At 48.2% G+C, this 576716-nt stretch overlaps 1 protein-coding gene, 2 long non-coding RNA genes and 1 pseudogene across 3 annotated transcripts; 2 read left to right on the forward strand and 2 right to left on the reverse strand.

The window, feature by feature from the left end:
* Positions 1-31783: 31783 nt before the first annotated feature.
* Positions 31784-37824, forward strand: LOC119440879 (uncharacterized; annotated as a pseudogene).
* A 1030-nt stretch (positions 37825-38854) lies between these two features.
* On the reverse strand, positions 38855-361829 carry LOC119439933 (arylsulfatase B). Its single transcript, XM_049661199.1, has 11 exons — positions 361763-361829; positions 225123-225434; positions 207233-207392; positions 198475-198587; positions 177830-177940; positions 135652-135777; positions 132434-132560; positions 91238-91537; positions 55427-55698; positions 43521-43703; positions 38855-39352 (listed from the first exon to the last, which is right to left on the reverse strand). The coding sequence occupies exons 2-11, from the start codon at positions 225399-225401 to the stop codon at positions 39212-39214; spliced, it is 1812 nt and encodes a 603-aa protein (XP_049517156.1). The 5' UTR covers positions 225402-225434; positions 361763-361829; the 3' UTR covers positions 38855-39211.
* Positions 361830-407431: 45602 nt separating this feature from the next.
* LOC119440880 (uncharacterized) lies at positions 407432-418857 on the reverse strand. The gene is made up of 3 exons (XR_005189646.2): positions 416428-418857; positions 416227-416295; positions 407432-408253 (listed from the first exon to the last, which is right to left on the reverse strand). It is a non-coding gene; the product is annotated as an uncharacterized LOC119440880 (long non-coding RNA).
* A 76575-nt stretch (positions 418858-495432) lies between these two features.
* Positions 495433-498553, forward strand: LOC125942936 (uncharacterized). Its single transcript, XR_007465430.1, has 3 exons — positions 495433-495602; positions 497294-497335; positions 498157-498553. It is a non-coding gene; the product is annotated as an uncharacterized LOC125942936 (long non-coding RNA).
* Positions 498554-576716: the final 78163 nt, after the last annotated feature.

The raw sequence follows: 576716 nt of genomic DNA on the forward strand, positions 1-576716 counted from the left end.
AGATACGATGTCGACGGCATATTACGCGGAGCTCGATAAAAGGATTCCCACTTTATGTCCGAACTATCCAAAAAACCTCACACGGTCAAATAAACCTCGAAAGCTGCTGCGGCAGACAGAACCTCCTGTGTGCCACAGTAGTTCGCGCAAATTTTGCTGCATGTGCAAGATATATATATACTGGGTGGTTCAACTATCATGCACCGAGATTTAAAAATATGCAAATGTCACGTAGCTGGACAGAACCAAGGTAATGTTGTCTGCCGTCGCTTGAAGATACTCAGATTATTTTTTGTACATTCCGCCTAATTACATAATTATTTTCATAATTGATTAATCAACTTTTCTAATGCTATAATTGGATAAAAAGCGTGAACGAGAGAATTGTACAGCAGCATGGAAAACTCCTGATACAGCTTTCTGTTGCTCAATACGTGACACATAAAAGTTTTTCCGAGCGTGAAAGAAACCCGCGAATACAGCAATATTGCCGCGCGACTGCCGCTCGAGGCACTTTGCGTGTATTCGTGAGCTTCTTTCACGCTCGGAAAAACACTTCTACGTAGCGCGTATTGAGCAATAGAAAGCTGTTTCGGGAGTCTTTCATGTTGCATGCACTGCAGTTTTCTCATTGACACTTTTAATCTAACTATGATATCTGAGAAGTTGATTAATTAATTGAGACTAATTATGTAATTAGGCGGAATGTAAAAAATAATCTGAGTATTTGCAAGGGACGGCAACAACATCACTATGGTTCTGTCCAGCTACGTGACATTTGCATATTTTTAAATCTTTGTGCACCCTGTATAATACTGTTGTTTTCTGTGCAGATGTGTGCCTGATTTTCAGATTTGTTCCGTCCTGCCTACTGAATTTTTTTTACAATGGGCGTGCGGTGTATAACACACTTGCATGTTTTTATTCAACATTTTTGCATTGTGGGAGCGCATGAGAGCGTAAGCTTCTGGATTGGTTCTCCCCTATTAAAATTATCGAGCTGCTTCATGCACAATTTTTTTGTATTGTGTCTTTGCAAAATAAAAAATAAAAAGTCTATGAGGTTATTGTGTGGTGGGTGTAAGTGTATTTGAGGACAGGCTGTAGCATGCATTGTCAAACACGCTTACATTGGCACATTCTCATATGCAATTAAAAAAAAAGTCATCTCTTTTTTTAGATCCTGCAAGAGCCACTCAGTCCTCAATAAACGAAAGCCAAATGAATAATATACATGGTCTATGTTAAGTGGAATTGGAATAAAAAGGCATTTGCTCAGGTTTTCACCAGTAAACTGTATTACTGATGCTGTAATCCAAGATAAGACGCCTGCCTTCGTCCTGCCTAATACATTCCCATTTGAAAGAGTTTTTACATAGCTGATGTGTATTCTCATCTAAGTTCCAGCCATGAACAGCCACTTTGCTCTAGTGCGTTGCATATCGCAAGCTCGCGTCGTTTCATTTCTTAATTTATATCGCGGCCACGCTGAATTCGCGCAACGATGATTGAACGGTTTTCTGAGTGTGAATGGAAGCAGCGATAAGCATGAAATACACTTTCCGGTGCAGTCACTATTTTCTTTTGATCGAGAGGTAGCACGTGGGCTAACACTCTTATTTTTATTGCGATAGCAATTATATGGACACTCAAAAGCAGATTTCTGCCGTCGCCGTCGCCGTCGCCGTGAGGTTCCGTATGACGTCAATGGAGATGAAATCGTCGCCGCGCGCCGAACGCTGTATGTGTGAGTGAAAGGGCGCGAGGGGCGCGCGCTTTCACGGGGAGTGAACGCACGGCGGAGAACAAACGCGCGTTCTGCGCCGTGCTCGCTTAAGGGCTGCAGAAGTAAGCGTCTCTTTCCTCCTTTACAATCACCATATATGTAGAGCAAACGCGCCTTCTTCCGACGCGCGAGAGGCCGTGGGGGAGGGGGGGAGGGAAGGGAGGCGACGTTTAGCTGCGGCACCAAGTGCCTATTTATATCAGAGGCTCCGGCAACAGTCACCAACGCCGCACGCATTTTGAGCGAACGCGGGCAAAACGCCGACGGCGTCGACAACAGTTCTGCGTGTTGCCAGTGCTGCTGCATGTCCAAGTTTATACAGCTGATAAAGCTGCTATCATTACTCCGTATAGCTCTCTTCAAATTTGCTATCGCAATTGATGCTTCGCCTTTCAGGTGAAACTGCGACAACTTTTTTATGCTTGAATGAACGGCTAGACCAGACGAAACAAATTGTGCGCGCGAGGGTAACTTGAGTGTGCTTTGAGTGCTGCCCGATCGATCCGTGTTCACGTCATTCACGCCCTGCACAAGGAACCTTGATGTTAGCGAAGCATTAAGCCTGGTATACTTATCCTTTAATCTGAAATAACGAATTTACTTCGCCTTTTGAGTTTTACTCACTCGACTATATGAACGAAAATTTAGGAGACGCAGAGCAATGTCAAGCCGCCGACGCAGTTAAGCTGGATGATGATTGATGATGATGATTTATTGGCATCCCCTTTGAAACGGGGCGGCGACAAATAGTCACCTAGCCTGCTTGATTTATTTAGGTATACTATACATGTTCTTTATCTAGCATTTTTGTATTCGCAATATTCTTTTTCTTGTTCAAAAATTTACCTTGTTGCGCTACCTATGATTTTAAGAGATCAGGTCGTATCGATATTTTCCCAGATTTTTTTCCACCAGTACTCTAATCGTCTCTTGTTTATCGCTACGGCTGATCTGTTGATGTTTCCTGTCACTTTAAACCCAAGCGCTTCTGGGAGTTGCACGTTATCTACGGTTCTCGCTGGGTGGACACCGTCGCATTCCATGAGGATGTGCTGAGTGGTCTCTGGATCTTTACAGCAGCATACACATGCCTCATCTAGTTCCGAATATTTGCTCCGGTATGTTTTGGTTCTTAGGCAACCGGCTCGAGCCTCAAATAGCAAGGCACTGCCCTTTGTGTTGTACAGATTTTCCCTTCTAATTTTTTTCTTCTCATTCTTGTAAATCTCCATTCTCCTTTTTGTTTCCATTCTTTGCATCCCCAATTCACGATCTCTATTTCTTTCCCTTTCTTTCTGATGACTCCTGGTTGTCTATTTACAGTTTCGATTATCCTGTACATGGTTGCCAACTTCCTTGACCTCTTCCTCCATTCTGTGTCCACGCTTTTCATGTAGAGATACTTGTGCACTTTAGCCGCCCATTTATTTTCATTCATGTTCCCGAGCGTTTCTTCAAAACTAATTGGGAAAACAAGGTATCTGAGCCTATAGAGACACAGCAGGGGCTTAGGCAGGGGTGCCCTCTGTCACGTTTGTTGTTCATGCTTTATTTACAAGGATTAGAGAAAAAATGAGAGAGGAGGGGACTTGGCTTCAACCTTTCCTTTTTTCAAGCAAGGAGAATGGATTTAACAGTCATTAGCAGGACTGATGTACGCGGATGACATTGTACTTATGGCTGACAGCAAGGAAGACTTGCAGGGGTTAATGGACATCTGTGGTAAAGAGGGAGATAGCTTAGGTTTGAAGTTTAGTAAAGAAAAATCGGCAGTCATAATTTTTAATGATAATCAGGGCAGTGAGCATAGGATACAAGAGATAACGCTGGAGGTAGTGGATAAGTACAAATATCTTGGAGTGTGGATAAACAATGGGGCTGGGTACCTAACGGAACATGAAAAAATATGCAACTACTAAAGGTAGCAGGAATGCAGCTTTGATGAAAAATAGGGCACTGTGGAATTATAATAGGTACGAAGTGGTGAGAGGGATTTGGAAAGGGGTGATGGTCCCTAGTTTGGCTTTCGGTAATGCCGTCCTGTGCATGAGATCAGAGGTTTGAGCAAGGTTGGAAGTTAAGCAGTTAGGGTAGGTAGGCTTGCTTTGGGAACACACGGAAATACACCAAATCAGGGGGTACAGGGTGACAAGGGATGGACGTCTTTCGAGGGCAGGGAAACTATTAGCAAGATAGAATTTGAGGAGCGATAGAGAGAAATGGCAGAAAAGAGGTGGGCAAGGAGAGTTCTAAGTTATTTGTACATGAGGAATGTTGACACGAAATGGAGGAAGCTGACCAGAAAATTGTCAATTAAATATTTGGACTGCAGGAGGGGTGCAAACCAGGAAACAGCGGTTAAGAAACATGTTAAAGAAACAGAGAGGGGTCTATGGAAAACAAGGATGGAGACGAAATCAGCACTGGGAACATACAGAACTTTCAAGCACGAAATTGCGAAAGAAAATATCTATGATAATTCTAGGGTAAGCTCTTTGTTGTTTGAAGCCAGGACTGGAGTATTGCGTACTTAGATGTGCCGAGTCAAGTACCAAGGTATAGACAGGTTGTGCGGTGCGTGTGGAGAGGAAGAGGAAACGGCTGAACACCTCATACTTTTCTGTAAAGGGCTTAACCCTACAGCGCAAAACAACGGGGCTGATGTTTTCAGAACATTGGGGTTTAGGGACAGTGGAGGCAAAATAGACTTTAAGCGGGCAGAAATAACCAAACGGAGGTTATCTGATTGGTGGCTAAAATCAAGGCGGGGGTGAAATTTCACCCACCACAAAGTACAACATATGTTAATAGTCACGGCTAGGTGGCGCATGCCACCACCCGATTTAAAGGGCTCAGCCTCATCCATCCATCCATCGGTTAGAGGCAGGTTAAAGTAACTCTACGGCAGGTCAAATTGGGACTTCGCCTGCGTAATGTGTTTTGGACAGGCGCGCGCGTCGGGGCAATAGCAAACAATTAATAAAACAAAAAGAAAGGTGCTAGGGCCTTCACATTTTCATATAAGACAACTTTTATTGCCCACCCGCCGCGGTGGCTCAATCAGCTAAGGCGTTGCGCTGCTGAGCACGAGGTCGCGGGATTGAATCCCGGCCGCGGTGGCCGCATTTCGATGGGGGCGAAATGCAAAAACGCTCGTGTGCTTGCATTGTAGTGCACGTTAAAGAACCCCAGGTGGTCAATATTCATCCGGAGCACTCCACTACGGCGTGCCTCATAATCAGACTGGTTTTGGCACGTAAAACACCAGAAAATAAGACTTGTATTGCCCCTAGAAAAACGCCTCTCAGCAATGCATTTCTGTTTAAAGGTGAAGCCGACTTTAAGGGGATCAGTGTAAACTTGATCTTTGTAAGCTGGCTTTCTCAAGTTCTATGTTGCGGTGAAGCTCACTGAAACAAAAATGCGATGCGAATGGGGCCGGATAACGCTATCGCGTTCCACTCTTATGGCACGTAAAACCCCTATATATAAAAAGTAGCGCCATCCGCTTCCCTCCTCCTCCGTTCCGCTGTCGCGCTCGGCGCGGCCAGCGAGATCGAGGCGCGATATCGACAGTGGCGCCGCGTACGTCGGGCCTGCCGTGGCAGACGACAGCTAACGCGCTACCAGAGGAAATCCGCGAAAAACTTGGATCGCGCCCTGCGGAGCAGTTATTGAGGTGCGATTTTGCTTCGTCAGTCAGTAACTGGCCTTAATAATGCCGTTTTCAAAGTAGCAACGCGACGATGCCAGACGGCGCAAATACCAAGTGTGCAGCAAGCATTTGCGCTCGCCGGATGGTAATCAAAAAAAGCATTTAGCCCGCGCCTTGTCGGTTACGGCAACTTCAGGCGCAGTAGCATGCCATCATTCAAAACTAATTTTGCTCTGTCCTTCTCTGACTTCAATGGAGGCCCAACCCATGTCACTCTGCACTGCCTCATTTGTGGTATTACCGTTTGTAGTGCAGTGACCTTATCAGTGTTGTGTATGTGCGTGGACTGTTTGACGACTCTCCAGACATGTGAATGAAGAATGAAGAAACAGAAGGCGAGCCAGGGGCAGCTTGCGCGCTCGGCAGGGGTCAAAAAAGAAAAAGAAAAAGGAAGAAGAGAGGCGGGTGCCGAACGGGCAGAGGGGGCTCGTGACTTGGATGACGCAGGACCAGTGCGCTGTTCCGTGAGCTCCTGCCGCGGTACCTGAGGCGACCCTGAGGACAACGCGCCTGCCTGTCGGTGCAGACGCGGAGTGGTGCCTGGCGTGACGCCGTTTGGAGCAGGCCTGGCTGTTGCCTGCTGGTAGCCGCCTGTTGGAGCAGCTTCAGGCTGTGTCCGGGGCGAAGCCTAACCGAGGCCTTTACTTTCAGGCCGCCTCTTGCTCGAGGTGGCACGTGAAATTGTGGCGGTGGAAGCCACCCGCCCGACACCCGTTCGAGTGCTCTGGCCACGGTAATGCAGCCGTGGGCTGTCGCTTGCCTTATCTGATGACCAGTGCCGTCATCCTGCCTTGGCTCAATTCCCACGAGGGTCATCGTGCCTTGGTTCGTCTCCAACGGGAATCGTCGCGACCGCTCAGACGACCTACCGCCGATCGACGACATCATGAGGACTGAACCCGTGAGACGTACTTGCTCTTTCCTTGAGCGCTGCGAGTAGGACTTAGTGTAGACGTGTGTGTTTTATGAACATTTGCTCTGTATTCTGTGTTTAGTGCTTGTCTTGTCTCAGTCCTATCATGTTAGATAAATGTTCGTTTACATCCGTTCGTGCGTCTCTGACGTTCATTACCGCCTGACTGCACACAGACATATGTGCCGAACTATTCCATCACAATTTCTGGTGTCCGCGACAGGACAAAGCTCTATCGTTACATCTTAGAGCCGCATGTAGTTTGTGTGCGGTAGACGATAATGGCCGAAAAGAAAATGCTAATTGAGTTACGTAAGGAGATTGGACTGAGCGTAGAGGCTTTGAAGGCATGGGTGAGCTCAGACCAGAAGGACTTGAAAGATCAGCGAGACAAGGAACGAGAAGAAACAAAGATAGCGGCACAGGAAGAGCATGTGCGAGAGTTAGCCCGCCTGCATGGAGGCTGAACGAGCGCTCCTCAAGGAGCGACGGTGGATAATAGAGGCAGAGCGTTCACAGGCGAGTGTCGTAAGCGATGAGACTGGTGGTGGCCATGGTTTTCGCAGTCCTCAAGATGATTCCGCCCAATAACGAGGGTAGGGATGAACTAGACGCATACATAACAAAGGTTTGAGAGAGTGGCTGCTAGTCAAGGTTGGCCACGAAAGAAGTGGGCCTTGTCGTTAAGTCTGTGTCTGACCGGTGAAGCGTTAACGGCAGTAGGTCGGCTGCCCGTGGAAGACGCCACGGATTATGGTAAGTTAAAACAGACTTTCTGCGACGGTTCCGCTACACGGAAGAAGGGTATCCCGTGAAGTTTCGAGACGCGAGGCCTGAAAATACTGAGACGGCAAGACAGTTTGCAGGACGTCTTCTCGGCTACTTTGACCACTGGCAAAAGTTAGCCAAGACACCGAAGACATATAAAGCGCTGAGAGATAGCATCGTGTCGGAACAGCTTTTACGACGCTGCGAGGCAAAGTTGGCCATCTTTCTCAAGGAAAGAGGGTGTCGTGACCTTGACACAGCCGACCAGTACCTGGAAGCGCAAGGTATTAGAAATCTTGCTAGAGGCAATGAAGAAAAGGAAGACGAGGGGAAGCTTCTAGCCCACAATAAAGAAGTGGCTACAAATGAAAGCAAAAGAAAACCGCTCTGCTTTCTTTGTAACAAACAGGGTCACCGAGCTTCCCACTGCTGGACTATATCCAGAGCTCCAAAGGCATCACCATGCTGGATATGTAAGAAGGCAGGTCATAGGGCAGATGCTTGCCCTACTAACTCAGGCGTGGTGAAGCGTCATGTTCTCTCTTAAGACCGGAGCAAGTCGAAAGTGAAGAGAAAAAACAACAGCAACGTGCCCAACCAAGTGCGGAAGACGATCACGACGTTCTTACGTTGCTCACAGTGGTACAACGTGTGCAGGTGTGTCGAAAGCAATGCCGACGGTAATGGGTCAGCTCGAAGGGAAAAGGGTGACCATCCTGCGAGATACCGGCTGCGATACAGTCGTAGTGAAACGGTCCCTGGTTCCGAACTCAAAGTGACTGGTAGTACCCGCATAATACGCCTATTAGACCGGTATGCAAAGAAGTTGCCAGAGGCGGAGGTGTATATTGGCTCGCCGATTTTCACGGGACACGTTCATGCAGTTTGTATGGAGAATCCTTTGTACGACGTTGTACTAGGCAACGTTGAAGGCGTCGACCCGATTGACAATGCTTAGTGCAAGGAAGCAAGTTCAGAATTGTCAATCCGCAGTGTGAAAGATTCACGCGAAGACGGAATGGCGGCTGCTGCAGGGACAAAGAAAGAACGGCAACAACTACCCGCACCACAAGTCAACCCGTTAAACATCAGCCCGGAGGAAATGCGGAAGTTGCAAAGCACGGACCCCACGCTAGAAGCTTGTTTTTCAGCATTGGAAAAAAGAAGCACGTCCAAGAAGCAAGCTGTTACCGAGTTTGTGTTGGTTCGAGGCATCCTCTTCCGGCGCTGCCAGATGCAGAACGACGGGACTTGGAGCAACTTGTGGTTCCGAAGAAGCGCCGTTGCACAGTAATGAGGATGGCGCATGAAGGGGTACTTGCTGGCCATCAGGGACAAAAGAGGACAATAGACCGTGTCCTTGAGGAATTTTATTGGCCGGGAGTACAGGCAGATGTTACACGTTTCGTCAAATCGTGTGACATATGCCAAAGAACTGTGCCTAAGCACCTTGTAGGTCGCGTGCCGTTAGGGAATATGCTCATCATCGGGACACCATTCCAACGAGTCGCACTCGACATTATTGGTCCTTTTTCACCAACGTCCGATAAAGGGACTAAATATGTACTGACCATGCTTGACTTTGTCACACGCTACCCCGATGCGGTAGCATTACCAAGTATTGAAACAGAGCGAATAGCAGAAGGCCTACTAGAAATGTTCTCCCGTGTTGGTGTTCCACGTGAGATAGTGAGTGACCGTGGCAAGTCTTTCACGTCCAGCCTAATGCAGAATCTGGGACGACTACTGTCATTTAGACAACTGCCCACAACGCGGTACCATCCCATGGCGAATGGTCTCGTGGAAAAGTTTAATGGGACGCTTAAGCAAATGATCCGACGCATGCGTCAAGAATGCCCTAAAAATGGGATAGATACTTGGCCCCATTGCTGTTCGCCTACAGAGAGGTCCCACAGACAAGCCTGGGGTTTTCGCCATTTGACCTCCTGTATGGAAGATTTGTGCGGGGACCGATGTCCATCCTTAAGGAATTATGGACAGGCGATAATCTTGGCGCGAAGACCAAGACGACGTACAAATATGTCGTAGAGCTCCAGGGAAGGTTACAGGACACCTGCAAGATGGCTCATAAAGAGCTCCAGAAAGCAAAAGCTTCCCAAAAGAAGTGCTATGGCAGAAAGCCAAGAGTCAGACAGCTTTTTGCAGGTGATAAAGTGTTACTGCTCGTTCCATCAGAGAAGAACAAGCTAATCTTGGCATGGAAGGGTCCCTTCATGGTGGTCGAAAAACGAAACGATTATGACTACCTTATCGACCTCGGTTCGCAAGTGAGCCTATTCCACATCAACCTCCTTAAAAGATATGAGGAAAGGGAAACGAAACCACACAACCAGCAGTACGCCGCAGTTGCCGTCGAGTCGGATATTCCAGAAGAACAAGAAATATCTTCTGTGGCTCTATACCAGAGCGACTCATAAAAATGTTGCTGTAGTGAAAGACTTGAGCTTTCAGCAGATAGACCAGATTAATAAGCTTTTGGAAGAGTATCAAAGTTCCTTACTGAATATGGTTTCGTGGTGGACTAGATCGAAGGGGCAGACAACATAGGTGCTGAATATCTTAGCCGTGTGTGAGATCCTCAGTGGTGTTCTGCTTAACTAATTTGCCCCTTTTCTTACGCCAAGTTCGTCTTGGACAGATGACCACAGCATGCAAATCGTGTTTGTGTATGTTGTTTAATTGTGTGCACTGTGAACAAGTTGTTGCCCAAACTACTTTCTTAAGTGGGGGGATAATTGTAGTGCAGTGACCTTATCAGTATTGTGTATGTGCGTGGACTGTTTGACGACTCTCGAGACATGTGAATGAAGAATGAAGAAACAGAAGGGCGAGCCAGGGGCAGCTTTCGCGCTCGGCAGCGGTCAAAAAAGAAAGAGAAAAAGGAAGAAGACAGGCGGGTGCCGAACGGGCAGAGGGGGTTCGTGACTTGGAAGACGCAGGACCAGTGCGGTGTTCCGGGAGCTCCTGCCATGCTACCCGAGGCGGCCCTGAGGACAACGCGCTTGCCTGTCGGTGCAGACGCGGAGTGGCGCCTGGTGTGACGCCGTTTGGAGCAGGCCTGGCTGTTGCCTGCTCGTAGCCGCCTGTTGGAGCAGCTTCAGGCTGTGTCCGGGGCGAAGCCTAACCGAGGCCTTTGCTCGAGGCCTAACCGAGGCCTTTGCTTTGAGGCCGCCTCTTGCTCGAGATGGCACGTGAAGTTGTGGCGGTGGAAGCCACCCGCCCGACACCCGTTCGAGTGTTCTGGCCACGGTATTGCAGCCGTGGGCCGTCGCTTGCATCATCTGATGACCAATGCCGTCATCCTGCCTTGGCTCACCTCCCACGAGGGTCATCGTGCCTTGGTTCGTCTCCAACGGGAATCGTTCCGACCGCTCAGACGACCTACCGCCGATCGACGACATCATCAGGACTGAACCCGTGAGACGTACTTGCTCTTTCCTTGAACGCTGCGAGTAGGACTTAGTGTAGACGTGTGTGTTTTATGAACCTTTGCTCTGTATTCTGTGTTTAGTGCTTGTCTTGTCTCAGTCATATCATGTTAGATAAATGTTTCTTTACATCCGTTCGTGCGTCTCTGACGTTCACTACCGCCTGACTGCACACAGACATACGTGCCGAACTATTACATCACACCGTGGGCTCCCAAAGCCAACTGGCCTACTGATCTTTGGTTAACTTCCAAACCCGACAAGATATCCGATTTTAAGCATAGAATGGTGTTTGTCAACGTTAGCGCTGGCACCATTACTCCTTTCCAGATTCCACGCACCACCTCATACTCATTGTGGCCTCACAGTCTTCTGTGTTTCATTATTGCTGCATTCCGCTTCCCCTGTATTTTCAGATTATCTTGGTGGTGGCTTGATTAATTCTTTCCTTCGTTTATGTGTACGCCGAGGTACTTATATTGCTTCACTATGGGTATTGCTGTTGAATTGAAACCACGAAGTAACTCGTCTCTTCATTGAAGATCATAATACCTGATTTCTTTGTGCTAAACATAAGGCGTAGATTTGTCGCTGCATTCCCGCAGAATAATTCCCGCAAGTATCTGTAAATATTTTTTATTGTCCGCCAGTAGCACAATGTCGTCTGCGTACATCAGTCCAGGGACCTTCTGTCGCACCATTTGTCCATTACGCAGGGAGGATAAATCAAAAGCTATTTCGCTGTTTTCCAGTCGTCTTTCTATACCCCTAACGCGCGAACAACAATGGTGACAGAGAGCATCCTTGCTTCAATCCTTGGTGAATTACCTCCATTTCATTACCTTTCTGACCTTCCCATACCACTTGTACTTAGCTGTCTCTATATATCTCCTTCAGCAGCTCCACAAAATCGTCATCTATGCTTTCGTGCTGAAGAATATCCCATAACTATTCCGTCTACGTTGTCATAGGCTCCTTTAATATCTAGAAATGCTATCGATAAAGGTCTTTTCTGAGCTACTGAAATCTCTATGCACTGAGTTCGTACAAACATCCTCTAAGCGTCTGCCTTGCCGGAACCCATTCTGTAGTTCCTACAATACATCGTTTTTCTCTACCCACTTCGACAGTTCTGATTTTGTGGCTTGCATTACCATTCTATATATCACCGACGTTACTGTAACTAGCCTCTATGAGCTCATCTTATCCTTATCTTCTTTGCCATTGTAGATGAGGTTCATCTTGCTTTCACGCCATCCAACGGGAATTTTCTTTGTTCTAATCACTTGCTCTATGGCATTAGTCCGCAGTGCCTTGCGTTTTGGACCGAGGTTTTTGATTAGCTGTATTAGGATTTCATCGGGTCCTGCTGCCGTGTTGTTAGGGACATTTTCTGCTGCCTTTTTCCAATAAAAGCTTTCTATGCTAAATTTTGATCTCTCAGGCATCTCTGCTGTTGCTTGATCTGTTGTGTGAACTATGCTTTTTCTCGTGCCGAAGTTATCTCTAATAACGTCTGTGACGTACCGCAGTGCATCGTCTCCTTCATATAGATGTTACCGTCTTCATCCCATATAGCCGTTTGCGAGTTTTTAGTTGGAGCTCCGAGTGCTTTTATATGGTTCCAGAATATTTTTGGGGCGCCTTTGTCTCTTTTGTAAATGTTATGCACCCAACGTTCACTTGCGCATTTAATTTTCTCTTGCACGAGCTCATTCGCCACCCTTTTCGTTTCTCGGTATGTATTCCAACACCTCTTCTTCTTGTAATCCCAACTTTTTGGCTTCTCGATGAACCCTAGATTCCTCTTTGCGCTCTTCTATAGCTTGTTTTATTTCCTTGTTCCACCACTTACGTGGTTTCCTCTTTCCAATCCAACAATTGTTTTGCCGTCTCTGCCTTATTTCCTGCTGCATAACGTCCACAAGTTCCCTATATTCCCAGACTGCTGTAGGAAAAGCCTCAATTTTCTTCTCTATGTTGTTTGCGATCTGTTATTTGCTCGTCATTCACTTTTAAAAACTCTGAGGCTATTGGTTCATGTTCTGCGTTGATATATATCGCCCAAACTTTAATGTTAAACGTCTATGATCGCTTCCCAGGCTATTTTTTCTATTTTCGACTATTTTCATTTGGTCTAGTTGTTCGTAGACCATTTCTGAGACTAAGGCATAGTCGATATATGACTGCCTGTTTCCGCATTGCCACGTTACCTGTCCATGACACTTATTCTCCATGTCAACTACTATAAGGTTCTGTTCATCACATAGCTCCAGCACTAGAGAGCCGTTGTAATGAGTATATCCGTCTAAATCGTCCATGTGTGCGTTCATATCTCCCACTAATATCACCTGGCCCGATTTACTGAACTCATTAATATCGCTTCTAATGCAATCAACCAATTCCTTATTTTTTTCTCTGCTATCACTACCTGTCCATAGGTAAGCTACTCCCAGCCACGTCTTTTTACCTTGCCATGTACCACTAATCCATAAATGCTCTTTACATGTCTCGTTTACCCTTCGCCACTGCAGACCTCGCCTAATTAGTACGCCTACGCCTCCGCCTTTCCTTGACCCGGTCATTCTGTTGCACCCTTCCCATACAAAATTGTCAATAACAGGCGGCTGCTCCAAATCCAGCAGATGCGTTTCGGTGAAGGCGTACACGGTAATCGCTTCATCATTTAGCTGCGTTTGAATTTCCAGCCATTTTTCCTGCTTGCGACCAGCCTGCATTTTAAGTAGCAAATCTTACCTTCTCTATTGTTATCTTTTCTGCGTCTTTTCCTGACTCCTGGTCGTCCAATTCTGCCCTTTACTGGTGTTTCGCTACGTTCAATACTTAATCCTGCTTCCTGATTGCCTGAGGCCCGCCTAAAAAAATGTCACAGTTTCGCCCTGAGGGCGAAGCAATGAATGCGATAGCAACACAGCAATGTCATACGGAGTAAGGTGAGCGGCTTTGGTAGCAATATGAATTGTAGTAAACATGAGCTGATTAATTAAGCAGGTGTGCTGCGGCGTAAGTAGACTGACATGAAGAGGGACTCGATGACCACGAGAAGGCGCGTGTGAAACGGTGGTGTTGATGAGAAGCGCTTCCCGTGGGCAGGGCGTGCGAAGGGACACACCTGTAGCGCTGCACTGCCGATCTGGGCACCATCGCATGTGTAGCGTGCGTTGGAAAATGTGGCCCGACTATTACTGACTGAACAAACGTGGTGTGAGCGCGCACAAACAAACATGAATAGATCACACTGAATGACTGCAGACAACGACTGTCAAAACGCTGGCAGCAAGCGCATACGCCGCAGCGGGCGAGATACGTGCGGTCTATCGCTTCAACGGAAACTGAGCGGCGAATGCACAGCGCATACCGTGTGGAGATAAGAGACGGTGCGGGCGAGCGACGAGCGCGGTTGTTGGCAGAGTATGCTCTTGTAATGCTCTTTACATGTCTCGTTTACCCTTCGCCACTTCAGACCTCGCCTAATTAGTACGCCTACGCCTCCGCCTTTCCTTGACCCGGTCATTCTGTTGCACCCTTCTCATACAAAGTTGTCAACAACAGGCGGCTGCTCCAAATCTCGTAGATGCGTTTCGGTCAAGGCGTACACGCTAATCACTTCATCATTCAGTTGCGTTTGAATTTCCAGCCATTTTTCCTGCTTGCGACCACCCTGCATGTTAATGTAGCAAATTTTACCTTCTCTATTCTTATCCTTTCTGCGACGCTTATCCTTTCTGCGGCGCTGTGGCTACCGAAGCGCCCTCTGTCGGCGCTTGTTAGTGTCACGATGCAGTACTTCGCTTCGCCGCTCCTTGATCGCGTCGCCGGAGGTGACGTTCACATCCGTTACATCCGTTGCCGGAAAGCAGTCGTGAAACCCGGCATAAAACACTTTCGTGTTAAAAGCGTAAGGACGCCTCTGCGGTGACGACCGCTAAGAGATGGCGCCAGAGTAGCGTGCCGTCGTCTTTTCACTGATGGCACGTGGCGAGCGCGTCCAACGATACCACATATGGAAACAAAGCGCTGCATGAGCGAAGGTCTGTCTGCGGCGGCTGCTGTGAATCGCGCCCAGGTGTTGCCTCTCGCCATCTCCCGATTAGCGAGGCAGTCGTGCCACACTTCCCTCAGTTTGCAACGTGCCACACGAGATAGATTGCCCGCGTCAGCCAATATCGCGAAATCAAAATGCGTGTAGAGCTGCGCTCAAATTTCGAATTAGGGAGTATCGTAATCGGCGCTAAATTTTTTTGATACCGGAACATAAAAAAGCGCCGCCATGCCGCTCACCGGAAGTGACGCATGACCTAGAACGTGCGACTCGGCATGACGTCCGAGATTAGGTGGCGCACTAAAAAATCTCGCCGACTGGCTGTGAGTTACGTCATAGTCGTTACCCACCAGGTGCACGCGTCGTCTGCTTAACCACTGAACGCGCATCTATTCGCCGTCTACAAGCTATATCAACAAATTTAACAATACATCTTGGAGATCACACGATAATGTATACAAGACAATGTAGTAGTAGTAGTAGTAGTAGAAAACTTTATTTTATGTTTTAAGAACGAAGTCCCAGAGGGTGGAGCCCTCAGTCCAGGGCCCCATTTGCTGCTGCTATCCGGCTGGCCCGGTCGATCAGGCATCGCTGGTCGTCGAAGGCTGTGCTGGAAAGAGCGGCTTCCCACTGGGATGGGGAGGGGTTGGGTATTCTAGGTAAGCCGGGTGGTTTGGAGCATTCCCACGTAGAATGGTAGAGGTTTGGGTGACCACCACAGAAAGGACATTTGTCGGGGTACTGGCTAGAGTAAAAAGTGTGGCGGAGAGCAAGGCTGGGGAACGTATTAGTTTGTATACAATGTCGGCGTTTCCGAAAGATGTTGCCACTTTCTCTGATGTCTGAAGACGCCTTAGCGGGCGTGAAGGCGGGCTAATTCACCGCGAATTTTGGGATATAAAACATTTTACAAGACGCCTTGTAGTTTTAAAAATGGCTGTGACATCTTGTAAGCTTGCTTTCGGTACTGTACTGAACACTCGCCAAGGTAATTTCCAGCAGAATCTTGGCAGCGCGTGACCAATCTAGAGAACACGCTCGCTCTAGAAAGCGGTGTTCTATATATCACATCCATGTCATCATTCAAGTAATTGGGAAAGATGCCGCGCATATATAACCAACCTAGTTATAAGGGTTTCATCGATTACTAAACAGCGTTCGATTCCGTAGAAATAACAGCAGTCATGTAGGCATCGCATAGTCAAGGATTACCAAAAGCTTACGGGATTATTTTAATATTATGATTTGGCAGCTAGCATACTAAAGCGCGTAGCTTTCTTTGGAAACCAACCCCAATAATGAGCGTCCAGCCATTTTCGTCCACCGATTCCGAATATATTGCAATGTAACACAGGGAGAAAAACCACGTGGTGGTACCGGTGGTACCACCAGGGTCTTTCAATACTTTTCACCTATGTACTCAGTCTTAATCGGAGAGATTGGGAAGCAAAGACCAATGGAATCTGCATGGCTGGTCTGGCGATCTCCTTCAACGTGCCAGCAGGTCAAATGAGGTAAAATCACGTATCATTGAATGACATTTACTATTCAGATCGTATTCATTTTGTATCATTTCATGCATTTCAATTATTTACCCAAAAAGGCCCAGAATCGGGCATTACATAACAACAAGAAACATCAAAACGGGGTTATAAGCATGAAGAACAAAATGCAACTTAAGAACACAAATGATCACAACATTAAGGAGATGCAGTGCATTTAGTAGTGTCATGAAGTAATTATTATACAATGCAATAATACAAGATAGAGCTACAACACTTTTAGAATAATAGAACAAATGTATGACAGTGTTCAAAGGTAGTAAGGCGCGCAAGCAGGATAACATGGTTGTTTAGAAAGGATCAGCTGGTATGCTAGGTTTTCTCATTAAGGTAGGTTAGTAGAGCCTATTGAAAAGAAGATAATTCCTTAATGTTGGCAATGGATTGCGGAAGGGCGTTCCACTCATATATTGATAGAACTAGAGGTCAGTGTAAATGTTGTTTAGTCCGAGCGAAAGGTGGGTAGACCTTGAGTTCGTGATCAATACGGGCGGAGATGTGGGCTGCTGGATGAATGAATTTGCGTGAAAAGGCACTGTCACTGTAATAAACACTATGAAAAAAGGATAATCGCGAATACTTTCTCCGTGTTACAAGAGGTAAAATTCCAAGTGTTCTTTTTATGGATGACACACTGTGATAACAAGAATACGAGGACGAGATGAATCTAGCGGATTTGCTTTGAATGGAATCCAGCATGTCGGTAAGGTAAGCTTGATGGGGATGCCATATGTTGGACCCGTACTCTATTGATGCTTTAATTAGCGAATGAAATTCCTGAAGTTTAGTGCCTGAGTTAGCAAGGCGTAGGCGACGTTTTAGAACGCCAAGCTTCCCAAATGCTTTGCTAGTGATTAATTCTACATGATCATTCCATTTTACATTGTAATTGAACAGGACTCCTAAGGATTTAATCGATGAAACTGATTCAACTGTAGAATTGTTAATTAGTTATTCGATAGGCAATAAATTGAGGCTGGGACCAAATTTAACGTGTTTAGTTTTCTCGATGCTAATTTTCATCTGCCATTTACTGCACCATTCTGAAAGAGTCGTTAAGTCGGATTGCAGGGTGAAAGTCGTTCTGGTTTGTTATTTCTTTATTACGGAGTCATCTGCAAAAAGACGTATGGAACACTGCATGTCGGTCGATATATAATTTATGTAAATTAAAAATAACAGTGGTCCCAAAACTGATCCTTGTGGGACTCCCGACTTGACATGCGTGTGGTGAGATACGTAGTCATTGATTTTAACACTCTTAAGTCTGTCAGTAAGAAATCCCTTAATTCACGTACATGTTTTGTCATCTAGCTGTAGGCTACGTAGTTTTGTTAGTAGACGTTGGTGAGGGACGCGATCGAATGCTTTAGAGAAGTCAATAAAAATTGCATCGATGAAAAAGGAACCATTGATAGAGTTGTGTAAATCGGTTACTAGCTCAAACAACTGGGTGTTACAGGATGTGTTTTTCTGAAAGCCGTGTTGGTTTTCAAAAAGTAATTTATTAGATTCAATGTGAGACATTATGTGACTGTATATGATATGTTCAAGAAGTTTGCAGCAAATAGACGTAAGAGAAATAGGACGGTAATTGTTAGCTTAGTGCTTGTCTTCAGATTTAAAGCAAGGAATTACATGCGCAATCTTCCAGTCATAAGGAAGACACCCAGTGTCCACTGACTGCTGGAATATTAGTGATAAAATGTAAGATGAATTATCTGATGTTAGCTTCAAAAGTTTTGCGCTGATACCATCCGGTCCAGGGCACGTTTTGCATGGTAGCCTCTCTATTGCGCGTGCTACGCCTGTTTCTGTTATCGAGATAGTTGCAAACTCGTGCGAAATTGCTTGCACTTGAAACATCGTAGTTTGTAGCGGCAGCTCTTCTGAGAAAACTGAAGCAAAATGCTGATTAAAATTTTCGGCAGATTCTTCTATCGACAGTAGGTCACCATTTTCACGTTTGAGTTGTACACTGGTTCGCTTTTCTTTCGGGTTTATTACCCGCCAAAAGTTTGCAGGGTCGGTAATCATCAGAATGGGAAGAGTACAGTTAAAGTATTGTGTGCGTATGTTACGAAAGGCAGAATCCGATCCCAATTCGAGTGGTCAGATGAAACATACATGGCCAACATGTCGCCAAGGGTACGATTAAAACGCTCTGTCATGCCATTAGTTTGGGGATGGTATGCCGTGGTAGTACGGTGAATGATGCGACACTCCTTTAGCAACGCTGTACTGACGTCAGAGAGGAAAACGCGACCGCGGTCGCTCAGTAATTCTTGAGGTGCTCCATGCTGTAATATCAGGTTCTGAAGGATAAAACTGGCAACGTCTTTTGCTGTAGCAGATGACAGGGCTGAAGTTTCAGCGTACCGCGTAAGGTGGTCGATAGCAACAATAACCCAGCGGTTGCCGCTGGGAATGCTGGGAAGCGGACCGTATAGGTCAATGCCGACGCGGTCGAACGCTCGAGCGGGACATGGTAAAGGCTGCATTAGCTTCAATAATTGAGGTCACTGTAAACTTTGACAGGATTTTGTAGTTTTCTCAGTCTAGATTGGTATTTGATGTCGAAGTGTTTCTAAACGCCCGTTTTTTTTTGTCAATAGTTTTTTTCACATCTCGTGTGAACTTAGGATCGTCTGCTTTGGACGGGAGGGTTACTTTTGGTAAGCAGCAATCTTCAATTTTTTTAAGGTTGTCTTTATGCAAAGACCAGTTGTGGTTCACTGATCGGCTAGTGAAATTGAGTAGGAATTCGGCCACCAAAGCTGTGAACATGCGGTACATTTTGGCGATATCTGCGCGAGCATAGTCAAGTATTGTTTTCATTTATTTTGCTTTCTTTGGGCGTGGTACCTCCAGAGTGCAGTGAACGGCCCTATGGTCACTTATTTCCTCGAGAACAAGAGCGCTTCCGCATTCAGGATGCTTAGTAAATATCACATCTAAAATATTTTCGCCTCGTGTAGGGTTTTTTACCAATTGGGAAAGGTTATGAAGGTGAACAGTATGCAGAAAGTGACAGTATTCTTGGCGATTATTGTTACCCACAGCAGAAGGTATCGACCAGTCTATTGCAGGATAATTAAAATCTCCGGCCAGAACAAGTACGGCATTCGGGAACTTATTTGTGACCTGTTCTATAGCATTGTTAAAAAGATCCACAAAATGGGGCTGGCTATCAGGAGGTCGGTAGCACGAACCAATAACACAGTGCACATGACAATGATGCGTAATAATCCAAATCATTTCAAACGGCGAGTTTATAGGAATAAGAGAGGACTGAAATTCTTTTTTGGCAACAATTATTACGCCACCTCTTCGCGACACTTTTCGGTCTTTGCGAAGGACAACAAATGACTTCGGCAATGATAGTTCATTATCAGCAATATGCTGGGTGAGCCACGTTTCTGTACCGATGATGATATCGGCATCACATGCAAGTATTAGTGTTTTTAAGATATGAACTTTCTTAAGCAGGCTTCGGAAGCTTGCCAGGAGCAATGTAACTTTATGCGCAGTTGGTTTGTAGTGAACCACTACGGCTGGTCATTCATGCAAGGGTTGGCTATGTTTAGTCACTAGAACGACAGAGTCGGACAACGAGTCGTACCGATAGGTGCTATCCTGCGTGCAGAGTGTTAAAACGGAGAGTAAAATGCTCGTTTTCCTTGCAGTTTTCCTTGACAAAGTCTCGAAGCTTTTTACGTGCCAGTTGGATCTTAGGCGAGAAGTCTTCTTCCAGCCATACTTTGGGAGAGACAAGATTCTTTAGTTTGAAAGCGTTGCGCAGTGCATCTGTTTTTGTTTTGAAGTAGAGAAACCTAATGATAATAGGACGATTGAAACCAGTCCGGCGTTGGCCAATCCTATGGGCACGTTCTATGTCTCCGAGAGTTAGATTAAGGTGAGCCGAAAAGAATTCTTTGACGATGCTCTTTGTTTTTGCGTAGTTTTCATTTTCTGTTTCAGGAAGGCCCTTGACAAGCCAGTTGTTCCTTCGTATTCTGTTATTTATGTCATCAACAACATCACCGAGTTCTTCGTTTGCTCTGGCTATGTTCATCTTGACTCCTTTTACTGAGTCACTCATGCCCTCGTAGTTGGTTTCTATTTGATCTATACCACCCAAGCTGCCCTCAATGACTGTTACCCTAGTTTCAATGCCAGTGGTGTTTTGTTGAATTTTATTTAGTATTTCCACAGTTTCAGCGTGGCATTCATTGACTAGGGAGAGAACGTCATCAATCTTGGGACCAGGGTTAGACTCCACATATCCGGCACAAAGCAAGAGCAAAGCAAGAAACGAGAATAGTAACAAGCAAGGTCTAGGGCAAAAAGAGCAGACAAAGTTTGCTTCAGGGCTGAAGAAACTATTTCGGGCGCTTACTCGCTGACAGTGAGCGAGAAACGTGCCGATCCGCGCGTGATACGTGGGCACATCAACACCCATCTCGCATCAAGGCACAACAAACTACGAACACAGAATGTAAGGGATCAGCGGCTAAAAACAACAAAAATTGTAAGCTACATATAGAATTCAAATGCCTACCTATAACGAAATACAAGCGACGATTCAGCCATTGCAGATGGTGGCCGCGATTCCCAAGCCGGTGGTGTTTGATGCTCCATTATAAAGGCCACGGTGGCGCTCCCGTCGTGGTGACGTCGGGGCGAGCCGCAGCTGTCCCTTGGTGCCTTGATGGACGACAGATGGGGTGAAAGCAGCGCTGAGCTTCTTTTGATAGTCAGCAGCCAGGCAGCAGCAGCACACGGCACGAGGCAATGCTATAACGAAATACAAGCGACGATTCAGCCACTGCAGATGGTGGCTGCGAATTCCAAGCCAGTGGTGTTTGATGCTCCGTTATAAAGGCCACGGTGGCGCTCCCGTAGTGGTGACGTTGGGGCGAGCCGCAGCTGTCCCGTGGTGCCTTGATGGACGACAGATGGGGTGAAAGCAGCGCTGAGCTTCTTTTGATAGTCAGCAGCCAGGCAGCATCAGCACACGGCACGAGGCAACGCTATAACGAAATACAAGCGATGATTCAGCCACTGCAGATGGTGGTTGCGAATGCCAAGCCAGTGGTGTTTGATGCTCTGTTATAAAGGCCACGGTGGCGCTCCCGTAGTGGTGACGTCGGGGCGAGCCGCAGCTGTCCCGTGGTGCCTTGATGGACGACAGATGGGGTGAAAGCAGCGCTGAGCTTCTTTTGATAGTCAGCAGCCAGGCAGCAGCAGCACACGGCACGAGGCAATGCTATAACGAAATACAAGCGACGATTCAGCCACTGCAGATGGTGGCTGCGAATGCCAAGCCAGTGGTGTTTGATGCTCCGTTATAAAGGCCACGGTGGCGCTCCCGTAGTGGTGACGTTGGGGCGAGCCGCAGCTGTCCCGTGGTGCCTTGATGGACGACAGATGGGGTGAAAGCAGCGCTGAGCCTCCTGTGATAGTCAGCAGCCAGGCAGCAGCAGCACACGGCACGAGGCAATGCTATAACGAAGTACAAGCGACGATTCAGCCACTGCAGATGGTGGCTGCGAATGCCAAGCCAGTGGTGTTTGATGCTCCGTTATAAAGGCCACGGTGGCGCTCCCGTAGTGGTGACGTTGGGGTGAGCCGCAGCTGTCCCGTGGTGCCTTGATGGACAACAGATGGGGTGAAAGCAGCGCTGAGCTTCTTTTGATAGTCAGAAGCCAGGCAGCAGCAGCACACGGCACGAGGCAATGCTATAACGAAATACAAGCGACGATTCAGCCATTGCAGATGGTGGCCGCGATTCCCAAGCCGGTGGTGTTTGATGCTCCGTTATAAAGGCCACGGTGGCGCTCCCGTAGTGGTGACGTTGGGGCGAGCCGCAGCTGTCCCGTGGTGCCTTGATGGACGACAGATGGGGTGAAAGCAGCGCTGAGCCTCCTGTGATAGTCAACAGCCAGGCAGCAGCAGCACACGGCACGAGGCAATGCTATAACGAAATACAAGCGACGATTCAGCCACTGCATATGGCGGCTGCGAATGCCGAGCCTGTGGTGTTTGATGCTCCGCTATAAAGGCCACGGTGGCGCTCCCGTAGTGGTGACGTTGGGGCGAGCCGCAGCTGTCCCGTGGTGCCTTGATGGACGACAGATGGGGTGAAAGCAGAGCTGAGCTTCTTGTGATAGTCAGCAGCCAGGCAGCAGCCGCACACGGCACGAGGCAATGCTATAACGAAATACAAGCGACGATTCAGCCACTGCAGATGGTGGCTGCGAATGCCAAGCCAGTGGTGTTTGATGCTCCGTTATAAAGGCCACGGTGGCGCTCCCGTAGTGGTGACGTTGGGGCGAGCCGCAGCTGTCCCGTGGTGCCTTGATGGACGACAGATGGGGTGAAAGCAGAGCTGAGCTTCTTGTGATAGTCAGCAGCCAGGCCGCAGCAGCACACGGCACGAGGCAATGCTATAACGAAATACAAGCGACGATTCAGCCACTGCAGATGGTGGCCGCGAATGCCAAGCCAGTGGTGTTTGATGATCCGTTATAAAGGCCACGGTGGCGCTCCCGTAGTGGTGACGTTGGGGCGAGCCGCAGCTGTGCCGTGGTGCCTTCATGGACAACAGATGGGGTGAAAGCAGCGCTGAGCTTCTTTTGATAGTCAGCAGCCAGGCAGCAGCAGCACACGGCACGAGGCAATGCTATAACGAAATAAAAGCGACGATTCAGCCACTGCAGATGGTGGCTGCGAATTCCAAGCCAGTGGTGTTTGATGCTCCGCTATAAAGGCCACGGTGGCGCTCCCGTAGTGGTGACGTTGGGGCGAGCCGCAGCTGTCCCGTGGTGCCTTGATGGACGACAGATGGGGTGAAAGCAGAGCTGAGCTTCTTGTGATAGTCAGCAGCCAGGCAGCAGCAGCACACGGCACGAGGCAATGCTATAACGAAATACAAGCGACGATTCAGCCACTGCAGATGGCGGCTGCGAATGCCAAGCCAGTGGTGTTTGATGCTCCGCTATAAAGGCCACGGTGGCGCTCCCGTAGTGGTGACGTTGGGGCGAGCCGCAGCTGTCCCGTGGTGCCTTGATGGACGACAGATGGGGTGAAAGCAGAGCTGAGCTTCTTGTGATAGTCAGCAGCCAGGCAGCAGCAGCACACGGCACGAGGCAATGCTATAACGAAATACAAGCGACGATTCAGCCACTGCAGATGGTGGCTGCGAATGCCAAGCCAGTGGTGTTTGATGCTCCGTTATAAAGGCCACGGTGGCGCTCCCGTCGTGGTGACGTTGGGGCGAGCCGCAGCTGTCCCTTGGTGCCTTGATGGACGACAGATGGGGTGAAAGCAGCGCTGAGCTTCTTTTGATAGTCAGCAGCCAGGCAGCAGCAGCACACGGCACGAGGCAATGCTATAACGAAATACAAGCGACGATTCAGCCACTGCAGATGGTGGCTGCGAATTCCAAGCCAGTGGTGTTTGATGCTCCGTTATAAAGGCCACGGTGGCGCTCCCGTAGTGGTGACGTTGGGGCGAGCCGCAGCTGTCCCGTGGTGCCTTGATGGACGACAGATGGGGTGAAAGCAGCGCTGAGCCTCCTGTGATAGTCAGCAGCCAGGCAGCAACATAACACGGCACGAGGCAATGCTATAACGAAGTACAAGCGACGATTCAGCCACTGCAGATGGTGGCTGCGAATGCCAAGCCAGTGGTGTTTGATGCTCCGTTATAAAGGCCACGGTGGCGCTCCCGTAGTGGTGACGTTGTGGCGAGCCGCAGCTGTCCCGTGGTGCCTTGATGGACGACAGATGGGGTGAAAGCAGCGCTGAGCCTCCTGTGATAGTCAACAGCCAGGCAGCAGCAGCACACGGCACGAGGCAATGCTATAACGAAATACAAGCGACGATTCAGCCACTGCAGATGGTGGCTGCGAATGCCAAGCCAGTGGTGTTTGATGCTCCGTTATAAAGGCCACGGTGGCGCTCCCGTAGTGGTGACGTCGGGGCGAGCCGCAGCTGTCCCGTGGTGCCTTGATGGACGACAGATGGGGTGAAAGCAGCGCTGAGCTTCTTTTGATAGTCAGCAGCCAGGCCGCATCAGCACACGGCACGAGGCAACGCTATAACGAAATACAAGCGATGATTCAGCCACTGCAGATGGTGGTTGCGAATGCCAAGCCAGTGGTGTTTGATGCTCCGTTATAAAGGCCACGGTGGCGCTCCCGTAGTGGTGACGTCGGGGCGAGCCGCAGCTGTCCCGTGGTGCCTTGATGGACGACAGATGGGGTGAAAGCAGGGCTGAGCTTCTTTTGATAGTCAGCAGCCAGGTCGCAGCAGCATACGGCACGAGGCAATGATATAACGAAATACAAGCGACGATTCAGCCAATGCAGATGGTGGCTGCGAATGCCAAGCCAGTGGTGTTTGATGCTCCGTTATAAAGGCCACGGTGGCGCTCCCGTAGTGGTGACGTCGGGTCGAGCCGCAGCTGTCCCGTGGTACCTTGATGGACGACAGATGGGGTGAAAACAGCGCTGAGCCTCCTGTGATAGTCAACAGCCAGGCAGCAGCAGCACACGGCACGAGGCAATGCTATAACGAAATACAAGCGACGATTCAGCCACTGCAGATGGTGGCCGCGAATCCCCGATTCGATTCTAGAATTCAATTTTAAAAATTATCAAATATTCGCGTGTGTTGGAATGTAACGCGTAACAGCACTTTTAAGTATCAAGGGCGAGCGACCGATCCAAGTGCCGGGCGTTTCTGAATGATTGTGCAACTGGACAGTCTCGGCTGTTAAGCGCAGAGGCGCACCAGTTCCTGAGCGAATTAACGCACAGGATTTGTTAACGTCTGCTTAACAAGTTACTAGTGACCCGTTTTGGGACAGCCTGTAAATCTGCAAACTCAATTCAGGCTAGGAAATTTTGTTTGGATAGTCTCACCATGTTTGCATCCCATCTGAATGGTGTATGTGGTGGCACACATCTCCTTCAACGAACAAAGCAGATCTGCATATATCTACGTGCGTGTGAGGCATGCCATTTTTAAATGCTTGATTATTGTCGTTATTATAGTGCACCGAATAAGTGAAGGAAGCCGTCTATAATATACAAGCTGCTCAGTTGAGCAGACGTACAGCTGGGAACGGCATTACACGCAGGTTTGAAATATGAGATACGCATAACTTGTTTGTCTGGTTAATCATACTCGAGAATAATTGCGTTTTATTGACACCCCGTGAAAAATGCCGAAGGACACAGCTAACCTTTTTAAATAAACCAATTATGTGGTGCTACGTAGCAAAACCATGATATGACTACGAGGCATTGGGTTTAGTTTTCACCTAATGTGGTTCTTTAACGTGCACTTAAATATAAGTACACGAGTGTCTTTCCGTTTCGCCTCCATTGAATTTCGCGGCTTGGATTGAACCCGCGAGCTCGAGTTTAGCAGCGAAACGCCATAGTCACTTATTAAGCTATCGCCACTGCTTAAAAAAAGGGTTAAGCATGGACTGGGAAAAAAGTAAATATTCAACATGAATGACCTGAGAACGAGGCACCGGATGGGGCAGATGCGTTTTATTTGTTTAAAGTGGCAATCAGCAAGCCTATACAGTTGTTCTTTCCGTCCGCGTTAAGCAAGAGCGACTGGTGGAAAACTATATATGTGGAAAAATACATATGAGACACACGTATGCTGCTTGAAAGACAAGCAAAATATTTTTTCTCCAAGGGAAACTACAATACCACATAGAATGAAAGCCGACACTGCGGCCGCAATGCAGGCGAAACTGAATGAATGAATGCGTGTTGTTTTAGTGGCGCAAGGGCCAGGTATGTAGGTATGTAGGTATGTATGTAGGTAGGTAGTGTTAGTTCGCAGTGAAGTGATGAATTCAGAGAAGTAGATGTGACGTGGCTGTAAAGGGGCCTGAAAATAGTCGCAGTAAAGTGCGTAAAATCTACATGTAATAAGATAATGGCAATGTCTAGGGACGTGTACTATGAACATAAAAAGTGAATTGTGAAAGAATATGATATACAAAATATGTCAGATATAAAAATTGGCAAGAAGCACTACTACCTAAACATAGTCCTTGAAATACAAGGGCCTGAAGGCATGTGCTATACAGAACTACTATCACAGCGGCATCCTCAGGAGAGAGGATGCGCTGCAAATTTATTTGGCTAATAACATGCAGGACCACATCGTTCAAGAAATGGAGAACTGCTTTTGCATTAAAGCGGTTCTTCACCACGAAACAAATTGGGATGTAGAGCGACTTGATTGTGGTATGCTGGAGGAAAATATTTCTTTTTCTGTGTTTCGGCTTCCCGACACTCCAGGAGGACGTGGAGGACGATCAGCCTCTCACCACATCTACCACAAGTTGGTGGTTCATCGCCAGTCCGCAAAAAACTGTGGGTGCCATATGTGTCCTATTCTGAGACGACAGAATAGGACATCAATTCGTCGTGTTTTCGTAGCGGAGGGCCAGTAACCTAACTGTGGCTTAATCAAGTCGACCTTATTATTAGTTTCGGCGCCCCACAAGCGTTGCCAGTAGCTTTGAAGTGTCTTTCGGAAAAAGGCTTGAGATCTGTGGTAGGACTAGCAGCGGTAGTATTAATAGCTTGCGACGTTATTGACGTGGCCATTTGGTCTGCTAGCACATTGCCTTCGATGCCTCTATGGCCAGGCACCCAACATATAACGACAAGCTTGTTAGATATGTACGCTCTACACAGAACGGAATTCAGCTCAATGAGTACAGGATTTTTGTGCTTACAGAGCGACTTCAAGGTTTTTAAAACGCTTTGGGAATCTATAAATATCTCTTTTTGAAGCTTTGATTTCATTATATTGCCGCGAATCATGCCTTCTGGAGTGTTTTATTGTGCATTTTGTTGCGAGCATCTGGTACGCTGCGGGGCAAGACGCTGACGCGTGTCTCGGCGAACGCTGACTCGTTTCTCGGCGAACGCTAACTCATTTCTCGCAGAACGCTGACTCGTTTCTCGGCGAATGCTGACTCGTTTCTCGCAGAACGCTGACTCGTTTCTCGGAGAACGCTGACTCGTTTCTCACAGAACGCTGACTCGTTTCTCCGCGAACGCTGACTCGTTTTCGGAGAACGCTGACTCGTTTCTCACAGAACGCTGACTCGTTTCTCCGCGAACGCTGACTCGTTTTCGGCGAACGCTGACCCGTTTCTCGCAGAACGCTGACTCGTTTCTCGCAGAACGCTGACTCGTTTCTCGGCGAATACTGACTCGTTTCTCGGTGAACGCTGACTCGTTTCTCGGAGAACGCTGACACGTTTCTCACAGAACGCTGACTCTTTTCTCGGCGAACGCTGACTCGTTTTCGCAGAGCACTGACTCGTCTCTCGGCGAAGGCTGACTCGTTTCTCGCAGAACGCTGACTCGTTTCTCGCTGACTCGTTTCTCGCAGAACGCTGACTCGTTTCTCGGCGAACAGATCTCGGCGAACGCCAACTTGTTTCTCGGCGAACGCTTCTTCGTTTCTTGGCGAACGCTGACTCGTTTCTCGCAGAACACTGACTCCTCTCTCGGCGAACGCTGACTCGTTTCTCGGCGAATGCTGACTCGTTTCTCGCTGGCTCGTTTCTCGGCTAACGCGGACTCGTTTCTCGGCGAACGCTTATTCGTTTCTCCGCGAACGCTGACTCGTTTCTCGCAGAACGCTGACTCGTTTCTCGGCGAACGCTGACTCGTGTCTCGGCGAACGCTGACTCGTTTCTCGCAGAACTCTGACTCATTTCTCGGCGAACGCTGACTCGTTTTTCGCAGAGCACTGACTCGTTTCTCGGCGAACGATGACTCGTTTCTCGCAGAACGCTGACTCGTTTCTCGCTGACTCGTTTCTCGCAGAACGCTGACTCGTTTCTCGCTGGCTTGTTTCTCGGCTAACGGGGACTTGTTTCTCAGCGAACACTTACTCGTTTCTCGGCGAACGCTGACTCGTTTCTCGCAGAACGCTGACTCGTTTCGCTGACTCGTTTCTCGCAGAACGCTGACTCGTTTCTCGGCGAACGCTGACTCGTCTCTCGGCGAACGCTGACTCGTTTCTTGGCGAACGTTTCTCGGCGAACGCTGACTCGTTTCTCGCAGAACGCTGACTCGTTTGTCGGTGAACGCTGGCGGCGTCTTGGTCACTGGAATGCAGCGGAGAGTGCGAGAGGGACGCGCCCGCTTGTGACGGCGGCCAGTAGAAGGAACCTGCCGATCGCCCGTGCACGTCGCTCAGTTAGCTGCTCCTTCGCCGCTTGTATTTTCTTTGAGTTTCCGCGGAGCACAAGTTCGCTCCAATAAACCTTGTTTACCGAAAGAACCCTGGATCGTCCTTGGCTCCGTGAAATCTGGTGGAGGTGCGGCGTATATGAATTCTAAACCCAGCGCAAGTCGCCAGGCGAGCCCAACTCGTGCCAGCCGCCGACAGCAAGGTCTTCAGCCGGAATTCGGACTGCTTCCCGAGAAGGCGAAGCAAGAAGACGTCGTGGCCGCCACTATGAACAACGCTGCCACCATAACTAGCGCTACCAATCCTCCCGTAGTTCTTCAGCAACCCAGGGAGCGGCCATCATTTCATGGGCCAATCCTCGGAAGATCCCGAAGACTGGTTGGAGCAAGTCGAATGGGTCAGGCTGTTTAATCGCTGGGACGACGAGGAAACACTGAGGCAAGTGTTCTTCTACCTTGAAGACTCCGCTCGGACCTGGTTCGAAAACCATCAGAGCTCCCTAGAGCCCTGGCAGGAATTTAGAACAGAACTTTTAACGACCTTCATTCACTACGGTTGTGCGGAAGGAGCGGGCCGAGGTCCTGCTGCAGACGCGCATGCAACTCCTTAACGAAGGTGGTGTTGTGTTCGTCGAACAGATGAAAAGGCTCTTCTGGCGAGCTGACTCTGCAATGGCGGAAGAAAAGAAGTTACGCTTCTTAATGCGTAGCGTGAAGGAAGAACTGTTTTCAGGGCTTGTCCGTAATCCGCCCAAAACCGTCGCCGAATTCGTGTTCGAGGCCAGCACAATTGAGAAGGCCCTCGAAGTGCGTGCTAACCAGTATAACCACCCTCCTGTTGGTACGTCCAATGCGAACTACGTTGACGGGACGCGGATTCCGACGGACACGCTACACGAGACCATCCGCGCAATAGCAAAGGAGGAGTTGCAGAAACTGTTCCCAACGGTGCCGCAACCCCAAGTCGCTTTGCTGCACAACGTGATCCGCGAAACTGTGCAACAGGCACTGGGGACTCCTACGCTGCCGGAACTACCCCGTGAGGCGCAGGCTATGGCCTACACTGCTGCTGTTCGCCCCCCTCACCTGCCCGAACCTCGACGTCAGGAACCGTCGTACTACCGTTCTTCGTCGTCCGCCCGCCCACCTACGGTGCAACGCCCAACGCCAAGGAAGACCGACGTGTGGCGAACCACACAATTCGAGAGGAACTATCCGTGAGCAGTGAACACTAATTCCTTGGAATAATTCTGGACTCTAAGCTTACCTTCATCCGTCATTTTAAATATCTGAAGGCAAAGTATCTGAAGACGATGAACCTTTTAAAAATTATGTCACGCACAACATGCACTATTGCACTATGCACTATTATCGGATTGTTCCGACAATAGTGCATTGGCCTCAGCCGTAAAGATACTTGTCTCCAGGTGCAGTACACCTAAAGCCCCTCAATAAAAAAAAAAAAGTAGCGACATCTGTTGAAGATTACTGCTTTCCTCCTCTCCTGCCCGTTCTCTCGGCGCTCGGCCCTCCGATTGGCCGAATGCTGTCACGTGCTCTCTCGCGTTTTTTTTTCTTGCTTGTTTTTTGCTCCCGCCACCATTGCGGTGCCAGACCATTGCGAGCCGTGTATGGAGGCACCACGCATCGCGTCTCCTTTGCGCTTTTAAGGCGTAGTGTTCGCGATGCCGTCTTGCTCGGCATTCGTGTGCAGAACACGCGAAACAGACGGCAAGCGACTCTTCCGGATTCCATCAGCGAAGCGAGGCGCGGTGCAGAGGAAGGTCTGGCTTCAAAGAATCAGCCGCGCTGATTTCAACCCAACACAATGGTCCCGGCTGTGTGAGGTAAGCGAGCGATTCTTCAATGATCCCTAATCTCACATGCTGCCACTTGCTGTGTGAGGCTTCGTTAGTTTTTCTCCCTCCTAAGTGCCGCACTGTTCGCGCTGCATGTTCGCGCTGCATTTGCAACTTTCGTGGCCGGATTTCATCTTGTCCTCAAACGCACGTGGTTTTTGTTGACTCGGTTATACAATCCATGGCGTTGTGTTTGTGTGGCCTGAATGTATGCGAACGGCACGTTTTGAGTGTATCGCAGTATGTTACGAAGTGGTGACGGTATGTAGGGAAAAATGGGCGCTTACCCGCGGAAAGACGATTAGGGCTATTTAGCTAGGGCGACTTTGCGCCTTTAGCAAAAACTCAACTCGGTGGTCGGCGAAGATCAATGTTCTTGTCGCTAAAACTTGTCGCTATCGTCCTAGATCCTCGAGGACCGATAACTATCTCGAAAATGGTAGAAAGTGCTGCGCGTGAAAAGTGTGCTCAGTATTCTAGTCGTGTATCGCGTAGCAGAACAAGAGATAATGACCTGTGCTGGCGGCGAGCCGAAAAAGGAAAACGGTATACAAGACTTCCCGGCGATATGTAGCAGAACAAGAGATAAGTACCTGTGCTGGCGGCGAGCTAAAAAAGGAACACCGTATACAAGACTTCCCGGCGATAATAATATTTGCCGGGAATGTTGCGTTACGCCTTATACTTCAAGGAGCGAGGTTTTACGGTGACCTTGTTTTCTGATTTCACGTTTGCGCAGGATCACTTCACGGATGATCAATTTGAGCCGGTGATTCTGCAGAGCTGTGGCACAAAAAAATTGAAGCGTCAAGCCATTCCATCGCTCTTCGTTCATCGGAAGCAGCTGAAGCAAAGGAAGCCGCCTGCCAAACGTAAGAATACACCATGCACTTCAAAGACATTACCGTGTCGGAATGCCGACATCCTCAAAAACGAAGAGGTTTGAGGTTGTAGCATTCTTTGGGGCGGATTATGGTAATGTCGAATAAACAACAGTACATCCTCTCACCAGTTTTATGGATTTTAATTTCCAGCATAAAATACGTACAATGTGTGAGTTGGGTATATATGAAGCTGTGGGTGTATCAAATTAAATATAGATTTAATCTCCCCCATCATGCAGGTTCTGGTGTGACATCTTGCAGCACACATTTTTCACCATCACAAGAGAGAAATGGTGTTGTTAGTGAGTCAGTAATTACTGTGTGATACCAATCACCATGTTGCACTTGGTACGATGCAAAGCCCATTGATGGTGAATGTTCTTTTTTTCATGAACTCTTTGGAAGCTGGCTCTGCTGACAGCTTGCCACCGCGCTCAGAGCAAGGTGATTTTCATCCATAAAGCAAACACATAGGGGCTTTTCGTCCTTGCCTTTTCTTTTCTTCTCGTGCTTTCGTGTCTAACAGTAATGTTATGCGCAGGCACAGAGGCATCTTTGGCACCGAGTGGCCTTGAGCTCCTGCTCGCAGCTGTGGACTGCATTGATGGTGAGGATCTCTGGTAACTTCAGAAGAGAGAAGGCAGGAATATGAGATTCTTGACAACACGAAAGAAAATGAATAACTATCGATCGGGGCCTCATTTCATTTCGACAAGAATACTTGTCTTCGTCCGGCCTAGAGAAATACAAAGTCTGCTTAACAAAACAGTTGGTGATGCATTATTCTTTCTTAATACGGTTATTCAGCACTATTTTTTATGGCAAAGATATAATGTGTCCTCGTCATAAAAAGTAGCGCGGAATTAAAAAAAAACACGACCCGTTGTCGAAACCTTGGCTAGTAAACTGAGGCTATCCATCAATCCTTGTTCATTATGTTTTGTGTTCTCCCTGGTGACTTACATTTTTATTTCCTCGCATGACTGTTTCTCTGTCATGATGCAGGCACTGTGCCCTCTTGCGCAACAAAGTCTCCATTCCAGGAGGACACACATAATGTTACCTGTGAGTGTTTGCCGGGTGCCATTCATTTATGCGTCGCATTGCTACAGTACACAGCAATTCTATGGTATGGTGTGTTTTTTGTCTGTAGGCTGCTCGGATGTAGACTCTACTAGCCCTATGCTGCAGAGATCACAGCAGGGTAAGGACTTTGTGCTACAAGATGCTTTCTTCGGGGGGTTTATAGTTTTGGTATTTCCTCTGCCTCTTCTCATTATCAACATTTACATTATGCCCAGATATACTACCTCCTTTTACATCTGCTACCCACGAGCTCCTTCCTGAATCTACAGCTCAAGTTGACGGTGAGGATTTCTTTCTGTTAATTCTCATTACACTTGCCTATGGCATGCATTTGCATGTTATTCAATTACGCCATCAAACTGCACTGCAAATTTATCTCGCGCCTCTAATGTAAGAGGTATTGGGAATAGTAAATCTCTGCTATTATGATGTACAAGTAGCTTTTAGGTAGCACAAGCCACATCAGTCAGATTTCACTTGATATACCTGCCTGCGTAAGTCGCTTTCACTCTCATTAAATCCACACGTGTCAAGGCTGAACGGTTGTGTCGGTAGTGCGTTACATTGTTCACCTTAGGCTGACTCGCGTTTGAAACAGCAGCTGAGTACGAGCCAATTTCATATATGCACAAGTGCAGCTATTAAAGCCGTTGTGGTGACTGTGGCATTGTGCTACTAAGCCAAAGAACGTGGGATCGAATTCTGGCCGCAGCAGCCGCATTTTCAGGGGGTCAACTGCAAAAACACATGGGCTACCATGCATTGGGTGCACATTAAAGAACCGCAGGCGGTGAAAATTAATCCGGAGTCCCTCACTACGATGTGCCTCGTAATCAAGTTGTGGTTTTGCACGTAAAACCCCAGAATGTAATTTTTTAATTAAGCCTCAAGGTTAACTGCGAAGAAGCTTTCAGTTTGTGTCAAAGATTTGCGAGTCCATAAAGCAAAAGGTCAGTGGGAGATAGTATACTTCATGCAACTGAAAATTGTTATTGCACAGGTCATCTGTCATGCCACCTTCTACAGCGTGTTTTCTTGCTGCATTTTTTACTCAGAATGCTCAGCAGCCTCCTTGCCCAGTCATACATCTACAGTATGCCCAGCCTTACAACTTCCGCATACATCTGCTAGTCCCAAGCTGTTTCCTGGATTCGCATCCCAATTTGACGGTGAGGATTTCTTGCGGTTAATTCTCATTACACTTGCATATGGCATGCATTTTAATGTTATTCAATTCAGTCCGCACAGCAAATTTTACTTGTGCCTCTAATGCAAGAGGTATTGTCAATAGTAAATTTCGGGTATTATAGCTTACAACTGGCTTGTAGCTAGCACAAGCTACATCAGTCATTTCTCACATGATATGCCTGCTTACGTAAGTGGCTTTCGCTCTTCACAATCCTCGCCTGTCAATGTGTCAGGACAGGCACGTAGCCAGGATTTTTTTCGGGGGGGGATGCCTAATTGATCGAAAGAAACTCTTTCCGCGGCAAAAAAGGAAAAACGTTACGCGGAAATATAGAAGGTGCTTAATTATTAGAAAAGAACGCGAACAAAGTGGAATGCAGCACAAGAAGCGAGTTAATCCGAGATGGAAAGCAAGTTTTTGACACTGGAATAAAGCTAGTGCGTGTGCACCAGGAATAATACTTTCCAACCAAATAATATCCACCTAGAAGTGCCATACAGAGTCAATAACGAAAAGAGTAGTGACAAAAAAAAAGAATGCAAAGGAATCAGGCGCCCACTTAGATGTGCGGCAAATAAAAAAAATTGTCGGACGCTTTCTCTACCGAAGTTCTCACTCTCTGTCTCAACAACAGGCCTGCGAGAAAAACGTGAGCCATTTTATGACAGCAATTCTTAACCAAAAAACACATACTTGGGACAACAAAGAACCAAAACACGCATATGCTTTCATGACACAAAAGATGCCGAACGCAAACATTCGTTGTGCTGTGCTTTTGGAATTAAAGTGCTTTCCAAATAAAGGTTCTTGGGTAGCTGTTCTTGGCGAGTTCCTTGACTATCGTTTGTTTTTTATTGTTTAAATCCACACGCCGCTACTTGTACTTGGGCCTCTATTCTCTTGCGTTAATGGCCGACTGGACGAATTTCGGAGGTGAAGGGGGGCGGGCTGAGCCCTCCCCTGCCTATGTGCCTGCGTAAGGGGTTGGGTCAGAGGAGCATTACACACACTGGTTGCCTTAGGCTGACCTAGGTTTGGGTCAGCAGCTGAGTATCAGCCAATGTCATATGTGCACAAGTACAGCTAATAAAGCCTCAAAGTTAACTGCAGAGCAACTTTCAGTTGGTCTCAACGATTGAGGTCCTTATTTCTTCTGGCAACTATAGATGTTTATTACACTTGTGTATTCTCGCACAGCCTTCTATACCTTATTTTCTTGGTGTGTTTCTCACTCAGAAAACTCAGCTGCCTCATTATCCAGCCACACATGTGCAATATGTCCAGGCCTCCAAACCCCTCCTATATCTGCTAGCCACAAGCTTCTGCCTGGATCTGTAGTCCAAGTTGATGGTGAGGTTTTGTTTTGAATTCAAAGCAGATTTTCAAAGTTGAATATGAACACTTTCTATTGCTTAACAAATAAGACATGATGTGACTGCTCTTGCCTTATGATTCAATTTTTGACTTTGTTTCAACTGGCTCATCAGCCGAGGTCCTTTCGACAACAAACGTGGCTGCTCTGCACAAGAGAATTGCAGAACTGGAGGATAAGCTGCAAAGCCACAAACGAAGACTGTCTGTTTGTCAGCGGCAGAAAAATGCTGCAGTACAAGAGAAGAACCTCCTCAAGAGACGGGTTGATCAGTTTTTGGGAAATGACCAGCCTGGTCACTGAATGCAGGAACTGAATGCATGGAGAGGCCTACGATGCGTGGCACGCCATGGTCAACGCCTACTATAGAGAAGGGGCTGAAGATCAGGCTCACATGCGGACGTAGGGGTTACAACATCGTTCAAGAGATTGGGACGCCACTGCCATCGGAACGAACGCTTCAGAGGCACCTAGAAAACTTCAAGTTTTCACCTGGCATACTTCATGAAATCCTACCGTCTCTTTCCATCAAAGTGAGTATGCTTAGCATAGCAGGTGTTTTTTTCCTTGCTGACCTTACCTACTTCAGCAATAAGGCCCTGAGGTGGTATGAAAACTAACTACAAGCACTGTTAAGTCTTTCGGGGAAACAGGGAATATATTCAGTGGCTGCTGTTTCCTCTGGCTACTGCGTTCAGTTACTGAGTTTTTTTACGTTCATTTTTTTAATGCTGGTATAGCATTCATTATCATGTGACATACCAAGTTTACATGCTATCTTCTATTTATCAGGTGAACCTCATGGAGGACTACGAGCGGCACGCCGTCCTGTTATTGGATGAAATGCAACTTGCATCGGGGCTCGCCTATGACCAAGGAACTGGAGGAGTGATTGGGAAACCAACCATTCCCTTATCAGATGGGACCCTCCCAGAGGATGCAATGGCTACACATGGTCTGGTTTTTATGCTCGCTGGAGTGACCACCCGCTGTAAACAAACGGTGGCATACCATTTTACATCAAATTCCTTTTGCAGTGCTACCGTGAAAGCTGTAGTTATTGACATTATCAAAAAATGTGAGGACATTAGAATAAAAATAGATGCAGTAGTCTGCGACATGGGTGGTGGCAATCAAGCACATTGGAAAGAATTTGGGATTGTTGTTGGAAGATACTGCCACAACAAAGTGTCTTGTTGCCATCCATGCGATAACAGTCGGCAGCTTTACTTTATGGCAGATGTGGCCCATTTGTTCAAGAATCTTCGTAATCACCTTACCCGAGGACAGTCAATATTTTTGCCTGAAGATCTAGTCGGGAAACGTGGCTTATCATCTAATGAAGTAAGCCTTGTCCATGTGAAAAAGCTTCTCGAACTCGACTCTAAACTTGAGCTCAACATTGCGCCTCACCTTAAACCTTCTTGCCTTGACCCAGGTCATTATGAAAAAATGAAAGTTGGACTGGGGCATTCTCGCTGTTTAATCATGACACAGCAGCTGCATTACGCCTTCTAGTTCAAAAAGAGGCCCTGTCAGAAGATGCCTTGACTACAGCTTGGTTTTTCGAAACCGTTTTCAAATGGTTTTAAGATAATGACATCAAGAACAACCAAGCTGGCTATCAGCAAATTTGATGACGCAAAGTATGTTGAGACGATTTCTTTCATGAAGGATGTCATGAGCTTGTTCTCAAAAATTAAGATAGGTGTCGGAAAACAGTTCTGGAAGCCCGTCCAAACTGGCGTTATTTTAGTAACTACAGTTGCCCTTGAGCTCCAGGATTATTATCTTAATAAGAAAAGTGGTCGCAGTTTCACCTGAAAGGCGAAGCATCAATTGCGATAGCAAATTTGTAGAGAGCTATACGGAGTAATGATATTAGCTTTATCAGCTGTATAAACTTGGACATGCAGCAGCATCGGCAACACGCAGAACTGTTGTCGACGCCATCGGCGTTTTGCCCGCGTTCGCTCAAAATGCGTGCGGCGTTCGTGACTGTTGCCGGAGCCTGTGATATAAATAGGCACTTGGTGCCGCAGCTAAACGTCGCCTCCCTTCCCTCCCCCTCCCCCACGGCTTCTCACGCGTCGGAAGAAGGTGCGTTTGCTCTACATATATGGTGATTGTAAAGGAGAAAAGAGACGCCTACTTCTGCAGCCCTTAAGCGAGCACGGCGCAGAACGCGCGTTTGTTCTCCGCCGTGCGTTCACTCCCCGTGAAAGACGCGCCCCTCGCGCCCTTTCACTCGCACATACAGCGTTCGGCGCGCGGCGACAATTTCTTCTCCAAATGACGTCATACGGAACCTCACGGCGACGGCGACGGCGACGGCGACGGCGACGGCGACGCCGACGGCAGAAATCTGCTTTTGAGTGTCCATATAATTGCTATCGCAATAAAAGGTTATGTTTGCGTTTTGCTAAGTCGGTTTGGACAAGATGCGCTAGAAAACCTGTTTTCAACCCTCCGGTCTAAAAATGCAGTCCCCAGGCCACTCGAGTTTCGCTGTGCGATTCGTGCAGCAACAATGGAGCAGTTCTTCAGGCCAAGCAAATCTGGTAGCTATGACCATGACACTGGGTACTCGCTAATAGGTCTGAGCAGCCTGCCAGCAAGACAAAAGCAGAATGTCGACCCTACGAACATTGCTTTTCCTGATGACGTTCTTGCATTAAGTTCTCTTGAGCAAGAGTCTTTTGAGTACCTTGCTGGTTATGCTGTAAATAATGTCCAGAAAAATATGTCTACTTGTTCTGAATGTCGCAAAGCTGTAACATGCAAAGATGCCAACACACTTACTCAGCTTAAATCTTATACAGAGAAGATATGGCTTGCTTTGCCTTCACCAGCTGTTGTTCAGTTTTTGGAAAGTGCTGAAAATCTTTTCCGCGTGAACAGTGCACAACTTGTGCAGAATGAGCTAACACTTTCCCAGCTTGAGGAATGTGTGCTGCAAAGTGTTACACATGTGAATTGTTTTCCAGATTGTCACAACATTGCGAACAAACTGCTCAAAGTGTACTTGAAAACGAGGCTTCAAATATATTTGCGCAAGGAGAACCAGCGCTTGGCGGAGATCAAGTCCACTGTGAAATGTGGCAGTAGGAGTATTGGTAAACAGGTAGCAACCAGTAATGTAAAATAACGTCAAGCTGGAAGCTTAAAGCGATATGTAGAGAAAATAATTTCTCCTGTATTGGAAAACTGCCCTTCTATTATACAAAAAACACAACTCCCACCACCAGGAGACGATTGATAAACCAGAAAAGAAAAGACTGGTTGCAACGCTGCCTTGAAGTTCCTGCTCCAGCTCGCCATGACGTGGATTTTTAAGGCACCTGTTAGTTCTTTATCGGCTTAGTTCTTTATTGGTTCCAATGAACTACATTGTGTTCGGAAGCAGCCATGCACTGAGAGTTCCGGGGACATTTACTGAGTTGGTGTCGCCTGAATCCAAAAATATACTTTGAAATGCATGATGTCACACTGATGTAACAGGTCAAAACTTCAGATGTTGTACTTTGACCTTCATTTTCTCTCCTAATAATCAACCTATTATCATAAAATGAATGGCTGCAAAGTTGTGAAATAATATAATATACTCTAAAGTTGTGAAATAATATAATAGTCTAAAGTGGTTTAGTTTTTAAATCTTTAGTGTTCCTTTAACACAACCAGAAAATATTTTCACGCCTTCTGTCCGATGGGCTTGCCGAACAGATCGATGAGCTTTTGCTTACAGACCTCCCAGCTCGTAATTTCCTGTTCGTGGTTCAGAAACCATACTTGTGCCGTGCCCGACAGCCAAGGAGCGTCCGCTGTATAAATCAGTTTTGATACTTGCAAAACCCGCACTCTCCACCGAAATGTTACGGGGGAGAAAAGACGCTTGACAATATATTTACATGATATATACAACGGGCAGAAGACAGGCAAACAAGATCAAGCCTGTGCGCGCGACTGTCGGCGATCGTCGTCTTCGTCAGTCCTGTCATCATCGTTCACTACTGTAGCGCCTCTTAGCAATATAAAGCACAGTGGCCACTAACCAAAGAAATGATCAGGTTGTATGAGTAACTATAGTCATAATTTCAACGTGAGGAACTTTATGAAGGAAGAGCAACGGTTACCGGACTCCGTCTTTAGTGCCCGCGTTCCCCATTGCGGACAGGCTGCCGACGCAAGTGTGCTGGAAAGCAATACTATTAATTTCTTCAGCTATTAAGAACATTTGAAGAGACGTATCATTTTTATTCGCATACAGGAAACTCCCACGTTATCTCTCAGCCGTTCAGTTCCTACTCGCTCACACTGGCACGTCATCTTTCCAGGTGACCCAGAAGCCCCCATGGTTCTTCGGCAGTGCGGCTGGGTCTTTGGGGACGTTGTTGGGCTTCATAGCGGTCTTTCCGAGTTCGTTGACGCGGGCCTGGAGCTGCTGGACAATCTGCTTGACAGAAAATGGAACAGGAGACGTAATCAAAGCTAAATCGCAAGTGTTCCTTTACATAAGAAGATTCAAGCTCGGAACTTGTGGCATTCGAAGCTTAGAAAAGGGGAGAAACATCACCACAAGCCAGTTCGACCATTCGTAAATAGTACTGTTCCCTGTCAACTGTTATTATTCGAAACACACTGCAACTTGGTATCCGGTGACACGAACGGTACATTTCTGTGCGCGTTACTCGGTATTTTCAAGATTATTAGGAAGAAGTCTGTGCATCCTCATTCATTCATTTTTATTGTTCTTCACAACATGACGTACACATTGTGAAAGGAACCAAGCATAAAAGTCGTTCCATTACGGCTTGAACGGCCATTACAGGCCCATTCACACTTGAGACTAAGCGAGGTCGCGCGACCAAGTTGGTCGCAAAGCGACCAGTCGCAAGTAGTCGCAAGTGGTCGCTTTTCTCGAAATGCGACCATTTCGGGCCAGTCGCTCACTGCTCGATTTTTCAGTCGCGCGACCGCAGTCGCAGAACAGCTGAACCAATCAGATGCGAAGGAACAGGACGACCGTATACGCTGACGCTTATTTTACACGGCGGTGACATTTCAAGCAGACGTGAACGGCATATCGTGATACATTTCGGTTTAGCGACTCGTCGGTCGCATTTGTAAGTGTGAAAATCGTTCGTCTTGAGTAGTTTTCTGGTCGCCAGTCGCAATTGGTCGCGCGACCTTGCCTAGTCGCAAGTGTGAATGGGCCCTACGACCTCAATGTTCAGTTCAAAACGGCGACTGCATGTTACATTTATCTCACTTCTTTTTCATAGGAAACAACAGATTCTTTTTTGACTAAGCTGGCTAGCGCGGTACGATGAAGCACAATTGCGACCAGTCTGGGTCAAGCAAGGTACGGAACAGAAACGGGGCCGAAAACTACAAGTTAATTTTTAATTATGATGTTTGTTTGTTTTTTCACTCCAGAACGCTACGAAAAAAATGGATGAGGTAGGCAACCTTCTCTGGTGCTTTTCATTCATACAATTCATACACTTGTGGCTTAACCATGATACCTCATTTGTAAATTGACATGAGCTAGTTGTTATTTTAGAAGTGGCAGCACCGTTATTACGGTTTTGAACGTCTCACGTGATGAGGTATGCACGTTAGTAACATACTCATGAGTGTTTGAAATGCATGACCACCTCGTTGGTGGGATAATAGCTGAATTGAATAAGTGCTTCCTAATTGTGCGATTGATTTTGGTCACAGTGATATATGAACTGAAGTTGGTACAATATAACCGACCAATTTTATCTGACGTAAGGATTTTAAAGTGTGCTTCCACAATGGTATTTATTGTTACTATACCTACGGTCGTAAGAAGAGCGCTGAGTATTTCTGTGAAGCTCGGAGCACAGTTCAGATTTTATGAAATGTATATTTACACTCAATTACTGTAATAATTCTTAAGTTATGCAAACAAACATAAACTGGTTCAAACTGGTTTGAACCGCTACTTCCTTGCTTTGGAACTAAACCGAAACTGAACCGTTTTCGTTGAACCAGAAAAAAAGGCGCAGTATATCGCCCTAAAGGCGAAGTATCGACTGCGATAGGAAATTAGTAGCTAGGAAATTAGTATGCTATCCATACGAAGTAAGGATAGCAGTTTTATCGGCCGTTTCAACTTGTAAACATTGAGTAGCACTCGTAAACATTCGCTTACTAACTAAATTAACAAGCATGATGTCACACGCGCACAGGCAAACATGAACACTTCTCACTCCATGACCGCGGAAATTCGCTGTCAAAACGCTGGAGTGAGGAAGCTTGCCGGCAGCAGAGAGCGAATTGACCTTCGTGCTGCCTCTCGCTTCATCGCCAACGGAATCACAGCGCACTGCGGACTCTCTCCCCGTTTCAGATCGCTTTCAAGATAGGGCCCGCGCGGCTGCGCCATACGCAGCAGCCGCCAGGGTAGAAGTAACGGTCCCTCCAGTCATCCCCGACGCCTTGCGCGCAACGGAAGACGGCGCGCTTGCTCCGCGCTTTAAACCCCTGTGCGCGTGAGATTGAGCCGCCATCGTTGGCTCACCCTGGCACGCTTTCACTAGCACATACAGCAAACGGCGACCGCAGCTACCGAATGTGCGTAGCCGGCGCCGATGGGACGAGGGGCCAACAACCAACAAGATGGCAGCTCTTTACCGAGGGAGAACTCGCGCATGCGCGTGAGGGCCGGTGATGTCGGCTTGTTCACTTGCTCTAAGCAACTACTGGCTCTAATGTTTACGTATTACATAAGCTATCAAGCTCGTCTTCTTTTTCTTTATAAACGCGATGCAGTGTAAACCAAATTGTCTACCGTTACGTCACCTAAAACCCGTGCAGGGAGAGTTATTTTGCTTAGGTCTATTGATGCGTTGTTTGAAACTATTTTATGGGCTTCGGCTAGCTTTGTTGATTCCAGTTGGCTCCTGTTGAAGAGTCGACAGACGGGGTGATGCATCAGTGGATCCTCAAATATGTCCTTTGACATGACGACGCGCAGTAGGGCCTATACCGTTGTTGGCGCGGTGCGAGAGTCACTGTCTTAAGCAATATGTCGAAAATGCTTTGCGCTGTTAAGCCATTAAGGCGTGCTGGCTTCGTCATAACGCCAGCGTAGACACTCCTTACCGCAATGTGTCTGCTAGACCGTCACACCAAAGCCTCGGATTTCAGAAGTAGTTCTAAGTAAGAATTAGGTGAGATTAGAGTTGTCTAAGAAAAGAAAAGCAAATTACCCGTAATTGGTTACGTGCTGAACAAGGTTATTATGGTCATAATTTCAGTGTTTAGGACAAAGTAAACATGCATTCCTGCGGGAACCATATGCGCGTCCACTGCTACTTTTACCAGCGTGGCATTGCCACCACGTGTAGTATTCAGTGTTGCGGGCGTCCGTACACCGTTCTAAGAAGAAACTACGCAGCTCGAATGAACACAAAAAATATTCTACTCGCTGTCCAAAGAAAGCATGCACTAGATATTTAGACACTTCGAATGGTAGGCTTTCTATTGCGCTGTAAATAGAAATGGTAGACCGACCCTTTAATGTACACATATATTTAAGTACAGTGCCTTTTTTTTCACATTTTGCCCCCAACTCGAAATGTGGCCGGAGGCAGAAATTTAAGCCGCCACCTGGTGTTTAAGCTGCACAACGAGCCAACACGGCGTGCAGGCGTACTAGACAGATGATGATATTCAGTTTTAATGCGTAGCATTCTATGGATGTCTGTCGAGAACTTCCGCGTGAAGCGAGAAAACCCCTTTCCGAATACAGGACGAGAATGCACAGTTTAAGTCCATTGTGTGCGCGCTCGATATCTGCCATCCGGGGTACAGTGACAAAACGGCCCATTATGAGCTATTGCAATATGCGTGTCGGCACAAAACATTCTACGAGCCCGTCGCTTTCGCCGCTTCCCATACGCCATAGATAGATAGGAGGCGTTAAACCTAGCCTATAGTAAAATGGCGATAGGGAGCAGAATGGGACGTAAGGTGAATGAAGGGGACCCAAAACATGAGGATGTACAATTCGTGCATTAATTACGCTCCCATCCGATGCCTACGACGGCATTAACGTGTTGGTTATGCCACGTTGCGGGTCGCGCAATCAAATTAAGCAGAAGCTCCGTGAACGGGAACTGCCGAAGATATGCGACATGGCGGTCGGCCTGGTGCAGAATTAATACGTTCGGCAATGTAAATATGTGCATCTATCTGCTCGTACTCCTCATGCATATATAAATAAATAACGCATAGAACATCAGTGTAACTCCCGCACACATCATTACCACGCATAGACACTCCGCACCACGCAGACCGCCTATCTTGGACAGTTACCGTTCAGGGAGGTTCCGCGTAACGTTTTGTTAACATCTTTGTTCCCGCTCGCGAATGCAAAATTCGACTTCGTGATTATCTCAGCTAACTTCAGTCAAGAACCTCGGTCGGATTCCTTTGCCCTTATTGTTCAATCATTCAAATTATTAATCATAACTTAAGTATTACTAACTCACGTTTGTGATCTCGGAAGACGTGGAAATAATTGTGCTATAAATTTAGTCAAGCGCCCACAAATAATATACTTGGCAATGTCACGTTATCTGCACCTGGGGCTTTTCCTCGGCTATGTTTCTGTACTCGCACGGGTCGGCAACGATGTCGAACAGGCAGGGCGCCTGCGTAGAGTTGCAGACGGACTTGCTTTCGTCTCCGGCGCTGCAAGAAATGGGCGTAGAGTAGGCGTCCCCTTTCGTACCGCAGCTGGGCGTCAGGCCGCGTTTTTTGAAAACCTGGGTGGAACATAAAAAAATCACCGCATATCCACGAAGTAAATGATGATAAGTGGGCGAAGCCCCGGGGGATCATTCGGTTAACCGTGAATCCATCGATCCCCCGTATATATATGTACATATCTATGTGTATTTATATTGTTACAAACGCTGGCAACTCTCAGCGACAAGACAAAGCTGATCAACTTTCAAAATGGCTAGCAGTCCACATTACGGAAGAACAGGTGATCATGTCTCACAGTCCACTGCGCATGTTTCAGCAGTTTCATGACAAGCACTGCTTGATCTCTGGACAAGGCCCCATCGTAGACATTGCAAATGCGCTAGGCTTTACAAGAGTCTCTACGGTCGATCATTTGCGATCTCATTTTCCACTCTTGGATGCTGTAGATCATAAACGAAAACAAACTGAGCCTTCACCCTATGAACGATATTTTCCAAGGGTTGAAGCTGTGGTGTTGTTTGGTGAGCCAATGAGGTGGGAGACAAGCCTGCAGCTGATAATAGACGTGCTTATGACGAACGGCCTTCCATGCACTGCCGCACCTGCCATTCCTTACCCCGCACCTCCACCAAAATGTGACACAAGGATGGAAGTAACAGTAAAATCTATTTACAGGTGATATTACAAGAGACAGGCAGCGCAGGCAAGTCCCTAACGTTGTTTTCTTCTGACACCAGCTCGTGCCCTTCTTCTTCCACCTTGTTCCCAGCGTTGTAACAATATATATACTGTACATGTGTACAGTATACACAGCGCTTATATAGCCCTTGTGCACCGCAGCGCCCCTAGAGGTCTCCATGCAAACCAGAGCTACGGACAACGGATGATGAGGGACAAGGCTCGGCCCTAAGGTGCTTCGCCCCTAAAATCACGAGCCATTCCACTCTGTGAAGGTGGATGACCAGCGAAGCTGTTTAGCACGTAGGCAGGTTGCTCCTCGGGAGTCCGGACTATACGCGGCCTCCCCATTACGACGATAGAAGATAAGTGAAATTAAAAAATGGAGAACGGCAACTTGTCTTTCAGGTTTTTTATATATCTTTGCGTGGATGACGGGACTGCCATCTCGAGGAGCCGGAGGAATTTAGACACGCGTGACGTTTCGACGGCTGCACCACCACAGGAGAGCGGAAGGAAAGTAAACTAGATAAGCAAGCACTTGGAACCCCGACAAAGAGAGGGCGGTACGAACGTAGACATGGCCGACGCGGGTCGGACAGCAGCAAATATTTGAGAAACGTTTATTATCTACCTGGGAGTCTACTGATCATGAAAATAGTGCCTATGGATAACTAATCTACTCAAAATGCATATCTGATGGACGCTGATGAAGAAGCTATGGAAGAAGACGACGGCAACGCGCGAGCAGTGGCAACGCGCAGGCTTGCCTGAGACAAGCTCATAACTAGAAGGACCGCTCAGCGACGTCCAATTGGATAATTACATCGTGTTTTTGGCACGTACACACAAGACTTTATTATTATTAGAGTTATTATTAGAGTTGGTATAATCGCCGCAGTAAGGCTTCGTCGTGCTGAGTCACAAAATATAATGGATCACTTTGCCATTTGATACTGAAAATTGGTACCCTGTTTACTGACAGCAACTAGTACTGCGCATATTGATGTGCATCAGCTCACAAGAAAAAAAAAAAACCCTGTGAAGAGGGAAGCCCAGCGAAGCTCGCACTCTAGTGAGATTTTCTATGTTGGGATATAGCTATATTGGGGATTTGCTATGTTGAATTTAGCTACAAAATGGTAAACGGACCACTTCGCTACGTACTCGGGAAAGAGGCTTCGGTGCCGGCTCCGAGTAGCAAAATGGGGTATTTTTTAACACTTAGACGATGGCTATACAATGCCCGGCTCTGAAAGAACTGCCCATGGCGACGGTGTTCCTAGCGCGTTGTGGGGTACGAGACGCGTCGGCGTTCACAGGCGACAGCGTTCCTAGTGCGTTCCTCACGCTTTTCTATGACGTTCCCAGACAAGATTGCTTGACCAAAGCTCCGTATATACAACGAACGCTAACGCGAACTCTTACACCCCACTCCTCCGTTGACCTACCTTTTTCGTGCACCGCCGTTGGTTGGCGCGCCTCACGCTTTCCCCCTCCAATGCGAGTATTGGAGGGCGTCACTTACGTCAACCCCCCTCCCCGTTCGCCTTTTCATCTGCACCCTCTCACAGCATTCTCACAGGGTTGAGCTCTACTTTTCCTCTCCTCTCCCGCTAGGTCATGCGACTTTTCTACATGCGGGCACGATCTCCTGGAACCTAGCCCTGAACAGCTTCGCTGGAAAAATTGGCTGAGGTTAGCTCTTGTAAACCTAGTTATCACGAACGCAAGGCTTGTTTGCCTTGGTTTTGCAAAAATCACCAGCCATTCCCCTGTCGAGAAAATGGGAGTAAGCGAAGCTTCTCGTGTGTGTATCTGACCTTCGTGGTGATTTTCTTTCTTTCTCCTTCCCTTTCTCTTTCTTTCTTTCTTTATCCCTCTCTTTCTTTCTCGCTCTGTTTCTCTCTTTCTTTTTTGTCCCTGGTATGTGGCAATGAGCTTGCACCCTTACTGCCCATCGCCAGGATCGGCCCCATTTTCAGCATGACACCCCCACCCCCACCACCACAACCGCCGAAACTTGTGAGCCTATAAAGCTTCACTAGAAGAGAAACTTGGGCGAGTTTGTGGGAATTCATTCAATTGTGAGTCAGCGCCAGTGTCGTGTTCTTATTTGTGCCCTTGTCTACCCAGCGCTGTTATTTTCCTAAACCATAAAGCTTCGCTTAAAAAACTATGCACAGAGTGTCTCATTAATGCACGCTTCCGCGCTCAGTAAGCTTCTCCATAACGTGCTAATCTGGCCTCCCTTTGCTTCGGCCTTTCATGAGCCAATTTTGCCTTTGCTTGAGATTTCGCACCCTGCCGTCTAGCTATATCTACTCGATGATTGGATTCAGCCTGTCGCTTGCGCTGAAGTGCACGTACAGACGGCCCAGCCGGCGCGCCATCCATGGCGAGACTGAGCGACCAAGCGCCGGCAAAGCAGCCAAAAAACCCTGGCCTAGTCACGTGGTACCGCAGCGTCGAGGCTCCGAGCGAGCGCAGCGGCGACGCCTCTCCGCAGCGGATCACGTGGCGTGACGTCAAACATGCCACATTTGCGCTCCGGCGGCTCGCGCTCCGGCGGCTCCAGATCATTGCGATGCGATAATTGACCTTGCGAGACATGGCGTAGTAGAGCTTTCTCTCTAAAATCAGTAAAGTATAAAATGGTAATTACATAGAACCAAAAATACCAGTCGCCTTTCCGCATGCCTGCGTACGGCATGTTTAAGGTGAACGCCTTAAATCTCAATGTTTCAGAGAGATTGTGGTTGTGAAGAGGAAGAGGCGCTATTTTCTGCAGCCCTTTAGCTAATTAGGAAGCACGACTCAGCGCTTTGGGGAAGGGGCAGGGGATGTAAATAAGAAAGAAAACAGAAAGAAAAGAGAGAGAAGGTCGAGACGATTACACAGCCCTTGATTGTTTCAAGGTCGCTGTGAATTACAGAAAAATTGAGCAAGCTCGCCTCGCGCTCGTGCCATTGCTCGTGCGTTCGTCTTCTTCCACACCTGGCTCCGACGCCGCTCATCATGCCAGCGTTCCCATACTGCCCTTTGCGCTCAACAATGGAGGGTTTGAGGGAAAGGGCAAAAGAGGCTCTCAAGATGAGGAGGAAAATGTCGGCGGGGGCGCGGGGGGGGAGTTGACATAAAGGGCAAGGGCGGCGCTGTGTATGAGGAGGGAAATGTCAGCGGCGGCGCTCGTAGAACGTTCTGGAAACGGCGACAGCGAGCTCACGCACCTTGTATACGTCGCCGCGTGGGCTCAGAGCTTCATTCCACATCGATATGGGTCCAACTAGGCTTTCGCCTTCACATTCTTAGAAATTTCTAAGGATCCCCCGTAATTTTTATATACATATGGTAATTTATGAATACCTTACATGGTATTCAGGAATGCATTGGATAAGTGGGGAATACGGTTACATCAACGTCAAACAAGCGTTATTCAACAAGGAAAGAAACACATAACAAAAGTAAGCAAGTGTTATACGTTTGTAAAACGTGAAGGCGAAAGCCTGCAGCTGTGGAAGAAGACGACGGACGCGCGAGCAGTGGCACGAGCGCGAGGGGCAGTATGGGAACGCTGGTAGAATCAGCGGAATCAGAGCCAGCTGCGGAAGAAGACGACGACGAACGCGCGAGCACTGGCACGATCGCGTCTCTGTGACCACGTGACGTGCGCAGTAAGGCACGCACTAAGCACACCTTTAGTAAGCTATCACAGTGGAGCAGCCGTGATGTGATGTCAATGTTTGGTGCTTTAACACATATAAAACGAGTTTGATATGGAATCACAAACTCCTATTTAGGCTTTTAGCCAAGCTGGAAATAAAGAAAAACAAAAAGTTGCTTCAAGGAAGCGTGCTAGTCTCGCACCGCGGACGCCCCGGTTCTATTCCCACCCAGACCGAAACTTGCCGAATTTTCTTTTCAGAGCCACTAATTTACATTGTTTACAGGAATCTCCTTGACAAATGTGACGACAATCCGAGCATTTTTAGACGCGTTTTTACTCTTTGCGGCGTCGGCCATTTTTCGTCACGGCGCCGTTTCGCCAAGGTCACCGTAAGGTCACTACCAAGGCCACCGCCAACATAGACGCCTAAGGTTTTCACCTTAAAATCAGTATGACCCAAAAGATTGGAAAATTAGGCGACTTAGTGTTGATTCATGGCCTGCCCGGTTACCACGAAAAAACATTATTCGCACAACGCGACATGAAACTCAAAACAGCCACAAGTACGTACGGGAAGGTACCAGTAAATATTAAACGAACAACATTGCACTAAGAGTAGACGCACACACGCGAAAATAGCCATATCAATGAACCGCAATAGAAGAAAAAGAGAAAAAGAAAAGAAGACGTAAAAAAAAGAATGGTAAGTAGTAAAAACTAGGCAATAAACAAATACACTCTACCATCTAGGATACTCTGCCGTTTCACAGACAATTAATGGTGTTTGAATTTCAGCCATACGTGATTTGTTGATAACAATTAATTAATAAACATAACATTAGTACGTACAATAGACACAATATCAATGGATAAACATACAGAAAGGTACAGGGCACGAAGGGACTGAACGGTTGAGATGGCAAAATATCGAGGCAGAGCCAGAGGAAGAGCTGAAAAATTGCCTGGGACATATCCTGTGAAAATATTCCGCAACAGGTGAAAAGAGGTGCAATGCGCACGTGCAATCAGCCTTCTACGGCCGCCTCCGCGGCCGCCAGATGGATGGATGGATGGATGGATGCTATGAGCGTCCCCTTTGAAACAGGGTGGTGGATTGCGCCACCAAGTTCTTGTTATTATTCTGCGTAATGTCCTGCCTATATTTTTGAGAGAACACCCAGATACAAAGAATTCCCAGCATGAAACTTTTTGAACCATTTCTGGGAACTTTGTTTTTGTACGTCTCCGTTCTTTGTGGTGTCCCTACTTTTCTGCCACCAAACCTCCAATCGCCTTTTACCAACCACTATTGCGGACATGTTTACTGTCACCCTGCTGTCCCTAAACCCAAGAGTTTCAAGGAGGCCAGATGAGCCTAAATTGGCAGCTGGGTAGATATCTTCACATTCTAATAAAACGTGTTCCATCGTTTCCCTAGCTTTATCGCAGCAAGCACATGCGTCTTCGTCCTTGGTGTACCTCGCTTTATAACTACGCGTTTTAAGGCACCCTGGTCTCGCTTCGAAAAGTCCCTTTGTGTTATCATAAATTGTTTCTTTCTTGATTTTGTTTTTTTCTTTGAGTTAGTCATAACTAGAGATGCGAAGTGCGGAAAAAACGGGAAAATTCCGGGAAAAACAGTTTTTTTCCGTTTTTTTCGGCGCAGTTGGAAAAATTGGCCCCAAAATTTACGCGGGGAAAAACGTACAGAATTAAGACTTGGGCAACACCCAGCGTTGAACGTGAAAGGGAAACGCAGAACGCGAAACCGAAACGTCGCACATGATACCGAAACAGCAAACGACGGCTGACCACTCGCCATCGATATCACATAATGTCAGCTTCAGCGTCAGCGTGGCTTCGTCATTCGGCTGCGGTGTCTCATGTTTTGGTGCCCGTTATTGTTCAATTTTGACTTGACTTTCCCTCGTGCACTTGTGCAACCTGTGGCGGAAGTCCGCACATGAAGCCGTGTGGAAGCAGATTCTGCAATGGTATGGCCAATTTCCGACGCGTGGATGCACTTCACGGTCGGGGAGACATCTTGATCCATCTTTCCATAATCGAAGCCACGACGAAATAGCCACAGAAGAGACATTTCAATGTTCTTTGTTCTAACTACCGTAACAATTCTAAGAAGCCGCACCCGTCCACAGAGAACTGAACGCGTTCGCGGTGATACTTCTGGCTTGTCTTCGATTTGTTAAACCCTGCATTCGTTTGTGAAAAGGCAGAAAGCATTTCACTTCTGTTATTTACGTAATCAGAGTTATGGCTTTTGACATTTCGCAATAAACTATTGACCGTATGCTCAATAAACTTTGTTCTTTTCCATTTTTCCAAAATTTGGAAAAAAACGTGAAAAAAACGGGTTTTTTCCGATTGCTCAAAATTTCCGGAAATATTGCATCTCTAGTCATAGCAGATTTCTTTTCCATTACCGCCATCCATGAAATTGTCTCAGCTTCTCTCACTTTGCGTTTGACGTTCTTTGTTGCCGTGTTGCTGACTATATTGGTCGCATACTTGCTGGTAAGCTTCCTAGTACTCTTCCTCCACTGTGAGTCAATTTTGTTCCTGTGTATGTGAACACTCTCGCACACCATTCAATTTCTTCCATATTCCTAAGTCGTTCTTCAAAATGAATTTTACTCTGCGCTTCCCTCACTTCAAAACTTATCCAGCTGATATCACCTGCACAGTTTCAATTGTAGTCTTCCCGTGGGCGCCCAATGCGAGGCGTCCCACTGACCTTTGGTTGCCATCGAGTCTTGATTGTACCCCTGACTTCAAGCAAACAACCACATTTCCAAATATTAGCCCTGGAACCATTACACCTTTCCACATACCCCGGAGCACCTCGTATCTATTGTATCCCCATAGCGCTCTGTGCTTCATTATGGCCGCATTTCTCTTCCCTTTTGCTATTATGTTTTCTTTCCTGTGTCTCCAGATATATATCGCCGTCGTTTATCCATACACCAAGGTATTTGTATTCTTTTACCAGAGGTATTTCCTCACCCTATATCAACACTGTCTGTTCACTCTTTTCATTGAGTACCATAAAACCCAATTTCTAACGCTAAATTGTAATCCTAAATTCTCGCATTCTCTACAGATATCAGCCAGACTTTGCATATCACTTTGCTTGTTAGCAAGCAACACAATGTCGCCCGCATCAAATAAACGTGGAAGCTGCTGCTCAACTATTGTGCCGGCTTGTTTGTATGAGAGGGCAAACCCATGTGTAGGGTAGCAAAGCGGTTGTGCGAAACTGGTTAACCTCCCTGCCTTTCCTTCTCTACTCTTTCCTTCCTTCCTTCTAGTGCCGTTTCCATCCTTACCATGTACATCATAAACAGCAGCGGGGAAAAAGGGCACCCCTGTCTCCGTACTTTGTTGATATCAACTTTATCCTTGATATGCTCTTGACATTTTGAATTTAATCTTTCCCGTTTGGCGCCATTATGTATGAGCATTCTGACTCCCCCTCCCTTTCTTTCCAATTAGGTTCCGTTGCACCCTTCCCAAACGTAATTCTCAATTATTGGCGGCTCTTCTAAATCTCTGAGGTGCATTTGCGTAACCGCGTGCACACCTATTTGTTTTCTATTTACCAGATCCTCAATCTCTAACCTCTTTTCCCTTCTCCTGCCACCCTGCATGTTTATGCAACCTATTGCACAGCGAGCTATTTTCTTTCTTTTCTTTCTCGTTTTTCTGTTGTTGCTGGTGATGCTAGTCTGAGGTTCCCCTAAGGGACCTTCTTCATTACTGCTTACCCTGGCGTCCTGAGCACCTGTGGGCCACCCAAAAAAAGCAGTTGCACAACCAGCAAGTCGCCAGCCAAGCTGGCGACTTGCTGGTTGTGCAACGTCCAAGCTTCTGATTCACGTCCAAGCTTCTGATGGAAGCGAATTCCGTCTTTTTGAAAACCACCCTGCCTTCTCACTTCCCTGTTGACTTGTACAACCTCGAAACCTCTCTCTCGGCTCCTTTCCAAATCGCCTCATTAGTGACCGCAACTGCTCTTTGTACGTTAATGTAACATACAGGTACCTCCGGCACTGTGCATACCACAATCTGCACCCGGGGGGACACCTCGCGTAAGTCATTTACACCCTTCGCCAAACGCTGGGCTAGTCCCGTCGCTTTCCTGTTTAGCACGCCATTTAGCCCATCTACTACTACAAGGTTGCATCCGCCAGAATTTTCCGCGAGCATTTCTTTTGCTCACTCTTTGGAAGAGCCCAATGGTTGACCCAAGGACAAAGCCCTCGGCCAACAGCGCCACCTTGAGGCTGCCGGGTTCTCGCGCTGCATCACTTTTTTTGCTGGGGAGCGTGCCGAATGGGAGGGCCTGAGCAAAACCTTCCTGCGCGATCAATTTCGGAGGCCATGTCTCTACGATGATGTTTCGTGCTTTGTACTGCGTTAGCAGTTTCCTCAATCGGAGCCTCTGCGCTGCACCCGCAAAACTATAGCTATACAGGTGTTTGAGAGTGACGCTAAGCGTTCTCTCTCGTACACTGCATAAGCTACGTCAAGTACGGCGCCTCGTGCATGTGTGTGGGTGCTTCGTCGTTCTCGTGAAACTGATATGTCGTTTGCAATACTCGAGATGGTGTAACATATTGACGCGAAATAAGTTGGCACGTGGGGGCACTAGACCCTTGAGGCGAGAATGACGAAGTTCGTGGTTGCGCGCGTGCTCTCCGAGGTCCAGCCATTATTAAAGGCTGACGTGTTTTTTTGCCTATCTGTTGCTGGTCAACTATTCTAGCTGTACTAGCTGGGTCACATTTTTGGTGGAAGTGCTGGGTACGGTCGATGTTAAGATCTCCGGAGCGTACCCCAGACCTAAGCCCGGCGAGTAGTTCGACCGAGCTTACCCCTGTGCACGTACGTAGCAGCCGACGTCTCCAAGGACTCCAGCCACCGCATGGTCTGCTACCCGAACGAAGTAGAATGACGAACCAACCACCTCCTGCCGCTACTGCAGCATCGCACGTGGTCGTCAATCAAGCCGTTCCACGGGAGTGCTTCAGAGGACGCCGACGACTGGCTTGACCATTTTGACCGGGTCGCCAACCTCAACGACTGGACCCAGGAACGTAAGCTTCGCTACGTGTACTTCGCTCTTGAAGATTCCGCTAAAATATGGTTTGAGAACCACGGGCGACACTAACGTCATGGGAAGAATTTCGTCGGCAGTTCCTCAAAGCCTTCGCCAGGGCGGACAGGAAGGAGAGGGCGGAGTTAGCAATGGAGTTGAGAATTCAAGGCCCGAATGAGCGAGTGACGGCGTACGTACAAGACATGAATAGGCTCTTCAGACGTGCGGAGCCCTCTATGACTGACGCGAAGAAGGTGCGCCACCTAATGCGCGGCGTCAAAGAGAAAATCTCTGCTGGCCTTATTCGAAATCCACCGACGACACTTGCAGAGTTCCACGACGAAGCCACTACCATGGAAAAGGCCCTTCAACAGCGGGACAGGCAATTCAACCGCGACGCCGTGATTTCAAGGGAGCTCTCTGCCGTTACCCTCGGCAACGACATCGGCGCCTTGCGAGAACTCATCAGGGCTGTCATCAAGGAGGAACTGCAGAAGATGCAGACGACCGCTGCCTCTGTGGGACAACTTTCCATTGCGGAAATGGTGCGCGCCGAGGTCCGACAGGCCGTCCATGTTCCTGAACAGTACGAGGCACCACAGCAAGGACCGCGTCCTGAAATGAGTTACGCTGAAGCAGTAGGCCGTCCACCACCCCCAAGTTCGTATAGCATGGTACACCCCGCTCAGCAAATGGACGTAAGCTTCAGGCCTCGCAGCCCACCGCACATCGCCGAAACAAGAACTAGGAAGAGCGACGTCTGGCGCACCGCAGACTACAAGCCCCTTTGTTTTCACTGTGGCGAAGCCGAGCACATGTACAGAATGTATCCTTATCGTCAAGTGGGGCTCCGAGGATTCTCGCCGAATGCACCTCGTCCACGACCTGGTGAGCGGCCGCCAGAAATAGAGAGTTTCGTCGCGAATCGTCGCAATGGTGATCAACGATGCCATTCGTAGGCGCGCTTACTTCTGCCTTTACGCGATTCTTGCCTGGACCAGCTCGCGTCTGCCTGTACGTATTTCTGCCGAGACGCGAAATCAGATGCTTCCAGTGGCTTATTCCAAACACGGGTTTATATGGAGATCAGCCGCTATCTCGACCACTGCCAACAATCAGCCGGAGCCCTCAGGTCGTGGATGAAATCAGCCCGCGCACTCCTGCCCACGTGATGGCTGCCCTCAGGTGCAAGTTTGTTGCCTTCGACAATCGTGTTGCGACATGCCACAGGACCACCCATAAGCGAGGAGGCCGTCGGGTGGAGGCGCAACTCTTTCGGGCTGCTCTACACTACGCTGTCGTGAAGTGGACTCGGTGTGAGTTAGCGGGCTGATCATCTCTCCGTCGAAGGTGGCGTCGGTGTGGAGGTAGAAATGCTTGGTTAGTTGAAGCAAGTTCTGGAGGAGAACCAACTGTTTCAGGCTGCACTGAACTACCTTAAACGTACCATCATGAGTTGACTGCGGAGTTCGAGGATGAGGTCGCGCCTTGCATGCTGTCGCCAAAAGCAATGCATCCGTTAGCTATCTTGAGGGGCTATAGTACACAGATGAGGTACCACATGTTACCGATCTTCAGGCCCTTCCGCCCATGCTAGTGGCTAAGGAGTCCAGCTGTTTTCAGTGCTGCAAGAACTACTGAGACAGAGTATAGTTAATCGTCGCTAATCTACTTTAGGAGTGCTACTGAAGACTTCAAGCGGCGGCGACCGATGGTAGGGTACGCGCGTGGCAACAATGGACGAAGTGCTACTGCAAAGATCGACGGCGTCAAAAAGTGTTCCCCGTGGAATCATGTTGCCTGGTGTGTTCACTTACTCGTGGGTGGCGGAAATTCTTTAAATAGCGGAGCCCGCAAGTACACATCCGCAGCGCCTAAAATGTCCGCATAAGTATGTGAATCCACGCCTAAAAAATGTGCGGATAAGTGTGGGCCATAGTCCAGAAACTGGGCAGGCGAGTAGGCTTCAATTATAAGATATCTAACTCTCTCGTGATGCAGGCAGTCCTACTGAAACTACGACGGTGTAAATACAGTAAATAACGGTTAGAGATCACAGGCGTTAAGTTCCCTCGTTGGAGACCTTCATTTGCGAGTCCTGGTAGGTCTTGGGTTCGCTACTAAGACTTGTGTCATAAAGGCAAGTCATGTAGCGTTGAGTAAAGAAAAAGTGGCAATAAAGGAAGTTTGTACCCATGGTATACAGCCAACATTAAATAGCATCATTAGCGATAATTATGTCGTTTGACCTAGAGTATAAGAATATGCTGTAATCCGGAAAGGCACATTGAAACTGGCGCTGACTTTCGGCCGTTTACCTTGAACACTGTGGAATTCATGCAGGCTTCGCGTGCGTGCTGAGATTCCGTGTCGGCCTTTTCTCTTTCACCGGGTAATGGGAGCCAGTCCGTTGAAGCACGTGGAAAAGAACCAGATACGAGCTTGTATGGAGCTTGGATCAAGGCGGCGTTACCATCTGTGGGGTCGATGTTGAGAAGGACTTCGTTCCTTGGTGTCGGAACGGTGGGGTCTTTGAGCGATCGAAGATGGCTGACACCGTCGATACCTGACAGTTTGGACGCGTCTCCACCTGCGGAAATACAGTTCTCTTTCGTCATTCCGTACATTGCGAGAAAGTGCTAGCAGTGTCACCCGAAAAGCGAAGCATATTGAAAGTGATAACACAGAATTAAACAATTACAGGAAGTACGTTTGTAGATTTAAGGGCCGCATTTGTTACAGTACACAGTCTCTTACTAACCGAAACAGCGGTTCATTCGATGACCGCCGGCACTTGCTGTAAAAAACTGACAGTCACTTAAGTATCCTTAGATGATTTCAATGCAAAAGCATGAGTTGTCTAAGTCATCACCTTAAATTGAAACTCCATCTTAATCCACCTTGCTCTAATTTTTACCAACCTTAATCCGACTTAATTCACTTTAATCCACCTTAATACACTTTACACCAATTTCGGGAGTGGGCCAGGGCCGACGCCACAGCGGTTCACCGTGGCATTTCGCAATGCGAGCCGCAGCAGGTCAGCGCCGGGAACGTGATGTCACCACTTTGTGACGTGGGTTTTGGTACCATCGGATGATAACAACGGACGCCGGATTTTCTCCTTCATGGGGCATATAATGCTTTTAAATCGAAGCTTTCTATGTCTCACTGACTCGTCCGTGATCGCCGAAAACGCACTGCAGGAAAGCCAACTTACACAATGGAACTATCTGCGCATCTGCGCACACGATCGATAGAACAATGGCGCCCGACATACGTATCGTAGAACACTACAGTTTACATTCACAGTTTTACCGATAAGAACAATGGCAACCGCAATGCCACGCTACCCAGACGAACTGTATACATCTGCATTGCATTACGCGCGTCACGCAATGCACTCCCGGCCGTTACCATGGGTAGGCCGCGAGTGCAGCGCACGGCATACATACATACATACATACATACATACATACATACATACATACATACATACATACATACATACATACATACATACATACATACATACATACATACATACATACATACATACTACATATATATGTTGCCACATGGTGTGGCACAGCAAGGGGACTGGAGAAGAAGAGAACGAGGTTCGGCTCGGCATCGCGCGTCGACGCTTACGCTTGCCTGGATTCTCATTCAGCGTATATTCTACAGCAGGGTATACCGTGCAGAGACCAACTACACCACCACGGAGAAAGAGTATCTTGCCGTCGTATGGGCGCTGGCCAAATTTTGACCTTATCTCTACGGCCGCCCATTCAAAGTTGTAACCGATCATCACTCGTTATGCTGGCTTGCAAATCTGCGGGACCCTTCTGGACGACTGGCACGGTGGAGTCTACGTTTGCTGGAGTACGATGTGACCATCGTGTACAAGTCGGGCCGCATACACGAAGACGCTGACGCACTCTCGCGCGCCTCCATCGACACTACCGACCAAGACATTGAGGACGACGGCGCTTTCCTTGGGGCCGTAAGCGTTACTGATTTGTCCACACCACAGCGCGCAGACGACGCACTACGGCCTATATTCGAACATCTAGAAGGACGAAACCCATCAATACTGCGGCATATCGCTCGAGGATTGTCGTCTTTTTGTTTACGAGATGGCGTCTTGTATAAGAAGAACTCCGCTGCCAGCAACAAGACCTACCTTTTGGTCGTTCCAGCAGACCTCCGTGCTGAAGTTTTGTTCGCCTGTCATGACGAGCCTCCGTCTGGCCATTTGGGTTTTACGCGAACGCTTGATAGAGTGCGCAAATCCTACTACTGGCCCAGACTTGCCGAGTGTGTTAAGCGGTACGTCCAAGCCTGCCGTCAATGCCAGCGCCGAAAGTCGCCAGCTGTGAAGCCTGCGGGATTGCTGAATCTGATTGACCCACCTGGCAAACCTTTCGACCAGGTCGGCATGGATCTTCTGGGCCCGTTTCCACTGTCATCTTCCAGCAACAGGTGGATAATTGTCGCCACAAATTATTTAACGCGGTATGCTGAGACAAAGGCCCTGCCTCGAGGCACAGCTTCCGAGGTTGCCCAGTTTTTCATACAGAGCATCGTCCTACGGCATGGCGCCCCATCGCACGTCATCACAGACCGAGGAAAAGCCTTTACGGCACAGCTCATTGAAGACGTTTTTAAACTCTGCTGCACGACCCACCGAAGGACAACTGCCTATCATCCGCAGACAAACGGCTTGACCGAGCGACTGAACAAAACGATGACTGACATGCTGTCTATGTACGTAGACGTACAGCACAAGACGTGGGACGAGATACTCCCTTACGTAACGTTTGCCTATAACACTGCTACGCAAAAAAACAACACGCTTCACGCCGTTTTACCTCGTTTACGGCCGTGAAGTGCAGACTATGTTAGAAGCAATGCTGCCGTGCGACAACATCGATCATCTTAATCTCGCCCAAGATGCCGAACTTTTCGTGCAACGTGCTGAAGAAGCCCGTCAGCTTGCCCGAGTGCACATAAAGAAACAACAGAGCATCGATGCGCACCGTTACAATCTCCGCCATCGACAAGTCGAGTTCCAACCTGGTGATCAAATCTTGGTCTGGACTCCCGTGCGCCGAAAAGGACTATCTGAGAAGCTTTTAAGTCGCTACTTCGGACCTTACAGAGTGTCGCAGCGAATTAGTGACGTCAATCACGAAGTCCTTCCTGATGGAAGCCAGCCTCCCCGACGTCGAAAACCGCAATCTGAGATTGTGCACGTTGTGCGGTTGAAACCGTACTACAGCCCCTAATATCCGACGCTTCCAGCCACTTAGGTTAGATTTGGTTGTTTGTCGTCCCTCAGTGCCTTGTGACAATATCGCACACAAAAGTGATTGTGACTACAGCCTATGTAGTCACAATCACTGTAGTCCTAGGCCATCTCGGCGCTCTCACGTCAAGCCTGTGTATGTTTTCCTTCTTTTTCATTCTTTTAAAGAGGGGGTAATGCCACATGGTGTGGCACAGCAAGGGGACTGGAGAAGAAGAGAACGAGGTTCGGCTCGGCATCGCGCGTCGATGCTTACGCTTGCCTGGATTCTCATTCAGCGTATATTCTACAGCAGGGTATACGCGACAGTATATATATATATATATATATATATATATATATATATATATATATATATATAGCGTACGCGAGCGTAAGCGCGAGCGCGATCGTGCCTGTAGGGCCGATCCCGTGTATCGGCAACGGCGGAGCTTCTGACCGCCTACCACAGCGATCACGAGGCAATACTGTGCAAGTGTAGAGTCGTCCGTGAAAGTGTGAATATGCGCGTAATCAACGGCTACATGATCTAAAATAAAGGCTATGCAACTTAGCGAAATGTGTCTTCATTCAAATTCAACGTTCAAAAAATACAATCCTAAACAAGCAATCAAATCACATATGTATCGCATCGGGTCGCTCAGCATTTCTTGGGTTCGTTGCGTGGTCGTTGGCTTTGGACTTTGATTTAGTTGGCATGGGAGAAAGCTTCGCGTTCAACCATCTTTCTTTAAGAAAATGCCTTTGATTTTTGCATTAATAACGCTGGCGGGTTCACGGGCGCTGGTAGTGCGGTGCGCACATGCTTGCCCCAATGAGAACGTTTCGTGCGCAGCTTGCTCTACTATTACGACTGTGCCGCGTCTCCAAACTAAGATCGCATGTCCCATAACACTATATATAGGCATGTGCGAAGACACCACGCATGAAGCCACCAGCTGTTTCGGCGCGTCCTTGCGTACCTGCCCTGATAAGAGCTGACAACCGCAGCAGTTAACCTGCAACATACGTTCGCTTAGTGTTCGAGGACGTGGGAAGTCGCGAGCATGCATGACTGGACTGCACATAGGCGAGGCGTCGCAGAAGCAACGCGACTATGCTTAGTCAAGAAAATGCCGCAAGGGCAGCTCTGCGCGTCCGAAATGAGCGTGCCTGGCGTGAGGAAGAAATTAAGGAAGTGTTACACCTTTGTCAAGCCTGAAGGCGAAAGCCTGATTGCATCGGAGCGCATGACAGAACGCACCCAAATTGCCGCACCTACTGATAGTGGGCCAGTGCTGTCAGCGCCTTCGTAGAGGGAGGGGCAGTATGGGAACGCTGGTATTGGAGCCAGCTGTGCAAGAAGACGACGAACGCGCGAGCAGGGGCAAGAGCGCGAGGGGCAGTATGAGAACGCTGGTATGATGATGAGCGGCGACGGAGCCAGCGGTGCAAGAAGACGACGAACGCGCGAGCAGTGGCACGAGCGCGTCTCTGTGACCACGTGATGTGTGCAATCAGGCACGCACTAGGCACACTTTTAGTAAGCCAGAACCGTGCAGCAGCCGTGGCTTCATCAATAAATAAAAAAGAATGCAGACGTGGCTTCAGGGAAGCGTGCTCGTGTCGCACCGTGGAGGCGCCCGGGTTGGATTCCCACCCAGACCGTAATGTGTCAAACTTTCTTCTCAAAGGCACCAAATTTCTTTGTTTACAGGAGCCTCCCTAAGAAATGTAATGTCAATCCGAACATTTCCCGACTTGTTTTAACACGAAAGTGTTTTATGCCGGGGTCCACCAAGACTTCAGTGACGTATTTCCGTCACGGAAATACGTCAGCTTACAATGTACACGAACATAATACAAAGAAAGAAACCAGAAGAAAAAGTTCCACAAACATGCAAAATTTGGAAATCAAACCCACGACCTCTCGGTCCGCGACGATAGATCGCCGAGCGTTTAACCCATTGCGCCACAAACGCATTTGCAGAGAGCTACACAGACGCGCCTTATATATCTAACACTCCTCCGTGTACCCGCGCTCTTGCTCGGGGCGGTGCCGCCGCCTACGAGCAGAAAAGAGAAGTACTGCATTATGACACTAACGCGCACCGACAGTGAACGCTTCGGTGGTCTCAGCACTACGACTATAGTGCCTAGAATATACTTACTAGTGTGCCGACCGCCGGGCGTTTCTAATGGGAGACGCTGGCACCGCCGGTGATGCCTTCCGCCGGAGGCCACCAGACGGCGACACTGTTTGGGACCGTGCTAACCGAGCGGCGCATCGCGCGTCGCTTGCGCTTCGGATGCACTTTGGATGCGCGTTCGTAAGCGCAGTCGGTTGCGGCGCGTTGTAGCTTTCGAGCAAGTAGCATGTGGTGCCTCCGCATGTCATTGCTGGGTTTCTTTTCTGAGCGCGTGGTTCGCACTTGTGTCTGTTCACGGACGGAACCGAGATGTCGCAGAAAACGAGGCGTAAAGACAGCACCCGTTTTGTCCCATATTGTACAACTGGATACCGCTCAAACAACGAGCAAGTCTCATTATTCAGCGCGCCTGCTGACTGGCCAGAACGTTTTGCCGAGTGGGAGAAGAATATAAGAGGGCAGATAGAAGGCTAACTCTGGCGGCTGTCGCTTGTGAGAAACACTTTAATAATTGCTACATTGAGCGCTCGTTCAAAATTAGTCGACGGTGTTTCGCCCATGAAAATGTGCCCTGTTTAATTACCGTCATTTATGGTAATTAATTTAATTTATGGTAATTAGATACAACTTGGTGTGAATTTAGCATTTGTAGACCTGTCTCGCATATAATAGTTTACTGTGGAAAAAAAGTTACACTTCTTCGGAAACCACGTATTTATTTATTGGTATTTTTCGCAGGAACACCCGGTAGCGTGTAGCGTTATAATGATAACTGTGCGTACGATCGTTGTAAGTGAAACGAAATCATATTCTTTCGATTACACTTTGCACCTCAACCAACGTTCCGCAAAGCGAAACGGGCTGGGGCAGCCCATTGGCGTCTGTCGCACACGCGCGCGTTGGCTAGAGACGCCGCTCGGCATAGCACGGTCCGTACGGCTATCGCCGTCTGGTGGCCGCCGTTGGAAGGCATCATTCTCCGTGCCACCGGAAAGCCCGCGGTCGGCACACTAGTAAGTATATTCTAGGCACTATACTACGACGCCTCGATGCCAGCATTCGAAGGGACGCTGGCATCAAGAAGCACTACCAACGCCACCTAGGTGGCGTTCACCGTACTCAGCACAGCGGAGCGTGGCCTCCGCAATTAGCTCTGAAAATGTTTCTGAAGTTGATCGCGGAGGCTGCAATTACGACGCGCTGTACGCGCTGATTTGACTCGGTGACGATTCAGTTACGTGCTTTGTCTTGCGCGTTGTATTAGTGTGTCAGTTACGTGCTTCGTCTTTCGCGTTGTGCTAGCGTGTGCAGCGTAGTGCAGCTTCCATATGCACGACGGTTGCTCATGGTCATCGACGTTGGTAGTCGTGATGGAGGAGACGTGCCACCAGGCGTCAGCGTGGGTGCATCAACGCCTAAGGGCGCTTTAGCCACAAAACACCAATAGACATTATATATCAATGTGCAATAAACATTACACTACTTCTGTGAAGACACGTTTCACTTTCGTGTTCTATACCGATTCCTATATAAGAGGGATCAACCACATTTTTTATTACTCTTTGCGATGTCGGACATTTTTCGTCACGGCGCAGTTTCGCCAAGGCCACCGTCAAGGGTACCGTCAACACAAACACCTAAGGCGTTCGCCTTAAAAAGTGGCAGTTTCCCCCGAAAGGCGATGCAACGATTGCTATAGCAATTTAGTAGACAGCTATGCGAAGTAATGATAGCAGTCTTATCGGCCGTGTAAACTTGTAAAGATAGGCTTGCTTACTAAATTAACAAGCATTGTGTCACGCGCGCACTAGCAAACATGAACACATCTCACTCGATGACCGCGAGAAGTTGCTGTCAAAACGCCGGAGTGAGGAAGCGCGGCAGCAGCAGCGAGCGAATTGACCTTCGTGGTGCCTCTCGCTGCAACGCGAGCTAAGCGGCGAAAACACAGTGCACCGCGCGCTCTGTCCCTGTCGCAGATCGCTTTCAATATATAGGGCTCGCGCGGTCCTGCGGTTCCGCGCCATGCGCAGCAGCAGCCGGAGCGGAACGTGGGGTTGGTAATATCGATTAACGAATAATCAATTAATCAATTAAATGTATCCCGCACAAAGATTAATCATCATCGATGTCCACTTTTCATTCATTTAATTGAATTAATCGATTTGACATGTTCGATTAATCGTTTTCGAGAGTTTGACAGGAGCGGAGAAAAAATTTTGAAATCGTACCAGATTGGCAGAGCACGAGCAGTGAGTGTGTGGCGGTGGTAGAGCGACTGTCGACTGTTTTTCCAAATACCGAGTGGTGCGGAGCCAAGCGCTTCGCCTCTCTTCCTCCACACCGCACAAGCCATCGCGCCATCCGAAGCCGGAGGTTTCAAATTCGTTCGCAAGTCAAGGCATAGTATAGACGGTTTCATCCAGCGCCACCGCGCTCTGGCAACGCTGTGCGCCGGCACCCGGCGCCCCTAGGAAACTTCCGGTAGCCGTTCCTTTTGCTCGTTTTTGCTGTATTTGTTCACTCGCTTGCTCGTCCTGTGCATATTCTGTGCTATTTTTCGGGTATATCGATATAAGTGCGACTTGTGGCATTCAGTGTGTTGCGTGACGGCGAGTAGCTCTTGGAGCATCAACTGTTTTCATTACGGTTACTCGTCAACGGTGTTTTTCAAATCTCGGAGCCTATCAAGAGCTCCCAGATTTGCTCTGCTCGCTTCATCCACGGTATGTTACTATATGGAGTAGCTGGACTGCTATAATGCTGAATAATAAAAGTGCTACTGCACAATTGTTCTGGCCGTATGTCCTGTAACTCACGTGAGAGCAGCTCGACTCTCGCCCCGAGTTTGCCCGCTCGTCAGTTTCTTGCCTCGGCATGGATCGCCATGCTACGAACATGAGTTAAAATTATTGTTTAGTGGGTGCCATGCTGCCGCCGTTTTATTTTAATGTTTTTCGTATCTGGGGCACAACTGCACTTTTCCAGCTTTACTACCTATAATTTATAGGTAAATGTGCGCATTTGTTAATTATGTTTAACGTCCCAAAGTGACTGGAGCTATGACGGGTGCCGCAGTGGAGGGCTCCGGATAATTTAGACCAGCTGTGGTTCTTTAACATGCACTGACATCGCACAGTACGCAGACCTCTAGAAATTCGCCTCGATCGAAATGCGACAGCCGGGGCCCAAACGGTGTCTTTCGGGTGAGCTACCGGGCACCGTAGCCGCTGAGCCACCGCGGCGGCATGTGAGCATTCGTATCGGTATCGCAGAGCAGAATTGCAGAAAAGTTGGCAATTTCCGTGCATGCATGTAGGAAATTTCGGCCACATTCTAAAAGCATTTACGAATTAACGGAGGCCATTATGGATTTTGTTGGAAGTGTGGTAAATTCGTGAGCATTTAAGTTAGTCCAATTTCAGCCGACCTAGGCTTCTTGCACTAAATGACTTTTGAGAATGTACAGTTACTTGTGAATGCATATTGAAAAGCAGAAATAAGGCATATGACGCAGAAAACATGTGCCATCTTGCAGCAATAAAAGTGCCATTGCGGAATGCAAAAACGCCCGTGTGCTTGTGCTGTAGGGCACGTTAAAGAACCCCAGGTGGTCAAAATTAATGCGGAACCCTCCACTACGGCGAGCCTCATAATTAGAACTGGTTTTGGCACGTAAAAGCCCAGAAAGAAGAAAAAAGTACCATTAAAGTTTTTCTAGTTTTCTGCAGTCCCATTACCTGCCTTGAAGACAACAGTCTGCGTTCATTGCATGTCCTCACTAAGATGATCCGCTTGTTACTCCGGGGTTGTAACTGAGGGAAGGTGTTTGGAGCCCGCCGAAAACGAAAATCGCACGACATCATCCTCGAGCGGATCGGGCAGCTCTCTGCCACTAAACATCAGCTTTTGGCGATACCGATCTTTTGCTTCGGTGCTTAGCGCCTTAAAATAGTGGCTGGTCATCTCGACAATATTCACGATGTAGAATCAGCTCATCACAGATTCCACCAAGCAGTGCAAACATCGACACGCCGGCCTCACGTTGCGCATGCCTTCAAACAACATAGCCGGAAGTGCTTCTAGCTCTCCTGCCGGAAGTTCCGATGGGGCAACCAAACAGAGACAAGCGAGGTTTGTTTGTAAACACATGAAACCGTCTATAGCAACCCAGTCATTCATCGCCGTGCTGCTCCCAGTGCACATCAGACGTTGCATAGCATTCGCGCCGGTTTGGAGCATGCATTTGACAGAGCGATAGAGTTCATGTCGATTCCATCCAATCTATAGTTTGCGAGTGTCTATTCTCGCATACTGGTTGCGTGGCCATTCAAGGAAGGTGTCGGTTTGACCCAAAAATCCCAGCCAATTGACATTTCTTCGCTCTGTAGAAAAGAGCATGTGGCCTAAAATTCTAAACCAGTAATTTTACTTCCCCCCTGTGCATATTGAAATTTCATGGATATTTTGTTGGACTTCATCTTTAACTTTTGCCGTTTTCTTTATTCTTGTTTGACTGTACCGTACAGGGATTACTAGTGCCATGTATCTTGTATAATTCTGCTCTAAGTGCCATTTTATAACATACGCGTATATTCTTTTTATTTTCAATAGCCACTAGTGCCAACTTTATTTGGTCTTTCATGAATTAAACAATATTCTTTATCAAACTTTGTATACTCGTATTTCTAACTTGGTTCCACCTCTCAAACATTAAAATAGGGTGCTACAAAAGTGGGTATACTGTCCGGCAAAATATCAATTAATCAATTAATTGATGAAAAACTCTGCTTTGAAAGCGATGAATCGATGAAAGACTATAATGAATGAATAATTGTTAATCGAATGCAAAATTAATCACCCATCCCTAGCAGAACGCCCCGCCACCTCCCCCGGTGCCTTGCGCGCGGCGGACGACGGCGCGCTTCCTCCCCGCTTTCCTCCCTCGCGCGCAAGAGATTGAGCCGCCATCGTCGGCTCAACCTCACAAGTTTTCATTCGCACATGCAGCATACGGCGCGCGGTAAAGATGTTATCGCAATTGGACTTTATACGCCACCTCATGGCAACGCCGATGATGACGGCAGAAATGCGCCTGGAGTAACCACATATAAATGCAACCACAATAATACACTGGCGCCATGATTGGCGGCACTTTCTTTATTTAGAAGCAGCTTAGCCAAAATGGAAGTGGCGGTGTGCTCCATGCAGCCAATGGGCGTCGAATGGGCAGTGCATCTGGCTGTACTTGGATAATGTTGACAAATACGCTTCCCGGAGAACGAGCCTAGCCACTGGCCGTCACCGTGCACGTGCAAGTTAGGGGTGATGTGCGAGAAGTCACCACGATCCCCACAATGTACACCAAAGGATTAGAAGTAAGCTAAGTTCGGAGTAGTTAACAGTCGTAGCGCTAGTAAACCCAGAGATAACAACAGCAAGAAAGAAATCGCAACTATACTAGGATAGCTAAAAATGATGTGAAAATGAACTGCAAAAAGAAACAGGTGGCACAAATCGCAAGAAGAACTTAAGAAAGATGCTAGTGGAGCAGAGGGCGTCGCCATTGTGAAAGATATTAAAAATACATTTCTGCAATATAGACTCCATGGCAGTTTCGATGTGTGCTGTGATGGTAAGTCATATTGGCGGGATGTGATCCATCTTGCACCCGTTATTTTTTATATGTTACCATGGAGCGCAATCTTACTGGAATTGATGGAGATGGGGCGATAGCATACGCAGTTGCCTCCGAAAATGGAGGTGCTTGTGAACATTGTTAGGAGCCAGTTATCCTACCGATTTCGAAGCAGCTGTTGAGCTCCATGACGAACAAGAAAGAGACAGAGGTTTTATTTATTGGCCCGCAATTTTCGTTGTTGTGCCCCACTTTGCGCCTCCGTGCAAGCAGTTGAAATAGGCCCCTTGTCTGAACATCTGAACGTAACATCTCGACTGAGGTGTTAAGTACATCACGAGCACATCACGGAAATTTGCGGCGGACATCTGAATTTCCCATAGGGAAAAACCCACTCCTCTAAAGGCTGCTGCTTCATGTGCAACACTACGCATCAAGTGTTGCCTACAAAAAAGGCAAGGAGTTGGCTATTGCAGACCTCTTGACTGCAAACCCGAAGAAAGAGCAGAGTCGGCTACACAAGACATGGAAGTGTTGGCCATCATTCCTATGGCGCCAACAACCCTGGAGGAGTTAGACAGACTTACAAGATCCACAACTACAAGGAGTCATCGAAGCAACCCTCAACGGCTGGCCACAAAAAGCAAGTGGACTGTCAGAAGCAATGAAGCTCTTTTGGCCATTCCGGGAACAACTTGCCGTCTACGAGGGCAACCTCTTCAAGGGCAACTGCATCATCATATCCAAAACCTGGAGAAAGCGACTGCTCCATCAGATACATGAGGGACATCTTAGAATCGGAAGTTGCACCAGGAGAGCCAAAGAGACAGTCTACTGCCTGGAATATAACAGCAGATCAAGGGGTTTGTTGAACGCTGTGCAATGTGCCAGTCAAGCCATAATAAGCCAGCGAAGGAGCCAATGCTACAAAAGGAAGTACCAAGTCTTCCGTGGGAAATATTCGCTGAGAATCTCTTTGACCATGCAGGAAAGACCAATCCCGTTATCATCATCATCATCATCACCAGCCTATTTGTGTGTACACTGCAGGAAGAAGGCCTCTCCCCGCGATCTCCAATTACCTGATTTCATCACCCCACCTAGTTTTCTGCCGTCCTCGACTGCGCTTCCTTTCTCTTGCTATCTATTCTGTAACTCTAATTGTCCACCGGTTATACATCCTACCTGTTACATGGCCTACCCAGCTCAATTTTCCCCTCTTAATGTCAACTAGAATATCGGCTTTCCCCGTTTGCTCTCTGATTCACACCGCTCTCTTCCTGTCTCTTCGCGTTAGGCCTACCATTTTTCGTTCCATCACTCTTTGTGCGGTCCCTAACTTCTTCTTGAGATTGTTTGTTAGCCGCCAAGTTTCTGCCTCATATGTTAGCACCGGTAGAATGGCGTGGTGCGTGGAGCAGAGGTACAGCATCCGGCCTCCTGAAGGTCGTAAGTTCGAATCTTCTTCCAGTCGACTACGTTTTCAGGCATGAAGTGGCGCCTGACACCGGCAAAAAAATAATAATGCCGAGAGCTAGTGAGGCTATACTAGTCCAGGTGCAAACAAATTAAGAAGGTCTACTAAGTTTCAACAAAGTCACTCCCTCACCAGAACAGGAATAGGTGACCCGTAAAACGAGCAATCGCAGGGAATTGTGGGGCGCGCCGTCTGCTAGCAGCTTCCGGTTCGACGGACGAGGCGGCGGCAACGGTGGCACGCCCGGCGCACGTGTTTTTCTACGCGGTTAAGCTTTCCGTCCGCTTTGTCGACCATAAATGTACCATTCATGCAGCTGATTTCTAGGTTTCAGTTCACTCTGGGCGCGATGATGACGAGCCAAGAAGGCAAGGATACGCTTTTATTCATAAAGGAATTATGGTTTTCGTTTCGGCGGCCTTTTTTGTTTCTGCACGGTTTAGCTCTACGACATTTGCCGTTGCTTGGACGCACCGTCACTGACTGCTCTGCCTGCGGGTCCGTCAGACAGGTGAAAAAGCTATCGTTATCCGATAATTTATCAAGCGTATAGAAACATTACTTAGAAAATCGGGTGCTGAGGCGATGGCTACAGCGGGGCATGCTGCTCTGTCATCGTAGCTCAAAACCGATATCGTCGGTATAACGGCGCAACCAACGCTGAAAACGATAACTTTGCGTGCTGTCAACGGAATTCTCGGTCGAAACTCTAGGTTCATTTGAAGTGGTACGCAGTTAGACGTTCTCGCTTTTTTGTCAGCAATGGCCGTATCGCCGTTATATTACGGCTGCGCATTATCTCTATCTGTGCTGAAGGAGCTAAGGTGGTCTAGTTGGTTACGAGTATTATGTATGTATCTCGCTGTGTCCCGCTTAAAGTCGCGCTGTAAAACCTCGTTTCATAGTACCTCTATATGTGCATGCGAGTACTGAAATAGTTCTCGTTGCCTGGGTCAATGTTAGAGAAAGATATATCTTGGGGAATCATTCCGTGTCGGCCCTTACACAGCTAATCGCCGCCTGATAAGTGGCACAGTACGTTCATTTTCGTTTTGTTCACGCATGGTCCCTGCCTTGTTACAGTTTTGAAAGTGGCAGCCATTCCTCTGATGCTTGTGCACAGCTGACTCAGCAAGGGTTGCTCCAAGGCAGTTGTTACATGCGTTCACCTTTAACGCTTGAATTCGAGCAGCCAACGACTGAACAGCCGACGATAGTTTTGCATAGGCACCTACCAGTGGCGTAGCCAGAAATTTTGTTCGGGGGGGGGGGGGGGGGTCATGTTGCAGCGCGGCCTCCTCCTTATAGAAGTTGTCGAGGGATCAAATACATGAATAATAACTGCATTGCTAATGCCATTGTATATTAGATGCTGCAAACGAATTATTTAACGCTACGCACTGTCAAGTAAAATATGTATTTTTTCATAAAAGAATATATTCGGATGTCCTAAAAATTCTGGCAGAAATAACTGATATCAATGCGGCCGCGTTTATTTTTTTGTCTATTTAATAAGGAAAGAAAATGTCACACAGACATTAGAACTATATCAGTTCGAAACCAGCAAAGCAGTGTATACAGCTGATATGAAGAACGTAAAGGCCATGAAATGAATAAGTTGAGGACAAATATTTTGATGAATCTTCGTCATTCAAGAACCTTGTTTACATTTTTGAACATATGCAACAGCTAGGAAAAAAACCTCAATGACGCTGTCCGTCGTTACAATAGATTGCGCAGGAGCAGGTGTTACCGGTCGTGTATTGTAATTACACCGAGATTATACACGCAACAGTGAGTACAAATAAAAAGTAGGAGAGAGAGAGAGAAGACATAAGGGAAAGGCAGGGAGGTTAACCATGCTGAGCCCGGTAGGCTACCCTGCACGCGGGAAGGGGGAGAAGGGATTGAAAGAGAAGGAAGAGAGAAGTTCACAGTTCACACGTTGCACATTTAAAGTTAAGCGTTCATCGCTGAGTTTCGTCACAGGCGGTCATACAGGCTTGCGCACTTCAAAAAACACAGCCGCGCCTTTGTAGCCCTCCACACAGCAGACGCACGAGGCCACGCGCCCAAGATCGTTTCCTCCGTAAAAGGCCTGTCGTTTAAGTGCCCCAAAGCCGTCCGAAGGGCAATCCTCTCATCTTCCTATCTGTGGAAGTCACATAAAAGTAGGAGTTCTGCAAAATATACATTATAAATGCGAAGATAGAATGGAATATACAAATGCGAAGATACAACTCGCTAAAGGGCAAAAACGAGTCGCTGGAAACAAAGTTCACTGCTTGTATACACAACACCTCGCAACGAGATATTTAAATATACGTCTAAGTCTCCAATTATTCTACGTATTTAGCAAACGTCACTGTATATTATGCGTCAAACAAGACAAATAAACACGTGGCGGAGTCAGAGATAGTAAACTTTGCGTACAGAAAGACAGATGATCTATGCTAGAACAAAACTATGATCGCAGAAACCGTGTTATGTATTCGGGCCATGCGGCGGTCGCGACAGCGCCATGTGGGCAGAATAATAGAGGAATAATGCAGAAATCAGTACGAAAATGTGTAATTTAACTGAATGCACAGCAGCAACAAATATTCTGCACCCAAAATTAAACTGGGTATTGCTTCGGTTCAAAAAAGAAGTAAAAGCAGGTAGCTAAAAAAGGAAAGAAAAAGCCAAACTAAAGCTACAGATGATGCGGCAAGTTATACTACCCAATATCCGAGTGTGTTTTCGGCAAACGCCGCGTGGGCCGGGCTTTCAATGAGCAAGGTCGGTCAAAATTGGTTATTGATGTCCTCGTAATTATCCTATTCGCATGATAATTTTGATCATGATGCTAACTGCTAGAATAAACGGCTAAAATGTCTGCGGTTTTAAAAGCTAACGAACACTCATACGTTTTCATAATTACGAGATTATGGACCTGAAGGAACAGAGCTCTTTACTTGCATTGATTTTTGCTGCTTCGCTATCTAAAGGACAAACTTCTCTCGGCGGGGAAGTTGAGCGAAGCGGTCAATGACTTTGGACACGTTGATGCCGACGTCTCTGTGGGTGTATAGAAGCACCAGTCTAACCATGCGTTCGACAGACATTGTAGAGCGCAAGTAGTTTTTTATTAAAATCTTGTTAAAAAATATTCTCTCTGCGCTGGCAGTGGTCACTGGAAGGGTGACTAGAATCTGGAACAGTTTGTACACATTTACATAGAACCTGCAGTCGCAAAGGGAGAGGGCATCTATTCCGGTGCTAAAACCTAAACACACTCCTTCTATGTTGTTTTCATCCTTGTTTAGGTACCTTGCACAAACAGTAGGCTGTTCGATTCCGGCGATGTCCGTCGTTTCGTCAGGACGTATGGAGAAGCAGCCTACTTTTGCAACTAGGCTTTCTTTGATAATTTCGCCACAAACTTCGATAATTTGGTTTTGTGCATCTTTGCTTAAATACGAGGCATTACTGGGGCAACTTTCCAAATGGTTCTTCAGATATGTATCTCCACAATTAGCTCGTATGCGAAGAAGCGCTCTGAAAATACCTGTATTTTCAGCGGGGCCTATGCTTAAATCCATAGGACCACTGTCCCTGTGGCCAACGAGAGCCAGACCTTGTAGCCCGCAAAAATAATTTCCTCAATAATAGGCCATTTCCTTTCACCTGTTTTCTCAAATTTTATTTTGCCGGCTCTGGTCCAGCTGATCGATCACATTGGGCACGCGTCCTGCAAATGTTTGGAGAAAATTATCAGCTGCTAGCTCACAGTCACGGTAATATTTAGTATTTTCGTGCGTGTGGAAGATTGCGAGCGCGTGCTTTCATTTCTGGAACGGCTTGGACACGAGGGCTCCAGTGCACGCATGTTGGTCCAAGTTTATAACAGCATTAACCCCATAAGGTTCCAGAATTGAAAATCTTTTTAAGCACGCCTTTGGAAATGTCAGTGCACCTTTCGCGTCAAAAGTTTATGAGAACGTTACACCCATACAGTTTCGGAATTGAAATCCATGCGCTCCGTAGATTCCGCGGCCGCTGCGAGATGCTGCAACGCGCCCGCACGCTATCGAAAAGCCCTTGAAAGTTCGTGCTCGGATGGGGCTCCTTGCGTTACGTGACCCCAGGTGCCACGAAATCCACCCCAGGTGCCATGAATCCAGCCCGAGTTCGCAATGTTCGTGCCGAAATGTCTTTCGAGCGTGAAAAAGACACTGTAGACAGAATGCAGAATGATTGAACATAACTCGCCTACACGAACATGTCGCAGCCTATGACACTAGGACACCTGAACAATGGAACATTCCGCACTCAAGAACGAATTATGGTCAACAAATGCTTCGACATACACTTCCGACTTTACTCAATAACCTCGCCTTACGAGAAATAGACCTTCTGTCTTTATGCAGCCTGCACAACTACTTTCAGTCAAACTAATCCTTGTTGTTTAATGAGTTTGTTCATATGCAATACTGTATGACTCCCCCCCCCCCCCCCTTTATTTGCTTTAGTTTATACTGCCCTGAATATAGTGCTATGTTAGGTTTTTTTTCTCCCTATATTTCTTCCTGTTTGTGTATAATAAGACTTTCTTTCTGTAATCTATAATGCTCATGTATAAATTGAATATTCCCTTGTTAATGCAGACTACTTGTTTTTCTAATTGTTAAAGTGTATTACTACCTGTCTCGTATGCACATGTTTTTTTTGTAAATTGACACCTTCCCATCTGTTTACTCACATGTGAGCGCCCGACGCCCTGTGTTGCCTTTGATGGGTTTTTGGGCTGGTCAAGTTGCCAGCGTGCAACTTTTTATCCAGAACCCCACCATGTAATTCTTTTCATGGGAAATAAATTATTATTATTATTATTATTATTATTATTATTATTATTATTATTATTATTATTGTTTTTGGTTTGTAATGTATGTGTGCGCCAGCACTCAGACCTTCGGGTTGTTCCTGAGCACGTTAAATAAACATGATTGATTGATTGATTGATTGATGGATTATTCCCGGCGTCGGTGGTAGTTTTGGTCGGCGGTGCATGCCGGCACGAAAAAATTTCGGGGAGGGGCTGAAGCCCCATCAGCCCCCCCCCCCCCCCCCCTGGCTACGCGCCTGGCACCTACCACCCGGTAATCTTCGAGTGGGACAAGCCGGACAGCAAGCGCAAGTGGCTCAGTTGCGCCGCTGAGCACGACCTCGCGGGATCGAATCCCGGCCGCGGCGGCCGCATTTCGATGGAGCCGAAATGCGAAAACGCTCGTGTGCTTGCGTTGTAGTGCATGTTAAAGAACCCCAGGCGGTCAAAATTAATTCGGAGCCCTCCACTACGGCGTGCCTTATGATCAGAACTGGTTTTAGCACATAAAAGCCCAGAAAGAAGAACGGACTGCAATCGCATCAATTGACTTCAACGGCGAAGCGGTGGCGGCGGCTGCGCTGACTCGAACCGGAAACAGCTAGCAGACGGCGCATCCCAGAATCCCTCGCTATTTTACGGGTCACCTATTGGCCGCCCTGGTGCAGTATTCGTCCACTACATCCCCCATGACTCCTTGCGTCGATTACTGCAAGCTAAATCCGATCACAAATTATCAAATATATCTGATTCCGAACATTGAAAAACGCACTGAGAAAGTTAGCACAGCTCAATTCATTTCCACCCTAGATCTAGTCAGGGCTTACTGGCAGGCTCCTCTCACAGAGCAAGCTAGCAGATACGCTGCATTAATTTCGCCATTGGGTATTTTTCGCCCTCATGTATTGAGCTATGGCTTAAACATCGCACCGTACTATTTTTGAGCCTTATGAACAGAGTGTTGCCTGGACAGGAAGCGTTCGCTTTACTTTATCTTGACGACGCAGCAATATTTTACGCTTCCTGGTCTGAGCGCATGCAGCATCTGCGCGCTGTACTGACGCGCCTACGCGAAGCAGGTTTAACATTCGAGGCTCCCAAATGTCAGCTGGCACGGGCAGAAGTAATCTACCTCGGACGGGGCCGTCGCCGTCCCTCCCACTTGAAGGAGGCCGCGATACAGGATTTTCTGCAGCCATGCACGAATACCTACATTTGGTCGTTCTTAGGTGTCGCAGGCTGCTATCAGAGGTAGATTCCAAGGTACTCGGAATTGGCAAGTGCTCTAACCGATGCCCCCAGAAAAACAGAGCCCCAAGAGGTCATCTGGGACAACAAAAAGAACAAAAAGGAAAGGGCTTTCAGCGCTATAAAGTGCGCATTACCAAGTTAACCGGTACTCGGATCGCCGGACTACTCTAAGGAGCTCCTAGTTCAGTGCGATGTTTGCGAGCGAGGCATGGGCTTTGTATTATGTCAAAAGGGGGACAGAGGAGGAGAACCCGGTTGCCTATGCGAGCCGTAAGATGAACAGTCGTGAACAGGCTTACAGCGCCACCTAGAAAGAGTGCGCGTGTGTTGTATAGGCTATTCAGAAACTGCCTCGCTACCTTGCGGGCTCAAAGTTCGCCATTTAGACGGATCACTGCCCTCTCACAGGGCTGCAAACCACGTCCTCGAAAAATGGCTGTCTCCGGCGCTAGAGCCTTGCTTTGCAGCAATATTCTTTCGAGGTTCGTTACAAAAAATTCACGCAGGAACTCCTCTGGGAGTTGTCTAAGTATGCGTAAGCAATGTGCCACTTGCTCATCTCCACGCAGCCCGGTGTCATTATGAGTGTTACGACGCTTGATCCGGCCAGTACAAACAACAGTGCTGCGCCGATACGAACTGGTGCGGAGGCGGCGCAAGGTGCACTGATAACGCAAGCAATGTACTGCAGGTGGCGGCGCCAGGTGCGCTGATGACGGTATTATAAGCCGTTATCGCTCTTTAGCGCCTTGTCCATCCGTGTCGAACCATTACGAACCGTGATCAAAGGACTCCTGCGGCGGCACCGACTGATCAAACGTACTCTGCAGGGCACGGCCGCGTGGAGCGTATCTTGAAAGCGATATGCGAAGCGATCAGAGTGCCGACTGCTCATGGCTCCGCGCGCCGTGTTTTCGCCGCTCCTCGTTGAAGAGAGACGCGTGGGCCTATATCTTGAAAGCGATCGTCTTACGGTAAGGACTAACGGACAGTTTTCTCGCTGGGTAAGCATAGAAATGCTTACGCATATAAAAGAGGAGTCTCAACGGCAGCGCCAATGGCTTAAGTCGAAGCCATTCACCCAGGAATGAGCACCGATGATATTGCCGCATGTACTCTATGCAGACGACAACGAAGATGGCGGCATAAAGGGACTCCATCGAGTGGTGAGTGGAATTTTTCGAGGACGAAGAAGACGTATCCCTGTTCTGTTTTGTAAGTCTGGTACGATTGGTATGGGTTCCAGGCCATCATGGCATATCCTTAAATGAAATGGCTGACACACTTTCGCGGATATCTCTTGATGGACCAGTAAGGTCTGTCATGCCCAGTTCGGCTTATGTAACTGAGGCTAGGTTTAGAAAATTTTCCCTATTCCAAGATTCTACGAAAATGAAAATCCAAACGTCGCAATTTAATAATTTGTCTTTTTCGTGGGACAATAAATGGTGTCCGACATCTAAATTATAAATCTCCGTAACAAAATTACGCTGCCGAATCCCACCATTAAATTTTTACCTATACAGGTTTGGTCTGGCACCGTCCCCTCTGTGTCCTTCCTGCCAGGAACCCGAAAACATTGACCACTTTCTATTATTTTGTCGTCACTTTAGGAAACAGAGGAAGAAATTCGAATTTTCATTCCGGAAATTGGGTATTTCTTTAAATACTCAAAATATCCTCTCCTTCGGGGCTTCTTCATTGGGTTTTAGCCACAGGACATCTGCGTGGCCCTCGGTGACTATATCTATGACACAAATAGACTACTCGGTTAATTCTCGAAATAAATAATTGGATAGCTCATTAAATCACTAATTGTTGTTTCGCCATTATTCCAATACCACCAAAAACTTTTGCTGTTTATATATAATTTCAATTATTTTATTTCTAGACTAGACAAAAAACTAGACAAAACTAAACAAAAAACTAGACAAAAAAAGTAAATCAGGGTGAAGTATAACGTTTATGATAATTAGGAAAGAGATTTACCGGGTAGAGACAGAAATCCGTGGCGCTTACCCCGTAGTGGGTAAGCGTCACGGATGAGGATCAAACAAGCAAGCAAAAGGTTGTCCGGAACTGTGTGCTTCGCCAACCCTGCATAGCGCGCTGAAGCAGCAGCGCAACGCGAGAGGGGATTGGTCACATTTTAACTGATTGTAGTACGTTGTTCGTTCTAAAGGTGGTTTCTTTTTCTTTCCTTTCCTTTCCAGGGGCCGTGAATGCCGGTCTCTGGTCCCGGCCAGGGCTCGCCCTGGTCGGCTAGCCGTCCCACTGAGTTGGTGCCTCTGGAGTGTTTCTTTCGGAACGGAGTGAATACCTTGCCCGTGGCGCTCGTTCCCACGGATGGTGGATCCATTCGATTGACCGAATCGGAAAGCTTCCAGGAGAAGCTGCGTGCTGTAACGGAACATTTCATTGACATCTCGGAGGTGAGGCGGTTTGGAAAGACTGACATTCTGTGTAACTCGTCTAACGTTCAATGCCTCAATGACTTACTCAACTGCACGAGATTCGCTAACATCGCGGTTCGTGCTTTCCTGCCACCGCATCTTGCAGGCGTGAAGGGCATTGTTCGTGGGGTTCCCACTAATATCACTCCTGAGGCCTTCTTGAAGATGCTCTCTCCGGCTGGTGCTGTTTCTCTCTACAGATGCAATAGATCAGTGGGTGATAACCACGTTCCTACTGAGAGCGTTATTGTGTCGTTGGCCGGCTTAAGGCGCCCGCCCTAGGCGAAGGCATGGCCATATTTATTCCGTATGGAGACGTTGACACCTAGACCCCTGTAGTGCCGAAACTGATGGAGATATGGACACAGTGCGAATGCCTGCAGATCTTCTGTGAGATGATGCCGCTGTGGCGGCTCTCAGCCCGCATCTGCCTGCGACGTAGATGAACCAAGGTGCTGCTTGGTTAATGCTACGAATAACTGTTCTGCGCGAGGGCGGGAGATTCAGGTGCTTCAGATTGCAGAGAAACACCACTGTTCTCGTGCGGAAGCAATATCACAAATTAAAGAGCGTGATGCTGGATACGAAGCCGCTGCATGCCGTCAGTCCACATCCCTATAAGCCACAGTTTCGGCCGCCATAGCCGCAGCTATTGACAAGGCAATGCCAATAGTGATGGAGCGACTTTTCAACACGTTTGCCGAAGGCATTGACGAGATGCTGACTGCTAAATTCAACAGCCTCCTGCAATCGCACTCTACTGTTACTGCCCCCAATTCAACTACTAGTTCTGCTCAATATTCAAAAGAAACAAACTTGGACAGACAGGCAGAGGTTAAGTCTGATACCTCCGTGAGTTCTCCGCTATCACCGACCGTGGTGCCCAGCACCTCCTTTGGACACATGAGGGTTGGAACCATCAGCAATAGATGTAAGAGTTCCCCACTGTCTCCCAATGATTCTCCTAAATCTGAGGCGAAAAAAGAAAAAAAAAACACATTGAACACCACGAGCAGGATGCGTTGCGTTCTGCCGTGGAATCATCCATACTATAGGATCACAATAGCATCAGTAAGAGTCCTTCAATGGAATTGCCGCTCTATATCCTCCGGTTACGTTGACCTTCTTTATCTAGTTCATAATCTATTTCCAGATATTATTTTACTTCAAGAATCATGGCTTTCATCACATCACATCAATGATTTATAATTAATAATTTTCGAACATTTCGTTTAGATCGCCCTGGTAGAGGCGGTGGGCTACTAGCGTTAGTTTCATCAAAAATGTACCACAAGGTAACTGTAACTTTTGAACATGTATGTTCGGACTCTGAAATTTTAGGATTAGATTTTTTATTACCTGGTTGTGCTGCGTTTACAGTGGCTAATGTGTACTTCCCGAATGGAGTCAAGTGCATTGATCACCTGGACTCAATGTGCCTAAATTGTTCAAATGCAATGCTCCTTGCAGGAGACTAATTCCCATCATGCATGTTGGGGAATGAAAACGGATGTTTGTGGAAAGAGGTTGTGGAATTGGATCAATGGTAACAATTTTCAATGTCACAATTCAGGTCAAATTACTTTTCTACGTGGACGATTTTCATCTGCATTAGACCTGACTTTCTCTTCCGCTCAGACGGTTATTTCATCGTGGGACACCTTTGATAATGGAACAAGTAGCGATCATTTACATTTGAAATTACGCTTTCACGTCGGGTTTCTATTGTGCGGCAAAATGGCTCATTAATTATAAAACTTATAAGTCAGCTATAAATGCAGGGGTATCATCGTTAACCTCTAGTGATGAGCAGCGGAGGGCTGTCTCGGTGGTATCGCTTTTGCATTCTTCGATTCAGTCCGCTGAGTTTACGGTGATGTCTGGGAGCTCACCGTCAAACTCAGCTTGGTGTAATGAAGCATGTACACGAGCTTATAGGTGCAGAAAAGCAGCGTGGTAAAGTCTCAAACATAATCATTCACCGAAAAATTGGCTTGACTATAAGTTCTATGCAGCTGTACTTAAAATAACTGCGGCAAAAGCTAAAGAGGAACAAAAAAAACGGACTACATTCATCTTTATCAAAACCAGAAAGAAGATCTGCACTTTTTAGGTTTCTACGGAGCAAAAAATCTTTCCAACAGTCCGTATGGTCACATTCCGATGTACTATAGTACATCGCCGCTTCTTTGGGGGATATATTCCCCAAAGAAGCGGCAGATTCACTCGATGATATCGCGAAAGGTCTTGAAGCTCGTTTTTCTGCGCTGTGTCCTAGACCTAGAAGGCTTCATAGTTCGACATACGAGTTTGTAGAAGTCACCATGACGGAATTATCCGATGTCATTTTAACTGCTCATCAATCGGCTCCTAGACTGGACCGTATCACAACAGCTATGATTAAATTATTACTTAACTCTTTCCCTAATGAGCTTTTGGATATAGTTAACAGTTCCCTTCAATATACGTGGATCCCGGACTACTAGAAAAATGTAAAAGTTGTACTTTTACTTAAAGATCAAAACCTCGGATATGCCTTGGACAACATTCGGCCCATTTCCCTTACATCGCACCTAGTCAAAATAATAGAAAAAGTAATCCATGTCCGGCTCAATGAACTCACTTCTTCCAAGGGTGCTCGAGACAAATAGGATTTAGGCCTCATTGTTTAATATGGCCAGCTCACGTTGATTTAGAAAGCCGCATTCAACTAGCAGGATTATCAGGAAACGTATCAGCTTTAGTAACTTTAGATATTGCAAAAGCGTGTGACAGTGTCTAGCATGGAATTTTAATTTCTAGATTAGTGAGCCGTGCTGTTCCTGACTATATAGTGGCCTGGATAGAAGAGTTCCTTTCTGATAGAAAATTCTTTTGTTTCAAGGATGGGGTGACATCGGGTACGTATAAACAGATGAGATGAGAGGCGTAACACAGGGTTCAGTTCTCTCTACGTTTTTGTTTAATATTTTGTTATCTTCTGTCCCAATTCATCAGGATGTGCAACTCTATCTCTATGCTCATGACATTGCATTTTTCTCCTCATCACGGGATATCAATACGTTGCACCAAATTTTACAATCTTATTTGTCTGCACTCGAGATGTGGCTGGACAGACTGTCATTTTCCCTTAACCTTAAGAAATGCGCGTTACTTGTATTTACATTATCAAATCCCGTTTTCATTTCTCTTCATTATCGAAATGAGCTGATACCGCAAGTTGCAGCTGTGAAGTACTTGGGAATAACCTATGATGGTACACTAAAATGGCAGCAACAATTCCAAACAAATGCTAGGAAAGGAGAACTTGCAATGGGATTGTTGCGCCGTCTTACTAATAAAAAGACGGGTATGCGTACGGCTACGCGTACGTTGCTGATGATTTACAAACTCTACGTCCACCCTATTCTCGAATTCGGCTGTGTTCTTTTTTCAGGATGTGCAGCATACAAGCTAAGACCTTTAATACTGCTAGAAAGGCAAGCGCTACGTCTTTGTCTTGGGTTGCCATGTTTTGTGGCTAATGGTGTGCTTTATGTGGAGGCTGGAATTTTCCCGCTTGAGTCCAGGTTTAAGCAACTTACTGTCGTGACTTTTCTAAAGCCTTATGATACATCCCTATCGCGTTTGCATTCCGTTTTCATCAATTATACCGATTTATTTTTCCGAACACATAGGCGGCGTTATCGTCAACCTCAAGTAGTTTTTGTTCAGACGCTGTTATCAAAACTTCATGTTCGCCTACCGTGCCTGATTTCTCCAAAAACTGATTCGTTAAAGGTGAACTTGATTTTTGATAATATTTTTCCAAAACACGCAAAACTTCTTCCGTCACGCATACTTGAAGGTCTCCTTCAAGATCATCGTAGTCAATTTCAGTGTTACTTGGTTATTTCTACGCACGCTACACAAAATGCAGAGAAGGCCGGAGTGGGCATCTTTTCAAATCAGCTTAGCTGGTATTTTGCTCTCCGTCTAGCAGATTACATCCAAATATTTCTTGCAGAATTTCTAGCCATCAATCTAGCCATTAGAAAATTGGGTCCCCAGACATCGAAAGTAATAATTGTTACCGATGCGCTGTCGATTTGTACTCATTTAACTTCTACAAATCGGTCACACCTACTGAGTATATTTTCTACTCTTGCTCCAGACAATTTGTCTGAAGTCCGCTTTGTACGGATCCCCGGTCATAGTGGTATTTCTTTGAATGAATCAGCTGACTCGAGCGCATCATTTTCACTAAATGGTCCTGTCTTAAGTATCCTGCTTGATTTCGCTTTTATAACAGGTGCTAGATTTAAACGCTTTTTATTTCTAAATTGTACTAAATCATCCCTACTTTCCGCAGAGGATTTTCGGCATCTAAAGTTCCGGTGGAATACGAGCAAATGCCTTTCACGACAATGCGAGGTGACATTATCAAGCTTCCATTGTAGAGTTCCCCGCCTAAAATTTTACCTTCATAGATCTGGTTTGCCCATAACTAACCTGTGTACTTTTTGTAATGAACCAGAAACTATGGACCATTTCTTTCTTTCTTGCCGCCGCTTCTCCTCCCTCCACAGGTTGTTCCTCGTATTTCCTACAAGTGAGTTGGGTTTAGCGCTTTCTACACCAAACATTTTGTCCTTTGGTGCATGTCAATTAGGCACAAGCCATGGGTCAATGATCTCTGCTATCCACAAGTTTATTGAAGCGTCAGAAAGGCTTCACTGCTAGGGTACCAACCGTGGGACACTTCACTTGATTTTTTCCCCTAAATTTATGAATATACCCTCTCAAAATTTCTGTTGGCATGGAGTTGACTATTGCTTTGTGTTAAATGTTTGCCTTTCCCCCATTTTGTGTTTTGTTAGAAGCACATTTCAAACAACCTAATGTGGCCAATCCCTCCGGTGGGTACGAGCCATGTTTTGAGGCAACAACAACAATAACAACAACAACAAGGTGGTCGTGCTGTTCTAGAAAAACGTCTCCCTGTGCTCTGTCAGCGTTGTACCGCGACACTGGAGGAGGTGCGGGGTACTGACCGCGCCTGATGCTCCGGACTCCTTCTTGAAGTCGTTCATCTAGCCCGGACGCATTGTCACCAGTTACGACACCCGTGCATCGCTTCAGTCGTCGACTGCTAGGCCTCGACCTGGAGTTCTCCCCTCTTCAATCACCTCTTTCCAGGGGCTCCACACATCTGGCAATGGCCAAAACCAGCCCACCGCAAGCACCCCAAAGCATTCGGTCTCCTAGTCCACAACAGGTAACCGTTCTTCAACCGCTGGTTCCCGATCGCTATAGCGGTGCAGCCTTCGAATAAATTGAAAACGGGCTTGACAAGTATGAGCGCGTTGCACAGATTAACCAGTGCACTGAGCAGCAAAAGCTCTCCCACGTCTATTTAGCCCTTGCCGACAGTGGCCGTACTTGGTACGAGAACCGCGAAGCTAGCCTAACGACATGGAATGACTTTCGGCAGAAAATCACAGATACTTTTGCAAGTGCAGACTGACGCGACCGCGCCCAGCAGGTGATGGAGCTACGTGTGCAACAACCCAACGAGTCGGTCACAATGTTCGCCGAAGACATAGCCCGTCTCTTCCGCAGAGCCGACCCGAACTTGACCGAAGTTAGGAAGTTGCGCTACCTCATGCGAGGTGTAAAAGAAGAGTTGTTCGCGGGGCTTGTGCGGAATCCACCAGTCACCGTCGCTGATTTTATGTATTGAGCGGGCCCTTCATCAACGATGCAGGCAGTACGATCGACTGTCCACCAGCACCGCAATCAATGCCGCCGCATTGACTGCCGAGTATCAGAGCCCCTTGCGTGAATTGATCAGAGAGCTCGTCAGAGAAGAAATTCAAGATTCTGACACCGACACTCGATAGACCTGTAGCGTCAATCGCCGAAGTGGTATGTGACGAAATCAGGCAGGCGTTACCGGCGTTACCGATCTTCAAGACCATCAGCGTCCCATGAGTTACGCCGCCGCTGTCCGATGTCCACCACCGGTTACAACCACACCACCGTAACACCGGCCTCCGACATCCGCTTCTTGGTCGCCACCGCAAGAGGAGGCTTTGAGGCGCGCACCCGTGATGCCGATGCAGTCATATCGCCCGCCGTCGTTCGCCGCGCCTTAGTCCACGCCGCAAAACGACAGTACGAGACGGCCGCAATTTCGGAGAACTGACGTATGGCGCACCGTCGATAGGCGCCCATACTGCAGAGCTGCCGGCCATATTGCGCGCCATTGCTGGCATCGCGACGACACATCATTTCGGCCTCTTCGTTCGTGGTCTGATGGTCGACGTGCAAATGATGACTCCCACTCCGCCCCGACGACGCTGCTTTTCAGGAACCTCCCATAGCGCACCCGAATGAATCCATGGCCAATGATCGGACTGATTTCAGCCGTCGGTCCCGATCTCCAACCCCTCAACGTCAGATAACTTCACCTGCTAGACGTACTTTTGTTGACCTTCAAAGACGAATGTCGCCCAGCCCTCGCCGGGGAAACTGAAGGCGGCGACCTCTGGGGGTATAGGTTACAGGCCCGCCGCAAGACAATAAAAAGCCCCCAACTCTCCCGCTGCAGAACGTCGCGAAGCCGATAACCACCGACACCGAAGAAATTGTGAGCGTCGACCTTGATGTTTTCGTAGATGGGCAACCGGTGACAGCGTTAGTCGACACTGGTGCCGACATCTCTATAAGTTAGGAACTGCCCCACCGCCTGAAGAAAGTAAAGATGCCATGGACGGCACTTCACATCAGGACGGCAGGCGGCCCATTACGGATTCCTATTGGAAGATGTACTGCTAGAATTAACATCGGAGATTAAGCTTCTTTCGTGACCGCTTTCATCGTTCTTCCTGCGTGCCGCAAAGATCTGATTATTTGAATTGATTTCCTAAGGGAATATGGCGCCGTAATTAACATCCCGGACCACATGGAGACGTTTTATAAGAGCCCTGGTTTAGTCCATTGCTTATCGCCGCAACACAACTTCTTTCGTCTAACACAAGACAACGTCGCCATCCCACCTCGATTATGTACCCTTGTTTCAGTGGCATGTGACGTACCATTTCATTGCGAAGGAGTTGCCGACCTAATAACCACTTTGTTGTTTACTGACGGTATCTCGGTTGCATGAGGAATTGTAAATGTCACCGACGGGCGCACGAATCTATTGCTAAGACATTTTAGCACAGAGCGACGGCACCTTCCTAAGGGCACGGCTGTAGCTTATTTTGACGGTGTTGCGGATGTTCGCGGCTGCTGTTCACTGCTCGAAGAAGCGCCTACAAAAAGCCAGCTTCTGTACTTGACGTCAGCACTGTTTTGCCGCAGTACGAATGAGAACGGCTTCTTACGCTATTCGCCAAGTATCACGACTGCTTTGCGTCGACGTCAAGAGTCGGTCGGATGCCTCTAATAAAACACCGAATAATTACAGAGGATATGACAAGACCAATTGACTGAAATCCTTATCGCATGGCTCCCAGAGACGGTGAAGCCATACAACAGGTGACAAACATGCTTGAAGACGCGATCCAACCATGAATGAGTCCCTGGGCATCTAGTTAAGAAAAAAGACGGCAGCTTGCATTTCCGTGTGGACTACCTAAAACTAAATCAGGTGACAAAGAAAGACGTGTACCCGCTTCCCCGTATATACGAATCCCTCGACAGGCTTCAACAGGCACGTTACTTCTCTTCGATGGACTTAATAAACGGATACTGGAAAATCGAGGTAGACCCGAGAGACCGAGATAAAGTAGATTTTGTGACCCCAGACGGCCTATACGAATTTAAGGTTTTACTTTTCGGCTTCTGCTGTGCCCCTGCTTCGTTCCAACGCCTCATGGATACTGTGCTTTCGGGTATGATGTGGAAAACTTGCTTAGTGCACCTCGACGACGTCATCGTGTTCTCCCCAACGTTTGATGAACACCTCGAATGGCTTGAAGCGGTTCTGCATTTCCTACGATCCGCCGGCCACACCCTGAAACCGGAGAAGTGCCAGTTTGGCTTTGGGGAACTGCAGTTTCTTGGTCACGTTGTCAGCCACAGTGGTGTCCGCCCGGATTCTGAAACAATTGCCGCCGTCTCACAGTTTCCCGTACCATCCAATAAAAAAGGTTGTCAAGTGCCTCCTCGGCCTCTGCGCCTATTACCGGCGGTTTACTGCAGGCTTTGAACGCATTGCGTCGCCGTTACCTCGCCTCACGAGAGACGACGCAGCTTTTGTATGGGGCGACGAAGAGCAAGGTGCATTTAACGTCTTGCGGCGTCTCCAGACACCTCCAGTGCTTGCCCATTTGATGAGACCGCTCCTACAATGCTCCACATTAATGCCAGCAATGTTGGCTTGGGAGCTGTTCTTGTGCTGCGACAGGAGGACACAGAAAGAGTGATTGCTTACACAAGCAGAACGCTCTCACGCACTAAGGCAAATTACTCCACAACTGAGAACGAATGCCTCGCCGTGATATGGGCGGTTATGAAATTTCGCCCATGTTTGTATGGCCGCCACTTCAAAGTTATCAGCGACCACCTTTCACTGTGTTGGTTGACGAACCTTAAAGATCCTTCTGGACGATTGGCGCGTTGGAGCCTAAGGCTGCAAGAATTTGACAGGAAGGTCATGTACAAGTCGGGGAACCGACATACAGGTGATGACTGCATGTCTCGATCGCCAATAGAGTCGGCTTCTCCACTCGAAGAAGAAGATACAGCATTTCTTTATGTTCTGGACACACCCGCCATCGCTCAACAACAACGGGACGACCCTGAGTTGCTTGCACAAATCAATTGCTTAGAGGCAAGATCTGCGAAAGCACCTAGAGTTTTTGCAAGAAGGTTGTCATCGTTTTGTTTACGGGCCAAAGTCCTTTACAAAAGAAGCTTTTCTTCGACCGGGTCTCTTACCTGCTCGTGATTCCTGCAGCTCTTCGTATGGAAGTACTTCAAGTCTGTTACAACGAGGTGATTTCTGGTCACTTAGGCTACACGCGAACATTGGGCAGAGTGTGGCAAAGCTACTGGACGAGACTTACCACCGCCGTGAAACATCACGTTCGCACTTGTCTCAACTGCCAGAGGCGCAAATCGCCTGCGACGAAACCAGCGAGCCTCCTACAACCCGTTCAGGTTCCTCGAACACCATTTCATCAAATCGGAATGGATATTTTGGGCCCACTTCTTACTTCTACTGCAGGAAATTGCTTTGTTCTCGTCGCAACCGACTATCTGACACGTTACGCTTAAACAAAGGCCATCTAGAGAGGCACAGCAGCCGAGGTGGCACGCTTTTTCATTGATAATGTTGCGTTGCGACATGGTGCACCAACCGTCGTAGTAATCTATCGAGGAACCTCATTCACGGCTGCACTTTTAGATGACGTCTTGCTGCGAAGTGGAACGGCTCATCGGAAGTCAACCACCTACCATCCAAAAACCAACCGATTGACAGAGCGCCTAAAAAACAATTGAAGACTTGCTTTCAATGAACGTGGATGTTTAACATAAAAATTTTGATGACATCGTACCTTATATCCCATCTGCGTACAACACGGTGAGACAAGAGACGACGCGCATGACTCCGTTCAGCCTAGTCCACGAACGGGATGTACGAACGATGTTGGATGCAATGCTTCCACACAAATTTGACGACACTGACACGGACGCCAATGTGTTTAGGCAACGCGCCGAAGAGGCTCGGCAGCTCGTGCACTTGCGGATGTGCCAGCAACAAGACTACGACGCAGGTCGCTATGATGTTCACCGTAGAACAGTAGCCTATGAATTCGGCGATAAAATGTGGGTTTGGACACCGATACAGAAACGAGGCCTCTCCGAGAAGCTGTTAAAGCGATACTTCGGACCGTACTTCGGCGACTCAGTGATGTCACATACGAGGTCGTCCCCGGTAGTCCCAATTGTACGCGGCGCCGCCCCCACCGTTCTGAACTTGTGCATGTTGTACACAAGAAGCCGTATGTGAGCCAATGACTATGCGAGAGACCCTTACTTCCGCAACAACATTTCTGGTCTATAGCATCGGGGCGATGCTCTTTTAGGGAGGGACAAATGACCCGTGTACTCTATGCAGACGACAACGACGATGGGGGCAATAATGAACTCCGTTTAGTGGGTCAGTAGAATTTTTCGAGGACGAAGACGCGTGCCTGTTCTGTTTTGTTTGAACAGGTTGTCCTGCTGGTTCTTGAAGAACGTCTCCCTGTCTTCTGTCCGCGTTGTACCACGACAATATCAACTGTGTGTGTTGTTCTTCCTGACTGGGGCTTTAAATTTAAATTATGGGGTTTTACGTGCCAGCACCACCATATGATTATGTGGCATGGCGTAGGGGGGAACTCAGGATTAACTTGGACCCCTGGGCTTCTTTAACGTGCACATAAATGTAGGTGCACGGCTGTTTTCTGCATTTCGCCCTCATCGAAATGGGGCCGCCGTGGCCGGGATTCAACCCCGCGACCTCGTGCTCAGCAGCCCAACACCATAACCACTGGGCTCAGGTTTTCAAACTTTTGCTTTTGTTTTGCGGCGCGACTAGTGCATGTGTGATTTTAGTACTGCTGTGATATTTTGATAGATCAGCGCGACATTGAAATGGGGAAGTAAGCCTGGTGAAGCTTTGTGAGAATGTGTCTCCTGCTTGCGGCTGAGTGGTTGCGTTTCGGTGTGGTTCTGACTGACACCGGCCGTGAACTCGAGATTGCAGGTCGACCTCAGAAGGCATTAGCGGTGTTCTCAACTTGGAACGGAGCAACGGAGCACATTTCTGAAGAAGTTCGCCGGCCTTCTACCGGTCCGCGAGCTGTTGGGCAACCACGTGCGGCTACGACCACCAGTGCAATCCCTCCGAACAGCGGATGCCATCCCCTGCCCATCGGGATCTCCCTCCTCCGGCGGGGCAGTCTGTTACAACTGGCCTCTTTGTATAACAATTTATGTCGCGCCGCCAAAGCAACGGCGAAAGCCCGCACGTTTTCAATACGCGGAGCCGCTCACAACCGTTAAAGCAACCAGCCTATAGGGGGACACAACAGCGGAAAGACGTTAGCGTTTGTGCGCGCTTTCTGGCGTTCCAGACTCTATAATATAAAGTCCGCCTGCGCCAACGAACTTCGGCTTTCAGCTTTTGAGCAAGCTTGACTGTGTTTCGCCCTCCGTGAGGAGGCTTGTAGAGCTGACCGCTTCGTAACGATGTAGTAAACGTTGTTACTCGTTACGTGGATCGCCTTTCGTCTCTGCCTCGGCCCCTCCTTGCTGGTGGAACTCCAGACCGTCAGGCCAATGATAGCCCCCGGTTCTGGGTGAACAGTCTTTAACACTTTAAATCTTCATTATGGTATGGTATTTACAGAGTTAATTTTGTTTTGTTTTGATTATTTATGTATTCCTGTTGCCACAAAATTTTGCGTGTTCATATTTTGCTTTCGTTAGCTGCTTCATTGTTTTGTGCCCTTTTCTACTGGAACTGCTAGCGAAGGGTCCCGATGCAGTCGCTCATTTAAGGACCCTTGTCTGTATGATTATTCGAATCTAATTGTTTCATGAATGAATAATAAACTGCAACTAAATACACTAAATTTCTAAAGCAGCGTGCTGCCACGCGCCCAAAGGCACTCATGAACAGACATCACTCTATCAGCGCCCCTCCGCAATCGGTCATTAGAAGCGCCGGCAGCGCATAGCGCGGGTGCTTTTCCCAAGTAATAAAACGATCCCTGCTGGCTCTCCGTTGAGCATTCCAAATGTGCCACAAGTCCACAACACCTCATATCCAGCAATTCCTGGCCGAGCATAGGCGCATCTACCGGGGGGGGGGGGGGCAGTGGGGGGGCACTTGCCTCCCCACTGTCGGGGGCAAGTGGGGGGGTCAAAGTATGCCATTTGCCCCCCCACCCCCCCACCCCCACTTTCGAAAGCGGGAACTTTCGGCTACACACTGGAAAGTCCAACAAAACTACTGCTGAAGCTAATTTTTATTTCTTTCAAGAGTCAACACGTTAATAATGCTTTTCTTCACTACGTATCCCCGGTTTGGGCAGCGAGTATTGTGCCTCTTCGTGACGCGCTATAGCGGGCTACGCGCGAGATTCGCCATACACGCTTGCATTGCGCAGAAGTCCTGGCGCTGGACAGTTCCCGCCGTAACAAATTACCGGCTAACCATACTTGAAAAAACAAGACAATCGGCTTGAAATATTTAACCTTCGGTCGAGGGGAGAGGTCTGGATAAAGAATTTTAATCAGCCGCTCCCAACTATCGGTGTGCCTTACTGCATGAAATGGTTGGATTATCAAATGCTGGAACTACTGAATCTCCGTGCATCGATAGTCTATGTAGCGTTGCAGTATAAATATATATCTTACCACCATCAAAAATCTAATCAAACCACTTACAGGTCTAACTGCCGAATTTTTTTGTGTAATCACGACTTATCGTATACTTATTTATTTATTCATTTATTCATGATACCTCAAAGGTCCCAGAACGGGACGTTACATGAGAGGTGGGCACGTAGAAAAATGGCGGGACAGGTTAGGTGGCGTGACTGGAAAGATGGCCTTCAATATCAGTTTTAAAACGGGATATGTCGGTGATGAGCGCGATGTCAGAAGGAAGGGTATTCCATTCTCGGGCTGTGCGCAGAAAAAAAAAAGATCACTCATACATAGTGGAATGGGCGCGTGGTAGATACACAGCATTGGGATGCGTATGGCGGGAGAAACGATGCGCTGGAATGATGATTTGGTTGCCCTAGGGCAGCGAATGAAAGAACCTAAAATATACAAACACATACGAGCACTTTTGCGGCGGGAGGTGAGCGGGGGAAGACACAACCAGGATTGTAAGGCTGAGACACTTGTATTATAGGAGTAGTCAGACAGAATGATACTGGCAGCAAGGTTCTGAACCGATTGAGGGAAATTAATCATATTAACCTGGTTGGTTGTCATAGATAGCACTGTCATATTCTAGTTTAGAACGGATTAGGGTTTTATGTGCACATTCATTTATTCGTGATACCTCAAAGGTCCCAGAACGGGACATTACATGAGGGTCTGCGAGGTGGTATGTTCGTGAAATTGATCTCGGTCGAACGTGCAGAGCCATTTCAGTGCCAATAGAACACTTAAATGATTTTTTTGTAAAGGCCTGTGTCTGCTTTTATCGATTTAATTTTCAGGCCGTTTCTGAATAAGGGCTACCCTACTACTTGTTTGCCGGCAGGAGCAAAAACAGCAGATATTTTATATTTTGAAGAAATGAAGACCACCTTATTGTGACGTGTTCCGAAAATTCGAAACGCGGTGGTTGCGTACGTACTCGAAAAACCGCTACTGAACACTCCCTTTCCCCCAGTTTTTATGCTTTATGCTCGGCATTTAGTTGTTGATCCCGGTATCCTCAGTAAACTATGCGGGGCGCGGTGTTAATATTTATTCGAAGTACGAAACAATATCTTGAGTGACGAGCAATAAATGTTTTTTTCTGTGTAGGTTCATTGCAAGCCTTTGTAGAAAGTTACATATTGAAGTGCTCCAGGGTGCCATACCACCGCTTTCCCCGACTTCTAAAACAATTGCATGAGATATGGACTTGAAATTCCATGAAAATAGGGAGAATTTTAAGCGCAATGCGTTGCGAAAATCTCGCTTTCCTGCTTTATATGCAAGTGTTGCAGATAATTACTAAAACCTTGTTTTCCCATTTGTTCCCGTGCACCATACAGGATGCGTTTAGGTTGCTTCTCCGGTGTCCTCGGTGAGCTAAACAAGGCATCTTGTTTATATCTGCGGATAATGGAATTTTCTGACGAAGTAAGATGTGTATTGATGAATTGCTCCTTTTTTAAAATTTCGAGCAAGAAGTGCTTCAAAGGATTACACGGGGACAAGGTTTAAAACGTAACACTAATATACGGGTAACCTTTCAAAGTATGCGATGTAATTAGAAGAAACTGAAACATTTAGTACAACCCTGTTGGAAAAAAAGAAACTGCTTGACTAAAAATCGAGTTGTAATTCACCAAGTTCGCACACTGCTGCCGTCTTTTGCTTTTTAGTATAGAGAGAAATTTATGTTGATTCTACTTTGTTCTGTATAACCTCGACAGTACTATTACCTTAACTAGCGATACATTTATGCTGTAGACTTAAACACCAAGTAAACTTCTTTGTTTAATTAGTAAAATTGACTGCAACAAATGTGATTTTTTGTGAGTTGCACTGCTGCTACTGGGTAGGATCAGGGACCTCTGGGCACTCAATGCAATTTGTCCCTGTTTCACATATAGATTTTACAGCGACAAGAAATTTAAAATGCAAATTCAAATAACTTTTCGGGCCTCGATGGTTCCCCATGTCTTATTGAGAAATAGGTCTATTGTGACAAATAAAAATACCTGACAGATGCATATCCACGCTTTTTCACTTATTAAAATAGTAATTAAATATATATATATATATATATATATAGAGAGAGAGAGAGAGAGAGAGAGAGTCAGATTTGTGGTTTGCCCCCCCCCCCCCTCCACTCGAGAAATAGTTGGTACGCATCTGTTGCCGAGTACGCAAGAAGCCACGAGCCATACCAGCCTCCTCACCGACCTCCAACTGCGGGCCACGTATCGGCCACGCGCGGGCAGAGCAGCATTGTGAGGCAGGACCGCGCATGCGCCGTCCCACTCTGAACAACGCGGCTATGGTGCGCGTCTGGCATTCATAAATATTGTTCTTGCTAGATTTCTACACCCGGCCATCTTTTGCGTAGCAGGCACTGTTTTAACAAGTGCAGAAAATTCGTAAATTTATCTGACCACGATCGGTATTCGAACAGACTAAGCATCACCTTCGTGAATAGTGCGCTGGTTGGAAACAGAAATATCAACTCGCATTCGAAACGTCGGAAGTATGGACACCCGTAACAGACCTTCGATGACTGGTGGCTGCTACCATTGCTAAACTCACCGGCCACCTCGTAGAGCGTAGGCAACCAGTCAGTTGCGTGGAAGAACCTGTCGTACTCGGTTCCCACGCCGTGCCACAGTGGCGCTGGGGCCCACACGATGCCAGGCACTCGTACGCCACCTTCGAACAACGTGTCCTTCTCTCCCCGTAGCGGCCACGAAGAGGCGCCGTGCGTGTCCCAGAATGTGGTGGCGGCGCCGTTGTCCGAGGCGAACACGAGGAAGGTGTTGTTCAGGATGCCAGCTTCGTCCAGGGCGGATACGATCTGGCCTACAGAATGGTCGAGGGCGGCCACCATGCCTGCGGTGATGAAGGCGTAATTTCACAGCGGAGCACATGTATAAGTCATTGCCATGTTTTAATGCGATTAGCATTCTTTGGGAACATGACGCACATTGAGGGCACTATCTGCCTGTGTCTCTAACCGTTTTCCTGGCAGCTTGGGTCGCGGCGAACCATGTTATAATGGGTACAGCATCGGGCTGCCATGCTGAGAGAACAGGTTCGAAAACAACCGTCGAGCTAACTTTGGGTCACTGGGTGTGTCCTGCTATTCCATGAACCTCCATCGCGCCAGCTTGGGCCACTGGGTAAGTGCAGCACTTCAATGACAAAATTTAATTATTACAGTAATAATAAACAGCAATACATAATAAAACATTTTATGGTACTGGGTGGAAGTGAGCCCGCGTCATATGTATACAGACAATCTTGTCTGAATCTAAATTGAGGCACACGCCAGGCGCGGGCTTCAATGCGTAGTTGCTAGATCGCACGTCGTGTCTGCTGAGGGAAGCGTGATAGAGGAGCCAGATTGCACTACACGCCTCACACTACGATTTTTGGTGATGGCAATACGGTGAGTCGCTGCATTGCTTCAACGCTAATCGCATTACTACGTTGACAGTCATCTTGAGATGGTTTCTGTGAGAATTTCTTTCTCCTGAAGAGCACAGTTGAGAGTGCTTTGCAATCAATTGAGGGAAATTTCAACGAACGAGAGACTCCGTGCAAGAGCACGTGGTTTACGCGACGCGAAAGGTCAAAACGCTTAGCAGATGCCACATAAAGCGCAGGTTTTATGTTTTACGGGGGAGGCCTTGCTCGGATTGGCCCGTGCACGTAGATCCTGTCGATTATCATGTGCTTGTGACATCAAAAGAAAAAAAAAGAAACAAAAAAAAAAACAGTGTCCCAAAAGAATGAACGAATATGGCATCTAGCCGCCATGTGGGACAACATGGCTCATACGCGACTCACATGTTTGGCGCCGCGTCACAAATTATTTAAAAAGGAACTGATGTCGAGTTGTGCCCAAAACATAGAGGCATAATTGCGGAGTACAATCTAAAATTATTAAAAGCTCTTGTGTCGTGCTACAACAGCGATGAGAGGCTGCGAATGCATGTCGTGGTAGTGCGACCACGGAATACAATACAGACACCCCCAACGGAGCATATGTTTAGAACTAAAAAGAAAAAAAAAAATCAAGATAGATGTCGAACGCAAATACAGACAATGTATACGATGGTTCTCGTTGAGCTATTTGGCTTATACCTTCAGAACACCCAGCACACACTTATGTTAACATCGTGGAAAAAATACGATGCATTGCAGAACTATCAATTCTATTTTTGATGACGCTCGCGGGGTATAGTATACATGAAAACTCATACATGTAGTTACTCGTACATAGATGAGCAACTTTATAGTATGTGCTGTTCCATGACTCCTTAAATATACCCTATGAATGTGCCTTTGAATATCGTATGCATGCCAGTAGTATTCAGTTGGTACTTTGGCAGTGTTGTCTTCGTGCCATGTTGTAAAAATATTTGTCTGCTGAATTCCTGGAAAGACAGGTAGAATATTTCCGTTTGCACAGGGTACATGTTTCATTGCTTAAAACTTCATCACTTGGTGTATCCCTCTCTTGTTTTCGCAGCCGTTACACGTAGTGTGTTGTAATATGTTTTAGGAGAATCCGGGAAATATGTAACGAAAACTTTCCAGTTATTCTGATTTGTTGCAAGTGGGGCTGGGATTGATACGCAAGAACTGAAAGTGAGGACATTTAAAAAATTTTAATGTGAAAGGATTATAGGAAAATTATTACTTTCACCTACACTCCTTTCTGTATCAGTGCATTATTTTCACTCATAATGAGACAATGCTCGTGGCCGTTTCTCTGCCGCATAAATCACAGTAGCCTAGCAAGCGCCCTGACAAGACTGTCCATATCTGTTTTAGACACGGCTGACATGCCCTTTCCCCGTGTAGGGTAGCAAACCGGGCGTGCGTCTGGTTAACCTCCCTGCCTTTCCTTTCTTCTTTCTCCTCCTCCTTCCTTGAACCAACAAGAGATACTTGTTTGCAATTTTCTTCTTCTTTCTAGGGTTTTACGTGCCAAAACCAGTTCTGATTATGAGGCACGCCGTAGTGGAGGGCTCCGGATTAATTTTGACCACCTGGGGTTCTTTAACGTGCACTACAACGCAAGCACACGGGCGTTTCTGCATTTCGCCTCCATCGAAATGCGGCCGCCGCGGCCGGGATTTGATCCCGCGATCTCGAGCTCAGCAGCTGTTTGCAATTTTGTACAAGCCGTTAGGTGCATGAAGTAGAATGCGCTTAATGATTTTATTGTATCTATTTTTTTTTTGACTGCAATTCTGTACATGTATATTTATTTATTTTTGTTTACTTATTGCGTACTGCTAGCCTGGGTACAAGGCCTTAAGCAGAAGTGGGCGTAGAGAATGTCATTGGCAAAACAGAAATTCGACATATAGCATCACAGAGGCATAGAAAACAAAACAGAAAGTAACGTTGCAATATTGTAATAATATGACACGCTCATAAATTGTTTGATTTCGGCGAACGTTCTTGAAGAGCCAATGTGTATTACAATGTTACCGCTCTGCACAAGACGCGCCTTTCTGTATTGGGATGTTTCTGGAATGTTGTCACTGGTTCTATCCTTTGTGTGTTGTCACCGAGTCTGGTGTAAATAGATTGTATGCGCGACCCGAATTGTGCAGTACTTTCTGGAAGGCGCGCGGGCACCAGCGATTACGGTGGAACCTTCGATTAGTCATGTATGTCCTGAGCCAAGAAAGAAACGGGGAGAAGAGGAAAAAGAAGAAAGCACGAGGAAGCTGTGGAAGAGAGAAAGAAGCTAGAAAATATTAGTGTCCGATTGTAAAGAACAGAGGATATGAAAGGAAGAGAAGTGGAAAAGGCCACGCGCGGCTACGTGGCCAAGGCGGAGAAGGGATACGCAGCAGAAGAGAAGAGCCGCGCCACGCTCTGTGACGACGGGAAGCAGAAGGAGCTGGAGGCCGAACACGACGGATGGCGATCCACATCGGCGGGCCCAACGACCTTTCGTTGGAAACAGCAACGACTAGGCGACGCGGCAACGCGGGTGGACTCGATGTAAATATTTTGAACTTTCTAAGACGTCGTTTGAGAGGACTCTAGAGGATACGTTCAATTAACTCGCTCTATGTATAGTTTGTTGTTTGTTACTGTTTGCTATTTGGATTGCAGTGCGTGTTCCTTACTGATAGATGCATTTTGCTTTTATGCTCCTGTCCCATAAAGGCTTTTCCTGATTCAACAGTCCCTGTCGTCGTGTTTACCACCATGAGACCTTGACAATATATAAAAGCCGACACGCTTGATCCGTAGATCAGATTTCCACGATCGATGAATGTGCTCGCCGCTATCATTGTGCTACTCGTTTTGCTAGCCACAGGTTCACCCAATAAACAGTTAGTTTTGTGATTTGCATTGTGCCACTATGGTTGTCCACTGCCACGACAACGTGGTAATATGTATCATTATACAATAAATGCAGGAAAAACAAAAATCACTCACATACACATGGTTATGACGATTCCTCAGTGCATTTAGAAATAAATCGGCTGTTCTACATTCTACAATATGGTCTGATCAGTTATTAGACCATATTGTAGAATGTAGAACAGCCGATTCGAGCCACCGATTGTTTTGTGGTAAAATGAGTTTCCGATTGTGTCCATCCGATTTACGTAGTCTACAATTTCTTAGAATGAAATGAGCGCATAGCACGTCTAGATTCTGGTTTAATATACGATGCTTTATTATTACCAACTTTTTTTATGAAAAAGAATATATAAAGTTAGTCTTCCCGTATTCTTCTTGTTTCCAAGTTTTCGAATTCCTCACTTTGTAAAAAGAGCGAAGGTGATGTCTGCGAGCTGTAACAATTATAGAAAAATCGAAGAGATTTCCTTTGGACTTACAACTACAGAAAGTTGAGATAGTTGGTATGGATTCAACGTGATTCACCTCTTGTGTCCGTGTCTGCACGCTTTACCTTCTTTTACGATGAATTGCTTTGAATGTTTTCTACCTTTTTATGTTAGACAGAGTATAGTTTGACACACAACCCCAGCTTATTCTAATGCTGGTGTAATAAATGTTTTATATACGAGAAGTTTATGTCAGGTTTCGAGTTTACAAGTCTCGGTCTGAGGTATCCGAGCATTTTCATCGCCCTCTTTACATGTATTTGACATGTTCGTTCCACTTTAGGTCAGATACGAATATTATGGTCAGATACGAATTTTATGAATACACTGTTTTAATTGAAAAGGGCCTGTCCGATCATCATCTTGGAAGTGTTACTATTCCTCTAATCATCTGTGTCACTCCCAAACGTGCAACCGTACGAAGCTTCAAGGATTATTCAAGATCTAACGAAGCCTCTATTGTAGAATACATGCAAAGTTGTTATACTGACTTTATTGAACATGAGGGTGGTGTTGATGCGCTATGGAGCCAATATACTGAAATGTGCCATCACTGCATAGACACTTTCGTACAGACCAAATGTAAAAAGGTTGTTAAAAGCACATCCTGGATTACACGTAAAGTTATCCATTTAAAACGCAAATTGAAATGACTGAAAAACAGTAACCCACGATCCGCTGTTATTCATGAGCTTAAAATAAATTTGGCACGCGCTTTACGCGAATCAAAGGCTGTTTACTTTAAAACAACCGTACCAAACTTTTTTAAAAATGATCCTACTAAGTTCTGAAACTTCCTAAGCAACTGCAAGAGGCAGGTATCATAGACATTGGTTAACTAAAAAACAGTTACAGATCTGAAAGTCATTGCGGAGGATTTTAACACCTTCTTTCATAGCGTCTTTGCTAAGATAAGTCTTACTACGCCTCATCCAAGAGTGTTTGAACCCCCTGATATTGACTTCATATCATAGGCTGGTGTTGTTTCAATGATTTTGAACTCGAACACAAAATCATCTTGTCGTCCAGACAACATATCTAAAGTATTTCTTCGCCTTTATGAAGAAATTATTGCTCATTTTGTCATTGTGCTGTTTCGATGTTCCCTGATAACTGCAAAACTACCTAGTTATTGGAAGAGGGCTCGTCTTGTTCCCATCTTTAAGAAAGGTAACCATTTGCTCTTAGAAAATTACCGTCCTATCTCTTTAACATCTCCAATTTCTAAAATGCTTGACCATGTAATATATAAACGCATTGCGGAATTCCTTGAACAAAACGCTATACTAACTAACTTTCAGCGTGGCTTTAGAAAGAGTTATTCAACCGTAACTCAGTCACAGTGGTTCATTCATTTGCAGAAGGTCTGGATAAGAATGGTCAAATGGACGTCATATTCCTCGGTTTTACTAAGGCATTTGACAAAGTTATTCATCACAAACTAATTACGAAACTTAAAGACATTAATTTGCCAGATATATTTATTGCATGGATTGAACACTACTTGACGGAACGTGCCCAGTTTGTTTCAGTAGATGGGAACAATTCCACCTTTCTTCCTGTAACATCAGGCGTGCCCCAGGGCAGTGTTCTTGAGCCATTGTTGTTTTTACTTTATCTAAATGACAGTGTTAACGTAGTACTACCAGGAACTCAAATCAGACTGTTCGCGGTTGATTGTGTGCTTTTTCGTCAAGTTAGAATTTGAATTTTAGTCTTAATAACATAATAAACGGGTGTAATGAACATGGTATGGCTCTAAACACACAAAAAACTGTTTATATTTGTGTAACTAATACAAAAACACCTCTTGACTTTACGTATAACCTTGGCTCATCATGAGTGAAGCAGGTAACCAGCTATAAATCTCTCGGCTTAACAATAACTAATGACCTGTCTTGGAACCTATATACACATAGACAACATATGTTCTGCCGCCTTCCGTAAGTTATGTTTTCTAAAGCATTAGCTTAGAAATTCTCCTTCTAACATTAAACTTCTCAGTTACTTTACCTATATAAGACCTAAACTAGAATACTCTTGTTTTGTATGGGACCACTTCACTAAAGCTAACATAAAGAAAACTTGAAGATGCACTAAGAACGGCTGTTAAGTTTGTTTATTCTAAATTTAGAAGTACAGACTCACCGTCTGAACTCATGGCTGCTAACAACATTGAAAAACTTGAACTATGAGGAAAAAAAGAACCGCCTCAACTTTCTTTACCTACTTCTTAATCATAAGTTAGCCCTTGACCCGCATGTATATTTATCTCCTCTATCCACTAGACACACGACAACATCAAGCCCATTCTTTGACCCCGTATTTTGCTAAAACTAGGGCGTTTCAGTTTTCCTTTTTCCCGCGTACTGTATTAGAATGGAACCATCTAACTGATTTTACCCAATTTTCTGTAACTTAGCGTTGATACGTGCTGTTAATTGGCATTTTCATTTGCATTATTTTTTCCCATGTTACGTACTGTTAATTGCTGATACGTACTATAATTTGGTATTATGTTTCCATTTTTCGTAATATTTTCCTGTTATCTTTTGTGCTTGTACTTTTATCCTACCGCTTGTACCTGTCCTCCTTGGACCAATTCTTGGTCTGCAGTATAAAATAAAATAAATAAAGATGTGAATATTGTTACCATATACTGTTGTCTGGAAATTGCTGACAGAGCACGACCATCGATTTGGTAAGTAAATAGCAGTGGTTGTTTTAGGGGCGAATCACCTTAGGGCTGAGCCTTGTCCCTCGTTGTCCGTAGCTCTGCTTTGCATGGAGACCGCTAGGGGCGCTGCGGTGCACAAGGGCTATATAAGCGCTGTAAATACTGTACACATGTACAGTATATATATATATATATATATATATATATATATATATATATATATATATATATATGTACATATACCGGAGCTCTGGTTTGCATGGAGACCGCTAGGGGCGCTGCGGTGCACAAGGGAGTTCGTTCCCGACGCGTGCCATCTTTCTCTCTCGTCCGTAGCTAGGGGCGCTGCGGGGCACAAGCGCGTTCGTTCCCGACGCGCACTTTCTTTCTCTCTCGTCCGTAGCTAGGGGCGCTGCGGGGCACAAGGGCGTTCGTTCCCGATGCACGCCCTCTTTCTCTCTCGTTCTCAACGCGCACTTTCTTTCTCTCTCGTTCGTAGCTAGGGGCGCTGCGGGGCACAAGGGTATTCGTTCCCGATGCACGCCCTCTTTCTCTCTCGTTCTCGACGCGCACTTTCTTTCTCTCTCGTCCGTAGCTAGGGGCGCTGCGGGGCACAAGGGCGTTCGTTCCCGATGCACGCCCTCTTTCTCTCTCGTTCTCGACGCGCACTTTCTTTCTCTCTCGTCCGTAGCTAGGGGCGCTGCGGGGCACAAGGGTATTCGTTCCCGATGCACGCCCTCTTTCTCTCTCGTTCTCGACGCGCACTTTCTTTCTCTCTCGTCCGTAGCTAGGGGCGCTGCGGGGCACAAGCGCGTTCGTTCCCGATGCACGCCCTCTTTCTCTCTCGTTCTCGACGCGCACTTTCTTTCTCTCTCGTCCGTAGCTAGGGGCGCTGCGGGGCACAAGGGCGTTCGTTCCCGATGCACGCCCTCTTTCTGTCTCGTTCTCGACGCGCACTTTCTTTCTCTCTCGTCCGTAGCTAGGGGCGCTGCGGGACACAAGCCCGTTCGTTCCCGACGCGCTCTTTCTTTCTCTCTCGTTCCCGACGCGCACTTTCTCTGTTGTCCATAGCTAGGGGCGCTGCGGGGCACAAGGGCGTTCGTTCCCGACGCGCCCTCTCTTTCTCTCTCGTTCCCGACGAGCACTTTCTCTCACGTCCGTAGCTAGGGGCGCTGCGGGGCACAAGCGCGTTCGTTCCCGACGCGCGCTCTCTTTCTCTCTCGTTCCCGACGGGCACTTTCTTTCTCTCACGTCCGTAGCTAGGGGCGCTGCGGGGCACAAGCGCGTTCGTTCCCGACGCGCGCTCTCTCTCTCTCTCTCGTTCCCGACGCGCACTTTCTCTCACGTCCGTAGTTGGCGCTGAGCCGTGCTCCCTCAAGGGCTGCAGAAGATAGCGCCAACCTTTCCCTTTCCCTCAAGAACCACTTATCATCATCACGTCCGTAGCTAGGGGCGCTGCGGGGCACAAGCGCGTTCGTTCCCGACGCGCGCTCTCTTTCTCTCTCGTTCCCGACGGGCACTTTCTTCCTCTCTCGTCCGTAGCTAGGGGCGCTGCGGGGCACAAGCGCGTTCGCTCCCGACGCGCGCTCTCTCTCTCTCTCGTTCCCGACGCGCAATTTCTCTCACGTCCGTAGCTAGGGGCGCTGCGGGGCACAAGCGCGTTCGTTCCCGACGCGCGCTCTCTTTCTCTCTCGTTCCCGACGGGCACTTTCTTCCTCTCTCGTCCGTAGCTAGGGGCGCTGCGGGGCACAAGCGCCTTCGTTCCCGACGCGCGCTCTCTTTCTCTCTCGTTCCCGACGGGCACTTTCTTCCTCTCTCGTCCGTAGCTAGGGGCGCTGCGGGGCACAAGCGCGTTCGTTCCCGACGCGCCCTCTCTTTCTCTCTCGTTCCCGACGCGCACTTTCTCTCACGTCCATAGCTAGGGGCGCTGCGGGGCACAAGGGCGTTCGTTCCCGACGCGCGCTCTCTTTCTCTCTCGTTCCCGACGCGCACTTTCTTCCTCTCTCGTCCGTAGCTAGGGGCGCTGCGGGGCACAAGCGCGTTCGTTCCCGACGCGCCCTCTCTTTCTCTCTCGTTCCCGACGCGCACTTTCTCTCACGTCCGTAGCTAGGGGCGCTACGGGGCACAAGCGCGTTCGTTCCCGACGCACGCTCTCTTTCTCTCTCGTTCCCGATGCGCACTTTCTCTCACGTCCGTAGCTAGGGGCGCTGCGGGGCACAAGGGCGTTCGTTCCCGACGCGCACTCTCTTTCTCTCTCGTTCCCGACGCGCACTTTCTCTCACGTCCGTAGCTAGGGGCGCTGCGGGGCACAAGCGCGTTCGTTCCCGACGCGCGCTCTCTTTCTCTCTCGTTCCCGACGGGCACTTTCTTTCTCTCACGTCCGTAGCTAGGGGCGCTGCGGGGCACAAGCGCGTTCGTTCCCGACGCGCTCTCTCTCTCTCTCTCTCTCGTTCCCGACGCGCACTTTCTCTCACGTCCGTAGTTGGCGCTGAGCCGTGCTCCCTCAAGGGCTGCAGAAGATAGCGCCAACCTTTCCCTTTCCCTCAAGAACCACTTATCATCATCACGTCCGTAGCTAGGGGCGCTGCGGGGCACAAGCGCGTTCGTTCCCGACGCGCGCTCTCTTTCTCTCTCGTTCCCGACGGGCACTTTCTTTCTCTCACGTCCGTAGCTAGGGGCGCTGCGGGGCACAAGCGCGTTCGTTCCCGACGCGCGCTCTCTCTCTCTCTCGTTCCCGACGCGCACTTTCTCTCACGTCCGTAGCTAGGGGCGCTGCGGGGCACAAGCGCGTTCGTTCCCGACGCGCGCTCTCTCTCTCTCTCGTTCCCGACGCGCACTTTCTCTCACGTCCGTAGCTAGGGGCGCTGCGGGGCACAAGGGCGTTCGTTCCCGACGTGCGCTCTCTTTCTCTCTCGTTCCCGACGGGCACTTTCTTTCTCTCACGTCCGTAGCTAGGGGCGCTGCGGGGCACAAGCGCGTTCGTTCCCGACGCACGCTCTCTTTCTCTCTCGTTCCCGACGCGCACTTTCTTTCTCTCTCGTCCGTAACTAGGGGCGCTGCGGGGCACAAGCGCGTTCGTTCCCGACGCGCGCTCTCGTTCTCTCTCGTTCCCGACGCGCACTTTCTTTCTCTCACGTCCGTAGCTAGGGGCGCTGCGGGGCACAAGCGCGTTCGTTCCCGACGCGCGCTCTCTCTCTCTCTCGTTCGCGACGCGCACTTTCTTTCTCTCTCGTCCGTAGCTAGGGGCGCTGCGGGGCACAAGGGTATTCGTTCCCGATGCACGTCCTCTTTCTCTCTCGTTCTCGACGCGCACTTTCTTTCTCTCTCGTCCGTAGCTAGGGGCGCTGCGGGGCACAAGGGCGTTCGTTCCCGATGCACGCCCTCTTTCTCTCTCGTTCTCGACGCGCACTTTCTTTCTCTCTCGTCCGTAGCTAGGGGCGCTGCGGGGCACAAGGGTATTCGTTCCCGATGCACGCCCTCTTTCTCTCTCGTTCTCGACGCGCACTTTCTTTCTCTCTCGTCCGTAGCTAGGGGCGCTGCGGGGCACAAGGGCGTTCGTTCCCGATGCACGCCCTCTTTCTCTCTCGTTCTCGACGCGCACTTTCTTTCTCTCTCGTCCGTAGCTAGGGGCGCTGCGGGGCACAAGGGCGTTCGTTCCCGATGCACGCCCTCTTTCTGTCTCGTTCTCGACGCGCACTTTCTTTCTCTCTCGTCCGTAGCTAGGGGCGCTGCGGGACACAAGCGCGTTCGTTCCCGACGCGCCCTCTCTTTCTCTCTCGTTCCCGACGCGCACTTTCTCTGTTGTCCATAGCTAGGGGCGCTGCGGGGCACAAGGGCGTTCGTTCCCGACGCGCCCTCTCTTTCTCTCTCGTTCCCGACGCGCACTTTCTCTCACGTCCGTAGCTAGGGGCGCTGCGGGGCACAAGCGCGTTCGTTCCCGACGCGCGCTCTCTTCTCTCTCGTTCCCGACGGGCACTTTCTTCCTCTCTCGTCCGTAGCTAGGGGCGCTGCGGGGCACAAGCGCGTTCGCTCCCGACGCGCGCTCTCTCTCTCTCTCTCTCGTTCCCGACGCGCAATTTCTCTCACGTCCGTAGCTAGGGGCGCTGCGGGGCACAAGCGCGTTCGTTCCCGACGCGCGCTCTCTTTCTCTCTCGTTCCCGACGGGCACTTTCTTCCTCTCTCGTCCGTAGCTAGGGGCGCTGCGGGGCACAAGCGCGTTCGTTCCCGACGCGCGCTCTCTTTCTCTCTCGTTCCCGACGGGCACTTTCTTCCTCTCTCGTCCGTAGCTAGGGGCGCTGCGGGGCACAAGCGCGTTCGTTCCCGACGCGCCCTCTCTTTCTCTCTCGTTCCCGACGCGCACTTTCTCTCACGTCCATAGCTAGGGGCGCTGCGGGGCACAAGGGCGTTCGTTCCCGACGCGCGCTCTCTTTCTCTCTCGTTCCCGACGCGCACTTTCTTCCTCTCTCGTCCGTAGCTAGGGGCGCTGCGGGGCACAAGCGCGTTCGTTCCCGACGCGCCCTCTCTTTCTCTCTCGTTCCCGACGCGCACTTTCTCTCACGTCCGTAGCTAGGGGCGCTACGGGGCACAAGCGCGTTCGTTCCCGACGCGCGCTCTCTTTCTCTCTCGTTCCCGACGCGCACTTTCTCTCACGTCCGTAGCTAGGGGCGCTGCGGGGCACAAGGGCGTTCGTTCCCGACGCGCACTCTCTTTCTCTCTCGTTCCCGACGCGCACTTTCTCTCACGTCCGTAGCTAGGGGCGCTGCGGGGCACAAGCGCGTTCGTTCCCGACGCGCGCTCTCTTTCTCTCTCGTTCCCGACGGGCACTTTCTCTCACGTCCGTAGCTAGGGGCGCTGCGGGGCACAAGCGCGTTCGTTCCCGACGCGCGCTCTCTCTCTCTCTCTCGTTCCGACGCGCACTTTCTCTCACGTCCGTAGTTGGCGCTGAGCCGTGCTCCCTCAAGGGCTGCAGAAGATAGCGCCAACCTTTCCCTTTCCCTCAAGAACCACTTATCATCATCACGTCCGTAGCTAGGGGCGCTGCGGGGCACAAGCGCGTTCGTTCCCGACGCGCGCTCTCTTTCTCTCTCGTTCCCGACGGGCACTTTCTTTCTCTCACGTCCGTAGCTAGGGGCGCTGCGGGGCACAAGCGCGTTCGTTCCCGACGCGCGCTCTCTCTCTCTCTCGTTCCCGACGCGCACTTTCTCTCACGTCCGTAGCTAGGGGCGCTGCGGGGCACAAGCGCGTTCGTTCCCGACGCGCGCTCTCTCTCTCTCTCGTTCCCGACGCGCACTTTCTCTCACGTCCGTAGCTAGGGGCGCTGCGGGGCACAAGGGCGTTCGTTCCCGACGTGCGCTCTCTTTCTCTCTCGTTCCCGACGGGCACTTTCTTTCTCTCACGTCCGTAGCTAGGGGCGCTGCGGGGCACAAGCGCGTTCGTTCCCGACGCACGCTCTCTTTCTCTCTCGTTCCCGACGCGCACTTTCTTTCTCTCTCGTCCGTAACTAGGGGCGCTGCGGGGCACAAGCGCGTTCGTTCCCGACGCGCGCTCTCGTTCTCTCTCGTTCCCGACGCGCACTTTCTTTCTCTCACGTCCGTAGCTAGGGGCGCTGCGGGGCACAAGCGCGTTCGTTCCCGACGCGCGCTCTCTCTCTCTCTCGTTCGCGACGCGCACTTTCTCTCTCGTCCGTAGCTAGGGGCGCTGCGGGGCACAAGCGCGTTCGTTCCCGACGCGCGCTCTCTTTCTCTCTCGTTCCCGACGGGCACTTTCTTTCTCTCACGTCCGTAGCTAGGGGCGCTGCGGGGCACAAGCGCGTTCGTTCCCGATGCGCGCTCTCTCTCTCTCTCGTTCCCGACGCGCACTTTCTCTCACGTCCGTAGCTAGGGGCGCTGCGGGGCACAAGCGCGTTCGTTCCCGACGCGCGCTCTCTCTCTCTCTCGTTCCCGACGCGCACTTTCTCTCACGTCCGTAGCTAGGGGCGCTGCGGGGCACAAGGGCGTTCGTTCCCGACGTGCGCTCTCTTTCTCTCTCGTTCCCGACGGGCACTTTCTTTCTCTCACGTCCGTAGCTAGGGGCGCTGCGGGGCACAAGCGCGTTCGTTCCCGACGCACGCTCTCTTTCTCTCTCGTTCCCGACGCGCACTTTCTTTCTCTCTCGTCCGTAACTAGGGGCGCTGCGGGGCACAAGCGCGTTCGTTCCCGATGCGCGCTCTCGTTCTCTCTCGTTCCCGACGCGCACTTTCTTTCTCTCACGTCCGTAGCTAGGGGCGCTGCGGGGCACAAGCGCGTTCGTTCCCGACGCGCGCTCTCTCTCTCTCTCGTTCGCGACGCGCACTTTCTTTCTCTCTCGTCCGTAGCTAGGGGCGCTGCGGGGCACAAGGGTTTCGTTCCCGACTGCACGCCTCTCTTTCTCTCTCGTTCCTCGACGCGCACTTTCTTCTCTCTCGTCCGTAGCTAGGGGCGCTGCGGGGCACAAGCGCGTTCGTTCCCGATCGCACGCCTCTCTTTCTCTCTCGTTCCCGACGCGCACTTTCTTCTCTCTCGTCCGTAGCTAGGGGCGCTGCGGGGCACAAGGGCGTTCGTTCCCGATGCACGCCCTCTCTTCTCTCTCGTTCTCGACGCGCACTTTCTTCTCTCTCGTCCGTAGCTAGGGGCGCTGCGGGCACAAGCGCGTTCGTTCCCGACGCGCCCTCTCTTTCTCTCTCGTTCCCGACGCGCACTTTCTCTGCTCTCGTCCAGTAGCTAGGGGCGCTGCGGGGCACAAGCGCGTTCGTTCCCGACGCGCCCTCTCTTTCTCTCTCGTTCCCGACGCGCACTTTCTCTCACGTCCGTAGCTAGGGGCGCTGCGGGGCACAAGCGCGTTCGTTCCCGACGCGCGCTCTCTTTCTCTCTCGTTCTCGACGCGCACTTTCTTTCTCTCTCGTCCGTAGCTAGGGGCGCTGCGGGACACAAGCGCGTTCGTTCCCGACGCGCCCTCTCTTTCTCTCTCGTTCCCGACGCGCACTTTCTCTGTTGTCCATAGCTAGGGGCGCTGCGGGGCACAAGGGCGTTCGTTCCCGACGCGCCCTCTCTTTCTCTCTCGTTCCCGACGCGCACTTTCTCTCACGTCCGTAGCTAGGGGCGCTGCGGGGCACAAGCGCGTTCGTTCCCGACGCGCGCTCTCTTTCTCTCTCGTTCCCGACGGGCACTTTCTTCCTCTCTCGTCCGTAGCTAGGGGCGCTGCGGGGCACAAGCGCGTTCGCTCCCGACGCGCGCTCTCTCTCTCTCTCGTTCCCGACGCGCAATTTCTCTCACGTCCGTAGCTAGGGGCGCTGCGGGGCACAAGCGCGTTCGTTCCCGACGCGCGCTCTCTTTCTCTCTCGTTCCCGACGGGCACTTTCTTCCTCTCTCGTCCGTAGCTAGGGGCGCTGCGGGGCACAAGCGCGTTCGTTCCCGACGCGCGCTCTCTTTCTCTCTCGTTCCCGACGGGCACTTTCTTCCTCTCTCGTCCGTAGCTAGGGGCGCTGCGGGGCACAAGCGCGTTCGTTCCCGACGCGCCCTCTCTTTCTCTCTCGTTCCCGACGCGCACTTTCTCTCACGTCCATAGCTAGGGGCGCTGCGGGGCACAAGGGCGTTCGTTCCCGACGCGCGCTCTCTTTCTCTCTCGTTCCCGACGCGCACTTTCTTCCTCTCTCGTCCGTAGCTAGGGGCGCTGCGGGGCACAAGCGCGTTCGTTCCCGACGCGCCCTCTCTTTCTCTCTCGTTCCCGACGCGCACTTTCTCTCACGTCCGTAGCTAGGGGCGCTACGGGGCACAAGCGCGTTCGTTCCCGACGCGCGCTCTCTTTCTCTCTCGTTCCCGACGCGCACTTTCTCTCACGTCCGTAGCTAGGGGCGCTGCGGGGCACAAGGGCGTTCGTTCCCGACGCGCACTCTCTTTCTCTCTCGTTCCCGACGCGCACTTTCTCTCACGTCCGTAGCTAGGGGCGCTGCGGGGCACAAGCGCGTTCGTTCCCGACGCGCGCTCTCTTTCTCTCTCGTTCCCGACGGGCACTTTCTTTCTCTCACGTCCGTAGCTAGGGGCGCTGCGGGGCACAAGCGCGTTCGTTCCCGACGCGCGCTCTCTCTCTCTCTCTCTCGTTCCCGACGCGCACTTTCTCTCACGTCCGTAGTTGGCGCTGAGCCGTGCTCCCTCAAGGGCTGCAGAAGATAGCGCCAACCTTTCCCTTTCCCTCAAGAACCACTTATCATCATCACGTCCGTAGCTAGGGGCGCTGCGGGGCACAAGCGCGTTCGTTCCCGACGCGCGCTCTCTTTCTCTCTCGTTCCCGACGGGCACTTTCTTTCTCTCACGTCCGTAGCTAGGGGCGCTGCGGGGCACAAGCGCGTTCGTTCCCGACGCGCGCTCTCTCTCTCTCTCGTTCCCGACGCGCACTTTCTCTCACGTCCGTAGCTAGGGGCGCTGCGGGGCACAAGGGCGTTCGTTCCCGACGTGCGCTCTCTTTCTCTCTCGTTCCCGACGGGCACTTTCTTTCTCTCACGTCCGTAGCTAGGGGCGCTGCGGGGCACAAGCGCGTTCGTTCCCGACGCGCGCTCTCTTTCTCTCTCGTTCCCGACGCGCACTTTCTTTCTCTCTCGTCCGTAACTAGGGGCGCTGCGGGGCACAAGCGCGTTCGTTCCCGACGCGCGCTCTCTTTCTCTCTCGTTCCCGACGCGCACTTTCTTTCTCTCACGTCCGTAGCTAGGGGCGCTGCGGGGCACAAGCGCGTTCGTTCCCGACGCGCGCTCTCTCTCTCTCTCTCGTTCCCGACGCGCACTTTCTCTCACGTCCGTAGCTAGGGCGCTGAGCGTGCCCCAAGGGTTCGTTCCGAAGCAGCGCCACTCTTTCTCTCTCGTTCCCGAAGCGCACTTCTCTCATCACGTCCGTAGCTAGGGGCGCTGCGGGGCACAAGCGCGTTCGTTCCCGACGCGCTCTCTCTCTCTCTCTCGTTCCCGACGCGCACTTTCTCTCTCACGTCCGTAGCTAGGGGCGCTGCGGGGCACAAGCGCGTTCGTTCCCGACGTGCGCTCTCTTTCTCTCTCGTTCCCGACGGGCACTTTCTTCTCTCACGTCCGTAGCTAGGGGCGCTGCGGGGCACAAGCGCGTTCGTTCCCGACGCGCGCTCTCTTTCTCTCTCGTTCCCGACGCGCACTTTCTTTCTCTCTCGTCCGTAACTAGGGGCGCTGCGGGGCACAAGCGCGTTCGTTCCCGACGCGCGCTCTCTTTCTCTCTCGTTCCCGACGCGCACTTTCTTTCTCTCACGTCCGTAGCTAGGGGCGCTGCGGGGCACAAGCGCGTTCGTTCCCGACGCGCGCGCTCTCTCTCTCTCGTTCCCGACGCGCACTTTCTCTCACGTCCGTAGCTAGGGGCGCTGCGGGGCACAAGCGCGTTTGTTCCCGACGCGCGCTCTCTTTCTCTCTCGTTCCCGACGCTCGCTCTTTCTCTCTCGTCCGTAGCTAGGGGCGCTGCGGTGCACAAGGGCGTTTGTTCCCGACGCGCGCTCTCTTTCTCTCTCGTTCCCGACGGGCACTTTCTTCTCTCTACGTCCGTAGCTAGGGGCGCTGCGGGGCACAAGCGCGTTCGTTCCCGACGCGCGCTCTCTCTCTCCCTCGTTCCCGACGCGCACTTTCTCTCACGTCCGTAGCTAGGGGCGCTGAGGGGCACAAGGGCGTTCGTTCCCGACGCGCGCTCTCTTTCTCTCTCGTTCCCGACGGGCACTTTCTTTCTCTCACGTCCGTAGCTAGGGGCGCTGCGGGGCACAAGGGCGTTCGTTCCCGACGTGCGCTCTCTTTCTCTCTCGTTCCCGACGGGCACTTTCTTTCTCTCACGTCCGTAGCTAGGGGCGCTGCGGGGCACAAGCGCGTTCGTTCCCGACGCGCGCTCTCTTTCTCTCTCGTTCCCGACGCGCACTTTCTTTCTCTCTCGTCCGTAACTAGGGGCGCTGCGGGGCACAAGCGCGTTCGTTCCCGACGCGCGCTCTCTTTCTCTCTCGTTCCCGACGCGCACTTTCTTTCTCTCACGTCCGTAGCTAGGGGCGCTGCGGGGCACAAGCGCGTTCGTTCCCGACGCGCGCGCTCTCTCTCTCTCGTTCCCGACGCGCACTTTCTCTCACGTCCGTAGCTAGGGGCGCTGCGGGGCACAAGCGCGTTCGTTCCCGACGCGCGCTCTCTCTCTCTCTCGTTCCCGACGCGCACTTTCTCTCACGTCCGTAGCTAGGGGCGCTGCGGGGCACAAGCGCGTTCGTTCCCGACGCGCGCTCTCTCTCTCTCTCGTTCCCGACGGGCACTTTCTTTCTCTCACGTCCGTAGCTAGGGGCGCTGCGGGGCACAAGCGCGTTCGTTCCCGACGCGCGCTCTCTCTCTCTCTCGTTCCCGACGCGCACTTTCTCTCACGTCCGTAGCTAGGGGCGCTGAGGGGCACAAGGGCGTTCGTTCCTGACGCGCGCTCTCTTTCTCTCTCGTTCCCGACGCGCACTTTCTTTCTCTCTCGTCCGTAACTAGGGGCGCTGCGGGGCACAAGGGCGTTCGTTCCCGATGCGCTCTCTCTCTCTCTCTCGTTCCCGACGGGCACTTTCTTTCTCTCACGTCCGTAGCTAGGGGCGCTGCGGGGCACAAGCGCGTTCGTTCCCGACGTGCGCTCTCTTTCTCTCTCGTTCCCGACGCGCACTTTCTTTCTCTCTCGTCCGTAACTAGGGGCGCTGCGGGGCACAAGGGCGTTCGCTTCCGACGCGCGCTCTCTTTCTGTCTAGTCCGTAGCTCTGGTTTAACCGAATGATCCCACGGTGCATCGCCCACTCATCATCATTCACTTCGTGGATATGCGGTGATTTTTTCCCGTGACTCTTATTTGACGCCTTTTTTGTGATTCTCATCTGCCATTCCTTACACAATTTATGTGGCGTGGCTAATGCTGGGTCTAAACACAGCTGCTAGTTTGATGACATATTATACAATCATCCGCCAAGTGCTTTAATTTTACAGGTAAATTAAGCAGGATGTTATCTATAAATAGTATGAAGAAGAATGGTCCTATAACAGAGCCCTGTGCAACACCTGATTGCTGGCGAGCGAACTTTGAACTTACACCATCAATTGTTACACACTGGTTCCTCTTGGACAGATATACTGCAAGTGATGAGCCGATTTTCAAAATTGGTTTGAACTGAATAATTTCTGATGACTTACACGATCGAAAGTTTTTTTCGAAGTCTAAAAAGTGATCTATTTCACTATGCATATCCACCGCTGGTGGTAAGTCGTAGATTGTTTCAGGGTGCTGGGTTGCCATGTAAATCCTATGCGAAAGTCGTGTTGGTGTGGGTTACTTGTGTTTTATTGCGATAGCGATTATATGGACACTGCAAAGCGGATTTCTGCCGTCGGCTTCGTCGTCGCCGTTGCCATTGCCGTGAGGTTCCGTATGACGTCAACGGCGATGAAAGCGTCGTCGCGCTCCGGACGCTGTATGTGCGAGTGAAAGGGAGCGAGGGACGCGCGCTTTTACGGGGAGCGAACGCACGTGGTAGAGCAAACGCGCGTTCTGCGCCGTGCTCCCTGAAGGGCTGCGTCTGTTTCCTCCGTTACAATTACCACGGCCGCTGGATAAAAAAAGGTGATTTTTTATCCAACATGGTGCAATCACCATGTATAGAGCAACGTTTATAGATGCTTTTTCAGTTGTGGAACTCCGCCTTCCCAGGCGGGCGCGATTTCTTCCTAGGCGTTGAGAGGGCGCTGCGGTCGCGGGTTGCGCGGTGTCGGCGCGCCAGCGTTGACGGCGTTCGCCAGTCGGCTGAGCTCAAAGTTGCGGCGCAGTTTGGTTCTTTATTCAGCGGCGCAGTTGCGTGTCCCCATTACAGGATTCTTTTCGCTTGCATTTGTCTTGACCCTTGTGCGAGAACCATGCCCTTTCAATGCTTTCGGTTTGTGGGGCTATTGAACAGTGCGGCCGCGGACGGAAGCATTTCGTGACTCCGCCAACACGCTGTGTTTTATCTAATGTACTGGGCTTAGCGCAATGCCAACCTGCTTCGCACCTGGCTGTACCAGCGGGTACAGAAGCAGCACTCAGAAGGGTCACTTTTTTGCGCCGCCATCGGATCCGGAGCTTCTCAGCAAATTGAAAAGAGCTATTCTCTGCGCGGACAAAGAGCTAAGCAAAACCAGCAAGGTTTCCGACGTTCATTTTCTCGAAGCGTACATTTCGAAGACGTTTAAGCGTATTATCAACGGTGAAGTCGTCGAGATCGACCGGGCGTACTGGGCATTGAAGGAAGGTGCTGTCCCCGTCAAATTCCCAACCTTCCCAGTTACTTGTCGAGAAAGCAGACTCGGCAGCGATCTCCGAAAAAGAGAAAGGCAGCATCCACGCACGATATGACCACAAATGAAGCGCACTTGCCTACGGAGCGACCAGAGGAACTGTTTAACCATGAGGCGCCTGTTCCCCTGCAGTGCACCAATTTTGCTCAGATTGTCGAGAATAGTGCGTCAATACGGCTCCCAGCCAACTGGACAACGGCAGTACTCGAAGAACCAGGGCAGCGTCGACAGATTGTTTTTTTTTACGTGGCCGGAAGGAAAGCGGGGGCGTACACAATCCGGAAGAGCGTCGTTGTGCGGGACGATATCACCTATGTTGTCCACGCAAATGGGAGGCTGCTCCGACGGTCGTCGTTTGATGTAGAGATTCGTTCTCTGCAAGATCTAGAAGCCCTGCTGCAGATTGTACACAATCACTTTTTTGCACTTTTTTGCATGCAGTTTTTTGCACGACTGAAGTGCCAAGAAAAAATGACAGTGCAGTTCGTGCACAAAGGGAACGGAAGAAAGCGCAACTTGTCTAGCTAGAACTGTGACCGCAGAAGTTTCACCAAGGCAATGTAGTTTGTGAACGCTATTGTAAATAAAGTTCCTATTTTCCCCCATTTTTAAAACAGCAACTGCAGCAATCTACCGTAAGGTTTGACCTTGGACTAGTTGGTTCCTTTCTTTGTCCTCGTGTTCGCGCACGGATCATGCTCATACAATCACTGTGTATTGCCTGTGCATCGCGACACATATGTATTGGGCAAGCCCATGTCGAATATTATCTTTAAAGTAGAATGAGCGTGGAGGATTTCGGATGGAAGAATACAAGGTAGAACTCAGTGGTTCCGAGTTGCGCAGTCGCTGAACTTGAAGCGGGCAGCCAACTCCTGAGGCTCAGAAACTAAGCTGAGCGGATGTCTATCATAAAGAAAACAGTTGTTCCGCACGGCTGTAAGGAAATACCATTCGTGCTGCAATAGATTCGCACGATTGGCATGACAAGTGAATTCGTGTGCACACTTGACAGCCACTGCTGCGCGAACGTTCATTTAAAACGCTGTCGTTCTTGATATTTTACCCACCGCTCAAAATCCGTGGACGTACACATTACTCCTTGCTCAATACAGCCCGTTTCAAATAAATCGTGAACTGGAATAGCCGCAAAAAATGCCGAGCAACTTCCCCAGAACAGTTATTTCTTTTGCAGTATTTGGGAGAACCTGAGACGCCGCGGCGGAACGCTGCCCACTAGCAGACGACGCTTGCTCTCCTAGCACAACCCGTAACCGCAGCGCCGCGGTGGCGAGAATCGCGACAGGCCGCCTTCTCTCCATGGGCGCGGCGCGGAGATACGGAACTGAAGAAGTATCTATAAACGTTGGTATAGAGAGCAAACGCGACTTCTTCCGAGGTGGAAAATGCCGTGGGGGACGGGAGGGAGGGAGGGGAGGCGACGTTTAGCTGCGGTACCAAATGCATATTCATACAAAAAATTTGTCACAGTTTCACCCGAAAGGCGAAGCACCAATTGCGATAGCAAATTAGTAGAGAGCTATACGGAGTAAGGACAGTAGTTTTAACAGCTGTATAAACTTGGACATGCAGCAGCACCAGCAACGCGCAGAACTATTGTCGACGCCATCGGCATTTTGCCCGCGTTCGCACCGAACTCGCGCTGCGTTTTTATATAAATACGTATTTGGTGCCGCAGCTAAACATCGCCTCCCCTCCCTCCCTCCCGTCTCCCCACAGCCTTCGCGCGACGGAAAAAGTTGCGTTTGCTCTTTATATATGAAAAGGAGGAAAGAGACGCCTAATTCTGCAGCCCTTCAGGGAGCACGGCTTGGCGCTGAGCCGTGCTCCCTCAAGGGCTGCAGAAGATAGCGCCAACCTTTCCCTTTCCTCAAGAACCACTTATCATCATCATCAGGGAGCACGGCGCAGAACGCGAGTTTGCTCTGCGACGTGCGTTCGCTCCCCGTGAAAGCGTCCCTCGCGCCCTTTCACTCGCACATACAGCGTCCGGAGCGCGGCGACGATTTCATCGCCGTGGACGTCATACGGAACCTCACGGCGACGGCGACGACAACGGCGACGCCGACGGCAGAAATCTGCTTTGGAGTGTCCATATAATTGCAATAAAACGTTGCGAGGCGAGAAGGTAGATAAGATTTCCGACGCTGCTCGACGAGTGTCACATTCTGACCTCGTCGAAAACCTCCGAGCCGCCACCAGAGGCACCGGCAACAGTCACCAACGCCACGCGCGTTCGGTGCGAACGCGGATAAAACGCCGACGGCGTCGATAACAGTTCTGCGCGTTGCTGGTGCTGCTGCATGTCCAAGTTTATACAGCTGATAAAGCTACTGTCCTTACTCCGTATAGCTCTCTACTAATTCACTATCGCAATTGATGCTTCGCCTTTCGGGTGAAACTGCGACAATTTTTTTACTTTCAACAAAAACAAACAATGTTTAAATGTAATATATGTTCAAGTATTTTTGCACTAGTGCATAGTAAGGAGATAGACCTAACGAGGACACAAGTGAATGATCATCAGATGTAGATAGTGTAGCGATCTTACCATACTTCCAGTCGTTAGGAAGTTTAGCGCGTGAAAGGGAAGCTTTAAAAATCAGGCATAGGCATTTGGCACACAATTCAGTATACCTAGTAGGAAGGAATTTGATAGCATGAATGCCTGGCGATTTCTTTGGATTTAGATCTAGAAGTGACAGTAGGCCTTCTTCGGAGGTAGAAATATTGTCGATGGCTCGTATTTCATCATAAGTGGCGAAATTCTGCGTAAGAGTATTATAACACGTGTAAATTGAGCAGAAATAATCATTCGTAGCTTCTGCGATATTTCTCTTGTCTGTTGCGACTACTTCGGTTATCGATATGCTTGGAACTGGATTCTTCTTGGACGAAAGCCAGAACTTATCTGGTGTCGTCAGGACAAAGGTTTTCAAAATAACTTTCTTAAAAGTTTGATATTCTTTTTCGCTCCATTTACACTTTTTTAGCGTTAGACGCATTTCCGTTATCTTGCATATGACATATACCGATGGTCGAGTTTTCTGTGTTCCTGCGTTTTTCAGTTTACATCCTAAGCTTAGATTTCTTTCGTCATCCGTTTCGATTGGCATAATACCATGCGCTTATGGGGAACAAAATTGCTGATGCATTTAGTGACTAGTTTCTTGAATCACCACAACTGGTCGACAGAGCACTGATTTTGTTCGAAAAGGGCTAAAAACAAAGTCTAGCTTGTCTAAAATGTGCACATCAGTAGCAGTTGAAAACACAGGTACAATGTTTGTATTTTTTTATCAGACTTCTTAATGAAACTGAGTTGCTTGATTAGAGATCTAGTTTTAAGGTCTGCAATACAGTCGTAAATTTGCACATCTGGACTGCGGCGGCATGCGCCACTGCTAGCAAAAAAAAGAAGATAAAATTGTGCCAGAGTTGTTTTGAATGCGAGTGGGCACTTTTACCAACTTCCTTAGATGATTGAACAGTAAGACATCAAGAAAAGCTGCAGATGCACTCGAGAGGGCATCTGGAAGCTTTTCTGCCCAATTAAGCGGAGGAAATTAAGATCACCGCATAATAACAAGTTGCAAGCATTAGCTTTATACATACATAAAAATTCGTTCAGTTGTTTTGCAAACTCATCACAACACTTGGGAGGACAGTAAAAACTCCCAATGACAGCAGTCAGCTTATCTAGAAAAAGTTTGGCCATATCACATTCGATTTCTTTGATGTCGGGCAACCGCCTCACAAATAGCGACTCATAAAATTTAATGAAGACGCCATCAACACGAGACTCTTTGTCGTTACGGTACATCCTATAGACCGATGGATGGATGGATGAATGGATGGATGGATGGATGTAAAACTTTAATGAAATTCCTGAAGTACGCGACTCAGCGCGCAGCGGGCCGCTCCCACGTTGGGACAGTCAGGCCATGCCCGACCGCCGCATCGTGGGCCCTCTGGACAGCCCATGCTTGCGCCCCGGCATCGGGGCTCTTGATAGCGGAGAGTCACTTGTCCTCATTTATTTGTTCCATGCCTCGTAACGAGGGGCAACGCCAGAGCATATGGTCTAGGCTAGCGAAGTCATTGCAGTGTCTGCAAGAACTACTAGCATAAGTGTCGGGATAAAGCTTGTGTAATAAAGCCGGGCTGGGATACGAGCCTGTTTGCAATAATCTGAGGGTCAATGCCTGCGCTCTATTTAACTTCTTGTGAGGAAGGGGAAAGTCTCTCCTTCCGAGGTAAAAGTGCTGCGTAATTTCGTTATATGTCGTCCGTTGATCTCTGTTCTCCACCACTGCGGGCCGGCCGGGTAGTCCTCCATGGTCGCGGAAAGCGAGACCTCGCGCCTTGGAGTGGGCCAGCTCGTTGAGGTTTGTGGGGCCTCCCATGATGGATCCCATGTGAGCGGGTAACCACTTGAGAGTGTGAGTGGCGATGCCGATGATAAAAAAAATTAAATTATGGGGTTTTACGTGCCAAAACCCCGATCTGATTATGAGGCACGCCGTAGTGGGGGACTCCGGAAATTTGGACCACCTGAGGTTCCTTAACGTGCACCTAAATCTAAGTACACGGGTGTTTTCGCTTTTCGCCTCCATCGAAATGAGGCCGTCATATCCGGGATTCGATCCCGTGACCTCGTGCTCAGCAGCCCAACACCATAGGCACTGAGCAACCACGGCAGGTTATAGACCGATGGTGAAATTTCACAATTATTAATATCTCTCTGTAACCAAGTTTCAGTACTTATGAGTACGTGTGGCCTGTGTGCTATTACTACGCTTTCTAGGTACACAGTTTGTTCAGTAAGTTCCGGGTGTTTATGTTAAGACACTAAAGCTCTTTCGTTTCTTCGCGTTTACGTTACTCTTTATCACGAAGTATACTGCTGCGCCGACAGATTGAAACCCATTTAATGTGAAGGTTGCTTCACTGATATGCTTCTATATCGATTCTAAGCTTATCATAACATAGTGTCACCTTGGCGCCTCATTTTTTGTTATTGGACGCACTATTCCATCAGTTCTTCCGGATTTGCGTGGTGGTTGCCGCGTGGTGGTTTTCCGTTGGTCTTCTACGTATTTCAGAATTACAGGTCCAGGTTTATTTGGTTGCGTGTGCCCTGTCCTATGAAATCACTCCACAGAAGTCATGTCTACACCAAGCTTGTTCTTGAACAAACATTGCACAACTGTTTCTTCGAGGGAGCCTGGTGTCGCTTCCGTGCTTTCTAGAATTCCAATATCAGAAGGTTGTTCCACCTACTCTCCTAAATTCGCTATTACAGCGTAAGCTCTTATGCGCTCATTCCAATAGCCGTTTCCGTTCGCGATGGTGTCCGCGCCGCTGCCCCCGCCGCCTCCGCCGACGGCGAACGCTACCGCTATCGCTGGAAATGCGAAAAAAGTACCTGGTTCCCGCCGGGATCAAACTCGCGCCCGCGGCGTGGGAGCCAGATACTCTACCACTGAGCCACGCAAGCGCTTGCTATGAGGCGCCGGAAAAATGCCCTTTAAAGCAGGCGCAGACGATCCGAGCCTTCGCCAGTATGGTGGCGCCATCTAGTTAAGGCGCCTGCAAACGCCTCGTGCACAGGCACAGACGACGAGATGCCATTCAGACGAGGCGCACAATAAAAAAAAACGCAATCCGCAGCCTCCGCCAGTATGGTGGCGTCATCTAGGTAAGGCGCCTGCAAACGCAGCGTGCGCAGGCGCAGACGGCGATATGTGATTCAGACGAGGCGCGCAATCAACGCGCTCCCGAGCTGCCGAGCCTCCGCCACTATGGTGGCCCCATCTAGTTAAGGTGCCTGCAAACGCGGCGCGCCCGACATGTAAGTTGCAGTTGTAAGGCTTGATCGGGCTCAGCAGAGTGCTGTGGAGAGAGCATTACAATCCTCAGCTCGCCGTCGACGCCGGGCGGAGAGTTCAGATCATTCTCGTCAAAACGAGGCGAACAGACTGCCGCGAAGACCTGTTGTGCGTGGTGCCCAAATTGGAGCTACTCTTGAGCCGCTCCACCAGCTTACGCTGTGACTGTGCTGCGTGTGCCGCGCAGGCCTGTGACTTTCTTCTTTGCCAACCTTTTAACGGTTTTTTTCGAGACTGGTGACTTTGGTACTAAGTTTCTTAACGGCAGACACTGATGATTCAACCTTCTTCAGCTTCGATTCTGTTACATGTAATCTTTAATGCAGTCTTTTAGCCCTCGAGAAGTTATTTTAATTGTTCGGTAGACGGCCTCTCATTTGTTTTTAAGTCACCGCAAAGCTTCAGCAACGACTACACTATATTGTGCAGATATAGGTTACATACACACATACTGCTGGTGCACCTCAGCTTAAGGAAGCAGAGATCATTAGACTTGATAGTACAATGTTTGTTACTGTTCTGCATAAAGTGGTCATGGCTGTGGCAGGAGGCCAGCCGACGTGCCCAATATACGAAAAGGTCGATGAATGCGGTGGCGTCCAAATATTCGTACCTGCGATGTCTCTTCTGCGCAGACGCCGACATAGGGGGGTGTAGTGTCGGCGAAATGCATTGTCTGTGGGATGCGTTGGGCCGTTCATGTCACATTTGAAAGGTTCCGCAGAACCCATTTATCGATGTACCCATGATATATCTCACGAGTAGCCGCCGAGCCATAGAATACTACGCATTAGAAGGCAATTCTCTGAACTTTTTTAGTTCTTTTTTTCCAATGAATTGGCCCACTTAATTTCATCCATAGCGTTCAAACTCGGCATTGCATAGATAGTGCGGGCACTGGTTTTCTACTACGGAATGAGACACAGATTTGCACTGTCTGGTTGTAATAGAGTTTGGTTGTAATAGACAGTTTGGCTGTAACAAACACAGTTTGGCTGTAATAGAGCAGCAATTAACATAAACGCATTGTTCATCACACATACACTCTGTGCGGCCTATGGATAAAGACTATGAAGTTGTTTTTAAATATAGATATGAAATGCACTCACGCGTCTGGCATGCCAATTTGAATGCAGAAGAGATTAAATAGTAATGAGCGTTTTAGAGCAAATAAATACAAGATATTGTGCTGTCGTATATTCAATGGGCTAGGGTTATCCCCAGTATAGCATCTCTTTCGTCTAGTAGGGGAATGTCTTCTGTGTCCTACTCGTGGCACCGTGACATAACCCTCGGTGGCGAAAGTGCCGACCCGGCGCCTTCTAGATGGCGGCCGCATGGTATGGCTTGAGACGACCCACGTGGACGACGGGGAAGCATCGGCTGGAGCGATTTCATAAGTAACATTACTGAGCTGTCCAGGGGCGTAGCCAGAAATTTTTTTCGGGGGGGGGGGGGGAGGTTCATCGGCCCGACCGGGTGGGGGGGGGGGGGGCAAGCGTCTGCTTTCCACTACGTGACGTGATCGATAATAAGTATCAGTAGTTTAAGCACACTCTATGCATGTATATCAAAAACATGGGCCCCCCCCCCTCGCGTGTGTGTGTGGCACTGTGTGCTTGTGAATAAATTAAGTAAAAAGTAATGTAAGCTCAGTAAAATACAGTAAGTACGACAGGTACGGTGGGCGTTTGGAGCAACCGTCTCTCATCGCGCCACTGAATGGGCCAGTCTTCGAAAACGCATCATTGAGACGACCCGCCCGATCGGAGAAGACATCATTAATTGTTAATCTCCGTTAAGCGTAGATGGCGTCGTCCTCGTCGGGGCGAAGTGCGTTTCACAGGTCAAGGACGGCTATACATGTGAAAATGCACGTGTTACCAGGCTATACCTACTCCCATAGCAATTGCTTGTTCGCTGCGTGTTTGCGCTAGAAAACTTAAATACGCGCAAAAATGAGTAAAGCTTTTTTTTGCGAAGCTTTCGTCGCCTTGCATTTCCTGCGGCAAGTGCATGGGCCGCTGTGTCTTCCGCTGTGTGCGAGCGTGCAGCCGTCATTTGCCTTTACGTCAACAGATTCAGAATTGTACAGAATATTTCACCGCACTGCATAGTTATGGCATGTGTACGCATTTTAAGTAGTGCGTGCGAGTCATTTCTGCTTCACTTAGGCCGGTGCAAACAGGAAGTGGCCTTGTACCTCACAGAATCTCGACTGATTGGTGTACTAGTGATGCAGGAATGAACTCCGGTCTTGTTCAGTGCATAGTGCACATAATCAATTTCTCAGGACGCGTGAACTCCGACAAGAACTGTCAGCGCCTGCAACAAGAGTTTACTTACGCTGTACTGCGCACAGCAGTAATCCATGCTTGTCGGCTGTCTGTTTCGTGCATTCTGTGGCGTGTCGGTGGAATTTCACTGCTGGCATCAACCCTTTCGTGTGTACATTGCTGGTTTGGGATTCCACAACACAACAGCAACTACCAGCCTTTCGTAATTGCTGGTTTGGGATTCAGCAACACAACAGTAACTACCAGCCTTCCGTAGGGGCGCAATCGCAAACGAGAGACGTTTTGCGCTGCAGACTATGGCTACGTTCACATTTGGGAAGCGGCAAGCGGGTGGAGAGGCCAAAGCGGCCGGAAAATCTTTTCCGCGCATGTCCAAGTTCACATTTGTTTTGCTACCACCGCGGCCGCGCTGCCGCTTTCGTCCACATCCATCTAGTCTGCGTACGTTTGTCGGCGTGGTGGCGCTCATTATCGCATTATTTCGAGCGGTATGTTCATTCACTGACCCACCCGTCATCAAAAGTGATCATCTTGCGCAAGTTCGCGTGTCATCTGGGACCTTCGGTAAGTTCCTCGTTGGCGTTCTGTAATTCTCCTCACACGGGCGCGGTAGCGCTGTGTCACAGGTTGCTGCCTATAGGCGTGATTATATTTCTTTAATAGCTTTTATTTACAAGTTGTAATAACATTTCATCATTTCGTATTATTTTCGGCGCCTCCAGGACACGAAAGCGGCAACGGGAACACCAAAGCTAAAACCCGGGCTGGCCCTTGTGTTGAGGCTCGCCGAAGCCTGCGCGTCCTACGTGAGACCTACGCTCCCAATCTATCGTCGCGACGAGAAAAGCACCCTGCGACTTCTGCAACATACCGTGCACGTGCGAGGAGAATTATGGAGCGCCAACGAGGAATCTGCCTAACTATTGTCTTCCATGGAAGTGGAAGAAGAAATGGCTTTTATACTTCTACCTACTTGTTTTCCAGAAATCGACAATGAATAAACGGAAGACAAGAAAACCTCGGAAACGGCAGTGGTGGGTTCGCCTGGCTTTGCAAAAGTGTAAGAAGTTGGGTCACGCCAAGGCTTCGTTGCCGCACCTCCTGTCGCGCGACTTTGAATACTATCGCGAGTATTGCTGACAGTACGTTTGAGTGCCACTCTTGTCGTAGAGGAAGGGGTGGTTCTTGATCGCGTCGATCAGCATTACAGCCTACACTTTTGGTGCCATGTTCAATGTTACGACCGGAAGTTTACATGCTATAGTGTAGCTTCGGGTCGAGCAGAACGACTTCCCGCCGCGTTTCCGCTTCGCCATGGCGAAAAAATCGGTCCGAGACCAATTTGGCTCGCCGCCTGTTTTTTTTGCCTGTTTTGCCGCCTAGGCGGGCGGATTTTTGCAAGATTTTGCCGCTTCTGACAGCTTTGAGACCAAGTTCCTACGCGCACGCGGCCTAACCGGCACCTGAAGGGAAGCGGCGGAAATGTATACCGGAAATTTCGACCACCTGGGGAATTTAACGTGCACCTAAATCTAAGTAAACGGGCCTCGAGCATTTTCGCCTTCATCTCAAATGCGGCTGCCGCATTTGTTGCTTCATTTGTTGCGCATTTGTTGCGCATTTGTTGCGCATTTGTTGTTTCAGAATGCGGACGCCACATTCGCGCCCAAAACCTCACAGAGTGTCAAGGCCTTGACAAACACCGTGACAGTTTTTTTCCATATGCAGACATGATTCGCTGTAAATTAGCAACCCAAACGGAAGCGCCCAGGTATGAAAATGTGAAAGTAGCACCAGTTTCTTGAAATATGTCAGCGCGAAGCGACGAGAGAAAAGGGTGGGTTAGTGGGGAGGGGGGGGTGCAAAAAATTTCGGGGGGGGGGTTTGAACCCCCCCCAACCCCCCCCCCCCCTTGGCTACGCCACTGGAGCTGTCGGACGACGTGGTAAGGGCCAGAGGACCCGGAGAGCAGTGTATCGGGCGTTAGGGTTAACCCCACTACACCATCTTTTTCGTCTTGTAGGTGAACGGCTTCTCTGTCCTAGTCATGGCACCGTGACAATATGTAGCTGGTAATGCATGCTATGCCCCAGAATTAGTATTGAAGTTTGCTTACATTAGTCTCTAACTTAGCGACACTAGCATTTTCTTTGTGTATCAATATCGCGTATAAAGGAAATGACCAATGAGCGATACGTCAAAAATAACGTGCATGTGGATGTGCACATAGATGTGCTCAAGTGGAAGTATATTTAGCCAGATATCAATACTTGAAATATGCGGGTTGGAAATATGAAATATATTCCTGGTTTTTCCCCATAGGTACAGCATAATGCATCAGGATAAAACACATTAAAATGTGGGTTCTTTAAAGGGCTCTTTAAAAGAGTCAATAGTACCCGTAACCCTCATCAACTGGGCAACAAAAAATTATTAGTGACCCGCTTATATACGCTATTTTCCCAGAAAACTCTGATAAGTTGTTACTTTGATTAGCTTGTTGCTGGTATTTCCCCCCAACATTTCGGGTGTGCACCTTCAGCTGGAAGGCCGCTGCTGATACTAGTCTAGAAGAGTACTGAAAACAAAGAGGTTGCTGACGCTCGCAAGCCACTTGTCGTTCGGCAGTATGTTTTGTTTGTGGGGTGTCAGCCACCATCCGTGCCGATGCCCCAAAAAATCAGATGAGCACGCTTCTCAACATCTGCCAGTGGCGTAGCCAAAAATTTGTTCGGGGGGGGGGGGTTCTTAGCCGGCAGCCACAACTCCTCCCTCTCCTTTACCCCCTCTCTCGTTATTTATATATATATATATATATATATATATATATATATACATATCCTATCCTTGGAGTCTTGGTTAACTTCGTATGATATGCGTAATAAACATAGGGCCCCTCTGTTTCCTTTCTTTTATAAAAGTTCATATATATATATATATATATATATATATACATATGTATATGGAGGTTGCGCACCACGCATAGACAACGTCCTAGCACTCCCCGGACAAGCATGCTTTAACAACGCGGATGTACGTTTTTGCATTGCCGAAACAACATTTTGCTTAACTTCTGACAACAGTTTATTATTGCTAAGGCGTGCAGCCACTTCGCATGAAATTACGCTATCATCCTTATGCTATTTTTAAAAATGATATCAAAAGAAGCTGAAATTTTGTTTACGAATTGATCCATTTATATAATGTATGTTGATGACCTAGCTGGTACATTACTTGGAAAAGCGAACAGCGCTTTCGGCGTTGTGGGAACGCTATATTATTCTATATTTAAAAATTCAGGAACGAAGCTTAGCGCTAGAACTTTGATAGTATCATATGATGCAAGTTTCACTCACTGTCGGTGAACTGCTGTCGATTTGTTTGAAGACATGTTTCGAAGTAACTTGCGATCATGGTATTGTGTAGTCATCACGCGACGCATATTGTTATTTGATCACACTCAGGAACAGATGAGGCAGACAATCCGAAGCAGGGCTGCTTCCTGTTTAGAAGCCTTTGTGAAAATAACGGCATCGGTAGTTCGCAGTAAAATAAGGACGAGTACCTCCGAGAGATTTGAAAGTGTCGTGCGTCCTCACGCCGTCTAATCTAAAAATTGCCGGGACATTTAGTTAGGATGGGCTCTCCGCAGCAAGGAGCAAGTGTTACGATGGGGCAGCAAGCTGAGCCTCAGCTAAGTGACTGGTGTTGAGCGATAGGGCAGTTACGAGAAGCGCTCCCTATGGTCATAATTATCCACCAAATTCGTTCTGGACGCCTTTTATGCACGCCCCCCCCCCCCCTTTCTCGTATCCATCAACCCACTCCTTTCCCAAAATTATTCTCCGTTAGCGACTGCCGCACTCAGCGGCCCCTAACATTCCTACATTTCTGTTTCTGTGTGGACTTCGAGGCCATTCACCTACCTACTCTCCCACCTGCTTGCTGTGGCGGCTTCTTAGCTTCCCCCGTTCTTTGGCAAGGCGGAGAGTGCCAAAGACCGCCCTCTGGTAATCATGGGCGATTTCAACGCTCAGAACACGCTATGGGGGTATCAGAGGCAGGACTGGAAGGGTCTCCAGCTAGAAACACTAATGGAACAGAGTCACCTCACACTGATCACAGACCCGAACACTCCGACGAGGGAAGGGAACAGCGTAACACGCGACACCACTCCCGACCTCACCTTCATCACACAAACCACGCGAGCCGAATGGCTCAACACACTCGAAAACTTAGGCAGCGATCACTACATACTGAACATAACGCTACAAACCGGACGCCTACGCAGGCAGATCGGCACAGCCAAAATCACTGACTGGCGAAAAATTAGGGAAGCCCAAGAACAGGACACAGACACAATCACGAACCTGGAAGACTGGTGCGACAACCTCCGTCGACAGAAACAACACCATACAAAGGAAATTGCCAGAACGGAAGAGACCCCAGAAGTGGATCCCCACCTACTACACCTGTGGGACGCCAAACGAGGTCTCACCCGCCGTTGGAAAACACAGAAGTACAACAGGAAACTGAAGACACGCATAGCACAAATAACAGCGGAAGCAGAAGAATATGCCATGCAACTCGCCTCGGCGAACTGGTATCGATTCTGCGACTCCTTCGGTGGCACCCTGGGTACCGCCAAAACGTGGCACATATTCAAAGCCATCCTGGACCCCACCAAAACCAAAGGAGAGGGGCATGTTAAATATTAGAGGAAGAGGACGACGACGGCTACTAGCGCGCTCGGCGCGAGCGGCTCGATCGTGATCTGGCGCTTCTGGACTGACTCGAACGGCCAGTATGGACGCGTTATTACGGTTCTTCGAGCAATAAACTTCCCCTTCCCGCCCTTCTACTGCGAAGACTCCTTTGTTTTACATTTTTTGGTGCCGAGAAACCCGGGACTCTGTGATCCAAGCGACCCGACAACGAAAGGACTTCGCTGGCAACGAAGATGGAGCGGATCAAGGGCAAGCGAGCGACCCAACGAGCTTTGCACACGCGTCTCCGAAACGAGGCAAGCCAACTCATGGAATCAAGTCATTTTAGCGCTCCGGCGCTTCGAGTGCTGCATGACAGACTGAAGAACTGCAACGACGGACTAAGGGTGCTCAACGAACAGTTGGAGGGTTACCTCACGGACGAGCAAGCATCCGAAGACTACATTTCGGTCGCGGATTATGAAGACAACGCGGCAGCAACCTTGTCCCTTCTCTGTCACCACATCGAACAACTTCAGTCTCAAACAACCGCGGATCGAGGCCTACCGACACCTAACGACGCCTCAGCTTCAGGTACGATCTCGGGACATCGTGCCCTCGGTGATACCTCAACACCAGTTGTCGGTGCTTCTCGACTTCCGAAGCTCGACTTGGTTCACTTCAATGGAACAGTGCAACAGTGGCAGCCCTTCTGGGACATGTTCAAGCATGCCGTCCACGAAAATGCCAGTTTAACGAACATCGACCGCTTTCACTACTTGAAAACCCTTTTGGCTGGACCAGCGGCCAAAGCGATCGAGGGAATTCAAGTGACGGACGCATCATATGCAGATGCCATCGAAATTCTAACCAACCGCTTCGGCAACGTGAGGATCATCGAGCAGAAGTACTTGGAGGATCTTCGAATGCTGAGACCAGTGAGGTTTTCTACTGACGTGACCGCTATGAGGAATCTCCTGGATACCGTACACATTAACGTGAGAGGTCTCTAGGCTCTTGGACGATCGGAGCTTTCATACGCTGCGATGCTCGTCGAGATTCTAACGAAAGCGATCCCCAATGACATCGTGGTGGAACACTACAAGCGACAGAGCTTACTACAAAAGCCCGATGAGATCCAGTCGTCAGAGACGGAGCTGCGCCAGCTATTGGATTTTCTCCGACTGGAGGTCGAAGCTCGTGAAAAAAGTGGTCACCAGGATTCCTGCGTTCGCGACACGCACGATGGAAGGCGTGACAGGAAGACCTGTGCCACGCCTACCGCCTCCGTGTTACACAACGAATCCAGCAAGACGAAAGGTAATTGTTTTTTCTGCCTTTCACCCACCCACGTTACGGAAACGTGCACTTCTACAATAAGCCTGCAGGAGAAGAAGAGCCTTTTGGCCAAGTCGGGCAGATGTTTCAAGTGCACGATATCAGGCCACCGCTCGAAAGATTGCCGACGCAATATCCGTTGCGCTACCTGTAAAGGCAAGCACGCAACAGCTGTTTGTGACCCCAACTACGCTAGCAAGAAGAAACCGAGTGAACGACAAACCCCGAGCTTGCATGCTGCCGCACAAGCACCTACAAGCAATTTATTTGAAAATGACGTATTACTGCAGACGTTCCGAGTATGGGCTCTAAGCGACTGCAATTCTTGCTATATAAGAGGGGTCCTGGACAACGGAAGCCAGAGAACGTTTATCAGAGAAGATATATCCAGAAAACTAAGCCTGCCAACACTGAAGAAGGTAGATGTTGAAGTGAAAGCGTTCGGTGGTTCGAGCGGTGCGCCAAAAGAGCAGCTCAACTTGGTTAAGGTGACTTTGATGAGCCAATTTGACAGCTCCAAACACGAAATCGAGGCTTTGGAGGTTCCCTTTATCTGTGATCACTTGCTTGAACCTCCACAGTCACAGTCATTTGTGCAGAAGCTGGCTAATGATAAGAAGTTTATTGCTGACTTTGTATCGCTTCCTGGCCTAAAAACAGAAGTCGGCATAAGCTTGCTCATTGGAGCCGATCAAATGTGGAAGCTCGTGCTAAACGATGTTTGGTCGCACGACGAAGTGACAGGACTTGCTGCGATCAACACCAAGCTTGGCTGGACATTTCAAGGGCCTGTACCTTGCGACGGTCGCATTTTCAAAGAAGTCCGCGCGCACGTTTGTGTCCTTCGCACGAGTTGCACAGAGACTGACGTGTCTGAAACCTTACAGCACTTCTGGGAGCTAGACAGCATAGGCATTTCTGACCCTTCTACCCACGACGAGCATGGAAATGATGTGGTCCGGCAATTCACGGAGAACATAGCATTCAAGAACGGGAGGTACGAAGTAGCGCTACCGTGGAAATCCGTCAACACATACCTAGCAGACAACCGAAGTGTTGCGGTTCGACGCCTACACGGTTTATTGCGGCGATTTGGTAGTAACGAGGAGCTTCTTCAGCAGTACGACAAGGCAGTCAGGCAGTATGAACTGGATGATCACGCGGAAAGAGTCAACGGAAAAGACTCGGCAGAGAGATGTTACTACATGCCGCACCATGCTGTTATCAGGGAATCATCCTCGACGACACGGCTGAGGGTGGTCTTCGATGCCTCGTCACACGCGCATGGAGCAGCGTCTCTGAACGAGTTATTAGAAAAAGGACCCAAGATCAACAACAACATGGTTAAAATGCTTGTGAATTTCAGGCTACACAAGATTGGAATCACTGCAGATGTAGAAAAGGCGTTTCTTCAAATCGGCATTCAAGAGCCTGATCGCGACGCCTTGCGTTTTTTATGGTTTGACAGCACGCCAATGTCAAGTGAACATGTGCCGAAAATAGTGGAGTATAGGATGACACGAGTGCCATTTGGAACTAGAGCAAGTCCATTCCTCTTAACAGCGACGCTCCAGTATCATTTCAAGCACATCAATCCTGCGCTGAGATCATCTGCCATGCAACTTGCCGAGAATTTCTACGTTGACGATCTTGTCACAGGCGTTTCTTCTTCAAAAGAAGCTTTCCGTCTTTATAACGAAGCAAATCTCATCCTCAGCAAAGCGGGCATGAAGCTGCAAAAATGGTCCACCAATGATGATGAGTTAAGAAAGTACATCACTGATAGATTGGACTCTGTCTCAGCAATGGCTCCTACGAAAGTTCTTGGTTTGCTATGGGACACAGCTGCTGACAAGCTTATTCTAAACATGGAATCTCTGTTGCAGATTCTCGAAAAGAAGAACGACACCAAGAGATGTGTCCTTCAGACGACCGCACGGATTTTCGATCCATTAGGGTGGCTATCACCGTTCGTCGTTAGGATGAAAGTCCTCTTTCAGAGATTGTGGGAGCATGGCACTGCGTGGGAAGAAGTTATGCCTGAGCAACTTAGACACGAACTTGGTCCGATGAGCTAAAATGCTATCCGGTGTTTTCACTTCCCAGGTGTGAGCTGAAGTTATTCTTGGACAAGCCTTCAAGCTCCCAGCTTCACGTATTTGCTGATGCCAGTTCTGTTGCTTACGGTGCCGTAGCTTATCTCAGAATGGAAGATCAATGCGGTAACGTTGATGTTCAGCTTCTATTTTCGAAGTGTAGAGTAGCTCCAATCAAACGGATCACGTTACCACGTTTGGAGTTGATAGCAGCGGTTCTGGCTTCTAGAGTCCTAAAGTTCTTGCGGGAGGCTCTAGAGTCGAGGCAATGGAAAATAGAAGAGCACCTGTGGACGGACTCAAGTGTAGCGCTTTGTTGGATACAAAGCACGGCAACCAAGTGGAAGCAATTTGTTTATAACAGAGTTAACGAGATACGTCAAGTAACAGATCCAGACCAGTGGCATCACTGTCCGGGAACACAAAACCCAGCTGATCTGCTGACGCGTGGGCTTTCGCTCACAAACCTTCGAAATAGCCAGCTGTGGTGGAAAGGACCTAACTGGCTTCTACGTGCGGCAAATAGTTGGCCAACGACATCTGACGCTCCAGATTCTGGACCGGAAGACGAACAAGTTTCTTCCGAGTTACAAACAAACGTTCCTGTACTGGTGAGCGTGATAAGAGAACCACTTTTCAGTGCTGAACGATTTAGTTCTTGGTTACGAATGGCAAGAGTGACAGCATGGGTCAAACGCTTCGTGGACAACTGTAGATCGCCAACGTCACATACAGAAGGATCACTTACAGCTACTGAAGTTCAAGAAGCTGAGAACATTTGGTTCAAGCAAATGCAGACAGATACCTATGCCAAAGAGAGAGCCCAACTTGAAGTGGGACAAGACCTCGACAAGACGTCGTTCATAAGAGACCTGCATCCCTTTATTGACGAAAAGGGCGTCATGAGGATTAGAACTCGCCTTCAGAACGCCGAGGTCACATACAACGAAAAGACGCCTGTGCTGCTACCGTCCAACCACCCGGTCACGCAACTCGTCATTTGCAAGCTCACAAAACTGTGCTCCACGGCGGTGTCGGTGACACATTAAATGAACTTCGCGCCCGGTTCTGGGTGCCCAGAGTGCGACAAGCAGTGAAGAGAGTGCTACGAAAATGTGTGATTTGTGCTCGTTTCCGACTCAAGGCTGCGAGTGCACCGGCAGCCCCTCTTCCCAGTGATCGTGTGTGCAATTCGCGCCCCTTTGAGGTTACGGGAGTTGACTTTGCAGGGCCAGTTTTTGTGAAAGATTGCAATGGTGTTAAAGTGTACATAGTGCTATTCACGTGTGCAGCAGTTAGAGCAATTCACCTTGAGCATGTGGTTGGACTTACTACTAACGCTTTTCTCATGGCTTTCAAAAGATTTTGTGCAAGACGTGGAACACCGCGAATAGTTTACTCAGACAACGCTACTACATTCAAGAAAGCTGCACGTGAGCTAGCTAGCATGCACCAGTTGTTGAGGAAAGAGGAAGTCAGCCAGTATTGCTCTACCCACGGCATAACTTGGAAATTTATTGCAGAGAGAGCTCCTTGGTGGGGTGGGTTTTGGGAGCGGTTAGTTAGGATTGTGAAGATGTGCCTTCGCAAGTCATTGGGAAGGGCGTCGGTTGACCTACAACAACTGAGCACTTTGCTGACTGAAACAGAAGCCGTTGTGAATTCCAGACCCATAACTTTCGTTTACTCTTCTCCTAAAGAGCCAGACATTCTAACCCCGTCTCATTTTTTGTTAGGCAGCCGTCTCTTGTCTAATCCTAAAACGTCTGATGAACAGGGAGAAAGAAAGACTGAGCTGCTCAGTTTGTGGGTCCACAGGCAGCTAATAATGGAACAACTGTGGAAGCGATGGCTTCGTGAATATCTACTGACACTTCGAAGCGTTCACTTGAGGAAAGCATCAAAAGCTTATAGCATCAGTAAAGGTGATGTTGTGATTATTCACGAAGACAAGGCTCCCAGAATGTTCTGGAAGACTGGGGTAGTAAGTGACTGCATCCGAAGTAAAGATGGCAACGTCCGTGCGTGTAAAGTTAAAATACCCAGTGGCTCACAGATGATCCGACCTGTGCAGAAATTGTACCCTTTAGAACTCGCCACCTCAGGCCCCGGAGTGTGTTAAATATTAGAAGAAGAGGACAACGACGGCTACTAGCGCGCTCGGCGCGAGCGGCTCGCTCGTGATCTGGCGCTTCTGGACTGACTCGAACGGCCAGTATGGACGCGTTATTACGGTTCTTCGAGCAATAAACTTCCCCTTCCCGCCCTTCTACTGCGAAGACTCCTTTGTTTTACAGGGCACAAGGCCCTGGAGCGGCTACTACACACCTACCCAGGCAGCCAACAAGACCTCATCGACGCCATCAAGAACAAGTGCTATGGAGATCCAGCTCCCACGCAACCATGTACAACACCATACATGGGACAACCCAACCCACTTTTGGACGAACCCATCACAGAAAACGAGGTGAGAGCGGCCATCGCAGCCACCACCCGTAACACAGCGGCGGGCACGGACCGTATCACGAACGCCATGATCAGAAACCTTAGCGACAAGGCCATCTCCGCGCTCACGGCCTTTCTCAACCAACACTGGGAACAAGGTACGGTGCCGGCGATGTGGAAACATGCACGCATAATCATGATCCCCAAACCGGGGAAGAAATTGGCAATTGAAAATCTGAGACCAATCTCGCTCACATCCTGCCTCGGCAAGGTGTACGAGAAAATCATACACAAGAGACTACAGGGACACTTAGAAGACAACAAGCACCTGCCAGACACCATGTTTGGTTTCCGCGCAGGCTTGTCCACACAAGACGTTTTACTGCAAATCAAGGAAGAAGTCCTCAGCAACGTTCCCCGCAGCGGCGAACATGCCCTCCTAGCAATCGACATCAAAGGAGCTTTCGACAACGTCAGCCACCAAGGAATCCTAGAAGGGCTCGCCAACACCAACTGCGGTGAGCGAACGTACAAGTACGTTCAGAGCTTCCTAAGCCACCGCAAGGCAGAGCTGAAGATTGGGGAGATACAGACTGCAGTATACCACCCTCCCAACAAGGGCACACCACAAGGAGCAGTCATCTCACCCACGCTCTTCAATGTCGCCATGATCGGCCTCGCAAGAAAACTGCAAGATGTAGAAGGCCTCCGCCACGCCTTCTACGCAGACGACATAACACTCTGGACCACAACAGGGTCCCTTATTGAAAAAGAAGAACGGCTGCAAACTGCAGCTGACCTCATCCAAGAATACGTCAGCCAACGGGGACTACAATGCTCGCCCGAGAAATCTGAACTCATACGAGTCTGGCGAGGCCGGGGTAACCACACAGTCCCCACAGACCCAACACGAAAAATCGAGGTACACCTCAACGGGAGCCTCATACCAGAAACGTCATTGCTCAGGGTGCTGGGCATGTGGCTGCAGTCTAACCAGCGTGCTACACACACCCTTACGCTCCTCAAAACCAGTGTCAAGGCGATATCACGCATGATATCCCGTGTAACATCGAAGAATAGAGGCATGAAGGAAGGGGACACAATCCGACTGGTCAAAAGCCTGGTGGTGAGCAGAATCGCATACAGCCTGCCCTACTACCATCTCACACAATCCGAGACGAAACAGGCCGACACGCTCTTGAGGATGGCTTTCAAGACCGCTCTCCGCCTGCCGATGAGTACATCGACTGAGAAATTATTGGCGCTGGGGTTACACAACACCCTCAGCGAACTCACAGAAGCCCTTCACGTCTCACAACAACAGAGACTTGCGCTGACTCACACGGGCCGGCAGGTCCTACAAACTTTGGGCTTCAAAGCCACAACAACACGAACCCAAGAAACCTGCACGATACCTCGTCACGTCCAGGACAGGTATCACATTGCCCCAATACCACGCAACATGGACCCTAACCTACACTCCGGAAGGAGGAAAGCAAGGGCCCAATACGTAGAGAAAACATTCAGGTTCGATACCACGGCCCGTTTTACGGACGCCGCTATGTACGGAACGAAGAAAAAGGGCGCAGTGGCAGTGGTATGCGACCGCCGAGGCCACGTCACCTCCAGTGCATCGACCCGCCCCTGCACGATCACGGAAGCGGAAGAACTGGCCATCGCGTTAGCCATCCGCGAAGGTCAACACGCAAGAAAACCACTGACGATCCTCACGGACTCCCAGCAGGCCTGCCGCAACTTCCTACAGGGAAGAATCGCAAGACCTGCGGCACAAGTCCTAGCCCAAATACCCAAGGAGGACACTGACGACAACACCATCATAACCATCATTTGGATACCGGGCCACGCTGCCATCACGGGTAACCTGTATGCCGACAGAGCAGCTCGAGAATTTGCATATAACCGAGCACTCATCACGCCGACTGCAGATGATCCTGACCCAGTTGACCCCGAGTATTCAGCAATCCTGAACTACCACAGAGGGAGTCGCTTGCGATATCCCCCACCCCATCGAATACTAAAGACGGAGGATGCCGCTGCCTGGCGTAGGCTCCAGACAGGCACTTACACGAACCTACACATATTACATCGCCTGTACCCCACAGCCTACAGGGAGTAATGCCCGTGGTGTGGGGCCACACCAACCCTATACCACATTACGTGGGAGTGCACGCTACACAACATAGAACACCATGACACGAACACCACGAGGGAGCAATGGGAGGCACTGCTGTCCAGCTCGGCCCTCGACGACCAGCTCAAGCTGATCCAGAGAGCAGAGAAGATGGCAAGAGCCAGCGGAGCCCTAGACTAGGGGCCCCGACCATTAGCGATGCCCCATTGGGGCAAGACAAAACTATATTTGAATTAAAGTTTATCTATCTATCTTCCCCCGTTCTTGATATATTTTGCCGTACGCAAATCAGCGTTCTGTAGGTCTTTCTTCCTTATTCAGTTTTCTGCCCTGTTTACGTTCTTAACAATGTGTACAAATTAGCCTAACAGCAAGCTCTTCTCAAGTTTATCAACATAATGAAAGACAGGGACAAGGTAAAGAAAAAGAAGAGAAGGGGTAGGGGGGTGCTTGTTATGCGTTTCCTAGACAAGCAAGTCGCAGTATTTTCGGAATGCTACCCTTCCGCGCAACGTGGTAGACCATTCAGTCAAGTACCAGAGATGAGAAGCTGTTCGACGACACGGAGGCCTGGTGGAGGGCAACAATGCCTCCAAGTTTTGTGCACGCACTCGTCCCATCTTTATCTGTGTGCAATTTTTAGCGCTTATATCCCCCTCAGCAGTTATTTATAACACGATCCGGAATGAGGTAGAAGCGCGCCGTGAGTGGGAACAGAAGGTTCTGTGCATGGGAGAAGGGATGGCCTCGCTGACAACCCCCCTCCCCCCCCCAACCTTTTCGGACCGCCCGGCTACGCCAATGACATCTGCCGAACCACAGTTCAGGAGATAGGTTCGCTTTGCTTGTGTTACCATCGAAGAGTAGAGCTCGGTCTACTTAGTTAAAGGGGGTAAACACGCAATGTAAGTTCATTTCAAGATAAGCAGTGATGAACTCGCCTGCGTAGCGGGTGCGGTTCGCGTGCCTGATGGACTCGTATCCTCTCATGTAGTGCTCTGGAACCTCCAGCCGCTCGCGGGCGCTGCTGTAGTGCGTTGCAAGGTGGGCCACGTACAGAAACATAGGCTGCAAAAACGATCGCTGAGCTATGTAGGCACCCTACCAGATCATGAAGGGGGGAGCGGGAGTGGGCGTCTCCTCCTCGAGACACACTGCCGGCACTTCAGTGCCTACAGTAATGAGTGTGTAGCGAGACCCCGGCCTACGCCCCGTTCTCTGTGCATTTTAACACCTTCCGCTCCCCTCCCCCTGAAGGACTCTATTTCGACTATGCAATGCCCTGCTGAAAAAGAAAAAAAAAGAAATATATCTTTGATATTATAACTGCTCTGGTTTCATTATTCAGAGCTCAAGGGAAAGAATCTTTTACACACTTAACCTAGCTGACACTTTTCTTTTTATGAACTACATTTATGGAGTAGTAACTGCTGGCCATATTAGGCTCCAGCGAATTTTCATCTCTGACATATTAATTGTGCTCATAAAGGCCATGACGCATAAGAAAAATCACAATTCGATAAAAAGTCACAATGTTTCTATATTTTTTTCCCAGCATTAAACGTCTTTCTCTGTCTCTAAAGGTTGCGTATACGAAATACATATGCTCAAAAAACATAAGTGTATACTATAAGTGTCATGTTCGGCGCACAACAAAAGCGAATACCGACACGAGTGCCGCAGAAACAGGAAAAAACAAGTAAAAAGGAAACGAAGAAAGTATGCAATTCCAAAAGAACGATAAGAAGAACAAGAGTAACATTAAACAGATGAAAGGTACGGCAATATCCGCTATTAACATTTCAATATTCACAAATCTTGGAAAAACTATGCTGCGTGGGCAGCGATGTGATGGAATCTTTCTCATGACTGTGGACCTAAGATTTTCGTTGTAGCAATTGCCGGAGCTTCTACTGATAAGTGGTTAAGCCCGAGCAACATCAATTCAAAGGTTAAAGCACAGTGATACAAGCAACCCAGACTAGGGCATGCATACAGGCAGACGGAGACGAAGTGATCGACAGCGGTTGAAAAAAGCTTGTCTCTGGAGCGAACATTTCGACAAGGGGCTTCCACAGAGAAACAACTGCTTTCCTTGGCAGCTTTCATGTTCAGCACCAGTGGGCAAAGAGAATAAAGTCTGTGCACATTATGAGGTCAAGGAAGTATATAGCATGTGTTTAAAAGCAAGGTGCTGTTCAGTTACGATAAAAAGGAGGCGGAAAAGTGGGTGTGCTCCATGAAGTAGGGTAAAAAAGGAAAAAAAAAGGAAAAAACCACGTGTGAGCGAGCGCAGCTGGACGTAAAGAACGATGTACCTTAGAGGTTTGAAAAACAAAACAGCAATAGACGGAGAAAAAGAAAGCTACGCTGCGAGTGCGTAAGGTGAATGTGCGTGAGCTGTAGTACGTGTTTTCATTCCCGATTTCATGCTGGCTGACTCACTTGGGAGCCTGAAGGACCTGCTTCCTCCATAACATTTCAGTGTAAATGCTGCTTTGTAGCGTTCTCACTTAACTACTACGCTTCCCTCTGACGCTCGAGTTGTGGTCGGGTTTCTAAGCAAACACTTGGCAGTAGCGCACCTAGGGAGGCGCCGCCGCCGGCGCTTCCGACGCCATGACGTTGAACACCATTGACACGACGCGGCGGCAAACGACCACGCCAGGCGTGACCGATACGCGACAGAACTTCCACAATACCGCTACCGAAACTGGTGGGTCTGGTGGGTTTTGGTGGCCGTTATGATGATGATAATGATGATTTTTGGCATTCCCTTTGAAACGTGGCGGTGACAAACAGTCACCTAGGCTGCTTGAGCTAATCAAGTAATTCGTACATGCTTGTAAATCTAGCATTTTGTCTACATCTCCTTATCGCTCTTCCTTAAAACCTCTGTATACCTCTGTATACCTCTGTAAAACCTCTGTAACCTCTGTATACCACAGTCCCTCATGCCTGTAAAGGAAGCGGTACTATCAATTTCGTCCCCGCTTTAGGAGTGTCGAAGCGAAAAAACGTGCGTGTTAAGTGCGGGAAGCCGGTCACGAGGTAGAGAGGAGACGGGAGACCTTAGCAGAGCATGCTTGTGTGCATATGCATATATAGTCCCGTTCACCAACACTGGTGATGAATTACAACAAATGATTGAAGTACTTAACGGAGAAAATGTAAGACTAGGGTTGAAGAATAATATGCAGAAGACAAAGGCAATGTTCAGTAGCATGGCAAAAACAAGAATTCAGGATCGCCAGTCAACCTCTAGAGTCTGTACAGGAGCACGTTTATTTAGGGAAATTATCCACAGGTGACCCTGATCATGAGAAGGAAATTTACAGAAGAATAAAAATGGGTTGGAGTGCATACGGCAGGCATTGCCAAATCTTGACTTGTTGAAAATCCTGACACGTTGAAAAGAAACGTGTATAGCCATTGCATTTATACCGGTGCTAAAATATCGGGCAGAAACTTAAATGTCAACAAAGGAGCTCGAGAATAAGTTAAGGAACCCTCCAAGAGCGATGGAACGAAAATGTTAAGCTTAACGTTAAGTGACAGGAAGAAAGCGGTGTTGATCAGAGAGGAAGCGGGGAAAGCCGATTTTCCAGTTGACATTAAGAGAAAAAAAATGCAGCTGGGCAGGCCATTGAGTGCGTAGGGCGGGGTGCGTAGTGCGTAGGGTCGACAGATATGGTTACTGAATGGGTGCCAAGCGCAGTCGAGGATGGCAGAAAATTAGGAGGGATGAGGAAATGAGTAAATCTGCGGGTGCAAGTTGGAATAAACTAGCACAAGGCAAGGGTAACTGGAGGTCGCTGGGAGAGGCGTTCTTCCGGCAATGAATATAAATATAGGCTGATGACCTATTATTCTAAGCTTTTAAAGTCATGACATGCTTCAAAGGCTATCATTGGGCATCTGCTACTAAGAGGAGCTCAGCCTGTCATTTTTGGCAAATGCTTTCGGCGCACTGACTCTACGTCTTCCCGCGCGTTGCAAGTCAATCGCTCGACGCCCACCTGCATCCGATGGGCCGAAGGAACTCCTGCACCTCTCATATTACGAAAAAAAATATGTGCGTAATTTCCTGCCTGTGAAATAACAGTCTTCCACCTTCAACTTTCAAAGTAATAATTCCTGCATTGTCGTGTCAACTCACCTTGTTCGGTGGATTATCTTTAATTATATTTACTGCTTCCGAAGTTATTAGGTCTGTGTAGTACCATCCATTGTCTCTGGTGGCCCGAGTGAAATTTCGTCGGAAATCCAGGCCGACATCGCCTGCCTGTTCAACAAATAGAAAGAAATAACTAAGTGAAACTTCGGGGCAATGCTGGGGAGGGTTGCGAGAAAGTAACAACATGCCACGTCGGTATAAAATCTGGGGCGTTATTCGGCCGCTTCAGATTCATTACCTAGCAATCCATACTGAGCTCGCTAATTACATTTTTGCTAATCAAACATATATAATGCGACCAAAGGCTAATCAGGCAGGAATAATTTTACACATTCAGCTGGCTAATTAATTTTTACTGAAGAGAGAAACTGACTTCTCACGGTTCAATATCAGACGTGGCGGCCGCATATTGACGAAATGTGAAAACGCTTCTGTAGTTAGGTTTACGTGCACGTTAAAGAACGCCAGGTGGTCAAAATTATTGCGGAGTATCCCACTACTACGGCTTGTCTCGTAATCGTATCGTTGTTTTCGCATGTAACACCTCAAAGTGTAATAAATGTTTTTGAAAACTAATTTGCTGGTTCAAGAGCATTTGGTTAATTGAGTCAATTCCAGTGTTTTATGTAAAACGTCAAGATTGCGTCACGCTAGGAAAACAAAGTGGGAGCTTACGTTTGCCATCAGCGCCATTATTAATTAATTAATTAATTAATTAATTAATTAATTAATTAATTTATTTAAATACTTCCATACCCGAAGGCATTACACAAAAGAGTACGTACATAAATAACAGACAAATATGTGCAACAATAAAGTTTAGCATAGCGTGTTGTTCACGGCTGTTTTGAAGCTTGCATTGTCTGGAATAGTGGCGATGGAAGCAGGCAGGCGGTTCCAATCCAGGCTTGTTACTTGAATAAAGACATCCTGATGCAACTTTGTTCGACAACAGGTGCACCAACTTCTAGGCTGTGATCGAAACGGGATAATACGTACGACGGACCTAGTATAAGTTCATTTCGAGTTGGGTTAAAGTGGTATATCTTACAAAGAAGACACAATCGTGCGCATTTGCGACGGCATGAGAGTTCAGAGTAACTGAATGTATGCTTCACAGACCTAACACTGTCGTAACGAGAATAATTAGACGACATAGAACGAGAAGCGTAACTTTGAACACTTTGAGTTTAACTACAGTATTTTAAAATTGAGAAGGATCACAGATTGCCCATGCATACTTTAGAGCGAACAAGTGCCTTGAAGTGGGTTAGTGTATAAATAGTTCACTCGGTGCAATTTTAATGTTATGGCGTAGGTACCCTAGTGCAAGGTTGGCATTGTTAACTACGCGTAGTCGATGTGTACGTTCCATGTAAGGTTACTGGTGACATAAAGTCCAAGGTACTTGTAGGAGTCAACCGAGACTAGTCTGGTACCATCGATTAAATAAGGGAGTGCGTTAGCATTGATGGTTAGACGACCAGGTACATGCATAAATTTACATTTGTTAATAGTGAAATTCACTCGCCAGTTGTTACAAGAAGAAATTTTGTCAAGGTCAATTCATTGTTTACGGGAGTCACTATAGCTAGTAATTTTGTGGTTGATTCCACAGTCGTCTGCAAATTACTTATTAGAGGTAAACTGAACCTTGTCTGGTAAGTCGTTAATAACAATAAGAGCAGGGGCCCAAGGACAGCCTTGTGGAACTCTAGAAATTACAGGTGCACAAGAGAAAGAGGAATTGTTAGCGACTACGTACTGTGAACGGACCTTGTAGAAAGCTTTTAATCCAAACAAGAACATTTTGGTGAAGTGTAGTTCACTAGGAATTAGCGAAAGTAAGCCGTGAGAAAGAGTGTCCGAAGTCGAGAGGAACGCAGTAGGTATCGAAACCAGAATCGGCACTTGCAAGTAAGAAGCTGTTAAAAGATGGTAGTTGAGTTTCTAAAACCATGTTGACAGAAGTTAAAGAAAGAGTTTGATAATGTTTATGATAAATTTTACAACTTCTGAAAAAAAATTATGCCCTCAAAGGCTTTACATGGCATGCTAGTAATAGAGCTTGGACGACACCTTTCGGTGGATTGGCGATTACCTAATTTCTGGATTGGAATCACCTGCCCTAAGTTCCAGTCACTGGGCAGGATTGAGCACTGGAAAGATTGTAAAAAAAATCTTGGACAATATTATGGACTAGTACACACCTGTATAGATTAGTCTTTTTAATTTATGAAATCTGGACCTGGCGAAAAAGGTGTAAAGTCTTGGATTAGTTTGGTAATCACCAACCCAGTCTATAAATATTGTATCCACTAGTTCGAAATTGCAACCAGGTACAAATGGGAGTGTGGTAAAGTGTGTTGTTTTTTGAAATCTTGAAGAAGCCAGGTTATTGAAGAAACCAGCGCTTATAAGGATGGACTTGTGAGAGTCCAAATTACGCACCAGTGGGACCCGCCGTGGTTACTTAGTGGCTATGATGTTGGGCTGCTAAGCATGAGGTCGCGGGATCGAATCCCGGCCACGGCGTCCGCATTTCGATGGGGGCGAAATGCAGAAACACCGGTGTTCTTAGGCTTAAGTGCACGTAAAAATGTTCCAATTTTTCTGGATTCAATTTTTCTGGAGTCCCCCACTACGTCGTGCCTCATAATCAGATGGTGGTTTTGACACGTAAAACCCCACAATTTTTTTACCAGTGTTGCCATATACTATGTTCCAGAAATCACCAGGGTTTGAGCTCTGGTAATGTAACATGAAATAAAGTATTTTCTCGGCAATAGCTTGGTAGTAATGAGTCCATTTATCGTTCCTGGTAGTTTCTTGCACGAAAGAATGGCCGCTTGTTTTTGTTCTTCAGGGGTGTAAGTGTGTTGTTGACCCACGGTGAACGTTCATTGTAAGTGTGTTGTTGACCCACGGTGAACGTTCATTGGAAGTGTGTTGTTGGCCCACGGTGAACGTTCATTATAGACATTATCTTTATCTTCTGTACAATATGAACGATAATTGATATTACTTTATTTTTTTAATTATCCAGTTTTTATCTGCTGACCTTTTCTAGAAATTGGCGATATAATCAATAATGAAATGTCCATTGCAGCCGTAATGGCGGTTACGCTGGCTTTTTTCTAAGCATAAGTGAACTTTTTAGTCTTTTTATTTTATATTCAAGTTTTATAAAGAACGCGCGGCTTTGTGACCATTTACATCCTGAAACAAGGTCAGGGAAGAAACCAGGCCAGGTGCACTAGTAAGAATGAAATCAAGAGTATTAGAGCTAAGTACAGTCGAGCGGATTGGTTCAGAAACAATTTGCGATAGGTTGCAATTAAAACAAACACTAAGTGAAAATGTACGCATGCCGAATACATTTGCTTGTATGTGATATAATCTTTCTGCCATAAATGTTCGGGGAAATTATTATCCCTCCGCACACAAAAAATTAAAAAGGGGTAAATTAGGGTGCCAAACAACTAGACAGTTTAGAACATTGTGAATGCCATTGCAAAATGAGTACGTGGCATTCGGTGCTCTATGGGGTGTTCTTTCTTTAGCTGCACCAAAATTTGAAACATTGCCTGTGGCAAATAACGGAACTCTCAACCTTCAGCTAAACTTCAGCGGCCATTAGTTCTACGAGAAATCAAACTGTTTAAGTGAATATTGGACGATATTAAACTAACTGTCTTTTCAACCTATTACTTTACAGAAACCATTTCAGTCCACGAATTGTAGCTGGTGAACTTGCAAGGCATATTGTATTGGCACGAACTCTGATAATGGCACCGGTTTCAAAATATGCGCCGTCAAACTTGCTGTAAAAATGCACTGGTGTTACACTCCCTTTTTAAAGAAAACACTGTTTTATGAATTTATGCACAAAAGTAACTGGAACGCCTACGCTTTTTGTCGCAGACTTTGAAACTAATATTTTAAAACTTGTGTGGCCCTGAGAATCGGTTCCAAGTGGATATGCCTTGCGAACTCACCGGCTACAATCTGTAGATTGAAATATGTGCCGTAAATAATTAGATTAAAGATAAGTAGCCTAATTATGCTACTTATTCAATGAAACATTTTGATTTCTCATTAAAGTAATGGCCGCCTCATCGAATAATTTAGTTCAAGGTATAGAATTGTGCTATCTACCACTGGCAATTTAAAAGAAATTGGTGCAGCTAAAAAAAACGCGTTGTATAACAAGCACAGAAATTGTCTTCAGGAAATTCAAGCATGACGAGCGCACAGATAAATTCAAGAGGCGATACAACCGGTACTGCGCAGCTGGGCGCCTCATATGTACGCCTCACGCTTCCTTCACGCCCCGAAGAAAATGTCGCGATGTTCAGAACAGCACCTATAGCTCTCGAAAAATGTACATTCACACTCGGTTTCACTTTCGGATTATGTGAATGTACAGCGAGAATAATGTATCGCATGTTTTACTGCGCTGCCCAGTTCAAGAGGTTATTACCTATAACAACTCTGTTTTAAAATACCCTGCTGTTTTTGTGGTGTCTTGTCCGCCTGTTTTCGTTAAAGGATGCATTGCCTCGACACAAAGTCAGCATTCCTAAGCGAGCTGAATCGTACATTTGTTCCAAGATGACTGACATACATATTGCCGCTAGGTGTCACGAGCCAGCGCTGAGAAAGAAGTTGGGACTGGGACGCGCGCTCTGGACGCGCGCTCTGCAAGACGGCAGTAAATACTGCCGAATATCGTCAACATAGGAAGCTTAAAAGTGCTGCAGTGGAACTGTCGTTCCATTTTTGCTGCAGCCGCTGATCTGTTATATCTCTGTGAAGAACTTTCTCCTGATTTGATTATTTTGCAAGAAACTTGGTTATCCACAGAAAAGAGTTTTCATTTAAAGAATTATCGCAGTTTTCGTCTAGATCGCCCTTCTCGTAGAGGGGGATTAGCATTTTTCATCTCAACAAAAATTTGTCATACAGATAAGATTAGTCACCAGTCATTCTCTGCTGAAAGTGAGATTCTAGCATTGGATTTAACGCTTCCTGGATGCGCCCCATTTTCGATAGTCAATGTTTATTTTCCTACAGGAGTTCTCAATACAGGAGTTCTCGATGCCGTGCTTGCAGCCTGCAGAAATGATCTAATCATAGCTGGTGACTTTAATTCTCACCACGTATCATGGGGTTATTGGTCCGACTCTTGTGGTAAGAGATTGTTGGATTGGGTTTCGTCAAATAATCTTAACTGTGTAAATTCGAGAACCCCAACTTATGTATCCGGCAAATCACGTTCGGTGTTAGACCTAACTTATTCCAGTTCGGGTTGTGCAATTTTCTCCTGGTCTACTATCACGTCGGCCACAAATAGCGACCATCTTCCAATAATTTTTGAGGTCATGCGACCAATTAATTTAGTCGAAAAGCATGTCCGCACCTTTGTTAACTATAGTAAATTTCAAGATTCACTGCGATCAGCTTTAAATAAACAGGTTGGTCTAAATGATGAAGTTAAGGCAGTTAATTTGTGTCAAGTGATAAGTGACAGTTACAAAAAATCCAGCTTCAGTATGCAGTCAACTAAAGGGGGTACTTATTCACCATGGTGGAATCCGGATTGTGAACGCGAATATAGAAGAAGAAAGGCAGCCTGGAGAAAGTTACTGTATAATCAATGTCCACGTAATTGGAATGACTATAAATTTGTTGCAACTACATTCAGGCAAATAGTTGACCAAGCGAAAGAAAATTATAACACTAAACATTACAGTTACCTATCGCAGTCTAGTAATAAAAAAGCCCTATTTAGGTTTCTACGGTCTAAAAAGATTGTTTCAGCCCCAATAAATGTAGAGTCTGTTAGCTTAACTTCCACTGCATTGGTACAATCACTGGAGGAGATTGCAAAAGGCTTAGAGCGTCGATTCACATCACTTCGCCCCTATCATATACCGGCGCCTGAAACAGCTAATGATTACATAGCAGTCACATTAGAAGAATTAATGAGAGTGGTAAACATGCTGCCAGCTTCAGCCCCAGGTCCTGATGGCATAACTACAGCAATGATAAAACTATTATTCGAATTATCACCCCAGGATTTGCTTAAACTTATAAATTTCTCGATTAAAAATGCATGGATTCATCCAGACTGGAAGGTTGCCAAAATAATTCCACTACTCAAAAAACGGGGTGATGGATATACAATAGATAACATTAGACCTATTTCTCTGACCTCAAATCTCGTAAAGTTAATCGAGAGAGTTCTGTACGGTCACATCGATAGGTGGATAGGCGAGAAGCAAATATTAAGTGATTCTCAAATAGGATTCAGGCCCGGCTGTTCAATTTGGTGTGCTCATGTTGACTTGGAGAGTCGAATTCAACTCGCTCGCCGCAACAACCAGTACGCTGCCTTAGTCACATTAGACATTGCGAAGGCGTATGACAGTGTCGATCACAGTATCTTAATCAACAGACTCGAAAGTGTGAGTCTCCCACAGTACATAATTGCATGGATTCAAAATTTTCTAAGCGGACGCACATTTTATTGCTATCAAAACGGTGTGTCTTCTCACATTTACAAACAGACAAGGGGCGTTCCTCAAGGTGCACTACTTTCCCCCGTATTATTTAATATTTTGCTAAATCACATCCCGACACATCATGACGTACAGGTATACGTATACGCTGATGATATCGCATTTTTCTCAGTATCAATTGATATTCATAGCTTATATAAAACTTTGCAATTGTATTTGAATCAGATTGAAATTTGACTAAAAGCAATACAAATGTCGCTAAATGTCAGCAAAAGTGCAATCATTGTTTTTCCCTTAACTTTTCCTATCCGAATAACACTGTCGTATGGCCAGGAGATTATTCCACAGGTGCAATCTTTAAAATATCTGGGAATGATTTACACAGAAAAGCTTAATTGGAAGACACACATAGAATACATCGCATCTAAAGGAGCACGCGCAGTTGGTTTATTACGACGAGTCAGCAGCAATCGTTTTGGAATGCGCAGAGAGACCTTGCTGATGATTTATTGTATGTATGTCCGCCCCATTCTAGAGTTTGGATGCGTGTTATTTTCTGGAGGTCCTATTTATAAATTACGCCCTCTGGTTCTTTTAGAACGCGAATCACTACGTCTATGTCTCGGCCTTCCAAAATATGTAGCGAATAATATTCTTTATCATGAAACTCACCTGCCTTCTCTTCAAACTCGTTTTCGTATACTGACAGTCCAAACGTTACTGAACATATATGCTTCTCCCCAGAGACGCTCCTTCTATATGTTTATTAGAGAACCGGCTGCATTCTTTGAGAATCAATGGTCCAGACTGCACTGTCCCCAGGTAGTGTTTGTGCAGAAACTATTAGAGCCATTAGAAATATCAACCGTGATGTGGATTTTCAAAATTTCCCTACTGCGACAGTAAGCGTTGAATTCGATGATATATTTCCTAATAACGCTAAACTCCTGCCTATTCGATACCTACAAAGTTTGCTAGATGACCACCTCGAGAACCTCCAAATAAATGCAGTAATAGCCACAGATGCTTCCGTCAGTGAAGAGAAGGCAGGTGTGGGAATTTTTTCGGCATCCTTAAATTGGTCTTTCTCCCTTCGACTACCCGACTTTACGCCAATATTTCAGGCGGAGTTATTAGCGATCATCCTAGCTCTACGAAAACTTCCCACATCTATTACTTCAGCCGTAATCTTAACCGACTCCTTGTCTGTTTGCTCCGCTTTATCAGTGCCCAATTCATCTATCATTCTCCGTGAATTTCATTCATCCATCCCCCAACATTTACGCCTTATCCATCTGGTATGGGTGCCTGGGCACGTGGGGCTCACTTTAAATGAATCTGCAGACGCACTAGCAGCGGCATCTCTTAACGGCCCGGTACTGAGGATCCTAAGACCTTCGGCATACGTCACTTCTGCGAGATTTAAAAAATTTTCTGTCCAAGAAGAACAGGCCAAATCATGTGTACTCAATAACACCGATTTTCAGCACCTTAGGATTCCTTGGCACAGCAGATGGTGTTCAACAAGAAAATTTGAGGTGTCGTTTACTAGAATGCGTTGCCGAATACCAAGGCTTAATTTCTATACCCATAGGTCTGGTTTGGCGCCTTCCCCTCAATGCTTTTATTGCAATGAACCCGAAACTATGGATCATTTCTTTATAGAGTGTCGTAGGTTCACCATGCATAGAAAACCACTTCTAGAAGGTCCCCTTCGCCAACTTGGATTGAACATTACGTTACCTATCATTCTATCTCTGGGGGCGTCGGCACTAGGACACTGTAATAGGAACGTATGTGATGCCATATTTAATTTTCTAATGGAAACAAAGAGACTGCCATGCTAATTTTTTAAGACAACAAAAATATTTGCTTCAAATTTTAAGATGCTATAGCATGAAAATTAATATTAACGATTATAATTCATTGATTATCTCATTCTTAAGTAATAGAATCCCATTTAGGTATCCTTCATTTTTCTTCCCACTGCCGCCCGATTCATGGCCAATCCCCCGTAGTGGGTTGTGCTATATCTACAGGCACCAAACCAAACCAAACCAAATCTGCAAGATTCGGGCACTGAAGCCGAAGAAGTAGAGGCTGAGGACGCCGGCTTGAGTTTTTGCACGCCTTCTTGTCCAGCTGTCTGTCTCGCCGACGCCGGGAACATCTTCAGTTGTGTTTTCGTGACAAACCCCTACGGACGCAGTTACGGAAAGATACCGATCCGACATCACCTGCAGCTGAACGGGACGACCGACTTTCGCAAGATATACCAGTGACTGTTGACGGTTATGCCGTTACTGCTTTAGTGGACACCAGAGCAGACTACACGATACTAAGCGGGAAAATAGCAACGCAGCTGAAGAAAGAGAGAGAGAGAAACAACTTTATTTAAGTGAAAAAAAATTTCACTGAGGGATGGTGGTCAGGCGGTGCCTGGCCGCCACCTCCTCGGCTCGTTGAATGGCCCGAAGTGCACGTCGAGGCTAGAGTTCCGGAGCACGTTATCCCACGCTTCGGGCGCGGGAGTGGTCAGGAGATCAGGCGGGGGTGGGTCCTCGCTGCAGTCCCAGAGTATGTGGGCAAGGGTGGCGGTCGTGCCGCACTGCGAACAGTGTGGGCTAAAGAGGTCGGGGTATATGTGACTGTATATTTGCGGGCAAGGGAACGAATGGGTCTGAAGGCGGCGCCAAACGATTTGCCGGAGTTTCGTGAGTTTGGGGTGCGGTGGCGGTTTTGTTTGGCGTCCTCGTCGTCATACTGACGAGCGAGGGGTTGAAGAAGGCATAGGGTGCCAGGAGTGACGGTGCCGCGAGCAAAGTGAAATATGGCGGTTTTCGAATCGCTAAGTATTGTAATGTAACCGGCAGATGCCGCAAGCGCGATAGCCGCTTCTTCGGCTTCGGCGGGGTTTAGGGCGCGGACGGAGCCGGCGATGCGTAAGGCAGTGGTCGTGTCCGAGAGAGTGCGGATAGCCATAACGCTGAGAGCGTACGCTTTCGACTGCGAAGTGTAACGGGCCGTATCTACATATGCTGTCTCTGTGCTTGAGGCGTAGGTCTCGTGCAGGGCCTGCGCCCTCGCCTGTCGACGCCCGTCGTGGTGACCGGCCAGCATGTTTTTCGGTAGTGGTTTTACTACAAAGCGTTGTCGTATCGGAGAAGGTAGGCAGATCGGGTCTTGGCCAGAGGGCGATGCAGTGAGGCCGATGCGATCGAGGATCCACCGGCCGGTCTTGCTTCCGCGAAGACGTTGTATTTGGGCAGTGCGATGTACCTCAATCAATTCGTCGAGGGTGTTGTGAAGACCGAAGCTCAGGAGATGTGTCGTGGAGGTGGTGGGGGCAAGGCCTAGAGCTAGCTTGTAGACCTTGCGAATAAATCGTTCGACTCTGTCCTTTTCGGTGCGTAAAAGGCGGAGGTACGGTAGGGCATAGGTGATGCGCGATATCACGAAGGCGTCAATGAGTTGGACAAGTTCCGTTTCGCGCATGCCTTGCCGGCGGGCAGACACGCGTGCGATGAGACGGGCCGTCTGTGTGACCGCAACGGTCAGCCGGTCGAGCGTGGTGGTGTTGTATTGGCCTGTTTGGACGTGAAGATCGAGGATTCGCATGTGGTTCACTTGCGGTAAGGCCGTGCCATTTACGTAGACTTGGATGGTCGGTGAAGGGGGGTGTTTGATCTTGCGGCGGTCGGGAGGTCTAAGCAGCAAGAGTTCAGATTTGCGCTCCGAACATTTGAGGCCTGCCTGCGTTGCGTGGTGAACGACGGCGTCGGCGGCACGTTGAAGGGTCTCTTCAATCTGGCCATCCGAGCCCGTGGCCGTCCACAGTGTAATATCGTCGGCATAGATGGTGTGGCGTAAGCCGGGGATCTCGTCGAGTGAGGCAGGAAGTGTACTCATGACCAGATTGAAAAGAAATGGGGAGAGGACTGCCCCATGAGGGGTGCCTCTGTCCCCGAGGTTCATTCGTGCGGACATGAGGCCGCCGGCCAGTGAGAGCTCTACCGTTCGGTTTGAAAGGAATTCACATACGTAATTGTACGTGCGCTCGCCCGGATGTATGGCGGCAAGGTTCGAGGCAATAGCCGCGTGTTGCACCGTATCGAAGGCCTTGTGGAGGTCGATGCCGAGCAAGGCGCTGGTTCCCGCGTGAGGCGGTGTCCGAAATATGTCGTGATGTATTTGAACGAGTGCGTCTTGCGTGGAATGATGGGCACGGAACCCCAGCATCGTCAGTGCAAACAGGTCGTTCTCTTCCGCGTAAGTTTGCAGTCTGGCGAGGACTACGTGTTCGATCAATTTGCCGAGGCACGAGGTGAGCGAGATGGGACGTAAGTTGGCGATATCCATCTTTTTGCCCGGTTTCGGGATGAACACGAGTTTCGCGTGTTTCCATTTTTGAGGTAGTTTGCCCGAATGCCAGCACTCGTTTGCATATTGCGTGAGTGCGACAACCGATTTGTTGTCGAGGTTTCTTAGTACTTTGTAACGCCGTCGGGACCGGGCGCCGAGGTCATGTGAAGTTTGAGAAGAGCCGCATACATTTCGGCCTCCGTAAAATCGGCGTCAAGCGTGGGGTTTGGATCGCCATTGTAAGGGGGCAACGGTGGTGGCGGTGTATTCGGTGGGGCAAGGCCCACGTAGCGGTCGGCTAGCTCGTCGAGTAAGTCGGCGTCCGTTCCCGGGTAGTTGTGCAGGGGCTGTTGCAGCTGTTTCTGGGCTGACGACTTTGAAGTGCCGGGATCGAGCAAGTGACGCAGAAGATGCCACGTTTTCTTGCTGATCATCTGCCCGTTCAGGCCGTCGCACAACTGGCCCCACTGTTGCCGCGCGAGGGCGTGACTGTGGCTTTCGATATCGCGTGCGAGCGCCTCGATGCGGCGGCGCAGCTTCCTGTTGTGTCGTTGCGTCGCCACCTGCGGAGGAGGCTCGCATGCGCATCCCACATGTGCAGAAGACGAGAGTCGGTCGTAGGCGAATCGGTGGCGGTCGCTTCTATCTCGCGCGTCGTGATGTTCACGTGCTCGTGCAAAGAAGAGATCCAGTCGCGGAGGTCGGTAATGGCGTCCGGGGCTTGCTCATCGCGCAGCTTGCGGAACTTGGGCCATTCCGTGATGCATGCCGTGGGCTTGGGCTTCTTGCAGACAAATGTCTGCACTGTGGTCGCAAGGATGTAGTGATCGCTGCCCGCAAGTAGGCCCGTGTTCTCCCAGGACGCTCGCGTCACGTTCTTGCAAAACGTGAGGTCTGGCGAGGTGTCGCGGCATACGCTGTTGCCTATTCGGGTGGGCGGCTGCTGCGGGCCGTTAAGCAAAGTAAGGCGCAGATCCTGCACGAGGGACCATAGCTTTTTGCCTCGGGGGTTTGTGTGCATGTAGCCCCAGTCAGGGTGGCGTGCGTTGAAATCGCCGAGCACGAGCAGCTGTGCGTCGCCGGCGAGTGCTAGTGTTTTGCGAAAAACATGAGAGAAATTTTCTACGGCTGCTCGCGGGGAACAATAAACGTTCAGAACGAATAGCGAGCGGTCCATGCGTTTTCGTGGTAGGATTTCGACGAGTGTGTGTGGGATGTCTTTGTATTCTATATCGTGCTGTGTGGCCGTGAGGTTGTTGTGTACAAGCGTGGAAGTGCAAGGGGAGCCGTGCGGGTCGAGCTGCTGGTAGGCCGCGTAGCTAGGAAGGGTGGCTGGGGCGGACGTTTCTTGCAACGCGATGACGTCCGGAATTGATTCAGTGTTTGCCAGCGGATCCTTTTGTATTTTTCTTTATGAGTTGCTGCAGATGGCTCCGTTTTTTGCGGTACCCCCTGCAGTTCCACTGCCATACGATCAGATTGGTACGAGCCATGATTAATTCATGGGAGTGGCCCCTTGCGTCGTGGAGGGGCGACTGCGCGATAAGGAGCGGTGGCGTCCAAGATGCTTATGAACGCTAGTGAGAGAATTTTCTGTGTATTGCTTCAGAGTGTTGTACGAAGCGTGCGTGTTGCCGATTGCCTGCTCTAGATTTGCGAAGCGGTCATCTATGGCTTGTTGCATGCTATTGAGGCGGGTCTCGAATTTCGCATCCAAGGCGTTAAAGTGGGCTTCGAGCTTTGCCTCGCTGGCTTGAAATGCCTCAGCTACGGCTTTCGTGACTGCCCCTATAATGGATCCGTATATTTGAAGCGACTCAGTTGAAGTGGTGGCTTTACGCTTTCCCGCAGCGGCGGCTTGCGGCTGCTGCTGCTGTGGGACGGTGGTTGTTACGGGCGGTTGGGTGAGGGCCCTATTCAATTTGGAGTCGAGCGACTGTATGTGCTGAGTGAGGTTTTCTATTTGGGATAGGAGTGTTGAGATTTGGGACTGCTGCGAGGACAATCGGGCCTTAAGAGAGGTATTCTCTCTGACCAGCTCCCTCACCTGTGTGTCTGGCGACGGGTCCTGTGACGACGACTTCAGCGAGGACGGGGGTCCTTGGGCCCAGGCAACCTTCGTGGGGCCGGACGACGACTGCGACGAGCCCTTGGTCGAATCCACAGAACAGTCGACCGATGTCGAAGCGCCCCCGGAGGACGAGGCCAAGAAGTAGCGGCTGGTTGACGGGGTCCTCGAGCGGGACCTCGAGCGGGATGGAGATCTGTGGCCGGTGCGGGATCTCGAGCGACTGGCCCGTTCTTGCTGCGGCGGTTGGCCGAGAGGCCGGAAAGACTGATCGCGGGACGGCGAGCGGCCGGTTCATACGATCGACGGTCGATTTAGACCATTTCGAGTTTGGGCCGGATGGCGTTGGCTTCTTCTCGAAGCGATATTTACTGTTGGAACTGTTTGTGGTGTGTCCGCCGTTGCAAACAATGCAGCAGGCCTGGCATGTCGGCTGGGTGTCTTGCGGGGCCGGCGGGTGGTCTTCGCCGCAACGGGAACAGCGGTTGCGTCTGGGATGAGGGCACACGTCGGTTCGGTGGCCCACCTTGCGACAATTGAAGCAGGCTTCCACCTTCCGATTGAAAGCGTAGAGGCGTATGTGCACGCCGTGGTAAAATATCCATCGGGGTAGATGATCCCCGAGCATCGTGACGAGTATGTTACTGGTACGTCCCATACGGCGGCCGCCCACCACGGGCATATTCGGGTTGCTCTCCTGTAGGTCTTGCAGGATTTCTCCATCGGAAAAATTGTCCAATGCATGGAACATGATCCCACGAAACGCATCGTCTGGCGGCGGGGCGTAAATGTGAATTTCTATGGCCTGGTCCCCGAATTTTAGGGACGTAACTTGGAGGTACGTCTTTGCTTGAGCTGAGTCTTGCACGCTTAGAGTGAATGTATTGTTGGTAGGGTGGACCCTCACTTGGTCGCGGGACGCCGGCGGCTGGTCCGGTAGCGACGCTGCCTTGAGTAGGACTTCGTATAGTTGCCAGGGCGGCAGCTTCGTGAGGTCGATTGGGGCTTTGTGCCGTCCCACGATGTGGATGGCGTCGGCCGGCATCCTGGGTAAGGGGCCGCGTCGTCGCTGGGGCGGCGGTCGTGGCTTCGGATCGTTGCGAGGTGGCCGCGTTTGCTCGGCGTCCTTCGGGTCCGGCGTGGCTTGGCGAAGCTCGAGCCTTCGCTTCTCCTGGGCACGAAAACCCGGCGGCGGCTGCCAAGAGTCGTCCTCCCATTCGTCGGTCGAGATCGTGTTTCCTTCTACTACGCACTTCATGTCGGTGGGCGGCCGGGTGCGGTAGGAAAGGCGGGCGGCCGCGTAAGAACGCGCGCAACTGCGCTAGGCCCAACCGTCGGGCGAGAAAATGTGGTCGAGGGAAAAAGAAACTCTCACTTGAGAATGGCCGTCAGAAAGCACGTGAAATTGGCATCCAGGGGTTCGGAAACACTTCGCGCACCCACTCGCGCAAAAAGCATTTACCTAGAAGAACATTTACGGCGAGAAAGTCGGAAAATCACGGAGCTCGATGCGGATGCGTCCGTTGGCTCCTAGCGCCGGCAGCGTTCTCCCGCAGCTGAAGAAGTGATCACGCCCTCGAATAACTCGCAGATTCGGACGGCTGGTGGCCACGTCGTTACTCCACTGGGCGCCTGCACGAGTTGAGATTCAAGGATCTACATTCGTAGCGAGCTGCCTTGCCTTACGCGAATGCTCCCGCGACGTTATTGTTGGGGTTGACTTCCTGCAGGAGTACGGCGCGATTATCGATCTGCAAGAGCGTCGTATCACTTTCTCTGCCGAACGAGAAATCAACGTGCAAGACGGCCAACGGTGCGACGACGTACTTCGTGTTTCTGCAGACAGTGTAACGCTTCCTCCACGAGCCAGTGTCCTCGTCGACGTCAGATGCTGTGGCTTACGCGATGGCGAAGCGGTGGCCGAAAGTAACTTGGAATACCTACTGAAGGAAGGTGTTTGTGTGGCTCGAAGTGTTATACAGATTCGTGCTGGTCATTCGCAATTGCTTGTTACCAACTTTAGCTACGAGCACCGACACCTGTTCCGCGGCACTTCGTTAGCGTTTGCAGACGCAGTAGCAAACGTTAACTGTTTCACGTCAGAAGTAGTGGAGACAGCAGACACGTCTCTGGACCATCTCGAAATCAATTCTGAAGTGTCCACCGATAGCCAGACAGCACTGCGTAAGCTCTTGCTTGAATTCAGGACCTGCTTCGCACATTGTTCCAAGGTACGGCAGACTGCCATCACTAACCACAGGATCATTACGTACGAAGACACACGCCCGATACACCAGCAGCCTTACCGCGTGTCGGCAAAAGAACGCGAAGCCATACGTACGCAAGTCCGGGAGATGCTTGACGATGGCGCCATCGAACGTTGCAACAGCCCAAGGTCATCTCCGGTCGTCCTTGTAAAAAAAAATCACCGCATATCCACGAGGTGAATGATGATGAGTGGGCGAAGCTCCGGAGGGAATCATCGGTAAAGCGTGAATCTTCCGTGTAATTCGCCCAGTCTCGCCGCACTAAATCGAACGATTGACTTCCACCAATGACACGCGCCATATGTGACGTCATTTCTATTTTATAACAGCGCCCTTCATTATAATTGCACCATCTCCCGCTTAAGGGGACACTACCACAAACGCGTTAGAAAAGTGCAGTACTCTCTAGTAAGGGGGAGAGGCCACAGCGTCTTACGCAGCCGTTTACACATGCCGGAACGTGCACCGAGTTTGCCAACGCCATCACATGACTGCTGAGAGAGTATAACCCCCCCGTATTCATAAACGCTGCTCGACTTGAACTTGACTTGCCACCGCCTTCAACGCGTTTCGAACGCGCTGCCCAAGGTGGCAAGTCAAGTTCAAGTCGAGGAGCGTTTATGAATACGGGGGTAAGGCGGAGAGGCCACAGCGTCTTACACCAGCTTCTTACACGGGCCGTAACGCGCTATCACAAACGCTTAGAAACGCGCAGTCTTTCGTTAATGTTGGGTATTTATTGCCATCGTGGGGGAGGGAAGGGAGGGGACGTTTAGCTGCGGCACCAAGTACCTATTTATATCAGAGGCTCCGGCAACAGTCACCAACGCCGCACGCATTTTGTGCGAACGTGGGCAAAACGCCGACGGCGTCGACAACAGTTTTCTGCGTGTTGCTGGTGCTGCTGCATGTCCAAGTCTATACAGCTGATAAAGCTACTATCATTACTGCGTATAGCTCTCTACAAATTTGCTATCGCAATTGATGCTTCGCCTTTCAGGTGAAACTGCGACAATTTTTTTTAGGGGCGAAGCTCCTTAGGGTGTCGGTCTGTCCCTCCTCCGTAGTATGAAGTAGTAGTAGCCGTCGTCGTAGTAGTAGTCGTCATCGTAGTAGGTAGCCACGTCTACTTTTATGAGAAAAAAAGTTGTCGCAGTTTCACCCGAAAGGCGAAGCATCAATTGCGATAGCAACTTAGTAGAGAGCTATACGGAGTAAGGATAGTAGTTTTATCCGCTGTACAAACTTGGACATGCAGCAGCACCGGCAACACACAGCACTGTTGTCGACGCCGTCGGCGTTTTGCCCGCGTTCGTACAAAATGCGTGCGGCGTTGGTGACTGTTGCCGGAGCCTCTGATATAAATAGGCACTTGGTGCCGCAGCTAAACGTCGCCTCCCTTCCCTGCCCTCCCCCCCCCCCCCCCACGGCTATTCGTGCGTCAGAAGAAGGCGCGTTTGCTCTACATATATGGTGATTGTAAAGGAGGAAAGAGACGCCTACTTCTGCAGCCCTTAAGGGAGCACGGCACAGAACGCGCGTTTGTTCTCCGCCGTGCGTTCACTCCCCGTGAAAGCGCGCGTCCCTCGCGCCCTTTCACTCGCACATACAGCGTTCGGCGGCGCGCGGCGACGATTTCATCTCCATTGACGTCATACGGAACCTCACGGCGACGGCGACGGCGACGCCGACGGCAGAACTTTGCTTTGGAGTGTCCATATAATTGCTATCGCAATAAAATGACGTGTACCCGCTGCCGCGTATGGACGACTCGTTAGATAGACTACGGCGCGCTGACTACTTTTCTTCTCTCGGTTTAAAAAGCGGGTACTGCAAATCGAGGTCGACGAACACGACCGCGAGAAAACAGCCTTTGTGACTCCAGATGGGCTCTATGAATTTCGAGTGCTTCCTTTTGGCTTGTGTTCAGCCCCGGCTGCAACACTCCATTTGCTAGTAGGTACAGCGTTTGACCGCTGGCGCCACGCTGTGCCGCTCGCGCGTACCGCGTTTCTAGGTGGTTCCGTTCACCGAGGGCGCTCGAACGCAATCGTATGGTTTGCACGAATGCAACTCTTGGAAGCGTGGCTGTTCTGTAAATACAACATTTCATTCATTGTAATAAATACCATGTTAAAAAAAAAGTGGCTGTATGGCTGAGTGGTTACGGCGCTCGCTTCGGGTTCTTGCGTACGCGGGTTCGAAACCCGCTCTGGCTACATTTTTTTCTTAATATCACGCTTTTCCCTTTTTTAACACGAAAGTGTTTTATGCCGGGGTCCACCAAGACTTCACTGACGTATTTCCGTCACGGAAATACGTCATAGAACATAATACAAAGAAAGAAACCAGAAGAAAAAGTTCCACAAACATGCAAAATTTGGGAATCGAACCCACGACCCCTCGGTCCGCGACCATAGATCGCCGAGCGTTTAACCCATTGCGCCACAAACGCATTTGCAGAGAGGTACACAGACGCGCCTTATATATCTAACACTCCTCCGTGTACCCGCGCTCTTGCTCGGGGCGGTGCCGCCGCCTACGAGCAGAAAAGAGAAGTACTGCATTATGACACTAACACGCACCGACAGTATAGTGCTTAGAATATACTTACTAGTGTGCCGACCGCGGGCTTTCCGGTGGCACGGAGAATGATGCCTTCCGCCGGCGGCCACCAGACGGCGATAGCCGTACGGACCGTGCTATGCCGAGCGGCGTCTCTAGCCAACGCGCGCGTGTGCGACAGACGCCAATGGGCTGTCCCAGCCCGTTTCGCTCTGCGGAACGTTGGTTGAGGTGCAAAGTGTAATCGAAAGAATATGATTTAGTTGCACTTACAAACGAGCGTACGCACAGTTATCATTACAACGCTACACGATACCGGGTGTTTCTGCGAAAAATGCCAATAAATAAATATGTGGTTTCCGAAGAAGTGCAACCTTTTTCCACAGTAAAGCATTATATGCGAGACATGCCCACAAATGCTAAATTCACACCAAGTTGTAACTAATTACCATAAATGACGGTAATTAAACAGGGCACATTTTCATGGGCGGCGAAACACCGTTGACTAATTTTGAACGAGCGCTCAATGTAGCAATTATTAAAGTGTTTCTCACAAGCGACAGCCGCCAGAGTTAGCCTTCGATCTGCCCTCTTATATTCTTCTCCCACTCGGCAAAACGTTCTGGGTCAGCAGGCGCGCTGAATAATGAGACTTGCTCGTTGTTTGAGCGCTATCCAGTTGTACAATATGGGACAAAACAGGTGCTGTGTTTACGCCTCGTTTTCTGCGACGACATCTCGGTTCCGTCCGTGAACAGACACAAGTGCGAACCACGCGCACAGAAAAGAAACCCAGCAATGACATGCGGAGGCACCACATGCTACTTGCTCGAAAGCTACAACGCGCCGCAACCGACTGCGCTTACGAACGCGCATCCGAAGTGCATCCGAAGCGCAAGCGACGCGTGATGCGCCGCTCGGTTAGCACGGTCCCAAACAGTGTCGCCGTCTGGTGGGCTCCGGCGGAAGGCATCACCGGCGGTGCCAGCGTCTCCCATTGGAAACGCCCGTCGGTCGGCACACTAGTAAGTATATTCTAGGCACTATACCGACAGTGAACGCTTCGGTGGTCTCAGCACTACGACGCCTCGATGCCAGCATTCGAAGGGACGCTGGCACCAAGAAGCACTACCAACGCCACCTAGGTGGCGTTCACCGTACTCAGCACAGCGGAGCGTGGCCTCCGCAATTAGCTCTGAAAATGTTTCTGAAGTTGATCGCGGAGGCTGCAATTACGACGCGCTGTACGCGCTGATTTGACTCGGTGACGATTCAGTTACGTGCTTTGTCTTGCGCGTTGTATTAGTGTGTCAGTTACGTGCTTCGTCTTTCGCGTTGTGCTAGCGTGTGCAGCGTAGTGCAGCTTCCATATGCACGACGGTTGCTCATGGTCATCGACGTTGGTAGTCGTGATGGAGGAGACGTGCCACCAGGCGTCAGCGTGGGTGCATCAACGCCTAAGGGCGCTTTAGCCACAAAACACCAATAGACATTATATATCAATGTGCAATACACATTACACTACTTCTGTGAAGACACGTTTCACTTTCGTGTTCTATACCGATTCCTATATAAGAGGGATCAACCACATTTTTTTTTCTCTCTCTCCTTGCCAGCGCTCTGAGGTGCCGGGCGCCGACGCGAAGCGGCGGTCGTTGGGGTGTTGCGGAGCGCAGCGTAGCAAAGCAACACCCCAAATAAAAAATACTGCTCCAGTCAGGTAGACTGCTCCCTTCCTGATAGTGAGATTATATTTGGATCATCAAAACAGTGATGCGTTTATAATACCACCGATCCCAACAGCAAGCTAAGTCACCACCAGCCCAGCGTTTTCTCCGTCAAGGCCTCCTCCGTTCCAACGGCGGAGGCTCGAAACATGGTACGCGCGAGCGGCGCAGCGTGGCGCCAGCGGTCAAACGCTGTACCAACTAGCAAATGGAAATACGCGCCCCGGCTACTTTACAGTGAATGATGGACACCGTCCTTACTGGACTGAAGTGGCAGGCCTGTCTTGTGTACCTGGATGATGTGGTCATCTTCTCTGAAACGTTCGAGAAGCATCTTCACCGCCTACGGAGTGTGCAAGAAGCCATCCGATCGGCAGACCTCCCACTTAAGCCCGAAAAGTGCCACTTTGGTTATGAAGAGCTCAAGTTCCTAGGGCATGTAGTAAGCACCGAAGGGGTCCGACCCGATCCAGACAAGCTTGCCGCTGTGGCCGCGTTTCCAGCTCCTGCCGATAAGAAGGCCGTCCTGCGCTTCCTGGGTTTGTGCGCCTACTATCGCCGGTTTATTAAAGGCTTCTCGAAGATAGCAGAACCCATGACTCGCCTTACAAGGGACGATACGACATTTGTGTGGCATATTGAGCAACAGGCGGCTTTTGCTGAATTACGACAGCGCCTGCAGTCAGCAACCGTTCTTGCACATTTTGACGATGACGCTGATACTGAGGTGCACGCTGACACTGAGGTGCAATGCGCCAGTATACCATTGGCCTTGGCGCAGTGCTCGTCCAGCTCCAAGATGGAGTGGAGAGAGTTATAGCGTATGCCTGTCCCGTGCCGAGGCAAATTATTCGACTACGGAGAAAGAGTGCCTCGCGGTCGTGTGGGCGATCATCAAGTTTCGACCCTAACTCTATGGTCGTCCCTTCAAAGTAGTGACGGACCACCATGCCCTCTGTTGGTTGGCAAGCATGCGCGACCCTTCGGGACGACTGGCACGATGGAGCTTGCGGCTACAGGAATTTGACATCACCATCGTTTATAAGTCTGGCCGTAAGCATGAAGACGCTGACACGCTGTCCCGCGCACCCATTGATCCTGCCAGTCAGGAAAGAGAGGATGATGACGGCTTCCTGGGCGCCATTAGTTCGTCGGACTTGAGCAGACGGCAGCGTGACGATGCTGAGATTCGACCGAACATCGATCATTTAGAGGGCCGCGACACAACTATACCACGCCATCTGTCCCGCTCGCTGACGTCCTTCTGTCTGCGGGACAACGTGCTGTATAAAAAGAATGCTCGTTCGACCAGCCGTGCTTACCTCCTGGTGGTTCCAAAGGACATGCGCGACGACATCCTCTTCGCTTGCCATGACGAACCGACATCTGATCATTTAGGCTTTTCACGAACACTCGCTAGAGTAAGCGAAATGTACTATAGGCCCGGGCTTTCGACAAGCGTCAAACAGTCGTTAAAGGCTGTCGTGATTGCCAGCGCCGCAAGACACCATCCGTGAAACCGGCTGGCTTACTCCAGCCAATTGAAGCACCTCACACGCCTTTCAACCAAGTCGGCATGGACATTCTCGGACCGTTTCCTCTGTCTGCCGACGGCAACAAATGGGTGATCGTCGCGACGGATTATTTAACACGCTATGCTGAAACGCAGGCGATCCCAAGAGTCACGGCCTCAGAGGTAGCGCAATTCTTCATGCGCCAGATCGTCTTGCGTCACGGTGCTCCCTCCATTGTAATAACAGACAGATGGATAGCATTCACAGCGCAGCTTATGGACGAAGTTTTTGAATTAAACAACACCAGGCATCGCAAGACGACCGCGTACCATCCGCAGACCAACGGAATTACCGAGCGACTGAATAAGACGGTCACAGACATGCTCGTAAAATACATCGACGTCTAACACAAAACATGGGCTCGGATCTTGCCTTAGGTGACCTTCGCGTATAACACCGACGTGAAAGAGACGACGCGCTTCACGCCCTTTCGCCTTCTCTACGGTCGCGAAGTCCAGACGATGCTGGACGCTAAGCTGCCGTGTCTAGACGCTGACCTATTGACAACTGACGCCGATGAATTTGCAGAGCGTGCTGAGGAAGCTCGGCAGCTCGCGCGGCTGCATATCGGCCAGCAGCAGCAGGAAGACGCACGACGCTACAACATCCGCCACAGGGACGTGTCCTACAACCCAGGGGACTAAGTTTGGGTGTGGACCCCCGTTCGCCGTCGTGGCCTCAGTGAAAAGCTGCTCAGCCGGTATTTCGGTCCGTATAGAGTGCTCCGCCGCGTCAGTGACGTAAACTACTAGGTTGTTCCAGACACAACATCGCAGACAGGAGTAGGACACAAAGACAACCGAGCTCAGACATAGTTCATGTTGTGCGCATGAAGCCGTACATTGCGCGTCTGTAACTTTTATTGCGATAGCAATTATATGGACACTCCAAAGCAGATTTCTGCCGTCGGCGTCGTCGTCGCCGTCGCCGTGAGGTTTCGTATGACGTCAATGGAGATGAAATCGTCGCTGCGCGCCGCCGAACGCTGTATGTGCGAGTGAAAGGCCGCGAGGGACGCGCGCTTTCACGGGGAGTGAACCAACACCCTCTAGAAAAATATGATATATTTTTCTAGAGGGTGTTGAGTGAACCCACGGCGGAGAACAAACGCGCGTTCTGCGCCGTGCTCCCTTAAGGGCTGCAGAAGTAGGCGTCTCTTTCCTCCTTTACAATCACCATATATGTAGAGCAAACGTGCCTTCTTCCGACGCGCGAAAGGCCGTGTAGGGGGGGGGGGAGGTGGAGGGAAGGGAGGCGACGTTTAGCTGCGGCACCAAGTGCCTATTTATATCAGAGGCTCCGGCAAGAGTCACCAACGCCGCAGGCATTTTGTCCGAACGCGGGCAAAACGCCGACGGCGTCAACAAGTTCTGCGTGTGGCCGGTGCTCCTGCATGTCAAGTTTATACAGCTGATAAAGCTACTATCATTACTCCGTATAGCTCTCTACAAATTTGCTATCGCAATTGATGCTTCGCCTTTCAGGTGAAACTGCGACAACTTTTTGTTTTGTTTTCGTTTTTTTCAGTCATTCCCTTCTTTGTTTCTACTTTTCATTTAGCTGCAGGAGCTTGTTTCTTCGTTCATTCACTGTGTCGGCGTGACGTTTACTTTTATTGCGATAGCAATTATATGGACACTTCAACCGGATTTCTGCCGTCAGCGTCGTCGTAATCGTCGCCGTCGCCGTGAGGTTCCGTATAGATTCCAAGGGTGATAATATCGTCGCCGCGCACCGCATGCGCGAGCGAAAGCGCGCGGGGGACGCGCGCTATCACGGAGATCGAACGCACGGCGGAAAGCAAACGCGACGGTCCCGCGGAAGACCGTTGGGGTATGGGAGGGAGGGAGGCGGGGCGGCGCTGTGCTCCGGCGCCAAAAGCGTATCTTGCCGCTCAATCTCCCACGCGAAAGCAAGAAACGGGAAGAGGGGGGGAGCTTCTCCTCTGCCAACAACTTCTCTGCCGGGCGGTCGCCCGCACTGTCTCTTATCACCACACGGCTCTGACCTTTGTATGCGCTGTGCATTCGCTGCTCAGTTTCCGTTGAAGCGATAGACCGCGCGAACTTGCGCTTGCTGCCAGCGTTTTTACAGTCGTTGGCTGCGGTCATTCAGTGTGATCTATTCATGTTTACTTGTGCGCGCTGACACCACGATTGTTAATTCAGTTAGTAAGCCAATGTGTCCAAGTTTATGCAGCCGATAAAACTACTATCCCTACTCCGAATAACGGTCTACTAATTTGCTATCGCAATGGATGCTTCGCCTTTCGGGCGAAACTGCGACATTTTTTGTGTGCTTTCGCATTGCCTGCCTTCTTCTTTATTTTCTACGCCTATTTTTTTAGCACCGAGGTGATGCTTTTGTTCGGAAAGGGGGATATTGCCACCTGTCGGTAGTGGGCCGAAGGCAAGAGTAGGTCGCGCCCAAGAGAACAAAGAAGACCGCGCGCCCCTTTTTCCTGCTCGACCCAGCCCCAACGGTCGTGTCTTCCAAGAGCCAGCTGCTCTACGGTATTAAATTTTCTGGACTACTTCTTGAGGCTCGTGGCAATACAACGGGAAGGCCACACATACCCTACACATACTGCACCAACAAATCACCCAAGTAACGCACATGATAACGCGCATTACGAACCGCCGACAAGGACTCCTAGAAAAAGAAGTACTCTCAATCGTGCATGCCTCATAATTAGCAGATTAACCTACCACCTCCCCTACCATAATCTGTATCAGACTCAGACGAACCAGATGGAAACCCTCCTCCGTACGGCAAAAAAGGCAGTGCTGGGACTACCCCAACATGCGTCCACGCAGCTCCTACTACGACTCGGGGTACACAACACCATCCGAGAACTAGTGGAAGGCCACCTTACCAGCCAGTTACAACGCCTCCAACGAACAAGGCAGGGGTGTCTTATTCTATCCTGTCTAGGATATCAAATACCAAGAAAGCCACAACAGGATGACCGCACACTTCTCGCACTTAGCATTCGAAACAAAATTCACGTAGCTCCAATTCCCCTAAATATGCACCCTGACCATCATAAAGGCTGGAGACAGGCAAGAGCACAAGCCCTGGCTCGAATCTTTGGCGATGTCATATCGGACTCACCGGTCCTTTAAACCGACGTGGCCCGGTACCCACACAGACGTGCTGTGTGTCTAGTTGTACAAGTATATATAGTAGCACAGATACTCTGACAGCTTAGGCCATGTTCAACACTGTGGACAGTGACATGGTAGAATACGCTGCTATCGCCCTAGCCATCGTATACGCTTCAACCATACCAGCACCGCATGGACCTATCACAGTGGTCACTGATTTCCAAAACCGCGTGCAGGACTTTGGCACAAGGGATGGTGGCACCCTACACACACCGCATCCTTACATCATTACACCTCACAGCGTTACACAGGGTGCGTATCGTCTGGACACCTGCCTCTCTCCATGGTAATGAACGCGTTAATGCGGTAGCCCGAGATCTCACTAACCGGGCGCCATTGGAAGAGCTGTCCAACCCAGATGACGTATCGACAGAAACACTGAACTACACCGAAACTCTGCAACATTACAGATATAGCAGGTGACACTTCCCGCCACCAAACAAGTCTCTTAACCGAGAAGATGCCGTCGTGTGGCGACAGCTACAGACCGATTCATTCCCCGGTCTCTTTTACCTTCCCCTCTTCCACCCCACACAATATCCCTCATACTGTCCCTACTGTGGAGCTAAGCCCACAGTATATCACTGCACCTGGGATTGCTCACACCCTCTTGCATACTCCCCTATTCCTTTACCTTCACCTTCCTCCTGGAGACTGCGCTAACCAGCTCAGACTCGCAAGAGCAGCGACGGCTGATCGAGCGGGCACGCTTCGTGGCGCGAGCTAATGATGCCCTGAACTAAGGGCTCAACCTTACGAGGAAGTCGCCCCACCTCACGAACTATAATTGTTTTCTCTCTCTCTTGCTCACTTTGACGAGGACGCTGACACCGAGGTGCATACCGACGCCAGCAACATCGGTCTTGGCGCTGTACTCGTCCAACACCAGGAAGGCGTTGAGCGAGTGATCGCTTACGCCAGTCGCACCCTTTCACGCACCTAAATCAACTACTCCACCTCCGAGAAAGATTGTCCAGCGGTTGTGTGGGCTATCATGAAATTTCGGCCTTATTTATACGGTCGCCGTTTAAAGGTGGCGACAGACCACCATTCCTTGTGTTGGTTAGCCAACTTACGGGACCCGTCCGGGCGACTGGCTCGATGGAGTCTCCGTCTGCCGGAGTTCGATGTTACCATCGGCTACAAAGCGGGTCGCCACGGCCGGGCTCGACTGGCGCGCGCGCTCGAGCGCGCGCGCCAGTCGAGCCCGGCCGTGGGGTCGCAAACACGAAGATGTGGACACGTCGCGCGCTCCCGTTGAAACTTGCGATAATGACATGGACGAAGACGGTGCATTCCTTGGGGCCCTCACCGTATCTGACCTGATCATACGGCAGCGCGAGGACGCCGAAATATGCCCTCTCATCGATCACCTAGAAGGCAAGAATGTTACAATCCCACGACACATTTCTCGCGGTCTCCCGACCTTCTGCCTCCAAAAGGGTGTCGTCTACAATAAAAACTCTAGCGCCAGCGACAAAGAGTACCAACTGGTCATACCTGCCGCCTTCCGTGATGACATTCTCTTAGCCTGCCATGATAAGCCCACATCTGGACACGGGATTTTCACGTACTCTTGCAAGAGTACGCCAGACGTATAGTACTGGCCCAGACTTTCTACCAGGATCAAGCGTTACGTGCAAAGCTGCCGTGAGTTTCAACGCACGAAATCGCCCTTTTTAAAGGCCGGGGGGTTACTCCAACTCATTGCCCCACCTAGCGCGCCATTTGATCAAATGGGCATGGATCTTCTGGGACGCTTTCCATTGTCAGCCAGCGGAAACAAGTGGATTATAGTCGCCACAGACCATCTCACACGCTACGCCGAGGCGAAAGCTGTACAATGTGCCACGGCCTACGAAGTTGCCCAGTTCTTTGTAGATCACATAGTCTTCAGACATGGTTCCCCATCACATGTCATCACCAAGAGAGAAGCTGCCTTTACAGCCCAACTGATAGAGGACATAATCAAGCTAAGCTGCACGCAGTAGCGCAAGGCGACTACCTATCATCCGTAGACCAACGGACTGCGCAACGGCTAAAAAAAACCATTGCTGACATGCTGTCTCTCTATGTAGACGTCTAGCATAAAACATGGGATCAAGTCCTGCCATACATTGCATTCGCGTACAACACCGCCATTCAAGAAACCACAAAATTCACACCGTTCCGTCTTGTCTATATGGGCGTGAGGTCCAGACCACGCTAGACGCTATGCTCCCGCACGACAACGACGCATCACTTGTTTTCGACGCCGAGCAACTTAAGCCCGTTTCACATGGTGCGATTTTGCAGTGCGTTTTTCGCAGCTACGATTTCCGCAGATGCGAAATTCGCAATCCCGTTTCACATGGATCTACGACAGCTGCGTCTTTCGCATAGTAGTAAAGCCCGTTTCACATGGTGCGATATTGCAGTGCGTTTTTCGCAGCTGCGATTGCCACAGATTCAAAATTCGCAATCCCGTTTCACATAGAGCTACGGCAGCTGCGTTTTTCGCATACTCTTTAAGCATTCTGATTGGCGATGACGTATGAGCGAGCCCCCTCCTATTGGTCGTCTGTTTCCACCGCTACAGTGGCTGCCACCCCATCTGCGTTTTTCGGAGAGAAGTTCAACACGCCGAACATCGAAAAAACGCACGCACGAAGGGTCCGGCGGCCTGTTTTTCGCAGCTGCAAATTCGCCGACAAAATTGCACCATGTGAAACGGGCTTTAAGCATGCTGACTGACGATGACGTATGAGCGAGCCGCCTCCTATTGGTCGTCTTTTTACACCGCTACAGTGGCTACCACCGCATATGCGTTTTCGCAGAGAAGTCCAGCACGCCGAACATCGAAAAATCGCACGCACGAAGGGTCCGGCGAGCTATTTCCCGCAGCTGCGAATTCGCAAGTGCGTATTCGCAGACAAAGTCGCACCATGTGTAACGGGCTTTTCTCAACACGCAGAGGAATCTCGTCAACTCGCGCGCATATACGTCACGAAGCAGCAGAGTACAGACGCACGACGCTACAACTTTCGACATCGGCAAGTCGAGTACCAGCCAGGTGACCAAATCTGGGTATGGACTCCAAACCGTTTGAGAAGCAGCTTAGTAGATACTTTGGACCCTCCAAAAGAAGTCGACGCAGATTAGTCGGGGCAGTATTCCTTGACAATAAGGGCGCCTATGACAATGTTCTGCATTACGCGATCCTTGATGCGCTTGACGATTTAGGCATTGGTGGCCGACTATATAATTGGATCGTTAGTTATCTCAATGACCGTACCGTATATATGTCGACAAGCGATGGAGACACCGGTCACTATAATATTCAATGCGGTGTTCCCCAAGGAGGAGTTCTCAGTCCGACTCTCTTCAATGTGACATTGATTGGACTTGCGTCTGAGCTTCCCAACACAGTAAAGATTAGCGCGTATGCCGACGACATATGCATATGGGCATCTGGAGCTACGCGTCCGCAATTGCGTGCGCGTTTGCAACGTGCAGTGACTATTACAGCCACGTACTTACGACGTCAAGGCCTCACACTTTCAACTGAAAAATGTGCAGTGCTTGCCTTCACGCGCAAACAAATGACTAAATATCCGATAGTCGTTAAAGGAACATCGATACCTTACGTAACACACCACAAGTTCCTTGGTGTAACCATCGACCGTGACCTATCCTGGTCAAGGCACGTCACTGCACTGAAGTCAAAACTGAAGAGTTTTGTCCTTGTGCTTCGGGTGGTGGCAGGAGCAAGATGGGGCCCGTCGGAATCGTCTCTTCTTCAATTGTACCAAGCCCTGTTCGTAGGCTATATAAGATACAGCATGCCGGTGCTCTCGAACATGAGACCCAGCTGTGTGCGGACGTTAGAGAGCATACAAGCTCAAGGTTTGCGCACGTGCTTGGGCCTACCACGCTGCACCTCAACGAATGGAACCATTGCGGAAGCTCGGGCTTGTCCCATCAACGTATATATGCTCTGCGAACCTCTTCGAGTGCACCTACGCTTGTTGACCCGACATAGGCAACATCCCCTATCAGCACTTCCTGCCACACACCCAAACTGCAGTTTTTCAAGAACTATATTGCGTCATGAGAACATTCTGCCGTTTAGATTCTCTTCCCCATGCATTCCTAGTGCACCTCCGTGGGTCCTACCTACACCGCTTGTTAAACTTCAAATCCCTGGGATTACGAAGAAGTCCTGTGTTTCATCCATTGGCCTTAAGCAACTTACCCTGTCGCACATTTTTACAGCATACAGTGGTACTTCTCACGTGTATACCGATGGCTCTGTTACCCCATGTGCCTCCGCCGCAGCCTTTGTCATCCCGCAAATGTCCATCGCTCGACGGTTTAAATTAGACCACAAGTCCACTTCAACTGCTGCAGAACTTGTTTCTATCCGCGAGGCAATACGATTCCTTGCAAGAGAGCCTCCTCGCATATGGACTTTATTTTGCGACGCCAAACCCGCTCTTCAAGCCATTGAGTGCGTTATGAGACAAGGCCCTTATTATATTTTAGCTCTAGAAATCGCAGAGCTTCTCGACATTGCGACCAAATGCGGCCACCACGTCATCTTTCAGTTGATACCTGCACACTGTGGCGTGATAGGAAATGAACAAGCAGACGCTGAAGCTAAAATAGCTGTAAATAATGCGCCAGAAGTAAGCATCGCGTTCTCACGAACAGACACGAATGCCCTGCTTCGGTGCGTTATGCGGAACGCTACACTTGAGTACTGGACCAATCCTGATCGACGACACAAGAGACTGCACAAATGGGACCCAGAAATGAAGTTCCGCATGCCTCCTAAACTGAAGAGGAGCACAAGTCTGCTACACCGGATTCGTCTTGGTGTTGCACTCACGAGGCGTTATACACATATCATCGGCTGCAATGACACTGGTCCCAACTGCTATCACTGCCCAGTGCCAGAAACACTTGAGCACATATTTTGATCATGCCCAGCGTACGCGCGAGAACGGCAGAGCCTCATTTCAACTATTCAGCGAGTGACTAAAATATCAATGTCTGACGAGATTGTCTTAGGTCCTTGGCCTGACGCCAACAGCGCAGCTGTGGTCATCGAAGTGACTATAGCCTTCCTTCAAGCCACTGGACTCCATGCACGGCTATAGTATGACCTCAACGGGATGGACATGTACATACGCACCTCCTAATCTTATCATCATCATTCATCGCTCTTTTTATCCCCTCCCCCCTTCCCCAGTGTAGAGTAGCAGGCCGGAGCAAACTAACGCTCAAGCCGACCTCTCTGCCTTTCTTCAATAAACCTCTCTCTCTCTCTCTTGGACCCTCCAAAGTGATAAATAGGCGTCATTTTTCTTAATAAACCACCACTACTACGCCGCGTTAGTGAAGTGAACTATGAGGTCATTCAGAACGGTGCGGCGTCGCCTCGGCGTCGACAGCACCACTCAGAGATAGTCCATGTTGTTCGCCTCAAACCGTATTTCGCGCGTTAAGGCGGCGCAGATCCGATCTTATACGACTTGCACACTTACGCTTTCTAGTTTAGTAAGCATCGGGTCGATGCTTTTCTTTTGGCGGGGGATTAATGCCGCTAGGTGTCACGAGCCAGCCCTGAGAAAGAAGTTGTGACTGAGACGCGCGCTCTACATAATGCGGGCACTGAAGACGAAGAAGTTAAGGCTGAGGACGCCGGCTTGAGTTTTTGCATGCCTTCTTGTCCAGCTGTCTATCTCGCCGACACCGGGTACATCTTCAATTGACCCTTTTCGTGGAGCAGTTTGTTATAGAGAAACGAGATGGCGCTCACGGCGGCGCCCCATACGTCTTCTCAGCGACCGCGCACGAATACGAAACCATTACTGCTTCTACCTTGCTTCTGTACGATCAGCTGTCGGAAATGCAACTGAGTTTTCGCTAACACACTCTGCTCCAATCATGCTAGATTGAATCATGTGTATTGAAGACGTGTGCAGTAGTTAGCTGCAAAAATAGTGACTGGCATGTTAAGGAATGCAATGAATCTGTGTGGCCAAGTTCGCGGACCGCTGTTGCAACTGTGCGAACGTGTTACCGGCACTTCGAGATGTACGGCTTTCCTCAAGGATGCAGAAATTTGCTCATCCACCAGCCTTGTATCGCTAACCTTCAAAGAAAGGGCTTCATCCTCAGAACGTCGGCAAGAGTGCATGAGTACCACTCGCTAAACAATGACAAAGGGAGTAACGCAGCTTCCTGTCATAGTAAGATTCACGCACGTTATCTATACACATCTGTCCCAAATGGCAGGAAACCTTACGCCCACTCTATCGCCGACGTATCAAGAATAAGTGAATGGGCGCACACTTGAATATATGCGCACTGTATGCGCACCATAAATGACGGACTACACCAATGGCACACGAATGGTCGAAACTGAATGTTTCGTGACGGTACACAAGAGTAAGCGAGTTACTAGCTGTATATATATATATTTGCTACAAGGTATTACAATGTACAAAACAGCTACGTTTCAAGCCTTGTGCGCAGTAAGAACAAATCTATCGGAACTGAGCACACCACCGAGCTATCAGGCGGGAAATAAACAGATAGTGGTCACACCGAGGAATTTCACTGAGTCAAAAACTGACAAGCACTGCTTTAAAATATTTGCTGAATAAAGAACAAAGAGCAAAACACACTAATCCTGACTGAATTCATGAGCGGCATGTTCGGATAGCTTGGAATACATATTTATTCCCGCTTTTAGAACAAGCACCATATACACTGCTTGCACCGTTTGGACATAGCTTAATCAGCTCCGAAAGCGCTTTTGCATGTTCTCTGAACCTGTGATCAAAGCTTCGTGTCGTCCACCTAGGCACTGTCTACGATATCTCCGAAAACAGAGGTTTTCTGAGCGGCGCCGGCGTCATACACTTCCATTGTAAACAAGGAGGCACCGGAGGCAGTTGAGGCAAGCAATGGTGCCGTCACCACGTGATCAAACATGGCAGCGCCCACGGGATCACCGAGAAAAGGTTCAATTGTCTTTTCGGGACAATATCACTCGGACTCCCTTATTCGGCCATCTGCGACTTAGTACCATGATTTATCATCTTCAGCCTATGTCGTGTCTAGTGAAGGGCGAAGACCACTCCTATTGATCTAAAATTACTTATGTATTGGGTCAGCTAGGTCCATATTATGATGACAATTTTTCTGATTTCATCCCACCGCCTGCCTTTATGCCATAATCGATAGCCCTTCCATCGCCTTGGCGCCCATTCGACAGTTGTAATCGATCGTCGGTTAGCTAACCTACGCATTGCAGGGCCTGTTATTTCTCCTATAAGTGGTAACTAGAATATCGGCTAAACCCTCGTTTGCTGTATGCGGTACACACCGCCACCTTCCTATCCGTTAAGCTTACGCTTATCATTCTTCGTTACATCACTCGTTGCGTGGTCCCTAGCCTCTTCTGCGGCATCGCTGTTGAACTCTAAGTGTGTGCCCCCATATGTTAGTACCGGTACAATGCAACTATACTGCACACTGTCCTTTTCAAGGATGGCGGTAATCTGCAGGTTGTGATTTGGTAATGCCTGACGTAGGCGCTCTTCTATTCTTTTGCGTACGTGTTTTTTGGAAGCTAAAAAGCTTGAATGATCCGTTGGTCTACAAACTCTCAAGCGATGGCTGATTTTACCATTTATGTCTTGCCGTCACGACGGAAAGCGAGTAATGCAGGAGAATTAGGATCGAAGCGGGCAATCTGGTGTTTACCATGGTGTTTTTTCAATTACGGTAACCGGCGGGAGCTGTTTCAATAAACTAACCGGTGCCACAGTCGTGGCCGCAGTCGTGGCCGCAGTCGTGACCGCCTGTATCGTTAAGACGGTAACGCTACGCAGAAGTATATATTCCAACAACACCAGCCACGCTGTGGCCGAGTCTTCATCGCAATGAGGGTATAAATCGAAATGTTAGACATCTGTTCTTCAGCAAGAGGTCGCCGGGGTTCAATTCCAGCCGGTGTGTCAATCTCCATGTATCGTGCTTTGGGGGCAGGTTTATGAAACCTACTTAGTCAATATCAATCTGAACCCGGTACTGCGGCGCCTCTGGTACCCTCCGTGTTGCCTTGCGAAGTTGAACACGATCAGGCAAGTATGGCTTGAGCAAAAATTATTGTTAACGTTAATGTTGGATGGAATCAAGGAATCGCTCCACCTGTTTTTCACACCATAGCCTTCGAAAAGGTTTTACCGTAATTGAACATCCGGTATTCTCCACACTCTTTTTTATTCAAAGAACACTTAAAACGGGACGACACAGTATTTTTGCGTGCAGTCTAAGTGCACTCGGTACCTTGAACACCATGAATTAAAGTGCAATGCAATTTCAGTCTGCCTCTTTTTGAATAACGAAATCCAAAGGTTGACGGCAACCCGCATGGCACAGAAATGACAGGCAGCTATAGAAAAAAACGCGAATTGAAGCACCGACTAATATACTACCAAAATTTAATGACGTTTCGTATGGCAGCCGAAATCGAATAAAATTTCGGTACTACTTTGGTCGGTGCTTCATTTCACGTGCTTCGTTTACAGACTTCAATCGATCCGCCGAACCTAGTGGCCGGCGAAATAATTGGCTTTTGGAGAAATGTTTTAGGCTGTCCTTGGGACGATTGAAATCACACCCTAAAACAGTAGTCATAATCATCATCAGTTTATATTTATGTCCACTGCAGGACGAAGGCCTCTCCCTGCGATCTCCAAATACCCCTGTGTTGCGCTAGCGGTTTCCAACTTGCGCCTGCGAATTTCCTAACTTCATCACTCCACCTAGTTTTCTGCCGTCCTCGAGTGCACTTCCCTTCTTTTGGTATCCATTATGTAATTTTAAAGGTCCACCGGTTATCCATCCTACGCATTACATGGCCTGCCCAGCTCCACTTTTTCCGCTTAATGTCAACTAGAATATCGGCTATCCCAATTTGTTCTCTGATCCACACCGCTCTCTTCCTGTCTCTTAACGTTAGGCCTAGCATTTTTCGTTACATCGCTCTTTGTGCAGTCCTTAACATGTTCTCGAGCTTCTTTGTTAACCTCCAAGTTTCTGCCCTATATGTTAGCACGAGTAGGATGCAATGACTGTACACTTTTCTTTTCAACGATAGTCGTATAATCTCCCAGTCAGGATTTGACAATGCCTGCCGTATGCACTCCAGCCAAATTTTATTCTTCTATAAATTTTTCTCATAATCAGGGTCGCCTCTGAGTAACTGACCTAGATAAACGCACTGCTTTACAGACTCTAGAGGCTGACTGGCGATCCCGAATTCTTGTTCTGTTGACAGGCAATTGAACATTATCTTTGTCTTCTGCGTGTTAGGCCCGGATTCTGAAACGCTCCTTTCTTTACTAAGGACGTCTTACACGCTGTAAGGCGACGTGGCGTCAATTCTGGAACGTCCCTTACTAAGGGGCACTAAGTTAGGGCCTCCGTGGTGCTTCCTCACGCTTAGGAAGCCGGCATGCTACCTTCATGCTTCCTAACCGCGCTCCTCTACCTGAACGTATGCTTCTCCGCAGGACTTTGCACGCGGTACGCTCGGCTTGGATAGGTGCCGTGCGCAGCCAACGCCGCGGCAGCCAGCTGCCGTGTATTGACGTCCAGTTTGGCTCCGCAGACTGCGCTTCGTGCCATTTCTTTTGTGATTCCGTTTTTCTGTGAAAAGCGAGCGGCGAGAATGACGGCCTTGCGATATTGATCCGAAGACGATAGCTTCGAAAGCTATGCAAGGTTTCTTCGGCGTGCAAGTGAACTTCTTTACGGGACTGTGTACAAGCCTCCGCCGTTGACTCCAGTCTGGCATGTGATTGACAGGCATTATCCACTGAAACACTACAACGAAGTGGAGTTTCTAGCCCGGTATCGTTTTTCCAAGCGAGCTGTTACAGCCATACTGGCAGAGCTGCAACTGCTTTGTAACACTGACAACAGAGGAGCGCCGCTACCTGCTCTGTTGAAAGTCCTCATCGCACTGCGTTTTTACGGAACGGGTGCCATGCAAACTGTTGTAGGGGACCTTGTGTGTGTATCCCAACCCTCTATATGCCGATGCATTTGAGATAGGACACAGCTGATATGCCTACGTCTGTATCCCAAGTACAGTCAACCACAAAAGTTTGCGGACCACGCGAGCGCGTGGCCAAGAGCCTCTTCGCGACACTTCCGCTACGTCACCAGCGATCGACAGCAGCGCTACGTTGAAGACGCATCCCTCCTTAAATCTATGGCCTGTCTATTTTCGCACTGTGCGCAAATATTTTCTACCTACCTCTTTCAACGTGACGCGCTCTTTGTTAGCCAGGGCTACTTGCTTATATTTTGAGAGCAGAATATCAGTACAAGTAATCAGACAGCGTATTCTTCGGCTGTTATCAGTTCTATTTTCGCGTAGCCACGCTGTTCTTTTTTTTTCGTGAGTGCGTGAGTGAGCGGTGAGGCAGCCATTGGACACAGATGCTTAGTCAGTAGGCAGAATTTTTCCGTTCCTCCCCCATCGCTAAGTGACAGTAGCGGCCGGGATTTGATCGCCTGCGCCCAGGTTTTGCTGCGCAAAGCCCGAACCACCGCGCTGCTATAGTGGTTACATTTAGAAAAATAAGAAATAATTGGGTGCGATGACTCTTTTTATAACCCTTTGCGACACGGCGTCCTCGTTTGGGGACTCGAACTTCGGAGGCGCGTCCCACGCCACGTGTTTCTTCAAATGACCTAAACCTCAGTGTGCACATTCGTGTCCGCTTCCTGATGGGACAACTAGCGGTCAGTTAACTTCATTGTTCTGCGTATTGCTGCAGATGATCACTTTGCTGGAGACACTACCATGTTAGACAATCGTTCGACGTGCCGCGTTCCAAGACCAACGTCAAGAGTATTTTTTTTCTCTGGTCGACACGAATACAACCGAAAAAGCAAGTGTGCATGCGTTTCGGGCCTAATAGTTGATTCTTTTTATGCAAGCATTGAAGCTGACGGATTTCAGAATAATTAGATAATGAGTTATACGCTAATTAATTTTTTTTACTGAAACTCGCACAAAACAGCACATTGCTTCGTCTTCTTTCTTGGAATGTAATAGTGAGCGTCTTGAAATGATGCCATGCGCATTTGACGCATTTGCAGACAGTGCATCATAATTCGTGTCTGAAGGGGATGAATTTATTCACAAGACATTTACAGAAGTGTCATGAAACATAGGTCTCTCAATTATCTAGTAGGAAGTGAAATGTCCGCCGTTTTCTAGCACCTTATTGATGCGTGTGGGCATCGACTCGTACAAAGATTCAGTAATCACCGGTCGACCGCGCAGGCTTTCCCATTCTTGTGCGATCGCTTACCACAGCGTATCGGCCGTGCGGCCGCGGTTGGCTCGTGTGGACAGCCGTTTCTTCAACATACCCCAGACATTTTCTATGGGATTCAAGTCGGCGCCACATGGAGGCCACTCAAGCTGGCAAACAGCATGTTCTTCTAGCAATGACTGGACGATACGTGCTTTATGGATCGGGCTGCGGTCGTGTTGAAAAAAATAGCAGCCGTCGCTGAAGGGACCGTCCAGCGCATACGGAACGAGGTGTCTAGTGATGACGTCGCAGTACCGTGACGCAGTGAAGGGCCCTTCCAGACGCACAAGGGGACCAAGGCCATCTTTGCTGATTGCTCCCCACACGCTCACGGAACACCGTCCACTGGATAGAACACTCTGTGTGTAATTAGGCAGATATCTGCAAGAAATAGCATACAATTGGGTTACAGCGGCGCGTCTAAAAATGTTGTGATTCCTCTTGCGTATGAACTTTATAATGCTGTTATAGAGTTGCAATAGAAAACGTGCAAACATCATTAGATAGTACTGAAAGACCCACTGGCAGCTTTTAATTAGCTTCAGAGTAAGTAGTACTATGAAACAATCGTTAATGTTTTCAACATAATACCACTACAGAAAAATCTCGTAATGTCCAAAAGCTCATTTTACGTGAAACATGTTGTGATGCAGAATTGAATTATTGAATTATGGGGTTTTTACGTGCCAAAACCAGTTCTGATTATGAGGCACGCTGTAGTGGGGGACTCCGGAAATTTGGACCACCTGGGGTTCTTTAACGTGCACCTAAATCTAAGCACACGGGTGTTTTCGCATTTCGCCCCCATCGAAATGCGGCCGCCGTGGCCGGGATTCGATCCCGCGACCTGGTGCTCAGCAGCCCAACACCATAGCCACTGAGCAACCACGGCGGGTGTGATGCAGAATTAGCTTCGTGAATTAACTGCCAATAAACTGTAAACACACCTGCAGTTTAGTGGACGCCAAACCCGCTTCCGTTGGTCCCAGCGCGTGGAAAAAGTTGACTCGTTGCTAAAGATGACATCGCCCCATTTCGCTGTTGTCCAATCTTTCATTGCTGTAGCGAACATGAGTCGTTCTTGTAGCTGGCTGTCTGAGAGGCAGGGCTTCTGGGCTGCTACGAAAGACTGCAGGCCAAGCTCACTCAGCCTTCTTCTTACAGTCTCAGACGATACCGTGAGCGAGAGCGCTTCTCGGATATCCTCTGCACTTTGAAAAGGATCAGCCACGATGGCGGCCGTAATCAGGCGGTCCTCTTCCTCAGTCGTGGCCCTTGGACGCCCACTGCGCTCCATATCTGTGAATCTGTCATCGTCGCGGAAAGCTTGAATAATCCTATTCACGGCAGTCCGGCTCCTGTTGGTTCGGCGGCAGATTTCGCGCTGAGGTATTCCCTCTATAAATAAACGCACAATGTGCCTTCTTTCGTCAAGTGGAACACGCAGCGGCATCTTTCCAAATAGGCAATCACCACGTGGCCTGAAGCAAGTCTACTACGTTTTCAGCGACTGATGCGAAGATGCGCCTATGTGTGAAAGAAAATTTTCTATGCATCCGCTTTTTCTTTATTTTTGATGACAGTGAAACACCTCCCTACCCTTTTTCTCAAGACGCAGAAGCAGCAACACTCATTGGACCAAGATGCTGCCAACCAAAGTGCGCCAGTAAACGTCGCGTAAAAAAATCGTCGCAGCGCTTCGTGAAACTTATCTACCCACTGGCACACCAGTCGACAAAGGTTGCAGTGATTGCTCCGATACTGCTATCAAGCCAGATATGTGGCGGTCTTATCGCAGACAGCGCTCTGCGTCAACACAACGAACTAACAATGTCATGCACGGGAATAAAAAATAAACAGGCAGGCGAGTACCAAGAGGGCTCATATCCGGGAGAGCGCCCCTGTCGCCGCTAGGTGGCGTACCGCTAGGTGGCGCGGATAGGCAGTCTGGCACGCGCTCGCGTGGTCCGCAAACTTTTGTGGTTGACTGTACGTTCGGCTGCCAAACGCCAGTGAAGCGAGGTCAGTCATGACTAGGTTCTATGCCATTGGAGGATTCCCCGGGGTTACTGGCTGCATAGATTGTACTTATATACCCATTAAAAGCCCCGGTGTAGACCACGCAGAAGAGACGGAGGAAGAACGAGCCGCACGCCTCGAGAAGCGTCGTAAGTACGAAGTGGCCAGGGGAGTGGATTAATATGAGGATGGCACCCGAAACGTGTTCAAGTCACTGGACGACAACCCCTTATCCTACCGCCTCACCGACCATCGGGCCGTCTTTGTGGCGATTGAGAAACAACAAGATGAAGACTTTCACAATAAATACGTTACCATTTAATAATGTCTAGTCTTTAATATAACCATAACTTAACGAGAGATAACAACCAAACCTAAACATTCAGACGTACGAAGCTAAATGAAAAAGACGTAACCGTAGAGAGAACCAAGCTAAACAGTAAGATTAACCGTACCTCTAGCTACGCGCACCCAGGCATAACTGAGTTAAGCCACAGCCAATTTTTCTTCCTCCGTGAAATAAGTTTTGCCCGGCATGGCAAATACACACACACGCACGAAACAAAACGCAGGCCAAAAAGAAAAAGAAAGCGACGCCTGACCAACCGAACTGTCAGATGCTGCCAAAGTTGCTAGGCTGAGCTTGCTTTCCTGCCATGTGCATCATTTTTGAGCTATTTTTACGTCATTGACGAAAGAAATGGTATTTATGCCCTGATATAGAAGTAGAAATGCAATTCTAACAGCGCCGGAAGTTTACATTGGCAATTCATTAGAAATATTTTGCATATTTTCATAAGTAATCTCAAAACCAGAAGCCTCTAACGTTCCACTTCCTTTGGTTAGGCGTAAAGTCCCTAGATTTTAAGCAAAAAAATATCTAGGGACTTTAGTGAGGCGCTCCTTCCGCAGGGAAGGTAAAAGGAAGCTTTTAGAATTCGCGATGGCCTTCTGTGGGCGCCTAACGTTTAGGTAGCATGAAGGACTCCTTGCGTAAGGTAGGGAAACGGTCTAAGGTTAGGAGCATTTCTGAATCCCGGCCTTAATCTTCAACCCCATTCTTACACTATCTTGGTTAAGGTCCTCAATCATTTGCTGTAATTCGTCCCCATTGTTGCTGAATAGGACAATGTCATCTGCAAAACGAAGGTTCCCGAGATATTCGCCGTTGATTCTCACTCCTAAGCCTACCCAGTCAAAGAGCTTGAATACTTCTTTTAAGCATGCAGTGAATAGCATTGTAGAGATTATGTTTCCTTGCCTGACCCCTCTATTGATAGGTAACTTTCTACTTTTCTTGTGGAGAACCAAGGTTGCTGTGAAATCCTTGTAGATATTTGCCAATATATTCACGTATGCATCCTGTACTCCTTGGTTACGCAATGCCTCTATGACTGCTCGTATCTCTACTGAATCTAATGCTTTTTCATAAGCTATAAAAGCCATATAGACAAGTTGATTGGACTCCGCAGATTTCTCTATTACCTGGCTGATGACATGGATGTGATTCATCGGTGAGGTTGATTGTACTCCGCAGATTTCTCTATTACCTGGTTGATGACATGAATATGATCCCTCGTTGAATATCTCTACCTGAAGCCAGCCTGTTCTCTTGGTTGGCTGAAGTCAAGTGTTGCCCTGATTCTATTTGAAATTACATTGGTGAACATTTTATACAGTACTGACAGCAAGCTAATGGGTCTATAATTCTGCAATTCTTGAACGTCTCCCTTCTTATGGATGAGTATAATGTTGGCGCTCTTCCAGCTTTCTGATTTACTCGAAGTCATGAGGCATTGCGTATTAAGGGCCGCAAGCATTTCAAGTATGCTATGACCCACATCCTTGATTAAACCGACTGTTATTCCATCTTCTCCAGCACCTTTTTCCCTGGTCATGTCTTTCAAGAGCCTTCTAACTTCATCGCTAGTTATAGAAGGGGCCTCTGTATCCTGTTCCTCACTACTTCGAATGAAAGTAGTTTGGCTGCTCTGGGTTACTATACAGGTCAGTATAGAATTCTGCTGCTTTTGCTATGTCATCGAAATTGCTGATGGTTTTACCCTGCTTATCTTTCAGTGCATACATTTTGCCTTGTCCTATGCCTAGTTTTGTTCTCAACGATTTCTTGCTGCGTCCATATTTTACTGTTGCCTCAATCTTTTCCGCGTTATAATTTCAGATATCCCCTACGTTCTGCTTGTTGATCAGTTTCAACAGTTCAGCGAATTCTATCTCACCACTCGAGTTGGACTATTTCATGTTTGCCGTTTCTTTATTAGGTCCTTTGTCACTTGGGAGAGCTTACCTACTGGTTGCCTTGGTGCCTTACCTCCCACTTCAATTGTTGCTTCTGAGATATACCAAGTTACGGTTTCATTCATAACCTCTACGTTGTCTTTATCTTCCTGTTCTAAAGCTGCATATTTGTTTGCGCGCACCAGCCTGAATTGGCCTGCTTTTACCCTTACTGGGTCTAGGTTGGCCTGTTTCTTCATGACCAACTTTATTCTTTCTCTCTTGAAATTGAGAGAAATCCTAGACCTCACTAACCTATGGTCACTGCTCTTTAGCCTACCTAACACTTCTACAGCAAAAATGGAGGGGGTGCTGAGGAAGGCAGTAAGGTTCATGGATAATAAATACAAGGTAACGGATTCTCTGAGTGAATTACTAAATAAAGCTGGGTTATTAACACTGCACACTAGGGCAAAACTAGCAAGACTAAAGTTTTTGTTTCAGTTAATCCTTGGTGCCATAAACATTGACACGTCCAGACTATTTTCATACAATCGTTCTAGATCAACACGCTACAGGCACTCTCAAACACTTAATCAATACACTTCCAACTCAAATTGCTTCAAATATTCATATTTACCTCAAACCATAAGGGAATGGAACCAACTTAGCCCTTGCATTACTAACGCTTCATCTTTAGATATGTTCCTAACTATAGTGGAAGTGGATGTACAGGCTGAGCAATTTCTGTAATTTTTTATAACCTGTATCCGGATTTTGTATTTCACTAACCTGATTGCATCATTGCACACCCGACCATTGTAATGGTCGTAATTTGTAGTCTTGTCGTGATTTGTCGCATTGATACTTGTCGCATTGTTACTACTGATCTTCTTGTACTGATTACTTCAGCGTTTTGCATTGTCTAAAAGATTTGATTGTACTTCTTTCGAATTCATATATATGCCCTCCTTGCTATTATTGTTAAATAAAATAAATAAATAAAATAAATAAATAAAAAATACATCCTGCACTATGCTGGGATCGGCAGAGAGTATGAAATCTATTTCATTCCTTGTTTTTCTATTAGGGATTTTCCAGGTCCAATTCCTGTTGCTGCGCTTCCTGAAGAAGGTATTCATTATTCGGAGCGTATTCCTTTCAGTGAATTCTACCATCTCTCCTCTAGTGTTCCTAGAATCGATGCCGCAGTTGCCAATTGCTGGCTCGCCAGCCTGTTTTTTCCACACTTTTGCATTGAAGTCGCCCATGACTACAGTATACTGAGTTTGCACCTTTCTCATTGCTAATTCAACATCTTCATAAAACTGTTCTATTTCTTTATCATCGTGACTGGAGGTTGAGGCGTAGGCTTGTACAACCTTCATTTTATACCTCCTATTCAGCTTTATTACGACGACAGCTACTCTCTCGTTAATGCTGTAGAATTCATCAATGTTGCCCGCTATGTCCTTACGGACTAGAAATGCTACTCCGAATTCTCTCCCATCTCGAAGACCTCTGTAGCAGAGGAGGTGACCGTTAGTCAGCACTGTATAAGCCTCACTAGTTCTGGTCACCTCACTAAGGTCAACAATATCCCAGGCAATAGCTGATAATTCTTCAAATAGCCCTGCTAAGCTAGCCTCACTCGATAGGCTGCTTTGTGTTGAACGTTGCCAGGTTCAGTTTCCATTGGCGGCCTGTCCGGACCCAGAGATTCTTAGCACCCTCTGCCGCGCAGCAGGTCTGACCGCCGCCTTGGTCAGGTGCCCCGCAGCTGCTGGGGAGTGAGGGCCATGAGTTAATTGCAAGAATCATGAGGGAGGTAGTGGCCGAATACTGCACCATGGAGGCCAATTCCTGTTCTGATGAGAGAGTGACTTTGTTGAAGCTTAGTGTGCCATCTTAATTTGGTTGTACCTGGACTTGTATAGCCCCACTAGCTCTCGGCGATATTTTTTTGCTGGTGTCAGGCGCCACTCGGAAAGTGTAGTGGACTGGCGGAGGATTTGGACTTACGACCTTGAGCTTACTATACTATTTATTTAGTATACCATTTATTTAGATTCATCCTGCAGTTAAGTTTGAGGGTTATGGTGTTGTATACCTAGACGTGTGATGTTCTGTTCGGTAAAACAGTAGCGCTGGGTGTTAATTACTATTCCACCTAATGTGTCGTTCTGTAAGTAAGTACGAGTCAAAGTGCCTAATTATTACCGCGAGCTACACTTAAATTGTGACTGGTCCACTCACCGATACTCTGAGATGTGTGTAGTATTCGACGGCTCCTCCGTAGTTACCGATGTGACTGACGAACCCTCTTTTTGTTGGCGTGTATGAAGCCTTGCAGAAGCCGAGGTGCCACTGAAAAACAGATTGACGCATAAAAATCTGAGAGCTTTTCTGAGAAACTCTACTGAGGCCAGCTTACACCACGATGAGTAGGGTACCCACTAGACTCTTGTGATTTAACGCGATAACACCGAAAGGCGGAGATGTATAGATAGCACGACCACACAGGACGTTGCGGTACGTAGAACGTACTGCGGTTGTTGTAAGTTCAACTGCGGCTTTGCGCGAGTCATAACCATGCACCACCTCCACCCAGAACTAAACATTACCTTGCAGACAGACAGACAGACAATGAACTTTTATTGAGGTCCTGAGGGACTAGCCGGCGGAGACCCGCTGCGGCCCCCGGCTCGCCGCTGGCTGCTCCCATGTCGGAATCGGGAGGCCAAGCCTCTCCGCTCTTTCACGGGCCCTCTGGACGGCCATGGACTGGAGCTTGAGTTCCGTACTTGAGATGGCCTCGTCCCAGTCCTGTTCGCTGGTGAGTGACGTATCCCGTAACGCAGGACACTGCCAGAGCATATGTGCTAGAGTGCTAAACTCCTCCCCACAATCCGGGCACTGTGGGTCAATTTCTGTATTAATCCTGCTTAGGAAACCTCGCGAGGGATATGACCTCGTCTGAAGCATCCTAAGCGTGATCGATTGAGCTCTACATAGATTTGGGTGTAGAGGCGGGAAGCGCCTGCGTTCCTCTTTATAGTGGGAGACGATTTCATGAAATGTTAATAAGGGGTCGCTGTGGCCGAGCTCCTCCGGATCCAATGAAGCCTCACCGCCGTCGCGGCGCGTGAATTCTCGCGCACGGCGGTGAGCAATCTCATTGGGCTTCGGACGGCCCGGCAGCACGTTGTCACCCATGTGAGCGGGGAACCACGTAATGTAATGCACGGGGTCAGAATAAGTTCTTGACTTGCTCTTCAGAAGCGCCTCCGCCTGTCTCGCAACCATTCCCGAAGCGAAAGCCCGGGCACGTATTCCCCGTGCAGAAAGTTTTTTTTATCCTGGTGGGCTACGGCAGCTACGCTTAGGCACGTGTCTTCTACCTAATTCATAAATTAAGCTTAACGTATTTACCTTTTAGTTTACCGCCGGATTTTCTCAGGGATTTTGTTGACTTCAGGACCGACGTGAATTGGCACTTCGCACAATGCTCGCTGAGGTGCCCACCTGACCGATTCTTTACTTTCAAGTAGTGTTCACATGCTCTTTCATTATAATAATAAATAATTACGTGCTGAATTCACGATATGACTATGAGGCATGTCGGAGTTGGGGACTCCGGACTAATTTTGACTATCTGGGGTTCTTTACCGCGCACCCAATGCAGAGTACGTGGGCGTTCTTGCATTTCGCCCCCATTGAAATGCAGCCGCCGCGGCCGGGATTCCATCTCACACCATCTGGCTTAGCAGCGCGAAGCCAAAGCCACTACGTCACCACGGCGGCTTTCTTTCACTAAAACTCCGACCCTGTTGTACTATGTATATTATTTTGCAATTGAGTGAAAGTCGGTGTACTGCACGTTTATTGCACTCTGTGTAGCACGTCCTTCTTTGAAAAGGGTAATTTTATCTTTCTTACTCGTCTACGGCGCATCTTTGTCAGCCGGCAAGGCGCTGAAAGAGATACCTTGGGCGACCTTCTTGATGTGGTACGAAGTCTCATGCGTATAAGGTATCACTTTAGGTTATGGAGGATTTCCTTCGCTCGTCTTCTTTGCTAATCGTTCATGTTCTGAACCCTCACATGAACTCGTCATGAAAAATGACGCAGCCTGGAAGTCTGTTAAAGTTGCTTATCAACGCTTACGTTGTACAAAAGTGACCACAACTTCTTATAAAAGCCTCTATTGAATTTGTTGCAAGGTATCGCGTAATTTATTCATTTATCTTATGAATGGCACCCTTAAAGGGCCGTCATCTGAGAGTATTACAGTAGGGCAATGGAAAATAACGAAAAGAATAACCTATTGTCCAATTCTCAAACTTTCCTTTCCTTGGGTAAGTTCCTAACCTTATGCAAGGAGTGCTTCATGTTTCCTTACCGCAAAAGTTGCACGGAGAAAATACACGGAGTGTATTCGTGACTCCAACTAATTGCTCGCCACCTGGAGGCCGAGTGTAGAACCAGTCGATCCAGGTTCAGACTTGAAGCGAAAGAGGGCCTCCTATTACGGCATGTCCTGAATGCCTCGTAAAGTCTGCTTCAGTAGTTCCGTGCAGCACAGGCAATGCTACGCGACCCGCGAGCGCAGATTCTTGCGCAGCGTCACGTAGTGGGACCGTTCGGAACCCAGTGGACGACTGAATGATTTTGACAAGTGTTCTTTTCGGCAGTAGCTTACTTGGAAGCTTGCCTGCACGTCGCAAGGTTGTTTATTGCGCGACGTTGCTTCGCTCTTTAATAAAGTATTTATTGAGCCTGTATGATATCGAGTGAAATTTGTTCGAATGAAAACATTAACACAACAAGGAAAATAATGCAATGCTGCCGTACAGACATTATTAACATTTTAAAAGTACAAACAATTAATTGTTTTGACAGAGACTAAATTCATACGCGTAGTCTGCGCCGCCACAACCTAGCGGAGGACTCCCTCCTGGGAAGGGCTTCTTCGCAAAAGTGGAGTCCGCAGACTTGCTTTTGTGGTATTGAACTTGCTTGGAACAGTGATGACGGAGTGCGGTAGACGTACACGAATGCTAATTAAGAAAACGGCTGCACTTACGGGTGTCAGCGAGCGCCACGTGTACACATGGCCTCCGTGATTTGCGCACGGTGGCAAATCTCGGAGGCTATGGTGTTCAAGTGGATGTCACAAAAAGGATCAAGAGATGGCGCCACCATCCAGTGCGACATAGGGTGCCTAAAGCTCCTTGATGTTGGAAAGTAGCGGTGCTCTTTGATCTACGTCGCGGCACCCTCGCCGGCGTCGTCAACCTTCTTTTTTCTCCCCCTCATTCGCGGAGCCAGCGCATCCGCCACGCTGAATGGCTGTGGCGTGCGATACTACCCCGACAGGTGAGAGTTTGAGAATTTAGGATTAAAATCGAGCGTTAAAAATCAGGTTTTATGCTATTAAATGAAAACAGTGAAGATACAGTGTTGATACAGCTAGGGCCAGGGAATACCTCAGGTAAAAGAATACAAATACCTGGGTGTATGGATAAACGAAGGCGATAGATATCTGGAGACATAGGAAAAAACAATAATAGCAAAAGGGAAGTGAAATGCGGCCATAATGAAGCACAGAGCGCTGTGGGGATACAATAGGTACGAGGTGCTCCGGGGCATGTGGAAAAGTGTAATGTTCCAGGGCTAACATTTGGAAAAGCGGTTGTTTGCTTGAAGTCAGGGGTACAATCAGGACTCGATGACAACCAAAGGTCAGTGGGACGCCTCGCATTGGGCGCCCACGGGAAGACTACTAATGGAGCTGTGCAGGGTGATATGGGCTGGACAAATTTTGAGGTAAGGGAGGCTGAGAGCAAAATTGATTTTGAAGAACGACTGAGGAATATGGAAGAAAGTAGATGGGGTGCAACAGGAGGGTGTTCAGGTATTTGTACAGGCAAAACATTGACTCACAGTGGAGGAAAAGAACTAGGAAGCTTACCAGCAAGTATGCGACCGGTATCGTCAGCAACAGGGCAACAAACAACGTCAAACGCAAAGTGAGAGAGGCTGAGACAATGTCATGGGTGGCGGCAATGGAAAACAAACCTGCTATGACTAACTACCTCAAGGGAAAAAATCGAAATCAGGAAAGAAGCAATTTATGATAACTCAAAGGGAAGCTCCTTACTTTTCGAAGCGAGATCAGGATGCCTTAGAACGCGTAGTTATAAATCGAGGTACACCAAGGATGAAGACGCATGTGCTTGCTGCGGTAAAGCTAGGGAAACAATGGACCGTGTTTTATACTAATGTGAAGAAATCTATCCAGATTCCAGTCTAGGCTCCCCTGACCTCCTCGAAGCCCTTGGGTTCAGAGATACCTGGGGGAAAGTAAACATGTCCGCTATAGAAATTAGTAAGAGGCGGATGGAGGTTTGGTGGCAGAAAAGGTCCCAGTAATGGTTCAAAAAGTTTGATGCTAGGAATTCTTTGTAGTTGTGTGTTTTCTCCAAAATAAAGGTGGGAAATTAGGCAAAATAATAACAAGAGCTTGGCGGCGCAACCCACCACCCCATTTCAAAGGGGATGCTCATAGCATCCATCCATTCATTCATCTGGCGACACTGACGTCACGAAAGTGGCGCGAAACTTGCGTTCACGCGCTTTTAGTTTCTCCCGCCCGCCTGCGCCTGCCAAGCGGTGGTCGCCCTGCCACTCCGAACGTGCGTTTCCTAAGTTTTTTCGTCTTTCCGTAAGAATCTGAGCTTCGTTCTCCGTGGAAATGCCTTGCTGCTGAGCGTTTCAATGCAGCAGCAGGTCAGAGAAAGGGCTAGCATTATTTTCTATCCCCCGATGAGAACGGAATGTCGTGCGCCGGAAGCAGTGGCTCCATAACATTGGGAGAAAGGATTTCGCCCTTCTAGGAACGTCGTTCGTTGCGAGGCGAGTGTTACAGCTTTCCTTATATTTGGGGATGAAGTTGCATGGAGATTTTAATGCTCTTTGCATAGCCGGACTCTTCGTTGAGTTCAATATAAAGCACCTGTAACTGTGCAAATGGATTTTTTTTAAGTTAGTCGCTGAACTTTTTTGTTGACTCTTCGTGGCTTGGCAAAGGTTTTTCGTGTTTTTGCGTATACGTTAGTATTTACATGTATGTAATTCATAAGTTAATGTTTGTAACTTCTATTTTGTAATTGTGTGTGTGTGTGTGTGCCTGCATGTGTGAACATGTATGTGTGTGTGTCTGAGTGTGCATGTTCGTGTATGTGCGCGCGCGTGTTTTGTACGCGTGTGTTATGGACGGCGCTATCTTCTACCGAAACTTAAACACCAAAACTCGCAGTCGCCGAGCGCAAATAGATGAGTTTAGAAATACCATCTGTGGCGACAAGGGTTCCATGGTAACTTGGAGGGCAAGCTTCAGTTTTGGCCCCCTTCAGGTGAGCGTGGTAATCCAATACAATGCATCTGACAATCCGCGCTGGTCAGCCAGAGATTGAGGCACGTCGATACTTAAAATGGCATATTTATTTCCTTTGTCTGTTTTATCAGTATCGTAGCTAATGGCCTTCTCTTGAACTTTGTTTGGCGTAAGAGGCAAACAAATGTGTCAGTATAACATTAACACATACAGATCTAACTCACTACATAGTCGCATTATGTACATATATGCGCCTATGAGAGCTTCCGGTAGCCTTCGGTCGAGAACGGTCACGCACCCAAGGTGGGCCCGCGTCGTGTCACCGCATAACGTATCTTGTTTGCGCACTGCACAAAGTGAAGACGGTTCATTTTCAATCGCGATAGCCAGAACTCTGTTATAAAAGCAGTTTCATCATCATCATCATCAGCCTATATTTATGTCCACTGCAGGACGAAGGCCTCTCCCTGCGATCTCCAATTACCCCTGTCTTGCGCTAGCGTATTCCAACTTGCGCCTGCGAATTTCCTAATCTCATCATCCCACCTGACTTTCTGCCGTCCTCGACTGCGATTCCCTTCTCTTGGTATCCATTCTGTAACCCTAATGGTCCACCGGTTATCCATCCTACGCATTACATGGCCTGCCCAGCTCCATTTCTTCCGCTTAATGTCAACTAGAATATCGTCTACCCCCGTTTGTTCTCTGATCCACACCGCTCTCTTCCTGTCTCTTAACGTTACTCCTACGATTTTTCGTTCCATCGCTCTTTGTGCGGTCCTTAACTTGTTCTCGAGCTTCTTTGTTAACCTCCAAGTTTCTGCCCCATATGTTAGCACCGGTAGTATGCAATGATTGTACACTTTTCTTTTCAATGACAGTGGTAAGCTCCCAGTCAGGATTTGGCAATGCCTGCCGTATGCACTCCAACCCAATTTTATTCTTCTGTAAATTTCTTTCTCATGATCAGGGTCCCCTGTGAGTAATTGACCTAGATAAACATATTCCTTTACAGACTCTAGAGGCTGACTGGCGATCCTGAATTCTTGTTCCCTTGCCAGGCTATTGAACATTATCTTTGTCTTCTGCATATTCATCTTCAACCCAATTCTTGCACTTTCTGGATGAAGGTCCTCAATCATTTGTTGTAATTCCTCTACATTGTTGCTCAATAGGACAATGTCATCTGCATCATCTGCATCAATAGGACAATGTCATCAAAAGCAGTTTACTTCGCCTTAATTCCTTATTCTTTGGTTCAATAATGTTCGCTGGTAATGGGTGCCTGAACTCGCCTGTGCTAGCCCTAATATATGCTGCAAGAGATTAACATTGACTGAACTCGTCATGAACGCCTCGCAAGGGATGACAATACTGCATGTCAACTGCAGAGGCACGCTTTGATTTTGTGCACGCATATATATATATATATATATATATATTGTTACGATGGGGTGTGTTTATTTAACAGATGAATTGATGAAAAGGGGCCGCACCGACACTGAGCCGCTACCAAGACAAGTGCACTTCGTTCTCCTCTTCTTCAGTCCTTTTCGTAGCTTTAGCGTAACACTCCTCCCTTCTCAGACGAAGCCCGCTGGGCGAGTAACTGTTACGTCCACTCGGAGTCACGTGGATGACAGCGTTTCAGGCGAGCGACGTGAACAAGCTGCGTCTTCTTAGACCGGTAGCCATTGGACACGAGACGAGCAATCGAGTAGGTCACATCACTTAGACGATCGGTGATGACGAAAGGTCCGGTGTAACGGGCCAGAAACTTCTGGCACAGGCCGCGCTTGCGAAGTGGTGTCCAAAGCCATACAATGTCCCCTTTGTCGTATGACACATTCTTATGTCGTGAATCGTAGTGGATCTTGGAGTGGTCTTGGGACGCCAACGTACGGAGCTGAGCTATGCGGCGTGCTTCCTCAGCGCGGCAGAGAGTCTGGGCAATAGAAGAGTCCGTATGAGGAGTAAAAGTAGAATGGTGTCAAGGAAGCTGCGGGGTGATCGAACATAAAGAAGATAGAAAGGGCTGTAGCCTGTAGTTTCATGCTTTGCGGTGTTGTAGGCGTATGTGATAAAAGGCAAGATGTCATCCCAATTTTTGTGCCTGGAATCCGCGTACATCGAAAGCATGTTGGTCAAAGTTCTGTTAGTGCGCTCGACGAGACCATTTGTCTGTGGGTGATACGGGGTCGCGTGGCGAAACTGGCAAGCACAGAGACGCAACAGCTCTTCGACTACGTCGGCCACGAACTGGCGACTGCGATCACTCATTAACCGTGCACGAAAAACTCGGCGACTTCGGAGGCAGTACTAGAGCGAAGAGCAGCTGTCTCAGCGTACCGCGTTAGATGATCCACTGCGGTAACGCTCCAGCGGTGACAAGCGGGCGTGAGTGGGAGGGCGTCGACAGAAACACCTTCCGCACAAACCTAGAGTAAATTGGCGGGGCGAGCAGGAGGAATTGCGTAAGTCCGATACGATGCAGTTTCTCCTCCAAAAACTGCAGCCTCTAGTTTTCCGAACGGGTGTCGACAACATGGGAAGCAGCACGCAAGGGCGATGAGGAACGGCGGTATCGTGAAGGAGAGCGACGCCGGGGCGAGAGGGATGCTCGAGCCATGTACTGGGAAGGTGAAAGAGAGCGACCAGAAGACGTTGTGTACGGTCCGGGAACGTAGGAATATAACCCTGGTGTCGTGTCTCGCTCAAAGGTGGCGTAGCCTCGCCTTTCACCTGGGTGACGCCCGGGAATGTAGGAGTCAAACCTAGGTGCGCTGTCTGGCTCAAAGGTAGCATATCCCCGCCTTTCATCTTGATGACGCCGACGGCACTAGCGAGAAATGTGGCCGCGAATATCGCAGTAGAAACAAACAGGGCGCGACGACCGCCACGGCAAGTAGTACGGCTTTGCAGAAGTATTCGCTGCCAGCGAAGCTAGGGGGTCGCTGTAAGCTTCGGCAGGTGGAGACTGAACGGTCGAGGGAGGCGGGGAGGTAATTTCGGCATAACTTGGCGGAAGACATGGTCCAGTAGACTTGTCCATTTAGGCGTTTGTTATCGACGCCAGTTCGTCCTTGATGATGTCACGCAGTCCAGAAGGAGCGGGGCGAACGGTTGCAAGCGTCGAAGGTTCAGAAAGAATGTCCGTGAAGTTCCTCCGTGATGAGAGTGCGTATCAGGGCTCGCAACTCAGCATCACTGTTGAGACGAGGGTCGCAAGAGGCGCGTGGCAGGCGAATAGACTGGAGTGTGACTACACGTTGGCATGCTGTGATAATATCAGCAACGCAGTTTGGGCTCTGCATGACGAGAGCATTAAAGGCGACTGTGTTGATGCCCTTCAGTATGTGCGAACGCGGTCAGCTTCCGCCATGTCATTCTGTGCGCGGCGGCAGAGAGCGAGGACGTCTTCAATGGAGGATGTATAGGACTCGTCCTGTTCTTGTATGCGCGTTGCCAGCCTATGTTTCGCGACTTCGGAGTGTCCAGAGGACATGCCCAATATCTGGCGAAATTGCCGGGTGAATGATGGCCAGTCCGAAAAGTCACTTTCGTGGTTAAAAAACCACGTCTTCGCAACTTCGGTTAGGTAAAAAGCGACATACTGCAATTTGTGCGTGTCGTCCCAATGGTTGACGTCGCTGGCTCTGTAGTAGCGATCGAGCCAATCTTCCACGTCGTCGCTGCGGAGGCCGGCAAAGACGGGAGGATCTCGGTGTTTGGTGTTCACCGTCCAGGTAGGCCCAGCTGATTGAGCAGAGGTGCTAGCAGCACTGGTGGATGGGTTGGTTTCTGCCATCACCGTGATAGGCGAGAGCAAACGACAACCGGACCGGAGCTCCAGGGGAATCGGGAAGCAAGAGGACGTGGGAATCCAAGCACACTCCACCACTTGTGAGACGTCGACCGATGCGATGCCTTTCTTTTTGAGCAGCCGCCCGACGGAGATACCAAGCACCGCACGAGACAAAATATGATGATGAGTCGTATGTACAAATGATGACGAGGATATGCGCAAATAGCGCTCACACAAGATGATGAGTCGTATGTACAGATGACGACGACGATATGCCCAAAATGCGCTCACAATATATTGTTACGGGGAGATTATATATACGCTGGTTATATTTACAAGGTAAGGTGCACAACGCTACAGCAATGGTAAAGCGAGTGGGTTCACACTAGAAAGTCACTCCGTCATCGTCATCATCGTCCAAGCACTGACTACAGGATCCTCGCTCGTGACATTACCCTCCGGTGGTAGTAGCCCCGTCCCGTTGCAATTAGGGCCCGGGCCGAGAGTGGTACGGTTTAACGCGCGAAACATGGACTATGTCGCTCGCGATTGTTCCAGAGGCTGACTTAGGATTTAGCGGAGCGATTTCATAGGTCACATTAGTGAGTTTGCGTACGACGCGGTAAGGTCCAGCATAGCGGGTGATGCGTTTTTCGCATAGGCCAACGCGACGTGACAGGAACCACAGCAAGACGAGCGATCCTGGATGGAAGTTCACCTCCCGGTGTCGGCGGTCATAGAGACATTTTTGATTGACCTGTGAAGCCGATAAGCGATCGCGGGCAACCTGGCGGGCGATGTCAGCACGGGCAAGGGCATCACGAGCATAGGCAGAGGATGTGTCTGCGTGAGGATGAAGTATGGTGTCCATGGGCAATGGTGGTAGATAAAAAGGTGAGTAGCCAGCTGTGTTATGACGAGAAGAGTTGTAGCCGAAGGTCACAAAAGGCAAGTAGATGTCCCAGTCTCGGTGGTCCTCAGACACGTACATAGCAAGCATATCTGTTAGAGTACGGTTGATAGGAAGCAGCGGCCGCGGTCCGTGATTAACTGACGAGGAGCACCGTGGCGCAGGATGACGTCGTGAAGAATGAAATCGACTACATCACTAGCACTGCTGGTGGGAAGTGCTCGTGTAACAGCGCCACGTGCGTAGTCAGTAGTGACGGCAACCCATCTATTGCCAGTGGTTGACATGGGGAAAGGCCCTTGAAGATCGATTCCCACCTGGAAAAATGGATCATCAGGTATATCAAGGGGCTGAAGGCTGCCAGCAGACAGTAGGGCAGGAGTCTTGCATCTCTGGTGGAGGTCACAAGCCGCAACGTACTGTCGCACAGAAGGGTAGAGACCAGGCCAAAAGAAGCGCCTACGGATGCGATCATACGTGCGGGACACGCCTAGGTGTCCGGCGATCGGTGCATCGTGAAGCTGGCGCAAAAGAGCAGAGCGGAGATGCGCGGGAACAACAAGAAAGAGCTCAGCGCCGTCAGGCCGGGCGTTGTAGCGGTGTAAGGTGTCGTTGTGGAGCACAAACATCCGTAGGGAAGGGTCAGGGTGTGGTGAGTTGAGACCGTCTAAAATAGGCCGCAAAGACAAGTCGCGGCACTGTTCATCAGCTATGTGGACGAAGTCTGTAATAGCCAGAACGAAGGTCTCAGGTTCATCTTCCAGTGCATCAGGGGGATCGACCGGGTATCGGGACAAGCAGTCGGCGTCTTGGTGAAGCCGTCCAGATTTGTAGAACACAGAAAATGAGTACTCTTGCAAGCGGAGTGCCAAGGCGACCAGTGGGGTCCATGAGCGAGGAAAGCCAGCAACGTGCATGGTGGTCTGTAATAACTGAGAAGTGCCTGCCATACAGGTACGGTCGGAATTTTGCGATGGCCCTGACGAGAGCTAAGCACTCGCGTTCTGCGATGGAGTAATTTTGCTCCGACGGCGACAGAAGGCGGCTTGCATAGGCGACCACGCGGTGTACGCCATGCTACTGTTTTGCAAGGACGGCGCCTATACCGTGGCCACTGGCGTCGGTACGAACGTCCGTGCTGGCTGTCGGATCAAAATGTGCTTGAACAGGTGGGGTCGTTAGGATGGCAAAAAGCGATGAAAAGGCATCAGCTTGTTCACGACCCCCAGTGAAAACGACGTTCTTCTTCAGTAGGCCAGTGAGAGGGCGGGCTACTTCCGCGAAGTTCTGGACAAAAGGACGGATGTACGAGCACAGGCCAAGAAAACTGCGGACGTCCTTGGCCGACCATGGAGTAGGGAACTGACTAATCGCGCGGACTTTGTCAGGGTCTGGCTGCACTCCTGCAGCGTCAACAAGGTGGCTGAGTACACAGATTTGACGGTGCTCAAAGCGACATTTCGACGAGTTAAGCTGAAGACGAGCATGGCGAAAAACATCAAGGATGGTGGACAGGCGAGTGATATGGTTTTCAAACGTTGTCGAAAAAACGATAACATCGTCCAGGTAGCAAAGGCATATGGACCACTTGATGCCTCAAAAAAGAGAGTCCATGATGCGCTCGAAAGTAGCAGGAGCGTTACATAGACAAAAAGGCATCACTTTAAATTGATAGAGGCCATCAGGTGTCACGAAGGCATTCTTCTCGCGGTCTCCGTCGTCCACAGCGATTTGCCAGTATCCTGCGCGCAGGTCGATGGAAGAGAAATATCCGGCGCCGTGCAAGCAGTCCAGTGCGTCATCAATACGCGGGAGAGCATACACATCCTTGGTAATCTGGTTGAGGTGGTGGTAGTCTCCACTGAATCTCCAGCTATTGTCCTTCTTTTTCACAAGTACGACGGGCGAAGCCCAAGGACTGCATGAGGGCTCAATTATGCCTTTGCCCAGCATTTTTCGCCACTTCCTGTTAGAAGACAGCACGCTCCGGAGCTGACACACGGTAAGGCCGTCGGTGAATAGGACTCGCATCGCCGGTATGAATGCGATGGGTGAAGACGAAAGTCTGGCCCGGAGGACGGTTGCCAAAGTCAAAGATCTCCTGGTAGGAAACCAGCAGGTGGCGAAGGGTAGTGGACTGTGCCGGAGCGAGGTCTCCTGATATCATGCGGGCGAAGTGGTCGCGGGACGAACCTGACTGCGATGACGGCAGTGTAAAATCCGGTAGAGGTTCTGTGGTCAGGGCAGAAACCGTGTCGCCGGCCAATGGGGTCAGATGAGCGAGTGACATGCCGCGAGGAAGAACTTGCGTCGACAAGCCACAATTGAGGATGGGAAAAGAGGTGCGGTTGTTTGTAACTATCACCACCGTATAGGGGAGCGCGACGTTGCGTGTCATGGCTACCTCAGGAATAGGGCAGGCAACGTAGTCGCCATCGGGTAGGGGCCGAAAGGCTGAAAGTTGGACGTATATTGCGGCTTGCGGAGGCAGTCGAAGAAACTGGACGGAGCGTAGGCGGGGTGCGCCGGCATCGACGTTGTCGGAGCACGAGGGAAGTTCTAGCCGGAGAACTCCCGCGGAGCAGTCGATAAGGGCAGCGTGGGTGGACAGAAAGTCTATTACAAGGATGAGGCCATAGGGAAGTGTTCTAGAACAGCAAAAAGAACAGATATGTGGCGACCAGAAATGGTGATGCGTGCAGTGCACATTCCAAGCACGGCAGGTGTACTCCCGTAGGGTACTCGGACGGTAGGTGAAGCCGCGGGCGTCAGGACTTTCTGGAGGTGGCGCCGAAGGCTCGAGCTCGTTACAGAAATTTGTGCGCCGGTATCAACAAGAGCTGTAGCTGCCACACCATCAACCAGAACTACAAGAAGGTTGCATCGGCTATAAGGGACAATCAGAGGATTTTCAGGCCGGGTCGTAAATGCAGCGTCACCTCCGGGGGCTGCACTGACTAGTCTTCCGAGAGGCGGTCAAAGGGAGACCGAGAGCGGCGAGGTTGGGGCCAGCGGAACTGACGACGCTGGGGCGATGGGGAGCGGCTGATCCGGTTTTTCCTAGGAGGACGTTCAGCACTTGAAGCCTCAGGACGGAACGACGGAGCATATGGTGCACGGTCCGGGCGATTGTAAGGGTTTGGTCGGTAGGACGTGGGCCAGCGGCTGCGGCAATGGCGGGCGATGTGTCCAATCCTAGAGCATGTGAAGCAGATGGGCCGGTCATCAGGTGTGCGCCAATCGGCTGGTTTGCGGCCAGGTTGTTGCTTTGCATACCGTCATGAGAGGTAACGGGTGCCATGGCCTCGAGTTCTCGAAGGACGATCCTGGTGACGTTTTCTGTAGCTTGCGCTTGCCGAAGCGTGGCTAAACCTTCGCATGGGGACGTGGCAGCCGTATTGGGAAGTCGGTTGAAGCGGTGAGTGATACGCTGACTTTTGGCCTGCTCAAAACGATGACATTCAGCGATGACCGGCTCCACTGTAGAGCAGTTCTTACACAGTAGCAGATTGAACGCCTCATCGGCTACGTGTTCCAGTACGTGAGCCACTTCGTCCGCTTCAGGCAGGTCTTGCCGACCTTGTGGCAGAGAGACAATACGTCATAAACATAGGAGATGTAAGGCTCCGTTGACGTCTGAGCACGAATTGCGAGTTCCTTTTTGGCCGCTAGTTGTCGTCCGATAGGTCTCCCAAATAGATCGCGTAATTTCTGCTTACAGACGTCCCAACTTGTCAGATCTTCCTCATGCGTCTCGAACCAGAGTCGCGCAGTGTACCGCAAATAGAATATGACATTCGCAAGCATTATCGTCAGGTCCCACTTGTTAGTGCGGCTGACGAACTCATACATTGCCAGCCATTCATCGACGTCCACGCCGCTTGTGCCTTTTAATGTCCCGGGATCACGAGGGTGCAAGAGAATGACCCGTGACGGGCCTTGCTCATACTGGGTCTCTTGGTCGATCATTGTGGTGGCAGGAACGCGCCGTCCGCTGCGAAGATCCAGTTCCCGCTGTTGTAGCGAGCTTAGCCCACACGTCCACCAAAGATGTCACAAGGTAAGGCGCACAACGCTACAGCAATGGTAAGGCGAGCGGGTGCACACCACAAAGCCAGACCGTCGTCGTCATCATCGTCCAAATACCGACCACAGGATCGCCGCTCATGACAACATAAATGCACACACAAGCGCATTTGCTGTGGCAATCGCGTTGTCGGTGTGATGTTTTTGCTCCGCGGCTGTTCACACGAAGCGAAGACCGGCCGAGCGACGACAGGAAGATTGTTTTTGTTGGCGTCGTCGGCAAGAAAACTTTACACAATACCGCTCGTCATCGGTCGCGTGGGCGTCGTTACTGTCGAAGTGTGGCAAAATGTCCCTCATCGATCTGTTCTGCCGACTAGTCGGCCGATTGTTGGCATCGGTGTCATGTAGGTCTAGGGGGACCGGAACCGACATTTGGCCTGGAACTCGTTGCCGAGAATCAAAAAGCAACGGGCCGAACGGGCGCCGGAACACTGATAAAGTTGCCTGCAGGCACGCACCTAACTAAGACGCTGTGATAGCTGCTTTCCGCGAAACTCGCACGTCCCCTTGTGGCTACTTGCGCGCACCCGCCCGTTTCCAAAAGGTGCCTCAATAACTTCATGTTCTGCTATGGTAAACGGGTGTGATTTAAGACGTAGAAAATAATCTCGACAACGAGCATCCTATGCGCACTCTTCTAGTGAAGCAGACGACGGAGCGCCGTCCCTCAAGATACCCAGAATGCATCCCCAAGTCCGTCTGAGGACGGTCGACAATTTATGAAGTCGGGGGGTTCAGGTTCTAACTCCCTGGGGGTAAGGAATAGCAGGAGGAAAGTAAGCATTGTGGGATTTCCTTCCGTCCGCCGGGCGCTGTCGTTTCTGTGCCTACGGCTCCGGGCTTAGTCGCCAGTGCCAGGGTACCCCCGAACACCTGTCCCTCGGCTTCAGGCTGTCTTCTCGAGCGCCGCGGGCCCGTCCCGAGGAGTCATGCTGTGCAGCCCTCCGATTGGGTAGTGGGGCGTGACGTAGGGAAGAAGCCCTGACTGGGGATCATGGTCGCGAGGATTCGAGCAGCGGAAAGGACGAGCGCGGTCGCGAGAGGCTAGCGGCAAGGTACGTGAGCGAACATCTGCTTGTGTCCTCAACGCTCAGGCCTTGGGACATGCACGTGCTTTGCCAGCTTGCGTAAGTGTGGCTTACTGAGTGGCTCTGCGTTCTGCCCTTGCGGTAATCGCAGGTTCTCGGTGCGTCACATTCTGTCTGTCCAAACCGTCGCTGAACACAGTCGATGGCGGAAAGCGCTACGTACTGTCTGCGACTACATCTCGGCTCGCACGCGCGAACCGTTATTGGAGGCGGCACGACACCTGCCTTTATTCGCCATCGGGAGTAGCGGACGCTGAGTGTGCTCCGTGCGTTTAAGTGCAGCGTTGTATATTATGGCGCAGTGTCCTAGGAAATAAATGCAATAACTGTCCTGGATGTCTCGTTTTCACGGGAAAGAGCTCTAAACGTACGGCAAGAGCCGACCAAACCGTTAGGCTTGGTACTCGAACCGGCGGTGGGTCTATCGCCGCAAGTCGTCATGTGTCGGGAAGACCCCTTTTCGAGGCATTTACCGACACAGCGCCGGGAGACACAGAGTGAGGGCACAACATGTACACATGAGAGATTAGTAAAAGCCGGTAGAAGGTTTGGCGTCAGAAAGAGCAGGGAGAGCACAAACAACGGTGCAGCACAAAAGTGCATTCCCAATAATGGCAGAGAAAGTTTGATGCTGGGCATTTACTGTCTACAACTAAAAAGAAAAAAGAAAAAGAAAATGAGATAGGTAAGACATTCGGGAAAATGAGAAAAATAGAGCTTCGTGGCACTAGCCGCCGTCCCGCTTCATAGCACCCTGAATGTCTCTTCAGTGGGCTTGGTGGAACCAACAACAAAGGGACGTTAACAATGCGCTCCGCTTACATATTTCACGCCTTGTTGCTCTCGGTCACCGGAGTGAGCACGCACACGTGTGTGAACGGTGCAAGGGTGCTAATCAACGCAGCATCGACAAACATGTTTGACTGTCGTTCTACCAACCCTGTCATGAACTACGCCGCGCATGCCATACCCGTGAGTGGCATCACGTCATCGGAGCGTACAGCTATAAGAAGAACGCCCTGCGACCGAATCTTCAGTGGGCTTGGTGGAACCAACAACAACGGGACGTTCACAATGCACTCTGCTTAAATATTTCAGGTTAGTTATCCTTTTACCTGTAGAGACGATGATAGGTGTCTAATTGTTCTGCCAAGCCCACGCACACTGCTTTCAATCGTATGTGATTGCATTCATGTCTGCACATTATTACTGTGTGGGGATGTTGAAGAAAATCCCGGTCCTAGCAATGCTGAGATGCTCGAAAAGCTGTTAACAGGTCAAGAGGCTATCCGTAGTCACTTGAAGGAAGTGAAATTGAAACTTACTGAAACTGAAAAGGTTCTGAACAAATTCGGTGCGCGTTTAGAGAAAGTCGAGGACAAACTGAAGGAAGTGAGTGAAAAAGTTGGTACCATTGATAGTCTAAATGATCATGTCATGAGACTTCAAAACACTATCACGCAGCAACAAAGTAAGCTTACTGCACTGGAGGACCGAAATCGTCGAAATAACTTGGTTGTCTTTGGAATTACGGAGGGGCCGAGTGAATCTGAAGAGGTGCTTCGGCGCAAAGTTATAAATGAAGTTTTTTCTGACAGACTTGGAATAAATTGCGAATCGGTAGCTAGAATTCACCGGCTTGGGAAATCCTCGTCAAACCGCCCGGTTATTCTTTATTTTCAGGACTATCTTGAGAAACAGAAGGTGCTCGGCAGATTTGCAAAGTTAAAAGGGACGAACATTTTTATCCAAAATGATTACTCTTTGGAAACCCTAAGAAGAAGAAAGCAGCTATGGCAAACTACGAAACACGAGAAAACGGGAAGAAAGTGTCACTCGTAAATGATAAACTTCGCATTGGAAAAACGCTTGACGTATGGGATGATGCATCTTCCACACGTGTTCCACTTCTAGCTGCTGACAGCCAGGCTTCCGAATCATAGCGATTACAGATATCTGAAAAATTTTTGCGTATCCTTTCCTTGAATGCCAGGAGCATTGTCAACAAAATAGATAAACCGGAAATTTTGTTACTTACTTACGACCCTCACTTGGTGGTTTTGACTGAGACCTCGTTAAATGAAAACATTTGTGATAGTGAAATTATTCCGCCTGGTTTTAGCATATATCGACGCGATCATGGTTCACGCGGTGGGGGAATTGCAGTGATTGCTAAGTATGGTATAGATGTTCATGTCATGCAACAAATGGAAGATCATGAGAGCTTGTTTCTAAACATCACAACAAATGAGTTGTCATTTGTACTCTGTGCGGTTTACAGCGCACCTGATGCTGATGTGTCTTTTCTTCCTAGACTGTGTGATCAATTGGTTAAGTTTTGCAAAGAAATATCATAATAACAGGAGACTTCAATTTGCCATCTATAAACTGTAAATATTTGGCGTACGGTGAATGCGCTAATACGGATGCTATTCTTGATATAACGCTTGCTTTGAATGTTGAACAAATTGTATATGACTTTACTAGAGAGCAAGCACTTCTTGACCTTTTTTTGTGAGTGAATCTTTTTCTAAATGTACTATTGCTGTTGAGCCGGGTATTTCAGACCATAAATGGTTGTTTTTCACCTGGTCGTGTCCCAGGGACGCAACATGCAGTCGGCCTAGTGCGACATATCATAGAGATTTTGAACGAAGTGATGATATCTCAATTATTGATTATTTAGAGAAAACATTGGTTATCGGTACTCATTCTGGGAATGTTCATGACCTATTGTGTCCTCTTAAACAAGTAGTGTCATTTTCTACTAAAAACATTGTACCTATGAGAAAGGCTACTAAAAATCGCAAAAATCCGTGGATTAGTCGTGAAATCATCCACATTAAACGCAAACTAAAAGGATTAAGAAAGAAACAAAATATGTGTACGAAGACCCTCATGGAACTGAGGAACAAATTGGCAATTAAGGTGCAATAAGCAAAGCATAATTACTTCACTTTTTCGCTTCAGGAATTTCTTAGAACTGATCCACGAAAATTTTGGCGTTACCTCGGAAAGACAAATGAGTCTGTTCGAAAAATTTCAGTAAATAATCACCTTGTCGATAACGCATCTGATATAGCTCACGCATTTAATGTATATTTTGACAGTGTTTTTTCCCCTAATGGCAACTACAGCATACACAAGGAACTTTCGAAGACAGATATACCAGTGATAACAAGCGAGGGGGTTCTATCGATGCTACGTAAATTGAACGAGAAAAAAAGCGCGGGTAAGGATGGCATCCCTACTGCGTTCTTGAAACGCTTTGCAGAGCAGATTGCAGACTACTTGGCAAATCTTTTTCAGCTCTCTTTAACCACTAGTGAGCTTCCTGATGACTGGAAGATAGCACGCTTTGTGCCGATATTGAAAAAAGGCGACAAGCTTAACATAACAAATTATAGGCCCGTGTCGATTATATCTACTTGTTCGAAACTTATGGAACACGTCATAGCTGGATATATAAGGTCTTTCTTGTCTAATAATAAAATTTTGTCGCCTTATCAACACGGATTTACCAAGGGAAGATCTACTACGACTCAGTTACTCACCACTGTACATGAGTTTATGATGACATTGGACCACTCGGGGCAAATAGATGCATTCTTTATAGATATTAGCAAGGCGTTTGACAAGGTGCGGCATACGAAACTAATACATAAGCTGAAATTAACCGGCCTTCCCTGCTACTTAGTGAAATGGGTTGAAGCATACTTGCATAGCAGAAAACAATTTGTTGTAGTGGATGAGTGTGCGTCTGATATGCTCCCTGTTTCTTCTGGTGTGCCCCAGGGCAGTGTACTCGGACCCTTGCTTTTCTTAGTTTATGTAAATAATCTCATTGATTTTTTGTCGGATACAGTGTGTATAAAACTTTTTGCTGATGACTGTACCATATACAAGGAGATATTGTGTGAGAGTGATCATGTTGTATTGCAGGAACCATTGTACCAGATTGAACAGTGGTGTCGAACTTGGGATATGGAAATTAACGTGCAAAAAACAGTCTTATTAACAGTTACACGTAAAATACAGCCTAGTTCTTATTCCTATACTCTTTGTAACCAAGCTATAGCAAAGGTTACAAGCTATACGTATTTAGGCGTTACAATTACTTCTAAATTATCCTGGTCAGGTCACGTTTCAGATATATGTGCATCAGCATTTAAGACTTTGTGTTTCCTAAGAAGGAAACTAAACAAAGCTCCAGCAAAGCTAAAGTTATTAGCGTACAATACTTACATAAGGTCGAAATTAGAATATGCTTCCGTAATTTAGGATCCCGAAACTAAGCAGGATATGTATAAACTTCAGATGCTGCAAAGAAAGGCAATCAGATTTATTTTTGGTAAATATAAAAGGTGTGACTCACCTACTAAACTTATGCAAGAACACGGGATTACAACATTACAGGTGCGTCGGAAATATGCTCGGATATGTTCTTGCATAACATGTTGAAAGGTAAATTTGACATGTCCATACCTTCATATGTAAAACCCTTAGACACCAGAAAGACTCGACACAATCATGACCACGCAATGAAACCAATATTTGCTAAAACCAATGCATTTAAACACAGTTTCTTTCCCCAGACAATTTCTGACTGGAATGCTATGCCTAAAAGCATTTTTGAGGAGACTGATTTTCAAACGGCACTGTAAAAATTGTTGTTTTAGTTTTCTTTTTGCTGGTTACTAAGCACGCATTATATGTGTAGCGATGTAACCCTGTTTGATTGTTAATGGCGTTATTAATTTGTAATCCCGATTTATACTAATTATGTTTTGATTTCCCACTCCTGCTTGGGCCTGTCATGGCCTGCAGTATTGTGAAATAAATAAATAATAAATAAAATAAATAAATTCATAGATCCAGTTATATACTGCGCATGCGCAGATCAGCATCACGTGGGAGGCATTGCCGAGAAACCCTCATTCAGTGAAAGGAGCGAGGGGAGGACGCGTGAAGGTAGCTTCTCCGCGCCTGCAATAATGGCACCTCAGTGAGGAATTCAAGTAAGGCGGCCTAACCGCAATTAAGGTTTCCTTACTGAGGTGAGGAAAGTCCATTTTTTATAGCTGGTGCGATCGTATACAAGATCCTTGCAGAGGTAGAAATAGAGTAATTAACATTGACAAAGGTAGTCGAGCACAACGTAGAAAAAATATAGAATAAATAAAGAACGAAAATACACATAGAAAAATGTATTCATAAACTCCACTGGAGTTGTTTTAGTATGCGTAAGCATTCCCCCAAATTTCAGTTGGCCCACCCCAAAATTTCAAGTTTCGCCACCCCTAAATAATCACGAGATGCGATTCACCGAGTGCAACAAAAGTGTCGTACATCAAATATACAGTTGCAAAAGAAGAGAAACGTTCCGGTGTTGTAATGAATGAGTACGTGAAGACGAATCGAATGTGAAGAATCGGTCCGATGGACATTTAGCTGACCATTGTATGAGGCGTCATCGCATGCAGCTTCTGAAGCATGCAAACAATTCTCAGGAAATTTAATGAGACACTGGAGAGGAAAAACGATGATTGGAGCTTTTGAATATTGTACAGCCATGCGCACATGACGTAATTGCAACGTATGAAAACTAACCTTTCCCAGCATGTGCGAGGTGTAGCCCAGCTCGTTCAACCATTCAGGAAGAAGTTTCAGGTTGAGGGGTAGTCCTCTGGGCTCTCCGTATAATATGACAAGATGCTGCATACCTGCAAAGTACAAGTGTTTTGGGAAGAGTAAGGACATCGCTACAAGTATCGAAAATTTAATCATACGTGCAACAGCTTTGGATTCCTAACTGTAATAAATTGGATCAGTCACGACAGAACAGTCACATTACAAAATTACACAACCAGCCAGTTTGAATGCTGGCTTTCTCATGTCAGGCTATTATTTTTTACCTGCATTGCTGGAAAGAGCTAGGTGGGTTCCAAGCCATGCAGGTGATGCCCTTTTGTAGGCGTTAGAGCTGATGATGAGCTGACGTTAGTTTATGATGCAGCCGCTGTTCTGCCTGCCTCATTGATGCCCATTGTCCTTAGGTGCATCCGAAGCTTTGTTCCTCTGAAAACTAAGAAACAAAACCCAAAGGTGCCTTGGTTGACTAGAGGATTATTACACATGTTCCGTCGCATTTCCAGATTGAGACGCCTAAAGTGTGCGGGCGACATCTATGCTACATTTGGGTTTCAAATTGCCACATGGTGTGGCACAGCAAGGGGACTGGAAAAGAAGAGAACGAGGTTCGTCTCGGCATCGCGCGTCGACGCTTACGCTTGCCTGGATCCTCATTCAGCCTGTATTCTACAACAGGGTATACGCGACAATTTGGTGGACGTGCTGGGTGCGCTCAACTTATGCAGGAGACCCCACTGGACAGCAAGAACCTCGCCCCACATTTGGAGCTGACTCCATTTCACTGCACAAGCCGGCGTATCCGAGGCCTTGCCCCAGAATTTGGAAACCTCCAGGAACAAGTGATGACTGCGACCACTGCGAGTTCTACGGAAAGGGTGACACCAACGTACCTCACGGGGCTGAACCCCCAAGTGCCGACGGCTTTTCATGGCGACACATTTGAAGACGTGGAAGACTGGCTGGCGGAGTTCGAGCGCGTGGCTGCGTGTAACGAGTGGGACAACAACGCCAAACTCAGGCACATGTACTTCAGCCTCCAGGATGGTGCTCGCACATGGTTTATGAACCTCGAAAGTGCCCTGTCATCCTGGCCAGAGTTCCAGCGCAGGCTACTGGAGACTTACTCCAGCCCCGATCGCCGGGAAAAAGCGGAGCGAGCCCTTCAATCACGCGTTCAAAAGCCCAAGGAGAGCGTCACGATGTACGTGGAGGACATGACGCGTCTCTTTCAGCGTGCCGACCCGAGCATGTCCGAAGAGAAGAAGGTGCGTCATCTGATGAGAGGCGTAAAGGAGCAGCTCTTTGGCGGTCTTGTCCGGAATACGCCCAAGACTGTTGCGGAGTTCCTCACCGAAGCCACCGCGATGGAGAAGACGCTTCAGCAACGGTCGACCACGTACAACCAGCAAGTCATTGCCGCCTGCACTCCGGATACGGCGGTAGGCTTCGGGTGCGACGTCGCCTTGCTTTGCGAGCTGAATCGCTCCGTGGTTCGCGACGAGCTGCAGAAACACCACGGTACGTCGCCACCTGCAGTCAGCTCCCTCGCCAGCGTCGTACGCAACGATGTGCAGCAGGCACTGCAGGCATCTATTTCCAGCAGTGAAGCATCACCTCTGCCAAGCGAGTCCCTGCGCAAGACTTACGCAGAAACATTGCTGAGCCCCGCCCAAGCTTTCGCACCTACTTATGTTGCATCGCCAGTCGCGTTGCAAGCAGCGCAAGCCGCTCCGACAACCCCGCTACCGTACTTCGACGACCGCCGAATACCCATGAGGAAATCAGAGGTTTAGCGGGTACCCGATCGACGACCGCTGTGCTACCACTGCGGCGAAGCAGGTCATGTGTATCGGGAGTGCCCCTACCGACGACTCGGACTGCGGGGTTTTTCCATCGATTCGCATCGACCTAGGTTAGGCCAAAGGCCTCCCGACATCGTAGAATTCCTCGACCAGCAGCGCAGGCCGGACACATTGCAGCGGCAGTCACGCTCACTCTCACCGCGGCGATATTTCCCTGCTCGTGATACCACCCCGAGGACGACGCAAGGGAGATCACCAAGTCCACGCCGGGAAAACTGACGTCAGCGACCTTCCAAGATGGGGCCGCTAATACTCGACGCGCTGAAGACCTCGTATCGTCCCTACGACCGCAGAACAACGAAAACACGATGACGCCAGAACCAGTTCCCGCGAACAAGATTTCACTGGACATATCTGCGTTGATCGACGGCAGAAAGATGAGTGCACTTGTAGATACCGGCGCCGATTACTCTATTATTAGTGGCAAACAGGCGAGCGTTCTGAAAAAAAGTTACGTTGCCCTGGAATGGGGCACCAGTTCGTACGGCAGGTAGCCACGTCGTCACACCGCTTGGCTTATACACCGCCAGAGTAGAAATTCGCGGTGCTGCTGTTCTCGCCACTTGTCTGGTTCTACGCGAGTGTTCCCGCGATGTAATTCTTGGGATGGACTTTCTCCGGGAATATGGCGCCATTATTGACCTCCGCGAGCGCTGCATCACTTTCTCGACCCAAAGGGAAACAACGCAGACCGACGCCATTGGACGCAGATCCGCACTTCGCGTTTCGGACGACAGCATCACGATACCGCCGCGTGCGAGTGTTATGGTTCCGGTCAAGTCCGAGGAGCTACAAGACGGTGAAGCCATTGTAGAAGGCAACATTTCTATGCTACTGACCCAAGGTATTTGTGTAACGCGAAGCCTTGTGGAATTTCGTGATGGCCAGACAGCGGTCCTCGTTACCAACTTTACCTTTGAGCATCGGCACATTTTTCGTGGCACTGCCGTCGCCTACGCGGAACCATCAACGGAGATTGTCGAGTGTTTCGCTTCTGAAGTGGACACAGACGACGGTTCGCTCAGAGACATCGATGTGAACTCTGAGCTTACGGATGACCAAAAGAACGCACTGCAGGAACTCTTGAATGAATTCCGGGCGTGCGTCGCTCGGTCTACTAAGGTTGGCCAAACGCCAATCACGAAGCACCGAATAACGACATCCGATGACGCACGCCCCATCAAACAACGGCCTTATCGTGTCTCGCGGAAAGAACGTGAAGCAATTCAAGCCCAAGTCATGGAGATGCTAGATGATGGTGTCATTCAGCCTTCGCACAGTCCGTGGTCCTCCCCGGTCGTTCTGGTAAAGAAAAAAGACGGAATTCTTCGTTTCTGTGTTGATTATCGACGCCTGAACCATGTTACCAAGAAGGACGTGTACCCACTACCGCGTATCGGTGACTCTTTGGACAGGTTGCGGCGAGCTAAGTATTTTTCGTCTCTAGATCTTAAGAGCGGTTACTGGCAAATTGAGGTAGATGAACGAGACCGCGAAAAAACTGCTTTCGTCACTCCAGATGGCCTTTACGAATTCAGCGTACTTCCTTTCGGTGTCTGTTCGGTACCAGCAACTTTCCAGCGAATGATGGACACCGTTCTCGCTGGTCTGAAGTGGCAAAGCTGCCTCGTCTACCTCGACGACGTGGTTGTTTTTTCGGCGACATTTGACGACCACCTGAAACGACTGCGGCAAGTCCTCGAAGCCATCCAATCGGCTAAACTCACCCTTAAGCCTCAGAAGTGTCATTTCGGCTACAAGGAGCTGGTGTTTCTGCGACACGTGGTCAGCGTGGAAGGCATGACCCCCGGTCCCGCGAAAACTGCCGCTGTAGCCACGTTTCCAACACTGACTGACAAGAAGGGTGTCCGACGCTTCCTGGGCATTTGCGCATATATACTACCGGCGTTTCATCGAAAATATTTCGAAGATGACGGAGCCGCTGACTCGCCTCACGAGGGACGATGTATCGTTCGTCTGGGCCGCAGAGCAAGAGACTGCTTTCACCGAGCTTGGACAGCGTCTGGTGTCAGCACCAGTTTTGGCCCACTTTGACGAAGAGGCGGACACGGAAGTTCGTACAGACGCCAGTAACATTGGTCTTGGTGCGGTGCTTGTACAACGGCAGGAAGGTATTGAAAGAGTGATCGCATACGTAAGTCGCACGCTGTCACGTGCAGAGACCAATTACCCCACCACGGAGAAAGAGTGTCTTGCCGTCGTATGGGCGCTGACCAAGTTTCGACCTTATCTCTACGGCCGCCCGTTCAAAGTGGTAACCGATTATCACTCGTTATGCTGGCTTGCAAATCTGCGGGACCCTTCTGGACGACTGGCATGGTGGAGTCTACGTTTGCAGGAATACGATGTGACCATCGTGTACAAGTCGGGCCGCGTACATGAAGACGCTGACGCACTCTCGCGCGCCCCCATCGACACTACCGACCAAGACATTGAGGACGACGGTGCTTTCCTTGGGGCCGTAAGCGTTACTGATTTGTCCACACGACAACGCGCAGACGACGCACTACGGCCTATATTCGAACATCTGGAAGGAAGAAACCCATCAATACCGCGGCATATCGCTCGAGGGTTGTCTTTTTGTTTACGACATGGCGTCTTGTATAAGAAGAGCTCCGCTGCCACCAACAAGACCTACCTTTTGGTCGCTCAAGCAGACTTCCACGCTGAAGTTTTGTTCGCCTGTCATGACGAGCCTCCGCCAGGCCATTTGTGTTTTACGCGAACGCTTGATAGAGTGCGCAAATCCTACTACTGGCTCAGACTTGCCGAGTGTGTTAAGCGGTACGTCCAAGCCTGCCGTGAATGCCAGCGCCGAAAGTCGCCAGCTGTGAAGCCTGCGGGATTGCTGAATCTGATTTACCCACCTGGCAAACCTTTCGACCAGGTCGGCATGGATCTTCTGGGCCAGTTTCCACTGTCATCTTCTGGCAACAGGTGGATAATTGTCGCCACAGATTATTTAACGCGGTATGCTGAGACAAAGGCCCTGCCTCGAGGCACAGCTTCCGAGGTTGCCCAGTTTTTCATACAGAGCATCGTCCTGCGGCATGGCGCCCCATCACACGTCATCACAGACCGAGGAAAAGCCTTTACAGCACAGCTCATTGAAGACGTTTTTAAACTCTGCTGCACGACCCACCGAAGGACAACTGCCTATCATCCGCAGACAAACGGCTTGACCGAAAGACTGAACGAAACGATGACTGACATGCTGTCTATGTACGTAGAAGTACAGCACAAGACGTGGGACGAGATACTCCCTTACGTAACGTTTGCCTATAACACTGCTACGCAAAAAACAACACGCTTCACGCCGTTTTACCTCGTTTACGGCCGTGAAGTGCAGACTATGTTAGAAGCAATGCTGCCGTGCGACAAAATCGATCATCTCAATCTCGCCCAAGATGCCGAACGTTTCGTGCAACGCGCTGAAGAAGCCCGTCAGCTTGCCCGAGCGCACATAAAGAAACAACAGAGCATCGATGCGCACCGTTACAATCTCCGCCATCGGCAAGTCGAGTTCCAACTTGGTGATCAAGTCTGGGTCTGGACTCCCGTGCGCCGAAAAGGACTATCTGAGAAGCTTTCAAGTCGCTACTTCGGACCTTACAGAGTATTGCAGCGAATTAGTGACGTGAATTACGAAGTCCTTCCTGACGGAAGCTAGCCTCCCCGACGTCGACAACCGCAATCGGAAATTGTGCACGTTGTGCTGTTGAAACCGTACTATAGCCCCTAATATCCGACGTTTTCAGCCACTTAGGTTAGATTTGGTTGTTTGTCGTCCCTCAGTGCCTTGTGACTATATTGCACACCAAAGTGATTGTGACTACAACCTATGTGTTCGTCCTAGGCCATCTCGGCGCTCTCACGTCAAGCCTGTGTATGTTTGCCTTCTTTTTCTTTTTTTGAAGAGGGGGTAATGCCACATGGTGTGGGACAGCAAGGGGACTGGAGAAGAGAGCGAGGTTCGCTTCGGCATCGTGCGTCGACTCTTACGCTTGACTGGATCCTCATTCAGCGTGTATTCTACAACAGGGTATACGCGACAATATTATGAATGTTTAAGTAACTATAATGTTACTTTAACTAACTTATTGCGCAGTAGCTCTAGAATATTGTGGACCGCAATTTTTGCGAACGTAAGTCCTAGGCATACTATTATATTAACAATATGCCCTCTAGTCATCCTAAGCTAATCGCCACGGCATTTAACGCGCATTTTCAATCTGTTTTCATAATAGACGCCTGTGTGGTTGCGCTGTAGTGAACTTCAAAGTACCCCAGGTGGTCAAAATTAACCCGGAGCCCTCCACTATGGCGTTCCTCATAATCTGAACTGGTTTTGGCACGTAAAACCCCAGGAAGCAGAACAACCGCGAAATTCCTCCTTACAGCAGTGATGTGCATCCCCCTATTGAAGATGCCTTTGTCTTTGATGAAGGTGTTTTTAACATGATCCTGAACCTTGACAGGAAAAAGAGCTTCGGCCCAGATGAGACTCCCAATACTTTTCTGCGTCGTTATTCTTTTTGGTGTTGTCGCTTCCTAACGCTTATATTGAAGAAATCACTATCAACTAGTATAGTCCCTTCATCATGGAAAACAGCAATAGTTAATCCGTTGTATAATTCTGGCAACAAACAGTGTCCTAAATTACAGGCCGATATCTCTAACATCCTACTCGTGCAATATGTGGGATGGGAGCACATACAACACAGGCATATTTCTGACTACCTTGTTAATAACAATATTTTATCTAACTTTCAACAAGCTTTTCACCATGGTTACAATACTAATACTCAACTGATAGAATTTAGTCACGACATTGTCAATGCGCTTGATTTAGGTTACCAAATTGATTCTATCTTTATCGACCTTTCCAAAGCTTTTGATACAATTACTCACTCCAAACTTTTATGCATGCTTGACTCGATATTTAACAATCCCTCTCTTGTTACGTGGATCGCTAGTTTTGTTACTGGCCGTTCACAAAGCGTTTGTTTCAGGAACACTAACTATTGACTGCTGTTGACTTAACATCCGGTGTGCCACAGGGTTCTGTCCTGGGGCCATGTATATTGATGATTTACCTTCTAACATATACCTGTCAACATACGTTTACACGTGGACGAGTTCGTCCTTTATAAAACTATAAAGTCACCTAAAGATCATGTTCCTCTTAACGGTTCGTTTGAGAATTTCTAGTAATGGTGTAAAACCTGGCAAATGACTATAAATTCGAAGAAAACCGTGTACATGTCATTTTGTAGGCGCTTGTTTACATCCACGTTTGCATATGCACTTAATGCTTGTACACTGGAAAGAGTAAGAACATAAATACCTGGGTCTTTCTTTTACTAATAAAATGTCATGGGCCCATCATATAAATTATATTTGCTACAAAGCAGTTAAAAAGCTGGGCTACTTACGGCGTACTTTGCGTACAGCTCCTCTAGATACTAAAGCAGTCAGTTATCAGTCAGTTATCCGGCCACTTCTGAAGTATTCCTCTGCGTTATGGAATCCAGATAAGAAATCAGACACCATGAAGTTGGGAATAGTCCAGATAAAAGCTGTCCGATTTATCTACCGTCGATATGAGAACAACTTTTCACCGTATTATAAACTTTCAGAGTTAAATCTAACAACACTCAGCATCCTCCGCAACATAGAAACCCTAAAGCTATCGCACTCATAAATTAACTGATCGAACACTCCTTGCCTTACTTTATTTTCCCTTTAACCATTGAATATTGGAACTCTCTGCCTTGTGCCATTCGTTCCCTTCCGTTGGAAGGTTGCTTCTCCTTGCTTCTCTTGCTTAAAATTTAATGTTATTGATCTATCTTTGGTGTTGTTTATGTTTTTTGGTCTCGTGCTGCTGATATTTGCACTTTGTGTATGCTCTACAACCGTATAATTCCCCACTCCTGCCATAGCCCTAACACGTCTGCAGTATGTAAAATAAATAAATAAAAATAAAATAAAATAAATACCTAAATACGAATAGTCTTCGAACAAGTTTAGAAACTTTCAAATTGCCCAATCTGCGCGATATGTGACAAATTTATTCCCAGTGGCCTCAGCACACACGAAATATGAGAAGTTACGTAGTGGTACAGGCTACGTCACTCAGAGTGAGACCTAAGCGGCTAAATCTGCGCTCACAAATGAATACACAATATGAAAATAAATTGCCGATTTGCTCCAAATGCTTCATTTGTGTTTTTACAGCGAAGCTGCTAGCCACTCGGTGGTCGCCATTTTTCGTGTTGGTTCGTGAACAACATATATCATCATCAACAATGGCTCATACCCTCTTAAGCAAGCAAAAATGCAATGGCTCATTCCCGTCATAATGCATATTCTACAGGCGCTCAGTAAGGAGAAGCGAGCATTGCATACATTCATTGAAATCACCCACAGAACAGACAGAACAGCATATGTTTCAATAAAGAAAAAGCTCAAAAAAGCATTCGAACTATCAATAAAGCATTGCACACCCCCCTCAGCAGTTGTAGTCGTGGTTTCGCAACAGCTTCGTTAGACATGCACTTTTACACGGTCGGGATGGCATTTTCTTTATAAATGACACATCATAAAATCTAACGACAGACAAAATGACTAACTGGGTAACTAAACTTGGAATATGCTAGTATTCCAAGATAGTTTCATAGTAGTGAAAAAACGGCTGCTGATTATTTGAAAATTATTCGAAAAGTACGTGATTCGACCTCATTCGATTGCGGTCGATTCGCAGTCGATTCGGCTTTAAAAAATTCCTTTCCCACACACCTATAACTCCTCACATCAACAATCAGACGAACCTGTGTGTATCGGGTAGCGTCCAGTCATGATGGCGGCTCTGGAGGGAGTGCACAAATTCTGGTGGTATAGCCTAGAGAGACGAACTCCGTTCCAGGCCAGGGCGTCAATATTGGGCGTCCGTATCTGTGCTACTCCCGTGTAGCTGAGGTCGGCCCAGCCCTTGGAAAGAACAGCAGTCGAATTGTCAAACGAATGATAAAACTACTCCACACAACATTGCTACTGTTTTTTGAGAACTTTAGAAGTGACGGAATCGAATTACTCCACCTGGAATAGTTTTTTGGGTGACTGCCACCGCTTCGAAGGCTATTGACCCTTTTCGCGGCGATCCCGTGGGCGCTGCCATGTTTTATCACGTAGTGACGCGTCAATTTCTTGCCTCAACTGCCTCCGTTGCCTCCTTGTTTACAATGGAAGTGTATGACGCCGGCGCCGCTTAGAAAACCTCTGTTTTCGGAGATATCGTAGACGGTGACTAGGTGGATGACACGAAGCTTTGATCACAGCTTCAGAGAACATGCAAACGCGCTTTCGAAGCTGATTAAGCTATGTCCAAACGGCGCAAGCTGCGTATATGGTGCTTGTTCTAAAAGCGGGGCTAAATATGTATTCCAAGCTATCCAAACATTCCGCTCATGAATTCAGTCAGGATTAGTGTGTTTTGCTCTTAGTTCTTTATTCGGCGAATATTTTGAAGCAGTGGATTGTCAGTTTCTGACTCAGTGAAGTTCCTCAGTGCGGCCACTATCTGATTATTTTCTGCCTATAGTTATAATCGCTCGCGGGTGTGCTCAGTTCCGATATATTTGTTCTTGCTGCGCACAAGGCTTGAAACGTAGCTGTTTTGTACATTGTAATACCCTGTAGCAAATACGTATTACAGCTAGCAACTCGCTTACTTTTGTGGACCGTCACGAAACATGCAGCTTCGACCATTCGTGCACCATAGGTGTAGTCCGTCATTAATTGCGCGTATACAGTGCGCATATATTCAAGTGTGCGCCCATTCACTTATTCTCGATACGTCGGCGATAAAGTGGGCGTAAGTATTCCGGCCATTTGGGACAGATATGTATAGATATCGTGCGCCAAACTTACTATGACAGGAAGCACGCTACTCCCTTTGTCATTGTTTAACGAGTGGTACTCACGCTTGCCGACTTTCTGGGGATGAAGCCCTTTCTTTGAAGGTTAGCGATACAAGGCTGGCGGATGAGCAAATTTCTATATCCTCGAGGAAAGCCGTACATCACGAAGTGCCGGTAACACGTTCGGACAGTTGCAGCAGCGGTCCACGACCCTGGCCACACAGATTGCAGCCAACTAGTGCACACGTCTTCAATAGAGCACTGCACGTGCTCGGGCTTACCCGAAAGCCCGGGCCCGGCCCGGCCTACGGGCCGGGCCGGGTAGAGCAGTTTTTTCACGGGCTCGGGCCGGGCTCGGGCACGGCGTGTGCTTTTTGACCCGGGCCCGGGCCGGGCTCGGGCTTTGTGCGAATTATTCTCGGGCTTCTCAACTCTGAAAAACATGTATTTTTCGGTCTCGGGCCGGGTTCGGGCCAGTTTCGAGTCGGGCTCGGGCCGGGCTCGGGCTTAAGATAAAGGGATGGCGGGCCGGGCCGGGCGGGTAACGTAGATTATTTCCGGGCCCGGGCCGGGCCCGGGTCTCACCATAAAAGTTTTTATCGGGCTTGGGCGGGCCGCCCAATGTAAAAACGGGCCCGGGCCGCGGCCGGGCCGCAAAAATCAGCCCGTGCAGTGCTCTAGTCTTCAATCCACATGATTCACACAATCCACATGACAGCATGACTGGAGCACAGTGTGCCAGCGAAAACTCAGTTGCATTTCCGACAGCTGACCGCACAGAAGCAAGGTAGAAGCGGGAATGGTTTCGTTTTCGTGCGCGGTCGCTGACGAGAGGTATGGCGCGCCGCCGTAAGCGCCATCTCGTTTCTATAAAGCAAACTGCTCCGCGAAAAGGGTCAATAGAGCGAACGCAAATAGTCTCGCATGGTCTTCTGCGTTTCAGAACGCACCGTTCTACATAGGTTTGTAAGTTTTCTGTCACAGGCAGGAAAATCACACCACACGATTTTTCAAAATATCCAGCTTTCTATTGAGCTCATGTTCTCTCAGGTACCATGAAAACATCCCAATAAACGCAGATAAAAAGCCGTTGTAATGTATTGATGATTTTAAAAGATCTTGGCAACGCCCCTCTTCACCCATTAGTTTGTTACTGTCACATATGTTTTTGTATGAGCGTCAGCTCCAGCACTTCTGAAGCCGCAGCACCTCGAAAGCGCAGCACTTTCGATACCGAGCCTTTTGTTGAGCACATTTGCTGACTACTAGCGAGTACTGTGGACGCCTTCAACGCATCATGCTGTTGCGTCAGATATGCTACAGCAATTCCGATAATTGTCTGCTAATGTGTACTCATTCTCTGACTCGACTGTTACTTTGCTTTTGATTACTTGCTTTTACTTGATTAAGTATGTTTACCCATCACTTTTCCCGTGCCAACGGAATGAAGTATGTATGCTGTATGGTGTGGAAATGAGTTACCGGGAAGCTGCATGGTCCCTTCAAAGCGATCTGATCAACTGAGCCGGATGGTTTCACCACAGGTGCTTTTTTTTCGTTTTTTAATTATGTTTTTTTTTTCTCCTTTTTTATTACGACCTTGACGCGGCTACGACGACCTCACCAGATTTTTTTTAAAACGAACGCTTTACTAACCTAGTCGAGCCGACTTTCACCATTGCCAGCAATTTGACCTTCATTTGACCACAGCTGCTCATCACCGCAGCAACGCAACGCATCACGTGACTCACCGCGCCGAACTCCGCCGCCGCCGGCTTGGCGCATTAGCTCTCCGCAGATGGGGGCTGGGTCGGTGGGTCGCCGCCTGACCACGTGACTCGCCGCGCACCTGGCTAAGAGGAGTCACCCGCTCGCCTAGTCAGTGCGTTAGCGCTGAGACGTGCCTTCGCAACCTAGGCCTTACACTATCCTACAATGGAACTATCGTGGAATCCACAACAAAAAAGTCGAATTCTCTGTTTGGATTGATCAAGACCCAGTCCCTGATATTATATTGCTGCAAGAAGCTAACCTCTCGCCACTCACCCTGCACGGTTCCCGCTTTTTCAACCAGCCTTCTATACCACCCCGCTATGCTCGCCAACAAACTCTACCTCCCCCTGGTCTTTCTCGCGTTTTGGTGAAACGCTCTGTTCCAGCTACGCAAGTACCAACGTCTCACCTAAATACAGCGACTCACGAAATCACAGCAGTTATTGTGCAACTGTCTGTGTCGTCGGTGTACTGGAAACCTGCTCCCGGTGACACGGACGCATCATGGCTTGCCCAAATTACAAACCCCACTCCCCATCTTTGTGTCATTGGCGGCGACTTCAATGCCCTACATCGCACGTGGAGCTATGCAGACGATACTGCCCGCGGTTCATCGACTTTACAATCTGCCGAGCGAGTTCATCTTTCATTTCTCGATTCGCCAGACAGACCCACCCGCTACCCTCTACATGCGGCTCAATCAACCACCACGCCGGACCTTACCTGACTCTCTCAGAAACTTACGGGTACGTGGAATGTCCTTGCAGACGCCAGGGGCAGCGACCATTTTCCTATCGGAATACAACTCACGGCACTGAGCCGCGCAAAAGCCCGCTCACCTGTTCCCATTATTAAGTGGGATGCATTCAGAGCTGCACTCGAAGATCTCTCCCCAGAACAGCCATTGTTGACCACTTGCAAGAAGCCAGGCGTCCCGCCACACGTAGTTTGCAGCTTACCGACTCCATGCCAGTCGCCGACCAACATCTTCTAAACCTTTGGGTGGCCAGGCAAGAAGCCCAAGATATCTATCTCGCCCACGGCAAAACCATACCTGACATAATTCGCCTTAACCGCGCAAATGCATGCCGACTGAACCGAATACGCCATCCGACTGGCTCGTGAAAATTGGCAGTGGCATTGCGAATCATTTGACAGCCACACAGGAGCCGGCCGCGTTTGGCGCACCTTCAGAGGACTATCCCAGCGCTCCCGCCTTCGTACAGCAGGAGAAGACCTAGCGCTTTTTCTCCGAATCACCACTCAAGAAGTGGCAGACATCGCCGGAACCGCTTTTTTCCCAATGAACCGCCCACCCTCATACGACCCCTCAAACATAACCTCGAACCCAAGTCCACTTGCGATGGATGATGGAATGAACTCACCCTTCACCAAGGCGGAGCTTCGTGCTACACTGCTTTCCACCAACACGTCCAGCGCACCAGGCCCGGACGGCATTAGTCTGCATTACATACGTTATCCTCCGCAACATTCCAGATAATACCCTCGAGGAACTTCTTGCTCCCTTTAATCAGGTTTGGGACATTGGAAAGCTGCCCGATTCATGGCAGCTATCAACGGCCATCCCCATTCCCAAACCCGCAATATCACCCTCTATTCTTAGCAACCTTCGGCCTATATCAGCAACTTCCCCGGCCGGAAAGCTTCTGGAAAAAATGGCACTGTCACCTTGACTGGCAGGTCGAAAGCAACAGACTCCTTCATGCCTGCCGGACTGGCTTCCGCAATCAGCACAGCACAACAGACAATTTGGCACTACTCTCGCAGGACCTTATACACAACCGCCATCGCTTGGATGTGAAGCTTTTGGTTACGGTCGACATGAGCAAGACGTTTGACTCCGTACCTCAACCCTCGATCCTGGCTTCCGCAGCTGGCGCCGGTATCACAGGAAAACCCTGGGCACACATACGCGGATTTCTCTATGACCGTGAATTCCAAGTCGCTGTAGGTCAGACACTCTCCGCACTGAAGAAATCACGAGTGGGAGTGCCGCATGGCGCAGTCCTCTCACCGTTGCTGTTCAACTTGGCGATGGCACCACTTTGCTACCGCCTGGCTAAGATACCTGGACTTCGCTTCAGTGTGTATGCGGACGATGTCACAATATGGAATAACGGCGACTCCAACGGCGACCAGTCCGATGTTATTCAAGTCGGACTCGACACCATTGCCACACTTCTGAAGGAGGTCGGTCTCACACCTTCTTCTGAGAAAACTGACTTCGTACGCGTACTACTGGGCACGAAGGCAGCCCGTTCTGCCTCGCAATTTTCGTTCACCTTTGATGGAGAGCAAATAACTCAGCAATATAGTGTTCGAGTTCTAGGCATCTACATCGATGCAGATGGTGGTGCAGCAACATGGCTTCGCAACATCACTCGGACCTGGCATCAGATCCTCCATCTAATCCGCCGCATTGCGTCCAAGAACTACGCAGTGAGGAGCGAACTTTCCGCCGTCTCATGACTGCTCTACTAATCTTACGTGCTGTATATGGCTATAACTTCTACAGTCTTAGCCAAAACCAACGAAACAAACTGGAATCGCTCAACCACCAAGCCATGAGGGTTGTCACCGGCCTGCCGCGTTTCACACCCTTACACCGACTTGCCCAAGTGGTCCAGATGAATCCGATCGAGGCAATAACCGAGGCTGTGAAGCATTCACATCAGTTCCGACTAAGAGCCACGATATCCGGTCGGAGCATCATTTCACTTCGTCATCTGCCAGTCCTCTCAGCGCCTCTGCCCTCTTTCCCTGCTCCGTGGGACTGTCCCCTGACCGGGGACTTTGCACCGATTCCCCCAAAACATGAATGCCAATCACGCAGACAGGCAGTTGTCTTACGCAAGGCGGCATGAGGCAAAAGTTCGCGACGCTCCTCTCCATCACCACGCTGTCTACACCGACGCCGCCTTCAGTGACGAAGCTTCAGCCATAGCCTACTATTGCCCGCGCACTGCCACGTCCTACTCCTCCGGTTGTCTGCCTGCAACGACCCATTAACAGCGGAACTGGCTGCGATATCCGCTGTATGCGACGCCACCCTTAAGCCTCATTTCGCAGCCTTCACTAATCACACTGTTTACAGAGACCCGCAGGCCTCCATAAAAGCCTGTGCCCGGCTGGACTCGTGCAATGGTGCTATTCACTGAATACAATGGGCGATGCGAATCGCCGACGAGGCTGGCCACACTGTCCGCCTCGCATGGGTACCAGGTCACGTGGGGTCACTGGCAACCGATTGGCCGACTCTCTGGCGAGGGAACTTCTCTCCTGCCCCTCAGAGACGCGACCACAAGTGCCTGACGACCCATACCCCTTCGACACGGACACAGTCCTGGCAGAGGCGAAAGCTGCTCGAGGGGCCGCGCTCAGGAACATCCTCCCGGAAAATACTACGCCTCTGCCGGGGAAGTTTATCCGTGCTGAAGCCACACGGCCTGAGACGCATCGTCACGGAGACAGCAGTGACACCAGCCTGCCGTGTGATGATTCGCCTTCAGACCTGGGAATCAGCCACTTGCCGCTCCCGTCCAGGGAACCAGCTGCTGGATCAGAATCATATGCTCTGGGGCTGCTGGGATCTCGCGGAGCACCGGAGAAGAGCGATAGCCACCCTCCCCCTTACTCTGAGGCCTCAGGATTTGGACGCCTGGCGCCTTACCACTGGTCCCACCGAGAGACAGCACCTCATATTCTAGTCATTACTTCAATTTTTACAAGAGTAAAAAATTATGAATAATATTTGAACCACTTCCTTTACCCCTCCCCCCACCCTGATGGATTCACTTCCTGGGGGCGGAAACTTTTATGATTATTTTAATAAACGTTCTAACAACAACAACCCTCAAGGGCTGCAGAAGATAGCGCCAACCTTCCTTTCTCACAACGAACCACTTAGTAGTAGTAGTCAATGCGAGCTTAGCCGTGGATGAGAGCGAGGCCGGGCCGTCTCCTCGGGCCGTCTTTACTGAGGCTTTGAGCTGTCGTCGACAAGCGGCGCGTCTGACCACCTCGCGGATATCGCACGCGAACTGCTTCACTGGAGAGGGTCCGGAATGCCAAGCGCGCGAAGCTATAGCGTCGGAGAGTGAGGAAGAGCGAGCCGTTCTTCTCGCAAAACGCATCGACTTGTTGGCTTATAATTTATATCTGGCTTAACGATGAGTGTATGCCAAATTATAATAATTAAGCTAAATCAAAGGTTAACCAAGTGAAACCAAGACTTAACCAGGCTAAACCAAGCTTTCGCTTTGCATATCCAGGGTTAGCTGAGCTAAGCCGCAGTCATTTTTACTTTTTAGTGCCACTGATGCATCTCCCGCATACGGGAGCTCCATGCATGGGAATAATGTGTAACAAGCATGGGAATTATGGGAAGGACAGTCATGGACAGCCTAATCTGAAAGAAACGAACAGCAGACAACAGATACTGGTGGCGCGGCCCAGCTGCGAGGACGGAAAGCAGCGACGAGATAAAACTTGTGTTCGAATGGGTCGTTTTTCTAGCGCACGCGTGTTTCTTCCGATTTAGCTTATCTGGAAATTACTTTTTTGGAACCAGCTTACGTTTGAAAGTGATGCACCTGATCATTGGTGGCGCTTTGAATGACGAAATGAACTATATTTTTGTGAACAGATTTGTAGTATACTTTGCTAGCCCTGATTTCCTTAGTTATTGTGGTGAGATGAGCGTGCATGCAATCAGCATCAAATAATAAAAGCACACGAGAAGAGAACCACATTTATTTTCGCTGCAGCAGTTTTTTTCACGTCTAATGCTAGCCATCCTGTGTGGCAAGGACGCGTATAAGGGCGAAACCACGTCGCTTTGACGCAGCCGCTCCCATTCGTCAGCGACTGCCGCCCACAACTCATCAGCGCTGCTGTTGTGGAAGCGTTTCTTTGCCAGAGACTTTTTCATCAGTGCTTAGATGTTTTCAATTAGTTTTAAATTGGGGCAGTTGGAGGCCAGTCAAAAGTCGAATTCTATCTTCCAAAAGAGCTTTAACTTGTTTAGAGTGGTGCACGGGACATCCATCGTGCTGAAATACAGAAGGCCCGGCCGGAAACGGCCCATTGAGAATAAAGCGCACCATTACGGTGTCTATGACGTCGCACTAAAACTCGGTATTGAAACGTCCCTCTATCCTTTTTATGGGACCTAAGCCGTCGCGCGACAACATGCCCCGCAGGTTCACCGCGCGGTGCCCGCTGGATCGCACAGCATGCACGTAATCTTGGTGATGGCTGTAAATAATAAATAAATAAGCTGCTTAAATTTTAGTTGCTAGTTTTTAAAACCCGCTTTTATAAATTATTTGGTGGTAATCAGCAATTTCTTATTGAGTGAAATTCATCCAGGGACATCAATGAAGATAAAAAATTACCGATAATTCATAGGCTGCGAAACTCGGTGTTGCTGATCCAAGTGTGTGCAGAAGGTGCTCTCGTCGCTGAACACCACTATGTTGCAGTCGACCGCCCACCAGGTGCGATGTTGCTCGGCGAACGAGAGGCGTAGCTGGCTGTCGAGCGGAGAGAAAGGGTTTTTGGGTCGAGATGCGGCTGTAGAGGCCTGCTTCTTCCAAACGACGCCTAATCAGCCGCTCACTCAGGTTTAAACCGAGGTTGTAGCGAATCTCGCTTGCCGTGTCAAAGGGGTCCACTACACATGCCGCGGCACTTAGCAGGTCTTCAGGCGTCGTCGCTCGAGAAGACATGAGGCGTCGTGCAGGTGGCCCTCTTGGGCGAAGGCTAGGCAGATTCGGTTTACCGTTGCCAACGACCGGCGCATATTTTTGCAAGTTCACATTGCGCTACCCCGGCTTTCGACATTTCAATAATAGCAATCAGTTCTTCTATCGGTACGCACGACATTGTGGTTGCTTCTAAAAAAATTAGCAACTGTCGTCCACGGCTAAGGTAAAAAATGTGTTTCAGGTGTCATGATGTCCCATTTATGTTCACTTTTGCTGATTACGTCATAAAAACATTGGCTTAACCCCACGAAAGGTTTCCAGATGAGGTAGATTTCAAAAAACGCCCGCGTAAAAGCTGCTCAGTAGCGTAGCAGAAGAAATCGGCTGATTCGCACGGCAGCAGCGAAGGGCACATGTTTTATTTCGTCGCAGCTTCCCGTTCTCGTGGCTGGGCCGCGCCACCGGTGTCTGTCGTCTGCTGTTATTTTGTTTCAGCTTAGGCTGTCCATAACTGTATATGGATTTGTCTAAACTTCGTCCTTGTAGCTTCAAACGGCTGCGTGACTCGGTAAATTCATCGTTCTCAACAAAGTGCTGTGTAATACTTAAATGAACATTAGTACAACTGACCGACGACAGGATTGGTAAACAGGACCTCTACCACAGAAGCCGGATATTGAAAACATTACGCGACGCACCCATGCATTGACAACCGGCTTAATGCGGCCTTATGAATTCCTCGCGGGCGAGTCAGCGCGTTGAGATGCTTAGAAGGTTTCGATATGTCCGCCTCGAGAGGCTGAACCGCTCCAATTAGTAGCCATTTTGAGTTTTCGCAGAGTCTTCTGCACTTAGAAAAGCATAGGTTGTTCTGAAATTTAGTAGATTGAAGGTATTTATTGTAGGATACAACTATAACAGACAGCAGTTGGCAACAAAGGCAGGCGGACCACGTGGGGTTGTGTTATTCCGCCAGCCAATCACAGAAGCAAACAAAATAGTCGTCATGTGACCTTTTCAAGATGGCGTCGTACTTGATACGACCTTGCTTGTCGTACTTGCACGCTCCACTATAATAGACGCGTTAAAACGCATAAAATTTCGCGCTTATAACTTTATTTTCGTGGTTTCCGCCTTATTTAGGTAACATGGAAAGTTTGAAGTACGAACTCTTTGCAGCCTCGCGGAAGAACAGTGGCTGGCGGTTATGAGGGTGTGGGCGGGGCTTCACTGCAGACTTGAGTTGTATCTGACTATAATGCGTAATAAAGAAAGCAACAGGAGCGTATGAATCCACAAGCACGAAGATCAGACGAATCCATTTACTACCCGTCATTCCCATTGTGGCTGAACGACTGCAGCGCCAGTGTTCCCTCTAGCGATTATTGAGGAAAATCCACGACGCACGACAGCTTCTAGGCACTATATAGCGATAATGTGGGAATTGTCGGTGTGTTCCGGCGTCCATGATGCGCGGAAAACCCAATTGGCCTAAACCTCCTTGCTTGCCCCACGCGGCGTCATCCGTGCGTTTGCACCAATAGAAGTAGTACCTTCTTTCGCGCGCCCAAGAAGCACCTGCGTGAGCGTGCCCAAGATTGTGCCGACGCACAGGGAGCTCCAGAGGCCATTCTGCACATGTGACGTGATGAAAAGGTCCAAACGAGTTTATCGCGTCGCCTTTCGTTCTCTGTCACGCGCCTGCCACGTATGTGCACCCTCTGAACCACCTCTCCACGCGTCGTGCAAGACAGCAGCAGCAGCAACAGTGGAAAAGTCGAAGGAAGAGGAAAAGCAAGCTTCATTTTAAAATTCTACTACTAGACATAGCCATAGTTGCCGACAAACTGTAAAGGTACGGTACGGCACGTTTCTATTTCTCAAAAATAAGCGATGTACAATGTTGCTCCATTTCGGACAACTGACGCAAGGTGTGCAGATACAACGCAGCATTAAAGCACAGCAGAGTAAACAAGACAGGCTAGCGGCGGTCAAGAGAATCAGCACTTCAGCTACGATGCAATGCGCCGTGTGAGGGAATGAGGGTGCGAACGTTCTCCCAGGCTACGAACAATGACAAAACAACGCCTTGAGCGAACATGTCTCCCCGTGTTCTCTATGTACTACGTAGACAAACAAAGGTGGTGCATCCAAGGTACCATTTAACATCACATCATGAATGTCGTATGCCGTCAACGTCACCGGCAAATATTGTCAACATAACAAAAATAAGAAATAAAATATCGGCAGACAGCTTCGGTTCCATCGATTTTCACAGTGCATGGGACCCGCATATTCCTTTTCTTTCTCAAGTGACTGCTTTTATGTATAACAATGGGCCAGGACTAATGTTGTACCGTAAATTATTGCAATGCACTGTCTGTTATCGCTTTGTTTTTGTTTTCATGTAAGTGCTTATATTGCGATAGCAATTATATGGACACTTCAACCGGATTTCTGCCGTCGGCGTCGCCGTCGCCGTCGCCGTGAGGTTCCGTATAGATAAAATCTTCACCGCGCGCCGTATGCCCGAGCGGAAGCGTGCGGGGACGCGCGCTATCACGGAGAGCGAACGCACTCAATCTCCCACGCGCAAGCAACGAAGCGGGAAGCCAGCGCCGGAGGGAGCGGGGGGGGGGGGGGCACTTTTACTCTGCCAGCAACCGCGCGCGTCGCTCGACCGCACCGTCTCTTATCTCTCCCACGCGCAAGCAAGGAAGCGGAAAGCCAGCGCCGGAGGGAGCGGGGGGGGGGCGCACTTCTACTCTGCCAACAACCGCGCTCGTCGCTCGCCGCACCGTCTCTTATCTCCACACGGCTCTGACCTTTATGCACTATGCATTCGCCGCTCAGTTTCTGTTGAAGCGATAGACCGCACGTACCTTCGCCCGCTGCAGCGTATGGGCTTGCTGCCAGCGTTTTGACAGTCGTTGTCTGCAGTCATTCCGTGTTATCTATTCATGTTTGTTCGTGCGCGCTCACACCACGCTTGTTCATTCAGTTAGTAATAGTCGGGCCACATTTTCCAACGCACGCTACACATGTAATGCTGCCCGGATCGGCAGTACAGCGCTACAGGTGTGTCCCTTCGCACGCGCGCTGCCCACGGGAAGCGCTTCTCATCAACACCACCGTTTCACACGCGCCTTCTCGTGGTCATCGAGTCTCTCTTCATGTCAGTCTACTTACGCCGCAGCACACCTGCTTACTTAATCAGCTCATGTTTACTACAATTCATATTGCTCCCAAAGCCGCTCACCTTACTTCGTATGACATTGCTGTGTTGCTATCGCATTCATTGCTTCGCCCCTAGGGCGAAACTGTGACATTTTTATTTTGTCATTGTTAATTTTTCATTTTTTAATGTACTGTTTTTTTCAGTATTGTATAGCTGAATTTACTGTATAGTTGAATATTAGCGATAACATTTAACATTTGTTAGCCGGTGGAAAGCGGTTACCGGTGAAAGATAAACATGTATACGTGTCAATACCCTCCCCTTAAAAAGCATCGTCCCGATGCCACAAACACGAATGCGAAAACAAAACCATGCGTACAGAAAGGGACAAACATAAAGCAACAAAGTACCTATATAAGTTCCTCAGGGGGCGTAGAAAGGCTTAAGACGCAGCACGTGGATGATTTCAGGGCGTGCGCGGCGCCGCTGTGATTGCGAAATACCGTCTGGCACGACCTCATAGTCCAGTGCGCCAATACGTCGGATGATCTTATATGGTCCGAAATTGCGACGTAAGAGTTTCTCGCTAAGTCCTCGTCGGCGTATCGGAGTCCAGACCCGAACACGGTCTCCGGGCTGGTACTCGACGTAGCGTTGTCGAAGATTGTAGCGTCGGCTGTCGGTTCTCTGCTGGTTCTTGATGCACAGGCGGGCGAGCTGTCGACTTTCTTCAGCACGCTGCAAGTAGGTGGCAACGGCGAGATGTTCTTCGTCGGAGACATCCGGTAGCATGGCGTCAAGCGTCGTTGCCGCTTTCTTTCCGTAGACCAGGTTGAACGGCGCCATGTGCGTCGTTTCTTGCATGACCGTGTTGTATGCGAAGGTCACGTACGGAAGGATGGCATCCCACGTCTTGTGTTCGACGTCGACGTACATTGCTAGCATGTCGGCGATGGTCTTATTTAGGCGCTCGGTGAGGCCATTGGCTGGATGGCTTGTGTTAGTTCAGCCGTGAAGGCCGTACCTCTGTCGGTGATGAAGACTTCTGGGGCACCGTGACGCAGGAGGATGTTCTCAACGAAGAATCTGGCTACCTCGGCAGCACTGCCTTTGGGCAAGGCTTTTGTTTCGGCGTAGCGGGTGAGGTAGTCCGTAGCTACGACGATCCATTTATTCCCGGACGTCGACGTCGGAAAAGGCCCCAGTCCGATCTGCTGGAACGGTCGGCGAGGTGGCTTGATCGGCTGTAGAAGTCCGGCTGGCCTTGTCGGCGGTGTTTTGCGTCGCTGGCAGTCTCGGCATGTCCTTACGTAATGGGCGACGTCGGCAGAGAGGCGAGGCCAGTAGTATTTTTCTTGTATCCTCGCGAGCGTGCGGGAAAAACCGAGGTGTCTAGCCGTTGGGTCGTCATGGAGAGCTTGCAGAACCTCTGGACGCAATGCTGAGGGTACCACGAGGAGGTAGTTGGCTCTGAGAGGCGAAAAGTTCTTCTTTAGGAGAATGTCGTTTTGCAAGAAAAACGACGCCAATCCTCGCCTGAACACCTTGGGCACAATGACGGTCTTGCCTTCCAGGTAGTCTACAAGGCTCCTTAGTTGCTGGTCGGCTCGCTGTTGTTCGTCGAATTCGTCGGCACTGATGGGACCCAAGAAAGTGTCGTCATCCTGGTCGTCCTGTGGCGGGGGTTCGACGGGGGCGCGAGACAAACAGTCGGCGTCAGCGTGCTTTTGCCCGGACTTGTAGACGACGGTGATGTCGAATGCTTGAAGTCTCAGACTCCATCGTGCGAGGCGACCTCAAGGATCCTTCAAGTTAGCTAGCCAACACAAGGCGTGGTGTTCGCTCACAACTTTAAAGGGCCTGCCATAGAGGTAGGGGCGAAACTTTGATGTAGCCCAGATGATGGCGAGGCACTCCTTTTCTGTAGTGGAATAATCTGCTTCCGCCTTCAATAGCGACCGGCTAGCGTATCTTACAACCCTTTCTAGTCCGTCAGTCCTCTGCACAAGCACGGCGCCGAGTCCTACGCTGCTTGCGTCGGTGTGGACTTCGGTATCGGCGTTTTCGTCGAAATGCACAAGTATTGGCGGCGATTGCAGGCTTTGCTTCAGTTATTCTAATGCTTCGAATTGCGGCGTCTCCCACTTGAACTCGACGTCGGCCTTCGTGAGATACGTCAGTGGCTCAGCGATCTGTGAAAAATTCTTGACGAAGCGCCTGTAATAGGGCCACAGTCCAAGAAATCTACGCACTGCCTTCTTGTCAGCGGGCGGAGGAAAGTTGGAGATGGTCGCAGTTTTCTGAAGGTCGGGGCGCACTCTAGACTTGTTGATGACGTGGCCCAAAAACAAGAGCTCCTCATATGCGAAGCGGCACTTTTCTGGCTTTAACGTGAGTCCGGAGGTCTTGATTGCTTGAAGAACTGTTTCTAGCCGCAGAAGGTGTTCTTCGAAGCTTGAGGCAAACACAACGACGTCATCCAAATAGACGAGGCAAGTCTGTCACTTCAAGCCTGCCAGTACTGTATCCATGACGCGTTGGGAAGTCGCAGGTGCCGAGCAAAGACCAAACGCCATGACCTTGAACTCGAACAGTCTGTCTGGTGTTATAAAGGCAGTCTTCTCCTGGTCCCTCTCGTCGACTTCGATTTGCCAGTAGCAGGTTTTGAGGTCCATCGACGAAAAATACTTTGCGTTGTAGAGTCGATCCAAGGCTTCGTCAATCCGTGGGAGGGGGTATACATAATTCCTCGTGATCTTGTTGAGGTGACGATAATCGACGCAGAAACGTAGGGTTCCATCCTTCTTCATCACTAACACCACGGGGGACGCCCACGGACTCTTGGACGGCTCGATGATGTCGTCGCGTAGCATTTCGTCGACTTGTTGCCTTATGGCCACGCGTTCGCGCGCCGAAACTCGGTACGGGCTCTGACGGAGTGGGCGCACATTTTCGTCGGTTATGGGTCGGTGCTTGGCGACAGGGGTTTGTCGAACTTTTGACGACGACGAGAAGCAGTCCTTGTGTTGCAGGAGCAGAGCTTTTAGTTGTTCTTTCTTATGCGTGGGAAGGCTCTGATTGACGTCGAAAGTTGGTTCAGGCACTATAGTCGTCGTAGCAGGTGCACTAGATTCCGTGAAGGCGAAAACACTGCTGGCTTGTACTATTTCGTTGATGTAGGCGACCGTGATGCCTTTGTTAATGTGCTTGTATTTGGGGCTGAAGTTCGTGAGCATCACCCTTGCTTTCCCTGCACGTAGCTCAGCTATGCCTCTAGCGACGCAAATTTCACGGTCGAGCAGTAAGTGATGATCGCCCTCGATGACGCATTCCATGTCTGCAGGCACTTCGGTACCGACGGAAATCATTACGCTGGAACGCGGCGGAACGGTGACTTGTTCTTCTACCACATTCAAGGGATGGTAATGGGTGCTTGTATCCGGTGGTATCCCGTTGTGCGTTGAAAGCGTTATCGACTGGGACCTTAAGTCGATGACTGCACGGTGTTGATTCAGAAAGTCCGTGCCTAGGATGACATCCCTGGAGCAGTGCTGCAGGATTACGAAGCTCGCCGGGTAACTGCGGTTGTTTACCGTGACTCGCGCTGTGCAGATTCCAGCCGGCGTTACTAGGTGGCCTCCCGCTGTCCGGATATCGGGTCCTTGCCAGGCCATTTTCACCTTTTTCAACTTGGCGGCGAACGGGCCACTGAAGACATAATAGTCGGCTCCAGTGTCGACGAGAGCGGTGACACTATGACCATCGATTAGCACTTCTAAGTCGGTAGACCGTCGTCTAGCATTACGATTAAGTCATGGCGTCGGATCACGGCTGCGCCGGCTTGCTCCGCTGCTGCTACGTCGCGTCGGCCGGTCTTCTTGCGGCGGCGAAGTGTTGTCTTCAAGGCTCTTTCCAGGCGGCGTGATGATACCGCGTCGTGATGATTCGCGAATCTTCTTCGTGGGCTGCGGGGAATCTTCGGCATTGCGTCGTACAGCAACCTCACCTCCATCGGTTGCTGCTTTCAGTTTCCCGGATAAGGGCTCACGGACCGGCCCCGGGCTGGGGCAGTGTATGGTCGGCGCTGCGGCGACAGGTAGTGTCCCGGCGATGGCGAACGCGAAGGAAGTCGGGGTCTCCATTGCGTTCCGGCGATGTAGTCGGAGATATCACGTGACCGCTCGCCAAGCTGTGGGTGTGGCGCGTTGACGGCGAACCCGCGTAGGCCCATCGCGGTATGGGCATCGGCGGTAGCTAGACATGGCCGGCTTCCCCGCAGTGATAACAGAGCGGGCGGTGGTCGGGGGCGCGTCAAATGTCTGTTTTTTTCGGGTAGCTGCGCTGGGCGATGGGCGTGCTGGCGGCGGCGGCGGCGGCGGTGGATGACGGAACTGTGGCGTTACGGGGCCCTGGCGCGAAAGCGGAGGGGGTCCTTGACGGCGGGCGATGGCGTCATACGTCATCGCTTCCGGTTGTGGTTGAGGCGATGCCGGAACTTCTGGCACTTCCAGTGACCGCTGAACCTTTTCTTTACCTATGTCAGCGATCGAGGCCACCTGAGGCGGCGACCTTGGACATAACTTCTGTAGCTCTTCCCTTACAACCGCTCTGATCGTCTCTCGCAGGTCGTCGGCGCCTAGCGCTTGAGCTTCGACGTAGTTTGTCAGGGCACGGCGATTGTATTGCCTGGCGCGCATTTCAAGCGTCTTCTCGATCGTTGTGGCCTCCGAAGCAAATTCTGCGACAGTCTTGGGCGGGTTGCGCATCAATCCGGCGAATATTTGTTCCTTGACACCCCGCATCAAGAACCGAACTTTCTTTTCTTCACACATGTCGGGATCGGCATGGCGGAAGAGGCGAGTCATCTCCTCCGTGAAGATTGCGATGTTCTCGTTCGGCAATTGAACTCTGGTTTCTAAGAGAACTTCAGCCCTTTCCTTTCGTACGACACTCGTGAAGGTTCTCACGAAGTTCTCACGAAATAGGTCCCATGTCACCAGGGTGGTCTCTCTGTTCTCAAACCAGGTCCGAGCAGCGTCATCCAACGAAAAATATACATGGCGCAGCTTGTCGTCGTCGCTCCATTTGTTGAACGTCGCGGTCCTCTCGTATGTCTCCAGCCAGGTTTCAGGGTCTTCAGCAGATGATCCATGGAAGGTCGGTGGCTCCCGAGGTTGTTGCAGCAGGATGTGGGACGCTGGGGCTGCCATTGGGGTCGTTGACGTGACCTTGATCGCTGTGGTCTTCTCGGGAAGAAGTCCGTAATCCAGGGGTTGGTTTTGTAGCCTGAGGCATGCTCGATGCTCCGGGACAACGTTGGTACTCTCTTCGGGGTTCGGGCTTGGATCACGGCTTTTCAGGGGCGTCCGGTGGATGAACACAAAGGCACCTCCACCAGATGTCACGTAGTAGTGACACTGAAGTAAACAGTCGTAAAACTGTGTATGACGAAACGGATTCTTTATTAGCGGAACCTGTGCCCACAAAAGCAAGCTACACTCGAAGCACAACGAAAGCGGCGAACACAGTCGGCGACCGTTGGAATCTGATCAGCGGCGAAACGCGTCGGCTTTTATACTGAGTCATCGAAGGTTCCAGAATAATCCCTGATGCCCGCGTGTCTTCCAGAAAGTTCTAGACAATTCGCGTTGGTCGTACAATCAAATAACATAAGCGTCGGTGAAAACAGGGAAGGGAAAGAAGCTTCGATAACGTTCTAGAAACTTCCGATACAGGCGCGTCCTACGCCGAGCGATAACGTTTAACATTTGTTAGCCGGTGGAAAGCGGCCACCGGTGAAAGATAAACATGTATACGTGTCAATATATATATATATATATATATATATATATATATATATATATATATATATATATAACCTGTATACGAATGTGTTTTAACAAACCGCTTCATCAATGCGATGAAGACGTAATGCGACATCACCGGTGCACGGAAATTACCGTACAGAACAACGGATGTCAGGTGCACTCAAAGTTAGTCTAGACTTCGACGATGCGGATTTCTCCGTAGCACAGCTGTCGGCATGTAAAATGTATCAGTGCATCAATTTGCAGAACCTACTTGGCCGGCAGCAGGTGCCACGAAGGAGCACAGTGCTTACCAAATCGTCGGCCAAGATGAAGACGATGTGTGGGCGTCGCGAGTCAGGACCTGGTGGTGGGTTATACGTCAGCATAAAGTAGGTCAGAGTCACAAGCAGCAGGAACGTGCCCAAGGTGAGGGCGCCAAGTAGTAGCACTCTTGAGCTGGACTTTCGCCCGAGCTGTGCCGGTGGAGCCCTGGTACCACGGGTAGGATGAGATCCTCTAGTTGCGCCACTCGGCTCGGCGCGTCCAATCGCGGTCGTGGGAGCGTCCTCGGCGTGATTCTTCGGCACCATGCTGATGGTAGCACCACAGTGACGAGGATGCCCCTGTTTCGAAGTAAGGGTCATAGTGTCAGTGCAGACATTCCGTGGTGCGGAGGCATTGGCGAAATATCAGTGTCTCCGCCACATTTAACCGAATATAATCTTTTTACGTCCGATCTTGTGTTCTCAAGTGACTCTCTTTTTATTGACGTATATGCGTCTGGAGAGACCTTCGTGACAGTTCATTCGTGACACGCAGCATCTCTGTCCTACGTTATCTTAGAATATTTCCGAAAAGAAAAGTCATATGAACCGCAGCTTGCCTTTAAATTTTTGCATTCGGTTCTTTCGTAACACCTATAGCTATATTATGCCACAATGAAGGTATCATATACACATAGAAGTTTTTAATTACACTTAGTGGTCGCTAACGCGCAAAAATATATCACTGATATTCTGCTGATAAATCTCGCCAGCGCTGGCACCGTGGTAGAATGCCACCGCTACCATTTCACAGCTGAATAATGTACCAACTTGACCAACAAGCCACTCTTATAACTTGTTTTCTCGTACATTGCGCCCTTTCCTACTTGTACGTCCTTCAACAGGACGCGGATACCTGTGTCCTGATGGCATTATGTACTACAAGTACAATGTACGGTACCTCTTCAAGTGCATAAAAGCCGGGATGCCACCCTTTGATGAGGTCGAATATTTTGGAGCAATCTCGCTGTGAGAAGGATATTGAAAGAAAAGTAGCAAGTCTCTGATTTCAGAGACATCGCGACAAGTGAGGCACTGGCAAGATTGGCTCAGGCTAGCATGTCTTCATGAACATGACAGTACTTTGGGAGCTTCTCTGCACCCCCAATAACTTAACTGTGCCGGGTCGGTGACAGAAACCTTCTGGCGTGAGGTTCTGCGTCATGTTCCTAAGCAAATGCAGAGAAGTCGGAAGCGGGAGGCTTGGTCGACCTGGAAGACGCATCGGTTCCAGCTGGCGCCCATGAACTGTTAGAAAAGAGACCAGCGTTCGGCTTAGCGCCACGACAGGCCGGTCCTCAGCTGCTCGCCATGGTCCGTGAGGTGTCAAGGAAAACGCAACCGAAAGAGAAGGAGTTGTGCCTTTCGAAAAGAATTGACCACACAGAGAAGTGAGAAACAAGCCCCCGCCACATATTGAAAAAAAAAAACTATGCGTTTCGTGGGCCATTTCCTCGTAGATGATGACCTCAGCATCCTTCAGTCCTACTAAGAATGTGGGTTTGTTGTCCTCCTGAAGGTTTCGTTTATTAAAATGGCGATGATGACAACTTCGCGGTGCTGAACGAGAGACGAAAAAAGGTAAAAAGAAAGGTTCTGAAGCTAAACCTTCAGTCTTTGGAGAAGTCAGTAAAGAAGAAAACGCACAAACCTGAATACCCCTTCAGAACCATTGCGATAGAAGAAGGTTCGTGGCAGAATCTAGCGGGGGAGTTCTTGCAGCGTTCTTTAAATGCCCACGCTATAGAGAATAATTTCGGAATCGACAGTTCAATTGCAGACACTGATGCCTTGACGTCGATAGCGTGTGTAGTAAATCCGGCGTTCTGGCGAATATTGAAGCTCTGTACTATTCGGCTCCCCATGAAAAAGTCGCAGTTTCGCCCGAAAGGCACAGCATCGATTCCTATAGCAAATTAGTAGACAGCTATACGAAGTAAGGATATTAGATTTATTGGCCGTATAAACTTGCAAACGTTCGCTTACTAACTCAATTAACAAGCACGCTATCACGCGTGCACGGGTCGACATGAAGACATCTCGCTCGATGACCGCGGAAGATCGCTGTCCAAACGCTGGAGTGAGGAAGCGCAACAGCAGCAGTTTGAGCGAATTGACCTTTGTTCTGTTTCTCGCTTCAACGCGAACAAAACGTCGAAAGCACAGTGCATACGGAGCTAACGGTACACGGCGTACTTTGTCGAGATCGCAGCTAAATCGCTTTGAAGATGAGGCCCGCCCGGGCGCGCTTTATGCACGTCGCAGATCCTTTTCAATTCACGGTGCCCACTCTGGCGCACCGTAAGTAGCAGCCGCCGGATTAGAACTTACTCCTCCTCGATCGTCTCCCCCTGTGCATCTCGCGCGACAAAAGACGGTGCGCTTCCGCCCCGCCGTCAGCCCTCGCGCGCGCCAGACTGTGCGGCGATCGTCGGGTGACCATCTCAAGCTTTCACTCCTACAGACAGCTTACGGCACGTGGAGACAATATTATCGTGTTGAGACTTTATACGAAATATCACGGCGACGCCGACGCCGACGGCAGAAATGCGCTTGGAGTTTCCATATGATTGCTATCGCAATAGAAAATGTACGTGACGTGCAGGATTTATTGAAGGCCAATGAGAGATTTCTGGCTGAGGACTCTCAACAAAGAACGGTATGTAACTTCTATCATTTTACCTTTCGGAAAGTTTGCAAAATTTGACGGCAAGTTGGTTCTGCAGAAGAATGGAATTTATATAGGTTCATGTGTTGCGCCGGTCTCATGCATAGTATTTTGTGCTAAATTTGGCAAATATGTATGTGATGTTTGGAATGATGACTGTGTTGGCCTTATCTTTATATGCGTCGATCACTTTGTTATTCTTTTAAATTTCGGACCAGATGACTGCCTCGCCAGCGTCATTCATTATATGCGTCAGTGTTTCAGTCTTGCTCGAGTCGTCTTCGTTTCACTCGCCAAGCACCATGGAAAAATTAATAGGTTTTCAAATTTGTAATTAACTTTTTATTCCCGTGGTCACATCTGTTAGATGTGCGGCCAGAGGACAAAAAAGACACTGCTTCCGTACGGGTCCTCCCACTCGAAGCTTGCTTAGTGTAGTGTCGCTAATTTGTGCTTGTTATATGCGCTAGAAAAGGGTCTTATGCATTAAATGCAAAACAGCTTTAACAAGCAAGCTGAGAGACAGCAGGCTACCCTCAGTTTATGATATCAGTGACGGAATCATTAGAGAAGCACCAAACAATGAAGCACCGATGCCATGGTGATCAAGAAGAGTGCAATCAGGAAATACTCTCATTTTAATGCCGTACCTACATTTTGACACAACTTGAACAAGGTTTCTGCTAGGAACGCTGTCAAACTTGTGTTTTTTCACCGTGCATGTTGGCGAGCTTGTGTAAGCAAGTTTCGCAGCACGACACACAAAGCCTTAAGTGCGATACCGCACACCTGGAGAAATTTAGTATGCATGTACGATACATGTGTTGCTTGTCGGATTCTTATTGCTTGTGGCAAAAATACATAGGGCAGTCCGGTAGTTGTAGAAATTATCGGAAGCGTGAGCATGCCAGTTTTGTTCCCACAGGCACAAGATGCAACCTCCCGATACAATGTAAGCAGTGCGGTTGCACTCCCCCACTTTAGTAATGTTTACATTCTCGAGAGAACCAAGACTGCTGTGCATGTCCTTGTAGATATTTCCCAAGATATTCACGTATACCCCCTGTACTCCTGGATTACGCAATGCGTCTTTGACTGCGGCCTATCAAGAAAGGGGTCAGGCAAGGAGACACAATCTCTCTAATGCTACTCACTGAATGCCTAAAAGAAGTATTCAAGCTCTTAGACTGGGAAGGCTTAGGAGTGAGGATCAACGGCGAATATCTCAGCAACCTTCGGTTTGCAGACGACGTTGTCCTATTCAGCAAGAATGGGGATGAATTACAACCAATTATTGAGGACCTTAACCGAGAAAGTGTAAGAGTGGGGTTGATGATCAATATGCAGAAGACAAAGATAATGTTCAAGAGCCTGGCAAGAGAACAAGAATTCAGGATCGCCAGTCAGCCTCTAGAGTTTGTATAGGAGTACGTTTCTCTAGTTCAATTACTCACAGGGGACCCTGATCATGAGGAATAAACTTACAAAAGAATAAAATTGGGTTGGAGTGCATACGGCAGGCATTGCAAAATCCTGACTGGGAGCTTACTACTGTCACTGAAAAGAAAAGTGTACAATCATTCCATTCTACCGGTGCTATCATATGGGGCAGAAACTTGGAGGTTAACAAAGAATCCCGAGAACAAGTTAAGGACGGCACAAAGAGCGATGGAACGCAAAATGCTAGGCCTAACGTTAAGACACAGGAAGAGAGCAGTGTGGCTCAGAGAGCAAACAGGGATAGCCGATACTCTGACATTAAGAGAATAAAATGGAGCTGGGCAGGCCATGCTGTGCGTAGGATGGATAACCGGTGGACCATTACAGTTACAGAATAGATACCAAGAGAAGGAAAGCGCAGTCGAGGACGGCGGAAAACTAGGTGGGGTGATGAAGTTAGGAAATTTGCTGGCGCAAGTTGGAATCAGCTAGTTCAATACAGGGGTAATTGAAGATCGCAGGGAGAGGCCTTCGTCCTGCAGTGGACATAAAAATATGCTGCTGCTGCTGCTGCTGCTGCTGCTGCTGCTGCTGCTGCTGCTGCTGCTGCTGCTGCTGCTGATGGTGATACAAAAATTGCAGAATGAGAAACATGTTATGCATACCTGGTTAAATCAACCAGGCTCTTTCCCAGGCTAAATCAACCATTGCCTCTGTTCCTATGCTCTGGTATGTCTATTTGTCATAGCCCTGTTCCAAAGGTGATGCAAATAAGTCATCGTCATCAGCAGCAGCAACATGTTACCGCAGCGCTTGCTAGCTGCGGCTCAAGCTTGCCTTACACACTCGCCCTAGGGCATGAGGAGTCACGTGATGTGAGATGCGGGCGACGTAGCGTCGATACGTGCACACTTCACATTCCAGTTTCGTAATATTGCACCCGCTGGCACGCCATGTAGCCGTTTCATAAACAGCGCTACAAGGTAGATGAGAAGTTTTTGAGGAAGAAAAATATTAAGGAGATGTATACAAAAATGCTACAATGAAAAAAAACCTGTATATCAAACCTGATTAAATCAGGCAGGCTAGGTGACTATTTACCATCGTCATGTTTCAAAGGGGATTTCAATAAATCATCATCATTATCGTGACAAGTGGCACGACACAATGATGCTGCTGCTGATGATGATTTATTGCAATCCCCTTTGAAGCGGGACGATGGTAAACAGTCACCTAGCCTGCCTGATATAACCAGGTTTGATATACATCCTTTTTATTCTAGCATTTTTGTATACATCGCTTTTCTTTTTTTTCTACCTCAAAACGTCTCTGTCTACATGGATGGTAATCTGGAAGCGCATAAAAACACGAACACATGACAGACCAACAAGCCCACATTGCCACCCTCGTCTCTGTCTACCTTGTACCGCTACCTATGCCTGTAACCGCTCCGGTCGTATAGATCTCATCCATGTTTTTCTCCCACCAATACTCTAAACAGCTCTTACTTATCTCGGATGCTGACTGGTTGATGATTCCATCCACTTTAAATCCAAGCGCTTCGGGCACGTGTACGTTACCTTCTGGTCTCACTGGGTGAATTCCTTCGAATTTCGGTGGAATGCGCAGAGTGGTGTCCGGATTTTCGCTGCAGCATATACATGCCTCATCAAGTTGCGAGTATGCTCTGGTATGTCTGTGTCCTTAGGCAAGCGGCTCGAGCCTGAAATAGCAAGGCACTTCCCTTCGTATTATCGTACAGATTTTCCCTGTTTATTTCTTTCTTCTCATTCATGTTAATTTCCGTGTTCGTTTTGGTTTCCATTATTTCCATCCAATTCATTGCCTCTGTTCCTATCGCTTATTTTTTGATGACTCCTGGTTGTTTATTTATACTTTTTATGCCTTCTATTACCTTGTGCTTGACTGCCGACTTTCTTGACCTCGGTCATCGCGCAAATACAAAATACAATTACCTAAAGCAGTAGCCAGCCACTTTAACGAACATGGCTATATACGCGTATTTGATAAAGCAATTGCGGTCACCTTGCGATAGGAACTGTACAGACTGATACCTCATAAGCAATTTTAAATGCCTACGCCCGACGGAAATCAATTTGACACGTGGCAACTTAGAATCACTAAAAGCTGTAACTTGAACCTGAAATTGTCATATCATTAAGAAAGGCACAAAACACGTCATGCCACCAGCTAATATCGATTCTAAACCTCACGTATACCTCTATTTCCAATAATTCCCTGCCTATCCTCTACCAATTGTCTTGTAGTGAAGAGGGACGATGCAGTGGGGCATTCTTACTAGCGCTGTCTAGTGCGTCAGTCTCTCCAGCGCATCGCCCGGACTACGTCGCTCGCGCTCTCGGTTGCCTGAATTGATCCAACGGTCGGCCCTAACGCTTGCATGCAGTAAACGACTTTACAAGTGGTGGAGGTGCTACGCTCCAACGCATCCTGGAGCTTCGATCGCGTACCCTCCCTTAAACCATGTCTCAGGCCGAATCTTAGCCGACGACCTCGCACACTCCGTTGACTCCTGCACCCTCCGTTGTGTGCTCTGGTCTACCTCTCCACAAGGATCCTCCTGTTTTCAGCGGCTCAGACGACAACGACGTAGAGGACTGGCGGTTCACGTACGAGCGAGTAAGCGTCATCAATAAATGGGACGATGCCGCGAAACTAAGCAGCGCGCTCTTTTACCTCGCCGGCGTGGCAAGCCTCTGGTACAGCAACCACGAGACGGAAATTCCGACATGGTCCACGTTCAGGACCTCATTAGTAGCTGTGTTTGGTCGTCCTGCTGCGCGCAAGGTGCGAGGAGAATCCTGCTTGCGAGAACGAGCCCAACAGCCGGGAGAGTCCTTCACTAGCTACATCCAAGATATCCTGGACTTGCGTTAGCGCGTGGACGCGAGTCGGAATCAGATGGAATCAGAAACGTTATGAAAGGAATCGAGGAAGCCGCTTTCAACAACTAAGAATCCACAATCCGTCACATAGATTGTTACATTTTACCAAAGTTACGAGGAGCTACGCAGGCAGCGCTCGTTGACTCGTCGATCTTCTTCACGCGACGAACACATCGCTGGTCTGGCTACCACCTTCGACCAGACCGCACTGCTTGCGGAACTGAAAGCATTCATTCGGGAGGAAGTAGCACGCCAACTCTCATTGGTACCCTTTGCTCAGCCGGCTCAGCCGCCGCATGTGCCACAGCCCGCTTCGACTATCGTGTCGCCGCACCGACGCGCCATCGAGCAAGAAATCCCCGAGGTCTTGCCAGACCAACGCCCCCATGTTCCTGCGCCTGTGCCACTGAGCTACACCGAGGTCGTGGCACCACCCCTACAGGCCCCGGCACCAGCACCGCTCAGCTATGCTGAAGTCGTCGCGAGGCCCCTCCCACTGTCTGCTCATGTGCGCCTCACTTATGCCGACGTCATGGCTAGGCCTCCAGTGCAGCCCACTATACAGTACTATCACCAGCCGCTCTATACAGGGCGTGCTCCGACGTGAACGGGACCAGCCACAACGAACCGGTGGCGTACATCTGACAACCGGCCTATATACTTTGCCTGCGGCTACGCCGCTCAGGTGGCCCGTTTCTGTAATCGTGTACAGCCGCCCTGCGTCACATCATCCATGACAAACCGTTCGCCCCATCCATATTAATACCCACCTTCCGGTGTGTCATCGACATACCGCCCGCCGCCGAACACCCGCCGTTCACCATCTCCACGCCGGCGCTCGTTATCGCCGATGCGGCCTCGTGCTGTCCCTAGGGATGAGGAAAACTAACAGTCGCAGCCCAAGAGGCAAGGGCTGCGACAACGTCGAAGTACACAAGTCCTCATTGCAGCCCATCCAATGTGATAGACGTGTTTGTCGACGGCGTTCGCGCGTCGGCATTCGTGGACACAGGAGCAGCCGTATGTGTTATGGACGCTACACTTTGCCGCTTACTTCGGAAAGTCGCGACGCCCCTGTCCGGACTATCCCTTCGCACAGCCAGTGCTCAGCATATTCGACCCTTGGAATCTTGCACTGCTCGTGTAGAAATTCAGGACGTTGTCTATACGCCATACAAGTCATCATTTCCTCCAGCTTTCATTGTGTCATCCTCGGCTGAGATTTTCTCTCACGCCACAATGCCGATATCGACTGCGCACGGGCCGAAATAGAGCTATCGCCACTGCTAGATTTGACGCTAACTGACGCTCCGTCACTTTCCAGTAAACTGATAGTCGAAGCCGACACTCAGGTTGCTTCCAACGCCTGAATGATCGTGTCCATGCACTGCAGTGGCCTCTCGGACGCCATTGCATTACTTTCACGATCTGGCCGTTTCCTCGCAAGGAAGGGCCTGTTGCTACCTTTTGCTACCGTGGACATCATCAAGGGCACTAGCACAATTTTCCTTTGCAACCCGTGCCCATACCCTGTCATGCTGCTCCGAGGAGAATGTGTGGGTACTGTTGCGAAAGCCGAAGTCCGAGCGGCCACGAAGCTTCTCTGGGTGATGTCGTGCCAAGTGCCGAGAGGAGCAGTCATCCAGGGAGAATAAAAACACTGTTTTGTATACAAATGTGCATATTTTACAAGAAGGACTCCATGATATTGTAGTCGTCTACATGCTCTAACATCTTTGCATGTGTTAGCGTTTACATCTCCGAGCGTTCTACATGGTCGATCCTCCTCACGACACTCCAGTCCCGCTGTTTTATCCCTTTCGTTTCCCCTCTTTCACTCGACGAGGGAATACACTTTAGTTCTTTTAGCCAATGAGAATGTCCGACCAGTTCGTAAACTCCCGCCCATGATGTGGCATCGTTTCCCGCCGGGCTCCGCCTCCAATCTTGCCTGGTCGCCCCCGAACACAGGCCGCGGTTGACACCTCTCCGAATTAGCTGCGTCTCCGTGGCGGTCAGTTCGCGGAAGCAACCATTTCCAGGGAGGGTGGTAGCTGATGTCTCAGTAGGGTGCTCAGTTATCACAGTCGGCGCGTCACAGTCGGCGCCGGGCCTCGTCGTAGTTCGGGCGGGCGTTGGTGCTTCATGGAAGCACACCAAGGGGGACGTTGCCATTTCAGCTACGCACGAGGCCGAGGACCCATTGTAGTCTGGGGGCTAATTGCTCAATCATCAGTCCCAGGTGAATGACGGTGACACTTCTCGACCGCGAGAAACGACAAGCGTGAAGAGCACTTGATATGTTCGCACCTGTCGATGAGGCCTCCTTTGTCCCGAAGGACCGCCAGGCACAACAGTACCGTGGAAGCAATCGACGACGTGCAAGTTATCTACGTGCCCGACTACCTCCATTGCGCAACCTACCATACGCTCAGTGTTGTTTCTACATCTGACGCATTGCCCAGGGATTTATTTGGTTCCTCTATCGCTGGAACCCTTACAGCGGCCCAGCGTTCCCAGTTGCTGTCCCTCTTGGAAGAATTTCGTTCGTCTTTCGACGTGGGGCAAGCTTCCCTGGGTCGGACTTCAACTGTAACGCACCACATCGACACTGGCTCTCACCCACCATTGCGACAACGCCTGTGTCGCGTTTCTGCCAGCTGTTACGGCTGACGTACGACAGCCCGTTTAAAAGGATTAACGGAGGAGGTCTCCCCATCGTGCTTGGTTGTCGCGGGCGAGACGCAGTAGTGGCGCAGGTGCGGGGAGGCGATTAGGCCCGCCTTCTACGAAACGTTCTTCCGGAGCATCTGGAACGCAGTAGTGTCTGATCCCTTTGTGTACAGGTGCGGGGACTGGGACGCCCCAGTGGCTGATCCCTTTGTGTGCATGTGCGTAGGGGGGGGGGGGGCAAATAGACCCGCCTTCCATGAATAACGTCTTCAGGAGCCTCGGGTTGCCACCAGCGGAGACAAGCCCGGGAAACATCACCTAGGTGAGAGGGAGCTGCTGCCGCATCCCCCCTGACTGGACTTTCCTGTCACGTGACTTGAGCGAAATCCCGCCTCATTGTTAGAAGGCCTATTTAAGCGGCCCCGCCATGTATTTTTTCTCATTCATTCATTCTCTTCTTTGCAATCCTTCAACATCAAATAAACCGTGCAAGTTTCGCACTTAAAATCGTCTCGCCCTGCCTGGTCGCCATGATCTACCGGCCGCCTGCAGCCTGCCGGCAGCGCTACGCTACCTAGAAGTGATGCCGGTCGAGGTTGTAGTAACCGGCGCCCCAACAACTGGCGGATCGCGGTAAGATGGAACCGGACATCAACGCGAGCCCCAACAACTGGTGGCAGCGGTGGGATGGAACCGGACATCAACGCGAGCCCCAACAACTGATTGGCAGCGATGGGATGCGCTACCCCGGAGGCCCCAACTTTGGATAACATCTAAGAGATCGTCTCCTCTTGGTCCTGTTGACAACTTCGGAAGGAAGGTGTCAGGATTCATGACTGCATATGTGAGTGCACGGCTTTTCTTCACTGAGATATCACTAGGCTATTTCTTTCCCATTTTTGGGAAAGTACAGATCAGTGATTTTTCTTTAACCGTTGACGGAAGTTTGGAGTACGTCGAGGTTGTTATAGAGTGAAGAGTTAGCAGCACTAAGGGCAGCCATGAACCTGAAGGCACTAAAGAAGCCGGAATTGTTAAACTTGGCCAGAGAGTTGGACCTCCAAATTGCCGAATCGAGGAGAAAGCCGGAGATCATTGAGGCGATCGAAGCAGTCGGGGCAGACGACGATGAACTTGAGGAATGTTTAGAAAGCATTGAGCATAAGGAGGAAGAGCGTAAGAGCCTAGAAGAACGGCAACGAAAACGGGAAGAGCACGAAAGCAAACAGGAACGAAAACGGGAAGAGCACAGGATTCGGATAGAAGAAATTCGACAGAAAATCCAGTCTCTTAGAGGGCAACAGGTACGATCTAGGCTGGGCGTATTCAAAATCGGCGAAAACTTAAAAAGTTTTCTTGCCCTTTTCGAGAAGGCATGCGCAGAGGTACAGCTTGACCGTGAAAATTGGTCCTTCGAACTGTACAACGTGTTTCCCTTTAACGTGTCCTGCGTCTTGTCTCGATTTTCTGATGACGAGTACCGGAATTACGATACAGCTAAGAGAGCTTTATTCCGGCAGCTCGGCATTCCGGTTGAGAGCGATCGGAAAGATCAAGGGGACCAACAGAGAGTTCCTACTCTTGAGGTAACTGAGCGACAACCCGCGGTTAAGGTCGCGTCAGGGAATGGAGAGCACGCGGAGTGCGACGTGGTAGAACCCTCAGAGGTAAAGCACGTAAAGAGCGAGGCCGTCGCCTGTCTACAAACAGGGTCGATTCCGGAAAGCGTTCCTTGCGAGGACGAGGCTCGTTCCAGTAGCCATGAGAAGATTAAGCAGGCGCTGGAAACCTGCCTCGTGCCTGTGCATACGGGCGAAAGGCCGGAGTCGTCAAAGGTATAGACCTAGATAGTGGGGCGGCCGAGCAAAGTACGGAAGCGGCGATTCGAGATCCCACCGGTACAGTTGGGGAGGACCTGGCTAAGGAAATAGTTCTCAACGATAGCGCAGGTAAATCGGCCCGACAATATCCGGGAACCGGATATTGCTCTGGACTCAAGCTTCGGAGAGAGCGCATTTGAGGCGTCCACCGAAACTGAGTCAGCGGCCATCCCGGAGAGCGCTCCTTGCGGGGACGAGGCTCGTTCCAGCAACCCCAATGGGGTCAATATGGAGCTGGATACGGACCTCGTGCCTCGGCACTTGAGCGGCTCTCGGGTACGGCCGAATGTAGAGCGCGAAGACGTCGCGGAACCAGAGCCAGTGCCGAGTCCAAAGAGCGTTTCTTGCGGAGACGTTCCGGAATCGTCAAACGTAGAGCAGAATGCCATGGCGGCCGAGCAGAACGGGAACCCAACGCTCGGGTGTTTCAAGTGCATAACAGAAGACCGCATGGCAGAAGAAGAAAACGTTGTCAGACAGGGCCGTCAGAAAAAGAGAGCCAAGTATTCGGCGCATCGAAAACTTGAAAAAGTCGCCACACCGCAGCCCGTAAGACAAGGCACCAGGCCATCGCGCCGAACGGGAAAGGGTTTTTTGGGGCGGCTTAGGAAACGGAAGCGTCACCAAAGGCTGATGCGACAGCACAGGGCGCGCTTCCGCGAGTAAAGGTGCGGCTGAAATGTTCAGGTTTCAAACTGGTTGAGTATGCGCGTATGAACCCAGCCAGTCAAACAGGCACCGAGGAGGAATGCGTCGCGAAAGCGAGAACAAAGGGAGAAGGGTTATTCATCCCGCGTTTATGGCCTCCCCTTCGGGGACGTGAGGGCAAGTTGCGAGGACACCAAGTGGCAGGTGTCAGCAGATGGCAGTGTATGTCTGGCTCCCTTTGTCGTCCTCGGCGAAGCGCGAGGGCTTTCGGACTGCGACCCCATTGAGGGCGCATTAGGAACTAGTCAATTTGCCATCGCGATCAGTAACTTGTTTGTAGGTAAACGTGAAGCAATGTTTTAAGAAGTCTTGCTTTTGAATTTACAAGTTAAGTGTTATGCTGCGAATTTCGGTGTCGTACGAGCCAGTTAACACGAAGGAAAGCGTGAAGCTGGTTTCGCAAAGGTGGCGGCTCTTGACCGCGCTGATTTTGTAGTTAAGCATTGAGATTTGGGGTTTTCGAAGGCAGACCTTAGTTTTGTAATTTAAGGCTTACAGTATAGGGCGTGTATCAGTTACCACTGTAGAAATTTTGTTCATTGAAGCGCGTTTGTAGAAACATTTTTTTAGTCTTTTCGCGCGTAGATTGAGTGTAGCTTTTGCTTTTGGGTTTTGAATGCCACTCTATGAACTGGTTTAATTACAAGTTCAATCAGTCAGCAGAGTCCAGTGCTTTTCGCATTAGAGGCGCAGGTACTGGCTGGTAGCAACGACCGAAAGAGCAACGCAATACGCATCTTTGTCCCTTTGACCTTTTTTCGATCGCAGTCACGGGTTCCGTGGTTCTAAAGTGCGCCTTGGTTTCTTGTCCTGTGAAGACTTGTGAATCACGTGCCACTAAGGCAAATTCTCACTTTGGAGAGGCGGAGTTAGAGGACGCGGAACACGTTACCGGGAGATGGTCCCGATTCTTTCTATTCATACCGGGTGACATGATTGACAGCGGTCGTAGAGAGCCATTTCGAGAGGGAGGAACAAAGGTGGCTTAGAGCAGCCTGTGTGTGAGGTGGTCGAAAGCTAGCGGCACGCGAAGATGCCTATGGCATATGAAAGAGGACTTGTGCAGTGCTAAAGTGGGCTACTCATAAGCTTAGCCGCTAGTTGGCTGGTACGCATTTTAACTAACTGCCATTGTGACAGCTGCGAAGTCTATCTTAGGTGGTCGCTTACTGCGACGGTGTCGCTCAGTCAAGCATAATTTTCAGTTCCCCCCTCAACGGGGTAGAGGAATGAACACGCGGAGGTCATCAGCTGAGGCTTTTTGAGTTTATTGGCAGAGCTTGGCTTCGATATTCGCTATAAGAAGGGTAAACTTAAAGGCAATGCCGAAGGTCTCAGTTGTTGCCCCTACAGTAGCGAAAACCTCATGATCACTCTGGTTTCAGCGTGATTTCGACGTTAGTATCTTTTTTTCTTGTACGTTTTTTTCCCGCGTAGTTGTAGTTGATCGTTAGCGGATTTAGTAATCACGTCATAACGCTTTCGGGAAATGGCTGTTTTTAGTGTTCAAGGTGGAGGATGCTCGAAAGGAATGGGAAAGCAGTAGCAGTTTTCTTTTTTTTTTTTTGTAAAGCCTGGTGTGTCTTGGGGGAGAGTAGCCTTGTGCTCGTTTGTTTGTGGTTGTGGGTGCGGCACTGTTCTGGAGTGATTGCGTGCCCAAACAGGAGACGAAAAGTTGCGAGACCTGTTTGCAAGCCCAGTTTCACCGGTCCGGACCAGGGAGAGAAGGCCTACAAGAGCGCTCCGAGAACTGATGAACGACTCCAGGGACTGCAAGCTACGAACCAAGGGTTCGTCACCACAGAGGGAAGTTCTGCTGCTGAAACGCCGAGCCCTCGCCCAGTGGCTGCTGGCCCCTACGCGTCGGGATCTTCTTCCCCCGCCGGAGATGCTGTTACGGTTGACGTAAGACAGCCCGTTTAAAAGGATTAACGGAGGAGGTCTCCCCATCGTGCTTGGTTGTCGCGGGCGGGACGCAGTAGTGGCGCAGGTGCGGGGAGGCGATTAGGCCCGCCTTCTACGAAACGTTCTTCCGGAGCATCTGGAACGCAGGAGTGTCTGATCCCTTTGTGTACAGGTGCGGGGACTGGGACGCCCGAGTGGCTAATCCCTTTGTGTGCATGTGCGTAGGGGGGGCAAATAGGCACGCCTTCCACGAATAACGTCTTCAGGAGCCTCGGGTTGCCGCCAGCGGAGGCAAGCCCAGGAAACGTCGCCTAGGGGAGAGGGAGATGCCCACCTTCCGCGAATGACGTTCTTCGGGCACCTCGGGTTGCCACCAGTGGAGACAAGCCCGGGAAACGTCACCTAGGCGAGAGGGAGCTGCTGCCGCATCCCCCCTGACTGGACTTTCCTGTCACGTGACTTGAGCGAAATCCCGCCTCATTGTTAGAAGGCCTATTTAAGCGGCCCCGCCATGTATTTTTTCTCATTCATTCATTCTCTTCTTTGCAATCCTTCAACATGAAATAAACCGTGCAAGTTTCGCACTTAAAATCGTCTCGCCCTGCCTGGTCGCCGTGATCTACCGGCCGCCTGCAGCCTGCCGGCAGCGCTACGCTACCTAGAAGTGATGCCGGTCGAGGTTGTAGTAACCGGCGCCCCAACAACTGGCGGATCGCGGTAGGATGGAACCGAACATCAACGCGAGCCCCAACACAGCGAACGTGATGTGATTAACGAGCAAGTCGACGACATGCTTCGGCGCGAAGTAATTCGACCCTCGAAAAGTCCGTGGGCTTCTCTTGTCGTCCTTGTTACAAAGTAGGAAGGTTCCGTAAGGTTTGGCGTCGATTATCGCCGGCTCAACAAGATCACTCGCAAGGAAGTCTATCCCCTGCCACGCATAGACGACGCAATTGACTACCTGCAAGGAGCCGAGTTCTTTGCATCTCTGGATTTGCGCTCCGGGTATTGACAAGTGCCTATGGAAACAGCCTTTATCACGCCCGACGGCTTGTACGAGTTTAACGTGATGCCTTTTGGAATCTGTAATGCGCGCGCGACATTCGAGCGCATGATGGACACAGTTATGCGAGGCTTAAAGTAGCACACATGTTTGTGCTATCTTGAGAACATTGTAGTTTTCGCGCCCGACTTCACCACGCACCTCGAACGCCTCCGGCGTGTTTTGACGTGTTTATCGAACGTCGGCCTACGATTAAACATAAAGAAGTGCCCATTTGCTGCACGGCAACTCACGATGCTTGGCCATGTCGTATCCAAGGATGGAATTCTCCCGGACCCCGACAAACTTCGTGCCGTTGCCGAATGCCCCAAGCCAAGGTCCATCAAAGAATTGCGCAGTTTCATTGGTCTATGCTCTCACTTCAGACGCTTCATTCGGAATTTCGCCGCCATCGCATCGCCCCGGACGAAGCTCCTAGGGAGCAACGGGCTCGTGGTCATCAGATTGCGATGAGGCGTCCACGAGCCTTCGTCGTTTGCTGACTCCCCCCCCCCCCCCCTTAACTTGGCGCCACTACGACCCGACGGCCCCTACAGACATACACACCGATGCCAGCGGTATTGCAGGGGCATAGCCGGGGTGGGGGGCGGGTCTGAAGCCCCATTAGCCCCCCCCCCCCCCCCCCGAAATGTTTTCCCGGCGCCAAGCAAAACGACCACCGGCGCCGGGAATCCTTAGGGATTTTGTCTACAATCTCTTTTGCACGCTCGAAAAGACATTTTGGCATGCACAATGCGAAATCGAGCTGGATTTCGTGGCAACGCTTCTGCGCTTGGAGTCATATAACGCAAGGAGCCCCATCCGAGCACAAACTTTCAAGGGCTTCTGGATAGCGAGCGGGCGCGTCGCGGCATCTCGCAGCGGCCGTGGAATCTACGGAGCGCATGGATCTCAATTCCGAACTTTGTGGGTATAAAATTCTCATAAACTTTTGACGCGAAAAGTGCACTGACATTTCCAAAGCCATGCTTCAGATTTTCAATTCTGGAACTTTACGGGTTTGATGTTCTTATAAACTTGGGCCAACGAGCGCGCACTGGAGCCCTCGTATTCACGCCGTTCCAGAGATGGAAGCACGCGCTCGCAATCTTCCATACATGAAAATACTAAATATCACTGTGACTGTCAGCTGGCAGCTGATAAGTTTCTCCAAATATTTTCAGGAAGCGCGCCCAATGTGATCGATAAGCTGGACCAGGGCAGGCAAAGTAAAATAAGAGAAAACAGAAGAAAGTTAGCGGCCTGTTATTGAGACAGTTCTTTCTTGCGGGCGACAAAAGTCTGGCTCTCCGTGACCATAGGCACAGTGGTCCTATGGATTAAAGCAAAGCCCCGGCTGGAAATGCTGGTATTTTCAAAGCTCTTCTTCGCATGCCAGCTGATTGTGGAGATACATATCTGAAGAACCATTTGGAAAGTTGCCCCAGTAATGCCTCGTATTTAAGCCCAGATGTAAAAAAAACAAATTATAGAAATTTTTGGTGAAATTATTAAAGAAAGCCTAGATGCAAAAGTAAACGCTGCAGCTACTTCTCCGTACTTGCTGACGAAACGACGTATATTGCTGGAATCGAACAGCTTACTGTTTGTGCAAGGCACCTAAACAAGGATGCCAACGACATCGAAGAAGTGTATTTAGGGTTTAGCACCGGAATAGATGCCATCTCTCATTGCGACTGGAGGTTCTATGTAAATGTGTACAAACTGGTGAAGATTCTAGTCACCCTTCCAGTGACCACTGCCAGCGCAGAGCAAATATTTTCAAACATGAGGCTGCTAAAAAAACTACTTGCGCTCTGCAATGTCTCAGGAACGCATGGTGAGGGTGGTTCTCTTATACGCCCACAGAGACATCGGCATCAATGTGTCCGAAGTCATTGACCACTTCGCTAAACTTCCCCACCGAGTGAAGTTTGTCCTTTAGATAGCGAAGCATGCAACAAAAATCAATGGAAGTAAAAAGCTCTGTTCCATCAGGTCCATAAACTCGTAATTATAAAAACGTATGACTGTTCATTAGCTTTTAAGACCGCAGAAAATTTCACCGTTTATTGTAACAGTTAGCATCATGATCAAAATTATCATGCGAAAACGAAAATTACGAGGACATCAATAACAAATTTTGACCGACCTTGCTCATTGAAAGCCCGGCCCACGCAGCGTTTCCCAACAAACACACTCGGAAATTGGGTAGTTCAACTTGCCGCATCATCTGTGGCTTTCGTTTGTCCTTTTCTTTCCTTTCTCTATACCTGCTTTTACTTCTTTTTTGAAGCAAAGCAGTCGCCTTCTTTGATTTTGGGTGCACAATAATTGTTGCCGTTGTGCAGGCAGCAAAAATGCACATTTTCGTACTGATTTCTGCACCTTCCTCTATTATTCCTGCATATGGCGCTGTCACGACCGTAGCATGGCCCAAGTACATACATATCATGATTTCTGCGATCATTGTATTGTTCTTGCCTGGATCGTCTGTCTTTCTATGCGTAAAGTTTATTATCTGTGACTGAGCAACATGTTTATTTGTCTTGTTTGACGCATTATATACAGTGACGTTTGCTTAGATACGTAGATTTATTGGAGACTTATACGTACATCTAAATATCTTGTTGCGAGGTTTTGTGTATGCAAGCAGTGAACTTTGTTTCCAGCGATACTTTTTGCCCTTTATCAAGTTGTATCTTCGCATTTGTATATTCCATTCTATCTTCGCATTTCTAATGTATATTTTGCAGAACTCCTGCTTTTTATATGTACTCACTGTTGCGACTATAATTTCGGTGCAATTACTCACACTACACGACTGGTAACAGCTGCTCCTGCACAATACATACCAACTAAGGACAGCGTCATTGAGGTTTTTTCCTGGCCGTTGCATATGTACAAAAATATAAACAAGGTTGGTGAATGACATAGATTCATCAAAATATTTGTCCTGAAGTTGTTAATTTCATGGCCTTTACGTTTTTCGTATCAGCTGCATCCACTGCGTGGCCGGTTTGGAACTGATATAGTTCCAAAGTTCGCGTGATATTTTCTGTACTTAGTAAATAGACAAAAAACGCGGAAGCATTGATATCAGTTATTTGTGCGACAATTTAGTGGACATACGAATATATTTTTTGAAAAAAATACTTGTAGTCACAGTGCGTAGCGTTAAATAATTCGTTTGCAGCATTTAATATACCATGGCATTGGCAATGGCAATGCAGTTATTATTCATGTGTTTGATCCCTCGACAAATTCCATAAGGAGGAGGCCGCGCTGCAACCTGAGCCCCCCCCCCCCCCCCCCGGAAAAAATGTCTGGCTACGCCACTGCGGTGTTGGCCATGGCGCTGTCCTCGCGCAACGCAAGCATGGCTTCCCTGAGTACGTCGTTGCTTATGCCAGCCGAACGCTTACGAAAGCCGAGACTAATTACACCGTGACCGAAAAAGAATGTCTCGCGGTCATCTGGGCTCTTACTAAGTTCCGGCCATATTTGTATGGCCGCCCATTTGATGTCATCACGGACCACCACGCACTATGTTGGCTGGCGTCATTGAAAGGTTCGTCCGGCCGTCTTGCACGTTGGGCACTTCACCTGCAAGACTACGACATCCGCGTACTCTACCGCAGCGGACGACACCACTCGGACGCCGATGCCCTCTCGCGCTCTCCCTTGGCTGACAACAATATATCTCGCTTGACCGTATTTTACATCGACCTTCGCACCATCGCTTCCGAGCTGCTCAAGGACGCCTCGATTGCTTCGATTATAGGCTAGCTCTCTGATCCATCGACCAGGTCACCAATCCGCACGTTGCGCCATAAAGCTCACCATTTCGCCACCCGCGACGACCTGCTTCATCAGCTCAATTACAGCTCCGACGGCCGCCAGTGGTTGTTAGCAGTGCCTCGCAGCCTGCGTTCAGAAATATGAGCGGCTTTCCACGCCGATTCCCAGTGTACCCAATCTGGCGTTTTCAAGACTTAGCAGCGGCTTCAACGGCGGTACTACTGGCGAGGGATGTACAGCTACGTTCAAAGGTTCGTACGCTCTTTCCCGATTGCCAGATTTTCACCCCGCCTCTCGCCAGCTGGGCTACAACCTTTACCTTGCCCAACCCGACCCTTTGGGCGCGTCGGTATAGATTTGTACGGGCGCCTTCCCATGACATCAGCTGGAAACCGCTGAGCCATTGTGGCAGTTGACCACCTTACGCGATCCCCGACTACGGCCACTGTCCACGATTTGCCCCAGAAAGACAAGAACTTGCTAACGCGATAAAACAACTGGACAATCGGACGCTTTCCGTGCAGGTGCTGCTGAAACACCGTCCCCATCGCTCGTTGGCCCATAAAGCAATGAAGGCACTTTTGTGCTTCTTGAGGAAGACGGGCTTCTGTCAACGTCTGTGACTATTAGTACAATAACACATGCGTCAGTGAACTCACCATTAATTTTATTATTTCCTTCCCTCCTCTCTCTCCCTGTCATCTTTGTCCCTGTCATCCCTGGCTGGGGCCCGGATCGAATCCGGCCCCGGCGGCCGCATTTCGATGGAGGCGAAATGCAAAAACGCCCGTGTGCTTGCGTTGTAGTGCACGTTAAAGAACCCCAGGTGGTCAAAATTAATCCGGAGCCCTCCACTACGGCGTGCCTCATAATCAGAACTGGTTTTGGCACGTAAAACCCCAGAAAGAAGAAGAAGAAGGAAATGCGCGGTTGCGGACGCGACATTGTCAACATCGAGCGTCTCAAGCCGTATTATGATTCACTAATAACGACGAACTATTAGGTCGCCGGACGGCTCCCTTTTTCGTCCCCGGGGTAATTGTAGTGAAAAAGAGTGACGATGCAGTGGGGCATTCTTACCAGCGCTGTCTAGTGCGTCAGTCTCGCCAGCGCATCGCTCGGACTACGCCGCTCGCGCTCGCGGTTCCCAGAACTGATCCAACGGTCGGCCCTAACGATGGTGTACAATAAACGCCTTTACAAACTTATTCTTCTCTTCCAGGCTTTTACGCATATATCAACCATACGAGAGCCTTTCCCACTCCCGGTTTTTTTTTCTTCTGTCACCCTTCTATTTGTATTCCGCTTTTTTTTTTGGGGGGGGGGGGGATTTTTTTTCTACCTTCTGTTTTCTCTTCCTTTTTTCTTCTTTTAAAGACCCACAGCGACACATTCCAATGGCCCAGACGCCAGGATACCTTTTCGGAGGCTCGACCGCACAGTAGAGCACTGCGCGGGCTCGGGCTTACCCGAAAGCCCAGGCCGGGCCGGGTAGTGCAGTTTTTTCACGGGCTCGAGCCGGGCTCGGGCACGGCATGTGCTTTATGACCCGGGCACGGGCCGGGATCGGGTATTTCGACGCGGGCCCGAGCCGGGCTGGGACTTTCTGGTGGTGTGCATGTAACGCGCAGCGAGTTATGCTCGCGCGTCTCGACTCTGAAAACCTGTTGCCCCGACGCAGCTGGAAGCTAGCAGTGCTACTCCTGTGCACTTCCATTTTCTTCTTCCGTCGTATTTTGCGCTGTTTGAATGGAATGCAACGGTCCAGAAAAACCGAAGTCACATCAAACCAAAGGATGCCATTGTATTCCTTACCTAATCAATGTAATTAATGCTCTCACTGCGGTGCAAGCGCATTCGCGACTTTCTGATTCTTCAAGGGCGAATTGGTAAAACGATGACTGGTAAGGTAATTCGTCACGCGGCTGAAATATGGCACTGCGTCAATCCATGATTGCACGCATGTTCTCAACCGGACGCCTAGCATCAGCGCATTACGCTGCACCAGGGAGGAACGAGAAGCTTTCTGTTTCCATTTACTCCATCCATGCGCTGCGCTCACGACCGGTTGTGGCTGCGCTTCGGCTATATATTGTACAAGAATAAGGTTGAGTAAGACGAGCGGCCGGGGCGGCGCATGCTCTGGAGTGAGGCGCCCGACGTGGAAAAATACTGTAGCGGCGCTGAGACAGAAGTGGATTTGGCCGCATCAAGGTCGCGCCGTTGCAAGCTGCTGGCGATACTGCTTGGCAGGGTCAATCGTACTGCTTCGCGCGCTTGTATTTGCGTTCAGACCGCTCAAATGGTTTTCATAATTGCATATGACATGTATTTATGCCTTAAGAATTAATTCCTTTCATTCTCTATTTTTATTATTTTTTTAATGCCGCTCGGTGATCTTTTTCGGTCTCGGGCCGGGCTCGGGCCGGGCTCGGGCAATAGGTATAGGCGTGGCGGGCTGTACCAGGCGGCCAACGTAGATTATTTCCCGGCCCGGGCCGGGCCCGGGTCTTGCTATAAAACTTTTGGGCGGGCTCGGGCAGGCATACCAACGTAAAAACGGGCCCGGGCCAAGTCCGGGCTAAAAAAATCGGCCCGTGCAGTGCTCTACCACACAGGGTCACGCCACTTCTGTATATCGCAGTGACGACGCCTACGCCGAACTACTCAGGCTAACGTCCTTTGAAAGACCAAGCTGCTTGCCTTCCTACTACCCTATCCATTGCCCCCAGACTCCGTGTTGCCATCTTAGCAGCTTCAAAATTACCGGACGCGCTGCTGCTACACTACTCAAGTCATTCTTTCATCTCATGTCGTTGTGTTACTCCCACACTGATCGGCTGACCGGCTCTTGTAAAACCACTATCACACCTCTAAAAGATCCCTAGCCTCTCTCTAACCCAACACCCTCCTATGTCGTCTTTTTTTCCTGTTCTTTTCCATTCTTTTTTTTTTCTGCCGCCTTCCCGCTTGCCCGCTCTCGTCTCCTCGTCTTAGTCAACACGCGTAGAGACGTCAAATGACAGCGCTTGTTTTCTTTTCAGTCTCTCCCTTTACAGCCAGCCGCCACCGACAACGACGTGACGTCACTCTACTAATACTAAGAGTATCGTAACTGCCAACAACCCCCATGTTCTAATAGTAACAGAAACCTGGTTGCATAGTGTTATCACCGACTCTAACACCTCGCGGTTACGGAATATACAGATATGACAGGGATACCCGTGGCGGTGGCGTTGCAGTTCTCTTCCAAGAAACATTGAGTCTTGCTAGACTGCCTGACATTACAGGAATTGAATGTGTTGTCTGAAGGTTTTTCTTAATGAGTGCAATCTAATCATAGGACGGTTCTATCGGCCTCCAAATCGCGACACCACCTTCTTTGAAAATCTTATTGAGTTCTTGTGCGCCTATAAGAATAAGCGCTGCAGTATGCCACCTGCGGGCGATTTTAATGCTCCTTCCGTAAACTGGAATAACGATTTCCCTGAGCCCCTCTAAAGTGCTTCTGAGCCTTTCGTAGATAAAGTAGTGCTTCACAACCTTTCACAGCTTTTCAAAGAACCTACCCGTATTCAAAACAATACACTATCAATTCTGGACCTTCTCCTTGCAGGTACTGCCGTATTCTGCCATAACCCACAAGTTCAGGTTTGCGAAGGTATATGAGACCACCAAATGGTGCACCTTACGTTGGAAGTGAATTCTGCTCCATAGACTGAAAACCAAGAAAGAATTGTCCCAGATTTCTCCCGTGCCAGTGATATTGATGTATTTGACGCACTAGATGGTACTTTTTTGGAATTTCATGCCATGTGTGAATCAAACGAACATTATATTGATGATATATGGGGCTACTTCAGGTTCCTGGTTCTGAAGTCTATCCATGATTTTGTACCTGTGAAGCGAAAAGTGCTGCGGACACACAATCCTTGGGTAACAAAAGAAATAGTACAAATAGAACGGAAGCTGAAAAAGACAGGGAAAAAACTCAAGCAATGCCCAACTGTTCACGCAAGTGATCGGATTCTTGGCTTGTGTACATTATTAGCGGATATAATAAAAAAGCAAAAAAATAATGTCAAAAATAACACAAAAGAATTTCCTTGTCTCATCCCCAGGAAAGTTGTGGCAGCACTTATCGCCAAAAAAGAAAGCTGCGCCCAAACTCTGTATCGGTGATACCTTTTTAACTGACAGTGCCGAAACTGCAGATGTGCTCAACCGATACTTCTGCTCAGTGTTTACGCGTGACGACGGTATCAGCCCACAGTTCCCTAGCTATGAACACATTCTGCCGATTGGTGATGTCAGAATTATTGAGGAAGGTGTGTTCGCACTTATGCTTAACCTCGACGCTAAAAAATCGCCCGGAGCTAATGGAATCCCGAATGCGTTTCTTTCCCGGTACACCGAATGGTGTTCAAAGTATTTAACCTTAATATTCGGGAAATCACTGTCATGCGCGGCCGTACCAACCAACTGGAAGTACGCGAAAGTCATCCCCATACCAAAACGGCAAATCCGTCTCTCCTCACATCCTACAGGCCAATATCTTTACTCTGCACATGCGCAAAAACCCTCGAACACGTAATTTTCAAACGCATTACCACCTTTCTTAACGGCAACTAGATAATTGACACAAGGCAACATGGTTTCCGGTGAGGTCTTTCTACCGTAACTCAGCTCGTAGAAACAGTTCACTACGTAACTCAGCTCGTAGAAACAGTTCACTATTTAGCGACAGCTTTAGAGAGACAAAGCCAAATCCACTTAATATTTCTCGATTTTGAAAAACCATTTGACCGCGTCGCTCACTACAAATTACTGCTTAAACTAAAACCCATTTTAAAGAACGACACCTTACTTAACTAGGTTAAAGCATACCTTTCATTAGGGAATTAATGTGTTCAAGTCAACGATGCAGCTTCGACACCCGCAACTGCAGACTCGGGCGTTCCACAGGGATCAGTGTTAGGGCCGCTTTTCTTTCTTGTGTTTATCAACGACGTCATCAGTGACATACCCGTCAAGATAAAGCTTTTTGCAGATTACTGCATTTTGTACAACGAAATACGCAATTCAAATGATCAGGAAGCTTTAAACACCTCGCTGTCTGCAATACAAACATGGTGCTCGAAATGGCAGATGACTATTAACCTCAAAAAGACTGTTGCAATGACCATTACTCGCAAAAAGAATCCCTTTATATTTACTTATAGCATTAACAACCTATCTGTATCTGTCGTGTCTACGTACAAATACTTGGGAGTAGTAATGGCATGAGATCTTAGGTGGAGTGAACATGGTAACATACGTTTATAATAAAGCAACGAAGAAACTAGGCTTTTTAAGGCGATCAATAGGAAACGCTTCACCTTAAATAAAACTCTTAGCATATAAAACATTCATCCGACCCATTCTAGAATACGCTACGATTGTTTGGGATCCGCACACAAAAACCAACATCACTAAAATTGAGAAAGTCCAAAGAAAATCAGATAGGTTTATTTTCAATTCGTACAGCTGGCGCACATCCCCATCATCTCTTCTAGAAGCTCCAGAACTGGAAAAGCTCGCAATAAGGCGTTACAGGGACAGAATGAAATTTTTTTTCTTACTCTATAATAATCAATTAGGAATAGATAAAACATTACATATTCTACCGGCTAGCCACCGCTGCATGCGCTCTTATCACAACAAAAAGGTTAGAGATTTTTCCTGCAGGACCAACGCATTTAAATATTCATTTCTCCCGCGCACGATTTCCGAATGGAACGCATTACCCGCCACAACGGTTGACTGTCCAACGGTTTCATGCTTTCTTTCTGCACTTTGTGAATAAACCATAGCGTTCATCCCTCGTCTCTACCCGTTGAATCGTGATTGTGAAAAGGTTTCTCTTGTGCTGTTTGTTATGCAGATTCTTGTTCAGTGTCTGCTATCTTGTTTGATCATATTTCATACTCGTGTTTTGTTTAAACAGCCACTCCTGCCTAAGGCCTGGTGACAAGGCCGACAGTGCTTGTAAAATAAATAAATAAATAAATAAATAAATAAATAAATAAATAAATAAATAAATAAATAAATAAATAAATAAATAACCTATTGGAATTAACCTGCCGAGGATGATGAGGCCACCTTTGACGAAGATAGGTCCTCCTATCGAAGTGTTGGCCAGCCTTTCAGAAACACCTTATCCCTCTTTATAAACTTTATACCAGGTGATTTCATCAGGCATGCTGTAAAGGTTTTTCATTCTAGCATTTCTGCATACACCAATACTTCCTCTGGCCACTTGTATGGTTACACATGTATGTATGTGCACATATATGTATACTTCGATGATGAGGATCATTTAATGGCTTCCCTTTGATACGGGCGGTAACAAATAGTCACCCATCCTGCTTGATTTATGCAGGTCTACTATAGATGTGTTTTATGTAGCATTTTTGTATACTTCTCATTATTCTTTTTCTTTTTCAAAAAATTTATCTTGTGCAGTTACCTATGATGTCAAGAGATCAGGTCGTATCAATCTCTTACCTGCTTTTTTCCACCAGTGCTCTAATCGTCTCTTGATTATCTCTACGGCTGATTGGTTGATGTTTCCTTCCACTTTCAACCTAAGCGGTTTGGAAAGTGGTACGTTACCTATGGTTTTCGCTGGGTGAATCGCTTCGCGTTCCATTATGATGTGCTGCAGCATACACATGCCTCATCTAGTTCCGAATATTTGCTCCGGTATGTTTTTGTCCTTGGGCAACCGGCTAGAGCCTCAAATAGCAAGGCACTGCCCTTTGTGTTATCGTACAGATTTTTCCTTCTAATTTATTCTTATTCTTGTATATCTGCATTGTCCTTTTTGTTTCCATTCTTTGCATCCAATTCACGGTCTCTATTTCTCTCACTTTCTTTCTTATGACTCCTGGTTGTCTATTTACAGTTTCGATTAACCCTGTAGTTGGTTGCCAACTTTTTGACCTCTCCTTCCATTCTGTGTCCACGCTTTTCAGGTACAGATATTTGTGAACTTTAGCCGCCCATTTATTTTCACCCATGTTCCTGAGTCTTTCTTCAAAAATAAACTTGCTCTGTGCTTCCCTGACTTCAAAAGAGGTCCAACCCATGTCACCCTGCACTGCCTCATTTTTGCTTTGCCGTGGACTCCCAAAGCCAACTTGCCGACCGATCTTTGGTTAACTTCCAACCCCGACAAGATATCTGATTTTAAGCATAGAATAGTATTTGCGAACGTTGGCGCTAGCACCACTGGTACTTTCCAGATTCGATGCACCACCGCATACTTATTGTGGTCCCACACAGCTCTGCGTTTCGTTATTGCTACATTCCGCTTCCTTCTGGAAAGAATGTGCCATCTGGTGGTGCTGGCGAGACGCGTGTCGCGCCGGTGCTGGCGAACGCTGAGGATCCGTGTTTCTCACGGCGCGACAGCGCACGCGGCCTGCCGTAGTCGATTAGTCGCGAAATGTCTTCGAAGGGACGTGCGCGCGGCCGCGCGGCCTGATATCGGGGGAAATACCCCAGGGATTAAAAGAAAACGCACGGACGCGCACTGCAGCGTGTTGGAAGTCTTCTACTATATAGGTGTGGTGCCGAAGACATGCGTAGCGAAAGACTGCAACTCCACTTTAAAACAGAAAGCTGCCAGGGCTTCGTCCGGGCTGTACCGTGAACCACGTAGTTGGCGCCTTGCATTGATAGCTAGCAAATGTATCGATAAACCGCTGCGTTACACTTAGGGAACACTTCATAAACATCGCGTTGCTGAAGAAGTTTTCTTGCAGCGTCGGCCCTCTCGTGCTGGTGGTGGCAGCGCGTGCCTGACTTCGCGTACTCGTTTAAGGCGAGGTAACAATGCTGGGTCGATACGAGACCGACAAGCTGCTGACGCCAACGATTGTATGCCACCGTTCCCGAAGGCTGCCAGCCGCTTTCGCTACGTAGCTGGGTGGGTCTATAGGTTTTGTTATGCTGACACGTTTCTTGATTCCAGAGGGGCGTACGGGTCAAAATTTTGCGTCAAACAAGACAGTGCGTTCCGTACAGCAGCATAAGCAGCCTCCTCGCTCTCTTAACAACGGCTACATGGCTACAGAGAGCTACATGGCCTATAAATAAGCGCTTATGCCGAGCACAGCTTCCTCTAATACTTTATGGCACGTGCAAACTGGAAGTATGATGAAGGCAAAGAAAAGCGAGAATGAGTAAGAGCAGCCCGTAATATATTGTCACGTAGTCGTATAATACAGCAGCAAAACTGTGAATGACGAAACTAATTCTTTCTTGGGCGAACTTTTGCCCACAAAAGGAACTATCTTACACCCAAAGCACAGCCATAGCGGCGAACACGTTCGGCGATCGTGGAATTCTGATCAGCGGGTCAAGCACATCGGCTTGTATAGATAACGCGTCGAAGGTTCCAGTGCAATCGCCGGTTACCGCGTGGTTTCCAGAGACTACTACACAATTCATGTCGCGCATGCAATTGGATTAATTTTCTTAAGTTTCTGTGCGCAAACAAACAGGGACGAAGAAAAGGAGACACAAGGACGAGCGCTTTCTAACAACCGATGTTTATTATTGAAGAACCACCGGCTTAAATACCCACAGATCTGCGCGATCCTGTCAATAGAACATGTCAAGAGCGCATAAAATAACGCTTGTCATAAAATGCCGCCACGCGGTCAGCATAAAAAAAAAACAGCAGTGTTCATAAAACAACCACAAAAGGCAAAAACGCGTTAAAGATATGATGACAGCAGCGAATTCTCTTTATCTAACAATGAAACAGAAGGATGACTGATGCATTTTTCTTTTAGTTTATCAATCCAGTGAGCTTCCACAATTTCTCTCGCGGTTTGATTTCTATGCCTAAACAAAATGGCGGTGGCGGAGGCCGACTCGCAGTTATGCTTCAATTGGATTATACAAAGTTCGGCGAGGACATACACAACACATAGAATCAACGATGACATTCGCGTATGTTCTAAATCATCTAGTATGGCGTGATAAACGCGGTTTTCTCTCGATCCCTTTAATCGACTTCATTTTGCCAATAACCGGTCTTGAGATCCATAGACGAAAGGTGAGCACGCATGTTCTTCACAATGCATCGCCAAATGCGTACTAGGGCGACCTTTGAGACTAGACAAGTGTTCCCTTAGTCTCGTGTTAACGCATCTCGAAGTCTGCCCTACGTACACATGACCACACGTCAAAGGAATCTGATAAACAACGTTCATCGCGCAATCGACAAATTGGTTCTTACGTGGATGTTTTATACTACATCCTTTCTTAGCATCATCCTTACTTTCAAACTTACTTTTGACCTTAGAACACACGCTACCTATTTTGTTTTTTGCTGAAAACACCACTTTTACTTCGTAACTCCCAGCCACCTTCTTAAGTCTGTGTGAAAGGCCATGAACATACGGAATCACTGACACCTTAGAAGCTAAATCTTTCTGTCTTTGATTACTTGTGCATGATTCTTTATCCTGTTTTAGTTTTTTCATTAATCTAGAGCATGACGCCAGCATCACAACGAGTGGGTACCCAGCATTTCTCAACCGATTGACTTGTTCAAGAAATGCAATGTTTACAGTGTGATAACATGATTTCAACAACGCTGATCTGAAACATGAAATGACTCTATATATATCTCTATACATATCTTTAACGCGTTTTTGCCTTGTGTGGTTGTTTTATGAACACTGCTGACCGCGTGGCGGCATTTTATGACAAGCGTTATTTTATGCGCTCTTGACATGTTCCATTGACAGGATCGCGCAGATCTGTGGGTATTTAAGCCGGTGGTTCTTCAATAATAAACATCAGTTGTTAGAAAGCGCTCGTCCTTGTGTCTCCTTTTCTTCGTCCCTGTTTGTTTGCGCACAGAAACTTAAGAAAATGAATCTGTTCCAACTAGGCCGACTCGCAGTTATGCTTCAATTGGATTATACAAAGTTCGGCGAGGACATACACAACACATACAATCAACGATGACATTCGCGTATGTTCTAAATCATCTAGTATGGCGTGATAAACGCGGTTTTCTCTCGATCCCTTTAATCGACTTCATTTTGCCAATAACCGGTCTTGAGATCCATAGACGAAAAGTACTTATCATTGCAGAGTCGGTCTAATGCGTCGTCTATCCGCGGGAGGGGGTGTACGTCCTTCTTCGTTATCTTGTTCAAGCTGCGATAATCGACGTAGAAGCGCAGAGTTCCATCCTTCTTCCTCACTACGACCACGCGGAGACACCTAAGGGCTTTTCGACGGCTGGATGATGCCGTCGCGCGACATTGCGTAGACTGTTGCGTTATAGCTTCTCATTCTGGCGTCGACACTCGGTAAGGCGGTGGAGTGGTCGAGCATATTCTTAGGTTATTATGCGATGCTTCGCAACTGGTGTTTGGCGAATCCTCTATGACCTCGAAAAGCAGTCTCTGTATTGTCGGAGAAGACTTTCGAGCTGTTCTTGCTTACTCATGGGGAGGCTTGCGGTTATGTCAAAGACTGGTTCGGCTACTACGGTCGTCGAGATAGATGCAGCAGAATCCGAGAGGACAAATGCATTGCTGGTTTCCACAATTTCCTCGACGTATGCGATCGTTATACCCTTATTAATGTGCTTGAACTTTTGGCTGAAGTTCGTCGTCATCACTAACTTTTCCTCCGTGCAGTCGAGCGATCTCTCTTGCGACGCAAATTTCACGACCGAGCAGTAGACATCGGTCACCCTCGATGACGCTTTCTACGTCGGTGGGTGATTCGGTGCCGACGGAAATGACAATGCTGGAGCGAGGCGGGATGCTCACTTGATCTGCGAGCACACTCAAGGCGAGATGACTACGAGAGCTCTCCGGCGGTATCGCGTGATATTCGAATAGCATTATCAACTTCGACTTGAGGTCGCCGATTTCGCCGTGTTGATTCAGGAAGTCCATGCCAAGAATTACGTCTCGTGAACACTGTTGGAGGATAATGAAGGTGGCAGTGTAGATTCATGAACGGTAGTTTTTGCCGCGCAGATTCCGGTCGCTGTTATTAGGTGTCGTCCAACTGTTCGGATTTGAGGGCTACTCATGAACTTTCTTCAACTGAGCGGCAATGGGTCCACTCATGACGGAGTGGCCAGCTCCTGTGTGGACTAAGGCGATGACTTCGTGGCCGTCGAGAAGCACGTCGAGGTCGGTGGTTCTTTGTCTTGCGTTACAGTTTGGTCTTGGCGTCGGATCACGGCTGTGTCATGTCGACCTGTGGCTGGAACGTCGCGTCGTCAAGTATCTTTTTGTCGGCGCATTCTTTGCTTCTATAGGCTTCGCCAGGATGGTGGCGTCTCGTTGACATGTCGTCAAGATAGTCTTTTCGGCGTCTTCGTCGGCAGCGGAGGATCTTCATTAGTTCGACAAACAGCAACCGCACCTCCATCGGTTGCTGCTTTTAGTTTTCAGGATATGGGCTTGCAGGCCGGCCCCGGGCTATAGGCCAGTGTACGGTCGACGCTGTGGCGACAGGTAGCGGCCTGGAAACGGCGAACCGGACGGTCGTCGAGTGCACCACTGCGTGGCGGCGAGGTAGTCGTCGATATCGCGAGGACGTTCACCTTGCTGCGGGCGCGACGCTTTCACGGCAAACCCTCGTAGTCGCATCTCGCGGTATGGAAACCGGTGGTTGACGTGGCCCGCTTCTCCGCAGTGATAGCACAGTGGACGGTGGTCGGGAGCTAGCCAAACGTCGGTCTTCCTTGGAGTGCTGCGCTGGGCGACGGGTGGCCGTGCTGATGGTGGCGGTGGTTGAAGATGACACTGTGGTGTTACCGGGCCATGGCGCGGACGCAGAGGGGTAGCGTGACGGCGGTCGATGGCGGCGTAGCTTATTACTTCTTGCTGAGGATGCGGCGGTTCAGGAAGTCGCAGTTATTGCTGGAGCTCTCGGTGGACGATGTCTCAAATTGAATCCACCTGGGGTTGAGTCGCAGGGAACATCTTGCGTAGTTCTTCGCGCAGAACTTTATTGTCTCCCGCCAGTCGTAAGAGCAGAGGGCATGAACTTCTGCAGTCTGACGAATTAATGACCTTTGCGCAATTCTAACGTCTTCTCATTTGTCGTGACCTCCGACAGAAATTGTGCTACGGTCTCGGGCGGGTTGCACTTCAGTCCGGCGAAGAGTTCTCGTTTTACACCCCGCATGACAAGACGTACTTGCTTGTCCTCAGATATATCTGGGTTGGCGTGACTGAAAATACGAGTAATCTGTTGCGCGACTACCGCGACGTTCTCGTTTGAGAGCTGCACTCCGGCTTGTAGCAGAAGTTCGGCCCTTCCTCTTCTGACGACGCTTGTGAAAGTCTTCAGGAACTCGCTCCAACACAGGTGCAATGTCGTTAACGAGGACTTTCGATTTTCTAACCAAGTCCTCGTTGAGAATAAGGAAAATAAGCTCCTAAGAAAAATAGATGCGACGCAACTTCTCTTCAGGGTTCCACTTGTACGCTGGCATCTACTTGAATGTCTCAAGCCAGAAGCTCCAGGGAAGGTAGGTGGATTCGTGGGTTGCTGAAGCACTACCGTTGATAACGATGATGCCGTTGTCATCGTTGCTGCTGACCTAGTGTTGATCTTTCTGGTGTGCTCAGGTATAATACTGTGCTCGGGGGCTAGTTTTATAGTCTGCGGCTTGCTCGATGACCTAGGGCGAAGGTGGTGTTGCCTTCGGGTTTAGGACTTTTATGGCAGCTTTGCGGGGGCGTTCGGTACATGAACGCTAAAGCACCTCAACCAGATGCCACGTAGAAGTGACGGTGAATAATACGGCAGCAAAACTGTGAATGACGACACTAATTTTTTTATTGGGCGAACCGGTACCCACAAAAGGAACTTACACTCAAAGCACAGCTATAGCGGCGAACCCGTTCGGTGATCATCGAAATCTGATTAGCGGGTCAAGCACGTCAGCTTTGATAGATAACTCGTCTAAGGTTCCAGTGTAATCGCTGCTACCCGCGTGGTTTCGAGAGACTACTACACAATTCGTGTCGCGCATGCAATCTGATTATACAAGGTTCGGCGAGGACATACACAACACATATAATCAACAAAAACATTCGCCTAAGTTCTAAATCATCTAAGCGCGTCTTGCGCTGCGCAATGACGCTTAACGTTTGCTAGCCGGTGAAAGTGGTCACCGAAGAAATATAAACAAGTACACGTGTCAATATGTATCTGCATAAACAGTTGTCGTTGCTTCAGTTAGTCAGCCGCTAATACTGACTCGTCTCATCGTGGAACAATGGGCCTCATATGCGCAGATATGTATGTTTTGCTACGCTTTGACATTCATTCATATCATTGATGCGTTATTTCTACACTATCCAAAGCTGACAAGGATCAGCGGCTTTAGGTGTAAACGATTGCATCGCTTTGGCAAATCCGACGCGGAAGTCAGCGCTCGAAGACTTCTTCAAAATATGCGAAATGACAAATGAGAGTGTAAAAGGAATACAAAAAGTGAGGTGCCAAGCGTAGACATCAGCGACAACAAACTCCAAGGCCGCCGCGTCGGCAGACGGACCTCAGCGTGCCTTTATCGGCAGCACTGTTAGCCCAACAGCGCACTCAGGCCTGCTCACCCAGTAGTTGGCAAGTGACACATGACTTGCAGGAACGACATGCGGCCCCGGAGAAGCCATTAATGATTAATCTCGACTCACTAAACGTACAACCGATGCACACTCAACATCGGCGCAGGTTTACAAGTTAACCGGCGAAAGCCCCTGTGCTCTTCCAAAAGGTTTCCGGCGACGTGCGGCAGGGGATAGAACAGGAACATGAAAAAGGCAAATTGTTCCCTGGCTTTCCGCACACCTATAGTGGCACATACTCAGTGACCCACTTTAGTGAGTTGTTCATCGAAGAGCGGCACATACTTAGTGCATTCATAGGGCAGCTCGCTAAAGCCTTGGTGTGAAAAACGTTCATTAAAAAATTACTTACCCAGTGCATATGTGGCGCAGCCTACTAAAGCATCGGGTTGCTGTCCTTGAAGAACCTTTGTGACGTGACTTTGATTTCGTCCAGGATCGAAGACATTTAAACCACATTTTGTGTCGTTATAGAGGGGCAGATTCCTAGTGGAAGTTACCTAGTTACCCGAATTGGCATGAAAGAGGTTCATTGAAGACCAGGATGGACCGAGTGTCACGTACCCAAGTCGGCCTCAAATAGTTTCTTCGAATACCGGTACCTACCCAGTCCCGCTTTTACAGTGACCCATGTTGGCGTGAAGGAGGTCCGTTCTTGAGCAGCACGCATGTACACGTTACCACAAACTCAGTCACCCAAGTTGGTCCGATAGTTCGTTTCGGACCCTGTTCGCTAGCACAGCAGCTCGTTGCGCTACCTAATCGACCTCGAACAGTGACCTAGGTAGGCAGCAAAACGGTTAGATGCAAACATACAAATGTAGTTGTCCCCCAGAAATTGCGTGAAGGACCCTAAGAATGATAAGGTTCGAAATGCGGCAGAACCCATCTCACGATGACTGTCAATAGAATTGCGTTTAGCATTGGAGGAATACAGCGACAGAACGTATTGCCGTCATCGACAAAGCTTGTTTATGAGGCGTGTACTGCCGAGTGACTCATTTTTCACGCTTCACTACGAATACCGTATCATTTAGTCGTGCCGCCACGTAGCCTGCGCGTGGCCTGCAAATGCTGAGAAACGCTTCATGCAGCCGCCTGGCTCCTCTATGACGTTTTTTTTCTCTGAACGCACAGAGCCATCTAGTGCGCTGCCGAGAAGTCCGCGTGTGACCTCCGAGACGAGATTCTTGGTGCGTCAGTGCTCGCAAACGCTGACATCGTTCCCTCGGTGGCCGCATAGTCAGAGCTGTGTACACAGTGACCTAAGTTGGCGAGAGGTTCATTGAAGAGCGTCACACACACACACTGCTTTCATTGTGCAGCTCGCTAAAGCGTTGGTGTGAAAGGCGTTCGTTGAAAAGTGGCAAATTCCCAGTGAAATTGTGGCGGAGCTTGCTAAAGCGTCGGGCTGCTGCTGTTGAGGAACCTGTGTAAGTTCGGTTCGATTCATCCCAATAGCGGATAAATTTTAAAGGTTTTCTAATGGAACATTCGGCTGATAGAAATCGCCCATCGCGAAATCGGCTTGTCGAAATGCAGCCAGGCTCCTTTCACGCGCTTGCAACACCACACGATTCTTCATCTAGCAGCACCGCCATAAGGTTAGCTCTCGCCGCGGGTTCAGTTCCGTGCAGCATTGGAGAAATTAAAAGCATCTATCTTGTCATAGTAGAGCGGCACAATCCCAGTGGCTTCAATTAGCCCCACCTCAGTTAGCATCGAAGACGTTCATTGAATAGTGTCGCACATCCTAGTGACCCAACTTAGTATTGTCACGTAGTAGTGACGATGAACCAAATAGTCGTAAAACTGTGAATGACGAAACTGATTCTTTATTGGGCGAACCTGTGCCCACAAAAGCAAGTTACACTCGAAGCAATACGGTAGCGGCGAACACAGTCGGCGATCGTCGAAAATCTGATCAGCGGCGAAACGCGTCGGCTTTTATACATGAGTCATCGAAAATTGCAGAGTAACCCCTGGTGCCCGCGTGTCTTCCAGAAAGTTCTAGGCAATTCGCGTCGCTCATACCATCAGATTAAATGAGCGTTCGCGACCACAGACGACGGTTAGAAGCATCAATAACGTTCGAGAAGCATCCAATGCAGGCGCATCCTGCGCCGAGCGATGACGTTTAACATTTGTTAGCCGGTGGAAAGCGGCCACCGGTGAAAGATAATCATGTATACGCGTCAATACCCTCCGCCCCCCTTAAAGAGCATCGTCCCGATGCAACAAACACGAAAGCGAGAACAAATCCACGCGTACGGAAAGGAAAAAAAAAACAATAACAAGGTTACAAAGGACCTAAGTTCGTCAGCGGACGTAGAAAGGCTTAAGACGCACCACGTGGATGACTTCAGGTTGTGCACGGCGCCGCTGTGATTGCGAAATACCGTCTGGCACGACCTCATAGTCCAGTGCTCCAATACGTCGGATGATCTTATATGGTCTGAAATAGCAACGTAAGAGTTTCTCGCTAAGTCCTCGTCGGCGTATCGGAGTCCAGACCCAAACACAGTCGCCGGGCTGGTACTCGACGTAGCGTCGTCGAAGATTGTAGTGTCGGCTGTCGGTCCTCTGCTGGTTCTTGATGCGCAGGCGGGCGAGCTTTCGACCTTCTTCGGCTCGCTGCAAATAGGTGGCAACGTCGAGATTTTCTTCGTCGGTGACGTCCGGTAGCATGGCGTCAAGCGTCATTGCCGGGTTTCTTCCGTAGACCAGGGGCCGTATTGTGTAACGCTTCGGTTTTCGAAGAATTCGATTAGCGTGCAGCGATTGGTCGCCTCCTGGGTGACGCCATCGCCTCAGTGCGCGAACGCATTTTTGATGACGTCACGCACATGTCAATCACGCGGAAACCGAATTTGTCGTCTGCTACGAAGCGAAGCCGCGCGCGCTGCTTCGGTCTGATCCGAAGCGCGGTGTGCCGTGTGCAGAGCTTGTGCGTGCCGTGTGCACGGGCGAGATCGCGGCACTCGGAGCAAAATGACGGCGTGTGCGGTGCCTGTGGTACAGTGTACTAGAAGGGGGCAGTGGGCTTACTCTCCGGCGGAGGCTATGCGATGCGGCGGCTCCACGAATGTCACAGATATGAGCTTCTCCGATAGCCCGAGCGGCGGCGCTGGCGTCAGTTTCAATGGAGCGTGGGTGCGACGGCGCAGCTGCCCAGTGCCCGCCCAGTGCCCGATCATATTCGTTGGAGTTGCAGAGCTGCGTTGTTTTTTTTGTTTATTTGTTTTTTTTTGTGGACGTCTTTTTTTCGCACATAGCCTTCAAGAGATTAGTATGCCTTGCAGTAACTGAGCCATGCCGCGGCATCGACAAAATCACTGTTACGCGCCTGGGTGCCAAACAGGCTATGCTTATGTGAAGGATGGGCCGAAGTTGTCCTTGTTTGGCGTCCCGAAGGATAAAAATAGGCGGGAAGAGTGGGAAAAAAACCTCCACAGAGCTGACAAGCCCCTGGACGACACGAGCGCAGTATACGAGCTCCATTTCGAGCCACGTTTTGAGCTCATGTCCACCGCAGTTCCTGATCACTGAATTGTCTTTCTTTTTATGGTCTAGTTAGGTCAGTTAGCGAAGGAAACTGCGAGGAAGGTACACTGGGCTCCTTACTGGAAGTTGACTATCTCGAAGCATCATGTGACCGAAATGAGTGCAGTCACACTGCTGCTAGCGCTACTGCCACAGAGGCCACACAAAACGTGGTGCCCCAGCATTGCACGGGCCTGCGGGTTTCAAACGACCATAACTAGCACGTGGCCAGAAGCGACTCGAGACTCACTTAACACATTGCGGGCTATGTTGCGCGGGAGTATATTGTCAATTCCAGCACAAAATGCCAAGAATGCATAAAGCTGCTTACTATGACGCCACCAGGCGAAAGTTTTCATGCCCGGCTAACAAACCTCTGTGACCGAGGAGGCCTCCTTTATCCCTCCAGTCAGCTGTACGGCTTCGTGAAAAAGGTAGAGGATCTTTTCACAGAATGCTTCTGTCAGAGTGAGCCACACTCTGACAGCGTTATGGACATGCTGGCAGTTGTTAAGAGTAAGCTTCCCCTCGAAGTTGGCTGCAATGTGCACACTCTTAGCCTCACAGCTAAAATAATTAGTTTTTACATTGTCACACGTCTGCATTTTTATGTGAAAGAAATTAACTGTGACAAGGCAGGAAAGCGGCAGAGGACCAAGCTGCTGAAGTTGAACCATTGCTTATGAGTTGAAGTGCATGAAACAATGGCTTGCTGTACTTGCAAATAAAAGCTTTGTGTCAGCAACAGCCCTGTTATTTTCATTTTGCTTACCCTTATATAGCTGTACATAAGCACAGGCCTGAGCCTAATTGTCAAGTGAACTAGTTTTCACTTTTTGTTCAGGCCTCCTTCCATTTCTTTATGGAAAACATCAACCTGATTTGACTTAATAAATGTGTGCCAGCGTAATGATGGTTAATAATAAACGCAGAAGGCTACTGTGAAGCAAGGAACAACTAAAGTGCAACAATGAAATATTTAAGCCATATATACAAATTCATTTTGGCTAAGCAAAGGCACAAACCTGGTTAGCATGCCTGATGTTTTTTTTTCTTAGCCCAGCTGGGTAGTATGTGCGCAGTTTTCTGTCTGACAAAATTTTACATTAGGTCGACACGGCATGAAACCGTATATTTGGTCACCGTCCCTTTCATTCAAAATTTTCTTTCAATTTTTTTTACGATTGCCCGATAATTCGGAAAATTTGAAGGCCCCTTCCACATAAGCCCAAGAGTAGCCGTCTTCCTTTTCCACAAGGTACTATTATGGCAAATATCATGTGGCCTAAACAAATATAGTGCTTGCTAAAGATATGTAAGGACTGTCAAGTATGCCAAAATTAAAAACAAATAAGAGTGTGAACTGCTTCGAACTGAAACCGTCAGAAACGCAAGGAAAATCAAAGCTTCTGCAAGCAAAGCTTCCATTGAAGTTGCCAGTGGCGCCACCTCTTGGATGCGACGCTGACTGCGTCAGAGCAGCGGCAGAGTAAGCCCACTGCCCCCTTCTAGTACACTGTACCTGTGGCGCCTGTTATCGTGCTTTTAGCGAGCCTCCGTCATAGACAGCGACAACCTCGACATCGACAAGACGCCTTTGAGATGACAGACGAGGGATTCAGGCGACAATTCAGATTCTCAAAAGAGACAGCGCTCCGAGTGTGCGAGGAACTTGAGTGTGGATTTTGGCCGCAACGCGAAGTTAGCGTACGACGTCCCACCTAGCGGCATAAATGGGTCAACCGAAGTAAACAAAATTCGTTAAGTCACTCACCGCCAGTACAACTCACACACGTTTCATAAAGAAAAATATAAACATCATCAATACCATGAACAAATTATTTTATTGCGATAGCAATTATATGGACACTTCTGCCAGATTTCTGCCGTCGCCGTCGCCGTCAGGTTCCGTATAGATTTCAAGGGTGATAACTTCGTCGCCGCGCGCGGGGGACGCGCGCTATCACGGAGGGCGAAGCCCCACCGCGCGCTATCAAACGTGACCGTCGGAAAGCAAATGTGACCGTCGCGCGAAAGACCGTGGAGGTATGGGAGGGAGGGAGGCGGGGCGGCGCTGTGCTTCGGCACCAAAGGCGTATCTTGCCACTCAATCTGCCACGCGAAAGCAACAAAGCGGGAAGAGGGGGGAGGGGGGGGGGCAGCTTCTCCTCTGCCAACAACTTCTCCTTTGCGCTTTGCCCGGGGATGCCGGTCGTCCGCACCGTCTCTTATCTCCACACGGCTCTGACCTTTGTATGTGCTGTGCATTCGCCGCTCAGTTTCTGTTGAAGCGATAGACCGCGCGAACCTGCGCTTGCTGCCAGCGTTTTGACAGTCGTTGGCTGCGGTCATTCAGTGTGATCTATTCATGTTGGCTTGTGCGCGCTGACACCACGATCGTTAATTCAGTTAGTAAGCCAATGTGTCCAAGTTTATGCAGCCGACAAATCTACTATCCCTACTTCAAATAGCTCTCTACTAATTTGCTATCGCAATCGATGCTTCGCCTTTCGGGCGAAACTGCGACATTTTTTTATTTACCAAGAAGTGCTCGTAAATTGCTGTATTTTTACTCGGCTTGTGACGTTCACTGCCACAAAAAAAAAAAAAAATCTTCGCGCCGATTGGCCTCTGTCCTTCCACTTGTTTTCATTGCGTCAACGGACCGCCCCAATGTGACGCCACCGCCAAACCGAATCCTTCGAAAACCGAAGCGTTACAGAATGCGGCCTCTGGTATTAACGGCGCCATGTGCGTCGTTTCTTGCACGGCCGTGTTGTATGCTAAGGTCACGCACGGAAGGATGGCATCCCACGTCTTGTGCTCGACGTCGACGTACATTGCCAGCATGTCGGCGATGGTCTTATTTAGGCGCTCAGTGAGGCCATTCGTCTGCGGGTGGCAGGTGGTGGTCCGGCGATGGCTTGTCTGGCTGTATCGCAGGATGGCTTGAGTTAGTTCTGCCGTAAAGGCGGGACCACCTTAAGTTAGTTCTGCCATCACCTCTGTCGGGGATGAGGACTTCTGGAGCACCGTGACGCAGGATGATGTTCTCAATGAAGAATCGGGCTACCTCGGCGGCACTGCCTTCGGGCAAGGCTTTTATTTCGGCATAGGTACTGACCACCTCAGCCGACGATGCGGCGAGATGTAGCGGCCTTGTGACGGCGAGCGTGAGGGTCGTCGTGGTTGCCACTGGGCTCCGGCGAGGTAGTCGGCGATGTCACGTGGTCGCTCGCCAAGCTGTGGACGTGGCGCGTTGACGGCGAGCCCTCGTAGGCCCATCTCGCGGTATGGGCATCGGCGGTAGACATGGCCGGCTTCCCCACAGTGATAGCAGAGCGGGCGGTGGTCGGGGGCGCGCAAGATGTCCGTCTTCCTTTGGTAGCTGCTCTGGGCGACGGGCGGCCGTGCTAGCGGCGGCGACGGCTGTGGACGACGGAACTGCGGCGTTACGGGGCCCTGGCGCGAGTGCAGGGGGGGGGGGGGGGCTTGACGATGGGGGACGGTGGCGTAGCTCATCGCTTCCGTGTTTCCTGTTTCCAGTTTTTGCCGAGTGTCCCCTCTTGTTGAATTTCTTTCTGTATGGCTGAACTTCTTTGGCGATATCGGCGATAGATGCTACTTGAGGCTGCGATCTGCGAAAGAGCTTCTGCAGTTCCTCGCGAACAACTGCTCTGATGGTCTCGCGCAGGTCGTCGCTGCCAAGTGCTTGACCGTCAATGTAGTTAGCGACCAGTGTTCGGCGGTTATATTGCTTTGTCCGCACGTCGAGCGTCTTCTCAATGGTTGTGGCTTCGGAAACAAATTCAGCAAGTCTTGGGCGCGTTGCGTATCAATCCGGCGAAGAGCTCTTGTTTGACACCCTCATCAAGAAGCGAACTTTTTTCTCTTCTGGCATGTTGGGGTCGGCGTGCTTGAAAAGGCGAATCATCTACTCCGTGAAAATCGTGACGTTCTCGTTGGGCAGTTGCACCCGGGCTTCTAGGAGAACCTTGGCCTTTTCCTTGCGCACGACACTCGTGAAGGTCCTTACGAAGTTGTCACGAAATAGGTCCCACGGCACCAGGGTGGTCTCTCTGTTCTCAAACCAGGTTCGAGCAGCGTCATCCAACGAAAAATAGGCATGGCGCAGCTCGTCTTCGTCGCTCCATTTGTTGAACGTCGCGGTCCTCTCGGATGTCTCCAGCCAGGTTTCAGGGTCTCCAGCTGGTGATCCACGGAAGGTCGGTGGCACCCGAGGTTGTTGCAGCAGGATGGAGGACGCTGGGGCTGCCATCGGGGTCGTCGACTTGGCCTTGACCGCTGTGGTCTTCTCGGGAAGAAGTCCGTATTCTGACAAAAGCCCTTGCTGCCTACGGCTAGCTCGCTGGTCCTTGGCGACGTTGTTCTCGTCCTCCGGTTTCGGGCTTGGGTCGCGGCTTTGCGGGGGCGTTCGGTGCAGGAACACAAAAGCACCTCCACCAGATGTCACGTAGTAGTGACGATTAAGCAAACAGTCGTAAAACTGTGAATGACGAAACTGATTCTTTATTGGGCGAACCTGTGCCCAAAAAAGCAAGCTACACTCGAAGCACAACGGTAGCGGCGAAACAGTCGGCGATCGTCGAAAATCTGATCAGCGGCGAAACGCGTTGGCGTTTATACGTGAGTCATCGAAGGTTCCAGATTAATACCTGGTGCACGCATGTCTTCCATAAAGTTCTAGACAATTCACGTCGCTCATACAATCAGATTACATGAGCGTTCGTGACCACAGACGACGGATGGAAGCATCGATAACGTTCGAGAAGCTTCCAATGCAGGCGCGTCCTGCGCCGAGCGATGACGTTTAACATTTGTTAGCCGGTGGAAAGCGGCCACCGGTGAAAGATAAACATGCATACGTGTCAGTATTAAGGAGGTTCAGTGAAGAGCAGCACAGACTGAGTGTGACAAACATAGTGCTCTATGTCAGCATCAAAGAGGATCATTGAAAAGCGGTACATTCCCAGATTCCCATACTGATCCCGCATTCACAGTGACCCATTGTAACGTTGAAGACGTTCGTTGAAGCGTGACACATACGCACAAACAGTGCCACATTCCCAGTGACCCAAGTTGGTTCGCCGGTTAGTTTCGAACCCTGCTCCCTCAACACCGCAGCCGGACAAGGTACGCATTCTACCATGGACTACCAGAGACGCAGGTTGGCGGGAAAACGGTTAAATTAGACAGACAGACAGACAGACAGACAGACAGACAGACAGACAGACAGACAGACAGACACAGACAGACACAGACAGACAGAAAGACAGTTAGCCCCTGGAGAGTGCGTGCAGTCCCCTAAAGGCATTAAAAATTGTGAAGTGACTTCTGAGGGATATTTTTTTTTTTAATTTTTACACTCAAACTGAGGGTCTAAATGATGTCAATATTATGGCTAATGCGGAGCACGAGCAACTAGGACAACAGCTAAGGCACGAGAAGAGACAAGATACAGCGCAGACTGGAAACTGAGGGTTGCCAGGCTGCGCAGGCCAAACGGGCAGATGTATCAACACCAGGCTGAAGGAGCATTTGAATTGCACAAAAGGGATTGCGCGCATGCATCTCGCAGCGCATATAAGAGCCTCCAAGTCCCATGATGAGTGCACACCCCGATATGAAAAAAACAAGTCTTATGTAAGTACAAATATAAAGCGACGTCAGACGTAGCAGAAACCCACGAGATAAAGAAAAAGGGGACACGGTGTGTCAGCCATACCTCCATAGCACTTCAGGATACTGTAGTTGCTTTTGTAGATGCGAGGTAACACGTGGCAGATCTTTGGTGTGTGTAACACCGAAAAAGTTTCTTTGTTTTCACCTGCTCTTTTTGATGACATCTGACATATAGCCTTTTTAATGTTTCTAACCTTTCAAGTAAACCTTCAGTTACCAGTTTGCGCTGTTATAGAATTTTTGAACTGTTATAGAGTGGAAAAGAATTATATAATGCTAACGCATTCATATCGCTAGTGCTCTCCAAAATGTTATTTATCAGCCCGTGAACGTAGTTTTGGCCCAAAGTTTGGAAGCTACTATTCACCTAAAGATTAGGATCTATCGCCGGAATATGTTGTAAAGGCGCCTGTAACACACCCGACACTCCACACAGTAGCAAAGAGGTCCGACCCGCGACCACAATCAAGCTCGCAATGGCCGTTGGCAGGTAGAGAATGGGGGAACGGGGCGGGGAATGCTCATCCACTCTCCCTTTCAGAGGCCTGCCCGCAAAATTGGTTGTGCAGCCGTATGGGTTTCCTTTATAGCTTCATGGTGTAGTCAGGTGGATGACAACCTCTCTCCTTCGTGAAGTTTGCTCCACCTTGCGGGCTTCCGCAGTACTAATTTGCAATATTCAGTGTCTCAGTGCTGCAGTTACTAAGTCGATGCATGTAGTTGCAACATTTCTTTGGAGCTCGAGTTCTGAATCCATGCGACGCGATAACCTCTCCGTGCCCCACCAAATAACTAATTCATTTCTTTTTCAGGCAAATTGTATCTTGCCTGTGTTTCTTTTGAGACAGTGGTCATCCGTTCTTTCGCGAAATGTTGCAGCTCCGATTAGTTTATCATATTCCTAATGTAGAAGTGTCTTCAGATGCCAAAAATAGTCTACAGGCTTATTGGCTTTTTTTCAAGGAGGTTGTTGATTCATTTTTTAACACGAAACTGTTTTATGCCGGGGTCCACCAAGACTTCACTGACGTATTTCCGTCACGGAAATACGTCACACGAACATACACGAACATAATACAAAGAAAGAAACCAGAAGAAAAAGTTCCACAAACATGCAAAATTTGGAAATCGAACCCACGAACCTCTCGGTCCGCGACGATAGATCGCCGAGCGTTTAACCCATTGCGCCACAAACGCAATTGCAGAGAGCTACACAGACGCGCCTTATATATCTAACACTCCTCCGTGTACCCGCGCTCTTGCTCGGGGCGGTGCCGCCGCCTACGAGCAGAAAAGAGAAGTACTGCATTATGACACTAACGCGCACCGACAGTGAACGCTTCGGTGGTCTCAGCACTACGACGCCTCGATGCCAGCATTCGAAGGGACGCTGGCATCAAGAAGCACTACCAACGCCACCTAGGTGGCGTTCACCGTACTCAGCACAGCGGAGCGTGGCCTCCGCAATTAGCTCTGAAAATGTTTCTGAAGTTGATCGCGGAGGCTGCAATTACGACGCGCTGTACGCGCTGATTTGACTCTGTGACGATTCAGTTACGTGCTTTGTCTTGCGCGTTGTATTAGTGTGTCAGTTACGTGCTTCGTCTTTCGCGTTGTGCTAGCGTGTGCAGCGTAGTGCAGCTTCCATATGCACGACGGTTGCTCATGGTCATCGACGTTGGTAGTCGTGATGGAGGAGACGTGCCACCAGGCGTCAGCGTGGGTGCATCAACGCCTAAGGGCGCTTTAGCCACAAAACACCAATAGACATTATATATCAATGTGCAATAAACATTACACTACTTCTGTGAAGACACGTTTCACTTTCGTGTTCTATACCGATTCCTATATAAGAGGGATCAACCACATTTTTTCCTTAAGGTCAGATTCAGCCAGGAGTACATTTTCGCATACAGTTATGAAGTAATTTTTGCTGCAACAATGAACTCATATTTCCCAGATCTTTTGGATAATTCACTTTATTTATATTTGCCGTATCACGGCGTACTTCAGGTTGTCCGTACACTGTGTATACTTTTTACAGCGTAAGCTGTTATGGGCTCATTACAATAGCCGTTTCGGTTCGCGATGATGCCGCCGCCGGCGTTTGGCGGCGTAACCGCTATCGCCGGAAATGCGAATAAAAGTACTCGCTCTCCGCCGGGATCGAGCCCATGCCCGCTGCGTGGTAGTCGGATACTTTACCACTGAGCCACACAAGCGCTTGCTATGAGGCAGAAGAAAAATTCCCTTGATTGTTCCTTTTCGCGGAGCAGTTTGTTTTAGAGAAACGAGATGGCGCTTACGGCGCCGTGCCATACGTCTCCTCAGCGACCGCGCACGAATACGAAATCATTGCCGCTTCTACCTTGTTTCTGTGCGATCAGCTGTTAGAAATGCAACTGAGTTTTCACTAACGCACTGTGCTCCAATCATGCTAGATTAAATCATGTGGATTGAAGAAGTGTGCAGTAGTTGGCTGCAAAAATAGTGACTGGCATGTTAAGGAATGCAATGAATCTGTGTGGCCAAGTTCGCAGACCGCTACCGCAACTGTTTGAACGTGTTACCAGCACTTCTAGATGTACGGCTTTCCTCGAGTATACAGAAATTTGCTCATCCGCCAGCATTGTATCGCTAACTTTCAAAGAAAGGGCTTCAGCCCCAGAACGTCGGCAAGAGTGAGTACCACTCGTTAAACAATGACAATGGGAGTAGCGCCGCTTCTGGTCACCGTAAGTTTCGCGCACATTATCTATACACCTCTATCCCAAATGGCAGGAAAACTTACGCCCACTTTATCGCCGACGTATCAAGAATACGTGAATGGGTGCACACTTGAATATATGCGCACTATATATGCACAATAAGTGACGATACTACATCGATAACGCACGAATGGTCGAAGCTGAATGTTTCGTGACGGTCCACAAGAGTAAGCGAGTTACTCGCGATAATACGCATTTGCTACAAGCTATTGCAATGTGCAGAACAGCTACGTTTCAAGCCTTGTGCGCAACAGGAACAAATCTATCGGAACTGAGCACACCGGTGAGCGATTAGGCAGAAAATAATCGGATAGTGGCCGCACCGAGGAACTTCACTGAGCCAGAAACTGGCAAGCCGTTGCTTCAAAATACTTGCCAAATAAACCACAAAAAGCAAAACACACTAATCCTGATTCAAGTCATGAGGGAAATGTTTGGATTGCTTGGAATACATATTTAGCCCAGCTTTTAGAACAAGTACTATCTACGCTGCTTGCGCCGTTTGGACATAGGTTAATCAGCTCCGAAAGGGCTTTTGCATGTCCTCTGAAGCTGTGATCAAATTTTCGTGTGGTTCAGCCAGTGACCGTCTACGATATCTCCCAAAACAGAGGCTTTCTAAGCCTCGCCGGCGTCATACACTTCCATTGTAAACACGGAGGCAACGGAGGCAGTTGAGGCAAGCAATGGTGCCGTCACCACGTGATCAAACATGGCAGCGCCCACGCGATCACCGCGAAAAGGGTCAATAGGCAGGCGCGCAGGCGCAGACTACCCGAGCATCCGTCATTATGGTGGCGCCATCTAGTTAACATGCCTGCAATCGCCGCGTGCGACGAGATGCGATTCAGACGCAATGCAATTCAGACGAGGCGCGCTATCAACGCTATCCCGATGTTAGATGTGCGCCACGTATTCTGGGTACCCCTTCGGTACACGTTATGGCATCTCCTCGCAAGTTACGAACCGCTGCTGAAGAAGAGAATCGTAGAGCTACGTGCGCAGCTACAACCAGGCATCATCGGGTTCAGCAGACTGCTGTGCAGAGAGCATTACAAGCCGCAGCTTGCAGTCGACGCCGACGCCGGGCGGACAGTTCAGATCGTTCTCGTCAAAATCGATGCGAAGACACTTTGCCGCGAAGACCTTGTTGTGTGTGGTGCCGAAATTGGAGCTACTCTTGCGCCGCTCAAGCAGCTTACGCTGTGACTGTGCTGCGTGTGCCGCGCACGCCTGTGACTTTTTCTTTAAATGGCATTCAGAAACAGTTCCTGTTCAAACCTGGTTAAGCTCAAGGGGTTGCTTTGTGCTGTGGTCAACGAAGTGCCAAATCTGGCCACGTGCCGAGTCAATATATCGCTGTTTTATCGACTATAGAGATGCTATATTTTTTGGGACATTTTCCAACGCACGCTTAGAAGGGAAATTAACTTTACGTCATAGTCTATTATCTTTATACGTTTAAAAATACAGGCGGTCATCCCTATAACATGTTCATAGTAATGGGTCTACGTAGCCTTTAGAGGTCTAGACGGTGTGATCACTATGTCGAAAGCGCACGACCTACAAGATCTTTATTCCGAGAAAGTGCAGATTGTGCAAGAAGTGTACACGCTGCGCAGGAACTTCCACCAGACTGGATGCATTTGTTGGACGCATGTCTGTTTTTACTTGAGTTTTGAGGCTGTAGCGATGTTCTTTCTATAATATATTTTCAGTTTTGTTTTATTGCGATAGCAATTATATGGACACTTCAACCGGATTTCTGCCGTCGGCGTCGCCGTCGCCGTCGCCGTGAGGTTCCCTATAGATAAAATCTTCGCCGCGCGCCGTATGCCCGAGCGGAAGCGTGCGGGGACGCGCGCTATCACGGAGAGCGAACGCACTCAATCTCCCACGCGCAAGCACGGAAGCAGGAAGCCAGCGCCGGAGGGAGCGGGGGGGGGGGGGGCGCACTTTGCCAACAACCGCGCTCGTCGCTCGCTCGCACCGTCTCTTATCTCCACACGGCTCTGACCTTTATGCGCCGTGCATTCGCCGCTCAGTTTCCGTTGAAGCGATAGACCGCACGTACCTTCGCCCGTTGGTGCGGCGTATGCGCTTGCTGCCAGCATTTTTACAGTCGTTGTCTGCAGTCATTCAGTGTGATCTATTCATGTTTGTTTGTGCGCGCTCACACCACGCTTGTTCAATCAGTTAGTAATAGTCGGGCCACATTTTCCAACGCACGCTACACATGCAATGCTGCCCGGGTCGGCAGTGCAGCGCTACAGGTGTGTCCCTTCGCACGCGCTGCCCACGGGAAGCGCTTCTCATCAACACCACCGTTTCACACGCGCCTTCTCGTGGTCATCGAGTATCTCTTCATGTCGGTCTACTTACGCCGCAGCACACCTGCTTACTTAATCAGCTCATGTTTACTACAATTCATATTGCTACCAAAGCCGCTCACCTTACTTCGTATGACATTGTTGTGTTGCTATCGCATTCATTGCTTCGCCCTTAGGGCGAAACTGTGACATTTTTTTTATGTAGTAAAGAAAAAAGTTGTCGCAGTTTCACCTGAAAGGCGAAGCATCAATTGCGATAGCAAATTTGTAGTGAGCTATACGGAGTAATGATATTAGCTTTATCAGCTGTATAAAAAAAACGACATGCAGCAGCACCGGGAACACGCAGAACTGTTGTCGACGCCGTCGGCGTTTTGCCCGCGTTCGCTCAAAATGCGTGCCGCGTTGGTTACTGTTGCCGGAGCCTCTGATATAAATAGGCACTTGGTGCCGCAGCTAAACGTCGCCTCCCTTCCCTCCCCCTCCCCCCCCTCCCCCACGGCCTCTCGCGCGTCGGAAGAAGGCGCGTTTGCTCTACATATATGGTGATTGTAAAGGAGGAAAGAGACGCCTACTTCTGCAGCCCTTAAGCGAGCACGGCGCAGAACACGCGTTTGTTCTCCGCCGTGCGTTCACTCCACGTGAAAGCCCGCGCTCCTCGCGCCTTTTCACTCGCACATACAGCGTTCGGCGCGCAGCGACGATTTCATCTCCATTGACGTCATACGGAACCTCACGGCGACGGCGACGACGACGGCAGAAATCTGCTTTTGAGTGTCCATATAATTGCTATCGCAATAAAAAATCTGATTAGCTCTGTAGGTAGAGCCACTGCACCAATAAGGCGTTGGTCCCGGGTTAGAATCACAGAGCAGGACGAATTTCTTTCCAACTGTGAATGCTTTCTTTCTGAGGAACCCACATGGGCTTTCTTAGTAGTTTCGTGCCACAATTCGGGAAGATGTCATTTTTTTCCTTTTATGCACTTTCCTCCACCTTGCGGCCTTCCGCAGAACTGATATGCCGTATTGGTTCTCCCAGCGCTTCGAGTTGTCGATTAAACCAGGACAAATTTTTCTTCAACTGTTAAGCTTTCTTTCTGCTTCGAAGGGAACCCCTACGGGCTTCCTTCGAGTGCTGCAGTGTAATTCTACGCGGTAAGCTATCGCAGATTCACAACTCCAACTTGCCCAGAGAAATCCTTATTACTAATGAATTTGGGCTCCCATTCCTGTGCTGTCACCTGTAAAATAAAACAATATTGAACTGTCTTTAAAGCGTGCCTCTAACTTTTTACATGCCAATGACGTCGGCTTTCTCCTTGCTGTTCAGACGGATGGGTCTCTGATTTTCATTAATTTATGTTAGCAGCTCGACATGAACGGCATACAAAGAGGAGACGCATAATCTTGGAAATATTAGTAACTAAAATACAAAAGCCTTGTGGTCGGCACAACGTTGCATTGTAATGCGTACAAAGCCACTTTCCGGTGGCTATGTATGTATGTATGTATGTATGTATGTATGTATGTATGTATGTATGTATGTATGTATGTATGTATGTATGTATGTATGTATGTATGTATGTATGTAACTGTTTAACCGACTGCCTGGGTAACTGTGTAGTCCATCGTTAAAGCATCTAATAGTAAGAGCATCGTGCTATTCTAATGAAACGGGGTTCGAAACCAACAATCGGATCAACTTCAGTCACTGAGCATGTGGCGATGTGTACATATGTACCGCTCTCCAACAAACCTCTTTCGCGCCGACATCGGTCACGTTAAATGCGGGACTGGGTATGTGCCACTCGGTCTGTGCTGGTCTTCAATGAACCTCTTTTATGCTTACTTTGGTCACTGGGTATTACTGGCACTGGGAATGTGCCACTCTACAATGAACAAAAATATCTAATTTTCTCCTATGCTGAGCGGAATCAAACCCACGTCACAAGCGTATCATCATGACACCATGTTCCTGGTGGCCAGGGCACGAGTGCCCAGGATTTATGGAGCAGTTCTTTTATACATTGAAATGGAGCAACGACACTGAGATAATCATGCTACGGTATACAAAGAAGTTGAGCGACGTCCCCTCAGCTTATCATTCGTAGCACACGTGTCAGACGCGATAGGATACAACAAGAGAGATAGAGAGAGAAATAACTTAATTGAGAAAAAATAGGGTTAAGGGGGCCGGAGGGTGGGTACTTAGTCCAGGACTCCAGTGGCCACCGCCACGCGCCATGCCTGGTCGAGGAGGCTCAATTGAGTCTCCAGGTCAGTCCGGGCGAGGATGGCTGCCCAAGGCTCCCTAAAGGAATTTTGTGCTAAACGGGGTGAATTATAATTTTGGGGTCGTGATTGGCACTCCCATGTCACATGGGGTAAGGATGACCTCTCGCCACAACAAGGGCACTGATTCGCATATCTGGTTGGCCAGATGGCATGCCATCGCCCCAGATGTGGGTAGGTGTTTGTCTGGATTTTTCTGTATAGCCGAACCTCCTCAACTGTTGATTGCGAGTTTGGTGCGACGAGTTCTTAGCGAGAATGACGTTGAATGACGCATGCTAGTATTTGATTGTTGTTTCCGATTGGGGTGTCATTCCTTGCTCGGATTGAAGTCTTGCGAGCAAGAGCGTCTGGCCCCTGTTTTACCAGTGACACCAACATGCCCCGGACACCATACAATATGATGTTCTTGTTTTAGTCGATCGCCCAAGATGGTAAGGGCGATCCTAGGGATTCTTCCGTGGAGAAAGAGTCGGCAGGCCGCCTGGGAGTCTGTGAGGACGTAGGCGGGCCTGTCTTCTCCCTCCCGTGTCTTTATCGCCAGGGCCACTGCAGCCGCCTCCGCTGTGCTGGTACAGGTTGTGCGGACTGAAGCTGTTGTTATGGTTCTTGGAATACCGGAGGGTCCCGAAGCAGCCACGATAACGCGTCCCTTAATGTTCCGTGCTGCTTCTGTGTATATTGTGTCGAGGTTATTGCCGAATCGTTTTTCTAATTGTTTGGCTCGGGCATTACGCCTGCCTGCATGATATCTTGGGTTCATTTTTTGGGGGATGGGGGAGATCTTTAGTTTTTCTCGCATCTCCCTCGATATGTCCACTAGTTCGCTGCTGCAGTAGTGTGGGTTGATCGGGTATCCCAGCTCTTTAGGATCTTCCTGCCCGCCTGGGACATAATAAGGCGTTCTCGTTGTGTGACCATTATCATTGCTTTGAGTTATGCAAAGGTGTTGTACACCTCAAGAGCCTCGAGTCTCTCCGTGGGCGGTCCCCAGTTCTAGACGCAGGGCGGCCTTATACGTCGTGCGTTTTAGGATGTCTGCCTGCTCTGCCTCTTTACGGTTAAGTTAGTGATGCGGGAGGCTGTAGGTAATTCTGCTTATTGCAAAAGTTTGAACTAGTCTTAATGTGTCTGATTCGCTTAGTCCTCTCCCGTTCCGCGTAATTCTTCCTATCATTCTCGTGATTTGTTCTACTGAATTCTTTAGAGTTTTTAGGGTATAGTCTGCTCTTGTATTGTGTTGTATCCACAGCCCTAAAATCCTCCCTTCTTGGGATTCTTTAAGTGTCGAATCTCCAAGCTTCAGTTCAGCTTTTTCAGATTTGTTGTAATATTTTTCGTGTACCGTAAGGCAATCTGATTTATCAGGTGCACATTTCATCACGTTCTCAGTGGCGAAATCGTGCACTATGTTTATTGCGTCTTGAAGAACTTGTTCTTTTGTTCCGATTGAGCCTTTTGTCGCCCAAAGAGTAACGTCATCTGCATAAAGGGTAAAATGCACATTTGGACACTTTTACAGCCTATGTGCTAGGTTATTCATCCCCAAGTTTGGCAGTAGGGGTGAGAGGATGGCACCTTGTGGTGTGCCCCTATTTGGCATATTGAAAGAGCCGGATCGGGTTTCTCCTATGCGGATAGTGGCAGTTCTATTCCCCAAGAAAGATTTGATATAATTGTAAGTCTTTTCACCACACATGGCTTTCTCAAGTTCTTTCAATATCAGTTCGTGCGCGATGGTATCGAATGCGCTTTTGAGGTCTAGGGCCGCTAGTAAATATTCACTTCCTGTTGGAATGTGGCTAAGTACCTCTTCCTTCAGTCTTAGGAAGACATCTTGTGTCGATAAGTGTGGCCTGAAGCCATACATATAGTTTGACAAGAGGTTATCGTCTTCTATATAGAGTCTAAGTGTTGTGTGGATGACTCGCTCAAAAAGTTTTCCCAGGCAAGACGTGAGGGAGATCGGCCTGAGGTTTTGTATGTTACGAGCCTTGCCGGGTTTAGGTATAAAAATAATTTCTGCCTCTTTCAACGCAGGACGTACTCTTACAACTGAAAGAAGACCTCCTGGATCAACTTAACAATCGAAGCAAGTACTGCATACGGGCAGTAGACGTCAAGGGAGCCTTTGATAACGTCAGTCACGACGCGATCCTCAACAACCTCGAAGGCACCGGCTGCGGCACAAGGACCTACGCGTACGTCAGAAACTTTCTGACAGACCGCACGGCAACCGTCGGTATCTGTAACATCCGCAGTGAAAGCTTCCAACTTCCAAACAGAGGCACCCCGCAAGGGTCGGTCATCTCACCGCTACTCTTCAACGTGGCTATGATCAAGTTACGCAAACGTCTCGAGACCATACCAGATCTGCATCACGCGATGTACGCTGATGACATCACGCTCTGGACCAGAGCTGAGAACATTGGAAGGCAAGAAAGCGCCCTACAATAAGCCGTAAACACCATCGAAAGCTATCTCCAAACTGTGGCCTCCGCTGCGCCCCCGAAAAATCGGAGCATCTCGTCCTGAAATCAAGAACGAGAGGCAGGTCACCCAGCTACGAAAAGCCCGACCCCTGCGTCACCCTCAATGGGACGCCAATCCCGGAAGTCGATACGTTACGAATACTGGGACTGCTTATTCACAAGGACGGATCCGGAGCGGCCAGCCTACCAAGACTACAACGCACCCTTTCGCAACTCACGCACCTCGTCAAGAGGATCTCAAGCCAAAGGAACAGCCTCAAGGAGCAAGACACGCTCAGAATAATACAAGCACTGCTCACCAGCCGCATCACATACGGCATGCCCTACCTGGCTTTAAAGAACGCAGAGATAGAAAAGATCAACATCATGATAAGGAAGGCAATCAAAGTCGCCCTGGGACTCCCCCCAATGGCGTCTACTACACGTCTCCTTAAGATGGGCGTCCACAACACGTGGCAAGAGCTCGCTGAAGCGCACAAGAACAGCCAACTGGAACGACTCAAGCTTACACCCACCGGGAGATCAGTACTCCGACACCTGAACTACAGTGAGACGTACGTCGCAGACACGGACAAGAAAGAACGAATCCCATCGGACGTTCGAGAGTCCCTCTGCATTGCACCCATACCGCGCAACATCCACCCCATATACCACAAGAGTAGAAGGCAAGCTAGAGCCAACGCAATCAAACGAAGATTGAAGCGAGACCCAGACGCCCGCTACACCGACGCGGCCAAGTATCCGCATCGAAACGCGTACGCTCTCAGCGTCGTAGACTCCCGAGGCCGCGAGTTAGCATCGGCAACCGTGAAGGCACGCAACCCGGAAACGGCGGAAGAAGCGGCAATCGCTCTCGCCACCACCACATGCACAGACGCAGCAGTCATTTTCACCGACTCTCAGGCGGCCTGTGGAAATTTCACGAGGGGCCGCATCTCGGCTGATGCACTCAAGTTACTACAACGACGTAGCACTCCACTCCCGTACACCTGCGTAACGTGGGTACCCGGACACGAGGGACTAGAGTAGAACGAAGCGGCCCACGCCGCTGCCCTCGAGCACGTCAGCCGGGCTCCCCTCGCCCCACACGCCCTCCAACCCGCGGCAGAAGAGGTGGAAGCCGTAACCAACAACTATTCGGCGATATTGCAACACTACAGGCTCGAGCGCCGCGTGTACCCTCCACCGCACCCAAACCTCGGCATAGAAGAAAGCGTGGTCCTCAGACGCCTACAAAGTAATACTTACACTCACGGAACTATAATGCACCGCCTCTACCCTACGCTCCACAGCTACCTCTGCCCACTCTGCAACGTTCCCGACACCCTGGCACACTTGCTCTTGGAGTGCCCGTGGCAAGAAGATAGCGAAATGCAGCCGGAAATGGACGCTAACCGAGCACCACAAGCAAACGAAGACCACCTATTCGAAACGTGGGAGGCCAAGCTCGCCCTTGGGGACCTGGAAGACCAGCGACAACTCGTCGCCAGGGCCAAGAGGGCAGCCGAAGCCAGAGGGTTCCTGGACTAAGGAACCTTCCCACCTCAGGGTGATACCGGGCCTCGCTCGGGACACTGTTTCAAGAATAAACGTTTCTCTCTCTCTCTCTCTCTCTTTTCACTGTTCTGGAATTTTCCCGGTTGGCCATACCTCTCTGTTGAAGTATTCAATTAGTTTCTTAATTTGCTCATGATTTATGTTCCGTAGCATTGCATTTCCAGGCGCTGTATTTTTCTTAGCTGCCTGGGTTGCTGCAAAAAACTCTGCTTCCGTTATGGGGGCGTCCTAAATTTCGTTCGAGGGCCCATCGTATGCTTTCGAGTATGACTGAATAATTGGTTCCCCTATTCTTTATTTGAGCTTCCTTTGTTGAGTTTCCTTTGTTGACTCCTTTCTTTGAGCTTTGCTATGAGTTCGCCTTCTGTGCCCTGGAATTCTCCCACTATGGTTTCAAGGGCGCGTGACGATTCTGATTTTGTTGCTGCTGGGTCTAACATACTTCTAAGTATGTTCCAGGTTTTCTTTGTGGCGAGGTTTCCCCTTAGGGAATCACTGAGCTGCAGCCAATTTTCTGTATCTAGTTTCTGCGCGTAATCATTTGCTTGTTGTGCAATTACCTCTATTCTTGCTCTGAGTTTTCTATTAATTCTTTGACGCTTCCAGCGTTTTGTGAGGCCTCTTCGGCAGTCCCACAAGTGTAATAAATGTGGGTCTACAGCGAGGTGTTCCACCGTCAGAGTGATGCTCATGGAGTTTGTCGAATGTGCTGTTCGCACGTCTTCTGACCACTGGTTGATATCTTCCATCTGCCCTTCTGCAGAGAGATGATTTCTAAAATTTTCCCAATCGGTCATGTTGGCTGTTCCAAGCTGTCTACGAATTAGGGAGACGAGGTTGACAGACTGACAATACAATGGTCACTGCCTAGTGTTTCATCTAGGTTCTTCGAAGACGCTGCCTCTACGTTTTTGGTAAACGTCAGATCGGGGTAAGTGTCTAAACTCATGCTGTTCCCCAGTCTGGTAGGCGCTAGCGGCAGCGCGTTTCTAGTTTTAGGCCGAACTTGTCCGCAACCTGTACCAGCCCGGTGCCCTTTGCAGAATCCCTTACGCATTCCCAGTACGAGTGGGGTGCATTGAAGTAATTAATTAGTTAACAATTAATTTATCTTTGTGATTCATTTTGCCAATTGTTAATTCAATTATGTTCTCAAAATTTGTGCATTTTTCTTTGGGGGGGGCTGTATATATTAACAATACAAAATTTAGGTTTCCCCCTGTTTTTTGTGTGAATTTCAATAATTTGGTGATGAGTTGAGCCTTCAAAAGGCTCATGTACACTAGTTGCGATGTTCTTTCTCACTAACGTCGCTACTTTCGAATGCTTGGGGTCCTGATATGTATAGTAATCCCGTAGCTTTACCGGCTCATTTCCTACCTCTTGAAGGTAGATTATATCTGGCCGGGTTAACGCTGTATTAATGAATTGTTGTTGGGCTGCTGCCCTCTTTTGGTAGGTGCGGCAGTTCCAGTGCCAAATTTCGTTGTTTTCCTCCAATACCCGTGATCTATTGGCCATGTGAGGCCGATAATGCATTATCGGAGGAGTCGGAGACTACAACATTTTCGCAACATTTTTGGATACAACAAGAATTTCCCAAGGACAGCAACCCGACGCTTTAGCAGCCTGCGCCACAAATGCACTGCGTATGTGCCACTTGTCAATGAACGTCTTTCACGCTAATGCTGTAGCGAGCTGCGCCATTAAAGCACTGGGTAAGTGCATTTCTGCGGTTACCCAGTCCGGGACCCTTTAAATCGGGCTCTCCTAATTCGTATAACGAGGGTGGTCAGTGACTCCCTCCCGGACGTCCACCGTCCTTCGTCACTGGCGGTTGACGATTCCGATGTTTCATAAGCACGTTGCGTGTCATGTTGTCCATCTGCCCTGTACAAGCATACATTCATTTTAGTGCAACCATGACCGCAACATTTCTTGTTGCTTTTCTGTCAACACGTAGGCGGCGGGGGTCCCTTTGCTCCTCTGCCTCTTTAAGTGCGCGCGTACTTCTGTGTTACTCCTTTTCTTGCCTTCGTTTCTCTCCCTTCTTCAATTTCGCCCTTTCTGTCTTTTCCTTCTTCGTTACTCTCTTTCATGTCATCCCTGCTTTGTGGTTTTGTTTTCTTTTTGTGTTTCCTTACTTTTGTATTTTCGTTGCTTCAGGCTGTATTGTTTTCTTTAGCACCTTTTCACATTCTGCTGTTCTCCCGTCACCCGGCGGGCCCTTCTTTTCCAGGCACCCTCCCAGCCGCGCCTCCTCTTTCCCTGCCCGGTCTTCGGTGCTGCCTTTGTTTTTCTTGCCTCTCTTCTCCTGTTCCCCGTTTTCTTTACACTTTTTTTCTTTTTTGTTCTTGCACTCTCTCCTGTCCTTTTTTTCCTACCCATTTTTGATGTCTTTGTTTTCAGTAAATGCTCTACGCGAGGACATACTCTGTGCTCATTGACCCAACCCTTAGGATGCCAGGCGTTACCGTGCTCAAAATTTTTTCGGCATTAGCTTTTTTCACTAAAATTGCGTTAGGGTATTACTTGACAACCGCTCGTTCTTTATTTTTGATTGGCTTTAATCCTGTTATGCTTCTTGCAGGGGCAGAGTTTTCCCTGCTTTTCTTTTTCTTCATCTTTTTTTGGCAGGGAATGCAGTTTGCCTGGGTAAGTGCCGATCTTCGTTCAACCTGTCAGCAAGTTGGGTCATCGAGTACGTGCCACTGGGTGTGCGGCAAGCGAGGAAACGATTCGCAGTGCTCGCAGACACCGGTGCGTCACGCTTCTAGTCTCAGAGGCCACACACGGACTTCGTGGCAGCGCCAGTAGATGGCGCTGCGAATCCAGAAAGAAGCGCGAGAGAGGAGTACAGTCGCCGCATGATGCGTTTCTACGTACGCTCGTACCGGCGCGCCACCCATTTCGGAGGCCACGCGCAGCCTTCGCAGTGGCGCCGCTAGGTGGAGCGAAGTGTTCCTATGGAAGTGCGAAAGAGGAATCCGTACTGCACTACAAGCCTCATGCGTAACTCGTTTCGACGGTGGCAATACGTAATTCCGTCGCTATATTGATTCAATGCTAAACGCATCACCATCGACAGCCGTCGGTAGATGGCAGATGGAAATTTGTTTGAGTATGTACATGTCCAAAACCTGCGACACTGATTTTGTAGACAAGTTGAAGTTATTGCACAGCGATTACCCATGTTTCGCCTCAAATTCTCAGATGGTAATGCAGTATTTGATGTATCATTCTGGGAAAATATTTCTAGTCATTTCGTTTGATTGGAAAGATCTGTATTACCCGCTTCCAAACAATTGCGTTGAAGAGCGCGTGCATGTGTATATCGTCGTTGATATTTGGAACATGGTGGGAATGTCTGCAACAGAATTACTTGATTTCCTCTTTTTTTAACCGCCCTCCGCGTTTCAAGAATGGTACGCTTAAATAGAGAACGTGCACTGAAACCTGCGTTGTGCGTGTTCGTGTGCGCCTATGGACAGAACGAGTTGCAGAACATAAATGCAAGAAATATATTTTGTATAAAAATATTGCATCATTGGGGATATCATTTCTAGACAATTTTGAACGGTGTGCTCCAAGCGCGCCGAACTCATTTAATGAGTGCGTATACAACCAGTAGACGTCATCGGAGTGTAGCCAGAAAACAATGTTTTCATTTTATGCAATTCTGGGGTTTTACGTGCCAAAACCACGATTTGACTATGAGGCCCGCCGTAGTGAGGGACTCCGGATACTTTTGACCACCTGCGGTTCTTTACCGTGCACCCAATGCGCAGTGCACTGGCGCTTTTTCATTTCACCCCAGTCGCCCCTGTCACTCCTGCCACCGCCGGGATTCGATTCCGTGCCCTCGTGCTTAGTAACGCAACGCCCTAGCCACTACGCCACCACAGCGGGCAAAAAACGTTTCAAGATTGTCAGACTTAAGCTTTGTGTCGGAGCTCTATGTGTTGCGGTTTCATAAACCTCAAGAAAAAAAAAGAAGTGCTGCTCCCCCTTCGTCCTGCCTCTTCCAAACATGTTACACGAGCAATTGAGAAACACATCCTAAATAATGTTTTGGGTATTCTTCCTAATGAACAATCCAGTTATCTCGCATAGGTGAAAAGTGTACTAGATTCGTTTTCCTCAATTAGTTAAGAACTGTGTTGTTGAAGCAATGCTTGCCTTCAGACAGGCACACCTTCCCTCTTGTGCAACTGGGTATCTTGCATACATGTGCACGGCATTGTAACGCCAGATTAGAGAGATCGGAAACTGTGAAAAAAAGGACGAGGAATGAAAACGAAATGGCAGCAAAAAACAAGTTCGTGCGACCTGACAGAGTTGCAGGCTAATTTATAACGAAGCTGTTTTGTTCGAGACGTGACCTCTTAAACTTGAGCTGCCAGTAATTGAACCACATGCTTTAGAACATCGCCCGCGTATGGCTACCTAGTTTCACACCTTGCCCGCATAAAACGCTTTCCAGCCCTTCTTAAAGTAATTTTTGCAAAGCCTGCATTTGATACGAATGTATCTGACTTCGCATACAGATTGACTATGGTGTTCCCCCATTTTATTATCTCACCGGCGTTGACAGTTCTCCCAGGGTAGCGGGCTACATCCTGGGTTGTGCGTATACGCTCACATATACCAATCCGACACGCTTGCATACACAATTTATTGCAAAGGAAGTAATGCTGTTGTAAGAGTGTTGATGTCGACAGGCCTATAATCAAGCCATGGAAAAATGTGTTTCGCGCGACGCCGTGTATAGGTTCATCGGCTGCGCATTCTTGTTGTCGGCTTACTGACAGAGAGTGGACACATTTCCGCTCATCAGAGTTGTAGCAGGCGACCGGAAACGGAAGCCGCCACGCTGCTGCAAAAGATAACTGGCGCATTATATATTTCATACACCGGACGTGTACATCGCAAGTGTAATAACATGTGATAACATTTCTTTCTTTTCTTATCCCTCCATCTACACTTGCACCTCGCCTTTCTCTGAAACGCTAGTTATACGTTGTATGATCCCCATTGACTGCACAATGCCTACTTGGCTGCTTGGCACAAGAAAATCAAAACTAATGAAAGCCTGCGAGGACAGAGGTTTGTAAATACGGCTCCTGATTCTTATACCGTGTGTAGAAAATGCTTCCTATTATGTAAAAAGAGTCGTACGTTAGATTTAGTAAAATATTTCTCATATTTTGTTCACTTCACACTTTAGAAATTTTATAGGGCCGCAGTTGTTGGTAACTGTAAGGTACAAACTGACTACCTGCCATCCATTTCCAATAGTCTCAGCTAGAATATTGTCATAGAGCACATATTCCACGGAAGTGCGCACATTTTCCTGCGCAGCAAGAATGTACACTTAGAACTTCGCGATCAAATCGAACTACATCAATCGAGGTAAACACGTGAGGTTAACACAGCGTCTTTTCCCTATGTCGAAAAGTACAAGTTCCTTTTATTTGCTTCACAATTTTGTGGACAGGCAGGAGCTCAAAGTGAGCAAGCTTCACTTGAAAGTACCTGCGCCATTCTGGTTATTGACTTACATGAGCCATTCGCATTAAATTCCGACACAATACAACAAATGAAATTTTGCAAGCATAAAACATATTCGCATGGTTCATAAGAGTGTTAGTTTAGAAAATGCTTTCAAATACCACATCTGTTACATTCTCCAAGGAACGAGAGAAGCAGGGGAACCGAGGGGCTCGATTATGGTTAATAATGAACATATACCGCCAACAGACAATGCAGCCAAGGAAAGCATCGGGGAAATTAGCTGTGGTTGAAATTGAAAAGTAAAAATGTTAAGGAAAAGGCCAACCGAAGTGGACGAAAAGATTACTTGTCGCCGGCGATATTTCTAGAAATTAGTATATTTCATAAACGCGAGACAGACGGGTAACATTTGGCGTTCACCCTTGCGCCCCCTTCTCACCATACCAGAGTACGGCAAAATAAAGTACACCAGAATTCTTGATTCCCTAAAGTGTACATTGAGGATGGAGTTGTGGGTATTGCTGAGATTCCGTCGACTGCTCGCCAGAATAATCGACACGCAACGGCCGCTCCATGATGTTGCAACTGTGACGGTGGCACTTGGTGGTCTTCAGCGTGCATGTCCGGGACTTGATATGTGGGTGGGACGTACGACCAATGTTGATACTGTGGTGGGCCAGGGCGTACGCGCGAGCCGTGTGACGTGCCGAAGTGTAGGGTCTTGTTAGCTCAACAATTCATTCGGATATTTTGGCCGAGTGTACGTTGTTTTGAAATTTAGTTATTCAGCATTATCACAGTGTGTATTGCGGGAAGAAGAGGACTTGGATTCTGGTCTATAATTAACACTGTTGCGCAAAGCGACGAAGCGACAGGACTTGGGCGAGAAAAACAACACAAGAAACCTGAGCGCAAACAACCAACTGTTTTATTTTTCAGAAAATGAGGCTTACATATGGCCTATATGGTAGCGAAGCTTCCATAGAAGCCCATACGTTAAAAACATGGCGGTTCATCGGCGGTTCATGGGGCTTAGCGCACAGATGGCGGAAGTAAAAATTATGTCACGCGATATCCGTTAAAAACATAAGTGCCGTTATTTCGTTCTCCTAGGTGCGAAATTTGTTTTTGGAGACCTGCCATTAGAGCTGTATATTAAAATGCCCCGCAATTCGTTTTGATGGGCGTTCCGAGCATTCAGCGCGGAATGCGATTCAGGAAAAGGTCAGGTGTCGAAATCGCACCCCTGCACAGACCATACTGTGCTGGGTGCTGGGTTTGCTGGGTCTTCTGTCATGATGATGATGATGATTATTGTTGTTTATTGGCGCAAGGGCCAGGTGTGGCCAAAGAGCGCCAGGACGATGGTAATGGCTTGTTAGTGGTATATGAATAGTCAATTATATGAAGGTTAGATGTGGCATGGCTGTAAAGGGGCCTAAAAGCAGTCGCTGTAAAGTGCGTAAAATCTATACGTAATAAGATTATGGCAATGACTAATGATGTGTACTATAGACATGAACAATGCATTGCGAAAGAATGATATGACTTCCAAAATATTGCAGATGCAAGAATAAGCCAGAAGCACAAGTGCCTAAACAGAGCCCTTGAGACACAAGGGCCTGGAGGCATGTGCTATAAAAAACAATCACAGCATCATCCTCTGGAGAGAGGATGCGCTACGAACTTGTTGGGCTAATGACATGTAGCACAACATCATTCAGGAATGCGAGGACTGCTTTGGTGTTAAAGAGCGGTTCTTTACCGAGAAACATAGCGGGATGTAGAGGGACATAATAGCGATATGCTAGAGGAAAGTGTTTCTTTCTTTCTCTTTCGGTTTCCCGACACTCCAGGAGGACGTGGAGGACGGTGAGCCTCTCACCACATCTACCACAGGTTGGAGGGTCATTACCACTCAATAGAAAATTGTGGGTGCCGTACGTGTGTCCTATTCTTAGACGACAGAATAGGACATCAGTTCGTCGTGTTTTAGTTGTACAGGGCCAGAAACCTAACTGTGGCTTAATCAAGTGGAGCTTATTAGTTGTTTCAGCGTCCCACAGACGCTGCCAGTGGCCTCGCAGTTTCCTTCGCAAAAAAGGCTTCAGATCTGTGGAGGAAATAGCAGCGGCAGGATTAATAGCTTGCGACGTAGTTGATGTGGCCAACTGGTCTGCTAGCACATTGCCCTCGATGCCTCTATGGCCAGGCACCCAGCATATTATTATATGTCTACGAGATTGGTAAATGTTACACAAGAGTGAGTAAAGCTCAATAAAAACAGGATTTTTATGCTTTTGTAAAGAGGTTAGCGCTTTTACAAGACTTAACGAGTCTGTGAATATTATTGCTTTTTCTAGTTTTAATTTCTTTATATGTTTCACCGCAGACAGTACTGCGTATGATTCTGCTGTGAATATACTTGTTAGGGGGTTCAATACATCAGATTTAGAAAAAGAGGGGCCAACAGCCGCGTAAGATACGCCAGCATGGGACTTAGATGCGTCGGTGTAGAACTCCGAGCACGAGTACTTCAATTGAAGTTCGCGGAAATGCATTGCAATTTCGAGCTCAGGAGCGTACTTTGTGACCTCTACAAAGGATAAATCGCAATCTATCACCTGCCACTCCCAGGGCGGTGACAGCTTAGCAGGAGGCATTAGGCGATGTTCTACAAGTGGGACATCCAACTCCTCGCTAAGTTCTCTTACACGCAGTGAGAAAGGCCGCCTCATAGAGGGTCGATTATAGAAAAGCGTTGCACACTTCAAATCATTTACGGTTACAGAACAAGGATGTTCTCGATTGGAGTGCACTTTGAGAAAATAGGTGAAGCTGATGTATGTTCTCTGGAGGTGGAGTGACCACTCATTGGATTCTACGTATAAGCTTTCAACGGGGCTCGTTCTGAATGCGCCAGTGGCCAGGCGGATACCTAGATGGTGGACAGGATCTAACATTTTTAGTGCGCTCGGGGCAGCAGAGTGATATACCACGGCACCATAATCCAATCGTGACCTAATGAGGCTCTTGTGAAGATTCATTAAACACTTCCTGTCACTGCCCCAGGATGTGTGAGATAAAATTTTCAGTAAGTTCGTTGTTTTTAGGCATTTCGTCTTGAGGTGTTTTATGTGGTGGATGAAAGTAAGCTTAGAGTCAAGTATGATGCCTAAAAACTTGTGTTCTTTGTTCATAGGTATTTGTTGTCCATATATTTCGATGGTGGGATCTGCAACGAGACCTTTCTTTCTGGTGAAAAGAACACAAGAGCTTTTGTGGGGGTTTACTTTGAACCCGTTTTCGTCTGCCCACTTAGACACTTTGTTTAACCCCTGCTGTACCTGTCTCTCGCACACTGCAAGGTTACAGGACTTGAAGCCTATTTATATATCGTCCACGTAGATGGAATAAAAAATAGCTGGTGGCAACGAAGCACGAAGCGTGTTCATTTTGACGATAAAGAGCGTGCAACTGAGCACGCCTCCCTGGGGTACACCAGTTTCCTGTACGAATGGACGCGACAGTGCATTGCCTATTTTAACCCGAAATGTGCGGTTGTGTAGGTAGCTTTCAATAATGTTTAACATATTGCCGCGAATGCCAATTGCCGACAGATCGCGCAAGATTCCATAACGCCAGGTTGTATCATACGCCTTTTCCATATCTAGAAACACGGATAAGAAATATTGTTTATGTATGAAGGCATCACGAATGTTTGCTTCGATGCGCACGAGATGGTCGGTTGTAGACCGTCCTTCTCTGAAGCCGCATTGATATGGATCAAGAATTTTGTTTGACTCAAGGAAGTGTAAAAGGCGACGGTTTATCATTTTTTCAAAAAGTTTGCAAATACAACTTGTGAGGGCTATTGGGCGGTAACTCGTTACTAATGTGGGGTCTTTACCTTGTTTCAAAATCGGGACGACAAGGGATTCTTTCCATGCAATAGGTAGGTACCCGGCAGCCCATATAGCATTAAAGAGTTCGAGTAGCGTTATTTGAGTATCGCTGTGGATATGTTTAATCATATCGTACATGATCCTGTCAGGTCCAGGTGCAGAGCTCCGACATGTATTCAAGGAGGCTCTCAACTCGGCGATGTTAAAAGGCGTGTTATAGGGTTCGTTCTGTCTGCTTTTACGATCGATAGCCTTGTGTTCTGCCATTTGTTTGTGCTTTAGGAACACCTCGGAATAATTATTTGAACTAGATATGCACTCGAAGTGTTCGCCAAGAGCGTCAGCTTGGTCTTCCAAGCTGTTCGCTTCGTCGTTCACTAGCGGCAAAGGATGGATTTCTTTTCCCTTTAACCTCTTTAGCCCGTGCCATACTTTTGCCTCTTGGGTGTATGAGTTTATACCAGAGAGAAACCTCTCCCAGCTTGCCCTCTTAGCCTGTCTTCGCGTCCTTCTTCCCTGGGATTTAACATGTTTAAACTCGATTAGATTTTCAGTCGTGGGACATTCACGTAGTTTCCCCCAAGCTTTATTTTGCCGCCTTCGTGCCTGTCTGCAGTCGTCATTCCACCAGGGGACCCGTCTTTTGAATGAAGTACTCGTTTGAGGAATGAACTTCTCAGCGGCGTCAATGATAAAAGCAGTAAAATATGATACGGCGTGATCTATACTAAAATTATTTATAAAATCTCGTGATAAGTACGTGGATTCCCTAAAGCATTCCCAGTCAGCTGAGGCTAGTTTCCAGCGTGGGACATGCGGAAGGGAGTCATGTTCGGTTACTAAGTTTAGGGTTACTGGAAAATGATCACTTCCGTATGGGTTTTTAGTAACATGCCATTCTAAATCAGGGAAAAGTGAGGCAGAGCCAATTGACAGGTCTATTGATGAATAAGAACTATGGTGGATATTGTAATATGTTGGTTCCTTCTTGTTGAAGAGGCACGCACCAGAGTTAACAAGGAAGTTCTCAATGAATCGACCTCTCGCGTCGCATCGCGAGTCTCCCCAAAGAGTGTGATGAGCATTAAAATCACCAGTGATAATGTATGGCTCTGGGAGCTGGTCGATGAGGCTGTAAAATTCCGTTTTACTGAGGTTATGGTTGGGTGGTATGTAAATGGAGCAAATGGTTACAAGCTTGTTGAATAAAATTGCTCGCACAGATACAGCCTCGAGAGGCGTGTGTAGGGCAAACTTTTGGCAAGCAACAGACTTACTTACAACGATGGCTACACCTCCGGACGAGGCAGAAGCGTTGTCACGATCTTTACGGAAAATGGCATATTGCTTCAGAAAGTTGGACTGTGTAGGCTTTAGGTGTGTTTCTTGGACACACAGCACCTTCGGATTATATTTATGTATGAGTTCTGTGATGTCGTCGAGGTTACGAAGTAATCCTCTGACGTTCCACTGTAGTATCTGTGTGTTCATGTTGCAGACAATGTTTGTGCTGTGTGTCTCGTGTGAAAACACTAACTTAACTTACAGAGCCCTTGTCGGGCCCTGTGATGCGGGCTTTTTCTTTTTTGGAGCGGTCGAGAGATTCTCGCCGCTCCTTTGGCGCTGGCTGCGCCGTCTGGCTGGAAGATGTGTCCATCGGCTCTTGTGGAGCGCTGGACACCCGCTCTTGAGAGCGGTTTGTTCGCAATGAAGGCCTCGTCTCGAGGGACAAAACCTTGGAGGCCACCAGCCCGGAGGTGGATGGCCCCTTCTGCTGGGGTGGCGGAGCAGCGCCTGCTGCAGTCGCCGAGGGGGCAGATGGCTTCACCGCCGGCTCACTACGCGTGGGCCGGACAGCAGCCGGAAGCCGCTGCGACGCTGCCCCCTGACGCGTCACATCGGCAAAGCTGGTTTTAGACAGGTAGGTCACCCGCCTTCGTGCCTCTTTGAAAGTTATGTTTTCTTTTACCTTAATTGTCACTATTTCCTTTTCTTTTTTCCAGGATGGGCACGACCGCGAGTATGCGGCGTGCTCCCCATCACAGTTAACACAATGTAGAGAACTTTCACAAGACTCAGAGGAGTGTTCGTGGGCACTGAATTTCGCACAAGTTTGGCGGCCTCGGCAGTTCTGCGAACTATGGCCGAACCTCTGGCATTTGAAACATCGAAGGGGATTTGGCACATATGGCCTAACACGAAGCTTGATGTACCCGGCCTCGATGGACTCGGGCAGGACACTTGAGTTGAAAGTAAGTATTAGATGCTTGGTCAGGAGTTCCTTCCCATCTCGCCTCATTTTAATCCGTTTAACATTGATGACATTCTGATCACTGAAACCCTCAAGGAGTTCAGCCTCACTCAGCTGCAACAGGTCATCATCTGAGACAACGCCGCGGGTGGTATTCATAGTACGGTGTGGGGTTACTGTTAATTGGGCATCTCCAAATGACACTAGATTGGGCAGTTTCTCGTATTGTTTGAGATCACGGAGTTCCAAGAGGAGATCCCCGCTTGCCATCCTAGATGCTTTGTAGCCTGGTCCAAAAATATCAGTCAAAGACTTTGAAACAAGGAAAGGTGACATTGATCGTACCGATTTGTCTGAGGTTTCAGAGTGAATAACATGAAATCGGGGGAAATTCTGTGTTTGTCGTCCAAAAAACTGGAACACATCTTCGGTGCGCCCTCTTTTCAGACGGCGATCAGGGAGTAGGGGGAATTCTTCAGCCATAGGTATGGAGTTTTTCGGCAGCGACGCCAGCCACCCACCAAGGAGCCCAACGAGGGGACGCTGCAGGACCTGGAGAAGACAGGTCCTGCAACACGCCAGCTGTACGCCACTACTATAACCAAATACGTATAACCAAGGGTGGTTATAACACACAAGGTTAACCCTCGCCACCAGGAATTTTTGAAGTAAATGGAAGAGAAAAGACGACAGGAAAGATTAAAGGTGAACGAGAAAGACGAAGATTGAAGAGAAGGACAGGAAAAGGCGACTGCCGATTTCCCCCGGGTGGGTCAGTCCGGGGGTGCCGTCTACGTGAAGCCGAGGCCGAAGAGGTGTGTTGCTTCCGCCGGGGGGCCGTAAAGGTCCGAACACCCGGCATCGGCTCAACCCCCAGGATCCTCTTTTCCCCGGACACGGCTAAGCCACGCACGGCTACACGCGGGAGGGTCCAACCCTCATGTGCTCGGGTCCGTGGTGGCGCAACTCACCAAACGCCTGCTTGCGCAGACGCCCCTGCGGGGGTCTTCTGTCATCCTGGAATTGCGCAGCCGGATTCTCCCTGCTACCATGACCTCCGCAAGCGCCACGAGCTTACCACCAGCTGCTCCCCAGTCCTTCGTATGCCCCGGCACACTCCGTCAGCGGGACCCTCCCATCTTTAGCGGCAGCGATGACCACGACGTTGATGACTGGCTGTCATCATACGAACGCGTGAGTCGCAACAACAAATGGGATGACATCACGAAATTGACCACCGTCCCATTTTACCTCACCGGAATTGCCCACTTGTGGTTTCGAAACCACGAAAGCGAAGTCTCAAGCTGGACCGTGTTCAAGACGAAGTACAGCGAGGTCTTCGGCCGTCCTGCTGTTCAAAACTTCGTGCCGAACAGCGTCTGCAGTCGCGCGCTCAGCAGCCTGGTGAGACCTTTACCAGCTACATTGAAGATGTCATCGATCTCTGCAAACGCGTCGATGCATCCATGCCTGAGGGCAATAAAATCAAACAAATACTGAAGGGCATCGACGAGGACGCGTTTCAAATGCTGATTTCAAAGAACCCCTCTACGGTTGCCCAAGTCATTGAACTATGCCAAAGCTATGACGAGCTACGCCGTCAACGCCTCCTCACCCGCCGCCCTAATCCCCATCAGAAATCGTTGTCCGGCTTGACCTCCCCTTTTCCAGATTCCGCCCTCCTCTCGCAGATCAAGGCATTCGTCCGGGAAGAAGTTGCTCGCCAGCTCTCCCTTATCTCCAACAACCCGCCGGAGTCAAGTTCGTCCCTTAGTCCGACCCTACGACACGTTATAGAAGAACAAGTGTCCGAAGTTCTTCCTCTGGAGCGGGCGCCTCAACTCACCACCCCATTGACTTACGCCGACGCCGTCGCACGACCACGCCCACCGACGTTCCGGGCTCCGCCTCCGATGCCTAGCCCTGTTTTTACCTCCACGCCCTCACGACCTCCGGTGCATCGAGTAAATCCTTGGCGCACAGCGGACAATCTGCCCATCTGCTATTCGTGTGGTATTGCCGGACACGTTGCACGCCTGTGCCGCCGCCGTCCACTTCATCCACGTGACGACCCACGCACAGCAGCGTACGACCATCCATTGTCTTGCGCTCCAGACCGCGATTTACCCCTTCCCCGCCCAAGCCATCGCCCAGTTTCTGACCGCCGTTCTCCTTCTCCTCGTCGTCGCTCGCTCTCCCCGATGCGTCGACGTCCCTCTACCGCTGACACGGAAAACTAAGTGGCGCAGTTCCCGAGGCAAGAACTGCGTCATCGTCGCAACGCTCAAGCCCTCTTCTTTCGCCGCCCAACGTTATTGATGTCACTGTTGAAGGTGTGTCTGTGCTTGCCCTCATTGACACAGGTGCCGCCATATCTGTGATTGCCGAAAAACTATGCCGCTCAATACGAAAAGTCACGACGCCTTTCTTCGGTCCATTACTCAGCACCGCCACAGCACAGCACGTCCAGCCAGTGGCTGCGTGCACCGCGAGACTTGAAATTCAAGGAGTGCTCTACTTCGTCGAGTTCGTCGTTCTTCCCCACTGTTCCCACGATATTATTTTAGGTTGGGATTTTCTCTCCCGTCACCAAGCTGTTATTGATTGCTCCCGTGCAGAAGTCGCCTTCTCTTCGCTTGGAAATGCCATATCTGACGACGTTTCGCTTTCCCGCACCAAGTTGTGCCCCACTGACGACCTCCAGATACCTCCGCAGGCATCCGTTCTGGCACCTGTGTCCTGTTCCGTTGCCTGCGACTCTACCGTACTCTTCACACCTTCCACTGCTTTCGTTCATCGCCACATCTCACCACTGCCAACCGCGCTGCTTGGCCTTCAAGCAGGCGCGACTCACCTTCCTGTATACAACCACTTCCCATTCCCGATTACGTTGCTTCGCGGTGAATCTCTCGGCACTGTGGAGCCTTACGACACCATTACCACGTTGGAACTTCTTGGATCGTCCGAGGTCAACACCCTCTCCGGTAGTCCCGCACCTGCCACATCGCCTGAAGACATTTTCAGCCACGTCATCGACAGCGCCTTAAACCCCAAGCAACGCCATGACCTTCTCCGTCTCCTCGAGAAATTTCGCCCTGCTTTTGACAGCCATAGCACTTCCCTGGGTCGAACGACGACTGTATGTCACCGGATTGACACTGGTGCTCACTCACCGCTACGGCAGCGACCATACCGCGTATCGTCGACAGAACGACGCGTCATTGATGAGCAAGTAGGTGAAATGCTGCAGCGTGGTGTCATTGAACCGTCCGACAGTCCATGGGCATCGCCAGTTGTTTTGGTTAAAAAGAAGGATGGCTCGATCCGCTTTTGCGTGGATTACTGTCGCCTAAACAAAATAACTCGAAAGGATGTTTATCCATTGCCGCGGATCGATGACGCCTTAGACTGCTTACTGCTTACAAGGCGCAGAGTTCTTTTCCTCCCTCGATCTACGCTCTGGTTATTGGCAAGTGCCTATGGCTGCAGACGATAAGCCTAAAACTGCTTTCATCACACCAGATGGCTTATACGAATTTCGTGTGATGCCATTCGGCCTTTGCAACGCACCCGCCACTTTTGAGCGGATGATGGATGCAATTCTTCGAGGCCTCAAATGGAACACGTGCTTGTGTTATTTGGATGATGTAGTAGTGTTTGCCCCAGATTTTCCTACTCACCTTCATCGCTTGGAGCAGGTTTTACGCCGTCTCAGTGACGCTGGCCTCCAACTCAACCTGAAAAAATGTCACTTTGGGGCACGAAAGCTGACAATTCTCGGACATGTCGTATCGAAGGATGGCGTTCTCCCCGATGCCACAAAGCTCCATGCTGTTAAAGAATTCCCAAGGCCGACGACTCTAAAAGACTTGCGTAGTTTCATTGGCCTCTGCTCGTACTTCCGCCGCTTCATTCGAAATTTCGCTTCGATTATGGCACCGCTGACAGAGCTTCTTCGGGGAGACCCCAATCTTTCCGCATGGTCACCGCCTTGCGACGAGGCCTTCGCGACGCTACGGCGCCTGCTTACAACACCACCGATACTGCGCCATTTCGATCCCACTGCTCCCACGGAAATCCATACGGATGCTAGCGGCGTTAGTCTTGGCGCTGTGCTCGCCCAGCGAAAGCCCGGCTACCAGGAATATGTTGTTGCTTACGCGAGCCGCACTCTCACCAAAGCTGAGGCGAATTATTCAGTCACTGAAAAAGAATGCCTAGCGATCATCTGGGCCATTACAAAGTTTCGCCCATACCTGTACGGCCGGTCCTTCGATGTCGTTACCGATCACCACGCACTTTGCTGGTTGTCGTCCCTCAAGGATCCCTGCGGCCGCCTTGCCCGGTGGGCACTGAGCCTCCAAGAGTACGACATCCGTGTTGTATACCGCTCCGGCAAGAAGCACGCCGATGCCGGTGCTCTTTCGCGCTCGCCTGTCCACGCCGAAATTGTCAGTGTCTCCGTTCTAGATGACCCAATTCCCCCATTCGCTTCTGTCGACATGGCTTTGGAGCAGCGCAAGGACTCCTGGATTTCATCTTTGATAGATTACATCTCTGATTCACCTGCACGCCCATCATCCCGAGCGCTCCGCCGACAAGCTTCGCACTTCGCCATCCGCGACGGAATCGTCTATCGCCGTAACTACAGTTCCGACGGCCGCAAATGGCTGCTTGTCATACCCAGCACCTCCACCAAATATGACAAAGAAGTCTGGCACGGCTGTAGACGACACGAAAGACGCCGACAGGAAGACACAATTGCGTAGGCTTAGCCAGGCGCACCAGGAACAGCGTCGAGCCCGAGCCCCACTTCAGTAGCGCTGGCAATCCGGCTGCGGAGCTCTGCACGGCGTACTTCTTCTTCCTTACACTTCGAACACTTTGGGCGTAGAGTGCTCGTCCTTTCGTTGGACGCCAGTCGGCTAGCGCTGTCCCACGAAAACAACTAAAGCAAACAATTATCTGGCGGTGCAACTCACCAATTTTGACTATACAGGTTAAGAAACAATGACACTACCCGCGCCACCAAATTCAGACAAACGTCGGAAAGCAAAGCAACCAACATGTGAGGGGGGCGTATTGTAACAGGTTAACTTTACGAGCACCCCTTTCTGCCCACTTCAAGAGCTGCATTGCATTGCAAGTGATAGTTGCGTCAACGCCCGCCGCTATCGGTGGGTGCTCTTACGGTGGGCGCTGAAAACAAGTATTTATTGATAATTATCAAGTAAAATAGAGTTGTTTCTTTTCTCGCCATGCGTATATAAATTGATTAGGAATTTTATCTTCGCTAAATGAATCTAACTGTGTCTCGGTTCAATTAAAAAATGTTTTTTTTCTTTCGCAATGTTTGTTCCCTCCCAAGATAGTCGCGCTTCAATCGCTGCTCCCATAACCACCCTTGCTGATGTCGGTAACAATTCGTTCTGAACCACTTTTCGCCCGAAGCTTCGCGACCTATTTGGATCGACCTTGTAGCCTACTCGCATGCTCAGAGATGTTCTTCCCAGTCTACCTACACTGTCTACGGTCCGTGGTTAAGCTAATCTTTTTATTACCGAGTGATATAGACGACGCGCGGACACATGAGCCATGTGGGGCCATCTTGATGTTGTAGGCTTCCGCGACTTGTCTTTTTCTTTGATTCCTACATTTCAGCAGGATCAACCTCCTGTGGTAGATAGGCTTGCACTTGCATGAAGCACAATGTGTGGCATGGTGCCCGGGTGCTTGTATCAGGCTGCAGTTGTATCGATGTTCGTGCAGTCAAACATTTACGCACCTGCCTGTTTCACCCACGTAATCAGCCCCACTTTTCAAAGGTAGCTTGTAGAATACGTCCGCCTTACCCGCATCATTTCATAGCTTCCATTATGAATGTTTTACTTCAAAGAAGCCCTGGTGAGCAAGGCTCCAAAGAAAATGCAAGCGGCAAAACCTTCATAACCATGCCCTACATGCACTCGGTATCACACCGACTGAAAAAGGTAGACGCTAGGTATGGCGTACGAGTGGTCCTCACAGCACCACAAAAGCTAAAGGGAATGTGCTCAAAAGTAAATGAAATGACCAGTGAAAGGAATACAATGAATCCATGCACTACAAACCACGCCAAAAGATTTGTTGAATGTGCGTCTGACGTAGTCTACAAGATACCTTAGAGATGTGGGGCTGATTACGTGGGCCAAAGAGGCAGGTGCGTAAATGATCGACGGCGCGAACACCGATACAACTTCAGTCTCATAAAAGCACCTGGGCACCTCGCCACACATTGTGCTTCATGCAAATGCAAGCCTATCTACCACAGGACGGTGGGAAATGTAGACACCAAAGAAAAAGAGAAGTTGTGGAAGCCTACAAAATGAAGATCACCCCACATGGCTCATGTGTCAGCGCGCCGCCTATATCACTGCGCAATAAAGAGATGAGCTTAGTCACTGACCATAGAGGGCGTAGGTAGGCTGGGAAGAGCACCTCTGCGCATGCGAGTAGGCTATACGTGTGCCTCGTTTTTCGAAAAATAAAACATTTAATAGTTAGCCCTCAGGTGTGGTATGTTGTTTTCCTCGCCCAAGTCCTGTCCCTGCGGCGCTTTGCGCAACAGTGTTAATTATGTGGAACCATAGAACTTGCAGTAAACGAATTAGAATTGTCGGAAAAGTCCTGAAACTTGAAGCTGTAAGTATGGAACGCGTTCATCGATTAGGGAGGCCAGATACCACTAAAACGAGCCCAATAATTCCTAAACTTCTCTGTTTTAGCGGCAAAAATAAAATCTTGATAAACTGTTTCAAATAATGGGATCAGGTGTTTCGATACCCGAAGGCTTTTCACCTCACGTAAGCGATTTAAGAAGGAAATTGGAATTCTGCCAAATCAAGGAAAGAATCCGGTGACAAAGGGAATCTAATTATGATAAACTGCGAATAAATGGCGATATGTTCTACTGGGACTAGGAAAATAATAGTATAGCCCCTTTGAATTGTGGTTCCGTCAATCCTCATCGGAAAAACCAGCAAACTGGTCCTAGAAGTCTGCGTTCCCGCTGAACTTGATATTCCACTGATCCTTTTTGAGCATATATGCCCGTAGGATATTGAAAAAAAAAACGGATTCCCTTGAAGTCTTGCTTCTTACATATGAACCAGACTTTCTAACAATAACAGAAACTTGGCTAACAGCTCTTGATCTTGAGATAGCCTCTCCACCTCCCCTATCATCCGGAAAGACCAGACGACACGAGGTGGAGGCTTGGCCATTCTAGTAAAGAAGGTAATCTCGTTTTCAGTGCTACCTGATGGTGCGGACGTTGAGACTATCTTTTGTAAGCTGTGTTTCGCATGCCCCACTGCAGTCTTGGGCTGCGTTTATCGCAGTCCTTCTTCCGGCCGCGACCCTCTGCGCCGGTTGCATGATTACACGGAGCAATATGCATCAGGGTCCAGATTAATAATCGCAGTTGATATTAACGTTCCTGAAGTGAACTGGCATACAATACAGCATCATTCACCCGGTGCGCATGTGTTATTTGATTTTGTGCTATCGTTTAACTTTACTCAAATTGTAACTGAGCCTACACATATACAGGGATCTAGCTGTTTCATACCAAACTTAATATTCCTCAGCAATCACTTTATAAATGAGGAAACTAAACTTAGTCTACTAGACGGCATTTCTGATCACGAAATCACCTTTTGCACTATACGCCTTCATAAACCGTTACTCCTCAGCAAATCGTCGCTTACCCTGACCACAGTAAAGAGAACGACACTAGTATACTTGGGAACCTGATTAATGAATACGATTCGTTCCTGCAACTTTCAAATAACAGCAGCACGGACATTGATACGTTGCGGCTTGCGTTTACAGTGATTATATCCCACTGTAAAACCAATTACATACCAACTAGAAAAAAAAGGAAACTTATTAAGCGTAATCCTTGGATAACTCGTGACATTATTCATGCCAAACCTAAAGTAAGCCGAATGAGAAAATTGCTGAAAACTAACCCTTTGAAATTTACGCATCACGATCTCAGCGCAGCTATCCAATGTATAAAATCAAAAATTAAGACAGCCAAACATTTTTACTTCACTAATACACTGACAAACTTTTAGAAAACTGCTCCAACTAAGTTTTGGAACTACATTAACCCGAAGAATAGTAATGGCAATGGTGCCTCAAATGAAGAAAATAGACACTCTAACTTGCTTAACGACTACTTCTGCTCCGTTTTAACAGAGGATGACGGCACACTACCACAAGGAGACTCTACTAGAAATCAGCCACTGGAGCCGCTTACGCTAAGCGAAACGGGCATACTTAACCAACTACTGGACACAAAGAAACCACCTGGACCTGGACCAAATGCATTCCTTCGAAGATACGCTGGCTGGATGGCCAAGTACTTAATAATATTTTATTACAAATCACTGCCCTCAGGCGCCCTCCCTAATGATTGGAAAACAGTTAAGTACAACCAATTCATAAATCAGGAAGCAAAACAGAACCCTGTATCTACAGGCCAATCTCACTAGAAGCAACAGCCTGTAAACTACTAGAACGCATTATCTTAAAGCACATTGACAAACCTTGAACAGGAAGAAATACTAACAGCTTGTCAGCATAGTTTTCGCAGAGGAGTTTCCACGGTCACGCAACTAACTGAGCTTGTTCACGATGTATCGTTATGCATTGATCAACAAAAACAAATTGATCTAATCTTTCTAGATTTTTCAAAACCTTTCGATCGCGTAACGCATAATAAATTAATTGAAACACTCGAACTTACCTTGGGAAAAGCACCTATTCTCGAATGGATCAAAGACTATCTTACTAACTGCACGTAATTTTTAGAAGTAAATCAGCAACGTACATTCCATTAAATCGAGCATCAGATCTGCCGTTCCACAAGGAAGTGGTCTGGCTCCAGTTTTATTTCTCATATACATTAATGATCTACCTTCTCATATTCCTGCCAACGTTAGACTTTCTGCTGACGATTGTGTTATGTATCAGGTAATCAATTCTTATAACGACCATCTAGCTCTGAACGACGCTTCATCATTAGTATAAAAATGGTGTAACCAATGGAAAATGATGTTGAACATAAAAAAACTCTGACACTTTATTAATTACTAGGAAAAAACACAGATCAGAATTCAACTACACTATAAATAATACCATACTTAACATAGTGAAGGAGTTGAAGTGCCTTGTCTTAACATTAACACACGACTTTAGATGGGAACGCCATGTGAACAACACTACCTCGACCGCACACAAATTTTCTTTTCTAAACAGACGTGTCAGACTAGCACCCCCACACACAAAGCTACTAGAATATAAGATATTTCTCAGATCAGTATTAGAATATGCTAAGGTTGTTTGGTTTCCTTTCACCAAAGAACTCATTAACAAACTGCAAGCAGTTCAAAGGAAGGCACTAAGATTTACTTACAATAAACATAGCTTAACAGACTCACCCACGGAATTGCTAAAATAGGCCGGTATCTTTACCTTACAAAACCGAGCCAAGCTTGCATGGTTTAAAATTATGTACCAACTTATTCATAACGAATTAAAAAGAGAGAGCTCAAAATACTTATGTATAATCCAAACACGATCTACCCGAGATAAACATTCTCTATCATTAAGCGAACACCCAGTTCATACGCAAAGTCATAAGCATTCGTTTTTTTCGTTAATAACACGAGAATGGAACAAGGTGGACCCTACTATTACGAACAGCCCAACGATATCTATTTTTTCAACATTAATCGAAAACAAATTGCATGCTCCACAGTTGTGACCTACCAGCGTTACTATTTATTTCTTTTCCAGTTTTATTTTATTTTGTTATATTGTATACATAATCTCAATTTATTTACCGACACATGAAACGTATCTTATCGATTCTCACCTCTTGTATAAGCCTAACTTTAATACCTTGTAGTACTTTGTCATTATTGAGTCCCATTGTTTAATTATACTAATTTATTACCTCTTTACCAGTTGTTAATTATAAAGTTTATTGCCTTGTTACTGCCTACCATTTTTTACCGCTTCTAATTATTCGCTTATTTCATTGCCTATTCTTATTCCTAAATTTACTGCAATGTACATCTTGTAATTAATGTCACGATTTCGTTTACCTTAGCCAATTGTCTACCTTTATGATTACTCTCCCTGTTTTAATACAATATATTGCTTTATTATTTCTGCCTACCTGAATAACAGTCGATTATCTGCCTGAATAACAGTCGATTTAATCACGTATGGAGGAGATATCATACTTGAAAAGCTTGCGTCCCTTTATACGCAATGACTCACGACTTCAAGTATACCAGAAAGCCGGAAGAACGCCAACATTATACTCATTCATAAGAAAGGAGACGTTAAAGAAGTGATGTATCATAGATGCATTAGCTTGCTCTCAGTATTGTATAAATTATTCACCAAGATAATTTCAAATAGAGTCAGGGCAACACTTCAGCCAACCAAGAGAACAGGCTGGCTTCAGGGAGGGATGTTCTACGATGGAACATATACATGTCATCAACCAGATAATAGAGAAGTCTGCGGAGTACAATCAACCTCTCTATATGCCTTTCATAGATTATGAAAAAGCATTTGATTCAGTACAGATACCCGCAGTCACAGAGGCATTACGTAACCAAGGAGTACAGGATGTATACGTGAATATATTGGCCAATATCTACAAGGATTGCACAGCAACCTTGGTTCTCCACAAAAAAAGTAGAAAGTTACCTATCAAGAAAGGGGTCAGGCAAGCAGACACAATCTCTCCAATACTAAGCACTGCATGCCTAAAAGAAGTATTCAAGGTCTTAGACTAGGAAGTATTAGGAGTTAGAATCAACGGCGAATATCTCAGCAACCGTCAGTTTGCAGATGACATGGTCCTATTCAGCAACAATGGGACGAATTACAGCAAATGATTGAGGATTTAACCGAGAAAGTGTAAGAGTGGAGTTGAATATTAATATGCAGAAGATAAAGATAATGTTTGATAGCCTGGCAAGGGAACAAGAATTCAGGATCGCCAGTCAGCCTCTAGAGTTTGTAAAGGAGTACGTTTATCTAGTTCAATTACTCACAGGGGACCCTAATCATGAGAAATAAATTTATAGAAGAATAAAATTGGGCTGGAGTGCATAAGGCAAGCATTACCGAGTTATGACTGGGAGATTACCACTGTCGTTGAAAAGAAAAGTGTACACTCAGTACAAACCGGTGCTAACATATGGGGCAGAAACTTGGAGGTTAACAAAGAAGCTCGAGAACAAGTTAAGGACCGCACAAAGAGCGATGGAACGAAAAATGTTAGGCCTAACGTTAAGAGACAGGAAGAGAGCGGTGTGGATCAGAGAACAAACGGGGATAGCCGATATTCGAGTTGACATTTAGCGGAAAAAGTGGAGCTTGGCAGGCCATGTAATGCGTAGGATGGATACCCGGTGGACCATTAGGGTTACAGAATGGATACCAAGAGAAGGGAAGCGCAGTCGAGGACGGCAGAAAATTTGGTGGAGTGATGAAGTTAGGAAATTCGCAGGCGCAAGTTGGAATCAGGAAGCGCAAGGCAGGGGTATTGGAGATAGCAGGGAGAGGCCTTCGTCCTGCAGTGGACATAAATATAGGCTGATGATGATTATTGTTTGTCTTTGCTAATTACCAATGTATTGTATGCAAACTATATCTTGTGCTAAATATTATTGTTATATTGTAAGATAACTATGCACATGCCCTTCTGTTATGATCCCCTGATGGGATCGACCATATAAACAAATAAATAAAATTTCCATCTCTCCGGTGGGTTCGAAGTATACGAACATACTACTCGACTTTTTATTTGTTGCGTGTATGGTGAAAGACGGCGACGATGGCAGCTACATATGCGACACGACGCGGCAAATAAGAGAGCACGAGGGTTGGTGGCAGAGAAAAAAGGAAGAAGACACGAGCGAACGGGCAGCTGCGGCCACGAGGGCCGATCCAACGAGGGCCGAGGAAGCTTCGTGGAAGCAGTCCCGAGAGGGCTACCCGGGTGTATCGCTGGGCAGCCTCGTGACGGGTCGCAAGCCACCGAACCGAGGTCCTGCCCGTGTCCCGTGCCTGGCCGGCTCCTGAGATCTGGCACTACCTGTGCTCTCGGGAGTCTGCTGCGTTCGCAGTCCCGGCGTCAGAATCCTGAGCCACCAACCAAGCGGCTGTCGCCGCGTCACCGCCACTGCCTACCCAAGCCACCTCCGACGCATTCGGCGTGTCAAGGCCATCACGACCACACGTGAGCGACCACTGGGGGGCCGTATACCGCAACGCTCGGACTTTGCGCGTTAGTGGGCTAGGGACTGGAACTTTGTAGTCTGCCGCGTAGGGCTTCATACGCTAGCAAATACTAGGTGTTATTGAATCGTACTTGTGTCTGTGTAAAATAATAGTGTGAATTATATGTGTGTCTGTGCAACCCGTCCCAGTATCGCCTCGAGTCTTTCCTCACCGCACCGCACGTCAACAAACGTGACGGTCCACGTTATCTCTCGGCGAAGTTATGATTTCCCGTATTTCCTATTTTTCCTAATTAAGGAAGACCGTATTGCTGAATCGTGTTTATTAAGGCGAAAGCCTTACGTGTCTGTGATGGCGATGCCCATGGCGGTGACTTTTCGGTGACCTTGGCGAAACTTCGCCTAGACGAAAAATGGCCGACGACGCAGAGAGTAATAAAACCACGTCAGAAAATGCTCGGATTGATGTCAAATTTCTCAGGGAGACTTCTGTAAACAAAGTCAGTCAGTGGAATTGAACAGAAAATTTGGTACATTTTGGTCTCGGTGAGAATTCAACGCGGGCCTTCGCCGTGTGAAACAAGCACGCTTCCCTGAAGCCACTGTTTCATTTTTTCCGCGTTATTACCAGCTTTGCGAAAACCAAGAAAGAACTAAGGACATGAAATGTTAAAAAAATTGAGCGCAGCTTGCACTAGTGGTGCAAGGCTGGAGCAAACAGCGGACCAAGTGACATGTAGCCAGGATCGTTATCCCGACGACGATGGATACTCAAACGCAGACTAGCGTTCTCGTTCTCGAAACTCGGGATCTCCGTCTCGACGCCTTTTCTCGGCTGCAGCTTCGGCACGGTATTCCGGATCGGCGTGCCGCCGACGCGCAGATTCTCGCTTGGCCGCACGACGCGCTTCAAGACGCGGCCTGGCGAAACGTTGACATCTCTAGGCGAAGCGAGGGACATTTAGTTGCTAGGCGACGCGAAGTGACGTCATGGCTAGACGGAGCAGTCGTAGCAGCTGGGCGCAGCAGTGCGAAGCGGCGGCGAAGCGAGGCGCAGCTGTGCCAAGTGGTTTCTAGGCAATGTGCGGTGACGTCATCGCCAGGCGCAGTTTCTGGTATACGCCATACGGGCCAACGTCCGCCTTAAACAGCTCCGCTGGTAAAATTCATTGGCACGTTCTTGCCCACGTAAGTGATTGCGCTGAAAATCCGCTCTGTAACGGCTTCAGAAGACTGCGTTCAATTATGCATGTTCAGCTTGTTCCATACATCTCCACCTCGTTTAAAAGCTACCCGTCTCAACTGTTTATGCAGAAAGAGACACTTTGCACTTCTTTGGGAAATAAATTCACCGACGATTACGATACACCCTAATGCGAAATTAGAGTGCAGCTCTATACGAGTTTTCATTGTCAGCTGGTGTAGACGACCTGTCTCGTGCGACAAGTAGCAAAGGGAGCGATGTGTGGCGCGACTGGTTCGCTAATCTGGAGATCGCGAGAGCCAGCGCGTGGGTGACGCGTGGGTGACGCGTGGGAGCGATTCACAGCAGCTACCGCAGACAGACCTCCTAGACGACGCTAAAGCTTTAGACGACGCCCGCTACTGGCACCATCTCCTAACAATCGTCGCCGCACTACGCTTTTCGTCTCACGCTTTCGCCATACCCTCCTCCTCTGCCTTCCGCCTCATAGGTTCAGCTGCACCCTATTCCTCCACTTTCCTCTTCGCGTCTTTCATCTCCCTCTCCACGTTCGCTCTTTTATCCATCGCTGCGCTCGTTCGCTCGGTTACGCCGACGCCGACGCAGGAGCCGGCGCATAAGAGCTACGCTCTAAAAATAGTTGGTTACGTTACTGCTTGAACTTTTTAAAGTCATCATGTGAACTTATTTATCAGATGCCGTACTAACAAGAACGAAATCGAACTTTTGCGAAGAAGAAAGCCTGTCAAGTAATCTCTTTATTCAACTTTCGGCTTCATTGCTTCCTTCTATTTACTTATTTTGCCAGTACTTAGCGAAAAGTTCATGCTCTTATTATCAGCTTTCACATCAAAATATATAGTAAACTCGGTCATTGGGAAAAATGTATCAATCAATCAATCAATCAATCAATCATTTTATTTCAGCATCAATGAAAATCAATGACACTTGGTGGGTACAGACAAAAAGCCATTAATCAGGCTTGACAGGGTCTGTACCCCCGGGCTTGGCAAACAAGGCACATGATTATACAATACAGAAGTACAAAGGAACCAATCTGTATATTATAAGGAAGATAGGTTTTTCGCTGAATGGTCATAAATGCGCTAGTAAGGTCGGAAATGCTAAAGGAACTGATAATGCCATCTTTATACAAATACAAACAAGACACGCGAGCATGTTACATGTGAAGGTCTGAATTATTAAGTAGCACAGGTAACTGGTATTTTAACATTTGTGTGCCGTAATTTGTTCGTATTCTAGGCACCCTCCAGACTTCGCGTACCCTCAGGGTGCGCACATGCTCAGCCTGTCTTAACCCAGTTAATTCTGTAAAAAACGTGTCGTTGTTTTTCGTAGCCAATGTATAGCGTTTCTGTAACATTGAACGGTAAACCTCATTCACTGGTAATAGATTGAGAGCCTAGAAAATTGGTTCCGTGTGTGCGTCGTATGCAGCATTAACGATATTTCGAAGCGCTTTCTTTTGAAGTTTGTGTAGTTTTTCAGTGTTAGTTTTGGTGGTCGTGCCCCAAACTAAGTAACAGTACGATAGGTTAGACAAAAATAGCGATTTGTAAATTAACAACTTTATGTTCTGAAGCAGGATGTAGCGAAATTTGCATAAGATGCCTACAGTTTTTGAAAGTTTATTTAAGGTTGCATTTTATTGATCTGTCCACGTCATATGTTCTTCAAAAATGACGCCAAGGCTTCTAGCTACGCGTGAAAGCTCTATAGTTGATGACCCTAATTTTAAGTTGTCGGTGATATTCAGCCTTTTGTTCTGAGGGCGAAATAATACTGCATTTGTCTTTGCCGCATTTCAGTTCAATGAATTGGCAACACTCCATGTGTGGATTTTTCTTAGTACTGCGTTGCCTTTTTCTACGAGTTTCGAAGGGTCATGGCCTGTAATAAAAATACTTGTGTCGTCCGCGTAAATGATAAACTTAGTGTTAGCACAAGTATTTACGATGTCATTTATGTACAAGTTGAAGAGTAAAGGGCCCAAAATACTGCCTTGAGGCACACCAGCAGTAACTGGCTTGAATTCGGATACAAAGTCGTTAACAGTGACTCGCTGCCGACGGTGATGAAAGTAAGAAGTGATAAGTTTTAGGAAAGTACCCCTAAAGCCATAATGTTGCAATTTCTCAAACAACGAATGGTGATTGAGTCAAATGCTTTTGAGTAGTCAATGAAAATGCCTAGTGTACATAGATGATCTTCAAATGACTGCAAGATAAATTCCTTTTGCCTCAGAAGAGCCGTTTCAGTTGAACAACCCTTCCGGAAGCCATACTGGCAAGGCGTAATAATGTTATGCTTCGTAGTAAAACTGGACATGCGTTTATATATCAATTTTTCAATGCATTTCGAGAAAACGGGAATTATTGAAATAGGTCTATAGTTAGATAAATTATTGATATCACCACCCTTGTATATTACGGTTACTTTTGACATCTGAAGTTGTTTAGAGAAAATACCAACAACAAACATTAGGTTAATCACATGCTCTAGAATTGGCGCGATAGTATCGATAACATATTTTACAGGTTGTATCTGTAAGTCATCAACGTCGGTACACATACTGTTTCTCAGTGACATGACAGAACTTACAATTTAATGCGCGGTAGTGGGAAACAAGAATGCACTTTCCTGTATTGGTGTCCTTAAGTACTGGATGCATTTGGGATCGTGCTTACTTTTTACTGATGATGTGAAATAGTCGTTGAAAGAGTTCGCTAATCGTGTATCTGTTAATGTGTCGCCTTTAATGTTAATTGATAAAGTGGATTTTTCTTGGGGGTCACCGTGGAGCACGTTGTTCAAACGCTTCCACACAACGTGTGGCCTTTTAAGTACCTCGGGAGAAAAAAGATTACTGAGGTAGGTCTGTTTTGCTCCACGGAGCTGTTTGTTGAGTTTATTCCGGAAACGCATAAAGGCAAGCAGGTCTGTCAGAGCTCTTGTTTTCATAAAAGTTTGGTACAGTGTCTTTTTCTTTCATACTCTTTAGGTGTTCCCACGTGACCCATGGTTTACGGGCTTTCCGAGCTCGCTTTCGTAATTTACGTGGAAAACATTGGTCATATACCACCTTGAAAACTTTTATGAACTCAATATAGGCTTTCTCTGGTTCAACAGTTTATAATACTTTGTTGCAGTCAGTGAGACGCAAATGAGAGCGAAAACGTTCCAGAGTGTAAGAATTTATCTGCCTGTAAGTTTTGGTAGACGGGTGCTGTAACGTGTTGGAGGGCTTCATATATTCCAATAGAAGATAAATCGGTAAGTGATCGCTCACGTGAGAACTAATAACACCAGCACTGAGATGCTCGGAGGGAATATTGGTAATCAAGACGTCTAGTAGTGTCGAAGAAGTTGGTTGTACTCGTGTCGGTAGACTTATTGCGTTATATAATTGTTCGCATCTAAGATTCTACAATATTCTTGATTATTTGATGATTATTGCAAGCAGTCAATGTTTATGTCACCTCCCAGAATGACAGTGACACCATCATCATTGAAATAGCTAAGGTACCTCTCTAAAAATGTAAAGAAATTCGAAACACTCGCGTGGGGCGGACGATACATCACGGTGTACACTTTAACGTCATTTCTGACGGTGAGCACTTCATAATCTGAAGTGATTTTGGAAAATTCTTCCACAATAACACAACTCGAACTATTTTTTTTTTACTAACAGCATGACACCGCCTCCTTTTCTTAAGGTACGGTTTAGAAAGAAAGAAGTATATCCTGGAATTTTCAGCACTTCTGCAGCATCACGGTACCATGTCTCGGTAAACATCAGAATATCAAATTGAAAATCCATGCGCAATAATAAGCATTGTATTTCTTGCTCTTTATTTCTAGCGGACTGGGTGTTAATATGCAGTACAGAGGATGAATATTTGTTACGTGATAACCTGCGAATTTCTGAAACTGACAACAGGCGGTTTTCTATGTTCACTTATTGAAACGATTTGCACGTGCTTGCTTACTCTATCTTATCTAGGTGACTGAGCTTCGTGACGCCAAGCACACGTGACGACTCATTTTTCCTTGCAAAGATTTTGCCTTCTTTCGTCCAGCAGAAACGCCAGTTCTCATTTTTCTTGGCTACTGTTTTTCCAAGTAGCACTTTCAATGTGGGCAAAGATGCTCATTTATATAGATAGGCTGGCGATCCTGGTGTCCGATGTCCGTAGTGGTTACGCGTTTTTTTTCGTGCCTTTTCAAGCAGGGCATTCCGTTTTGAGCGGTTATGGAACTGGACAACAATGTTATGTCTTGAGGCGTCCCGTGTTGGTACACGGTGGCAAACTTCAATGTCACTTTCTGATACCGGTTCGTCCACTGCATTGCCAATAGCTGCAAGCACGCTCTCGAGTTTTTCGTTCTGTGTCGTAGGAACACCCTTAATCTCGATGTTCTTATTTCTAGAGTATTGTTCTAGTTGGGTGATTCTAAGTTCGTTCTCAGTCACTTTGTCTCTTAGCAGCGCGCATTCCCTCGTGAGGGAGCTGTTAGCTGCCTTCAGTTCGGCGTTTTCAGTTTCAACTTTTTTCAGTTGGTTTGCCATGTCTTCAAAAGCTTTATTCATGAAATCAAGAGATGCCTTGATCTCGCGATGCTCTTACGCAGTTCCCTCTCGAGCGACTGGCGCATTTCAGTCAAGTCATGTCTTAGCTCCTTCACAAGTTTGCCCACTTCAGTACGGGATAAGCTCATGGCAAAGGACAGCACAGTACACTTTTGATGGCAGCAGCAGCAACAGTGAAAAATTAATGCACTAATAAATCGCGGTTACAAGAGAATTTCAGACCTCCGATCAGTAGAAGGATGATTGTGAGCGACGTTGCAAGCCTGCTGCCGCTGCTGCCAAATGGACGGTGCCAGCCGATGGTCCTGTAGAAATACTGATGGTCCCTGGCGGCACAGTCGCCTTCTGGAGTGACGTCACAGACTATTAAGACCGTCGCCGTCCCCCAGGAAAAAACGAGTGATGTTGCCACCAACTTCTTCACGTACGTATCGGCACTGGTGGTATCTGCGATCAGTAGAAGGATGATTGTGAGCGACGTTGCAAGCCTGCTGCCACTGCTGCCAAATGGACGGTGCCAGCCGATGGTCCTGTAGAAACACTGATGGTCCCTGGCGGCACAGTCGCCTTCTGGAGTGACGTCACAGACTATTAAGACCGTCGCCGTCCCCCAGGAAAAAACGAGTGATGTTGCCACCAACTTCTTCACGTACGTATCGGCACTGGTGGTATCTGCGATCAGTAGAAGGATGATTGTGAGCGACGTTGCAAGCCTGCTGCCGCTGCTGCCAAATGGACGGTGCCAGCCGATGGTCCTGTAGAAATACTGATGGTCCCTGGCGGCACAGTCGCCTTCTGGAGTGACGTCACAGACTATTAAGACTGTCGCCGTCCCCCAGGAAAAAACGAGTGATGTTGCCACCAACTTCTTCACGTACGTATCGGCACTGGTGGTATCTGCGATCAGTAGAAGGATGATTGTGAGCGACGTTGCAAGCCTGCTGCCACTGCTGCCAAATGGACGGTGCCAGCCGATGGTCCTGTAGAAATACTGATGGTCCCTGGCGGCACAGTCGCCTTCTGGAGTGACGTCACAGACTATTAAGACCGTCGCCGTCCCCCAGGAAAAAAAAACGAGTGATGTTGCCACCAACTTCTTCACGTACGTATCGGCACTGGTGGTATCTGCGATCAGTAGAGGGATGATTGTGAGCGACGTTGCAAGCCTGCTGCCACTGCTGCCAAATGGACGGTGCCAGCCGATGGTCCTGTAGAAATACTGATGGTCCCTGGCGGCACAGTCGCCTTCTGGAGTGACGTCACAGACTATTAAGACCGTCGCCGTCCCCCAGGAAAAAAAAACGAGTGATGTTGCCACCAACTTCTTCACGTACGTATCGGCACTGGTGGTATCTGCGATCAGTAGAAGGATGATTGTGAGCGACGTTGCAAGCCTGCTGCCCCTGCTGCCAAATAGACGGTGCCAGCCGATGGTCCTGTAGAAATACTGATGGTCCCTGGCGGCACAGTCGCCTTCTGGAGTGACGTCACAGACTATTAAGACCGTCGCCGTCCCCCAGGAAAAAACGAGTGATGTTGCCACCAACTTCTTCACGTACGTATCGGCACTGGTGGTATCTGCGATCAGTAGAAGGATGATTGTGAGCGACGTTGCAAGCCTGCTGCCACTGCTGCCAAATGGACGGTGCCAGCCGATGGTCCTGTAGAAACACTGATGGTCCCTGGCGGCACAGTCGCCTTCTGGAGTGACGTCACAGACTATTAAGACCGTCGCCGTCCCCCAGGAAAAAACGAGTGATGTTGCCACCAACTTCTTCACGTACGTATCGGCACTGGTGGTATCTGCGATCAGTAGAAGGATGATTGTGAGCGACGTTGCAAGCCTGCTGCCGCTGCTGCCAAATGGACGGTGCCAGCCGATGGTCCTGTAGAAATACTGATGGTCCCTGGCGGCACAGTCGCCTTCTGGAGTGACGTCACAGACTATTAAGACCGTCGCCGTCCCCCAGGAAAAAAACGAGTGATGTTGCCACCAACTTCTTCACGTACGTATCGGCACTGGTGGTATCTGCGATCAGTAGAAGGATGATTGTGAGCGACGTTGCAAGCCTGCTGCCGTTGCTGCCAAATTTTGCGTGGCGGGCGCGGCCTTTTTGGCCGCGCCCGCCACGACAATTCGTAACAAATCCAGCATGGCCACACTCGTCCGTCTCGCCGTTCTCGTGTTCACCCTACTGACTTAGCACCGCCCACACCAGGCTGCTGGCACTTTCGTTTCCTTCGCAGTACACGGTTACCGTGTATGGCTCGCGAAGGGGACCCTTATACCGTTACTGTGCTTTGCAGTATAGATTTTCTTATTATGTGTAATGTACATGACATTACCTTGCACTTGTAGACGTCCTGATATCTTCTTGGAGTTTTCCACACAGCTTCTTTGGTGGTGTGTTAATTAGTTGTCAATAACATAACATATCCGTCACCTATCTGTAATTAAATGTTTATTTCTGTGTGCCAAAATGAGTAGCCACATGTACAATTGTCACGAGTGAATTGTCACTAGGCACCAGTTTCTCGAAGGAATAGTGAATAACAGTATGGGCCGTCGTCGTCTTGCGGAGCTGGCGCAGCACTTTGCGCGGCCGTACGCACGGTAAATACGCCGCATGTCGGCACAAAGCTGGTCGAACTGCGCCATCTAAGTCTTGGCAATGTTATAGAACGGAGACCTTCGTCAACAGAGAACTGCATCGATAAAGCGAATCATCTGTGCCGTCACTCACGCCGTTTGCAGCTGTCTGTTTTACACTTTAGATAATAAAGAGCATCGCTACGTCACCTCCTCACTCCTTTAATTTGGCCGCCAGAGCCTCCGCCAGAGCCCAGAACACGACCACACTTCATGCTGCCGCCTGGCACTGTTTAATATATATAACACGTCAGCGAGCAAAACTAAAACGAGCAAGTAGGGGTACATTGCCGAAAATATTACAGTAAACAGGCTTAGGCTTACATCTGCATAGAGTCGCTTCCGTAGTTCGATCGTACCTAAGTCTTAGGGCGTGGCTGCGAAACTCGACTTTCGTCATTACACTGACCCAGCGCTGCCGATTTCCAGCCGGTTGAAGAATTTGCTATTATACGCATGTGCCATAGATCAGGTGAGTGAACACCGAATGTAGTGCACAGTCTGTAGTCAAACGACACATTCTAACGGGGCCGATTAGATAACCATGAGACTAAAGGTGGGCAAAGGTGTAGTCTAAAAGAAAAAGTGTGGTATTAATCACGCGCAGGATAAGCGATACAAGACTATATATATATCGACACATGTACTTTGTCTTTTTCCGGTGACCGCTTTTCACCAGCTAACACATTTTAAGCGTTATCCCTCGGCGCACGACACGCCTGCATGTATAAGAATATTCTCGATTGTTTTAGCAGATTCTATCTGCGGTCTGTGTTGTCCTGGAACTTGCTATCGGATTGTTTGCCTGGCGTGAACAGTGTGGCACTTTCTGGAATGTATGCGAGCACCAGCGATTATGCTGGAACCTAAGACCAGTCCTGTATAAACGTGGACGCGGTATACAAGCCGACGCGCTTGACCCGCTGATCACATTTTGACGATCGACGATTGTGCGCGCTGCTATATGTTATATAGTGCTAAGAGTTACTTGTGTTGCTGGGATCAGGTTCGCCTATAAACAGTTAGTTTCATGAAATGCTTTGTGCCACTGCTGTTGCTCACCGCCAATACAACGTGACAATATCTGATGGCGCGATTCTCACCAGTTATCGGAGATCAATGCAGGTGGAAGAGGCTAAGACAGCTTTGTTTAGCGAAGTTATCCCTCTTTTATTTTTTAACGCAGGGGCATAAGGCGTCCAGAATTGCAGGCATCATAATGGTTTGTTTTGTTACGACTTCCGAGTCTTGTACACGTGCTTGTTCATTCTAATCAACGTCGAATCGACACATTGGAAAATGATCGCTGATGTCGCTGCACAAAATGCAGCTGTAACGTTGTTTGCGCTTACGTTAGTAATAAAGCGGTTGATCAGCGTCTCTGTTCGTGGGGTACTATGTGTTACAGTGGAAACGATGGCATAATCAAAAGGTTCAATGGTTCGTATAAATATTTGCTTGTGTAACGAAGAAGTGCCGGTTAGCCAGGCGCATCTCCAGCGCATGAAATACAACGAAGTGGCGGTCAGTCAGGCGCATCACCAGTGCTTTACGCACGGGGCCGGTCCTGTCTGCTCGTAGGGTTCTGACTGCCGCACCGAGTTCGACCTCTTAATCCTTGCGCAGCCTGTCAATAAACGCCTTGACATTTGGGAGGTGCTGGGTAAATTGAAGGCGACGCAGGTCTCGCCTCGGGAACTGCGACACTTAGTTTCCCTGAGGGCTTGTCCGGCGTCTCAGCGGTTAGATGGAGCGGCGGCGTGGGGATGGAGAACGATGAGTAGTGTCGAGAACAGTGGTTTCATCTGGCGGCACAGGAGATTGTAGCTGTCGAGGGGCGGAAGTGCTCATGGATCGGCCGTAGTCATAAGTAGGCGGCATACGGCGTCGACAAAAGCGGGCAACGTGTCCCGAAATATCGCAATGGTAACAAATTGAGCGGTTGTCCGCCGTGCACAAAGAATTTGGTTGGCGTGATACCTGTGGTGCAGGGGGGGAGAAGGAAATCGGGGGTGGTCACGAAACAGCTTGGAGAGCGGCCGTGCAGCGATGTCAGCGTACGTCAAGGGCACCGCGACGGTAGGCGGTTGAATAGCAGCTGATAGGCACTCAGCGACTTGCTCCTTGATGACGGTCTGCAACCCCGGTGTCAATGGGAAGTGTGGTTGCACGTTCGTAAAGGGCTCCAGGGAAAGCTGCCGAGCAACTTCTCGCACGAACTCCTTTATCTGGTACATTAGAGGCGACTCGTCAACGTCTAGCGTCAGACCAGAGACAGCGGCGAATTCTGAGGGTGGATGTCGTGGGACAAGTCGCTGCCTTCGAAGTTCGTCGGAACTCTGACACAGCGCAATGACGACAGACAGTGTGGTCGGGTTTCGGGCGACGAACATCTGGAAGGCGTCGTCCTCAATTTCTTTGAAGTGCAATGGGGATGTTTGCCTAGCAGCACTCGATCTAGAGTTTCAACGGTATACCGAAACAAGTCTAAGGGAGCTATGGCGAAGCGGGCGAGCAAGCGTCACTTGTCTTCTTCTTCCTTCACTGCCTTCAGTACAATCACTCCCCACCGAAAGAGGAGCCATCCTGGCGACCTAGGGGCAGGAGAACACAGGAGGGTCGTGGCACTGCTTGAGGCGGGAAACGTGGACAATTTCCTGGCCGCGACGACGCTGGTCGGAAGACGCGTCCATCGGCTCGATGAGGTAGTTAACTGCGGATGTTTGTCGCAGTACCCGGTAGGGACCGTGGTACTTGGAATGCAGCTTGGAGGAAAGGCCCGGTGGAGTAGACGGCACCCACAACCAGACCAGCGAGCCGGGAGCAAAGGATGTAGCCGTAGTGGACGCATCGTGGCGATGCGTCGTGGCATCGTGACGCACGTTCGGTTTGACTGATACGTCACAAAGTTGGAAAGCTGCGGTACCGCCCCGCTGTCACTGACAGCCGCTGACGCAATCACAAATCTGACCGATCACGAGAAGGCAAGCGAAGGAACGGAAAAGCGAGGTGTTTGCGCGATCGGATCCCTGGTTGCGGGGCGCGTCCGCGCAGGCGTTGTTCGGCCTGAAGTTGACGGACAGCAGGACGACCAATGACTTCCGTGAAGTTGGTCTTGAATGGTGACCATGTCAGGATGTCGGATTCGTGGTCACGACACCACAAATGTGCAACGTTGCTCAAGTAGAAAATTACGTTGTTGAGGTTTGCCGTATCATCCCAGCGGCTGTGCACGCTTACTCTTTCGTACGAGGAGAGCCAGTCCTTGACGTCGTGACCACCGGTACCCGCAAAAATCACAGGACCCCGCTGACGCTGCACAGCAGGACAGATGACAGGTATTGCCGTGACTGCGGCTGGTTGGGCTGGATGGTCAGGCATGGTTCCAGAAGGCTGGGCGGGATGGTGCGGCATGGGCCGATATGGTTGAAGGGTTCGGCTTCGAAGTTCCAGCGTTGATGGAGTCGTACCCAGCAATATCCACCATCATCGCCGTCATCGACCTCAGTGCTAGCCGTGGTGTGATGTGTGTGTGCAATGTGTCTTTCCTGCCGATTACTTTGCATCGCGCAGAGTGCCTCGGTTACGCTCAAACTGTGGATTCTTCAATGCTCTTCGATAGTCCCGACAACGCACATTCGACGTCCCTCGCCCCGCTCGACAGGGCCAATCGACTGCCGTTGGAGTGCGTCTGTCCGTTAATCTTCAGTGACCTGACAACCACACAACGCACTCAACTTGCCCGCCTGCTACGCAAATTTACCGCATCCTTGGACTGCCATCAACATTCTCTCGACCGCACCACCACAGTATCACACAGCATCGACACCGGTTCGCACGCTCCACTCCGTTAGCGTCCTTACCATGTCTCAGCTTCTGAACGCCCTGTCATCTACGAACAAGTGAGTGATGTGCTTCGGCGTGGCGTGATTCAGCCATCCCATAGCCCGCGGGCATCGCCTCGTTAAAAAGAAAGATCGTTCTATTCACTTCTGCGTTGATTACAGATGTTTTAACACAATTACGCGCAAGGACGTATATCCCCTACCACACATAGACGATGCTCTTGACTGTTTGCAAGGTACCGAGTTCTTTTTCTCTTTGGATTTGCGGTCTCGATATTCACAAGTCCCCATGGAAGAGGCTGACCGATCGAAAACCGCATTTGTTACACCAGACGGATTATACGAATTTAAGGTCATGCCATTCGGTCTATGTATTGCGCCCGCTACTTTCGAGTGTATGATGGACAGCATCTTGGGTGGTCTCAAATGGCACAAGTGTTTGTGCTACCTAGACGATGTCGTCGTCTTCTCACCTCATTTCCCGACTAACCACCACCGACTAAGAGAGGTATTAAGCTGTCTTACTAAGGCTGGCCTGCAGCTTAACATCAAAAATGTTTCTTTGCATCTCGTAAGCTTACCATCTTAGGCCACGTCGTATCCAAGGAAGGCGTGATCCCGGATTATGCAAAACTCCGTGCAGCTGCGGAGTTCCCCAAACCCACCAAACTTAAGACACTAACAGTTTCCTCGGCCTGTGGTCCTACTTTCGTCACTTTGTAAAGACCTTCGCTATGACCATCGCCCTTTGACTCAACTGCTGGCTGGAGACAACGTCCTATCCGCCTGGTCGAAAGCATGCGATTACGCGTTCACGACCCTTCGCCATCTGCTCACCTCTCCGTCTATTGTGGGACATTTTGACCCCGCTGCCCTAAATGAGGTCCATACAGATGCTAGTGGAGTCGGCCTTGGGGCGGGTTCTTGCCCAACCCAAACGTGGTCTTGAGGAATACGTGGTTGCTTATGCTAGCCGCACGCTGAAAAAGTCGGAGCTGAACTACTCTGTTACAGAAAAGGAGTGTTTAGCCATACTGTGGGCCCTTACGAAATTTAGAACTTATTTACACGGCCGCCAATTTGATGTATTAACGGACCACCATGCGCTTTGCTGGCTCTCCTCATTGAAACACCTCCCTGGCCCCCTCGCACGCTGGGCGCTCCGTTTGCAAGAGTACGACATCAGGGTCGTGTACCGCTCTGGACGCAAGCACACCGATGCCGACACTTTCTTCCGCTCGCCAATTTCACCTGACGTACACAGTATTTGCCCACTCAACTTGCCATCGATGACATGCGCTCTGAGCAGAGCAAATATATGTGGATTTCTTCGCTTTTGGAGTTTCTCGTTGATCGTGCTACTGTTACGGCATCTTAGCGACCAACTCCTATACCGCCGCAACTATCTCCCCGAGGGTCGGCAATGGCTCCTAGAAATACCGCGTCATCTTCAGGCTGATTTATGAGCCTCGTTTCACATGATCCCCAATGTGCGTGTTAAACCTAAACCCGCTTTAGCCTACGGTAATATTGGTCTGCCATGTATAAGTTCGTTCGCAAGTACGTTCGCAAGTACGTCCGCTGCCACCTCGACTGCCAGTGCCGAAAGTCGGTCCCTACTTCCACTGCCGCACCTTTACAGCCACTTCCTTGTCCATCCCGTCCTTTTTATCGGGTCGGAATCGACCCTTACGGTCCGCTTCCTTGTACCGGTGCTGGCAACCACTGGATTATTGTTGCAGTGGATCATCTCAAACGCTATGCAGAAACCACTGTACTTCCATCTGCAACTGCTCAAGACGTTGCATCCTTCATGCTGCTGCATTTTGTTCTTCGTCACGGAGACCCTCTGGAACATCTTAGTGATAGAGGCCGCGCTTTTTTATCTGAAGTCGTGAAGTCGCTTCTGAAGGAGTCACACATCATCCACAGGACCACTAGCGCATACCATCCGCAGACGAACGAGTTGACGGAGCGTTTCAATCGTACTATTGGCGGCATGCTCGCCATGTACGTCGCGTCCGACCATTCCAACTAGGACGCTGTGCTTCCGTTCGTCACGTTCGCCTATAATACTGCCACTCAAGCCACCAGTGGTTTTCTCCGTTTTTCTTACTGTACGGCCGTGAACCTACCTGCATGATACCATTCTACCCTACCAGCCTGATTCATTGGAATAAGTTCCTGTATCTCAAGCTGCGGAGCATGCCGAAAAATGCAGACAACTCGCCCGTTGGCTTACCACCGCCGATCAGACGCACCAGAAGGCTCGTCGTGGTGGCTCTGACCCCCCAAGCTTCCCTTACGATTCCCTGGTTTGTCTGTGGGTTCCACCTTTAGGCCCTGGCCTTTTTTTCTAAGCTGCTCCTAAGATATCATGGACCTTACCATGTAATTGCTCAAACTTCCCCGATGAATTATGTCGTAGAGTCTGTGTCGCCGTCTTCTGATCAGCGCCGTCGCAGTCCAATGTCAAGGTGTTTATGGACAGGGTAAACCGGGATTGGGAGGTCGAGCTCGGTGCGGCAGTCGGAACCCTGCGAGCAGTCAGGACCGGCCCCGTGCGTAAAACGCTGGTGATGCGCCTGACTGACCGGCACTTCTTTGTATTTCACGCGCTGGAGATGCGCTTGGCTAACCAGCACTTCTTCGTTACACTTGTTTCGGCAATCGCTGAAAAAATCAATATTAAAATAGCCAAGAAAGGGTAATTTAGGTTGCTGTTGATTACGTAATTAAAAAGGTTCGCAATATGTGTTTAATAAAGGTGTTCATTGTGCGGTTTGGCGGTGTATAAGTTATGCAGTAACCGAGCTTAAATTATAACATTAGACATTCAACGTCAGTAGAGCCGATATACAAGTCAGTAACAACTTCGCATTCCGATTCCTTTTTGTGAGAATTTGGACGCCTCCAATTTGCATCCTAATTCTATTTAGGAAAATATTTGTGCCCGAAACGTTAAAATATGATCGTCAAAATGAGCGACAGCTTTCATCCCTTACCGAATTTTTTGGACAGTAAAGTTCATAGGCACGTGTATACGATACGATAGACTTACTATAGACTGCTACTTAGACTAGCCTATAAACAGTCTAAGGACTTATGGTCTTATACCTTTTGTAGAATAGCCTATAAAATGTGTGTCTATAGACTGTCCATAGAAATGGATGTTCGTCCTTCCCTATTGTCTACTAACTGACTAGACTTGTTTATGGTCAGTCTTTAGACTTGTGGCCACCCACATTTTGTGAACTATTGCTGCAGATAACCTTATACTACTTATTTATCCCTCGATGCTAGGAATTAAAAATGTATATTAAGATATAAATTTTTTGCATACGTTTTGTGCTTTATCGTCATTCGTGCATGTGCACACTTTGATTCAAACCTGCCAACCTGTGACGTTCAAATTCGCAAAAACGTCTGTGGACAAGACAAGGCAGAGGGTGGGGGGGGGGGGGCGATATGCATGCTATTAAAGTGTGAACTGAGCGTACACAATATTTTGTGGCATACATATCCTATTTATTAACGATGATTTATCCACAACTAGAAACCACCGTAGAACCTGGAAACCAATCCAATACTTCTTTGTGACTTTTTCAGTGGCATCACTCATGCCAATACTCCTGCTTCAGGAACTTGGTTGAATAAGTTTGCTTGAAGCAATTACTCCCAGTGTACTTGGCATTTTCTGTTGCCACACAAGGTCGACAACGATATCATCAAAATTTCTTTATTGTAGGCATATTTTTTGCGATATTGCTCCAGCGCCACCTTTCAACACATTTGGAACTTTTGCTCAGTGAGAATATATTTTTCGTAAAACTTGGTGCAACATTCGTAAAATCGTAGAAGACGCAAACATTTGTTAAGTTTAGGAGAAATGCGAGAGGGTTGGTAGGTAGGCCATTAATTATACAAAGAAAAGCATATAGGAAGTGTACCATAAAACCATGCATGCAGATGGCTGCAGTTAAAAAAAATCTAAAATGAGTGAAAAAAAAGCCGCGAATCTCACATCAGGATATGTGAACATTTGTGGATCTGCCTAATAAAACATAACAGTTACTTGTGTGCACGTATTATTATAAATCTGCGGCCCGAGGTGTGTTGGAAGTTGGTTTAAATTATTGTTTATATTACTTAAGGCTGCATACATTCTTGCTTGCAGTGTACTGCACCTACTGCTTCGGATCTACATTCAAGCATACCTGTTAAAAGCTAGCTATTTGCCGTCTCGATATGACACAACTACGATATCATATGTATCATATTATTACAAAATGATTCTTATAATTGCTGGAACGACGATACACGTGTGGAGTATCTGCACATTTTTCGGCTGTTATTTCAATATGCCCGTGCAGAACGAACATGCTTAGTGCCGTTTTGAAAGGATCACGCCAGATTTTGTACCTTATTGTCGCTTAAAACGCACTGAAATGTATTTCTCTGTCATACTCTGAGGTGAATACATTATTGGCCACGCTTCGAATTGAAGGCTGATGGATGGCGGTGTTGATAAGGTGACTTATCAGCTACCTACATAAAATAAGATATCTTATGTGCTTTCATAAGCTTGCAAGTTCAAATTATATTAATAAATGGAATTATTTGTAAGCTCAAGAGAGCTCGTTGCGGACGTATGCTGCACAAGAAATTCACAAAGATATGATAATGAACTACGCAGCAGGCTCATTGCTCATAATTGACATGCGAATAAAAAAGCCTTCTGTCAGTGCACGGAATACAATAATTGTCAGTGCTTCTGCCTAGGACGATAATATTCTCTTTGTGGACGCGATTGTATTTTTAAAGCTCCTTGAAGGACTGAACATGAAGCGAACGAGGTTATGCCACAAGCTTGTGAGAATACTATTATGTATTGCTAGAGAAACGCCTCTTAGGCGGCGCGTGAAAGTTAAATCAGTGAAATGGAGATCAACAGGAGATTGTGCGTGCTTGCGGCGTCCACTCAATTGTGTTCTAAATGTTGTGAACATGTGAGGGCTATAGTTGTTGCAGTGGGTGTATCTTAGTACGGCGCACAAATTCGTTTTTTTACAGCGTAAGCTGTTATAGGTTTATTCCAATAGCCATTTCGGGTCGCGATTATGCAGCCGCCGCCTCCGCCGCGTAAATGTTATCGCTGGAAATGAGAAAAAAAGGACCCGGTCGCCACCGAAATCGAACCCACAACCACCGAGCCACGCAAGCGCTAAACCCCTATAAACGCAAAGCGCAAAACCCCTATAAACGCCATAGGTCGGCGCACTCACTCATGAGTGCACTCACTCACACTCACTCGCACTCATTTCAATGGCGTGAGTGCGAGTGCGAGTGAGTGCCTGCGAGTGCAGGTGAATGCGAGTGCGAGTGAGTGCCTGTGAGTGCAGGTGAGTGCGAGTGCGAGTGAGTGCCAGTGAGTGTGAGTGCAGGTCAGTGCGAGTGAGTGCCAGTGAGTGTGAGTGCCTGTGAGTGTGAGTGCAGGTGAGTGCGAGTGCGTGTGAGTGCAGGTGAGTGCGAGTGAGTGTCAGTGAGGGTGAGTGGAGGTGAGTGCGAGCGCGAATGAGTGCCAGTGAGTGCGAGTGCGAGTGAGTGCGAGTGAGTGCCAGTGACTGTGAGTGGAAGTGAGTGCGAGTGCGCGTGAGTGCCAGTGAGTGTGAGTGTGAGTGCGAGTGAGTGCCAGTGAGTGTGAGTGAGTGCGAGTGAGAGTGAGTGCCAGTGAGTGTGAGTGCAGGGGAGTGCGAGTGAGTGCAGGTGAGTGCAAGTGCGAGTGAGTGTCAGTGAGTGCGAGTGAGTGTCAGTGAGTGTGAGTAGAGGTGAGTGCGAGTGAGTGCGATTGAGTGCCAGTGACTGTGAGTGGAAGTGAGTGCGAGTGCGCGTGAGTGCCAGTGAGTGTGAGTGGAAGTGAGTGCGAGTGAGAGTGAGTGCCAGTGAGTGTGAGTGCGAGTGAGTGCCGGTGAGTGTGAGTGAGTGCCAGTGAGTGTGAGAAAGTGGAGGTGAGTGCCAGTGAGTGTGAGTGGAGGTGAGAGCCAATGAGTGTGAGTGGAAGTAAATATGAATGTGGTGAGTGCCTGTGAGTGTGAGTGGAGATGAGTGTGAACGTGACTGAGTGCTGTGTGAGTGGAGCTGAGTGTGAACGTGACTGAGTGCTTTGAGTGTGAACGGGGTGAGTGCTTCTGGGTATGTAGAGGTGAGTGTGAACGTGAGTATGAGTGTAGGTGAGTGTGAACATGAGTGAGTGGTTGTGAGTGGAAGTGAGTGTGAACGTGCTGGGTGCTTGAACGATAAGCAGATGTAATATCGGTTCACCTTGCTTGCGGAAAAATGGAGGCACGTTGTGTGCACAAGCTCACTCGCGGTGATGACTTATCGCACTAGCAGATTGCGCACGCCAAGATAGAAACCACTCACTAAGGTCGTAATAATCCAAGGATCAGGCATGATTGAGACAATGTATAATGAGATGAGCGGATATATCATATCGCGATAGCAATTATATGGACACTCCAAGCGAACTTCTGCCGTGGTCGTGGGCGTCGTTGTGAGGTTGCATATAAAGTCCAAAACACGGTAAAGTCGTCGCAGCGTGCCGGCAGGACGCTGCGTGTGCAAGTGCAAGCTTGCGAGGGTCAGCCGACATTTGCTGCTCAATCTCGCGCGCGCGAGGGAGCGGGGCGGAAGCGCGCTGCTTCTGTCGCGCGTCAAGCATTGGGGGGGGAGGGGGGTTGTCTTGCTCCGGCGGCGGCCGCGTAGGTGTTGTATCTCGAAAGCGATCTGCGACGTGGAAAAAGGGCGCGCACGCGCCCCTCCTCTTCAAAGCGATTTGCGACGTGAACTATGTACAACTAGAGCCGGTAAATTCGTATGCGCCGTGTTTTCGACATTTAGTTCGCTTTGAAGCGAGAGGCGGCACGAAGGTCAACTCGCTAGCGGCTATAGCTGCGCCGCCTTACTCCAGCGTTCTGACAGCGAGTTCCCGCGGTCATCGAGCAAGATGCTTTCATGTTTACCTGTTCGCGCGTGACACCGTGCTTGTCTATTTAGTTAGTAGGCGAATGTTTACAAGTTTATACGGCCCATTAAACTACTATCCTTGCTTCGTATGCTCTCTACTAATTTGCTATCACAATCGAAGCTTCGCCTTTCCGGCGAAACTGCGACATTTTCTTTAATACACCAGGGAATATGTGTGCGCTGGAGCGCTGATGGCAGACATATCCAAATCATGAGCGGCAAATTTTGCCATGACTTCCACTGAGTGAAGACGTTTAATACCGTGTGATTTGCTACACCTTCGCTGGTCATCCGCCTTCATAGGGTGGAATGGCTCCTCATTTTCTTCCTGCTTCCCTCTTAAACGTACACCTACAGGCTCCTTATATAAACAGGCAGAGCGGAAGAGGGACTAGCCAAGTTAGCACAGAGTAACAGACTCGCACGCTCGCATACATGGAGAAAAAGCGAAGATGCAATGATAGATACAGCTTTGTTCTCCCTTTCGTGTTTGTTTCGGCATTAAGTGGTTCACTAAGTATACGGACAGTCAATCTCTACCTCTATTTTCCGCTCTCTTGGCTCAATCGGACCGAAGGGGAGCTTAGCAAGCATGGGCGGCAAGCATGCACACGTCTAATGTCAATGACAGAGATGGGCAGAGAGAGTTTGGGGCTGACGTCAATGTTTATGTCACCATGAATAAATTGAAACGAAAACTTTAGTCGTGCTAGTTTTGCTCTACTTTGCAGTGTTAATAAACCAGCTATTTCAATAATTTAGTCAATGAATCCGATAAGTTGTATTTAACCTTATTGCCTTCCTCTGCACCCCTTCCATTCTTGCAATGAGTTATTTTGTGTCGGAAACCAAATAATATTGGCGTGCTCCACCACTGTTCGAACAAGCATTTTGTAGGCCAGCAAATTTTATCGGGGGGGCGCAAGACGAAGGTGTCTTCTCAGAAAGAAGAGTCAGTTTAGTGCTCAGCATGTACATTGATTTCCACTTGACGTTATTTTGTTAGCATGGCTTTCCCATCGGAAAGCGTATGTTAAAGTGACACCTAAATATTTACGCTGAAATGCACAAGTGAGAGGTGTGTCATTAATAATGTAAGTAAACTCAGATATCTGTTTCATTCTTACTGTTAGCGTTACAGATTTTTCGGCATTTAGAGTCATCCGCCACTCGTGACAACAAGAAAAGGCAAAATTTTGTATATGCTGATTATCACTGTGATTAATTTCGCGGTACGAAATACAGTAGTCAGCGAATAGACGGATGTTACCATGTAATCGGGAAGGCAAATCTTTTATGTGTATTAAAAATAAAGCAGGGTCCAAAACACTGCCCTGGCGCACTCCCGATACAACAGGTGCTAAATTGGAAGCTTCGTTATGAATATACACGAATTGTGAGCGGCATAGATCGGCACAGTGACTCATGCGTGCACTCACTCACACTCGCACTCATTTCAAAGGAGTGAGTGCCAGTGAGTGTGAGTTTGAGTGGAGGTGAGTGCGGTGAGTGCAGGTGAGTGCGAGTGCGAGTGAGTGCCAGTGAGTGTGAGTGCAGGTGAGTGCGAGTGAGTACCAGTGAGTGTGAGTGCAGGTGAGTGCGAGTGCCAGTGAGTGTGAGTGTAGGTGAGTGCGAGTGAGTGCCAGTGAGTGTGAGTGCAGGTGACGGCGAGTGAGTGCCAGTGAATGTGAGTGTAAGTGAATGCGAGTGCGAGCGAGTACCAGTGAGTGTGAGTGCAGATGAGTGCGAGTGAGTGCCAGTGAGTGTGAGTGCAGGTGAGTGCAAGTGAGTACCAGTGAGTGTGAGTGCAGGTGAGTGCGAGTGCCAGTGAGTGAGTGCAGCTGAGTGCGAGTGAGTGCCAGTGAGTGTGAGTGCAGGTGAGTGCCAGTGAGTGTGAGTGCAGGTGAGTGCGAGTGAGTGTGAGTGCAGGTGAGTGCGAGTGAGTGCCATTGAGTGTGAGTGCAGGTGAATGCGAATGCGAGTGAGTGCCAGTGAGTGTGAGTGCAGGTGGGTGCGAGTGCGAGTGAGTACCAGTGAGTGGGAGTGCAGGTGAGTGCGAGTGGGAGTGAGTGAATTTGAGTGTGAGTGGAGATGAGTGCGAGTGCGAGTGAGTGCCAGTGAATGTGAGTGTAAGTGAATGCGAGTGCGAGCGAGTACCAGTGAGTGTGAGTGCAGATGAGTGCGAGTGAGTGCCAGTGATTGTGAGTGCAGGTGAGCGCGAGTGAGTGCCAGTGAGTGTGAGTGCAGGTGAGTACGAGTTCGAGTGAGTACCAGTGATTGTGAGTACAGGTGAGTGCAAGTGCGAGTGAGTGCCAGTGAGTGTGAGTGCGAGTGAGTGCCAGTGATTGTGAGTACAGGTGAGTGCGAGTGCGAGTGAGTGCCAGTGAGTGTGAGTGTAGGTGAATTCGAGTGAGTACCAGTGATTGTGAGTACAGGTGAGTGCGAATGCGAGTGAGTGCCAGTGAGTGTGAGTGCAGGTGAGTACGAGTTCGAGTGAGTACCAGTGATTGTGAGTACAGGTGAGTGCAAGTGCGAGTGAGTGCCATTGAGTGTGAGTGCAGGTGAATGCGAATGCGAGTGAGTGCCAGTGAGTGTGAGTGCAGGTGGGTGCGAGTGCGAGTGAGTACCAGTGAGTGGGAGTGCAGGTGAGTGCTAGTGCGAGTGAGTGCCTTTGAGTGTGAGTGGAGATGAGTGCGAGTGCGAGTGAGTGTCTGTGAGTGTGAGTGGAGGTGAGTGCGAGTGCGAGTGAGTACCAGTGAGTGGGAGTGCAGGTGAGTGGAAGTGAGTGCGAGTGCGCGTGAGTGCCAGTGAGTGTGAGTGTGAGTGCGAGTGAGTGCCAGTGAGTGTGAGTGAGTGCGAGTGAGAGTGAGTGCCAGTGAGTGTGAGTGCAGGTGAGTGCCAGTGCGAGAGAGTGCCAGTGAGTGTGAGTGCAGGTGAGTGCCAGTGAGTGTGAGTGCAGGTGAGTGCGAGTGCGAGTGAGTGCCAGTGAGTGTGAGTGCAGGTGAGTGCGAGTGCGAGTGAGTGTGAGTGCAGGTGAGTGCGAGTGAGTACCAGTGAGGGGTAGTGGAGATGAGTGCGAGTGCGAGTGAGTGCTGTGAGTGTGAGTGGAGATGAGTGTGAACGTGAGTGAGTGTGGGACCTGGAAAAATTATGGTGAGTGAGTGTGAGTGAGTGTTCTCCCACACTGCCGACCTATGATAAACGCAGACGCTGACGATCCGAGCCTCCGCCAGTGTGGTGGAGCCATCTAGTTAAGGTGGAGTGTACTAGAATACGGTCGAGTGGGACGAGCAGCTGGGGCGGCGCATGCTTTGCAGTGAGGCGCCCGACGTGGAAAAATACTGTGGCGGCGCTGCGATCGAAGTGGATTGGGCCGCATCGAGGTCGCGCCGTTGGAAACTGCTGGCGATACTGCTCCGCAGGATCATTCGTACTGCTTCGCGCGCTGGTATTTGCGTTCAGACCACTAAAATGGTGTTCATAGTTGCATATGACGTATATTTATGCCTAAAGAGTAAATTCCTTTCTTTCTCTTCTTTATTTTATTTTATTTGTAAATGCCGCTCGCTGATTGCGCGTGCATTGCGGCCGCAGTGTCGGCTTTCATTCTACTATGTTATTGTACGGTTCCCTTTGGAGAAGAAATATTTTTCTCGTTCTTCAAGCAGCATGTATCTCTCGTGTGCATTGTTGCGCATATAGTTTTCCATCAGTAGGCCTTGCGAAATACAGACGGAGAAACACATGTAACCTTCCTGCTTGCCGCTACAAACGAGTAAAGCATATCTGCCCTATCCGGCGCCTTGCACTCAGATTTACGGGAAGCATTGTTATAGTTAAAAATCAAAGAGTAAACTGCAGCGCAACATTCCATTCAAGTTTCCGCCTTCCTCGCGTAACAGAAGGTGGTGTAATTGGTATGGGGTCATTTATTGTGGTCGGACTTTGAGCGTCGAAAACGGTTTTAGTTTGTCATTCTATATGCTAATCTTTGGCCGTAAGGCGTACGTAGAATTTTTTTGCAGTCGATGCTTCAAAAAAAAGTTGTCGCAGTTTCACCTGAAAGGTGAAGCATCAATTGCGATAGCAAATTTCTAGAGAGCTATACGGAGTAATGATAGTAGCTTTATCAGCTGTATAAACTTAGACATGCAGCAGCACCGGCAACACGGAGAACTGTTGTCGACGCCGTCGGCGTTTTGCTCGCGTTCGCACAAAATACGTGCGGCGTTGGTGACTGCTGCCGGAGCCTCTGATATAAATAGGCACTTGGTGCCGCAGCTAAACGTCGCCTCCCCCCCCCCCCCTTCACGGTCTTTCGCGCGTCGGAAGAAGGTGCGTTTGCTCTACATCTATTGTAAAGGAGGAAAGAGACACCTACTTCTGCAGCCCTTAAGGGAGCACGGCTGCCCGGCGTACCTCCAGCAGCGGGGCCCACTCCTGCAGGAGTTCCGCCGCCTGGGCCTCCCCTCTGGCAAGAAGGAAGATCTCCTCTTCCCCGGCCGACACCACCTTTCTGCACTTCGAGGCGTCGTGGAGTTCCTTGACTCGTCAGGGCTCTCCGCACGCCTCTAAGGACATTTCTACAAGCGGGAAGGCCTCACGGCCTCCCACCCCACCCCGGGCCTGACCGGCCTGGCACAACACCCCTGCAGACTCTGCAGCACACCAAGGCCTTCCATCTCGGCCTGATACGTGCCGCCTATGCCTGCCGGTTTTGCTTCGCCCAGCCATGGCGACTCCACTCTATCCCTTCTTTCGCTCCCACTTACCCCTCCCCGTTGGCGCTGAGCCGTGCTCCCTCAAGGGCTGCAGAAGATAGTGCCAACCTTTCCCTTTCCCTCAAGAACCACTTATCATCATCAAGGGAGCACGGCGCCGAACGCGCGTTTGTTCTCCGCCGTGGGTTCACTCCCCGTGAAAGCGCGCGTCCCTCGCGCCCTTTCAGTCGCACATACAGCGTTCGGCGGCGCGCGGCGACGATTTCATCTCCATTGACGTCATACGGAACCTCACGGCGACGGCGACGGCGACGGCGACGCCGACGGCAGAAATCTGCTTTGGAGTGTCCATATAATTGCTATCGCAATAAAAGAAAAAAATGCAAAGAAAGAAAGCCTGCGCGGTAGCCTAATTAGTGGATACCGCGTTGCGTTGCTAAACTGGAGCTTGCGGATTCACTTCAGGTCACGGAATTCGACGGAAACGTAAGGGAAAAAGACTCGTGTACTTCTATTTAGGTGCACGTTAAAGAACACCACGTGGTGAAAATTAAACACGGTGCCTCATAATCATATCATTGTTTTGCCACGTAAAACCGAAAAATTTGTTTAAAAAATGAAAAAGCAGGTGGCTGCATTTTTCGGCTTTTTTCTAGAGGTGTAAACAAAATAAATCAGTCTCGAGTCTGATTTCCGAGAAAACCGTGTTACGCTTATCCTATATTTCATACATAAATGTATTACCGTTCCCAAATGTATGACCGCTCAACTCAGCAGCTTGTATATTATAAACGGCTGCTTTCAGTTTTCCGGTGCACAAATAACGACCACATTGAAACAATCAAAGGGACGGCATGTCTCACATACACGGAGAGATATGTGCAGATCTGTTGCATTCGTTAAAGAAGTTAAGTGTGGTACCAAATGGGGCACCCAGTTTTAATGGGTTGCAAACATGGTGAGCCTGTCAAAGTTTTTCGTGTCTGAATCAAGTCAGCAGATTTACAGGCTGCCCCATAATGGGGCGTTTATATTGAATGACAGCTAGGAACTTGTTAAGCAGGACACCTTTTGGCATGTAAAACCCCAGAAAGAAAGAAGAAATTAACACCTGTGCGTTAATTCTATCAGGAACTGCGCCTCTGCGCAACAGCCACGACTCTCCGGCAGCACAATCATACGGAATAACAGTCCTCACTTGCATCGGTCACTCACCTTTAGGCTTCAATAGCGGTGTTATGCGTTACATTCGAACGGAAACGACTATTCGGCGTCGTACGGTATATCCATAACACTTCCATATATATATATATATATATATATATATATATATATATTGTTACGGGGAGTATTTAATTAACCGTGAACGGCTAGCGCTTGCCTAGTCAAGACTGCACAGAGCGCACAGGTTCCAGCAGGTTTTCAGTCCGACAAGAGAGCCTCTGACCCAGCCCCACTACAACGTCTTTGTCTTTGCCATTGCTCGTGACATTATCCCCGGCCGATGAAGCACCGTCCCGGTGCTTGTTGTGATCAAAATGGATTATCACAGTTGTAAAGTTTGAGGCGGGAAAGATGTACGATGTCAGTTCGCGGTGCGGCAGTCGATGAGGTGGATGCCATGGGAGATATCTCATAGGTGACAGGAGTCACCTGGCGCAGCACGCGATAGGGTCCGACGTACCGCGACATTAACTTTTCACACAGGCCGACGCGACGAGATGGGAGCCAGAGAAGGACGAGAGAGCCCGCTGGAAAATCAGTATCCCGGTGTCGACGATCGTAGATGGCCTTTTGTGCGGTCTGCGATGACGTGAGCCGAGCGCGGGCTACTGTGCGCGCGACGAGCGCACGCGTGATGACATCTTGCGCATAGGAAGTCGTGGACGTGGAGGCCGGATCAGAAGGGAGCAAGGTGTCAAAGGGTAGTAAGGGATGGCGTCCAAAGAGAAGATAGAAGGGTGAGTAGCCGGCAGTTTCATGACGCGATGAGTTGTATGCAAATGTGACGAACGGGAGCGCAACTTCCCAATCATGGTGGTCATCGGAAACGTACATGGATAGCATGTCGGTCAGTGTACGGTTTAAGCGTTCGGTGAGTCCATTAGTTTGAGGGTGATATGAGGTCGTGAAGTTGTGATGAGTAGCACATGATCGAAGTAGATCGTCAACCACACGAGACAGGAAGCAGCGACCGCGATCTGTGAGTAGGTAACGTGGAGCACCATGTTGGAGGATGACGTCGTACAGTAGGAAGTCGGCTACGTATGTGGCGCAGCTGGTTGGCAACTCTCGGGTAATTGCAAATCGAGTGGTATAATCCGTAGCGACTGCAATCCATTTGTTGCCTTTCGTGGAAATTGGAAAGGGACCCAGCAAGTCCAGGCCCACTCGATGAAATGGCTCGGCTGGAACGTCAATTGGCTGAAGGAGACCAGCGGGTAGAGTCGCAGGTTTCTTCCGACGCTGACACAGGTCACAAGATGTTACGTAGCGGCGAATGGACCGATAAAGGCCCTTCCAGAAAAAGCGTCGTCGTATGCGATCATAAGTTCTGGAGATGCCTAAGTGCCCGGAAGTGGGGGCGTCATGAAACTGGATGAGGACATCCCTGCGCAGATGATGCGGGACAACGAGCAGGAGTTCTGCGCCGTCGGGGCGCATGTTGCGGCGGTAAAGAACGTTATCCTGAAGCAAGAACATGTTGAGGGAAGGGTCGAGGGTGCCGGATTGCAGACGGTCAATAAGAGAGAGCAAAGATGGATCTCGACGTTGTTCGTCGGCCACATGGGTGAAGTCTGTTATCGCCAAGACATAGGTGTCGGGGTCCGTTTCAGTGGAGTCGGATGGTTCAACGGGATGGCGGGAGAGGCAATCGGCGTCATTGTGTAACTTGCCAGATTTGTACACTACCGAGAACGTGTACTCCTGTAATCGTAATGCCCAACGGCCGAGCCTCCCTGTGGGGTCTTTGAGTGTTGAAAGCCAGCAGAGCGCATGATGATCTGTTATGACCACGAACGGCCGTCCATATAGGTACGGACGGAATTTCGCGACAGCCCAGACAAGAGCTAAGCACTCCCGCTCAGTGATTGTGTAATTCTTCTCCGACTGTGACAGAAGACGACTAGCATACGCTATCACACGGTTGGCTCCGTTCTGTGTTTGGGCGAGGATAGCACCAATGCCATGGCCGCTTGCGTCAGTGCGAAGTTCTGTTCTAGCAGCCGGGTCAAAATGAGCCAGCACAGGTGGTGTAGTGAGGGCAGAAATCAACGACGCAAAGGAAGACGCTTGGTCCGCGCCCCAAGAAAAGGCCGCATCCTTCTTGAGTAGGTCCATGAGGGGTCGAGCAATGTCCGCGAAGTTGAGAACAAAGCGGCGAAAGTAGGAGCAGAGCCCATAAAAGCTGCGTACTTCTTGAGTGGACCGTGGAATTGGGAACTCGCGGACGGCAACGACCTTGTCAGGGTCTGGTTGGACACCAGTAGCGTCGACTAAGTGTCCAAGTAATTTGATCTGGCGGCGCCCAAAGGTACACTTAGACGAATTGAGCTGGAGGCCAGCCCGGCGAAAGATGTCGAGAATGGCCGACAGTCGAGGGAGGTGGCTGTCAAAGCTGGGCGAGAAAACGATGACGTCGTCCAGATAACAAAGACAGGTCGACCATTTCAGACCGCGTAGAAGAGTGTCCATCATGCGTTCAAAAGTTGCAGGAGCATTACACAACCCAAAAGGCATAACCTTAAATTGGTAGAGGCCGTCGGGTGTGATGAATGCGGTCTTTTCGCGGTCGCGGTCATCGACGGCAATTTGCCAGTATCCCGAGCGGAGATCTAGCGACGAGAAATATTTGGCACCATGGAGGCAGTCGAGCGCATCATCAATTCGTGGGAGAGGATACACATCCTTCTTCGTTACCCGATTGAGATGGCGATAATCGACGCAGAACCGCCAGCTGTTGTCCTTCTTTTTCACAAGCACTACAGGGGATGCCCAAGGGCTAGAGGAAGGCTCTATAACATCTTTATCAAGCATTTTCTGTACCTCCTTTTGGATGACTTCGCGCTCAGAGTGAGATACTCGGTAAGGGTGCTTGTGAAGGGGGCTGGCGTCTCCAGTGTCGATGCGGTGGGCCACTACATGTGTACGTCCTAGTGGAATGTTCGCAACATCAAATACGTCCAGGTACGAAAATAGGACACCACGGAGTGCTGCACTTTGGGAAGGTAGGAGGTCGGGGGATATCATTTTGTCCAGAAGTGCCTGGGTTGGCGCCGGTATGGCAGGTTGCGTCGCGGTCTCAGCGTCAGCAGCGAATGCAGAAACAATGCATTCTTCCAAAGGTGACAGTTCTGCTAGTGAAATTCCTTGAGGAAGAACATGGGCCGAAGTAGAAAAGTTGAGGACTGGAAGCACCGTTTTGTTGTTGGCAATAAGCACTACGGTATGGGGAAGTGCGATGTTGCGCGAAAGGATCAGATCTGTGAGGGGAGCGACCACATATTCACCATCAGGGACTGGGGGAAACGGTGACATAAGGACGTAGGTAGCAGCCTGCGCGGGTAGTCGTAGAAACTCCTGGGAACGTAGGCGAGCGTTACTTGATACGCACCTCCACCAAAAAGATGTTACGGGGAGTATTAAATTAACCGTGAACGGCTAGCGCTTGCCTAGTCAAGACTGCACAGAGCGCACAGGTTCCATCAGGTTTTCAGTCCGACAAGAGAGCCTCTGACCCAGCCCCACTACAACGTCTTTGTCTTTGCCATTGCTCGTGACAATATTGTTAGGACGAGGCTGGGGCGACATGCTTGAGGCTTGGCACGAAGGCAGTAACGTCGACGCAGGTCGACGTCTTTATTAATGTTGGCAAGGCATATCCAACAATACAGGGGCTAGCGCGCGCCAGCGCGACTCAACACTCCAGTCCTACATGGCAGCGGGGCAGACACTCACTCAGCTCTCCTCTCCAAGCTAAAGGCGGGAAAGCAGGGGAGAACGCCAGACAGGTGCTGCCATCTGTCGGGCGGCTGGCAAAGTGGACGTGGGAGACTCGGAGGCACCTCACATCCGGCCCCACTTTTATGATCAAAGTCCTCTTTGATTACAAGTGTCAACTAAGGCTAGGCAAAGGGGTGAAAACGCTAGACATCGACAACAGGCAATGTATGGCAATACTAGGCATGAATGGCGAGGCAGGAAAACCGAGGCATATGACCGGCAAATAGCAACAGACGAGGCAAGGCAATAAATGTTCTACATGGATTAAAGTGAAAATCAGGCAATGACAAACTCTAAAGAAATTGCAAGGGGCACAAGCACAGCACTTTTAATAGTCCACTTCATAGTCCTGAAGATGGGTGGGCAGTCTGCGCTGTCTGACTGGGCGCTGATCGTTCAGCGGCAAAGCAGATGATGTTTCTGAGCTACGTGACATACTGCTGGTTGATTGCTGCAGGCTGGGCGGTTCGCACTGCTGAGGGCACGAAGGCGAATCTTGTTCAGAGGACGAAGACAAAGTTGACGCTGTGTCTTCCAGGCACTTTACAGGCAGTGGCGGCACATAACGTTTCAGTTGTGAAACGTGCACTTGGCTGAGCAGTGCCTGGTGGACGGACTGGAAACCTGGATGGCCTAAATGGGGCAGGCGTAAGACGTTCTGCTAGGCGGTAGATGCCTCTGAAGCGAGGGGACAGTCTCTCAAGCCCTTAAAGCACAGGTTGTTGGCGACGGATGCACACAAAATCACCCACACCGAATGTATGCGGACGATGTGTTCTGTCATAGATGTGCTTCCTACGATCTTGAGCTTCGCAATTAGCCATGGCTTCAGTACGATGTGCTTGGACATCTAGAAGACGATCTGTGAGCGAGGAGTTGCTCACTGACCGGTAGCGTTCCGCTGGTAGCCTTGGGATGTATCAAATGGACTAAAGCCAGTGCTTGCATTGAGTGTAGTGTTTCCCGCGAATGCTGCTTCCTCTAACTTAGTTACGCATGACTGATTTTCTGGGGAGGCCTTGCGGAGAACAGATAATAATGAGCCCTTGCTGCTTGCACAACTGGAGAAGAAAAAGTACAGCACTAGCAATGCAAAAAGAGAGGCAAGTCGACATGGACTTCGGCTGTACGGCACGGCGTCGGGCACTAAGTTTATGCAATGTTCCACACCTTTGAAATGGCCCATGTCATCCTCGTCACGAGCAAATGCGAGATGATGATCTGAAAGGGCCGTAGCCAGAGCTACTTGCTGCCTCTCTGATAGGTCCTTTGCAACAAAAGCAGGAGGAAGGTCAGGATGATTTGTTATGGCTACTGTACCTTCTGGAGCAACAGTGGCTTGTTCTGGCAGGCTTTTGCACAAAGGCTTCCAAAGGGGCTCCATTCCTGGGAGAGGTGCTTCTTGGAGACCGCCTGAACATGGCACTTCAGTACAGTGAGCTAGGAAAGACTGCCGAAGAATTACTGTGCATGAGGCACTTGGATACAGTTTCTGGTGCGCCTGTATGACTGTACCAGAGGCCAGATGATGGATTTCGGCTGCATTTGGAGGCTCGAATACAAGTCTTGTATTGCTGGCACGAAACCAATCCTCACCCAGTATCACGGGCAATACATTATTACTGACCACAGCGGCTTCCACTAGAGCTGTTATGGGGCCCACTGTAACCTTCAGGCAGACCGTGCCTTCGGGATGCACACTTGATCCACCAACAACGGCTAGGCGCTTGCGTGTACAGGGCATCAGTGGAAGATTCTTGATTCCAGCCTTGGTCACTATAGTTATCTTGGACCCTGTGTCCGGGAGGGCATCGTAGGAGCCCAAGAGTGCGATGTCAGCTGTAAAGAACGAACACTCCAGATGGGAGCCATGGACGTCTTCCAAAGGGCTTGTGTGCAGCGCAGGGGCTGCTGCATGAAGTGATGTTGAAGCTGTGGCTGGCTGCTGTGTGACAGTCTCTGGCTTTGTTGGGCACTTCGATGCTAGGTGGCCCTTTTCGTGACACTTGAAGCAAACAGCTTCGCTCAATGACTGTCCTGGGCGAAACGCAGGGACACCATAACGTTGTGACAGAGCAGATTACCGAGCTTCCTGCTAAGCAGGCGGTAGATCTGCTATGCGACGGTTATGTGGAAGACTGGCAGCGCGGGACAGGGGCACACGGCTTTGCTTGAAACTGACAACTGTTGAAGGTGCCGCTGAAGGCATTAATGATGCTGAAGAGACTTGTCTGGAAGGCGTAGTCCCGTTATTTTGACTCCGAATAGTCTGCTTAGGACGATCAGCCAGGTTGCTTGCGATCTGCATATGTTGCATTGCCCTGTCAAGCTGGGTGCATATATCAATGAAGTTGGATACTGACGATGGGCGCTGCGTTGCTATACTTGTTGCGGTGCCCGCGCACCGAATGCCGTGCAGGAGATATTCCACCTTCTGAGGCTCCGTCAGTGGTGCTGGACATTTCACGATTACTCGAAGCTTTGCATAGGCATAGTCGCGAAGTGACTGAGAGCTGGACTGTACTTGGGACATAATTTGCTGCTGCCGTTGCAGTAGAGTCAGCTCGTCGGTGAATGCGTCCAGGAAAGCTTTACGCCACGTATCCCAAGTCGGGAACTGCGCGCCAAGAGTCAGGTGCCAGTTTTTCGCAGTGCCTCTCAACTTGCTTGCTGCGATGAGGCGGGTTGTTTCGGGCGACCTCGAAGTTAGCTGCTGCATTCGTTGAAGCTTCTCAATCCACAAACGCGCACTTTGCTTGTGGCAGTTCTCGAACAATGGCAGGGTAGACGATACGTCGGGCATGGTTGTCACTTGCAGCTGTCGCAAGGACGGGGCCTGGTACTGCGGTGACTTTGGCGAAAATCGCACTCCAAATGGTCGCTGGAGGTACCGTGGAGCCTTTACAAAGCTGGGTGTTGTTACAAAAGGCTGTGGTTCCTGTGGCGGCGAAAAAACTTCATGCGTTGGCACGGCTGCGGCGTCGGAAACGAGCGGCTGCGTGGGGTAGGACGGTGGTGGTGGGACGTACGAGGCAGGCGCATACACTTGCGAGGTTGCACGTGGAATTGCTTGACAAACCGTCGGAGTAAGGTGCGAGACAGGGAACTGCACGCTGGTCGAGGAAACTGGCGCTGAGGCCCGTCTCGGTGCTTTCGGAATCGCTGCACGAGCTTCCTCCAGGCACGCTGTCAAACGTTGAATCAGGTCGTCTCTCGACCCGGTAGCATCGATTCCGCGGCGAATGAGCTCAGTTTGCAGAAATTCCGTGCTGAAGCATGCGACGGTGGCAGCGTCGACTTCGGCCCAATTCAATCCCGGCATGGCGCTTACTTGGCGGGAGCAAGGAGGTAGACAATTGCGGCGACTAGGCGGGCTTGGCGGGAGCGGCGGCACGGCGTGAGCGAACGGCGAGGCGAGATTCTTTGTCAACTGCCCCAAATGTGAGGGCGAAGCTGGGGCGAGATGCTTGAGGCTTGACACGAAGGCAGTAACGTCGACGCAGGTCGACGTCTTTATTAATGTTGGCAAGGCATACTCAACAATACAGGGGCTAGCGCGCGCCAGCGCGACTCAACACAACATTCCTACATGACAGCGGGGCAGACACTCACTCAGGTCTCCTCAGTCCTCTCCAAGCCAAAGGCGGAAAAGCAGGGGAGAACGCCAGACAGGTGCTGACATGTGTCGGGCGGCTGAGAAAGTGGACGTGGGAGTCTCGGAGGCACCTCACAATATATATATATATATATATATATATATATATATATATATAGGTTCTGCCGGCTATGCATATCATTTCCTGCGAATGCGAGTTTTCCGTGCAGTATTTACTAATAAGTGTGTTACTGCAAACACGTGCGCTTATTCCGATCGGGAGTTCTCACTATTTCAATAAGACCATTTAGAATATTTGTTATTTCTTCTCTTACATATATATCGTTAATATAGATGTCTATGTACCCTTTGATTTAATTACCTAGAAATACATTGGTCATTCCTCGCGCCACGCAGTTAATAAACCTGGTTTATTTCGCTCTAATATTGTTTTCTTCGATCATTGTCCCTGATCAATATCCATCAACAAGAAGCGCGCGTAAAAGACATGATATCAATAATAAAATTTCTTGCGTAGCTTCATGTTGCAGAGATACTAGTTACTTTTAGAAGACAGTGGTAAAAACAGAAGTTCACCTCGCTAGAACTACTTTTGGTACCGGCCGCCAAGAGTCATGGGCGCACCAAAGCAACTAAAACATAAAAAAATATGTACTGCACAGACGTTCTGCGAGAAAAAGTGGGCGTCTGCCAGCGTTCGCTACCGGCCGTCAAAAGTCATGGGCGCACCAAAGCAACTAAACCATTAAAAAATGAACTGCACAGACGTTCTGCGAGAAAAAGTGGGCGTTTGCCAGCGTCCGCGTAGCGAACGCGCGCTCGCTAGAAGACGCCCTTGACAACGACATGAAACTTGAAGACGTCGCTTTGTATAATCAATGCCTCAAATATATATGTTTGGCAAAATGGTGTAAACACAAATTTGCAGTTGAAATAAAACACTTTTTTAAAAGCGTACTATGCGTAATCGATCTCGGCGCCCGCAGCGCAAGTACGTTGAATACTCCGCGGAGCGCATGTCCGCCCCAATCCAGTTCGCCCGCAGCGCCCTCGCACAATTTTTCCACACGCGGCGCCTAAGCGGGAGAGCGCCGTTTGGCCCACTCGGCGACAACTTTCCTTGACAGCACTAGAGTGACCTATAAATATGACCTTATAGAATTTGGGAGAGTGTCCAAAGCGCCGGCTCCAGTGAGGGCCTTTTTGTGTGAACTGCCGCGCCGCGCCGCTGCTGCTCCGGACCCGTGGGCTTTTCGCGCTCGCGAAGCGCGCGGGAAGCGAGGGTCGTCTGCTTCGCGCTGTAGTTTTTTGCGTTCATTTTCAACGCAAAGCACTTAAACTCTATTTAACTTCAGTAGTGTGGTGCTCCATGGAGCTTACCCATCTTTAAGCGTTTCTTTGTGCTTGGGCAGCAAGATAATGCAAAAACTAACGGATCAAACTCATCAGCGCGGCCTAGCTCCGGCGCTAGAGTTCGGGAACGGTATTACGGTAACAGTGTGTACGTAGAAACGCGCTAAGTTAGCCCGAGCAAGGAAAGAACATAAAAAAGGAACATTATTCGCATGGGTACGTGGGCAGTAGCACCATGCTTGCAATAATAAGAGTAACGAAAAAAGTAAATTACTCGGGCAGTCAAGTGAAATACTTACGTGCGTGCAGTGACCGCTTCGCTCACCATTACGCGCTTTTCGCTCTCGGTCAGTAGTGGTTTACAGCTATATGCATATGTACTTATTCGAATATTTTAGCCACGACAATATTTTATTATGAACAGAGCAGAGTGAGAAGTTGTAAGGGAAGCAAGAGAAAGATCAAAGACGGCTCTAACGCCGCAATATTGTTGGCTTATTTCGCTTCAGAGATTGCGTACACGAACAATTCTTGCTGTACGCTATCTCTTCAATACAAACTTCGCGCATGATGTACCTTAAGGTTCACCGTGAGCGAAGTTTTTTCAAATTCAGACATTCGAAAGAAAAGCCATTGGATCCAGCCAATATAGCTAAACAAATATTTTTTTTTCTACATTGAAATGAATTGATAGCTACTACTGGCCTAGCCATTTACTAATTTATTATGTAAAAGTTATTGCTGCAATAGCCTTGTTTTAATAATCCGTGATCCTCTCTGAAATTACCAACATATAACTTCTCATTATAACATAGATATTGCCTAACGTGTGATTTTTTACGTAAACTAACAAGCATTCATGGCGCGTGACGATGTTTATGCTTGCATTATATTGAGTGAAAAATCGTCTTGAAAATTACTGTCTTTGATGCACTACAAATATCGCCATTGATTCTACATATCCCTAAAATTGTTACCTTCAATAACAGCAAAAAATGAAAAGTTTATGTTCTGGTGATTTGTTGCCTCTTTCATTACGTAAATATAAGTACGTGGTTATCGATCAGTAAATATATTTGCTGTGTACGAACCAGCGAGCATACACTATAAATATTCCTAAAGTTACTTTCATGTTACAATTTGCTTAGTGTTTGCGCTCTTCCAACACAAGCAGGCGAAAGACGTACGAGTTGCACATACGTAATCCATCATGCTCGTTTTCTGACACTTGCTCGTAATTATGAAATGAGGCATACGTATACAATGTTACACTGTTAGCGTTTCATTTATTTTGGTTTGTCTTGTTTTTTCTGTTGTTTTTTTTTGCCGCGTGCATTTCTCGTGTACCCTTTACCTACACGCCGTGGTAGCTTAGTGGCTTTGGTAGGTTGGACTGCTAAGCTCGAGGCCGCGGGTTCGATTCCCGGCCACGGCGGCTTACATTTCGATGGAGTCGAAATGCGTAAAACACCCGTGTATATAGATATAGCTGCACGTTAAAGAACCCCAGGCAGTCGAAATTACCGGAGCCCTCCAAAACGCCGTCTCTCATAGCCATACTGTGAATTTTGGGTGTAAAACCCCAAAAATTATCATTACTATTATTACCCTTTGCCTGTGCTCTCAGTTCTTCGTGATATATGGGTAAGTTCGACACGTTGAGATCGAGATTGGCATTCAACACGTTCTTATCATCACACACACAACATCAGAGCGATTTCTGGGCGAAAAATTCGGGTTTGCACCACACGTCATATTGTTATCGTTAATCATGAGGTGAGTGCATGTATGTCAAGTTACTAATGCCATGGCCCATCAGTCATCTTAGTCACACATTTGTGCCTTTCCACACTAACTTTAGCATATATACCAAGCGAACGAGCCGCGCGAGTTACGCGATTTGTATTTATTTTTGGTACCGCGCATCGGCCAACAGACACATTCCGCTTCCCAAGAGCCCAGTTAAGGATTTCGCCTTAATAAAGAAACTACAGAGCACGGTATGCATTCTTATAAAGCAAATCGAATGCACGAAATAAAAGAAAGGAAACGATAGGGTGTAAAAGCGTTAGCATGAGCTAGCCATATCTGCTGCGTTCTCTTGGTTATTATTGCGGTCTCCAGATTATTTTCTTCTGCAGCACTTTCATGTTGCTCATTCCACGCATAACTAAATGAAGTAAGCGCGCGGAATGCGTTACTCAAACAGCCGTGTAAGCGCGGACCAAGCGAGCTATAGAAGGATATAGACAAAATACCCATATTCACAGCCGGCAAACGCGTTCTCTGTGCGGTGAGTCACTGCGGTACTACCTTGCGGTGACGTGGTACTTAATATATCCCAAATTATCGCGATGTTAGCTAATAGCAACCAAAATATCAGGCTCGTAGCAGACGCCCGCCGCCTTGGCGCGGCTTCCGCAGCGGAAAGAAGCCCACGATGATGATAATGATGATGATGATTTATTGGCATCCCCTTTGAAACGGGGTGGCGACAAATAGTCACCTAGCCTGCTTGATTTAATCAGGTATACTACACATGTTCTTTATCTAGCATTTTTGTATACCCCCCCTCTCATTATCTTTCTTTTTCAAAAATTTAGCTTGTACCGCTGCCTATGATTTTAAGAGATCAGGTCGTATCCATCTTTTCCCTGCTTTTTTTCCACCAGTACTCTAATTGTCCCTTGCTGATCTCTACGGCTGATCTGTTTATGTTTCCTTCCACTTTAAACCCAAGCGCTTCTGGGAGTTGCACGTTACCTACGGTTCTCGCTGGGTGGATCCCGTCGCATTCCATTAGGATGTGCTGAGTGGTCTCTGGATCTTTACTGCAGCATACACATGTCTCATCTAGTTCCGAATATTTGTTCCGATATGTTTTCGTCCTTAGGCAACCGGCTCGAGCCTCAAATAGCAAGGCACTGCCCTCTGTGTTATCGTACAGATTTTCCCTTCTAATTTCTTTCTTCTCATTCTTGTAAATCTCCATTGTCCTTTCTTTCTGATGACCCCTGGTTGTCTATTTACAGTTTCGATTATCCTATACTTGGTTGCCAACTTCCTTGACCTCTTCCTCCATTCTGTGTCCACGCTTTTCATGTATAGATACTTGTGCACTTTAGCCGCCCATTTATTTTCATCCATGTTCCTGAGCCTTTCTTCAAAACTAATTTTGTTTGTGCTTCTCTGACTTTAAAAGAGGCCCAACCCATGTCTCCATGCACTGCCTCATTTGTCGTATTACCGTGTGCTCCCAAAGCCAACCGGCCTACTGATCTTTGGTTAACTTCCAAACCCGCCAATATATCCGATTTTAAGCATATAATGTCATTTGCGAATGTTAGCGCTGGCACCATTACTCCTTTCCAGATTCCACGCACCACCTCATACTTATTGTGGCCCCACAGTGCTCTGTGTTTCATTAATGCTGCATTCCGCTTCCCCTTTATTTTCAGATTATCTTGGTGGTTGCTTGAGTAATTCTTTCCTTCGTTTATGTGTACGCCGAGGTACTTATATTGCTTCACTATGGGTATTACTTGCTGTTGAATTGACACCACGAAGTTACTCGTGTGTTCATTAAAGATCATAATCCCTGATTTCTCTGTGCTAAACTTAAGGCCTAGATTTGTCGCTGCGTTCCCACAGATATTCGCAAGTATCTGTAAATCTTTTTTATTGTCCGCTAGTAGCACAATGTCGTCTGCGTACATCAATCCAGGGACCTTCTGTTGCACCATTTGTCCATTACGCATGTAGGATAAATCAAAACCTAATTCGCTGTTTTCCAGTCGTCTTTCTATGCCCTTGACGTAAAGCGTGAACAACAATGGTGACAGAGGGCATCCTTGCTTCAATCCTTGGTGAATTCCCACCATTTCATTTCCTTTTCGGCCTTCCCATGCGACTTGTACTTGGTTGTCTCGATATATCTCCCTCAGCAGCTCCACGAAATCGTCATCTATGCCTTCGTATTGAAGAATATCCCACAACAATTCCCTGTCTACGTTGTCATAAGCTCCTTTAATATCTAGAAATGCTACCCATAAAGGTCTTTTCTGAGCTACTGAAATCTCTATGCACTGAGTTAGTACAAACATGTTGTCTTCTAAGCGTCTGCCTGGCCTGAACCCATTCTGTAGTTCCCCCAATACACCGTTTTCCTCCACCCACTTCGACAGTTCTAATTTTATGGCTTGCATTGCCATTCTATATATACGGGTCCGGTACAGCAGCGCCGCGGCGCGGGAGTCCACACAAGAAGGTCCTCGCTCCTCCCATGCATTCGCGCGGCGCTTTGGACACTCTCCCATATTCTAGGTCACTCTAACCACGACCTACTGGAACTACAGACCTGCACAGATGTGCGGCTTCTATGGGAGCAGCTTGCGCCCACTTTTGTTCAACCGGTGGCCATAGGGGGCGCTTTTATAACCTGTTCGTCTGTACGATAACACTGTACGATAACCGTTATAATCTGTACGATAACACAAAGGGCAGTGCCTTGCTATTTGAGGCTCGAGCCGGTTGCCTAAGGACGAAAACATATCGGAACAAATATTCGGAACTAGATGAGAAATGTGTATGCTGCAGTAAAGATCCAGAGACCACTCAGCACATCCTAATGGAATGCGACGGGATCCACCCAGCGAGAACCGTAGGTAACGTGCAACTCCCAGAAGCGCTTGGGTTTAAAGTGGAAGGAAACATAAACAGATCAGCCGTAGGGATCAGCAAGAGACGATTAGAGTACTGGTGGAAAAAAAGTAGGGAAAAGATGGATGCGACCTGATCTCTTAAAATCATAGGCAGCGGTACAAGGTAAATTTTTGAAAAAGAAAAATAATGATAGGTATACAAAAATGCAAGATAAAGAACATGTATAGTATACCTGATTAAATCAAGCAGGCTAGGTGACTATTTGTCGCCGCCCCGTTTCAAAGGGGATGCCAATAAATCATCATCATATCATCATCATCATCGTCTGCTACTCGGCGGGTGGCTGGGCGGCGTTCGAATGTGTGCGCCTGCTCTTCTGTAGCGGGCTGCTGGCATATGTGACAATTTCTTACGAAGACAACAGCTAGTATGTCAAAACTTTTTAACTGTACTCATTGTAGTGGTATGTAATAACACGTAAAATAGTACACGAATTCTTTCTCGGTTTGCCATTATGCGGAAATTTCGCGCTGCTCCACACAAGAAAAAAAAAACTAACTGATCGAGTGATTGTTTACGTGTTTGTTCGGCCCGTCAAATATGCATCGCAAAGCTTTTATGAAACTGTGAAAACTGATGCTAGAGTCCTTGCTTTGTTCTGCTTTACATGATGGCACACATCAGTATAACATAATGTGATCGTTTACGTTATCCCATCTGTAATTAACTCAAGCAAGCTGCATGTAACTAAGGCTGAAGTTACATGCCTTCTGCAGCGTCTGCAGATTACGCAGTTTGTGTGTGGTCTGCGTATACATATCGTCTGCGTGATTGTTTAAATTTCCTTGTTCATATCAATATATCAAGTTCTTTATTATTGTATTTCATTATTACTTCATTGTACTATATTTTATCCTATGAATATTCTGGTAATCAGATTTTTCCTCCTTCTGCGAAGGCAACGGGAAGAAATGTTATCATCTGCCGGCTGTACTCGTTTTTCTTTCTTGCTCCGCTCTTCCTAGAGTATCTCGTGATTGAAATGAGAAGCAATCATTTGCAAATTTTGTTTTATTTTTTATTTTCGGGAATTTATGCATTTGCAAAAAATGTAAACGATCTGGGGCTGCCGAAATAGCGGCACGAGCGCTGGAACAGATCGCAGAAGCAGACGACAGCGAACAGGTTATAACTAGCGCCACTCTGCTCGTACGTTCTATCCCTAGCGGCAAAAGGGGTGAACTAGACCAGGCGTGCTGGAGCAGGGAGATCTGTGCAGGTCTGTAGTTCAGTAGGTCGTGACTCTAACAGCACTGTGGAGGCTACAGAGCGGAACCGCCTGCATGCGCGCGTGCCAGTAAATAGCACCTATTTTATTTTGTGATTCTAAGAGTTATTTGTCCCTAATAAATAAAACTTTCTTAATAATAAGTATAGAACAAGTATGGGAAGCTGTTTATGGAAACAAACTTATCGTGCGTCTTAATTTTTTTTTCTTTTTTTATTTCTTGGACGGCACCACGTTTTCCGCACGCCTGTTGCTTGTAGGGTTTCCAGATTGGGCTATTAATAGCCACATTGGACTACTTTTTACGCGGCTTGGCGTCGAAAATTCCGACTTGGCTACATGGCTATATTTGGGCTATTTTTGTATTAAGGACTTCCGGAACCCGGGGACCACGTCATCACTGACAAAATTTGGGTACGCCGGTTTATGGAAACCCAAAGCTCATTTCTGGTAAAAAGTTATGTAGGCAGTCTCGAAGGCTGTGTTTTTAGGCAATGTCGGCACTGAGTGGATGGCGTTAAGCCATCGCTGCCGTGTCTTTCCAGACTAAGCTCTCTTTTTGTTTTGGTTTCGGCGCCATGTGCTGCCGCTTCACGCGTGGTTCAGTAAGAAAACCGTTCTCAAAACTAAGCATGGGCAAGTGGGCGAAATAAAGCCGTGCATATAAGAAGGAATGGGAGAAGGACGCCTCTTTCAAAGGTTAATTTTACTTTATGCGCATATTCGGCAAGAAATTCGGCAAATTTGTTATTCTATTACAGAATGTCCGAAATTCATTCCGCATGATCGAAGGCAACTCTTGCATCTACAAAGCATAAAGCCATTCAAAATTTTAAATATTGCAGTTGAGAATGAGGATGTGTTAAGGTAGGGTCAAGGTCTTGCGTGAAGGTCCCACATGATCACGAACTTCGGCACAGGCACGAGCGCACTTCGTGCTTGCGGTGGACGCACTTTTTGCTCGTTGGTCGTCTGCCGTTATCTCGATCGGTAGCCACCCCACGGTGCGCGTGGAGGACCGCTGCCGTTCCGTCCCCTCTTGCCTTTATAGTCTTTGGAAATACACAGATATTGCCCAATGCCGGCCCACCGACTTTATTGAAGGAAGCATAATCGAATGCGCTATAGGAGATTTATTGCGTTTCCTTTTTGCATAAGCAAGAACGCACGTGCGCCATTTTCACTTAGTGTGATGTAGTGACGGTAACGGAGGGTGCGCCAGCCTGGTCGAGCCGAGTGTGCTCGCGAAGAACGAGTTATCAGAGTGCACGGGCTCGTTTCCTTTACTGTTTTGTGCCCCGGCGGGCTGACTACCCGTAAAATGAGTATTTTTGGAACGTGAGATTGCTTTCACTAGGTTTAACAAAAGTGGTTGTCTATGATAAAAAAACAGGTAAATGAGCATGAGGTATTTTCTTTTATTGCGATAGCAATTATGTGGGCACTCCAAGCGCATTTCTACCGTGGTTGTGGTCTTCGCTGTGAGGTTGTGGTCGTCACATGATATAGCCCCCATTCTAGTCCATATCTATAATACCTCTATTGCTGAAGGCATCTTTCCATCAAAAATGAAGATTGCTAAAGTCGTTCCAATATACAAGAAGGCAGACAGGCTCAATATACAAAATTATCGCCCCATATCACTTTTGCCTCACTTTTCTAAGGGACTTGAAAAAATAATATTTATTCAGTTATCATCCTTCTGTGAAAAACATCGCATTATCAGGAAAGCTCAGTATGGCTTTCAAAAAAAAAAAAACAAATCAACACAGTTAGCACTTCTAGACCAGAAAGACCATATACTGCAAAATTTTGAAAGGAAGCTACTGACAATAGGTATATTTATAGACTTTACTCAGGCCTTCGATCATATTAACCATAACTTATTATTAACAAAACTTGAGACGTATGGTATCAGGGACCTCCCACTGCAGTTAATTAAGTCATATTTAGGAAAAAGACTGCAATATGTGCGCATAAGTAAATTTAGGTCGTTTCCTGGAGAAATAAAAACAGGAGTTCCGCAAGGAAGTATTCTTGGTCCCTTGCTTTTTAATTTATATATAAACGATGTTGTTCTGATCTATCCGAAGGCAATATTCGTCATATATGCAGATGATACTAGTGTGTTTATTTCAATCGGCATGTTATACTAGTTTAATAAATAGCGCAAACGAGTTTCTCCAGAGCATGTCCACATGGTCTACAGAAAATTATCTAAAAATAAATTCAAATAAGACAAAAGCCGTAATTTTTTATGCGAAAGGCACAAAGATTCCACAAAGCCACACTTTAGAGATGAATAAAGGGAGCATAGAAATAGTCAACGAAATTAAAGTATTAGGTACATACTTCTCTAGTACGCTAAACTGGGATCGACAGGTAGACTCTGTAGTACAAAAGCTTAGCCGTATCACAGGAATGCTAAAGAGGAACAGATATCGTCTACCAACATCCGTAAAAATATTAATTTACCACACATTATTTGCATCACACATTAATTATACACACCTTGTGTGGGGCACAACAACTGAATCTAACCTCAGGAAAATACACTTACTACAGAAAAAGATCATAAGTATCATAGCAAACGTGCCGTACCACAATCACACTGAGCACCTCTTTAAACACTACAACATACCCACAATATATTCCCTATATAACCGCTCTCTCCTTCGTATATGGCACTCAAACTTAAGCTCTGAAAACAGCGTATTTAATGAAATTGCTTGTCTGCAAAAAAATACAGCTACCTATATTACCCGTCATGGAGAATATTGGTCTATACCCCCTTCAAGAACCAACTATGGCTTGCAAATGACGAAAAATAAATTACCCAGACTGCTTAATTCATTTCATGACGCTGGCATTGACATCATTAACATAACACGGTCCGAACTGTTGTCACTTATCCGAACCTTTTCCTAATTAATTAATTAAGCATAATTTCTTTTTCACCTGTATTAACATATGCGCATTGTTACATGTTTGTAATGACATAATTTTTACTCATCGTATTCCTTCTCCTAATTATTCCAATATAATTCTAGCACCATTTCTTTGCACCTTTAATTATGCGCCGTCAATTGTACGTAATTTTCACTTTTATTTACCTATTGCCTAGTGTATGTAATGTGAAGGTGTGTACTATCTGCATTGTTTGTACTTGCCATTGTCCAATTTCCTTGTACCCCTATTGAAAATTATCTTGAATTGGTTATTTATTGTACTTTCCAATTTATATGTAACGTTTCTGCATATGGTTCATTGCGCGACTCACTGCCACCATGTAACACGGGGGCTAAGGGCACCTCAAGCTGCCTCACTGCAGCTTTTATCTTAGCCCCTGCAATTGTATTTTGAGCAATGGAAACAAAGAAAGAAAGAAAGAAAGAAAGAAAGAAAGAAAGAAAGAAATAAATAAATAAATAAATAAATAAATAAAGTTCAAACACGGTAACATCGTCGCCGCGCGCGTATGCATTGTCTAGTGGAATTACATTTCTTTGTTGTTGTTTTTTTCAAGTCCCACTGAAGGTAAGGTACACAGCCCCCCTCGGTAACTTGGCAACACACGCATTCGTGCCTGCATTCAATGAAACTTACGCACACGTTTTCAGATTGCACGAATCATGCCAGGGAATCCCTGTTTAAAAATTGCACAGTTCAACGCTTCGATACTAATCGCACCTGGGTTATTGCCAGAGCCGTAATCCAGGTGGCAATTGAAATTGTAAACTTTAATTCACCTCTTCTGCTACGGGCCAGCAGGTCGTTCTGTTTTTGCACTATTGCAGTCACAACTGTCCCTTCTTCGCCCGAGGAAAATGCAAGAATGTTTCAAGTTTTCTCCAGAGTCCAGTGTGTCTCTAAGCGGTAGCATTTGCTAACTCAGCGTCAAGCTGCTTTCGAGTAAAAAATACAAAATTGAGAAAGAGAGAGAGCGGGATAGAAATAACATGCTAATTTTATGAATCAAGCTTAGGAAAGGCAACACAATTCTAAAATGCATTGAGCTCGGGCCGCCTCATGGGCACTCGATCGTGACCAGTCAAAGCTGATCCTAGAGGCTGGAGCTGGCAGTATTTTGCCCGAAACTTATAGAAAATTGCCTCGAGTAAAGCGACGTGTCAACTAAAGTTAGCTCACAACGTGGCTCAGTAAATACTGATAGCGTCATGAATCAATCGGAAACGAAATACTTCAGCTCGTTGTAACAATAAGTGGTGTCTAAACCCATGTCTGTGTGGCAGCTCTCACTAGAATTATTTACGCAGATCTTGAGGTCCACTGTTGTGCTGGTTGCATGCGGCGGAAGTAATTTTGGAGCCGGAAATACGCGGTAAACCATCTGCACCATCTATAAGACACCTGCAGAACATCATCAAACTTTTGGCTATGTTTTTGGCTACTTTTAGGTCACAAAAAATTTGAGTCTGGCTATCTTCGGGCTACACTTTGAGATCATTTGGCTATTTTTTGTTGGGGCCATCTGGCAACCCTAGCTGCTTGCTCTCGCAGAAAACATGGCGTCCCCGGTGCCGGCGGTACCGTGTGTGGCCACAAACTCTCCTTTTTGTTCTCCGAGGAGGCTATACTCCAAGTGTGACAAGAAGTGGGTCTCCAAACAAACCAAGCAGGTTATCTGCAATGTCTACGCTGGAGTAAGCCGCCGTCAGCCCGAGCTGTCGACGAATTCTCTGTGCCGGACTGTCGCCGAGCTCACCGGAGTGAGTATGCGAACGGCAACTCGAATCAAAGCTGAAGCTCTGCGGGCCCCACACTCCTCGAAACGGGATTTCTCGGGCGAAGCTAAGAAGCGCGTGACCGCCAAGCCGAGGCTGTTGCGTTACGGCATGTTTCCGTTGGCAGCACTGCGGCGCAAAGTGCACAGCTATTTCATGCGCAATGAACTGCCTACGTCCGAGGAGCTACGCAACGAGGTGATCAGCGACCCTGACGTGGACATGCCGACGATCAGCACTCGCACGATGCAATGAATGCTGAACGACTTGGGGTTCGTCTTCCGAAAGAGAAAAAGGAATTCCGCATTGCTCGAAAGAGGCGACATCGTTGCTAGGCGTTGAAAGTACCTCCGAACAATCGGAGAAATGGTGAGGCAGCAGCGGTAAGTTCTTGCGTTCTTTTAATTTCTGCAAACTTTCGTTGCGCGTGCCTGTTGGTAAAAGTGTAGACGCGAATGGTGAGCATGCGTGTGTGCCTAACGGTGAGCGAAAACGAGAGGTATGCTTTGCATCAGTGATCGCCAAACGTGTGCTGTTTACGCGAGTGATCAAAAGCCTTACATAATCCTAACTTAAGTCGCAGCGAAATTAATGTAGCCGTTCATGTTTGCGCTTGTACGGTGGAAAATAGTATCAGCCGAGGATGCGATGATCTGTGCCGAAGATGTAACTGAGCGTTTCGCTATTGCAGGATTTTCCGTCGCATTGTTTTGCGAAGATTTACTGCCCTTTTTTTCCGCGTAGGAGCAAGGAATCTAAATGACTTGAAGAAAAGAAAAGGTACTTTTATTCAGCGAATATGCTGTGCACATATAATTGGGGATGTCGTTTCATTAGCTTTTATGAGCAGCCTGAAACATTTTTTGTAAACATTCGCTTCAGTCGTTCTCAGGGGAAGTTTTGCCTGCTCATCTTTGTTATATGTGTTCACATGGGTTTTGTCAGTGGATTCTTCGCGCTGTAACAGAGGCATAACCTTGAATCAAGGCCGCTGGTTTATTAATGGGCTGTTGCCAGTAAAGGTAAGTTCTGAACTATACGATTGTTTTCTTTTACAGGCCCATATACTACCTTGATGAGACCTGGGTAAACGCTGGCCACACTAAGGAGACCGTATGGACAGACACCAAAGTGATGTCCCGGCAAGGCGCATTTCGTCAAGGCTTCTCAACGGGTCTCCGTGCACCGAGCGGTAAAGGGGGACGCCTAATTGTTTTGCATGCTGGCAGTGCGGAAGGCATTGTTGATGGAGCCGCCCTAGTGTTTCGTGCCAAGAAGGGCGCTGGTGATTACCACACAGAAATGGATGCTCCGCGTTTTCAAAAAAAAGTGGTCGCAGTTTCACCTGAAAGGCGAAGCATCAATTTCAATAGCAAATTTGTAGAGAGCTGTACGGAGTAATGATAGTAGCTTTATCAGCTGTATAAACTTGAACATGCAGCAGCACCGGCAACACGCAGAACTAATGGCGACGCCGTCGGCGTTTTGCCCGTGTTCGCACAAAATGCGTGCGGCGTTGCTGACTGTTGCCGGAGCCTCTGATATAAATAGGCACTTGGTGCCGCAGCTAAACGTCGCCTCCCTTCCCTCCCCCCCTCCCCACACGACCTTTCGCGCGTCGGAAGAAGGCGCGTTTGCTCTACATATATGGTGATTGTAAAGGAGGAAAGAGACGCCTACTTCTGCAGCCCTTAAGGAAGCACGGCGCAGAACGCGCGTTTGTTCTCCGCCGTGGGTTCACTCCCCGTGAAAGAGCGCGTCCCTCGCGCCCTTTCACTCGCACATACAGCGTTCGGCGGCGCGCGGCGACGATTTCATCTCCGTTGACGTCATACGGAACCTCACGGCGACGACGACGGCGACGCCGACGGCAGAAATCTGCTTTGGAGTGTCCATATAATTGCTATCGCAATAAAATGGTTTGTTGAACAGTTTCTACCAAACATCAAGCCACGCAGTGTGATTGTGATCGATAATGCGTCGTATCACAGTGCTCAAGTTGAAAAGGTGCCAAGTTCATCATCAAGAAAAGCCGAGATCCAGTGCAGGATGAAATCGGAAAGTATCCCTTTTTCTGATGACCAATTGAAGAGCAAACTGCTGCAGCTCGTTAAGCAGCATAAGCACATGTTCCTTGCTTACCAGATTGACACACTTGCCAGCGCTGCCAGTCATGAGGTTGTGCACTTGCCTCCTTACCAATGCGAGCTCAATCCAATAGAGCTCGTGTGGAGCCAGGTCAAAGGCTATGTTGCTTCGAAGAACACTGACTTCAAGATCGATTCAGTCGAGAAGCTGCTGCTGGAAGGAATCGCAGGTGTGACCCCGCAGAACTGGTTCCGAGACTGCACTCGCGTGATAAGGCTTGAGGCTGAGGCATGAGAGCGGGATGGCATTATAGACAGCCAAAGAGAAAGTCTCATAATTTTTTTGGGCACAGATTCGAGTACTTCTAATGAGTCGAGCAGCTCTGACATGAGCGGAATTGATGAACTGCCGTGAGCATCTCAATGTGTGCTTTTTCAAAGCTTCAACCAAAGGATTACACGCGTGCTTAACCAGAAACTGTGATATCGCTTTTGAGGTCCATCAGTCACTGCTATTTATATACACTTTTGTTGCTTATTGACTTCATTTTAATTTAATCTGCTGATCTCTCTATGTTTCGTTGCACTTCGTTTATGTTCTGGTTACGTTACCGTGATGTGATAATTGTTGGGATATTGTGTGCCAAAACGACAATGATTATGCGACATGCCGTGCTAGAGGGTTGCACAAGTTTTGACCACCCGGTGTTGTTTAACATGCAGCGAAGCATATATACACGGGCGTCTGGCATTTCTGGTCCATCGAAATGCCACAGGCTCGAACCTGTGCTTTTTGTGTCAGCGGCCGTGTACTGTGCACTGTACTGTCACGGCGGCTGTGATGTGATGATGTATCACGGCCGTGAACATTTACATTATACGCTGCATCAGCGAGAACCACATTTCTTAGTTGAGGATTGAAGTGCTCAAAAGTGTGTTCATTTTTCTGTGTGATCTCATGCCAATAGTGTTTGATGCCTTGTTTCATTGCTGTATCAATGGGACCTGAAAGTGTGATACCGCTTCTTGTCATTGTTTTGTTTTTCATTCACTCATTTCCTACTGTATTCTATCGTGTCATTCTTCGTTATCAATGTGTTCCTGCTCTTACCTATTTTCATTTGTTTATTATAAATGGTTCTTATGGCAAGCAATGCTAGCAACGAGTTATGGCTATCACGTTCTGTGCCACAAGCGCAAAAATGTTATGTTGACAGAGTTCCAGCAACGAGTTATGGTTATGTTCTGGTCACAAGTGCAAAATGTTATGTCGACATGGAGTGCCAGCAAAAAGTTATGGCTATCACGTTCTGTGCTACAAGTGCAAAAATGTTATGTTGACATAAAGTTCCAGCAACGAGTTATATGGTTATGTTCTGGTCTGAAGTGCAAAATGTTATGTCGACATGGAGTGCCAGCAAAAAGTTATGGCATCACGTTCTGTGCCACAAGTGCAAAATGTTATGTTAATAATAATTGATGGGGTTTAACGTCCCAAAAACCACGATATGATTATGAGAGAGGTCGTAGTGGAGGGCTCCGGAAATTTTTACCACCTGGGGTTCTTTAACGTGCACCTAAATCTAAATACACGGGCCTAGAGAATTTTCGCGTATGGCTGGGATGCAATAAAAGATATGAACTGTTTTTATGCATTCTTTATTTTTTTCTACCAATAACAATTGGTAATATGGACAATACCTGTTACATACTGCATGCACAGGGATGGAAAAGACATCGACGGCCATCACACTACATGAAGGTGCTTGACCAGCGAATCTTGATAAAAGAATCTGTATCAGTCTCTATTCAATTAATCGTAAGCTCTCTTAAAATCTTCCAATTCAGCGGCATCATGGTACTTGCGTATTTTAGCTGCGGTGTGTGCTTGGCGACATTCGTCACCTTGCATAGTTTGCATAGGTATTATATTGTCACGGGGTCGTGACGTTGACGAAGGCAGCAGTCGGCCGGTAAACGGAAAGTCAGATTACTGCAATACACACTGGCACTGATAGCGGCGAGTACAGCATCGGCCGTGGAAAAGCTGATCATCGTGGGACTTGCCGTCTTTTACACATCACGCATCGAACTTTCCAGCCTTGTCACTGGTGGCCACGCAAACTCTGAAATAAGCTTGACTGTTCGCGTCTTGCGCGCAATCTTAATAAAACGATCTACTACAATTGTGAAGCTTCTCGAACACTGAGGCGCAGTCTGCGCCGATCATTGCTGACAGTCTTTGTGGGCGTAAACTGAATACAGCAAAACTGAAACAAGACACGCGCGTGGCAGGATCCTGCCGCAACCGGCCTTCCATTTCGCCTGTACCAGGGCTTAATACTGTAAACGTTGTTAACATTCGATCACGTGTGGCGCGTACCCGTATATCCTGGGCTGCCACACTTTTTGTTGACTGAACACGGAACCTAAGCTTCACTGTTATAAAGGCTGAATATTGCTGGGAAAACCTTCTGAACAGCGGAAAATTTTTTGTGTACCATTATTTATACAGCACAGTAATTAGTTGCATGTATGCACACTCATCAAAGTTTAACTCTGACGTTCTCATGTTGCATGCATACGTTTTGCTAAACACACTAGCGCTGCGAGCTAGCGAAAACCAAAACTGGAACTGAAATCGGCTGCAAGCTGCCGGACTACTTGCGTAGTAACACAAATGTGCGGAGGCCCCGCCTCCGTAGCCTTCGCTCCAATGTCAAGAAAAGCTGTCGCCGAGTTATAGTACACTATAGTTAGGGCACAGACGAGATGCCATTCAAAGGAGGCGCGCAAAAAAATGCGATCCCCAGTCTGATGATGCTGATGATTCATTGGCATCCCCTTTGAAACGGGGCGGCGACAAATAGCCAACTCGCTTGCTTGATTTATTCAGGTATAGTATACATGTTATTTATCTAGCATTTTTGTTTACCTCTCATTATTCTTTTTCTTTTTCAAAAATTTACCTTGTACCGCTACCTATGATTTTAAAAGCTCAGGTCGTATCCATCTTTTCCTTGCTTTTTTCCCACCAGTACTCTAATCGTCTCTTGCTTATCTCTACAGCTGATCGGTTGATGTTTCCCTCCACTTTAAACGTAAGTGATTCTGGAAGTTGTACGTTACCTACGGTTCTCGCTGGGTGAATCACTTCGCATTCCATTAGCATGTGCTGAGTGGTCTCTGGATCTTTACTGCAGCATACACATGCCTCATCTAGTTCCGAATATTGCCTCTGGTATGTTTGGGTCCTTAGGCGACCGGCTCGAGCTTCAAATAGGAAGGCGCTGCCCTTTGTGTTATCGTAGAGATTTGCCCTTCTAATTTCTTTTTTCTCATTTATGTAAATCTCCATTGTCCTTTTTTTCTATTCTTTGCATCCAATTCGCAGTCGCTATTTCTCTCACTTTCTTTCTGATGACTCCTGGTTGTCTATTTACAGTTTCGATTATCCTGTACTTGGTTGCCAACTTCCTTGACCTCTTCCTCCATTCTGTGTCCACGCTTTTCATGTAGAGATACTTGTGCACTTTAGCCGCCCATTTATTTTTATCCATATTCCTGAGCATTTCGTCAAAACTAATTTTGCTCTGTTTTTCCTCCCCCCCCCCCCCCCCATCAGAACCTCAACAGAGCTCAGGCAGTCACATTAAGAATGCTTCAAACTAAATCTTAACCTCCACCTTTTGTGCTTAACAAAATTAACCAGGAGTTTCCCGCGGAATGTAAAAGTTGTGGACACACTCCTTGTCTATTTGATCATATGTTCTGGCTGTGCCCCAACCAACGGGCTTCGGACCTCATCAGTGAGGAGGACTGGAGTCGACGCATATCCAGCGAAGTCCTCCAAGATCAACTCCTGGCCGTGCGGAAAGCTCACGATATCGGGAAAGCCTTTGGCCTACCGGTGCCTACGTGGGCGGAGCCACCGACTTAGCCTGGTGGCTTTTTCCCTCGGGCCCTAGTTTGTCTGGACCAAAATAAATTTCTTGCCATGCCATGCCATGTGATTCTCTGACTTTAAAAGAAGCCCAACCCATGTCACCATGCACTGCCTCATTTGTGGTATTACCGCGGGCTCCCAAAGCCAACCGGCCTACAGATGTTTGGTTAACTTCCAAACCCGACAAGATATCCGATTTTAAGCATAGAATGGCATTTGCGAATGTTAGCGCTGGCACCATTACTCCTTTCCAGATTCCACGCACCACCTACTACGTATTGTGGACCCACAGTGCTCTGTGTTTCATCATTGCTGCATTACGCTTCGCCTTTACTGTCAGATTATCTTGGTGGTTGCTTGAACAATTCTTTCCTTCGTTTATGTGTACGCCGAGGTACCTATATCGCTTCACTATGGGTATTACTTGCTGTTGAATTGACACCAGGAAGCTACTCGTGTGTTCATTAAAGCACATAATTCCTGATTTCTCTGTGCTAAACATAAGGCCTACATTTGTCGCTGCATTCCCACAGATATTCGCAAGCATCTGTAAATCTGTTTTATTGTCCGCTAGTAGCACAATGTCGTCTGCGTACATGAGTCCGGGGACCTTCTGTTGCACCATTTGTCCTTTACACATGTAGGATAAATCAAAACCTAATTCGAGGTTTTCCAGTAGTCTTTCTATATCCTTAACGTAAAGCGTGAACAACAATGGTGACACAGGGCATCCTTGCTTCAATCCTCGGTGGATTCCCACTATTTCATTACCGTTTCGACCTTCCCATACCACTTGTACTTGGTTGTCTCTATATATCTCCCTCAGCAGCTCCACGAAATAGTCATCTATGCCTTCGTGTTGAAGAATATCCCATAGCAATTCCCTGTCTACGTTGTAATAAGCTCTTTCAATATGTGGAAATGCTATCGATAAAGGTCTTTGCTGAGCTACTGAAATATCTATGCACGGAGTTAGTAGAAACATATTATCCTCTAAGCGTCTGCCTGGCCGGAACCCATTCTGTAGTTCCCTAATACATCGTTTTTCTCCACCCACTTCGACAGTTCTGATTTTATGGCTTGCATTGCCATTCTATATATCACCGACGTTACTGTAACTGGCCTGTACGAGCTCGTCTTATCCTTATGTCCTTTGCCTTTGTAGATGAGATACATGTTGCTTTCACGCCATCCAACGGGAATTTTCTTTGTTTTAATAACTTGCTCTATGACATTATTCAGCAGTGCCTTGCTCTCCGCAAGTATGGTGGCGCCATCTAGTTAACGTGCCTGCAGACGCATCGTGCGCAGCTCGCCATTGACGCCCGATGGACAGTTCAGATCGTTCTCGTCAAAACGAGACGAAGTGACTTTCTCGCGAAGACCCTGGTGTGCGTGGTGCCGAAATTGGAACTACTCTTGAGCCGCTCCACCAGCTTACGCTGTGATTGTGCTGTGTGTGCCGCGCAGGCCTGTGACCTTTTTTGTTGAAAAAACAGACCTTTTGGTGTACATGTATGAATCACTTGTAGAACGTCCTCGATGAATTCAAAAACTGTTAAATTTTAATAAAGCCATGTTTTCTCTTTCTCTCTCTCTCTTTCTCAGCAATTAGCAAATCATGAAGAACTCATAAGGAGGTTTATAGAGTAAGCTTGGCACGCAAGATAGTAATATGAAAGCAGCAATTGTGAATTATGTGAGCTTAAATCATTTTAATTTTGCTCGTGCCGAGCTGTTGCCTTTAGGGCGCAGCGACACACGCAGCGCGGAAAACAGACTTCTGTTTATGGGCGTCACATTTCATTGCGATAGCAATTATATGGACACTATAAAGGGATATCTGCTGTCGCTGTCACCGTGAGGTTCCGCATAAAGTCCAGGGGCGATAAAATCGTCACCGTGCGCCGTATGCTGTATGTGCAAGTGAAAGCGCGCGTCCCTCGCGCGCTTTCACGGAGAGCGAACGCATGGCGGAGAGCAAACGCGATGTCTTCCGTCGAGCGAATAGCCATGAGGGGGGATTGGGGAGAGAGGGGGGCGACGTTGTGCTGTGGCAACAAACAGCGTATCTCGCGACTGGGCACAATAGGAACTGGCGACTCAATCTCGCAAGTGGAAGGAGGAAAGCGGGATGGCAGCGCAGGAGTGAGGGGTTGCGGCTTCTACTCTGCCAGCAACTGCATACTTGTACTATGCGCGGCTGCGGGCGGTCGCGCGCACCGTACCTTGAAAGCGATCTGCACACAGCTCCTGCCTTTGTATGCGCTGTTCTTTCACCGCTCAGTTTCCGTTGAAGCGATAGACCGCACGAACCTTCGTGCGCTGCTGTTCGCGCTTGCTCACGCCAGCGTTTTGACAGTGGTTGGCTGCGGTCATCGAGTGTGTGTTCTATTAATGTTTGCATGTGCGTGCTGACACCATGCTTGTTAATTCAGTTAGTAAGCAAATGTGTGCAAGTTTATACAGCCGATAAAACTACTATCCTTACTCTGTATAGCTCTCAACTAATTTGCTATCGCAACTGATGCATCGCCCTTCGGGCGAAACTGCGACTTCTTTCTTACTGCAGGTAAGAGGACACGTCTGCTGTAGGTGGGACTGTTTTCATACGGCGCATATAGTTTACAATCTATCCGAGACGATGGCTCTCTGTACGAGCACTAAATGAAACGGAAACAAAATTGGGAACACTTATTACGCTCAAAGCACTTCATAATACGCGCAGTTGTCAAAAGGCCACGTTGCGCCCTCAGCTGCCTATACATCCAACTGTTCAACATTGAAGGGCACATACAGTGCATAATGCTGAGGAAGCATTGGCATGTGCGTTACGCGTTTCAAATAACACTGAAAATGACCCATACCTCAAGAGTGTTCATATAAAGCGGGAAAAAATCGTGTCTTCCAAAGCCTTTGGTTTGAAACGTGTAAACGATGCTTCTCCGTACGGCAAATTTTTTGCTTCCTAGTTTTCTGGCTTAGTTAAGAAGTAGCGAACGACCGAGCTTTTATCGTGAATTCCATGCTGCGAAAACTTTTGTGGTCGGTCGTACATTTAGCCTCATTGCCGGGAGCCTCAAAACTACTAACTTTTACTTTACGAAAGCGGCTGCACGCACACCGCTAATGCATGTCCCGCAAACACAACCTGCCATCAGCGTACGCCACCATTTAGTCAACTATACGTCTCTTTTTAAAAATTTCTCACGCTAGACGAATTAGGCAAGGGACTTAGGCAAGGCAAAGCGCATCACGAGAATTTCACTATCCACACCACGCAGTGTTTATGGCGGCTCGCAAGAGCCACATAAAACGAGATCTACCCACAGCACCCTGCATAGCAAAAAAAAAAAAAAATCCGCTTACTGGCTGCTCATTGTTCAGTTAAACCTGGGGCGTTCCTCTTTTACGGACATCAAATGTGACGGCAAATCAATCAAGCGTGGACAATTACTTGGCGCAAAATGTTCATACAACAGCGAGAACAGGAACAAACCCGTTTTTAATGCATGCTCAGCACTATACACAAGTCGCCATACACCACATGTAGCCGGTTAACGGTACGAAATCCGCTTGGGTAATCATGAGCTATACAAGACGAACATCGTCGCTGAGACTTACCGTTCGGCGTAGGTGACTTATGATGACACAAAGGGGAGACGCGTACAGAGACCTTGTCGCAACAACCGTAGACGTGCCCGGCGCAGTCATCTAAAGTTCCAAATAGGGCGGACAGGTGGAGTGCCGCCGTTGGAGCCGTTGGGCATGCTTAAGGCAAGCTCAAGGTCTGAGTGGTTCGAGTAGCTCTTCTTTCCCTTATTTTATTGCGATATCAATTACATGGACACTTTAGGCGAATTTCTGCGGTCGTCGACGTCATCGTCACTGCCATGAGGTTTCGCATGAAGCCCATAAAGCGCGCCCTACGCTTTATGTGTGAGTGAAAAAATGTCACAGTTTCGCCCTAAGGGCGAAGCAATGAATGCGATAGCAACACAGCAATGTCATACGAAGTAAGGTGAGCGGCTTTGGGAGCAATATGAATTGTAGTAACCATGAGCTGATTAAGTAAGCAGGTGTGCTGCTGCGTAAGTAGACCAACATGAAGAGAGAGTCGATGACCACGAGAAGGCGCGTGTGAAACGGTGGTGTTGACGAGAAGCGCTTCCCGTGGGCAGTGCGTGCGAAGGGACACACCTGTAGCGCTGCACTGCCGATCCGGGCAGCATTGCATGTGTAGCGTGCGTTGTAAAATGTGGCCCGACTATTACTAACTGAACGAACAAGCGTGGTGTGAGCGCGCACAAACATAAATAGATCACACTGAATGACTGCAGACAACGACTGTCAAAACGCTGGCACAAGCGCATACGCTGCAGCGAGCGAAGGTACGTGCGGTCTATCGCTTCAACAGAAACTGAGCGGAGAGTGCACAGTGCATAAAGGTGAGAGCCGTGTGGAGATAAGAGACGGTGCGGGCGAGCGACGAGCGCGGTTGTTGGCAGAGTAGAAGTGCCCCCCCCCCCCCCCCGCTCCCTGCGGCGCTGGCTTCGCGCTTCCTTGCTGGCGCGTGGGAGATTGAGTGCGTTCGCTCTCCGTGATAGCGCGCGTCCCCGCACGCTTCCGCTCGGGCATACGGCGCGCGGCGAAGATTTTATCTATACGGAACCTCACGGCGACGGCGACGCCGACGGCAGAAATCCGGTTGAAGTGTCCGTATAATTGCTATCGCAATAAAACGTGCGAGGGTAGCCGACGAGCGCGGCTCAATCTCGTCTGCGCGAAAGGGAAGAAAGCGGGCACGTTGCAAGGCACCAGGGGGAGGGGGCGCATTTTACTACGGCTGTAACTGCGTATGTGGCGGCTGCGCGGCCGTATCTCGGGAGCGATATGCGTTGGGGGCAGAGTACGTAGAGTCTATAGGTTCATCGGCGGCTCGTAGCTTTGTGTTCTCGGCGCTCAGTTTGCGTTGAAGCGGTAGACAACAGCACGAAGGTAACTTCGCTCGCTGCTGCTGCCGCGTTTCCTCAGGATAGTATTCGACAGCGAGTGCCCTTGATCATCGAGTGGGATGTGTTCATGTTTGCTGTGCGCGCTGACACTATGCTGGTTAATTTAGTTAGCAAGCGAATATTTATAAGTCGATACGGCCGATAAAAGTACTATCCTTACGTCGTATGGGTATGCTAATTTGCTATCGCAATCGATGCTTCGCCTTTCGCGACATTTTACAGCGAAGCTGTAATAGGCTAGGTTCCAGGAGATATCGTATCCGGCAACGGAAGTAGATAGATATACCGGAAGTAGATCAACAATTTTCGGCTCCATGTGCGTGTTTATTTGGCTCCATGTGCGTGGTGGTTTCCCGCCAGCTGTGCAGAGGGAACAAAACGGATGATGAATGACCCATTGTTATACCCCGCGCCACCGCCGATGCCTCTTTCACAAGTGTCGCGATACTCGGCAGCGGCACGTCCCACCAATCGTTGTGCCCCTTTGTGTCCTGATGTAGAGATCGTGCTTTTATCAGCAGTTGCCCTTTGGACTCGCTATGGGACGGACGCTCGTTTAACCATATCTTCCAGGATGTTGACGTCAGGATCCTGACGATGCCGTGTAGTGTGCCACGGCTATGAACGCTGTGGCTGATACTCTAGTCTATGACGATGGGGCGGACTTGGCGCAGCAAACGCGCTACTTGGCCATCACGCCGGGCGAAAACAAGACGCCGGTGTCCTAGCTCTTTGACTAACATGCTGATGACACTCGATATAGTCAATAATGATAATATACAATTTCACTATAGCGATATTCACAATAGCAGACCCACCATAGTCACAGCTAGCTTTGCTAGTTTCCATCTTCATAGTAGTGTAAAAGCTTTAAAATTTTTTTATTACGATACCAAATATATGTACACCCCTAGCGCATTTCTGCTGTCACCGTCGTCACCGCCAGGATGTTCTGTATAAAGTCCAAGGGCGAACACACCGTCGCCACGCGCCGTATGCTGCATGTGCGAGTATGTGCTGTATGTGCGTGTGCTGTAGAGAGCCAACGATCGCGGTTCAATTTGGCGCCCGCACAAGATGGAAGCTGAAAGGAAACGCGCCGTCTTCCGTTTCGCGAAAGGCCGTGGGGGGAAGGGACAGGTGGAGATCGCAATCGATGCTGCGCCTTTTTGAGCGAAGCTGCGGCTTTTTTTTTTTTTTTTGTCCTTTGGCGCGCAACGCGCGCAGTGCTGGTCGCTTTCCGTCGCTTTCATTTTTCAAAGCCTTAGCCATGGAGTAAGGAAATTCGTTTGTGCCCGCTGTTTTAGCAACGCCGTACACGGACTCTCGTCTTAAGCGTTCAATTGAATGAATGTTCTGCTGTGAACGTCGTTAAAGGGCACGTCAGGCTCTTGGAAACGTGTGCCTGCATTATTGCTAACGAAGAAGAGTAACAGTGTATTTCTCTCGCAAACATGGTACAGTGTACCGCCAAACGGGTTTTCTTGTCTGTGCATGTAGTGCGCATTTTTCATCTTGTTCAGTGTTCTGTGTTAAAACAATCAGTGCAGGCGGACGTGCACATATTCTCGGTCGCAAAAGCACACCATCGATAAAATGGCGCGCGGGCTCAGTGTTTGGCAGATATTTAAAATGGCGGAAAATCTATAGTTTATACTAAACAAAAAGTTCGTAGTGAAGGATACCATTAATGCAGTCAAGATGTGAGGACTATGTGAAAAGTACCTGAGAGTGAGACAACACATAGCATATTGTACACACGACACGCTTGACATTAGTCAGTCGCAGAGTCGAAGGGATTCTGCTTTCTCAACATTACAAGTTTCTCTGCTGTTAGCTTGATGTCTCTTTGGCACAGGCGTCCACCCTGAAATCTCCATTTATTCCAGCCCACCACTGCATCAGCGTTTTTTTTTCTTCCACTGTCGTGAAAGTCAGGCTATAGCAACTGTGAATACTATATAAGGGAGTGCCGAAATCGACTATACGGAGGTCATGTAAAGTGCTCCACTTAAAAAAAAAAATGCGGAGGTTACACAATGTATACAATAAAGTCCATAAAAAGCCCGTACAGCAACGTCAGCAGTACACAATCCCAGTGGCTTGTATATAACTTAGCTTCGCAGTGTCCTCGTTATCTCCGCTTTGATTACAACGCCCGGTGTTCGGCAAAAGATTAACAACTATTGTACACACACAATCTGTAGATGGCAAGTACACCTGAAGCAATGACTTTTGCAGCGTCGGCGTTTTTTCTGTCATCACTCACTACCGCAAGGGCCATACGTGTGGTTCTCTTAAGTTTACAGGACATTTGGTGACGTCCTACGTACACGAGGCTTCACGAGAGGTTACGTATGAAACCGCAGTGAATCCTGCTAATTGCAGAGTTATTTATATCCTGCATTCACGCGGTACGCAAGTGAAAATCACTTTCTGTAACCGCTAAAAAATAGAAAACAGAAGGACTTTTGTTTATAGACCGACTATAAAATGACAGTCAACAAAAAATATATATCTAATCAACTTTTGTTTATAGACTGTATATAACCCGGGAGTAGACAAAGAAAAATACTACATATATTATCGAATTTTATCTATAGACTGTCTTGAGACCAGGTATGAACAAGACGAAAGAGAAACCTCTATAGACGGTTCATAAAATGGGAGTATACAAATAAAATTATACACTTTATCGAGTTTTGTCTATGGACAGGCTATCGAATGGGAGTTAATAAAAAGAAATAGAGCGTAAACTTTTGCTTACAGACAGTCTGTATATGTTGTGTAGACAAAAGAACAAATTTAAGAAAGGCAAATCTGTCTGCGAGAACTTTGCAGGCACTCCATAGACTGTCTAAAATTGTTTTTATAAGATAAATTGTCTAACCTGCTGCACATCGCTATGCCATTCGTGAATCACAAAACCTAACGGACACATCAGCAGACCCACGAAGTGACAGTCTTGCTGCGAACCCCAATGCGGAATGATACCACGACACAGCATATCTAGTTGTAATCACTGCAAGCCAGATGAAACTCCGTTGCAACCCACACTATCCCTTAAAACCTAGCTGTAACTTCGTTGTAATGGCTATTTATTAAGCGGCCGCGCTCGACATGACAGTGCCTTGCGGATTGGGCGCTATAAGTTTAGTATGTTTGGGGCTACCTACCCTTTGTGTCAACTTGACACATGCATTCTGTAGGATTAGCTGGGATTGGGATCATATCACAAACGCGATGCCGAAGTTGTCGATTCTTTGAAGACAAGTTGCGCTGCCTGGTTCCAATTAAACACACAAGAAGAGAACACGATCTCTCGCACGATATGATCACCCATGAAGTTACTGATGAAAGGTGTGGCAAAGAAATACAGGGCAAAAATAATTGCACAAAATTGGCTGCAGTGTAGGCAGCATTCACAAGTTTCAGCGAGAGATCTTGAGAAAAACAGAGTTCTAACCTGGAATGAACACAGGGCGACGAGTTGGAAATGTGTGGGGCTGCCGCTGCTGCCACCGCCGGTATTGTTGCAATTCGTCAATGCAGTCGGTTATGTAGCAGGCTCGTTCCTTGGCGGGTATGACGTCACCGGCTATCACGAGGTGACGCAGAAGACTCCTATCTTGGCAGCGTTTTCATACAGCGGCATCACTTGCGCGCCGGCACAGTCTAAGCTCGAATGAGCACGAAGAGGTTAGACGAGCAGCCACCGTTGTCTTTCGAAGTATTCTAGCCCGTCGACAAGCAAGAGTGCTTTTTTTTTGCATTTGACTTGTACCTATTTTGTTTACTTCTTCGCTCTCGTTCGTTGTTGCTGAGGACGCATCTGCGTGTGTAAATAAACTAGTCTGAAACCATTGAAAATGATTGTCAGCATGCCGGAGGCGGCTTTGCTCCTATCACGGCGCCTTCGTCTCTCTTCTAACTCCCTCTGTGCAAAAATGCGTTTCGGCAGCATTCTGTACCTACACCGTAAAAAAGGCTTTTTCAGCCTTTGGGGCTTATCTTGTCCCCAAACAATAATTGCCGTATATATTGCGTGCGTTTCCTTTCTTTAACGATGCGCTCCCTGCACTTCCATGTCATAAGGGGGCATCCGTGTTATCAGCGAGGCATCGCATTCTTGACAGGAAAGTAGCGAGCGCAGAGTTTCGATGGAAGGAAACGCAAGCAAGACAGGCGATGGTTGTTCGGGGACAAGCCTCAAGGGTGCGAACATTTCTTATAGTGTAATATTAAAGCAAATTTCAAAACATTCCACAACTTGTGTACGTTTAACATAGTGAAATTTTTTTAAACTAACCTAAATGTCAATTAATAAACAGTAACTAACGCAGGTGCGGGAAAGGGAAAAAGTCATTGCTTGTTTTCACCAGCCGCGAACAAGAGCGCTGCAGTTATCAGCTTCGCCCAGCTTGCAAACACTGTGCCACACTCAGTAAGCTGCGCCAGAATGGGGGATTGACGTCGTGCCGAGATCCAGGTACATGAATGTGTCATTAGCTCACTGAGAGTCAAATTTAAGGATTAATATCTCGTACCAAAAGCGCTACCGGAGTATCAAGCAAAGTGAAGTTTATTCAAATACAATTCTCTTACGGTTTATAGTTTATATTTGAACAGGCATTATCTGTTTCAATGCTCGTACTGTAACTATTACTGATTTATTTTAACACCACAATGTAATGCCCTATGCGCCTTTAGGGTGCTTGAATAAAAAACACATAAACATATATGGTGTGTTTTTTTTCTTAGGAGGTCCAACATTTTTCAAGATTGCCTGTGGAAGTTAGCACAATTCTAACCTTTCATCTAAATTACTCAATGACGCGGTCATTAGCTATGCTAGAAATAAAAACGATTATGTTAGTTATTAACAATTATGCGAATAAACTTTTTAATTATTCACTTTACGGCACATATTTTAATCTTTGAATTATAGCCGGTGAGTTTGCAAGGCGTATCCACTTGGAACGAATTCACCGGACTGCACTAGTTTCGAGATATTAACTTCCAAAGTTGCCGAGCAAATGCATTGGTGTTCCAGTTACTTTTGTGCTGCAATGCATAAAACAGCGCATCGTTAAGGAAATAACTGGAACGCCAATACATTTCGTATCCTGTTTCTATCCTGTTCATCACTACTTCGAATGAAAGTAGTTGGGCTGCTATGGCAACTGTACAGGTCAACATAACATTCTTCCGCTGCTTTTATTATGTCATCGAAATTGCTAATATTACCCTGCTTATCTTTCAGTGCATATATTTTGCCTTGTCCTATGCCTACTTTTCTTCTCACTGATTTCATGCTGCGTCCCTATTTTACTGCTTCCTCAGTCTTTTCCACGTGTGATATGACGATTTATTAGACAATGACGTCTCACGCAATCGAGGCAGTCCACGAACGCTGATGGTGCGCACAGCGACAGACGCAAGAACACTTCTTCCTCTTCGTCACTACAATGGCCTCCGGGAGAGAAGATGAGCCATCCTGGCGACCTACGGCGTAGGTAGGATCAGGGGGTCATAGTATGGCTTAAGTCGGCTGACATGAACCGTGTCACGTCCGCGATGTCTAAGGTCGTGTGATGGCGTCACAGGCTCGACAACGTAGTTGACAGCCCAGGTACTGTCGATGACGTGGAAGGGGCCATCATAGCGTGCAAGAAGTTTGGTTGAAAGACCAGGTCTGTGAGGTGGGATCCGCAACCAAACAAGGGAACCAGTCAGAAAATGTGTAGGCATGTTGCTGTCATACCGCAGCTTTTGGCGACCTTGGGCGGCGGTCGTAAGGGTACGGGCGAGCTGCTTACAGTCCTCTGCGTATTTGGCGGCTTCAGACACTGGCGTGCATTCAGAAGCGTCGGGTCGGTATGGGAGCAGTGTGTCCGTTGTACACGAGGGCTCGCGGCCATCTAACAGAAAGAATGGCGAAAAGCCAGTGGTAGCTTGTGTGGCCGTATTATACACACTAAACATTTTAACACACTTAAGGGTGTAAATCAGTTTGTCGCCAGACGGACACCCTAAGGGTGCTGTTTCCTACACCCTACAGTTGGGGTGCTATTATAGCACCCTAGAGGAAGGGTGTCCAGCAAAAATTATGAAGGGTGTTAGGGTGTTAGTCCTCATTAACACCCATTTTCATAGGTGTTGAAAGGGTGTGCACCCTTTATTTCTACAGTATAGGGAAGGCAGGCTCAGCTGTACATACCCTGAATTATGACTATTAGAGCGATCCAGGCATAACTCGTGTGTGCCAGAAGGTTCAAGTTCAGCTACCAAGCACGGCGTCCGATAGCCAAGCTTGAAGTTTCGATAGGCATACACAACGTTTATACGTGTGGATGACAATAAATATTAGTAATTCTGGGCAAAACCTGTCTTCACTGCACAAATGCAACCTAGCAAACTATAACTTCTGAGCGTGTATATCTACATCAATGGTTATTACGCTTTACATATCCATATAAAATGTAATACGAACCAGCAAGACATATACGATACTGCATTTTCAAGGAAAGTAAATATATTGTTACGATGCGCGACAAACGGTGTTTATTGAACAGGCCTCAGGGCGAGCCTCCGACGAGCAAGAAGAGTTCTCTTCTTCGTCCTCTCCGCTAACACTCCTCCTCTTCTACTACTGCGGCTACATTTACTGTAATATTCCTCCCCTCCTAGACGAAGCCCGCCGGGCAAGTCAGCTAAGTTCTCGGTGTGAATGGCTTGAGACGAGCGACATGCACAACCTCAGTCTTGGCGGAGCGCCGTCCAGTTGCGGTGAGACGCGCCAGTCGATAATTCACTTCACTGAGTTGGTCAACAATAACGTACGGGCCAGTATAGTTGGCAAGAAGTTTCTGACACAGGCCACGTTTGCGCACCGGACACCATAGCCAGACTAGATCCCCTGTAGAATAGGTGACATCCCGATGGTGCCTGTCGTACCGTGCTTTTGACCGCTCTTGCGAAGCCAGAGTACGTACGCGGGCCAAGCGTCGAGCTTCTTCAGCGAGACACAGAGTCTCGGCGATGGTGAGATCGTCGTGGGTGGAGAAAGAAAATATGGTGTCCAGTGTGTGACGCGGCGGACGAGCGTAGAGTAGGAAAAACGGGCTGTAGCCAGTAGTCTCGTGCTTTGCTGTGTTAAAAGCGTATGTAATGAATGGCAAAATGTCGTCCCAGTTTTTATGGTCCGATGCGACGTACATGGACAACATGTTCACCAGTGTGCGGTTGGTACGCTCGGTCAGCCCATTTGTTTGCGGGTGATACGGTGTCGAGTGGCGAAAGCTGGAAGCGCATAATCGAAGAAGCTCTTCCACGACATCTGCAGTAAACTGGCGGCCGCGGTCACTGATGATTACTCGAGGAGGGCCGTGACGGAGAATTATCGAATGCAGGAGGAAAAAGGAAACTTGGCTGGCGGTGGCAGATGGCAAAGCAGCTGTCTCGCAGTACCGGGTCAGATGGTCGGCACATACGATGATCCAACGGTTCCCTTTCGATGAGCGGGGAAAGGGACCCATGAGATCAATTCCAACTTGCTCGAAAGGGGAGCTCGGAGGCGTCACTGGTTGTAGGAGGCCGGCTGGCGTCGTAGTTAGGTGTTTGTGGGCCTGACACTGAGCGCAACTGGCCACATAGATTTCAGTCGACCGACGCATTCGGGGCCAGTAAAACCGTTCTTGGGCACGATGAAATGTACGCGCTGCTCCGAGATGTCCGGAGGTAGGATCGTCGTGCATAACCTGCAGAATAGAGGAGCGTAGCTTTTCCGGAACTACAAGAAGGAAACGGGCACCAGTGGTTGCGAAATTCCTCTTGTAGAGGAGGCCATCACGAACACAAAATCCACGGCTTGTTGTGGAGTCATGCGCGTTGAAAAGTGGCTCTAAGCTGAAGTCTTCTCGCTGCTCCTTCTCGAAGGTCTCTTTATCAGGGAATGCAGGTGCCAAAGAAGCAATCAAGTGATCAAAGTTATCGGCATCACAAAGAGTGGTGTTTAGCGGCATTCGCGAAAGGCAGTCAGCATCAGCGTGTCGGCGACCACTCTTATATGAAACTGTGAAGTTGTACTCCTGAAGACGTAGAGCCCAGCGCGCGAGTCGACCAGAGGGATCACGAAGATTGACAAGCCAACACAACGAATGATGATCTGTGACGATTGTGAATGGGCGTCCATACACGTACGAGCGAAAACGTTGCACAGCAAAAATGACCGCTAGGCATTCCTGCTCCGTAACGGTGTAATTGCGTTCAGGCTTACTTAACGTACGACTCGCATAAGCAATGACATGCTCGTTCCGGCCGCATCGCTGAACGAGGACTCCCCCGACCCCCACGCCACTCGCATCGGTGTGGATCTCTGTTGGTGCAGCTGGGTCGAAATGCCGAAGGATGGGACCCGTCGTCAGTAAGAACTTCAGTTGACGAAAAGATGCGTCGCACTCGTGAGTCCACTCAAAAACGGCGTCCTTATGCAGAAGACAAGTCAGGGGATAGGCGACATCGGCAAAAGCAGGTATAAATCGGCGGAAATAAGAGCAGAGGCCTAGGAAACTACGAAGCTCTTTAACAGACCGAGGAGGCTTAAACGCTTCAACAGCTGCTGTCTTTTGTGGATCAGGCCTGATACCATCCTTGTCTACAAGATGGCCAAGCACCAATGTCTGCCGCTCACCGAAGTGACATTTCTTAGAATTGAGTACTAGGCCGGCGTTTTCGATGCAGTCTAAGACGACTTCCAGGCGCCTGTTGTGCTCTTCAAAAGTGCTTCCAAAGATGACAAGGTCGTCTAGGTAGCACATGCAAATATGCCATTTGAGGCCTCGAAGAATTGTGTCCATAAATCTTTCGAAAGTCGCGGGTGCATTGCAAAGCCCAAACGGCATGACGTTGAACTCAAAAAGGCCATCCGGGGTTATAAACGCCGTTTTTTCTTTATCCGCCGGGTGCATTGGGATTTGCCAGTAACCCGATCGCAAATCTACAGAAGAAAAGTAGGATGCTGAATGAAGGCAATCCAATGCGTCATCAATCCTTGGAAGAGGGTAAACGTCTTTCTTGGTAATGGAATTGAGACGGCGGTAGTCCACACAAAATCTCCAAGTATCGTCTTTCTTTTTCACCAGTATAACTGGAGCAGCCCACGGACTAGATGACTCCTGAATTACTCCTTTCTGTAGCATTTCGTGAACCTGTTCGTCGATAATCTGGCGCTCTGACGGTGACACTCTATAGGGTTTCTGTCGAACAGGCTGCGCCGACCCCGTGTTAATTCTGTGCTTGGTTCGAGACGCAGGAATGGACGGCGCGTTATCGCCCTGGGCGAAGTCGAAGATGCTTAAGTGTTTAGTCAGGACGTTCACTAATGTACGGCGCTCGTCCATGCTGATCGACTTGCTGATCATTGGCAGAATCTTCGAGTCCTCCGAACAGATGTCAACTCGTGTATGTGGAGCATCTGTGAGTACGGCGACGGGCGTCGATCTGTGCTCTTTGAAGGAAGCAAGCTTCATGCCAGCAGGTACCACTGCGTTTTCGCCTGAAGGGTTGACAACCCATAATTTGGAGCGCCGCTGAGCAACAGACACAAGACAATGTGGCAGAAAAATGTTCTTCTTCGTGCACGGTAAATACGCCGGCTCTACTGTGGCGTCGAAGGCCCGATGAGTGGTAGTAGCGCAGCCCACCGGCACACACACAGCTGACAAAGCAGGCACGAGAGTGTCCTCACAGGCATGAAATGCGCCATCCTCGTTTGGAGCATCCTGCATGAGCTCGTAAGAAATCTCACCACTCACAAACATCTCCCCTGTTCGGCAATCAACGGTGGCACCGCACATCTGCAGAAAATCAATACCTAATATAACATCATGTGAGGAACGGGGGAGGATTGTGAATTCAGTCGTGAAAACTCTACCACCCAATGACACTTGTGCAGTGCAAAAACCAACAGGCCGCAACGAATCCCCGCTCACGCCACAAAATGTTGCCACTTGGTTCCATTGAAATACCACTTTGCGTCCTAATAACCTTTGGAAAGCGAGACTCATCACAGAGACAACAGCACCGGTGTCCACTAACGCCAATGTAGACACACCATCAACGAGGACTTTCACTTTGTTCTGCAACATAAACACAGGTGGAGGCATATCTTTCAGCAGCGAATCTCCAGCGACCTCACCTCCATTGGCCGCGCTCTCTAGTTTTCCGGCGGTGGTGATCTTGCACGACGCCGTGGTGAAGGAGACCGGTGCAATCGAGGAACAGGAGGTGGCGTCACGCTACGATCGGAGGCAGGTGAGCGGTTCCGTAAGCTTCCTTGGCAAAAGTTGCTGCTAGAAGGCGATTGCGCCATAGAAGGCCATTGGGCGTTGGAGGCTGGGGCAGCAAGTTGATCGTACGGATACCTTTGGCGTTGAGGACAAAAACGGGATATATGGCCAAGGACGCCGCAGACGAAGCATGTCGGAAGCGGACGGCTTCTGCGGTAGTCTTCAGAGCTGTCAGACACGTCTGCACGCCTAGGACGAATGACTGGGTCATAACGCGGAGCATTGCCAGTGGTGGGGCGTCCCGAGGAACGTGCGTAGCGAGGGTGAGGTTCAAATCGGGTATCCGAAGAGTAGTGGCCTCTCGATGCCGGTGCGTGTCGGTACTCTGACACATTCGCGACGCTGACAGACGGTTGCCATCCATTCAAAGGTGGTGAAGTCGCCGGGGCTTGCGAAAAGGAGGCATCAGAGACATCAGGCAGGCGACGTGTCGTCTCGGTGTGCCTGTCTAGCTCTTCGCGGACGATCTGTCGTATGGTCGACGCCAAGTCAAATGAGGAGCTCATATCGATGCTGGCCACAGTGGTAACATTGGCCAATCGGCCAAACTTTGGCGTTATTCGGCGCATCTTCAGCGCCTCGAACGTACGGCAGTGCTTCATGACATCAGACACTGAACCGAGACTGTCCTTGCCGATCAGGAAATTGTAGACATCCTCTGATATGCCCTTGAGCAGGTGCCCGACCTTGTCTTCCTCGGACATTCTTGCGTTGGCTTGCTTGCACAATTTCAAGATCTCTTCGATGTAGGCAGTGCAAGTCTCCCCTGGTAGCTGTGCTCTCTGTGCCAGGGTATGCTCTGCGCGTTTCTTTTTTGCGTCCGAGTCGCCAAAGCATTCCTTTAGGTCATGAACGAAACGTTCCCACGTTGTTAATAATTCTTCGTGGTTCTCAAACCACATCAGAGCAGTGTCACTGAGAGCGAAGATAACGTTGGTTAGTTGGTCGGTGGTGTTCCAGCCGTTGGACTTGCTTACCCGTTGGTAATGTCTGAGCCATTCTTCTACATCTTCACCTGCTCTCCCGGCGAAAACCCGAGGTTCTCGGTAGTAGCGCCACGTACCAGCAGGCATTGATCCCGGAGCGACAGGTATCGGTCCCCGAGCGTCTCCTTCGTTGGTCATGTTAACAGGCGCAGGAGGTAGTCCGGCGAGGCGACGACTCCGGCGAAGAATAAATGGCTCCGGGTCCGTCGTTACTTGAAGTACCCAGCACCTTCCACCAAAAACTGTTACGATGCGCGACAAACGGTGTTTATTGAACAGGCCTCAGGGCGAGCCTCCGACGAGCAAGAAGAGTTCTCTTCTTCGTCCTCTCCGCTAACACTCCTCCTCTTCTACTAATGCGGCTACATTTACTGTAGTTCTCTTCTTCGTCCTCTCCGCTAACACTCCTCCTCTTCTACTAATGCGGCTACATTTACTGTAATAATATTTATTCCATGCTAGAATACATAACTACATAATACATACATAACAACCTAAAATGTGCAATCACAAAATACATTTGTAAGTACATGAAAATTTACATTTCCTACAAAAATGTTTTTTTTAATATAACTGATCAAATCTGTCCTATATACAGGGTGTTTCAGTTAACTTGGGACAAACTTTATAAATATGCAAATGCTCCGTAGGTGGACAGAACCAAAGTAATATTTGCTTGCCGTCGCTTGGGGATACTCAGACAATTTTTTGTACTCCGCCTAATTAGACTTAATTATTTATTGAACTTCTCAACTATTATAATTAGATGACAAGTGTCCATTAGAAGATTGTATAGAGCAACATGAGAAACTCCCGATACAGCTTTCTGTTGCTCAATACGTGCAACACAAAAGTGTTTTTCCGAGCGTGAAAGATGCCCGCCAATACACATAAAGTGCCTCGAGCGGCCAGTCGGACGAAAATTTTGCATATATTCACGGGCTTCTTTCACGCTCGGAAAAACCATTTTATGTTGCTCGTATTGAGCAACAGAAAGCTGTATTGGGAGTTTCTCATGTTGCTCCACAATTTACTCATTGACACTTTTCATCTAATTATAATAATTGAGAAGTTGAATAAATAATTAGGTCTAATTTTTGAATTAGGCCTAGTACAAAAAATAGTCTGAGTATCTCCAAGCGACGGCGAACAACATTACCTTGGTTCTGTCCAGCTACGTAGCATTTGCATTTATTTAATGTTTAGCTTAAGTTAACTGAAACAACCTGTATATATGGTAACCCTAAAACAGCCTGTTTGGTGCCACTTAAAGGAATAAATTTTCAATATTAAATTTCAGGTACAAAAATTTTAGTTTTGGTGGCCTTGAAAAAAATATATATATATTGCAAAGGTCAATTAGGGAAGTACATGAAATGCAGAGCAAGCACACAAGAAACACACCCTGTTATTTTGTACACCAATGTCATGGCAAATCATTGTGAAAAGCTGATTTGGAAAGTCGATATAAAGCTTGACTGGCGCACATTTTTGATATACTGTAACACCGTATTTTTCACACATGAACTTGCTTTAAATAAGGTTTGATCCAGGAGCATCAAGATGAATTTTCGCTCCTCAACAAGATTCCTTGAGCAAGAAAATTTTTTTCCCACCTAAATCATTTTTTAAAATGTAAATAGAGTTCTCTGAGCAAAAAAACGCTGTGTAGAAGATTTTCCAATTACAATTCTGATTGCCTTAAATTTTGTAATGCGAAGGCAATGCATGGTCTGTTATAAAATATGTTGCTTGAAAATGTTTTTTTTCTACTGCAAGACAGCCTAAATATGCCAGATTCATTACTGTTTAGGTGCGAAGTGCCATATCAATGGCGGCCTTATAAAAACAAACCACTGTTCATTAAGGTACTCTACTGGCCACATGCGGATGATATATTGCCAATTTCTAAATTATTTGTACTTGGTACGATAATGGAAGATTAGAGCTTGTACATAAATGAGCAAATAATGTTCATTAAATCAGCCATACTCTGGTTACTGAATGAAGCTTCAAATGTGTTAGTTCACATTTTTTAAACACAGGCCATCATGCATCAGCCAGTAATGCATAAATAAATGTTTAACAGCATGCTTAATATTTTCCAACAAAAATGATTGTATCAAACAGTATAAAAGTATTAAACAGCATATATTTGTTGATTCAAATTAGAATAAAGTGTATATAATTGAGCTGGAAAATTCTAATTTATGCAGGAAATCACCTTTAGCTTTCATAAAAGCAAGAATACTGTTCACGGTTAACCACAAGGAACAGGGACTCCATTGTCTGAGCATCTTGACCATAAGTGCAGGAGGTGGCTGTGCTGGAATCCTGCTTCCTGCATTAGCAAAATAGCAGAATCATGAGAGTTGACTCTACATTTCAATACGATCCTATACACTGCGGGGAATTTGATAAGGCAACAAGCTTCTGAAAACAACACCCCTAATTATTGTGACCGAACACAAGGCACAGCTCAATTGGGCAAAAGTTCCAGTTTTCAAATTTAGAAACCGCGATCACTAAGTGATCGTGAATACAAAATGGCATAGAAGCAAAAATGAATATACAGTAGCCTTTTCACTATGGAAAATAAGAGCATAAAATGTAGACTCTACCAACGACATCTCTTAGCAATGGGCATTTCTCCAGGAGCATGGATGTGACCGCAATATAAAACTCACAATATAAAATCTGCATTGTAGTTGTGCATTACACTTCAGAAGCACTGCAGCAGAAGACTTCATGGGAGAAGACACAATAAGACTGCTGTGCTCAAGGCATGAGAATTGTTTTGAATGCAACATTTATACACTCCGAGACGAAGAGCACTATTGTACAGAGAGAGTGCACAACAGACGAAATGACGAAACCCCCAACTGCAATCTCACCTGCCCTGCATTACTGTAGCAAAGCAATACTTGCATCTAGCTCAACAATGTCCAACTCTCCACTGCAGTCTATAAGGCTTTTTCTGTATACGTAGATATTTTTATTTATTGTTGTATATTTCTTTACTGACTGAGTAAGAATCAGTGTTTCAGCACATTTCCCTGGAAAATATAGAACGTTGTGGTAGGAGGACGACAATTTAAGGTTTGCGCTCGGTGTGCGGGGCCGAGAGATGAAATGCGCGGGTTTTCCGTTCTTGTGTTCGGCGTGCGGGGCCGAAAAGCGCGGGATTTAGCGTCGCTGGTGCGCGTGGACGGCGCGCGTGCCGGGAGAGACCATCTAGAACGACGGGGCAGCCAGGCTGACAGAACGGGCAGTGCAGCGAGATGGAGCGGACCGAACGCCGGCCCACGTCCCGACATCCCGGTCCTGCACTGTGAACTGGGCACAGCCCCGGCTTCTACCATCGACGCGGGTCCTGCGGAGCTGGGCCTCGTTCCCGCTCGCACGACCGCTGCCGTGCTGCCGGGCTCGGGCCACGACCCAGAGCCCTGGTCCTGTTCCACAAACCGGGCGCCGCCCCGGTTTCTACCATCGACGCGGGTCCTGCGGAGCTGGGCCTCGTCCCCGCTCGCACGACCGCTGCCGTGCTTCCAGGCTCGGGCTACGACCCAGAGCCCTGGTCCTGTTCTCCGAACCGGGCGCCGCCCCGGCTTTCACCCACTGCTGTGCTGGGCTTCGCCCCGGCTCTCATCCCACCACTACGGTGCCGAGCTCAGGCTATGACCCAGAGCTAACGCTCCGGAACCAGGCTACGTCCTGGTGCCATCCTGAACGTCAACCGCCGCCCGTATACCCCACCGCCGTCAGAGCCAAGTCCGCCGAGCCGTCACCACGAGACCGGACTCCTGTGAAGAACTGTGAGTGCTCGAGCGTGACACTGAACCAGCTTATCTGTATAGTTCATGTTCATGTCTTGTCCCACGTGCCGTTCGTGTCATAAATACGTCTCTTTGTGTCTCTGGTTGCCTTCTTGTGCGTCTGGCTGACCTGCGCCCACAACATAATCATCACAATTTTGGCGAGCCTGCCAGGATCGGCTTTAACATCTTGCCGACAGCTAGACGCACGAGGGGAGACCATGGATATTGAGAGACTGTACGCGATCGGCAAGGACATGGGCTTAGCTGGCGCCGCTCTTCGCGAATGGGTTGACGCGGAACGTGCGACAGAGAGGGACCTTCGCGCCCAAGCTCGTGACGATCAGCGCGCGAACATCGAGCTAGAAGAAAAACGGCTACAAGCCGAGGAACGCGTGTTGCAGCTGAAGCTCAAGCTTCAAGAACAGGCAGCCAGTTCTAACGCGCTACCGGTGAGCAGCGACGCGGCTGTACCAACTATGATGGATGGCTGTAGTCCACATAAGTTACTGCCACCATTTAATGAAGCGCGAGATGATCTTGACGCCTATCTGCAACGTTTTGAGCGCGTCGCAGCCTCTCAAGAGTGGCCTCGAAGTAAATGGGCCCTATCGCTCAGTTTGTGCCTGACAGGGGAAGCTTTGGCTGTGATTAGTCGGCTTGATTCCGCGTCCGCCTCAGACTATGACCAGCTTAAGGCTACGCTGTTGCTGCGATTCCGATATACCGCCGAAGGTTATCGTGAGAAATTTCGCCAAGCGAAACCAGAAGAGAAGGAGACGGGTCTCCAGTATGCTTCTCGTCTAGCGGGTCATTTCGACCACTGGATGGAAATGGCGAAGGTCGAAAAAACTTACGACGCCCTTCGTGACCTAATAATTTCAGAACAATTTATGAAAGGATGCTCCCCTGCGTTGCGAGTATTTCTCAAAGAAAGAAGCTGCAAGAAACTTAGCACGCTCGCACAGCATGCCGATTGTTTCTTAGAGGCCCAGGATATTTCCAATCTGAGCAAGAACAATGGAGAGATAAGTCGCCAGACAGAGTCCGCTAAGAGACCACCAAGAGGCCACACTCAATGCTTCTTGTGCAACAAGACAGGACATCGGGCATCTGAGTGTTGGTCTCGGACAAGAAACAGCCCGTCAGCAACTGGCTGGTCGAGTGGCAACACCAGTCCTTCAGGCGAAACGGGAGAAACGCAAGAACGGAGGCAAGCGTCATGCATGTTGTCTACCGAAGAAACCAGGGGGACCGGGGTACCAGAACAAGGATACGTCATTCCCCAAAGCGGGGAATCCATCCCCGTCGTGAATACGACGTCGACAAGTACTTCGGCCGTGGCGGACGTCGGAACTCTGCCAGTTGCGAAAGGTTTTCTTGAAGGCAAGGCTGTAATAGTACTGCGAGATACCGGCTGCAACACGGTAGTTGTACGGGAAAGGCTTGTCCCGAAAGAGAAGTTTACGGGTACCACAAGCCCAGTTGTCTTGTTGGACCGGACAGTCCTTTGCTTGCCGGAGGCAATCGTGTTCATAGACACGCCATTCTTCACGGGCACAGTGCGAGCTAAGTGCATGCAAAATCCCCTGTATGATGTGGTGCTCAGGAATGCTAAAGGTGCCCGACCTGCGGAGCAGGGGGTTTCCCTGGAGCCGCAACCACAACTGGAAACCAGGCACTTAGAACGCGCTGTGGGAAGTCTGCCTAAACACCCCATGACTAAGGACACACATCGTTACTCGCGAGATAATGAGTATCCGCGAGTGTCCGAAGACGACCGAGAGGAATTCCCGAAGGAAGGTGCTGCAATGGCGGAGGGAATACGCTCCCCCTCCAGCCTCCCTGTGCTAAAAGCCACCGCCATGTCTGTGGACAAGGCGGCTCTCGAGAAATTACAAAGGAGTGACGCGTCTCTACGGCGTTTCTACGAAAGTGTGGGTAACACTATGGTTGTAAATAACCGTGAAACATGCTACTTCCTATCTGATGGTATTTTATATCGGCGACACAAACTACTATCTGAGAAGGAATTAGAACAGCTGATCGTTCCCAGACCGCTTAGACCGACTGTGCTCAAGCTCGCACACGAGGGAATCCTCGCGGGGCACCAGGGGATATCTCGAACAACAGACCGCATCCTCGCTGAATTTTACTGGCCGGGAGTACAGTCTGAAACCAAGCGGTACGTGAAGTCCTGCGATGTTTGCCAGCGGACTGTACCTCGACATGTAGTCGGCCGTGCCCCACGTGGCACGATGCCAGTCATCGAAAGCACTTTTTCTTGCGTGGACAGTGACATCAACACTGTCGTAAATCGACATCGTCGGCGCCGTCGGCATCGTCGGACGAAATGCCAGCGACGTGACCTGACCACAAAACTGACTCACTGATTTGTATCCTATCTCTCTCTGACGATTGGGCGAACTCCGCACTCAGTGTTTTGGTGTTACGTGTGGTTATTCGACGCGTCTTATCTCACCTCCGCGTCGTTCTTGAACAGGGGGGAAGTGTGGTAGGAGGACGACAATTTAAGGTTTGCGCTCGGTGTGCGGGGCCGAGAGATGAAATGCGCAGGCTTTTCCGTTCTTATGTTCGGCGTGCGGGGCCGAAAAGCGCGGGATTTAGCGTCGCTGGTGCGCGTGGACGGCGCGCGTGCCGGGAGAGACCATCTAGAACGACGGGGCAGCCAGGCTGACAGAACGGGCAGTGCAGCGAGATGGAGCGGACCGAACGCCGGCCCACGTCCCGACATCCCGGTCCTGCACTGTGAACTGGGCACCGCCCCGGCTTCTACCATCGACGCGGGTCCTGCGGAGCTGGGCCTCGTTCCCGCTCGCACGACCGCTGCCGTGCTGCCGGGCTCGGGCCACGACCCAGAGCCCTGGTCCTGTTCCACAAACCGGGCGCCGCCCCGGTTTCTACCATCGACGCGGGTCCTGCGGAGCTGGGCCTCGTCCCCACTCGCACGACCGCTGCCGTGCTTCCAGGCTCGGGCTACGACCCAGAGCCCTGGTCCTGTTCTCCGAACCGGGCGCCGCCCCGGCTTTCACCCACTGCTGTGCTGGGCTTCGCCCCGGCTCTCATCCCACCACTACGGTGCCGAGCTCGGGCTATGACCCAGAGCTAACGCTCCGGAACCAGGCTACGTCCTGGTGCCATCCTGAACGTCAACCGCCGCCCGTATACCCCACCGCCGTCAGAGCCAAGTCCGCCGAGCCGTCACCACGAGACCGGACTCCTGTGAAGAACTGTGAGTGCTCGAGCGTGACACTGAACCAGCTTATCTGTATAGTTCATGTTCATGTCTTGTCCCACGTGCCGTTCGTGTCATAAATACGTCTCTTTGTGTCTCTGGTTGCCTTCTTGTGCGTCTGGCTGACCTGCGCCCACAACATAATCATCACAAACGTCCTGCCAACTATTTTTTGCCCTTGTTAGCTAGGCAATACGCTGACAAGTACTATTCCCTTATTTATACTTACAATCCTTGCTGATGCTCCGAATTTCTACTTCGTGCTCTGAACAGTGACGTATGTCCTTCTACTCAGTTTATGTTGGCTTCCTACAATTTACGTGGTCCTTCATATTGTAGCTGCTCAACTAGAGCCTAAAATTTCCTGCTGTCTCCTAAAAGCATCATCTTTATTGGACAACATATCCTACGTTTCCCTCTCACTGTGGGGGAGTTTATGTAAGTGCTGACCTATTTACTAGACCGCAGTGCCACAACTATTTCTCATCCTGTGTTGCCACTACATGCATGAGTCACAATGGCTGCAAATTGGCTCCCTTCCCCACCCTCTCCGATTCCAGGTCACTCACTCTCTCTCCTAAATGTACATTTTGCCACCTGGAGAATATCCAAAAGCATTGCATCCTCATGAAAAGTGCTCCTGTTAATCTTTTTTTTCTCTTCTCCTGTAACGGCTGTGTTAAATCAAACATGCTTGCGAATTTCATGAGCAGCTCAGTAAAAGAAATAGGCACATGGTTTGCTGAAAAGAGGTTTTCAACTACCATAAGAAGCCATGGTTTCTTGCAATTTCTTCAATTCCCTTGCAGTCTTGATAGCAATCTAGCACATTTTGATTTTGATACTGTTTTCAAAACAATAACAGCCGAAATTTTGAGGTTGTGATAATTATGTGATAATTAAAGGTAGAGGAGTTTGACGCAATGAGCAAATAAGAATCGCTTTGCAGAGGGTAAACAAATACTCTTTTCCCGCAAATAAATTGGTAGGAGCAGGGTAACTTGAAATGAGCACTGAATGCACAATACAGAATATGATGCTGAAATGCCCCAATCTCTGAATGTCTTTGCACAAAAGAAAAACTTCATTATGAAAGGCAATGATCAAATTGCAAGTATATACTTCAGAGTCGTCATATCTGCAATGTGCACTGTACCATCGGCAATATATAAAAACTGCACACACAACTGCACAAAATATCATCCTAAGGCTACCAAAGGAGCCTCCAGTATTAAATGGAAACTTGGTTTAGGATATTAGACTACACGCCTATATCTACTTACAATGTTGTCTTCTCTGAAGGCAAACATAAGTGGCTTGCCCCTGATGGGTTTCTGATGGAGAGCACAAAGGCTGGGAATTGTGAGGCTGTCATCTGGATGACCTGTAAGAAATGACATTTTAAGTTGCGCATAAACAAATGCTACCAGAACGAGAGACAAGATCACTGGCAATAAAGCTGATTTTGGTGGGCAAGAGAAAAATCAAAGTATGGACTCGGTACAGCTTACTGAGAAAAAAAAACTCATACCACAGATGTTGCAGTGAAAGTTCATTGCATTGAAATTTCCACACACACATATACGCTTGCCTGCTCATACGCTGTTGCCAGTGCTGTGCCAGCGGTATTTCCATTGTTTAATATTTCTTTTAGTGCTCTCTAAGTTTATTACTAGCTATGAATGTGGCTAAGTTGAATGTAATGACTAATCTTAGTGCCACATTGCAAATCTATACTCGATCACACTAGTGACTTGGGATACTATGTTGGCTATAAATAGTGTGAATGAAGAAAATTTGATTAATTATTGTTTCCTTGCCTTTTCTGGCCAAAGAGCACCAGAGAGTTGTACAATTCAGTGGCAAATCCGTGGCAAATGCTAGAGGAATGCGTTAGAATGTCGCAACTCCTTGCAGGTCTCAAATCCATTATTTAAACCATGTTCACCACATTTGCAAAGTGTTGTTCAACAAGTCACTTTACACAAGTCCTGCCCTTTCGAGGAGCGAAGTCTTACACACACACATGCACACCTGCACCACATGACTCGCTTTCAACAATTTACACACACATATACGCTTTTTTTACACTTTGACACTCCTACTGAGAAAGCATTAAAAATTTATTGGACTCACTGCAACCTTCTCAATTAAACCTACAGCTCAATCAAACACATTCTCGAGTCCGAGGGCATGCCTTATAAATTCCATGTTTACGAATTATAATTGGGCTATAGAGGACAATTTTCGAAGGGCATGAGAACCACCCCAGAGAGACCTAAATCTTAGCACTTCATATCTTCAGTAAAAGCTGCTTAAACCAATTGCTATATGCGGAATATCGCAAATAACCAGCTATTCACAATTTAAGCAGTTGTTTCCTTGAATTCGGGAGTGTTACGTGTTAAAACGACAATTTGATTAAGGGGCACGGGATAGCGTGTGACTCTGGATTGATCCTGACCCCTAGGGGTTTTTCAACGTGCCCCCAATGCACTAGACACGGGCGTTTTTGCATTTGTAGGCAAAACATTTTTTGTGCGGGCGAAAAGGGCGGCAGCATTTCGCCCGCCGCCGCCTCATAAGCAGTTGCCTACTTCAAGGAAATGTGGGCTAACCCAAGGTACAGGTTTCACGATCGAAATTAGTGTAATCGTGAAACACACTTTCCGGATTTCTGATTCATGTATTTATGCTGTTGATGAAACGTTTATTTCACAATAACAATCAAGGAAGTGGATTCATCAGGGTAGAGGAGGGAAAAAGGAGGAAACTTACACCTTCCACTGGTCCTCCGGCGCCTCCATATATTCCAGAGTGGCTCGACACCAAACTCGGTTTTCAGGGCGGGGACAGCCGCTGCACCAATTTTGAAGAGGTTTATTGCGTGTAAAACTACCAACTTTATTCAATACACACACACACACAAGCACGCGCGCCCCCGCAAAAAATTCACAAAACACGTACGCGCGCGCACGCGCACGCACATACATAGCACTCACAAAACACGCACGAACGCACGAACGCACGCACGCGCAAGCACATACATAGCACTCACAAAACACGCACGCACGCACGAACGCACGCACGCGCAAGCACACAGAGACCCGCATACAAGCACGCGCACTCGCAAAGCGCTCACAAAACACGTACGCGTGCGCGCACGCACACACGCAAAGTACTCACAAAACACGCACGAACGCACGCACGCGCAAGCACATAGAGACCCACATACAAGCACGCGCGCACAAGCAAAACGCTCGCAAAGCAGCAACGCGCGCGCGCGCGCGCACACATGCAAAGCACTCACACAACAGGCACGCGCGCACATACAAAGCGCTCACAAAACACGCACGAACGCACGCACGCGCAAGCACATAAAGACCCGCATACAAGCACGCGCGCGCGCGCACGCACACATACAAAACACTCAAAACACATGCACGAACGCACGTACACAGCGCTCAGAAAAAACGCACGGACGCACGCACGCACTCGTAAAGCGCTTACAAAACACGTACGCGCGCGCTAACACACACCGCACACACACACACACAAACGGAGAGAGAAAGATAGCCCAAAACACGCTGAAGAAGGCGTCCGGCAAGCAGCAGCAGCAGCAGTACGCGGGCGCGCGAGGGAGAGCCAATATTACGCCGGTACTTTCGAAAGGCGAAGCCAGTCGTCACTTCTTTTTCTACTCGACACAAAACGAACGACCGTGTTATAAGCCGCGCTGAACTCGCAAGAACACCAGATTTCCGATAGTTCAAGCGCTCAGAAACAAAGCGGAATTATGCAGGCGCACCACGCCCGACGTGGCCACAGAAACGTTAGTCACACGGGGGCAATCGAGGTAGCCATCTTGCCGTAGTACTGCGTGCAACTGCTTTTGCGCTTACATTAGTGAATTATGCTATCGGATCACAATGAGATACTTCTACAGCCAACAATAACACGTAATCAAATAAAGAAACACCAAATGAACGGACACTTGCCTGAAACTTTCCATACTGACAGTAGTATACCGACCGCCGACACCGGGCACGTTGCAACTGCTCGTATCTGCTTCCGTGGATCCATCTTCCAGCGAGTGCCAAGGCTTTGAGTTGAGGTGGGGCACGATTAATACACAAAGGACGGACCAAGTCTCTGATTAGACCGCACATAAAACCAATCACACGTTTAAAATTATTTCCCAGAGCGCGAGACGCGGACAAAGACAAAAAAGTTGTCGCAGTTTCACCTGAAAGGCGAAGCATCAATTGCGATAGCAAATTTGTAGAGAGCTATACGGAGTAATGATAGTAGCTTTATCAGCTGTATAAACTTGGACATGCAGCAGCACCGGCAACAGGCAGAACTGTTGTCGACGCCGTCGGCGTTTTGCCCACGTTCGCACAAAAAGTTGTCGCAGTTTCACCTGAAAGGCGAAGCATCAATTGCGATAGCAAATTTGTAGAGAGCTATACGGAGTAATGATAGTAGCTTTATCAGCTGTATAAACTTGGACATGCAGCAGCACCGGCAACACGCAGAACTGTTGTCGACGCCGTCGGCGTTTTGCCCACGTTCGCACAAAATGCGTGCGGCGTTGGTGACTGTTGCCGGAGCCTCTGATATATATAGGTACTTGGTGCCGCAGCTAAACATCCCCTCCCTTCCCTCCCCCTCCCCCCCCCCCCCCGCGGCCTTTCGTGCGTCAGAAGAAGGCGCGTTTGCTCTACATATATGGTGATTGTAAAGGATGAAAGAGACGCCTACTTCTGCAGCCCTTTTCAGAGAGCACCGCACAGAACGCGCGTTTGTTCTCCGCCGTGCGTTTACTCCCCGTGAAAGCGCGCGTCCCTCGCGCCCTTTCACTCGCACATACAGCGTTCGGCGGCGCGCGGCGACGATTTCATCTCCATTGACGTCATACGGAACCTCACGGCGACGGCGACGGCGACGGCGACGCCGACGGCAGAACTTTGCTTTGGAGTGTCCATATAATTGCTATCGCAATAAAAAGAGACAACGCATCTTTTGAAGCAAGAGTCAATGAGGTGACGTAGCAGCTTCCGCCTTCCCACCCTGCCGCGCGCCGGGTTGTCTAGGCAATGGTAAAGCGTCGTAGCGTCAGTTCCGGTCGCTTTTCAGTCGGGAGGGCCCGGCCGCGTAAAGCACGCTGCGCCGAACTCAGTCTAACTATAAAAATTATCTGCCGTTGCCCCTTTATTCTCGCAGCTTTGCTTGTTGGCGTGGCCGCGTGCTTGATGCCACTTCGTTGTGGTCTCTAGCTGTACCGGTGAGCTGGGAGTGGCGAATACGTTTCGTGTCGAGCGTTACGTTTCTTTCTTTTTTTTTCTTTTTTCTTTTTTTTTACGATGTCTGGGCTGCATGACTTTGAGTGCATCGCAGAAATCTTGACCGTGAGTGAACCGATCAGCGCGCTTCTACAGGTACGATCAAAATACCAGCTGCGTCCGATCAAGGCGACCATGCCAGGTCACAGCATAAAGTTTCAGCGAGATCGTGGCACGATAAGAGCGCTACATTATTGGTCGTGCCACGTGTGAGGCGCAAGCATTCACATCACTCGTGGCGTCTGCCAAAGGAGTGACAGTTGTGCTCTTCCTCAGTACATGTTTCGGTTTTCCATATTTCCATAGTCCGGAATACATTACACTGAAGCAATTAGCGGCATCAGTTCTTGGCATTCGAAGAACCATTTATGAACTATATCGATGATGGGCTTCAATTAAGTAAGCAGGATCGTCTGACTTGTTTGGTTGACAAGTGAATTAGCCTAATTTTTATGCCTGCGTGTCTAATTACTACCTTGAATCGCTTAAAAAGACATCTCACCGGGGTTCGCAACCTTTTGTTGGGCTGTTAAGGGCACCGCTAAATTCCTGCAAAATTTTGCGAGTTGCTTGCGCGTTTTCATTCAATTACTGCAGTTTGTATTAAAATTGTCTAATTGCACTGTAGTATCACAGCGAGGACTTAATCTAATGATATTTCAAGAAATTGCAAGTGAATGTGTCTACTTTTCAAGGTAATACGTTTTGGAGTGCCCGTAATGCCAGTAACATCAGTATCTTAGAAAAAAATGACATACATAGACACATGGCTCATTGCGCGGACGTATGCGCGTTCTTATGGCCAGATTTATGCATGCATCCTTGTGTTCAACACCCTTCAGACGTCGATTTAACACCCTTCTTTGAGCAACTTCACACCTTATGTGCCGTATACACTCATATGATAGGGTGGTTTTAACAAAATGGGTGCTAAAAGGGTGTGCACGGGGGTGTAAATGCGGAAAACACCCATTTTAACACCCTTAAGGGTGTGAAAATGTTTAGTGTGTAGGCATACGTTGCGAACGGCAAAACAGTGTCCCAGTTACTGTGGTCCGAGGCAACGTACATAGTCAACATGTCACCGAGTGTGCGGTTGAACCTCTCTGTCAAGCCGTTCGTTTGCGGGTGGTGGGCGGTAGACTTGCGGTGAACGATGCTGCATGCAGCAAGAAGGGCTTGTATTACTTCGGAAAGGAACACACGCCCCCGGTCGCTGAGTAGTTCGCGTGGTGCTCCATGTCAAAAAAACACCGCATATCCACGGGTTGAATGATGATGAGTGGGCGAAGCTCCGGAGGGAATCATCGGTAAACCGTGAATCTTCCGTGTAATTCGCCTAGTCTCGCCGCACTAAATCGAACGATTCACTTCGACCAATGACACGCGCCATATGTGACGTCATTCCTATTTTAACAGCGCCATTCACTATAATTGCACCATCTCCCGCTTAAGAGGACGCTAGCACAAACGCGTTAGAAACGTGCAGTACTCTCTAGTAAGGGGGAGAGGCCACAGCGTCTTACGCAGCCGTTTACACATGCCGGAACGTAGACCGCGTTTGCCGACGCCATCACATGACTGCTGAGAGAGTATAACCCCCGTATTCATAAACGCTCCTCGACTTGAACTTGACTTGCCACCGCCTTCAACGCGTTTCGAACACGCTGCCCAAGGCGGTGGCAAGTCAAGTTCAAGTCGAGGAGCGTTTATGAATACGGGGGTAAAGCGGAGAGGCCACAGCGTCTTACACCAGCTTCTTACACGGGCCGTAACGCGCTAGCACAAACGCGTTAGAAACGCGCAGTCTTTCGTTAATGTTGGGTATTTATTGTCATCGTGGTGCGTGTGTCCATGTGCGCTTCGTGGCGTAGTGGCTAGCGCCGCGCGTTCGGAAGCGAGGGGTCCCTGGTTCGATTCCGCGCTGCAAACACAACTTTCGGAATTTTTTAGGGGCGAAGCTCCTTAAAGCGGCACCCGTTCGTCCCTCGTCGTAGTAGTAGTGTGTAACCAGTCTGAGAAAAATGAGAAAAAAATTCCGAAGTTGTGTCCGTAGCGCGGAACCGAACCAGGGACCCCTCGCTTTCGAGCGCGCGGCGTTAGCCCACTACACCACGAAGCACACATAGACACAAGCACCACGATCGCAATAAATACCCAACATTAACGAAAGGCCGCGTTTCTAGCGCGTTTCTAACGCGTTTGTGCTAGCGCGTTACGGCCCGTGTAAGAAGCTGGTGTAAGACGCTGTGGCCTCTCCGCCTTACCTTCAACGCGTTTCGAACGCGCTGCCCAAGGCGGTGGCAAGTCAAGTTCAAGTCGAGGAGCGTTTATGAATACGGGGGGTATACTCTCTCAGCAGTCATGTGATGGCGTCGGCAAACGCGGTGCACGTTCCGGCATGTGTAAATGGCTGCGTAAGACGCTGTGGCCGCTCCACCTTACTAGAGAGTACTGCACGTCTCTAACGCGTTTGTGCTAGCGTCCCCTTAAGCGGGAGATCCGATGATTCCCTCCGGAGCTTCGCCCACTCATCATCATTCACCCCGTGGATATGCTGTGATTTTTTTTCATAAAAGTAGACGTGGCTACCTACTACGACGACGACGACTACTACTACTACTACTACATACTACAGAGGAGGGACAGACCCACACCCTAAGGAGCTTCGCCCCTAAAACGAAGTTCCGCAAGATGAAGAAGGCAACGTCACACGCAGAAGCCGCCGGAAGTGCGGCAGTCTCGGCGTAGTGCGTCAAGTGGTCGACACCTAGAATTATCCATCGGTTACCCGAGGAACTGTGGGGAAGTGGCCCGTATAAGTCTATGCCGACGCGATCAAATGGCCGGATGGGGCAGGGGAGCGGCTGGAACTCGCCAGTAGGGCGCTGTTGAATTTTACGCCTTTGGCACGCCGTGCACGCGCGTACGTACTGGCGCACGAAGTGATACAAGCCGGGCCAGTAGAAATGCTGCCTCAGCCGAGGGAAGGTTTTCAGAACGCCGGCGTGACCATTATGAGGAGCGGCGTTGAAATAAGCGCATATGTCAGTACGCATATTTCGTGCTATCACAAGCAGCCATTTGCGACCATCAGGCAAATAATTTCAGCGGTAAAGGACGTTGTCGCGGACAGCAAAGTGAGCGGCTTGGCGACGAAGTGTTCGAGAAGAGGGTGTGACGGATGTATCGTGGAGGAAATTCAGCATAGTCGAAAGCAGCGGATCCTTACGCTACTCGGCCGGCATATCAGCGACGTTGATGGTCGACATGGATGCGAAGCAAGGTAAATACATCTGGTAGCGAAGCTTCCATAGAAGCCCATACGTTCAAAACATGGTTGCTTACCGGCGGTTCATGGGGCTTAGCGCCATCTGTGTGAGGAGGGAACACTTCCGGCGGAAGAAAAAATAATTTGACGTCATATCCGCCAAAACCAGAAATGACGTCATTTTGTTCTCATAGGCGCGAAATTTGTTTTCGGAGGCCTGCCATTGAGCTGTATATTCAAATGCCCCGCCATTCAACTTCATGGGCGTTCCGAGTTTTCAGCGCAAAAAGCGATGCCGGAAAAGATCAGCCGTACGGGTGTCGAAATCGCATCACTGCACAGAACATACTTTCTTTGGAGGCCGACGAACGCTTTGGGCGTAGATTGCGTAGACTGCTCGTCCTTTCGTCGGACGACAAGCCGGTCGGCCAGCGCTGTCACAGAAAACAACTAAAGTAAACAAGTATCTGACGGTCGCAACTAACTATATATATACTTTTGACTGCACAGGTTAAGAAACAATAAAACTACCCATGTCACCTAATTCAGACATACGTCGACATACAAATGTGAGGGGGGCGTATTGTAACAGGTGAACTTTACGAGCGCGCCTTTCCACGCACTCCAAGAGCTGCATTGCATTGAAAATGATAGCGGCGTCAACGCCCGCCGCTATCGATGGGCGCTCTCACGGTGGGCGCTGAAACAAGGTATTTATTGATAATGATCAAGTAAAACAGAGTGGTATCTTCTTTTCTCGCCATGCGTATATAAAATGTATTAGGGATTTTATTTTAGTTCAATGAATCTAACTGCGTCTCGCTTTAATTTAAAAACGTTTTTTTTCTTTCCCAGTGTTTATTCCCTCCAAACATAGTCGCGCTTCAATCGCTGCTCCCATAACCACCCTTGCTGATCTCGGTGACAATTGGTTCTGAACCGCTTTTCGCTCGAAGCTTCGCGACCTATGTGGATCGACCTTGTGCGAAGGGCGTTGACACTGAAGCCACATAGGAAGGTAGCGGTGATCGGGAAAGCGCATCGGCGTCAGGGTGCTTTCTGCCCGATCGGTAGACAACGCGGATGTTATATTCTTGGAAGCGAAGTGCCCAGCGGCCGAGGCGACCTGACGGATCTTTCAACGAGGACAGCCAGCAAAGGGCGTGGTGGTCGGTAACAATGTCAAAAGGGCGACCATATAGGTATGGACGAAATTTGACGAGAGCCCAAATAATGGCCAAGCACTCTTTCTCTGTGAGAGAGCAGTTGGCTTCTGCCTTCTTTAAAGTGCGGCTCGCATATGCGATGACGTACTCGTCGTAGCCGTCTTTCCGTTGCGCTAGGACTGCACCAAGTCCGATGCCACTGGCGTCCATGTGTAGCTCTGTGGGCGCTGTTGGATTGTAGTGTCGAAGAATCGGCGGCGAAGTAAATAGACGACGTAGTTGCTTGAAGGCTTCGTCATACGAAGTTGACCACGCGGAGATGCCGCTGCTAGCCGTAAGCAAATTGGTCAGTGGTGCGATGATAGTGGCAAAATTGCGCACAAAACGTCGAAAGTAAGAGCAGAGCCCTATAAAGCTGCGGAGTGCCTTAGTGTAGTAGGCATCGGAAACTTTGCGACCGCGCGAAGCTTGGCTGGGTCAGGAAGGACACTATCCTTCAAAATAACGTGTCCCAGTATTGTTAACTTGCGGGCAGCGAAACGGCACTTTTTGATGTTGAGTTGGAGGCCGGCAGAGGTGAGACACGTGAGGATCTCACGCAAGCGAACGAGGTGCGCCGGAAAATTGGGCGAAAACACGACAATATCATCAAGGTAGCATAGACATGTTTTCCACTTGTAGTTACGAAGAATTCTTTTGATTTTATTTTCTTTCCTTCCTTTTTTTATTCTTTATTTTTACTTATTTTTCTCTCCCTCTCCTTTCGCATCCCTTTACCCCTCCCCCGGTACAGGGTAGCCAACCGGAGATAACCTCTGGTTAACCTCCCTGTCTTTCCTTTACCTTTCTCTTTCTGTCTCTCTCTGTAGTTACGAAGGATAGTGTCCATCATACGCTCGAAAGTAGCGGGCGCGTAGTAGAGCCCGAATGGCATTACGGTAAATTCATAGAAGCCATCGGGCGTGACGAAAGCGGTCTTCTCACAGTCGTCTTTAGCCATCGGCACTTGCCAATAGCCGGAGCGAAGATCCAAAGATGAGAAGTACTCCGCGCCTTGTAGGGAGTCGAGGGCGTCATCTATCCGAGACAGCGGATAGACATCTTTACGAGTTATCTTATTGAGCCAACGGTAATCCACACAGAAGCGTATTGAGCCGTCCTTCTTGCGTACTAATACTACAGGAAACGCCCAAGGACTCTGGGAAGGCCGAATGACGCCACGATGCAGCATATCGTCAACTTGCTCGGTAATTACCTGTCGCTCGGCTGCCGACACGTGGTATGGTCGCTGGCGTAATGGTGGATGGGAACCAGTGTGGATGCTGTGAGTGACGGTCGCCATACGTCCCAGGGATGGTTGGTCGCAATCAAACGACGAGTGAAAATTCTGAAGAAGCGCGAGGACTTGCTGGCGGTACGGAGGTGGCAGATCGGCGTCCAAGGCAGATTCAAGAACGTCTGACGACGACATTGATGATGATGCCCACAGCAATGGAGAAGTGAGGGCGTCGAGCTCATAACAGGCCGTGTCGTCGTAAGTATCTAGAATGTGAAGTGGCTCAAGGGGCTGAACACGACCAAGTGACTCTCCACGCAGTAAGGTCACAGCGGATTGAAGCGGGTTACACACAAGCATAGTGGATAATCCTGATACAGTGTTGAGGACAGCAAACGGGAGAGGTAGAGCCTTGCGAAGTAGAAAAATAGGCGACGGTGTAAAAAGCACAGTAGCGTCTGGCGCGGCGGAGCAAGATAGGGGCACAAGAACCGACATTTCGACTGGTATGTTCGTATCGGAGACAGCGGTAAGCTTGGCGGCTTTACTTGCAGAAGGACCAGGCAGCGGGGCTTCGGAAAGCGGGAAAAGCGCCACTTCGGCCCGAGCACAGTCGATGATGGCACGATGTTGAGACAAGAAGTCCCAGCCGAGAATGATGTCACGTGAACATGAAGGAAGCACTAAAAATTCAACAACATAAACAACGCCGGCAATAAGCACGCTTGCGGTAGAATGGGCAAGCAGTGCTATATGCTGCGCACTCGCGGTACGCAGTAGCAAACCAGACAACGGCGTGGTGACCTTGCGGAGCTTACGACCAAGCTTTTCATCCATAACAGAAACTGCAGCCTCAGTATCAATAAGCGCAATTGTGGCGGTTCCTTCGACCAAAACGTCCAGTAAATTGCGTGGCGACTGTGCAGGCCTTGTAGAAGTCGCGAAGGTGGCAGTTAGTGCCTGCAGAACTGCAGCAACTAGTTTCCCTCGCTAGGTGACTGGCGACGACGTAAGGGGGAAAGCGAGCGACGACGTGGTGACGGAGAACGATGGTTTCCGAAAGGGCGTCGAGAAGACGGCGAATACTCTGGGTCGGGATGCATGGAATGGCCGGTTGCATCGTGGGAATATCCATACCGAGGCGTTGAGACAGCAGGGTTAGCAGATGGCACGCGACGATGGCAGAAGCGCGCGACATGGCTGGTGAAACCACAAGCGAAACATATGGCTCGGTTGTCGCGTCTGCGCGAAGAGCTCTGAACTTGGCTTCAAGGCGGAATCGGAGGCGACGCGGGACTTGGCACTGCTTGAGGTCGCACTGTCACACGAAATGTGAATGTCGGCGGCACAGGTCGCGCTGCGACTGTGGCATAGGTCAGGGATGCCGCCACGGGAGGACATGGTTGAGCCACAGGTATCGAGTCGGCAAGTTCGTCGCGAATGGTTCTCCTAATGGGAGCAGCCACAGATGTGTCAGGCTGTCGGGGTCGATCGCTGAGAGGCAGCATAGACAATTGGCGCGCCACCTCGTCACGAATAAAATCCTTAATCTGAACGGAGAGTGATGATTCTGGCGAGGAGTTGGAGGGAAGCGTGAGGACCGAGAAAGAGTGGCCGGGTGCAACAGCGCTGCGCGCAAGAACTCTTTGGCAACGCAGCTCATCGAAGCTCTGGCAAAGAGTGACGACAGCTGCGACAGATGAAGGGTTTCGCGCGAGAAGCATTTGAAATGCGTCGTCCTCGATGCCCTTGAGGATGTGCTTCACCTTGTCCGCTTCACTCATGGTATAATCGACGTGGGCGCAAATATCCACCTCATCCTCTATGTAGCTGGTGTACGTCTCGCCGGGCTGTTGAGCGCGCTGGCGTAGACGCTGTTCAGCACGGAGCTTTCGTAAGGCTGGGCGGCCGAAGACTTCCGTGAATTCTGTCTTGAAAGCGGACCAATTTTGGAGTTCCCGCTCATGATTGTGGAACCAGAGGTTCGAAGCTAAATATTTCGACAGAATTACCTGTCTGGTTGGGAAAATTGCCCCCCCCCCTTCCTATCCTTTCTTATGATGGACCTTTTAAAAGCGGCAAACCGCCACCTCCGAAGAATACCCCTTGAAGAAGGAGCCGAATTGGTTCCGAAACGTTGGGCTAGTAAATTTCCTTATTTGGGAGGAGTCAATCTCTCAGTCTTAATCAATTTTCCCAACCAGGCAGGTAATTCTATCGAAATGTTTAGCTTCAAGTATATACGTGCAGACGCCGGACAAGGGGCAGTGCAACTTGCAGCGAACTATATCAAAGCCCTGAAAGGCATCTCCACCTTCAAGACCCACTTAGACTTCACCCGGAAATGCAAAGACCAAAACATCGTTCCACGAAGTCTCCAGTTACGCCAACCTATCAACACAGCGGAAGGCCGGGACATCATCAACAAGGCTCAGCAAAGACTGGTGACAGCGCGGATACACGAGTGCCACACAGTGATTAGGAAGAAAGAAGTCGACGCGTTCTTCGCCAGAAGACAGCTCGAACACAAGGTACCCCATCTTTTTTCATCAATTGATTCGTTTGCGAAGGCCATTGCGTCCTCAGAGGAAAAGAAACATCGCGAAACGCAGAAGAAAACACTCTCTTCTTTAATCAAGCAAACCGAAAAATCAGGAGTGTTAGACAGGCACACAGTAACGAATTTATCATCGAGAAAGCTCACGACAGAAGAGACTTCAGTCCTGGCAAAAGGTCACAAATTCAACGTCACCACAGATAACCTGCCCCTGCCCAAGATTGTCGCCGCCCTCGAGAGCGGCATCCAGCAGCTGGACCCTAAAGTGCGGGAACCACTCAGATTAAAAGCAATAGGCATAATAAGGTGCAATAACAACCGCCGAAGAAAAAGAAACTTGTCGTCTGACGAAATAAGAGCGCTGCGATTACTGAAAGAAGATAAGGACATTGTAATTCTACCAGCGGACAGGGGCAACTCAACCGTCGTGTTGAACATGCAGGACTACGAGGAAAAGGCGTCCACTCTCCTTAACAGCCAAGAGTACGAAAAATTAAAAAGGACCCCTCCACAAGGACCGAATCAGTACTGAATAAGACGCTGGTCGAAATTTTCCGAAACCACCCAAATTCTCGAAATCTTTATCTAAAATTAATGTGCAGGAACGGGTCCGCACCAGCCTTTTACGGCTTGCCAAAGCTCCATAAACCCGGAATCCCCTTACGGCCAATCATAGACTTTTCTTGCTCCCCACTTCGATCACTAACCACATATTTGCACCAGATTATATCACCCCTCACCGGAAGGACAGCATCCCACGTGCACAACCCCGAAAACTTCATCATGCTCATATCAAATGTACGCCTCGAAGATGATGAATGCCTGGTCTCTTTTGATGTGATCTCTTTGTTCACCAGAGTACCCATTCAGTTAGCTATATCTACAACAAGGGATGCCCTGGAACGCGACGACACACTCGACGAGAGAACCCCTTGAGTGTAGACGAGATCTGCCGCCTTCTCGAGCTATGCCTGTCAAATATCTACTTCACCTTCCGAGGCACCTACTACAAGCAGGTGAAAGAAACTCCCATGGGGGCCTCAATTTCCGTCACCATGGCTAACCTAACTATGGAAAATATCGAAGACAGAGCTCTGAGTACTTTTTCCCCGAAGCCAAAAGTTTTCCTCAGGTACATGGATGATTGCTTCTGTATCGTGAAGGAGTCGCAAGTCGAAAACCTGCAGAGTCATTTAAATTCCATAGACCCGGATATACAGTTCACGTTGGAGCGAGAAGAAAACGGATTGTTACCATTCCTAGATGTACAAGTTACACGAACCAGCGGCAATCTAAAATTCTTAGTCTACCGCAAACCAACCCACACAGGCCGCTACCTACACTTCGCATCCAACCATCCGGCAAACGACAAGGCATCGGTCGTAAATTCTTTATTGAAAAGAGTCGAAACTAATTGCACATTGGAGTCAGATCAAAAGAAAGAAAGGAGAACGGTTCTCAACGAACTCAAAAGGAACGGCTATACAACAGAATTCATTCGAAAAACAACCCGACAACAAAAAAGAAAAAACAACTACGAGACCTCCAACCGTTGACTTCCCCTCGACCACAGAAACGAGTGTCCACCCCATACGTCAAAGGTACCAGCGAAGCTCTCAGCCGAATATTGAAAAAAGAAGGCCTCAAAGTCCCGCATAAACCGATGAACACTTTGACTATCCTCATTCCTCCAGACCGTCCACCAAAGACCGTCCACCAAAAGAAAAAGCTCAAGGCGTGGTCTATAAAATCAGCTGTGCCGACTGTCCGGCGTCGTACATCGGGGAAACCAAAAATCTAAAACAAAGAATCAGACAACATGAAAATGACGTCAGAACATTCAACCGAATACGCAGCGCCGTCGCCGAACATTCCGAAGACGCCGACCACAAGATTTCTTTCCAAGAAACCCAAGTCCTTCAAACAGAGACAAACTGGCGAAAAAGGCTACTACTGGAGTGATGGCACATTCAGAACACGGCGGGTAATATAATCCGCGTGAAGGGCATTCTTCCTTTTTTGTATGTTCATGGCCTTGCAGACGCGACGAAGGGAAGAAAGGACCCCCCGCTCTAGGTCAGCAACACCAAAACATCTCGTCCCCCTTCCCCCCCCCCGCCCCCTCCCCTCTGTCCCTCGTCAACGCATTCCCGCGACTAAAGGGCGCCCAGCATCGGTCAACCCAGCCGACCAGCGACGCTGGTCGGCTGGGTTGACCGATGCTGGGTTGATTGTCGGTAGGCTCGAGCAGGCTGGGTTGATTGTCGGTAGGCTCGAGCATGGTAGCGGCTGAAGCAGTCGGCAACGTTCGGCTGCGAAGTTCCAGGGTGAGGTCGGGGATTTGCAGCACCTTCCACCGAATGTGATATGACGATTTATTGGGCAATGACGTCTCACGCAATGGAGGCAGTCCACGATCGCTGATGGCGCGCACAGCGACAGACGCAAGAGCACTTCTTCCTGCTTTTCACTACACACGTTATAATTTCCGATATGCCTTATTTTATTCTTGTTGGTCAGTTTCGACAGTTCAGCAAACGACAGTTCAGTTTGACATTTTCAAGTTTTGCCGTTTCTTTATTAGGTCCTTTGTTCCTTGGGAGAGCTTACCTACTGGTTGCCTTGGTGCCTTACCTCCCACTTCAATTGCTGCTTCTGAGATCAACCTACTTACGGTTTCATTCATTACCTCTATGTTGTCTTTATATCTTTCCTTTTCTAAAGTGGCGTATTTGTTTCCGAGCACCAGCCTGAATTGGTTTGAGTGTACCCTTACTGCGTCTATGTTGGTCTGTTTCTTCATGGATGGATGGATGTAAAACTTTAATGAAAGTCCTGAGGTACGCGACTCGGCACGCAGCGGGCCGCTCCCACGTTGGGACAGTCAGGCCATGCGCGACCGCCGCATCGTGGGCCTTCTGGACAGCCCATAGTTGCGCCCCGGCATCAGGGCTCTTGATAGCGGAAAGCCACTTGTCCTCATTGATTTGTTCCCTGCCTCGCAACGAGGGGCAACGCCAGAGCATATGGTCTAGGCTAGCGAAGTCATTGCAGTGCCTGCAAGAACTACTGGCATAAGTGTCGGGATAACGCTTGTGTAATAAAGCCGGGCTGGGATACGAGCCTGTTTGCAATAATCTGAGGGTCAATAATAGAGCCTGCGCTCTATTTAACTTCTTGTGAGGAAGGGGAAAGTCTCTCCTGCTGAGAGAAAAGTGCTGCGTAATTTCATTGTATGTTGTCGGTTGATCTCTGTTCACTACCACTGCGGGCCAGCCGGGTAGATCTCCATGGTCGCGGAAAGCGAGACCTCGCGCCTTGGAGTGGGCCAGCTCGTTGAAGTTTGTGGGGCCTCCCATGATGGATCCCATGTGAGCGAAAAACCAGGTGACAGTGTGGGTGGCGATGCTTTTGCCGTCGAGGATGCGACAGGCTTCCTTACACACGGCGCCGACGCTTAATGCGTGGATGGCTGCCCTGGAGTCGCTGAAGATGTTGGCATGTTTCTCGTCCAGGAGGGCCAAGACAATGGCCACTTGCTCGGCCGCACATGACGACGTGCTTCGTACCGAAGCTGCGTTAACAGTCGAACCCCTGTGGTTGATGGACACTACTGTGAAATTTTTGCTGTTGCCATATTGGGCCGCGTCAACGAAGCAGCTGCCGCCAGGGAGTTCTGTCACCCGGCGTAGGAGCACCACAGCCCTGGCCTTCCTTCTTTCCACGTTGCGCTGGGGATGCATATTGCGCGGGGTGGGGGATATAATGATGTGGTCTTTCTGCTGTTTTGGAAGGCCCGGGTAGGAGTCTTCGACCTTAGCCGGGGGGACGCCCATCTCTGTTAGGAGTCGTCTGCCCGCCGTGGTGCCGGAGAGTCTGAGAATCTGTGCTTTTTCTTGTGCTCCTGCAATTTATTCCAGTGTATTGTGAATACCCAACTGCAGAAGTCGGTCGGTGCGTGTGTAGTTCGGTAGTCCGAGCGCGCTCTTGATCCCACTCCTTATCATGACATTTAGCTTGTCTCGCTCGGCCCTCTTCCATACGCGCATGGCCGCTACGTACGTGAAATGGCATAACAAGAAAGCGTAAACTAGCCTTATCAGATTCTCTTCACTCAGGCCTCTCCTTCTGTTAGCTACCCGCTTGATTAGACCGATGACGCTATCCGTCTTCTTTGCTAGTTTGTGAATGGTGATGCTATTTGTGCCCGCCCCTTCGAGTGTCATTCCCAAGATTCTAATGGACGCGACTTTGGGAATCGAATCTCCGCACTTGATGTAGAGATTGATGTCGATTTCAGTGGGGGGTTTCCAGTTCCGTGGCTTGCGGCCCTTTATAGTTGGGCTGTAGAGAAGAAGTTCGAATTTCTTTGGGGAGCACCGGAGTCCCGTGTCCGTTAGAAAGTGCTCTGTAATGTCGACAGCTTCCTGGAGTGCGGCTTCGACTTCGTCACTGCCTCCCGCGCAGAAGACAGTGTTGTCGTCCACGTAGATCGTGTGACCGATGCCCTGAATCTTGCCTAAGTATCTCGAGAGGTCGACCATTGCGACGTTGAAGGGGAGCGGTGAGATGACTGACCCCTGGGGGGTGCTCCATTTTCTCTGATTACAAATCTCCAGCCTTGAGGATGGCGCATCGTTTGCTCAAGAAAGACCTGATGAAGGCATTGAAGGACGAGCCCAGGTCGAGTTTGGAAGTGGCGTCGAGAACGAACTCGTGATGGATGTTATCAAAGGCCTTCTACAGGTCCAAACCAAGGATGACTCTCGTGTCCCGAGTGCAGCGTTCCAGGATTTGGATCTTGATAAGGTTCATGGCGTCTTGGGTGGAGAGGCCTGGCCTGAAACCTATCATGTTGTGAGACAAAAGGTCGTTGGTCTCCATATATTCGGCAATTCTGTTATGGATGGCGTCTTCGGACACCTTCCCTACACATGACGTCAGTGAGATGGGGCGGAGGTTGTCCAAGCTCGGTGGTTTACCGGCTTAGGGATGAGTATGACCTTCGCCACCTTTCATTGTTCCGGTACAATTCCCTCCTCCCAAATGCGATTTATCTCCTCTGTGAGAAACTCGATCGATTCATCCTCTAGGTTTCTGAGAGCCTTGTTGTTAATGTGATCCGGGCCGGGTGCCGACCTACCATTGAGATCGTGTAGGGCGCGGCGGATTTCACTGACTTGGAAAGGCTCGTCCAGCGCGGAGTTCGGCTTCCCTTTGTATACTGGGTATGTCGCCTCATCGGCCACAGTTTTGAGCGGCAGGTACTTAGCTAGCATCACCAGCACTTCCTCTTCTCAAGACGACTTCTTGGCTTCGTGGAGCGCTTTAGCGAGGACACTTCTCTGGTTTGACTTGGTGCCGGAGTCGTCGAGCAAGTGTTTGAGAAGATTCCACTTCCCTCCCGTGCGCATCTGCCCGTCGATTGAATTACAAATTTTGTCCCATTGCTGCCTAGACAGGGCTTGGCAGTCCTCGTCGATCTGTTTGTTGATCTCGGCTATCTTCTTCCTGAGCTTGCAATTCAAGCGTTGGCTTTTCCACCTCTCGAGGATTGATTGCTTGGCCTCGAGTAGGTGTGCTAGCCTGCTATCTATCTTGTCTGTCTGCAGATCCGTCTCTATGCTTTTGGTGGTGGAGCAGACATCTTGCAGAATTAGTTCGGACCACTGGACGAGGCTCTCGGGCTTTTCTCCACGGGCGGCGCGGGCCTTGCGAACCTCACGGAATGTGTTCCAGTCAGGGGCCGAGAAGGCCTTTTTTCTTTTCTGCTCCACTTGTAGGCTGGTGGCCGTGATGTAATTATCGCTACCGAGGTCTATGAGCAGATTCGACCACGCGGCTGAGCCAGCGTTTTTAACAAAGACGAGATACGGGACTGAGTCCCTGGTCGAGGAGGTGCCGCGTCTGGTGAGAAAAGCTGGGTCCGTCAATAGAGAAAGTCCCGCATCTCCCGCCTCCTGCAACAGGCTTCTGCCCTTGACCGTGTCGTGCGGGTAGTTCCAAGCGTGAAAGGGAGCGTTGAAATCGCCGGCCACAACCAGTGGAGAGTTTCCGGCGAGTTTCGTTGCCCTAGTGATGATGGTTTTGAAACATTGTCTGTGATCGCTCGGGCTGCTGTATACGTTAAGTATAAAAATGCTGGAGTTGTTGGATTGACTTGAGATGACTTCGACTAGGGAGGTCTCCGTCTTGCTAGGCCGGACCCCTAGATCGTGTGCGACGAAAGTGAACTTGCTGCTGACTAATGTGCAGATTCCTCTGCCGTCCCCACGTAGAGCAACAGCTTTGTATCCCTAGAGTGAAACCTGATCAGTCATCGTTTCTTGCAATAATATAACATGTGGCTTTTCTTTGAGTGCGAACAAACTGCTGCAGGGTGCATCTTTTATGGAGGAGTCCCCTGCAGTTCCACTGCCAAATCCTAAATTGAGTGTGTGGCCCATCTTTGCTGTATAGAGCGTCTTCCGGCGTTGCTACTAGGGTCTCGAAGGATGGAGGTCCGGGGACGTGCACTGGTGGCGGCGTAGGTACCGAGGAGCCATTCGGCAAGAAAACGGGACGTACGCGAGTCGACGACCTGATGTCGACGACCTGACGACCTGTTTTCCAAGCATTTAATTTTGACCTTTTGCGCGTCTATCTTCTGATCAACTGCCAAAATTTGCTGATCCACTGCGGAGAGTCGTTCGTTAATCTTCTGGATCCCGAAGCAAATTCAACATTTCTCTGATTTCGCACTTCGCTTTGCCTGTATATCTTCGGGCATGCGGGGAACGGCCTTTCTTTTGGCTGGGTTTCCCGGGTGGCTCGCCTCCACGACCATGGGAACGTCTGCGGTTTGGGGAGAGGGGGTCCCCGAGGGGGTTGAACTAGGGGCTGGAACGGGGTGAGGTTGATTAGCCTTTCTGAGCTTTGCTATTTCGGCTCGCATTGACTCTATTATGCTGCGTATCTCGGCATTTTCTTTCCTAAGCTGAGCTATGTCAGACGAACCATGCTCTGGCGCCGCGCCCCCCGTTACCTTTTCGGCAGGTCTCCCTCCGCTCCGCACCCTGTCTGCCCAGGTGGCGCCTTGTTTCCCAGGACCGGTTGGCTCCTCGAACCGGACCCTGTTCTGTGGGCCCCGGGAGCGGCCCCGGGATCTGGACCTGTAACGGCTCCTGGACCTCGAGCGGCTTCTCGAGTGGGAGCGCCTGCTCGAAGGTCTAGCCGGTTCGCTGGCGGCGCTTGTTTGTGCTGGTGACGGATCTCGATTCCTGGATTCCTCCTCCGTCGAACGATGTACGGGAGTTGGAATCTTTGCTTGCAAATCTTGTCCGCTGTGGCGTGCCGACCCCGCAGAGGCCGCAAGTAGGCGAGCAAGTGTGGTTTTCGTCGGGGTTGTTGGCCCCACATTTCCAGCATAGTTTGTCTTACGGCGTTGGGCAGACGTCAGCTCTGTGGCCTAGTCTATCGCAGGCATAGCAGCAGTCGTGCTGCCTGAGGTACAAGGAGCACTTGACTAGCACCGAGCCGTAGAAAACGAAGCATGTAGCCGTCGAAAACGATGACTACCGCTTCGCTATTCTTGATTTGCTTGGCTCCCAGAGCTAATAGATTTCTCTTGTTGAGAATGCTTCTCTCCAGGTTGGTCTGGCTCTCCGACACATCAATTTGACGTATGACACCCTTGCACGTGGCGTGCGGCACGGCTTCGTAAGTGCTGGGTTCGTACTGTTTCATTCCAAGGGTGATGCAATTCATTTTAAGGTCAAGCCTGTTTCTTCATGACTAACTTTATTATTTATCTCTTCAAATTGAGAGAAATCCTAGACCTCAGTAACCTATGGTCACTGCACTCTGCCCTACCTAACACGTCTACATCCTGCAATATGCTGGGATCGGCAGAGAGTATGAAATATATTTCATTCCTTGTTTTTACATTTGGGCTTTTCCAGGTCCACTTCCTGTTCCTGCGCTTGCAACAGTTGAAGGTATTCATCATTCGAAGCCTATTCCTTTCCGCGAATTCTACCAACATATGTCCTCTAGTGTTCCTAGAATCGATGCCACGTAGTTGCCAATTGCTTGCTCGCCAGCCTACTTTTTCCCCACTCTTGCATTGAAGTCGCCCAACTCTACAGTATACTGAGTTTGCGCCTTCCTCATTACTAATGCAACATCTTCATGAAACTGTTATATTTCGTCATCATCGTCACTCGAGGTTGGGGCGTAGGCTTGTACTACCTTCATTCTGTACCCACTATTAAGCTTTATTACAATGACTGCTGCCCTCTATTAATGCTGTATTAATGTCCTTATGAACTAGAAATCCTACTCCAAATTCTCTCCTATCTGAAAGACCTCTGCAGCAAAGGACGCGGCCGTTAGTCAGCACGGTATAAGCCTCACCTGTTCTTCTCACCTCACTAACGCCAATAATATCCCAGGCAATACCTGATAATTCTTCAAATAGCCCTGCTAAGCTAGCCTCACTCGATAGGGTGCGCGTGTTGCACGTTGCCAGGTTCATTTTCCATTGGCGGCCTGTCCGGACCCAGAGATCTTTAGAGCCTCTGCAGCGTAGCAGGTCTGACCACCGCCTTGGTCATGTGCTCCGCAGTCGCTGGGGACTGAGGGCCATGGGTAAATTGTACGAGTCATTAGGGAGGTAACGGCTGAATACTGCACCAGGGAGGCCAATTCCTGTTCTGGTGAGGGAGTGACTTTGATGAAGCTTAGTGGGCCTTCCTAATAGACCTTTCTCAGGCACCGCTGCGCCACCCGTCAGAGCGCAAGTGCTGTCGGGTAATGTGTGTACACCGCGCAGCCAAGCCTAGCCCTGTCCAGCGCGTCGCTCCCTCATCGGTAGTTACTCTGTGTACTGGAGTCACGACGACGGTTTTCATCGCCGGATTCGTAGTTTTTTGTGAACACGTGCTGCAAGATTAGGTGTCAGCGTGGTCTGCAACGCTCACAGGTAAGAAGGGGACATGACCCGTTTATCAATCGGCGTACTTTAGCTCAATTATGTCGGCATTGTGTTTCGAAGCAGCAGCCTCGCAGGTAAAGAAGGAGACATGTTGGCGCGGTGGCACTGCTAATATATTGTCACTTGTAGTAGTGGGAATAGGGCAAGCGCAGAGGCGCAAGAAGAAAGAAGTGCGCGTGCTAATCGCCCGCTCGATAGCTAGCTCTCGCCGCCGTTTTCTCCAGAGCCCATGCGCTCTCAATAAACGTCGTCAGCCACCTTTTGAAGACGCCTGGCAAAGTGGTGGAGGTGCTGGGTATTTCTCACTCATGCCACAGACTCCTTCTGGGAGCAGAAGCACCAGCCCTGTGTTAGTCCATACTCCCGTCCATCGGACCAGCCGCAGGATCTGGGGACTGCTCCCTGAAGACACCGTAGTGCTTCAGACTACCCCAACCGGTATGGAACGTGCAATGACGAACCGGTATACGCTTCCGAACCCGCTGGTGCCGCTCCATAGCGACGTCTTCGAAGACGTCCATGACTGGATGACCGACTTCGAGCGCGTCGCCGAATACAACGAATGGGACGACGCGACTAAACGTAGGAATGTCTACTTTTGCCTCCAGGATGGCGCGCGTACATGGCTTCAAAATCGTGAGCAGCAACTGACGTCGTGGCACGGACTTTGCCACGCGTCTTCAAAAGGGGGCTGACGACGTTTATTGAGAGCGGCTGGGCTCTGGAGAAAACGGCGGCGAGATCTAGCTATCGAGCGGGGCGGCTAGCACGCGCACTTCTTTCTTCTTGCGCCTCTGCTCTTGCCCTATTCCCACTACTACAGATGACAATATTCTAGTAATATCGCGTAACTTGACGACAGGCGCGTCTGAATAATGAAGCGACAGTATTCCTGGGTACATGCTTTTACAGAGGTGGAACGCACGCGTTTCGTGTAACGAGAACGCTGTCGTACGAATAATCCGGCGCGTCGGTTGCCGAGTCCCGCAAAATCGCACGTAAATAGAAAGCATTTCCAAGAATGAACGATCCAGTATACAGCCTTTGTCCGGAGCTTGTGTTAAACATTCCAAATGAGTTGTGTATATGCGAGGTGAAATACGAGTGCTTAAATGGTGCTGATGCACGTTCGTAAAAGTTCTTTCCGCGTGAAATGTCCAGATCCGTAACAATATGAAGTGACGGGCATATGCGGCAACTTACATGTGCCCGTATTTTGTAGCGATTCGATCCCGAGTTCTATATTTTTTCAGCTGTAACGCTGACTGCGCGCTTTCGGTGACCGCGGCGGCACGAGTCGATGCCGAAGGCCGAAAACAGTGACATCTGGGAAGATAATCATGAGAGAATACAACCCCTGATTGTTTTTAGCATTGTGAGGTGTCATAGTGGCGCAGTCTTATATATACAGTATATGTCAATTAAATCGTGTTATGCGCATCCTCTGTAGTGTGTGTTCCTTCAGTCAGGATGGCACCAGCGAGAAGAAGGACTGGACAAACTTGCTGCTTTCCCGGCTGTGACGATAAAACAGTAAAAAAACAAAGGGTGATCATGGCACACATTTCCATGTGATCTAACCATGAGGAAAATATGGCTGAGAAGAAGAAGGAAGAAAGGGCCAGGAGGGAAGTATGCTCTTTAGGAACCGAAGTGAAGTAACAGAGTATGCGGGGCCCATTTTAATAAGTCAGAGCGAAGGGCATACGAGGACGTACTACCAAGGTTCTTCCCATAGAAAACATACCCGCCGTGGACAAAATAAGCTCAACGTAAGTGGTATGGATATACAAAATACAAGGCCTTTTTGGCCTCGATAAGCTGATCGATGCCACTCTGTGAGGGAGGTGCAGGTTTTCTTAATGTTGCAAGGTGCACCATGTCTCAAGAGTAAAACTATAGCTGATTTGCATATTCACAGGTTCTGCTAAAATACGCAAGCAGCAGTGTGAGCCCACAGCACCCTGTGGGGAAGAGTTACAGGAGGAGCTGGTACTTCTGCCAGAACTGGATGTGGCTAGCACGGTGACCTTAGGTCTCCTGCTGTGTCATCTGAACAAGTCGCCACTGAAGAACAAAGCTGCTCAAAGGCTGGGCACATGAGTAAATGATTTATGAAAAATTTTCAATTTTCAATCATTTTCTTTAAAAAATGAAGCATAACGAAAAAACTTCCTTCCTTCAGTCACTAGAATTTTTCTTCTTTTAAATTCAGCAAACCTCATCAAATTTAGTGCAGTGGTTGCCGAGAAAAACGATTTCTCCATTCCACTGTATATAAATCAGAGCCCCAAAGTAAAATGTATTCTTAAGGCCACAGTGTTTACAAGCAAAAAAAATGAAACCAAAGACACGATGCAACAAAGCACTACACCATCCTTGACTTCAACAACCAAATGCATTACAATCTTGTAAGAGCCAGTTAAAGGCAATTGTCACACCTGTCTTTGATCCTGTTAAGCTATATCACTTCTAAAATTTCTCATTTGCTTTGTTTTGGTAACCTCATTTTCCATAGGAGAAACAGTGTCTGCTCACCTTAACTCATAGAGTTTCTTATGGTCTAACGTAGAGGGAAATCTGGTGCCACTGTCTATGCAAGTTTCCCAACGGGTGCTGTGCTGTCATGAAAATGACGGTATACGATAGTGTGTGGCTTGTGTTGGCTTTGGTAAGCGAGGCTGCGCCTTAAACGTGAATAAAGCTGCACAGATAAAGCTTTCATAAAATAACATCCTGATATATTTCATTCACCTACATTGCATCTTTCAATGGGGATTGCTCACTTGGAGTGCATAATCAAGTGATAAAAAACCAAGAACAGACACCAACTGTCAGAAAGTAAGCACCGACCTGGTCGCTGATACCTTTTTGCGTTTCATATATTTCTGCATCCAAGCACAAGTCCTCGCGATTTAATAAAACATGCTTTTGTGTAATATTTAAGAGAAGATGGCTGTTTACGTGCTGATTTAGTAGAAAATAAACCATGGTGACACACAGAGTGGTGATAGCCAGGCATGCCTGTAAGGTGTCCTGGCTCTGCGAGAACAATTTCGATCCGAAGCCACCACATCCCAGCATTCCCATGCATACAACAGAGGTACAGCACTAGTTTTCCTCTAGGTAATATTGTGAGAAACTCTGTGCCTGAACTGCAAAGGACCGAAGTGGTGTGCAGGAAACAAAGCAATTTAAAAAGTTGGATGAGTATATGTGATGCTTTTTGGTACCTATTTTGTTCTTAAGAAAATGTTATGCATTCAATTCTTGTGAAGTCGAGACTAGTGTATCACATAGTTTTGACATTTTTTGTCTCTTGCAGTTAACGCCATTATCCCTTTAATGTGCCCTTCAATGTAATCATGATTGACTACTATTCAGAGTTCGGCACTGTGCTATCTGTATATGTATTATTAAATTTTTATTTCTTTAAGCATTGCATGTGCACTTACCGTTTGTATTGTCACACTATTAGTAGGAGTTACTACAGCTTTTACACGTAAAATCCCAACTAGTTAGCTTTGTTGCAGTCAGTCATTCTCATTGTTGAAATGTGCTTTGAACAGATATGGCATGACTAGGCCATATTCTGTGACAAGTGGACATTAATGAGTACTGTATATACATGTTCATTTCACCTAGCACATTTCGAGTGTTTGCCAGTGCGTTTTCTATCACTTGATTTGGTGCTAGTTTATACACTGAGCAAGTGAAAAGTTTTTAATGCAGCTTGCCATCCCTCAATCTGAAAAAAAAACGTTGAAAGTGACTTCATCCTTGTAAACACCTTCAAATCTTCACCATGCTACATTTTCAGCGTGAGGCTAATTGAAAATTCCACATTATGGCTTAATGCTGCTGCTTTAAAGAAATGATTTGGTGTTGACGTGATTATTTGGAATATAACTGCCATTTCCGTCCTTTATGTTCTGAATCTGCAGATCACCTTACAGCGTTGCACCAGCAAGCCCCCGGAAAGCTGTGTCCCAGCAGAAGCTGCTTGTAGCTTCGCTGCTAGAGTCAACAAACCAACTTCATGGGGAAGTTTAGAAACTTGTAGTGGACAACAAAGACCTCCAGGATAAAGAAGGGCACTTAAAGAGAAAGCTTGATAATATGCAAGCTGAGAGACTGAGGACACTCCAGCCACCCAACACCACAATGTCGCAAGAGGTACTAGCAGATGCGAAAAAGTTGCGCTTTTACGCAGATTTTCAAAGTGCACAGAGATTTATGCTGTTCTTTAAATTTGCAGAAGATGGGGTATCAACTTATCGAGAGGTAACTGAACAAAATAAGCCATGTGTAATGCACATGATGGACCAATTGATGCTTGTGCTAATGAGGTTTAGGTTGAAACTCCTTGAGCAAGACTTAGCGTACAGGTTTAGCACCATTTTGAGCAGTGTCAGCCACATCTGTGTGTTTTGGACAGACTTTCTCGTAGCTTACCTAGAACAAGTTCCTCACTGGCCCAATCGCGAAAGTCTTAACCATTTCATGCCTCAAGTGTTTAAAGAGACCTATTCAAACACAAGGGTTACATTGAACTGCACGGAAATATTCATAGAAGCTCCAAGTGACTACGCTGTGCAAAGTACCACTTATTCAGCTTACAAAAGCCACAACACAGCAAAAGGGCTGATCGGTATACCTCCGAATGGCATGGTGACTTTTGTTGCGGATCTTGCTCCAGGAAGGTTGTCAGATAAAGAGATAACACGGCGCAGCGGTCTGTACAAAAAGCTAGAACAGGGTGACTCAGTAATGGCTGATCGAGGGTTTTTGATCGAAGGGGATCTTACTGAGCTTGGGGTCTCACTAAATATCCCACCTTTTATAAAGGAACATCGCAGCTGTCAATACAGGATGAACAAGAAACAAGAAAAATTGCCAAGGTCAGGATACATGTTGAACGTGTTATTGGCCAACTAAAGACTTTCAAAATTCTTAAACACGTGTTCCCAATATCAATGTCACGAAGGTTGAATGCAGTGTGGAAAGCAGGTGCTTACATGTACAATTTCATGAACGAACTTTTAGTTGATCGATGATTCTAGGAGAGGAAGCATTGAAAAATTATGCCAATATGCTCACAACACTGAATGTCATTTTGCACATGAGGTATGAGGGACAGAGTAATGGAGGACTCCGTATTAATTTTGATCTGATGCAGTGTTTTGCGTGGAGTTAAAACAAAGCATGGTTAGACACGCTGATTTCTATACTGAGTTTCAGCTACATGCTCAACAAAAATGAAGCAGTTCTAAGTTCCCGCATTGCCTTGCTTTTGTCAGCGTGTAAGCCTGCCCTTGAACAAATGGTCTCCGGGAAAAAGCAGACCAATGTACGTGCGGCATTATATTGCCTTTATTTTCTACATAAGGTAAGAACCACAGTACCTGTCTATTTATTCCGCTGAGAGTACAGTTGAGTGGATGTGGCATCTATTCATATAAGAGAGGGGTCTTGTGGTCGCTACCACTGGGGTAGCAGAAGAGCAACCGACATTTATTTTTAGCGTGGGTTGGTGACGCGTCGCCTGACTACCTGGATCTTGTACGCCAAATTTCGAATTATAGTATGTTTACGGTGGAGATTAACTCCACGGAGAAGCGGCCGAGTGGTGGTGATATCTGCACTGATTGTGTTATTTCTATCAAATTTTTTACATACAGATGTAAATATTTTTCGGCAAGGATACGTATGTCATGAGCATCAACAAAAAGTGGCGCCTTGTTCTATTCGTACTTTCGCAGTGCAACGCTGTCAACTGGTGGTATTTTGGCAACATTTGCCATTCCTTTACATGAGTGTTGGCTAAATAACACGAGGTCCCTGAACTTGCTGCGTGTAATTACTTTGTATGTTGACCATGCTCATGTGTAATGATTGTACTCGTATGAAGTTCGGAGTTTCATGCTTAGCATGTATTCCACAGTGACTAGATGGCTCCTTATTTGTGATATACATAGTGAGAATCATGGTGATTGTCTTTCAATAAAGCACCATGATATGCATTGTTTGATGCATGCAAAGTGAAACTTGTCAGTAAAACCCATTTAATGGACTCCATGAATGTGCAGCATAACATTTTCCACAGGTACAAATTTAGCACTTATGGTGGCATCATTTCATGCAACTTCAGGTATCACATCATGCTTCCAAAACACTAACAGTGCAACATTAGTGTGGTTTAGTGCTATTTTCACTGGGCTGCATATGCAGACGGTAAAATTGCTCCAGCACTGGAAGCATGTCCTTGCACACTTGTGGGTCAAACGCAATTCGCTCAACATATGTCTCTACCACTGTCCAACGCCAAGCCACACCACTTCAGTCCAGTGAGACCGAGCTGTCCTTGAATTTGGTAGTAGTATTTGTGTCGATGGCTGAGCTTGCCTGCTTTCAAGAAGGGTACTTTCTTTTGAGTAACTGCCTCTTCCACTGAGAGGCCTTCCATGGCTTTGGCAAGTGTTTATCTTCCAAAAGGCCATGTTCGCTTGTTGTCCTTTCCAAAACAAGGCCATCTGGGGAGGCACCAAGGAAAGGCACACCGGGGTTTGCACATAAATCCACAGGCTATACTTCAACATTTTGCTGCTCCTTAAACTTTTTTATCGCACTCGCCTCAGTTTCCAACCTTGCCTTCATATACTTAGTTTGAGGAGCTGTTCTTGAGCCTGTAATAGAGGCAGTTAAGTTTGTTCTTTGTCCTTGAAGTCGATGAAAGTCTCTTCAAGGTGTTTATCGGCGTTGATGAAGCAGGAGGCAGGTTGGAGGTAACAAAACTTGAGGATATATTGCAACGAAAATATTTACACAGTCAAATGCAGAGTTAGCAAAACAACACTGATGCAAAACACACAAGTAAACAGCGCCTTACTCTTCGACTTGTCTTAAGTTAGAGCCTAGGACAACTGTCACTACATACGACCAACCGAGTCTCACTGTTCTACCACTAAGTGGTTACGGCCCAGACTAGCTTTGCATCGTACGGAGTCTTACTGATCTATCAGGTTTAGTGATTACAGTCTAGACTGAGGAACAAGCACCTCGTCTCGATTGTTATAGGTGAAAGAGATAAAGAAAAAGGGCGGTAGGACCGTTGGCCCATCCCACGGAAGCAGTTGCCAATGAGAGCTGGAAGTTTGTTAAGCCACAACCCAGAGGGATGGGCTTACAATTAAAAGTAAATGTATTGGAAAACAACGCTGTTTTCCTTCTTTCCGCAACTCCGTTTCCCTCTGTCATTTCCACGTGGTCAGTGACGGCCTCAGCAAACACGCCAGGCACGCACGATTTATTGCTCGGCCATCTCAAACCTCGGTGGCGTTTCTAACCAGCAGGGGGCTCGGGGGCTGGTGTCACAACACTGTGTACCGCAGTCCCCCCCTCAAGGTTTTTCCGCGTGGAAAAATAATGACCGTTGGCGGCATTCGGACCCGGTGTTTTCCAGACGACGTTCTTCGAACGCGATCCCCGCATGCGCACTGCGCCTGTATGGCGCGCACTGCAAGCTGACACTCAACACCACGCGGGCTTTTCTCAGCGCTCAAAACAAGATAAACGTGGTTGCCGCCCGGACGCGTAGGGGAGTGGACCCCCGATCCGTACGCACAACACATGGTCAACAATGCTAGGCCATAAACCTCGGCGCCGTCTCTAGCCCTCAGGGAACTCGGAGGCCGGCGCCACAACACCGCGTACAGCCGTTCCCCTCGAGGTTTGTCCGCGTTGACCTATTATGACCATCGGCGGAATGCCAACCCAGTGCGCGCAAGACCGCGTTCTCCGAATCCGTTCTCCGCATCCGCACCGCGCCCCCTCGGCGCGCGCCGCGGCTCGTCACCCGATACCACGCGGGCCGTTCGACCCTTCAAAAACAGAAACGGTTGCTGCTCGGACGCGCTGGGGAGTGACCGCCTCCCTATTCATAAAACACGTGGGCAAGTTGCGGCACTGCGACAATATATACAAAAAATCATGCAGCCCTACACCGCAGATTTTGTATGTTTGATAGAAGCGCGGCCTAACAGAGGCAACACATTTTTCCGTTGCAGGGGCTTTTCTCAACACAACGTCTCCAAAGAATTACGTCGCCGTAATTATTTTCCTCCTTTATTTATGCCAGAGGGGGACATTACTCTGGCCTCTTGTCATTTCTTCCAAGGCCTGAGCCTCTTCAAGGGACAAAGAACAAACTTTCATGTCATCTCGTGTTTTATATTCCATACACAACGGCAGCCTTATTTGTTGTTGCTGCTTGGACACACCTTCAGCGGACTGGCAAATTTTGTTCGGTTGATAACCGACATCCTCAATCACAGCAACTAACATTGGAGAGAGCCCAGATTCCTGGAGACCTGTACACAGCTTCTTCAGTGCAGACGCTTTCATTTGAAAATTGAGCTTTTCAGCTGAGCGTTCCTGTTGCCGAGGCACTTTGCCTGGCTGGTGCTCAGTAAACTTGAGCTCTGAAAAGTCCGTCATCTCAAGTTTACGCGTTGAGCTCTGACACCCCCAAGTTGTTGACTTAGATGTGCATGATATGCTATCTGGCACAAAGAGATGGCCCATGCGCTGAACGTCCAGAAAGTACCACAGTAATACAGCGACATGCTTGCACACGCCTCCTGCACCATCCGCACATGTGCACCGACCACTTTGGACTTTGCCGTCGGAGGCGAGTACGCAGCTAGTGTCATACATCTCGCTTAATTAAAAATGTGCCTGGACACTTGCTTTATTAAATGTAATGTCAGTGCCGTAGTGCAAAAGCACAGAGCTCACTTTGTCAGCTTTAAACATACGGTATCCAGAAGAACAGTGCTTCTTGGCTCCATGTGGGTTTTCAAACTGCAGGATGCTTGCCTCACAAAAGGTGGCTGGAAAACCTTTCATTTGCTTTGTCCATGGGCCTTTAAGAGCCTGAAATTCCTGTGGAGCAAGTACCGGCCTGCAATAAACGGCACAAACATTGCAAATCAATGAATCAAAGCAAAACGTGGTAGATGTAAAGCTGTTAAAGCACCGACACCTCTTGCAATGTGCCACAGGAGCAGTTGGTCCTCTTTAAACATGGTTCTCCATTTTTGTCCACGCAGTTGCCAACAGTCTAAGTGCAGCACTGATTTTCGCTTGCCTTCCCCTTACAAAAATTTTTGTTGAGAATGCATTGAAATATCATTGGTCAATGTTGAGTATCTTATTGAGCATTCATTGGGAGCTTGTTGGGATATCATTGAGCAAAGTGTTGAGGGCTCTTGAATATTGGCCACTGAAATTTTATTGAAACACAATTGGGCAAGTCAATGTTGAATAGTTGTTGAGTTAGTATTGAAAGCACATTGTGCTTCGACATATCATTGGGTAATTTCTGTGGAAGTTCTGTTGGGTTTCCATTGATGCAGTCTTGAAATGCTGTTGTGATTGTTCTGTTGACCATTTCTTGAGTGATTATTGACACAGCATTGAAAAGTACATTGTGCGCCTGTTGAGATGGCATTGATATTTCGAAAATTGCCACTGAAATATCATTGATATTTTGTTGGGCTTGTGGCATTATAGTGCACTTAATTTTGAAATTGCTTTGCTATTTGCACTTGCATGCCCCGGTGCCTCTTCACATAACTTTCCCTAATCCGAACGGAAGCAAAGGAGCAACTGACATATTTCATGTACACTAATATGTAATATAGCATTCACATGACACATTATTACAGTATATAAGGCACAACTGTATGAAACCTGAAGACATACGCTAGTGCCTACAGTGCTATTAAGTGTAAGGGAGCAGAACTATAGCACACATGCTGAAAAAATGTAGCAAAAGTGTACACATGCCTAGTTAAACTCGCAACAATTTTTTCTGGGAGATATACAACACCACCTGCACTTACAGCATAAAAAAGGTTCCTGTGCCTGTACAGCACAGCACAAAGCAGGGTCATGAGAACTGAAAAGTAGAACTTAGTGGGTTTAAAACTACGATGATGATGGATGAAATTGATAAATTTTACAAAGTTATCACTCTTATTGGCTACCTAAGGGACTCCTTGAACTTGACCTACAAAGATGTACAGCAATGTTAAAAACAAACGGAAGATGGAAACCTATAGCCTTCTTGCAAGAATAAACAATGCAAATAGCCTTATGTGTCACAATTTTACGAGCACTTTGGCAATTTGGTGTATGTACAGACTTGACAAACAGCAGCTCAAACAGAGATGCGAACGCTGAATTAAGATATGAATACACACGAATGCTCACTCAACTTAAAGTTTATTACAGCAGAAAGAATTATATTTCACAATTACAGCAGAAAAAAAATACATTTTGTAAAAACAACAGTCAAGTGACTCAAAGGCAGACCTTAAGCATACCCTTGTAACTAACTTTGAACACGTGAACTCTTGGCTTGCATGCATGAATACAAAAATGAAGACCACTGGATACCTTACAGTAAAATGCTTCACACACCCAGTAAACACTCACAGAAGGGTTTACGGCTGCCTGTGAGTAGGCAAAATAACTAGTAAACTGGAAACAAATGACTTCATGTATATATATAATATATATACAAAACACCTGAATCGTGTTTTTCAGAGGTAAACTTCTAAAACATTTGTGCTGTAAAAGCAGCTTACCTCCCTTGCATAAGTCAAGAACTGCACAATATTTCAAGACAGTAGAGGCTTGGGCTAGTCGGTGCATACTCGAGAGGGAAACAGCGCAAAAAAACACAAGAAGACAAGAAGGGACAAGAAGCGCTGGTGTGTGTCTCCGTTCTTGTCGTGTTTTTTCGCGCTGTTTCCCTCTCGAGTGTGAAGAGTATTTAATTTCTTGTGTTACTTTTGGGTACGAAGAGTTTACTGGTGGCATTTTCTAATTTAGTGAGCTCATCAGTGAATCTTTTCTGGACTTGAACAAAGCTAATGAAATCATTTCTTTGGACCTTTTTCACCCTACGCAGCAACTAACTGGTACCTCGGTCAATAAAAAGCTAATGCAAGGCTAATACTTTCAATGATATTCTAAGTGACATAAAATAGACAGACAACTGGAGTGACACACAGCTAACGCAATTGCCAACAGTGAAATAAATGGTCACCTGCATCATCAAAGAGCCCAGAAAGACTCATTATAAAGCATGAGAAAAGGTTTCAATAACTGTACAGCCAGATTGGAGAGCTAGTAAAAAACGCAAATAAATGCACATACAAAACACCATTTACCACACTTGCGCACATAAATATATATATAATTCCACCAGCATTTCGCTGCATAAAATATATAAAAGTTGCGACAAAGCAGTAACTGAAAGACGGAAGGAGCTGCACTACCCATGTTTTGAAAAAAAATATCGAAAATGACATACATGCATATTTAATCTGACAGAAAACGTCTTTCCAAGCTATATATTACAAAAACTGTACAACGTAAAGAACAAACGAGATGAGAAGCTATACCATTCTTGCAGAAATGAATAGTGCAAATAACTTCATGTATCTCAATTTTACGGATACTTTGGTAATTTGGTGTGTGTACATACTTTACAAACAGCTCAAACAAAGATGAGAACGGTGAAATAAGGTAGGAACACACAGTAATGCTGACTCAACTAGAAGTTTGTTCGTGACGACAAAGATATTAAGCACACTGGCCAACTTGACAAAGAAATAGCCATGCATGCGTGGCAGACAGCCCGGTGCAACAAAAAAAAGGAACGAAAGACGTGTTTTGTAGTATAAATATGCAGGTAAAAAAAAACAGTGAAAGATGTCCTATAAGTGATACCACCAAACAAGGAGAGCTCTTTTAAAAATCCCAACTCTTTGCCATTAAGAGCAACAGATAGCTTATGCATTTGTCTTCTTTGCAATCAATAAATAAGGCTTCCATAATTTCTCTTGTGTTCTGGTCTTTGTGATGAAACAATTGTTCGTTCTACCCCTTACAGCAGAAAACACAATTTTGTTTAATCACAAAGGCCACGCATACATGGTTTCTTATCTTTGTCAAGTTCCAATGTGTTTACAACCTGTCTTCGAGAATAAACTTCTAGTTGAGTCGGCGCTTGTATGTGTTCCTACTTATTTCATTATCCTCGTCTGTGCTGCTGTTTCAAGTACGCATGTACCACTTGGTTAGGCTGATAAACATTCTCACAAGAAAAAGGAACTACCTCCACTCACAAGGTAGCCAATTCTTTACAACTAAAAGGCAGAACACATCAAAAGTAAGCCTTCACAGCGTCCATGAAAGTAAGTCTTCACAGCGTCACAGCGTACACCACAGGGCAGAATAAAAAATAGTTAAAAATCCCACTTGACGCAGAGTGGCAATAGAGATGCGAGCTTTCTGGTGAATCAGCCGCAGATCAATGGATGTCTCTTGCGAGAAACAGCGCCAAGCTGTTCTTGACGAACAACACGTTAGCACCTGGGCGTTTGGTGCATGTGTAACCTGTAGAGAAGGGAATGTAGACAGGATTAGATAATGCAAATTAAAAATCTGTCACACAATATACATAACCACGCACTAAATATTAGTACACACTACACTGGCAATTAAAAATTTTCGTCTCTTTCAAGAGGGCCGTCGCGAAAATGATGAAATGGATTGTTACAGTAAATGTTACCAAAGATACGCACAGCGATGTTTGTTTCACACCCGTGAAATATATTCCCGGCTCTCTCACAACACCAAAGACCATGCTATAGTACACAGCCGATACCAAGCAGCAGTCCGAATCTTCGGGAGCAGCAGGGCAGACCTAAAAATTCGCCGAGAGCGATGCGCGCGCGAGCGTGCTAGTGAGAACCGGCACCGCTTCTTTGAAGCTTAGTATCCGCTGCTGCGTGGCTAAGAACATTCCGCACGATTTGTGTGCCGCGCGTTGCGTACGCGTCCTGTGCGCATTGCACGCTTGCGTCTGTGCAGTGAGCTATCTTCATGAACGTGCCATTCCTCGCCGCGCTAACGGTGCTCGAGTGCGGCGCTTAGCTTGAGGCGCCGATGAGCCGTCTGGCGTTCCTTTCGTTTCTGCAAGCAACGCACATTCGAGTCGGCCCAGCTCAAAGAGGTATCAGAGAACGGCGGCGCGCTTGAGTTATCGCCTATTAAAAGCGTGCAGTACGCCTTAAACGGCAACACATCACGTTTGATAAATATGCTTACTGCGGTTGGGGTGGCGATGTGTGATAAGGCAAGCCCGTCGGCGGCTTTGCCGACGTCGCCACCACGCCTCTGTTCATTTACGATGTGTATCCGTGTAATCATCGCGCCGATGCAGGACTTATCGGTAGGCTGTTCTCCGCACATACCGAAAAGGCGAAATATATTTTGCAGCACAACACAAATAGAGGCGCAGTTAACGACTACGCGAGAAAATGTGCACACTAGCCTTAAGGTATACGATGAGCCACTACAGGTTAAGAATACTTTTTTTAATATCACAGTGTTGCTCCAAAGGCGAAGCATCGATTGCGATAGCAAATTAGTAGATAATATTACGAACATTTCAATCGAAGCAGCGGCGGCAGCAAGCGCTAGCTTCGCGCGCTTTCGCTCCAGGGCATGCGGTTTGCCTGCAGAAAGTGAACGGTGTGCTTAACATCTCACGATCGTCCAAGTGAAAAAAAAAAAAAAAACGCGGCTATGTGCTCAAGAAAACGAAATCACTTACCTGTGTGCAGAAGTTAGGCTGCGGCTTTGTTCGCCTTCCTTCCATCATGAATTCTGCCGCGCAACTCATCAAAACTGCCAGGCTCGAACATCACCCGCAGACCAGTAGCTGCGTCAGCAAACGTCTTCAACGGGTAAACATCCCACTTATCATCATAGAGCAATTTCACTAAAACTTGCGTCATGATCTCCAAAAACAAAAGAAAATGCTTCCAACAAAGCGCGCGCGGCCCGAAACACCGCACAAGTTCAGACGAGTGACAGAGTCGAAAACCGGTCACAGCCTCAGTATCGTATTAAGTTAATAAAGTCGTTCCTAATAAAAATAACCACTAATATCCATAAATAATGATTTATAATTTTTGTTTATAGAAAACATAATAAATTTTGAAGGAAAACTGAATTTGCAGCGTAAAAAATAAATACGATTAACAAAATTGCGACTACGAAACTAACGGCACACTGGATACCGTTGCAAAAGACTGCTTAAAATAAAGTCACGCACGCACGCACACACTTACACACTCATGCTCCAACACTGGTTTGGCGTTCATTGGGTCACCTATGAGTAAAAGTTATTACTAATATCTTTATTTTTATGAACAATAACTTGTTTAAGTAGTTTGCAGCATCTTTGCAGATGACGCGGTAAAAAGTAGGGTATAACGTGGGCGCGTAACTGTTGTTTGATTTCTTTCATTTCTTTTTGGCCTTCGTTTGTTTCACTGAACATAGGAGAGCTGCAGGCTTGGGAGGCTTCCATGGCAAGAATTTTATCGCATGCTTCTGCAAGGCGAATGTCGGGAGCAGCCGCTGAGACAGCGATTAGCTGCGTAATGTTGCGGCTGTTGCTGAATCCGAAACCCTTTCAACGCGCTGTGCTCTCAAAGCGCGTTCGTTGTTTGATATCTAGTACCACGGCCGTTGGATAAAAAAATTTAGTATGCTTTCGAGACACAGGGTGTGGCACAGGAAATTCTAAGACCTCTGAAGTGTATGTTTACAGCCTGTGCGCGCTTGCATCCTACGGCTCGCACAGCGCGTCCGATGCTCAAAGGTAGCGTCGTCGCTTGTCGGCGCCAGCCTTATCGCCACCATCCGCGCTGCCGCCGTGTCTACTTTTGGGGAACTCCCCATGCACGCAGTCACCGTGTTTGCAAGTGAATTTCACATTCTTTTGCTCCCTAAAACGTGCGCATTTTGGATCGCACCTATGGCTATGCCATATGTTGTATGTTAAAACGACGATGGCATTTGTACGCCGGCGAGCAAGTACTCGTGGGCGATCATGAAGATGGTTCAACGTCGCAGTTTCTACGTAGCGTAAACGGCTACGAAAGCGGGCTGGTCCCGGACATAGTACAGTCTAACATGGCGCCTCAAAGCGCGAGCTGTCGCAAGAAGACGAGGAAGTTACATGGGGCGCGCGCGCCGAGCATTCAAAGCGCTGACTGGTTTCGGAACGAGAGACGTACGCGTGCGCTCGTGGCCTAAAGGTTAGAGCACCGGGCTGCTACGCTCGAAGGTCAACGTTCGGTGCCAAAGTCGGTCACACACTGTTTTCTTTTTACGAAAGCGAACCCAAACTAGAACCTACCTACCTACCACAAAGTGACAAGAATGAGGCAAAGAATGCTTCTTAATAAAGTTTTAAAATGTCGCCTTCATATGCGAGTCCTAATTAGTATATGCTAAACTCAACTGCTACACAACAAAAAAACAACTACGAAAATCAACACAAATTACTCAATAAATTATTTATTGAGAAGCTCTCAATGGTAATATCATTGTGCAACTGTTGAGCGAACTCAAAGACTTTAGAGACTTTGTTGAAAGTCCGTTGATTCAACAATACCCCAACAATACGTCAATAGAAAATCAACAGTCATTTTTGTACGGGATCTTTCCTCTTAATCAAGAATGCGGTGACACAAATGTTGGAAAAAACTAGCCTGCAATGTTTTTGTTTTGTGCTCTGTAATAAAAGATTGCTCAGCCCTCTCTGAAATATTTTGTGCTGTGTTTTTCCTAGAGTGCGTTAAACATGCATTTATCCCATGACTGAGAAAAGCATGAATTTGATACATATATGAGGTTATGGGAGATTTTCTACACTCTCATATATCACATATGTCTTACCTTTTAGGCAATTTGAATATTTTTATATCATTAGTCATACTAAAACAAGACACCCCATTTGAGTGTGTAGCTGGGTAAACTGGGAAAAGCAAAGTTTAATACAGTGAAGTACATGCATGAAAATATAAATATCAGAATTACAGGAAGTTCTGCACATCCGCTTGTGCTAATGATGGGTCTAAAATTTATTTGCTAAGCGAATGAAATCACTGGCTTCATAAATGTCTATATTATTACCATGTGAGATATAGTTTGCTCATTTCCCATAAGTGGCAAATATATGGTGAACCACATAAGCTTCTATGTTGCTAGAGAATGTGGTTTGAAATTGGTAATATTGTAAGGTTAACTAATTCTCACCCAATATAACAAACAAGCCCTAACTGCAAGTGTGAAACACAATGTCATTTCATAATAGTGGATACTGCTTCATCATAATGCCTTGTCAGTATTAACATGTTACAAATATTAAATCCCATCACTGTAGTTCAAAAGATGCCCAGTCATAGCACAATTGAGGCACCACATGTTCATGCAGCTCACAGGCTGAGCAACCGCAATTCTCAGGTATTTCTTCTCACAGAAGTTTTCTTTAATTGCAGAAATTAGCTATTACAAGAAGTTTCGGAAGGGATCAAAAAGTGCCCAAAACATCGACACAAGACGGCATGGAAGCGTGCGTAAGCTATATACACGTTGGACACGTGGTCGAATCTCTGAAATTGATGCAAGTTTATGGCGATCGGTGCTATATCAGTAGTTTCGCTAGTCGCTGTCCTTCAATAACTGCTGCCAAACGGTATTACTAAAACGCTGTACAGAGTAGACATCACTGCACCCAGAATATGTGTCAGTCGTTAAGATTCTCGCATGCTCGTTCATAGCACTATGTTCAACTGTAACTTTATGTTAACTGCTCTTCGAAAACGCCGTTTCACCTGAGATGTGACCGACCGCACCGCACCGTGAGATGCGAAAGAAGCGCCGAGGTGGGTTACCCTATTCTACATGCAATATTTCGCTGTACTACCTGGGAGGCACAGTCACTGTTAAACAGCCCAGCCGAAGCTTCAACTTTCTCATTTTTACAAAATGTACACTCACCTCTCTTTCACAGAGGCCATTGCTGCACCTCACGCGATGCACTTGGTGGTTTATTCAGAAGACGCGAGCCTGAAAATGTTCGAACGCATAGCAGAGTATTCACGTTAGGCCCATGCATGTTTTGTATGAGGCGACAATGCAGATAATTGCATAAAAGTAATGCATCTGCATGCTGCCGACGCAAATGAAAATGGTACGTACGTGTCACGATGCGGATAGAGAAGCTGCGTTGACGAACTGCCTTCACCAGACCTGGATTTAACGCTTCTCGCGTCGCAGCTTTTCGCTCCCCACGTGGAGTGCTTGCCAGACTCTGCCGGCCCGACCCGGCCCGACCTCGTCCCCGCCGGCATACATACTTTTCCCATGCTGCACTGCGCGCCCGCAGTGGTTTCTGGGATAGCTTGAAATAAGGTCTATTTGGTTTCACTTTGACTAGTATAGCCCCACTAGCTCTCGGCGATGTCTTTTGTCGGTGGAAGGCAAAAAATTCATCCATGCATTTTCCTCGATGCCTGAAAATGCTGTGGACTGGAGGAGGATTAATGTAGTGCAGAGGCATTTTTTTTATAAATTTTGGACTTCCAAAAAATAATAAAAGAAGCCCCGGTATAGGCAATCGTGATAACAAATAACTTTTTTTCCTATGTGCTTGGCGACTCTAATTTAGAGCAAAAATTATGACTCTCATAGCAAATAACAGCTATGGTGCGCAGACTTTGTGAAGCTAGCCATTGCGTATAACTACAAAGACGCTGCATATATACCAGGTGTCCCAACTATTATACATGAAGGTTTAAAAATATACAAATGCCACGTAGCTAGACAGAACCAAGGTAAGGTTGTTTGCCGTCGCTTGGATATATTTATAATATTATTTGCGTTCACCCTGATTACATAATTAGACTCAATTGTTTATCAACTTCTCAAATATCTCAAATATTCTAATTAGATTAAAAGTGTTAATGAGAAGATTGTAGAGCAACATGAGAAACTCCCGATGCAGCTTATTGTTGCTCAAAACTTGCTACATAAAAGTGTTTTTCCGAGCGTGAAAGAAGCCCGCGAACACACGCAAAGTGCCTCGAGCGGTCAGTCACGCGGCAATTTTGCCTGTATTCGCGGGCTTCACTTGCGCTTTTTTCAGCGCCCTTTCACTTTGCAAAGATAGCGGGCTGGGCACAGTGCCATAAACACTGACGGTCCTATCCGCGGACGCGTCTGGGGCCGATTTTTGTAAAATCTCTTGAAAATGAAACTATCTGCGAAAGTGATCTCCCGTGAATACAGCCCCTGGGGTGCTATGCAGGATGTCTCGAGTTTCGCAAAACTCGGGACCTTCACGAGCTCTGGCAACGCCCCAAGATGAAATAACTAATGGTAACAAGACAAAGTTTGCCCCAACGTTACCAGACTAGCTTCAGTTGTAAAACTCGGCGGCGTTGCGCGGAACCGCCACCCGCCCGCGCCTTCATGACGCGGACGCCACACCTAGCTTCACTTCCCCACTAGTCGGCTACGCGAACTGGCTGGACGAAACACGCGGTGCAGCGTTGGTGTATTTTGGAGTTGGTTGTTGACGGCAGATTTCAGGAAGCATGCCATCCGCGAAACTGTAGCCTTCACCGCGTTTGTTAAGGATATTAGCAGACGATGCCGACGTGCTGCTTTCCTGACTGCAAGAAGCGCCTATCAAACGATGTCGACAATTCGGCGCGCCACTTCTTATGTGCTCCCAGCAACGCGACACTTCTCTCGGCATTCAACAAGGCGATTCTTCGTGCCGACCAAGAACTCTCTGCGAAATCCATGGTGTGTGATTTAAACTTTCATGAGCAGGACATCTTAAAGTGTTTGTGCATATTATCAATAGACAGACGGTTGAGGTGCCACGAGACAAGTGGACACTTGCCGAGGGTGCGGTGCCGAAAGTGTTCCCGAACCTTCCCTCGTATCTGCTGAATCAACCGGGGGAAAAACGTAAACGAAGAGAGATGTTTGGTGACCTGTTCTGGGTCATCTTAGACGAGCTGTCAGAGAAAACGCTGAGTCGTGTTGGGTCCCGCTTGCGCTTTCAGGAACTGAGGCCACACTTCCTTAAATTTTTAACAGCGGAGCTGTGTAAGCTTTTTGCTTCCCCGCGTAGTGTTCGCAAAACCTCGCCTGGCGATGACGTCACAGCGCACAGCTGCGCCTCGCATCACCTTGCGATATCCAATCATTAGCTAATCGATAATCGATCAATAATCAAGAAATTCCGGAAAGTGCTGGGGATGACTTGGGAGTGATTAGCCTAGCCCAAATACGTGGCCCATACCTTGCGATAGCCAATCAATAGGTAATCCATAATCGATCAATAATCAATAAATTCCGGAAAACCATAACCCGTAAGACCAGGACCAGCTAGGTGCCGATCAGCTCCGCTGTTTCTTTAGCCTTGCGCCACTTGTGCAAGCTACGCTAATTTTTATTTGGTCGTGCGCATGCATACACGCATACCTTGCATAAAATTGCATTCTTAGGCAAGGCTCCTGGAGCAGCGGCGGGGATCCAGTCTTGAAGTAAAGGCAGCGAGGAAACATGCCAAGCTGCTGTAGGGGGAGTTGGTTTCCACCTATAGGCCCAAATCATTTGCCTAGATTATGTCCCTTGTGACAGTTTAAGTCTTCGCTATATATAGGGGCATACAGTTGTTTTTCACTTCGTTTTCTTTAATACAGCATTCAGTGGTTTACAAGAAAGTTGTGCTGTTATTTTTGTGGATAACAAATTTGGTCTCGCCAGCTGGCGTATAACTGCCCCAGACCAAAGCGTTAAACAAGTAAAAGCAGCGAGAAAACGTGCCAAGCTTCTGTATGGGAAAAGTAAACTGCGTGAAAGGTTCAGGCGGCAGGAAGAAATACACGACACTTAAAAACGCAGCTTCTGCGCTGCGTCGTATGCGTTTCTTCCTATCGCGCAGTTTACCGTTCTTTCAGTATGAACCAACTAGCCCGATATATGTTATCGCTGTAGGTGGATGCCGATTTCCCATGGTATCACTAATTCGCACTATAGGGAGAACGCCAGCAAGCGTCAAACACGTGCAAGCTGCCCGTCCGCGCGAGCTCAAGGCTGCGGCGAGGCGTCTCCAGTGGAGCGCTATGGAACGGCGCCGCCATCTGGCGACTGCCCAAGGAGCGGCGACAGCGGTGGTAAGCGGATGGGTGGAGAGTTTTACAACTGAAGCTAGTCTAGTAACGTTGGTTTGTCCGTCGGAACGCCTCCAGTTTCATTAGTTTATCTAGATTCACTATGAGTGGCTGTCATCCCTTGGACGTTGCCATATGGGCGGTTGACAAACTGGGGCTCACGTGATCATACGGTCGGTGCATGGTCGTGCCTTCTTTCACTTGTTTGTAGTTCCACCGAGTGCATTACAGGCACAAGCAAGTTATAAAATAAATGCATTTAGTACAATAATATTAGTCACATTAACGTGGGTTATAAGGATTTTTAAGTTTACAAGATGTACACTGAATGTGTATTAGACTAATTTGTAGTATATTACGTTTCGCGTTATACCACGAGGGGACGCTCATCTAGAGTGACCTCTAATATGGGAGAGTGTCCAAAGCGCCGCGCGAATGCATGGGAGGAGCGAGGACCTTTTTGTGGAAACTCCCGCGCCGCGGCGCTGCTGTACCGGACCCGTGGGCTTCTCCGCTGCGGAAGCCGCGCCAAGGCGGCGGGCGTCTGCTACGAGCCTGATTTATTGGCTGCTATTAGCCAACATCGCGATAATTTGGGATACATTAAGTACCACGTCGCAGTGGTACTTAATGTGCTCACCACACAGAGTCACCGCAGTGACTCAACACACAGAGAACGCGTTTGCCGGCTGTGAATATGGGTATTTTGTCTATTTCCTTCCCATTGGACCACAAATATCCGTCGGATGTCCAGTTTAGATCCGAACGTCCTGGGCCCGCACTGGTCATTCAGCGGACGTACATGGGACATCCTTTATTGGCATTAAAGAAAGTTCCGTTTATTTTGTTCCTGTGGAGGTCCTCTGGATGTTCCCCTTTGGATGCTGGAAACGTCCAGTGTGTGTTATCCCTTGGTCGTCCTTTGATTGTAGGAATCTTTTCTACAAATAATGTACGTTAGTGCGACTATTTTTCATTAGAATTTCAACGATGATATGGTGTGAACTTATTGCTAACATCGCATGTACGTGGGCATGGTGCTTAACTATTAAGTGGACTTCTATGGGCAAAGAAGAAACCAAAATTATTAAGTACAAATATTTCTTCCACAACTAAAGTTTCCTCTTGATGTGTCCTGAGCGAAAAGGAATTAAGAACCAAAATCACCAGGTAATGAACATTACGCGGATACCGTTTTATCATGCTTTGGCCATGTTACGTAACGAACAATTGCAGAGGGCATACAGCGGCCTGCCTCCAAGCCCCCTGAATAAAACTAAACGATAGCCATATTTTGCCGAGCCAGCCAGCCGGCGAGGATGTCTGCGCTACAGTGTACTAGAATCTTCTAGTTCACTATATCCGCGCCTCGAGCGCGCGCCGGCGTCGTCATTTGTTTTCTTGATTTTTTTTTTTTTTTTGCTTTTTGTGCTTCCGCTGGCGTCATGACATTCGCGGTGCTGCTCACCGCGAGCAATGCCGCGATTACAAAGTGCGAACTGAGAGGGTGAGCAGCGAGGAGGGTGACTACCCGACTAGCTCCTCGCCACCTTCGTACCCCTCTCCCCTCGTTGTGCGCCTCGCACTGCTCACAGCCTCGCGTTGATCCCGCCGCCATACAGAAGGCACGTGGCGCCTTTATGTGCAGTTTTGTAGCTGTGGTTGTAGTTTTGCCGCTGTGTACGTTGGCCTTGTAATGCCACGTACACACTAGCGGAAAAGCGCGCGCGGCGCGCCGCAAAAGCAGCCGCGGAACGGGTTTTTGTTGCCGCGGCAGGGATCGCTCCTGGACCGATTTTTTTGCGGTTTGCCGCGTGCCGCGGATGAAGGAGACCAATGAGAGCGGCCCGCTTCCGTGACGTGCGTGCGGGAAACTGGTGCCATGCGGACCCGCCCGACCGCTTGTTTCTCGTTTCGCACTATCATCTGCACGCGTGAGCTCCCGGATAGTTCGAGAAGGGGAGAGGAGTCTAGTCTGTCACGTGATTGCCGCAGCGGCGCGCCGCCGGTTGGTGTGGCCGCCCTGCCGCTGCTGCGTTTTGCCGCCAGCGGCGCGCCGCGCGCGTTTTGCCGCTAGTGTGTACGTGCCATAACAGGTGTTCTGTGGTGCCGTTCGGTAGCGTGCGAAGAGCTCTCCTGCAAAGATGTGAGTATTCATGTGTCACCTTCGATTTTCTTTGAAAATGGGACGTACCGCCATTGGCCGTGTTAGGAAGCGTCTGGTAGTTTCCGTTTGCCTTTGCTCGCGCTATCTCTCGCCGCCTGCGCTACGCGTTTCGACGAGAAGTGTGTCGCGTCCTGTAGGACTGTACGTCTCCGAAAAGGCGTCTTGAGAGACGAAGAAATCTTTTTCACTTCTTGAGTGCGCAAGCGAGCACCCGCTGGAGGATGAACGTCCAGAAGAGCAACCGCCAAAGCATGTAGGCGGAGTTTCCCGCGATGTTCCGAGAGAAACTGCATGACGCTGTCATTTGCGATGCAGTGGACTGCGGCGAGCATCAGCGCGCTGATTTTGCAATGAATCTTTATTCTTCCTCTTGAGTGCATTTCTGCTAATTGCTTGCATTATTGCGCGAGTTTGCTTCAATTGCTATGCCGTGTCTGAGATCCACGCTACAGCAACTGCAAACAGAAGTTGGCATGTGCTTTTTCATAACAGCATTGCCTCCAAATATGTGTTTGAAAAATAGTAGTCCAGCAGTAGGGAACGATTTATTTCAATTCGTTTGGTACATACCGCACGCAAATTAGGGTAAACAAAATGTACTATCAATTCAATATCTATGCAAATGTTGAGTGCTGGTGGAGATATCTGAGATTTCCTTAGCTATGTGACATTCGGTACATACTGTTACATGAGTACAGATGAAAACAATTTGTCCTGTGGTCTTTACAAGATGTATTGGGGTTTGTCAATGCTTGCTATTAGAGCAAATGTGGTCGCTATTGAAGAAAATCTAGTTACTACACTAACAATATATGTGGGTTGATTTCAGCTGCTGCAACAGTTTCCCCAAGAAAGCACAACAAATGTTGAAGATGCCATCAAATCATGGCTCAGACATGCACCGGAAAGGGCATCAGGCACCCTCAAACACAAGAAGCCTGAAACGTCTGTTGAGGACTCAAATGAAGGTATGTTTTTGAATGGAACTATTCTTGCAGTTGTCTTCATCTGCTTCTCACAAGAGTAAAAGTGCAACCTTCAACTCTGAGCATTTTGTGCCACGGTTCAAATCCTTCGGTGCCTTAAATATAAAATAATCTCTTAATTGTTCTGTGGACATGTTTTATTCTGTGGGAAGTGGGGACAGTTCAAAGTACAGGTGATAGCTGGTGTGGACCTCCTGCCTGGCCTGCAGCCTTGTTCGCACAATTTTATTTGCCTTGGTCAGGTGATAGTGTATGTATATCTTGCGGGGGGCAGGGAATTTTAATATCTACTATATATAGGGCTTGGGATAAGGTGGGGGTATACAGGGAAGATTGGGTGGGGTGTGTGCCGAGTAATCAGAAGCATTGGCAGCATGGCCTTGAATACCGCGTGTTCTCTCAACCAAAAAATGTCACAGTTTCGCCCTAAGGGCGAAGCAATGAATGCGACAGCAACACAGCAATGGCATACGAAGTAAGGTGAGCGGCTTTGGTAGCAATATGAATTGTAGTAAACATGAGCTGATTAAGTAAGCAGGTGTGCTGCGGCGTAAGTAGACCGACATGAAGAGAGGCATAGGAGCAGATGCAACACGACCAAGAGCAAAGGAATAACATGTGATAGGTGCAGTTGTTTTCCTGAATGTTGTATGCTGGCAGCTAGTAAAAATGGATTTCTTTCTTGCCTTCCCATCAGATGCTGAAGGAGTACCCTCCTTGCCCGCTGCACTCCAATCCCATGCCAGTGCCATGGCGTTCGTGTGCCCGATTACAGCAGCTACCAAGTAGCTAAATAGTATCTTCACAGCAGCATTGTTACTTTTTCTCTTCTTATTGTAGCATATGTGTTAAGCAATGTGTGTGATCAATGCTCACTATCCAGGAAGCATGTTCACGTTCGGTATGAGATTCACTTGTGTGGGCTTTCCACTTTATTTTTCATTATGACAGGTTCTGATCAGTAGCAGTTCTAGTCAACAGGTGATTTTGTTGTCAACAGGTGATTTTGATGGACAAATTAAGATACTAATTTGTATGTTTGTTTCTCTTTTTTCTATGTGTTAAGTGAAGCAATGTGTCCACTCAGTGCTCGTTATTTAGGAAATACTTTGTTTCTTGATAAGAGGTTCATTTCTGGGAGCTCTTAGCTTCGTCTTTCACATGGGAGCTCATTATTCAAAAAGTACATTCATTCTCTCCATATAGATTTAACCCTCGGCTCGTTCAGCCTGGTTAATTCTTACTCTTTTAGTCTTTGTTGTTATTGATGTTCAGTAGTTCCCTCAGCAGTTTTTCAACACACATTTTACTCATGTTGATTGGTGTGCTTAGTGGTGGTTGCCTTTAAGCATTTCTAAAATTGAGTCTTGATGATCCCATCTGCTTTTTTAGTTACTTGCATTGCAATTTTTGTGTTGCTGTTGGACATTTTCAGTTGTGTTTTGCAGAGTACTAACACTATTGTGATGTGTCTCAGTTGATTAAGTACACATTTAATTACATTTGCCTTGTATTCTTCTCAGCCTGAAAAGTGTTCGGTACTGTATAGTAGTTTTCTTAGTAATTTCGTTTGCAAATTCGATGTTGACGTCATGTTTTACGTACAAAAAATGACGTGGTGACCTAATAAGTAGCATGGCCGCTTGTGTTTGAGCTGCACCTGTTTATTTTTTTTCATCACATTTATGTAATGACAGCTCGAACCATCATTTTTAGTGACTTTATATGGGTTTTGTAACAATATTGGCAAACTATTTTGCACTGCTGTTAGTCTACTGTGCTCAACTATTTTGATGTTGTGCTGCAATAAAATATTTCAACAAGATTTGTCTTGTTGATTTGCATTGAGCTTTATTAATGTGCAGGACATATTAACAAAGCTCTTGCCATGGTTTGTGAAGTACTATGATTTTAGTGTATGCAAGGTATTTTTGCATGGCTGGCTTACTGGCGGTTATTCTATAACGTAAAGTTTCAGCTTTCACGAAATACACAGGCACCCAGATATGGTTAGTTTATTTCTTTTGTACTGCCTTGTATCCTTTGGCAAAAGTTCTCTTCCCAGTTCAGTGCACTAGACTTGGTCCTTTGCTAAACCATGTGGTACAGTTCGTGCTGTGGGCCCTGCTGATGCACGCCAGGCTGATGACGAGCCTTGCTTTTCAGTTCTGCGTACATAGGTTAATGAAGCCCCATTTCTCGCATTAGTGTGGCTTCTTTCTGTACTTTAGTCAAGGATATTCATAAATTACAGGTGTAGCTTGCACAAAGATTAACTCAGGATTTAAAAGGAATGTGCCTCCAAACGTCCAGTGGACATCCTGCAATTGAAAATATAGTCCTTTGGACATCCACTGGTCATTTTGCTTTACAAATGTTCGCATCTAAAAATACAGTGGACATCCTGCACTTTACAGTGTCCTAAAGGTATACTATTTAGGACATCCACTGGACGTTTCGTATAGGAAACGCTTATTTTCAAATATCCTGTGGACATCTGGATATCCGATTTTGATGTACGATGGACGTTTTTTGGATGTGCTTTTTCTTTGCGTCGGACGGTCCTACGGACATGCGTAGTACATCATTGGGACTTCTGGGGATATCCGACGCACGTCAAAATATCCGTTGTTGGATGTCCTTTGAACGTTTGCTGGAGATCTGTGGTCCAATGGGTTCTAGCTCGCTTGGTCCGCGCTTACGCGGCTGTTTGAGTAATGCACTCCGCGTGCTTACTTGATTTAGTTATGCATGGAATGAGCAACGTGAACATGCTGCAGTAGAAAATAAGCTGGAGACCGCGATAATAACGCAGAGAACGTAGCAGATATGGCTAACTAATGCTAACGCTTGTGCACCTTATAACCGTTTCCTTTGTTTTATTTCATGCATTCGATTTGCTTTACAAGACTGCATTCCACGCTCTGTTGTTTCTTTATTAAGGCGAAATCCTTAACTGGGCTCTTGGGAAGCAGAATGTGTCTGTTGGCTGATGGCGCGGTACCAAAAATAAATCAAACCGCGAAACTGTTGCGGCTCGTTCACTTGGTATATATACCAAAGTATAGTGTGGAAAGGCACTAATGTGTGACTAAGATGACTGATGGGTCATGGCATTAGTAACTTGACATACTTGCACTCACGTCGTGATTAACGATAACAATATGACGTGTGGTCATATGACGACGGCCAGAAATCCTTTTGATGCTGTGGGTGTGACGATGAAAACGTGTTGAAGGCCAATCTCGATCTCAACGTGTCGACGTTACCCATATATCATGAAGAACTGAGAGCACATGTAAAGGGTAATAATAGTTGTGATAATTACTGGGGTTTTATGTTCAAAAATCACAATATGGCTATGAGAGACGCCGTATTGGAGGGCTCAGTTAATTTCGACCACCTTGGGTTCTTTAACGTGCACCTAAATCTATGTACACGGGTGTTTTATGCATTTCGCCTCCATCTAAATGTAAGCCGCCGCGGCCGGAAATCGAACCCGCGTCCTCCAGCTCAGCAGTCCAACCTACCAAAGCCACTAAGCTATAGCACGGCGTGTATAGGTAAAGGATACGCGAGAAATATGCGCGGCAAAAAAGCAAGACAAACCAAAATAAATGAAACGCTAACAGTGCAAAATTATATACGTATGCCTCATTTCATAATTACGAGCAAGAGTCAGAAAACGAACATGATGGATTACATATGTGCAACTTGTTTTCGCCTTCTTGTGTTGCAAGAGCGCAACCACTAAGCGAATTTTGACATGAAAGTAACTTTAGGAATATTTATTGCGTATGCTCGCTGGTTCGTACACAGCAAATATACTTACTGATCAATAACTACTTACTTGAAGTTACGTAATGAAAGAGGCAATAAATCACCAGAACATCACGCCCCTCGTGTCATGTACTGATGCGTCATGTGCTGATGAAAATAAACATCACTGTGATTGTCAAAAGCTTTTCATTTTTTGCTGTTATTGAAGGTAACTATTTTAGGGATATGTAGAATCAATAGCGATATTTGTAGTGCATCAAAGACAGTAATTTTCAAGACGATTTTACACTCAACATAATGCAAGCACAAACATCGTCACGCGCCATCAATGCTTGTTAGTTTACGTAAAAAATCACACGTTAGGCAATAACTATGTTATAATGAGAAGTTATATGTTTGTAATTTCAGAGAAGATTCACGAATTATTAAAACAAGGCTATTGCAGTAATAACTTTTACATAAAAAATTTGTAAATGGCTAGGCCAGTAGTAGCTATCTATTCATTTCAATGTAGAAAAAATATATATTTGTTTACCTATATTGGCTGGATCGAATGGCTTTTCTTTCGAATGTCTGAATTTGAAAAAAAAAGCTTTGCTCACGGTGAACCTTAAGGTACATCATGCGCGATGTTTGTATTGAAGAGATTGCTTACAGCAAGAATTGTTCGTGTACGCAATCTTTGAAGCGAAATAAGCCCAAAATAATGCGGCGTTAGGGCAGTCTTTGCTCTTTCTCTTGCTGCCCTTACACCTTCTTACTCTGCTCTGTTCATAATAAAATATTGTCGTGGCTAAAAAATATTCGAATAAATACATATGGAGTGGTGGCATGGAGCAGAGGTAGAAAACCCGGCTTCAAATACATATGCATATAGCTGTAAACCACTACTAACCGTGAGCGACAAGCGCGTAATGGTGAGCGAAGCGGTCATTGCACACACGTAAGTATTTCACTTGATTGCGCGAGTAATTTACTTTTTTCTTTACTTTTATTCTTGTAAACATGGTGCTATTGCCCACGTACCCATGCGAATAACGTTTATTTTTTTACGTTCTTACCTTGCGCGGGCTCATTTAGCGCGTTTCTACGCACGCACAGTTAGCGTACTACCGTTCCCGAACTCTAGCACCGGAGGCCGCGCTGATGATGAGTCGATACGTTAGTTTTTGCATTATCTTGCTGCCCAAGCACAAATACAACGCTTAAAGATGGCTAAGCTGCATGCAGCACCACACTGTTGATGTTAAATGGAGTTTAAGTGCTTCGTGGAAAATGAACGCAAAAAACTTCAGCGCGTAGCAGACGACCCTCGCTTGCCGCGCACTTCGCGAGCGCGAAAAGCCCACGGGTCCTAAACGGGTCCGGAGCAGCAACGGCCCGGTGCGGCAATTCACAGAAAAAGGCCCTCACCGGAGCCGGCGCTTTGGACACTCTCCCATATTCTAGGTCAATCCTCATCCTCCTCTTTTTTTTCTCTGGATTGGATAGACCGATCCGACCGACCGATCTGCGCATGCGCCGCTTTTCCGGAAGTAGCACTGCCACCATCTTGGTTGTAGTCAACTGGTCAACCAAACCACCGCAGTCCGCGCTCGTTGAGTGCTGCGCGTGAGCTTCTCAGACATCTCTGCGACTCCACCACCGAGAAACATTCGTCATGTCTTTTAAGAAATTACATCGGCTGTTTATTGCAGCCTGCGAGGCCAACGTTGAAAAGTGCCTGCTGCTCTATCATTTCGGTTGTTACCCACTGATTACGCGTTGAGTATCGTATTTGTTCGAGCTTTTTATGTAGTACATGCTGAAGTACGCAGTCGTTTTGCGTTACTGTTTTTGCACACGTGCACCTCGGTGACTATAGACCTACACCACGGCGCTACGTCACGAAAATGCGGTGGCGCTGTCGTCGTAATTTAGTTTCGCTTGGTAGGCACTCCGCCGCCGAGCCGCCGCCCGTGTCGCGCCTACCACAGCAGCGGCTAGGTTTCGCGGGTGGTTGTGCGGTTCCATCTGTGAGGTCTTTATTCTGTGATTTTACAATGAAAGAAACGCAGTATGTGGATGAGCTGAGTTGCGTCGAAATACGCAAGAGACTAAAGCTTTCATAGGTTTCCTGTTGATGAAAACCGTCGCAAGCAATGGGCCGCCGCGGTAAAAAGCGAAAGTTGGATTATGATACCAGATCATCCATTATGCGCAAAACATTTCGTAACCGTTAAGCTTCTCTTTTATTTTGATTGGCGTGCATTAGCCGATCTTAGGATCATGTACGATTTAAGGATCGTTATTAGCGGGCCATTATAATTGCTTGCCGCACTGTGGGAAAGCTGGATTAGGATTAGCCTTGAATGTAGGTCGAGCGAGCAGATGCCCCACAAAACACGTCACATTCGAATTTGTTTTCATCTCAAAGAATTGAGCCACCAGCAGTGTAAATATCCTGTCACACGTTCACATACGCAGGCAGCAGGGTCACAACTGCGTTTATTGGATTTTTCGGCACGTGAAATTCGTCGCGAAAGTTCGCTGCATGGAGGTTGGCCTTAACAAACGCAAGAAAGGGTCTTTGCAGCGCATGTGGCTGTTGACAGCCACCACATTCATCCCAGGTGGGACTCCAGCATCGCTACAGTTACGCTGTACTCACCGCTGACGAGGTAGCGCTTAAATTATTGACAACTTCCTATTTTTTTGCATATGAATGCCCATGATGGGGTCCACAAAGTTCACGCTGTGGTTGACTGTCTCCGAATGCAGATTGAGGCATATCCCCGTTAGCATCCACTAAATTTGGGATACAGTTGTATGCGGCCAATTCGTCACTATGAACTATGGTCCCTGGTTGAACATTGGCTGCAATAATGGCGCCTAGCGTCACCGCCTTTCGTCGGTGGACCTTGAAAAGTCGCAGCACACCTCTGATTGCGCAGATCATGCCGAAGACCCATGGGCCACCATCTTTAACACCACCGTAATTTTGGTCGCTCGGCGGAACGTTGTCGCCCGCCATTAGGCGGCCTCGTCAATTTGCGCAATCACTTTGCAAACGACTCGTCAATTTGCGCTATTTTACCGGGGCCACCGAGTGGAGGTCGCACCAGCAGCTCGTCCCTCGCGACCTCCCAAGGGCATTTCCTCCAGTCGGCGATGGCGTCCTCCGATAGCGGAAACAAGTCGCCGGTCATCTGTTTCAACAGCTATATGTCTAGGCTGTTGATCTAGCCATATGTCTAGCCATACGGTAGGCTCACGTACTGCTCACGCCGTACGTAGCCAAATCATTTGGCGCCTGGAGAGGTGGTCGTTCGGACGGCTGAGGCGGTCCGTGTTGGCGAAGCAACTTCCTTGCCTCTCTGCCCGTGCAGTGCAGCGGTACCGTGTAACTTCGAAAACTGCTTTCGGTCGTGGTTGCACCGGAAAGCAGCCCGGCGTCCATTCTGAGCCTTCCAATATAATGTGACCACTTCGCTTGCGCAGGTTGGTTGGTCCGGGTTGAACCCCAGGTGCTCGCAGGTGCCCCAGTATTCCGATGACGACGCCGGACTTGGCCTGGGGCTGGGGCCGGTGGACGAGCAGTGCTTGAAATAGGAGAAAGCCGAAGCGATCGCACGAACTTTCCCTCGAGCATCCTAGTCACCCCAGTCTGTGCTTGGAAAGCATAATTTTCCGGCCACGCTGTCTCCGCAGACGAGGGCCTTCGCCTAACTCGTCACACAGCCAGCGGACTGACGTTTTGGAAACGCAAAAATGACAATGAAACTCTACGTCGGTCATGTTGGTGAACGGGTCCAGACGGTCATATTGACGTTCGCTGCCGCTTGATGAGATGACACAGGCTGCTGCTGCCGCCGCCATGTTCCCGAGTTCAACTCGAGGGGGGTTTCGCGATGTACGAGTTTGGCACGAGTTCACTTGTCTATTAATACCATAGGTCACACCCCGCGCGAGGCATGTAACTCTTGTGCGCACGCCCACCACGGTTGTGCCACGTCCAACTTGTTTTTCGGCTACAGCGACGGGGTGCGGAACTAAGAGGCATCAACAATCTTGATCGTAGAAATAAACCACGCACAATGCACTGTCATCGATGATGCAATGAGCACCACTATCAAAAACAAAGCGTCGACTTTCATCTTGAAGCCGCAGCGCGCACACAAGAAACGAGGACTATTAATAAGGCAAAGGTGACAGGCGCTGTCTGTTACCTTTGCCTTATTGACCTCGTTTATTGTGTGCGCGCTGCAGTTTCAAGATGAATAGCTACCAACTCGCCCAACTTTCAGTACTTTATCAGGAAGCGTTGCGCGTACAAACGGACAAATACAGGAAAAAAGACGTGAATGGATAGAGCGCAACTATTCGTCCACGTCTATTTTCCTGTGTTTGTCCGTTTGTACGCGCAACGCTTCCCGATACAGCTATGCACCAACTCGCCCAGCAAGAAGTTCTTCTAAACTTTCAGTACTTTTACGCATCGACTTTCGCTGGCTTATGCATATATCTTGTTAGGCTGTGATGGCCCCACAACACGGTTCATTGTCTGCATGGTCACGGCTATGTCAGCTGGTATAGCTAAAGCCCCTAAACTTCGTAAAGTAGCGACACTCTCCTTCTCCACCTTACCTCCTCCTCGTTTTTCCTCTCTTTCGCGCTCCTTCCCCAACCGTGGCGCCGCCTACATCGCTTGAGTAAAGTACCTACATAAGAAAAGTACCGCCATCCTTTGATCAACACCGCTTCTCTCTCTCCTGTATCTCCGATTGGACGATGCTACCGCGCGCTTTTCACTTCTTTATATTTTGTCTTTTTCCGCCTCAGAGCCATGTTGAAAGTCGTCTGCGCAGCCGCAGTCGTCAGTGGCGGCGGCGGCGCGCGCGCGGCCTGAAAGCTTCAACGTAGACTTTCAAGGTGCGCCACCGTCGACTTGGCTTTCGCAAGCAAAAAGTAAAGAAAAAAGCAAGCGCTTTAGGAGAGGAGGCGGCGGAGGAAAGAGTAGATGGCGGTACTTTTCTTTTATAGGGACCGCTTGAGCGTAACAGACGACCTCTCGCAGAGTGAATGCACGCATAGCAATGCCGTGCGCTTTAAGCGTTCGCAATTTAGCTTGGAGTAACTTCGGGTATAGCATAGGATTTCTATGCGGAAGGTTATATATATATATATATATATATATATATATATTGCCACGTGCACTTTTTATCTTTCGCCGGTGACCGCTTTTCACCGGCTAACAAATGTGAAACATTTTCGCTCGGCACAGGACCCGCCTGCACGTATCGGAAGTTTCTCGAACGTTATCGATGCTTCTATCCGTTGTCTGTTGTCACCGACGCTTGTGTAATATGATTGTATGAGCGACGCGAACGGTCTAGTACTTTCTGGAAGACACGAGGGCACCAGGGATTACTTTGGAACCTTCGTTCGCCGCTGATCAGATTTCGACGATCGCCGACTGTGTTCGCCGCTATCGTTGTGCTTGGAGTGCAACTTGCTTTTGTGGGCACAGGTTCACCCAATAAAAAGTCCGTTTCGTCATTCACTGTTTTGCGACTGTTTTTTTCACCGCAGCTACTACGTGACAATATATACAAATTCAGTGACGGCAAATTCTTTTTCCTGTTTGGATCACTATTTTTATAAATATCTAAACGAACGCTAACACCGTACCATGACGATTCCGAATGTATCGCGTGCACTACGTTTGTCAAGGGCGTGTCGCAATATCTTGCTGCGAATGGTTGTAAATAAAACGTTTACGCTCGAATGCCAACGTCCTGGCCTCCAGAAAACCCTCAGTAAGCTAAATAATCCGCTCCGTCCTTGCAACTTGAATTCGCGGCGCGTATAAGCTATGACACTCAAAGGCTGGCGGAGGGCACGGACGCACCAGCCTTCGTGTCCTACAGGAAGTGCGTATATATAGCAAGGAATTTGGGACATCTCGTTCAGTTTCCTTTTTCTGCCACCACGTGGCGTATCGACCTTCAATAATTTGAAATTCCCGCCGTGACGTATGCCATGACGCACAACTGAAGAAAACACAATACAAAGAAGCGCACCCTAATGGTATCTTCGACTGGTCGCATCCACCCCCGAAGCAGAGCCGTGCAGATCCGGCGTTTCCCGAACTCAGAGGTAGAGGACAAGCGCGCAAGCCGAACGTGTGACTCACTCTCGGATGAGGAAATGGCATATGCGAAACCACGTGACTACTGCTAACGTCCGATGTTTTGCCTATCCAAAGCTAAACCGACGGATGTGCCGGTGGGACGACCGTTCGTTGAGCCGCCAGCATGCTGTGGCCTAGGTTGCCTAGGCTACGGTGGCCCGTCGCCAAGAACGGTGACGCTGTGCTGTGATGACGTTGCTGGAAATGCTCTCATCTCGATGACTGCTCTGACAACAGGGCGCGGAGCGCCTCAGAGCTCTCGACGCGGCAGGAGAGCGATCGAAAAGAACCAGCCGAACGCAAGGCGCGCACCCTCTTTCAACCAGCCGAAGACAACGCCGCTCGAGAGAGGGATCTAGAGCGCTCCAAGGCGACCAGTCGAAGATACCATAAGACTGTTGCTTCACCTCGGCACTTGGAAGCGAGTGTGCTTATATATCAGCGTTATCTCGAAGACGGCCAGCTATTTGCTCTACAGACAATGAATCAACGGTTTTGCTAGACACCTGGCCAGAAAGCTCGTCCGTATTCCGCAGAGATGTCTGGCCGAGATAACGGCTACCGCGAAGATTCCGTTGAATATATTTTTCTTGAGCGGACTTTTTGTTTGTGCACCACTGTTGCCACGGTCTTCCGTATACGTCAGGGTCACGGTGTAAGATATATACTCTTTAGGTGGGGACACTTCTCGGCTGGCTTGCTAGACGCGATCGACCAGATAAAGTAGCAAAGGCGCGCGTCTATCGGACCTAAAACCCCTAGATATAAAAAGTAGCGTCAACCACTTCCCTGCTCCTCCGTTCCACTGTAAAGTCCGTATATAAGAAAAGTACCGCCATCTACTCTTTCCTCCGCCGCCTCCTCTCCTAAAGCGCTTGCTTTTTTCTTTACTTTTTGCTTGCGAAAGCCAAGTCGATGGTGGCGCACCTAGAAAGTCCAGGTTGAAGCTTTCAGGCCGGGCGCGCGCCGCCGCCGCCGGCGACTGCGGCTGCGCAGAGGACTCAACATGGCTCTGAGGCGGAAAAAAAGAAAATATAAAGAAGTGAAAAGCGCGCGCTATCATCGTCCAATCGGAGATACAGGAGAGAGAGAAGCGGCGTTTATCAAAGGATGGCGGTAATTTTTTTACATAGGGACTTTATTCCACTGTCGTGCTCGGCGCGGCAGGGGGATGAAACTTCGCGGTTTTTCTGTCCCGTGACCGCAGCGATCCTAATGTTTGGGGGCTGTACTACCTACAAGCATAAATGAACGTTGTTGTTCCATTTTATATTTATTACCAGGTTACTTATTAACTCCGTAGTTTTCAATACGCAAGTGAACCTAAAGGTTGCAGTTCGAGATTGCGAAAATACGAGCGCCACCCGGAGTGGAAAACGGGAACTGCGCAGTTTCATATCTCTCACGGCGAAAAAGGGGCGTTTCTCGTCGCGCGCCTATTTATGCTACGGCCTATGTTGTCCCAAAGGCCGCTTTTACCACCGTAAAGTTTGTTTCAGCGAAACCCTTACAAGCTTCAGCGAAACAGACGCATGAATGGATTCGCGCCGTCATCACAAATCGTGCTGTGCTGAGTGGTGTCGAAATTCTTCACGCCACACAGGTATAAAATTCTTTCGGATCCCGGCGGACGAAAGGTATGACCTGAATGCTGGTCGTTTTGTTTTTTAAGCTTGCACGGCATATAAGGATGCGGTTGCAGCAGTAGCTGTGTAATTTAATTGAGCATAAACGTGCATGATTTATTTATTACATTCTGATTGTCTGCTTTGCGGCTTGAATTATACATGAAATGCACGGCAGAGCATCTGGAAATTAATCCAATGACTACATTTGCTACACACGATTGTTTATACTTGCGTTTTTAATTTAATGCGTTTCGAGCGTGCGTTGCATTTCGATATTGAATTTTGGCTCAAGTCAATGCACGGCATGCCACAAATGTATTCGTAGCAACATACGCAATCTCTAATAGAACAGTTTAAGCTTATCCGCACTCTTTTTATTACCTTTTGATTGCCTGCGTAGAGCTTGTTTTCGTAGCATGCGTTAATATTATTATTATTATTATTATCATCATCATCAGCCTATTTAGGTCCACAGCTGGAGGAAGGCGGCTGCCATAGGCTTTTTGGCTCTAAGGGAGGGTCCATATACGTTCATAGCATGTGTTGTTAGCACTATGTTAATTAAGTAGTGACTACATAAATTATTACACTTGCGAGTTTAGACGGGTGCTATTTAAATTATTGCGTTTCAATTGTGTGTTTTCGTTTTACCCTCACGTGAATCCACGGCATATTGCAGAGGAATGTGTAGCAATAAATATACAAACTAAGGAATTACTTGATGCGTTTCTAATAATAATAATAAATATAATAATAACAGTACTTATAATTTATAATGTATACTTCAATTTCATGCTATGAGTTTCAGCTTTAAGTACAATTACGATATATTCACAAGAATGCAGTTAGAGCTAGAAGCCTATAAATAATTGGACAATGTCGGCTTACGTATGCTAATAATTTATTACTGGTTTTTAATAAGGTTTTTATTAAAGATTTGCAGCAGGGCACGAGAAATACCTGAGGAATACGCAGTGCGCGATGGTATATATGCACGAATAGTTTAGAGATCCTGGTGTGGGATGGCTGCTATTGTCTGCAAAAATATATTTTCGATTTGGAGGAAAGCTGGGGTCGTTGCCACCAAATATTACTATCGCACAAATAGAAGCATGTATCCGCGTCTCTTAATAATGAAGACAGATTTTAATTTAAAATTTGCTTTCAGGATTGATGTTGTCTCAAGTCGGCTTTGTAACAAAAATCAAATTAAGAAGAAATGTATCAAATAACGCTTATTTCGAATAAAGATGCCAGTTTTCACTGAAAACTATCTTATCTGCGCCTGAAAACAGAAATAAATCCATTCTAACCCAAATACTACACACGCACACGTTGATGTTCCAGATCTCGCGCTTGGTTCCAATATGCGAGAAGACAGGACCTGGCTCATTTACCACCTCGTCAGATCTACAGCAGCTACCGGCTGTGCTCTGGCCATTTCACCAGCAGAGACTACGCGGACCCTGGACAGACAAGGCTTCTAAGATGTGCTGTGCCAACAGTTTCCATCTTTGGCGATGGGCAGAGACACGTCTAAAGTCCAGGTAGGAATACTGCAAAGTGAAAATACAACAGCACAAACTTTCATACCTCAAACATCTATTTATAGAAATGTCTTAATACTCAATATGTGTAACTGTCCCAGTTATCATGACTCGGTATTTTTAAGATTCTCACGCAGATTACACCAACAATACCAATGCATGGTGTACACAGCAGCCATGAATTCGCCGGCATAATTTTGCTGGTAAATATAACTAGCTAAATAAAAAAATTGCCGGCTTCACAATTGTTAAGTTTAAAGCAAATGTCTCACTCAGCACGCTGTACATGTTACCTTCTCGATTCGGATTCAGTTGTTCCTGCTATTTTACCGGCTGCGCAACATTTTACAGCAAGGCGAAAATGACCTGGAGAGACTGGAGAGACTACCCCATGTAGCGCGTTATCAGCGATTGCGCGCACGGCGAGTGAGTAGCGGCTAACTTGGTGCCGCTGTTACAACAATTGCGCGATAGCTCTGACAATGGGAGCAACAGAACTGGGCTTTTAGAAATATATATAATCTACGACTCCCTAGTTCAAAACCGCTTTTAAAATTAAGAATCAAAAAGTAACTTTATTTATTATAGCTTTATTATTAGAAAGTTACATTTATTTTCAATGGGCCAAATAAGCGTAAATGACAAGAATATACGGTTACGCGCTAGGCCATCACGGGCACCACGATGTTAACCTGTTCTAGGTACATCGCATTAAGGTTTTTAAAATCTTGGTTTAGGATAGTTGGGACACCCATGAATTTAGTGAGTGACACGTAGCGTTCTTTTTTCGTGTGTTTACACCGTTTTTATGACTGGTACGGAGACAGAATACGTTAAGAGACCAAGTAAAAGTGAGAAAACACCCTGAGTGATTGTAATTGTAATTATTAAATGTGGCGCCTAATACCAGTTTTATGTATGTGACGCTAAAATCTGTGCTACGTCACACTCTTTTCACAGGCTCTCCTCGGCCCGCGAATACCACTACAATGCCCGCTCACAGCGCTGATGAAGACGTTCAACAGGCTGAGCCCTCATGTACGCAAATTATTATACTTTCTAAGCTCTTTAAAACAATCCCACATAAATAAGTGCCCTGCAGCTAGCGTTTTCATGTCACGTACCATTTAACAGATCTTAAAGTGCACTAGGGTGTCAGCTGGGCGAGCTCGTTCATTGCTAGGGGACGAGAACCAGAGCGATGTATACCGAAAGGCAGGACGAGACGAGCGCTTGTCTGATCCCTTTCTTGCTTGTTTGTTGCCTCCTAAGAGGGATTATTGTTTTTGAAAGAAAAGACAATGAATTCGTTATTTTTTCCTAAACATATCATTTTTAATGTATAACCAATAATGTTGGTTAAGAAGGAGTACGCTAATGAATGGTAACAATTAGTTGGCGCTTCATGTTTTCCACGATGAATATTTCTCTATTACATATGCCTTAAGTGTTTCTATATGCCATTAATAAGCTTAATGCCCTACCCGCCGGCCGAATCGAATTCCGGCCGCGGCGGCCGCATTTCGATGGAGGCGAAATGCAAAAACGCCCGTGTGCTTGCGTTGTAGCGGACGTTAAAGAACCCCAGGTGGTCAAAATTACTCCGGAGCCCTCCAATACGGCGTGGCTAATAATTAGAACTAGTTTTGGCACGTAAAACCCCAGAAAGAAGTAAGCGTAATGCCCAGCAATGGACTTATCAGAGGCCTGTTCCCAATGCCCTAAGTTTTAATAAGTAAAGGATCGAGAACTAAATATGAACAAGTGATTACTTATTGAAGTAATCACTTCAATTCTAAAAGCGGCTAGAACTTTTACTAGGTTTAAAAATCATGGTCAGATTTCACAAAAATACAGTATAATTGAGCTTTTTTTCTAAATATTTCAGGTTCCATTCCAGCGGGTCGACAACACAATACTTCTAGGTGCTCGCCCCGGACAGCCAGAAAAATCAACAACCTGGAGAAGATAAATTCAAGGCTTCGGAAGGCACTGTCAAGAATTGGCTCCAGAAAGGTTAAAATGCTTTCCAAGTCAGACGCGTTGAATGCTATCAGGCCCCACGTCCGCAAGACATTCTTTAGATTGCTTGAGACACAAGGTAAAATTAATGGTGTGAAACGCAGAGGCAGGAGGTGGTCGCCCGAGCACCGTCAGGTCGCTTTAAACTTGTACTTTCATGGTCCGAAAGCGTACAGACATCTGTCAAGACTGCTTGACATGCCAGCTGTAAGGTCGCTAAAGCAGTGGTTATCAAATATTCCAATGGCTCCCGGAGTTATTCCAACCGTTATTGAAGCCCTCGAAGAAGCTACCCGAAATTCGCATTTAACAGATCGTGCGTGCACATTAATATTTGACGAAATGTCGTTGAAGGAACAACTGCAGTACGATACAAAGCATGAGATTGTGATGGGATTCTCGGATAACGGTACGCAAAGAACACCAGCCGTGGCAAATTCAGCCCTCCTGATACTTGTGGCAGGCATTTCAAAAACGTGGATTCAGCCTGTTGCTTACACAGTATCAAGGGCCAAAACGCCCGCAGATAGTCTTCATCATCTAATCATAGCATTAATCAAGCAGCTGCAGGGAGCTCGGTTGTTTGTGAAGGCGCTGATCTGTGAACAGGGAGGGGGGGGGAGCAACATCACTTTGGCAAATAAGCTAGGTGTGACGCCTGATGAGCCGTTTTTTGTGCTTGAAGGCCGTAAGATTTATTTCTTATATGACACACCACACTTACTTACATGCACAAGGAATAATCTCCGCGCACCTCACAAACTCCATATCGGGCAAAAAATTGTTGATTGGTCTTTCATTACGCAACTATACGAAAGTTCGCATCCTCTCAAACTCAAATTGACGAAGAAACTAACAGACAACCATATTTACCGGAAGCCTTTCAATAACAAGAAAGTTAAATATGCCAGCCAGGTGATGAGGGAATCGGTCTCAGTGGCCATTGACGTATTCATTGCTCTTGGCGTGTTGCCGGCATCCGCCAAACCAACAGCTGATTTTCTCGAGAAGATAGCTAAGTTATTCGACTGTCTCAATAGCTCTTCTGTAAAAAATAAACAGGTGACAAGTTACGTTATGCAATTTCGGAAGGGTCCGAACACCTAGCCTTTTTGCGGGAGTGCCTGTCGTGGGTTGAAAGCTGGAAATTTGACGGGCCTCGGCAACCACACACAGTTGAGACATGGAAGGTCACCTTAAAGGCTATCCTTCTCCTCTGGGACGACCTCTTCCAAGATTTTGATTTTCGTGTTCTCTTGGCTCGCTGGCTACAGCATGACCCCCTGGAGAATCTTTTCGGGCTGCTTAGGTTAAAGCATGGCTGCAATGACAACTCAAATGTGCTTCAGTTCACATCAGGTCTGAAACACATTTCTGTTGGCAAACTGGTTGCCCTTCTTTCAGAAGGAAATTGAACAGGATCGCAGCATTGTGTTGCCACAAATGTCAGAGCCGCCTCATTGGCTTGCTACTACTTGTGATGCAGCATCAACAGTCGATATGCTTCCTCATGAGGAACAGCCAGCTAGCCATAATATAGTAGAGGATAATGTTCTCTACTATGTTGGGGGGTATCTTGTGCGGCAAATCTTGGTGCACAGGCCTCCACACTGTGTGTGCACTGCCCTTTTGAAAAATGCCGACCGCCAGCTTTGTGCATCACACCAGTATTTTGCTATGTTTAAGGCAAGCAACATCTCCTCAGATTTATTTGGTAATGTAACAGTGCCTTCTGACGAATGCTTTCAGGATATTAATTAAGGCCATGGAAGCTTGCTTTTTGGAATATATCGGTGTTGTGGTGCACCGGCCTAATGTGAATGAAGTTTTGGCAGGCATTTTGTCCAGTTATATGGGAAGGCAAGGAATTCTGCTCTGAAGAGTGCAAGAAAGCCTTTGTGCACCTCTTTGCAAGGATTCGCCTGCTATGGCATATTCAATTTGTGAACGTCTCCTTGGCTAAACAACGCACCAGAAAATCTGCTGCAGCACGAAAAATGCGGAAAATGTTGTAACTTTTAGTATTACGTTTGCATAATTTGAAGTCACCATTTTCTGCCTCCGAAGTGGGCATGTGTGTGTACAATTTATTTGCTTGTATTTTTTTTTCATTAAACAATATAGGTATGTTACGCTGAAGAATGCATAAACCCTTCGTGTTATTTTATCGGAACACCCTATAGTGGCTTCAATATTTTGTAAATTTTTGCTTAAGCTTTTATAAAACAACCTGCTGCTGAATAGAAAATGTAAAAATGTTTAACTCCGGTACCTTATGGTTTTTGTATCTTTTTCCTCTTGCATCCTAAGTGTGCGGTCTCCCGTATTATTTTGTCCCACTCACGGGATCGTTTTATATCGGGGTACGTGCTGTGAACTTGTGTATAGTTATTACTGTTTTATTGCGATAGCTATTATATGGACACTTCAACCGGATTTCTGCCGTCGGCGTCGTCGTCGCCGTCATGTTCCCTATAGATAAAATCTTCGCCGCGCGCCGTATGCCCGAGCGGAAGCGTGCGGGGACGCGCGCTATCACGGAGAGCGAACGCACTCAATCTCCCACGCGCAAGCAAGGAAGCGGGAAGCCAGCGCCGGAGAGAGCAGGGGGGGGCACTTTTACTCTGCCAGCAACCGCGCTCGCCGCTCGCTCGCACCGTCGCTTATCTCCACACGGCTCTGACCTTTATGCGCCGTGCATTCGCCGCTCAGTTTCCGTTGAAGCGATATAGACCGCACGTACCTTCGCCCGCTGCTTGCTGCCAGCGTTTTGTCAGTCGTTGTCTGCAGTCATTCAGTGTGATCTATTCATGTTTTTTTGTGCGCGCTCACACCACGCTTGTTAATTCAGTTAGTAATAGTCGGGCCACATTTTCCAACGCACGATACACATGCAATGCTGCCCGGATCGGCAGTGCAGCGCTACAGGTGTGTCCCTTCGCACGCGCTGCCCACGGGAAGCGCTTCTCATGAACACCACCGTTTCACAGGCGCCTTCTCGTGGTCATCGAGTCTCTCTTCATGTCGGTCTACTTACGGCGCAGCACACCTGCTTACTTAATCAGCTCATGTTTACTACAATTCATATTGCTACCAAAGCCGCTCACCTTACTTCGTATGGCATTGCTGTGTTGCTATCTCATTCATTGCTTCGCCCTTAGGGCGAAACTGTGACATTTTTTTCGTTGACGGCGGCGGCGCAGGCGGCGTGGGAACCGAAGCCACATACTTAAAGAGCTGTTTCGCTACATTCTGCATTGCTAAATTGATTTAAATTCTGGTCTTTTCATAATAGGGGCGGAGAGGACCAAATACAGAGGCATTGAAAGTGAGAGAAACACAAAACGGATTTTTGTGATGGACGTGACTCGGAGCCAGACGATCAGCAACTGATTAAAAGCTTTATTCAGCGGGCTATTATATACACAGACAACCGATGACGTAGTTGTCACGTAGCTTACGTGCACAAGAAAGAAAGAGCGCGGCGTTAGGTGCTACGTCATAACATTCCTCCCGTTTAAGTTTAGTACAAGTCAATGGTTCTAAACGATAGTGTCAGTAACGAATGACTGGTCGTCGGATACGGGTGGATCTTCTCAGATCGGTGTCCTCAGGCGTGTAGCGAGGACTCGGAATGGCGGGGCGGGGCTCGACGTCTTCAGGTGATCGCACCGGAGGAAGCCTGAAATGGTAGTCGGGTAGAGGCTCTGGTGGCTCTGCTGTTAGCCATGCGCGCCTCAGTTGGTTTCGGTGCCTGTGGTGCACGTCGCCATTGGCCACTCTCACCAGGTAGGATACCGGACCCTTGACTTTAATGACTTCCGCCAGCTTCCACCGAGGTCCTGCGACGAAACTTCGGGCATAGACAGAATCACCAACACCAAATCCTTTCACTACAGAGCTAGACGTAGCAGGCTGACGGTCTGGGTGCAGCTTGTCTAATGCTGTGCGTAATTTTCTACCCATCATGAGCTCCGCAGGAGTCTTTCCTGACAATGAATGCGGGGTGGTATGTTGTTTCAATAAGAACCTACAGTCGGGTACAACTTTAGAAGACAGCGGCATTTGCCCCCTCAAAGGCGGATGCATACGAGCCTCCACCAATGGGCGCGCACTAAAGACTTGCGTCATGAGCTGGACGGCTGGTGTGCCCGCCGACGAAGAACATGACAGCCCGTGCTTCAAGCCGGGGCGAGTCGCGTCAGCGGGACTATTTCTTTAGTCGCGGAGGAAATCGGCTGCTGCGCTTCGGTCATCTGGGCGGGGCCTCTCCTGTCTTCTTAAGTTGTACCCAACTATAGATAGCTTGCACTGGGTGTCGTTCGCCGACTGTTTCTTCAATGCTTCTTATATTTCCCGCACCATTCGCTCCGCCCTTCCATTACTGGCGGGATGATAAGGCGCTGTGAACACCGCACGGATGCCGTTGAACTTCAGGAAAGCTTGCATCTGCTCGCTCGTGAAAGCTGTTCCGTTATCGGAAACGATAACGTCCGGAACACCGTGAGTCGCAAACAGCGCACGTAGTGTTGCAATTACTGCCGATGTTTTCATGGACGACATAATCTGCGCTTTGGCCCAGTTGGGAAATGCGTCTACGACGACAAGAAAAACTTCGCATTTCACTGGTTCCGCAAAATCAATATGCAACCGGCTCCAAGGCTGATATGGCTTAAGCCAGAAGTATACTGGTTCTTTTGGATCACTTTGGCTGTTTAATTGGCACCTGTCACACTGACGCACAAAATCTTCGATTTCTTTGTCCATATTTGGCCACCACATTAGGGACCTTGCCTGACTCTTCATGGCTGTCATGCCAGGATGGTTTGCGTGAAGCAAACGAAGAACATCTTTTCTTGCTGCTAGAGGTATAACTACTCTGTTGCCCCAAAGAATACATTCTCGGTGCAGCGACAACCCGGTTTTCATTACTTCGAAAGCCGTAAAATCATTGTGCACATGCGTGGGCCAACCAGATCGAACGTATTCCTTCACTGTGGACAAAAAACTGTCCCTCTTTGTAAGTTCCGCGATGTCAGTCGCTCGCAACGGTGTGCAATCCACTGCGTCCAACAGCAATACGTCACCTGGTGGTTGCGTCTCGTCATCGAGTCCGGGTGCTGGAAGACGGCTTAACGCGTCAGCGTTGCTGTGGCGGGGGCCTGGTCGTTATTACAAGACGTAGTCATATGCGGCCAAAAGCAGTATCCAACGCAGCATTCTTAGGGACACCACTTCTGGTATACGTTTCTCCCTGTTAAACAAACCGAGCAGAGGCTGGTGATCAGTTGTAATAATGAAATTGCGCCCGGCCAAATAGTGTGAGTGAGTGAGTGAGTCAACTTTAATAAGTATCCAGCAAATTGATGGCCTGGGTCTAGGCCGCGCCGGGGGCAGCAGAGAGACCCTGTCTCTCGGTAGCTTCCCGGGCTTGCTGGATGGCCCAAAGTTGGTCCTGAAGATCAGAGCTAGTCAGTGCGGTTCTCCACCGCGCCCTTAGTTTATCCGGGGGGACTGCAATTCTGCTCTGAACTATTTCACAATCCCAGAGTATATGTTCTAGGGTGGCTACTCTATCATTACATAACTTACATTTGGCCTCAGGGTATAAATCTGGAAACATGCGGTTAAGATGTACCGGGTTCGTGTAGGTTCTAGTTTGAAGTCGCCTCCAGTCAACCGCCTGAGACCTGTTTAATTTTGGGTTAGGAGGTGGATATATACACCTCGACTTTCTGTAGAATTGGGTAATGTCACTGAATGAGAAAAGTCTAGCCCTATCCATCCGTTCCATCTCCTCCTCGGCCAGAGCCCCCCTCCCCCCCCCCCCCTTGTCGGGCGCGGTTAGTGAGTCCTCGCGCAACACGATGGGCAGACTCGTTAAGGTCTGGGTTGGCGGTGGATTCGCAGTCTGTATGGGCTGGAAACCAGATGATTTCCTTGTCGTAATATTCCTCAGATGATATAAGTTTGGTTTCACTGTGTAGAATTTTTGCAGCTTCAACTGATATCCGTCCTCTGGCATAATTTCGTATAGCCGATTGAGAGTCACCAATAATGTATCTATATTTGGGAGAAGCGATAGCCAGAGCGACGGCAACCTCCTCCGCAACCTCAGAGACACTGGTTTTGATTGAACACGTGCGTACGCTTTCTTGCTTTGTATTAATTGCTACTGCTGTAAATGCTGGGTGATTTGAATATTCCGCGGCGTCCACGAACAGCGCTTCCTCATAATTGCCATAAGCTTTGAGTAGAGTTTTAGCTCTGCTCGTTCTCCTGCCCTGATTGAATTCCGGGTGCATATTTTTGGGTAAATTGGGGATTTTAATCCTGCTCCTGATCTCTCTGGTCAACGTGACCTTCGGTCCTTGCTGGTTATGGTAATTTATTCGTAAATTGTCGAGTATACTTCTGCCAGTCCGGCTGCTGGCGAGTCTTTCCAGCTGAGCTATCTGCTGAGCTTCGATCAATTCTTCTAAGGTGTTATGCATGCCCAGCTGCATTAATCTCTCTGTACTGGTGCTGTCGGGCAAGCCTAGGGCCTGCTTAAAAGCTTTCCTTATGAGGGTATTGATTTTGTCCTTTTCTGCCTTGTACCAGTTAAGGTACGCAGCTACGTAAATGATGTGGCTTATCGCAAAATATTGAATGAGCCTAACAATGCTAGCCTCTTTCATTCCCTGATATTGTTCGTGATTCTCCTAATCAGCCTAATAGCGTTAGTGACCTTGGTCCCGAGCTTTCTAAGGGTTTCGCCGTTAGTTCCTTTAGACTCAATATTGAGTCCCAGGACCCTAATTTGTTCAACGATGGGGATGGCGCCGCCATTCTTTGTACGAATGTGTATCTCTTCGTACTCTCTCTCTTTGATGTACCCCTTGGGCGGCCTGCCCTTGAGGGTGGGTCTGTAAAGGAGAAGCTCTGATTTCTCTGGAGAGCATTCAAGCCCCGTGCCTATAAGGTACTCCTTTACTTTACATACCGCTTCCTGTAATTTCTGTTCTATCTCTCCATCACTGCCTTGCGAGATCCATATGGTAATGTCATCCGCGTACAAGCAATGATTGATTCCTTCGATGTCTTCGAACTTTTCCGGCAATCCTATCATAATGAGGTTAAAGAGCATGGGCGATATCACGGAGCCCTGAGGCGTACCCGAACTGCCCATGTCCCTCACCTCTGACTTGAGTTCCCCCATCGTGAGGGTAGCCTTCCTATTCGTTAGGAAGTCTCGGATGTAATTGTACGCCCTGTCTCCGAGGTTTAGGTGGCTGACCTGACTGAGTATGGCCGAATGTGCTGCTTTGTCGAATGCTTTCTTGAGATCGAACCCTAATATAGCTCTGGTGGACCTCGTTTTACTGTCCAGTATTTGATGCTTGATTTGCAGCATAACGTCCTGAGTAGAAAGACCAGCCCGAAAGCCCAACATAGTATTTGGATATATTTCGTTTTCTACCAGGTAATTGTTTACTCTGATAAGGAATGCGTGCTCCATAAGCTTTCCTGCGCAAGAGGTGAGAGATATGGGCCGCAGATTTGAAATATTAATTGGTTTGCCAGGTTTGGGAATAAGTATGACCTGGGCTTCCTTCCACTGTTGTGGTATAGAGCCCTTCGTCCAGCATTCGTTTATGTATTTCGTGATATTCTCTATTGCCTGATCATCCAGGTTATTAGCATCTTGTTATTAATCCTGTCTGGTCCCGGGGCAGATTTCGTATTGAGTTTTTGCAGCACTGCTCTGATCTCTTGTGTAGTGAAGCCCTCATCCAAGGACACATTAGGCTTTCCTTTATATCGCCCATGCTCGACTATTGGGTTGGAGGGAAGGTATGTAGCGCTTGCCTCGGCGATGAGTTCATCTTCCTTCCCTTTGTGTCGGTGCAAAAGTTTTAGCAAGTTATGCTTTTGAGATAACTTGCGAAAACAAAGAGTTTTGATTGTCTGGATCTATCTGGTATTTGAGTATACGCCACGTCTGGCCAGCAAAAATCTGACCATCCATAGCATTGCAGAACTCATCCCATTGCTGTTTGCATAACTGTTTGCTATGCTCTTCAATCTTTTTGTTTAACTCAGCTATTCGCTTACGTAAACTCCTATTGTACTTTTGTTGACGCCATCTATGTTGTAAAGACTGTTTCGCCTCCCACATATGTGCGAGCCGACTATCAATCTTCTCTACCGGTTGGCCCGGCATGATAGTGTGAGTGGCTACGCTTACGTCTTTGATGACGTCTCTAGCCCATTGTTCTATGTTTTCGATCGGCTCTTGCATCCTGTCGTCTCTTATTTTGCGAAACTTATCCCAGTCGATCCATTTAACGGCTTTATTATTTTCTGCATCTACGGTTTCTTCGATCTTGATTTCTATAATTCTATGATCGCTCCCAAGGTCTTCGAACGTGTTTCTCCATTTGACGGTTACCACCTTGTTGACGATTGTTAGATCCGGTGTGGTATCTCTCTTGAGCCCGGTCCCTATACGTGTAAGGGAGGCGCGCTCATTTACGAGCGTTAACTCTGTATCTTGAATGTCTTGCCATAGCATTTTGACTTTTACTCTCGTATAACCATACCCCCAGGCACCGTGCGGGGCATTGAAGTCTCCCCCTATGATCAGAGGATTAGTCCCTGCCATCACCACAGCCTTTCTAAAGAGAGTTATGAAGCGCTGTCTTTTTTGGTTTGGATTACTATATAAATTTATAATAAATATACTTGAGGATAAATACTGGTGGAACTTTTTTACGCCATACACGATGGCTAAGCCCTCTTTGTCAATCTGCGCATACTTTCGCTCACTAGCTCCAAGCGTTTTCGAGGCGTACGCTATCGGTCGTTCGGTACCGTCCGGTTCTCTGTGCGCCAGCACGGCTCCGATCCCAACAGGAGATGCATCACATGACAGCACGATTGGTTGCTGCGGATCATACGAGATTAGAACTGTTTCTGACGCTAACACGCTCTTGAGTGCACTGAAGGCTGGGTCGTGTTGGCTATTCCAAAACCAGCGGCTATCTTTGTCCAACAAACGGTGGAGCGGTTCCGTGACTTCTGCTTTTCCTTTTAGGAAACGGCTGTAAAAATTTATTAGCCCAAGGAAGGACTGCAGCTCCTTTTTTGATGACGGAGTCGGTGCGTTCAGAATCACTTCTGCCCTGCTTGTGCTAGGATGAATTCCCGTGGCGTCTATCACATGACCCAAAAACTCTATGCGTGTCTTGCGGAACTCGCATTTTTCTTTGTTCACTCGTAGGCATGCGTTCTGTAGACGGGTGAGCACTGTCTCTAGTCGTTCTTCGTGTTGTTCTAGCGTGTCTGCTGATATCAAGATATCATCGAGATAGCATTTCACGCCCGAAATACCTGCCAGCAGTGTGACAATGGTGCGCTGAAACAACCACGGCGCTACGGACATGCCAAATGGAAGTCTGCGCACTTTAAATAAGCCCTTCATTGTGTTCACAGTAAGCACTGTAGCCGATTCATCATCCACAACAAGCTGTTGATAGGCCTGAGCCAAATCCAGCTTCGCGAAAAATTTACTTGGCCCTAGTGATGCCAAGACCTCCTCAGTTGTGTGCAAAGGATAGACGCTGTTTTGAACTGCCTTGTTCACTGTGCTGCGATAATCACCGCACAAGCGGATGGAACCATTTCTCTTTCTCACTACTACGATGGGAGTTGCCCAAGCAGAGGGCTGTACTGGTTTCCACACACCTTGTTTAACTAGCCTGTCTATCTCGGCTGCGACGTCATCTCGAAGTGCGAATGGCACTGCTCTGCTCTTCAAGAACACCGGTTGTGCTTCATCGTTTAGATCTATGTGCACTGGATCCCTAGTACAGCCTAGCAGATCACTTCCGAACGCCTTTTGAAAGCGCTGAACCATTTCTGCACCCTCGGACACTTTTTTATTGCGATAGCAATTATATGGACACTCCAAAGCAGATTTCTGCCGGCGGCGTCGCCGTCGCCGTTGCCGTTGCCGTGAGGTTCCGTATGACGTCAATAGAAATGAAATCGTCGCCGCGCGCCGCCGAACGCTGTATGTGCGAGTGAAAGGGCGCGAGGGACGCCCGCTTTCACGGGGAGTGAACGCACGGCGGAGAACAAACGCGCGTTCTGTGCCGTGCTCCCTTTTTATTCCATGAATTTAAATTCCTAAGGCCTTAAACCAACTTCTTCCCAGAAGGCTGCTGCCTTGTTTGCCCACTACTAGTAAGGGCAATTTCGCACACTTTTCTTTGAAGCGCACTTCCACTATTGCCTTTCCAAGCATCTGCAGTGGCTCTTTCTTCCAAGTCACGAGCTGCATGCCAGTACTCTGAAGTGCAATTTTGCCTGCGCTGCCTTCAATTGCTCGAAACATTTCTTGACTGACCAGCGAGTGTGACGCCCCTGAGTCTACTTCCATCTGCACTTCTTTTCCTCGAATCCGTACAGTGGCGATAAACTTTTCAAGCTCGTGAACTTCGCAAACCGAGTAAAGTTCTTCTACTTCGTGAAGCGGTCTACGTGTCTGACTTTGCTTTCGTGCCTGTTTATTTTCCGACTTCTGGGCAGCGGTTTGCTTTTGACTTAACTGCGATTCTTTTCTGAAGCGACATGCTCTCACGATATGGCCCGTTTTCTTGCAGTAGCGACATGCCGCGTAACGAAACTTGCAAATTTCTCGTCTGCTTTTTTTTTGTGTGATCGCGTGTGTAAGCAGCTTGCCTAAGGTTTTCTGTGCTTGACTATGGTTCTTTGGAGTGCGCGTGTGTGGCAGACGGTTTTTACTAGCGGTGTGATGCCGTGAAGCTGTTGTGCGCCGCTCTACAACCCGAACGCGAGAAGGACGCCACTGCACCGGTACGCAAAGCAGACGCCGGTTCGTGCTACAGTGCGGTTGTCGCAGGATTTATCCGTGTTGGTGTGCTTTTTCGTGCGCATTTTCGTGTGCTTTTCTTGTGTGATCGTGTGTGTAAGCAGCTTGCCTTAGGTTTTCTGTGCTTGACTACGGTTCTTTGGAGTGCGCGTGTGTGGCAGACGGTTTTTACTAGCGGTGTGATGCCGTGAAGCTGTTGTGTGCCGCTGTACAACCCGAACGCAAGAACGACGCCACTGCTCCGGTACGCAAGGCAGACGCCGGTTCGTGCTACAGTGTGGTTGCCGCAGGATTTATCCGTGTTGGTGTGCTTTTTCGTGCGCATTTTCGTGTGCTTTTCTTGTGTGATCGTGTGTGTAAGCAGCTTGCCTTAGGTTTTCTGTGCTTGACTACGGTTCTTTGGAGTGCGCGTCTGTGGCAGACGGTTTTTACTAGCGGTGTGATGCCGTGAAGCTGTTGTGTGCCGCTGTACAACCCGAACGCGAGAAGGACGCCACTGCTCCGGTACGCAAGGCAGACGCCGGTTCGTGCTACAGTGTGGTTGCCGCAGGATTTATCCGTGTTGGTGTGCTTTTTCGTGCGCATTTTCGTGTGCTTTTCTTGTGTGATCGTGTGTGTAAGCAGCTTGCCTTAGGTTTTCTGTGCTTGACTACGGTTCTTTGGAGTGCGCGTGTGTGGCAGACGGTTTTTATTAGCGGTGTGATGCCGTGAAGCTGTTGTGTGCCGCTGTACAACCCGAACGCGAGAAGGACGCCACTGCTCCGGTACGCAAGGCAGACGTCGGTTCGTGCTACAGTGTGGTTGCCGCAGAATTTATCCGTGTTGGTGTTTTTGTTTGTTTATTAATACTGTTAACCCCGGAAGAGTCATTACAGGAATGGAAATACAACTAGTATTTGCAATGCAATAAATAATTACACGTGCAACAATAAAGACAACAACAATAATAATAATAACAATAAAGACACACATATATTTACGGTACTAATATGCCGAACACAATCTGGAACTTATTCACCCGAATAAACAAGAACATGCAGCTCGTTTAAAATGCATCTATGGAAGAGGAAGAAACCAGTGAATCGGGCAGCATGTTCCACTCCTTAATTGCTCTAGGAAAAAAACTGTATTTAAAGGTGTCATTTCTTGTTAAAGGGGGTTCAATATACATGCTGTGTCTATGTCGGAAGCGTGTGTTGGGCGATAATTTGAAAAAGTCGGAGCCGTTAATTTTAAGTTTATTGTGAATGATGAGGAACAGGAATTTTAATCTGTCCACTGTTGTTCTAATTTCTAGGGCAGGAAGATTTGCGTTCCGGCACAATTCACTAGGAGAGTGACAATAACGATATTTGTTAAATATAAATCTAGCTGCTAGGCGCTGGACTCGATCTAGTTTGTGACGATTTATAGCCGTATAGGGGTCCCACACTATTTTTGCATATTCTATAAAGGGTCTCATTAAGGTCTTATATGCCAAGTTTTTTATTTCAGGTGTACCACTACGTAGGTTACGTCTGAGACTCCATAGAGCTCTGCTGGCTTTTCTGCTTACCATGTCTATATGTGCGTTCCACCTGAGGTCTTCAGTAATTAGTACACCTAAGTGTTTATGTTGAGTTACCTTTTTTAGTTCAATGTCACGGATTTTATAGCTGTTAGCATGGGTGACTCTTTTTCTTGTTATGGACATGGAAACAGATTTTACTGGGTTTAGTATCATCTGCCATTGGTCACACCATTCCGCAATTTTTTGTAAGCTAGCTTGCAGTTCCAGTTGATCGTCTAGTGATGTTATCCTATTGTATAATACACAATCATCCGCAAATAATCGTAGTGGGACAGTTGCACAATTTGCAAGATCGTTAATAAATAATATGAATAGGAGGGGCCCTAGCACACTGCCCTGAGGTACCCCTGATACTACTGGTACGAGACCAGATTTACAGCCGCCTAGTTCGACGAATTGTTCTCGGGACTGAAGATAAGATTTGAACCAGTTAGTTATATTAGAGTTTTTAAAGAATGCCTCAATTTTCAACAACAGTTTTGGGTGGGAGACTTTATCAAACGCTTTGGAAAAATCCAAAAAAATGAGATCTATCTGTTCGCGGTTATTGATTGTTTCAGAGAGGTTATGAACTAGTTCCACAAGTTGCGTTATGGTAGACAGACCCTTGCGGAATCCATGCTGAGACGGTGACAAGACATTATATGTTTCGAGATAACTTGAAAGGTGTTTACTGATAATATGCTCCAGTAGCTTAGAGCACGTGCTGGTAAGGGAAATGGGCCTGTAGTTTTCTACATTTGTCGTGTTACCACCTTTGTGAATAGGCACTATTTTGGCCTGTTTCCAAGCTTTAGGAAAGGTACTTTGGCTAATGGATGATTGAAATATGATCGTAAGGTATTTAGCTATCCACTCAGCGTACCGGTATAAAAACTCATTAGGAATGCCGTCTGTACCAACACTTTTCTTAACATTAATACTCAAAAGAAGGTTTAGGACACCTGCTTCATTATTTACGACATCATCAGCAGAAGGACGATCAGGAGAAATAGGCAATGTAGGTACCGTTCCGTCGTCACGAGTGAATACTGAAGAGAAAAAAGTGTTAAAAGCTTCTGTGCGCTCCTCTGTAACTTTTTGATTATGTGAAGAATAAGATTCAGCTGATGGATTAACATAACGCCAGAACTTAGCAGGTGCATCCGAGAGAAACTTTTTCAATGTTATGTTATAGAACTTATGCCTAGATTCCCGAACAAGACAATTAAGTTCTTTCCTCATTTCACTTAGGGCATTATACATTTCCGGTGTCGGGTTTTTAGAGCATGCCTTCCTTTTCCTCTGGATTCTTCGTTTTGAATGAAGTATTTCTCTGTTAATCCATGGATTTTTCTTTTTTCTTTTTTTGTTCGATTTAGGAATAAAATGTTCAATGCAATGAGCCACAACAGATGAAAAGTGTTCCGATAAGCTGTTCGTACTACCCTTCGATTCGTGTATTTTAGTGAACTCATCAAAGGAATGTTCAAGATAGTCCAGTATGCTAACATCATCCGCAGCATGGAAATTCAATATCTGTTTCGGTAATTCCTTATCAAGATAAAGTGGAGACAAGTTAAAAGAAAGCACAACCATCTTGTGATCAGCTAAACCATCATCAACTTCGCATTCATTTATGTAGCTAGTTAAAGAATTAGACACAAAGATAAGATCAAGAATGGAAGATCTTGATGCACATATCCGCGTATAATCACTTACAACTTGTACAAGGTTGTAACAGAATATTAATTCTAATAAATTTTCACTAAGTGCCACATCTGTTGCACCAGGTAAACAAGAATTCCAATCAATATCCGGAAGATTGAAATCGCCCAAGAGCACAATATTGTCGCCCTGTTTAAAATTAGAATCCATGAATTTTCGAAGATGAAAAATTTGCTCTGTCGTCGTATTTGGTGCTCTGTATACGCCTCCGATAAAGACGCTGCGATTACTTAACGTTGTCTTGATCCAAACGCTTTCGATATCACTTGGGACTGCTATTATAGAGAAGGTTATATTTTGTTTAATCAGGATAGCGACGCCTCCACCTCTCCTTGACCGGTCTTTCCTAACTATGGTATACCCTGGGGGAGTGACTTCTACATCCGATATGCTATTGTTTAGCCATGTCTCCGTGATCACGATAAGGTCAGGTTCATGCTCTAAGATTAGTATATCTAGCGCCTCTCCTTTATTCAACACACTTCTTGCGTTTACATTGATTATTTTGAAACATCGGCGTTCTTTCTGTTCGTGTCAGTCAGTAAATATTCTTGGTTCGCTGCCACACTTATATCGTTTGTTAGTTTCCTCGTTCCAGGCGTAAAGAACGTTATTAACTTTTAGTTTATCAAAGACAAGCTTAACCTTACTGCCTTTTTTCTTTTCATCTGCAGCTGAGTTCCACAACTTTTTTCTTATTTCCGCAACTCTTTTTGAGAAGTCCTCAGAAACACTGTAATTTGTACCCTTAAGTCTTGAGCATTTACTCAGAATTCTTGATTTGTCCCTGTAGTCTGCCAATCTAAAAATTATTGGGCGCGTCTTACCAGTCAACCTCCTACCAAGCCTATGTATTCTTTCGATTGAATTAACTTGCACCCCCAATATGGCACTAACCACGTCATCGTTAACTTTCCTCAGCAGTATCTCTTCAGTCTCGTGGTCATCCTCTACCACGCCTCTAATTATCAGGTTATTGCGCCTCGATCGGTTGTCCAGATCATCTACTCGATTAACCAGACTTCGTGTTTCGTCACAGGATTTTGACACAATGGTTTCGAGGTTCCCAAGCCTGCTCTGAGCTTCGTCGATGCTTTCTACTTTGCTTTCGATGGAGCAAAGTCGCTTTTGCATGTTCGACATCTGTGCTTCAAACGAGTCATGCTTAAGTTGAATCGCTGATAGTTTGGAAAGTATCTCTTTCTGATTCTGTAACAATTCTTTGCACATTTGTTCTGTCATGGGCCCTGGATTCTCTTCAATGTCGCCCGACAGGCTCAGTAACAGGCTTGCCACCGAAAAACAATCAGATATGCAGTGAAGCAACGTTTGTGGACACGGCAGCACTACGAGACAAGGATCATCGCTGTGATCATCGCTGCACATCGGTGTGCTTTTTCGTGCGCATTCTCGTCTGCTTTTTTTGTGTGATCGTGTGTGTAAGCAGCTTGCCTTAGGTTTTCTGTGCTTGACTACGGTTCTTTGGAGTGCGCGTGTGTGGCAGACGGTTTTTACTAGCGGTGTAATGCCGTGAAGCTGTTGTGTGCCGCTGTGGAACTCGAACGCGAGAAGGACGCCACTGCTCCGGTACGCAAGGCAGACGCCGGTTCGTGCTACAGTGTGGTTGCCGCAGGATTTATCCGTGTTGGTGTGCTTTTTCGTGAGCATTTTCGTGTGCTTTTCTTGTGTGATCGTGTGTGTAAGCAGCTTGCCTTAGGTTTTCTGTGCTTGACTACGGTTCTTTGGAGTGCGCGTGTGTGGCAGACGGTTTTTACTAGCGGTGTGATGCCGTGAAGCTGTTGTGTGCCGCTGTACAACCCGAACGCAAGAAGGACGCCACTGCTCCGGTACGCAAGGCAGACGCCAGTTCGTGCTACAGTGTGGTTGCCGCAGGATTTATCCGTGTTGGTGTGCTTTTTCGTGCGCATTTTCGCGTGCTTTTCTTGTGTGATCGTGTGTGTAAGCAGCTTGCCTTAGGTTTTCTGTGCTTGACTACGGTTCTTTGAAGTGCGCGTCTGTGGCAGACGGTTTTTACTAGCGGTGTGATGCCGTGAAGCTGTTGTGTGCCGCTGTACAACCCGAACGCGAGAAGGACGCCACTGCTCCGGTACGCAAGGCAGACGCCGGTTCGTGCTACAGTGTGGTTGCCGCAGGATTTATCCGTGTTGGTGTGCTTTTTCGTGCGCATTTTCGTGTGCTTTTCTTGTGTGATCGTGTGTGTAAGCAGCTTGCCTTAGGTTTTCTGTGCTTGACTACGGTTCTTTGGAGTGCGCGTGTGTGGCAGACGGTTTTTATTAGCGGTGTGATGCCGTGAAGCTGTTGTGTGCCGCTGTACAACCCGAACGCGAAAAGGACGCCACTGCTCCGGTACGCAATGCAGACGTCGGTTCGTGCTACAGTGTGGTTGCCGCAGGATTTATCCGTGTTGGTGTGCTTTTTCGTGCGCATTCTCGTCTGCTTTTTTTGTGTGATCGTGTGTGTAAGCAGCTTGCCTTAGGTTTTCTGTGCTTGACTACGGTTCTTTGGAGTGCGCGTGTGTGGCAGACGGTTTTTACTAGCGGTGTAATGCCGTGAAGCTGTTGTGTGCCGCTGTGGAACTCGAACGCGAGAAGAGACGCTATTGTGAAGTACCACGAATTCCCCTGCGATCTACAGCGTCGGAAAGCCTGGCTGAAGAATATTTCTCACCAAGGGCTGTCAGGGAGAGGAAGCAAGTGGGAGCCAAGCGACTGGTCGCTGGTGTGTTCATTACATTTTACTGAGGATGACTATAAAAAGAACACGAACATTGGGATTTTGCTTCCGACTGCAGTCCCGACTGTGTTTCCCGGTTTCCGCAGTACAAGCAAAAAACGAACGTGCAGCCCAGGAAACGCCGGCGAATGAATCCAGCTGATGACGCAATAGTTGGGGCAGGTCATTGTGAAAGCTCAGGAGAAAGCCCCAAGATCAAAGGTTCCTCGGACCCTGTGAAAGACGAGATCGAAGCGCTCGTTCTACAGTCTGCCTCAGAATCTTTCACAGAACGTAGCTGTCCTGTAGATCAGGCCAGCCAAACCACATTAGATCTTGCGCATGTCTTGGAAGAGTGAAACGAAGCAGTGAGCAGATTCAAAAAGAAAGTTGCTCATCAAGGAGAACAGTTGAAAAAATTGCAGGCCGACCGAGATGAAATGCAGGCACGCCTTTTAAGTTTTGAAAGCAACAAAGACGTTCAGGCTTTTGTTCATGCATTACAAAAATCGCAAGGCGACAAAGCTGCCGCTTTTATCAGCCACCAAGTGGCCAGTTTAGGCAAGAAAAAGCCCGTCTACGATGACGTAATCCTGCGGGAATGCGTTATATGGAAAGCCTGTTCAAACAAAGGGTACGAGCATGTTAGAACCAGAGGCCTTTTGAAGCTCCCTTGTCGTGCTACGCTTCAAAAGTATGTAGGACACTCGTCCGGCGAAGTCGGTGTGACCTCACTGATAAGGGAGTGGCTGCGTGTGGAGCGCGAAGGCCTATCTGCCGAACAAGAAGTGTACTGCTCATTCATTATAAATGAGATGACCATGGCGCAGAAAGTTATTTATGATAAACAAGTGGACAGGATATTTGGTATTGTGGACATGAGTCGCGAGGAAGGGTCAAGTGCAGTTCCTGAAGTAGCAAACCGCTTGTTATGCTTCGTCCTACTAGGACAGTCACCAGACTATGTCATACCGGTGGGCTATTTTTTCACAAGATGCCTCAAGAACGACAAGCTTTCTGCAATGACACTGGAAGTCATGAAAGCAGCCGAAGATGTCGGTTTTCGTGTTGTGAGAATCGTAACAGACAATCATCAAACAAACGTTGCTCTCTTGAGCGTCTCTCAGAAGATTGCACCCTTGTTCATGTCGTGCCCCACCCTCTGCGAGAAGGTCACCCACTCTTCTTGTCTTTCGACTCCAATCACCTCATAAAGAACCTACGCACGAATTTTCTTGAGCGAGAGATGACGAACGGCTATGGGCTCGTTCAGGGTGGTTTCTACTTGAAGAAACTTTTTGAAATTCAGTCGCAGTTGCTGTTGAAGCCGGTCACATTTGTTACCGTGCACACGGTCAACCCAACAACACAGAGAAAATGAATGTGTGCAGGGCGAGACAAATATTTTGTCTCCCAACAATAGCTACGCTTGAATTGCTTCAGGAAAACGCCGAATGTCATCCTGACGCGAGCCAATTCAAAAACAGCACTACAACTATCAGTTTCATGAAGATTATCGCGAAATGGTATGCCCTTCATGATATCAGGGCAGTGAAGGCAGGCGGACAGCATGAGGAACCATTTTACACGAGAGATGATGAAAGGCTATCGTGGGTGGAACTAGATTTCGTCTGCTACCTTGAAGACCTCTATATGCAAGGCGGTCGGTCAATGCGAATGACGAAAGAGACGTACGAAGCGACACTCCTCACTACACGATCAACAGTGTCACTGATTGAATACCTTCTTGACCATATTGTAACGATGTTGAGGAACACAGGCTAACAAAACAACAATATTTATTAAGGGCGAACTTGTGCCCGCGATTAAAAGTGACTGCGGTCGTGAAGAATGCCCGGAAGTCGCGTTCTAAAACTGGCGTCCAACCGTCTTCTTCCTTCACGAGTCCTGCGTCGTGCGCGTGCCGCATGCGAGCCGGGTCCAACCGGGTGCTCTTGCCACGAAGATCGCTGCCTGTTGTTGCTGAACAACACCACGGAACGGCGTGCACAGTGTTTCATACGAAGGGCACGCAACTTGAATGTGGCCAAGTTGTCGCGGCATTATCCCCCTCTTTAACGCATCGGCCCGATGCGCGAGAGAAAGTAGTGATTCCTGTGAGCTGTCACTTTTTTTTTCATCATCTCTCGTGGTAGGGTTTCATGCGGACGATATGTACAGCTTCCGTGGGGTTGCGCCGTCTTGAGCTCTTGTGTCCAGCGGATTTCACTTCGTAAGTGACGTCGCTTATACGACGAAGTATTTCGTAAGGGCCGAAGTAACGGCAGAGAAGCTTTTCAGACAGTCCACGGTGTCGCACTGGGGTCCATACCTACACCTTGTCACCGGGCTGATAATGCGCATCACTACGTCGCTGGTTGTACCGGCAGGAGTCTATGCGTTGTTGGCGGCGTATTAGGTACCTTGCCATCTGTCGTGCCTCCTCGGCTCTTTGCAAGAAATCATCTAGGTCAGATGAGTTATTGTTTTCTTCGTCTAACGCCAAGATAGCATCCAAATTTGTGGTTACTGCTCGGCCGACAAGTTCAAATGGGGCGACTCGGGTTGTTTCTTGAACGGCTGTATTATATGCGAAGGTGATGTACGGCAAAATTTCGTCCCACAGCCTATGTTCAACATCGACATACATCGAAAGCATGTCAGCCAGTGTTCTGTTGAGGCGTTCAGTTAAACCGTTTGTCTGAGGGTGGTACGCCGTAGTTCTCCTGTGATCAGTATGTGTCATTTGCAACAAGCATTTCATTAGGTCCGCAGTAAAGGCTGTTCCACGATAGGTAATAACAACTGTGGGAGCGCCATGCCTGAGCACGATATTGTTGACAAAGAATTTTGCAACTTCGACAGCCGTTGCACTGTACAGGGAATCAGTTTCTGCGTAACGGGTCAGATAGTCCGTGGCCACAACTATCCACTTTTTGCCTAAAGATGATGTTGGGAAGGGTCCAAGGTGGTCCATACCGACTTGTTGGAATGGGGCTTTTGGTGGCTCTATTGGCTGGAGGAGGCCTGCCGGTTTTACGGACGGAGTCTTGCGCCTTTGACACTCGCGACAAGTCTTCACATAGTGCTGTACGGATGCTAATAACTTAGGCCAGTAGTACTTCAGACGAATCCTGGCGAATGTACGGCTCACGCCCATGTGTCCAGATGAGGGTTCGTCGTGACATGCACGCAAAATTTCTTCTCGCATAGCTGTGGGTAAGACCAGTAAAAACTTTGTCTCGCTGTTCTAGAAGTTTCTCTTGTAGAGGACATTTCCTCGCAGACAGAACGAGGATAGCCCTCTAGAGAAAATACACGGGAGTTGAACGTCGAGTCCCTCCAGGCGCTGTATAAGTGGTAGCAATTCCGCGTCATCTCGTTGTTGTTGAGCAATTTGTGACGTTAACAATGCCAAGGAACGGGAAATCATCTTCTTCGGACACAGTTGTCTCGACTGGTGCGCGTGACAAGCAGTCGGCATCGCCGTGTTTCCTCCCGGATGGGTATACGACAGTAATATCGTACTCTTGCAGCCTAAGGCTCCATCTTGCTAGTCGTCCGGATGGATCCTTGAGATTCGCCAGCCAGCAAAGCGAATGGTGATCACTGACTGCTCTGAATGGTATACCATACAGGTAGGGTCGAAATTTACATATTGCCCAAATGACTGCAAGACACTCTTTCTCGGTTGCCGAGTAGTTTGCATCTGCTTTCGAGAGCTTACGGCCGGCATAAGCAATTACTTTCTCCTGGACATTCTGCCACTGCACTAGTATGGCACCGAGGCCAACGTTACCCGCATCGGTATGAACTTCAGTGTCGGCTGTCTCATCAAAATAGACAAGGATTGGAGAAGCATGCAGGCGTTTCCTTAACTCGTCAAAGGCGTCTTGTTGTTCGCTTTTCCACATAAAAGGTACATCTTCTTTTGTTAGTATTGTAAGGGGCTCAGCAATCTTTGAGAAGTTTTCCATAAATATTCTGTAGTATGCGCATAAACCCAAAAAACGTCGCACTGACTTTTTGTCTGTGGGTGTCGGGAACCTCGCAACGGCTGCTGTCTTTTCCGGATCTGGGCGAACGCCTTCAGCACTGATGACGTGTCCGAGAAACCGAAGTTCATCGAAGCCAAATTGACAATATCAAGCAGGTGTTCTCTTTTTTGTCGCCTCTGCAACTTCACCTTTTTTCATCAATGTGTTATATAGGTTACTTTCTCAATTTCAGTTACCGCTATGTCTTGACACGTGGCCTGAACAGCGACCCCATAGAGTCAGTGTTTAGCTGCCGCCGGCAGTTTAACGGCGGCAACGACAGAGTGGATGCCAGGACTGCAGTGTTCACTGTGGAGAAACTGCTCAAGGTACTGCCTAAAATATTCTGAAGTGCCCTCATGCAACGTTTTATCTAAAATATTTTCCTTCATTTTACAGGTTGGCATTCTTCAAGCAGCTAGGGATGAAAACGCGCCGCCTTCATCCGAGATGGAGGCACCCGTGCGGTTGTCTGTTTCAGATGCTAACACATGCACCCTACCAGATGCTGTTGAGCGTGCTACCACGGAGCTTTCCAGTGAGCTCGCATATCTGACGCTGCGGTCTCAAGCAGAAGCCGATTTTGAGCTAGCGCCAGTAGCTTTTCTTGCTGGATACGTTGTGAGAGCATGTGAGCAAAAGGTATGAGGTTGTTTTCGTGTGTGTGCACGCAAGCAGTGTTTTAAATTCGCATTAATATGACAGTGTTTTGCAACTAATGAAGCGTGCGATAACATTACGCTGCATCTTTATACTCTTACGACTGCTTTAGCAAAACACTTCTTACCACTATCGAGTTCTGGCATTCATAGGCATTTCATACTGCTTTCCAGGTGCCATGGGAGTCGTGCATTGCCCTGCTGCAGACACCAGAAGCAACAGGACCACTCCACGGTCTCATCAAAAAGATGGACAATGGAGGCTTGACGTACCCAAGAATGGAAGTGGTCGGGCTTTGCGAGCTCACATTCACCTTTGTTCAGCGCGTCATGAAGGCAGACGATGTCAGAAAAAGCAGCAAGTTGCGCCACCTCCTGACGTCAGCCTTGCTTCTACATCTCACTTACTGTGGACAATTCATATGTGAAAGAAGCGACCACGCTCACACTGAGGAACTTTTCAAAGTATTCTTTAAAAAGTTGCTGAGGCCTCTTATAGCGAATTGGGATGGGAATGCAAATGCAACTGTAGAGCGAGCTTTGGCGCTGTCGCATAAACCTCTGTCAAGGAAGGTTTTCCGCCTGTGCATAAGCTCTTCGTTATGTACAATAAAGTTGCAGTAAATAAGTTAAGGTAGGTGTTCGTCGAATCATTTCGCACTTCTGTCGCCTACCAATATAGCTATAAATTTTCCACACCCTCACGTAGATTCATGTGTGGTTTCGAATTCGTGACTTAATAACGTCAGGCACGTAGCCAACACTTTTTTTTTGGGGGGGGGGGAGGAGGGTGCACGAGAGGGTTAACAAGGTGAGTTTCATGCGAACGGCGGGGGCGAGCGGAACTGTTGGGAGAGACATGCCCATCACAAACACGGGCAAGATCTAAGATGAGCAGAGCGTAAAAAAAACATCCTCCTCAGTGCCTGCATCACTCACTGCTTCGTCTTGATGAAACACGTACACACACTCCCGATTATTCGTAATAAGAGCACTTCTCTTTTTTTCAGGTGAGTCGAGCGGGCAGCCTTCATGGAGAGCATTGAGACCCACTCTACAAAAGAATGGCACTCCTAGGGCACACTTTTCACATATGTGAAGCAATCGGCACTTCTAATAACGACTTCAATATTCAACCTCTAATGTGCAACTATAAAACGCGTTATTTACGGCCTCATTATAGTCACTGTCGCGCGTACCAACGCGGCTGTGGAAGCGCTTCTCCGTGAACGGCTGTACTCGAGCAGTGGCGCCAGAGCGGGCTCGAGCAGAACTAGGCCCGAGACGCCGTTTCGGCGTGACGCAACGGGCCGCACTTTTTTTATTGCGATAACAATTATATGGACACTCCAAAGCATATTTGTGCCGTCGCCGTGAGGTTCCGTATGACGTCAACGGCGAGGAAATCATCGCCGCGCTCCGGACGCTGTATGTGCGAGTGAAAGGGCGCGAGGGACGCGCGATTTCACGGGGAGCGAACGCACGTCGGAGAGCAAACGCGCGTTCTGCGCCGTGCTCCCTGAAGGGCTGCAGAATTAAGCGTCTCTTTCCTCCTTTCCATATATAGAGAGCAAACGCAATTTTTTCCGTCGTTCGAAAGGCTATGGGGAGACGGGAGGGAGGGAGGGGAGGCGATGTTTAGCTGCGGCACCAAATACGTATTTATATAAAAATGCCGCGTGCGTTTGGTGCGAACGAGGGCAAAACTCCTACGGCGTCGACAGCAGCTCTGCGTGTTGCTGGTGCTGCTGCATGTCCAAGTTTACACAGCTGATAAAACTAATATTCTTACTCCGTATAGCTCTCTACTAATTTGATATCGCAATTGGTGCTTCGCCTTTCATGTGAAACTGCGACAATTTTTTTTATCCAGTGGCCGTGCCCATACAGGGGCCGCACATTTCAGCTTCGCTGGTTTACCATCTGTACGGGGTGCATGGACGGTGAATTTTTTATTGCGATAGCAATTATATGGACACTCCAAAGCGGATTTCTGCCATCGGCGTCGCCGTCGCCGTGAGGTTCCGTATGACGTCAACGGCGATGAAATCATCGCCGCGCCCCGGACGCTGTATGTGCGAGTGTAATGGCGCGAGGGACGCGCGCTTTCACGGGGAGTGAACGCACGGCGGAGAACAAACGCACGTTCGGCGCCGTGCTCCCTGAAGGGCTGAAGAATTAAGCGGCTCTTTCCTCCTTTACAATCACCATATATGGAGATGAAACGTGACTTCTTCCGACGCGCGAAAGGCCGGAGGGGGGGGGGGGAGGCAACGTTTAGCTGCGGCACTAAATGCCTGTTTATATAACAACCCTGTGAGACGAGAAGGTGGTAAAGACTTCCGATGCTGCCCGACGAGTGTCCTGTTCTGATCTCGTCGAAAACCTCCGAGCCGCCCCCAGAGCCACCGACAACAGTCACCAACGCCGCGCGCGTTTGATGCGAACGCGGGCAAAACGATGACGGCGTCGATAACTGTTCTGCGCGTTGCTGGTGCTGCTGCATGTGCAAGTTTATACAGCAAATAAAACTACTATCCTTACTCCTTATAGCTCTCTACTAATTTGATATCGCAATTGATGCTTCGCCTTTCGGGTGAAGCTGCGACAACTATTTCATATGCGTCACCACCTGGTCTGACACGGAGGGTTCCTGCCAAAGCGAGTAAAGCGTGCGGGAGGAGAGGAGGGTTAGGTGGATGCCGTTTTAGCGGCCGCAGATCAATGAAGAGTGAGTGAGCCGTTGTTAGTGCAGTTTCGTTTTACTGCGGTAGAAATTATATGGACACTCCAAAGCAGATTTCTGCCGTCGCCGCCGCCGTGAGGTTTCGTATGACGTCAACGGCGATGAAATCGTCGCCGCGCTCCGGACGCTGTATGTGCGAGTGAAAGGGCGCAAGGGACGCGTGCTTTCACGGGGAGCGAACGCACGTCGGAGAGCAAACGCGCGTTCTGCGCCGTGCGCCCTGAAGGGCTGAAGAATTAAGCGTCTCTTTCTTCCTTTACAATCACCATATATAGAGAGCAAACGCGATTCTTCCCTCGCGCGAAAGGCCATGGGGGAATGGGAAAGAGGGAGGGGAGGCGACGTTTAGCTGCGGCACCAAATGCGTATTTTTATAAAAACGTAGCGAGGCGAGAAGGTGGGTAAGATTTCTGACGCTTCTCGACGAGTGTGCCATTCTGATCTCGTCGAAAACCTACGAGTCGCCCCCAGAGGCACCGGCAACAGTCACCAACGCCGCGCGCGTTCGGTGCGAACGCGTGCAAAACGGCGACGGCGTCGACAACAGTTATGCGCGTTGCTGGTGCTGTTGCATGTCCAAGTTTATACAGCTGGTAAAACTACTATCTTTACTCCGTATAGCTCTCTACTAAGTTGCTATCGCAATTGATGCTTCGCCTTTCGGGTGACACTGCGACATTTTATTGCGATAGCAATTATATGACACTCAAAAGCAGATACTGCCGTCGGCGTCGCCGTCGCCGTGAGGTTCCGTATGACGTCAATGGAGATGAAATCGTCGCCGCGCACCGAACGCTGTATGTGCGAGTGAAAGGGTGCGAGGGGCGCGCGCTTTCACGGGGAGTGAACGCACGGCGGAGAACAAACGCGCGTTCTGTGCCGTGCTCGCTTAAGGGCTGCAGAAGTAGGCGTCTCTTTCCTCCTTTACAATCACCATATATGTAGAGCAAACGCGCCTTCTTCCGATGCGCGAGAGGCCGTGGGGGAGGGGGGGAGCGGGGAGGCGACGTTTAGCTGCGGCACCAAGTGCCTATTTATATCAGAGGCTCCGGCAACAGTCACCAACGCCGCACGCATTTTGAGCGAACGCGGGCAAAACGCCGATGGCGTCCACAACAGTTCTGCGTGTTGCCGGTGCTGCTGCATGTCCAAGTTTATACAGCTGATAAAGCTAATATCATTACTGCGTATAGCTCTCTACAAATTTGCTATCGCAATTGATGCTTCGCCTTTCAGGTGAAACTGCGACAACTTTTTTAGTTGCTGAGGTACATGCAGAGTTCCATACGTCGTTTTCTTTTTAGAAATTTTGCAATTCTTTAAAATTTTACGTAAAAAAGTAGACAGCCTAAATAAAATATCCCTTTCGGAAATCACTACACTTTCACTTTTTTCTAAATTCAACATAACTCATCAGATTTCGTGCAGTGGTTGCTCTAAAAACGATTGCCGATTTCCCATGTATTTCGATAGGAGCCCCCAAGCTCAATGTTCCCCTTGATTTCGAGCTTGAATAATAGACTTGTTGGTAAGATGTGTTTGTAAGCATGCGATCGTGGCCTAATGAGCTAGAGCACCGCCGTACTGGGCTCAACGGCATATGATATGTTGGTAAAGCGGCTTGGGAAGGAAGAGGAGCAAAGAAAGGGAGAAGGCAGGAATGTTATTCAGAAGCGTGTCTGGTTGGCTAACAATTACTAAATGCTGTGGCCATTATAACACCTTATGTTCCAACAGCATGATTTCTATTTCATTCCGATATTATTGTGCTATCGTCAATCAATCGAGATTAGGCCACCGTCGTCATGGCATTGCAATTGCGTCGCAGTTATTCATCGCCATCACTTAAGAATCATCTCATCGTCGTCATGCCGTCGTCCTCATATGCCTTCGTCGTTCTATCGACATCATTCCTTCTTCGTAATTCCATCGTCGTCACTGCATGCACCGTCGGCCTGTGGTCCTCGTCCTACCGTCGTGAGATAGTCTTCGCGAGTGATGGTCATAACAAAGCGGGTCAATCAGGGAGACAGTATATGGCCGCATATAGCCGAATCAATTGAAACATCAAGAGAAACACTACGGATTCTAAACAAAGCTGTCTTAGCTAACACGGTGTGTCGCTTTTGGTTCGCTTTATTGTGTGAATCTTAATCGCATTACCTTCGATAGTCATCTTAACATGGGTTCTGCCGGAATTCTTTCGTCTTCGTGACACTAAGAAATTCTGGTCCACATTGTTCCCAGCTTATTACCGCCTCGAATTCCTAGAGGTGATCATGCTCAGGCGTGTGACGGGCGACCCGAAGTTTGATGGAGGTAGCGGTGTGATTTCGTCAGCGGCGCCGCCTATCAACAAGGGGATGCGCAGTGGGATGGGTGCGAATAGCGGTGAAATACAAACTTAATTCAAGAGTTGCTAGACATCACACAGTCGAATCAAACTGAGAAAGAATTAGAAAAATATATGCATTGCAATCGCGCTAAAGAAATTGGAAACTGTTGGATTGGTCCCAAGTATCCAAGCTATCCTTAACGGGAGTCAATGAGATGAGTTTCGGTACAGCTCGTTACATTTTTCTAGATCGGAAGACGTGCCTAGAGGCAGAGTAGGCTGCAATATTTTGTTGCTGCACAAAAATATGTAGATTTCCGGCGTGATCATTTTAATTAAAAAACATTAAATAAGTTTTCAAGAAATTCCTGTAGTACTTAGATAAAATTGTAGCAAATAAATTCTGAAAAGTTCATTTACAACTTTTTTGTGTGTTAAATCATAGGGCAACTCACTACTGGGTTCCATTATTTTTCTTCGTTATATTTTCAAACGAGTTGAACATTCTGCCGTAGTTTATTGCACAATTAGCCCAACTAATTGAACTGATATTTTCAAGTGTCCATTGTTCTTAGATAATTGTTTTAAGTCTATGCGGGTGCTGCAAAATTTCTCAACATTGGTGAGATGGATGTGAAAAACAAAACAGAAATGCAGAACATTGTATTGTACGTCTGAGTCAATTTTTATTTTGAATGCCATTTCCACACGTTAACTGGCTCAACCCTCGTATTCGCAGCCTTGTATATGTTTTTGTAGCATTAGGTGCGTTGTCTGCGAAATTACGTGAATAAACAAGCAGGGGCGTTATGCAGGCAGCGCCGAGTTTCTCGTTCGCACGAATTTTACCCGAGTTTGCTCGATGGCAGTCAGTGAACGGAGATAGCAAGGAACTTGCAATAACAGCAGGCAAAAAGAAATGTCGAGATAAAGCCGCGTATACGACAACATGAGCGCACCCTGCGCTGCACAGTGCTTCCCGCGCTTCAAGCACAGAGGACTGCGCAACAAAACGCGCCAGCACCGCGCATTGTTATCAACGTATTATCGCAATTTAGCAATACCGTCACTGTCTCGCTGTCTATCTGTACACTTGCCGTGAGCCGCCTGTAAAAACCCGCGAAGGACCACACAGAAAGAGCGGTCGATGAGCAAACATGGCGTTTTTGTGGAACAATCACGATGACGATGATGATAGCAGGTGAGCGAGGAAGAAGTTTCTACACCGCCTGCCACTCCTTTCTCGGGCGCGTAAAGGGCGTGCGTCCTCTTTCGAGCATTATCTTTCTATCCTCCATCGAATGCGAACAGGGCTCATGCGGTGCATTCTTGCTCCTACACTTTCCCTCAATCGAATACATTGAAATACAGCAAATAAAAGAACAAACATTTTAATTCTTAAAGTATTGGTTTTTCGTTTTGAATGCTATAAATTTGTGATGACAAATGAACATCGAGTGAATTATTAAATTTTGCACTTTTTTGCCGCGAGTGGCGACAGTGAGGTGAAAGCTTACAAGCGGATACATTCTAGAGGGTCGCACGCACGAGGGAGTTCAAGCGGGTATAGCAGTCGTCAGGGGCGCTGCAGTGCTATTCGCGATAAAATCGATGCGATAATCGCGCATAAAGTCAGTCATGACAATGATCTGTCCATTTCCTGTCTATTAGGGGAACGGCAACGCAGCGCTGCGGCATGGCTGTTTACCGCAGGTGCTTTCACTGAGGCGGCTATTAAAGTCTCCACTTTACTAACTGAAACGACACTCTAGCCATAGAGACGGGGGCAACTGCTGTCGCTGCGAAATTGCTGTGCGGTATTGTAGGGGCCGTAGTGACGCAGCACAGTGAAAATGCACCAGTTATGGCACGTACACACTAGCGGCAAAACGCGCGCGGCGCGCCGCCGGCGGCAAAACGCAGCAGCGGCAGGGCGGCCACACCAACCGGCGGCGCGCCGCTGCGGCAATCACGTGACAGACTAGACTCCTCTCCCCTTCTCGAACTATCCGGGAGCTCACGCGTGCAGATGATAGTGCGAAACGAGAAACAAGCGGTCGGGCGGGTCCGCATGGCACCAGTTTCCCGCGCGCAGGTCACGGAAGCGGGCCGCTCTCATTGGTCTCCTTCATCCGCGGCACGCGGCAAACCGCAAGAAATCGGTCCAGGAGCGATCCCTGCCGCGGCAACAAAAACCCGTTTCGCGGCTGCTTTCGCGGCGCGCGTCTTGCCGCTGGCGCCGCGCCGCGCGCGTTTTTCCGCTAGTGTGTACGTGGCATTATTCTGCGTGCGCGAAGTCTCCGCGATGCATTGCCAAGAAGAGCGTGCTGCCCAGCGACCCAATTCATCGCTTGTCACCGCTTGCCCAGTGAAGGTGCCTCCGTGCGCATGTACGCAAAATTTGAGTGTGTTTGAGTGTGCACTCCAATGTGCTTGCCGATTGCCTCTGCTGCTGAGCTAACAGCGATCGCAGATTGATATCGTAACGACAGCGCAGTTATCACATTTTGGCGGGTGAAGGCTCTTGTGTACTGTTAGGAAATTAGACTTCGAACGCAGGAAGGTGTTGCAATTGTTTAGTGTGTCGTGCTTGTGATGAAGAAATGCCATCGCACTGGGTGTGTTTGCGCTGACCGCTGACCGCGTTTGCGACACTGTGGGTCCGATACATCACAGATGACAGAGCAGCCATCTCAAATGACAGCTGCGATACGTTGTCGTTGGAGATCACTACGCACTGCTCAGGATCGTCGTCCACCGCGGTGCATCGACGCCTTGCAAGCAGTTACAGTGACCTGCCGATAATTATTTGCTGTGCGCTACATCGCCACAATGCAGACAAAGAACCGTGTTGTATGGCCATCACAGCCCAAAAAGACTTATGCATAAGCCCGCGAAAGTCGACGCTTTTTTTTTAATAGTGGTGCACGACAGCGCGTTGTGCGTGTTTTATTTCGCCGGTCAAGGTTGTTAATGCCTCTCAGTTCCGCACCACGTCGCTGTTGCCGAAAAATAAGTTGGGCGTGGCCCAACCGTGGTGGGCTCGCACAAGAGTTACATGCCTCGCGCGGGGCGTGACCTATGGTTTTCATTGACAGGCGAACTCGTGCCAAACTCGTACACCCGTGAGCAAAAGTATACGGTCCAGGGATTGCGTGATGAAGCCGATTTTTTCAACCGCCTGCGAATGCAACTTGAAATTGACGACTGCAGCCCTAACTTGGCATTGCAAACTTTGCACTGAACTCGTCAATTTCAGTTTATACATGTTAATTATGAAGAAATTCAGTTTTTTCGGCGACCCTACGGTCCGTATACTTTTGCACACGGGTGTACATCGCGAAACCCCCCTCGAGTTGAACTCGTGAACATGGCGGCGGCAGCAGCCATGTTCACGGTCATCGCATCCAGCGGCAGTAAGCGTCAATATGACCGTCTGGACCCGTTCACATACATGACCGACGTAGAGTTTCGCGTCATTTTTGCCTTTCCAAAACGTCAGTGCGCTGGCTGTGTGACGAGTTAGGCGAAGGCCGTCGTCTGCGGAGACAGCGTGGAGGGGGAATTGCGCTTTCCGAGCGCAAAGTGGTGTGACTAGGCTGCGGAGTAAAAGTTCGTGCGATCGCTTCAGCTTTCTCCTATTTCAAGCACTGCTCGTCCACCGCGCCCCAGCCCCAGGCCAAGTCCGGCGTCGTCATCGCAGTACTGGGGCACCTGCGAGCACCTGGGGTTCAACCCGGACCAACCAACCTGCGCAGGCGAAGTGGTCACATTAAATTGGAAGGCTCAGAATGGACACCGGGCTGCCTTCCGGTGCCACAGCTGCCGAAATCAGTTTTGGCAGTTACACGGTACCGCTGCACTGCACGGGCAGAGAGGCGAAGGAAGGTACTTCGCCAACACGGACCGCCTCGGCCGTCCGAACGACCACATCTCCAGGCGGCAAATGATTTGGCTCACGTACTGCCTGAGCCAAAGCGTAGACATATGGCTGTTGAAGGAGATGACCGGCGACTTGTTTCCTCTATCGGAGCGCGCCATCGCCAACTGGAGGAACTACCCCCGTAAGTTCGCGAAGGACGAGCTGCTGGCACAACCTCCACTCGGTGTCCCCGGGGAGATAGCGCAAATTGACGAGTGCCTTCGTCGAGGCGAGCAAAAGTACAGTCGAGGCCGCCTAATGCCGGGCGACAACTTTCCGCTGAGCCGCCAAAATTACGGCCGTGATAAAGATGGTGGCTCATGGGTCTTCGGCATGTTCTGCGCCACCAGAAGGGTGCTGCGACTTTCAAAGTCGACCGACGAAAGGCGGCGATGCTAGGCGCCATTATTGGAGCCAATGTTCAACCGGGAATCATTATTCAAAGTGACGAATTGGTCCCATACAAATATATCACAAATTTAGTGGATGCTAACGGGGCTCTGCTTCAATCTGCATTGGGAGATAGTCAACGACAGCGTGAACTTTGCGGACCCCATCACGGGTGTTCACACGCAAAAAAAAGAAAGTTATTGTCAAAAAGTGAAGCGCCACGTCGTCAGCGATGGGTACAGGGTAACTGCACCGATGCTGGAGTCCCACTTGGGATGGATGTGGTGTCACTCAACGGCCACGCGCGCTGCAAAGACCCTCTCTTGCATTAGTTAGAAACCGCAGATCGCTCGGGCTACCCAGTATAAAGACTCTTTCCTGCGGTTGTTAGAAGCCATCGCTCGGCGCTAGCCAGTATGAAAGTGCATCGCAAAGTAAAAGCAAATAAAGCGTAGTTTTCTCACCCTTGTATGAGTGCTTTCCGGCATACCACTTCTGCGCTAGCCGACGATCACTTCGTCTCGCAGCCTTACTTTAGCGCGAGCAACGAGCGATCTGTTAAAAGCCGAGTGTGTAAACCAGACGCACACCAATTTGTGCTCGGAAATGGGAGCGCAAGCACGTAGCGAACCGCACCAATCCAATCCAGAGGAAAGAGAATAGCAACGAGCGATCTGTTGAAACCCCAGTGAGAAAACCAAGCGCACACCAATCGGGGCTCAAAAATGCTAGCGAAAGTACGTAGCGAGCCGCGCCAATCCAATCCAGAGAAAAAAAAGAGGAGGATAAGCGTCCCCTCATGCTATAACGCGAAACGTATTATACTACAAAGTAGTCTAATACACATTCAGTGTGCATCTTGTAAGCATTAAAATGCTTATAATCCACATTAATGTGACTAATAATATTGTACTAAATGCATTTATTTTATAATTTGCTTGTGCCTGTAATGCACTCGGTGGAACAACAAACAAGTGAAAGAAGGCGCAACCATGCACCGACTGTATGATCACGTGAGCCCCTGTTAGTCGACCGCCCATATGGCAACGACCAAGGGTTGATAGCCACCCAGAGAGAATCTAGATAAACCAATGAAACTGGAGGAGTGCCGACGGACAAACTTTGTCTTGTTACCATTAGTTCTTTCATCTTGGGACGTAGCCAGAGCTCGTGAAGATCCCGAGTTTCGCCAAACTCGGGGCATCCTGCATACCACCCCAGGTCATGTTTTATTCTGACAGAGAAAAAAAAACTACGGTGACTACGTTGTGCATGCACTGTACTGAAACACAAATAGAAAGAGTCCAAACTTGCATATACTTCGAAACAAGGATGCCTAAATTGTCGACTGACAAACTGACATTATAATGAAGCAGAATAAAGCAATAAAAAATGGCATGTTCAGTATGAAAATATGATGAGCGTTAGCCTTGCGGGTCACAAATTTCTGTTTAATGAAAAAAGCTTTGGGTGGCCGTGTATTCTGGTATTCCTGAAAGCCAGTAGACCAGCGTATTTAAATTTACATTTGCGCCAAAATTATTGCCTCGAGTTCCATTACTGTACATCGGAATGACTATATGAGATTCAAAGGTTAGATGAAATGGCTGGCCGAGGCATAGACAAACTTACCTATGCCTTCGCTATTAAATGTTGCCGCCGCACACTTAAAACACGAGCATCGTCATCAACCTATGTGCTTTTCTATAACTTCATCCGTTAATATGCCAGGAGTTCTGCCACTCCCGGTGGAGCCTGATCCCTCCCTATTTTACTAACTGTCCATTGTATGGTTTGTTTTCATACCAAATATTTACATAATAATCTGTGCATGTGCGGCTAGTAATGAAATGCTTATTTCTCTCACAGTAACCACAGTAACAATAAATTATCAAGAAACCAGGAAGAAGAGATGCGGGGCGAAAACCTGCTTTGATGTAGCTTGAAGATTGCCCGGCGGCCGTTGATCACATGACAGTATCTTCACAATAATCGAGAACTCGGCCTAGCCTCGTATAGGCAAAAGGGCTAATGGGTCGAACAGAACCGGTCCGGCCAACGCATGGTAATTTCGGGCTCGGGCCAGGCCCAGACCTGAAAAACCGGCCCGTGCGAAAATATGATCAGATAGTCAGACAGTCTACTTGAGATAGTCTAATTCAGATAGTCTGATGAGCAGATTGCCATATGATTATGAACGATTGAGTAAAACAGCTTAAGGCGTAACCTGCTTCCCTGTTGAAGCAAAATGATTCAGTCAAGTTCTTTCTCTTACACTCGGAAAGCGGTTGTATCTCCCCAGGACGAACAGTGTAGCGACAGGTTGGATTTTATCTAGTTGCAAAAAACTAAATTATTGGACTTTACGTGCCAGAAACACCATCTGATTATGAGGCACGCCGTAGTGGGGATTCCGGATAAACTTAGGCCACCTGGGTTTCTTTGAGGTGTACCGAATGATGCATTAATATGCACATCTGAAAACGGATCCCACAAAGGGCATGCCTACTTCAAAATTGGTAAAACTTGTTAGATACGCTGATCTTTTTACGTTAATACGTACATGTTTTAAACTTTGTTGCAAGAAGTGAAGGGCACGCCCTGCATTTCTGACTGTGGTATTAACATTCTATGACCAAGAACCATGGTCTGACAACATAAGACCTAAGCATATCACTGATGAATTATTTTATTGTATTTTTGGCCAATTAAATATATATATCTGATTTTGTTATATCTTTCTAGTGAAGCCAATGTGTACATAGTTATTTAGGCTTAGCGGCATGCTATTAGTGACACACCGTTTTTATACGCGCTTCAAGTCGGCCGCCAATAAAAACACTGCCTCATTAGATGCCTTTGCACCCAGTACACAATCATCCACAAAAATGATATCTCTGTTTGGATGACATCACACATATTGTTAATAAACACAAAACAAGACATTCGGCAGAGCTTTTTAAAACAGATCACGGTGTGGGGATGCGAAAGCGATGTAGTCCCTTTCGTGAAATGTTTTTTCCGCACGTTCCGTGTCCGCGCAAGCTCTCCCCGGCGTGCTAACGGCGCCTCGGTGAGGACAAATGAATACGCGCCAAGCGTCTGAACGCACTCGCTTGCCCACGAGTTCAAAACTCGAAGGAGCGCTCCGCGACGTTTAATTGGACATTAATACATTTTATTTAGTTATTTTACACACCTATGATGTGACGCCACCTCCTATACCCGTTGGATGCGCCATCATGTGCCTAACGACGCACAAACTAGGCCACACGTTTAGTCAGCCAGATGGCTTCGACGTGACGTGCTCAATGACGCACGCACTAGGCCAATACCACCAAGATTAGTTATCTAGGTGGTGTTGACTAGGCGCACCTTTAGTGAATCGCAACCGTGGAGCCGCTGTGGCGTCGGGTCTTGCTAAGTCTTGCTAAACTCATCTTCACCGTCAAGCAGCGAACTTGTGTATGTAAAAGCATCACAAAAGTGGGTCCTCAAGACATGGAAGATGTGGCAGAAGCGCCTGCAGCAAAGACTGCTCTTTATGTAGATGTGTGATTACCTCTCTCTGTGGTTAGGAAACCTGTGAAAAGAAAAACGCTGTAATGCATGGTAATTGCTATGTCGGCAAAAAAATAAAGTCAATGGCTGTATCAAAAAAAGCCACTGTGGCGTCGGGGGAGCGCACTCGACTCGCGCCGCGGGGGCCCGGGTTCGATTCCTACCCAGATCAAAATTTACGTATTTTACTTTTCAAAGGGGTTATTTTCATTGTTTAGAGGAACCTCCCTGCTTAACTTGTCGTCAATTCGAGCATTTTTTACGCGTATGTTTAGCATTTGCCGTCTGCCATTTTTGGTACCGTCATTTGGTCACGCCGCCGACTACAACGTCGGATTTTCGCGTAATGGAGCATATAATGTTTTCGCATTAAAGAAAAGAAAGAATAATTGGTCCCAACACGGAGACTTGCGGCACACCAGACGCAGCAGCAACATCATCTGAGCAACTCCCATTCAAAACCGCTCTGAAGTACTTACTTAACAACACGGAGTTACAGCCTGTATTTTCAGTAAAGTATTTACGTGTTCATAATACCGCTAATCTTACCTGGTCAACCTATTACCGCTAATATCACCTGGTATATCGATATTAGTAGCAATGCGGATCGAACGTTGGGTTATTTGTTCCGCTACATTTATAATATGCCACCATCCTCTCTCAAGTTACTAATATAGAAAACACTAATAGGAACAAAATTTGAGTATGCATCCAATGCGTGAAATTCCATTATATTTATTACATCATTAGAACTCACAATTACTCCACTCGTTTTATATGTTCAACTTATGATCGAATAGCTATTCTAACGCCAAATAAAACTAAACTTGAATATGTAACCCCTAAACTGATAAAATCTAACTCAGATGTATCGAATGTGAAGGAAATCACAAAAAATTGATAAATAGGTAATTCGATATGTAAAATAATAGGCCCTTAGGCAATAACGGTGGCTTACCGATTGGTGCGTCCGAGAGCCGCTAAGTTACTGCGTGCAACTTGGGGAAAAAAAAGCAAACGCTTTATTTACCCGCAAAAACATCGCTGTATCACTTTCAACTTCATTGCAAAGTCCAAGCTGGCTCTTTTCTTTACACTTGCGGCGGCCATCGCTTGCGGAAAATGAACTCACGAATCAGCACTCAACCCACACGACTACGTCTCTAAAATCGGATAGAAGAAATGTTGATGTTCGAGGTAGCATGCGGGCTAGCCGAACAGCTTGACGGGGCTCAACTGACTGCACATTATCTTCTCCCAGGTGCCAGAATACCTCAAAGTGCACAAAGAAGCGCACTATGAGGTCTTCTGCGTGGCGCCGCGTTCGGTGTGTCGAATCTGCTGGTGAACGGGCGTTCTATATACGCGTGTACCAGCCAGATACATTTGCCTGGGATTTTCAAGGGGATTTTACAGCTTTTCGATATACAGAATAATTCGTTATAAGTTGGTTTGATATACCCAGACCGACTGTATCCCCATCACAACACATATCACATCGTATTGATCAGCTGTACAAAATACGTATAAGATTTAGTCACATTACCTTGCTTAAGCTCTTGCTGGCCTCGCACAGCCCCTGAATGGAATCTTCTGCCGAAAGAAATCCTAAAGAGTACTAATAAACAAAAGTTTCATGCTAGAACCACTAGAATAGAGGTTGCGTAGTCTGAATTTGTTAATTACCTAATACGTTCCTTTTTAATTTATTGTAATATCGGTAATATGGTATAATTGTAAAGCTGCCTTCCTGGTGCACACTGAAGTTTTTTCCACTTACCACCAGCTAAAATTGTATGATTATACAAACTTACTTTTTATTAGTGCAGTATTTGTTTAGCCTGCTCAACCCACTCCCTTCCATAATGCCTTAGAGCGCGCGCAAATAAATAAATTATTAAACTGTAAAAAGTATTTCTTGGATGAGGGTCGGTCACCTCCCGCAATGTTTCATTATCATCATCACTATCAGCCTATTTTTATGTCCATGGCAGGACGAAGGCCTCTCCGAGCTATCTGCGATGGCCCCTGTCTTGCGATCTATAAGATATGTGCATTATTGAAAGCTACATAGTTTAATACTACATAGCTAAACTCAGTTTTTCCTTCTGAAATAACTAATCAGTTGTCGCTCTTGGCCACTTACTTTTTCTGTGCATGAAAGTGTCTCGTCTGCTTTGCTCAAATGACAACCTAATCAACATGCTCTTGAAGCTTATATTGCTATATTAAATAAGTTCCGATGTATTTTTGGACTCACGCGCTCAAAAAAGTGCATTGTTTTATAAATGCAGTGGATGAATTTGCTGCGAAAGACAAAACCGCGCAATGAGCTTTTCATTACATGCCTATAGTCAGGAAGTTTATGCAAACAAATGATTGTGTATTATTACATTCTAAAATGCCTACGGCATTTCCCCTACATGTGGAGAAGCGAGTTTAACTTTTAAGTGATTCACAATTCGACTTAGTGATGTTTCGACCATATATTTGATAGAGAGAAATGTGCATGAACAATAGGAATACATGTTGGAGAACACAATTCTTATGAAATTTTGCTAAATAAACTGTGTTTACCATCAGAACAGCATATTTTTACCCTGGAACAGATAGGGAATTGAAATAAATCACTTACCTCAATGTTTGCATTGCGAGTATTATAAAGTACAGTTTCAGTTTTCTTTCTTGCAATTTATGATATATGGCAGTTGATGTGATGACTTCAATTTTGTCTTATGTTTAGGCTACTGACACTGCAGAAACTATATTTTTTTGTCATAGTAAGGAATACAGGCACCAGAGTGCGGCTCATAAACACATCGGGATAATGAGGTGTAATTTGTGGATACATTTCTCGGTATGGATAATATAGGAGCCCCTTTCTCACAAAAATGTGTCTTGGTACAGAGCGCGTGTGCTGAGAGTGGACTGATTGTCCGCGCTTTTCGTGCAGCTACCGAAGTGACTGTGAAAGCTTTTCGCTGTTTCAAGGTTTAAGCCTTTCGATGCCAAGCGCCTTAGATATACCCAGAGAACGCGCTCGTCTGGAACCAGAAAGGTCGCAAGCATCATGCCAAGGTCGGGATTATCCTTCTGCTGGTTAGTCGCGTCCTTGAGAAAAAATAAAAACCCGGGAGTGACAAGCCATATTTAACGACGGGCTGTCGCTCTCATCGTTATCACAAATGACGACTTGCGCCAACGTACCGCGCTTTGTCGGGAAGCTGTGATGGTTCATTCTTTAGAAAGGGTACTTATTTTTGTTCCGCTACGTACCGTATACACTCGTGTAAGGGCCGCACTTTTTTTCCGCGATTTTGATGGGGTGCGGCCCTTCCACGGAAGTGTGAAATTTTTGTTCAATTTTCGATCCACGTATGGAAAAACCTATTTAATCGTGCCATATATACCTAACGATGGGATATCTCGCGTCTAGCTGCAGACATCCTCGCTAGATGTCTTCATCGGTATCGCTGCTCGGCCTCGGCTCGTCGCCGCTGCTCGGCTCATCCGCACGTTCATGTATCCAATCGTCCTCAGTGCCGTCCATAGCATTGGAAATCCCGGTGACCTTAAAGCTCTTTACAATAATGTCCGTGAACACCGCACGCCACGCGTTTAAAATCCCGCGAAATGCGCCGTACGTGAGACGCGACGACGCTTCCGTTTGCTGGCGAGATTTTTTTTTCTTCAAAATTTGGACTGCCAAGTTGGGGGGAGCGGCCCTTACACGAGCGCGGCCCTTAGTCGAGTGTATACGGTAACTTACGTCATCGGGCAGATTTAAAAAAATAAAGGGCATGAGTGAGGCGATGGTACCTAGGTGAAATGAACGCCAGAGAAAGATGGGGTGCTATTTTGTAGCAATTCTATTACTTTTGCCTATGACTTTTGACGTCATCACCCGGCTGCGATTGGTTGAAAATGACCAGGCCGCGCCCATGTTGTCTGTCGATCATGCGGCGGCAGGAACCCGCAGAAACCCGCAATGTCAAAATGACGTTGACGTACTCATTATGCGGAGCAAAAGTCATAGTTTTTTAGCACCGCCGGAGGTAGAGTCGTTTCAGAACGAATAAAAGAGAGTTGCAGTTTCCCCCGAAAGACGAAACAGCTATTGCGATAGCAAATTAGTAGAGAGCTATTCGGAGTAGGGAGAGTAGTTTTATCGACTGCATAAACTTGGACACATTGGCTTACTAACTGAATTAACAATCGTGGTGTCAGCGCGCACAAGCAAACATGAATAGATCACACTGAATGACCGCAGCCAACGACTGTCAAAACGCTGGCAGCAAGCGCAGGTTCGCGCGGTCCATCGCTTCAACGGAAACTGAGCGGCGAATGCACAGCGCATACAAAGGTCAGAGCCGTGTGGAGATAAGAGACGGTGCGGACGACCGGCATCCCCGGGCAAAGCGCAAAGAAGTTGTTGGGAGAGGAGAAGCTACCCTCCCTCCCCTTCTCTTTCCGCTTTGTTGCTTTCGCGTGGGAGATTGAGTGGCAAGATACGCTTTTGGTGCCAGAGCATAGCGCCGCCCCGCCTCCCTCCCTCCCATACCCCCATGGTCTTTCGCGCGACGGTCACGTTTGCTTTCCGCCGAGCGTTCGCTCTCCGTGATAGCGCGCGTCCCCCGCGCGCTTTCGCTCGGGCATACGGCGCGCGGCGACGATTTTATCGCCCTTGAAATCTATACGGAACCTCACAGCGACGGCGACGCCGACGGCAGAAATCCGGTAGAAGTGTCCATATAATTTCTATCGCAATAAAATGGCTGCCCCCTGCGGTGGCTCTTCGCCGTCGCCGACGCGGACACGGAGAGAAACTCGACGCGTTTCACATGCGGGATGACCATTTTCGACGGCATTTTCTTCTCTCGAAGGAAACTGTGCGGTTGTTGTGCGAGGAACTGGCGGGGGAACTAGAAGCGGAGCGAGCGACGGGACTGTCAGTGGAGCGGAAGGTGTGCGCGCTGCGCTTCTTTGCCACCGGGAGCAACGTGCGTATAGGGAGCGAGGAGACGATCGGGTGTCGCAGTCGACCGGGAGCAAGTGCGTGCGACGCGTGGCCGAGGCTGTCGTAAACGAAGGGGTCCGCAACAAGTGTGACCATTTTCCGAAGACGCCCGAAGAAAAGGCAGCCGTGAAGGAGGGTTTCCTTCGGCGCGGCACTATTCCCGGCGTGATCGGTTGCACGGGTGGTAGCCTCATTGCCATTATCGCACCCAAGGATGAGTGCAATACTGATTTCATGTCTTGGAAGGGCTACTACGCCGAAAACTGCATGTTCGTAAGTATGCGTCATGTTAGTTAGTGCTGCTCATTCTTTTGACAGTTGTGTTGCACTTGTCAACGCGGGCTTTATCCGTTCACATTTTCCGCAGATCTGCGACGCGGGCATGAGGACCGCGACTGGGGTAGGATCACGACGCATTCGTCTGGCGGACGACATGGCTGCGGCGGCGGTTCCAGGCGGGGCGCATCGCGAATCCCGGTGTATACTTCATCGGTAAAACAGAGCATTTTTTGTCGCAATCACGCTTCATTAACGAATAGAACGCCATGTCCGCGCCAACACAAACTTATAACTAAATAACATGCACAAGAGTAAGTGCCTGCTTAAGTAGAAAAAATCAAACCAATTAGTGCTAGCACTGACAATTTGAAAAGTGTTAAGTTACAAGCATGCTACCCAGTACCTGCCAGGAGCAGAAGAAAGCAACACGTATTAGTGCTACTACTGTATCATTGGTAGCGCCAGTAAGTGTTGATTTCTTCAGCTTCAGGGGGCACCGAGTAGTATGCTTGTAATTTGGTTAACAGTTTGTGTCGGGGTGGACATGCCCAACTCGTGTTCTTACTTGGGACTCACGACAGTGTGAGATGTGCAACGTCTGAACCCTGCCTTTGTCGAATGATGCTGTAACTTTCCTCAGTTGTCAACTTGCCTCTCGTCAGAACCGTACTGAGTGCAACATTTCCATTTTCATGAAGGTGACAGCGGCTACCCCTTGGAGCCGTGGCTCTTGAACCCGGTTCCCGGCCATCCTCCTTTGCAAACAGCAGAGGGGAAGTACAACACAGCACATGCCACCTTGCGTTCCGTAGTGGAGAGGTGTATTGGGCTCTTGATGAGCCGTTTCCGCTGCCTGCAGCAGTACCGCACCCTTCTCTACGAGCCAGGACGTGCGGCCAACATTGTCGCTGCATGTGTTGTGTTGAACACACAACCTTCGGATGTCTGAGGGCGACAAAGACGATGATGATGAAAGTGATGGCGGCAGCAGCACCAGCAGTAGTAGCGAGCTCGATAACAACGGCGACCCCATACCACACGGTCTGCCCCGAAACAGGCGCTCTCGATTGAATTATCTGAGAGGGCTGGATGTCCGAGACAGTGTAATCGGCATGTCTGACACAACCCGTGCGCAGCACATGCATGACTTGAGGAGTGTGTGGCTGCATTTGCGACGTCAACAGCATTGTGAGCATTGCTAGGTGCATACACGCTGTTGTAGTGTCAGCAAGATGTGGTGGTCTAACAGATAGGAAATAATTGCATTGTGCATTTAATGCTGTGAAATTGCTGACAAAACTATTTCCATACTCAGTTGTAATTGATGTCTACGTAATGTAAAGCATTCACGATTTGTAGAGAAATGTAAAAATTGTGTAGTCGAGGGTTATGTAGACCTTACATTTATAATAACTAAACCAGACTATATAGTGGTAACATACAAGATTGAAAGCAAACTAAATATAAGTGGCTTTTAAAAGTGTGTTTGACATGATTTGCTTGCTGCTGCTGTCGTCACGTAGATGCCCTGTGTGCCATAGATGTAGCTTTCAGTTTTGTTTTGTAGCCTTTTTTCCTGCTGGTATCCCTGACAGCTCTCCGCTCCCCTTATGCAATGAAGGACAGTAGCGTCCGTCTCCTCGCTTTCTCCTCGGGCAGTGAGGCTCACGAAAGCCAAAATGCACAGTGCACATCACACCTTCCGCTCCATCAAACATGCTGTTACACGCACACCTTCTAGGTCCTGCACCCTTTTCTCTCGCAACAACCGCAAAATTTCCTGAAAATGCTGTCAACTGGTCATCCAACATGTCAAGCATTGTGGCTGCCATGAAGTGTGTTCACGTAGATTTCAGCCAAGTGCCCTCACTTGTAAATAGTAGAGTCAATAACTGAAATGTCACACAGTAATATTTTATAGTGCAAGCTAGCCCTGCAAATGTAGCAGTGACATGTAAATAAAAGCATTAAACAAAACTGCAACTATGACCTATGATGCTGTCGTTCGGCGACGAACGCACCCCGCAACTCGGATTCGGGAGAGCACGAACGCTTTTCATCGGTGCCTTTGTATCGCAAATCCACCGGGCGGCCGCCAACGACGCACAAAAACAAAAGAGGCAGACAAAGCTATTCTCTCTAAAGAAAGCTAGTAAGTAACCACAAAAGGCAGAGCTGCTATGCTAGGATGAATTTTCATGCTGGAGCCACAAATGTCAAAAGGATTGAGCTGAATCGTAAAAGTTCCGTAATCACGTTTTCACACGCAGTTTCGCGTGCCCGCGAAATCAAGCATGTTGGCGTAGAGAACGATTAAGCTTCTTGCCTTTGCTGAAACCAATTTGGCATCCGAAGGCGCAGCAGGTCATGGTGATGGAAATTGCCGTGAAGCGACGTCGCACTTGCCGCAAAACATAGTTCCCGGCGTTCGCAAACCAAAGCAACACGGAAGAGCAACGGAGCCAACATTTACTCGTTGAACCTTTCAGAACGGAAGTGCGATAAGCGTCTACCAGTCGGTAGACGCTTATCAGGCCAAAATGGCGATGGAGCGCGATCGTAAACACTACGCAGCCAGCGCCCGGCGGCACGACGGCCCACGTGATGCCATCTGTACCGACGCGGCGTCGGCCTCGGACAGCGAGGAAGATAGATAACGTCAGCGCGGGCGCTCGCGTGCGAGCAGATAACGTCGCATTAGTATGCGCCGACGGGGGCGCATGCAGTGGCGGCGAAAAAAAAGCAGAAGCCCGGCGGCCTGCTCGGGCGTGTTCTCTTCGGCGGCGCCCGTGTCTCCTGCTCAAAGCAGACGCCAAGCAGACGACACGGGCGTTCGGCGTTCGCTTCAGCGTGCACGCCGTAACGTTGTTGTGGGCCTGGCCAACCTCCATGGAGCGAAAAGGCGACGAACTTTCGGCGGCGGCCGCTCGGCGATGGCCGTCCGCCGCCCGACGTCAGAAAAATGACTGTTCGCCGCCGATCCACTCTCTCCGTATATTCGCCGCCCAGCGAACCGCCGCCGCCGGAAGTCGTCGCGCGCGGCGGAGAGCGTGGACGAATCGGACCACAGCGCAGAGGTTGACTTCCGTCGGTCGCCCGTCGACGGGAGTTTCAGTTGTTGACGCTTGGCTACTGTTCGGCTATTTCTTACCTTCGTTTCAAACGCTTGTTTTCCAGCGCTGTTTCACCTCCTTGGTAGTTGTTCTGCCTCAATGTTCTACTTAATAACATGTGGTCACTGCTTATTTTGTGCAGTCTATGTAGTTAGAGGCTTCGCTTCGCGATGATGCTCTGGCCATGCATACCCGCAACATGATGCCTTGCGTACAGCCGTGTTTTGGAAAGACGTTTGATTGAAGTTTGCAGAGCGCAGTTCACTGACACATCCGAGAAAAACGCCAGCTGAAGTATCGCGTAGGTGCGGCATATGGGCGGCTCGCTACTTTAAACGACAAAAGAGCCTTCTCGCAAGCCACGTACAGTCAACCACAAAAGTTTGCGGACCACGCGAGCGCGTGCCAGACTGCCTATCCGCGCCACCTAGCGGTACGCCACCTAGCGGCGACAGGGGCGCTCTCCCGGATATGAGCCCTCTTGGTACTCGCCTGCCTGTTAATTTTTTATTCCCGTGCATGACATTGTTAGTTCGTTGTGTTGACGCAGAGCGCTGTCTGCGATAAGACCGCCACATATCTGGCTTGATAGCAGTATCGGAGCAATCACTGCAACCTTTGTCGACTGGTGTGCCAGTGGGTAGATAAGTTTCACGAAGCGCTGCGACGATTTTTTTACGCGACGTTTACTGGCGCACTTTGGTTGGCAGCATCTTGGTCCAATGAGTGTTGCTGCTTCTGCGTCTTGAGAGAAAGGGTAGGGAGGTGTTTCACTGTCATCAAAAATAAAGAAAAAGCGGATGCATAGAAAATTTTCTTTCACACATAGGCGCATCTTCGCATCAGTCGCTGAAAACGTAGTAGACTTGCTTCCGGCCACGTGGTGATTGCCTATTTGGAAAGATGCCGCTGCGTGTTCCACTTGACGAAAGAAGGCACATTGTGCGTTTATTTATAGAGGGAATACCTCAGCGCGAAATCTGCCGCCGAACCAACAGGAGCCGGACTGCCGTGAATAAGATTATTCAAGCTTTCCGCGACGATGACAGATTCACAGATATGGAGCGCAGTGGGCGTCCAAGGGCCACGACTGAGGAAGAGGACCGCCTGATTACGGCCGCCATCGTGGCTGATCCTTTTCAAAGTGCAGAGGATATCCGAGAAGCGCTCTCGCTCACGGTATCGTCTGAGACTGTAAGAAGAAGGCTGAGTCAGCTTGGCCTGCAGTCTTTTGTAGCAGCACAGAAGCCCTGCCTCTCAGACAGCCAGCTACAAGAACGACTCATGTTCGCTACAGCAATGAAAGATTGAACAACAGAGAAATGGGGCGATGTCATCTTTAGCGACGAGTCAACTTTTTCCACGCGCTGGGACCAACGGAAGCGGGTTTGGCGTCCACTAAACTGCAGGTGTGTTTACAGTGTATTGGCAGTTAATTCACGAAGCTAATTCTGCATCACAACATGTTTCACGTAAAATGAGCTTTTGGACATTACGAGATTTTTCTGTAGTGGTATTATGTTGAAAACATTAACGATTGTTTCATAGTACTACTTACTCTGAAGCTAATTAAAAGCTGCCAGTGGGTCTTTCAGTACTATCTAATGATGTTTGCACGTTTTCTATTGCAACTCTATAACAGCATTATAAAGTTCATACGCAAGAGGAATCACAACATTTTTAGACGCGCCGCTGGAACCCAATTGTATGCTATTTCTTGCAGATATCTGCCGAATTACACACAGAGTGTTCTATCCAGTGGACGGTGTTCCGTGAGCGTGTGGGGAGCAATCAGCAAAGATGGCCTTGGTCCCCTTGTGCGTCTGGAAGGGCCCTTCACTGCGTCACGGTACTGCGACGTCATCACTAGACACCTCGTTCCGTATGCGCTGGACGGTCCCTTCAGCGACGGCTGCTATTTTTTTCAACACGACCGCAGCCCGATCCATAAAGCACGTATCGTCCAGTCATTGCTAGAAGAACATGCTGTTTGCCAGCTTGAGTGGCCTCCATGTGGCGCCGACTTGAATCCCATAGAAAATGTCTGGGGCATGTTGAAGAAACGGCTGTCCACACGAGCCAACCGCGGCCGCACGGCCGATACACTGTGGCAAGCGATCGCACAAGAATGGGAAAGCCTGCGCGGTCGACCGGAGATTACTGAATCTTTGTACGAGTCGATGCCCACACGCATCAATAAGGTGCTAGAAAACGGCGGACATTTCACTTCCTACTAGATCATTGAGAGACCTATGTTTCATGACACTTCTGTAAATGTCTTGTGAATAAATTCATCCCCTTCAGACACGAATTATGATGCACTGTCTGCAAATGCGTCAAATGCGCATGGCATCATTTCAAGACGCTCACTATTACATTCCAAGAAAGAAGACGAAGCAATGTGCTGTTTTGTGCGAGTTTCAGTAAAAAAAATTAATTAGCGTATAACTCATTATCTAATTATTCTAAAATCCGTCAGCTTCAATGCTTGCATAAAAAGAATCAACTATTAGGCCCGAAACGCATGCACACTTGCTTTTTCGGTTGTATTCGTGTCGACCGGAGAAAAAAAATACTCTTGACGTTGGTCTTGGAACGCGGCACGTCGAACGATTGTCTAACATGGTAGTGTCTCCAGCAAAGTTATCATCTGCAGCAATACGCAGGACAATGAAGTTAACTGACCGCTAGTTGTCCCATCAGGAAGCGGACACGAATGTGCACACTGAGTTTTAGGTCATTTGAAGAAACACGTGGCGTGGGACGCGCCTCCGAAGTTCGAGTCCCCAAACGAGGACGCCGTGTCGCAAAGGGTTATAAAAAGAGTCATCGCACCCGATTATTTCTTATTTTTCTAAATGTAACCACTATAGCAGCGCGGTGGTTCGGGCTTTGCGCAGCAAAACCTGGGCGCAGGCGATCAAATCCCGGCCGCTACTGCCACTTAGCGATGGGGGAGGAACGGAAAAATTCTGCCTACTGACTAAGCATCTGTGTCCCATGGCTGCCTCACCGCTCACTCACGCACTCACGAAAAAAAAAAACAACTCACGAAAAAAAAAAACAGCGTGGCTACGCGAAAATAGAACTGATAACAGCCGAAGAATACGCTGTCTGATTACTTGTACTGATATTCTGCTCTCAAAATATAAGCAAGTAGCCCTGGCTAACAAAGAGCGCGTCACGTTGAAAGAGATAGGTAGAGAATATTTGCGCACAGTGCGAAAATAGACAGGCCATAGATTTAAGGAGGGATGCGTCTTCAACGTAGCGCTGCTGTCGATCGCTGGTGACGTAGCGGAAGTGTCGCGAAGAGGCTCTTGGCCACGCGCTCGCGTGGTCCGCAAACTTTTGTGGTTGACTGTACGTAAAACATGGCTACTGTAACATGGCGGCGGGCCCCACTGCCCAATTCGAATTGAATTTGGCGTGGCTTTTGTAAAATTCGCTTCGTTCGTAGCAAATGACTGCGTAAACGGCTTTCGCTTAGTCTCAGGCCGCTTCGACGACAGTATATTACGAATAACCTTGTGGAGTTTTCGAGATCGCTTCTCGTTTCAAACGAAACGAAGCCTAACGAGGGAAACCTTCGATCTGTCAGCGTCACATCGGTGAAATAGAGAGATACGCGTGACGATGGCATATGGCCTTTGAGATCGGAAGATCTAGCAGGCCAACTAAAACTGTAATAAACATGCGCTGCTTAGCGTACGCTGTACTATAGCGTATAGCCTACGCTATATTAAAACTGTCTAATAACTTTCCGTGTTTCTTTGACTGCAGGGCAGGCTCGAAGGCGGAAGCTGACGGTAGAAAAACTCAGCTGCGCGCGAGCGGAGAGAGCTGTAAACAAACGCAGGGTGACAGACGAGGGATAAGTATAGGCGAAATAACAACGTGCCGCGTATTCACACACACACACACAAGTTAGTCTAAATAGATTCTGGCTAACAGTGAACGCTTACTGTACGCACTTGTTCAGGTCAGGTGCCTTATTTTACGTGTAAAACATTGATTTAGGCGCTGTTTTGCCTTCTGCTTTCATTCGCCAACGTCGCTTTCGTAGCCTATCTCGTCTGGCCGCAATGATTCCTCGCGGGCTGCGTCGACCGCATGGTTGACGGCGTTCGCCGGTTCTTGGTTGCATGGAGTGTGGTGTGACGAATTCGCGACGGCGCTTCGCGCTGGATTTTTCGTCACGTGAAATTCGTCGCGAAAGATCGCTGCATGGATGTCGGCCTTAAGTGAAACTGCCACTGTTGTTGTCGGTGTCTGTTTGAGGGTGGTAATACTAACAGAACTGATACGTGCAGCTTACCCATGTTCGGAATTTGCTAGCCTGAGATGGGATGCAGGTGGGACGCGTGAGTGCCCTCAGTAGAACTTGAGGCGCGCGGCCGAACGGGAGCAACACACTTGACCGGTTGCCTTGGCAACCAAGACGGCGATAATTTCTTTCTAGGCCGCCAGATGCCACCAGCATGATAGTGGCTCACCACTATCATGCTGAATTGAAGCAAGGATGCTCTCTGTCACCATTGTTGTTCACGCTTTGCGTTAAGGGCTGTTGCGAAAGTCGATGGTCCGAGCGGCCACGAAGGTTCCATGTATGGTGCCGTGCCAGGTGCCAAGAGGAGGAGATATCCAGGGAGATTAGAAAAACTGTTTTATATACAAAATGTACATTATTTTACAAGAAGGGCTCCATGATATTGCAGCCGTCTACGTGCTAACATCTTTGCATGTAGTTGTTTACATCTCCGAGCGTTCTCTACATGGTCGAGCGTCTCTGCATGGTCGAGCGTCTCTCACAACTATCAAGTCCCGCTCTTTTATTCCTTTCGTTTCCCTCTTTCACATGACGAGGGAATGCACTTTTTCTTCTTAGCCAATGACAGTCTTTGATCAGGTGGCCATATCCGACACGTGATGTGTCGTCGTTTCCCGCCGGGCTTCGCCTCCAATCTTGCTAGGTCGCCCCCGAACACAGGCAGCGGTTGACACCTTGGGAACCGAACGTTGATGTCGTTCCCCCGGGATTGCCAGACACTGGCCCCTTTCAAGATTCGCCTCTCCATAGCGGTCAGTTCGCGGAACCAGGGAGGGTGGTGGCTTTCTCGAAAGGGCGCCAGTTGGCACGTCGCAGTCGGCGCCGGGCCTCGTCTTGGTTCGGGCGGCGTTGGTAATTCACGGAACCGCACCGAAGGGGCGACGCTGCCGTTTAGCGACGCCTGAGGTAGCCTGGAGACCAACTGCCAATCCCTCAGTCCCAGGTGACAATTCTCGGCTGCGAGAAAGGGGCGCCAGGTGGGCGCTTCTGAGTCGGCGCCGGCCTCCTTTGTCCCGAAGGACCGCCAGACACAACAGCACCCCCGCCACAAGATGATGCAACGGGAGGTCGAGTTGTTCCACGCAGCTCGGCCGGTTTGATGCCTGCTTTGCTCAAAGCCATGGGGCCGCTGCTTCCAGGAATGATTGTCTTCCCGCCAAAGGCCTCTTGATAGGTGGGCTCTGACTGGACTGCAGAAATGCAAGATGACAAGCTCCAAGGAGCGACCTTTGTCAGCCACACACAATGCCGCGAGCGCCACTGCAAGCCACTCTCATCGCCAGACTCTAGCAATTCCAACAATTTGACTACCCCCTATCTAAAGAAACCATGAAACGCAAGGTGCGCGTTGATCCGGACAAATACCAAGAAACTTCCGATAATGTGTCCTCACAAACAGACACCAACTGGGTGTATGTAATCAAGCTGATTATGAATTAGAGCCTTTACAGGTTCGGAAGACGACTGGAGAACTGTCCCGTTAAGTAATTCATAGCTGTAACACTTAGCCCAAAGTATATACTGATTACTTACTTTCATAAATACAAGATACCCTAAAGACATTTATTTACAACCCTAACGCATGGCTAAATTGGCTTAGAAGGCCCGACTTAGGCCGTCAGCATTCGTGTGCAGACTACCTTTCTTATAGCGCACATCGAAATTGTGCTGTTGTAGGGCTATGCTCCATCTGAGCAAGCGGCCGTTTTTCGGTGACATATTTTGTAACCAGGTTAGCGGAGAGTGATCCGTTTCTATCGTGAACTTGGATCCGGCAACGTAGCATGCTAACCTTTGAACCGCCGAAACGAGGCAGGCGCATTATTTCTCGGATTTGCTATAAGCTTCTTCTCTAATGCTCAACTTGCGACTCAAAAACAAAACGGGTCGCTCGCATCCACCCCGGTCCTTCTGACCTAGTACGGCTCCCAAACCGCGTTCACTCGCATCGCACTGAATAATGAAGGGTTCCGAGAAATCAGGTGCCATTAAAACGGGCTTCTGACTTAACGCCTGCTTCAGCCTCTCAAAGGCAGCCTCCTTTCTAGCCTCCCACTCGATGGCCACTGGTTCAGTTTTACGCAGGCTGTCCGTCAAAGGGCTGGCAATCTCAGAATAGTTCGGAACGTAATGTTGGTAGTAACATGTCAGCCCGAGAAACGCCCTCATTTCGGTCTTTGTGCGGGGACGGCGATAGTCGACCACTGCGGCCACCTTGAGTTCGGAAGGTCTGCGACGCCCGCTTCCTACAATGTGACCCAAATAGCTTACTTCAGCACAACCCAAGTGACATTTTTCTTGTCTTACCGTAAGACCTGCGGCTTTTAGCCTCTCCAACACTGTTTTTAGGTGGTCAACGTGGTATTTATACGTGTCTGAAAAAATTGCGACATCGTCTAAGTAGGGTAGGGCGAACTTCTCTAGCCCGCACAGAACTCGGTTCATCAGACGGGAAAAGCAGTACGGGGCATTTTTAAGCCCAAAACTCATCATCAGAGGACGAAAGGTTCCTATTTGTGAAATAAAAGCCGCGTAGCCGCTTGCGCGCTCTGTCAAGGAGACCTGCCAGTAGCCGCGAACGAGATCCAAAGTCGAAATATACCTAGCCTTGGACACTGTCTCTACCCTCTCTTCAATATTGGGTATTGGGTAAGTCTGGTCGATTGTCACCGAGTTCAAACGGTGGTAATCTACGCAAGGCCTTGGATCTTTGGCAGGTACTTCTACCAAAATCAAGGGTGACGTGAAATCACTGTCAGCCTCAATTATAACACCTAGTTCGCACATGCGGCGAATTTCCGCTTCTAGTATCTAACTCTGTCTGGGCGACACCCAGTAAGGTTTACAACGGACGGGTTCCTCAACTCTTAATTCAATGTCGTGCTCAATGAGGTCTGTCCTGCCTGGCTTTTCCGAAAACACATTTGAAAATTGTTGCATCACCTGGTGTAACTCTTTCCTTTGAGAATCGTTTAAAGTTTGACCTGTATCCACCTTGCCTGCCATTGTGCTCTTTACTTCGCTGACGGAAAGACAAGGGATTTCCGTGCTCTCTTCCTCAGGGAGATTTAGTGCAAGGTTTACAACTGCTTCGCGTCGGATGTATGGTTTCATAAGGTTACTGTGGTAAAGTTTGTTGTGCTTCCTACGAACTTTCACCTCGTAATTAGTGTCCGAAAGCTTTGACACTACTGTCGCCGGTCCTTCCCACTGTACGTCTAGCTTAGTTTTTTTGGAAGGGCGTAACAACACTACTTCCTCGCCTACCTTAAAGACACGTTTCCGAGCTGACTTATCGTAATGTGTCTTGGAACGCGCCTGGGCTGCTCGCATGTTGTTCTCTACAAGGTCGCGTGTTTTCCCTAGCCGCTCCAACAATTCGAGCACGTAGGAAACAACGTTGGGATCTTCCCCATGCCCAGTCCACGACTCTCGGACCATGCGTAGCGGACCCCTCAAGTTTCTGCCGTAGACAAGCTCAGCCGGACTAAAACCCGTACTCTCGTGTGGGGCTGATCTCAGGGAAAACATTGCTGCAGGTATACATGCCTCCCAATCCTTCTTATGCTCAAAGCATAGAGCTCGCAAAATGCGTTTGATAACTGAGTGCATCCGCTAAACCGGGTTTGACTGTGGGTGGTAAATAGAGCTATTTACTACCTTTATTCCGCAACACTCCAAAAATGTAGTCGTAAGGCAGCTTGTGTATACGCTTCCATTATCACACTGAATTTAGGAGGGAAATACCACACGGGAGAAAATGGACAACAGCGCATACACAACGCATGCGGAACTTAGTTCTTTCAATGAAATCGCTTCCGGAAACTTGGTGGCGACACAAAGGGCGGTAAGGACGTATCGATAACCTGACTGCGACTGCGGTAGCGGCCCCACAATGTCAATGACAAGTCGACGAAATGGCTCAGTAATTATGGGGACCAACCTCATTGGCGGCTTCCACTTGTCGGTCGATTTACCTATTCGCTGACATGTGTCACATGCACGGACAAACGTCTCCACGTCTTTCCAGTAACCGGGCCAATAAAACTCCTGAGCTAATCTCGCTTTCGTCTTCATTATGCCCAAGTGTCCTGCCCAAGAATTTCCAAGCGCTAGGTCAAGGAGTTGCCCCCGGTATTTTTGGGGAACAAGCAGCTGGTTATAAATGCGCCCCTTTGCGTCCTCGTACCTGCGATGCAACAGTTCATCTTGTGTATAGAATGAAACGTTCTTTCGAGAGACACCTTCCTTATGGACGGTATCCAACAGTGAGGACAGAGCGAAATCAGCCTTTTGTTCGGTTGTTAGCCGTGCCCTGTCGATTCTCGCGAGTTCATACCAGCTGGCGAACGCAGGTGTCAACAAAGAGCCCGCTATTACCTCACGGCTTTCGTCAGCAACTGATACTGTTTCCGTCTGTTTAGTAGCCGCTGTCAACTTAGTTTCGGCCACACGCACGTTTGTCTCGTCCTTTCTCACAACTGTCTCGGGTTTCTTGACCTGGTCCTCTGACTGCTGCTCACTAGACTGCAGGCTGACGTTTGTCTCGTCCTTTCTCACAACTGCCTCGGGTTTCTTGACCTGGTCCTCTGACTGCTGCTCACTAGACTGCACACAAATCAGCCTCTGACTCAATTTCCGGGCCTTTGAACGTGTTAGCGCCATGAAAGCTATCTCGTCGAAGAAAGATTCTCCTCGCTCCTTCAGAATTTCCTCCGACCTATAAGAAAATAAATAGGGAAAATTCTCTGGCAGGCTGGTTGAAACTGCCGCCTCCGTACACAGTTGGCCGAAAGGGCCTTCTATCACTACCCTGGCAATTGGGAGGCAAACGCTTTGTTCTTCGGCCACTTTCCGAATCCAAGCGCACTCTCCTATGAAATCGTCAGGAGATACACAGCTAGGGTGAGCTACATCCATAGTTGAGGCTGAATCACGCAGTACTCTACACTCCCAGCCGTTCACTGAAAGCTGTCGCATATACGGCTTTAACAGCTGCAGGTTCTTATCGGAGTCCTGAATTGTGGCAAATACCACCTGCTTCTCACAGCTCCTGGCCATGTGACCTTTCTCCGCAGTTGTAGCAAACAACTATCTTCCGTGCCTCCAACGCGCGTGAACCGTCCGCGGGCGCCTTTGTTTCTTGCGCTACTTTAGGTGAGTCAGCATCTTTCGCCTGATGCGTGCCTGGGGAATTTGAAGTCTCCGGTTTAAAATTCCTACAGAAAGAATTGTTACCCTCTGGCTTCCCGGAACTAAATCCCGCTTTGTCGCTTCTTTCTGATCATCGCGGCGTACTGTGGAAATTTCGGCGCGTGCAGTAATCCTCGGTGAGTTCTGCCGCTCTCTCTACGTCTAACTCCGTCATCCGATCTTGTACCCAAAGCCTCACTTCCTCGGGAATTCTTCGAAAAAACTGCTCGAGCACCATGCACTCAATTACCTTGTCATGGTTGTCGTAGGCCTGTGCGTTTTTAAGCCACTCCACCAAGTTGACTTTAACGTGGTAGGCAAACTCCGCTCCGGGTGAGATTCATTTCCCCTGCTGGCGTCCCTAAAGCGCTGGCGAAAAGCCTCTGTCGACAAGCGATATTTACGCAACAATGCAGCCTTTACTTTGTAATACACCTCAGAGTCCTCCCTACTCAGTCGTGCAATCACATCGGAGACTTCGCATGGTAGCATAGTCACTAACTTTTGCGGCCAAATATCCTTATTAAAGCCTGCCCTTTCACGTGCTCTTCCAAAGAGCACGAGGTAAAGGCGATGTCTTCACCTGTTCTAAAGGGGGGCAGAATATCTTTCAACTTTAATTCCCCTTCAGCGAACTGGTAACTTCCCGTACCTACGCGACGAGCATCGCTCTCAATTTGTGGAAGCCTTATCTCATGTTCTCTTTCTCGCTGTGCGCGCTCCCTATCTCGCACGTCTTGCTCCTTCTTCTCCCGTTCTACGCGTTCCCTTCTTTCTAAAATACTGTTTCTGGCTTCCCCAGCCTCCTCCAAGCTGACTTCCTCATTCCGCAAAAGCTCCCAATAGTTGTTTCTTTCTTTTCACAGGACCAACAGAAATGCCCAGCGCCTCACAAATTTCTAGGAGTTCTTGGACTTTAAACTTGTCCATGCTCACCATGCACCGTGCGCTTCCTCCCCTTTAGTAATTCAGCCCTCGAGACGCTACCCTTATAAAAATGACTATTGAAATGTTGTTGGCATATTGTTGAGGAATTGTTGACACAATATCCTTTCAATAATGTCTCAATAGTTATTGAACGTACACAACAATACCTCAACAATAATGTTGTTGAGCGCTTCACAACAGTAAAGTCATTGACTAATTGTTGTTGACATATTGTTGAATAATGTTGAGTACTATTGAGAATTTTTGAGCAATATTGACATTAAATATATATCTGAAACACACACATGTAGACGTGTATGTGTTTTACACATATAGATTGTTTTATTGTTCACTTAATCAACACTAAATATATAGAGTGTCACATAACTTGAACCAAATGCCTATCTCTCGAGTCGTAACTGGGGGAGCTTGTGGCAAGACGACGCTGCCGCAGGCGTTCCGCTTCGTTTGCCCTAAATTCAGGGTCGGCGGCTCTTCGCTGACGTTTCGCCTGGGCTTCGGAAGCCGTCACGCTAGAATCAGCATGCTAGAATCGGACGACAAGCTTCGCTTATTAGAATCGGACGACAAGCTTTGCTTACGTAAGATATGCCTTTGCTTACGTAAGATGCTTACGGCGACAAGCTTTGCTTTCAGATATATATTCAATGTCAATATTGCTCAACACTTCTCAATAATACTCAACATTATTCAACAATATGTCAACAACAATTAGTCAATGACTTTACTGTTGTGAAGCGCTCAACAACATTATTGTTGAGGTATTGTTGTGTACGTTCAATAACTATTGAGGCATTATTGAAAGGATATTGTGTCAACAATTCCTCAACAATATGCCAACAACATATCAATAGTCAGTACTCCATTTTCTCGACAGAGGAAGGGCTGTTAACTTTGTCTCTTGGGTCCCACATATGACAAGGGCAGTTCAAGGAAGCGTTACAGGTCCCCGTGCCCACAGGGGATATATGTGCCATTGAACTTGGACCCTTTCTGCACTGCCTCCAGGATCGGCCCACATGAAACGGGTGCCATTGATCTTGGACCCTTTCTGCACTGCCTCCAGGATCGGCCCACTTTATCTGCCCCTGTATCTATCTGCCTTTTGAACGTCGCTATTGGAAATGACAAAACTTCAGCATAATAGAAGTTACAGCTTGAGTGATATTGTCAAGAAACATTGGGAAGAACTCGCAAGCAATATTTTTTTGTAATTTGTTTGGAGAGTAACTAGCATGTGTAGTAAAGGGTTGGTGCCAGAGACCGCCTTTTTTCAAGTTTGACTGGTTGCTCGGATGATCTCGTTTTGTTCTCGCAACTTGTCATAGTGGTTTTTGATGTGTGGCAAAGCCAGTGTCAAGCAGACACCATTTACTATTTTGTTTGCTCATATGTTTTGTTTATATCAAGTACAATGCATTGCATGTACGGTACGCTATATTGCACTCTACGTCCATGCCACAGTTGTACTCGTGCCTACGGGTGACAAAATTTCATTTTCAACTTGCCGGCATGTTCTCGTTTTGATTGCCCGGATAACACCTTTGGCTTTTGGCTCAAGGTCACTTGAAGATCGCCGACAACGGGAGCTAAAAGCATTTCATGCTTAAAAGAGTAGGCAACCTTAAAATTTGACTTAGGTGTTTCTTTTTGGCACTCGCATCCCGGCGTCTGTGTTCTGTGCTTTGGTAAGCAGTAATAAGTGATTTCTGATCAATTATAATTATTCCAGACACTTCAGTAACTCAACTTGAACTAAGCTTATGCTTTGATATCATATCTATAAAGAAACCGATGGATTTTGCGCTGTACTACTTTGTTTCTTTTTTTCCTGATTTATTTTTAATCTGGTCTCAGCTAATTAGTTATAATTATCCCAGACACTTCAGCAAGTCAGCTTGCAACAAAACTTATGCTTTGATATCATATCTATAATGAAAGTCATGAATTCTGATCTGAACCATTTTTTTTTCTATTTTTCTGATTTACTTGGATTGTATCCCCGGTCGTCTCAGCTAATTAATTCTAATTATTCCAGACACTTCAGTAACTCATAGCTAAACGTATGCTCCGATATCATACCTATAATGAAATTCGTGAATTTTGTACTGTACTATTTTTTTCGATTTATTTTCACCTCTTGATCATCTCAGGAGGTGAACCGGAAGTACTGTCCAAAGAACAAATGGCACTCGACGCTCCCGCCACTAAAAACTCCCGATACAGCTTTCTATTGCTCAATACGTGCAACTTAAAATTGATTTTTTTTCTTTTTCTTTTTTTTTCCGAGCGTGAAAGAAGCCTGCGAATACACGCAAAATTGCCGCACAACTAGCCGCTCGAGGCACTATGCGTGTATCCGCGGGCTTCTTTCACGCTCGGAAAAACACTTTTATGTACCACGTATTGGGCAACAGAAAGCTGTATCGGGAGTTTTTCCTGTTGCTCTATAAATTTCTGATTGACACTTTTCAGCTAAATATAATATCTGAGAAGCTAATTATTTATTATTAATTGATTAATAATTATTAATTTTAATGATTATCAAATTATTTATCTAATGAAAAAAGTGAGTATCTGTAAGCGACGGCAAACTACATTACCTTGGTTCTGTCCAGCTACGTGGCACTTGCCTATATTTAAGTGTCGGTGCAAGAAAGTTGGGACACCCTCTATATATACTGGGTGTTCAAAATTATAGGCTTTACGAAAATTTTTAAAAATCGCTTGTAGCAAGTAGCATAATTCTTATCACTTAGCTTGGTTATTCGAAGAAACGGACATTAGTAACACAAGAAATTGAAACTAATATTCTAATAATTAACAAAAAATGACTAATGAACTTCTTAGTTAATTATTTTGCGACACATATTGCAATATATGAATTGTAGCCGGTGAGTTTGCAAGACGCATCCACCTAAAATGAATTGCCAGTATAACACTAGTTTCGAGATATTATTGCCCAAAGTGTGGGACGAAATACAAGGGCGTTTTAGTTACTTTTGCGCTTCAATGTATAAAACAGCATTTTGGTAACAAATTCAGTGCATTTTTACGGCGAGTTTGATGGCGCATATCTCCAAACTGGTGTCACTCTGGAAATTCATTCCAAGTGGATACGCCTGACAAGCTCACCGGCTCAAATTCGTAAATCGCACTATGTGTCGTAAAGTAATAAAATAAGAAGTTAATTAGTGATTTCTTGTTAATTAGTTGAATGTATGTTTCGATTGCTCGTGCTACTAATGTCCGCCTCATCGATTAACCCAGCTCAATGATAAGAATTATGCTACCTGCCACAGGCGATTTCTAAAAATTCCGTAAGACTTAAAAATGACCACCCTGTATGTATGTATATATATATATATATATATATATATATATATATATATATATATATATAGACACAAAATTGGAGCACAAGACAAACGTCCCAACAAGCAGTGACCAATGACCGATGATTGGGCACCTCCTGGATTCCCATCGACTTCTATTGTAAGTGGCCAGTGCCCTGTCTGTGTCAGAAAACGGCATTGCCTCCATGTTAAATATGGGCAAGATGGTGGGAAAAGTAGTATGTAAGCATAATAAATAAATATGTTTTTTAAAGAGTGCGTTTTGTTTAGTTGTTAGCCCTTAGCGCACAATAAAATGAAACAAGTTTGGGTGATCTGTGCGACGTGGTGTCCATATTTTACATGAAAGCCTAGGTCTATTCTGTAACACGTAGAGACGGGGTGCTGGCCAGTGTGCTGGGAAACTGCTTGGCCACCACGCACAATCTACGCTGTTATACTTTGCCGGTAGCAAATCGTAGCGCAGGAGCACAGGTACAAATGTTTAATCAATGGGACGGCATGCTGTCTACCGTTCGTCATGATGTCAAACTAACAAGCACGAACAGAGACAATTGTGTACGTTGCTGGTCCGTAGTTCATTTCGCGCCGGTTGCTTCACGTATTAAAATAAACATTTCTTTTTAATACAAACGATTAAAACTGTGCGCGCACACAGGGCGCGACATTTGCGACGTTTGAATTTTGCACTATTTCCCGCGCGCTCCGTACGTGACCAGCCGGCGCACTGCGTTACGGCGATAAAGAAAATAGTTCCTCAAGGAAGCTAAGCAGAAAACTTTCACACTTTTGCAAAACACAGAAATTGTTAAGAAATACCATTATATTACAAGATTTGTTAATAAATATGGCAATTTGTATCTATGAAAGCGTGGATTTGTGTGCGCGTTTTTGTGTGAATGCGCGCTTGCGCTGTTGACTCTGGCGGATTCCAGAACTTTGTGCGTGCGGCGTATGTGTGCGGGTTGCGTGATGAGTTTGCTGCGTTTTCTGTGCCCTTTGCCTCGCTGTGACATCTTTGGTATATTACAACTTATTGCTCGGTCTTAATGGGCTACACGTTGCCTCGAAGATCACCATGATCGCCTCCGACTCAGCCACATCGAAGGTGAGTGGGTGTTTCGAATTCCACTTGCTCACGCTATCAGCAAACGTGCGTACAGAGCCCGTGCGTGTCTTCCACGCGCCTCTGTGCTCGTTTTCATTACTAGTACTATCCTTCCGTTGCGAGAATTGGTTGTGCAGCACTAGATTTGTGATATTGAGCATGGAGTTTTGTCCTGATTTAACTTCACAGCGCGCTTGCGGCGACGTAAAGCAGCTATGTGGAGCCAGCTAAAACAGGGCATGTTGTGTCACGGCCGGGCTCGACTGGCGCGCACGCTCGCTCGCTTGCGAACGCGCGCGCCAGTCGAGCCCGGCCGTGGTTGTGCGCGCCACGATTTTTGGTACGGCGTTCCAGCACCGATTGAAATTAGCCTTATCAATGAGCGCTCGTGCTCTGCCGTTTTGGTGGGCAGCTATGTGGAGCCAGCTAAAACAGGGCATGTTGTGCGCGCCACGATGTTTGGTACGGTGTTCCAGCACCGATTGAAATTAGCCTTATTAATGAGCGCTCGTGCTTTGTCGTTTTCGTAGAAACAATGCGACGTGAAATAATCCGAACTGTACTGTAATCAAGTATATTTCGTTCACGCAACGCCGTCCATTGACGTGCATCTACTCCATGGCGTGTCGGGATCGTCGAAAATATGCGCGGGGCGTTTTGCCGTTCTAATGTATTCTGCTGCGCTGTTCGCTTCAGGATCGAGTGCCCAGAGTCCGCTGACACGCCGTGCGGTAGACACGCGCTGTGGTGCGATAATAATAAAGAATTGCAATGGCGTATATGTGATTCTATGTGATAGGTGAGATAAAAAAGGGCTGATGCCAGTGAATGCTGTGAAATCATCAGGTTATGTGTGGTTTGTTTTCCGCCGGTACGCGCGCGGTGAACTTTTTTTTTTAGCCATTATCTCCCTTCGACGCCATCGAGTACTTCGCGCTAACACCTTCGCTTAGGCGCTCTATATTCACGGAAAAGGCAGATTCTGTGGGATGCTATGTTCTGCTTTAGTAGGATGAAACATTCAAAATAATGTCATCGTGTGAAGTTTCAGCCTTTGGCCCTTCAGTAACTGATTGATATAACTAAGTTCGAAAATCAGTAAAGGAACGAGATGCTTGGGCATATTAGCCGTGTCGTCCCACTGTGCTCCCAGAGGCATGTAAGCGTTATCGACAAATGTCAAAAATTAGCAAGGCTTTTTATGAGATAGAAGCAGACAGCTATGTCAATAAGTTATTTTTGGTTTGAATTCACACACTAAAGAGGAGAGAGAGTTAAAGGGGAGTGTATCTTGTGATCTAAATGACGCTTCGCCATAAGCTTGGAACAATGGTTTGTTGGTGGAGCAGTTCTGTGGAATACTTAGAGAGTAAGCAAACTGCAGTAGCAGCAGTTAGACGGGGAGTAAAAAATGCAACACTGGTTTTATATGAACGAGCTACCTTTAAGATGTGGCCGCAACAGTTCATGCAGTAGATGAGCAAAAATAATTTTAAAATTTAGGAGAGAAATTAAAAATAATTTATTTGCTCACCTCACACTGCCAGTGGCAAGAGCAGCCATGCTTTAATGTTTTCAATCAGTCATTTATATCATTCCATTTATGTCGGCTTAATCGTCCATGTAGATGTTTTGATTGCTGCTTTTGAGTTATCGTGGCGTCACATTTTAATACTGACATCTGTTTTCAGAATCAAAATGAGCCTGGAGACGCCACAGCCGGAATGCGAAAGGTGAATTCTTTGGCCATTCATCGTCTAGCGTCACCATGATCAAATGCACTGTTGCCAGGAGAATGTATTGCTGGGAGGTGTTCTCCTTAAGATTTAGTTAAAATGGTAGCATTAAGTGTCTCCTTTGCGATTTTGCATAATCTTTGATTTGCGAGTCGATTCATTTATTTGATGAGGTGGGCAGTTGGCACACCCTGTCTTTGTGTCTTATGTACACATTCAGCTGAGTAGGTCTGGGACACAGCAAGCGAATCTGATGTGTAGTGGTAATCGCATTAACGTCGACAGTTATCTTCCTGTTTGAGCTGCTTCCTACTGCTGCTTGCCAACACAAGCAGCAGTTGCCCACGATGGCGTGAAAGAGGTTCATTGAAGAATGGCACATACTCTGAGTCACATACCCAGAGATCCAAGCAGGTCCATCAGATGGTTATTAACCCACTTCCCGTCTACATAGCAGCCCTACCCATTAGGCCATTGACCACCAAGTGACACAAATTGGCTGGAAAATAGTTAGACAGACACCTGAAAGTATGTGAAGTATCCTAAAAATGCTACTTGCATTAAAGTTTTCAATGCTTTGGTTTACTTACTATTTTATTTTGTACTGGGTGAATCCTTGTTTTTCTGAAGCACATGGCATCCTAACAGCATAACAAGCTGTGACATTAGTTTTAGTTGTTTTTATTAGTGACATTAGTTGACATTTTAGGTCTGGAGCAGACAGTATTTCTGTGATTTATTCGGAGTGTGGCTGTTGTGTAAATAATCCTTAAACTACCTCACTAATATTATTTACCTAAACGTGCCGTTTCACATAGGTTGGAGAAGTGCTCATTGAGATGATCCTGGCACAGCTTGCCATGGTGGACCAGGCAAGTTTGCAAGGGCCTTGATTCACCATGTGTTCACAGAGAACCTCATGGGCCACTCACTTCTCGGAAACAACACCACCAATAGGCAAAAAGAGGCTCTTGACCTTATCAGGGTCAATGCTGTTATAGGCAAGTACCGTACATCCTTTTACCCATTGCATTTTTGCCTTCACATTTTGTACTTGGAATTACCAGCTTGCTATTAGCACAACAAATGACTTTCAAGTAGCCTGTGTCTGCAACTACGTGCTACAATAGCCTACTATTTGGAATGAATGTTCATTTGATCTCAAGTCTCTAACGCCTCCATACTAAAGTGCTAAATTTTAAAAGCAGCCTTAACTGCCAGAAGTGATTGGTGGCTCCAACTGACAAAGTTAGGTGTATTTGCGCATTAGTTGCACTACTTGACTGTCTTTGCAATGAACAGTTGGAATGAAGCAACTACCAATCTGTGAAGCTTGCTACCAATCTGGTGCTATAGCGGGTGTGCTTAAGTAGCCTGAAAGTGTTGTTATAATATAGGAATTGTGGAGAAGCTATGCTCAAGTGCAGTTACTGCTCAACTCGAGGGACAGCACTTCCACCAAATTTCAGCAATCAATATGGCCCTCCAGATTCTGTAATGCAAAACATAGTGGTTTCACCTATTTCAACAGACCACACTGAATTAAAGTTGCTCCTGTCTTGAAGGAGGTCCATGTGGTGGTAGACAGTAGCCTTTAAGCAGAGGGAGCTTAAGTTACGGGGCATAATTGTTTGGTTGTTTCGATCAAAGCAACAATAGGAACAGTTGCCAAATTCGTTGTCAACATTGCTATGTTTATCAATGTCCATTCATTCTAGGCACTCAACCAATTAAGATCCAATTTAACACATTGTATTCTAGGATGTGGAAAAAACAAAGGTATTTATTTGACTTTTCCTCACGTTCCCATAAAATGATCAGTACTCAATAGGCCCTTGGCAGCTACTATATAAAGGTTCTTACAGAACATGAGGCATGTCCACAGCTCCCACTCTGAAATTGTTGGAAATGTCTCCTGCTTTCTTACTTCAAGGACGCACTTGCCTGTTTTCAGCGTTATTATAAACCAGTGCTCAAGTACTATGGGTTTAGATTTATCAAAGATTGAATGAGCTTTGTAGGTGTTCATGTTTAACCCTTTGAGGATCACATATTTTCCGGCAAACATCCCCCAATTTAAGCGTTATATTTTTATTCTGGATTGTTCTTCAGTGACCTTTCCAGAAAAAAAATGGGTAAATAATTTTTTAGGTCACAAAGTGACAAAGGTTTCTTAGTGTCCGCTGTTTTACACCATGTTTATTGTAGCATGCAGGGCAAACTAGCATAATCACATTTTTTAAATGTAATGACACTCACAAAACATTAAACTAGGTGAATACTCCCAAACTACTGCAGTGATGGGCACCATAGAATAAAGAGAAAGATCAGTTTTGGAAGAAGCCAAGGAGCAACAGCACAATCAGGATTTTTGTAGAAGTCGCAGAAGGTTACAGAATCTGTAATGTGATGCTTGGGGACACTTCATTCTTAAAAGGTATGCTTATTAACACGAAAGTGTTTTATGCCGGGGTCCACCAAGACTTCACTGACGTATTTCCGTCACGGAAATACGTCATAGAACATAATACAAAGAAAGAAACCAGAAGAAAAAGTTCCACAAACATGCAAAATTTGGGAATCGAACCCACGACCCCTCGGTCCGCGACCATAGATCGCCGAGCGTTTAACCCATTGCGCCACAAACGCATTTGCAGAGAGGTACACAGACGCGCCTTATATATCTAACACTCCTCCGTGTACCCGCGCTCTTGCTCGGGGCGGTGCCGCCGCCTACGAGCAGAAAAGAGAAGTACTGCATTATGACACTAACGCGCACCGACAGTATAGTGCTTAGAATATACTTACTAGTGTGCCGACCGCGGGCTTTCCGGTGGCACGGAGAATGATGCCTTCCGCCGGCGGCCACCAGACGGCGATAGCCGTACGGACCGTGCTATGCCGAGCGGCGTCTCTAGCCAACGCGCGCGTGTGCGACAGACGCCAATGGGCTGTCCCAGCCCGTTTCGCTCTGCGGAACGTTGGTTGAGGTGCAAAGTGTAATCGAAAGAATATGATTTAGTTGCACTTACAAACGAGCGTACGCACAGTTATCATTACAACGCTACACGATACCGGGTGTTTCTGCGAAAAATGCCAATAAATAAATATGTGGTTTCCGAAGAAGTGCAACCTTTTTCCACAGTAAAGCATTATATGCGAGACATGCCCACAAATGCTAAATTCACACCAAGTTGTAACTAATTACCATAAATGACGGTAATTAAACAGGGCACATTTTCATGGGCGGCGAAACACCGTTGACTAATTTGAACGAGCGCTCAATGTAGCAATTATTAAAGTGTTTCTCACAAGCGACAGCCGCCAGAGTTAGCCTTCGATCTGCCCTCTTATATTCTTCTCCCACTCGGCAAAACGTTCTGGGTCAGCAGGCGCGCTGAATAATGAGACTTGCTCGTTGTTTGAGCGCTATCCAGTTGTACAATATGGGACAAAACAGGTGCTGTGTTTACGCCTCGTTTTCTGCGACGACATCTCGGTTCCGTCCGTGAACAGACACAAGTGCGAACCACGCGCACAGAAAAGAAACCCAGCAATGACATGCGGAGGCACCACATGCTACTTGCTCGAAAGCTACAACGCGCCGCAACCGACTGCGCTTACGAACGCGCATCCGAAGTGCATCCGAAGCGCAAGCGACGCGTGATGCGCCGCTCGGTTAGCACGGTCCCAAACAGTGTCGCCGTCTGGTGGGCTCCGGCGGAAGGCATCACCGGCGGTGCCAGCGTCTCCCATTGGAAACGCCCGTCGGTCGGCACACTAGTAAGTATATTCTAGGCACTATACCGACAGTGAACGCTTCGGTGGTCTCAGCACTACGACGCCTCGATGCCAGCATTCGAAGGGACGCTGGCACCAAGAAGCACTACCAACGCCACCTAGGTGGCGTTCACCGTACTCAGCACAGCGGAGCGTGGCCTCCGCAATTAGCTCTGAAAATGTTTCTGAAGTTGATCGCGGAGGCTGCAATTACGACGCGCTGTACGCGCTGATTTGACTCGGTGACGATTCAGTTACGTGCTTTGTCTTGCGCGTTGTATTAGTGTGTCAGTTACGTGCTTCGTCTTTCGCGTTGTGCTAGCGTGTGCAGCGTAGTGCAGCTTCCATATGCACGACGGTTGCTCATGGTCATCGACGTTGGTAGTCGTGATGGAGGAGACGTGCCACCAGGCGTCAGCGTGGGTGCATCAACGCCTAAGGGCGCTTTAGCCACAAAACACCAATAGACATTATATATCAATGTGCAATACACATTACACTACTTCTGTGAAGACACGTTTCACTTTCGTGTTCTATACCGATTCCTATATAAGAGGGATCAACCACATTTTTAACACGAAAGTGTTTTATGCCGGGGTCCACCAAGACTTCACTGACGTATTTCCGTCACGGAAATACGTCATAGAACATAATACAAAGAAAGAAACCAGAAGAAAAAGTTCCACAAACATGCAAAATTTGGGAATCGAACCCACGACCCCTCGGTCCGCGACCATAGATCGCCGAGCGTTTAACCCATTGCGCCACAAACGCATTTGCAGAGAGGTACACAGACGCGCCTTATATATCTAACACTCCTCCGTGTACCCGCGCTCTTGCTCGGGGCGGTGCCGCCGCCTACGAGCAGAAAAGAGAAGTACTGCATTATGACACTAACGCGCACCGACAGTATAGTGCTTAGAATATACTTACTAGTGTGCCGACCGCGGGCTTTCCGGTGGCACGGAGAATGATGCCTTCCGCCGGCGGCCACCAGACGGCGATAGCCGTACGGACCGTGCTATGCCGAGCGGCGTCTCTAGCCAACGCGCGCGTGTGCGACAGACGCCAATGGGCTGTCCCAGCCCGTTTCGCTCTGCGGAACGTTGGTTGAGGTGCAAAGTGTAATCGAAAGAATATGATTTAGTTGCACTTACAAACGAGCGTACGCACAGTTATCATTACAACGCTACACGATACCGGGTGTTTCTGCGAAAAATGCCAATAAATAAATATGTGGTTTCCGAAGAAGTGCAACCTTTTTCCACAGTAAAGCATTATATGCGAGACATGCCCACAAATGCTAAATTCACACCAAGTTGTAACTAATTACCATAAATGACGGTAATTAAACAGGGCACATTTTCATGGGCGGCGAAACACCGTTGACTAATTTTGAACGAGCGCTCAATGTAGCAATTATTAAAGTGTTTCTCACAAGCGACAGCCGCCAGAGTTAGCCTTCGATCTGCCCTCTTATATTCTTCTCCCACTCGGCAAAACGTTCTGGGTCAGCAGGCGCGCTGAATAATGAGACTTGCTCGTTGTTTGAGCGCTATCCAGTTGTACAATATGGGACAAAACAGGTGCTGTGTTTACGCCTCGTTTTCTGCGACGACATCTCGGTTCCGTCCGTGAACAGACACAAGTGCGAACCACGCGCACAGAAAAGAAACCCAGCAATGACATGCGGAGGCACCACATGCTACTTGCTCGAAAGCTACAACGCGCCGCAACCGACTGCGCTTACGAACGCGCATCCGAAGTGCATCCGAAGCGCAAGCGACGCGTGATGCGCCGCTCGGTTAGCACGGTCCCAAACAGTGTCGCCGTCTGGTGGGCTCCGGCGGAAGGCATCACCGGCGGTGCCAGCGTCTCCCATTGGAAACGCCCGTCGGTCGGCACACTAGTAAGTATATTCTAGGCACTATACCGACAGTCAACGCTTCGGTGGTCTCAGCACTACGACGCCTCGATGCCAGCATTCGAAGGGACGCTGGCACCAAGAAGCACTACCAACGCCACCTAGGTGGCGTTCACCGTACTCAGCACAGCGGAGCGTGGCCTCCGCAATTAGCTCTGAAAATGTTTCTGAAGTTGATCGCGGAGGCTGCAATTACGACGCGCTGTACGCGCTGATTTGACTCAGTGACGATTCAGTTACGTGCTTTGTCTTGCGCGTTGTATTAGTGTGTCAGTTACGTGCTTCGTCTTTCGCGTTGTGCTAGCGTGTGCAGCGTAGTGCAGCTTCCATATGCACGACGGTTGCTCATGGTCATCGACGTTGGTAGTCGTGATGGAGGAGACGTGCCACCAGGCGTCAGCGTGGGTGCATCAACGCCTAAGGGCGCTTTAGCCACAAAACACCAATAGACATTATATATCAATGTGCAATACACATTACACTACTTCTGTGAAGACACGTTTCACTTTCGTGTTCTATACCGATTCCTATATAAGAGGGATCAACCACATTTTTTTTATATGTTCTTTCGCCGCCTCATATTTATGGTCGTGACCACACGATTTGTTTCCACCACTCTACATGCATGGCAGTGACCCTCAAAAGATTAGCAGAGCCAGTCCACTTGCATATTTCTCTTGTAAGACTGAGCATTTCTTCGTATTTCTTCTTCGCATTTATTTGTGTTAATGTAACCAGGTCGGCGTGCAACTGCAGTAAATCCTCGTTATAAGCAGTATTTTGTTTTCAGTAGAGAGGCATAAGAATGGTCATCACGATGCGAGAAGTGCACTCCAGTAGCATATGAGCTTGTAAAACAAATTCAGATATACCACACTCAATTCTGGCCGCATAACCGTATTTGGAGCAACTCCTGCAAGGAAAAGTTCAATAAAGTGCTGCACATTTTGATTATGATTGTTGAGAGAACTAATTTTAGTTGCCAGTAGTCTACCTTTAAGTTTTTTCACTAACAGTAAGAAGTTTTTTTTCCACCATTTTGTTCCTAAGCAAGCAACGTTCACATTTTCACATCAAGGATATTCATGAAGTTATTCTGCCACAGTGGGCTTTTCCTGTTTGCCTTCTGCATATTGTACTATGTGGAGTCCTCCGGTGCCACTCCACTTTGAAAGCTGGTCATTCTCTGGAATTGAACTCGTGAAAACTTGGAATAAACAAAACAAATGAAACAGTTTCATTATAACAGGGTGTACTGTATGTCGCACTTTGCATGTGGAACATTGATCTTTAACGTCATGCTGTTTTTCCTTCTTTTACAGGCTTTCCCTGTCGCAAGTTTCCTGGGACAAACATGACCTACATTAAGAACACTCTGGCCTCACTTCTCGCAAGGGACCTGAAGTGTCCAGAAGAGCTCAAGTCTGTGGACAGTTCAAGTGTTGTGCACTTGCAGCCCTCAACATTTTTTTTTTTGTTATTATGATGTTTCTAGTCACCTGAAAAGCCCAGGTTGGATGGTTCAGGCACAAGTACTGTGTTGTGATTAATAATGAATTGCACAAGTGTTGCGCTTTGTACTTTAGTACATTTTTACGTAAATCTTTAATATATTTCTACAAAAGCTAGTGTTTCTTGACTATTTTCATAGGTATCTCGGGTCATTTCATGCCAAGACTGTTCCATGACGGCACACCATTTCAAGTTTGTTTGATGAAGTAAAAGTAGGCCCAGTGAGAAATTTTACAGAAAATTAGGTTTCATACGTACACCTGGAAAGTGGAATCTGTGCTATTGTCAGAGTGGTTCTGTTTAAGGAAAACTACATATTAACATTTGTTTGTAGTAATGGTTTATTTTGCTATTTCAAAACAGTAAGAATTAAGTGTTAAAGTTTGCTTAAATTCAGAGTGCAACAACAGTTCTCGGGCAAGGCAGCGATGTGCTTTCTTTCATGTATGCATGAAATCTAATTTCTTGCAAGCAAATTCTTTCATTCTAACTTGTTTTGCGGCACTCAAAAATTTTAAAAAATTTCCTTATGCCAGTTCCATTTAAGTCTTCCAGCAGGTAACTAATGGCCACTGTGTATCAGATAAAAATCTTAAGTAGTCGGTGAATAACTCGCTTGGTATGTAATGACCTGCCCAGGAACCTAGTAATCATGGCAGAAAACGCAACTGGATCGTGCAACAGGCAATGCAGCACAATAAACTGCTCCCATGGCAAAAGTTATTGTAATTACCATGTCGTTTCAGAGGTAGATAACGTTTCGTAAAATGGGCACACCATTTAACCAATAAATAAGAGTCTCAGTGGGCTCATGCAGATTGTGGCATGATTATTAAGTTACTGGCTACCAAATAGAGAAATCAAGTACATTTTAAACGGTATTTACTGTAATGCTAGTATAATATTTATTTTCTATTTATTTAAATTTTGAGAAATGTTTTACTTTAGGGCCACGCAAACTTTACATCTCTCAGTATTCAATTTCGTTATTGTATCAAGCTGCTGGCAGTTTGTAGATTGCGTTAGGAATTTTTTGATCTCAATGCACACATGGCTGTACAGTTAACAAATGTTGGCTTCAATAAACAATTCAGCTAGAAAAAATGCTTTTTGTCCACATCAATTTTGAGCTGTTGATTTTGTGAAGGAGTATTGATTTTGTGTGTTAAGCCAATTCGAAAACTGGCTTAATGGTTCTGCTAGCAGCTCTATAACATGTTTTATAACAGGCTATACCTAAAAGTGGTTTTGATCCCTGGGTAACCCAGGTCTTCAATACAGAAATGCCTGAGTTTGCCCCTGTCCTCTAGTATGCAGGACCACATCAATATGGATGGCATCAATGGTAATGCCATGAGACTCAACGTAGCTCAGCTGTATTTATAGAAAAGTCTAGTGCAGTTTTCAACACTATTCACCAAACAGCATATTTCAGTGCGCTCTCAAGTGATTTCAATAGTGACGTTCAGCACTGCTCCAATAATATTTAAATGGTGTTGCATTATTGACTAACATTGCACGTTGGGCTTGTTGGTATAATATAATGGAGGCAAAAGGCATTGTGCATCAGAAACAGGACACAAGAGGAAGAACTCAGACAACACACACGTTTGGTGCTTAACGTGTGTGTTGTCTGTGCTCTTCCTCTTGTGTCCTGTTTCTGATATGTAGCACCTTTTGCCTCCATCAAGCAATATTGACGTTTAACGCTCATCCAATAATACTTCAATGGGGTTTCAATATTGATGTTCAACAATGCTGCAATAATATCTCAATGGGGTTTCAATATTGATATTCAATACTGCTCCAATAATATTTCAATGGGGTTTCAATATTGACATTCAACACAGTTCCAACATTATGTCAATGGGGTTTCAATATTGGCATTCAACATATTTCAACAATGTCTCAACAGGTTTTCAATATTGACATTCAACACATCTTCAACAGTTCTTCAATGGGCTTTCAATATTGGAATTGCAACATGGTTTCAACAATCCATCAATGACTTCTCAAATTGAAACGACCCAATGATGTTTCAACAAAATGTCGCGGGCCAATTTTCAACACCTCTCAACAATATCCTCAATAATGTTTCAACAAAGCCTCAATGTGCTTTCAATGCCATTTGTTGACATTGACCAATGACTTTTCAACAACTTTTCAACAATTTTTTTGTAAGGGTATATTCTTGGTCTGCGAGACAAAACCACCAACAACACCAAACACTACTACCGACTACCTGCGCTAATGAGTCTGGCGAAAGGAGGAGCAAACACGTAGCACTCACCACACAGATGTAGCCAACGCCGGCCGATCCCACCGCTGCCACCACTGTTGCGAAAGTCGACGGTCCCAGTGGCCACGAAGGTTCCATGTATGGTGCCGTGCAAGGTGCCAAGAGGAGGAGACATCCAGGGAGATTAGAAAAACTGTTTTATATACAAATGTACATTATTTTACAAGAAGGGCTCCATGATATTGAAGCCGTCTACGTGCTAACATCTTTGCATGTAGCAGCGTTTACATCTCCGAGCGTTCTCTACATGGTCGAGCGTCTCTCACAACACTCAAGTCCCGCTCTTTTATCCCTTTCGTTACCCTCTTTCACACGACGAGGGAATGCACTTTTTCTTCTTAGCCAATGACAGTCTTTGATCAGGTGGCCATATCCCACACGTGATGTGTCGTCGTTTCCCGCCGCGCTCCGCCTCCAATCTTGCTAGGTCACCCCCGAACACAGGCAGCGGTTGACACCTTGGGAACCGAACGTTGATGTCGTTCCCCCGGGATTACCAGACACTGGCACCTTTCAAGATTCGCCTCTCCATAGCTGTCAGTTCGCGGAACCAGGGAGGGTGGTGGCTGTCTCGAAAGGGCGCCAGTTGGCACGTCGTAGTCGGCGCCGGGCCTCGTCTTGGTTCGGGTGGCGTTGGTAATTCACGGAACCGCACCGAAGGGGCGACGCTGCCGTTTAGCGACGCCTGAGGTAGCTTGGAGACCAACTGCTAATCCCTCAGTCCCAAGTGACAATTCTCGGCCGCGAGAAAGGGGCGCCAGGTGGGCGCGTCTGAGTCGGCGCCGGCCTGCTTTGTCCCGAAGGACCGCCAGACACAACAGGGCATAGAAAGACGACTGGAAAACAGCAAATTAGGTTTAGATGTGCCCTACATGCGTAATGGACAAATAGTGCAACAGTAGGTCCCTGGACTAATGTACGCAGACGACATTGTGCTACTAGCGGATAATAAAAAAATCTTTCCAGATATATGCGAATATCTGTGGGAATGCAGTGACAAATCTAGGGCTTAAAGGGTCCCTGAAACGGTTCAGAAAAATTTTGTAGATGCGTAGGGTGCAGCTACAGTAAAACATTCGCGTCACAATTTAACTGAAGCGTCCCATATTAAGAGAGCTACGGACGATTACAAGTTACCCTCCTCCCTAGGCATGCATTTTCTCCTCAACTCGCTCGCCGAGTGATCGGGGCTAAGCTCCGCCTGTGCTGGCTCTACGTCATGCTGTGACGTACGTTATTGTCTATTTCCGCTTGTCTTGGAGCCAGCGCGCGAAGGCTCGCCAACCTCTCCGCTAGCCGCCCGTCCGTCGATCCCCAGCGAGAGCGATCAAGCAGCGTGCGTTGCGAGCGTTCTGTCGCAGCGCCGAGCATGTCCAGTATTCCGGTAACCACAGGCGAGCATGTTTTGAAGGATGGCCAGAGGCGTAAACTAAAACCCCTCCATACCGCTGTGATGAAGAAGCTTCGTATTCTAGTACACTGTAGCTATGGTGCTGTAGCTTCGAAAGACGTACGTGAGCGGTGTGATCGGCATGCGCGGTCCAGCCATCTGGTGGTGCAGAGCTTAACCAGCCAAAAACAGAGCTAATATTCCTGTAAGCAAGTGTAAAACATTTTAAACATGACAACGTGTTCAAGATTATGCTCCTGCCAAAAATTTGAGCCAGCAGCAATGTAGAAAAAAAAACTTGGTTACTGCTATATTAGCTGTGTGTTTGGCTGAGCTTTGTGCCGCCAGGCGGCTGCACCGTGCAAGCAGTTGATGTTTGAACCTCCGTTCATCACGTAAAACGTGGTAAAGCGGCCAGTACACTTGCGCTTGCGTTTACTTGAATACCGGACACGCTAAACGATATTGTGGCAAACCTTCGACGTGAAGAGACGGCCGCAAACGCGTAGATGCTGGCGCCGTTTGGATTGGTTTGGATACCGAAAGTCCGATGCACTCCAGCCACTCCGCTCGAGCGTCTGCTGCCATGCAGCGGGGCACGATGTTGCAGCGGCGCACGATGTCGCAGCTTGACATGTCGCTGATCGCTCCGTTTGTAGCCCACAACGCAACAAGGCTGAACCGTGGTGTTCAGGAAAAGAAAGAACAAGAATAACACTGACTTCACAGCTCTCGTCAACACGGAGCACGTTGTAACACAAGCAGACGACACTTGCTGTAGGCCGGAAGTGCCTTTTGTGTAGCGATACATGTCCTTGTGCATTCTCTTTCTGTTAATTTTTTTACAGAAACAATTAACTAACATCTAAACTATTACGAACAACATGTGTTCACCATAATGTGGAAAAATTATCGATGACGATAATCACAAAAATCAGCCACTTGGCGTGCTGCAATCGGTAGCGATGTACATTTTTAAAACCTTATAATAAATTACATGTTTTACGTGGTGCGCTTAGATGCATCAATTAATTATCAGAAAGACGTACTCTAACGACTCAGCACGTTTGAACTAAATCGTCAAAATCGTTTCAGGGTCCCTTTAAAGGGACACTAAAGAGAAACAGGAAGTTCAGCTGGAATAAAGGAGGGACCTTCAGGAATGCATGCAGTTTTTGTTGGGTGCAAAAATATGAGTTATTAGCGTAGAAATTCGCAAAGAACAAATACCTCTTCCTCAATCTCTTTCACCCCAGATTTGGCGCTGAAGCAGTGTCGTCACAGATTTCATTGCTCTCAGCGAATCAGAGGGCGCAATAATACGTCACCACTTGCGTAAATGGCCAAGGCGCTGGCTGCATCATGGCTGCATGGCCGCTGCGTTTGCGTTCGCCACGATGGATACCGTTGCTGCCGCTGAACCTTGCAACGAAGAGCTCGCCAGGGAAGCAGGACTGCATTTCAGCAATCTTCAGTGAAACGGAGCGCGAAATTATCCTATGTGCTCGAGCGGTAGGTGTTTCCGCGTGCGATGGCGATCAGCCACCGGTCGCGTCAGCGGAGAGCAGAGCCTCGTTTTCGTCGACGGTGCGTGGCGTCCGGTCCGCCAGGCGACGATGTTCCCGACAGAACAAGCGTAGAAAGTTGCGCGAGTACACGGTATGGTTTTTTTTCGTGGCTTTATTTGATGACATTCAGCACTAACCCAGCCACCAGTTTGCTGCTGCGGGGGCACCGGTAGGGGGGGGGGGTGAAGGCCGCGTTGAGGGAACAGCTGCTCGAGAAAGGACTGGCCTCTGGGGCACGCCAAGATACTTTTAGAGGGCAGGATTATATACATAATCTGAGGGCGAGACATGCAGAGAGCACACCATCGGTTTCTCTGGCTCTTTTGCCGTTTTATCATCGGCAGGGCACTGAGCCATTGCGAACGCCAGGGCTCATCGCGCGGCACCAAATGAAAGGACACAATCGGGTAAACACAGCCGCTGTCCCTTTGCAAGCGCCCTTGGGCCGTTTATACAGCCCTCAACGCTACACACATGAGGCATTTTCTGGCAGTTTCCCACGAAGTCAACATTTTTCGAGCTACGCAACACGCAACCAAGCACTATGTAGTGGCCGCGAGAGGGCCAGAACGTGCAGGCAAGGGCGAGCAGCAAGCGCAGCTCCGAAACCTTTCTAACCACCATACCGGTTGCACCTCGCGTCCCCGTGTCCTCCACTCTCCACCAATGGTGACGAGTGGAAAGGGCGAGCAGCCCCAAGGGCGGCTGAAGCAAAAGAAAAATTAAACCAGTTGACAGTTGCGATTCACGCCGTCGAGACGTCTCTCTCTCTCTCCTCCGCGCATACTCGCGTCCCAACAGTGGTGACCCGGACAAGGCTTAACGACAACCACATATCGACGCCATGCAGACTACAGCCCACGCACCAGCCATCTCCGCCGTCGACGTTAAGCTACCGCCATTTTGGACAGGCGACCCAGAACTCCGGTTCCTGCAAGTGGAATCGCAATTCGGCGCTGACGAATGACTGCCGACCAGACAAAGTACCACCACGTTGTCGGAAGCCTTCCACCTACAACAGCGAGTGAAGTACGAGATCTACTGGTCACTCCACCTGCACTGAACGCGTACACAACGCTCAAGCAACTGCTCATCAGCCGCCTCACGCCATCAGAGCATTAGCGACTGAAACGGCTGCTACACGGTGCTGAGCTCGGCGACCGGACCCCTAGCCAATTGTTGCGCCACATGCAACAGCTGCTCGGCACGACGACCACGGAAGTGGGCAGCAGGCTGCTTCGGGAGCTCTTCCTGCAACGGCTCCCCACAAACGTGCGGATGGTCCTCGCCTCGGCTGCCGACAAACAGCTTTCTCCGCTCGCCGACTTAGTAACGGCAGTGGCTTCACCATCCATCGCGGCGGTGCAAACAGACATGGGAATCCGCACACCTACCAACGAGCTGCAGGACATAAGGGAGCAGATCTACATCGCCGACACCGTAGCAGACATACGGGACGGCAGCGCGCGCGCAGAGCACCAGCGTGCCTCAGCGCAACCCCAGTAACTGCGACAGAGAATCTGTTGGTACCACAGGAAGCACGGTAACGCGGCCCGCAAATGTATTCCACCTTGTTATTACGCGGGAAACGACCGCAGCCGGCATTGAGGGCGACCAGTGTTCGGATACCTCAGAGCGCCGTCCTTCAGTGTTCTTTCTCACCGACCGTGACAGTGGCCTGCGATTCCTCGTTGACACCGGGGCTGAGGTGAGCATGGTGCCGGCTTTGTAAACAGAGCGCCGTGTCCCCAGTGCGTCTCCCCTTCTGGCGGTCAACAATACCACCATTGCCACTTACGGATATCGCTCGCTGCCGCTGGATTTAGGTTTGAAGAAAACATTCCGATGGATTTTCACTGTGGCAGAGGTGAAATTCGCTATCCTGGGTGCAGACTTCCTTCGGCACCTTGGTCTTCTCGTCGATATACATACATACATATTTTATTCCAAGTAAAATACAAAGTAGTATTCGTGCCCGGGGAAGCGTAATCGCTTGTGGGCGGGACGCGGCAGTCGCTATAGTGTCTACTCAGCCCATTTACATACACGAAAAAAGAAAGTAAAAAGAGTATTGTGCAGCATATGAACAGCATACTTGACTCAAATAACACAATAATGATGTAGGACATTATCAAAGGCAATCTAAATAAATGAAGAAATCAAATAAAACACAAGTAATAATACTCAAGAAGCGAAGTTACAGAACAAAGTAGTTGAGCACAAATATTATACACTGATAGGCAACCAAGATTTCAGAGCAGATTTCAATTGTTTTACCGAATGAAAGCACATTTCCTGAGGCAACTGATTAAAGTGAAAAGGGACGTAAAAATCCCGGCATGTCTTTACATAATGTGTATATATTTTAGGAAGTTTATAACGGTACACACTCCTTAAGACTCGTGGTTTGCTTCTAATTGTTTGAATTTACAGGAGAAGTAATTTCTGATAACCACTACTTGCATAAATAATGTAAAGAAGTAACTTCAGCCGCCCTCATATTTGAAATGGTGTCTAAGTCATCACAGTTTGTGCCATACAATATGTTTGCTGACAGCCGATGTAAAACTTCGTCAATTTGTTTAGCTCGTGAGTGCGAGCACGAACTATACACCGTAATACCGTACCGCAGGATCGATTCGCCCGTCGCTTTGAATACAGTTTTACGCAGCTGAACAGAACTACTCTGTTTAAGTCGATATAATTGGAGAGAAAGCAGTCGAAGGCGCTTAACTATGTATTCTACATGATCACACCAGGACATTTTTTTCATCTAAGTACCTTCCTAAATATTTACCAGTGGGATAGAAGGGTATCGGTGAGCATTGACACCCCGTACACGAGCTGCAGGAAGTACAATGGATTGTCTGAGCTCAACTTTCTTGTGGGGATTTCTAAAACACACTAGCTTGGTTTTCGCTTTATTTACACATAATTCGTTATTGGATAGCCAATCAAAAAGTGCCTCGACGTCAGCCTGTAATAACGTCAAAGCTGCACTGTGGGACTCATGCGATATGATCAATGCTGTATCGTCAGCGTACTGAAAAAGACGTACGTGAGTTTAGCTTCAGATCAGCCAAGTCGTACACATAGATGTTAAATAAAAATGGGCCCAATATGGAACCTTGCGGAACACCATACGCAATACGCTTGAAATCACTGAATTGGTCTTTTATCTTGACAGATTGGAGGCGCCCAGTAAAATAACCCGAAAAACACTGCTGATACAATCCTCTAAACCCAACACTTTCTAACTTTTGTAGCATGACAGCATGGTCAACAGTATCAAAAGCCTTTTCACATCTATGAATAGGCCAAGCACAATCTGATTTTTATCTATATCCTTATGGATTAGGTCACAGCAATCTTCTAGGAGGTCAACCGTTCCAAGATGCCGCCGGAAGCCATACTGAGCACCATTTAACATCGAGAACTTCTCACAAAAGACACCATACTTCTGTGAACGATTTTCTCCATTATAATACTGAGTGATGGCAGTATTGATATAGGATGATAGGTCAGCTTGTCAGACTTCTTACCAGACTTATATATTGGCCTAATAACGGATATTTTAACCCCTGTGGTATGTTACCTGTTTGTAAACAGCCATTCATAATATGCAAAAGTAGATTTTTTAGTTTGGAGTAATTATTTAATAGATCCTTCATTCTAATATTGTCGTAGCCAGGAGGCTTATCTAGCGGTAGGGTATTAATGATACTCCACAACTCGCAATCATCAAATGATGGCAGAAAAGTGGAATTTGCAAGCGTTCGTCCGTGGTACGTTACTAGACTAACAGGAGAATGCTGTTTTAGATCATCAATTGATGACACAAATATTTCGTTGAATGAATTCGCGGTAGCCAAGGGATTTTCACTTGCAAATGCCGATGATATCTGATCATCTAGATTACCTTTTTTGGGCCTTCCCATTAGTTCACTCAAGAGACCCCATGTCTTTCTCATGTTGCCATTACACTTGCTAAACTCAGCAGAAAAAAATTCTTTTTTTCTCAACCGTAACATTGCTGTAAGCTTGTTGCGTGTTACACGGTACTGTTCTTTCAGAGCAAGGTTAGAAGGCTGAGATTTACAGAGATTCCATAGTTTATCTTTTTCATAAGACAGTTGCACAATATCTAGACTGATCCACTTTTTATCCGGATTTCTAAGCTTTAGCTGAATTTTACTTCTGGAAGATGCGTAAAACTTGTCAAATTGTTCGTAGGTCAAAATGTGATTGTTTGTAATTAGAGCATCCCAGTCAAAATTCTTTATTAGGCTGTCAATGGTTCTATCATTTATTATGTTCACAGTGCGTGCTCTGATGATTATTGTGGTTTATTGGCGCAAGGGCCAGATGTGGCCAAAGAGCGCCAAGACGATGGTAATGGCTTGTTAGTGGTAGATGAATAGAGAATTATATGATCATTAGATGTGGCATGGCTGTAAAGAGGCCTAAAATCAGTCGCTGTAAAGTGCGTAAAATCTATAAGTAATAAGATTATGGCAATGAGTGATTATGAGTACTATGGACATGAACAATGCATTGCGAAAAAATGATACGAGTTACAAAAATTTAAGATACAAGAATTGGCCAGAAGCACAAGTGCCTAAACAGAGCCCTTGAAACACAAGGGCCTGGAGGCATGTGCAGTTAAAAAACTATCGCAGCAACATCCTCTAGAGAGAGGATGCGCTACGAACTTATTGGACTAATAACATGTAACACAACATCTTTCAAGAAAGCAAGGACTGCGTTGGTGCTAAAAAGTGGTTCTTTACCGAGAAACATAGCGGGATGCAGGGGGACACAATAGCGATATGCGAGAGGAAAATGTTTCTTTCTTTCTCTTTCGGCTTCCCGACACTCCAAGAGGACGTGGAGGACGGTGAGCCTGTCGCCACATCTACCACATGTTGGAGGATCATTTCCATTCAATAGAAAATTGTGAGTACCATATGTGTGTCCTATTCTGAGACGACAGAATAGGACATCAGTTCGTCGTGTTTTAGTTGTACAGGGCCAGAAACCTAACTGTGGCTTAATCAAGTGGAGCTTATTAGTTGTTTCAGCGTCCCACAGACGCTGCCAGTGGCCTCGCAGTTTCCTTCGCAAAAAAGGCTTCAGATCTGTGGAGGAAATAGCAGCGGCAGGATTAATAGCTTGCGATGTAGTTGATGTGGCCAACTGGTCTGCTAGCACATTGCCCTCGATGCCTCTATGGCCAGGCACCCAGCATATTATTACATGTCTACGAGATTGGTAAATGTTACACAAGAGTGAGTAAAGCTCGATAACAACAGGATTCTTATGCTTTTGTAAAGATGTTAGCGCTTTTACAAGACTCAACGAGTCTGTGAATATTATTGCCTTTTGTAGTTTCAATTTCTCTATATGCTTCACCGCAGACAGTACTGCGTAGGCTTCTGCGGTGAAGATGCTTGTTAGGGGGTTCAATACGTCAGTTTTAGAAAAGGAGGGGCCAACAGCGGCGTAAGATACGCCAGCATGGGACTTGGATGCGTCGGTATAGAATTCCGAGCACGAGTACTTTGATTGAAGTTCGCGGAAATGCATTGCAATTTCGAGCTCGGGAGCGTGCTTTGTGACCTCTACAAAGGATAGATCACATTCTATCACCTGCCACTCCCAGGGCGGTGAAAGCTTAGCTGGAGGCATTAGGCGATGTTCTAGAAGTGGGATATCCATCTCTTCGCTAAGTTCTCTTATACGCAATGAGAAAGGCCGCCTCATAGAGGGTCGATTATAGAAAAGCGTTGCACACTTCAAATCATTAAGGGTTGCAGAACAAGGATGTTCCCGATCGGAGTGCACTTTGAGAAAATAGGTGAAGCTGATGTATGTTCTCTGGAGGTGGAGTGACCACTCATTCGATTCCACGTATAAACTTTCGACGGGGCTTGTTCTGAATGCGCCAGTGGCCAGGCGGATACCTAGATGGTGGTCAGGATCTAGCATTTTTAGCGCGCTAGGGGCGGCAGAGTGATATACTACGGCACCGTAGTCCAATCGTGACCGAATGAGGCTCTTGTGAAGATTCATTAAACACTTCCTGTCAGTGCCCCAGGATGTGTGAGATAAAATTTTCAGTAAGTTCATTGTTCTTAGACATTTCGCCTTGAGATGTTTTATGTGGTTGATGAAAGTAAGCTTACAGTCAAGTATGATGCCTAAAAATTTGTGATCTTTGTTTATAGGTATTTGTTGTCCATACATTTCGATAGTGGGATCTGCAACGAGACCTTTCTTCCTGGTGAAAAGAACACAAGAACTTTTTTGGGGGTTTATTTTGAACCCGTTTTCGTCTGCCCACTTTGACACTTTGTTCAACCCCTGCTGTACCTGTCTCTCGCACACTGCGAGGTTACAGGACTTGAATCCTATTTGTATATCGTCGACATAGATGGAATAAAAAATAGCGGGTGGTAACGAAGCACGAAGCGTGTTCATTTTAACGATAAAGAGTGTGCAGCTGAGCACGCCTCCCTGGGGTACACCAGTTTCCTGCACAAAAGGTCGTGATAGAACATTGCCAACTCGAACACGGAATGTGCGATTCAGCAGATAACTCTCAATCACATTTAACATATTACCACGTATACCAAAGTGGGAGAGGTCTCTCAGTATGCCAAACCGCCATGTGGTGTCGTAGGCCTTTTCTATGTCTAAAAATACAGACAAGAAGAACTGTTTGTGAACAAAAGCTTCGCGTATCTGCGCCTCAATACGTATCAAGTGGTCAGTGGTGGATCGACGCTCGCGAAAACCACACTGGTATGGATCAAGCAGTCTGTTTGATTCTAGGAAATGTAATAGGCGACGGTTTATCATTTTTTCGAAGACTTTACAGAGACAGCTTGTTAGCGCTATGGGCCGATAACTCGATACAGAGGATGGATCCTTCCCCTGCTTCAGGATAGGGATCACTATGGCCTCTTTCCAGGCAGAGGGGATCTCGCCGGAGGTCCATATAGAGTTATACAGACAGACAAGGGTTTTCTTCGTTTCAGAGGGTAGGTTCTTCAACATTTCATATAATATGCGGTCAGAGCCTGGGGCAGATTGGTTGCAACAGGCGAGTGATGCATGAAGCTCTGCTAAAGAGAAAGGTAAATTATATGGCTCGTTCCCGCTGCTCTTTCGGTCTAGTTTTAGTTTTTCTATTGCTGCTTTGTATTTTGTGAATTCCGGAGAATAGTGCGATGAACTCGACACATGTTCAAAGTGTGCACCCAGGTGGTTTGCTTGGTCTTCCAAGCTGTCGCCCTGTGTGTTTACCAAAGGGACTGAATATGTTTGTCGTCCTCTCACCTTGTTGACCCTGTTCCATACTTTGGCCTCATCTGTATACGAGTGTATACCTGATAAAAACTTCTGCCAGCTCTCTCTTCTGGCCTGTCGGCGCGTTCTCCTGCCTTCGGACTTTACCTTCTTAAAGTTGATAAGATTCTCCGCAGTCGGTGAATCACGTAGCAACCCCCACGCTTTGTTCTCTTTCCTACGAGCGTTCCTACATTCGTCGTTCCACCATGGGACACGGCGTTTGCATGCCACACCACTTATTTCGGATATGCATTTAGAAGCGGCATCAATTATGAAGGCAGTGAAATACTCTACAGCAGCATCAATTTCTAACGAAGACATGTCAGCCCAGGAGATATTGCTAGTAAGAGTTCGAAATTTCTCCCAATCTGCTGTATCAACCTTCCATCGAGGGGCTTGTGGTGGAGACTTATTTTCTGTGGTTGTTCTCAGTAATATCGGGAAGTGATCGCTCCCGTAAGGATTTTTGGTAACTTCCCATTCAAGTTCAGGAAATAGACACGGGGAAGCTATGCTAAGGTCAATAGAAGAAAAGGTTCCGTTTGCAATACAGTAAAATGTAGGTTCCTTCTTATTCAGGAGGCACGCACCAGACGAGAAAAGAAATTCTTCAACAAGACGACCTCGCGCATCGATACGAGAGTCGCCCCACAGACTGCTGTGCGCATTGAAATCGCCAAGAACAAGATAAGGTTCTGGCAATTCGTCTATAAGGGACTGAAATTCATGTTTGTGTAAGTGGTAATGTGGGGGAATGTAAAGCGAGCAAATGGTGATGAGTTTGTTCAGAAGAACAAGTCGAACTGCCACTGCTTCGAGGGGCGTTTGTAGCTGCAAATGTTGACATGCTATGCTTTTGTGAATTATAATGGCAACACCGCCTGATGATGCGATAGCATCGTCACGGTCTTTACGAAACGTAACATAGTGTCGGAGAAAGTTTGTATGTGTTGATTTTAAGTGCGTTTCCTGTACACACAGCACTTTTGGATTGTGTTGGTAAAGAAGTTCTTGGATATCATCGAGGTTCATAAGAAGGCCTCTGACGTTCCATTGTATAATTTGTGTATCCATAATGAAATTAAATTGGTGCTGTGTGTACTAAAAACGGAAGTATTGCCTCAGATTACAGAGCCCTTTCCAGGCCCTGTAACGCGGGATTTGTCCTTTCTGAAGCGGTCGAGGGAGCCTCGCCGCTCCTTAGGCGCTTGGTGCGCCGTCGGGATGGGTGTAGTGTCCATTGCCTCTTGAGAGGCGCCGGACACGCGCTCTTGCGAGCGAGAAGTTTCGCGAGAGAGTCTCGCCGCGAAGGACGAGACATTTGTGCCCACCAGCCCGGAGGTCGATGGGGCTGCCTTTGGGCCTGAGCTGCGCCGGGTGTTACCACAGCCAGCAATGGCCGGAGAGGGTGAGGCAGCCTTGACTGCACCCACCGTGGGAGCTGCTGGTGGCCCTGCGGGTTCGCTTCGCGTAGCGCAGGCTGCCACCGAGGGCTGTAGTGGTGCCGGCAACCCTAGGGTAACCGGGCCTGTTTGCTGGTTAGGTGGAGTAGACTTAGCTACTTCCACCCTGGGGGCAGGAGCCACAAGCGACAGCTCGCTGCGCGCGGGCTGGGCTGGTGGCAGTAGCCGCTGCGACGCTGCCCCTTGACGCGCCGCATCAGCGTAAGTGGTCGTGTGGAATGGTGAGCACCTTTTGCGTGCTTCCCTGAACGATATGTTTTCACGGACTTTCAGTGTTAGAATTTCTTTCTCTTTTTTCCAGCTTGGGCAAGACCGGGAGTACGCTGGATGGTCACCATCGCAATTTACGCAGTGAGGTGTAGCCTCGCAATTGTCTGAGGCATGGCCTTGTACTCCACACTTGGCACAGGTGAGTCGACCACGGCAGCTCTGCGAGCCATGGCCGAATCTTTGGCATTGGTAGCATCGTCTAGGGTTTGGGATATATGGTCTTACTGCTATTTTTGTGTAGCCTGTTTCGATGCTTTCTGGCAAGACGCTTAATTCAAAGGTAAGTATCAGGTGTTTCGTGGGAATTTCTTTGTTGTCCCGTCTCATAACGATGCGCTGCACATTTATGACGTGTTGCTCCTTCCAACCTTCCAACAACTCGGTTTCAGATAGGTCGATGAGGTCTGCTTCGGATACTACCCCGCGTACTGTGTTCATGGAGCGATGCGGTGAAACAGTAACTGGGACATCACCAAAAGTCACAAGCTTGCCGAGTCTGTTGTGTTGTTCCTTATCACGTAGCTCAAGCAGAAGGTCCCCACTTGGCATTTTGGTGACTTTATAGCCAGGGCCTAGCGTGTTCGTCAAGGTTTTCGCAACTACAAATGGGGATATGGTTCTTGCTAGTCTTTCCGTTCTCTCACTATGTACTACTTGATATCGGGGGAAGATGTCCTTAGGCCGGGTGAACAAATTGAGAAACTCATCGGTGCGTCCCCTCTTCTGAGGGAGACGATCAAGAAGTCGAGGAAAAGCGGGCGTTCCCATAACAATTTTGTGTTGTTCGGCAGCAATGGCAGCCACCCACCACGGAGTCCAACAAGGGGACGCTACAGCACTTCACGTGTAAGGCTGCAGGCGCCAGCCGTACATTGCTGCTATAACCTTATATAAAAACCCAAGAGAGGGCACCTACACAAGGTTAACCCAAGCCGCCTATGAAAAATGTGGAAGTAACAGAAGAGAAGAGGTGACAGGACAGGGAGGACAGAAAAATAGAGAAGAAAAAGATCGGAGAGGGGGACAGGAAAAGGCGACCACCGATTTCCCCGGGTGGGTCAGTCCGGGGGTGCCGTCTATGTGAAGCAGAGGCCAAAGAGGTGTGTTGCCTCAGCCGGGGGGCCTTAAAGGTCCGAACACCCGGCATCGGCTCAACCCCCAGGATCCCCTTTTCCCCAGACACGGCTAAGCCGCGCACGGCTACACGCGGGAGGGTCCAACCCCCATGTGCTCGGGTACGTGGTGTCGCAACTCACCAAACGCCTGCTCACGCAGACGCCCCTGCGGGGTAGTACTAGGGGAGGTGGTTGTCATCGCGGATGGTGGACAAGGAGGAGAGCAGATTTAGCGGGTGAGCAAGAAAGCCCGCTTGTTTTGCCGGCAGCCGAAGCGGTAGCAAGGGCGTCCTGTAGGGAGACTTGTATCTCGGCGAAATTAGATAAGCCCAGATGGTTATGTCATCTGCATATATATTATAACGGATGGAGGTTAACGGTTCGAGGGCGCGGTGAACGATGCACATGGCGAGGATGAAGAGCAGAGGAGAAAGAAGTGAGCCTTGCGGTATACCGCGCTGAGGTTGCGAATATACGGATGATGTCGGGGCATCGGCGAATCGTAGGGAGTAGGAATGACTGCGTAGGAACGAGCGAATGTAATTGTACGTGCGAGCGCCACAGCCCGTGCGAGCAAGTTCCTGCAACATTGAATTGTGTGATTGAATCGTGTGTCACGTTGTCGAAGGCTTTTGAAAGGTCCAGAGCTAGTATAGCGCGCAGTTGCGAGGGTGAGAGAGAATGTCATGTTGGATTTGTAAAAACGCATCTTGCGTGGAGATGTGTTCGCGATAGCCAACGAGAGTAGGAGGTTTGATTGATTGATTATTGTGGTTTGTTGGCGCAAGGGCCAGTTATGGCCAAAGAGCGCCAAGACGATGGTAATGACTTGTTAGTAATATATGAATAGTCAATTACATGAACAGATGTGGCATGGCTGTAAAGGGGCCTAAAAACAGTCGCTGTAAAGTGCGTAAAATCTATACGTAATAAGATTATGGCAATGACTAATGATGTGTACTATAGACATGAACAATGCATTGCAAAAGAGTGATAAGACAAAATATTACATACGTAAGAATCGGCCAGAAGCACAAGTGCCTAAACCAGAGCCCTTGAAACACAAGGGCCTGGAGACATGTGCTATAAAGAACTATCACAGCAACATCCTCTGAAGAGAGGATGCGCTACGAACTTATTGGCCTAATAACATGTAGCACAACATCATTCAAGAATGCGAGGACTGCTGTGGTGTTAAAGAGCGGTTCTTTACCAAGGAACATAGCGGGATGTAGAGGGAGACAGTAGCGATATGCTAGAGGAAAGTGTTTCTTTCTTTCTCTTTCGGCTTCCCGACACTCCTGGAGGACGTGGAGGACGGTGAGCCTCTCGCCACATCTACCACAGGTTGGAGGATCATTACCATTCAATAGAAAATTGTGGGTGCCGTACGTGTGTCCTATTCTCAGACGACAGAATAGGATATCAGTTCGCCGGGTTTTTGTTACGGAGGGCCAGTAACCTAGCTGTGGCTTAATCAAATTAAGCTTATTATTTGTTTCTGCGCCCCACAAGCGTTGCCAGTGGCTTCGCAGTTTCTTTCGCAAGAAAGGTTTCAAATCTGTTGCAGGAACAGCAGCTGTAGGGTTATTAGCGGGTGATGTGACTGATGTGGCCATTTGGTCGGCAAGAACATTGCCCTCGATGCCTCTATGCCCAGGCACCCAGCATATAATCACATGCTGGTTAGTTGCGTATGCTCTACAAAGAACAGAATAGAGCTCAATGAGGACAGGGTTTTTCTGTTTACAGGGTGACTTCAAGGCTTTTACGACGCTTTGGGAGTCTGTAAATATAATAGTTTTTTGATGTTTTGATTTCTTTATATGCTTTACGGCTGACAATATTGCGTAGGCCTCAGCCGTAAAGATACTTGTTTCTGGGTGGAGTATGCCAGATTCCGAGGACGGACCGACGGCTGCATAAGATACTCCGGCATTTGATTTAGAAGCGTCCGTGTAAAATTCTGTGCACGAGTACTTGGACTGTAATTCTAGGAAATGCATTCGGATTTCGACCTCTGAAGCGTGCTTTGTAACTTCTACAAAGGATATATCACAATCTACTACCTGCCACTCCCAAGGTGGTAACAGGTTGGCTGAGGGCATTAAGCGATGTTCGAGGAGTGGGATGTCCATTTCTTCGCTAAGCTCCCTGACACGCAGTGAGAAAGGCTGTCTTACAGAGGGACGATTACGAAAAAGTGTAGCACACGTCATATCGTTAACGGCATTAAAACACGGATGCTGCTGATTAGAGTGAACTTTAAGGAAATATGTCAGGCTGGTGAATGTTCTCTGCAGGTGTAGTGACCACTCATTTGATTCGACGTATAGACTTTCAATGGGGCTTGTTCTGAAAGCTCCAGTGGCCAGGCGAATACCTAGATGGTGGACGGGATCCAGCATCTTCAGCGCACTAGGGGCGGCCGAGTGATATAGCGCACTACCATAATCCAATCGAGATGAAATGAGACTTTTGTAAAAGTTCAGTAAACACTTCCTGTCGCTACCCCAGGATGTGTGAGATAAAATTTTCAGTAAGTTCATTGTTTTTAGACATTTCACCTTGAGATATTTTATATGCGGAATGAAAGTAAGTTTGGAATCAAGTATGACGCCTAGGAACTTGTGCTCTTTGTTGACAGGTATTTGTTGTCCATACATTTAGATAGTGGGATCTGGAACAAGCCCTTTCTTCCTGGTGAAAAGAACACAAGAACTTTTGTGGGGGTTCACTTTGAATCCGTTTTCGTCTGCCCATTTGGACACTTTGTTCAAGCCCTGTTGTACCTGTCTCTCACACACTTTAAGGTTGCAGGATTTGTAACCTATTTGTATGTCGTCTACGTAGACGGAATAAAAAATAGCTGGCGGTAATGAAGCACGAAGCGTGTTCATCTTCACGATAAACAGTGTGCAGCTGAGCACACCTCCTTGGGGTACACCAGTTTCCTGTATAAATTGACGCGACAATACGTTGCCGATTTTCACACGGAAGGTATGGTTAGACAAATAGCTTTCTAATACGTTTAGCATATTTCCACGGATGCCCATTCCCGACAAGTCTCGCAAAATTCCGTAACGCCAAGTTGTGTCGTACGCCTTTTCCATATCGAGGAATATCGACAACAAAAACTGTTTATGTACAAATGCCTCACGTATATGTCCTTCAATGCGCACAAGATGGTCAGTTGGGGACCGCCTTTCTCTAAAGCCACACTGATAGGGATCAAGCATATTGTTCAGTTCAAGGAAATGTTTAAGTCGGTGAATAATCATTTTTTCAAAAAGTTTACACAGGCAACTTGTGAGAGCTATCGGGCGGTAACTTGCCGCCGAGGAAGGGTCTTTGCCCAGCTTCAAAACTGGAATAACAATAGCTTCCTTCCATGAGGAAGGCAGGTATCCGGCAGCCCAGATAGAGTTGAAAAGTCCCAGAAGTGTCATCTGTGTGTTAGTGTGTAAGTTTTTAATCATGTCATACATGATTCTGTCAGGTCCCGGTGCGGAGCTGCTGCATACGCTCAAGGCAGCTCTCAGCTCGGCTATATTAAATGGACGGTTGTATTGTTCATTCGGTCTGCATTTGCGATCCAGTGACTTAAGTTCTGCTATTTGTTTATATTTAAGGAATGATTTTGAGTAATGTATGGAGCTTGATACACGTTCGAAGTGTTCGCCCAGAGCGTTGGCCTGGTCTTCCAAGGTATTCGCATGGTCGTCAACTAAAGGTAATGGGTGGATTTGCTGCCCCTTTAGCTTTCTTAGGCCATTCCATACTTTACTCTCTTGGGTATAGGATGTTATACTAGAGAGAAACCTCTCCCAGCTAGTCCTCCTTGCCTGTCGCCGCGTACGCCTTCCCTGTGATTTTACCAGTTTAAATTCGATAAGATTTTCCGCAGTCGCGGCGCGACGCAATGCGCCCCACGCTTTGTTCTGTTTCGTGCCAGTCTGCACTCCTCATTCCACCAAGCAACCCATCTTTTACATGAGAGGCCTTTTGTTTGTGGAATGAATTTTTCAGCTGCGTGGAGTATAAAACCAGTAAAATATGCTACTGCGTCGTCAATACTAAAATCGTTGATAAAATCTGGTGATAAGTAGGTTGACTCTTTAAAACCTTTCCAGTCAGCTGATTTTAGTTTCCAACGGGGGGCGTGGGGAGGACTGTCATGCTCCTCTATCAGAGTCAGTGTCACAGGAAAGTGGTCGCTCCCGAATGGATTTTTAACGACATTCCATTCCATATAGGGAAGAAGGGTAGTAGAGCCATTCGCTAAATCTATGGAAGAAAATGAATTATGGTAGATGTTGTAATATGTGGGCTCTTTTTTGTTAAACAGACATGCACCAGAGGTTATTAGAAAGTTCTCTATAAGCCGACCCCTGGCGTCACACCGGGAGTCTCCCCACAAAGTGCTGTGAGCATTAAAATCACCGGCAATAATGTATGGTTCCGGGAGCTGGTCAGTTAGCGTATAAAATTCCGTTTTGCTGAGTTTGTAGTCTGGCGGTATGTAAATAGAACAGATGGTTACCAACTTGTTCAAGAGTATCGCTCGCACGGACACCGCCTCAAGTGGTGTCTGAAGAGAGAGATTCTGGCAAGCAACAGATTTATCCACAATTATTGCTACACCTCCAGAGGAGGCAACCGCAACGTCACGGTCTTTACGGAAGATAGCATATTGTCTGAGGAAGTTTGTTTGTGTGGGTTTTAGATGTGTTTCCTGAACACACAGCCCTTTTGGGTTATATTTTTTAAGGAGTTCCCTAATATCGTCGAGGTTGTGGAGAAGACCTCTCACATTCCACTGTAAAATTTGTGTGTTTTTGTGCTGTGCGTTCAAGAATGCAAAGTTAGCTCACGGGCCCTTTCCAGGAGCCGTGACACGAGATTTTTTTTTTTTGGAGCGGTCGATGGAATCGCGCCGCTTCTTAGGCGCTGGCTGCGCCCTCATGCTTGGTGTTGTGTCCATGTCCTCTTGCGAGGCGCTGGACACGCGCTCTTGCGAGCGGTTAGTTTGACGTGAACGCCTCGTCTCGAGGGACGAGACCTTGGAGGCCACCAGCCCGGAGGTCGATGGCCCCTTGTTCTGAGATGGCGGAGCAGCGCTAGCTGCAGCCGCCAAGGGGGCGGATGGCGTCACCGCCGGCCCACTACGCGTGTGCCAGACAGCCGCCGGGAGCCGTTGTGGCGCTGCCCCCTGACGCGCCACTTCGGCAAAGCTGGTTTTTGGCAGGTGCAATACCCGCCTGCGTGCCTCCTTGAAAGTTATGTTTTCCTTTACTTTAATAGTTACTATTTCCTTTTCTTTTTTCTAGGTTGGGCACGACCGCGAGTAGGCGGCGTGCTCCCCATCACAGTTAACACAATCTAGAGAGCTTTCACAAGACTCGGAGGAGTGTTCAGAAGCACTGCATTTAGCACAAGTTTGGCGGCCTCGACAGTTCTGTGAACTATGGCCGAACCGCTGGAATTTGAAACATCGTAGAGGATTTGGCACGTATGGCCTAACACGAAGCTTGATGTATCCGGCCTCGATGGTTTCGGGCAGCACACTCGAGTTAAAAGTAAGTATCAGATGCTTGGTCTGAATTTCCTTGCCGTCGCGCCTCATCTTGATCCGTTTAACATTGATTACGTTCTGCTCACTGAAGCCCTCAAGGTGTTCAGCTTCACTCAGCTGCAACAGATCATCATCTGATACCACGCCACGGGTGGTATTCATGGTACGGTGCGGGGTTACTCTTAATTGAGCTTCTCCAAATGCCACTAGGTTGGGTAGTTTCTCACATTGTTTCATATCACGGAGCTCCAAGAGGAGATCCCCGCTTGCCATCCTGGATGCTTTATAGCCTGGTCCAAAAATATCAGTCAGAGTCTTTGACACAAGGAAAGGTGAGATTGTTCGTACTGATTTGTCTGTTTTTTCTGAGTGGATCACATGAAATCAGGGAAAGTTCTGCGTTTGACGTCCAAAAAACTGGAAAACATCTTCGGTGCGCCCTCGTTTTAGACGGCGATCAGTGAGTGGGGGGAAAGAACTTGCCATAAGTATAGGTGAATGTTCGGCAGCAGCGCCAGCCACCCACCATGGAGCCCAACTAGGGGACGCTGCAATACCTGGAAAAGATTGGTCCTGCAAACGCCAGCTGTACGCCACTACTATAACCAAATATGGAATATCCAAGGTTGGCTACCCACACAAGGTTAACCCTAGCTGCCTGGGAAAACGGAACTAAAAGGAAGTGAAAAGAAGACAGGATAGATTGAAAGTGAGAGAGAAAGACGAAGATTTAAGAGGAGGACAGGAAAAGGCAACTGCCGATTTCCCCTGGGTGGGTCAGCCCAGGGGTGCCGTCTATGTGAAGCAGAGGCCGAAGAGGTGTGTTGCCTCCGCCGGGGGGCCTTGAAGGTCCAAAACACCCGGCATCGGCTCAACCCCCAGGATCCCCCTTTCCCCAGACACGGCTAAGCCGCACGGCTACACGCGGGAGGGTCCAACCCCCATGTGCTCGGGTACGTGGTGGCGCAACTCACCAAACGCCTGCTTGCGCAGACGCCCCTGCGGGGGAGAGTAGGAGGTAAGAAAGATGTATTCTCTAAGAAACGCTGAAGACGGCGAAGTACTAAGCGCTCCATGAGCTTACTGATGCAGGAGGTGAGGGAGATAGGTCGAAGGGATGCAAGCGCAGGTGGTTTCCCTGGTTTGGGTATGAAAATGATTTCAGCATGCTTCCATGCAGAAGGAAGGTGCCCAGTATTCCAGGCATTATTCATAACAGAGAGTAGAAAGTCGTAATCCGAGTCGGCGAGATTGCGAAGGTGACGATTGGAGACTTTGTCCTGACCCGGACAGGTATTACGTTGTAGGGCTGAAACAGTTGCTCGGAGTTCATGAAGAGTGAAAGGATCCGAAAGATCGAGATCGAATTAGGGGGGTCCTGTGTAACTTTGACACGTTGTTTTATTGTAGGGGGCAATGTAGGTGTCCCGGAGATCTTGATAGAGAGCTTCCACTGTGTCATAAGAGTCGTGGATCTTGCGTAAAGTGAGCTGGCTGCTCGTGCGTGTGGCCGCGGGATTAAGAAGGGAGCGAAGGATACGCCATGCAGAGCCGAGGTGCATGGTAGTGGCTAGACGGTCACAAGTGTGGAGCCAGCTCTCTCGCGTAAATGTGTCGGAATAATCAGTGATTTCTTCATTGAGTCGGTTAATTCGAGCACGTAGACGGCGGTTACTTTTGTTGCGGCGCCATCGTTTCAGAAGGCCTTGTCGAGCATCCCAAACAAGGAGTAGGTGCTGATCGGGTGGTGCACCGATGCGCTCGTCTGAGTCGATGTGGTGTGATAGTGAACACAAGTGTGAAGCACGTCAACCCATTCCTGTAATGGGAGGCAGTGGGGGCATCCTGACGCACCTGTCTTACCCGGGACCAGTTCGTAATGCGTGTGGAATTGCTACGGCGCTTGAATGCTGTGTTATGTAGCATGGTGATGATAAGAGTGTGGTCGCTTGTGAGCGTGTCGTGGGTGTTGTTCCACGTTGTTGTCATGGGACCCCGTATAAAAATTAGATCTGGTGTTGTGTCCCGTTGAACAGAGTTTCCATGGCGTGTGGCAGAATCTGGGTTGTTAAGTAAAAGAAAGGAATGATCGCGGAAAGCTTTTAGAAGGTGAGTGCCTTTAGGGGTGTTATTTTGGTAGCCCCAGGCTGTGTGCGGGGCGTTAAAATCACCTCCGACGAGATGAGAAAAGAGGCGAGTAGGGCGTAGGCGAAAGGCGTCATCAAGGGTTGTGCTGGATGCACGAGCGGGGCAATATACGTTAGTGAGGAAGACGAAAGGGGGATGAGAGGTTCCGGAGGATGTGGACATAAGGCGAATTGTGAGATAGGATGGAGTGTCCGCTACTTCGATCACTGTGAGGTCTTTACGTATATAGGTGAGTAGGGTGAGAACCAAAAACAGTGTATCCAGTGAGAGTAATAAGTTGAGCGAGTTCTCGGAGAAACATGATGTCAGGTGGCGAGGTGTGTGCGGCAATGCACTGCAGCAGGAGCCCTCGCTTGCGCGCGAGCCCCCTGCTGTTCCACTGCCCCACGATTAAATCGGACGCCATTGTGGAGAACGCAAATTTAGAATTCGTTCGGGCGATCCTCAGATGCGGTGCGGCAACGACTACGCGAGCGGCGGGGGCTACGGGAGCGACGCGGATGATCCATATCACCGAAGCATTGTGCCAGACGATTGTCCAGCGCTTCACGGATGAGGGTGGGAAGAGTTGTGGGGATTTAGTGGACGGAAGCCGATGGCGCTTCGACCCTAGAGAGTGTGCTTTCAAAGCGCTGTTAAAACGAGATGTGTCGGTCTAAGACTTCCGTGAGAGCCGCAGGAGTGGCGATGAGCGGACATGCAGCAAGGCTTTGTTCAACAGCTGTAATGCGGGCCTCCAGAGAGGCGTAGGCCGACTGGTTCGAGTGCGGCGTGTTAATTTCAGATGGAGAGGCAGACGAGGAGGTCAGTCGATTCAGCCTAGTCGAAGATACTTGTGGAGTGAGGGCTGTAGGTGACGTGTTGGAAAAAGATGTTTATGTGTTAGTACTTGGGGCAGTGTCCATGGCAGATGACGTTTGAGAGGGGCTTAAAGGGGGAGGACAGTTGATTTGTGCCACCCGAGGGCAGTTGGTACGGAGGACAGCAGCGCGGTAGTCGCATTTTCCTTTACGGGGGTTTAGGGGCTGTTGGCTGAATGTTGGGTTTGGGGTAGGAAGACTTGAGGAATGGCTGCTTGGTTGACTTGCCTGAGAAAGGTGTTCCGCTGTAGTCTGTGAGGTTGAGGCGGCCTGGCCAGCTGGCCCACTGGGTGAGCGGTGGGGGGTCTTGGAGCGGCTCGGGGGCTCACTGCTGCTCCTGGCTTGGCTTGCGCTTTTGTTTTGGCGAGGTTTCGCAGTCGAGGTGGACGAGTCGGCGACGAATGCCGCCTGGGTAAGCGAGGTAGTCAATGTAATGAATTGCTGCTGCTGACTTGACGGCTGTACCGCTTTTTGGAGATCTTTGGCAGGAACACGTAGGCGTATACGATGGGCGTACTCCATTTGACGGAGGGCGCGGTCTGCAGCCGCTCGGAACTCGCAGCGAGAATCTCCGGCTTGGTGGTCGCCGCCGCAGTGAGGGCAGCCCATGCGACAGGTGTGCGGTTGGTTCTGCGAGTCTAGTGTAAGGCCACATGTAAGGCACTTAAGGTGGTTGTCCCACTCCGGCGGCACGAGCCCCCCGGTTTCAGTACTTTTGGAATAACCGTGGCGGCTCTTTTACTTAGGATATAAAGTTGTGGTATATACCATAAAAAGCTTAATTCTTGTAAATTCCAACTATATATAATATAAGAAAATTGATTAATGCGATTTAGAAATAAGTGTTCAAGAACAAGCGTGAGATACATGGGTTTTGCGAACTGTGTCTCAGTTGTGACCACATTTAGAAGAAACTACCGCACTTACTGCATTGCGGCTTGCTCTGTAGCTTTAGGACATATTTATCAAGTTCCTAGACGTAGCAAAATAATTTTGAATTTTTACTTTTAGGGTAATTTGCTTTTGAAAATTGCCAAATATCGCAATCTTCTGTTGTAAACAGCCCGGCAACTACATGCTCAAGGAAGCCAAATTTTGGATAAAGTAGAGTTCAAGGAATTTCCATTTAGGACGCAAAAATTTCATTCATGTACCTTTATTAGTTTTAAAGCGCAGCTTCGTAGCTTTATTACCTTCCCGCAAAAATGGGCAAAAATAAAACCAGAATTCTAAATATTGCTTACTTTCGGCCGCATTATTAGGAAAACTAATAAAATTGCATGAATGAAATTTTGCGTCCTAAATGTAAATTCTTTCAACTCTACTTTACCCAAAATTTGGCTTGCTTGAGCATGTAGTTGCCGGGCTGTTTACAACAGAAGATTGCGATATTTGGAAATTTTCAAAAGCAAATTATCCAAAAAGTAAAAATTCAAAATTATTTTGCTACGTCTAGGAACTAGATAAACATGTACTAAAGCTACAGAGCAAGCCGCAATGCAGTAAGTGCGGTAGTTTCTTCTAAATATGGTCACAACTGAGACACAGTTCGCCAAAACCATGTATCTCATGCTTGTTCTTGAACATTTATTTCTAAATCACACCAATCAATTTCTTTATATTATATATAGTAGGAATGTACAAGAATTAAGATTTTTATGGTTTATACGACAACTTCATATCCTAAGTAGAAGAGCCGGCACGGTTACTCAAAAAGTACTGAAAACGGGGGGCTCGTGCCGCCGGAGTGGGACCGCCACCTTCATAACTTCAGTATTGGGGCACACATCCGCACTGTGACCGAGGCCGGAGCTGACGGTGCAGAATTGTGCCCGATGCTTGTATCGGGCACAGCGCACCATCACACCCCGATAGTTCACCTAGCGCGGAATGTGTGATCCATACAACGTGATGAGGGCAGTGTGCGTGGAGCCCATCATGCGAGCGGTGAGGATGCCCGAGTCAGGGTCCCAGAGGTTTCCCATGAGTGCAGCCGATGAGGTTTTGGGGGTTATATCATGGATGACTCCTCGGTAGGTGTTGGCCGGAGTCGCTTGATAGATGCGAGCAGCTAGCTGGAAGTTTGGGACCGTCAAAGGATCCGCTGCCAAAAGCTTCGCATTTACAGAGGGAGTCTGGCAGACGAGCAGAGCAATGTTCCCCTCAGGTAGGATGCGAATAACAATGGAGCGTAGTTCTGCCTCACTTAGCAGAGATGTCAGCCCTAGCGAGGAGTGCAGTTCACCGGGTGGAATTTGGACGAGGCGCAAGCCTTGAGGTGGCCGGTATATTAATGTTTCAGCAGTTGTAGATGATGAGATTGCAGAGAGACTGTGCGGGCTCACCCGTTTGCGGGAATGAATGGTGGTCCAGCCTTCAGCGTCTGTAGTGTAGGTGGCTCGGTCACCGACGGCTCTCCGAGCCGTCGTCGACCGAGCGAATAGGCAGCGCGGGCGACGGTCAGGCGAGCGGGCTCGGCTAACTCCACTCACTTAACCCTGGGAAACGGTGAGAAGGGATTCCCATATAACTCCCGACGAAAAAAGGCCCGGGAAAGGGCGGATGGTGAAGGTCGCGGCGTTTCGGTGGTTGCGGAGCACTCCAATGGCACGTCTGTTCACTTCGACCGGCTGATTCGAACTCGCCACACGCGAGGAAGGAAGGCAGGCTGGAAGCACGCTGTCTTCTTTTGCGCGCGAGGCACGGGGGTGAGGTGACGGAGAGGGAGGGGGGGAGGCGGTGCGTTCCGCTCCGTCGGCTGCTGCTCACAGCATGGCCGTGCGGGCACCGTATCTTGAAAGCGATGTTGCGATGTGGGTTTTGTGCGCGCCGCGCGGTCTACGTCTTCAAAGCGATCTGCGATGGGGACAAAGTGCATGCACCGAGTGTCGGTAGCTTCGTATGCGATGTGCTTTCGAAGTTTAGTTTGCGTTGAAGCGAGACGAGAGAAAGCGCGAAAGTCACTTTGCCCGCTACTGCTGGCGCGCTTTCTCACTCCGGCATTTTCACAGCGAGTTTCCACGGTCATCGAACGAGTTTTGTTTCGGTTTGCCTGTGTGTGCATGACACCGCGCTTGTCTGTTTAGTTATTGAGGGAATGTTTACAACTTTATGCGGCTCATTAATCTACTATCCTTGCTTCGTATAGATCTCCTCTAATTCACTATCCAAATCATTACTTCAACTTTGCGAAACCGCCGCTTTTTTATTTCACTGGCAGTTACACTTTGTAGCATTCCTACTCTCCCAGACCAAGCCCGTCGGACGCATCACTCCTGCGTCCTGCGTATGAAAGACTTAGGGCCCATTCCCACTTGCGACTAGGCGAGGTCGCGCTACCAAGTTGGTCGCAAAGCGACCAGTCGCAAGTATCCGCAAATGGTCGCTTTTCTCGAAATGCGACCGTTTCGGGCCAGTCGCTCACTGCCGGATATTTCAGTCGCGCGACCACAGTCGCAGAACAGCTGAACCAATCAGATGCGAAGGAACAGCACGTCCGTATACGCAGACGCTTATTTTACGCGGCGATGACATTTCAAGCAGACGTCAACGGCATATCGTGATACATTTCGGTTTAGCGACTCGGTCGCATTTGTAGGTGTAAACATCGTTCGTCTTGAGTAGTTTTCTGGTCGCCAGTCGCAATTGGTCGCGTGACCTCGCCTAGTCGCAAGTGTGAATGGGCCCTTAGGCGGGCAACATGCGTCACCTCATTCTTGCATGAACGGCGGCCACTTCAAGTGAGACGTGCAATTTTGTAGCTCACCAACCTTAGACGATCGAGGATAACGAACAGCCCGGCATAGTTTGCAAGTAACTTTTGGCTCAAGCCACGTCTACGTATTTGAGTCCACAGCCACACGAGGTCACCGCGAACACAGGTAGCATACTAGTGCTGACTGTCGTAGCGTGTTTTCGAGTGGTCTTGTGCGGCCATTGTACGCAAGCGAGCACGTCGACGAGCCTCTTCTGCACGACACAAAGCCTCCGCGATGGACAAATGGTCATGGATGACAAAAAGAAAGATAGCGCCCAGCGTATAACGAGGTGGGCGCGCGCAAATAAGCAAAAAAAAAGGATGAAACCAGTCTTTTCGTGTTTCGCATAGTTGAAGGCGTACGTTACGAACGGTAATACTTCATCCCAGTTTTTGTGGTCCTAAGGGGCGTACTATCAGCGTCAAATGAACCTTGAACAGCGGTGCCCGTGGCGCAAGCATAAGTGAATGTATTAGCCCCGAGAACAACCTACAGGGGCGCTGCGAGCGCCGCTTCCGTGACGTCAGGGCACGGACTCGCGCCTGTCGTCTGCTGCCGTCCGGGCGGCGGTCCGGGCGCTGTCCGGGCGTCTTCTACAGTGTTTCCGCTTGTTCACTGTCGTTCCCTGTGCTTGTATATTGATGATAGTCATCGCAAATACATTTTTACGACGTCTGCATTCGCGCAAACTTATTCAAAGAGCTTATTTCCTAGACGACAATTAATTTCTCGAGGGCAATTGACGCTGCAGTGCCAGCCGAAGGAGCTCAGATCAGCCCATTGCGTGTTTTTCATGCGCGGATATAGACCTTGCAGATTGAGGGACTTATAAAAAAGCATAAATAGCACGTGACTAATAAAAGCATAAACACGTAAACATAGCCCATAAGAATCCAGTTAGGATACCATACCTGCAGTGGTGCAACGAGCATGCCACTATGTCTGCTACACATGACAGATACATTTACCTTGATTTGTAACCCATTAAAACGTGCTTGCTTATCACGAGTAGCTTATGGTAAAATACCTAATTTTTCATTTCTTCCCAGAAACACTCGGCAGCAACACGAAGGCCTGACACTGCTGTTTAGATTCAACCAGCACCTATTGTTTCTTTAACTGCTTCTCAAAATTAGGCCGTTCTTCACCGGTTACTTTTAGGTGGCGGTAATTTAAAGTAAGGCCAATTGAGGCTTACAGCTATTTGCAGAATACGTAAAGGAATGTACCAATATTTATTCACTGTTCCGTCCTACACATTCAACTCACTTGTGCAATTTACTGCTTCTTGCTTCTTGAGGAACAGACATCACGAATCTGTTTGGTGAACTGACACAGGCTGCTCGGTCCAAATTGTTTTGTGAAATATGCCATTTGAACCATATGTCTGCAGCTAAAAAGAAGCCGAAGCCTCATTCAATATTCCCCTGTGGAGGTAAAAAAACAAGTGAATTCATTTGAGGCTTGCGGTGTCTTCTCTATGAGGCGGGTATGTGAGGTTCTCTTTTATGCACTCCCGAAGCGAATAGTTCGCAGTTTGTGTACCATATCTGCACACGGTAGGTATGGTAAAGCCATACCGATCCGGCGCTGTAGTTAAACAATTAACGCAGGATCGAGAAATGGTGAGGCAGAAGGCGTTTGAATTTCCCTCTTCAGCGCAGCCTAAGCTGCGCTATATAGCCTCGGTGTTTACCTTAGGCATTGCAATTGGCGAAGAACTGCTTCAATTCGGAGTTGTAGTGAACTGAGGAGTTTCGCGAATAATGAGTGCCTCGCCATAACGACAGTCGGTAGATTTAGTCGCGTAAGGGCTGTGCCATCATGTCGAAAAAGGCAACTGAGGATTACTGTGAAACATTTTCTCGCTTGCAATTGATAGGCTCTCAATCATAACCGCGAAACTTATTTCAGGTGATTGCTGGTACGGTATTCGTGAAGTATATACATACTATGCATGACGCGTCGTCGTGTTAACAGCCATGAGCACCAAGGTGCCTGTTTCAGAGAACGGTGAAAGTATTAGCAAACGTTTTCATGCAAAATGCGCGCCTAACTCTTTCTTTTACGTATCAATAAAGTAGCCATATATGACTAGAACAACTCACCATAGTAATATAAAGTTCCAACACACGGTAAAAGCTTTCAAGACTTTAATTATGCTAGTCAGCTGCCATTGCGGTGCTCCATGTCTTCGTTCTCCTCTTCTTCCACATCTTTGTCCTCTTCGCTGTCTGTTCGTCTAGGATCACTACATCCTCCAGGGCTTCCATAATCAGCTCTCCTGGGATGATATTGAAGAATATTAGCAATCGACGCCTCTTCTGTGTTTCCTTGGGGTCCTTGATAATACACGGTCTTGAGAATTCCTTGGTGCTTCACTGTTTTCAATACTGAATATGGTCCTATAAAGGGGCACTTTGAATCCAACCCCTTTCGAACCAGGACCATGCCTCCTGGTTCAATATCGGGTATCGTGGACTGGTGACGTTTGTCGAAGTTCTTTTTCATAGTTTTACGATACTTTTCTTTCTGGTTCAAATCCAGTTGCTTTTCGCAAAGTGTTATTTTCTCAACTATATTAAGTTCTTTGTCCGCAGGTAACCAACAGGGTTTTTGAAAAGCGGCGAAGTAAGGGCTACATCTCAATGCTGCAGTGTGAGATCGGTTATGGTGAAGAACAGCTGCTTCCAAAGCGCACTTCCACTCGCATTTGAAGTAGGGGTATAAAGATAGGAACGTCTTTAAGTCCCGAATCCCCCTTTCTGCAAGAGAATTCGCTTCTGGGTGATAAGGTGCTGGAAAACGCAGCTCGACGCCTCTTGCTTCAGCCCAACGGCGAAGTTTTTCGCTTCAGAACGCCGGTCCGCTGTCCGCAACGATGACCTTAACATCGGGGAACATATCCCTCTCTAGAAAAGAAGTTATACAGTTCGCATCTTCTTTGCCAGCTTTAGCAGCCACGAACCGTGTACACTCGTCCACTGCAACGAGGAATGCTTGCGTCTTTTTGACCCCCTCGCCCTCCTTTTTGAGTTCAGCAGAATCGAGATGTAGTATTTCGAAGGGCACATTCGAGTACTCTGGAGTGACCATTTTGTTTCCACGCGGTCTGAACTTAGCTTTGCAAAGTTGGCAGTTGTGGCATGTCTTTATGTAGTTAGCGACATCTGTCTTCATGCCTTTCCAAATGAATATTTGCGCTAGCTTTCTGTATGTTTTAGTGAATCCGTCATGGCCTCCCGATTCCGGACTGTCGTGGTACAGTCGCAGTATGGTCGGTATCGCTGTTTCGGGCACTTCTAGTTTACGGTTTTGAATCTTCAGGTCTTGCGTTCCTTCCCACAATTTGCTCATATTCACTTCTTCATGGGTAACTTTTCTTGGTACATGAAGTCTAGACAGAGCATTAGCGTCCTGGTGCTCTTGTTCTGGGCAATGCGCTACCTCGAAAGTGTACTGCTGAATTTCACTCACCCATCTTGCCACTCTACCTTTTGGCTGAGTGAGTTGCAAAAGGTGAGTCAGGGCTTGATTATCTGTAAACAATTTGAAGCTTCTTCCTTCCAGATAACTTCTAAAATACTTGAGCGCCATAACTACAGGAAATGCTTCCGTTTCCGTCGTAGCATAGTTTGCTTGGGCCTTGGTAAACGTGTAAGAAAAATATCCTATCACTTGCAGTTGTTTCGCAACAGGCTTGTTGACATGTCTTTGATGAAGAACGGCTCCTGTACCATAATCAGAGGCATCAGTGTACATTTAAAATGGCAGGTTAAAGTCTGGGAGCGTCTGGACAGGGTCTGAAGAAATAATTTCAACAAGTTCTGCGTAACACCGCTCGCGCTCTTCAGACCACACAAATGACACCTCTTTTTGGGTAAGGGCAGTGAGACATTTGTTGCATAATCCTTTATGAAGGCCCGGAAATGCCCGGCAAGGCCTAAGAACAATCGAAGAGAGTGCAGATCAAATGGCTTGACGAGACTCTTGATACGCTGAACACTTTCTTCTTTGGTACTTTTTGTCTGCCCATCAATCTAGTCAGTCAAACATAGAGACGAAAATTAACAGTATCGAGGAAAGACTTGTCACACTCGAACTGAAAACGCCGAGACTTGAAAATGTAGAAAAAGAGATGGTCATTCTACAAGATTCGGTGAAAAAAATGGCGAAGCAGAACGACCTTTTGCAATCAAGATTGAATGAAATGGAAGACCGTTCAAGAAGAAACAACCTTTTATTCCATGACGTTCCGGATTCCAATGAATCTTGGGCGCAAACCGAAGCACGCATCAAATATATTATAACCGGCGTTGCTGATAGTTTTTCCCCAGACTCAATCGAACGCGCGCATCGCCTGGGGCCATTTGTATCAAATAAATGCCGACCAATTATTGTGAAATTTTCCAATTACAAATATAAAGAGAAAGTGCTTTCCATGCGCGCGCAACTCAAAGAAAGAAACGTAGGCGTCAGCGAAGATTTTTCGCCCGCCACACGCCATGCCCGGAAAAGGCTTATCGAGTTCGCTAAAAGCCAGTTTGATGGAACACCTTTTAAATTGGGATATAACAAGATATCCATAAATAAAAATCAGTTCATGTATGACCCAGCATCTGACACGGTTGTTGCACGTGCTCACCCAACATGCGATAGCCGCTCTTCACGCAATAAAGCGCACACTACAACATAGGATCACGTGAGGGATAGTGGATGCCGTTCATCGCCTTTAACAGTACTTTTCTGCAACATAAGAAGCGTACTAAATAAACGCGACTGTCTCGTTTCTACCATTGAAACTTGTACTGCTGACATTGTGGCACTAACTGAAACCTGGTTACATTCTAACATTCGCGACGCTGAAATCTTTCCATTTATTGACCGTTTCACGATTTATCGATGCGATCGCATCAACAGGCCCGGAGGTGGCGTTCTGTTAGCCGTCCCAAAGGCGTTTCCTTCTCAGCGCATTGAAATAGCGAGCCACCTCGAAATGCTTTGGGCTTTAGTTGAAATTAATCATCGAAAAGTTGTTATAGGACTTTGTTACCGCCCCCCTTCATATACTAGCACTTTCGTAAATGAATTACACGATGCCATTAACAGCATTCTATCAGGTTACCTCACTTTGCCACTGTTTCTACTAGGAGACTTTAACATCCCTAGCATAGCATGGTATTCTGAACCACCATTAGCTTACAACAAACTAGCACAAGATTTTTTAGACTTGTGTTCCACATTTTCACTCACTCAGCTGGTCCGGCAACCTACCAGAATCACTTCAACCATGTCGAACATTCTTGATCTGTTGCTAACATCCGTACCTGATTTTGTCTCTAACGTTACATGCTTACCTGGCTTAAGTGATCATTCACTTATTACCGTTCAGATGAACTTTTCGCGACCTAAATCTTCAAAAAATATAAGTTTATTAGAAACTACAGGAACGCTAACTTTAAGGCAATTAACCGTGAGCTTTCCACCTTTATAGATACATTTTTTAACCACTTCGACAACCGTAGTGTTCAATCTATCTGGAGCATGTTTATAGCTAAAGTCGCTGAATTAACCAACAAGTACATCCCGCTTCACCGAATAAATTCAAATCGTAATGCACCATGGTTTAATATTACTCTTAAGCGTCTAGCAAACAAAAAAAGCGGCTGTATAGATTAGCCCGGTTACGTCCTAGTGGCATGCGCTGGGAACTGTACAAACAAGCTTCCGAAGAATACGCGATTTTCCTTAAAAAATCGAAGATTAATTATCAATAAAATACCTTGCCATCTATGCTGACCACCGATCCTCGAAAGTTCTGGCGCTCTGTAAATCTTAAGGCTGATGACACAGTAAACCTTATCGACAGCACTGGTGGTGCTATCTCTCCCGAAAAATGTGCATCCGTATTTAACACCATTTTTTGCGGAACTTTTCTGATGACCAAAATATCCCGCTGCCAGAATTTTCATGCTCCGAATACACCACTATGTTTCCTATAATTATTCATTCTACCGGTGTAGTAAATGTTATAACAAATTAAAATGTTCCTCTTCACCCGGCTGCGATGAAATAACCACAAAGTTCTTGAAAGCCACAATGGTGTATTCATCAATTATTTTAACTAGACTGTTTCAGCGATCATTGGACACGGTATCTCTTCCAGTTGAATGGAAGATCGGGAAGGTGATTCTACTTTTCAAGTCAGGTAACCAGCAATCTCCATTAAATTACCGGCCATTTCCCTCACAAGCATTCCCTGCAAAATACTTGAGCATATTTTATTTTCAAACCTTGCTAACTGTCTCGAATCAAACTCATTTTTTTCGCCATCACAACATGGTTTTCGCAAATCATATTCTTGTGAAACCCAACTAATATCTTTCACTCACAAACTTCATGCCATCCTTGATCGTTCTTCTCTTATTGACTGCATTTTCCTAGATTTTTCTAAAGCGTTTGACAAGGTATGCCATAAACTGCTTCTCTACAAACTACGTCAGCTTAACATAGACACTAAACTGCTCTTTTGGCTAGAAATCTTTCTTACTAACCGTTCTCAGTTTCTGTCAATAAATAACGTAAATTCAGAGCACACTGCTGTTCGATCTGGGGTTCCTCAAGGGACGGTATTGGGTCCTCTACTCTTTCTTATTTACATTAATGACTTACCCTCGTGTGTTTCCTCGTACATTAACCTCTTTGCCGATGATTGTGTTGTCTATCGCGAAATAACCTGCGTTTATGATACTAAAGCCCTTCAGTCCGACCTTGATGCTATTAACAAATGGTGCAACATATGGTTGATGGAACTTAACATAAGGAAATGCAAGCATATGCGCATATCTCGAACATCATCTGTTTCGTCCATTTACCACATCGCTAGTACTTCCTTGGAGACCGTGTTCTCATACAAATACCTTGGCATTCACATTACATCAAACCTTTCTTGGGCAGACCACATTTCGTATGTAATTAGCAATGCTAATCGAATTTTGGGGTACCTCCGTCGTAACTTTGCACAAGTATCTTCATCTATAAAATTAACCATGTACAAAACGCTCATTCGCCCGAAACTAGAATATGCTGCCTCCGTCTGGGATCCAAGCCATGAAAACCTAATTCGGTCACTGGAAATGGTTCAAAATAACTCCACCCGTTTCATTCTTTCTAACTACAACAGAACAGCAAGCATATCTGCCATGAAATTAAGTCTTGACCTATCAACCCTTGCATCCCGCCGTAAGTTGTTTCGCTTGAGCCTTTTTCACTCCATATTTCATCATCCTCAGCTCCACCATGAGCTTATATCACCTCCTCAGTATGTTTCATCTCGCTTAGATCACGCACAAAAAGTTCGAATTCCTTTTTGCAGAACTGACGCTTTTTTTCAGTCATTCTTACCACGGACATCCGAAGAGTGGAATCACCTTCCTTCGCATGTAATCTCCATCAGAAATCACCACCTATTCAAGAACGCCCTAGCTAACATTGTATAATTAGAATTTTATGTGCTTGCTCATTCTTAGTTATGTATATATGTATATTCTTTCACATGTAACCCACTCCCCTCTCTAATGCCTTTGGCCCTGAGGGTATGTTAAATAAATAAATAAATAAATAAATAAATAAATAAATAAATAAATAAATAAAATACCCTGCCAAGAAAAACAACCCTCTGGGAGAAGAATTCACTCTTTCTGACGTTGATCTTAAGCTGTGCCCTTCTCAATGCATCTAGAACCATTGATAGATGACTACTGTGGTCATCTCTTGTTCTTGAATAGACGAGTATGTCGTTGACATACACGCTACAAAATTTGCCAATAAATTCTTGGAGAACAGAGTTCATCATTTTCAGGAACCAGGCGCCTGAGTTTTTCCACCCAAATGACAGCCGGTTATATTCGTAGATGTCGAAATGTGTAATAAACGCGGTGAACATCTTAGTTTCCTCTCTGAGTGGTACTTGTCAATAGCCTTTACATAGGACTATCCTGGAAAACCATTGACACCCACCGGTCTCCTCAATTATTTCGCCGATTCGTGGCATCGGGCATGAAAACAAGTCTGTTTGCCGGTTGATAAGCCTGTAATCAGTGCACTAGCGATAGGATCCGTCGTCTTTTGGCACTATGGTAATGGGTGACGCAAACGGAGAGGTCGAAGGTCTGATGATACCAGAATCCAACATTCGTTGTAGCTCCAGTTTAAGCCATACTTTGTTTCGTGGCTTAACCCATAGGCTTTCTTCCTCATACCACCTTTGTCTCGAAGATCGAACGGCACTTCGATTGCAGTCGTTGCGGGGGGATAGGTGCTGACACACAGAAGTTCTGGAAATTTCAACAAAACCTCGTGGGAAGTTGTGACTGACCTATCTTGCGTCTGAATGAGGTTGGAATGCTCGGTGGTGATAATGTCGTTCCACAGAATATTCATCTTGAATAGTTTCATGTCAGGCCGGGATAAAAGGAAATCGAACTCCACACCTGACATGACCAGGCTCCTCACGATGAGCTCTAGATCTCTGAAATTCACTCTTGCATCCGTCCATTTTTAGCTCTCGACAGTTGTCGTCATAGCCTTGAGCTTTGACAGCTCTCCCGGCAAAGATTTCATCTTTGTCAACTCTTTTATCATAAATGAGACTGACTGAGGCACCTGTATCAATGACCGCCGGCATCTCAATATTATTCACGATCATTGGGACAAACAAAATGTTCGGTTTCACAAGAAATATTGACGCGTATACATGTTCATCTTTCACCGGTGGCCGCTTTCCCCGGCTAACAAATGTAAAACGTTATCGCTCGGCGCAGGACGCGCCTGTATCGGAAGTTTCTAGAACGTTATCAATGCTTCTTTCCGTTGCCTGTTTTAACCGATGCTTATGTTATCTGATTATATGACCGACGCGAATTGTCTAGAACTTTCTAGAAGACCCGCGGGCATCGGGGATTAATCTGGAACCTTCGATGACTCAGGTATAAAAGCCGACGCGTTTTGCCGCTGATCAGATTTTCGACGACCGTCGACTGAGGTACCGATCGAGCCACCTCGCCGACCGTTCCAGCAGATCGGGATGGACTTACTGGGGCCTTTTCCGATGTCGACGTCCGGGAATAAATGGATCGTCGTAGCTACGGACTACCTCACCCACTACGCCGAAACAAAAGCCTTGCCCAAAGGCAGTGTTGACGAGGTAGCCCGATTCTTCGTTGAGAACATCCTCTTGCGTCACGGTGCCCCAGAAGTCCTCATCACCGACAGAGGAACGGCGTTCACGGCTGAACTAACTCAAGCCATCCTGCGCTACAGCCAGACAAGCCATCGCCGGACCACCGCCTACCACCCGCAGACGAATGGCCTCACCGAGCGCCTGAATAAGACCATCGCCGACATGTTGGCAATGTACAGGGTCGTTCACTCTTAGTACGAACACAGCGCCGCGTGGCCGCGCTCCGCGGAGCGCCAGCGTACATGGCGCGGCCGCGCATCGAAGCTAAGCGGCGCAGGCGCACAGGGGCTTGGAGGCGGTGGTTCGTGTCGTCTGCTAAAGTGCGCGAGCGCGCTCTGCTTGAGCAGACAACAGGCGGCACAAACACGGCACGCTCGCGCGCTTTAGCAGACGACACGAAGCCCCGCCTCCAAGCCCCTGTGCGCTTGCGCCGCTTAGCTTCGATGCGCGGCCGCGCCATGTGCGCTGGCGCTCCGCGGAGCGCGGCCACGCGGCGCCGTGTTCGTACTAAGAGTGGACGACCCTGTACGTCGACGTCGAACACAAGACGTGGGATGGCATCCTTCCGTACGTGACCTTCGCATACAACACAGCCATGCAAGAAACGACGCACATGGCGCCGTTCAACCTGGTCAACGGAAAGAAACCGGCAACGACGCTTGACGCCATGCTACCGGATGTCTCCGACGAAGAAAATCTCGACGTTGCCACCTATTTGCAGCGTGCCGAAGAAGGTCGACAGCTCGCCCCCCTGCGCATCAAGAACCAGCAGAGAACCGACAGCCGACACTACAATCTTCGACGACGCTACGTCGAATACCAGCCCGGAGACCGTGTTTGGGTCTGGACTCCGATACGCCAACAAGGACTTAGCGGGAAACTCTTACGTCGCTATTTCGGACCATATAAGATCATTCGACGTATTGGCGCACTAGACTATGAGGTCGTGCCAGACTATTTCGCAATCACAGCGGCGCCGCGCACGACCTGAAGTCATCCGTGGTGTGTCTTAAGCCTTTCTACGCCCTCTGATGAACTTAGGCCCTTTGTTGCTTTGTTTGTCCCTTTCTGTACGCGTGGTTTTTTTTCGCTTTCGTGTTTGTAGCATCGGGACGATGCTTTTTAAGGGGAGGGTATTAACACGTATACATGTTTATGTTTCACCGGTGGCCGCTTTCCACCGGCTAACAAATGTAAAACGTTATCGCTCGGCGCAGGACGCGCCTGTATCGGAAGTTTCTAGAACGTTATCGATGCTTCTTTCCGTTGCCTGTTTTCACTGACGCTTATGTTATCTGATTGTATGACCGACGCAAATTGTCTAGAACTTTCTGGAAGACCCGCGGGCATCAGGGATTAATCTGGAACCTTCGATGACTAAGGTATACAAGCCGACCCGTTTCGCCGCTGATCAGATTTCCGACGACCGCCGACTGTGTTCGCCGCTTTCGTTGTGCTTTGAGTGCAGCTTGCTTTTGTGGGCACAGTTTCGCCCAATAAAGAATCAGTTTCGTCATACACAGTTTTACGACTGTTTACTTCAGCGTCACTACTACGTGACAATATTGTCTCCTGCGTCTCGGACGTCCTGACATTCGTGGATTTTCCGAGAATCTTCCCAGCGGTGTCCCCATGACTAGGGTTGTGATAACTCCTGTTAGCAGAATAATCTTCTGTTTCGTGACCATTCCCTGTTCGATTTGTGTTGCACCTCGCGAGGCCGGGACTCGAACGACACATATTTTAAGCAGTAGAGAAGCTACTCGGAAATGGACGGTGCTTTAACCTGGCAATCACTGGCAATCTTTTGTCATCCCGTGTATCACTAATGGCACGATAGAGGAATCTGGAAGCGTGGGATCCGCCAATCGCAGTAGGCGCCTCGTCTCAAAGTAATAGTCCAGTAAATTGCCGTCTCTCTGCTTGTAAAAAAAATTGCTTGGTCCCACAAGTAGACTGGGTTCATTGGAAATGCCCGAATAAAACTTTTTTTTCCACGTGTCCCATGATTCTTTCATATGTTCTGTGACGCGCAGATCATACCACTTTTTAGCGTTGCCACATAGGTACGGGCACATGTGAAGTATCCGATCGGAGTCACTTAACCAGTGGTTCTGCTCGCACGCATACTGAAAAAAATCCAGCCAGCAAACGGCACCACCCGTGCTACCATCAAACATTTCAGGCTTAACTGTCTCTCGACGTATCGCACCAGCGGCAAGTATATTCAAAATTGCTTGCTGTTTCATTTGCTGCATTTGCGTTTGCGTTAACTGTGCCATCGCACTCAATATGCCTTGGAGAGGCGGCCGAGCGTTTCCATCTGTATCGCCTTGAGCGTCATACTTATTTGCGATTTGTTTCCTCGTAGATTCAAGTTCCGCGAATTGCATGTCAATTTTCACGGTACCTCTTTCGGTGACGTCGTTGATCGAGGCCTTGGCTTTGTTGGTGATGGTTTCGAGTAGGCGAGGTGTAGTTAGTTCCTCCGGCGCCGCAACGAAGTTCTCACCTTCCAAAGCATAGCCCGTGACGAGCGGGCGGCCGTCCCGCCTTGCGAGGTAGAATGTCACCGACATCTGGTTGCTGTTGTCGGCTGCGCCAAATATAAAGTTCCAACACACGGTAAAAGCCTCCAAGACTTTAAGTATGCTAGTAAGCTGCCATTACGGTGCTCCATGTCTTCGTTCTCCTCTTCTTCCACATCTTTGTCCTCTTCGCTGTCTGTTCGTCTAGGATCACTACAAGTGATAAGAATCATCATAAAAGATACTCTGTGCAGTTTCCTTCTAACACGCATTTACAATATTGGCATCAAATACCAATACCAAGATTTTTCTTCCTTGGAAAATGCAATGTCTCTCACAGCTAAGCACTAAGGGAATTTAAGTGTTTTGCGTAGCATCATACACAACGTCGTGTGTTGAAATTGCATACATTTATTTTACCCAAAGTTTATCGACAGAAACTGCGCATATGCGCATTGCAAAACCAGTAGATCCCTTCAATGCTACATAGCTTGCGATATCCGCTCCGCAAATTTTCAGGACTCGTGGTTTTGAAGAGGAAACTGCCGTACATGCATGACAGTAAAAAGAAGCCGACATATCCTTCAATAAGTACGACTCGAGCAGCCAATACCCCAAGCACGCACGAAGGAAACGAGAACGCGTAGCAGCCGAGCGAGCGCCATCCTGGCCATGATGTCACTCGTAGGGGGCGCCACTCCAACTTCACGCCGCTAATAGTGCGCGCCGTCCAGTCATCACCATTGACAGGTCCGCGCATCCGGTTTTGGCGCCGCGCGATCCCCCTTTACCGAGATATTTTCGCATCCCGTCTGGAAAAGGAGGAAATAATATTGCTCTTTATGGCGCATACTGTCGCACTGTCCGCCGAAACTATAAGTGGTGTCGGCGTGAAATGAAACGCCACGGTCGTGTGCGTGGTGCAGGTTGCACAGTCATCCTTAGAGATATACCTGCTTATGCAGATTGCCGCTTGTGCGCGAAATTAGTTCTTTCGATGGGCAAAGTTGCGCCGCCCGGTATCGCTGGAAGCTGCGACGGTGGCCGGCGTGTGTGTGCCGAGCGCGTTTGGCCGTTTCACTGTTTCACTCCCAAACCTGCAGTGCCTGCAGCGCTTCGCGTTTACTCCAGAGTCGCAGCGTTTTCGGCGTGTGGGCACGAAACAAAGAAGAAACAAATCTGACCAGGTTGTGGTTGATATCCAACGATGGCCATTTCTGATTCGCCTGTTAAATAGTGATCAGCACAGCATTATCTTCACCCTTAAGACAGTACGGAGGAAGTGTCACTTGAACTGGAAATGCCCAGCGTTTTGTTCGAAGAGATAGCGCAAATTGTTTCGCTTTACCGGCACCAAGTGCATCAACGTGAAATTGCCAAGATTACAAATTGTTCTTTGCCTGCAGTTAATAGAATTTGCCAGGCATTCCGTGATGATGGACGTCTCTCGAACCTTCCCCGTGGACACAGGCAGCGGGTGACGAACAGTGCGAAGGCCCTACTTGTCAAACAAGCTGCAGATGACGCTGCCTTCCTTGAAGCGCGAGAGATCAAAGGCAGCTTGAACCTTTCCGCCAGCACATCAACATCAGACGTCGACTGCACGAGGATGGCTTGCGAAGTCGGGCGCTAGCACGAAAGCCTGTGCTTTCAGAAGTCAATAAGCAAGCAAGACTTCTCAGACGAATCGACGTTTTCCCCACGCTGGGACCAGCGTCACCGAATTTGGAGAACTGACAACACCAGGTTTGACATTCACTCCATTTAAGCACGTCGGCTCTCTCGTGTTTTGGATGAGCAAAAATTCAATGCACATTACTTTTTATATCGCGACTCGAAAACGAGCCCGTGCATTCATATTGTTACGTAAAACGACACAAGGCAGGGCTATTTACACTGTATTTACACTACACAGACACAGTAGCCAAGATGGTGAACAGCCACCAGCACCCGACAGAACCGTCTTCTTTGTCATCTGCCTCTGGCAGAATGTGTCTCTCGTAGCATTACCCCCTGCGGTAGAAGCACCGTCTCGGTGGACTTCAAATATTGTCGCTAAAAGGAGGGCTGTATGTTTTCAGTCAGCTGACGTGAACTATGTCACTAGGAGCGATCGCAGGCGGCAAAGTCGGAGAGGCGGGAACAATCTCGTAGGTGACGTCCATGACCTGGCGGACGATTCCGTAAGGACCCGTGTACCGAGATAACAACTTCTCGGACAGGCCCACACGACGTAATGGACACCACAGGAGAACTAAGACACCGGGTGAGAAGCGAACGTCGTGATGCCGGCTGTCATAGAGGCGCTTTTGGGTCGCTTGCGAGGCCCACAGCCTAGAGCGGGCGATGACATCACGTGCATATTCGCTAGGCGGCGCAGCAGCAGCCGGAAGTAGGGTGTCCATTGGTAACGTCGGTTGACGGCCAAAGAGCATATAAATGGGTGAATAACCGGTGGTATCGTGACGCGATGAATTGTAGGCGAAGGTCACGTAAGGCAGCGCCAGGTTCCAGTCACGGTGGTCAGAGTAAACATACATTGAGAGCATGTCCGCCACGGTGCGATTTAGGCGCTCGGTGAGGCCATTTGTTTGAGGATGGTAGGCGGTGGTCAACTTGTGCTGCGTTGAGGAGGAGCGCAAAAGATCGTCGATTACTCCGGACAAAAATGCACGGCCTCGATCTGTGAGCAATTGGCTAGGGGCGCCATGGTGTAGAATAACATCGTGGAGCAAAAAATTGGCAACGTCAGTAGCCGTGCTGGTGGCGAGCGCTTGAGTGATTGCTTACCTGGTCGCATAATCGATAGCAACGGCTACCCACTTGTTGCCGGATCTTGACTCAGGAAAAGGACCGAGAAGGTCTAAACCAACACGGAAGAATGGTTGGGTCGGGATGGAGAGTGGTTGAAGCAGTCCAGCAGGGGGTGCAGCAGGACGTTTCCGACATTGACATTTATCGAAGGAGGTCACGTAACGTCGAACAGACCGGGCAAGACCGCGCCAAAAGAAGCGGCGCCGGACACGGTCGTATGTGCGGGATACGCCAAGGTGACCAGCAGTTGGTTCGTCGTGAGGCTCATGCAGGACCGTTGAACGCAGATGATTAGGCACAACGAGAAGCAGCTCAAGGTCATCGGACTGGACGTTACGACGGTAAAGTGTGCCATTCACGAGGACGAACATGCGCAGTGAGGTGTCGTTAGCTGCCGATTCCAGCCGGTCAATGAGCGATCGCAAAGAAGCATCACGGCGTTGTTCGTCACCAATCTGAAGAAACTGAGACATGGACATAACACAGGGGCCAGGTTCGATTTCCGATCCATCTGGTTGGTCAACAGGGTAGCGGGACAAGCAGTCCCCGTCCAGATGGTGGCGGGCTGACTTGTAGGTAACTGAGTAAGAGTACTCCTGAAGGCGCAGCGCCCAACGAACAAGTCGTCCAGCAGGGTCCTTCAGTGAGGAAAGCCAACAGAGAGCGTGATTATCAGTGACAACACGAAAAGGGCAGCCATACGAGTAAGGACGGAATTTGGAAACCACCCAGACAAGGCCAAGACATTCCCGTTCCGTAATCGAGTAATTGCGTTGATATTTCGAAAGGAGACGACTTGCGTACGTGATAACACGATCATTGCCGCGTTGGTTTTGGGCTTAAACGGCACCGATGCCCTGACCACTTGCGTCTGTGCGCACTTCTGTGGGAGCAGCTGGGTCAAAATGGGCCAGAATAGGTGGAGTCGTTAGGGCGGCGATGAGCTCAGAGAACTGCAGTAGGGTTTCCACTTGGGCTTGTTGGCTTTCCATTAAAACCGTGTATCATTGCGCGCAAACAACATGGACAAAAGAGGGAACACGTATAACACACACGAAGTGCAGACTATCAACAATTTGTTGATAGTTTGCGCTTCGTGTGTGTTATACGTGTTCCCTTTTTTGTCCATGTTGTTTGCGCGCAATGATACACGGTCTTAAGCTCAGAGAAGGCGTTAGCTTGTAGAGAAACCCAACAAAACGGGTCGTCTTGCTTGAGAATGTCAGTGAGTGGACGTGCGAGCGCCGCAACGTTTTTTACGAAACGGCGAAAATAGGAGCACAGATCCACGAAACTACGAACGTCATGGACAGAGCGTGGAACGGGGAAATTCGTGCCAGCGCGTAACTTGGCTGGGTCTGCTCAGACACCAGAAGCATCAACGAGGTGGCCCAGCACAGTAATTTGACGAAGAGCGAAGTGGCACTTCGAGGAATTGAGCTGGAGGCCAGCTCGTCGCAAAATTGCTAGAATGGTCGAAAGCCGCTCAAGGTGTGTTGCGAAAGTGGGAGAAAAAATTATCACGTCGTCCAGGTAACATAAACACATCGACCATTTAAATCCTTGAAGCAGTGTGTCCATCATTCTCTCAAAGGTGGCTGGTGCGTAGCAGAGACCGAAAGGCATGACCTTGAATTAGTAAAGGCCGTCAGGGGTCACGAAGGCGGTCTTCTCGCGATCCAGGTCGGCTACAGCGATTTGCCAGTAGCCAGATCGAAGGTCCAGGGATGAAAAGAAGGTGGCACCATGGAGGCTGTCGAGGGCGTCGTCGATGCGTGGAATAGGGTACACGTCCTTTTTGGTGATTTTGTTGAGGTGTCAATAATCCATGCAGAAACGCCAGGAGCCGTGTTTCTTCTTTACTAATACAACGAGGGAGGCCCAAGGACTAGATGATGGTTCGATGATGTCCTTCGCAAGCATTTTCGCCACTTCTTTTTGAATAACATTGCGCTCTGATGCGGACACACGGTAAGGTCGACGGTGAATGGGCAAAGAGTCGCCAGTGTTGATTCGGTGGGTGAAAATCTTAGTCTGACCCAGGGGTCGATCACGAATGTCGAAAATGTCGCTGTATGAGGCCAAAACCCGGCAGAGAGCGTCGGCCTGGTCAGGCGAAAGGTCTGATCCAATCATTTTGCGAAAAATGCTGTCGTCACAATTTAGTGACCGGGAAACTTCAGCTTCTTCAGGAGCAGTTATGGTGACAACCTTGACGTCACGGTCTGTTATAACGGTAAGGTGGGCAAGCGACATCTTGTGGGGCAACACTTGGGGGGTCAGACCAAAGTTTAGTAGCGGGAGGAACACACATTTATCACCTAATGTCGCGATGATATGTGGCACAGTAACATTGCGCGTCAGGCGTAGGTCAGTAATCGGAGTGACGATATAGTCGCCGTCAGGAACGGGTGGGGTCGATGACAAACACACGTACGTGACGGCTCGAGGCGGTAGGCGAACAAAAGCGGTGGGGCTTAAGCGGCTGACGGGCGTTTCACATGCATCTGATACAAGAGGAAGATCGAGGCATAGTGTTTCAGAAGAACCATCAATTAAGGCCGAATGTGCCGAAAGAAAGTCAAGGCCAAGGATAAGGTCATGGGGGCAGTGAGCAAAGACGGCAAAAAGAACAACAGTGTGACGACCGGCAATGCTGACACGGGCGGTGCAGACTCCGATCACTTGAACAGCACCACCATCGGCAACACGTATTGTCTGTGTCGTAGACGGCGTCAAAATCTTCGGCAGGCGGCGGCGTAAAGGGGCGCTCATAATAGACAACTGTGCGCCAGTGTCGATGAGGGTCGTCACAGGAACGTTGTCGACTTTGACTTCTAGGAGGCTGTGGTGAGCGGGGAGCGTCAGTAGAGGATTTTCAGGGGACGATGGCATTGCAGCTTCACCTCCATAAGCTGCACTATCTAGTTTTCCTGCGGCGATCGTCCAGAGAAGAACGGCGAGCAAAGGCGGCGAGGCTGCGGAGAGTGGGATTGGCGGCGTTGTGGCGACAAGGAGCGGGAGAAGCGGCGAACAGGAGCAGTGGCGTCAGAGGGAAGAGGCTCGTGGGAGGACGACGAGTGGTAAGTAGAGGAACCAGCTGCTGGACGTCTGAAAGGAGTAGAGTACATGGAGGTCTGGCGAGATGCGTAGGTCCAACGGCGACGGCAATAACGAGCAATGTGCCCGGCCTGATGACAGGAGAAGCAGATGGGCTGATCGTCGGGCGTTCTCCATTCCGCAGTATTGCGGAAGGAAACGGGAGAGGTGTAGGAGCGTCGAACGGGTCCAGAGGAATAAGGCCGAGCGTCAGGACGAGTCAGTGGGCACGCTGATGGAAGGCCAAGATTGGCAAACTCCTGCCTGACGACAGCTTGAATGAAGGACACCGATGGCTGCGATGGGTCACTAGCGTGGGGTGTAAACACGGGTGGTTGAATAGGTGCAGGACAGGCACCTTCTATCTCGCGACGAACAATACGCGTAACGTGGTCACAGGTGGGCGGCAGGCCAACGGACACACGATGAACTTGTAGCCGTATTGGGCAGCGGGGTGAATCTCTGGGTTAAACGGCGGCTCTTGGCATGTTCAAACCGCCGACACTCTTTGGTGATTGTGTCGACGGTATGAACGTTGGTATACACGAGTAGGTTAAAGGCATCGTTGGCGATACCTTTGAGCACATGAGAAACCTTCTCGGACTCAGGCATGTGTTTGTGAACCTGGCGGCAAAGAGCGATAACGTCCTGGATGTAAGAGACGCATGACTCGGAGGATGTCTGTGCACGAGTCGCAAGTTCATTCCGCGCAGCATGCTGCCGGCCAGTGCTGTCACCGAAAATGTCGCGGATCTTCTCTTTGAAAGAGTCCCAGCTTGTAATGTCCGCCTCGTGCGTCTCGAACCACACCCGTGGTGGGCTATCGAGGTAAAAAAGCACGTTGGCGAGCATAAGTGTCGGGTCCCACCTGTAGCTGGCGCTGATCCGTTCGTAAAGGTTGAGCCATTTGTCGACGTCAACCCCATACTGGCCGGAAAAGACGCCAGGATCACGAGCAGGAGGCAGAACGATGTATAGGCGGGAGCCACGGGAAGAGCAGCGGGTGAAGACGATGTGCCTGCACCGACTAACATGGTTGGAAGCGTGATGAAGCGGCCGTTGCGGAGCTCCGTGATGGAAACAGGGAACTACCCAGCACTTCCACCACAAAGAAGTTACGTAAAACGACACAAGGCGGGACTATTTACACTGTATTTACACTACACAGACACAGTAGCCAAGATGGTGAACAGCCAACAGCACCCGACAGAACCGTCTTCTTTGTCGTCTGCCCCTGGCATAATGTGTCTCTCGTAGCAAGATATTCATGTGATTTGCTATACAGTGTGTTTCAGCGAACATGTTCAAAAATTCTTCAATGTTGCCTGTGGCAGATAGCCGAATTCGCTTTCATGAGCTGGTCTACTCGACGAGGCGGACATTACTTGCACAAGAAATTGTAGTGCATAATCGACTAATTAACAAAAATTCACTTATTAGATTTTTCACTAATTACCTGATGGCCCATATTGGAATTTACAAATTGTAGTCATGGAGTTCGAAAGGCGGATCCACTTGGAACGAATTCTCGGGATGACACCAGTTTCGAGATAATGATTCCCGAACTTTGCGGAGAAATGCATTGGCGTTCCAGTTAGTTTGTTAACAAAACGTCGCTTTATGCATTGAAGCACAAAATTAACGGGAACGCCAATGCATTTCTCGGCAAAGTTTGGGAAATAATATCTCGAAACTGGTGTCATCCTGAGAAATAATTCCAAGTGGATCCACCTTGCGAACTCCACGGCTGCAATTTGTAAATTGCAATATGGGCCATCAGGTAATTAGATAAAAGCCTAATTAGTCAATTATACATTTCAATCTGTTTGTGCAAGTAATGTTCGCCTCTTCAAGTAGACCAGCTCATTAACTCGAATCGTGCTATCTGCCACAGGCAACCTTTAATAAATTTTGAAAGTATTTGCTGAAACACACTATATTATAGCGCACTGTTATTGAGCTAGCCATTTTCGCCATCTCTGGTGGTGACAAAAGATACCGAAAACCATCAAATTCTGGTTTACATTCATTCTTCAGGTTTGAGCCCAGAAACTTACAGCATGTGGCAAGCAGCGGTCGCTGCTCCGTCAGCGTGTGATGGGCGCTGTCCAAGGAGGGCTTGGACCGCTGGTTCGCCTACAGGGCAAGTTCAACCCTGCCGCGTATCGCAATGTAAGCGAGAGCCTCATTGTGCCCTATGCTCTGGACAGCCCGTTCCCTGACGGCCTCTACTTCTTTTAACAGGACCGCAGCCCCATCCACATGGCCAAATCAATAACATGCTTGCTGGAGCAGCTGGAAGTGACGCTGTTGGAGTGGTCTCCACAAGCCGCCGACATGAAATATGCGAAAATATATGGGGTGAAATGAAGAAGGCAATCTCGCGGCGGCCAGTTGAGCGCGGCTCCCAAGACACGCTGTGGGTCGCCATACAATAGGAGTGGGAGCGCCTACGGTCAACGGACATTGCGACCCATCTCTTCGACAGTCTTGATCGAAGAATGGCAGCCGTTGTGGCCAGTGGAGGTGACTTTACAAGTACGAAACTTCAAATAGCAGCTCAAATGTTCTTGCGAAAACCATCGTGGCTTCACTTTGGCAAGCTCTCGCCGAAGTTGATAAAGAAGCCCTATGCTTATCTTTTGGAGATTCCTGCAGTCGCCTGCAATAAATACTTTTTTTTCTTCATTCGCCCTTTCCTATTTCTAATTATGATAATTTGGGCTTTTCTACTCACTTTGGAGAACAATTGTTTCCAAGTATAATTATAATGCGCATGGTTTCGCTATCGCGGCAGCCTTACACGCCAGTTTATTCTAATGCTCGTGATCATAAGTCAGATTTATTCATTCTTTGTTTCGTGCCCACATGCCGAAAGCGCTGCGACCATAGAGTAATATATACAAGGATAGGAAAGGACACTTCCATAGGCCCCTGCGGCTGATCTTAAAGCCCCTCAATGTAAAAGTAGCGACACGCTTTGAAGAATGCCGCCTCCTCCTCCCACGCCTTGTCCGAGGCCACGGAGAAAGAAACCTTTAGGAGTGGAAATTTCACCACTTGCGGCGGCCAATGGTGCGATCTTGTACGCGTTCCAAAATAGAACGGAGGTGGTCCATTCCATCGAGCCGCACAAGATTGGTCAATTTGAACCATGACGAACGCCGTTAATTGTGACGTGAGCCTTGACGTCTTGCTGCTGTCAATCATTCCGTGTCGTCTGTATCAGACGAACGCAACGGAACGGATGCCGAGTCCGTCCCTTTCGATAGAACGGATTAGAATGGCTACCAGACGGCAGAAATTGGATTAAAACGTAAGCGCTTGGGACAGTTAGCCTCTTTCGTATCCGGTTCAATCCAAATCGGCAGTCCCAACAATTGGAGAAAATGGCGTTTCCTTTCACTGCCGTGCCTTTTCGTGTCGCCTGTGCGGCTACTGCAGTCGCGCAGAGACGACGACCCGAGGTATATGATGCATTTGAAGAGTTTACGGAAGAAGAGTTCCGGCAGTATTTTCGTCTGTCCAAATGAACAGTGCGTAGCTTGTGCGAAGAGCTTGACCCCATCATTGGATGCCAGCGAGCCAGTGGCCTTTCCACAGAAAGGAAGGTGTTGTGCGCGCTGCGATTCTTCGGCACCGGAAGCTTCCAGAGGACCGTTGGTCGCGAGGACCACATAGGCACGGCACAGTCGGCTGTGAGCAACACCATCCACGGGGTGACGGAGGCCATAATTTCCCTGTCTGTCCAGAGAAAGTTGGTGGATTTTTCCTTGACACTGGCTACCAAGGATGAGGGAAAGACGGCGTTCGCGCGACGTGGCGCCATTCCTGCAGGCGTGCTATAGCGTGCGTCGACCGTACTTTGATCGCCATTGTGAAGCCAGCGGGACTCAGCCCGGCCGACACGGTGAGCTTCATGTCGAGAAAGGATTATTACGCCCTAAAAGTCATGGTCGTAAGTATCGTTGGAATGTTTTATGTTAAACTGTAGTCGCTATTTTTATTCGCCCATAGTAGCAATTGTTCAGTTTAATGCCCAAGCCGGCATAATTAGTAATGTAACGATTAAAAGAGGACATGCGGGGAACTGTGTACGAGCTCGTTGAAAAGAGTACATGCGGGGAACTGTGTACGAGCTCGTTGAAGTCTGACATGTCAGCGGCAATGATGAGTGCCATGTGTTTGTGTGCATGAGCCGTCTGGCGTTCCAAAATTGTGTTTTCGCTCTGGCATGCATACACGATGGAGTTGTGCATTTTGGAGGTATTAAGGAAAATGGGCAACAGTCGTAGCAGAAATCGATACACTATAGGAAAGATACCAAGGAAGCATTTTGAACACAGAAGTACTTACGACCATTGCATGGGCTGGCTTTGGCGAGTATGGGTGTTCTTGCGCAATATCCTGCCTTAAGTTTTCATTTAGCGATCACTTGTGCACAAACCATAGGCGTGTGCACAAAGGGTGGGGGGCGCATTGCCCTCCCCCCCCCCAAATGCAAAGCCCTGTGCACGCCCATGACTGAAACAGTGTAGCTGCTTGTACGAGCGTACATGTATGCATTGTTTTCCGCATATGAATGGCAAAAAGGGATTTTGAGCGTATGTGAAGCGCTATTTTGATTTGCTCCTCATTGCAGCCCAGTCAAACAATCCGCCAAAGCGTTCTTGTCGGAACGACAGCATTCTTGTCGGCAACAACAAGATTCTTGCTTGCGACGACAGAATTCCTGTTTCCTGCCTTCCGACACCGACAGCAATGCTGTTTGCAACGACAGCATGCCTGCTTGCAGCCTTACAACAACGACAGCAATGCTGTGTGCACGATTGACTAGCAGATCGACACTAACGACGGAGCGCCAATATGGCGCCCGCGATTAGATGGGCACTGCGACATGCGTCGTATGTGAGTTAATGCACGCGTTTATGAAGGCACGATGCGTCACGAAACCACAAGTATTCGATAAGGTGTATCGTCATGAAAGATTGATGCAAGTAGATTGGTATGGTGAGCCATCAATGAAGAAGGACAGGCGTCGCGATGAATTGCCAAGGAAGCCCTCTCTCTTCTGCATGGCTCCGGCATTATTTGTAAACGCTAAAAACAGTCGTCCACGCGTGTCAGCTGCGTGAAGGCAAGAGCGAGTCTACGCGTGCAAGCGCACATGACCAAAGCTGCCTTCTCAGTTGGCCTGCACCGGCGTATTTTAGAAGATTGAAGCTGCGCGCGCGGCAACTATATGCGAGCACCGGTAGAGACTATAGACAGCTTTAGAAGAGCGCTGCTTACGCTCCGCTCCGCTCATATTTCACGCTCTGAGATACTGCAGGGAACTGCGTAGATTTCCCATTTTGTAAGCGCGTCTTGCCGATACGCGAGCGATGCGCTATCAACTCGGCTGCAAAACAACGAAGAGGCCAAGTAGACACGCTCTCACGCTCCGCTCAGTCGGCTTTGCAGCGGAGCGAGGGATGCGGTCTTCCTTCCGCTGCCGGTATGAGCTTCGTGCGCAAGCGCAATTATATCGTTCCCGCTAACCGGTTGTGTGACCTTTGCTAGCATATGCCGGTCTGAGCGGGGCTCACATCAAGCGCTCAGCTAAAAGAGCTGATCGTATGCGCGCTCGATGTTATCGGAAGCGTATCAATTTTTCGTTCGGTGCAAGTCGATCACCGCATAGAGATTGTATTATGCTTACTTTTTACTTTGTACGTAGCAGTCATGCCAAGTCTGCGTGTACGGTCCCAGTCAAAAAATCCGACAGGCTGTCGGCTTGTCGGCTATATGTTATTTTGGCCTGTAATCCTGTCGGTTCGTCAGCCTGTCGGTGTCAGCCTGTCGGCGTCCGCCTGTCGGTGTCGGCCTGTCGGTGTCGGCCTGTCGGCGTCAGCCTGTCGGTTTGCAAGCCTGTAGGAATATTCTATTCCGACAGGCCGCAATTGCGGCAGTATTCTCTGGCAATCACTTTCAGCGATAGTTTCATTTTCGCGAGAGTTCATGGCTCGGCCCACGAAAGCTCTTGCATTTTCCCGACGCTTGTGCGCAGGCATGCAGTGCCAATTCTCGCGTAAGTGAAACTACTTCCGAATGTGATTTTCCGAGAATACGATCCCTAGTGGCGTCATCAAGCATGTTTGATTATGCTGTCCGACAGTTCCTAAATAGAAAATACGCCTTTGATTGATGGTTTCAAAGTTTTACTGCACAGTAATTCACACGCAGCCATCATATACATGCAAACAAAAATACCGTATTTACTGTACATAGGTCCTTTTTCTCGTAATTAATGAAGCTACCCAATCTATGTTACCAACGAATTTCTACCTATATTCACGAAAAAAAGCTAGCAAAAGTACCGAGGCAATGGCATTTCTCTGCCACGCCTGGGTTCAAGCAGCACATGGGCGCCTGCTTTACTAGTACATTATTTGTAACCTGTAGTATATATACACAACAAAGTAGAAAGCAAAACTAGTATTAAGAAATCTAATAAAGCATGTTTGGGGACCATCATGGAGACAAGCAAAGTCTCAACTTGGGTTAAGAATGTGCGAGGGGGCCTGCCAGCTGAGATTCAGACTGGTTTTAAATGATGCTGCATATACAGCACACTCGACAGCATTAAAGACATCATTTGGGGTGCCGAGGACGCCTGTGCAGCATCCATCAAGGATGACTTCTCTGGCAAGCACGAAGAGGATCCAGCTTGCAGCATTGACTCGCCTCCCTTTTCAAAAGCTAAAAAGGCCAAGACGACCAAAGTGAGCGCCATCATCAGGGCAGCATACGAGGATTCTCCGGAGCTACCAAAACACACGAGCATCAAGAAGTGGAAGCTCTTGGTATTTACGTCACGTATGAATATACCACGGTGGTGGTCGTGGCACACCGAGAGCATATGAATTCAACAGAACTAGGAAGGGTCCTGCTGTAAAAGGTGGGATGCCCCTGAGTGGGCAGCACAGCAGGGAAGAAACAGTTTTGCTGCTTAACATAGAGAAGAGGGAAAAGTTGTTTCAGCAATCCCAAAGAACATGAGCACGGAACACAACCAAAGCAGAAGAAAAGCACGATGAAAGACCTTACAAAACAAACATGGAAGAAATCCAGACGTATACTACACGGACTTGCGTAGAGTGGCAAAAAATTCACAATACTAGCCACAATAGTCCACAGTGATAACTGGCTCCATTAGGACCCCTTTGGCCTGCACGGAGGAGGCAGCAGCCATAGTGCAGGCCTTTCAAGATGCAGAGGCAGAAGAACAATCCCTATTGGTCCTGACGCGCTCCCAGGCAGCTGTCCATTCACATATAATGGGCACCATTCCACACAAAATCCACAGCATGCTAGGCACCACCCTAGAATGGTACCACACAATGATGTAGTGCCCGGCACACACTGGGCTCAAGGGAAATGAGAAGGCCGACCAAACTGCTCGAGGATCCCTACGAGGTACCCCTGATCCACCAGCACGACATCCTCGAAGACCAAAGAGACAAAAATACAGCCACCTACACCCAGACCGTACATGGAAACAGGCCAGGTACTGGCACTTCTTACGAACACACATCATCATCAACCTATATTTATGTCCACTGCTGGACGAAGGCCAATCCTTGCGATCTCCATTACCCCTGTCTTGCACTAGCCGATTCCAACTTGCGCCTGCAAATTTCCTAACTTCATCCCCCTACCTAGTTTTCTGCCGTCCTCGACTGCGCTTCCCTTTCTTGGTATCCATATTGCAACTAATGATCCAGCGGTTATCCTTCCGACGCATTACATGGCCTGCCCAGTTCCATTTCACCTTTTAATGTCAACAAGAATATCGGCTATCACCATTTGCTCTCTGATCCACACTCTCTTCCCGTCTCTTAAAGATAGACCTAATATTTTTCGTTCCATCGGTATTTGTGTGGTCCTCCACGCATATCCATACATCCAAATACTACGCAAGATGCATACACCCTGCCACTTCCCTTGGTGTAGGGAGCGGCCAAGTCTCGTCCATGTAATGTGGATATGTAAGCAATGACTTCCAAACTCTAAATTCACCCCCTAACGGCGCAAATTCCAAGTAACAGGCAGCGGGACGTTTGGCTTGCTAGCAAAAATCTAGAGAGCCAGAGAGCTCTTCTCGATCAAGCCCAGCGAGCTACAGAGACCAATGGAGCTCTAAACTGAGGCACCCACCCACCACCCAAGACCCTTAAGAGAAATAATTTGTTTACACTACTACTGCTAAAGAAAGATATTGGTGTACTTAATTCAAACTAAAATTTTCTAAATTTCTCAACGAATTCAATATATAGCGGTCGACCTATACTCATGTTGGACCTATTTTTTAGTAAATACGGTAAGCACTAACTCCACAATGAAAGGTAGAAGTGCTAAGCTGGTAAATTCAATATACAAAGTCTGTCCCAGAAGTATGAGCAGTTCATGCCACTACATTCTCTGCCGCGTTTTTGCTGGCTCACTGCACAAACATTTGGGACAAGCCCCGTAGCTATCAGTACCAGTAGCACTACCTTCTTTGCACGTCAGCGAGTTTCTGCGCCAATTGCCTGCGCACTTCTTTCAATCTTTTTTTTCTCGTCTTCCGGCGTGACACTGTTGCCCATGAAGATCTGGAGGAGGCCCGCTCAAGAAAAGCAATCACGAGTACAAAAGTAATGAAAGCATCTAAACAATTATTTCCAGCATGGACATTGCAAGCTCCCAACAATATGCCCACGGTTGAATAAAATATTTTTGCAAAGCTCCATTTTCAATAACCAAACTGCAGGTTACCTTTTGCATGTTCACTCACATGCCTCAAATTCTTTCTACAGTTTTAACATGAAATATTTCAGTAGCAGATGATCGCAACACAGTGCTTTAGCACTAGCTTTGCTTTTACTGTGACTATTTGCATGTGCTATCTATACATGAGTAGATCAGTTAATGCACACAGCTAGCACCCATCAGAACCAGTAAGGATAAAAGCTAATGATAGACTAAAGCATTCTGATCAGCACTGGGGCTCTCAACTGTTAACACTTAGGCTTGCTCGTTTATCATCTTCCAGAAAGTGAAGCGAAATTACACCGTAGTAGTGCTCCTACAAATCCGCATTCTCCTTTGCTGATGTAATTTCACTGCACTTACCGTTGTCAAGGAATTCTCAGGCACACTGGATAGTGCTGCTATGCTTGTGCTCACAGTACATCAAGACAGCATAAAATTGTAATTTCTTCAGAATGAAACAGACCACAACTGTATGTAGATTAATAGCAGACATGTTTTTAAATGTCTCCTTTATATGAAATTTGGTTGATACGAGCCACTAGTATGGACGTTTTCTATAGCAATATTACATTCAATAGTAAAAAGCCCACTACTTTGAGGAGTTATCATTAAGGATGGCACATCAATACAGGTGAAGTGCACTGTTTTGTCGAGCGTAGCAGCACCTTCAGTAGTTGTAACATTTCAGTGCTGCTACATTTGAAAAACTATTTTCATTGGAACAGTATGTTCATATACTTTTCAAGGATGACAACTTTTGTGGTGTCACGGCTGGTCTGGCCTCAGTCCTTCCCTTGGATCACGACTTGATGGACAAAGTCCCGGTCACGCTTCTGTTCTTAAGCTCATCTGGCATCCAATACATTGTGGACGCCATACGGCAGAACATAGTCAGACGTAGACCGCAACAATGTCCCCCAAGCAGCCTTTTCTATCCATTGCCCGGATCTAACATACACCTGCAATATATAATAACACATACATAGCTTGTAGCTCACAGGTTTTATACTGGACGATATACACTATGCATTTTCTCAACTCTACTGTTTTCTGGCATTCTGGCACATTTATAGTTGTAGTGGGCTGACCTGCATGAGCAGAACTAAATTATACAGTAAAATTTTAACAAATCTTTTAGACACTCCTACATAAAAATCTCCCAAGCATAAATAGCAATCACTAAATTTGTTAAATTGACAATGATCTTCAAGAATATTCACTGCTATCTATCGCTAGATGAACTCACTAACATCTACCTTGAGATTGGGTAGCCGAATTTCAAATACATGTGTTGTCTGTACGACCACTTTTTTTTTCGTTGATCTGTGCGGTCACTAGATGCAATATAGAAATGTGCACAAGCATTGCGTTCCAAGGACTGCATGATTACATAATTATGCCATCAACAATAATGTACACATACAAAAAAGACCTTCACACAAGTGACATGGCTGAATAAACGTACACTCGCCAACTGAAGAACACACGTAGCACGCCTGCCTGGCAGTCCTGGCAAGGAATTTTGTAGATGATGCCGGGATATTTTTATTTTTCGAGGCAGTCTTTGACTCGGACGAGTTGTTGTTTTAGCTTGCTTGAAGGGACGTGGCAGATTTGTACATCATAATCTTTGAAAATTCTTGACATTGACTCGCTCATGCCTCGTGCATAGGGGAGAGCCGCCCGTTTCCTTGTTCTCATCGGCCTGATAGGGGGTTCAGCGACACGCTTTTCTTCCGTATTTATAAACTGGCCGTGGTAGCCATTACTGACCAAATCCTGCGTCACTCTCTTCAACTCATCTCTGCGTGCATCAGTAGTCGAGCACAATCGGAATGCACGGGTGAACAGTGTAGAGGCAACAGATCGTTTGTGTCCAACGGGATGGGCCGAATCAAAGTGCAGATATTTCCCTGTGTGGGTAGGTTTCCAATAAACGCTTGTTGAAAGGCCGGATGCAGTACGCATGACTTCAACGTCAAGGAAAGCCAGGCGACCATTAACTTCTTCTTCAATGGTGAATTCTATTGTGCTTTGGAAAGAGTTCAGGTGCTGCAGAGAAGATACGACGTCTATGCAGCGGATGATGGAAAAACAATCGTCGACATACCGCAGGCACAATTTTGGAGCGGTCTGCAACGTCGTGAGGGCTTTATCTTCAAGGGCTTTCCAAAGCACAATAAAATTCACCGTTGATAAAGAAATTAATGGTCGCCTGGCTTTACTTGACCTTTAAGTCATGCGAACTGCATCCGGCCTTTCAACAAGCGTTTATCGGAAGCCTACCCACACAGGGAAATATCTGCACTTTGATTCGGCCCATCCTGTTGGACACAAATGATCTGTTGCCTCTACACTGTTAACCCATGCATTCCGATTGTGCTCGACTATTGACGCACGCAGACCTGAGTTGAGAGTAATGCAGGATTTGGTCAGTAATGGCTACCCTGGCCAGTTTATAAAGACTGAAGAAAAGCGTGCCGCCAAACCCCCTATCAAACCGATGAGAACAAGGAAACGGGCGGCTCTCCCCTATGCACGAGGCGTGAACGAGTCAATGTCAAGAGTTTTCAAAGATTATGATGTACAAATCTGCCACGTCCCTTCAAGCAAGCTAAAACAACAACTCGTCCGAGTCAAAGACTGCCTCGAAAAAGAAAAATATCCCGGCATCATCTACAAAATTCCATGCCAGGACTGCCAGGCGTGCTACGTAGGCGAGACGGGAAACTTTAAAAGAAGGCTACAGCAGCACCGCAATGATATAGCCAAAGGACACACGGTTTCCAGCGCCCTAGTTGAGCATCATGAGAAGACTGGTCACAGTATTAACTGGCATTCGGCTTTCATCATCGAAAGAGAGAAAAAATTATCATCCCGATTGCTTCTTGAATCATTTTGCATACTACAATCTACGACTAACACAATAAACCGGACACGGGGCCCCCTTCCCTGAGTTGTACGCAAGGGCCTTATGTCTTCCGACGCCTATAATAAAGATCACCATGCATTCGTTAATTTTGAACAAGGCACCCGTAGTGGGTGCCAAAACGTCAATCTGTTATTTTGTGTACTTCAGTTGGTGAGTGCACGTTTAGTTTATTCAGCCACGTTCTTTCCTCGCCAGACGAGTTTTCGTCAAATCCTAGATTTCATCACAAAAGTGACCATTACCATAAAAAAAGATTAGTCCACCAATTATGTTTTCTAGCGCCGTTTTGGAGACCTGCGTCACTACGAGCGCAGTGCACCATCTAACTTATAGTAGAAGTACAATTTCATTTTCTATAGTTATTTCTTCTGTGTGGCGACAATTTTTTATGAGCTTGGAAGACGCAGTGAAAATGGCCATCTCCACAGGCATCGAGATCGCTTTATGGAGGGTTAGTTAAAGGAACCATCAAGCTAGTCTCGCACACAGCTGTTTCTTTATGCCCACTATTCGGGACTGCTGTCATTTCTGCACACTCTTAATTTTACTACCCCCAGCAAATGCAGATAATCTGCCAAAACTTCTCGTACATTTGTATGCATTGAGAGCAAGCATAGTTGTGCTTTCATGGGACACTGTTCTACACAGGAAATTGTGGCAATAGTGTTAAGCAACAATAAACCCAACTAAAACATTTATGTGAGACAAAAATACCAGAGCAAGCATATTACCAGGGTCAGATTTTCTACTTGGCCACTCCAGCCAAGCAAAAGTGGCTGCAGTAGACTGCTGTAAACTGACCCCTTTTTTTAGAGTGCTGTAAACTGACCCCTTTTCATTTATTTTGGTTTGCCTGGGGTGTAGCAAGCCAATGACAACAGCACCAAAGGGGTGCCATGTGCTCGGCCACTTGCGGAAAGCAACATGCGATCATGATGCTGCATGGCACAGCTGATTGACATAAGCTGCCTGCATACATAATTTATAAGAGGAAGCCACTGCCGGATTAAGAAGCCTTTCCCAGAAATGCTGCCACACAGGCAAATGCGAACAGGCGGATGACTTGTGCCACGTTTGACTAGTGGATTAGGATCACATGGCAACGTCATCCAAGAACTTTCTCCTTGTCCTTGATATGTACTGTGGCCACCTTAGTGACAGCATGAAGGCTGTGCTCTCCCAAGCTTGAATGGACATCGCTATTATACCAGTTGGCATGGCGGACCAGCCTCAGCAACCTGACGTCTGTATCAACAAGCATTTTGAGGATGGATTGCCTGCGGAAATACTTCGCGATCTGGCCGAGTCATAAAGCGTATAAGCTAACAGCAACAGGTTGTACTAAATGCACATAACTAACGCAAGTGGCGAGCTGGGTCACTGCAGCATGGGACACGCCAGGAAGCTTGATTGCATGCTTTCAAGGAGTGAAGCATCTAAAGTGCACTAAATGGCACCAAAAACTGTCTGCTCTTTTATGCTGACAATGATAAGAAGGTAAGCAACAAGGCTTAGCAGCAACGACAACACTGCATGGGCTGGGACGGGTCGTGGCTAATAAATGCTCTTCGCGTTTTGTGTCTGTTGCCCTAACTTGTCCGGCTTACATTCAAGAAAAACACTTTTTCCACCGGCTTCAGACCTTCAGGTGCTGGCTTAGGAGTGAGACCAGCCTACATTTCAATAAATATGGTACTCGGCCATAAATCTAGTTCGTGGATCATACACAGCTACTTACATCCATAAAGGAAAAACAAATGGGACTTAACTCAGTTTCTTTCCCCACTCTGAAATGTATGAGCCCTTTCAGCGCGTAAATGTAACATCGATCCTTAAAAAACAGTTGTATGACTTTTAAAGTTACCTTTCCGTCATCTCTTGAGGATCCGATGACAACATCGATGGGCTCTCCAGTGAATATGTACATGTCAGCTACAAAAGAAAATGTACAACTTTTCCCTTGAATTACCAGGTATCATAAAAGGTAAGGATTTAAGACTTCAAAAGCAATATAGGAGTCCCATGCTATCGAAAGAGCATAATGTAACCATTACACATTGCCGGGGTATATAAACCAAAAATGTCTGTCAGGAACATTATGTGGGGCATACCACAAACTGGTACCTTGCAAACATGACTTGTACAATGACGCTGCAGTAATACACAGGTAATTATTTCTGCCTACACTCAAGGGACTCGGGTACAGTCAAGCCTCGTTGATACGTACCCGCTTAATGTGTAATTGCAGTTTAAATGTAGTCGCGAACATTCCCCCACCCAGCCCCCATTGAACCCCATGCCTGACCGCTTAAGCCATAGTCACTCATTTGCCATCAAATGGTTATTGCATACTATTTTCTTTCCAGTTCTACACGCACAGGCACAAATTCTGCAAAATTTCATGTGCGGAGATGTTCGATTCTCGAGTTGCGACACCCGGACAACAGCTGCCAGCGATAGGGACCTTAAGACATGGCCATCATGACGCATTTCCTGCTCATACAGCTGTTGCCGAATGCAGCGCACAGGAGCATGGCCTTCGAGATTGGCTTGAGCGTAGAAGAAGAAGCCGAAGGGAGCGGATGCACTTCACGTCGGCTCCGTCTTTCGTAAATGATTTCGGAGTGTTTTTGCAAAATATCCCTGTAATTTTGCATCATCGTCTCCAGCAAGTTATCCGGACTCTACCGATATTCGTCTTCAAGGTGGGAACTGCTTTTTCACCGCTTTATTGGACTTTTCTCCCAAGCCGCTAAGCCGCCGAGCTAAGCTAAGGCGTGCTCGGCCGCTACGTGGACCGCAGTTACGGCTGCGCGTCGACTTTCCTCAAGCCGCCATGGTAGTACAAGTTGAAGGAATGGATATCTCACCCACCGAGATTTCTGAAGAAGCGGGATGGTGCACCATTTCCCGGCGGGAACGACTTTCTCCTGCGGGCAAGCACGCTAACCCTAACATTTCACCAGCCTCCCAAGCCGGCGTTGGAGGCACGAACAAGGCGCAGCAACGCCCGCGCGCACACAAGCAGCAAATTTTGAAGGCAGGAAAGATGCCCACCCTTCCACGTGATCACCACAATGTTGTTATCAGGCCACGGGGTGGCTTGAACGTTGCAACAGTCGGGGTCGTCCGCCTAGCTTCGGCCCTATATAGGGCAGCAAGCGTATCTCCACAAGACGCCATGGAAGACATTGTATGCCCAAATATACAACAAAACATCATCGTTGTGAGTACCCCTCACTCTTCAAATGCAGAACGGTACCGCCGACTCGCCAGCTTTGAGCTCGACGGGCACAAGTTCGAGATTCGGGCTTATGAGACTGCGCCCGACTATACAGTCAAGGGAGTCGTGCGAGGCATTCCCCTCGAAGAAGACGTCAAGGCCATTCACGTCAATATTGTCAACAAGAGAAACCCGACCGCCTTAGCGGCCAAAAGACTCAGCAAGACCACTTCGGTCATTATCGCCTTCGATGGTGATCAGGTCCCAACTTGGGTATACTACGGGGGTGCAATGCTCAGGTGCACCTTGTACAGAAAGCAGATTGACGTGTGCCACCAGTGCGGACGCGTTGGTCATCGCATGGACGTCTGCCCGAACCCCCAAGACCGTGTGTGTAGAGGATGCCGAGCCTCGAACCCAGACCTCAACCACAAATGCACGCCAAGGTGTCGCCTCTGCGGGGGAGCGCATCCCACAGCGGACAAGACCTGCATGGCTCGATTCAAGACCCCCTATCTCGTTAAGAAACGACGCGGGGACCGACAGAGGGCAGAAGCGGAGGCCGCCCTCGCGCTACAGCAGCAGAACTACGACGAACACTTCCCACCTGCTTCACGTTCCCGCTCTCGAGGACGGACGCGGTCTCGCTCGGCAGCGGGGACTCAATCTCGCCAGCAGAGCCGATCCCGGAGCCGGGCACGCAGCAGAACCCCCGGACAGAGCCGTGGTCGTTCAAGCTCGCGGCGTCCGAAGCAAGCCGGCCACCGGGACCAGGAGCTATCTGACAAGGTGAGCTGGGCAGATGCGGTTAAGGGCTCGCTGAGACGCGGGGCTCAGGGAGCTACTGCCTCAGAGCCTAGCAATAAGAGGGACCCTAGAGATGTGGCATTAGAAGCAGTACAGCGCGAAAACGCGCAGTTACGCACGATCGTGCAACAGTTAACTCAAGAAATCCGCGAGATTAAACAGTCGATGGCGCAGCCATCTATAGCTAAAGCAACTTCAGTCCCCACTCCCGTCACAAACGGTAACGACAGTGCGGCGCCGCCCTCAAAGAAACGCGCTGCAGCCAGCTCTGAGTCTCAACAGCCCGACAAGCTCGAAGTCACAGTAATTGATTGGCGCAAAGAACAAGAAGAAATGAGGAAGCTGCTCGCTGAAATTAAAACCGCGATCCGCAACATTGGCGTTGCGGTCAATAACCTCACTGCTCGCACAGACAGGGTTGAAACCCATATAGGCCTTCGCGAAAGCACGCCAATGCCCACCATGGGACCTACCGTCATTCACACTAGCCCTATCTCAGTTAATGCACACGTACAGCACCACGATGGCCAGCCCAGCTAACGAGCTCGTGGTGTGGCAGTGGAACTGTCGGGGCTTCACGAAAAAAACAACCACTGCTGCAACAATACGTCCGACATGCGCAACCCAAGCCCGACGTCATAATGATACAGGAAACAGTAGGCACCATACCAAAGCTTCCAGGTTACAATGTACACGCCTCGCCGATTCCCGTTGATCGAGGACTCGCAACTTTATTACGGAAAGGTATCGTAATACAAGAACACACCGTACGCGGTGCACATGCGGAACACATGCTCGTAGAGCTCCTTCCTAATAGGACACGTAAACACAGTGTATTTCTCCTCAACGTATACAGTAATCCGGCTCACTGGCGGCGTCGTTTCCTCTCTCTGTTCCGGGGGGCGCTTGCCTTGGCGGGCGCACACCCGTTTTTGGTGGGGGGTGACTTTAACGCCCCGAACGAGGCCAGGGGATATGGCTACACTACAGCCAAAGGCCGACGCCTGTGGCAGGACCTGCATGATGCAGAACTAACTCTTATTACCGATCCCACGGCGCCGACTCGCACGGGCACGTCAACGGCACGGGACACGACGCCGGACCTGACGGCGGTCCGAAACGTGCTTCAAGCAACGTGGCGCAATACCTTTGAAAATCTCGGTAGCGACCACATGGTCATAGAGACACGGATTCCTCAGGCGGGTACACCCCCTCCCCCTAAGTTATTCAAATGGACGGACTGGGACAAGTTCCGAAAGCAGCGAGTCGAACAGAGAGGTGAGGAGACCATCGATAACATCGAGGCATGGATGGAGACACTGAATGACGACATGAACAGGGCGACACAGACGGTCACACCCGAAGTCCAGGTTGATAAAATCGACAGTCGACTAGCCCACCTCTGGGAAGCCAAGACATCACTATACGCAAGATGGAAGAAGCAACGGCACAACCGAAAGCTTCGTAAGAAGATCGCACTGATCAATCGCCAGCTAGAAGAACATTGCCGCACCTTAAGCCGCCAGCAGTGGTACGACATCTGCAACGCAATCGACGGGCAGCTGCACAATGGCAGCACGTGGCGTCTCCTGCGTCACCTGTTGGGGGAAACGCAGGGCAAGTCTGCTCAACGTGCCAACCTGCAGCGCCTTCTACACAAGGAACGGGCTACCACGAGTGATCAACAGATCGTGACACGCCTGCTAGACAAGTACTTCCCTCAACGACCCGATGTCCAACACGGAGATTACACCGGCAAGCCAAACGCGACGCTCGATGAAGAATTTCACGAGTCAGAGATCCGCGCAGCTCTACACGACCTTAATGGCAAATCAGCACCTGGTCCTGACAAGGTTACAAACAAGACTCTACGAAACCTTGATGATGTCTCGATCACCGCTCTCACGACATACGTCAACAAATGCTGGCGAGTGGGTCGCATCCCAGATGCGTGGAAACGCTCTAAGGCAGTCCTGATACCGAAGCCAGGCAAGCCGTCCAGCCTGGATCACTTGCGGCCCATTTCCCTCACATCCTGCGTTGGCAAGGTTATGGAGCATGCGTTCCTCACCCGTATCAACCGCCACCTCGAGGACACTGGAGCCTACCCATCCACTATGGTGGGCTTCCGGTCACATCTCTCCACTCAAGACGTTATGCTCCAGCTCTACCACCAGATCATCAACGACCCAACTAGTGGCACCCGCGCCATCCTTGGTCTCGATCTGGAAAAGGCATTCGACAATGTATCACATGCAGCAATCCTGAGCCGAATTAACAAGCTCAACATGGGCGAGCGCAGCTATAACTACATCAGAGACTTCCTGTCGTGCCGCACAGTCACCCTCGCAGTCGACAGCATGACATCCCACGAACATGCACTAGGAAGCGCCGGCACTCCTCAAGGGTCGGTCATATCCCCGCTCCTTTTCAACCTCGTGATGCTGGGTCTCCCGGCCTGCCTTGACGAGATTGACGGCCTCCATCACTCCTTGTATGCAGACGACATCACCCTGTGGGTCGACAAGGGCAGTGACGGTCAGATAGAAGGCACCTTACAAGCAGCAGTCTCTGCAATAGAAACCTACCTCCAAGACACGGGTCTCCGACTATCTCCACTCAAATCGGAACTGCTCCTCTACCGCCCGCGCCGCCGGCCCAAGCCTACCGGCGAATCACGCCAATGTGAGGAAATACTCTTGTATACGCAAGACGGCTCCTGTATTCCCGAGTCCCGAAGATACGCATCCTTGGCATGCATATAGCAGCCAACGGGTCAAACGCAGAAGCTATTCGCAGGATTGAAGGCAAGGTTACAGCGGCTACCAGCCTGATCAAACGCATTACAAACAAGCACACGGGCGTGAAGGAGGACAGCGTCATGCGCCTCATACACTCCTTCGCAATCAGTCACATTACTTATGTGGCTGCCTTCCACAACTGGAATGTCACCGAAAGGGAGAAACTGAACACCCTTATACGCAAGACTTACAAGATCGCCCTTGGCTTACCGGAGTCCACGAGCACTTCTCGTCTGCTACAGCTGGGGGTATACAACACGCTTGAGGAAATCGTGGATGCGCAAAGAGCCTCCCAACTTGAACGCATGTCCCTGACAGCCACGGGTCGGTACATCCTGCAGAAACTAGGCTTCAATTACCATGTCCAACACGGTCAGAAACAGGCCATTCCACCCGACATCAGCGACACGCTGATCGTCGCCCCTATCCCTCGAAACATGCACCCCGAACATAACGGGGGCCGACGCCAGGCCCGTGCCAAGGCACTGCTGGCCACCTTTGGTGGGAAGACGACTACGCGCTTCGTAGACGCGGCAGAGTACACACAAGAACACCGGTTTACGGCGGTAGTCATAGACGTTAACTCCCGGCTTACTCACGCGTGTAGTGTCAGCACGGAATACCCAGATACAGCGGAAGAGGTTGCGATTGCGCTTGCGCTTACCGACCCCTTCTGCGAGGTAGTTCTTAGCGACTCACAATCCGCAGTTCGTAACTACGCGTGGGGGCGCATTGCCTCCGAAGCTCTTCAGATCCTAAGGAAAGCTGGTCGACAGCACTTCGATAGCACCGCAATCATGTGGTTCCCAGCGCACGTCGCCACCCCCACCGACGAGGGCCCCCCTAACTTGAATGAGGTGGCACACCGCTCTGCGCGAGAACTGACTCGCCGCGCAGAGTCTGAGACACCCTCTTCGATTTCGGACCTCCTGGTGCGAAACACGCGAGAACGCTTAGTAAGTTATAACGATATCACCAAGCACTACCAGTTAGGCAGGAGGATATTGCCCCCACCTCACCCCAAACTGAAACGTTGCCAGGCAGTCGTCTGGCGACAACTGCAGACACACACCTTCCCCAGTCCGGTGCGATTGCAGCACATTTTCCCCACGCAATACCCGAGTGCTATTTGCAAATTATGTCAGGCAACTAGAGCGACACTCTCACACATGTTGTGGGAGTGTCCTGTTATAGCAGCGAAAATGGCAGTAGCTCCGGAGGCTCTTGCGTCGAAGTGGGCCGCCGCTCTGCGCAGCTCCAACCTCAAGACACAAGAGTGGGCAGTCCAGCGGGCCCGGGAGGCGGTGACGAGGCAAGGCCTCGAAGTCCCCTCATGGGAGACCTGAGCCCGGGTCATTAAACTTCGCCGGATTTGAATAAAGTTGTTTCCATCCATCCATTCTGGTAACGCAAAAAAGCTGCCGGTAGGAGGTATGAACTCACTGTCGCCGCCGAATCCAATCCAATTCAAGTAGTAATCGCGCAGAAGCACATTTTGTTGCGATACATTCTTATGGACGCTCCATTTCTGCCGTGGTCCCCGCTTTAAGGTTTCGTATAAAGTCCAAACACGCTAACATCGTCGCCGCGGGCCATACGCTGTATGTGTGAGTGAAAGCTTGCAAGTGTCAGCCGACGTTTGCAGCTCAATCCAATCTCACGAACTAATGTGCCAGAATGCCAGAAAACAGTAGAGTTCAGAAAATGCATAGTGTATATCGTCCAGTATAAAACCTGTGAGCTACAAGCTATGTATGTGTTATTATATATTGCAGGTGTATGCTGGATCCGGGCAATGGATAGAGAAGGCTGCTTGGGGGACATTGTTGCGGTCTACGTCTGACTATGTTCTGCCGTATGGCGTCCAGAATGTATTGATGCCAGATGAGCTTAAGAACAGAAGCGTGACCGGGACTTTGTTGATCTGTGCGGTCACTAGATGCAATATAGAAATGTGTACAAGCATTGCGTTCCAAGGACTGCATGATTACATAATTATGCCATCAACATTAATGTACACATACAAAAAAACCTTCACACAAGTGACATGGCTGAATAAACGTACACTCGCCAACTGAAGAACACACGTAGCACGCCTGCCTGGCAGTCCTGGCAAGGAATTTTGTAGATGATGCCGGGATATTTTTCTTTTTCGAGGCAGTCTTTGACTCGGACAAGTTGTTGTTTTAGCTTGCTTGAAGGGACGTGGCAGATTTGTACATCATAATCTTTGAAAATTCTTGACATTGACTCGCTCATGCCTCGTGCATAGGGAAGAGCAGCCCGTTTCCTTGTTCTCATCGGCCTGATAGGGGGTTCAGCGACACGCTTTTCTTCAGTCTTTATAAACTGGCTGTGGTAGCCATTACTGACCAAATCCTGCGTCACTCTCAACTCATCTCTGCGTGCATCAGTAGTCGAGCACAATCGGAATGCACGGGTGAACAGTGTAGGGGCAACAGATAGTTTGTGTCCAACGGGATGGGCCGAATCAAAGTGCAGATATTTCCCTGTGTGGGTAGGCTTCCGATAAACACTTGTTGAAAGGCCGGATGCAGTACGCATGATTTCAACGTCAAGGAAAGCCAGGCGACCATTAACTTCTTCTTCAATGGTGAATTCTATTGTGCTTTGGAAAGAGTTCAGGTGCTGCAGAGAAGGTACGACGTCTTTGCAGCGGATGATGGAAAAACAATCGTCGACATACCGCAGGCACAATTTTGGAGCGGGCTGGAACGTCGTGAGGGCTTTATCTTCAAGGGCTTTCCAAAGCACAATAAAATTCGCCGTTGAAAAAGAAGTTAATGATCGCCTGGCTTTACTTGACGTTGAAGTCATGCGTACTGCATCCGGCCTTTCAACAAGCGTTTATCGGAAGCCTACCCACACAGGGAAATATCTGCACTTTGATTCGGCTCATCTTGTTGGACACAAATGATCTGTTGCCTCTACACTGTTCACCCATGCATTCCGATTGTGCTCGACTACTGACGCACGCAGAGCTGAGTTGAGAGTAATGCAGGATTTCGTCAGTAATGACTACCCTGGCCAGTTTATAAAGACTGAAGAAATCGTGCCGCTGAACCCCCTATCAAACCAATGAGAACAAGGAAACGGGCGGCTCTCTCCTATGCACGAGGCGTGAACGAGTCAATGTCAAGAGTTTTCAAAGATTATGATGTACAAATCTGCCACGTCCCTTCAAGCAAGCTAAAACAACAACTCGTCCGAGTCAAAGACTGCCTCGAAAAAGAAAAATATCCCGGCATCATCTACAAAATTCCATGCCAGGACTGCCAGGCGTGCTACGTAGGCGAGACGGGAAACTTTAAAAGAAGGCTACAGCAGCACCGCAATGATATAGCCAAAGGACACACGGTTTCTAGCGCCCTAGTTGAGCATCATGAGAAGACTGGTCACAGTATTAACTGGCATTCGGCTTTCATCATCGAAAGAGAAAAAATTATCATCCCGATTGCTTCTTGAATCATTTTGCATACTACAATCTACGACTAACACAATAAACCGGACACGGGGCCCCCTTCCCTGAGTTGTACGCAAGGGCCTTATGTCTTCCGACGCCTATGATAAAGATCACCATGCATTCGTTCATTTTGAACAAGGCACCCGTAGTAGGTGCCAAAACGTCAATCTGTTGTTTTTGTGTACTTCAGTTGGTGAGTGCACGTTTAGTTTATTCAGCCACGTTCTTTCCTCGCCAGACGAGTTTTCGTCAAATCCTAGATTTCATCACAAAAGTGACCATTACCATAAAAAAAGATTAGTCCACCAATTATGTTTTCTAGCGCCGTTTTGGAGACCTGCGTCACTACGAGCGCAGTGCACCATCTAACTTATAGTAGAAGTACAATTTCATTTTCTATAGTTATTTCTTCTGTGTGGCGACAATTTTTTATGAGCTTGGAAGACGCAGTGAAAATGGCCATCTCCACAGGCATCGAGATCGCTTTATGGAGGGTTAGTTAAAGGAACCATCAAGCTAGTCTCGCACACAGCTGTTTCTTTATGCCCACTATTCGGGACTGCTGTCATTTCTGCACACTCTTAATTTTACTACCCCCAGCAAATGCAGATAATCTGCAAAAACTTCTCGTACATTTGTATGCATTGAGAGCAAGCATAGTTGTGCTTTCATGGGACACTGTTCTACACAGGAAATTGTGGCAATAGTGTTAAGCAACAATAAAGCAAACTAAAACATTTATGTGAGACAAAAATACCAGAGCAAGCATATTTCCAGGGTCAGATTTTCTACTTGGCCACTCCAGCCAACCAAAAGTGGCTGCAGTAGAGTGCTGTAAACTGACCCCTTTTCATTCATTTTGGGTTGCCTGGGGTGTAGCAAGCCAATGACAACAGCACCAAAGGGGTGCCATGTGCTCGGCCACTTGCGGAAAGCAACATGCGATCATGATGCTGCATGGCACAGCTGATTGACATAAGCTGCCTGCACACATAATTTATAAGAGGAAGCCACTGCCGGCTTAAGAAGCCTTTCCCAGAAATGCTGCCACACAGGCAAATGCGAACAGGCGGATGACGAGTGCCACGTTTGACTAGTGGATTAGGATCACATGGCAACGTCATCCAAGAACTTTCTCCTGGTCCTTGATATGTACTGTGGGCACCTTACTGACAGCATGAAGGCTGTGCCTTCCCAAGCTTGAATGGACATCGCTATTATACCAGGTGGCATGACGGACCAGCCTCAGCCACTTGACGTGTCTGTATCAACAAGCATTTTGAGGATGGATTGCCTGCGGAAATACTTCGCGATCTGGCCGAGTCATAAAGCGTATAAGCTAACAGCAACAAGTTGTACTAAATGCACATAACTAACGCAAGTGGCGAGCTGGGTCACTGCAGCATGGGACACACCAGGAAGCTTGACTGCATGCTTTAAGGAGTGCAGCATCTAAAGTGCACTAAATGGCACCAAAAATTGTCTGCTCTTTTATTCTGACAATGATAAGGAGGTAAGCAACAAGGCTTAGCAGCAACGACAACACTGTATGGGCTGGGACGGGTCGTGACTAATAAATGCTGTTCGCTTTTTGTGTCTGTTGCCCTAACTTGTCCGGCTTACATTCAAGAAAAACACTTTTTTCACTGGCTTCAGAACTTCAGGTGCTGGCTTAGGAGTGAGACCAGCCTAGATTTCAATAAATATGGTACTCGGCCATAAATCTAGTTCGTGGATCATACACAGCTACTTACATCCATAAAGGAAAAACAAATGGGACATAACTCAGTTTCTTTCCCCACTCTGAAATGTATGAGCCCTTTCAGCGCGTAAATGTAACATCGATCCTTAAAAAACAGTTGTATGACTTTTAAAGTTACCTTTCCGTCATCTCTTGAGGATCCGATGACAACATCGATGGCCTCTCCAGTGAATATGTCCATGTCAGCTACAAAAGAAAATGTAGAACTTTTCCCTTGAATTGCCAGGTCTCATAAAAGGTAAGGATTTAAGACTTCAAAAGCAATATAGGAGTCCCATGCTATCAAAAGAGCATAATGTAACCATTACACATTTCCGGGTTATATAAACCAAAAATGTCTGTCAGGAACATTATGTGGGACATACCACACACTGGCACCTTGCAAACATGACCTGTACAATGACGCTGCAGTAATACACAGGTAATTATTTCTGCCTACACTCAAGGAACTCGGGTACAGTCAAGCCTCGTTGATACGTACCCGCTTAATGTGTAATTGCAGTTTAAATGTAGTCGCGAAGATTCCCCCACCCAGCCCCCATTGAACCCCATGCCTGACCGCTTAAGCCATAGCCACACATTTGCCATCAAATGGTTATTGCATACTATTTTCTTTCTAGTTCTACACGCACATGCACAAATTCGGCAAAATTTCATGTGCGGAGATGTTCGATTCTCGAGTTGCGACACCCGGACAACAGCTGCCAGCGATAGGGACCTTAAAACATGGCCATCATGACGCATTTCCTGCTCATACAGCTGTTGCCGAATGCAGCGCACAGGAGCATGGCCTTCGAGATTGGCTTCTGGTAACGCAAAAAAGCTGCCGGTAGGAGGTATGAACTCACTGTCGCCGCCGAATCCAATCCAATTCAAGTAGTAATCGCGCAGAAGCACATTTTGTTGCGATACATTCTTATGGACGCTCCATTTCTGCTTGGTCCTCGCTTTAAGGTTTCGTATAAAGTCCAAACACGCTAACATCGTCGCCGCGTGCCATACGCTGTGTGTGTGAGTGAAAGCTTGTAAGTGTCAGCCGACGTTTGCTGCTCAATCCAATCTCACGCGCGCGAGGGAGAAAGGTGGGGCAGAAGCATGCTTCTGACGCGCGTGAGGCACAGCGGAGGAGGCGAGAAAGTGGGGGGTGTTTGCCTATCTTGAAGCAATCTGCGACATAGAGAAAGTGCGCGTCCGCACGGGCTTCGTCTTCAAAGCAATCTGCAAAGTGAATAAAGTGCAACTAGTGCTGGTAGCTTCATGTGCACTGTGCTTTCCACCTTTAGTTCGTAATGACGGCACGAAGGTCAATTCACTGGCTGCTCTCGCTGCACCTCCTCATTCCAGCGTTGGGACATCCGAGTTTCCACGGTCATCGAGAGAGATGTGTTCATGTTTAACTGTGCACGCTTTAAACCGTGCTTGTTAACTTAGTTGGTAAGCGATTGTTCAAAACTTTATATGACTGATAAAACTACTATCCTTAGTTCATATAGTTGTCTACTAATCTGAAATCGCAATCGATGCTTCGCCTATCGGGTGAAACTGACATTTTTTTTCTTCATTCCGCCAGTGTGCTTGCTAGAGCACTGCACGGGCTCGGGCTTACCCGAAAGCCCGGGCCCGGCCCGGCCCCTGGGCCGGGCCGGGCCGGGTAGAGGAGTTTTTTCACGGGCTCGGGCCGGGCTCGGGCACGGAGTGTGCTTTTTGACTCGGGCCCGGGCCGGGCTCGGGTTTTTTGACGCGGGCCCGGGCCGGGCTCGGGCTTTCTGTGAGTTATTCTCGGGCTTCTCAACTCTGAAAAACAAGTATTTTTCGGTCTCGGGCCGGGTTCGGGCCGGTCTCGGGTCGGGCTCGGGCCAGGCTCGGGCTTAAGGTAAAGGGGTGGCGGGCCGGGCCGGGCGGGTAACGTAGATTATTTCCGGGCCCGGGCCGGGCCCGGGTCTCGCCATAAAAGTTTTGATCGGGCTCGGGCGGGCCGCCCAATGTGAAAACGGGCCCGGGCCGGGCCCGGGCCGCAAAAATCGGCCCGTGCAGTGCTCTAGTGCTTGCGGTCGCGGTGTTGTCGTAGTATTCTGTTTGAAAGATGCCGTCATCGCAGGAAGTGAAGATATTTCTGGGGTTTTACATGCCAAAACCAGTTCCGATTATGAGGTACACCGTAGTGGAGGGCTCCAGATTAATTTTGACCCCCTGGGGTTCTTTAACGTGCACTACATCGCAAGCACACGGGCATTTTTGCATTTCGCCTCCATCTAAATGCGGCTGCCGAGGCCCGGATTCGATACCGCAACCTCGTGCTCAGCAGCGCAACGCCTTAGCTAACTGAGCAACCACGACGGGTGGCAAGTGAAGATAACCAATTTCTTGCTGCCTACCCAAAAATAAAGCCTGTCCGAGAGTGTATGTTTGAGAGCATCGCGACGTAGTTCTTTTCCGGCCAGTAAGTAGCTGCTGAAGTGACATTGGCTGCTAATCCGTACATCATTTAGTGCATACCTAAACACCATTAACGGCCGACTACGTATTAACGAGGTTTGACTGTATGAGTAGCAATCAGCAAAGGCAATGACTGTGCAAAAACAATCTAAGTGCAATGTTTGAACTGCCATACAAGCAGCCAAACATAACCACTACATGTAACACAAATCAAGGAACACTGTGGCTTTGCTTTGTACAACCCTATTTATAAAATAATCTATAATATCATAGTGTGAGGTTTTTCCAAAGGTAAGGTGCAGGACACCAGGCACATGCTGCAACTGTGTCATGCACTGACAGCCAAGCCTAACGAGGCGTGATCAAAATGTTTCCGAGTTGTTCAATGCCCGGCATACCAGAAATGGTGCTTGACTATAAATTTTATGAACAGTCAAGAG

This window comes from Dermacentor silvarum, chromosome 2 (assembly GCF_013339745.2).
Source record: "Dermacentor silvarum isolate Dsil-2018 chromosome 2, BIME_Dsil_1.4, whole genome shotgun sequence".
Taxonomy (NCBI): Eukaryota; Metazoa; Arthropoda; class Arachnida; order Ixodida; family Ixodidae; genus Dermacentor; species Dermacentor silvarum.

What these genes read in the sequence shown, in the direction of transcription:
- LOC119439933 (XM_049661199.1), bottom strand. Translation starts at nt 225,401, where the DNA reads ATGGTGCCGAAGAATCACGCCGAGGACGCTCCCACGACCGCGATTGGA. An exon ending in TCATCTTGGCCGACGATTTG is followed by an intron (nt 207,393 to 225,122) that starts GTAAGCACTGTG and finishes GTTCTTTCCAAG; the next exon opens with GGCTGGGCCGACCTCAGCTA. An exon ending in TACGCTCTACGAGGTGGCCG is followed by an intron (nt 55,699 to 91,237) that starts GTGAGTTTAGCA and finishes GTATTTCCGCAG; the next exon opens with GTGGAGACGCGTCCAAACTG.